At 49.7% G+C, this 412,242-nt stretch overlaps 152 protein-coding genes across 157 annotated transcripts; 72 read left to right on the forward strand and 80 right to left on the reverse strand.

Annotated features, from left to right (window-relative positions):
• Positions 1-4,792: 4,792 nt before the first annotated feature.
• LDX57_007878 (Pfs, NACHT and WD domain protein) lies at positions 4,793-9,222 on the reverse strand (the record flags this gene model as incomplete). The annotated part of the gene is made up of 4 exons (XM_046089595.1): positions 4,793-4,843; positions 4,926-6,644; positions 6,690-8,236; positions 8,289-9,222. 4 exons carry the CDS (start codon positions 9,220-9,222, stop codon positions 4,793-4,795), a joined length of 4,251 nt encoding a protein of 1,416 aa, XP_045945567.1.
• Positions 9,223-16,632: 7,410 nt separating this feature from the next.
• On the reverse strand, positions 16,633-17,464 carry LDX57_007879 (hotdog fold domain-containing protein; the record flags this gene model as incomplete). The annotated part of the gene is made up of 3 exons (XM_046089596.1): positions 16,633-16,674; positions 16,776-17,294; positions 17,342-17,464. 3 exons carry the CDS (start codon positions 17,462-17,464, stop codon positions 16,633-16,635), a joined length of 684 nt encoding a protein of 227 aa, XP_045945568.1.
• A 1,532-nt stretch (positions 17,465-18,996) lies between these two features.
• LDX57_007880 (uncharacterized protein) lies at positions 18,997-21,144 on the reverse strand (the record flags this gene model as incomplete). The annotated part of the gene is made up of 2 exons (XM_046089597.1): positions 18,997-20,175; positions 20,227-21,144. The coding sequence occupies 2 exons, from the start codon at positions 21,142-21,144 to the stop codon at positions 18,997-18,999; spliced, it is 2,097 nt and encodes a 698-aa protein (XP_045945569.1).
• A 115-nt stretch (positions 21,145-21,259) lies between these two features.
• LDX57_007881 (uncharacterized protein) lies at positions 21,260-22,021 on the reverse strand (the record flags this gene model as incomplete). The annotated part of the gene is made up of 1 exon (XM_046089598.1): positions 21,260-22,021. One exon carries the CDS (start codon positions 22,019-22,021, stop codon positions 21,260-21,262), a length of 762 nt encoding a protein of 253 aa, XP_045945570.1.
• Positions 22,022-23,069: 1,048 nt separating this feature from the next.
• Positions 23,070-24,668, reverse strand: LDX57_007882 (ankyrin repeat domain-containing protein; the record flags this gene model as incomplete). Its single annotated transcript, XM_046089599.1, has 1 exon — positions 23,070-24,668. The coding sequence occupies one exon, from the start codon at positions 24,666-24,668 to the stop codon at positions 23,070-23,072; it is 1,599 nt and encodes a 532-aa protein (XP_045945571.1).
• Positions 24,669-25,296: 628 nt separating this feature from the next.
• ANKRD16_2 (ankyrin repeat domain-containing protein) lies at positions 25,297-26,511 on the forward strand (the record flags this gene model as incomplete). The annotated part of the gene is made up of 1 exon (XM_046089600.1): positions 25,297-26,511. The coding sequence occupies one exon, from the start codon at positions 25,297-25,299 to the stop codon at positions 26,509-26,511; it is 1,215 nt and encodes a 404-aa protein (XP_045945572.1).
• Positions 26,512-26,763: 252 nt separating this feature from the next.
• Positions 26,764-27,411, reverse strand: LDX57_007884 (uncharacterized protein; the record flags this gene model as incomplete). The annotated part of the gene is made up of 1 exon (XM_046089601.1): positions 26,764-27,411. The coding sequence occupies one exon, from the start codon at positions 27,409-27,411 to the stop codon at positions 26,764-26,766; it is 648 nt and encodes a 215-aa protein (XP_045945573.1).
• A 348-nt stretch (positions 27,412-27,759) lies between these two features.
• Positions 27,760-28,101, reverse strand: LDX57_007885 (uncharacterized protein; the record flags this gene model as incomplete). The annotated part of the gene is made up of 2 exons (XM_046089602.1): positions 27,760-27,872; positions 27,924-28,101. 2 exons carry the CDS (start codon positions 28,099-28,101, stop codon positions 27,760-27,762), a joined length of 291 nt encoding a protein of 96 aa, XP_045945574.1.
• A 923-nt stretch (positions 28,102-29,024) lies between these two features.
• LDX57_007886 (uncharacterized protein) lies at positions 29,025-29,710 on the forward strand (the record flags this gene model as incomplete). The annotated part of the gene is made up of 2 exons (XM_046089603.1): positions 29,025-29,291; positions 29,357-29,710. The coding sequence occupies exons 1-2, from the start codon at positions 29,175-29,177 to the stop codon at positions 29,708-29,710; spliced, it is 471 nt and encodes a 156-aa protein (XP_045945575.1). The 5' UTR covers positions 29,025-29,174.
• A 7,361-nt stretch (positions 29,711-37,071) lies between these two features.
• LDX57_007887 (uncharacterized protein) lies at positions 37,072-37,638 on the reverse strand (the record flags this gene model as incomplete). The annotated part of the gene is made up of 2 exons (XM_046089604.1): positions 37,072-37,337; positions 37,386-37,638. 2 exons carry the CDS (start codon positions 37,636-37,638, stop codon positions 37,072-37,074), a joined length of 519 nt encoding a protein of 172 aa, XP_045945576.1.
• Positions 37,639-37,674: 36 nt separating this feature from the next.
• LDX57_007888 (uncharacterized protein) lies at positions 37,675-38,268 on the reverse strand (the record flags this gene model as incomplete). Its single annotated transcript, XM_046089605.1, has 4 exons — positions 37,675-37,807; positions 37,854-38,047; positions 38,108-38,178; positions 38,235-38,268. The coding sequence occupies 4 exons, from the start codon at positions 38,266-38,268 to the stop codon at positions 37,675-37,677; spliced, it is 432 nt and encodes a 143-aa protein (XP_045945577.1).
• Positions 38,269-40,656: 2,388 nt separating this feature from the next.
• On the forward strand, positions 40,657-41,920 carry LDX57_007889 (zinc-dependent alcohol dehydrogenase family protein; the record flags this gene model as incomplete). The annotated part of the gene is made up of 4 exons (XM_046089606.1): positions 40,657-40,806; positions 40,873-41,262; positions 41,368-41,811; positions 41,867-41,920. The coding sequence occupies 4 exons, from the start codon at positions 40,657-40,659 to the stop codon at positions 41,918-41,920; spliced, it is 1,038 nt and encodes a 345-aa protein (XP_045945578.1).
• Positions 41,921-44,101: 2,181 nt separating this feature from the next.
• FGAOX3_2 (alkene reductase) lies at positions 44,102-45,208 on the forward strand (the record flags this gene model as incomplete). The annotated part of the gene is made up of 1 exon (XM_046089607.1): positions 44,102-45,208. One exon carries the CDS (start codon positions 44,102-44,104, stop codon positions 45,206-45,208), a length of 1,107 nt encoding a protein of 368 aa, XP_045945579.1.
• A 1,162-nt stretch (positions 45,209-46,370) lies between these two features.
• On the reverse strand, positions 46,371-47,253 carry LDX57_007891 (fungal specific transcription factor domain-containing protein; the record flags this gene model as incomplete). Its single annotated transcript, XM_046089608.1, has 4 exons — positions 46,371-46,619; positions 46,672-46,740; positions 46,802-46,840; positions 46,891-47,253. 4 exons carry the CDS (start codon positions 47,251-47,253, stop codon positions 46,371-46,373), a joined length of 720 nt encoding a protein of 239 aa, XP_045945580.1.
• Positions 47,254-47,847: 594 nt separating this feature from the next.
• LDX57_007892 (uncharacterized protein) lies at positions 47,848-48,195 on the forward strand (the record flags this gene model as incomplete). The annotated part of the gene is made up of 2 exons (XM_046089609.1): positions 47,848-47,961; positions 48,022-48,195. 2 exons carry the CDS (start codon positions 47,848-47,850, stop codon positions 48,193-48,195), a joined length of 288 nt encoding a protein of 95 aa, XP_045945581.1.
• Positions 48,196-53,209: 5,014 nt separating this feature from the next.
• LDX57_007893 (uncharacterized protein) lies at positions 53,210-53,899 on the forward strand (the record flags this gene model as incomplete). The annotated part of the gene is made up of 1 exon (XM_046089610.1): positions 53,210-53,899. The coding sequence occupies one exon, from the start codon at positions 53,210-53,212 to the stop codon at positions 53,897-53,899; it is 690 nt and encodes a 229-aa protein (XP_045945582.1).
• An 835-nt stretch (positions 53,900-54,734) lies between these two features.
• On the forward strand, positions 54,735-56,085 carry LDX57_007894 (uncharacterized protein; the record flags this gene model as incomplete). The annotated part of the gene is made up of 3 exons (XM_046089611.1): positions 54,735-55,227; positions 55,275-55,650; positions 55,704-56,085. The coding sequence occupies 3 exons, from the start codon at positions 54,735-54,737 to the stop codon at positions 56,083-56,085; spliced, it is 1,251 nt and encodes a 416-aa protein (XP_045945583.1).
• Positions 56,086-57,244: 1,159 nt separating this feature from the next.
• LDX57_007895 (uncharacterized protein) lies at positions 57,245-57,739 on the forward strand (the record flags this gene model as incomplete). The annotated part of the gene is made up of 1 exon (XM_046089612.1): positions 57,245-57,739. The coding sequence occupies one exon, from the start codon at positions 57,245-57,247 to the stop codon at positions 57,737-57,739; it is 495 nt and encodes a 164-aa protein (XP_045945584.1).
• A 1,154-nt stretch (positions 57,740-58,893) lies between these two features.
• On the forward strand, positions 58,894-59,239 carry LDX57_007896 (uncharacterized protein; the record flags this gene model as incomplete). Its single annotated transcript, XM_046089613.1, has 2 exons — positions 58,894-59,017; positions 59,073-59,239. 2 exons carry the CDS (start codon positions 58,894-58,896, stop codon positions 59,237-59,239), a joined length of 291 nt encoding a protein of 96 aa, XP_045945585.1.
• A 1,442-nt stretch (positions 59,240-60,681) lies between these two features.
• LDX57_007897 (uncharacterized protein) lies at positions 60,682-62,235 on the forward strand (the record flags this gene model as incomplete). The annotated part of the gene is made up of 4 exons (XM_046089614.1): positions 60,682-61,196; positions 61,256-61,511; positions 61,567-62,019; positions 62,074-62,235. The coding sequence occupies 4 exons, from the start codon at positions 60,682-60,684 to the stop codon at positions 62,233-62,235; spliced, it is 1,386 nt and encodes a 461-aa protein (XP_045945586.1).
• A 2,978-nt stretch (positions 62,236-65,213) lies between these two features.
• LDX57_007898 (uncharacterized protein) lies at positions 65,214-65,384 on the forward strand (the record flags this gene model as incomplete). The annotated part of the gene is made up of 1 exon (XM_046089615.1): positions 65,214-65,384. The coding sequence occupies one exon, from the start codon at positions 65,214-65,216 to the stop codon at positions 65,382-65,384; it is 171 nt and encodes a 56-aa protein (XP_045945587.1).
• Positions 65,385-67,745: 2,361 nt separating this feature from the next.
• Positions 67,746-68,601, reverse strand: LDX57_007899 (uncharacterized protein; the record flags this gene model as incomplete). The annotated part of the gene is made up of 2 exons (XM_046089616.1): positions 68,301-68,601; positions 67,746-68,246 (listed from the first exon to the last, which is right to left on the reverse strand). The coding sequence occupies exons 1-2, from the start codon at positions 68,592-68,594 to the stop codon at positions 67,746-67,748; spliced, it is 795 nt and encodes a 264-aa protein (XP_045945588.1). The 5' UTR covers positions 68,595-68,601.
• A 3,077-nt stretch (positions 68,602-71,678) lies between these two features.
• Positions 71,679-73,362, forward strand: LDX57_007900 (uncharacterized protein; the record flags this gene model as incomplete). The annotated part of the gene is made up of 2 exons (XM_046089617.1): positions 71,679-72,681; positions 72,752-73,362. The coding sequence occupies 2 exons, from the start codon at positions 71,679-71,681 to the stop codon at positions 73,360-73,362; spliced, it is 1,614 nt and encodes a 537-aa protein (XP_045945589.1).
• Positions 73,363-73,375: 13 nt separating this feature from the next.
• LDX57_007901 (uncharacterized protein) lies at positions 73,376-74,191 on the forward strand (the record flags this gene model as incomplete). The annotated part of the gene is made up of 3 exons (XM_046089618.1): positions 73,376-73,782; positions 73,843-73,869; positions 73,927-74,191. 3 exons carry the CDS (start codon positions 73,376-73,378, stop codon positions 74,189-74,191), a joined length of 699 nt encoding a protein of 232 aa, XP_045945590.1.
• A 2,053-nt stretch (positions 74,192-76,244) lies between these two features.
• Positions 76,245-78,711, forward strand: LDX57_007902 (uncharacterized protein; the record flags this gene model as incomplete). The annotated part of the gene is made up of 3 exons (XM_046089619.1): positions 76,245-76,659; positions 76,779-77,113; positions 77,170-78,711. The coding sequence occupies 3 exons, from the start codon at positions 76,245-76,247 to the stop codon at positions 78,709-78,711; spliced, it is 2,292 nt and encodes a 763-aa protein (XP_045945591.1).
• Positions 78,712-79,068: 357 nt separating this feature from the next.
• On the reverse strand, positions 79,069-79,530 carry LDX57_007903 (uncharacterized protein; the record flags this gene model as incomplete). Its single annotated transcript, XM_046089620.1, has 2 exons — positions 79,069-79,470; positions 79,519-79,530. 2 exons carry the CDS (start codon positions 79,528-79,530, stop codon positions 79,069-79,071), a joined length of 414 nt encoding a protein of 137 aa, XP_045945592.1.
• A 1,663-nt stretch (positions 79,531-81,193) lies between these two features.
• Positions 81,194-82,476, forward strand: LDX57_007904 (HNH endonuclease signature motif containing protein; the record flags this gene model as incomplete). Its single annotated transcript, XM_046089621.1, has 3 exons — positions 81,194-81,587; positions 81,636-81,958; positions 82,009-82,476. The coding sequence occupies 3 exons, from the start codon at positions 81,194-81,196 to the stop codon at positions 82,474-82,476; spliced, it is 1,185 nt and encodes a 394-aa protein (XP_045945593.1).
• A 4,139-nt stretch (positions 82,477-86,615) lies between these two features.
• Positions 86,616-87,181, forward strand: LDX57_007905 (PspA/IM30 family protein; the record flags this gene model as incomplete). The annotated part of the gene is made up of 2 exons (XM_046089622.1): positions 86,616-86,629; positions 86,701-87,181. The coding sequence occupies 2 exons, from the start codon at positions 86,616-86,618 to the stop codon at positions 87,179-87,181; spliced, it is 495 nt and encodes a 164-aa protein (XP_045945594.1).
• Positions 87,182-87,978: 797 nt separating this feature from the next.
• On the reverse strand, positions 87,979-88,608 carry LDX57_007906 (uncharacterized protein; the record flags this gene model as incomplete). The annotated part of the gene is made up of 1 exon (XM_046089623.1): positions 87,979-88,608. The coding sequence occupies one exon, from the start codon at positions 88,606-88,608 to the stop codon at positions 87,979-87,981; it is 630 nt and encodes a 209-aa protein (XP_045945595.1).
• A 1,542-nt stretch (positions 88,609-90,150) lies between these two features.
• LDX57_007907 (uncharacterized protein) lies at positions 90,151-90,417 on the forward strand (the record flags this gene model as incomplete). Its single annotated transcript, XM_046089624.1, has 1 exon — positions 90,151-90,417. The coding sequence occupies one exon, from the start codon at positions 90,151-90,153 to the stop codon at positions 90,415-90,417; it is 267 nt and encodes an 88-aa protein (XP_045945596.1).
• Positions 90,418-90,473: 56 nt separating this feature from the next.
• Positions 90,474-91,495, forward strand: LDX57_007908 (uncharacterized protein; the record flags this gene model as incomplete). The annotated part of the gene is made up of 2 exons (XM_046089625.1): positions 90,474-91,318; positions 91,367-91,495. Exons 1-2 carry the CDS (start codon positions 90,866-90,868, stop codon positions 91,493-91,495), a joined length of 582 nt encoding a protein of 193 aa, XP_045945597.1. The 5' UTR covers positions 90,474-90,865.
• Positions 91,496-91,562: 67 nt separating this feature from the next.
• LDX57_007909 (uncharacterized protein) lies at positions 91,563-91,865 on the forward strand (the record flags this gene model as incomplete). Its single annotated transcript, XM_046089626.1, has 1 exon — positions 91,563-91,865. The coding sequence occupies one exon, from the start codon at positions 91,563-91,565 to the stop codon at positions 91,863-91,865; it is 303 nt and encodes a 100-aa protein (XP_045945598.1).
• Positions 91,866-91,963: 98 nt separating this feature from the next.
• Positions 91,964-92,709, reverse strand: LDX57_007910 (uncharacterized protein; the record flags this gene model as incomplete). Its single annotated transcript, XM_046089627.1, has 2 exons — positions 91,964-92,272; positions 92,356-92,709. The coding sequence occupies 2 exons, from the start codon at positions 92,707-92,709 to the stop codon at positions 91,964-91,966; spliced, it is 663 nt and encodes a 220-aa protein (XP_045945599.1).
• Positions 92,710-93,444: 735 nt separating this feature from the next.
• LDX57_007911 (uncharacterized protein) lies at positions 93,445-94,395 on the reverse strand (the record flags this gene model as incomplete). Its single annotated transcript, XM_046089628.1, has 3 exons — positions 93,445-93,686; positions 93,743-93,842; positions 93,895-94,395. The coding sequence occupies 3 exons, from the start codon at positions 94,393-94,395 to the stop codon at positions 93,445-93,447; spliced, it is 843 nt and encodes a 280-aa protein (XP_045945600.1).
• A 1,339-nt stretch (positions 94,396-95,734) lies between these two features.
• Positions 95,735-96,271, forward strand: LDX57_007912 (uncharacterized protein; the record flags this gene model as incomplete). The annotated part of the gene is made up of 1 exon (XM_046089629.1): positions 95,735-96,271. The coding sequence occupies one exon, from the start codon at positions 95,735-95,737 to the stop codon at positions 96,269-96,271; it is 537 nt and encodes a 178-aa protein (XP_045945601.1).
• Positions 96,272-97,166: 895 nt separating this feature from the next.
• Positions 97,167-98,003, reverse strand: LDX57_007913 (uncharacterized protein; the record flags this gene model as incomplete). Its single annotated transcript, XM_046089630.1, has 1 exon — positions 97,167-98,003. The coding sequence occupies one exon, from the start codon at positions 98,001-98,003 to the stop codon at positions 97,167-97,169; it is 837 nt and encodes a 278-aa protein (XP_045945602.1).
• Positions 98,004-111,404: 13,401 nt separating this feature from the next.
• On the forward strand, positions 111,405-114,029 carry LDX57_007914 (uncharacterized protein; the record flags this gene model as incomplete). The annotated part of the gene is made up of 1 exon (XM_046089631.1): positions 111,405-114,029. One exon carries the CDS (start codon positions 111,405-111,407, stop codon positions 114,027-114,029), a length of 2,625 nt encoding a protein of 874 aa, XP_045945603.1.
• Positions 114,030-117,993: 3,964 nt separating this feature from the next.
• Positions 117,994-119,430, reverse strand: LDX57_007915 (MFS transporter; the record flags this gene model as incomplete). The annotated part of the gene is made up of 4 exons (XM_046089632.1): positions 117,994-118,207; positions 118,287-118,418; positions 118,469-119,268; positions 119,329-119,430. The coding sequence occupies 4 exons, from the start codon at positions 119,428-119,430 to the stop codon at positions 117,994-117,996; spliced, it is 1,248 nt and encodes a 415-aa protein (XP_045945604.1).
• A 1,211-nt stretch (positions 119,431-120,641) lies between these two features.
• On the reverse strand, positions 120,642-122,473 carry LDX57_007916 (uncharacterized protein; the record flags this gene model as incomplete). The annotated part of the gene is made up of 3 exons (XM_046089633.1): positions 120,642-121,822; positions 121,881-122,294; positions 122,347-122,473. 3 exons carry the CDS (start codon positions 122,471-122,473, stop codon positions 120,642-120,644), a joined length of 1,722 nt encoding a protein of 573 aa, XP_045945605.1.
• Positions 122,474-122,829: 356 nt separating this feature from the next.
• LDX57_007917 (uncharacterized protein) lies at positions 122,830-123,345 on the forward strand (the record flags this gene model as incomplete). Its single annotated transcript, XM_046089634.1, has 2 exons — positions 122,830-123,204; positions 123,268-123,345. 2 exons carry the CDS (start codon positions 122,830-122,832, stop codon positions 123,343-123,345), a joined length of 453 nt encoding a protein of 150 aa, XP_045945606.1.
• Positions 123,346-123,805: 460 nt separating this feature from the next.
• On the reverse strand, positions 123,806-124,678 carry LDX57_007918 (DODA-type extradiol aromatic ring-opening family dioxygenase; the record flags this gene model as incomplete). Its single annotated transcript, XM_046089635.1, has 2 exons — positions 123,806-124,516; positions 124,586-124,678. 2 exons carry the CDS (start codon positions 124,676-124,678, stop codon positions 123,806-123,808), a joined length of 804 nt encoding a protein of 267 aa, XP_045945607.1.
• Positions 124,679-125,132: 454 nt separating this feature from the next.
• LDX57_007919 (uncharacterized protein) lies at positions 125,133-126,866 on the forward strand (the record flags this gene model as incomplete). The annotated part of the gene is made up of 5 exons (XM_046089636.1): positions 125,133-125,280; positions 125,348-126,149; positions 126,226-126,342; positions 126,409-126,530; positions 126,598-126,866. The coding sequence occupies 5 exons, from the start codon at positions 125,133-125,135 to the stop codon at positions 126,864-126,866; spliced, it is 1,458 nt and encodes a 485-aa protein (XP_045945608.1).
• A 695-nt stretch (positions 126,867-127,561) lies between these two features.
• On the reverse strand, positions 127,562-129,490 carry LDX57_007920 (CocE/NonD family hydrolase; the record flags this gene model as incomplete). The annotated part of the gene is made up of 3 exons (XM_046089637.1): positions 127,562-128,290; positions 128,368-129,143; positions 129,202-129,490. 3 exons carry the CDS (start codon positions 129,488-129,490, stop codon positions 127,562-127,564), a joined length of 1,794 nt encoding a protein of 597 aa, XP_045945609.1.
• A 572-nt stretch (positions 129,491-130,062) lies between these two features.
• LDX57_007921 (cupin domain-containing protein) lies at positions 130,063-130,624 on the forward strand (the record flags this gene model as incomplete). The annotated part of the gene is made up of 2 exons (XM_046089638.1): positions 130,063-130,434; positions 130,490-130,624. 2 exons carry the CDS (start codon positions 130,063-130,065, stop codon positions 130,622-130,624), a joined length of 507 nt encoding a protein of 168 aa, XP_045945610.1.
• A 313-nt stretch (positions 130,625-130,937) lies between these two features.
• Positions 130,938-131,484, reverse strand: LDX57_007922 (nuclear transport factor 2 family protein; the record flags this gene model as incomplete). The annotated part of the gene is made up of 2 exons (XM_046089639.1): positions 130,938-130,977; positions 131,045-131,484. 2 exons carry the CDS (start codon positions 131,482-131,484, stop codon positions 130,938-130,940), a joined length of 480 nt encoding a protein of 159 aa, XP_045945611.1.
• A 355-nt stretch (positions 131,485-131,839) lies between these two features.
• On the forward strand, positions 131,840-133,404 carry LDX57_007923 (putative salicylate hydroxylase; the record flags this gene model as incomplete). The annotated part of the gene is made up of 6 exons (XM_046089640.1): positions 131,840-131,926; positions 131,991-132,161; positions 132,236-132,388; positions 132,444-132,524; positions 132,594-133,044; positions 133,109-133,404. The coding sequence occupies 6 exons, from the start codon at positions 131,840-131,842 to the stop codon at positions 133,402-133,404; spliced, it is 1,239 nt and encodes a 412-aa protein (XP_045945612.1).
• A 1,141-nt stretch (positions 133,405-134,545) lies between these two features.
• Positions 134,546-136,712, forward strand: LDX57_007924 (fungal specific transcription factor domain-containing protein; the record flags this gene model as incomplete). Its single annotated transcript, XM_046089641.1, has 3 exons — positions 134,546-135,505; positions 135,596-135,737; positions 135,841-136,712. 3 exons carry the CDS (start codon positions 134,546-134,548, stop codon positions 136,710-136,712), a joined length of 1,974 nt encoding a protein of 657 aa, XP_045945613.1.
• A 270-nt stretch (positions 136,713-136,982) lies between these two features.
• On the reverse strand, positions 136,983-138,209 carry LDX57_007925 (SNG1 family protein; the record flags this gene model as incomplete). The annotated part of the gene is made up of 1 exon (XM_046089642.1): positions 136,983-138,209. One exon carries the CDS (start codon positions 138,207-138,209, stop codon positions 136,983-136,985), a length of 1,227 nt encoding a protein of 408 aa, XP_045945614.1.
• Positions 138,210-139,324: 1,115 nt separating this feature from the next.
• Positions 139,325-139,888, forward strand: LDX57_007926 (uncharacterized protein; the record flags this gene model as incomplete). The annotated part of the gene is made up of 1 exon (XM_046089643.1): positions 139,325-139,888. The coding sequence occupies one exon, from the start codon at positions 139,325-139,327 to the stop codon at positions 139,886-139,888; it is 564 nt and encodes a 187-aa protein (XP_045945615.1).
• A 1,382-nt stretch (positions 139,889-141,270) lies between these two features.
• On the reverse strand, positions 141,271-142,023 carry LDX57_007927 (uncharacterized protein; the record flags this gene model as incomplete). The annotated part of the gene is made up of 1 exon (XM_046089644.1): positions 141,271-142,023. One exon carries the CDS (start codon positions 142,021-142,023, stop codon positions 141,271-141,273), a length of 753 nt encoding a protein of 250 aa, XP_045945616.1.
• Positions 142,024-144,201: 2,178 nt separating this feature from the next.
• On the reverse strand, positions 144,202-144,876 carry LDX57_007928 (uncharacterized protein; the record flags this gene model as incomplete). Its single annotated transcript, XM_046089645.1, has 2 exons — positions 144,202-144,621; positions 144,667-144,876. 2 exons carry the CDS (start codon positions 144,874-144,876, stop codon positions 144,202-144,204), a joined length of 630 nt encoding a protein of 209 aa, XP_045945617.1.
• A 511-nt stretch (positions 144,877-145,387) lies between these two features.
• On the reverse strand, positions 145,388-145,860 carry LDX57_007929 (uncharacterized protein; the record flags this gene model as incomplete). The annotated part of the gene is made up of 2 exons (XM_046089646.1): positions 145,388-145,687; positions 145,735-145,860. 2 exons carry the CDS (start codon positions 145,858-145,860, stop codon positions 145,388-145,390), a joined length of 426 nt encoding a protein of 141 aa, XP_045945618.1.
• A 7,738-nt stretch (positions 145,861-153,598) lies between these two features.
• Positions 153,599-154,420, reverse strand: LDX57_007930 (uncharacterized protein; the record flags this gene model as incomplete). The annotated part of the gene is made up of 1 exon (XM_046089647.1): positions 153,599-154,420. One exon carries the CDS (start codon positions 154,418-154,420, stop codon positions 153,599-153,601), a length of 822 nt encoding a protein of 273 aa, XP_045945619.1.
• Positions 154,421-160,381: 5,961 nt separating this feature from the next.
• Positions 160,382-162,430, reverse strand: LDX57_007931 (uncharacterized protein; the record flags this gene model as incomplete). The annotated part of the gene is made up of 6 exons (XM_046089648.1): positions 160,382-161,040; positions 161,094-161,437; positions 161,495-161,598; positions 161,656-161,904; positions 161,952-162,201; positions 162,255-162,430. 6 exons carry the CDS (start codon positions 162,428-162,430, stop codon positions 160,382-160,384), a joined length of 1,782 nt encoding a protein of 593 aa, XP_045945620.1.
• A 788-nt stretch (positions 162,431-163,218) lies between these two features.
• Positions 163,219-164,954, reverse strand: LDX57_007932 (putative chromosome segregation protein (Pcs1); the record flags this gene model as incomplete). Its single annotated transcript, XM_046089649.1, has 3 exons — positions 163,219-163,445; positions 163,522-163,959; positions 164,012-164,954. The coding sequence occupies 3 exons, from the start codon at positions 164,952-164,954 to the stop codon at positions 163,219-163,221; spliced, it is 1,608 nt and encodes a 535-aa protein (XP_045945621.1).
• A 266-nt stretch (positions 164,955-165,220) lies between these two features.
• Positions 165,221-167,006, forward strand: MSP1 (protein-degrading AAA family ATPase MSP1). Its single transcript, XM_046089650.1, has 2 exons — positions 165,221-165,435; positions 165,489-167,006. Exons 1-2 carry the CDS (start codon positions 165,370-165,372, stop codon positions 166,677-166,679), a joined length of 1,257 nt encoding a protein of 418 aa, XP_045945622.1. The 5' UTR covers positions 165,221-165,369; the 3' UTR covers positions 166,680-167,006.
• Positions 167,007-167,048: 42 nt separating this feature from the next.
• On the reverse strand, positions 167,049-168,097 carry LDX57_007934 (uncharacterized protein; the record flags this gene model as incomplete). Its single annotated transcript, XM_046089651.1, has 4 exons — positions 167,049-167,231; positions 167,296-167,579; positions 167,642-167,805; positions 167,877-168,097. The coding sequence occupies 4 exons, from the start codon at positions 168,095-168,097 to the stop codon at positions 167,049-167,051; spliced, it is 852 nt and encodes a 283-aa protein (XP_045945623.1).
• Positions 168,098-169,470: 1,373 nt separating this feature from the next.
• Positions 169,471-171,402, forward strand: LDX57_007935 (putative LysM domain protein; the record flags this gene model as incomplete). Its single annotated transcript, XM_046089652.1, has 1 exon — positions 169,471-171,402. One exon carries the CDS (start codon positions 169,471-169,473, stop codon positions 171,400-171,402), a length of 1,932 nt encoding a protein of 643 aa, XP_045945624.1.
• A 782-nt stretch (positions 171,403-172,184) lies between these two features.
• LDX57_007936 (putative triacylglycerol lipase (LipA)) lies at positions 172,185-174,880 on the forward strand (the record flags this gene model as incomplete). The annotated part of the gene is made up of 10 exons (XM_046089653.1): positions 172,185-172,446; positions 172,611-172,845; positions 172,992-173,106; positions 173,189-173,307; positions 173,395-173,462; positions 173,521-173,611; positions 173,703-173,956; positions 174,058-174,344; positions 174,434-174,569; positions 174,738-174,880. The coding sequence occupies 10 exons, from the start codon at positions 172,185-172,187 to the stop codon at positions 174,878-174,880; spliced, it is 1,710 nt and encodes a 569-aa protein (XP_045945625.1).
• A 334-nt stretch (positions 174,881-175,214) lies between these two features.
• Positions 175,215-175,960, reverse strand: FKH1 (FKBP-type peptidyl-prolyl cis-trans isomerase; the record flags this gene model as incomplete). Its single annotated transcript, XM_046089654.1, has 6 exons — positions 175,215-175,254; positions 175,351-175,392; positions 175,481-175,501; positions 175,563-175,623; positions 175,694-175,758; positions 175,833-175,960. 6 exons carry the CDS (start codon positions 175,958-175,960, stop codon positions 175,215-175,217), a joined length of 357 nt encoding a protein of 118 aa, XP_045945626.1.
• An 86-nt stretch (positions 175,961-176,046) lies between these two features.
• Positions 176,047-177,607, reverse strand: LDX57_007938. 2 transcript variants are annotated; one of them, XM_046089655.1, is made up of 3 exons: positions 177,431-177,607; positions 176,570-177,317; positions 176,047-176,493 (listed from the first exon to the last, which is right to left on the reverse strand). In XM_046089655.1, exons 2-3 carry the CDS (start codon positions 177,086-177,088, stop codon positions 176,266-176,268), a joined length of 747 nt encoding a protein of 248 aa, XP_045945628.1. In that variant the 5' UTR covers positions 177,089-177,317; positions 177,431-177,607; the 3' UTR covers positions 176,047-176,265. The 2 variants fall into 2 exon arrangements, with proteins under 2 accessions (XP_045945628.1, XP_045945627.1); XM_046089656.1 differs by having other exon boundaries at positions 176,570-177,106; positions 177,156-177,607.
• A 523-nt stretch (positions 177,608-178,130) lies between these two features.
• On the reverse strand, positions 178,131-178,607 carry LDX57_007939 (holo-ACP synthase; the record flags this gene model as incomplete). The annotated part of the gene is made up of 1 exon (XM_046089657.1): positions 178,131-178,607. The coding sequence occupies one exon, from the start codon at positions 178,605-178,607 to the stop codon at positions 178,131-178,133; it is 477 nt and encodes a 158-aa protein (XP_045945629.1).
• Positions 178,608-179,185: 578 nt separating this feature from the next.
• On the reverse strand, positions 179,186-179,748 carry LDX57_007940 (ATP19 family protein; the record flags this gene model as incomplete). The annotated part of the gene is made up of 3 exons (XM_046089658.1): positions 179,186-179,234; positions 179,445-179,569; positions 179,701-179,748. The coding sequence occupies 3 exons, from the start codon at positions 179,746-179,748 to the stop codon at positions 179,186-179,188; spliced, it is 222 nt and encodes a 73-aa protein (XP_045945630.1).
• A 783-nt stretch (positions 179,749-180,531) lies between these two features.
• On the forward strand, positions 180,532-181,974 carry LDX57_007941 (mitochondrial fission process 1 family protein; the record flags this gene model as incomplete). The annotated part of the gene is made up of 3 exons (XM_046089659.1): positions 180,532-180,668; positions 180,908-181,487; positions 181,591-181,974. 3 exons carry the CDS (start codon positions 180,532-180,534, stop codon positions 181,972-181,974), a joined length of 1,101 nt encoding a protein of 366 aa, XP_045945631.1.
• Positions 181,975-183,044: 1,070 nt separating this feature from the next.
• MSB2 (putative mucin family signaling protein Msb2) lies at positions 183,045-185,347 on the reverse strand (the record flags this gene model as incomplete). Its single annotated transcript, XM_046089660.1, has 2 exons — positions 183,045-185,190; positions 185,307-185,347. The coding sequence occupies 2 exons, from the start codon at positions 185,345-185,347 to the stop codon at positions 183,045-183,047; spliced, it is 2,187 nt and encodes a 728-aa protein (XP_045945632.1).
• Positions 185,348-185,586: 239 nt separating this feature from the next.
• LDX57_007943 (uncharacterized protein) lies at positions 185,587-186,291 on the forward strand (the record flags this gene model as incomplete). The annotated part of the gene is made up of 2 exons (XM_046089661.1): positions 185,587-185,863; positions 185,909-186,291. 2 exons carry the CDS (start codon positions 185,587-185,589, stop codon positions 186,289-186,291), a joined length of 660 nt encoding a protein of 219 aa, XP_045945633.1.
• Positions 186,292-190,814: 4,523 nt separating this feature from the next.
• LDX57_007944 (uncharacterized protein) lies at positions 190,815-191,364 on the reverse strand (the record flags this gene model as incomplete). Its single annotated transcript, XM_046089662.1, has 3 exons — positions 190,815-190,916; positions 190,979-191,128; positions 191,200-191,364. The coding sequence occupies 3 exons, from the start codon at positions 191,362-191,364 to the stop codon at positions 190,815-190,817; spliced, it is 417 nt and encodes a 138-aa protein (XP_045945634.1).
• An 801-nt stretch (positions 191,365-192,165) lies between these two features.
• LDX57_007945 (DUF3433 domain-containing protein) lies at positions 192,166-196,516 on the forward strand. Its single transcript, XM_046089663.1, has one exon. The coding sequence runs from the start codon at positions 192,732-192,734 to the stop codon at positions 196,353-196,355; it is 3,624 nt and encodes a 1,207-aa protein (XP_045945635.1). The 5' UTR covers positions 192,166-192,731; the 3' UTR covers positions 196,356-196,516.
• A 209-nt stretch (positions 196,517-196,725) lies between these two features.
• AFG1 (AFG1 family ATPase) lies at positions 196,726-198,633 on the reverse strand (the record flags this gene model as incomplete). Its single annotated transcript, XM_046089664.1, has 4 exons — positions 196,726-197,070; positions 197,169-197,685; positions 197,741-198,191; positions 198,261-198,633. 4 exons carry the CDS (start codon positions 198,631-198,633, stop codon positions 196,726-196,728), a joined length of 1,686 nt encoding a protein of 561 aa, XP_045945636.1.
• Positions 198,634-199,547: 914 nt separating this feature from the next.
• BEM1 (phosphatidylinositol-3-phosphate-binding protein BEM1) lies at positions 199,548-201,968 on the reverse strand (the record flags this gene model as incomplete). The annotated part of the gene is made up of 4 exons (XM_046089665.1): positions 199,548-200,465; positions 200,547-201,308; positions 201,662-201,757; positions 201,963-201,968. 4 exons carry the CDS (start codon positions 201,966-201,968, stop codon positions 199,548-199,550), a joined length of 1,782 nt encoding a protein of 593 aa, XP_045945637.1.
• A 4,334-nt stretch (positions 201,969-206,302) lies between these two features.
• On the reverse strand, positions 206,303-207,950 carry LDX57_007948 (SAC3/GANP domain protein; the record flags this gene model as incomplete). The annotated part of the gene is made up of 3 exons (XM_046089666.1): positions 206,303-206,519; positions 206,581-207,817; positions 207,878-207,950. The coding sequence occupies 3 exons, from the start codon at positions 207,948-207,950 to the stop codon at positions 206,303-206,305; spliced, it is 1,527 nt and encodes a 508-aa protein (XP_045945638.1).
• Positions 207,951-208,414: 464 nt separating this feature from the next.
• Positions 208,415-210,666, forward strand: VPS36 (ESCRT-II subunit protein VPS36). Its single transcript, XM_046089667.1, has 3 exons — positions 208,415-208,577; positions 208,741-208,876; positions 208,933-210,666. The coding sequence occupies exons 1-3, from the start codon at positions 208,477-208,479 to the stop codon at positions 210,583-210,585; spliced, it is 1,890 nt and encodes a 629-aa protein (XP_045945639.1). The 5' UTR covers positions 208,415-208,476; the 3' UTR covers positions 210,586-210,666.
• A 1,463-nt stretch (positions 210,667-212,129) lies between these two features.
• Positions 212,130-213,296, forward strand: LDX57_007950 (uncharacterized protein; the record flags this gene model as incomplete). Its single annotated transcript, XM_046089668.1, has 1 exon — positions 212,130-213,296. One exon carries the CDS (start codon positions 212,130-212,132, stop codon positions 213,294-213,296), a length of 1,167 nt encoding a protein of 388 aa, XP_045945640.1.
• A 244-nt stretch (positions 213,297-213,540) lies between these two features.
• Positions 213,541-215,164, reverse strand: LDX57_007951 (uncharacterized protein; the record flags this gene model as incomplete). Its single annotated transcript, XM_046089669.1, has 4 exons — positions 213,541-214,350; positions 214,428-214,569; positions 214,625-214,931; positions 215,017-215,164. 4 exons carry the CDS (start codon positions 215,162-215,164, stop codon positions 213,541-213,543), a joined length of 1,407 nt encoding a protein of 468 aa, XP_045945641.1.
• A 1,184-nt stretch (positions 215,165-216,348) lies between these two features.
• On the forward strand, positions 216,349-217,801 carry LDX57_007952 (putative C6 transcription factor; the record flags this gene model as incomplete). Its single annotated transcript, XM_046089670.1, has 3 exons — positions 216,349-216,578; positions 216,641-217,658; positions 217,769-217,801. The coding sequence occupies exons 1-3, from the start codon at positions 216,490-216,492 to the stop codon at positions 217,799-217,801; spliced, it is 1,140 nt and encodes a 379-aa protein (XP_045945642.1). The 5' UTR covers positions 216,349-216,489.
• Positions 217,802-218,274: 473 nt separating this feature from the next.
• On the reverse strand, positions 218,275-219,850 carry LDX57_007953 (sugar porter family MFS transporter; the record flags this gene model as incomplete). Its single annotated transcript, XM_046089671.1, has 3 exons — positions 218,275-219,197; positions 219,252-219,578; positions 219,640-219,850. The coding sequence occupies 3 exons, from the start codon at positions 219,848-219,850 to the stop codon at positions 218,275-218,277; spliced, it is 1,461 nt and encodes a 486-aa protein (XP_045945643.1).
• An 808-nt stretch (positions 219,851-220,658) lies between these two features.
• On the forward strand, positions 220,659-223,430 carry LDX57_007954 (glycoside hydrolase family 78 protein; the record flags this gene model as incomplete). The annotated part of the gene is made up of 1 exon (XM_046089672.1): positions 220,659-223,430. The coding sequence occupies one exon, from the start codon at positions 220,659-220,661 to the stop codon at positions 223,428-223,430; it is 2,772 nt and encodes a 923-aa protein (XP_045945644.1).
• A 903-nt stretch (positions 223,431-224,333) lies between these two features.
• cat1_1 (catalase 1) lies at positions 224,334-226,724 on the forward strand (the record flags this gene model as incomplete). The annotated part of the gene is made up of 3 exons (XM_046089673.1): positions 224,334-224,504; positions 224,569-224,994; positions 225,053-226,724. 3 exons carry the CDS (start codon positions 224,334-224,336, stop codon positions 226,607-226,609), a joined length of 2,154 nt encoding a protein of 717 aa, XP_045945645.1. The 3' UTR covers positions 226,610-226,724.
• Positions 226,725-227,909: 1,185 nt separating this feature from the next.
• LDX57_007956 (putative di-, tri-valent inorganic cation transporter) lies at positions 227,910-228,774 on the forward strand (the record flags this gene model as incomplete). Its single annotated transcript, XM_046089674.1, has 4 exons — positions 227,910-227,957; positions 228,025-228,253; positions 228,311-228,390; positions 228,457-228,774. 4 exons carry the CDS (start codon positions 227,910-227,912, stop codon positions 228,772-228,774), a joined length of 675 nt encoding a protein of 224 aa, XP_045945646.1.
• Positions 228,775-229,486: 712 nt separating this feature from the next.
• On the forward strand, positions 229,487-231,486 carry LDX57_007957 (uncharacterized protein; the record flags this gene model as incomplete). The annotated part of the gene is made up of 7 exons (XM_046089675.1): positions 229,487-229,765; positions 229,825-229,923; positions 229,982-230,055; positions 230,119-230,218; positions 230,276-230,697; positions 230,752-230,875; positions 230,944-231,486. 7 exons carry the CDS (start codon positions 229,487-229,489, stop codon positions 231,484-231,486), a joined length of 1,641 nt encoding a protein of 546 aa, XP_045945647.1.
• A 262-nt stretch (positions 231,487-231,748) lies between these two features.
• On the reverse strand, positions 231,749-235,460 carry chsB (chitin synthase class II; the record flags this gene model as incomplete). Its single annotated transcript, XM_046089676.1, has 5 exons — positions 231,749-232,652; positions 232,708-232,874; positions 232,922-233,106; positions 233,156-234,891; positions 235,228-235,460. 5 exons carry the CDS (start codon positions 235,458-235,460, stop codon positions 231,749-231,751), a joined length of 3,225 nt encoding a protein of 1,074 aa, XP_045945648.1.
• A 1,089-nt stretch (positions 235,461-236,549) lies between these two features.
• LDX57_007959 (DUF1774 domain-containing protein) lies at positions 236,550-237,625 on the reverse strand (the record flags this gene model as incomplete). Its single annotated transcript, XM_046089677.1, has 4 exons — positions 236,550-236,758; positions 236,833-237,272; positions 237,342-237,555; positions 237,616-237,625. 4 exons carry the CDS (start codon positions 237,623-237,625, stop codon positions 236,550-236,552), a joined length of 873 nt encoding a protein of 290 aa, XP_045945649.1.
• A 457-nt stretch (positions 237,626-238,082) lies between these two features.
• LDX57_007960 (inositol monophosphatase family protein) lies at positions 238,083-239,141 on the reverse strand (the record flags this gene model as incomplete). Its single annotated transcript, XM_046089678.1, has 1 exon — positions 238,083-239,141. The coding sequence occupies one exon, from the start codon at positions 239,139-239,141 to the stop codon at positions 238,083-238,085; it is 1,059 nt and encodes a 352-aa protein (XP_045945650.1).
• A 595-nt stretch (positions 239,142-239,736) lies between these two features.
• On the reverse strand, positions 239,737-241,561 carry lap1. Of its 2 annotated transcripts, XM_046089680.1 has the most exons (3): positions 241,028-241,561; positions 240,181-240,927; positions 239,737-240,129 (listed from the first exon to the last, which is right to left on the reverse strand). In XM_046089680.1, the coding sequence occupies exons 1-3, from the start codon at positions 241,208-241,210 to the stop codon at positions 239,896-239,898; spliced, it is 1,164 nt and encodes a 387-aa protein (XP_045945651.1). In that variant the 5' UTR covers positions 241,211-241,561; the 3' UTR covers positions 239,737-239,895. The 2 variants fall into 2 exon arrangements, with proteins under 2 accessions (XP_045945651.1, XP_045945652.1); XM_046089679.1 differs by having other exon boundaries at positions 239,737-240,927.
• A 2,118-nt stretch (positions 241,562-243,679) lies between these two features.
• On the forward strand, positions 243,680-244,391 carry LDX57_007962 (uncharacterized protein; the record flags this gene model as incomplete). The annotated part of the gene is made up of 2 exons (XM_046089681.1): positions 243,680-244,113; positions 244,166-244,391. The coding sequence occupies 2 exons, from the start codon at positions 243,680-243,682 to the stop codon at positions 244,389-244,391; spliced, it is 660 nt and encodes a 219-aa protein (XP_045945653.1).
• Positions 244,392-246,859: 2,468 nt separating this feature from the next.
• On the forward strand, positions 246,860-248,169 carry LDX57_007963 (uncharacterized protein; the record flags this gene model as incomplete). Its single annotated transcript, XM_046089682.1, has 2 exons — positions 246,860-247,926; positions 247,992-248,169. The coding sequence occupies 2 exons, from the start codon at positions 246,860-246,862 to the stop codon at positions 248,167-248,169; spliced, it is 1,245 nt and encodes a 414-aa protein (XP_045945654.1).
• Positions 248,170-250,606: 2,437 nt separating this feature from the next.
• On the forward strand, positions 250,607-251,197 carry LDX57_007964 (uncharacterized protein; the record flags this gene model as incomplete). Its single annotated transcript, XM_046089683.1, has 3 exons — positions 250,607-250,667; positions 250,736-250,795; positions 250,983-251,197. 3 exons carry the CDS (start codon positions 250,607-250,609, stop codon positions 251,195-251,197), a joined length of 336 nt encoding a protein of 111 aa, XP_045945655.1.
• Positions 251,198-252,490: 1,293 nt separating this feature from the next.
• LDX57_007965 (putative MFS transporter) lies at positions 252,491-253,689 on the reverse strand (the record flags this gene model as incomplete). The annotated part of the gene is made up of 4 exons (XM_046089684.1): positions 252,491-252,808; positions 252,891-252,975; positions 253,044-253,213; positions 253,288-253,689. The coding sequence occupies 4 exons, from the start codon at positions 253,687-253,689 to the stop codon at positions 252,491-252,493; spliced, it is 975 nt and encodes a 324-aa protein (XP_045945656.1).
• A 1,347-nt stretch (positions 253,690-255,036) lies between these two features.
• Positions 255,037-256,749, forward strand: LDX57_007966 (tRNA-ribosyltransferase family protein; the record flags this gene model as incomplete). The annotated part of the gene is made up of 8 exons (XM_046089685.1): positions 255,037-255,123; positions 255,205-255,455; positions 255,540-255,623; positions 255,695-256,015; positions 256,065-256,122; positions 256,186-256,263; positions 256,324-256,511; positions 256,563-256,749. The coding sequence occupies 8 exons, from the start codon at positions 255,037-255,039 to the stop codon at positions 256,747-256,749; spliced, it is 1,254 nt and encodes a 417-aa protein (XP_045945657.1).
• Positions 256,750-258,497: 1,748 nt separating this feature from the next.
• Positions 258,498-258,949, forward strand: LDX57_007967 (putative copper resistance protein Crd2; the record flags this gene model as incomplete). Its single annotated transcript, XM_046089686.1, has 3 exons — positions 258,498-258,657; positions 258,719-258,814; positions 258,870-258,949. 3 exons carry the CDS (start codon positions 258,498-258,500, stop codon positions 258,947-258,949), a joined length of 336 nt encoding a protein of 111 aa, XP_045945658.1.
• Positions 258,950-259,597: 648 nt separating this feature from the next.
• On the forward strand, positions 259,598-264,385 carry LDX57_007968. Of its 4 annotated transcripts, XM_046089687.1 has the most exons (4): positions 259,598-260,552; positions 260,605-260,939; positions 261,006-262,939; positions 263,018-264,385. In XM_046089687.1, the coding sequence occupies exons 1-4, from the start codon at positions 260,101-260,103 to the stop codon at positions 263,120-263,122; spliced, it is 2,826 nt and encodes a 941-aa protein (XP_045945659.1). In that variant the 5' UTR covers positions 259,598-260,100; the 3' UTR covers positions 263,123-264,385. The 4 variants fall into 4 exon arrangements, with proteins under 4 accessions (XP_045945659.1, XP_045945661.1, XP_045945662.1 ...); XM_046089688.1 differs by having other exon boundaries at positions 259,598-260,939; XM_046089689.1 differs by having other exon boundaries at positions 260,605-262,939.
• Positions 263,438-264,286, reverse strand: LDX57_007969 (YggS family pyridoxal phosphate enzyme; the record flags this gene model as incomplete). The annotated part of the gene is made up of 1 exon (XM_046089691.1): positions 263,438-264,286. The coding sequence occupies one exon, from the start codon at positions 264,284-264,286 to the stop codon at positions 263,438-263,440; it is 849 nt and encodes a 282-aa protein (XP_045945663.1).
• Positions 264,386-266,592: 2,207 nt separating the features above from the next.
• LDX57_007970 (uncharacterized protein) lies at positions 266,593-266,967 on the reverse strand (the record flags this gene model as incomplete). Its single annotated transcript, XM_046089692.1, has 1 exon — positions 266,593-266,967. One exon carries the CDS (start codon positions 266,965-266,967, stop codon positions 266,593-266,595), a length of 375 nt encoding a protein of 124 aa, XP_045945664.1.
• Positions 266,968-267,061: 94 nt separating this feature from the next.
• HOS3 (histone deacetylase hosB) lies at positions 267,062-270,508 on the forward strand (the record flags this gene model as incomplete). The annotated part of the gene is made up of 1 exon (XM_046089693.1): positions 267,062-270,508. The coding sequence occupies one exon, from the start codon at positions 267,062-267,064 to the stop codon at positions 270,506-270,508; it is 3,447 nt and encodes a 1,148-aa protein (XP_045945665.1).
• Positions 270,509-270,971: 463 nt separating this feature from the next.
• On the forward strand, positions 270,972-271,925 carry LDX57_007972 (AN1-type zinc finger protein; the record flags this gene model as incomplete). Its single annotated transcript, XM_046089694.1, has 1 exon — positions 270,972-271,925. The coding sequence occupies one exon, from the start codon at positions 270,972-270,974 to the stop codon at positions 271,923-271,925; it is 954 nt and encodes a 317-aa protein (XP_045945666.1).
• Positions 271,926-272,234: 309 nt separating this feature from the next.
• TMP1 (thymidylate synthase) lies at positions 272,235-273,224 on the reverse strand (the record flags this gene model as incomplete). The annotated part of the gene is made up of 1 exon (XM_046089695.1): positions 272,235-273,224. One exon carries the CDS (start codon positions 273,222-273,224, stop codon positions 272,235-272,237), a length of 990 nt encoding a protein of 329 aa, XP_045945667.1.
• Positions 273,225-274,051: 827 nt separating this feature from the next.
• LDX57_007974 (homeobox domain-containing protein) lies at positions 274,052-275,305 on the reverse strand (the record flags this gene model as incomplete). The annotated part of the gene is made up of 4 exons (XM_046089696.1): positions 274,052-274,431; positions 274,495-274,939; positions 275,006-275,135; positions 275,196-275,305. The coding sequence occupies 4 exons, from the start codon at positions 275,303-275,305 to the stop codon at positions 274,052-274,054; spliced, it is 1,065 nt and encodes a 354-aa protein (XP_045945668.1).
• A 78-nt stretch (positions 275,306-275,383) lies between these two features.
• LDX57_007975 (uncharacterized protein) lies at positions 275,384-275,797 on the reverse strand (the record flags this gene model as incomplete). The annotated part of the gene is made up of 1 exon (XM_046089697.1): positions 275,384-275,797. The coding sequence occupies one exon, from the start codon at positions 275,795-275,797 to the stop codon at positions 275,384-275,386; it is 414 nt and encodes a 137-aa protein (XP_045945669.1).
• A 7,423-nt stretch (positions 275,798-283,220) lies between these two features.
• LDX57_007976 (uncharacterized protein) lies at positions 283,221-283,607 on the reverse strand (the record flags this gene model as incomplete). Its single annotated transcript, XM_046089698.1, has 1 exon — positions 283,221-283,607. One exon carries the CDS (start codon positions 283,605-283,607, stop codon positions 283,221-283,223), a length of 387 nt encoding a protein of 128 aa, XP_045945670.1.
• Positions 283,608-283,700: 93 nt separating this feature from the next.
• LDX57_007977 (uncharacterized protein) lies at positions 283,701-283,940 on the reverse strand (the record flags this gene model as incomplete). Its single annotated transcript, XM_046089699.1, has 1 exon — positions 283,701-283,940. The coding sequence occupies one exon, from the start codon at positions 283,938-283,940 to the stop codon at positions 283,701-283,703; it is 240 nt and encodes a 79-aa protein (XP_045945671.1).
• A 286-nt stretch (positions 283,941-284,226) lies between these two features.
• On the reverse strand, positions 284,227-284,700 carry LDX57_007978 (uncharacterized protein; the record flags this gene model as incomplete). Its single annotated transcript, XM_046089700.1, has 1 exon — positions 284,227-284,700. The coding sequence occupies one exon, from the start codon at positions 284,698-284,700 to the stop codon at positions 284,227-284,229; it is 474 nt and encodes a 157-aa protein (XP_045945672.1).
• Positions 284,701-284,893: 193 nt separating this feature from the next.
• LDX57_007979 (uncharacterized protein) lies at positions 284,894-285,553 on the reverse strand (the record flags this gene model as incomplete). The annotated part of the gene is made up of 3 exons (XM_046089701.1): positions 284,894-285,105; positions 285,160-285,238; positions 285,317-285,553. 3 exons carry the CDS (start codon positions 285,551-285,553, stop codon positions 284,894-284,896), a joined length of 528 nt encoding a protein of 175 aa, XP_045945673.1.
• A 252-nt stretch (positions 285,554-285,805) lies between these two features.
• LDX57_007980 (RNA helicase aquarius) lies at positions 285,806-290,206 on the forward strand (the record flags this gene model as incomplete). The annotated part of the gene is made up of 4 exons (XM_046089702.1): positions 285,806-286,017; positions 286,080-286,180; positions 286,233-289,697; positions 289,752-290,206. 4 exons carry the CDS (start codon positions 285,806-285,808, stop codon positions 290,204-290,206), a joined length of 4,233 nt encoding a protein of 1,410 aa, XP_045945674.1.
• A 384-nt stretch (positions 290,207-290,590) lies between these two features.
• LDX57_007981 (uncharacterized protein) lies at positions 290,591-291,048 on the reverse strand (the record flags this gene model as incomplete). The annotated part of the gene is made up of 4 exons (XM_046089703.1): positions 290,591-290,660; positions 290,729-290,807; positions 290,894-290,912; positions 290,974-291,048. 4 exons carry the CDS (start codon positions 291,046-291,048, stop codon positions 290,591-290,593), a joined length of 243 nt encoding a protein of 80 aa, XP_045945675.1.
• Positions 291,049-292,024: 976 nt separating this feature from the next.
• On the forward strand, positions 292,025-293,626 carry TFB2 (TFIIH/NER complex subunit TFB2; the record flags this gene model as incomplete). Its single annotated transcript, XM_046089704.1, has 3 exons — positions 292,025-292,148; positions 292,204-292,291; positions 292,402-293,626. The coding sequence occupies 3 exons, from the start codon at positions 292,025-292,027 to the stop codon at positions 293,624-293,626; spliced, it is 1,437 nt and encodes a 478-aa protein (XP_045945676.1).
• A 309-nt stretch (positions 293,627-293,935) lies between these two features.
• On the reverse strand, positions 293,936-294,400 carry LDX57_007983 (uncharacterized protein; the record flags this gene model as incomplete). The annotated part of the gene is made up of 1 exon (XM_046089705.1): positions 293,936-294,400. One exon carries the CDS (start codon positions 294,398-294,400, stop codon positions 293,936-293,938), a length of 465 nt encoding a protein of 154 aa, XP_045945677.1.
• A 978-nt stretch (positions 294,401-295,378) lies between these two features.
• On the reverse strand, positions 295,379-296,353 carry LDX57_007984 (PhzF family phenazine biosynthesis protein; the record flags this gene model as incomplete). The annotated part of the gene is made up of 1 exon (XM_046089706.1): positions 295,379-296,353. One exon carries the CDS (start codon positions 296,351-296,353, stop codon positions 295,379-295,381), a length of 975 nt encoding a protein of 324 aa, XP_045945678.1.
• Positions 296,354-296,432: 79 nt separating this feature from the next.
• On the reverse strand, positions 296,433-300,106 carry tof1 (putative DNA repair protein (Tof1); the record flags this gene model as incomplete). Its single annotated transcript, XM_046089707.1, has 4 exons — positions 300,005-300,106; positions 299,712-299,949; positions 297,534-299,660; positions 296,433-297,484 (listed from the first exon to the last, which is right to left on the reverse strand). Exons 1-4 carry the CDS (start codon positions 300,089-300,091, stop codon positions 296,433-296,435), a joined length of 3,504 nt encoding a protein of 1,167 aa, XP_045945679.1. The 5' UTR covers positions 300,092-300,106.
• A 294-nt stretch (positions 300,107-300,400) lies between these two features.
• On the forward strand, positions 300,401-301,436 carry LDX57_007986 (3-hydroxyacyl-CoA dehydrogenase family protein; the record flags this gene model as incomplete). Its single annotated transcript, XM_046089708.1, has 3 exons — positions 300,401-300,484; positions 300,540-300,639; positions 300,706-301,436. The coding sequence occupies 3 exons, from the start codon at positions 300,401-300,403 to the stop codon at positions 301,434-301,436; spliced, it is 915 nt and encodes a 304-aa protein (XP_045945680.1).
• Positions 301,437-303,621: 2,185 nt separating this feature from the next.
• Positions 303,622-305,221, reverse strand: arp6 (actin family protein; the record flags this gene model as incomplete). The annotated part of the gene is made up of 4 exons (XM_046089709.1): positions 303,622-303,760; positions 303,832-303,894; positions 303,951-304,659; positions 304,726-305,221. The coding sequence occupies 4 exons, from the start codon at positions 305,219-305,221 to the stop codon at positions 303,622-303,624; spliced, it is 1,407 nt and encodes a 468-aa protein (XP_045945681.1).
• Positions 305,222-305,786: 565 nt separating this feature from the next.
• LDX57_007988 (uncharacterized protein) lies at positions 305,787-306,914 on the forward strand (the record flags this gene model as incomplete). The annotated part of the gene is made up of 1 exon (XM_046089710.1): positions 305,787-306,914. One exon carries the CDS (start codon positions 305,787-305,789, stop codon positions 306,912-306,914), a length of 1,128 nt encoding a protein of 375 aa, XP_045945682.1.
• A 155-nt stretch (positions 306,915-307,069) lies between these two features.
• On the reverse strand, positions 307,070-310,036 carry LDX57_007989 (uncharacterized protein; the record flags this gene model as incomplete). The annotated part of the gene is made up of 1 exon (XM_046089711.1): positions 307,070-310,036. One exon carries the CDS (start codon positions 310,034-310,036, stop codon positions 307,070-307,072), a length of 2,967 nt encoding a protein of 988 aa, XP_045945683.1.
• Positions 310,037-311,100: 1,064 nt separating this feature from the next.
• On the forward strand, positions 311,101-313,565 carry LDX57_007990 (uncharacterized protein). Its single transcript, XM_046089712.1, has one exon. The coding sequence runs from the start codon at positions 311,660-311,662 to the stop codon at positions 313,097-313,099; it is 1,440 nt and encodes a 479-aa protein (XP_045945684.1). The 5' UTR covers positions 311,101-311,659; the 3' UTR covers positions 313,100-313,565.
• A 233-nt stretch (positions 313,566-313,798) lies between these two features.
• Positions 313,799-314,937, forward strand: rpl13 (60S ribosomal protein eL13; the record flags this gene model as incomplete). The annotated part of the gene is made up of 5 exons (XM_046089713.1): positions 313,799-313,801; positions 313,937-313,970; positions 314,075-314,121; positions 314,253-314,411; positions 314,500-314,937. The coding sequence occupies 5 exons, from the start codon at positions 313,799-313,801 to the stop codon at positions 314,935-314,937; spliced, it is 681 nt and encodes a 226-aa protein (XP_045945685.1).
• Positions 314,938-315,551: 614 nt separating this feature from the next.
• Positions 315,552-317,477, reverse strand: LDX57_007992 (uncharacterized protein; the record flags this gene model as incomplete). The annotated part of the gene is made up of 2 exons (XM_046089714.1): positions 315,552-316,512; positions 316,573-317,477. The coding sequence occupies 2 exons, from the start codon at positions 317,475-317,477 to the stop codon at positions 315,552-315,554; spliced, it is 1,866 nt and encodes a 621-aa protein (XP_045945686.1).
• Positions 317,478-317,728: 251 nt separating this feature from the next.
• Positions 317,729-318,559, forward strand: LDX57_007993 (oxidoreductase-like domain-containing protein; the record flags this gene model as incomplete). Its single annotated transcript, XM_046089715.1, has 1 exon — positions 317,729-318,559. The coding sequence occupies one exon, from the start codon at positions 317,729-317,731 to the stop codon at positions 318,557-318,559; it is 831 nt and encodes a 276-aa protein (XP_045945687.1).
• Positions 318,560-318,839: 280 nt separating this feature from the next.
• On the reverse strand, positions 318,840-323,414 carry SFL1 (Flocculation suppression protein). Its single transcript, XM_046089717.1, has 4 exons — positions 322,157-323,414; positions 321,983-322,081; positions 321,864-321,931; positions 318,840-321,808 (listed from the first exon to the last, which is right to left on the reverse strand). The coding sequence occupies exons 1-4, from the start codon at positions 322,513-322,515 to the stop codon at positions 320,577-320,579; spliced, it is 1,758 nt and encodes a 585-aa protein (XP_045945689.1). The 5' UTR covers positions 322,516-323,414; the 3' UTR covers positions 318,840-320,576.
• LDX57_007994 (DUF3245 domain-containing protein) lies at positions 319,060-319,784 on the forward strand (the record flags this gene model as incomplete). The annotated part of the gene is made up of 2 exons (XM_046089716.1): positions 319,060-319,241; positions 319,310-319,784. 2 exons carry the CDS (start codon positions 319,060-319,062, stop codon positions 319,782-319,784), a joined length of 657 nt encoding a protein of 218 aa, XP_045945688.1.
• Positions 323,415-323,488: 74 nt separating the features above from the next.
• Positions 323,489-324,990, forward strand: LDX57_007996 (F-box domain protein; the record flags this gene model as incomplete). The annotated part of the gene is made up of 5 exons (XM_046089718.1): positions 323,489-323,556; positions 323,613-323,778; positions 323,850-324,232; positions 324,299-324,602; positions 324,940-324,990. The coding sequence occupies 5 exons, from the start codon at positions 323,489-323,491 to the stop codon at positions 324,988-324,990; spliced, it is 972 nt and encodes a 323-aa protein (XP_045945690.1).
• Positions 324,991-325,769: 779 nt separating this feature from the next.
• LSC2 (succinate--CoA ligase (GDP-forming) subunit beta) lies at positions 325,770-327,389 on the reverse strand (the record flags this gene model as incomplete). The annotated part of the gene is made up of 7 exons (XM_046089719.1): positions 325,770-326,110; positions 326,164-326,210; positions 326,264-326,809; positions 326,879-326,978; positions 327,033-327,105; positions 327,167-327,250; positions 327,336-327,389. The coding sequence occupies 7 exons, from the start codon at positions 327,387-327,389 to the stop codon at positions 325,770-325,772; spliced, it is 1,245 nt and encodes a 414-aa protein (XP_045945691.1).
• A 157-nt stretch (positions 327,390-327,546) lies between these two features.
• On the reverse strand, positions 327,547-329,072 carry LDX57_007998 (uncharacterized protein; the record flags this gene model as incomplete). Its single annotated transcript, XM_046089720.1, has 2 exons — positions 327,547-328,927; positions 329,029-329,072. 2 exons carry the CDS (start codon positions 329,070-329,072, stop codon positions 328,699-328,701), a joined length of 273 nt encoding a protein of 90 aa, XP_045945692.1. The 3' UTR covers positions 327,547-328,698.
• Positions 329,073-329,813: 741 nt separating this feature from the next.
• On the forward strand, positions 329,814-330,820 carry HPT1 (xanthine phosphoribosyltransferase; the record flags this gene model as incomplete). The annotated part of the gene is made up of 5 exons (XM_046089721.1): positions 329,814-329,846; positions 330,040-330,146; positions 330,227-330,539; positions 330,589-330,701; positions 330,772-330,820. 5 exons carry the CDS (start codon positions 329,814-329,816, stop codon positions 330,818-330,820), a joined length of 615 nt encoding a protein of 204 aa, XP_045945693.1.
• A 599-nt stretch (positions 330,821-331,419) lies between these two features.
• Positions 331,420-331,823, reverse strand: LDX57_008000 (dolichol-phosphate mannosyltransferase subunit 3; the record flags this gene model as incomplete). Its single annotated transcript, XM_046089722.1, has 3 exons — positions 331,420-331,581; positions 331,635-331,703; positions 331,776-331,823. The coding sequence occupies 3 exons, from the start codon at positions 331,821-331,823 to the stop codon at positions 331,420-331,422; spliced, it is 279 nt and encodes a 92-aa protein (XP_045945694.1).
• A 725-nt stretch (positions 331,824-332,548) lies between these two features.
• On the forward strand, positions 332,549-334,851 carry LDX57_008001 (putative GTP binding protein; the record flags this gene model as incomplete). The annotated part of the gene is made up of 6 exons (XM_046089723.1): positions 332,549-332,906; positions 332,959-333,093; positions 333,177-333,296; positions 333,346-333,480; positions 333,534-334,690; positions 334,759-334,851. 6 exons carry the CDS (start codon positions 332,549-332,551, stop codon positions 334,849-334,851), a joined length of 1,998 nt encoding a protein of 665 aa, XP_045945695.1.
• Positions 334,852-335,052: 201 nt separating this feature from the next.
• LDX57_008002 (uncharacterized protein) lies at positions 335,053-336,312 on the reverse strand (the record flags this gene model as incomplete). Its single annotated transcript, XM_046089724.1, has 2 exons — positions 335,053-335,949; positions 336,001-336,312. 2 exons carry the CDS (start codon positions 336,310-336,312, stop codon positions 335,053-335,055), a joined length of 1,209 nt encoding a protein of 402 aa, XP_045945696.1.
• A 676-nt stretch (positions 336,313-336,988) lies between these two features.
• Positions 336,989-339,186, forward strand: LDX57_008003 (ABC1 kinase family protein; the record flags this gene model as incomplete). The annotated part of the gene is made up of 3 exons (XM_046089725.1): positions 336,989-337,516; positions 337,583-338,925; positions 339,009-339,186. 3 exons carry the CDS (start codon positions 336,989-336,991, stop codon positions 339,184-339,186), a joined length of 2,049 nt encoding a protein of 682 aa, XP_045945697.1.
• Positions 339,187-339,661: 475 nt separating this feature from the next.
• On the reverse strand, positions 339,662-340,789 carry CYC3 (holocytochrome c synthase CYC3; the record flags this gene model as incomplete). The annotated part of the gene is made up of 3 exons (XM_046089726.1): positions 339,662-339,911; positions 339,974-340,650; positions 340,706-340,789. The coding sequence occupies 3 exons, from the start codon at positions 340,787-340,789 to the stop codon at positions 339,662-339,664; spliced, it is 1,011 nt and encodes a 336-aa protein (XP_045945698.1).
• A 648-nt stretch (positions 340,790-341,437) lies between these two features.
• Positions 341,438-342,405, reverse strand: UBC6 (ubiquitin-conjugating enzyme E2; the record flags this gene model as incomplete). Its single annotated transcript, XM_046089727.1, has 3 exons — positions 341,438-342,164; positions 342,236-342,315; positions 342,379-342,405. The coding sequence occupies 3 exons, from the start codon at positions 342,403-342,405 to the stop codon at positions 341,438-341,440; spliced, it is 834 nt and encodes a 277-aa protein (XP_045945699.1).
• Positions 342,406-342,634: 229 nt separating this feature from the next.
• sam50 (SAM complex subunit SAM50) lies at positions 342,635-344,431 on the forward strand (the record flags this gene model as incomplete). Its single annotated transcript, XM_046089728.1, has 4 exons — positions 342,635-342,667; positions 342,743-342,859; positions 342,958-343,144; positions 343,218-344,431. 4 exons carry the CDS (start codon positions 342,635-342,637, stop codon positions 344,429-344,431), a joined length of 1,551 nt encoding a protein of 516 aa, XP_045945700.1.
• A 446-nt stretch (positions 344,432-344,877) lies between these two features.
• On the forward strand, positions 344,878-345,918 carry LDX57_008007 (transporter YIP1; the record flags this gene model as incomplete). Its single annotated transcript, XM_046089729.1, has 2 exons — positions 344,878-345,228; positions 345,316-345,918. The coding sequence occupies 2 exons, from the start codon at positions 344,878-344,880 to the stop codon at positions 345,916-345,918; spliced, it is 954 nt and encodes a 317-aa protein (XP_045945701.1).
• Positions 345,919-346,310: 392 nt separating this feature from the next.
• LDX57_008008 (putative ubiquitin fusion degradation protein (Ufd1)) lies at positions 346,311-348,710 on the reverse strand (the record flags this gene model as incomplete). The annotated part of the gene is made up of 1 exon (XM_046089730.1): positions 346,311-348,710. One exon carries the CDS (start codon positions 348,708-348,710, stop codon positions 346,311-346,313), a length of 2,400 nt encoding a protein of 799 aa, XP_045945702.1.
• A 325-nt stretch (positions 348,711-349,035) lies between these two features.
• Positions 349,036-350,941, reverse strand: LDX57_008009 (uncharacterized protein; the record flags this gene model as incomplete). The annotated part of the gene is made up of 4 exons (XM_046089731.1): positions 349,036-349,086; positions 349,147-349,239; positions 349,294-349,341; positions 349,415-350,941. The coding sequence occupies 4 exons, from the start codon at positions 350,939-350,941 to the stop codon at positions 349,036-349,038; spliced, it is 1,719 nt and encodes a 572-aa protein (XP_045945703.1).
• A 1,194-nt stretch (positions 350,942-352,135) lies between these two features.
• LET1 (proteasome regulatory particle base subunit RPT6) lies at positions 352,136-353,472 on the reverse strand (the record flags this gene model as incomplete). The annotated part of the gene is made up of 3 exons (XM_046089732.1): positions 352,136-352,394; positions 352,488-353,163; positions 353,238-353,472. 3 exons carry the CDS (start codon positions 353,470-353,472, stop codon positions 352,136-352,138), a joined length of 1,170 nt encoding a protein of 389 aa, XP_045945704.1.
• Positions 353,473-354,524: 1,052 nt separating this feature from the next.
• LDX57_008011 (calcium/hydrogen antiporter) lies at positions 354,525-357,991 on the forward strand (the record flags this gene model as incomplete). Its single annotated transcript, XM_046089733.1, has 4 exons — positions 354,525-354,675; positions 354,750-356,743; positions 356,808-357,764; positions 357,824-357,991. The coding sequence occupies 4 exons, from the start codon at positions 354,525-354,527 to the stop codon at positions 357,989-357,991; spliced, it is 3,270 nt and encodes a 1,089-aa protein (XP_045945705.1).
• Positions 357,992-358,602: 611 nt separating this feature from the next.
• Positions 358,603-360,595, reverse strand: LDX57_008012 (FGGY-family carbohydrate kinase; the record flags this gene model as incomplete). The annotated part of the gene is made up of 3 exons (XM_046089734.1): positions 358,603-359,661; positions 359,758-360,318; positions 360,374-360,595. 3 exons carry the CDS (start codon positions 360,593-360,595, stop codon positions 358,603-358,605), a joined length of 1,842 nt encoding a protein of 613 aa, XP_045945706.1.
• A 400-nt stretch (positions 360,596-360,995) lies between these two features.
• Positions 360,996-361,644, forward strand: LDX57_008013 (uncharacterized protein; the record flags this gene model as incomplete). Its single annotated transcript, XM_046089735.1, has 2 exons — positions 360,996-361,522; positions 361,581-361,644. 2 exons carry the CDS (start codon positions 360,996-360,998, stop codon positions 361,642-361,644), a joined length of 591 nt encoding a protein of 196 aa, XP_045945707.1.
• A 900-nt stretch (positions 361,645-362,544) lies between these two features.
• Positions 362,545-363,198, reverse strand: LDX57_008014 (uncharacterized protein; the record flags this gene model as incomplete). The annotated part of the gene is made up of 1 exon (XM_046089736.1): positions 362,545-363,198. The coding sequence occupies one exon, from the start codon at positions 363,196-363,198 to the stop codon at positions 362,545-362,547; it is 654 nt and encodes a 217-aa protein (XP_045945708.1).
• A 204-nt stretch (positions 363,199-363,402) lies between these two features.
• LDX57_008015 (F-box domain protein) lies at positions 363,403-364,239 on the reverse strand (the record flags this gene model as incomplete). Its single annotated transcript, XM_046089737.1, has 1 exon — positions 363,403-364,239. The coding sequence occupies one exon, from the start codon at positions 364,237-364,239 to the stop codon at positions 363,403-363,405; it is 837 nt and encodes a 278-aa protein (XP_045945709.1).
• Positions 364,240-364,604: 365 nt separating this feature from the next.
• On the reverse strand, positions 364,605-366,648 carry ptpA (putative protein tyrosine phosphatase (Pyp1); the record flags this gene model as incomplete). The annotated part of the gene is made up of 2 exons (XM_046089738.1): positions 364,605-365,336; positions 365,383-366,648. 2 exons carry the CDS (start codon positions 366,646-366,648, stop codon positions 364,605-364,607), a joined length of 1,998 nt encoding a protein of 665 aa, XP_045945710.1.
• A 3,068-nt stretch (positions 366,649-369,716) lies between these two features.
• Positions 369,717-370,881, forward strand: NIC96_1 (nucleoporin FG repeat-containing protein; the record flags this gene model as incomplete). Its single annotated transcript, XM_046089739.1, has 2 exons — positions 369,717-370,150; positions 370,206-370,881. The coding sequence occupies 2 exons, from the start codon at positions 369,717-369,719 to the stop codon at positions 370,879-370,881; spliced, it is 1,110 nt and encodes a 369-aa protein (XP_045945711.1).
• Positions 370,882-370,957: 76 nt separating this feature from the next.
• On the forward strand, positions 370,958-371,914 carry NIC96_2 (nuclear pore complex subunit; the record flags this gene model as incomplete). The annotated part of the gene is made up of 1 exon (XM_046089740.1): positions 370,958-371,914. One exon carries the CDS (start codon positions 370,958-370,960, stop codon positions 371,912-371,914), a length of 957 nt encoding a protein of 318 aa, XP_045945712.1.
• A 334-nt stretch (positions 371,915-372,248) lies between these two features.
• On the forward strand, positions 372,249-373,020 carry NIC96_3 (nuclear pore complex subunit; the record flags this gene model as incomplete). The annotated part of the gene is made up of 2 exons (XM_046089741.1): positions 372,249-372,644; positions 372,694-373,020. 2 exons carry the CDS (start codon positions 372,249-372,251, stop codon positions 373,018-373,020), a joined length of 723 nt encoding a protein of 240 aa, XP_045945713.1.
• A 378-nt stretch (positions 373,021-373,398) lies between these two features.
• Positions 373,399-375,138, forward strand: LDX57_008020 (RibD family protein; the record flags this gene model as incomplete). The annotated part of the gene is made up of 1 exon (XM_046089742.1): positions 373,399-375,138. The coding sequence occupies one exon, from the start codon at positions 373,399-373,401 to the stop codon at positions 375,136-375,138; it is 1,740 nt and encodes a 579-aa protein (XP_045945714.1).
• Positions 375,139-376,014: 876 nt separating this feature from the next.
• On the forward strand, positions 376,015-378,842 carry LDX57_008021 (uncharacterized protein). Its single transcript, XM_046089743.1, has 2 exons — positions 376,015-376,963; positions 377,015-378,842. The coding sequence occupies exons 1-2, from the start codon at positions 376,178-376,180 to the stop codon at positions 377,837-377,839; spliced, it is 1,611 nt and encodes a 536-aa protein (XP_045945715.1). The 5' UTR covers positions 376,015-376,177; the 3' UTR covers positions 377,840-378,842.
• CSM3 (Chromosome segregation in meiosis protein 3) lies at positions 378,277-379,128 on the reverse strand (the record flags this gene model as incomplete). Its single annotated transcript, XM_046089744.1, has 3 exons — positions 378,277-378,705; positions 378,765-378,843; positions 378,893-379,128. The coding sequence occupies 3 exons, from the start codon at positions 379,126-379,128 to the stop codon at positions 378,277-378,279; spliced, it is 744 nt and encodes a 247-aa protein (XP_045945716.1).
• A 172-nt stretch (positions 379,129-379,300) lies between these two features.
• Positions 379,301-380,533, forward strand: LDX57_008023 (putative NADH-ubiquinone oxidoreductase 21 kDa subunit). Its single transcript, XM_046089745.1, has 5 exons — positions 379,301-379,453; positions 379,544-379,560; positions 379,629-379,834; positions 379,893-380,095; positions 380,172-380,533. Exons 1-5 carry the CDS (start codon positions 379,394-379,396, stop codon positions 380,253-380,255), a joined length of 570 nt encoding a protein of 189 aa, XP_045945717.1. The 5' UTR covers positions 379,301-379,393; the 3' UTR covers positions 380,256-380,533.
• TAD2 (nucleoside deaminase) lies at positions 380,425-381,323 on the reverse strand (the record flags this gene model as incomplete). Its single annotated transcript, XM_046089746.1, has 5 exons — positions 380,425-380,495; positions 380,543-380,640; positions 380,692-380,900; positions 381,075-381,179; positions 381,237-381,323. 5 exons carry the CDS (start codon positions 381,321-381,323, stop codon positions 380,425-380,427), a joined length of 570 nt encoding a protein of 189 aa, XP_045945718.1.
• A 4,492-nt stretch (positions 381,324-385,815) lies between these two features.
• On the forward strand, positions 385,816-390,693 carry atrA (protein kinase MEC1; the record flags this gene model as incomplete). The annotated part of the gene is made up of 18 exons (XM_046089747.1): positions 385,816-386,403; positions 386,489-387,029; positions 387,086-387,557; positions 387,619-387,925; positions 387,993-388,090; positions 388,141-388,233; positions 388,289-388,450; positions 388,504-388,600; positions 388,659-388,853; positions 388,903-389,188; positions 389,242-389,439; positions 389,505-389,629; positions 389,697-389,779; positions 389,839-389,961; positions 390,020-390,107; positions 390,170-390,254; positions 390,321-390,439; positions 390,502-390,693. 18 exons carry the CDS (start codon positions 385,816-385,818, stop codon positions 390,691-390,693), a joined length of 3,852 nt encoding a protein of 1,283 aa, XP_045945719.1.
• Positions 390,694-392,411: 1,718 nt separating this feature from the next.
• On the reverse strand, positions 392,412-394,685 carry AFG2 (putative AAA family ATPase; the record flags this gene model as incomplete). Its single annotated transcript, XM_046089748.1, has 2 exons — positions 392,412-393,146; positions 393,198-394,685. The coding sequence occupies 2 exons, from the start codon at positions 394,683-394,685 to the stop codon at positions 392,412-392,414; spliced, it is 2,223 nt and encodes a 740-aa protein (XP_045945720.1).
• Positions 394,686-395,632: 947 nt separating this feature from the next.
• srgA (Rab family GTPase srgA) lies at positions 395,633-396,389 on the reverse strand (the record flags this gene model as incomplete). Its single annotated transcript, XM_046089749.1, has 3 exons — positions 395,633-395,955; positions 396,021-396,288; positions 396,360-396,389. The coding sequence occupies 3 exons, from the start codon at positions 396,387-396,389 to the stop codon at positions 395,633-395,635; spliced, it is 621 nt and encodes a 206-aa protein (XP_045945721.1).
• A 985-nt stretch (positions 396,390-397,374) lies between these two features.
• Positions 397,375-399,476, reverse strand: NCA2 (NCA2 family protein; the record flags this gene model as incomplete). Its single annotated transcript, XM_046089750.1, has 4 exons — positions 397,375-397,615; positions 397,675-397,797; positions 397,847-399,403; positions 399,460-399,476. 4 exons carry the CDS (start codon positions 399,474-399,476, stop codon positions 397,375-397,377), a joined length of 1,938 nt encoding a protein of 645 aa, XP_045945722.1.
• Positions 399,477-400,722: 1,246 nt separating this feature from the next.
• ERG25_1 (sterol desaturase family protein) lies at positions 400,723-401,558 on the forward strand (the record flags this gene model as incomplete). Its single annotated transcript, XM_046089751.1, has 3 exons — positions 400,723-400,809; positions 400,856-400,941; positions 400,994-401,558. 3 exons carry the CDS (start codon positions 400,723-400,725, stop codon positions 401,556-401,558), a joined length of 738 nt encoding a protein of 245 aa, XP_045945723.1.
• Positions 401,559-412,242: the final 10,684 nt, after the last annotated feature.

Raw genomic sequence — 412,242 nt, forward strand, 5'->3', positions numbered from 1 at the left:
CACTGCGGGTATGACGGCAGACTGCGAACCAGATTTTAAAGAAAAACGCGACCGACGCAGAATCCAGGTGAGAGGGTAAAACAAGGTTTCTGGCTTCATCGGCCGACTTTCCGGTGGTTTATCCCATGTAAAACAAAAGCTGATAGAGAGAATCATCTGGAAGCAGAAGATTTAGGCGACAACATGCACGGGTCTACTTGGCCATAGGCTCGAAAACATCGGACCAAGCAATGTGTATGAATTGGACAAGGTCGGACTACAAATCGGGCCAGCACAAACATAAAAGGCCATCACTGCGATCGTGTCCCAACGTCAAATACCATGCACCAATGGACGCAAAAAGTCTTACGCGAGGTATATATTTGTTCCGCGTTGGGCGATATAGCCCTTTTGGCCCGAGCGCCACCGGGCTATCGGCTAACCTTGTAGAAGCAACGACCCTTTCTACCGCGGCGAAGGGCTTCAATGGTCTCCCATTCCAAGTGATGCATCGGGTCCTGGTGGCATTGTAGCGGCGACTGGAGTGGTCTGTCTCTGCGTTTGTGTTTGGCGTCCCAAACTCTGCCGACCGAACTGGTGGGATTGCCTCGAGGCGATGAGACTGTATACTGTAGTGCCCGTGTTGGACCAAGAATTTCGAACCCATTCTAATGTTATCGTTGCGAGCTCTATTGGCCCTATTCCATCGACTGCGAGTTAAGGTCGCCTGCACCCGACATGCGGAGGTGCATCGACTACTTATCAAGCGTCGTGCCCTGCTGCAGAACTTACTCATCCACCGAGTTGCCGTTGTGTGACTAAGTGGCCCGCAGTGTCGACAAAGGCTTAGATACTGGCACACGCAGTTTGGCACGGTGTAGACACTGGCTGGGACTTTCATGTCGTCTGAACGCCAAGATTATCACTCTCGTGCTACAATGCCAATCCGCTGCCTAGGTGCCTTGTAGCAGCCAGCACAGACATTGGCCATCCCGCATTCGAGAAAAAATTTTTATCCTGCACGTTGGCCGGCCGTCAACCCCGTTCATATCGTGCTTGAAACAGTACCAAGGCGGGCAGAAACCAAATTATAATAATAGTGGCTAGTATGCACAATCAACTCTTCTGGCCTGGATGGAACCCAGATAGACGATGGGACAAGGTCCCCCCCTTCCAAAGTTGAACAGCAATGCAGAGAAGCTCGGTGTGAACGGAATACCACGGGCGGGTAGACACAAGAGCCCTCTACATCATATCATGCAAGGTCACTTTTGACAGGACATATGATATGTCCTTGCGAATGCAATGGTCTCATGGGTAAGTGTCCGTCTTTTCCCCGTCTCCTGACTTGTTGGATATGGCCATTATGAAGACAGCATGGCCGAAGATTCAGGCGTGCGATAGGCTCGGGCCAAACGGGCTGTGCTAGCGAACTCATTGTTGAATATTGCTTTCCAGAACGTTGGGGGGCTGTGATGATGAGCCAACCTTGGAGATTGCCGGCTTCCGTGTATTGCGTTTGTCTCTGTCAAGTTGGAGGTGGGAATTATCCGTTGCTGCGTGCTATCTCGCATCCAGCTTTTGGCAATGTCGCTGGCGCTGTGGCTGTGATTTTCACATACCATAAACTTTGCTATAGTCTGAAGATATGTTTTCTTGTTCGCTTCCAATTGCAGATAGTAAAAGCAAATCTCGGCATGCTGGCGGCGGCAGCTATCCAGGGCGCAAGGACAGGGTTTATCATCATTCAAGCCAATCCAGGTGTCGCGGTATAAAGGATTGGCCCAGAACGGAGAATAATCTGTGAGACACTGATATTTCGCCATGGTTGGAGTTATATACCGGGTGACATTGTGGAATATAAGGGAGATCCAGCCAATCTGGCCGCTGCGGGGAAACCTGCATGTGCGACAATATCCACCTCCCAGAATCCTTCGGATGCATAATGTGTCCTATCTGAGGCTTCAGCCGAGTACTGATATCGGGGTGGGGACCTGTCCTATTTCATAAGCCTCCCTCTCCTTTCTTCCTCTCCGTTTTCTTCCTTCATTTCTCCCTTTTGGAAAGCTCCGGGTGTTCATTCTGTAAGAATAGCGTCTGCCGTGCTGTTTTTCAAAAGTGAAAGCAGGGATTTCCCTGGGGGCAATGGCTTCATGAATATAAGGATCTCGGCTCGGGCATGTCTCAACAGTCTGTGTGCCGTCATCGCCCTCGTTCCATCACCTGATGGTTGGTTCCGTGGTTATATCGGCTGCTGAGTTCCGCGTTGTTCCTATCTCATTGCAGGCCCATTCACTTCATCTTGGCCGACCCGGTTTGGCTGATACTCAGGCGTCTCTTGTGAATGCTTCCGTCTCTACAGTGACACCTCGGGGCTTCCTTCTCATCGCCAGCTCCGACCTGATTTGAGCTTGCTCCGGTCCTCTTCCTGACACTTGACATTCACTTCCTTCTCAAAGACAGCTCTTTCGTCTTTGTGAACTCACTTCTCCATTCGCTTCACCTCCTTGGACTCGGGCTTTGGCCTTCCGGCTAGTGTGACTTGCTCGTTTCCCTCTTCTTCTCCCCCTCTGACTCCTTTCCTCTTCTTCGTCCACCTTCCTTCCTTCACCTTCTTGCTTGTCTGTGATTAAGACTCCTTCGCCAGCGTCTTCCTCCTCGGGTTTCAACTTTTCGTCTCCACACTTTCCAACGACGACATGGCCTCCTCTCAGGACAATGCCGGTCTCCCCGTACCTGTCTGTCGCAATCACCGCGACCTCTTTAACGATCTCCTTCGCAACCATAACCTACCGCTCTAGCCCCGCCGCCGTGATTTTTCTAGGTGGCTCGACAGCGATTTTGAGTTCTTGGTCCGGGATATCGAGAACATGCTGGGAGTCTGGGCCAACGAGATCCATGAGAGTGGCCTCCTGCCGGACGAATACTTCCAAGTCCGTCTTTTCTGACGTTCTCGTGCGGCTTATCCACGCGATCCTTCGTTTGGTTCAACGTGAGTGGTCCATTGTGCAGGAAGGAGAGCACGAGTAGTGCGTGTGGGGGGCTTTCAGGTAAGATTCTTTCTCCTTATCCGCTCCAGGAACGACGTTTCTGACATTTGTCTAGCGATGTGAACCGGTATTTCGTTCGTCCGGGTCGTGCTGGTCCCAACCGGGGAACCGGCCCCGGAAGCGCTAGCACGGCCCTCGCCGTGTCCTGTGTTCCTTGATCTGGTACATTTTCTGTTCTCTTTTTGTTCTGACAACAGTCCCTGACCCACAGTTAGAATTGTAGGCATGGCGACCACGGTCATTAGGGCGCTCCGAGGTTTTGTGCTGGGTATCATTACGCGGTCGGGCTTAGGTCGTTGGGTTTTTGTTTCTTTCCTGTAACGGAGTCGGCGAGTGTTTCCTCTTCTCCGGGAGTTGGTTGGGTCACCTCCCTCCTCTCTATCCCCTTCTTTGAATTGAACGATAAGTTGGTTCCCGGTTTCTTGGCCGGGCTGGGTCCTTCCATGAAATTCTTTGCGTAGCTTCCCACTCATATGTAGTTGTAGTGTCTTATAACGCCGTGAATAGGTGTCTTCATGCCCCGTCCATTTCACATGGTAACATAGCTTTATGCCTCTCCCCTTTCGTACCCAGGCTTTCACCAGGATTCTCTCAACGAAGTATTCGGTCTCAGCATTCATCCAGAGCCCAAGGGGTTATCAGTCCTTCTGCACCTGTGAGGGAAGGGCTCTGATACTGGCAGACGAATCAGGTCCGCATGAAACACATTATGTATTCCTGGTGGGACGTTCAGTCGGACAGCATGTGTTCCTATGGCTTCGGCTACACGATATTTGTGGTTCTTCCAATTGAGTTTTTGCTTGGGCGATCGGGCTTAATCTTCTTCGAGTTTAACCAGAAAAGGCCCTTCTCCTTATGATGGGGGGGTGGAGAACCGGACTTGTTCGCTTGCCGTTCGGCGTCCTGTTAAGCATAAGCTAGTGATGCCCTGGCCCAGTCCGTGGCTTCTTGAACGGTTAGTGCTACAGTAATTTGCAGAATCAAATTCACACCTCAAACATCTCAATTCTATCAAGTAAATGCCAAGCCTTGGCATTATATAATACCGTATCATAGTGTGAGGGGTTACAGTATGATACAGTCCGTTGTTGACCAGATTGATCTCGTGACATCTACCCTACCCCGCCATGCCACCGTTCAGCTGTCCTGACCTGCCCACCGGTCAACAAATTGGTGGGGATCAAACTTCACCATGGCACCAAGACTCGCTCTATCTAAAGTCCAATGGCCAGTGATATGTTGAAAAGCAATGGACTTACCATATCTGAAATTGCTAGGGCAGAAGCGAACGTTTCATTTTGTATAGAATCTAAACAGAGAAAGACAGGACAGGATTCTTTTCGTCATGAGAGCAACTTCATTCAAAATGCAAAGTGGATGGATGCCAGCACCTCCTCTGTGTTAGCTGATGATGTCAGAAGAGCCCTTTTTGCCACCAATAATACATAGAAAGGGTACAGCTACCTGGACGATTCGAAACATTCCAATCCGCTAGAAGTCTTAAGTGGCAAAACAAGAAAAAACAAATGGTACAGTCATCCCATACCCTCCTTCTACAAAACTATTAGACAATACTAAGGTAAGAATACAGTGAGATGAGGTGAGCCGAGAAGCCAAGACGTACTATATGAACCACAGAAATGTCAAGAGGCCAGATCCATTACCAATAACCACACAGTTGTCACTAACCGCCACGGAGCTTGGTCGAAAGTCAGGCGGCAACCAAATCAAACGTTGCCCGCCCCGGGTTATCCATTTCTCATCTATAAAGATTTTGGCGCCTGAGTGCTCAACAGAGGAACTTGATTGTTGATCTTTCATAGATAGCGAACCACGGTCAGTCATGAGATGACAGCCATTAGCTGAGAATGCTAAAGTTTTAACTACTGAACCAACCTCGTGTCTTTGGCGTTCCACGCCCGTGGCCGCATCCCAGAGTCGCACCGTCTCATCGCCTGAGGCCGATGCCACCATCTGGCCGTCGGGCGAGAAGGCCACTGCACTGACCCAACGTCTATGGCCTTGCAGGCTATGGCGTTCCACGCCCGTGGCCGCATCCCAGAGTCGCACCGTCTGATCGCGTGAGGCCGATACCACCATCTGGCCGTCGGGCGAGAAGGCCACTGCATTAACCCGCTCTGTATGGCCTTGCAGGCTGTGGCGTTCCATGCCCGTGGCCGTATCCCAAAGTCGCACTGTCTGATCGTCTGAGGCTGATACCACCGTCTGGCCATCGGGCGAGAAGGCCACTGCATTGACCCAGTCTCTATGACCTTGTAGGCTGTGGCGTTCCATGCCCGTGGCCGTATCCCAAAGTCGCACTGTCTGATCGTCTGAGGCTGATGCCACTGACTGGCCGTCGGGCGAGAAGGCTACTGCACTGACCCAGCCTGTATGGCCTTGTAGGCTGTGGCGTTCCACGTCCGTGGCCGTATCCCAAAGTCGCACTGTCTCATCGCTTGAGGCCGATGCCACTGACTGGCCGTCGGGCGAGAAGGCTACTGCACTGACCCAGCCTGTATGGCCTTGTAGGCTGTGGCGTTCCACGCCCGTGGCCGTATCCCAGAGTCGCACCGTCTGATCGTGTGAGGCTGATGCCATCGTCTGGCCGTCGGGCGAGAAGGCTACTGCACTGATCCAGTCTGTATGGCCTTGCAGGCTGTGACGTTCCACGCCCGTGGCCGTATCCCAGAGTCGCACCGTCTCATCGCTTGAGGCCGATACCACCGTCTGGCCGTCGGGCGAGAAGGCTACTGCACTGATCCAGCCTGTATGGCCTTCCAGACTATGGCGTTCCACGCCCGTGGTTGTATCCCAGAGTCGCACCGTCTGATCGCGTGAGGCCGATACCATCGTCTGGCCGTCGGGCGAGAAGGCTATTATCATAATCCAGTGTGTATGGCCTTGCAGGCTGTGGCGTTCCACTCCCGTGGCCGTATCCCAGAGTCGCACCGTCTGATCCTCTGAGGTCGATGCCACCGTCTGGCCGTCGGGCGAGAAGGCCACTATACTAATCCAGTCTGTATAGCCTTGTAGGCTGTGGCGTTCCACTCCCGTGGCCGTATCCCAGAGACGCACTGTCTTATCGTCTGAGGCCGATACTACCGTCTGGCCGTCGGGCGAGAAGGCCACTGCATTGACCCCGCCTGTATGGCCTTGTAGGCTGTGGCGTTCCACGCCCGTGGCCGTATCCCAGAGACGCACTGTCTTATCGTCTGAGGCCGATACTACCGTCTGGCCGTCGGGCGAGAAGGCCACTGCATTGACCCCGCCTGTATGGCCTTGTAGGCTGTGGCGTTCCACGCCCGTGGCCGTATCCCAGAGACGCACCGTCTTATCGTCTGAGGCCGATACTACCGTCTGGCTGTCAGGCGAGAAGGCCACTGCGTTGACCCCGCCTGTATGGCCTTCTAGAACTTGTATACATGGATCCCATGACTTTCGCATCATAGATACGTGCTCCAGAAATTCCAACCGCTCACCCCAGTACAGATTCTTGCTCTCACAATTCTGAGGGCAAAAAGCAAGCGCAGCCCCGTAAGTTTGCAAAGGTGCTTCTTGTATAATAAATCCATTACTCGTAGCAAATCTCTCAGCTTCATCAACAAGGATGTCCTGGTAGAATTAGATAGAGTTTAGTACTTGGTTGAGATTACCTACCTGGTGTCGGCGGGCAAATCTTCTAAGGGATAAAATGGCATGTCGGACCTCGCCGATAAGTCCAAGGCTTTCTAACCAGTGAAGGAGATGCTTTCGGAAAAATTGAGATATTTCTTGATTTTCTAGTGGCTTAATTCCATCGTAGGATTTAGAATTGGCTGCAAGGTAATGATCCAACCAATACGTGCAACTGTATCGGAGGTCGAAGAGTGGATCAGGATCTGGTCTGCAGGTTGCTATCTCGGAGGCAAAGATGTCGGGTTTTTCGAGACTTAGACCGTAAATGTTGCGCCTTAATTTGGTTGCAAGGACTTGCAGTGACTCGTGAAACATTCGATGATGGATTGCAGAATGTCCAGCCGGGAAGATTGCTGTAGATCCACGGGCATTAAAAAGATAATGTCTGGCAGATTGATGTATGAAATAGACGCTTCCATTGCGGATAGTCAGGAATGACGCACATCTGATCACCGCAGTCTCTAAATGGGTAAGGCCATATTCTTGCTCATGTAACCCGCTTAAACGGCACAGTTCCTTCAGGTGAAGTGGACGGTACGCCAGTGTCATAATTGCAAGGATCAAGATACATAAGTCACAATCGTCGTCGAGTTTAAGTAACTGCCCAACCATACGGTCATACAGTGGCGTCAGGCCCTGTGGTATTTCTTCCAGCGCCTTAAGTATCTTTTTTGGGTTGCTTTTTTCCTGCAAATCTTGGACCACCAAAGCTACCCACAAGAATGTACCATCGGACTTTCGAAGTAACTGGTCCTTAACTTTCTCTAACAGCTCTTTGTTGCGATGGAGGACTTTTAGACGGGACGTTCTGTCATGGATATATGCCGCAACAGCATCGGACACATAACGTGCATTCAGCTCCAGGCTAAGCTTGCCTTCCTCATCGTCGAGTTTCATTAGTTGCTCAATATCCTCACGATTGCGGCTGGAGACTATCCATTTCATATTAACCGGTGAGTTAGGCCGGACTTTTGTAATAAGCATTATTAAACGCTGTAGGTCCACCTCACACTCATCAAGAGCGTCAATGAGCAGGAACATGGTGGCATGTCCTGAATTGTGAATCATGTTTTCGAAGACTGTTGACAAAGAATAGAAAAGGTTTCCGCTTTCAAACAGCGTGGGCTCATGCTCATATCTTTGCCGCAGATTCCCAATTAGATGTGGCTGTTGGACAATCATCATGTAGATCAAACCCCGGAGAGCACCGGTGGCGTTGTTTAGTTTAGGGTCAGTTGCCTGGCATAGAAAGTAGGCTATTGATTGGGATGATTGGAACTGTTTTTGCCGTAACAGTTCTTTGATGATCCCAATCATAAGCATAGTCTTGCCTTTGCCAGCATCTCCCTTAATCCAAAGCAACTGGCTCTGTGGGTTGCAATGCCATTTCTGAAATTCAGCCTTATCCAAAACCCAGCGAAAGGAGTCGTTCAGTAAACCACCCTTTGTGTCCTCAATGCGCTGTCGCTCATCTTCCGGGTTAGTGACCAGCAGGTCTCGTAGGCAGGCTTTATCCTCATCGGTAAAGACTTGGATTAAGTCAGACAATGAATGACCGGATATCGTGGTTCCATTACTTACCGATTTTTGGAACCATTGGTATTGCGGATTTTGGCGGTATCTCTGATAATACTGCTTTTGCAAAGGCTGCCGCCATTACAGCAGCATAGGGCTGCCAGACCTTGTTCTTTTGTTCGTCGCCATAATCGCAAACACCACGAATGTTACCGACTGGTATTTCGTTCATGACCCCTGCTGCCTCCATTTCTAGGCCAATCACATTATATCTGTCCCGCAGTTCATCTCGATCTCGGCTGCTTTTCAGTAGCTTATCTCCAGACCCGAGAGAGCCGTACCACACACGTATCCGTTCAGTATCTAGGCGGCGTTCTCGCGGGACTGGTGTATTGTCACCAGATAAATAGAGAGTATCATTTTCTTGCCCGGGATCTGGAAATTGTGTTGCAGTGTGTGCTATCGTCCTGTAGTAGCCTAATACTGCCTCCGTATCTCGCTTTGCTGCCTTAATCTTACCAATCGCAGACCCCACGATTCGTTCTGTCTGAGGCAAAGAATGCCCGCTGCGCAGCAGCTCGAAACCGATGCCTCCTCTATGTTTTCCCAACTCATAAGGTACTATGGCTGGGCTCTCTCCGACTGGAAGCGCTACAAGGACATCACCAAGTCGGATATCACGCGGCGGAAAACATGTGGGATTCGGAAGGCCGGCAGCAACACCCACAAGTAACCCAAACCATAAGTTCGGGAAAAATTTCCGTACGTGACTTGCAAGGGATGTTGCAGAGTTTGTACCATATGGTTGGACGGCGGCGAACGTGGCAATGACGACATTATGTCCACAGATCTCACCCGCGTGGAACACATAGTCGTCTCCAGGTCCAACCGGGAATCCTCCTGCATGAAATTTATCCAACACATGTAGGGCGGCCTGTACTTCGATCTCAAGCGGGGCGATCCATGCAATGGTATACAGGCTCGGGTCGAGGGTAGGCATTTTCGGCTCTCGTTTTCGTTGAGCCTCCGGTGGAATCACGGTAAGGAGGCACAAAGCGGCACGCGAGTCGGACCCATACGCCTAGTCGATCAGAGGCTGATCTATCAGTCAAGGGTGCTAAATAGGGGTCTCGGGGACTTGATGGAAGAGAACAGAGATGCCCTCTAGTAGTGCCTTGCTGTACTGCACTGCAAAGAAGTCTGACGTGGTTCTCGGTACCTCAGCCACAGCAGCCCCCTGCAGGAGGCAAGACAAAACACGTCGAGGCTGCGTTTATTAATTCAATTAAAAAAAAAAAAAAAAAAAAAAAAAAAAAAAAAAAAAAAACTCTAAATCAGATAGGACTATTTTGCAATCCGAATCTGACTTGACTGATTCCGTTAGGCATTCATTCATGTTACAGACTTGATGAGTTGACTGCTGCGCTAGTACACGTGATCAACGGTGACTATCAAGTGCGGGGTATCAACCACCAAATCCAATCGCCACACTAATGGGACGAAATAGGGCTTCATACATGCGATCTAAATACGAACTTCCTTAGACTATCAATATGGTAGGGTGCGTGGACTTTGAAGGGATGCGAGTGCTTTGTCGCAATCCAGAAAAACATAACGTAAATGGTGTATGTAACACAAAGCCGCATGTCTGATCTGCAGCGATATATATACCATCTGTAAGAGGGCCCGATTTCTAAGTTGAGTGTATCATATGCCAGTTCAAAGTAAACTAAAAAGGGACTGGTTATAATAGAATAGTATGCAGCAAAACAAATACAAACGCTACATGCATACTCTCTCTTTCTCTGTATAAGCCAGGCACGTGTAATTTTGAAATAAGCGTAGGTGACAGCCGTGCTTTATGGCAAATGCGGAGATAAATATCTCGCACGCTCCGGCGATAGGAACAGGGCCTATGGTGGCCTTCGAGTCCCACGATATTGAAAGGATACTGCAGGATTGATGTGTCTGTTCTCCAGAACGGTTGCTCGCTCGAGAACCCGGGTCTGGGCTCCTATGAGTGAGGAGCCATATCCGAGGAAGCAGGCCGCTGCCCTTCAGGGCTGCCATGATTCAGCGGAACCTATTCATCTATCCTAGGAGACTTCGTAGCCTCCAACACAATCCTTGTATAGAGTGCCACCCATTCGCCCCGTTCTCAGAATATAGCTTGAGTCTAAACACCAAGACAAACACTGATCGCGCACACCTCCAAGCTTCCAACTTGTTATGTGTATATTCCCCGGCACTCACGCTAAACTATGACTGCTTTATGTTGCGTAGCTTCTGGCTCTTGCCTACAACCCTGTCTTCGGATACTGGTACTGAGACTCGATTTCCGGAACGATATAGAATCGACAAAGCGTCTCGCTGATCTCAATATGAGGCAGAAACCTAATTTCCAGCAGCACTCAGTTGCTGACGGTTCCCTGATGTGAACGCTGGTTAATGCGGAAACCCGAATAGCTAACTGAAAGCAGGGAGCCCTTGCAAGCGGATGATAATGGGCCTGTTTATTTTGGAAGGTCGGAACGGATCGGTGAATCAAGGCCGATTACTCGGTGGGCCCCTGGCGAGCCAGAACTGCAACAAGGAATGCCTCGGGTAAGAGCATACCGGAGCAAAGTACGCCAACAACATATCTGAGGGAAAAGCTGGCAAAAGGGGAAGAATCCCGAAATATTAACTACAATAGTCGGGTTATCTCGTCGTCGAAAGATGGTCAAGACATGCTACGGTTTCAGTTTGGCCAAGGTTTAAGATTAACTGTAGACGTCAACGTATTATTGGGGCTTAGAATCTGGGCATCTATGGAAGCTGAAAATTGGCGGTCAACGCTATGTGTAAGGACAACGCGTACACAAGAGGGGAGCTTCTGGTTCCGTCTCACAGTAGGTAAAAAAGAATTATAGATTAATAGATCGAGCATCATAGTTATATGTTTCATATCCATCCGTGATACTACGGATGTTGGGTATTGAATGGATAAAATATACCCGGGCATCTTTCGACAATCTCGGGTGAAAGGCCGGGCGGGCATTCTTTCCCCTCGATAATCTATACTGGTTTTACTTCAGTGTCTTATTGCCATATTCAATCATCACGCTAGTAGGAAGGCCAATCCACGAAATCCGGTGAAATATCGTGCAAATAGTAATTCCTTTTAGAAACCCGAGTAAACACACCCGATCAGACAAATGATAGTTGCATTCATGACCTTATCAATGAGGCCAGGGGTGCCTGAACATTGGAAGGGGAATAGTACAGTATGAGCAACTGGGCAATTTCTGCTGCAAACCTCGATTTATTCGATGCAGTTTTGCTCCGTCAGTAAAGCAACATATTCTGTATCGCGGTATGGGTTTTGCCCGCAACACTAAGTAGGCCTTGTGGGGTGCAGAAACCTGAATACACAAAACTGGATGTGAGCAAGAGTGGTGACCAGATACTAAGCGGTCAGATAAAACTTAAATGACCTGGTTAACGTTAAATCACGACAGAGCGTGAATGAGCAGTCAAGTGGTCCCGTATCCAAAATTCCCTTGGGAGTAGCGCATCCTATCGTTCCCATTGCCCAGTCCGCTGGATCGGCTATTATGTGAAACTTTTCGATCTGTAACATACGGGTTCATACAAGCCCCTTTAATACGCGAAGTGTATGACCCTGTGGCGCAGTGTATTGAAACAGTCCGAGAGACCGCACTTGAAATTGTATTACGCCGGCCAACACCCACGGTATAGCGAACTGTTTTCCGTATACCGCGATGTCAGGAACGTTCAGGCATACACACTCACTACAATGTGTAACTAGCCAAATGCTCTCATTCTTACGTACAAGACGCTTTCACCGTTGCGTTACCAATCTGACAAAAGTTCATAGCCCCTACGGGCGTAATACCGTGATAGACATAGCCCACATTCCACTCGTTTTTCCTGCGAACCTTACTCTTTACTCCTTGATATAAACTTCCCACAGAGCCTACTTATTCCATTTTGACACATGAACGATGCAGCTCTTCCTTCACAAGAAACTGCCAATATGCGTGACAAGAAGCAATCCTGCAACTGCGTCTCCCCCACAACGAGCATTGAGAATAGGCTAAAATAACACCATCTGCCTAGACTACTACTACTCCTATCTTCCGCTCAGTGTGCAGAGTACTACTCTAGTAAGTCCGCGTGAGTTCTTTATATCTATCAGCACCTACAGGAAAGCAGTATTGCTATAGTGGGTCCCGCGAACCGGCTCCCGTAGTCTACAACGTCTATTACGGGGGCAATGAATGGCATTAACCGAAGAATAACGTCAGTAAACAATGCGGCTGGTTATGAAATATCAGGAGCACGAATAAGCAAGACCTTCCTCCCAAAGCATAGAATGTACTCACCGGCTCTGTATGTATAATGGGATCTAAGCAGCCGGCGAGGAAGGACGAAAAGAAGAGTATGTCATAATGCAGCCAGCTTGTCACGGAAAACCTGCCAGTTGCGAGAGAATAGAGAGGGATGGAATCACAACTCCTGGGCCCTGAGGCCAAAATAATTTCAACTCGGGCCCAGCCCAGTCTGAAAAGCTCTCACTCAACCCATCACCCCACCTTGTCACCGAACCGAATCGTCTAATGTCGAAACGCGAGAAACGCGAGATCTTGTTTCCGCGTTTCGACCACGCATTCAATCAACACAGCCGGTCAATAACAGGTACATGTACCACATACCACATCTCTTCAGCTCGCTCAGGATTGTTCCCACCACCCGAAGCCTGACGCAGTTGATGATATCGCTCTCTCTCTGTTTCACCTGCAAAGCCGAGGTCCCACCCAACGCCCTCATTAGAGCTTCTTAACATTCACCAGAAGGACTGTGTATGGCAGCGTCAAACCCACAAATCCCTCCTGCCAAACCCACAGTGTCATTTGGAGACCATCGACATCGTTTTCACTACAACTCGTCGCAATTGAGCTCGAGAAGAAAGCAATGAAGCACTTGGCTAGTGGAAACGGCATCAGCAATGTACCCATGATCATGATCCTTGAATTCAGCATTGCCAGCTTTTGCGAGATTCCTAGCGGAAATGGGACCATATGTAAACAGGTGTTACCCGTCTCATCTGCAAGCTCACCATAGTTGCACCACGAACGCAACTAGGGGCAAGTACCTATCAGGGAAGAGGAAAAAGCATAATGCGCTTATCAGCGGAGCGCTGACGGAGCTGTGCATCACAGCGCAAAATTATGCAGCCGCCAGATAAGGGAATGGCTAGGAAGCGAATCCAGGCATAAATGCCTCCTTCATTGGCCTCGCCGAGGCTCAAAGTTCGCCCCGGTGAAGCGGTACATGTAAGATCAAGAAAACCTACATAGCGATAGTAGATACCTGAATATTGCCGTTAGGCACAACACGTCAGCGCATTAATTCAGGCAAGTCACCAACTAATTGGGGTTATGACGACACAAGGGGCCACAGGTTTCCGTTAAGGTAACCTCTTTGATCAGAACACAGCTCCCAACTTGGAGCCACGGATACACCGGGCATTCTCCCGCACCGTCTATAAATTCTGTGAGAATGAACGAAACCAACAAAATGAAGATTCACCGCGTCTACTCTGATTACACTTACCTTGCGCAACAAACATCAAAGGCTTGTCCGAAACAAAGGCCCGTAACTGGTACCAGAAGCGACGACCAAGTAAAATACATCGAACCGCAAATCATCTTCCAACGTACTCCAAAGACTTCTCTTTCGACAGGCTATTCATGAATAAATTGAAAGTAAATGGGGATTTTTCACTAGAGAGGGATTGACCGAGACTGCTATATTGGAGCGCCCTTTGCGAGTTTAAATAGCCTTGATGCATTATCTTTCTGTTTCAGGAGTTTATTTTACAAATCAGTCAGTTGGTTCTATTCAGGGACTTCGAGGTTCTAGAGACCAGCGAGGATCCCAAGAGCCAGGTTGGGCTTTCTAAGATCTACGGTTCCTCTATATTATCATGCGTCGGCTATGATATCATTCAGTGATTTCCGCGCGAATATTTCGTATAACGTCTACTGACACATGTACTACGTATCGACTATCATGCCAGCAATGTCTACAGATTGCTTGGACAAGAAAGAATAGGGCTCCATGTAAGGAATTTAACCCGATTAGAATGAATCCATTACGACTTTATACTGTAGTTAGCAAGCCTTCCAGGCCAGGATAGCCACAAATAATCAACACTACGTCCTCACTTTCGAATCTTATTCTTTTAATCAGTATTATGCATTTTGATGGGGAAACATTGGCATGCCATTCTACCAGTAGGTATTCGGGGTCAAAATTCAGAAAATATCTATAATAGACTAGCGTTAATTGGTGTTCCGAGAATTCCTTGACTCTTGGGATATCCAGGGCCGCTCCCATGAACATCTGGGCTTGTGCTGTTTTTCGACGGAGAAAGCCCAGAACAATGTTGGCCCAGCAATTCCTCGTGGGGAAAAGGTCGCGGGCATCAGAAGGAAAAATATCTTCCCTGATTCGTCATTTTCGTGATGGCAGTGCTGAGTTTTTTGGGGAGTGTGGCGGGCAAAAGTGAACTCGGAGTGGAGAAACGGGCAAGGGGGAGACCGCTAGTTGGGGTGCAGTTTATTGAGGTTACTCACTCAGGGCACTCAGTCTTCCGCTCACCCCGTGCTCAGTGATCGCCTCAGGCTGCTCAGGGCGTGCTCAGGGCGTGCTCAGGTCTACTCAGTGAGCAAAAAGCGGCGAGGGGTGAGCACTAAAACGGAAAGGGAAAGCCTTCGAGCTGGCGAGAAAATCAAGTACGTATGCGACTCTGTCATGGATTGGAGGAGCGAACTGCATTGGAGCTCCTCTGCTACTTCAGTAGCCGGATAATTGGGCACCCAACACTCGAGTTGGGGAGCACAATTTACATTGTTTCTGTGGCACCCGTCACAGGGTAATTCACCGGAGCAGTGACATTCGGATTAGCGAGTTGCCTGGAAGTTAACAATGGCCCACATCCTAGGATCCTAGGACGCTCCGTCTGCTTAACATTAAATGAAGGAGAAATTCATTTGGACCTACCATAGAACTAGAAGGATAAACCTTGTCCTCCGACTCGTCAGGTTCGAAGAGAGTGGTAAACCCTTTCGGTAGAGGACTGTGTACCAGGGGGTGACAGACTATAAGCACCAATTTCACCTGGCAGCCTGGATCGCCTTTGCAAGCTGTGTTAGGTGACGTTTTGATAAGACGGCAATGGCCGAAGTTTGAGTGATTAATTCGGTCTGCTCTGTTGTACCTCGGAAGCAAAATCGATGTAGAGATGTATCCAAAGTGCCAGGGCCGGACCGTGTGACTTTATGTCTTCCTGGGTGAGCATGGCCGGCGCACCTTGCAACCTATTGGAATTCTTCCTACTTCGCTCGGGAATACATATATCATGGGAAACCGCACACCTCTCCTAGGAACGCGGCAAGCTCTCGGGGGAACGTGACAATCAGCTCTCGGAGGTTATTGAAAAGCTCCGCAGATGTTCGATGCTCCACAGAACCAGAGTAGATATTGCAGGAGCGTAGCTTAGTTAACAACCATCTTTGTGGTAAATGCACTGAGAGCGTACCTGTACACCAAACCACAGCGCCCATGTCATATTGCAAAAGCCTCATACAGTATAAGTCTATCCATTGATTCCGCTGGTGGTGACCATGGATTTGCTTTACTTTGACACTGAACTACCAAGACTCCAGTTTCCCACAGGACATTAAGACTCAGTTTAACGTACATCTCACGCGCTGAACTCCAACAGTTATGCATCTATTCGAACTACCGGAAGATGTTCTTCTGTCTATTACAGACGAGGTCGATGGTTCTACGGACCTTCTGTCACTGTGCCGCACTAGCAAGACACTTTTGCGGATTACACTCGGCGTGCTTTACCGGTTCAACATTCAATAACAAGGCAGTTCGGCATTGCTTTGGGCTGCAAGCAAAGACGAGATTACGGTCATTCAGGCGCTGTTAGGTTACGGTGCTGATATAAACGTCAAGGACGACGAAGGATGGTCAACCGTATTCCTGGCAGCACAGAACGTCAATTCTAGAGCTGTGGAACTACACAATGTCCAGGGCACTTAGAATGACACCATTGATCCTTCTATTTTATTGCAACTCTTCTTATCCGAAGTAGTACATAGTCTACGCCTGTTAAAAGTGTTATATTACCTATCCGCAAGCTCCATAGGGATTGTATGATGAAGCCGATGGGCTTTCTACAGATTATAGACTCTCTTGAACGCGCTATGGGGGCGCTGTCAAACAAGCATACGAGAGTCCTCCTTCTTCTCCGTCTACATGTATTTGTCATAAACTATTGTCTTCCTAATGAACCTAGAGCTTTGCCAAGATCTAGGTTGACCCATGTTTAAAGTTCGGCGTCGCGCTCGTGGCGGGCGATTTCGAACCCCTGTGAAACCTCTGTAGGCAACGAAAGTAGACCAGAAAAAAAATTAGATGAAAGAAGATCAATAGGTATCCCTGCACCGCGACTAGATTAACTGTACATACAGAGCCTGTGGCTGCCGCGGGGAGAGCACCTAGGAACCCTTCGATCGTAGCCAGCCACCATCCTTCGAAACCCGGCCCTACGTCTTGGGCTGTACAAACAGGGCCTCTGCGAGGATGGCTGGAGCCACCCCCTGTCCATCGTCGCGGGGGGATTTCGACAGCGCCGTGAAGGTAGATCTTGCGGCCCTCCACCTGGTGCGGCCAGGCGCGCAAGCGGATCGGAACATGCGGCGGGACTGGTTGCCTGAAAGAGGTATTGGGGTAGGCGGTGACCGCTGATCGATGCTGGTCCGGCGGTCGACAGCAGTCCGCCAGAATCTGATCCAGCAGCAGGGTTAGGTAGCCGCCGAACAGCTTGCCGTTGTAGTAACACATCTGCTGCTGGGGCGCCAACCGCAAGTTCGCCTCCGCTTCTCGCCCCAGACGGTGCGGTCGATACCGGGGTCTATACCCATCAAGTAACGACTGAAGGAGCTGCTGCGAGGGACTGGCCGTAGGGTCGGGACCCTTGGGGTGGAGCTGAACCATTAACGTCAAATGCCTTGAGCTCACATGGGGAGTCTTACCAATAACGGGGACGCATAAGCCAGACTCGTGTCCTGGAATAGAGCCGCTGGCTGCGCCGCGCGGTGCAGAGGCTGATGGCGTGTCGCTTGACTGAACCGGCAAACAATCGTGCGTCGAGCCATTCTGGGTTGGAAATCGGTCACTGTCGAAATAATGCTGAGAAAGGAGTGGGGGAGGTTGCTTGTATGTAATCTAATGAGTGGAGATGTGACAGCCATGTCTGCTGCAGCTGCAAGTCATATTTATTTGTCAACAAGTCGCTCGGAAGATGGGTTGGCTTCTTGCACCTGGCTCACTGTTCGACTGGGACACTGGGTAAATGCAGGCGTCAGGTTTAACGATATCTGCCAACATATGGAGACTACAATTTTCACCACTGGACTAGCTGTACACTGTGGATCAATTCTCATATTACCAAATCATACCCAGATACGCTACCTACTTGAAAATGGAATGATTTTATATTTTATTCCTACAAAAAACCGACATCAGTAAAGGGCATCTCCTGCCAGGATACTAATCACGGATTCTTAGGACTGCACGTCAGGAAGTAGGAATTGCAAATTGGCCAATGGCGCGGGCAGCCAAATGACCTCACGGCCCGTGTTCGAAGTGGGAAAGGCCAAAAAGGATACGGGAAACACGGGAACAGGAAGCTTGGGTCGATAATTATTTGACCAAACTGGGATTCTTGTCGTCAGACGGGCAATTCACTGTCTGGCTGCTTGAATCCACGAACGGTCGAGTTCTACCGAAGCCATGGGCTACACTGTAATATCCGTCCATGGGTAGATAGTCTCCGCGACTTGCTTTTATTCAAACAGTAGAACATTGTGCAGGCATTTGATCGAGATACTCGGGCAACGACTAAGGCTTTCGGTAAATGGGCAAATGAGCAGGTCAACCGGTATTGGCTTAGGTCAGCATGAAAGAATGGCCCCGATTTTCTCGGAGTGTGGTGCCAAAAAAGCCCTGCCGGCGTTTACAACGCTAGTCCTTACTAGGAGGTTCAGGGGTTCAACCTCGGGTTCAGCTTGGCCATTTGGAACATGAACCCCTCTAGAAACGTAAATTACTCATTTGATTCTCGTTGTTTCCCCGCGTAAGGCAAGAGATTCGTGGTCAACAGGATTGAAAAATGGGGCATATGCACCGTGAATACACTGGATTACAGGTTTTTCTTTGTATTTATCTGATGGTCGGCTTCTTCGAGTCTGTTAACCGTCATGTAGAAAACTCGGTTGTTGAATATATATCATTAACACGGCATCAGGGGATCTACGATCAAACACAACACAACAATCCCCACAGATATATTCACCACAAAGCAACGGATAACATGATATTTTTTTGCCAACCAGATACCACAGAAATAAATGAACCTGGTACATTTCCCGCCCCTAAACGCTGCTCATGATCGTGCTGCACAGTTGGGCTGATGCCATGCTTAGTCATACCGACCAAGGAACCTTGAAAGATCTAGGAAAGATGCGGAAAACACTCTAAGCTAAAAATCATACTGGAATGATCTGCAAGATGGAAACATCTTGAAAATAGTCACTAGAAACGGGCTCTCCCGGAGGCTGAATAGAATCGCAAGAGAGTAGGCATGGAATGGATAAAGTACGATCCTGATCATGCACATCGGACGCGATTAGCTGGCGGTCGCCGGTCGCGCGGAGCTAGTCTCCCAGCGATTCAGCCAATCCCTGGCATAGCGGCGGAGGACACCGCTTTCCAGCATTTCGGTGCCCTCTCGGAGGGTCTCGCTGTCGCGTCGGGCATTCTGCATCGTGAAGGTCTTGGCGAGCTCGGCGGCGGCCCCCTGGCCATATGTCTTCCGGTAATGATAGATCAGCTTCACGGCTGGGTTGATCCTCTCCTCGTGTCGGGCTTCACTCGCCTCCAGCAACTGCAGCCACTCGGCAAAAGGCACCGCGTCGAATTGAAATCCGCTTCGCTTGAGCTGATCCAACAGTGCGGCCCAGGTGAAGGTGTGGGGATTCACTATGTTATAGACCGAGCCATCCCCGGTGCCGTTTACGACGTCACCATTCGTAGAACTGTCGACGCCGTCACGGATCGCCGTTTCCGCTCTCTCGAGGCATGTCCCGGCAATCTCGAGGATGCACGGAGCCAGCCGATCCACAGGCAACCAGGAGCACGTCGCGTCCATCTCCGGCAACGCCTTCAGCGTCAGGGCGGACCGGACCAGCAGCGGAATCGCCTCCGAATCATTCCACAGACCCCTCTGGGAGTGACCGGAAATCTGTCCGATGCGCAGGGAATAGGCACGCGCGCCCATACTCCGCGAGTGACTGACGATCTGTTCCCCCACCCACTTGGACTGGCTGTAGCCCATGGACAGGGCCGACTCGATCGCCAGCGGTGTCTCCTCGATCTCCGATACGGATGACGCAAGGGCGGTTGAGATCGAGGAGCAGAACAGGACAACGGCCGGAGTGGCGGAGTCGACCGATTGCGAGAAATTGATCAGGTTGTGAAGGCCCTGGATGTGTGGTTCGAAGCTCTCCAGTGGCAAAGCGAAGTTGACAGGCCATGCGGTATGGATGACCAGGGAGACGGATTGCCTCAACTCGTGCAGCACGCATGGATCGAGGCCGAGATCCGCTCGGTCCAGCCTACTCTCGAGGCCGACGATTTTGGAGGCGTTGGGCTCGACAACGGCCAGGCCCTTGTGTGCAAGACTGCGCAAGATGGCTTCTTTCGGCCGGGATTGTCGCGTGAGGCAGTATACCGTGGAGACGGTCGTATCGTCCACCAGCCTCTCGAGCAGATGCGCACCGGTGGACCCGGTCGCGCCCGTCAAGATCTGCTTCGGTCAATACTACACGTGTGCGGCAGAGCGTATCATAAGACATACCACAGCTTTGCGATCAGAGGCACAGGTCCCTGGAGCGTGGTGACGTTTGAACGACCCGTACTTCTGGACTAGACTATGTGCGAACAGACTATTTCCGAGTGCCTGAGAACCGTCCGGGGCGTCCGTGAGCCGGCCCTGCTGGATCGCGCAAATTTCTTTCGCCAGCCGAGCTATACTTCCCATCTCGTACACGATGTTCGGACGGAGCGTCCGCTCCCCGGGGAACCGGAAATCCCTCAGAATCATCCGGCGGAGGCTGATCGCTTGAAGACTGTCCACCCCTTTGGAGTAAAGGTTATCGGTTTGCGTGATCTGTTGACCCAGGTCTTCTTGGCAAAGCTTGAGAAGATACCCTTCGGTTTCTTTGACCCCCAATAACAGGGCACCGGTCCCTGCCTCCGAAGACGGGTACATCTCTTCGATCGCTGTAGCGAACTGCCTATACACTTGAGCTCGGATCATAGATCCCTTGTCTGTGGCTGGGCACGTGACACCGGCGGGCAAGACTTTGACCAGTCCTCGGGAGATCCGCGAAAATTGTTCCGCGCGGGAGTTGGCATCTTCGACGGCTCTCCAAACCTGGTCCACAATCGCTTTGTCGTCCAGATCCTGGGCGTGCTTCGAGCGGAAGATTAACAGGCCCGGCACGGCCTTTTGGATCCCGACCACAACGGCTTCCTGCACCAAGGGATGCTGCCTGATCGTCCCTTCGATCCACAGGGGATGCACCTTTTCACCATTGACGAGGGTGATTTGATCGTCTAACCGCGAAACATACCTCCACCGGTTCGGAAGACTGGGGTGCTTCTGGAAGATATCGCGAGAGTGATAAGAACCGTCGTCTGTATTGGAAGCGCTCAGGCTGGGATGGCCACGCAAAAAGACGCATTCGTAGAGACCGTCGCCGATGGGCTTCATTTGGACGAATGCGCTGACATGGTCAAAGAACTGCAGGTAGTTCCAACCGCGATCATCTAGAGGCCGCGAGATGGACCCAGCCACCAGGCCGGCTTCCGTTCTTTCCACTTGTCAGCTACCCTGCCTCCGGCGCAGCGAGGGAGTGTGAGGGGGGGGGGATGGGGATTACGTGCGATCCAAACAAGCCACCGAACCGGACTCCCTCGGCCACCAGGCGATCGCCTAGTTGGTCCGGACACGCTGCCCCGCCGAACGTCACTAATTGGCAGGCTTGGAGGATGCGGATACCGTCGGGCTCGTCTACCAGCAGCTGAAGCACGTATGGGACGCAGTGCATGGACTCCGGTTGGGCTTCCTGCAGGGCCGCCACCAGTGCTCTCCCGGTGATCGGCAATGAGGTATCCCACCCGAATGCCGTCTTTCGTCTGTACATGGCCTGCAGCGCGGTCGCCAGGCCGTACCCGTGGTACCAGGGCAGGGTGTTGAAAGCACTCCACCCGGGCCCGATGCGAGCCTGCGAGACCAGGACGCGGTGACTCAGATACAGTGGCTTCGGAGTGCCCGTCGAGCCGGAGGAGTGCAGTATCACCGCGATGTCGCTGTCGTTAATCTGTGGCAAGCCTTCACCCAGGGTCTGGGCTACGGTGTTCTGGCCTGCTTCGGTATCACGCGAGGATGGACGGGTTGGATGGCAAGCGATCGACATTAGCCTCGACACCCCAGCGACGATGTCTCGGACCGGATCGGTTTGGCCGTACAGGACTGTGCGGCAGCCCACCTGGTCCAGAAGCGAGACGCAGGCCGAGGCCGACAGACGAGGAGAAAGCATCATGACGGTGTAGCCAAGTCGACTGAGCGAAAACAAGGCAACTACCATGCTCAAGTCCGACACACTAAGGAGAGCGACAGTCTCTCGTCGGGTTGGACACTGCTGGTGTTAGCTCGCGGACCTATGGGGGAGACCATGCACCCACAGGTTTGAGTCCCGACTCAACCAGAGCGTGAGCGGACGTTTCAATCATCCGATCTAGATCGCGCCCGCTAAAATAGTCGTAGGAAGGGCCGTCGTCGGATGGCCGTGGATAGGCCAGTATAGGCAATTGGTTCGTGTCTGCTGCACGTTGGCGTATCAGGTCATCAAGCACACGGATATTTCCGAAGGAGGACGCCACATCATCCGAATGCTTATCTTGGAGGGTCATCTTTTGTAAGGTGTCCATAGTAATGAAGTATGTCTCGGTGGAGCGAAGAGGGACTTCTGGGCTAGCTTTGTGGGTGGGATACAAGTGCAAGTCTTGTGATGTGCAAGAGGCGAGACACTCCCACGATGGAAGACGGATAGCACTAGTTAAATACTGTGTGGGTGGAGCGGTCTTGGAAGGTGTAGCTTTAACGCGGTAGCCACAGTTGGCCCGATTAAGTAGCAACCGGATAGTACCTGGTAGGTAGGTTGTATTTATTGACACCGGTGTTCTGGACATCACTTTCAACCGTTTATTCGACATAGACCATGAGTGACCCAGAGCGACCGGTTCAAGTTAGCGAGCAACTCCGACTGACAATTCCGCTCGGTGTGTATTTGGTCCATATATTGCTTGGCTATTCTGTATTGCGCAGTTTGCGTGCAAACAGTGGTTAGAGGCCAAAACATGGGCAACGGTCAGTGACCGAGCCGCTGTTTCACCGGGCAGGACTTGGGTTGAGAAACTCTCCTATTCTTAAAGGACTCTCTGATACGGCTTCCCATGGGCAAGCAAAACCCTGTTGCGACAGGGATGGTCGTTGTGATATGTGGTATATTCGGTATTTCGATGTAAATCACAATATTATAAGTAGATGTGCATTCATACGGTACACGCTGAAGGCTATCTCCAATATTCTGATCTGATCTTTCGACTGCCTCAAAGGACACATTCACTTATAGCCTATGGGGATCTCAGGGAACGCAACACAGCTCCATTTCCTCTCTCCCGAGCAGCAACATATGCTGTTTTCCCAAAGTTATCTTTGAGCCGCGTTTGGGAGTTAGGGCGCAGAATCCGAACGATTTCGTGGTGTCCTCCTGCAGCAGCCCACCAGAACGCCGTCCGCCCGTCACCGTCGACAGCGTTGATATCAGTGCCCTGGACATCCAGCAGCAGATTTACCATCGGCGCTTGGTTTCTAGATGCAGCGTGCATGAGGGGCGTCCAGCGCCACTTATCTCGGACACTGACATCAAGTTTCTCACCTTGCCTCAGCAGAAGGCTAAGCACGTCCAAATGGCCAAAGATGACCGATACGTGTAGTGACGTTGTCCCGGATGCGTCAACTTGATTGACGTCAATGTACTTGTGCCCCAATAGTAGGCGCACCATATCTTTCCTACCCGAGCGACATGCAACCCAAAGGGGCGTGACCTCGTGTTTAGATTCGGCATTCACTCTGATTTCTGGCTGCTCAAGAAGGAGCTGTGCCACAGGCAAGCGTGCATGTTTCACGGAACGTGCTAGAGGTGTATAGCCATCTAAATCGACGGCATTCAATTCGACGTCGACTTGATTTAGAAGCAGCCGGATTAGGCTAGTTTTACCAAACTTAGCAAGGTTATGGAGAGGTGCTCCGCCCTTGTGGTCTGGCATGTTGTAGTCCACGTTTCGATCAAGCAGTCGGCCGAACCATCTATCGAATCCAACAAATGTCACCCACCAAAATGGAGTGCGGCCGTGAAAGTCCTGGGCATCAAGATCGATTTTGGGGACGCACAGCAAGATATCAATACACGCGTGCTTGCCGTATTGGATTGCTACATGTAGCGGGGTGTTTTGCCGGCTGTCCCGGGAGTTCACACAAACTCCGCGCTGCTGAAGCAAGAAGCCCATCATCACGGCATTGCCTAAGCGAGCAGCGTGATGAAGGGCGGTTGATTGATTTTCATCAACATCTACGGCATTAATATCAACGCCTCGCCTTAGGAACATCTGTGCAATGCTTGCTCTGTCATTGGTGACGGCAAGGAAGAAGTGTCTCTCATCTGGCTCCACCTCCTGTTGCAACAGTCTTTTGACCACACATTCGGCACCTCTGGTAATGGCAAGCCTGAGTAAGGAGAGACCGAGAAACCGGAAAGCTGCCGTAGGCCGACAGCAATGGACATATCCAATCTTGTCCAACATATACCTGATGAATACTTCATCACTGTTGATGGACAACGCATACCATAGGATGCTCCGGCCTTGATCGTCGCACCCGTTGATGTCAATACTGTGGTGGCTCAGCAGTAGCTCAATTGTGTCCACGGATTGGCACCGCACAGCGCACCAGAGGAGCGACTTCCCATTTTGAATGGAATTGACATTGGCACCGTAGGATAAGAAGGTCCTGGCAATATCCCGTCTGTCATGCTGCACCGCCCAATGAAGCCCGGAGCTGTTATTGATTGCAATATTCCGTTTGAAAAGGACCTTGGCAAATGTTGATTGCATGTCGTGACAGGTGAGACATAACGCGTAAAGGGTTCTTTCGTCGAGCAGCTCGCCAACCATGCAGCGAAGTTCAAGAGGGAGCCGTGTAAGCATTGTCATTGCTGGATTTGGCGTGAATGGAGATGCCAGTAGAAGTAGCTGCAGCGAGCCACAGCCTCCTCACTGGGCCAGTCTGGCTCAATTTAAATGTCCTATAGGATGAGAATCCCTGGCAAGTCGGAAGACGCTGACGAAATAAAGGAGCGAAGCGCACTCCGGTGAGCCCGTAGGCTAGTTCTGGGGAGCGATATATGGATACCTGGGAGCGCCGGAGGTCGGAAAAGTCTATAAAAATCTGGAAAATTACGTAGGTCCCTTCATTCGGGCGCTACCAGAAAACGTCATGGCATGTATGCGTTGCTTCGTATAACCGTGCTCTCGAAGCACATAAAGGACGTGACACGCTGCCCAAGCTCCCTCACACAATCACGTTCACCGAGTTATCAAAAACCGAGTTATCAAATTAGATATATTTCCATTCAACTATAGCTTTTCCCTTCTCACAATGGCCCCCCAAAGAGCAGTGGTGACCCAATCTGCAACCCAGTTCGGCAAGGATGGAGTACCAGCACACCTCCTTCTATTTATCTTGCACCTTACATTTCGTGCAGCGAGTCACGATAATCGTGAATCCCTATCCGTTCTCCAAATGAATCTGACCCTGTCTAACAAGTTGAACCGGGAGTTATGTCTGGAAGACATTGCTCGGCAGAATGTCCCCTCTCTGCATTGGGCCGTTCGGCATACAGCGCTCGACCTCATTGAGATGTTGCTTAAATCCGGGGTCGACATCAATACAGTGCATCGGGGAAGTACCCCGCTAGTTGAAGCCGCCACCCTGGGCTTTTCCGGCATCATCCCGAGACTCCTATCGAATCCACATCTTGATATGAAACAACACAAACAGGGGATGAGGGCGTTGTGGAAGGGGATAGAGAACGGTCACCCTTCGGTTGTGCAAGGCCTGCTCTGTAGCGACAATGTTGATGCCAATATCGTTTTTCTCTACCGAGGGGAATTCACGACACCGCTCACCTACGCCGTTACCCGTCATTCTAGGGAGATGGTGGAGACTCTTCTTGCCGATCGCCGAACCGACCCCAACTTCCGGTATAAAGATACGCCAGCCCCTTTTTTTCGCGCTATGAGAGCCGAGTTCCTATGTCTTGCCCAGCGCCTCATGTCTGACGAAAGGTTCGATGTGACGGTCTGCTGTCCCTGTGGCGGCAACCCACTTCATCATGCTGCCGAGACAGGGTGTCTCCATATCCTACAGACCCTGCTGTCGGACTTCGACATCGATATAAATGCACAGGATGCAGATGGATTTACGGCTCTTATCTATGCAGCCGCAGAAGGACATGAACCTATTGTCCGGGAGCTTCTTTCGCACAGTCACGACATCAATCGTCGCGACCATCGAGGCCGCACCGCCTTGTGGTGGGCAACCAATAACGGGCACGAGTGGGCGGCCCGATGTCTGTTGGCACGAAGTGGCATCCGCGTTGATGCGATTGGTGAGGATGGGTCCACCTCTCTTCACCATGCTGTGCAATGGGGCTCGGCCACGCTGATTAACCTCCTGCTTGCACACCGAGACATCAATGCAAATGTTTCAGACGATCACGGACGCACACCTCTCTGGTGGGCTGCCTACCACGGTAACGGAAGGGCTGTGGGATATCTACTTCAAGGCAGTGGGGCGAAAGTCGACATCCGAGATCGTTGGCAACAGGGACCACTTGAGGTTGCCAGAGAGCATGAGCAATATTACGTCTGGCTTCTGCTTCGAGTCGCAATGATAGACGTCAGGCTCCTCTGTGTTCTCTGCATCATTGTTGCTTTTTTCTTTCTATTCATCTAAAGCGACATGCCAGCATGTTGATTTCAGATACAGAGAGCTGTCATTACCTTCGCTATGTACTCGCACCCCATCATGGCTGTGGAGTGAGGCTCCAAGTCCGGCCCAAGTGCGATTGGATCTAGTCATACGGTGTATCGAGGGAATGTTTCAGCTGGCCAACGCATGGAGATTAATACCATTCCGGTTTCACATTTGGAACTATTTCGCATCATATAAACCAATTTTGAGCGCGCCTCAGGACAGTCGTGGTCCCTAAACGGTTTCATTTGGGCTCTGATCGGGAGCATAAAAGGTTGTCAAACCCCCAAAGCCATGTGCAAGACCATCAGGCTCGGGCCGTAGGTCGTCAGGTTGCAGAAGTGGGCCATCATAGAGACCGGTTGCAGTAGCAACCAACTTATCGCCCCGGGTGATGTTCGCCTCGAGCCAGGTAAGCCACCCTTGATTCACCCGGCGAACGATGATAGACAAGGTGTCCCCCGGGACAAAACGCTGATAATGGGAAGTGCTGAGCTTGCGGATGCTGTCCTGAGCGCCGAATGTGACAAATGTTCGATGGCAGAGGAGCTCAACGAGGAGCCAGTGGCCCGCGGCCCGCGGGTCTTTTGGAACCGCGGCCACATCCTGAGCATGAAATGGACTGGTCGATTGAGCCGTGAAAGTTCTTAAAAATTGGTCCTCAAGAGCCGTGAAAGAGCCCGAGCCCACTTCAATACTGGGGATGATATTGGTGGGTGTGATCGGATTTGGCAACGGTGGCGTGGCACAGCATGGGCAGCCCGCCGAGGACGACGAAGATCCCCAAGACGACTCAAACGCGTCGGAAATTATAGGAGTGTCTTGTCTTCGGGGGATAGGCTGTATGAGTGGTGTTTCTGGGTACGTCGCCGGGAAGGACATGATGCGTTTTAAGTAAAAATCACCTGTATCATGTGAGATGGCAAAGGTGAGAGGTAAGATGGAGACGAGGATACTTTCAGTACATATAAGCAAGGGGCCACTGCTGTAGGAAAAAGAGCTTGTGGTAGGTGGCTCGACAGATTTAGGCTGCCATCCTATTGGACGCTCCAGCCGATGAGATGTGAGCACGGTATGCGGAGAAAGATGACTCTATTGTGGGCATGAGTTACTACCCAGGACTCTAATGATACAACATGCTTCAGACAAGACACAAGAAATGGCCAGTTAGTCGGTGACCATGCTAGCACAGGCCCTCTTCCATCAATCCACGCCTTATACTTGGCCCGGTCATTGCTGTATACGGCCTGCAATGCGGTAGACCAGCTTCCACAACAGAGCCATCTTGCGCGGTGATGCTTGGAATGAGGACAGATGCCAACCTAGCCCTTTTACGCCTATTCCTGGATGGACCGTTAATATTGCCCGGCGTACGTAGATGGCGAAGGTCTTACCATAGGACCAACTCGAGTGGTGCTTCTGCAGGCCGACATATCTCGCCATTGTTGTTTGTTTGTATTGGGAGAGGCGGTCTTCGGCGCAATGCTGCGGTGATGCATAGCTTTCTTGCTGTGAGCGGAGGACGGGGGCAGCCTGCCCTGGAGCTTCATCCCTCTCCTGCTCACTGTGCATGTGTGGCAAGCAGACAGAAAGAGAGGGTGTTTCTCTACGCCGTTGTTTCCGGGCCGTCTTCGCAGTCTTCGCCGTATTGCTCCTCAAGTTCGATCCTCTCTTGTTGAGTGGACGGTGCCGCTTGATCCCTTTCCTTAAATTCTGCAACTTTGACCGTATAGCTTCGCCTGATCTAGGCTTGCAGGTAACCGAATATTGGTGGGCTCGCTCTTCCCATGACAGGTTTGAGTGTTGGGCCACCCAACATGGGAGCTTGGCCTCCTCACCCGGGGTCCATGCGCGGTAGCCTCTCTTGCTCATTATGGGGATAAGGTGTCAAAGATACAGGAGATGAGAGAACTGCTGGATAATCAGCTAAATGAACAGCAGTATCACTAACGATGAAAGAGAGGGCCAGGGAAATATACTGTCGGCTTATTTGCGCGGGAAAGAGAGATCGGGCGGTTCAAATAACGCCCTGTGAGAGCAACCACCACCGTGAATGATGATAATGGTAGACTCGTAGTGGGCATTTCCGGTTTGCCCCGACCAATGTCCATTTCCACAAGACCCGATCCCAACATGCTATCCAGAAACGGGCAAAAAGAAGCGAACCAAAAACCAGGCATCATATTGACAGGGGCCTAGACAAGCTGGATATTAGCCACTGCGTGAACAGACCAGTGGCCGACCTGCAGCTCGAATTGCTCTTTGTTCCGTCCGATGATCTGCAAGCACTTGCTCGCTTTGCACCCTCCTTGTTAGGTTGATGGGTAAAAACCTTCGGCCCCGTCGTTTGCTCACTGGACCCTCTATCCACTCGGGCCCGTCCGTACCTGGCTGGATGGGTGTCAGGGAGGGGGCAGGTGGGCCGGTGGGCAACTCAGGGAGACTTCCGCTGAAGGGCTAATCTGTCCTTGATCTACCTCGGCCCACTGGCATACCGTCAGCAAGATGAGGACTTCCCTTACAGCAAACGGGACACCCTGACCTTTGCCCGCCCATGGACCTTTAAAACCCAGCGTTTTACCCTCGATTGCAACCTATAATTTCCTTCCTGATCTGTTGTTTTCTCTCTACCCACTACTGCTATCATGGCGAGACCTTCGCGCGCAAACGCTTCCCAAGCTGTGACCCATGCCAGACGGGTCCAGGTAAACCCAGAAAATGGCCCTTCGCGAACTGCGCGTGCCCTCCAACGGCCATCAACGGTGGGTGCCATGAAATTTGTGGCCTAAATATACTGTATATGATCCAGGCTAATTGCTCATGTTAGGTGGCACAAACACGATCTCCTCGTGGCACCGGAAAGAACTCATCCCCAAATCTGGAAGCTACTCATGCAGAATGCTTCCGGACAATAGAGGAACTTGAACGCGAAAATCAAGACTTGCGGGCGCGACTCCAGGAAGCACAGAACTCTGAGCATTCTGACAGACTGAACGCTATTATGCAGCAGATGCATGGAGCTATCAATAACTGTCAACAGCAACTATGGGACCTGGACGGTGCCTCCGCTCTGCCAGATGCTACTGAACTTGGCAATATGTGGACAAACCAGGAGGGTATGGGTGACATGGAGGATCCGAATTTATCAACCGAAGATATGATGAACTTAACCACACTGTAATTAATTTTCATGTTCACCTGAAATACCTATCGTCTACAACTGCGGGGGTATCCAGTTGGGTTTATCTAACGGCTGGGTCATGACTTTAGACATAAGGCGATACAGCCGTTGTAAGGGGGTGGCGGAACCTGCAAGGGGAATAGGACAGAGGGAATGGCATGGGAATTCGCTGCCTTGTCTAACCTCTCAAGCCAACAGAGTCGCTCGTAAGAAGTGAGTAAAAACCGAACCTGTCCTGCTCCCGTGCTCCCCGTGCTCCCCGAACCACTTATGTGGGTCAACGCTGGGGATTATGCCATCGACAAACCTGCCTTTTATGTGTCTCTCTGATTGCGTTTCTCTTTGCCCAAAGAATCCAGAGCACTGGACTGTCTGCAACCTGTGGCTGGCAGATGGCTTCCCTCGATGGGGCCCTATCCGGGCAATGAATGCTACTAAAACCTTCCGCTTGTACCCGCTACACATCATAGATTTAACCACCGCTAGAATAGTCGCTACTCTCTCCTCTGGCTGATTGTGACAATAGGGTGTTGTTACACATGTGCGAAAAGCCGTGTAAATGAGCGCACACTAGGCGGGCTCAGCTTGTGTTCGCCGAATGGATTATTGATGGGTCGAGATTGCGAGGGTGTGACGCTGAGTGGTTCCGCAGCTGTCTCGCAACGACGCGCTAGCGCGTCAGCTCCTGGGCCCAGAACACCTCTCGACTGCTTTGAGCCAGATCGAACCAGGCAAAAGATTGCGAGGCTGGTTTATCCATAGGGGCTCTGAATAAGCTGTTTCGAAGACCCTGATACTGCTAAATTTATCTAGATATCTACCAGCTCAATGAGTTACAAAGCAACAAGCTTCCTGATAAGCGAGGGTGTCGAATTTAGCTCATGCGATGGATTCTCTCGTATGCAGCGCTTGGCTCTGCCGACACACGGGCAATAAAGGCGCAGACAGCGGTGCCAGGCTCGGCTTTGGCACTAGATCGAACCCCATTGATCTGATGAGATAAGGTCCTGCGCGGGACACGGGATACCTATCATGCGCGCATGATGGGCATGGAAAATGGACGGTGATCAACCACAGCCGGGTTTCTCGGGTATGTGTCGCTGTAAAAGGAATTTGGGCGGACAGATCATCCTCAATGGGTTTTTTCCAAGGACAAAGCCCGACACCAGCCCATCACTGGCTGGGTGTGTGCAAGCTAGCAGCGAGAGTTCAACGGCTCGTCCCGGTAAATCGGAGCCGAAATTAAATGGTCGTTACCCGGACGGATGAAAAATAAAATTCGCATTCCCATTGGCTTTGAATCTCCGACCTAAAACGTCCAACAGTCGCTGGGCAAAGGTAATATGGCAGGTTCCGGCCGTTCTGAATGGGTCCAACTGAGCGGCCCCCAATTGATATCCATAGGCCGACGTCTATTACCCGTCCCGCGCGTCGCGACCATTTCTGCGCCGGTCGTCTTGCCCGCCCTACGACTTCCTTTGTCCGTTATCAATTATGATTGGTATTCTGGCCGAGCAATTTGATGCCATCTATATCATATCATTCACGCCGTCCTGATGCGTCCTTTTGATGCGGCCATTTATTCCTGCTTGGGCCCCAAAGCGGCTAAGTGGGGAAAATAGAAGCCCCTGACTATATATTTACCCGCCAATGTGGCGCCGTTCTCAAGGGGATGTTTTGATGCGTGCTCTAAGGGTCAAACGGTCATCTCGGCCCATGCCCTCTCAGTATACGTGCGCCGCTGGGTTACCGGGTGGTTGAGATCGGAAGCGAAAGCCTTACCTACAGGGCAGATGCGAGAATCGGTGCCACAGCTCCAGACGCTGAGCAATACGAACCATGGTTTTCGGTGGGGTGACCGAGCCCATAGGAGTAAATAACCCGCATGGTAAGACGTCGGTCTATCTGGCTAGTCACGTTCAGTGGGCGCTTATTGGGAGGAGAGGGGACCAACTTGGCAGAAAGTTCTGTTTAATGCAAATCACTTTAACCCTGAACGACACCTACGTCTTTCGGCCTGTCCGGGCTCCACTCGAGGTCGTTCTAGGGCCACGCAACTTTGCAATGTTCCTCGTGTCGCATACGTACTTGAATTTCTAGCCAGGTCGACAGCTTTCCCTTTCCGTTTTAGTGCTCACCCTTCGCTGCTTTTTGCTCACTGAGTAGTCCTGAGCACGCCCTAAGCAGCCTGAGACGGTCACTGAGCACGGGATGAACGGAAGACTGAGTGCCCTGAGCAAGTAACCTCAATAAAATGCACACATACATCCCGCATTTGATGCATGTATTTCATCTTACATTGTTTGGTGCAGAAGATTGGCGGAGCTGCTGGCCTTGCCTCACCGATATTCTTTTTTTTCTTCGTCTGCTCGTACAGCGTAAAAAGGAAGGAGTCATATATGCGCCATGTTGGCAAATCTCTCGTAGAAGAGGCTAAATTCAAGATAACGAAACAATGATACTGGGTGGGAGGGGCCCATTTTCGGGTGATCTTCACGACCTCACTCCTTTGGTTGCCCTATGGCTTCGATGGAACTCAACCATTCACGGATTTAAGCTGTGAAGCTGTGAATTGCCCATCTGACGACAAGAAATCACAGGGAAGGTAAAACAGCAGTCCACCCAGGCTGCTCAAGGCTGGTTTGGTCGATTTCCCGTACCCTTGTTGGCCTTTCCAGATCTTGAACCCAGGTCACGAGTTCATGTCACCATCCGTCCCGTTGGTCAATTGTGCAATTGCTAGAACTACATTTTTGAACCTGTGATCCTGAAAATCTTTAACAACGTGGTATGGCAAGAAATGGTCTTTTAAGGCGGAAATTTGGGTAGTTGAGAAATCACTCGATACTCAAGCAGGCCGACCAGACCATCTGGGCATGGCATGGCTTAATGAGATTGATCTACATTCATATGCCAGAAGGGCATTCTAGCCTAGTGGTGAAGTCTGCAGTCTCCATATATCAGCAGAATATCGTTAAACCTAACGCCTATATTTACGCAATTAAACAATAAGCTAAAAAAAAGGCCTCAACACAATTTCCGAGAGACTTGTCAAGAAATTTATATGATCTCTAGCTACTGCAGACACAATTGTTATATCTTATCAATTAAGTTATATAAAATCTTTTCTTACATCTCTTCTCATCTTAGCATCAATTCAACATTAATCAATTTTCCAGCTCAAAATGATTCAACGCACAATTATTTGCCAATTCAATCAAGCAACATATTATCAGTCTTTACACTGCGACACGCAACAAGCAACCTTATTCCCAAACCCGAATCTGGCTCATATTCCGACGTTATAGATAAGTCTTCCCATGTGAGATCGAAACATTAACGTTAATAATTCAGCTTTATCCCAAGAACTCCGCAATTAATCCTTCGCAACAGCTTCTACAATTGCTGCTTGATAAATATAGATCCCAATTTCGACCGCATCGTTTGAAACAAAAAGTGGAGACAAATCTGCGATTAACTCCCCAGCAACAAATATGTTACTAGAACGGCAAGCTATTCGGTGGCTACCCGATCCTGCTGCTTGATCAGATTCTAGCAGACTACTGTCGACCAGCGATCACTGCCTATCTCAATACTCCTTTCAGACAATCAGTCCCGCCGCATATTCCGATCCGCTTGCGCACCTAGTCGTATAAAATAAAAAGTCGTAAAATCTACCTTTATAGCACTGTCAATATTCCCCGCGACAATAGACAAAAGATAACTCCAGCTATCCTCGTGAAAGTTCTATTTATACAGCCTAAACCGTAGGGATAGGACTCAAAGGATGGTAACTGGCCATGATCAAAGCATTGTTAGATATTCTGCCCGCGGCAGATAATCCCTCCAGATTTACGTGCTCTCTATCTTTACTGTACTAGATGTGGAGGATATATTACCGCAGTGCTAGAATATTTGAACCATAGACGAAGAAAGACAGGCTTAATGTAAACATGAATGACATGTCTCAAGCCTCAGGGTCCATATTCACTGTCGAATATAATATATAAGATGGAGAAAATGCCCAGCGTATGAAAGCTTCGAGGGCATCAGCTATGATCTCGTTAGCGTCACAGGTCCGCGTTTTAAGCACTGTGTCCGGACTTACCAATACCTAAGAGCTCTCGGAGAAATCGTCGCTGTGGAGGCTAAGCAAAACACATAAGGCACTAGGCAACGGACTAGTGAGCTTAGCTTAAGCGAGGCCTAAACGGCCCCCACGAGGCGAGAACCTCCAGTACACACTCCTACCACCTAGGAGGTAAAGAGCGCCATATAAATATGTCCTCCAAGGTCAGCTACGATGCAAGGGCAGACTGTTTTCACGCTCTGCTGCTCTCGGCCGCCATACCAGAATGGATTCCATTAATAAGGCTCTTTATCGCGATAGCGCGATCCTCATCTTGATGATCTTATCTTTAGCTGATTAAAGGGCATAAACAATACAAAACAAATAATGAGATATTTAATAGAAATCAATATCATATGAACATAATATTTTTCGAATAAAGACAGAGTGGACTTATCATATAGAAGCTCTATAGAGCTTTTTATTGTTGCCATCTGTAAGCTAAGGATACCACGGTTCGACTTTTAGTAAACCATGGCATCTGGTACAAAACACACTGCAGGGGTTTCTCGCAGAACAGTTTGATACTATTATTAATGTGGTAGTGCATCCTATATATAAATATATTCTAATTAGATAGTCATAACAGCTATAAACTACTTACTTTATTAACTAAGTAAAGGTGCAGCAGAGCCCTAAAAGTAGATAGAGTGGGATGTCATTTATTTATATTACTTTATATAATTACTGGTCATTTTGCTTTTGAAGAATAGGTGCTAATTATATACTAATTCTTAATTATTACAATATCGGTGAAGTTTACAGACTTAAGCGTGGGATCTTCCTATCTCTTGCTTTTAACCTTTACTAACTAATAATCAAAGCTCCTAGTTATTGCTGTAGATGATCCTAGGATAACTACTCTATACCCCACGTTGCACGTCCAGTCAGAAGCCCTATAGATAAGGTAGACTTCTGTCCTCTATATGCTCTCTTTCTAATTCACACAGTCATATTCACTGCTGATAAAGGCTGAGGATGCTGATATCTCTGTCTCTGCACTTATAGAGGCAGCTACAAGCAAAAAGTTTTTAATATAAAACCTTTAGAGCCAAATTTCTCGCCTTAACTCACATCACTTATCCCTGGCAAGTAAATGCAGACTCAGGATAGACTTAGCAGTAAATGCTACCACTAAAGAGCGGGCATCACAGGGCCTTAGAATAGTCGCTTATACATTATTTTATACATAGAAACTCTTTTAAGTAGCGCTGAAATAGGTTGAGAGGGTGAATTAACTGCTTCTCCTCTAGAGCCCACATCAAACTTTACCACTGCAGGGCGTTCTCCGATGTTCCAATTTTCCTTGACAAGCGTTGTGACCTTAGTTCTATCAGAGCCACTGGCCATCGGTGAAGTCCAGCGGGTCGTCCAGAATCAACGTTCCCATTCACACAGGATGGGTCCTTAATCACATGTCTAAAGTATTCCCTCGCTGTATCACGGGCATTTCAAAATCTACTATAGATTGCTTCGTCCCTGCACTACGACGGTACTTCGGGCGTCCGCCCAGACATAACAGGAGAAGAGTTCGGTGTTGTCGTTTTTAACACCTTATAGATAGATACACATCACTTTTCCATACTTTATATGCGTGGGTATTCAGGCTTACTATTCAATATGTATATTAACTCATAGAATCCAGCGGCGTTGTCATCCAAGCGCCTTTCAACTTACTACCCTATACTAAGCCATCCCAATCCCTTAACAGAAAGAGAAAATGCCAAAAGGATTCTACATAAAATCAAGAGAAGTGCTAGATGCATTACTACATATATAAAGATTAGCTCGGTCTTTGAAGGAGTGGGTCCTACCATTCAGGATCTAAATATTGTTCATCAGACCTTATTCACCAGGACCTCTGGTGGTACGATAGATCCATAACCTCAATCAGTAACCTCGAACCATATATTCTAAGCCCATATATAGAAGATCACAGTCTTATATGACAATAATGTAGTACATATTTAGCTGGGCTCCAGCCCTTCAATGAAATTAAAGCGTGGATATTGCTGCTTCCCCCCCAACTTTAACCAGATAATTGTATCTAGATGATGTATTTTGGGGAAACAGGCCCACCGACGTTCAATATTTATTCTATTCCAGAGCCCAACGTCGGGGCCCTATGCCATAGATAATTGAATATAAGACCGATAACTTGTACGGCTATGGGCCAATGAGTCCGGGACGTGGTCATGGGAGATCAAGACAATGACTGTTTATCGCAAAGTCTGCAAAAAATTCTGGCAACACATATTACAATGTCAAACGAGCCAATAATTAGTTAAACGCATTTCTAACTGGTAATTGGTCGAGCAAGGACAATGTCTATCAAGCAGGGTCTGATGTGCGCTTGTACGCGCAGCCAAGCTGCATATAGTGCTGGATTTATAGGGATGGTATCCTGAGCTTCCTGAATCTCGTTCTCGCGCCGGGATCGCCCTAGGCCTTCCTGAATAGACAAGCTCTCTGTTATAACTGCCTGCCTAATAGATTTCTTACGCTTTCGCTTTCCCATTCATTATTAGCGCGATTTTGCGTATTTCTTCAAGCGCAATATAAGGCTCATAAACGTCATGACCTTCAAAAGTCCTGTCTAATCGCACCTCCAGCAAAGTTAAGGGTTGTGGGCGCGTTATGCAGCTGTTTGCTTTTCCAGGTTGTGGCGCTCTTAGCTGGCCGCTAACTGCCGTAGTCGGTGTTTGATATCGGAGTTCGAAAGAGGAACAAGCACGTCTCGAAATCCTGCAGTTAAAAAGAATGGTATTCGTATCCAGCCTAAGTGGTCTTTCGATGAAATCAACGGTCTCAAGAAGGAGGAAAGAGGAAAAGAAACATTTAGTAGGACCAAAGGATACCCACCAATCGTGCAATTACTTGTAGGAGGTAGGACATGCTGTTCGCTCATACGTTATCACGCCAATGATTCATCACCCTCCTCCTATTGATGCCTGGTCGGCCGGTTAACCACCTTACCCTGGAAAAAAAGGGATAATAGAATGGCTACATCATGCAGTTAGCGAAGGCCACAGGCATCATGGTGATCACCACAGTCTCTTCGAATGAAAAGGCGAAGAAGTTCAAATAGCCAGTAGCTGACCATGTTATTAACTACTGGACCACTACCCTCGCGATCATACTTGGCTTCCGCAATTCTCAGCAAGTGACAAAAATGGGCATCAATAATTTAATCAAAAATAAATGTTGATGAGTCTAGTCACTCGTGAATCCCTCAGCTCGGGGATCCCCAATACCGTGTCAAAAACTCGCCTAATGTGGTAAGCTTGAGATCCGGAAGTAGCTTGTTCCATTCGTCAGAAACATCCCATGCTCCTTGTAGGCCCCCCTTCATTATCTCTGCGATCACTTGCTCGGAGAATACTGCCCAATCCATGTCAAAGTTCAGGTGTGGGAACTCTGGAAGCATAGGGATCCAGGATGTTGCCAACTTTCCCGCCTCGATATTTTCTTTGGAAACCCGCTCGACGACAAAAGGTCCTAAGAGGAGTTAATATTGCTCTCCCAAGTGTTGGCATGGCGTCCTACCTCTGATGGACTCTGCGATGCGTATGATCTCGGAGCTTGTTGTTGATGACCCAGTAATACCACCGACCACTGGCCACTCACCTTCAAAACCAAGCGCCTCATCCACGACCCTTGCCAAGTCCTGAATAGTGGTCAATGTGAGCCGGTAGTCACTGTCAGCTGGAACAATCGCGCGCCGGTTCGCAATATCCCACATGTTTGTGTAAATGGCATGATGGGTGGTCGAAGGTTTGGGAGAGCTGAGGTAGTTCATGAACAGGCCTGGCTGGAATAGGCAGTATTCAATAACCTAACCATTCTCATTAGTCGCCAGCGTCGACAGCTCGAAATGACGCCTTGCCTTTTTCTCCCGATTCACTTTCTGGAGGTGCGCGTGGACAATATCTTTGTCAGCGTACTGGAAAATACCCGCATTGCAGCGCCTAAAAAATATCAGCACATGCCGCCCGATCTTCCGATTTGACTCACGCGGCCCATTCGTTGGGTGCAAAGCGTCTAACGCCAGCTTCGATGCAGCAGTCAATTAAGCTTATCTGCAAGGATGCGTCCCAAATGAAGCATAGGACGGTGTGGACACGATCTAAGTTCTTCTTCAGATCTTCTTTGTTGTTGTAATCGACCTGTACGAACTGGACACCTTTCATGGAGTGCTTGGTAGGGTCCTAACTTTGTTACCACGAAGTTGTCCTTGTTGGAAGATGGTAAGCGGATGTTCGACGAACCGAACGTGTGAACACAACGATCTCATGTTTGCCGGATTCACCCAAAATAGAGACGATTTCCTTGGACACATCTTATGGCCATTGCTATTAGAATATGAACGATCTGTATCCCGATGGGATGGCATACTTCCTGTGCCCCCTGCCACTGCAACACGGACCATTTTTTCGCCAAACCTAATGCAACAAGTCGAATGAAGATGCAATTGAGTGAACTCTACGAGCGAAAAAGAACTGTTTATATGTCAAGAGAGAGGCTGTCGAAGAGATTCCTCTCTCATCTCGGAAGCGGATAGGCTTCGTTCCGGACGCATCCCGGTTTCCGTGCAAAACGGGGTCGGCTTCGGAAGCGGCTCCTTGCCGTCTGACTGTTGGTGGAGAGGGCTCCGCCGGGGGCGGCGGGGGAGCGTGCTGGTTCTTCACACCTAACAGGATCACCCTAACCTGGTAACTGTCGGCCAACTCGGCAAATTCTCCTACTGTATTGGACATCAGATCAAATATGTCGGCCTGCTATAATGATGCAACGTCACTTGTCCCATGCAGACAATGATAAGATGCGAGGATCTGTGCGTGGAGCACCCTGCGGCTTTATCGAAAAATCAGAGACCCAGAGGGGTCGACAGCCGAGCTCCTGGATGTCTAGTGAGACCTCACATCATAGAGTAGCTGAGTAATATATTGGTGAAGCCAATGCCTATGCCACGTCTTGAGGCATATTAGCGCATTTCTGAGATCTGGATCGTCAATACCTCACTGCGCTGTATTCTCCTAACCAATAGTTCAGACTTCCCACAAATTCGCCAGGTCTCAGTTATGATAATAGTCGAGTATTTCATGATTTTCCTAGGCAATAACTCTGAACTTTATTTACTCAGACCCGGAACATTAACACGGAACAGGTTCCTGTATTTTGTATATCGACTAAGAGCGATCAAACGTTCAGAGGAAACGAAAAAGGGAGATATGCAAGAAAGCTACAAATTGGTTACTTGACCTCCATGCTTTCATCCATACATCTTCAACCCAAGAGTTCCGAGGCGATCAAGTCGTAAGAGTTTAGGCTAACTGATTTTCATGGGCCTGTTGCTATGATTCACCCATTGCCGGTGAGATGCCTCACGGCTTGATCATCCCTGTAACCTGGTTTGCGCCCTCAATTGGCTTCAAATAAGCCACACGTCTTTCAATGAAAGCCTCAGCGTCGATATTTCCGGTGGTCAAGTTCGCTGCACCCCCATCCAGTGACCCAGCTTTGATAGACATCATCTCCGGCATTGAATCCGGTTGACCATAGAGGGATGATCCGCAATCGCCGCAGAAAAAGGTACTGTAAGGAAATCCAGAGTCCGCAGTATACTTTCCAGATTTAGGCGTACCTTCTTGAAGTCAGGAGTGGAATAATGGTGCTATCACAAAGGGGGGTCCTACCACTCAGGATCTTGAAGGATGATCTTGGAATAATGAAGTTGGTAGTGAATGCCGATCCACTGAACTGTCGTTCCGTTAGAACTTGATCGAAAAAATAGATTTGAGAGGATGTAAGAGTGATATTCCTACTTTCTGGCAATGCTGACAATGACACACTGCCTTCACAGCAGGTTCAGCTGATAGACCAAACATTTAGCATTGCTTAATATAGTCTCCGGGAAATATTCCTACCATTAGCCTCATATTTAATGAGACCACACATGCAGCTCCCGGTGAGGACCATTTTGAAGTTGAGTGATATTTAACGGGAAGTATGAACTCAAGACGGATTATAGATATGAATCCATAGCAAGGATATCGTGCACCTTTATATAGGTCTTGTCTTTTGTCCCTCGCATTATAAAGCGATCACATATGCTCCGCATGGTGGCAATGGTTGTGGCGACTCCTTCGGCGAATGGTCATCGGACGTTTCAAGAGTGGTTCAGATGGTAATTACGGGGAATGTTACAGTCGGTCTGGGCTGGATACCTGTAAAAATATATGATTCGTAGAAAGGTGCTATGTAATTGCCTTCTTGCCGCATCGTCGATGCTTGTGTGTGGAAGTGCCTTTTGTCTTACACAAAACAGTAGAGCGGAAGAGACGATTGACATCAACACACGTCTTGCATGTAAGCGTCATCTTTAATTCCAGTGTGACGAAGATGACTTCGGTTCGATCGTCGGCGTTTGATCCGTCGGTGGAGTCCAAGTAGATCAACTAGCAGGTCGGAACAACCCACCCCGGATTGGTCAGGATTACGAATGCGCCATTCAGGACTCCTCGAATTATTCTTCGACGAACCTTCTCAACTGTAATTCTGGACTCCTGCATCGTATGTCCCGACCAGTCTCGATGTTTGCGTTGTCCGATATTTCGGTGTTTGTTTGCCTGATGACAAATGCCGAGTGAAGAATGTACGACGTCATGACTTAGAGATTTTGAAGTCGATCACCGTGGTTTTATCCGCTCCACACTATATAAAGGATGAGATTCCTATGTCGAATTATCTGTAACAGCTACTGCAACATTTATCACCAGACCTCACAAGACCAAAACTTAATCCAATGTCTACCGTCATGATGAAGCAATGGGTCATTGACCACCCAGAGAAAGACATGGGGGGGATGGATTTGAAAGAAGCGCCTCTTCCGACGGTTGGTACCAATGAAGTCATGGTGAAGTTTGAGGCCGTCGCCCTCAACTACCGCGACTGTGCTATTGCTAAGGTAAGATGTAATGGACAGAGCACCATTTGAACCAAGACATTGTTAATGAAGCTGACTGAACTGTAGGGTACCTTCCCTTTTGCTCACAAATACCCCATCGTTCCCGTGTCCGATGGTGCTGGCGTGGTCGTCGAGGTTGGTGGTAAGGTCCGAGAGTTCAAGAAGGGGGACTCGGTCATTACCATCTTCAACCAGGGGCATCAGTATGGTGACATCGATCCATACGCTGCCTCGACTGGCGTCGGAGGTACGATAGACGGGTGTTTCCGCAAGTTCGGCGTGTTCAACGAAACGGGGCTGGTGAAAGCCCCAAAGAATCTCACTCCGTTGGAAAGCAGCACCTTGCCTGGTGCAGCCCTCACCAGCTGGAACGCACTATATGGGCTGAAACCAGTCAAGGCAGGCCAATGGGTTCTCGTTCAAGGAACTGGGGGTGTTAGCATTTCTGGTTTACAGGTATGTCTCCACTGCAATGCCGATCAACGGGCATAAAGCGTGTACTATTGAACACGGATAACTCCTTGGTGCGCAAGGGTGAAGTTAACAAATTTGCTCCTTTAGTTAGCCAAAGCTGCGGGTGCTAGTGTTATCGCCACTACTTCATCGGATGCAAAGGCCGAAGAGCTGAAGAAGCTCGGCGCCGATCACATCATCAATTACCGGACTGTCCCGAACTGGGGTGAGGTAGCGCGAAGCCTTACTCCCGACCACGCCGGAGTTGACCATATTTTGGATATCGGCGGCACGGAGACATTAGAGCAGAGCCTAAATTGTATCAAGATGGAAGGCATTATCAACTTGATTGGATTTTTGGGCGCAAGTGAAAAGCCTCAGCCTGGACTTCTAGATGCTTTGAGCCACATCTGCACGATCCGGGGTCTCTATGTCGGGAGCCGTGCTATGCTTCAAGACATGGTTCAGGCTTTTGAGAGCAATGACATCCACCCGGTGATTGATCGTCAGGTCTTCCAGTTTGAACAGGGCAAAGAAGCCTTCGAATACTTGGTATGGTGTCAACGATGTGAGCACACGGACTTATGCTAATTATATTCCCGTACAGGCCGCCCAGAGACACTTCGGCAAAGTCGTCGTTCAAATCAATCACAGCGATTAAATCGAACTACAGCCGACACCATGCATATGCATTGATCGCAGTGATGGAACAGAAGAGGATCAACGATCGACATAGGACCTATGCGGCTGTCTATCCAGAATCAGATCTTGGGTGTCTTTTGTGAAATAAATCATAGATGTGGCTTTATCAAATGGAAAATTATCTTCGAATTCATTTCATGAAGATACAAAATAGCTGAACATAGGAGGACTTGCTCAGCATCATTTGAGCGCCTTTAAATGTTGCCTGTGGCTGGGAGCACGGGCATATAGATCCGCCCTGAATAGTTGTTAACGGTCAGGCGAGAAATTTCATTGGCCCGAAAAGATCATCTGGTGAAACGTAGAACTTTGGCGAGTCTCGACTATCACGATGTGCATATTACCAACGAGAGCACTGGAATACATCCAGTCGCTCTTATGTACAGGGTTTGAGATCCAAGAGGAGAAGTGTATCATTCATTAGTCATGACTGCCGCACGCAGAATAGTTATAGCCCAAGATATGAGCACTAGATATTGAATCAGACTCCAGCGACATAGCATGTACCTAGCTCGCCTCCGAGTTTGCTTTCATGAATTGCAATCGAGAACTATCAGCCAAATCTCCACTCGTGATCTAGGAGGACTGTAGAATAAGGACAGGCCCCTACAGATCCATCATACCCAGGAGGGCTGGTACGACCAACAATGCGAAGGATGCATTGTGGCTGTGAAAGGTGGGAAGCCGCAATCCCAGAATATCGTCCCAGTGCGATTGTAAGGGAAATTCGCTGTATTGATTAACGATGATCAGCAACAAGCGCAAAAATTTTTACCGGATCATAGAGCTCTCTCAATTGTTGTTACGAGGGTGGTGAAAGAGAGAATATCGAACGGTATACAGGCTGAGATTGGGCTAATCTGTGTGGGGTCGTGCGGAACGGTTAAGCCATCGTTCAGTTGTCATCATCCTCAAAGATCTTGTAAATTGCGAACCTTTCGGTCAACCGGTGTTGATTCGTAAATTGTCGGCAGTGGAAAAGCTCAAGTAGCTTGTTGAACCTTTCTGTCGAGCTCTGTAAATCATTGTGGAACAGTCTATCTCCGAACCAGTCCAATACTTGATTTCGGCACCAACGGAGCTAACAGTGAAGTCCAGAGTGACTGGAGTGACGGTATACTTGGAAGTGGTCTCCACGGAGGACTACGGAGTAGGGTGCAATGCAGCCTGGTGGCTGGCTGGTCGGCTGGGTTCCAAGGGACCAAGCTCGGTAAATGAATAGGTTTCAGAGGCCGAGCGGCCCCACATGGTTACTCTCGTAGCAGCCGGACACGGGTCGTATATTTTCCATGATAGAATTAATTAACATAACCGCAGGGCTCTACATAGGGTACCGCCCAGGTAGCGAACATAAAGATAGGTATTCGTTATTATATATACAACTTTCTGACGTCGAGTCTTCGACGTAGATAGTTTTGTATCAGAGTAACTTATTACTGTTTATTTCCTGAGGATGTGGCACTTGTCCGACGCCTACACAGCTCGCCATGTAACACCCGGGATACCCTCATAGTTTGAGACGGTATCGCACAATTCCCCACCTATACACTTTCTTTCTCAAACCTTCGTGCTAACAGGCACTATCCCTTATATGGACGGTCGTGTGAAGCGGTAAAATTTTAGTTGGCCGAAAACAGCGAGAGCTGTGGGGCCTCTTCGTTTTGGCATAAAAGTTTGGGATATCCGTGGCCTTCGGGATCCTGCGGACCACCTACCGCCGAGGAGGAAAGTCTGCAAGCGATAAAGCGACTTTCTGAGAAGTCTGTACAAGATTTTCGGAAGACTTTGAACGGGCTCGGCCTTGGACCTTTCAGACGCCGATCGGACCAGACCACCACGGCGGATCGATTCGCCACAAACCAATTCTCCTCTGCAGGGTTACTATTGGAAATGCACGAGTACGACGACCGTACTGGGTTACAGTGACCTTGCTGACTAGGCAGAAGTGCTTTGGAGCACTTGGAACATAATAGCAAATGCCGACGAAGAATTCTGCAAATATGCGCGGTCAGCACCTGTACAAAATTCACTCGTGCGCAGCCTGTAATAATCGGAAATTCCTCTTAGCGAACGCACTCTCCAGGCGCACTCAAGTTTCTAAGGAATTCCTTTATTGCCTACATCTAACCACTACACGACCATGCCTGCAACGAAACTTTACGAGGGGATCAAGGTTGGGCGCATGAACCTGTCCCATCGCATGGCCATGGCGCCTATGACCCGTTTTCGGGCAGATGACGCGCATATTCCTTTACCTATGGTCAAGGAATACTATGAGCAGCGCGCAGCTGTTCCTGGTACTTTGATCATCACCGAAGCGACCTTCATATCCCCACAGGCTGGCGGTTTCACCAATGTCCCTGGCATTTACAGCCAGGCGCAGATAGACGCATGGCGGCAAGTGACCGATGCTGTACATGCGAGAGGCTCATATATATACCTGCAGCTCTGGGCTTTGGGACGTGCAGCTGATGCTACAGTCCTCAGCGCTCAAGGTCACAACCTCGTGTCTAGCAGCGCGTCGCAATTGAGCAGTGATTCTCCGACTCCAAGGGCGCTGACCGAGGCCGAGATCCAACAATACATCGACGACTACGCCAAAGCCGCTGAGAATGCTATCGCTGCAGGCTTCGACGGCGTCGAAATTCATGGGACCAACGGGTTTCTTATCGATCAGTTCATACAGGATACCTGCAACAAGCGCAAAGATGCGTGGGGTGGAAGTGTTGAGGGCCGCGCAAGATTTGCGCTGGAGGTGACACGTGCCATTGTTGGCACCATCGGAGCCGACAGGACCGCTATCCGTCTGGGACCGTGGAGCAAATTCCTGGGCATGCGCATGGATGATCCCATCCCACAATTCACCTACCTGGCAAAGAAGCTGGCCGAATTCAAGCTGGCCTACTTACACTTAGTAGAGTCTCGGATCTCGGGCGACGCTGACGTCCAGTCAGCCGAAGAACTGGAGTTCTTGATCCATGCCTACGGCCATGCGAGTCCAGTCGTCATCGCGGGCGGTTACAATGCTGACTCGGCCCGGCAAGCTGTCGACCTGCAGTACAAGGATCAAGAAATCATCATTGCCTTTGGCAGACCGTTCACTTCAAACCCTGATTTACCATTCAGGATTATCGCTGGCATGGACCTGCGCCCTCATGATCGGGGTGGCTTTTACTTGCGTCAGGAAAGTCAGGGTTACATAGACTACGACTTTAGCGAAGAATTCAAAGCCCTTTGTGGCTTTTGAATCGAGTACTCAATCGTCAATTCCTACGTCTTATCGACCCATCGCACCTGGAAGTTGCCCTGGACTCGTCGACTGGAACCAGCAAGATCTCTCAGCGAAACCGCCAAACTTCGCATGAAAGGAGTCTACTAAACACATTGTCGGCTCTCAGTCAGTCGTGTTAATCAAGTTTGTTCTGCCGTCTTGCCTGTATATACTACTCAAAAACGCGTTTCTCTTCTGAGTTGCACAATTCTATCTTACCGATTGCGAAAGTTTTGGCCACAGCGATGCTGTAAACAAGGTCTTACACGCAAGACAAAATAAGAACAGCTTAAACAGTTGTGCCCTTGTTATCCAGCTATCGCAGATACCAATGTCGGCTCCAAGTCTAATTGCTACAATCGCGCACCAGGGTTCCAAATATACTGGCGGTGAATTGTTCCCGCTTTTGGTAGCCCATATATGGCCGTTAAAAGACCACCGTAATTCCAACAAATCTGAATTCACGCGTGTCAGCGAAAGAAGGCAGCATGGAGTGCACCTTCAATATCAGCCCTCATGCCGTCAACTCCTTCGAATGTCGAACTTTGGAAAAGAGTCATTCTTAGCGATTCTACGGCATGTCTAATTTCCTCCACGAGTCTTTCGGAATCCTGTACCTCAGTGCCCGGTGTAGGTTGGTTTAATAAATGGTAGCAGGTCGACAGTCGGTCGGATGCGCTTGACGCTCGAACTTTGTAGAGGATCATCAATAAAGCATAGCAGCTTTGCATTGCACAGCAGGCGAAATAAGGAAGCATGCGAGGACGACGGCGAAAGCGTGAACCTGAGTGTTTGTCTCTCTCAGAAGGCACCGCATCTCCTGTCGATTGATCTGACTCGGTCGGGCCTGGAAGGGGCAGAGGCAGACTGTTAAATGATCTAGCTATGACAAGAGCGGAGTTGAGGCACACAGAAGAAGACTGCTCTTCGGTGAAGGGGAAAACTTTCTCCAATGCCGTGATCCGGCTAATGGAACGGCTAAGCGTCGAAGACGGATCAGACCCGTCTATTGACGCAAGACCACAGTGCTTCTGCAGGAAGACTGGAGCATCTAGGAAAGCGTTGAGACGATGTAATCTTATCCGCGCACTGTGAAAGTCAGCTCTACTATTTCTATTCAACAGGAGATCGGGAGACATTACGTGTGTATCAAGATACGAGCGATGATCCAGATGCCCTCGGCGGCAGCAGCTTCGGCATCCTGTCGGTTCATCATAGGGAGCGGGCGGTCTGATTCGATCACCAGTGACTGTATGACTGCGTCTAGGTCGTTGAAGTTCCTTTCGGCCATTGGAACGCGTAGTCCTTTGGGACCGACTTCAAAGTCTTTCAACATCTCTGTTGAAGAAAAGAGCGCCTGTTGTGCTTTCAAAATCAACGACCAAGGCTACATAAGTTAATTACCCTCCCAAACAAGGGCGGGATGGCAAGCGGCAAACCTCATAGGGTACATCGAATTCGGGATATCGTGTGCCTATCCTGGGATCGTTGATCGAAACAATCGGTGGCTGGCACGTCATTTGGTTAGGAAAGGGCCATCCCACTGTTGCTGGTCAAGGAGTAACTTACTGAGACATTCAAAATAGAGGAGAGATAGCCCATATACATCTAAATTTCGCGTCAGAGTAACGAAAAGCATTTGGATCCGGGACAAGTACCGCCATCCACCATGTACGCCTTTGAGACTCTGGAGTCTCAACACCTTCCTTCGGTAGATCATGTAGCGACATGTCCATTGCTGTAGTAATCGCCTGGTTTGCTCGAAGGCGCATCTTAGGAATGTTACCGCGCTGGCAATACTCGTATGTGCATAGGGTGACAAGTGCCAGAATAGGCTCAAGGTCCAATTGCACGTTCGGATGAAACTGTTGCCGCGCACCCTGTGCGTGATTGGTTGTTGAGTCGCTTGCTTCTGGCGTTAATCCATGCAGTTCAATATCTCTATCGACACTTTCAAGAGCAGAGTTCGCGTAGGTCTCGGCATAGGCTCGTCGCTTGGCCGTATTGGACAAAACATCCATATCCCCGGGGGGTGGGATAAGCACGAGTATTGCGCTTAGTGCCAGACTAAGAGGTGATATCGGCCAGTACGGCACGACTTGCTCTCCAGGCGTGCAGTTCTCACTTTGGAGCTGTAAAATTACCGGCCGATCCTCATATGGCAGTGACGCGGGCGGGGGCAAAAGTGGGAGGTATGGATGAATAAAGGCGTAATACGCGTTAAGGCTGTCCAAAACGATAGGAAGAAATTCAGCCATGTCTGTTACTTTCCGTAAATCACCACCTCACTTACATATCAGCCTCATTTTCGTACGCTCGCAGTGTTAGAACGGTGGACTTTTCAAAACCGGCTGTTCCGTGGTTCGACTGTTGCTCATTCGGGGAGTGCCCGCCCCAGCAATCGCATTTGCCCCCAGTCTCTGAGAGAAAGCTCGGCGCGTTGTCAGACGCGTGTGTCCCACTGAACGGGTTAACGCTCTCGGTGACGTTCAAGAGATGTGTAGCTATTACTCGTCGGTCAGCGCCGGGTAAGGACATTCAAACCTCCCACCTTACCTGAGCAATCAGCCAGATTTTTTGGCGTCTGTGTAAGCCGGGAGTTCTCAGAGTTCGCCATGCGCTTCGAATTTTCGTATCTGGCACCCCGCCGTGGTCCACCTCTTCGACTGGCTCGGTACTTGCACTCTCTGCGCCTGCTGCGGCACTACACGAAGGAAAATACACACCATGTTAGTATGTTTAATTTCCAATCATTTTCGGAAATCCTATCTTGGCTCACACTACCGCAGGGCTCGCGTCCATCGCAACGAGTCTTAGACGAACGACTGGCAAAACTTAGTAAGACAGAATATCGAAGATGGGACGAAGAGCGGGGGCGCGAAACCATGCTAAACATGCCGCCCTTACTGGCGGTCTCCGGGCTTGTCGAGACGTCGAGTATCCCAGCGACTGCATTTTCGTAAGGTGCGCGGAAACAATTGAGGACCAACGACCGAATGTCAGCTCCATCGCGATCGGCTTTGCACGTGCGAGTGCACGTGATGTATGAGTGACACGATGTCGTTGACATCACCGTCTGCCTCCCTAACCCACAACGTCCGGCTGGTCAGGATTCCGGTTACATAACCTAGCTTCATCTCAAATTCGGTGACCTTCAGCGGGTATACAGTTGGCGCGGTGTATGAATTTTCTTGCGTGATGTAAGAATCAATTAAGACACGTTATTTTATCCAATATATAAATGCCAAGAAAGCCTTCTTACACCGGCTTAGCTTAATTATATAACGTAATCAACCTACGAGCCGCGGATACTAGTTTATATAATATAAGAATTGGGATTTCTTATATCGGTTAAACTTATTAGCTGATAAGATTTAATCTAATATATGGATGTTAAGAGATTTTTCTTACATCGGACGAAAAAATCCTTACACTGGCTCAACTGCGACCCTACCTTCAGCATACTGTTTGCACATTGTACGTAATTACAGGCAGTTTCCCTCCCTGATAGATAAACGAGGCTGGCTACCCGTGGTGGCCTGCTTTGTTTACTCTCTGCTTGAGTCTTCTGAGCCCCTCTTCGGATCGCACCAAGCTTGACCCCTGCGTCGCAGCCATCGCTAGGCCGCCAGCAGGAGAGCACCCTCCAAAGGCGATATATCACGGACTTCTCAAGGTGCCCTGCTAAGCCCTAACCTCAGGGAGGAGTAGTCATTCACCTCTCGCGGGCCACCCTTGGCAGTACATGGACGGACATCATGTGGCACAATCAAGCTACTAGCTGCTTAACTCTAGAGGCACCAGCATACATCCGCCGGATTATTTGGATAACCTATTTGTAACGGATGTATGAGCCCACTCCCTCTCCTCTTCCCCCTCCCCATCATGTTGCCACGTGACCGTGGCCCTCCTTTTGGGCAGGGTGTTTTTGACCGGTCTTGGAGGGAACATCATCTTGTCCGTTTCCTCAGATTTTGTGTAAGCAGATTTCGACCAGATATAGTCGAAACCGATTTACTATGGCCCTTTACGGCTTCACACAATGCAGCAGCTGCCTACGAATCTGGGGGCATAATCGTCAAGATCTACCGCCCGCCTAGGTGAACCAGTTACGATACGAGTTCACGTCCAACATTATCTACCCTTTACGCTGTAGTTATACCCTCGTTCCTATAGCATAAACCCTACCACCGCTGACCCCAGCAGAATGCTATCTTAGCTGGGGACGTCAACACCCTACATTTACCAAAATATAAGATATTCCTATGTAACTTAATCCGACTAGGATCAATCCTGCATCTTCTACAAATAGACCCTACCTGCTAATCTCACACGACCGCTAAGGAGCGATGGCGTTCAGAGTGACCGGAAACTGATGAGATAACTCTCTGGATCGAGCGAGGGACTTCTACTCACGGCTCTAACTAACACTGTTGTTGACCTCATTCTTTTAGATTTTCTCGCAGCGGATACAGTGGAGAATTACCTACCACAAGTGATCATGCAACCGTGCTTATAATTGTAGACTGAACTCGGCTGTATTGACTATCTGTTGAACCACTCATATTTCGCTTATGGCCTTGCATCTGCTTATTGGAGTTAGTCTGCATGTCAGCTGACCCACAGTGGATCGGCCGTAGTTAGGAGGCCTCGCTGCACCGAGAGCTTCATACAATTCAAGCATCTCTACACTGCAGTTCCGTCACTATCTAAAAGCAAGGGAACTGCCTGGCCTACCACGTATGGGTAATGCAGGAGATTAACTGGACGGAGCGACATAGGAACCCACCCGCCGCGCCGCGAGCTTATATGAAAATGAGGCAGCGGCCGGAACCCGGCTCCGGCTGACGATGCAAAGTCACTGTACCCATCGGGATCGGGTTGCGGTTCACCGAGATCAGATGCTATACCAAAACGAGGGTATTTGACTTCCTCCAAACATCCGTGAGGATTTCGGACTTCGGAACACGCTTTATCCGTTCCACGTAGTGATGCACGGTTTACATTTCTAACCCAACGATCGACGGCAAAATGGAAAGCCGTCCCGATACGTTCAAGGCTTAGCAGATGCAGGGTCTAGAGCCAGTTTTGGACCGACCCGAAAGGAAGGGGAGCTGTGTGTAAACGGAGCCAACTTTGCCGCCCAATACATAATATCTATTCTCCTCAATGGCATCATATTCACGAAGCCATTCTGAGATTTACGTGGTGGAAACCCCTCAAGGTTGAACCCAAGTACTGTTTTAGTATAAGTCTCTTTGTATCGTAGACGTCCGGAATTCCGACAACTCGTTGGATGAAGGGCTGAGCGTCGCTGTCTGCAATGCAACACGTCACTGATGGAAACAGTTCTGACAAGCCGACCAATCAGTCGTGATTATTCCAATCAAAGTATCAGACCACTCTTTTCCCGTCTTCCCAGACATACAACCCTCCTTTACCGATTCTTTGCAAACTCAGAGGCGCGTCATAGATCACTGGAGTTTGGAGTTTCCTTAACTTTCGGCTTTTGATCATATTCTCTGCTAGGAATGGTCGGTCTGGCTGAGAACCCACCACGACCCCGCATCCCCACCCCCCCAATCGGCGTCTGAATCCTTCGGCCTCTGTTAGAGTTATTCTGGGCTAGCATTATTCAAACCCACCTGTAGTTATTCGCCTCATAGAGGTCGCGCTGTGTGCATCCTGCTATGTGGGAGTCGCTATCAGCCCGCCTGAAGCGTGAAAACAGCACAATCTTCCATTTTTAATGCGTGCGCGATCTTGAGGGATAGGAGCACATGGCTTAATAGAGGAATACAGGGGTAAGCATCGCCTACCCCTCATATCACTAATTTTCAAGGCCTCTGATCTAAGAAGCTTTCATTGCTCATATCTGACTATCCTTGTCTCATATCATTATGCAGCCGTATCTGAAATCTGGCGGGACTGAAGTTCGGAGAAGAGGGGGTCAGGCTTGTTCGTAGTCCCGGGCACATCTGTGGCAAATCAGATGACCGTACCGCCCTTTAGTCCTAACTATGGTCACCGTCCGCCTTACGTAATACTGATCACATCCTACCTTCGTTTCTCACTTCGTTCAGGGCTGCGGCAGTCAAACCGTGCGACACGAGTTTTCCTTTCCACATCCATCTAATTACTGGGTTTATGGCTGGCTCAGAGCAGATCACATAATCATAGAACCTATATCAAGTAGTTAGTACATGGGATCTCCTGACGACATCTGCTGATATTCCCTTCCAGTTATCCAAGGGCTTGTGGTGTTTGGCAACACATTTCTTCCACTTCTCATAATGCCTCCTGCTGTTTACCTGCATGATCAAGAACGTCCATCCCGCAAACGGCGTCGGCCGATTGTGGTTTGTGATGAGTGTCGTCGCCGTAAAGTGGCCTGTGACAAGAATTTCCCGTGTACACAATGTGTTCTCCGCCAAGGAACTTGTGTATATGGCGCGACCAGGAACGAACAAAGTCTCCGTCCTGTCAAGAAAAAGTCTCCCTTTCGTCCTCAAGCAGTCACTTCGAACCATAGCGATAGCAGAGGCCCGCCAATTTCACACGTCCCTGCCAAGCTCCCGGGGGCACAACAGCTAGGCCGTTGCCAGGACAATGGAATGGTGTTGTCTGAAAATGATAGCAGTGATTGTAGAGATGTGAATACTGCTTACGAGCTTGATCAAATGTCGAATATCCTTGGCGAGGTCACACCGAGGCTCAAGGGTCGGCTGTCAAAGACAAGACTCTTCGGTCAAAGCCATTGGATGAACAATATGGTAGAGCAGGTGAGACTTAAGGCGATGGCGGATTGTCTTGGAATTGCTGACAGGGATCTAGTTCAAAGACGTACATGGTCCTGGCTTAAGGGTCTTCTTCGACACGCAGTCCGAATTGTTTTCTACACTACACAAATGCAAAGCCATAGCACGCGGCTTGAAAGCTCATCAGACCGATGGCATTCAGTCATCAGGACTACCAGATATCTGTGATTCAGCTTCATTCATTCCACCAAAATCAGTTTCAGATGAGCTTGTAGGGAATTACCTGCGGACGTTTGAATCTGTCTTCCGAATATTACATATCCCTACCTTCCTGAAAGAGTGCAGCGAGTACTGGAGCGGTGGCTTATCAAATGTGCCGTCGGGCTTCGTGATAAAATTTCTCCTTACCTTGGCGATTGGCAGTTGCATGTTAAACGGTGCCGATGAATTAAAAGGTTCTCTACGCCAGGCTGCAGCAAACGCGATCCGTAAAGCTGATGCCTGGCAATGTGGAACCATCGACAAACACCGCCTCTGTCTCGACACGATCCAGACTCACTGTTTAGTTTTGCTAGCTAGGCAGACAAGCGCAGTAGAATTCGGAGACGACCTGGTCTGGATCTCGGCCGGTTCGCTACTGCGCACGGCTTTCACGATGGGCTTGCATCGTGATCCGACGCTTTTGCAAGATCCTAGCGCATACCAGATAGAGATGCGACGGCGCTTGTGGGCAACGATTCTTGAACTCAACGTCCAATCCAGTTTAGACTCTGGTATGCCACCGCTGATAGGCCCCGGAGACTACGATTGTAGACCCCCGTCAAACATCAATGACGATGAGATTTCTCCCGATACCGCGACTATTCATGCCTCTTCTGCAAGGGCGGATACGGTTTTCACTCAGACTTCTTGTCAAAGAATTGTACTACGATCCTTGTCAATCCGTCTTCAAGTTACCAGAGTTCTAAATGGGCTTGGCACAGATCAAAAGTATGATGAGGCTCTGCTTCTGAGTCAGGAACTGGCGAGTTCCTGTCGCTTTAACTCCGCATTTTTCGAGTCCCTGTCTAGGAATAGAGGGGCTTCACAGCAGGTAGACCCACCTAGCCGGTTCCAGGTGATGCTTGTCAATTTACTGACGCGCCGTTTCTTTCACTCATTGCATTCGCCCTTCGCAAATGAATCTCTAAAGGATTTAAAATACTACTATTCACGACGCATGCATCTTGAGTCCGCTCTGGAACTGGTCTCCATACTGGCGACTGACTTTTCGGAGAGCCAGATGAAAATGGAGGACCTACATGCCTTGAATCTAATCCAAGTCGCTGGACGGGGGTTTCTAAAGTGCGCGCTTATAGACGCCAGCCAGACCGTGTGCTTTGAGCTCCTACAACAGCTTCGGGAAAGTTGTTTGCCATCGGGTCTGGGCGTACAAATGTCTGTGTCTCAAACGGAGCTGTACCAGGCCGTTCAGTCCCTTGTTAGCGTCGGAAAGAGGCGCATTGAGGGTGGTGAGACAAACGTGAAGCTATACGTCTTCTACTCCGGCGTACTGGCGCAGGCCGATGCGATTCTTTCTGGCGGAGATGTTTGCACGTCTATTACGAGTTCTGCAAGGCGGACCTTGCACATGAGCTACGAGATGCTTCTTCGCCGGGCGGTAAAGGCCGGAATCTCGCTTCCATGTGTCGGAGATGGGAACACGGAACATTGCTCTCCGAGCGGCAGTTCGTTGCCCATGCTCCAGGATGACCTGAACATGTGCGACATAACTGCTGATTTACCGAGTTATATAGACCGGTGGATCGACTTTTGCTTGGAGGGATTGGGCGGCGATTTCGACGTCCCTGAAGTCGGACTGCTGGGAGGCAGGGACGGCAGTGCCGGCGGGTATGGAGGAGATTCATAACGTCGTAGGTTGGTTGGTGCTACCTGGACTTTTGTCCATTCCGGGAAAATAGTTTGTTGCAGCCAGGTTGCGTCAAATCGCGTATAACAACGCATTTCTTGTACCGGAAACGGGCTAGCGACGGAGTTTCGCCGCGACAAGCATTTTATGAAGCTATCTACTATCAACACCATTGCTTTAGACTAACAAATACATGAGAGAATGTTGCTTTATGCCGGGGCAATCTCGAGTTGTACGTCGAGCTATCGGGTAGCGGTGTCGTGAAGCTGGCCATTGAGACACGTGTAAATTCTTCAGGCTGCTTGCGATTTGGGTTTTCTGCAGTGGAGGGCTTCTGACTGGCAGTGGGTATGACACCGCCACGCAAAAAGACGAGAACAACCTGGCCGCAGCGGAAATGCTGGGTTTGGCAGGGTCTCAAGGAACCCGACAATCGTAAAGTTCTATGTGATTCCACGATCAAATACCCAAACCAGCCAATTGACCAAAGGTTTCACGAATATCTTTTCCACAGTTTATCTCCGGGCCGTATTGGGATGGGTTGGCGTCACGGAGATAAGAAGACATACGGAAACCATGCAGATCCGTATGCGTATCCTTACGTCCTTTTGTAGACATCTCCGATGGCCCACCAAAAGCCGAAGCCGCTCCGATCCGTCTTTCAGCTCGGATTTTGCTCCTCGGAGAGTAGTGGCATCTCCTCCCACCGACCAATATCTTCCGGAGCCGTGAATTGGCAGGTTATAGGCATTATTAGAACTATTTAAGAAGCCGGTATGCACAGTAGTTCGCCCTGTGGCTCTCAACTACATTTCTTCCAAGTTTCCTTCGACCAATGGCTGCCTATACCAGAAAACTTCAGGTTATCATCGTCGGTTCCGGCCTGGCTGGTCTCGCTACTGCTCGGATAATCCGTGAATCTCACGATGTCACGATTTACGAAAAGGCGGGCCCTGATGCCGCAACCGGAGGGCAAGGTATTAGCTTGTCCCCTAATGCGATACGTATACTGGATTCCATTGGGTTCGATCGCGAACGCGCGGGCGCTGTGATATCGTCTGGCTACCGGTCGTTTGATAAAGATGGGCATATGCGGGTTGACCTAGAAGTCGACTTTGTCGCCAGGTACGGCGCCGACTTGCTTACCTTCAAAAGATCCGACTTTAGAGACGAGCTTTTCCGACTTGCAATGGCTTCATCTGACGAGCTCGGCACACCACTTAACCCTGTCAAGTTTGTGTCCAACAACGGTGTTGTCGATATCAACCCCTTAGAAGGCATTGTGACGTTGGCAGACGGTTCTATTGTACAGGGGGACGTCGTCATTGGTAAGTCTAATGAGCGCTCTATTATGGACTGGACTGACTGGAGTTAGTTGCGGACGGAATTCACTCCCGTCTTAGGGCACAAATTCTCGGAAGCGACCAATACGTGGCAAAGAAGATGGGGGCAACATGCTACCGTGTTGCCCTTTCAGTGGACAGAGCGAAGGAAGTCCTGGGTGAACTGCCTTTCTGGTGGGATCCTACGACAAACAAGAATCGGCCGTGTATGATCGAAGCCCGTGATGGGAGCCACCGGTTCATCGCGGCGTACGCAATGCGCAACTCCCAATATATGAACTTATCTGCCGTCTTTCCCACACCCAAAGACCGAGCGAGCAGCCTTGATAGCTGGTACGCTGAAGCTGACCGGAACGAGGTGCTGGAAGTATTCAGGGACTTCCACGAGCCTGTCCGTAAAATGCTCAGGTAAGAAACACTGGTATCGATTTTCTACAGCGCCCTTTCTTACAAACACCTAGTGCTGCGGACGAGCTCAAGATGTGGGATCTCCAGGACATTGATCCGTTACCCACGTGGACCAAAGGACGCGCCATTTTGATCGGTGATGCTGCGCATGCTATGACCCCAATGCAGGGTCAAGGAGCCAACATGTCCATTGAAGATGCAGAGAGCTTCCGCTTACTAACGGCGACGGTGGGTCCTGAAAATGTCCCTATAATTCTGAAGCAAATCGACAGCATTAGGAGACCACGTGCCAGCAAAGTCTTGGAAGACACACGCGCTATATCCGATAAGATATCTCTTGAGGAAGTCATTGCGAAGATGGACTTCAATATGAGCTACAAAGGGATTCACGAAGCTATGGCGAAGGCAAAGGGAGATAGTGATTCCAGTGAATGATTTCGTTCTCGATTTGCTTGTGAGAGGGACAAAATTGTGATTGTACATACTGTGGTTGATCACCTGATGCACGCCCCCACCTGACGCACGAAAATCGATTGCATATCAATATTTTGACAATTTTTAACTCTCAATATCTTTATGAATATGACTCCAATTGATAAAGCAATTGCAGAATTAGAATTGCTAATGTTCAAAAAATAATTTATGTTAATTTTTATAGTGAAAAAAAGATGTTTTTGTAGATATTATTCATAATGCGAATATAGAAAAACTATTTTATAAAATTTTTTTTTCTTATTCAATTAAATATTGTTAAGATTTTGTTAAAAAAATTTATATTAAAATTGTTACTTTTATAAAATGTAAATATATATTAATTACTTTTCTAATTTCTTTAATAATATTTATATATACAAACCTTTTTTACTATTATATAATATTATAATTTATAAAATTCTTTTTTTTATCAATTTAGCTTCGGCGGCTTTGATTTTAGTCAGTAATATATTAATATTTATTAAAAAATATTTATCTTTTTGTAATTTAATAAAATTTTATATTTTCTTTATTATGAATATATAAAGTATAAAGAATTTTTACACAGATTTATTATTTTAAGCAATTAATATAATTTTTTTTAGACTGTATTAGAAAGATTTGTAAAGATTATAATTAGAAAAGAATTTTTTTAAATTATTATATTATTTTTATACTATATTATTTTAATAAGCTATTTATTTAATTTAAATAATTAAAACTATTAGATCAGAGTCTATAAGAATATAGATAATGTAAAAAAATGTGTAATATAAAATTATATTATAAAGATATTTATAAATAGAATTAATTATTAATTTTTTTATTGATTATATAATGAATTTTTATCTTTAAGTTATATTATATAATTTAAAGAAAATCTTATTTAAGCAAGTCTTATCGCATTGCATAATATTAAAATCTGCATTATATAAGGATCACATAACAATGTGTATTCTACTATGGTGTTCTATCCGCACTAGATATCGCACTGGGGCTGGCATTGTCTGCACTGCGTGGGTGGTCGTAACAGTGTTCTCAATAAAGCGGCGATATTTATAACAGGAAATTTACGATAATGTAGAAAAACAGGTACGTATAGTGACATATATATCAAGCGATGAATCATGTTGGCTTCATAGCCCAGGATAAGGCCCGAGTTCGCACTCCAGGCGTGAGCCCTTCTACTGGTGAGCACACGGTAGAGGAAGAATTGTCCGGGTGGCACATTGGGGAAGATGAGATGTCAGCTGCTGAGGGTCTGATAGGCTTGACGGAAGGTCCACGCCTGGGGGAAGCAGCCCCGCGGTCAGATGTCTCGGTAGGAGAGCCGGACATGCTCTATCTCAAACCCGAGGCACAGCCTGAAATGGCCGATATCGCACCATCGCCACTGTTCTTTCGCCCCCCCAATGCGTTGGAGACTCTGAAGCCCGATGGACAGATATCGGACTTTTGCTCTCAAACAATAGATCCGTGCTGCCTATCACTTTCCGCCCACCGAGATGCGGACGTTCCTCTTTCGACTAGCTCCTCCCCTTTGCCACAACATGAGCGATTAGTTCTCGCCAGAGGAACCCAAAGTTTCAACGAAATGGGGTATGTCAGAGCATAGCCACATACAACACTATACCGTATTATCCACTTCTACGATATGATCGTGGATCAAGGATGGTGGATTGTCCGCCATTCGTTGCAAACGCCGATCCAAATGTGGTGCTGTCGCTGCCAGCATGGCCGTTGATGGTCCAAGAGAATCGTGGCGATGGTCTGACGTGGGTATCGTCTTGATAGCATGTTCCTGGGAGGGGCTGGGTATGTGAACAGTGGTCGCACGGGTTAGGGAGGTTATACGGAAATACATAATGGGCAGTATAGACAGTATTATGCCACCTCCATCCCAATGTAAACATGCTCACCTGGCAACCGCAGCATCCAATGAGCTGAGAATTGTGGGCGTAATAAAGCGATATGGCACCGCGTAGCTGTATCTACCGTAAATACTGTAAGATGTTGATTGACACACTATGAAAATCGAATCTTCTGGGGCATTTTTTTGGGAGATCAGTAAAAAGACTACTTACTGTATATTTCTATGGCGAATCGAATATTGCTTATTCCATCTCCTAGGTCTGATGCTTAGGTTGAAACCCTGAGAATGCAGCAAGGTTCATTATCACGACTCTTCACCCGCTTCCACCCAAAACTATCTGCCCACTCGCAACGACCCATGCCTTTGTTTCCACAATTTCGTGTCTAATGGAATAATGGATAACGTGTTCTTTTGCCCGGTCAAGACTGAAACATGCGTTCATGGAGTCGACAAGTCACCACAGTCAACCGGACAGCCCAGTCTCTTACAGTAGCCCAATTGCGATCCATGGCCACTGACCTTGTTATGAATGAACTGCATATCCGCTTGCTTTTGGGTCAGGGAATGGCAGAAAAGGTGATACGAACGATGCGATCCGCCTGGGCAACACAGTCATTGAGATTCCTCTGGGCCAGCCGCCGTGCTGCCTCCAGCAGGAGGCGACGATACCTATCGGATAGCGGAGCCCTGTCAGATTCGCTCAACAGCCCAATGCGTGCGTCGAGGTTGGCGGCGATGCAGCGAGAGCGTTTCTTCCATTGGTTGAAGAGGGCATCCACCTGAAGCCGGCACCGCTGAAGCTCCGTTCCACACTGCCGGTCGCTCAGCCAGACCGTTGCAAATCTATGCGCCGTGTCTAATTTTTTGAGGAGCTGGCGATGGCTTTGCCATTCTCGATGAACTGCTGCATGTCGGATACCGACCACGTGGGCTCGCAATTGGCCCAGGGCTTCCTTCGGGCTTGTTGTGGTGTTCCCGGCCAGGCGGCCGCGATCATCCTGTTCCAGCGCCCGGAATGCGGTATGCAATTCTACCTTTTCAACGCAGTCCCAGTCCTTCAACTGACACAAATCAGGATACCATCTTCTGGCAAAATCAAATACGCAGCGCTCGAGTCGTCGCTGGACTGCCGCCAGAACTCGATGCTGTGCTTGGAACGGCAGCGCGGCGGCCCGTGGCTGCGTCGATAGCTTAGAGGGCATCAAGACCGTGGCGACTTCTTCAATTGCACAGTTTCCGTGACTGCGTCTTGGGGGAGTGAGGGGATCTGAGCCTGGCCTGTATTTCTTTGATGAGCGAGGCGTATAGAAGAGACGGATGTGGCTTAGTTGACTACACAACAGACTCCCGAGAGAAGCCTGGCGCAACCATACAGCCTGCGGTGGACCTGTAAACTTTGAATGGAGATAATACGACTGGATAAGAAACAGCGGATCGTGGTGCTTAACGATTCGCAGCTCGCCTCGAGCCCCAAGCTAGAAGGCCGAGAGAGGTATACACAAGGCTCCAGGGGCGAGTATCTGCGTACCTCCCTACATCTTTTAATGTTGGGAAAGGCTGGACCAATGATGCCAATCTTTTTCTAATGTACTTAGAAACTGTCGTTGGTCAATAATGGTCTAAATCAACCGCCCTCAAGGAGTGAACCCCAATGAGTGCATGCCGCAGACGATATACTGTATGCATGGGTGGTCTGACTCGGGGTGAGCGTTTAAATTGTGCATTTTCATCAAAGGAAAAAAAAAAGGGGGGGGGGGGGGGGGGGGAGGGGGATATCACCAGTTACTGTTCTTGCGTGCAAACGCTAACGTAACCAGGGTCCGCGATACTTTTGCGTTGACCCTTTCTGGACCCTGATATTTTTGCCCGAATATCTGACCAAAAGCTTGGTACTACACCGTACGTTCTACTGTAGAGAGGCTTAATGCTCGCAAGTGAAACTTCAGGCTAAACACAAGGCCGGACCTTTGGGAAATTCCCGATAAGGATGCACATTCCAAACACAGGCAAAGGAAAGACAGGAGCCAGCTTAGCAAAAAAACTCATAAATGGACAAGCCCCATGGACTTCCGAATTCACCATCAGCCACCGTGAAAACTCCGAATGAGTAAAGGTCCGTGCCAATTTATCATAACTGACTCTACTCAATAAAACGATTGACACTCAAATCACCCGAAGCAAGAGGGAAATCGCTCACCCCTGTTTGGACTCCCGCCGGGTATTTGATGGCGCAAGGATATTGCCCGGGAAATATCGTCTCTCAGTTGTCGTTAGTTGGGCATTCGAATGGACAGGATCTATCATACGGGCGTGCATATTTCGAACCTACACAATTGCCCATTAAACAACCTGCTCGTTAGTCATTCCAGCCCAAATAGGCTTATTACCCGAATTATCATAGGGGTTCCGTAGCCCACTGCGGCCACATATTCCGTGTCGGTAAACGCACACCTGAGAAACCCTTAAGCAAACGGATGAATGTACGCGGCAACACTGGACATGGGTTGGTAGACACATGTCATCCCGGACATATCTAGACATATCAAGGTACCAGTCGCCCAGGAATGTCTTTACTTCCTCACTTTTCGTTTTTCTTTCTTTTCTTTTTCCCCTCTCTGTTTTTATTTTCATCCCAAAGGCAACCATCTTTCGCATAAAATTACTTCGAGCACTTCGATTCGACGATGCTCACCGGTTTGGCATTTCTAATGGCGGCGTCTCTACACGAGTTCTGGATGAGGCTGTCGGTGACTCGCCAAAAGACACAGCGGACTCAGCATTCTAACGGCGACTCTCCGCTTGATCTGGACCATCATCCTGTTGTAGACCAGATTAAATCACTCGGGACTACTCATGAGACGGCAGTGCGACTACAGACCCTCATACAGACCGACGGGGCTGGGAGCTGGCCTCCGCGAGCCGTTCACCACGCGGAATGGCCCGAGGCACTACATCCGTATCATGAAGTCTACCGCGCAATGTCTCCACAACTCGCGAGCAACGTACACCTTACCGACGACCGAATGAATCTGTCCCGCTGCAGGGCCTTTCGCAGTCAAATGACGGCTCTGCTACAAGCACACATTAACCTGGACGCGGTGGAGAATGCTCTCTGCGACCTGGCACAGGGCGATGGATTCTCGCGGGAGGCCTGCAACGGATTCTTTGCCTGCGTTGCCTACTGCCGTCATGCATTCCGGTGAGAGCCCACTTCCACGGACAGTTGATTGAGTTGGCTTAATTAAATTTTGCGCATAGATGGGCCACAAACCCTATTGTCAAGGTTGCGCAGGATGATAAGGTGATCGATTTCCCCGTGGAGTTGGACATCCCGTGGGACTACCTTTGTCGTCGATACGGTATATATTCACAAGGGGGGAACGCCATGTCAAATCTGCTTTGCGATTTTGATACGAGTGGAAGAATGATCTATACGATCAACGAGGGGATGCCAGATATTGTGCGGTCATCGGAGTACCACTTTACATACATTTTCGTGGAGATGGAGAGGCTGGTAGGTCCGAATTGCTCTCCCGCTTCGGGATATCTAGCTCATGGGTACATCAAAGGCTGTCCCCATCTACCTCCACATCGCCCAGTCGATTGATTACTTTGAGAGGGGAGACAAAGTGCAATGTGCGGAGAAAGTACGGTCTATATTCCGTCAACTACGAAGGGTTTTTCAGGTGTTCTACAAGACCTTTGTGCCTTCCACGGTCAGTCCGGCTGTCTGGCTGTCTTACGTCCAAGGTTTTCACGGATGGGCCGCTGGAACGATAGATGGTGAGACCTACACAGAATACGACGGCGTCCAAGGTGGCCAGATGGTGCTGATTCAGGTGATTGATGCCTTCCTTGGCATGGACCCGTTTCTTTCCACCGAGGCTTTTCGACGCCATGTCACCTACTACCAGCGCGGCTTTATCGACTCCATCCGGCGTCATTCATTCCGTCAGAAGGCTCTTCATGCTGGCGATGGCGAAATCAACACCTACATGAGTAACATTGCTGGGCTGATGCAGGTATGGTTCGTCATACCGCTATACTGCTGTCTGGGGACTGATTGTGTTTTACAGGCCTTCCAAAGCTCCTATCGCAAGGCAATGTCCAAATATCTTGCAGTATCAGCACCTGAAAGAATGGCCATGGCACCTGGAAGCTCAGTCTTGCGCGGAGATAGGGCCGTATCAAATCCACTGGCGCGGGCGCAGGCGCTAGAGCAACTCGAAGATTTATAAGGACTTTATTTTGTCCAAGCGCATAGCAATCGCCTGTGTTGAGATGGCCAACGGGGGTGTGGTTGATTGCCACCGCATGGCTCTTTATGGAAGACTGTGAAATTTGAAAAGCAGGAGCAAGTTGTGATGAGCTGGCAAGCCGTTTGGCTAACTTTGTATACACATAAGAACGGCCCAAAAGTGGATACGATCAGCTCCAAAGGTCTCTAAAAAGGTGCCAACATACGTCATACTGACTATAATACCAGCTTAGAGGCAAGTGAATCAAGGATCATTAAAGGCCTGCATTATACATTCCATAGTATGTATTATGCTTATAATGTGCTTGCGTTTGGACGTGGGCCTAAAGTAATGTATTCAACGCCTTACAAAACAGCAACAAGACCACCTATCTTGGAAAACACGAATGGCAAACAAGATGGAAACACCGAGTTAGGTAGACTTGCTGCACCAGCTGGTGACACCCTTCGCAAAATGTATGTTGCCTTTCCTTTATTGCCTGAGCATACCTGTAATCCCAGTCACCGATTTCTGCCACCATCTGAGACTGAAGGCGCTGTTGTGCGTTTTGGAGGTGAGAGTTTTGCTCTTGAAGATAGTTGTTGCTGCATATAAGAGCATCAACTCTTTTTTCGAGGGACTCCGCTGCCTGGTGGGCCATTTGAAGCAACATCTGCCATTTGTTGAGGCGAGGATTGCCTGCTTGGGCTAACATTAGCCCTCATCCCACGTTTATGAACATGTAAAGACACTTACTTGCCAATGGAGCCATTAATTTTCTCCTAGCCATATTGCTGAAACGACAGTGGATATACTGTAATTTTTCTTGTAGAAGGGGAATGCAATGATACTATAGAATAAATATGGATCGATCAATCGTCTCTTCCGATGGTGCAGATGGAAAGGGTCTACCAACATAGAACAGAGAGAGAGTTTGCAATGGATGTCTTGTAGTGGACTAGCTTCCCACTAAATATGCCACTGAATACAGGATAACGGGCAAGCAGCAACCCCCCCTCCTACCACATGATAGGCTTTATTGGCATAAAGTCGTCCTGCTACGTGATGTAGCTGCTCTTAGGAACACTGCCAACACTCCTAGAAGCTGAATAACACGTCGTCTTCTGGTGGATAACCCAGTGTAGGATTTAGGGACTTGTAGCGAAGCATCTAGCACCACCGAGAACGTTCCGCTTGGTGATCAACAAGTACGTAAGCAAATTTAATTGCCATAGAACGTCGATTTCCACTATAGAAGCGTTGAATAAAAAAAAGTATTGTCAAAATTTGTCTATAGGGAAATGAGCAGCCAAGAAGTTGAATTCCTGGACGACTACGGGCAAAATGGATCCATGCATGGCCAGGACTTGCAATGAGTAACTAGAAAGTCATTGCAGGTGAGCAAATCTGCCCGTTGATTATCAAGTGGCATGATCTTCCATACCCACACTTGGCCATGGTATAATTCTCGATCTTGACATGTATACAGCTGTTTATGAAAAGCCCATTGTGATATTATGATTTTGCCCCGAGCTTAGTTTCATCCTTTGACTGAGAACAACCCCGCTATCTATCTGTGGTCTAGGTGGACCACGTTCAGTGGTGAATAAATGGTACCATTCTTGTCCGTGATGTCTGTTCTTTGCCCCATCACCCTATATCGCCTGGCATTGGCTTGACGAAGTGCATTTTGGATCGAAGATCGCGTGGGTAACAGTTGGGCCGTGAGAGCCGGCATGCAGGACATGGGCAAGTAAATTAACCAGAGTGGAGCGGCTCAGACAGATGAATGCCCCTGGTGTGGTGGATGACGATGTGGAGCTTCGGGTATTTTCGGCATGACGATGATGCCCACCAAGGGTTGCAAATTATTAATACACAGAATCAAAGTCTAAAACGCAACAGACGCCTCAAGTGTTTCGCAGCGATCATGCAAGGCGTCTGCACGTTACCCACCATGAGAGCTTTTCGTGTAAAGCAGACTTTTGCTGGAGCCGATCAAAATGTGTGGGAATTGTAGTGACCGGAAAGACTAATCGCGCCTAGGATGCGTGCCTCGCAAAGTCTGAGCGGAGATAGATACGGCCAGGACCAAGTCTCCAATAGGATTGTGGCCGGCACCCTAGCTTTCGGAGGCCTGAAAGAGTTCAGGTTGTGCCTAGTATAGCCCATTTGGGACTTGACTTTATATCGAGGTTACTATATTGATAAGTACCGTCCTTTGTCGCTTGGAGGCGAGAGAGATTTTTGCGGAAAAGAATGGTGTGCCATATAGCTGAGGTACAGTTGGACAAGGGCATACGTATATCGATAGGGATTGCTGGGATAGACACTGGGCAACCCCAGGCTGAACAGAACCATGGTGGCATGGCTGATTCAGTGTCATTGGCATATTTGTTAGTATGGGTCATAAGGGAGAGCAAAGCCTACCGCATGGGTTTGAAAAAAAAAGGATCCTTGCTAGGCTTATCTAACAGGAGGAAAATACTCAACAGAGCAAGCTTGGGCACACCTTCGAGAGGGACTGCGATATGAACGGGTAAATACTGTAACTAATGGGCAGTAAAAGATTGTGCCATTAACATAAGGCTTAGTAATAAGTAGAAAATAGTCAAGCAGACCCATTCTATTAGCGTCTGGCATGCCATGAAAGAGCCCCAGATTACTCCAGAAGTGGCCGATGAACATCGGCATTTCCAGTACTATGAACTGGTTCCATCGTATCTGGCTATGGCCCAGACGCAAGTATGAGGCGTACCCTTTCACATGGTCCCCATGCTAACTGTACCCCACTTGTAGGCGGGTGCATCGGACTGCTTCAGTTGAGGATCAAGGTGACCTGCACGACGCCACGATCGGCTACTTTGTCACAGTCTGTGTGGGTTCCCCCCATAGGCGGGCCGCAGTGGAAGATTCCAGCTTGATGCGTGATGATACCCAAAAAGCCGCTGTCGAGAATTTAAGATGTGAGCGCTGCCATGGCCGTCGTTCTACGAGTTATCACTGCAAACATTGGGAAGCCTCTGTGCAGTACCCAGCCCGTGGCACATGTTCACGGCGGCGCACAGGCTGTGCGGGCGCACGAAAGGCCCTACAGCAAGGCCCCTGGCTTCAATCGACTGTGGGTTTACCGGCAGGCGGACGGGTGAAAGAGCCAGGAATCAGCCACAGCAATACGCAACTACAGCCAAAGTCTCCAGCTCCGGTATATGAACTTTGTGGAATGCCGACAAGCTCGTTAGGCAGGAAATAAGAACCTTGACTCCTAGATACTGTAACCTTTCAAATGTACCGGAGAATCAATAGGCCTCCTTACCGACCACTTACGTACATCATGATTGATTGGTTCCTTTCGTTCTCCAAAGCCTCATGCGCAATTGAACTCATGTAGGGTTGTGTTTCTTCCTTGGTGGCCTCAGCCGAACCGGTTGTATGATTGCCAAGAGCTGCTCGATTTCCCCGGAGAGCGTCCTATACTCGGCAGTAGATTGTTTTCCTCTCTGGCCAAGCATTCGCCGCTTCATACGAGTCTCACGGAGCTGGTTTTCCAGGGACGGCGCACTGGCGACGAAATCAACATATGGCGTCGTGCTATTTGTAGGTTGTCTTCCGGGTCTCTTTCTTGGTGAATGTCCTGTCGTGTCCGTAGCATGAGAATATTTATTTCAAGGTTTGGGAACAGTATATCGTATACATACGCATGGTCTGGCACGATGAACGCATGGACTGCTTTATCGGCACGGTGCATAGTGCATCGCTCGACCGTTGATCACTGTAAACGCGACTGTTGTGGTGCGGAGCCGGAACGCTTGAGGCCGAATCGACGCCATCCAGTGATGCCAGTTGCTCATTCAGCCAGGACATGGGTGGAATCGGTGGAGCTGGAGACGGTGACCGCAGGAATACCGTGAGAAATTCATTGACGTCACTGTTTGGGACACACATCCTGTCGGCCCTGAACAATGCTTACGTGGAAACTTAATGACACCAAGGTTAGCCTGTGAAGTCCATATTGAAGTAATGTACTCCTACCGTTTATAGGTGTAAGCCGGATGACGACGCCAGCAGTTGACACAGTACAGATGCGCGCAGGAAGGTCTGGGCAACGCTCAGTGCGTACGAGTCTGCCGGGCTTTATGCTTTACGCAGTATTAGAGCATCAGAGAGGCAGAAAAGTGTGATCATCTAGCGTCGCTCCTTTACCTTCTAGCCCGCAGAATAGAAGGGTACTCCGCTGGCGGAAAGAACTGCCGATTCAGCTTTAATACTAACCGGAAATAAATCGCACAGGACCGGGAATCCGAGGAGTCCAACTGTAACTCTCAAGAGCTATGTCCCAAAGTGGGCCGTTACATAGCATGATCTATGGAGAAGACTTATACCATCCCTCCCTTGCAGGTTTCATGCCGTATTAAGTCCCATACAAGCTACAAAACCAATCAAACGTGCGACAGGCTTTTACGACTTCTCAGTGTTCGATCGCCGGGAATGCATATATATGAAATACCAGGCTGCGTCTAAGCATGTCTGCCCCAATTACCCATCCCATAATCACCACCGCTCTTCTCGTTGCTATCGCCAGCCGTGTTATCGTAACCGATCAGAATTCCCCGAGACGAGAGCTTATCGGCGGTTCAACTTGGCCTTCTGAACCATAGCGGTGGCCGTAATTGTCCGTTCAGCAAACGCGAGTACGCCACAACACCAACTGAGTAGCCGCTGTATCTTTGTACCCATTTCATCTTACTGTTTACGGCCATACTAGACTCCAATGACTCCCTATTTCCTATCGATAGGTGCTTTGCATACCACGAAGATTCTCCTTATCGTGGCTGGCAGCGCCGTGAACACAAAAATCTCAGGCACTGCCTTTCCTCGCCGGGGTGAACTATGTCATCTTGACTGCCGGCTACCTTTGGCTTGGCCGGCACACGTCTAGATGTCACTCATTCCATGCACGCTTGATGCATGCAGCGTACTATATATTGGGTCTGGCCACCTTAACGTCACGGCGGTGGTAGGGGTCTCGCTCCACGAATGGGCCCATGCGGTCGAGGTATCAGTTTCTCATCTCCACTGGGCCTGGCAAACATGATACAATGGTCTTGAAGGAGAAAATACTTGCGGCTGTGCTCTCGGCTATCCATCATGGTTTACATGCCTTCGCTTGCTTTGATGGGCGTGTTGTTGCGAGGCCTAGTTGCCACACCCAGCCGATGAATCATTCGAACTTCTGTGCAGAGGCATATCATACTACTTCGTTTGAAATGGTTAAGAGGACAAAATCCAAGACAGAAATCAATGGACACGGTTGCCTAAGATGGATGCTAACCGGCAGTCCGTGTATGTAACGTTATGTACGTGGCAGTCTCGGACTTCAAAGGAACCTAAACAACATTTGGAGAATGCAATGGGCCCCACTGGACTAAAACAAATACTATCCACTATCCCCAGGCTAAACCAACGTCAACTAACAGTAGCCAACTTCTATAACTACTCCACCTGAGAGTTCAGGCTTTTGTCGGAACTGGGGCCGAGGCGGGAGCCGGGGCCTTTTGATTGGCAGCTGGAGTGATAGAGGGAGAATCAGCCGGGGCGTGGCCGTCGTTTCCGACCGGCCGACCTTCACCCCTGCTCTCCAGCAGCACGGCCGGAGCATCCTTCCAGCTATCGCAAATCCTAGTGATCCCATCTTGAACACTTTCAAACGATTTCTGGAAATGGGTAAGGAGCGTCCTCTGCTCCTCGTAGCGACCCTCGAGGTCGCGCTTTTCCTTCTCGAGAGACGCGTTTTTGGTCTCCAGTCGGCGATTCTCCTTCTCGAGCCGCTGGCTATCAGCGTGCTTCAAGATGTAGGAATCCCACATGCGCCGATAGAGGGCCACGAGGCGCGCCGCCTGTGCGGCCAGAACGGGGTCCGTCTCATCAAGCCGCTCCAGCTCCTCGGCTAAAGGCCTAAACAGCTCTGCGGTCGACGCTGTTTTCTCATCCTTGGAGGGGGAATTGGCCGACTGAGGTCAATGTGGTCAGCGGGTGTCTCCGTGGCTTGTGTCGGGCGACCTCACCTTTGGCAATGGTTGAGCTCGAGACGGTGGGGCCCGGAAATCATTGTCCCTTCCTCGCGGCGGCGGCGGCGGCGACTCGGATCCGCGCTTGCGCTTGGCCTGGTGGTGATACATAACTGGAGCTACGTGCTGCTGAGATGAAGCAAATCTTGCCATGAATACGGCTCTCCAGTGGGATGTAGTGCCTTTTTTATAGGTATCACGATTGCCTTGGAGCATGTCGGAGACCAAAATACACCGGCGAGCAAAGCATGAGAATGGCCTACACGTACACGCCCATGTTGGCACGGGCATGACACACCAAGTGACGAAACACGCTGTATGCGTAGGGCATCACGTTGATAATTGATGTCTTTGATTCACCGAATACTTAAAGTATGGGCAAAAGGTAAGCTGGTGCCATCTTGTCACGGCCTAGTATTCCCCGGGTTTCCAGGGTTTCAACCATCATGGCCCTCTTTATGCGGTTCACTACTATGGCGAGCGTAAAACCGACGGTTATTATCTACCGTCATCTGCCCGCTCGACAGCATGGTATAAATAGACGCACATAGAATCCAACAAGTGGTCCGCATGATATTATACGGTCCTTATCCTCCATTTGACCGTATGCGTCGAGTAAATGGCTCAACCGAGATGTCTCTGTCGTACACAACGGCTTGCAGAGCGACTACAGCATGCGGTACAGGCAGACGAGGTGGATCACCCAACCCACGGAACCGACATTAAAGCCGGTTCCTCTCGGACTCTGCATAGGGAAGCGGAGAGGGAAAGGCAGTGGCGGTCGCTAGCTCCGTCGCCTGAATTTATGGAAAAACAAATGCGGAAAGGTACGATAAGTCAACCAACAACAGAGTTACAATCTTACTAAATTACACTGCTGTAGGCCTGACCTGAAATGAGATTCTTGATTACCATGCACCCCTAGGATCTGGGCATATGTTGAGGGTGATGAATACAAGATGGTCTATTCATTAGGGAGATGCCTGTTATTAGTTGACATTGGTAGATCATATTCGCGCCTGAGATCTACAATGAACGACTTTACCATCTACACTGAGGATACTTGTTGGAATCAAGGTATTCATGTTGCAGTAGGATGGAATCATTTGTGTATCTCTCACAATGCTGGTAAAATGGTTTGTATATTCATAGCACATGGTCAATGACTGTCACAGGAAATCTCTTACGGGTCAGGCTCGGAGACAAAATTGCTCAATTGCCCGATTTTCTAAATCTGCGTCGCCAGTCGTGACCAGCGGTGTTGATCAAGAGCGCCCAATTGATTCTGCCCAGCGGCGCAGTTGACCTCGCGTCGGCCCAACGCAGTACGGGATGCTGGTAATGATGGAGTTTGGTCATCCTATCTGGCAACAAATCGTGGTTACACGACAAAGGATCGGTACATTTGCGGCCACAAGTCCTATGTATGGAATTAAGATAGCCGCCCGAGGTCTTATACTTCTATGGCCCTCCTGGGCACGTCTTTCCAGGGCAAAAAGAAACTCGATAAATCCCTAGCAACCTCTAATGTTGTTGGACCGTAGCTAATCCATGAAGTTAGAACTGTCGAGAGAAAAGCCCGAATGTACCTTCCGACTGTCCTTGTTGATAAGTGCTCTCTGGAGCTCGGTATGAATCCACCATCTCGATTGACCCTGTGACACAACAAGAGGAGCAAAGAATGGGCATTTTTGTGGCCTCATTTCCACAGGTCTTGTGTGTGCCCCCTGTACCTAGTCCAGCCATATCTCTTCGCCATGGCGTCCAAGCACCGAATCAACCGCATACAAAATGCTTCCCACAATAGGTCCCAAGAAGTCCTCCGGCTCAACCTCGCGCGAACACTTGTATTGTTGGTGACTAGCAGGGCTAGGGGCTAGGGGCTTTCTTCGCGATACACGGGCAACGTACTGACGCAGCGAGAATAACAGAAAGGTTCGTATTGGATGATTGTACTTTGTTTTGTACTATATGTAGCGATAGAGCATGGATTGTAGATACATCGATAGATAGGGGCGGATGACATTTGCTCAAACCTGGTACGAAGAGGATAAGACTGCCCTGTCCACTCTCATGGAATACTGGACCGCATCTGGAGCCCCATGCCGATATTCTTCAATGCAAGCTCAGATCGCCGCGTCCCAGATGTACCTGCCATATGAGATGCTGTTCAGGATCACAGCAAGATGCATCAGATAGAGGCTGGGCTTCCACTCGCCCACCAGACCCAATCTCTCCGGACCCCTTGCCAGATAGCCGAGCCCCGCCAGAAGGTTCCAGCCAGCAAGCCGTATCAGCCCGACGACGAGTGGCGATGGACGGGTCCAAGGTTGACGGAGGATATAGATCGGTGGCAGTAGTGCAAATGAACCTAGTGCCAGGCAGAATTGGCAAAAGTATAAGTGGTGGGAAAGAAAGTCGGTCATGGTACCAACGACGGCAATAGTCAAGCAAAAGAGGTATGCGAGACGGAGGTAGCCGTGTTGGTCAGATGACAAGATCACCAATGGAACGGTCGTGGTATAGATCAGGAATAGAGTGCCGGCCTGCTCGAGCTTTAGCCAGGATACGGCCTGACTCCCGTAGAGTGTCCCTCTGACTCGGTGGGCCAAGCTGCATAGGCACCAAAGTATGACGCCGCTACTGTACAGAGTCACAGCTTGTGTTTGGACAATAGTGCCTGGCGACGTTGGGAAATGCCAAAGCAAGAAGGAGACGAGGAAGAAAAGGAAGTAGGAAAGCCCAACCAGATGGATCGAGACGAGGATCGCGCCATCGCGATGAAGAGCCTTGTTGGTGAAACTCATTCTGGTATGACGGCCGTTCGCAGCAGGGCGTGAAAATATAGTCCTTTCATTGTGGACTGGCCTCGGAGAGCATATTTATATGGCGTTCCTTACCTCACTAGGCTGCTAGGAGTGTGTCCTATAGTAGGGCTGGTTAATCGGTCTGGCTGAACGGCCTGGCTGATCCAGGGGGTGTTCATCCATACATGACCAGCAACAAACGGACCCATGTTCGTGGTCCAAAAGATGACCGTGCGAATGCGCAGCAAAAATCAGCAGAGGGGAGAGAAGAAACTCGCCTGCCGATGGGGGTTCCAGATTCAATTTAGAATATCTTCCCTTGCCTGCTTGACTCATTGACTGCAACCAAGGTATTGTCCGCCCTGGGAAAATGAGGGTTGACGGCAACTGATGGCCTTTCACGGCTGGTCCGCGTACCAGTCCCTACATTTGGTGGGTGCCATCAGTTCATAGCCATTGAAACCTGATCATCCGACCAAGACGGTGTGCATTTGATCTGTCTTCACTACGAGTATATAAACGGAAGTCAAGAGACGAAATGGACACAGCTGGCTACCACAGGACTACCATGGCAGCATGGTTAGACCTCACACACGACGACGCAGCGGGCTGGTCCCTGGTCGATACGGGTAGGGTGGATGACATCGTGCAGGACATGAGCCATCCCGCCACACAGTACCCGTCTGTCCTCTCGTTCCTGGGCAATGACAGTCGGGTGGCAGCCCTGCGTGCGCTCTTTCCCCAGAACAATGTTACCCGACGAGGACCAGCTGGCCTGGTCCGGTTGCATCTCAGTACCACGACCGCCAATACCGAGCATCCAGTGTGGTTCACCGAGAGCAGTTTCACCCGCCCACCGACGATTGACGGGTCCACCATAGCGCCATCCGCCGACCGTTCTCGACGGTACCCAGTTCGGCAAGGCCGATTCGAAACGCCGTGCGACATCAAAGACCACCTCCTCACGAGACTGGTGTTTCCGTGGACGCACGTAGCGTGTTTCTTCGCGGACGGAGAGAACGAGCTGAAGGCTCTGACCAGCTGGTTGGCGGCAACCCATGGAGACATCCATGCCAGCCCCTCAGACACACCAAGCCTGGTGCGAGTCATATTGATCCTGACGGACCCAACCGCCATCTACAACGCCGACCCGGTGGAGGCGGGGTTGCCCGGTTCCGACGTTGCGGGCGAGCAACGGGCGACAATATCGGTCCTGGACCTGCGCGATCGTCATCAGTTGTCACCCTCTGCTCTCTATGCCCCACTGCAGCGTCTCCTGCTAGACGGACTCCAGGATAGCCGGGCAGAACGCATAAAGCAGGGCCTGCTCTTCTCCGCCGTCCATCTCAAGTTCATGTGGCATAGGTGCCTTGTGCAAAGTCTTCTGCACCCGGTTGCCCAAATCAATTGTCTCTCCCTCGCTCGGGAACGACTGCCGGTCCCGTTTGCGTTCCACGACGGCCTCGCAGAGTTGCTCGGGGAGGCGTGCAAGATCGGGTGCCCGACCCGCGACCTCCGTCAGTTTGTAGCGTCGGCTCTTTTGATGGACGCCTATCCTCCAGGGATGCATCGTAAGTGCATCTGACCATCTTGCCTGTCTCAGCGGCTGATAGTGCCGAACGCGAACACTCACGCATCTAGGCTTCCGACCCCAGCACGTCTTTGATAGTTTGTATCGGGATCTTTGGCTGACAGCACCGCAACTGGACAAAGGCCCAGACTGGACCCAACATGGTGACGCTATTCGGGATGCTTTCATCGACAGTTTCGCCCAGATGGGCCCCCTGAGAACCTCGCTCACAATCCGGAAAGAGGCACTGAAGTGCTTCGGCGCACAGTGGCCCGGCCTCACGTTACCCACGATGTGCCTGTTCTGTCTCGGCCGACCCGCGGAACACCAGCTACCCTGTCGACATGCGCTCTGCGATACCTGCGTGGTCATCTTTGGACGGCCGACCCGCGGAGCCGAATATCACCAAGATCTCTCGCAGTGTCCCCTGTGTCAGGGTGTGGTCGAACGCACGGTTCGGCAGTTACCATCGACCAAGCGGCCCGTCGTGCTCGCACTGGATGGAGGCGGGATCCGTGGCATCATCACCCTCGGCCTCCTGCAAGAGCTGGAGAGACGGCTCGCGGGCAGCATCGTACTATCCGACATTCCGGATCTGACGGCCGGCGTCAGCGTAGGTAGGTCAGCCCCGGAGATGACCGTTGTCGCCGCTACGGCGGTCGTGCCGCCAAGTCGTGACTGACCATCGTTAACTCATGCCAGGTGCCTTCATCGGGACAGATATCGTACACAACAGTATCTCCGCCGCAGAGGCCTACCGGAAGTTCCCTGGCTTTGCACGGAAGGTGTTTCCGACCTCGGGTATCCCGCTGGGTAGATGGGCCTGGCTGAGAGTCGTCATAGGCCTTTACAACGATAGCCTGTACGACGCAGACGCGCTGGATCAAACGATTCGGACTGTTTGCGGGCCAACTCGTCGGGTATTTGGCGCAGGGACGACATCGGTCGGGGGCCGTCGTCTCGCAATTGTCGTTAGCCGGACATCCGACGGCAAGCCTGTGGTCTTCCCCAATTATCATGGTGTGGGGCGGATGGGCATCGATTCGGGATATCAGGTCATGATGCGTCAAGATGGGACCCAGAATCCCTTATTGTCGGACGTGTGAGTGGCTTCATCCTGTTCCTCGAACGCGTCATAGGCTAACTAACGATGGGTGCCAAGTCTCGGATGTAGCGTGGCGGCTCCTGGGTATGATCTACCGCCACTCTTTCCTTGACTGGTTTAGCGTGCTCACGTCGGCTTTAGGTTCTTCCACTCCAAATTTCTCCCAGGGCTCGGCCCCTTCCAGGACGGGGGAATCCGCGCGAATGTCGCCGGGTCTGGCCGTCGGCCCGGACGCATGATCTACTCGTCTCCGTCGGAACAGGCTACATCCCATCGACGGCGGACTCGAACGCCTCCCCCAGCCACGCCGGCCGTAGCCTCCACGACACGGCCCCTCTTCGTCTGTGGCGGGCGTACTACTCGTCCCCGTGTATGGACGGGACTGCAGCCTACAAGGAAGGCCTGAACCATGTTCCACACGCCATGCGGTTTCGTACGTTCCGGCTGGACCATGCCCTGGACGGCAACTTGCCCCGGCTGGACGATGTCGGACAACTGGCGGCGCTGACGAGCCGGTCGTACCGAGTACCAGACGAGCTGGTCCGAGCGGTGTTGGCTACGTGTTTTTTCTTTGAACTAGACGAGGCTCCTACCCTCATCCGGGGTCAGTACTATTGCCGGGGGTCCATCCTGTGCGCGCGACGGCAGGCACGACGGATCATGGAGCGGGTGCTGGTGGAGTTCCCGGGCGCCGAGGTCTGCACTCTCCGGGGCGATGGGTTGGGTCGAGTGGGCGAGGACGACGGATGTACAGTCTGCGGGTACTATCGCAAACGGGTTCGATTCCCTGTCGGCAGTTTGGATGAAGAAGTGACGGTCCTTTTCAGCGGCTCCTCCCACCAGCACCCGATCGGGGGATTTCCAGCCACCGTGCAGCAGTTCCTCCACCAGCAACAAGCCGACGCGGTCTTTGGTCGGTCCGACCACCAAACCGACCGATGGCCACCTCGGAGAAGGTGCTATTGCGCGAGAGGGACCAAGCGGGTTGTGCAATTCCAGGAACCGCCTCCAGAGCGCAAGAAACGGCGTTTATAGCGGGGATGTCACCGGATCATCCGTCGGTGGGCCGACATCGGCTGGCAGACTGGCCACAAGAGATTGCATAGCCTTCATTCGATGGCCAATGATATAATATACTGATATACCTACACGGCCAAATGCCGGCGCTACATTAATTATGTTGTGGATAGCAGATTTCCCCTAAGATAGTGTTTGCTTACGTAGTGTATGAGGATAGAATCAAGCATGATTAGTCTACACTGGCGAAACCCTGAAAGAAACAGTTTGATATATATATATATATATATCTATATATTTATTTATTGATCTGGGCCGACTCCCAACCACGGTAATCAGATATTGTTCTCCTGCAGATCCTCGATTGCAGCTAAGGTATCGCCGGCAGCTTCCCAAGAATACCACAGCACGAGATATTGGGCGGAGTGGTGACCATCACAACCCGCTGACCGTTTCGCGATCACTTTGATAGGTATCAGGGGCCCGGTGGGGAGACACTAGCATCTTATTTAGTGACGGGAAGCACACGATCATAGGTGATGGGGATATACTGGTTTCGGGTCGGCATCGTCGTTATCGCAGGTAGATCGAGGCACGTTCCTACCTGGCGAGCTAGCCCTACTGTCGTGGAACGAGAGCGGCTCCGAATCAGAAACCACAAAATCGCGGTCATCGCTGTCTTCCGATGAAACGGCGGTGCTCGATGCTGAATAAGGCCAGGTTTCTTCGCCGTCCGATTCCCTAGATCCGGTAGACGTCATGTCGCCAAGCACAGGAGTGGGTGGTGGATGGAATCGGTGTTGAAACCTTCTCTTTTATAGCGATTCTATGCCGACCGAATCTATGGGCGACGACTACGCCCGATGGTATATAGTGCAAAAGGAATAGAGGAGAAAATAAAAGAACAAAAAAACATCGATGGGCATCTGCCTGGGCATTAGGCGAACAGCTTCACAGATTCTACTACATTCTGGGCCACAGGCTAGTTACACTTGCTCCAACTGTCCTGTAGCGCACTAATGGATCTTCACCACGTTGCCCGGTGCACGTTGCTGTTGCCTCGGCCATGGCGGGCATTAGGGCAATGCAGAGATATCTCCATCTCGCTCACACTCAGTTTTCTTCCCCCCATACCGATAATGCCAACCTGGATGCCCACAGTCCCTCAACTCTCTCCGGGGGAGCGAGCGCACAGAGCATCACCCCTGATATGGGCCCCTCACGTTTCATCATTTCCATCACCTTCACAGATGCCGAAGCTTCAATACGCTACTCTCGCTCCGACATTGGCCCCAGTATACGGACTACCGCCCTCAAATTCATGGGACGATGAGGGACAGTCGCGATAGATCGAAAGCCCTACGGCACGGAGCCAGCCCGTCTCGATGCCATAAATATTCATGGCCCGGTCGCGATGATTCCTGGGACCAGGTACAGGCAGCATGTACCTAACACGCCAGGCTCAAGTCGAATCGAAGGAAAAGGCTCTGGAAGCCTACCGGAAGGAACGATTTCGTGGGAGCGCCCGAGTCCGTCTAGACTGCCTTGGGTTTGAGAAGGGGTTCAGCCGCTTGATGGATGATGGCCGCAATACCGTCCGGCTCGAGCGGATTCTCGAGTTGCAAGGCTGTCTTCGCATCAACCGGGATTACCATGTGCCGGTGCTGGTCGATGCGGCCGACTGGGGCCGTAGCATCAAGATGCATGATAGCGAAGACGAGTTGCTCCCGGAATTGGCTGTGCCTCTGAATATGTTACTCCGCGCCCAGGGACACGAAAGCATTGTCGCAGCGGCACGAAAGATGCTATCGGGCCCCAGTCGGTGGTGGGTAGTTGATGTGTACGTGGAGGATCCAGGTAAGTTCCCCCTGGCATCGCTGGTCTGAAGCACCCGTTTCCAGCCTCCCTGGCGCATGGCTGTAGCTTCGTTGTACGTACTAGTAGTACTTAAGTGGAATGCGGTTTTTTTGCCCTAGGTCAGCCAACCATCGAACCTTGGCTCCACACCCACCTCGTGCGCTCCCTACGGGAGCACTTTCCGAACGAGCGTCAGCCCCCTGATGGGTTAATCTATCAGCGGCTTCGGTCATATGAAGGGCATCTCGGCCCGCCCCGCGATGAACAGGCGGCCGCGGCGTGGTGGGCTATATTGCAGCACGACCCGAGGAGTAGGAAGCATCGATATGTCGCCGCATTCTTTAAACATCCAACCCTTCCTCGGGCCTTTGATGCCCTTCTTCCCATCCCGGGTCTGTGGGCTTGTATGCATCTCGGGGTGCTACACACGATGGTTTCTCTGCACTGCGATGAGGTATGTGGGCCCGGGCTCGTTCAATAATGCCGCTGCTGAAATTCGAGACGGTACAGCCCATCTTATTCTATTTGGAGCGGATCCGCAGCATGTGGGTTGATCAAATCCTCGGCGGCGATGCCGCACTGGCCGGCGCTGTGGACGCCCACACCGTTCGCGTGATGGAATCGCGCGTTCCCCAGATCTCGCAGCAGGATAAGGCGTTCCTGGAAAAACAAATGATGACCGACCGGACGTTGTTTCCATCGATCTCTCACCACGAGACACGAGAGGCCATATGGGCTCGGCTGCAGTCGATCGACACCCCGATTCCCAGCCTACGCACGTTCTTCCAGGATCTTCTTTATCTGGGCGTGGCGCGCAAGGCGATGCAGACGCTTCTCTGCCTGCGGGAGCCGGGATCGACGGGCAAAGTCACGCTCGATGAGGCACTAGGCGGGCAACGTCCGGCCAGCACAAGCCAGTCTCTGGGGGCTCACTCCCAGCAAACTCGGCAGGGCCTGCAGGAGCTTTGGCGGTTCTGCTTCCAATATGGGTTGGAAATAGCGGGAACCGCACGCCGTCTGCGTCAGCCACGGAAGCCGGAGCGGTTGCCCGACTCGCTGCATACCGGAAATGAACCAACATGGATCAGCCGAACGACGCTGTTGCGCCACTTTTTCTGGCTTGCCGAACAAGAAGGATTCACCGTCCCCAGCCTGCCCGGTCTAGCGCCGCAGGCCGTGCCCCTGCCGACGCCACAGTCACGTGATGCGGTGTCGAACCTGAACCCGGGCTGCGATGAACCCGTTGCCCGACGGCGCGGGATTCCGTATGTTGACACGGTTGATGCCGACCGGTTCGCCCTGGAAAAAGACCGGTTGTGGGAGCGCTGGGATAGCCCGCATATCACGGCAGAGTTTGTACGGCGATCGCAGTTCCAGGCCTTTTTCGGTTACCTCCATGGCAATGTGGCACCCAACCAGGCCGCTGAGAGCCCCTGGGACGATGCGCCGGCATCCGATGGAGCCGGGACGCCCGACCATACCATGCCCGATCAAGGCACTGCTGGGGATCCTTCAGTGTCTCCCAGCATCGCAGATATGCTACCGGACATACGCAGCCCTTCTAGCTGGTCCAACGCATTTCAGGTGAGCGGGCTGTTTGGACTGGAATCCTTCCAGATGCCGGGGTGGGATTTAAGGGTGGACGTGGAGATTCCGGGACGGCAGACGAAGACGTTTTTATTACAAGAGCAAGCAGGGACGAACGACTCCTTTTTACAGGGGGTCATCAGCCCAATCGAATCGTTTCTCAATGGACTGGGGCCGGAATTTGTGTTTTATGTTCCAGAAAATCGAACGATTCTTCGCGAGCAGGTCCACACCTGGCACCAACAATGTCCGGGCCAAATTCTGACGGCCCGACTGGACCAGCAAATACTGCAAGAAGCCACAGTAACAAAGGGAAACTCGTTCAAAAGACATATAAGGGAGCTGTCTGCGTCCGAGCTGGACAGTAAATTGGCCGAGGTCGCCGCGTGGGTTGATAGACAAGCAGATGGGCGCTCGATTGTATCTACTACGGCTATACCAACGATCAATATAGGGGCGGGATAGTACCGGAATATAGTTGCGGGCAGTGCTGTTCATTTGGAGTATGCTCCTGTTTCTGTGCAATATTTTTAATGGGAGATGAACGTGTGCTTGATAGTACATTAGCATTAGTCGTGATTTGGGTAAATCCGAAGAACGTCAATTGTGCAGGCTGATGTGGCAGCCTCGAACGCCAACGGGCATGCGTTATTTACTATTTATCATTCGTTGCTTGACACAGGAAACTTTCTAATTCACATCCACCACGATATACGAAGGTAAGGATTGGATGGTTGGAATATATACTTATTGCTCCTTGCGCACGGGTGTTAGAGATGGCGGAGTTAAAGCCAGCCAACTTTACTCGACTAGTTTGTCTTCCTATCGCGGGCTCCCCTTTTCTTCACGCAACTCTCTCGGGCCAGGGCCAGATCCTGTGGCTTGAGCCATCTGTGAATGCTGTTGCCCGCTGCCACCACCAAGACGTGGCCTCCCTTCCCCCCCTTGGTCTTCCAGCGCGTTGAGTACGTGACTCAGTATCATTTCGAAGGGGTCCGATTCTTGGCCATTCACGCCGCGCTCCTTCAGTAGGTAGTCGATCACGGTGCCCATCCGATGGCACGTCTCGTAAAGAACATCTGCCAGTTTGGCCACTTCCTCCAGGTCGGCCGTGGTTTGCTTCAAGGCCTCTCGTGTGGAGCGATGATCGTGGTTCCGCCTCTGCTGGTCACGATCGGCTCGAGCAGCCCGACTGCTCAGTTCGGCAATGATCCGGAGGACGTCCTTCTTCGATTAGCGGGTTCATAGTGGTTGGTGGAAGGCAGTACTTACAGATATATCCATAGCTGAAATTAAGCACAGTACGGTAAGGCGTGGGATCGTTGGTTCGATGTAGGGATTACTTCCGAAAGAGAGGCGTCGTCCACATGGACGCTGGAACGGGCTGGTTTAATAGCCCGTGTTTGGCTAGCTACCTTGGCCACGAGCCACCGTGTGAAATCATTACAGTATTTTGCAAAATCAGCTTCAAAATGCAGAGAAAAGGAATTATTTCTAAGTTTACGCCAAGAAACGCTAGAACTATAATAGCTAGCGCCGGAATAATTATTGATATTAATACATCGTTCTTACAATACATGACCAATCATGAATCGAGACATGCGTAAATTAATGTGCCGTTCACTCATGAGCCCCTAACCACCTGCTGACCATTTCCGTGCTTGTGTCAGAGAGACCTACAGTTTTAACCCAAGCATGGCACCAAGGCTCGCTCTTTCTAAAATCCAGTTTATCACTGATATGTTGAAAAGCAATGAGCTATCTATATCACAAATTGCCCGCGCTGCTGAGTGTAGCCTCAGATCAGTTTACTCAATTCAGTCGAATCTGGAGCTATTCAACAATCCCAGAGCACCGCCAATCCGCGCTGGCCGACCACGAAGTCTCACATCCCCAATGCTGGAAGCGCTTTGCGATCATTTGATCGAGAAACCCACTCTATACTTAGACGAGATGGCTGTCTTTTTGTGGGATGAATTTGACGTTCATGTATCAATCTCCAGCATCAGCAGGGCTCTGGCTTCTGTCGGCTGGTCGAAAAAGATGGCTCGCCAAAAGGCCAAAGAGAGAAATCAGGACTTACGAGACAAATATGTTCATGATATGTCCGACTTCCATTCCTATCAGTTAGTCTTTGTGGATGAGTCTGGATGTGATAAACGGGTGGGGGTTAGACGGACAGGCTGGTCACCCCTTGGTGTGACACCTGTTCAGGTTTCCAAGTTTCATCGTGATAAACGTTATCAGATTTTGCCCGCATACGCTCAGGATGGGATTGTCCTCTCCCGAGTTTTTCAAGGTACTACAGATGCCGCTTTGTTTGAGGATTTTATTGAGCAGCTCCTCCAGCATTGTGGGAAATGGCCCGAAGAAAAGTCTGTTCTTGTTATGGACAATGCATCCTTTCATCATTCAGATCGAGTTGAAGATATGTGCTTGAGCGCAGGGGTTAAGCTAATATATCTGCCGCCATATTCACCCGATTTGAACCCGATTGAAGAATTCTTTGCCGAGCTAAAGGCTTTTGTGAAGAAAAATTGGCACGTATACGAGGAGCACCCTGGTCAAGGCTTTGATAATCTCTTGGAATATTGTGTTGACACTGTTGGTGAACGAGAAACAAGTGCTGAGGGTCATTTCCGACATGCAGGCCTAACCATCGAGAAGATGTGATGTAAGAAAAAGAACGGATACAGTGACTGAGTAAACCAGTGTTTACTGCCTAGATTATTTATCCTGATTTATCCTCATAACTTTATTGTATTTGGAGTTTGACAAAGAGAATGCCAAGAGTACGAGCTGGGCAGCCTTTGCCAAAAGAGGATTAGCTTGGCATCAATTAGTTATTCCGAGTCCGAATCTCACAACCGCCATCTTGCTCAATAATCTCAACCTGACAGTTTCAAGCTGTTCTATTCGGGTGAGATGTTTAGATATATTGTTTATCATGTCGCACCCACGTCGAAGTCGACATCGCTCGTCGCTAGAGGGCGTCATCGTCCCTTCGTCACAACCCCTGAAACCGGAAGACCGTGACCTCGCGATTCGGATTTTCGCAGAGATTATCGTGCACTTTGAACCCTTACAGGTCGCCGACAGTGGCTATAAACCAGTTACTCTTATTAAACATATGGGGAATGAGGTTTCAGAGAAAGACGAGTTTTTAATCCTCTTTTTCTCCTACATTCGACAGGACCTACTACTCGAAGAACAAAGTGGCATTGATCAAATCTTATCCCACCTGTCAGATCATTCTGGCTGGTCGGCGGAAGAAGAAAATGTTTTAAGTGGTAGCCTTCTTAGGTTCGCCAAATACTTAGTGGACAATTTCTTCTTGCCCCGTAAGTTTTGGAAGGTATCATGGAATACAGCGTACTTACTCTCCTTAGTAAAAGCACTTGCAGTTAAAACACCTCAGCCCACTCCGGCGCTTTCGCATGTCAGAACGCCCGAAACTGCCATCGGCACCCCACAACGCGTCTCAAATCTTCGACGAGATTGCCTCAACCGTGACCGCCACAGATGTGTCATTACCCGGAAATTTGACGCCCAAGAAGGCCAAAATCGATATAAACGGGATGGACAAAGTGTTAAAGACGATGACGGGAAATCACTACTCCCAGAACGGGATATAATGGCATATCTGGAAGTAGCACATATCATACCTCATTCATTAATGTCACTTACCAGTGAGGAGGGCGAATGGAGGCTGGTAAGTGGGCACACCCTGAGTATCTTCCATATCTAGCTTACAATAACTAGGCGGACACAAAACAAATAGCGCACAAAATCCTGAAAATGTTCGACCCTGGTGCTATCCACTTAATCAATGGTGTTGACATTGATCGACCAATGAATGCACTAACAATAACCCATGACCTTCATAAATTATTCGGGAACTTCGAAATCGCCTTTCAGCCCGTTGACACCCAACCTCATACTTACACAATTAACTACGTAGAGCCAGACCGCATGGGTCGCGTTGAGAAGCTCCCTGTTACTGTTACATTTTACCTTACCCCCGACCGAAGCATAGATCCTCCTTCTCCTCAACTCCTCCAAATCCATAGTGCCATTGGGCGCATCCTCCATCTCAGCGCCGCCGGTGATTATATCAATGAGTTCCTTCGAGACATGGAAGAATTGGAAGGGGGACAAGTGATCCCGAATGGGTCCACTCGTCTCGATGACTATGTTTGGTTCCGCCTCGGAGAAATGTCTGTTTATTAATTGGATGTCTGCAATGACCAGATGCCACCTTGCCTATTACGTTGAAATAGGTTGTTGGAATTGTTGATTACGCGGAATAATAATATTTCAAGATTACCCTGTATTATGTAAAATCGTATAATTGATGATGCCATATCTACATTTAAGAGCTAAGAGCTAATACCAGGTAATATCAACCTTACATCCTTGGTTGCATATTTTGCATTGAGGACATGAGTCCTTGGTTTTTGAATATAGTATTTCCGGAAAATGGTGTCACCAGTTATACTCTTCCTTCACCCAAACCATGGCGCCCAGCCGCACTAAACTAGTTTAAGAATTAATCCGGCCTCACACGGCCCGCCCTCTGTAATATATAGTATGGATGGCAGCCCCGTAAATTACGCGGTCACGGGCAGAAATGGAGTACCCCTCATTTCCAAACTTCATATCCACCTTTAAACATTAGGCAGTTTGACTTCCTACAAAGGATGGCGCCTAACTTACCCCAGTCTACAATTGAATTGGCTGAAGCTGCTGGCTGTAGCCAGGCGTGCCAGCATTAGAAAGAATCCGATCAAACCTCAAATTGTTCGGCAAAATCAAGGCCCCTCCGATTAAAAAAGGACGGCCACGACGCATGACACCCACTATGATTGAAGCCCTTCTTAACCATAGACTAGAAAAACCTGGATTATATCTATTGGAAATGCAACTATCCTTGCTAGACAAGTTTAGCGAGCATCTATTAAAGCCCACTATTTGCGATGAACTTTATCTCCAGGGATGGTCAAAGAAGAACGCGCGACACAAGGCAAGACTTACGGGACGATTATTTCATGATATCTCTGAACTCCCGTTCATATCAGCTCGTTTTTGTGGATGAATCCGGGTGCTATAAACGTATAGGGCTTAGATGAACTGAACTGGTTGGTCTCCTCTTGGGTGGCACCAGTCCAGATATCCAAAGTTCATCGCGGTCGGAGAAGTGCGGCACGCAGATTTGTTGGTGACACCGGGCTCTGGCTGAAGGGAAAGGACAAGGATACTGCTTCATATGTTACGTCGCCTAAGCGTATGTTTGATATTCGCTCTCTGAACAGTTCAAGATTATATTGCCAATTTTGGTTCTGTCTACATATAAAAAGCAGATTTCTTTAAAGCAGCAAATTGGACGGGTCGATGTTGTCACACTAAACGGAGACATTGATTTCACCTATTAAGTCAGATAATATCAAGCCTTAAACAAAACCAGCTGAATACAGCAGCGATAAAACCGATGGCTTGGTCCTTAGGCTGAATGAAATGCATAGACACATTCAATTTTTGCAAGCTTCTCTGTTTCGACAACATAATCAAGCAATTCTTCGATGCCATCATGCTCATAACCAAGGATATCACATGTGTAGTTATTCAGCTTGACACTCAAAGCTTTCATATAAAACGATGTGTTCGACAGGCCGTTCTCAGACATTATCTGGGAGATAAGTTTCAGAATCTCTCGACGGCTAGGTAGGCCGATAAACCTTAAAACACCAATAGGAGGACGATAAGGACACTCTATATTCACAAGGACAGAATAGCCCTTTTGTTGCACATTGGAGGGTTCTGGGCATTGTGTGGTCGGCGTGTTTGGTTCCGTCGCATGTTCACCCGGGCTTGTTTCTGTGCACATGTCAGTTATTGTCCCCAATAGCGAACATGCGTCCACAAAGTCACTGTAGCCCGTACCTGCTTCTTCTAGAGCTGGCGTGTTCTGGGGCAATGTGGGTTGACTGGCTTTGATCGGTGACTCCAGTCCCCGTGGCAGAACGATCTTGCACGTTTGTAGCTCATCGTCGGTCACTTGGTGATTGTGGTCGCTAAAATAACCCCGCACGCGATTAGATGCTGAAGCATGCAAGTCTCGCAGCGCATATGTCATATCCGAATTCGAACTTTGCATGACTTGCACTCGCTCTCCCTCATCATCTATCATATATGCCAGGGCGACAACACGGCCTCCGACATTGCAGGTCACGACATCAACATTGTTACCAAACACGATGCGAAGATTTGCTGCAAATTCATAATCACTACTTGATCGACAATGCCAAAAGGGTAGAACACACCTATTGTTTGCTCACGATAGAAGAGCTCACGGCTTGCAGATGCCTTCATCGTGATATTGCTATTAGTGAAGGACTTCGATGCTATGAAGTACTTCCCACGTAAAAATGATAGGATGCTGGTTATAAATACTTGCAAATTTTGCTCGTGTATCCCTTAATGTAACCTGGAGGTATCGCAGGAATGTAAAGAGATATGCTCCGGTACTACGAGAATGTTAAGGGGAATTCTCCGGTATCACCGTCCCCCGGTGCGAAGTATTCTGGCTGCGGCATCATTTGAAGGCTTCCTTCAAAGCACTGAACACAAGTTCAGCGAAGAGACTCGTGTCTACCCTTCTTTTGCAGCTGACCTTCTTCAGGTGACTAGGCTTGTCCTAAATACGGTGAAGCCCCTTCGAGCTGCCACTTTTGAAGACCCTATCAGCGGACAGAGATCAGATCTAAACTCGCACGTATTTGATTAGGAATAAGGCAGCTGAATGAATGAAAGCATTCCTCATTTCCTCATGAAGATGTTCGTGTATACAAGTGGACCTAAGAAATGTGGCTCCTGTAGACCGGAGCCCTACTCTATTAAAGCAGTTCGCATATCGTTGAGATATGTTGTGGAGTGGTAAAAGATTGGACCCGGATCCCTTGTTTCCCCGCCAGTCTTACCTGCTAAAGACATATTTCGATGTGTCTTGGTCCTGGTCAGCTGCATATAGGGGAGACGGAGTATTTGATATCATTTTAAGTGCGCGTTCACGTAAGTAGGAATAAATCTGGCACGCTGGCCCTTACATAATTAAGGCGATTATTGACCTTTCCTGAAAGGCATATATCACAGTGTGTGGCGAAAAAGCCTCATGTTGATTTACCATTCTCTTTCCCGTACAGCTGTAAGAGATACGCTTTTCATGTATACCATATAACTAGGGCTTTTACTGAAAATTAGATGATCACATTTTGGGTACCTAGCCCTTACTGATTGCACTGGATTTCTACTACCGTGCCCAACCAAAACTCACGCCGGATCTATTATGTATCTGAACATCAAGTCGCAGGAGTGCTGAGGTATAACTAAGTTCGGATACTACTGTATTGTACATCATAAGTGCCATTTTGATATTGCATACGCCAATGGTTAAGTACAGGAGCAGATGAAGCCCATATAACTAGAATACGGTCAACGTGTTCAGCCAGACATGAAGTTGTAAACCTGTCAAATATCCAAGTTTGTCGGCGGGGCACGCAATTAGTCATCATGGAGCCTTCCAGAGTAACTTACAATAGCATGATTACAATACGATACACCAGCTTCCGTTCAGTCACATGTCAATGGCTGAAATCCATAATACATAGGAACATAGTTCTTCCATACACCATTGGATTCTGGGTTAGCCTTTTCTTGGCACTCGTGTTTGGGTGACAAAAGGAGTGTGTAAGTGTTAACACCATTTTCCGGAAATACTGTATTGGTATTGTCACTCAGGCGAGCAAATGGGAGCAAAGTCTGTCGTACTGTATTGAGCAAGGCTTTGGAAATAGTTCGAAGGGGCACTTGCTGTATCCATATCTCTAGAGAAAAGATACGGTACCTTAGTAATACAAGTTGTACTGGCAGGCGTGCTATTTGAACCTGACAGGAGCTCCGTCTTGACTAAGCGGTGAAGCGTCAACTCACTTTGCTCCTGCGGCTTCTTATGTCTTGGCCATTTAGAACTGCAGCAGAAGTCGTGAAGCTATCATTTATCTGGGTCTAACAGCTAAACCCCTAAAAATACTGTACTACTTACCACACAGGCCTCGCTCTTCTTATTATCGTTATGAATCTAGGCTCTACATAGTAGATGATAGGGGTCTTGTATACGGGTGGGCGGAGGAATGTAGCAAACAAACAAACAAACAAACAAGCATTGGACAGTTAGTCCCATTACAAAACATTCTAATAATTGGGTCATATCCTTCTGCTGGGCATCCTACCTCCTGCTGTATATTACTTCCTGCCATATCCTGCCTTCTGCCATATTTATTTACAGTATCCAAATTCAACGCTCCATCTGAATAATGGAAAACAACGGGTGAGTTTTTGGTTCTATAATTGCCTACTAGTGTTATGTTGAATTGTCTGCTAACAACTGTACATTATAAGAGGCAATTTCAGACGACGGAATGGGTATCGCTTCGCCTTAGACGCCTTGGACGAGATGATCCATTTGCTTGAAGGGATTAGGACCGATGTACAGCGGCATCAGCAACCCGAGCATGATGAGCAACCCGAGCCTGATGAGCAGCCCGAGCCTAATGAGCAGCCTGAGGGTGGGGATCCGCCTCCTAGAGGGTGGTGGCACACGGTCTCCGACTTCTTGACAAGCTGGTGGGACAGCATCACTAGCATATGTGGGTGCGTGTGGGATAGTATCACTAGCTTATTTGGGCGCATTTGGACCTTGATTACATCCGCGGCTTCTGCTACTTATGAGGCGCTGTGTGATCTTATAGTTCTACTTCATGACTTTATAAGAGATATGGTCTCTCAACTGCGCCAACTCTTTGGGGAAGGGAGGGGGGAAAGCTACCCAAATACTCCTATGAACTCAGTATATGGCCCGGACCTGAAGTTCAGGTCCTGAACGAAGAGTTACGTACTATCCAATTAGCTTTGAGACTATGTTACTGTATTCTAAACCGTGATATTCCATGCCCTGCATATCAATTTGGTTTGCATAAGTGTTTCTGGTTACGCGCCTTGCTAGCTAATAAAAATTCGCATCTCAAACTCCAGTCATGGCTAATCAATGTATGAATGATTGATACCAGGGAAAGGCTGTAGAATCATTCTAATCCTATGTAAACTGTTCGTTTGTCACAATTCGCAGCTTCAACCATCTGTGCTGCGTTAAGCCCGATGCTCGAGATCATATCAAAGGTCATCTCTCTAGTGGATTGTGCAAGTCGTGGCGCCATCTTGGTGATGGTTTGGTGGTTGACGGATGATTGACATGATTTACCGGGAGGATCATCAGGCAAGGTCCGGGGGTTCACAATGTGGCTTTAGTAAATTTCCTGTACTGTACAGATGGAACATGTAATCTTACGATGATATAACTTAATTGTGTGATCTTGGTATCATACGATACGCCACCGCCTTATATTTGATTTTTGAGGGTGCTGAATTAGTACGGGATACACAGGTGCGGCGCTCGCTTACCGGATACGTTATTTAGATGAGGTCTGACCTCCACGACCATCTTCCCGTATACAAGCATTTTCACGCCGATAGAGCTGTCCATATAGCACCTCGTCACTGCCAGAACCTAATAGGCTAATGATTGAACTGACTGTACTGGTAGATCAACAAGAACTAAATACAAACACTAAAATGATACATCGCCATCCCCTACTAAGACCAGGCTGATACAATAATAATTCAGAGGGCTGGCTCATAATTTTCCGACCATTCGCGAATTTCGTCAATAAAGCGTCGGGCCACACCAACTATCACGCCATGTTTCATGAAGAATCCCGGGTCTTGATCCCGAGCGATCTGCTTGAGGTCCAAACCGTTCATTAAAGCCACATCACAGGCTTTCTTAATGTTGTCCTTATAGACCTGCGAATCAACTCGTGATTGTTGCCATTCAGTATATTTCCTCACCGCTTTGTCCACGGGTATATCTGGAATCATGATGGCATCAAGATCCGGGCTTGAAGAAGGCAGCAAGGCCGGAGAACCAGATGGCGATGTAGACATGGATAGTGGAAGAGCCTGAGGGGATGGTGTTGGTAAAAAGTTAATATTGATCGGCGGACAAGGTGATTCGGGTGAAGAGTATTTATGGGTTTTCCGTTGTCTGTCAAGCCACTGTTGTTTTTCGGCGTAAAGTTGTTCACGGATCTCATCAGGGACGTCGTCGTGAGTGTCAAGGTCGAGGCCCTTTTTAACAAGGTCGACAAGACGCTTGAGGTGGTGTGTTCGGAGTTTATAATGTTTCTTTCCTGAAGGGTCCTGCCAGCAGTACCCATCTTTGTTCTCACACGGTGATCCAGGACAACGCATTGTCCTATATACATCCCGCCAGACGGAAGGCTGCCCAGAACTCTGCTCAGCATCAATCTGAGCATCTCGTTCAGCAAGCATCGTCTTAGTGACTGACGTGGTGCCTCTTTTATCTCCCTTTCGTGATGAAGCCTGGTCATTATCTTCTGCTAGGTAGTTAATACAAATATCAAGTCTGAGCTTTTTGCCTTTGGCCTTGCCCGTGCGGAGCAGATTGCTCCACCTCAGGACCTGCTCCTCTATGACCGTCCAATCAATATCAACTGTCTCGAACTGCTGGTGCACATCATCTTGCAAGCGGTCATTTATTGAAGCAGCAATAGAGACGTCATCTAATCGAACCCGTCGATTTTGAAATACTCTGCGGCCTCTAACACGTTCTACCTTATGTTTTAGCGTTCTTTGCCAGAACGTACTTGGAGCCGTCGTCACGTTTGTTTCTGTTACTCTCGTAACTACCCGGGTATTAAGAGTGACTTTCCACTCAGTTAGGTAATGGATACCTTCCTGACGCCAAAGAGCGAATGGGATGAACCCTAGTTGGTTTAATTCAGGCTCACTTGGAGCATACAGATGTTCATCAAGTACCTGGCTGGGAGGAGGGCTGCACACAGGTGGTGTGGGTGTTCGACCGAAATTACCTGGGGTGGGAGCAGTGCACAGCGGGGTTGTATCAAAAGGATCGAGTGGTTGAAATTGTGAGTGCTCATCGACATGGTGGGGACTGTAACTCATTGCCTCGAAATAAGTGCTGCCGAGAAACCTATTATTAACGATGTGGCATGTTAGTACGAATCCAACAAGCCATTATGCAAGGGATGGTGTAGCAGACAGGCTGAGAAAGATGATCAGCAGGGGCATGAGTTTTGTTGTTCTTTAAATTGCAGTTTACAGTACTAGATGTCCTGCTTTAGGATAGCCTGCCCCCGAAGGCCAGTTTTCTGATGGATGATGGTGGGTGAGCGAGAGAGCTCTTTGTCTTGTTGACAGACTGCCCGCTCCAGTAGAAGGCACGTGCCCGGGACGTTTGACTTGTTTGCCTTGAACCTTCTAGAAACATTTGGTAGATATGTAATTTTGGTACACCGCAAGTTCATACAATACACATACATTTCTGTATCAATATTTATCCGGATACTAGACTGTATATGGACTAGCGTGTTTTGCCACTGCTTTTAGAAGTAAATGTTTGTATGCGCATTTTGAAGCTGATTTTGCAAAATACTGTATCGGTCTTGCTGTCGACGTTCTCAAATGTTCTGGGTGGAAATATAAGTTGAGGGCTCGGAGATACCATTGCAATCGCCCGGGACTAGTCAAAAGACACACGCACTTTTCAAAACTATTCCGGTTGCACCATCAACGAGACACCCCCACCCCGTGTCTTTCAGCTGTAGGCACATGTAGCATCAACAGCACCCTATCTCACGGATTCCTGTCACACAAAACCCACATCAGGACACGCCGTTGTTCCTAGAGTTTCAGCGGTTATATCACGGCCAAGGTACATGAGAGCAAGCCGGAACTCTACCTTTCCACAAGATGGATGAAATTGTACAATTGGTCAAGGCAATGGGTCAACAGCAATGCCTCAACGCTTACTACCGAGTTTGTTACCTGCTTTTGAAAGAATTACAGGAAAGGATCCAGTCCGATTCCGACGACCTTATGAAATTACGCTTTGACGAATTTACCGGCCCTGACGATCTGGAGCAGGCCGCTATCATAGCGATTGGCCTCCGTGACACTGTCGCGGCCCTGCGCGCAAAGGAGGGAAGGGCTCGTATAGACCGGGAAGAGTTCTACTGAGCCGGAACTTGGTCATGTAGGCTGGTTGCTTGACAAGAGGAAATTGTGCAGGGTGAATTGACCAGTCACAGATCCCCATCGCTTCCATCGAAAGGAGGCTTGTATAAGAGATGTGACCGGGATAATGCACGAGGCAGGAGAACGTGGGACGGATGATGCGATTCTGCACACGCGGTCATCCACGAGAATGGGGAGCTTTTTTTTTGTGCGGGCCTGAGGCGGCAGCCCTTCGCGGTCAAATGAGGTGGAGATAGCATACTCATTGCAAGCCCACTTAATCTACCTAGAATTCTGATCGCGGTGTCAGCCCCAGTGGGCCGAGCATGCATTCCAGCCCGAGCCCGAAGGATTGCCCGCATAGGCATTCTCGACGTGCTGGTAAACCACATACAAATAGGACCAAGTACACCTTCGCTCTTGAAAGGCATGTCATTCTTCCAGTCAAACCATGAACAATCGCCATCGGACTATCTGGTACCAGTCTGTCGGCACACCGCCGGCAGGGAAAAGGGACCTTCCCGAGGCAACACTGAAGCCCACAAAAAGGCAGAAGTCGGACTCAGCTGCCTGTGATGACGGTTGCCACGAACAGGACCCATGGACCGTATACAAACAGAGAGCGGTGGTTTTTTGCGGCCGTTATGTCGCGCTGGCACATCATCGAGAGCACCAATCAAAAATCGTCCACATTGAGCGTCTTTCTATTGACAGGCCTGGTACGCGATATCTGATACAAACAGTGGAGCGACTGTCCCACGAGAGCTTTCTCAAATTACTCGAGGCCTATTACTACGAGAACCGACTGTTCTTGGTGTGGGAGCCGGTCGAGCTGTCGGTGAGAGAAATTTTAGACGCCCGGGCGCCCATCAATGAGCCACAGCTGGCGCAGATTATATTACCGGTATGTGCCATGGCGTAGGGGAAATGCCACACTGACGGACGGAGGCAGATACTCCAGGGAATCGTGTTCCTTCGCGAAAAAGGAAGAGCACTCGCCAAGCTGGACTCGAAAGCGATCCTGCTAAACAAAGATGGGATTGTGCGGCTTGGTACGTCTTCGTGCCCCCAAACCGGGTAACGATCCGAGCATCTAACCCAGTCTACCAGCGGGTGCGGAACACAGCTGCCAGATACAGCCATCGGAGATGAACTGCGACACGTTGAAACTGACTGCTCTGGCCGCTATCATGGCCGATCTGATGGATCAGAAGGGGAGTGGGCCTATCTGGAGCTCGCTGGCGACAGAGTTCCTTCGAGATCTGACGACCAAGCGCCTGAACGAGTTGCTGGAGGTACGTTGGCACGTTGAGTCACCTTGCTGCGTCTTGCTCACCATTCTACAGCACTCCTTCTTAAAGGAGGCGGGAGGAGCAGGAGACCTAATGCTGTGTGTCTCTATAACGAACAAGATTGCCAGCCACAATATTAAAGAGGTGAACAATGTCTAGTTACCCTTCCGGATCGCTCCGGGGAGCCTTGCCCGCTGCGATATGATCAGTGGCCAAGCATAATTTAGGACTTGAACTCCATAAATACGATATCAATACTATACTGCATAGATCCCAGTTTCTCGCCCCTTGGCCCCCCTTTCTAGTACCTTTGCAGCTTCACGGATGCTATCTCTCGTACTGGCTATCTCTTCTTCAAGCTCGCCTATATACTCTTTCTGATGTTTTATTCCCCTCTGCAAATGCCGGGTTTTTATTTCAAAGGCTCGCGACCGGCGTAGGCATGCTTGCATACGACCACGAAGACGCTCGTTCTCGTCACCGAGTTGCTGATTCTCCTGCCCCAAGCGTTGAATAGTCGCGGTAAAGGAATCGTCTTCAGGCGTCAGGGTCGGTTCATTTTCGGTCTGCCCAATCATTTCCATCAGCCTTGAAATACTGTGTGACATATGCCACGGGTAGAGACGGCTATCGTCATTAGACGTCTTACATTCTCATTTAATTCCAGATCATCGTGGTCCGCTTGCAGAACTGCCGGACGGACGGCTTCGAGCGAATGTCCAAGCGCACGGCATATCTCCTCATAGAGACCAACGGTTCCATTGCTCAGGGGCGTCTCCAAAAGATGAGCCTTGGAGTCGGTAACGGACCAGACATACCCGTCCTGTGGAGCTGGCTGCAAGCGGACTTCGTTCGGGTCGATCCGCAAGCCGAGCCGGTTATCTAGGTCTATCAGTGTACGGCAGGATCTGGGGGCTCTAGGGGTGGTACGGATATGCCTGGACAATGCCTCGCGGCACCACTGTCGCCTCAGAGCACGCTTTTTATTACTCGATTGAGCCATGTGGGATGTATACAAGCCCTTCGTGCGCAAACCAAGGACGGATGAAAACCATCGGTCTGCACACGGTAGAGGATAAAAGGTGGATGATGCGGTAGCAACCATGGAACTGGGGGTCCATAAATATGAGATGGCGGCCTGTATACGCAACAGAGAGGAGGCCACAATTGCCGGGATTGCTGAACGCGTTCTTGGCCATGTGCATTTGGGGTTCCGCTTGACCACTTATAGCTTTGAGCCGGCGAGAAAAAAAAAAAAAAAAAAACTCGAATCGACTCTCGGTGGATCATGAATGACATTGAAATAAAATAAAGATATGTATTTATGATATATAATTGATAAACTGTGTGAGGTACATGTTACTGAAATGAACTTGTTTGCCAATCGCCCAATTGCCATGCTTAAACCATAACGACCGTTATTGATAAGCACACAAGCACCGATCAGATAAACAGGGTCGATGATGCGGATCCTGCGCTCAACCAAAAGCCATTTTCACCGCCGCGGCGGACTATTGTGACCGGAGGAGAGCCCTTCGCACAAATGATTCTCCAGGGTTGATCTCAACTGAGCATAGCACGTAGTCTCACCCCCCTGTAGCACCATTCCGATCCCGTACGCGATGCCCAGAGTCACGTAGAGGTATGACTGCGTGATAGGCGGTTTTGTTGACTACACTGATAAGGACCTGAAGCCCTTCTTCGCCCGTTGAAGGCCGAAGAAAAGAATGCTGGGAAATCAGCGTGCTTGCGGCATGGCGACTGAAACGTACGGGCAACCTACACTTAACAGCGCGTCCACAGGATTCACGAACGGGTTGTCAATCGCCATTGTCGAGAAATTCTGTGCATGCGAACTCCAGGGGAAAGCGGCCCTATTCTTCTTCATCAGTTCCGTGGCAATCGTCACGAGTGGAGCCAGTTGCGAAGCTGCTGCATCAGATGGGGAAGTGTCGCACTCGCGGCTGTGCTCCACGCCGGCTAGGTTTTGTCAACGTTAGTACGTTGCAGCCTTGAATCATGCCGGGCCAGCCTACCGATCTTGACTTCGCCGCTTGCAGTTATGAGTATGTCTCGAGGTGTCAGGCTCTGCAGGACCCTGCCCTGGTTGTGAAGGAACGCAATACCCTCCAGGACCTATCGAATCTGCGTCAATCGCTTCACTCGGAAGATAGAGGCTCACACATACGGGCCTGATAATCTGCCCTATCTCACTCTCCGAGATCTCGCACGTTGATGCCAGAACCTCACTGACGGAAAATTCAATCGGCTCCCATATCAAAAAGTAGCGCTGGTGATGCTGCATGACATCCACAAGCCGGCGGAAGCTGCGGTGGGCGTTTTGATCCAGTGTTTGGACCCAAGCACCTACGATTGGTCGTTCCGTGCCACCATCCTGAATATGAACAAATTCCGCTTTACGTTGTCGATGCTGGGCCAGAACCATGTGTTCCCCGTAGACGATGCGAGCACATGGTTTGTATGTCTGCCACGGGTTGTTCGTCGGAGTTTCACGAGGGGTATATGTGGGTTCGCACGAGGACGTCTTCGATCCGAAATTGTTGGAGATTCCGGCCAATACCGTGTCGGAATGGACGTTTGTGCGCACCTCCGGTGTTTGGACAGGCGGTGGTTCCTCGCCCTCAAACCACATCGTGCGGCCCGCGACCTCACGTCTATGACTGGACATGGCCCCCAGCGCACGTTAATCGGCGGACGAGGTCCATCGGCCACAGGTAGCAATGATCGCTGGCTCTTATACCGACGTGCCTCATCGCATGGACTTTGTCGTACCTGGGAACCGAGAGCTCGTTGAGGAATGTGGTATTTGTTTTAAACTACTCGATAAAAGGAATTTGGCCAGACCCTCCCTTTCACACCCCCTCGCGTTTTCTATGTGGGCCTTCAAAGCAACAGCTTGGCAAGAAGCCAAGTATCTACCCTATTTGCGTGGCGGTTCTCATCAAAGTGGCATTGCCCATACCGGTGAAATCCAGCATTAGACCCTGGTTACTTGCATGTTGGCTCGTTCGTCAGATCCGGCGGTCAATACCATAGTCGGTTGGGCAACTGAGCGGGCCATCTGGAGACACATTATGGGTCTTGCTCTACAGACACCGGGCTCGGTGTCGATGCCAATGGTGCATAGGCCTTCGGTTCATCAACATCGTAGATCCTTCTAGGTCGCGTCTTAGCATACGCATCTTCCAGAAGTGCAAGTTTGACCGGGGCGTCACATACCATGCCCCGCAGAAGGGTTGACAGTGTCGGGTTGACCGCTGTGGGACGGGATGGACCGGGTCTCCTTGGACATTGTCAGTAATGTGTCGTTGGCTATTCTGGGAGCTTCCATGACCTCGCACATACCAATGCACTCCGTGCTTCATTCCCCCGGCGGATAGCAAGGCCCGACACCTATAGCCGTTTAGCCAAACCTTCACAGAATGAGGCGGACAGATCCCACAGCTATGGCCATTGCCCACATCAAGCTTAACACAGCCCACATTAGCTTGTCTCGGTCTTCGTGCAGAGCAGTAACAGCCACGTGCTAAGTGCCCGTTTTGCCTGGCGATGAATCCAAGTATCTGGTTGGAATGATCGAACGTACGCCTCATTGCCATTCACCATTGTGCTTATTATACGGTAGTTATTTCCTGGGCCTTGGTCGACTGGCTTCATGTGGCCGATCTGCCACGCATAATTGTGGATGCTACGGTACACAAAACTGCTGGCCGTATAGAAGCTCGAACAATTGTTTGTTGCCTGCTTGCTGCAGTCGCAAAAGCGCCCGCGTTGAAACTGCTCTCATTGAAGGCAGCGATATGAAATGGCCCCCGCTCTATATGTCCTTTTTAAAAGCGGCCCTCACCTTTGTAAATAGGATAGGAAGCCCTGCGCCGGCCCCGGGCGCAAGCACGCACCGGTTGATGAGAGTGGAAAGAATAAATAGAGCGCCTCTGTTCTCATTCCGCAGGTAGAACCGATGCAGGGGAATATTCGAGTAGCTCGGTCAATGATTCTGCGTCATAATGTCGCTGCATGGGCCATGTAGTGCCGACGATGATGCGTCTAGTATTTACAGCCGACCACCCCATACACCGAAGCTTGCGCAGCCATCGGCTAGTCCAACCCCGCATGATCTGCCCGACATCCAACCGCTCGATCACCAAATCTACCTGGCTCGCGGATCCACCATCGCGCTGGAAACCACCCGGGCACGGTTGCAGTGTGCCAAAGCCAACCGGCGACTCTCGCTGCCGGAGACCATTGTCGAAAAGAAGCGACAGTGGCAGTGTCAGAATCACGAGAATCGCTTCTTTGAAACCTGTCTGGAAATCTTGGAGGACTTGGCCGCGGTCGCCGTTGATGTATCCCAAGAGCTGATCTTGCAATACGAATTCGAGCCAGAGACCAGCCCGGAGGGCAACGCGCGCGTTCGACGAGCAAACCAGCGGCTTCGCAGCGCCCTGCAGCAAGCGCTCGAGCGGGAAGCACGTGCGGAGTTTGAATGGAAAAGACAATGGAATGTTCCTCGAATCGGAGGCCCTTCCGTGAGGTGGGTCTAGGGGCGGGCAACACTTCATTAGGTGCTACTTGGTCATGTATGAAATGGGTTTCCAAGTATACAGTAGCAGGCCCGGCCATATGTAGCGCCGTCTCATCTTGATCTATAGACAGACTATAAGTATGTCATGGGACGCGACGCTCTTCTACTTCCCACCAATTGTCCACCCCACGTAGCCGTTTTCCAGCCAAGGCGTTTAGGAGCGTAGTAAATATCTGCCTGAGGTGCTCCTGGGGCCCTCGAGATGAGCGTCTATATCCTCAATTGACGGTAAAGCCCCTCCCTTTCGCCCCAATGGTCGGTGGGGAAATCGTCCACGACCGTATAATACCTGCGGGGCTAGTTGCGGGCTGGACAACAGCGGTGGTCTGCTGGCGATGATGATATCGTCGCCATGGCCGACGCCCAACCCGCTCCGCTGCCATCCATAGCTGCGGCTCGGTGGTGCAGGGATAAGGCCACCTAGTGCCCAGATTTTGACCAACATCCCCTGTATACGCGGGTTGATGGCCTTGTGTTCTGAGGAAGAAGGGCAAAGAGGCCATGGACCGGTGAACCCAGCGTAGTCGATCTGGCCATTCGGGTAAAGCTGTTAGCGCTCAGAACTGCCCTGACGTTTCCATTCCACTGTACTGGAGAACAGTTATGGAGCGAACCACAGTGCAATGAGAGGCTTCCTGATCGCCTTCTCGTCTTCTTACCCTATCAGGGCAACAGCTGCATGGGCGGGAGTGGTTCTGTGGCTGCCCAGGCACGTCACGGTAGCACCGGATAAAACTAAGTAATACGAGATTTTACATGATCTATACAAATTGCCTAATTTTTATAACGTCTGCTCGCGCGCAACAAAAACTACACAATTGACTTGTTCCGCAGCGAACTCATTGTCTGTCACACTAAGAATAGTTCCGAGATAACCAATTCCTCGCCATCTTCAAGACAGCATGCACCAACGCTCGACGATCCTTCAAGACCGTTGACCATCGAAAATCATGAGGTAGATGTCGCTGGAGTAGGCCAATCACCCGGATCGGCTTGGTAAAGCTCGGATGCCTCTGCGCAATTGCACGCAGGAGCGTGGTATCGTCAATCACTGCATGCGCCACCGCGGCTTCCTCGTCCAGACAGCGTTGGATTGCTTGGAGCTGTCGTTGAAAAAAGGCAATGCCAGCCTGACGTGCCAGATTGTACAACCGGGCTGCCGTGGATTTTGCGATCGCACAACCACCGTCCTCTCTCAACCGAGCCGTGCGTCGGGCAAGCCGCCCGTGCTTGTTGCCGCCTTTGGACAATGATCCTATATATGTTTGGCTAGTAGATACTAGATGCAACAGTTCGGCCATCAAGTGGTCCATGGAGCGCTTCATGTGCTCATTGCTCGTCATGTCGTCTGTACGGGTGAAAGGGGGGTTGCTCGTCAGCCCCACTGTTTTTTCACTGATAGAGGGAGTCCAGCAGCCGGTGGGACTGTTTTGACCGCCAGCTGCTGGCCGTTGACGAAATTGATCCGTCTGAGCATTGTCTCTGGACTCGGCTGTGAAGCTCACAGAGGATGTCGTTGGGTCGTGGTAAAGAACTAATGCCTGCGAATGGCCGTCATCCAGTAAAGTATTCTTGAGTATTTGAACCGACATTTCATAATTCCTGCCCATGACGCTAGATTCCGGACGGTCTGCATATGCACTGTACGGAACTCCCTTGACGAGGTATTGGTCGCCGCGTGAGCCGTCCATGGGCCCGGGCAGTTGCAAGCATGGGTTTGAACATATTCATGACAAGCCATGCTCAATTTATCAGGATCAGGATACGGTATACCGGACGTGCCGGTCTCCCCAGGTGCCAAAAAGGAGACCTGATCAGCCCTTGCACGGAAAGGCGCAGTAGGATAGCCCCCCATTTCCTGGGTTTACTCAGTAAGGCGATCATTATCTTGCTAGACTAGCACAGTAGATATCTTCGGCCCGCATTTTGTCGAAACTCGACCCATGGAGGGGGTAAGTGAAAAACATTACATATTGCTTTGACCACTAGCACAGCACCTAGAGTACCCGAGGCAGCTCTAGTAGGGATAATGTAGGGAACCTGGCAAATGACCGAGAATTTAGGGGTCTTAATCCAAACTCGAAGCTGGGGCATATTGAAGCTACGGAGCCCAGGAACAGTGCCTCTAGGTATTGTTGTTTAGCTATTCTTTTCATGAGGGTCATTGCACCCACATATGAGAGCACACCCCTCAGTATTTGCACATCTCGGCTACCTGTCGCTAACCTACATCTGAATCATCGTGTAATATGGCCGGCGTGACTTGCTAATGATACTAGCTTCGTCTCTGTTAATATTTAAGTGAAGACTTCAGAAGACATCAAATGCCATACAGTAGCACCCGAATTGTCCTTCCGTGTTTTGCACTTGCTTGACCTCTTTTCAAACCCTAGCCCCAAGCCCTAATTAGCCCATAAAGGACTAGTAAAGTTTCATTGAAATATATTGTATGTATAAAACCTGAAATACAGCAATGACTCATTCAATGAAACATGACGTCACTTGGCTCTGGGGAAATAGAATCTTCTAGACTAGAATTCCAATGCACTCACGGAGAGTCCCAGACTGGCAACGTAGTCAACAACTTGCCTTCCTCCTGCATCTCGCAGCAACGTCCTGCAGAGAGTCACAGCATACCAAGGGCTATCAAAAGACACCAGATCAAAAATTTAATTGGATCTAGGGTTGTCTGGAATGCACCTGCTTTGGTTCCTGCATTACTTCGTGTTGCTGGCCGCCTTGATTGGACGTCAGGACTCAGGAGGCAAAAGCTGAAAGAACTAACCCTTACTTCCCTAGTGCAAGCCTTCAGGTCTTATCTCTTTAGAACAAAGGCAATGTCAGATGATCTTTTCATCTACGATAGCCCACCGCATCCAGCCACCGATCCATGGGAAGATACCTCCCAGTTCGCCCCAACCCCGGGTAACTTCGATCGTTCCACGGCATGCTCCCTAAGCCCTTCCCCACGGCACACCCCATCGCAACAGCCGTCAGACCGACTCGGATTTCTACCATTGGTCGAATGGGACGTGAGAGGCGAATACAATCGGCAGCCACCTGAATACGTCTGCTATACGATAGAATGGAAGCTTGTCTTGAACAACAGGCCAGTGGGTACCGTGACCAAAAAGGACTTGGTTGTAGACCCAAGCGCGTATTGGCAGAAGTATCTGAAACCCGCCCTTGATAATATGGTACAAACCAAAAAGAAACCAAACCACCGGGTTCGATCTGAAAGCACAGCTATCAAGGCCTCGGTGGACGAGCGGAGGCAATGCCCACTTGAAGAGTTTTATAACTCTACCAACATCGATTGGACGCCAATGGAGAGACAATTATGCAAATGGAGCAATTTACTGCGTATTGGAAAGAGGCTTACTTTAAAAATTGCCTTTAGCTTTAAGCAGGATGACAACGGCCATGGCTCATCACCAGCACGAAGGGGTGAGAAACGAGGACGCTTGTCCGCCACAACAACAATGCTCGCCGAACGTGATGCATATATTGCTGCGGAAGAGGACGTGACCGGGCGTCCAGCTGTCTGGAACACGGTGTACGAGCTAATGGCATGTCATGTCAGCGCATGTCAGTTGCAGTCTGATTGGTGTTGGGAAGACCCAGTGGATAGCAAACATTATAAGCTCAGGGAACCCCACATCGACCGACTGATTGACCATGTGGAAAAGGGTGGGAGACTCGAGAGCCACAACGATGTTCCTCGAGATATTCGTCGAGATTTGATTCTCGAAAGTCACACTGGAAGAAAAGCTAAGAAAGCAAAATCATTGGCAAATGAAACGCCTTATCACCTAGTGAACATCAATGTCAATACACAGAATCCACCGGCTCTATCAGCCGCTTCATCATCACCGAGGTCTTCGCCCCCCGAATTGGTCATTCGTGGGGATCAAGTGGTAGCAGTGAAGAACTACTGCAGATGGTTGGGAGTCACAGTATACGGATGAGTCATACAAAGCCGACTTTCGACGAGCTCGTGACGTAATTTTGAAAAACCATATGGACCTTGAGCTTATTTTTGATGATCCAAATCCTAAATTTTTCACAGATGAAGGCATTCGAATTGGAACAGCGCGTCGGTTTATCCGTGACATCATTAAATGGGACAAAACTGTGACAAATTCGCCACCTAATCATGTGGCTGATGAACAGTTAGATGCCACTGAATAGAGCCCTTTTTTTGTCCACAAGCGAAGGACGGTTTAATTTACGTGAGTGTTAGAAACAAATGGTTCAACCTCTTATCGCTAATCAAGTTGACAGCCAGACTTTTACATTGCTTCCTTTACCCTTACCGCCTTGAATGACAACCCCATGCAAAGCAGGCCCTCGCCGTCAAATGAACACTTCAGATCACCTGCCTAAACCCAGGGCCAAGATATATCCTCATAGCCCTTAAGCATATGCGTGAAACAATGGTGTCAAGCGTCGATTTTGTTTCGTTTTTCTTGGCTTTACATTATAATAAGTCACAGGAGGTTGAGCTGCGTTTTTGAGCTTGAAGAGTTCAACTTGATCAGCGATAGTGCATACAGAAAGAGCATTGCCACGCCGTAAAAAGTCAATCTCATGTGTTTCGGGGGGAAGTGAGAATGTCTTCGCAAGTAACTTCTCGCAGATACTCAAACAATCGTTGATGATGATGATCAAGCGTTCGTCATCAAACACTTTGGCCGGGTTGTCCAACACTCTTTTCAGACTCTCGATTGTATCGGTTATCAAGTCTCGGTATTGACTCAAGGCGCTAGTCGAAATACAGGCCGATATACTCGAAGAGAATGTCAGGTGAAAAATCAAAACTTTTAGTGGCAAACATACATGATGGGTTCTAGGAGCTTCAGGCAGATCGTTGAACGGGGCATCCTTAGGCGACTTTCAAGTACGGTGTAATCAGCAACGCCAGCCATGCAGGTAGCTTTAACGTATGCCAACACGTCATATAGATCACTGGAACTGCCCCATTTGACAAGCAGCCGCAGCAAGAATTCTAGAGCTTCAATCTCTTCCATGAGGCTCCGTATGCTGGAAGCCTGTTCGGTAGACTCGGTTGAAGGCAAGATTCTTCTTAGGTATACGAAGAGATCTGCTAATTCTCCACGAGCTTGATCACCCATATCGTCCATAGTTTTGTAGCTAGTGAATGGAATGGCGAAGTCAAATTTGGCCGCGATATTGGTGTGTTAGGAATATTTCAGGAATAAAAATATCGCATCTTTTGGCAGAGCGTTGTTGATGTGCTGACCAGTTTCCCCGCATACTCGGACCAATATTTATCCACTCTTGGTTCGAATCACAATTTCCGCCAAGGTGTCTTGTGTTAGTGACAGCACGCTCACCGCATTTCGTCCCTTTGGCAATCTCCGAATTGGGTAATCGTGTTTTGCTACGTATCATATGTGTAACCATGTTACACTGCCAGGATTTTGTGATCACTACTCCCCGACTACTCATTTCTAGGGTGAATTGGATGTTCACTGCTGTCAAGACGAGACCGGGGTAACTAACTAGCTAAAGTAATTGCTTAGTCAGCTCCGCGGCCACATTAACTACTTCTGTCCGCCCCTGAACCCTGTTGAAGCTCTTCGAGCTTCGTCTGGTCTATAGTTAAGCCTGTATATAGCCTGACCGTAGAACCAATCCGACTTGCCTGCTACCGATCGACCCCTAGTCTACCTGCTTAAGCCCGCACCCTGACACTAGGGTTGTATTTGACGAATTGTTCTTTGGATCAACCGTTTTATAGTTGCAAAACGACAAAATTAACTATCTCATTGGCTGTAGTGTTATGTAATAATTTTTCGATCCAGAATTTAGAGTACGAATACCATGACGTCGCCGAAACTCAGCAACATCAACATTCTAGCCTACCACCAATGGCGAGATATCGCGAGTCCTAGCACCGTGAAATGATCACACATGATATACAGGGAGAAATGTTTACCAAGTCACAAATCGTCCACGCAGGGAGATTTACTGACCGCCCTATCACTAATATGACAGGACCTGAACTATATAAGCAAAGAACATACAGTGACGCGCGCCTCTGCCTCGTTATATAACAGTGCAATAGATATCAAATTCTTACATACTCATTGACCTGCCGTATAATAAGAGTTGAGACTTATCAGTCATGCCAGATACGTATAGTATGCATCACAAAATTGTCTCCAAACGAATAGTAAATGCCTCCAGGGTTTCTGTAGAGTTGATGCTCTCAATGGCCTAGGGACATATGATATTAGCTACTGATAATATTAACAAGACTCGTTGGATAATTTCTTTGGACGTACTTCATGAAATTAACCGAGATGGGATTGCTGAGAACTTGGAGGAGTTTGGCCCCCGTGAACTGGACAGTTGCCAGGTAGGTTGTCATCCTGGACATCAATTACCCGTGGCAAGTCGCGAATGCTGCCAGTTTCAGGCACACACAGGGCTTTATGAGATCGAGCTAGAGCCGCATTGCACTTCTGATAATCGTAGGCATAGGTGCAGCCACAACCCCCAGGGCCAGTGTAGCGTTGGCAAAGTTGTTCACACATTGTATGAGATCTTTGAAGGTTCGAAATTGGTAAAGATAAGTTCCCAATATGAATTGGATATATCCTTTTATTTTCTTCAAGCGACAAAATGGCATACCTCTGTAAGTTTATATATAGTCAAATTGCATGGGAGGCGCCAGAAAGTCCAGAAAGTCCAGAAAGTCCGGAAAGTCCAGAAAGTCCGGGAAGTCCAAAAAGTCCGGAAAGTCCAGAAAGTCCGGAAAGTCCAGAAAGTCCGGGAAGTCCAAAAAGTCCGGAAAGTCCAGAAAGTCCGGAAAGCTAATCTAGCGGTGAAATGAGTCCTCGGTTTCAGAACTCAGAAAGCTATTCACTATATAGGTTCATGACGAGAACTTGGGCTTGTTTCATTCTCCAAAATAAAACAATCACGAACCTCAAACGCTTACCTCCCTCATGGCGCCGAAGCGTGTTATCCTGCGACTAAGTGTTGAAGAGTTTGTGGATTGGTCTGAGCCCCTATTGTTCGAAGTTGTCCAGTCACTATTCAGGTACCTCGGGCGACCAGTGAAAGAATTAGAAGATGAGAAGCATTTTTATCGTGCGGAACCACTGCATCAGCAAACGTCGAAGCCCCAAACACGGTTTCATATCATTCTAGATATCGAAAAAGACAACTTCAAGGGGCCAATAGACGATTCCTTGGAACATGAAATCTATCGTGTTCGTCGGAAAGACTCGATGTCAGTGAAAAATTGCCCACTTTGTATCGTGTCGCTAATCCACTTTGTTTTGCTCAGTGCGATAATCCCGTACGAGAACGCGAACGAACGAGAGAATCTTATCAAACGGACTCGTGCCTACACCGACCGATTGTATCCCTTCGGAACTACCCGGGTGAGGACTAGGGCAAGTAAGGGGGATGTTCCGACCATGTCCTGAGTTCTTTGGGTCTTCAGTAGTGTTTATAATGGAGAGGATCCTTGTTCGTTGGCGAATGAATTGTCAACGTGGTCAAGTAATAAATAGCCAGCAACCCTTTTACTTGCAGGTAAAGCATGTAAGATGTTTTAATCGAGTTAAAAGCCCCAGGCAGATACTGCACTATCAACATATTTGTTATTTCTTGGTAGCCTAGTAATCATATCGTTGGAGCAACGCATTCTTATGACCTCATATCTCAATTTGCTTCCCGGAATCGGAAATTCAATATTCCGTCCTATGATAATAATCAGGGTGAACCGCTAGGTCCGGGAGGTCCGGAAGGTCTGTATCATTTTGCACCAGTATCACATTCTTCCTCCCAGCATAATTATGGCCCGTGCAATGAAAATAGAAAAGATCATTCATCGTTTGCAGGAGGAGCTTAATATATATGATGAAATACATGGATCCGAAGAGCTAGCTTTGGCACAAAACGCCGGTGTGGAAACTTGTCGAAAGCTTCTTCTTAAGGATGACTCTCTCGGAAAGCAACGACGTTCTGAGCGCAACAAGGCCAAGAACCTATTATCAAAAATATATAGTGATTCTCATGAGCTTTTTGTTCTTTTCATAATCACTATACCAACATATCAATGGCATCTCCTGGATGAGAAGACTACTGTACCAGCTTTGAGAAAATGGATGAAGAATGTGACAATTCCGGACTGCTTGAGGAATGAGTCACTCAAAGTATGCGATGGATTTTTTGATAAGTCGCTCAACTTGAAGAAGACCGAGAGTGAGTTTATTAGATGTTCTATACGTTCATGGGAAAATTGAGACTGACCGACGGCGAAAGGCGTGTTTGATATAAGCCTCCGCGATCTCCTGTCTTTCCTTCAATCCAGGCCGGAAAGCAACACTATGGTCCAACTACATTGTACTTTGAGTGGTACACCCTTGCCACATATCAATTTCGACGCGCAACAAACTCTCGGTCTGGGAGGGTCATTGGAGTTCTCACTCGAGTTATGTGAAGCCATCTTCCGATCCTATCAAGCCGAATCAGTCGCAACAGAATCAGGTCGGCTGTAGAGGTAGAGCAACCTAGGCGTCTCCAATATCCGGCCGCTCTCTCCCCTTTCTGCTCTTATAGAGATCAAGCTCCAACCTTTCTGGTTCTGACCTATTGGTATCGTGATTGGCTTCACATCAGGAGCGAAAACCCAAACCGCGCCTTCTGTGTCTTGTTTCTTCCCGACCAAAACTGCGCGCACTGAGGTGTCGATAGGACTAAAGGGCTTTCCGATCGTGGGTGCTGTATCTAGTTTTAGGTGTTCATGGAACTTTCTAGTCAATAGATAATCATCAAATATATTGAGTAGACATACAAAATCATAAGCCTTGCTTTCAATGGAATCGACTATTATTGGTTGCTTTAAAAGAGACTCGATGCTTTCAATGTCTCCAAGTTCCTTTGACATTGACACCTCCCGACAATACGCCATCTGCTGTATTGTATGACGGCGAGATGGATCGCAATAAATGAAGACCTCGATGTGCGATGAAAATAAATGGCCTCAAATGCTGTTCAAAGCCCTTTGACGCGTGAAATCGGGATAGTATGTTAAACATACTCCTGCAAGATATAATATTGAACTCTAGACACCTGGGGGAGGAAAGGAAAAAAAAAGAAAATGGAGGGGTCAGGCGTCCTGATTATCTAAAGCCACATGCAATAGTTAACTAGTTAGTTAGACTAACTATCTTTAGGTAGGCTCTCCCGTCTGACGAGAACGGGACCATCGGATTATTAGTAAGGCCGACCACCACAATGGAGCTCGTTGACCTCAGATGACAAACTCATGGAACGACACATCATAGTCCGCGCATACTCCCGGTAACTTTGTCTACCACCTCATAGACCTCTAGCCTCCTACTTGTCCTGGAATTGTGTCACGGACTGACTGCAGACAGATCATTCACCGAATGGGACGAGGGCTGTGAATACGATGAACAGCCACCTCAAACAAATGTCCCCTGTACTATCGCCTGGAAGCTCGCACTCAACGGCAAGACACTAAGCAGGGTGACTGAAGAAGATCCGGTCGTAACCCCCCACGATTACTGGGATGGCGTTCTCAAATCAGAAATAGATAATATTCCGCAAACTAAGGAAGCTTGCCAACGGGGTACCCGCTTGGAAAGTTCCTTTCTTGTACGTGCTCTATTACGTGCTGTCTTTTTGGTCCAGCCAGCCGAAGAAAGGGATCTTTCTATACTCGAGGGCGAAACCGCAATATCAAACTCGTGTTGTAGAAAAACTGCCATCTCATCAAGGTATAGACTGGGCTTTTCGACGAGGTGTTCGAGGAGTGCTTCGAGCATCGGTGGGGTTATACTGGGTGGTCGACCTCCGGGATGCATTGGCGGACTCTCGCCACCAAACATGCGCAGGTGTGAACGAACATTTCTGCTAGAACGTTGGCTACATTCGGCAGCATCAGCAATCTGTGAGTTAATAATGCATTTTCTGCGTAACATGTCTCGGATAAGCGTGTGCTTCCAGGGTTGAAGGTGGCATCCCCATGGCGCGGAGCTCCCATGGGGTAGAGTAAGAAAGAACTTGAGGGTGGGTGATGTGGAGTGGAGGAGGGGTATCCGTAACAATACAAAATTACGAGTTCTAAATATAACTAGGATACGACCTTGCCAAATAGTGGTACGTGCATAAAGTGGGGCCTTCGAACTAGGATTTAGATATAAGCTCGTCACTGCGGGGCGGAAAGAGGTTTCGACCGAAGGTGTACTAGTTTCTTATACAGTGGTGTTAATAAAAGGGAGAGAATGTCGGGCCCAGGGCCACATGGACCGGTCATTTCTAGAGACCCGGAAGTAAACACACTGTGGTGTATATCAGGGCTAATAATAAATACATTCTTGACCACTCGAATGAAAAATACCCCATGGTATCTCACCCAACAATATCTATCTTCCTGGGAGATATGGAAGATATCTACTGATTGGTACGGTATTGATGGTCTCTGGTCCTTGTTGTCCGGCCTTTCCCCGGGAACATTATTCCTGTTCTCGTGGGTAGTGGCTTCACAAATTCGCAACCGATGTCCGATTGCTCGCAGGAAGCCTCGCTGCCAATATCTTTCTCTTGGACTAGAGGCACGAATTTAGTTTAGGGAGCCAACTCCAGGGTTAAAAAAGAGTTATAAAATCCTATTTCTGGCCATTAACTTCCTGTGGTGTCATTATGGACGTGGCTGAAGTACCAGGGGCCCGATGAGCCAGAAAGTCTTGTCTAATCGTTGAAGAGAGGAGGGTGTGTGGTCTCTAAGGGAGCTTGCTACTGCGAAGTGTTCTCCGAGCAATGTTGTTATTTGCCGAATCGGTGAAAGATCAACCCCTCACCGGGCGTTTAATAGAGGCCTCCAAATAAGGCGTAGAAGTGCCTGCTAGTCGCATATGACCAAATCCTACGCTAAATAAAAAATCGGTTTTTGGTTCTGATTAAATGCCCGGCCGCATGTGTCGGTGACCTAGATGCCCTTCTGTGACCAACCGCTGTCACTCCCAACTGGCAACGTCCGTTAATGCATGTACTCCCAAAGGCCCGGCAAGTTTTTTTCAGTGTTAAAATAGGTATTTATCGTTCCTCCATTCGCCCTTGCGAATATACCTCTCGCTCTCGTGGTCATTCGCGTTGGGCTGTCCATGCCACGAGGGCGATTTTGTATGCAACACGACATGGATGGACGTGACCTACCCGGGCATTATTTTATTCCGATGACCCACTTTGGCTTACACTTGTTAGCTGGGCATCCGTCCGGTCATCTATGACATCTTTAAGGACACTGAGTAACGATGTATCAAGCCCTGGACGCTTGACCAACTTTCGTCTCGCCTGCGATCCGGGTACGTCACGAAAGTGTGCATACCAATGAGATAATCTATCGCGCGCCAAAAAACCGCGTCTGCTGGTCAAGGACGACGGCGGTCAAAAATTGAACGCGAGCGACGGGTATTTTTGACGATCTCACCAGTCCCACTTCAACTTGCCCAGATAGCTGCCAAGGTCGTAGTGGCTTATGGCGTCAGGCAAGTTTTGCCCGGTGATCTTGAAACGTCCTACTCCCTTTAATTTCTAGATCCGAGCCACCCCTGTCATCACGATAATGGTGCTTGTAGAAAGACAATGGAATTCCCGACCTTGAAAAGGGCTGACCCACCTGAATTACTAACAAAGAAGATGCCAGGGTATCTTCTTCCGTCCTCGGCATCCAACATCCATTTCGTCGACGACTAGGATTCGGCCTTCCCCGTATGCTAGGGGCTATGACCCTTTTCACAAGTATTCAAGTCATGATATTACTGTCAATTTGTTTAAAAAATGGCGGCATTGGCGAACACTCCAGGTGGGCCATCGAACATAGAGGGGACGATTCGCAGTCGCACTGATAAGTACTCGCCAAGAATGACGAAAAATATGACAAAATACCTAATTCTGCGGTGCCTCATTATAGCTGCTCCTGTCTAAGAAAGAGATGTGTTGTAGAGATGGATCGAGATTTCGTAACTCAGGCTGAGCTTGTTGGGTAGGAGTGAGATACCGGTGGGTTTCGGATGACTAGAGCTGTATGGCCGAATACCCGCGCAAAGCAACGATGTACTGGAATAATCGCAGTAGGAAGGAATCGCTATATTCTAGATTATTGAATCAAACCACATCAACTTATGGACACAGAGACAGCCCAGTTTCGGATTGCCAGCTGAATGAGTTTCCGGTGTTCAAAGATTTGACATTCTTCAGAACGGCCCCTTCTTTGAGCCTGGCTGCTCCGGTATTGCTGCTTGGAGGGCTCCAGCTATCTACCTGTGTCATGAAGTGAACTACAGATGGTAAGCACCACCCAAGCTACTGACCTGATCAAAGTATTCCGAGCCGGTTACCATGGACTCGCAAGAAATAGGAAGAATAGCCCTCGGGGGTATCAAGGGGTGCTAGATCAGACCCTTCAAAACAGATGCCAAGACGGCTCAGGGCATCACTGTACACCTTGAGGGGTCTACAACTCATGCAAGCGCTGGTGGCGCCGAAGGGCGATAATATCCAGTATACAGAGATTGATTGACTGATCGAATTCATATGCTGACCTCTCATCCTCGGTGGCCTGGAAGACTACCTTTTGCTATCTTTACAGTATGTATTTGTGGTGTACTATACTTTGTCCTAAATATACTGAAGGCTAATTATATCTAGCACAGTTGTAGTAGATGGTTTCATAAAACTTATGCATTCGCACAACGCCTCAAACTCCCCTGTATATTATGCTGATTCCATAAAACAACTCGGTCCTCCTAGAGTAAATCTTTGCTAGCATGTTGACACGTCCGGTATTGGTCTGGTATTGAGGCCATCGAGCTTGAAGTATTGCGTGATGTAATGTATCGACTTCTTCATAATCTCCGACCTCGTTGCATGGACGGCCACTGTGGGTGCCTCAGATCAAGCAGCCCTGAATCTAGGATCCCAAGATGACAAAATTTGCAGAATTGTGTTGTCATCTTCTCCGAGTCTCACGTTCGGCAGAGAGACCAGTTGAGTGAGGGTTTTTGGCAATGGGCAATCCAAGTCTCTCAATTCTTCTAGCGTATGAGAATAAACACCGTCATTCTGCATGAGACTGAGGGCGACTGGTAGCCTTTTTAATACTGAGCTTGGCGACAATAGATGGTAGGGAAGGTAGTAACCGAAGTCTCCGGGGCCCAATTTCAGGTGGATCTGTCTTAAGGCCGGCAATCCGATATTGAAGAGAGGAAGACAGTCCAAGGAGTTTGCCAATTCGAGGGTCTTCAACCGTGGGAATTCTAGCACCGTGTAACAAGGGTAGTTCTCGCGTGAATTGTAAAGCCGTATTTCTTCAAGACTCTCATTCATAGATTTCCAGTGATCCCAGAAATCCCAACCGTTCATATGTTTGGCAGTGAATCTCCGTAGCGACTTGGTAACACCCTTGAAATTTAGGTAGCCATAAAGGGGTTCATCAAGAACGCCTTCAATATCGAGCGCTAAGAGACTGGGCAGGCGGGACCAATCCACGTAGACATCGAAATCACCTCTGTGCGGCATATAATAATATTCGCCAAAACACAGCTTGAGGTTAAGAAGATCAGGGAAGTTTGGAAGACGGAAACTTCCGGGCTTGCATCCGAGGCCTTTAATCGCGAGAGAACGAAGATTTTGAAAGTTCCAATCCTGTCTCCAGACGACTGGCTCACTGCTCCACACTTTCAACTCACGGAGAACCGGAAAACCTGCGGCCATTTGAAGAATTTGACGAAGGGTTTCCTTGTCGAGATGACTCCCAACGCTGCTATTGTCAGACGGCCCATTGAGGTGCGTCCTGGCTGGATGAACATCAAGCGTACCTGAAATACTTGACGTTCGCAAATTGAGGCAGTAGTTCTATCATTTGAAACGGCACGCCAAATTTATACTTTAGTCTTTGTACAGTCGAAGCCCATGTCGCCAAAATATTCTGTGCAAGGCGCGGATGCAACTCTCTTTTGTTCAGAGATACCCTGTCAGAATCAAGCCTAGCAGATTCAACTCGTGCTGTCCGAAACAGCATTGGGGCAACGCTGTAACAAAGTGTCTTAGATGTCTCAAAGACATGCCATAGGTCTTCAGACCCTAACTGAGATTTTGCGCATGTTAGCTGGAGACGAGGTTACAGAGCTGGTCTTCGAGGATACCTGTTTGAAAATTTCATCAAGTAACTCCTGAGGCAATAATTCAAGTGTCATGGACATTATCGTTACAGAGAGCTTGATCTAGGTATGATGACGCGGTGGCAGTTCTATTCTCGAACTTCAAGTTTAGAAATATGCCAAACTGTGAGTCTGTTCATGGAGAAATCCAAATGGAGGAAAATATACCTAACATGGCAGCTGCAACAAATGTCTTCATACAAGCCCCAGGGCAATTCGTTTTTATGCTCTAGATGTATGGACCCAACTTATGGATAAAGGCAGCTCGGTTCCGGGGAATTAGCAGAAGACTACTCATCTGACGTCCCTGAGGGTATCCGGACATAGTCGGCTGATGCTTATTGAACATACACCGGGCCTTTCAGGCGTACGGTTTAGAAAACTCCAAGACAGGCGTGACTTGCCGGGTGAACGAGTATCTTGGTGTTGGAAAATATAATGTTATATACCCGATCAACTTTCTTCAAGGGCCACTGTTTGTTATCTTGAGCTTGGCTCCTCCGTTAGAGATCCTCAGCCGACTTTCATAACCTCACAAGGGATAGGGGGAACGGCCGACGAGGGTACCAACGGGCTGTAGATGATGGCCTTCAGCCATGTCGAGACAGCTCAGGGCGTTGATATGCGTACACCTGGGGAGACTGAAATATTGAAATGGCCGAGCTATGGGTGCCAAGATTAAGTGGCTGAGGGGATATTTGAGGGCTGCTATCTCTGCATGATGCACGGGCAAGTTGCGACAGTATACCCGTAAAAGAATATCTTGTAAAGTAGGAGATATGTGGAAGGAGATAGCAGAGATTATTGTGATTTCTTTCAGCTGACAAGGACTCAAAGCAGCTTTTTTTCAGCTCACCCCAATCGATGGTAGCCTTCACCAAGCATTCGAAGTCACTCCCAGAGCTGACTGCTCAAATTCCCTTTGTGGAGAACATGCGAGTAAAAAACTGGGAAGCTCGCCTCCACTGTCCCGCAGCGATCGTTAAACCGACGGGGATTCAACAGGTCCAAGATTGTGTTCGATGGGCTCTTGAGCATCGAACTAGCCTCACTGTCGTTGGTGGTGGCCACAGCGGCCACTGCCTACAACCCAATATTGTGGCGGTCGATATGTCTTATTTTGATCAGATTCATATCCTTCACGCGAGCAACAACGAAGCTGGGACTAATCCGGATCGTACGCCGCTTGTCGTCGCTGGAGCGGGCTGCAAGGCAGGCGATATTGTCCGTAAGACTATGGGAGCCGGCGTGACCGTGCCTTTAGGTGCCCGCCCAAGTACCGGCGCGGGGCTGTGGCTGCAAGGTGGCATTGGTCACCTGGCTAGAATCTATGGACTCACATGCGATGCCATTGTCGGTGTCGTTGCTGTCAGTCTTCGATCAGGTCTGGTCCTCTGCATCGGCGATGTACCCGGTGAACACCGCCCGATGGATGCTGTCCATCCGGAAAACCAGTCCGACCTTTTATGGGCGACAAAGGGCGCTGGGACGAACATTGGCATAATAATCAGCGTGGCCTTCAAAGCCTTTCCAGCTCCGACGTACCTGGTTCGAGAATGGAGTGTTCCGCTGATGGATTTTCAGCATGCGCAGCATGAAATGAGCGCTTTTGACCAAGCGCTGGCGGGGCAGCTACCAGAGAATTGCTCAGCAGATGCATATCTCTACTGGGAAGATGGTCGGATGCACCTTGGGGTGATGGTGTTTGAATGCTCAATACCTGGACGTGACGTGGAGCCTCTTTCACATGTTTCTCTTCCTATAGGCCCCACGTCCGGAACAAAACATACTCTGAGGGTTATGGATGGTGTGGAAGTTTTTGACGCCGAGATGTATATGTCCAGAATGCATGGCGGGCATGGTGGTAACAAGACCTCTTCGTTCAAGCGCTGTTTATTTTTGAACAGCATTTCATCGCCAAAGATCTTCGCGACATTAGTACGAGCTATTGAGAGTCGTCCGTCCCCATTCTGCTACCTTCATTTGCTTCATGGTGGTAAGGCGGTCAACAACGTGGCACCTGATATGACCGCTTTCGGGTGTCGCGGTTGGGACTATGCATGTATCGTGACAGGCGTGTGGTCTCTAAACGACGATACCGTGATAAATTCCGGAGATGTCGTGCAGTGGGTATACCGAGTGGCTGCGGACTTATTACCCCTGAGTTGTGGGGTATATGGCGCAGATTTGGGGCCCGACCCAAGAGACGTGACACTGGCGGCTAAGGCATTTGGACCGAATCTGCAGCGCCTAGCCTACCTCAAACATACCACCGATCCATCCGATGTCCTGACTTATACGTGTCCGCTGCCAGAAGTGCCAGCAGCACAGAAGCTCATTATTCTAGTCACTGGTGAAAACGGAGCCGGAAAAGACTTCTGTGCAAACATCTGGGTTTCTGTATTCACCGAGAATATTCAGAGAAGTGTTGTGGCACGCGCTGTAAGCATTAGCGATGCGACCAAGCGAGAATATGCCGTAGCCACCGGTGCCAATCTGGAGCGTCTGCTTCAAGATCGAGCTTACAAAGAGCAACATCGATCCAAGTTAACGCGGCTCTATGAAGACCAGGTCCGACAACGGCCGCATCTTCCCGAGGAGCATTTTCTTGATGTGGTCCACGAGGCTACAGATGTCGATGTTCTTGTAATCACAGGCATGAGGGATGAAGCTCCAGTTGCAGCCATGTCGCATCTAGTGCCTACCACTAGAGTCCTGGAGGTACATGTCAGGACGACTGACAGCATCCGAGAGGGCCGACGGCAGGGTCTCACTGATGATGATACTTCAAATTCGACTCCCTTGAGACACTGCCCAACCTTTGTATTCGAAAATCATCAAACTGGAGGGGAGGGGGCAAGAAGGTTTGCGGAGAGCAGATTGCTTCCATTCCTTCGCGAAGATTTTCAGTGGCTCGCCCAGATTGTTCGTTGTGTGCCCAACTTTCCGCGCCCAGGCGTCGAGTTCCGGCATGTCTTGAGCATCGCCGAGCAACCCGGTGGGCTGGCTCTGTGCACCTCTTTGATGCAGTCTTCTTTCGCAGGGGACTGGAATAAAGTTAATACGATCACCTCTTGCGAGGCTGGGGGGTTCATATTTGCTTCACCACTTGCTTCAAAAGTTAACATCCCTTTCACGCCAATCCGTGAAGCAGAAAAACTACCTCCACCCAACATAATAGTCCCTATCTCTGCTTCGCATATATCTGCCTCTGCATCGGGATCTCAGTCTGCCAGAGTAAGACACATTGGGATTTGCGAGGGTGCAATCCAGAGGGGTGGGTTAATCGTGGTTGTAGACGACGTACTCGCCACTGGGAACACGCTTCATGCTGTTTTACGGCTTCTTAAGGAAGCGAACATTTGTTTGGATCATGTCAAAGTCATGGTAGTCGTTGAATTTCCTGTTCATCGTGGCCGACAACTGCTGCAGGAGCGCGGTTTTGGCAAAGTGCATATACAAAGCCTCCTAACTTTCGATGGTGTTTAAGGAATGAGGGATGCGATAATAGTAGGATTCAAGAGACCATATTGTCAATTCTTCGTAACTTTGATGGGGAGACAAATTAAATGACCCTTACGATCCGCGATACAGTAGTGTATAACCAACAATCAAGTTCATCAAAATCTTGTTTGCCTACGCCACATTCGAGAGAGTTTCGTAGATCTTTGTAAAGCCACACGCTAGAGTAGCCTCGCGTTTATCTGACAATCACATAGCAATCTGTTTGGCCACCAGGCTATATTGGGACAGGTGGAAGTCATCAAGAATGATCTTGATAAGGTTTGATAAATCAAGCTTTTGACTATGGATCGAACGCCGAAGACTCTTTAGCGGACGTTGGCTACCTTGCACGGCACGCAAGTTTGAAAGGCGTGGAAGAGCTTTGCCTAGGCTACCACAAAGCACTGGCCACTCAATTCGGGAGATGATTGCATTGCCAGGTATCGATCGGTAGACAAGCAATTCTGTGTCAAAAAGATGATTTGTTGGCTTACCAACTAACTCACGTAATTTATTACAAGGTATCACGTTATAAGGGCCTAAGATCCAAGCGTCTATTATGATGACCTCAATGCCCTCACTTCCTAGAGCTTGTAATCGTAACGCATAATTGAGTGCCCGAAGTAGGTCGGTAACGACCCACTTGAATGGTGTGCGCCTCAGCATGCCCTTGGCGTAAGGTTAGACGCATGAATTTCCAAAGAATGTCGCAGGTTCCATACCGGCCAAGCATGAGAATCAACCCAGTCCTTCACGCTACAGGGGATCTCGAAATCCCTCTAACCTAACACATGACGATTGTTTTCTAGCCCCACTACCAAGAAGTTAGCCGGGAAGTTATAGAGAGCTACCCGCTTGCAAATGACGAAGGCTGTAAATTTCGTATTAATTTATGCACCTATGTATTCGGCTTATGAATCTACATAATGCCACCGGTATAGTAACTACAAGATGTTGCGGAACAGTTACGTAACCCATGTATTAAGGCAGACAGCGGTGCATAACCACGGGAGATATCCATCGAAGAGCATGGAACCCCCCACCCCGGCACCGTAGATCTCGGAGCCAAGGAAGCTCTTATTCCTGGTTCCTCGCAGATGTGCCATGTGGTATCAACTTCCCCTTTCTGGCATCCACATATCTCTGCCTTGCAACTCGTACGGTCGGTAGATGACAGTACATTTCCTATTGTCTGATGTGACAGAATAAGACAGTTGTGTTATTCAGAATCTTCCTTCGCCCGCAGCTGTTGATTGCTAACTGTTGTTCGCCGGTGAGCAACAGCTGCTGAGGCAGCGTAGGGTGCGAGATTTGACCAGATATTGCTAACGACAGGAGTCTCGATCACTGAAAGAGATGAGCTCGAACTTGTTTAGCCCTGAAAATGCTGATGGTGCTTACCAATACGAGTCGTGGCGATGGGATGAGTCGCCACAGTATGCGCCAACCCCAGGAAACTTCGGTCGTACCCCCTCCTCGCCGTCAAATCTAAGCCTTATCAACGCCAATTCTCCGTCCTTCTTTGAATACCCCGCTCCTCAAACAAGCGCCTTCCGCACAGATAAACTGCCGCTCCTTCAATACGGAGACTGGGTTGAAGGAAAGGCTTATGATGAGGACCCACCAACCTGTATTCACTATTGGATTGAGTGGAAGGTTACTCTCTAACACAAAGACCGTGATAAGGGATACAGAACAAGATCTGGTTCTTGCCCCTGGGTTTTATTGGAGGCTGTTCCTCCAACCAAAATTGAGAGAGAAGCTATGCCTCAAATATTCACACAAAAAGATTGCATTGGACGACACATCCATTGTGGTGACAGTTCCTCGGCGTGACAAACTTACTCGACAGTTTGATAAGACAGATATTGACTGGCCTGGTATTGAGAAACAGCTTCTCAAATGGGGTTATCACTTTCTTGCCGGCAAGAAATTGAAACTTATGATATCGTTCAATTATATAGAAGAAAACCAAGGCTCTACAGCTAGGCGCAAGGCGACTGACAAACGAGGCACTTCTTCTGCTACTCAGGGTATGCTTCAAGATCTTGATCGGGAGGTTAACACGGAGGAGGAACTAACTGGAGAGCCTGCGGCCTGGAGGCATGTCTATATGGTAATGCGCTGTCCCGGGTCGTGTGAGTTAGGGCCGCACTGTTGGCAGGATCCTTACGGAAAGAAACATTATAAACTGTACAGAGACGAACTTTTGAGCCTGGTCAAATATGTGAAGGGTGGGAAGAGATTAGAGTCCCATGAAGACGTGGCTCTAGGTGATGGGTTGGACTTAGACCAGATCGACGAATTAAGTGATCCCGAATACTTCAAGAATCGGGGAGTAAAATGGGGTATTGCTCGTCGATTCGTCAGGGATATTAGATACTGGGCAGGCAACTTTTATTATTCTGTGGATGGTGGGGAGTCAAATTGATATAATAGACAACCGGGTTGCCAATAGTCACACTCCATAGTCTATCTTCCTGTATGTGTGGTACGGCCGAGGAATGCTATATATAATCATCTATCAGCACACCTGCATGCCGAAAATGGCCTTCAGCACTCTGTATCCTTGAACCAACAACTCCATCACACCACTCGAGAAAAGCGTCAAATCCTTGACCTGGATTTTCTTCGTACTCATACCACCTTCGCTTGATGAATTGCTTGAGTTCAGCGAAGAACTCCTCAATAGGGTTAAGATCTGGAGAGTAGGGTGGTAGGTAAAGTAGCTTAACTCCCGCATTCAGGCACATCTGATTAACGCGCTATGTACGGTGGAAGGATGCATTATCTATGATAATTACGGATCTCGGTTCCGGCCATCGGTTGCAGTGGTGGAGAAGCTGCTCGATGAAATCCTCAAACATATTGGTATTAGTTGAGCCTTGAAAGACTCGAGATAAGAGAATACCTTTCTGAGTATAGGCAGGCAGTATCTGATAACGTTGATCACGGTGGAATTTAGAGATCTGAATTGGTGTTACACCAAGAGGGGACCAGCCAGTTCGCCGAAACCCTACCCTCTTATCACAGCCTGACTCATCCACGTAAATCAGCTGGTATGACGAATAAGGGGATAGACTATGCAGGTAAAAGTCTCGGAGATCTGCGTTTTGTTCCTTAGCTCTTTGCCGAGCTGCCTTGTTCGACCGTCCAATTGAGGCAAGTGTCTTGCTTAGACTCTGTTTGGTTACGTGCTTTCCGAAATCATCGTATATAATAATCACTAATTCATCCAAGTATAGAGTTGGTTTTTCCTTCAAGCGTTCTAACACAGTTTCAAGCATCGATAGAGTGATACTTCGAGGGCGTCCGACGCCGTTCCGGGGGGCTCTGACATTGCCAAATGTCTGCAGGTTCTGACGGATATATGTTACAGCTTGCTTGCTACAACCAGCGGCAAAGGCGATCTCGGCTCTCTTTGACGACCCGTTCTCGATCATATGCTGAATCAGTTCGAGCTGTGGGGCTTTCAGATTTGCCGGCATTTTTGATTAATGTGGGATGTAGCTCTGTGGTAGGGAGCGCAACCTACTACGTGGTGTTTACAAAACGAAGCTCGTGATCATCAGCACGGCCCGATAATGACTCCGGAGGTGAAATTACGTTGTGTCACGTGCAACGAACTTCCTGTGGAAGCAATTATATGAGGTGGACTATAGCTTATATAGCTATGGTTATATGACCTACATCGCGGAATGAGCCATGCAACTCCCGGAACCTACCGCCAACGTAGTGGGAGGTTCTAACAGTAGTTAAGGAACACAGCTTTTAGTTTAGCATTGCAACTTGAAAGCCGGTGAGCGGCTATATATTTAAAGAATGTACTACTACGTCTAGTCCATCGAAGAACCAGAAATCGAAAACAAGAACGAAATCACACAAATGGATCTATAGTTCGGTTTTCAAGTACCCCAGCGCCTATATAACCATCCTCGACTTTCCCACGTTAGTTAGCCGGTGCCATTCGACTCCGCTGACGAAGCGTAGGGCCCCAATATAAAAACACGAAAGGGATCGGCACCAGCAAAGCAGCGATGCAACCAAGTAGAGTGCCCGCCCACTGAACGCCCAAAGAATTGAATAGCTGTGTGGAAAAGAGCGGGAATGCTGCCCCAACTAGCGAGCGCATGATGGTATTGGCCGCAAAAGCGGCTGCGGCACTAAAAAACTAGGTCAGTGTTTCAGAACACAAGAACACGAATGTGAATGGGAAAGCCAATCATGTGGTGGGGTTTATACAATTGAAGGTAGCAGTCGAGAAGATAGTTGAAGCATTGCATGAAGATCGAGATGATTCCGAAGCCGATGAAGACGCTGGCAGCCGTGGGTGCCATCCAGTGGATGGAGGAAGTATAGCCCGTCCACCCAAACCTGAATATAATTAGTATAGCAGAGAGATGAAGGGTCAAGGAGAAACATACCAAAAAAGGCCCGTGGAGAAGGCAATACCACCAGCGATACAGGGGGGAAGGCGCCATTCCGGAACAGGAACATAATTGTTTGCCTTCAGCTTAGCCACATAGGAGTGCTGGAGAAGCATAATGACGCCCGTGGCAATCATTTGGCCGATGATCAGCCCGATAAAGGGCAGGCCGCTGTTTCCACCTTGCATTCCATGGATCTGCTCAAAGACAATGGGGTAAGCCTGTAGCAATCCGTATGCCAACCCATAGATGAACGACATGTAAATAGTCACCAGGAAGGCCAGAGGCTCCGTGAACAGTAGGTGGAAAGGACGTGCGATTGTCTTCGTGATCAAGTCATGGATGGTAATCTCGAGTCTCTCATGAGTGGCATGGATGGCCCAGTTACCCGTCTGCCGCCGCAGCAGCCTTGCTTTCTCTACCAGGACCATAGGAGCATAGCTCTCGCGGGCGAAACACACCAGCATGAGGGTATTAAAGAATCCGACGATCGCCGGGATGTACAAGGCCCAACGCCAACCAAGATAGCTGGTCACAGTGTAGCCTCCAATGAACGGGGCAGTGTAGGGTCCAGTGAACATGGCCAATGTGTACAGAGCAATTGCTGCCCCACGGTGGGTAGCGTTAAACAGATCCGAGAGACAGGCAGGGACCAAGGTAATAGGACTGGCGGCAAATAAGCCAGCGAAGAAGCGCCCAAGCATCAGTGTCTGTGTATCTTTACATGTTGCATCGGCGATCGTGAATATGCTGAATCCCAAAGTTCCAATGGTCAACGGCCATCGTCGGCCGGTCAGCTACCATGGAGAGGTGTCAGAGTGCTCAAATGGAAAATGCGCTGGAAATGAGTAATATACCTCAGATGCGGGAGCCCAAATGATAGGCCCAGCCGCGAATCCCAAGACAAATAGCGAAGTGCCTAAAGATGCTACTTCGTGGCCAAAATCGAACTCCTTCATGACTGACTGGGTAGTTGTAGCGAAAACGGCGCTTGTATACGAAGTCGTGAGGGCGCAGAATGTGAGTAGCGCGGTATATAGCACTCTTGACGAGAACCTTGTCAGCATGCCAAACTCTCTGGACAAAAATGGAAGGGGATCTTCAGGAAGCACCTTGCTCTCAATGCCCAATTGTGGGGGTGCATTGGGTCGTTCGAACCTTCTAACTCGACCACATATGCCACAAGGTCTGGCACGACTGGGGGCATGGGTTTTCCTGCACCCATAGTGAGAGTAAAACTCGGTTGGCCCTGATCACTGGTGTTGCACGTCATGGTAGGTGGCCCATCATTGGCAGTCCTTTCCATGATAAGGTTGACCAAAATTGTTTCAAAATCGCTTGTAACCTTCTCAATTGTTTTCCAACCACCCCAGGAAATTCCAGAGAAAAAGCGTAAACTTAGAACGAAGCTTTATGAAATGGTGTAATCGGGAAGTCGGCACCGGAAATGAAACCGTGCTCGATTGACGCACCAATGTTGAACGCATATATTACCCCTCTGTGCAACTGGTACTCAAATCGGTTGAGACGAAGGGATTCTAGAAACCGACTTACTCCTGCCGGCACTCATGAGTAACCGGGAAAAATGTAGTATACGCGTTGACCTCCCAGGCTCCGATGCACTTTACTTCATACATTGTTGATGTGAGTCGGACTCCGTGGGAAGACCGGCCCGGCTCCACGATGACCAGGAGGTAGATTAGAAACCACACTTGACGGCACAGTTGCCAGGTATCTTTGGCATTCTCCACGGCACCTGGTCGCTTGATTGCGCCGGCTCGGCTCCACGCCATCGAGCGAGCTTCGTCATTTCTCGGCATGCATGCATTGGGTAGCGAGTTCAGAATGGGCAGTTGACTACACTAACTGCTAAAAAGCTAGTTCTTCTCCTTCGATTACACATACCCTTCTAATAATTATAGTTACGTAAATACTATACGTGGAGCGACGTCGCGCTCGATGATCTGATTCTGACGCTTGGCAGTCTGATGTCTACTCCATCGTGCTGGGCAGAAGGTTGATGACAACTACACAGGTGTAAAAAATCTTAATGTTTCCTATTGGCGGTCCAATGCGCACTGTATTCTTCTTGAATGTTATTCAGATAACATAGCAAAGAAAGCCACCAAAGTTCACCACTATCTACGCTTCTCCAATGCCCTTTATAATCCTAGAGATTCCGGGAAGGAATGACAGGGAGTAGAAGCCAGCTCGCCTCTTTTCCGACCTCCACATTGTTGATCCCGTCAAAGATCTGGGATGCGCGATCATCAGGATGCTCGTGCGAGAACTTGCCCACGCCCTGAGTATCATGACCCGCAATCTCGAGAACGAGTGACTCGTTTGGCTCCAGGAATGTGTTCGTAGGCCAGACCTCCACGTCCAGCTCGTACTTCTCGTTCTCAACCACGGGCAGGACATCGGTCGAGAAGTAATCACGGTAGGGGAGGTACGGCCTATGGAAGCTGCTCTCGGTGTTGACCTTCCGGAGGGAGGCACGCAGCCATCCCTTGACCACCGGAACGGGATCACCCATGGTGCCGGTGTAGAAGATCTCGCGGCCATGGGCATCCAGTTTGCGAATGGTGACGAACACGTCGATGTCTGAGGGAGCCGGGGCGTTGGCTTCCTTGCGCGAGGCTGAGACGGTGAGATGGGCGACAATGTGCCCGGTGATCTCCAACGGGGTTGGGGTTTTGTATTGGAAGGTGATGGGTTCCCCGTTCATGGCATCATAACTCCGAGTCGCGGTGGTAGATGAGGGCACAGGCCACAGCGTGCTTTCCGGAGTGAGATAAAACTTCGTATACTGGGTATCAGGAATTGGCCAGTCGGCTTCAGCTCGCGATGGGAACTTCAGTTCACGCTCTGGATCGTCAACGCCACAGTCGCCCTTGCGTAAGCACAACTCTACTCGAGGCTGTTGGCCGGACTTCCACCCATCGTAGTCTTCATCCTTGAGGAATGCGTCCAGGAAGGACTTCTGCAATTTGGCCGAGTGGGGATAGTAGAAGGGAAGGTCATGGCGGCCAACAACGAAACGCAGAAACTTGTAAGAAGAGGAAGCCTGCGTCCAGCCGATGACATTGCCGCGCAAATGCAAGAGGATGCCTCCCCAGTTGGCTACACTCAGTAGTGGCACTTCGATGTTGGCGAGGTCAAAGGTGCGACTCTGGTAGTAATCTTCATCCATGAATCGGTGCTCAGCCGTATCGAGCGTCTGGTTTCGCCGGTTCTTCACCAACTCTTCCTCTGTCAGATCACCCTCCAACGTGTCGTCTCCCCACTTGCGCGCCGCACGACCAGGCATACCGTACTGGTTGGGCTGCACGCCATTGTGCCACCAGAAGTCTGTAAAGTCAGGGATATTGCCTCCTGTAGTGCGGGTATAGAATGAAATGGGACTCACCGATGAATCGGTCCGATAGAATGCCTCCGTGGCGAACGCGATCCCGGTAATAGTCGCTCATGCCTTCCCAGGGAATAATCGCGGCAAGGCCTTTCGGTTTACGGGCAGCAACCCGCCATTGTGTTCCAGCATAATAGCTAATTCCCAGCAGTCCAACACGACCAGACGACCATTGCTGCTCCGCACACCATTCCACCACGTCGAAGAATGCCTCGCTGGTTCCCCGAGACATCGTATCGAGCTGGCCCGGGCTCTGACCGGCACCGCGTTCGTCCGTGCGGACCACGATGTAACCTTGACGAGTCCAGAAGCCTGGATCGGGAGTTTCCCAGGAGGAATGAGCAGACTTCATTTCAGGGTTGACTTGGTCCCAGCTCTTCTTGAAGAAGCTTTCGTAGGGCACATCCTTTCCGTCTGGTTTCATTAGAACTCGAACCAATAGAAGCAATCGGGATCGCGCACTCACAGGGACCATAGGTCACAATAACCGGATATACCTTGGAGCCGTAGGGCTTGGCATCTTGAGGGAGATACACATTGCACCTTAGAAGGCTCTGCTCGTAGGTCTTGAGAGGGATGTCCACATTCTTCATGAAAATGTAGGGAAACCTTGCCCGTTCCACCTCAAGAAACTTATTTTCTGCCATCATGAAGGAACAGAGACGTCGATTGACTAGGCGCAGTAACAAGTAGACTCAAGAGAATAGACTAGCGGTGAAAGATCCCAGTCAAACCACTTACATATAGTTGGTGGTAAACCCCTCCTCGGGCTTGGCTTGACTCTCCGTCGGCTCTCTCGGGTCTCCACCACTCACCCGACAGCTACTTTTGCGGGGGTGAAACAGAGGATAAGGCCAGGCTATTGCTAGATCATCTTTCTCCATATCTTCAGTAGTACAGAATGACATATTCTTTGTACCGGTAAACCAAACTGTCCCCAGCAGCAGACATGGCGGCATCATTGGCAACGTCCACTGCCCACCAACAAGAGCCAGAACCCAACCAAAAGTTCTTCGACTTGAGTGCTGATTACGACATCCACCGATCTCCTGAAGAAGACGCCAAAGATTCAGTATCCGAGCCTCAAACCCTGACAGTTGCGGGTGTACGCCGCGAGGCTCAGCCGGTTGAATTTGATCCTACGTTAGCACCGCACCCTCTGGTACCGTACCTGGTTTCGAACCCCCTATGGTGGGAAACCCAACATCGTGCAGTCCCGAAATATCGTCCTGTCAATCGCTATCTGGACCGCGAACAGCGCCAACAGGGTCCATTGTTCACGGCTGTAGGGATATTCATGATCGGTGGTTGTTCACTCATCGCAGTAAGAACCATATCTGCTTCCATAGCCTCCAGACACTCGAACTAACATAATCGACCTGGGCAGAACTGGTCGTCAATGTGGAGAATCACGGCAGGGAGGGTCACTGACTATGGGATTGGGGAAGTCGGCGGTGAATGGTGATCAGGAGAATAATATTCCAATTCGTGTTGTTACATTTCTTATGGCTATTGTTTTTTCTGAGTTCACCTAGTTGTCTTAGATCTTATTTTAGTTTGTTTTCTCGCATGGCCGCCCATATTCCCTAACGAACCTTTTCTTATTAACCAAACATTCTACCTCGCCACTCTCTCTTGACTTTCGCAGCATTTTCACTCTCTTATCGAGACGAGCAAGGAGCATGGACACTGGATTCCTAGTACTCAGTGTACTTCAATTGGTAATGTAACGTCCGGAGATGATGCGTAAGTACTTGGATGAAATTAGGAGCATCTCTGAACTAAAGACGTTCTTTGTGTACAATCAATCAATACAAACTCCCCAAGAGCAAATCTCTCATACCCTGACTCAGCTGCTCCAAAGTAGAGACAAGTTATATTCATACTGCCGCGACAGAAAGGTTGACACAATTCCAAACATCCATTTAGTCCCATGATCCCAACTGGTACTGCGTGTTACACATGTTGACCAGCTCCCAGCATTCTCCCATCATAGTATTCGGACCCTGGTCTTCCGACGCTCCCGCCGCCCCAGCCACGAACAAGGAAGCCATCCAGTGGTCATCGGTGCCATGAGCTTCGCGGAAGCGCGGATGCTTCATCAGTCGAGAAAGCGCACGACGGACCTCAGGGCCTCGATTCCGCAAGATAGCATCCTCGACCGCCTGGCGGAACTGCAATGCCCAGGGTGCAGGAGCCACCGGCTGCGCAAAGTTATCACTGAACCGGAACATATGCTCCCAGTGGTTGCGATATAGGTTATGCACCGACCCGCCACTACCGATGATCAACGTATCCTCGTACCGCAGCGGGCGGAGCGCAGCACCCATCTTGACGTGGAAGTGAGGATCATAGCGAGCGTTCATCGACACGAGAGTTGTTGGCAGGGGCACGCAATTGGGGAACATCCGGATGACGATCAAAAAGGTATCGTGGATCCAATCGAATCGAGGCGCCGCCCGAGCGTTAAAACCGGCGGCCTGGAGCATATGCAATACACGTTGTCCTCCGTCCAAGTCCGGGGCCAGCTTATACGGTAGGTAGCGTTCATTTCGAACACCACCCATTGGGAGCTTCTTCGGGTCAGGGTTCATGCTGACCTCGACTGCGTCGCCTAGAGTTTCCCAGTGGGCACCCTGGGGAAGTGGACAGGTCAGTAGAAGTCGATAGGAGCTATGTCTCATGCAAAGAAGGGGGGTTGTAACCATCATGACGACTCTCTTGATCCCTCGTCGGAGGGCTTCGTTCCCTACCTCCTCCCATATTCTCGCAGGCTCCGACTCCTCGCCCAGCATCATGGTCGAGCCATGTGCGAACAAAAACACGGGAGTTGGTTCTAGGATGCATGGGTTAGGGTTCAAGAATCAGGTAAATGAGATGTAGATTTTGACTCTCACGGCCATACTTCCTTGGGATTCCATTATCGTTAGACAGGCAGGTGGGGTTGTTACCGGCACTGGAGAGAAATCGTCCCTGACAGTCAGGCCCTATGATATCCAACACTTGGTTATCAAACAAGATAATAGTTATGCCATTTGTCATCTGCCAAGTCATCTTTACCGATTATCTGGTGGATGTCTGCGCCAAGGGAGGATGGGGTACTGTGGGGTATACCTTCGTGGAGCCGAACCGATCTGGATCACAAGTCCGGGGCTGGGCAAATGTATGTATTGTACGATATGTTATACGTCCAGTGAGAGCTTTCCAGCTTCATTCATCGCTTAGTCACTTCCACCCCTTCGAGAAGACAATATGTCGTTGGCAGCAGTATACGATACGGTGCGCTCCGCCTGGATTGAGGGCCGACTGGAGAACGTTCTTCAGAGGAAGAAAGAGCTCGCTGGCTTGCATGCCGCATTGAGAGACCATGAATCGAGATTAATTGCGGCCTTTTCACAAGGTTTGTGTCAACCTGTATTCGTTGGAGCACAGATTCATTCACTAAAGCTTGTGATTCGGCTGAAAAGATCTTGACATTAGCGAAACCGCTGCGTCCCTAGAAATCAGTGTCTGCCTGGCTGCGGTTGACAAGCTATACCATGGACTGGACTTTGCTGCCGTCCTCGCGCAGGAGAAGCTGATTCAGGCTGGCCAGTCATCTCCCATAAATCCAGTGGCACTTGGACCTGTCCTAATCCAGGCCGCATTGCCCTGCCCGCTTTCGTCCACGATCTTTCCATTAGCTGCCGCAGTCGCTGCGGGCAGCTGTTGTCTGGTGCAGCTGTGCCACGCATCACCCACGATAAACGAAGCTCTTTCCGCCATCATTCGAACTAGTCTGGACCAAGAAGCGGCGGCTATAGTCGACGGTTCCATCTCTCCCGCAGCCTTGACCGAAATCCGCTGCGAAGCAGCGGTGCTACAAGACCCGGAAGCCATGGATGATTTTGCCAGCGCTCTGCGACAAAGCAATTCAACTGTGCGAATCTACACCCCAGTGACTGGGCTCCCTGCGGTGTTTGTAGATCGTAGCGCTCCAGATCTGAACACGGTTGCCACCTGGTTACAACAGTCGATTCTTAAGGTCCCGCGCCGGCATGTTGGACGCACACCTCGACTGTGTTTTGTCGACGAGTTCGTCCTGGAGAGACTGGTGTCTCTGTTGCAGCAGCTCTCGGGTCCGGTGGAGAATAATCAGCCCGTACCAGAGCCATCCGTCACCAAAGTGCTAGCTGATCTGTTGACATCCTCTTTTCCTTCGCTGAAACAACAGGATCTATGGGCTACCGCGAACACTCTATCGCCTCTGATAGCGCTGCAATTGACTGAGTGAGCTTGACACGATCTTCCTGACACATCCGATGCCAATGCGTGATATGGACGTTCATATTAACGTTTGATTTAGTTCAAATACCCCGGAGTCTATCGGCAAAGTTGCTACGGAAGTCACCAAGTCTTACTCTGGGATCCTCTTTGTTTCCGTCTCCAGTCTTGACCATGCGATCGACCTATGGAACAAAGTGTGAGTTTACCAATCCATGCTGTCTCTCAGGCCCTAAGACGCAATTAAATTAATTTCTTCCCATAGGCTCGACGGAAAGTCTGCCTCGGCGACCTACGTCTTTGGCGAAGGGAAAGAGACCGCGTATCTCGCCCAGTTCCTCAACACCGAGAATTGTTTCATCAACCACATTCCACCCGAGTCGTTCGGTAAGTAAATGGATGGATTCACTCGCTTCTAATGAACTCTCCGAATTGACTCCTTCTCTCCTGCTAGTCATGATGGCGCCCAGTTCCGGACATGACACCTACGGGCTGCCATTCTCGCCAGCCAATTTCTCGCGCAACAAAGCCATCCACCAATGGTCCAACCGGGTCGGACGTTCCTCTACAAACCGCCGTCTCGACTTGAAGGCTATTGCACAGCCCATCGGTGGTAGACTGTCCTATTTCGAGCAGGGTCTCATTGTGGGGTTGGCTACGGCGGCCTTCGCGCTCCTTGGGAGTGGGATTGCTGCTTTCAAGGCTTGGAAATATTTGTCTTAAGGTGGAAGAAAGCCGACACTAAGTTTGTTCGGGGTAGTTGGAGAGTTTTTGTATAGCTAGTTTCTCTCTCTCTCTCTCTTTTTTTCTCGTTTAACAGGTCATAACCTCAGCTCTAGTCCGGTCTCATGGATGCATCCTCTATATTTCACGAGGGTCATAGGCACTTGGAATTGCTTTTGCCTAAATACTCAAACACCCTTGCTAAGTATACTTCTTTATGACCTTTAATAAGGCACATGTGGTTCAAAAATGCTATTACTTCAGCCATTGAGGTGTGTTGTGAGCTTGCTTCGATTGAGAAAGATCGCTGGGTAGTTATTAGCTGTTGGTCCCTCACCGTCCGCCGTGTAGTTAGCTTCAGCTGAGTGATAAAACTTAAGTAATTGAAGCAGTTCCTCTCCAAATTCTCGAGTAGCCACGTTATTACCTCACCTTTCCAGGAAACATATGTTTCGTTAACAGTGCCACAAACACTTAATTGGATTGCGTCAATTTTGGCTGAGGCAAATTATTAACAATTGTCGTAGCATCTAGTTCTCTTCCAAATCGGTGGGACTCGGGAATATATAATAAGCGCCGCTTGGACTCCACTTATATAACTAAGTAGTCAGATACAACAACGTCCTCCCAGTGAACCCCACTTCATTTGAAACCACAGATGAGGAATACTAAAGACACAAAGAAACAAAAAACTCTCAAAACGGCTCAACCAGAGGCACAACCAGATGACTGCAGTCATCTTGCCCCAGGTGAAGCGTATGCCGACCCTTATTCGGCAAGCCGAGGTGATCATTCAAGAATTCAAACTCCATCATACTCATATAGTGGCCGGCTACTTTTAGCACCAAGGACTCCCCGGGCTGAAAGACCATCCCCGCCGGCCAGATCGGCACGTCCAGACGACGAACCTCGTCCGCGGCGACGACGGCTTCCTTTTTGTCGTGGCGATACTCGGGCCACGCGTTGGGATCTGCGGACGAGATCTTGGTCCCCGCGTGAGTGGCTCGAAGCGCGCCTGTGGGTCCGAGATATTTGAGGAAACAGCTGTTGCTGACCTCCTCGGGACGAGTCTTTGGCGGCGACAGCTGCTCCACGGGAACGTTCATGTGCTGCAGGATGGCCCCGGATCGGTCCATCTTCCTGAGTTGCACGAATACGTCCATGTCCTGCGGGATACTGGCGGAGACGTGTAGGACTACCTTACTGTAACCTAGTAGCCAGGTGGGCTTTTGGAATTGGTAGTGGAAGTGCAACTCCTCGGGGTTGTGATCGGGTTGCGTGGGGACAAAGTCGGACGCGTAGGAGAGCACAGACGCGAAAGAGGGTGGCTGAGGAGACAACTCACCTCCCTCCGTCAGATATAGCTTCTGGTACACTGTTTGGGGAACCGGGTATGCTGAAAACGGCTTGTTTTCAATTGGAGGCTGGTTTATGCAACGAGACTCGAGATCAGCCGAGCATCAATCAAGGAGGACGGAGGCAAAAGGGAGAAGCAACGTACCTGATTATAGGGCAGTAGGGATACCCGGACTCGGGGGGTCTTCTGCCAACCGTTTTGTAAATTCTTGGTGAAGTAGTCGAAGAATCTTCGGAGATCCTGGGTGCTCTCTTCAGAATATAAGTCGGACCACTCCTGCTTCGGATGCACCCGTAACCATTTATTTTCGCAGCCCAACGCATTGAACCCACCGATGGACCCACTGGTGTGAAGGGAGGTTGAGTAGCTCGCAAGCACATAGCATGGTGCATTCACGCGGTCGAGCCGGGCTCGTTTGTCCTCCCAGTAATCGTTGTACAGGGGAAACCGGTTCAGCATCTCGGTGATCGCCTCCACCTGTCCTCGACCTACCATGGACGACTCCAGGATTTTCCAGAACCTCTGATACGGGTAGGGCGTACCTCCACGACACAGCGTATCCTTGTAGAAGTCACTTGCTCCTTCCCAGGGAGCAAATGCAGCCAAACTGGGGGGCTGCTCCGCGGCGATAAACCATTGAGACATGGCAAGCCAGCTATTCCCAGCGAGAGCTACCTTTCCACTGCACCATTCCATTTGAGCCACGTACTCAATCGCATCATAGCCATCTCGGCCATCCTGAGACCCCAGCCAGGGAATCGTGCCCTCCGAATTCCAGGATCCGCGCAGGTCAACGTTCAGTACGGCATAATCGTGGCCCACCCAGTCTGCAGGGTCGAGTCCTTCGAACTTCTCAAATCCACTTAGTCTCTCTTCGGGTACTCCAAATCGTCCTTCGATCATATGCAGCCCGTGAGGTCCTGGGATGCGAACAATATCAGCGCCAGAACCCTCGACGGTGCAGTCTCGCTCACTCACCATTGCCGCCTTTACCATAGGGACTCCAAACGAGGATGGCAGGGATGTTGGATTTCCCCTTGGGTCGGAAGATATCGCAATAGAGCTTGACTCCATCGCGCATAGGAATGGCTACATCCTGGTCAAAGATCGTGGTGACAGGAAAAGGAGCGTTTTTAGCACTCCTGTGGAATCCTTGGGGAAGCTCTGTCTTGGATGGGTGAAAGGGAACCGATTGGCTTGCAGCGCTATCCTCCGGCCGCATGGTCGGCGCCAGGGAGACTTCAAAACCGGCAATTGAAAGAGTCATGATGGGGTTGACGACTTGACGGAAACCGATGTATAATACGGAGTTGGTTGATGTAAATCTTTTCGCCGAGTATCCTAGTCGACTACCTGCCTGCTGGCCTTGATTGTTTGTCGCTTTATAGTACTTCGCGAGACCCCTCATCCCCCGCTTAATTCCCCTCCCATACTACATCTCATATGTTAGAACAACCGAGTGGGGAAGTCAGTCAACCCGAACCATTGCCGAACAGTGCAGGTAGGGAAGGCCAGGTTCATGTGAGTCTAGCATCAAGGATACCTCTTCGAAACGGGCTCAAAAGCGGAGGTGGCTTTGATTCAGGGGGTGGGGTACGGAAATAATTCCGTACAAGACTCAAATCTAGGGTAAACGAACATGTGGTAGCTGCGGAATGACCTTCACAAAAATGAGGTTTGTGCAGTCGGTCGAGAGGAGGGATGGGTTTATATAAGGTAGGAGTGTGATCGAGGAACCACAAAGAACAAGGGATACCCAAGTCCAGTCTATCCGCACCTTCTCTCTCCGTTTTATTTGCAAGCCCCTCGTTGTATATCTCCCTCTTCCTCCTTCTCATCATGGGACTATCAGGCGATGAACCGCTTCGTCGCATTGTCACCACGCATCAGGACTCCAGATCCGCGATCCTGTTCGATAACCACCTCGAGCCAACCGAGGGCTTTGCTGCAAAGGCTGCTACTATCTGGATGACCAGGCAGTATCCAGCCGAGCTAACGAGCCTCGATGCGAGTACCGATCCCCGCAGTCGGCAGATGTACAGCAGGGGCTCTCTGATCCGCGTAGTGGACTTCCCCCCACACTCAGTCGGTCACAACCACCGCACCCAGTCTCTGGACTACGCCATCGTTATGGATGGGGAGATGGAGATGCAGCTGGATGATGGATCTAGGACCAAGGTCCAGGCTGGAGACGTTGTGGTACAGCAGGCGGTCAGTCTTTCCCTTGTTTTCTGTGGAAGGGATGTTCTTAACCGGGAGGTGATAGACTATGCACCAGTGGCACAATGTCACAGATCGAGTCGCTCGTGTGATCTTCATCCTGCTACCTTCGGAGCCGTTCGTTGTAGGTGAGGCCCTCCGCGACAAAGGAATTCCAGGGGCCTTCCAGGTTCTCCACTAGTGTTTTGACGTACGAGTCGGTGGTGTTATCGTGTGAATAGGAACGAGGGGTTATTGTTTTCAATGAGTTAAATGTGATTAATATATCTTAAATGCTTCAATATACTATATGTGGCTGTTGTCTATTCTGTTCTTATACTTTGACTAAATTATTCATTGTTATAGTTTTATTTCGGTGATGTGATATTCTTCGCAACTCTCTACATGGTTTGTGTAAAAGAAGTATAAAATGTACTGAATTACATAGAATATAGACATTCCTGTACGTCTAGCTAATCTAACCACGTACTCTGAATTTGTACTCAGAAGAACCATCACTCCTGGTTCTCACGGATCGCCCGACACACCAAATCCCTAAACGACACAGGCAATCAATAACGAAACTTGTCAAATCCATTGGCACAGGCCAAACAATACTCACGTGTCCATGTAGGCGCGAATGCGAATAATCCGATTCTCATCATTAAACTCACACACCCAGGCATACTCGTTTGTGAACGGCAGCCCATTCAAACACTCGGTATCTATGGCGCGCATCTCGACCACAGCCTGGTGGCCATCGCAGATGACGTTGCGGACTTGCAACTTCAAGGGACTCGCCCAGGTGGAGCTGAGACTCTTGGTTCCTTCGTGGAACTCGGCCTTGGACTTGTACCGCCCTGCGATGGGGCAAAACGTCCCTGCAGCAGGATAAAGCGGGCTCCGTGTAAGTTCTATGAAACTTCCGTGGGTGTTGTTTGTGTATAGATGTCTACCTTTCACTTCCCAATCCACATCATCAACGACATGCTGGAAGAAGGATGGGGCGTTTCCTTCCTCGAACGAAGCGAAAATAGCGCGGACCTGCTCTGTGGTAGGCATCTCGAGTCTTCAAGTTCGGTGATAAGAGTGGATTCTTTCTCGTAATGAACACTATGGTCAATAGTTAATTCACGAAATGGGGCTACTTTCAAAGGGCAATCAATGACTAAATCCAATATTATTAAGGGGGAGGGAGGGATAGAGAGCAAGGATAACCGAGTGGAACGACCCCGGCTCGGTGGAGACTGAGTGGGAGAGGGACAATCCGAGTGGGCAGCAGCCGTCAAGGGGTCAGGTATCTTCCCCTTATTTGTGTGCGGTGCGGCTGGTTCCGTTGCTGATATAATAGTCTGGTAGAGACTGAGATCCCTTATTCTCGGCTGTTCGAAAAGCAAGGATTCATTTTCCAGTCGACATGCCATTGAAAGTCATTGTCGTCGGAGCCGGCTTGGCTGGCCTTGGTGCCGCAATTGCCCTTAACCGTGCTGGTCACACTGTCCAGGTATCTTTCAATCGACCTATCGTTGGATATAGCTTCTGGAGCAAGGCTGACCCCGTGAATACAGGTTATTGAGCAGTCAAACTTCCTGAACGAAGTGGGCGCGGCTATCCATGTAGCGCCTAACGCTACTCGCATTCTTCGGGCTTGGGGATGTGATAAGGAAACCATGCAGCCGGTTCAATGCAATCGTCTGCAAGTGTGGGACTCCCAATGCAATCTGCGCTGGACCCCGATTGTGCGTGATAAGTCACAGCAAGACTCTCTAAGCGAGCGGTCAAAGCTAATGGAATTGGTGTCTCCCGGGCACAGGTGACCAAGGAGTTGCAACAAAAGCTTGATATCACAGACGATTGGGTTCTAACCCACCGTGTGGACTTGCACAATACTCTGCGCACAGCTGCTGCTCAAATCGTTGACGGTCGTGCTGTAGATGTCAAGCTGGGCTCTCGTGTAGCATCTGTGGTTAGTTGGCCGTTGCCCCTTCTTGTGACGGAATGACCCTAAGTGACATTATTAGGATGCTGAAGCTGGCGTGGTGGTTCTCGAGGATGGCACCACACTTACAGGTGACCTCATCATTGGCGCCGATGGTATTCACGTACGCCGCTGTCAAAATTCCCCTACTCTGGTATATTCTGTGCTCACCATCTAACGCCTCCCGTGGCAGTCCCGGTCCGTTCGAGAGATCATCGGCGAAGAATCTAGCAAAGAAAGCACGGGGCAGAATTGCTTCCGCTTCCTCGTTCCCATCAGCAAGATGCAGAAAGACCCTGAGACTGCCTCATTGCTCGACAGGATGGGTCTAGATGGCGTGCACGCCTTTACGGCCGAGGACCGTCGTCTCGTCATCTACCCCTGCCGTCACGGAGACTTACTCAACGTTGTGGCCATTCACCCTTCCGAACCTACCGGCGCCGTCAAGGAATCATCCTGGCTCGAATCTGCAAGCCTCGATCACCTCCTCGAGGTGTATAAGTCCTTCGGCCCCGAGCTGCGTCAAATGTGTGCTATGGCAGAGGATGTTAAACTGTGGAGCCTTGCTTCCCGCAAGCCTCCTCGGACCTTCGTTAAGGGAAAATTGGCCCTCGTGGGAGATGCTGCCCACCCGACACTACCGCGTAAGACATCCCTGCTCCTATTACTCTAGCTAGATTGGGTTGTGGCTAATACACTCCTTATTAGACCAAGGGCAAGGAGGCGCCCAGGCGTTTGAGGACGGCGCTGCCTTGGGAGCCGTCTTCCCGGGAGAGGTTTCCCCAGAACAGGTGGCGGACCGGTTAAGCGTTTATAATACGGTTCGCTACAAGCGGGCCCTCACCGTGATGTTCATGTCCAAGACTCATGATGAACGCCGCAGCGAGATGTTGGAGGAGCTCCGGGCCTACGTGCCGGATGCAGAACTGCCCGAGAGCATGTTTTCCTACACCTGGACATCTTACCCTGCCCGCGAGGCGCTTGTTCTTCTCGGGGCAGAGTGAAATCTTCTATGTATCATCTGGCCAACATATCCATGGCAACAAAAAAAAGTTACCAAGGTGTTGTTCCGTGGTTGTGAACGATCCCGACGGTTGCACTCGGGTACCACTCGGCTCAGTAGAGCTGCCGAGTGGTACCCGACAGACCCGATGCTGGTTGGAACCAACCCACACTACGTAGAGCCAATGGATTTAATGAAATTAGTCTCTGGAGGAGTTTATCCGCTGATCGCCACCCCGCCTTCCTCGTGCCCGTTCATCTCTTACGTAATGAGGTCGAAACCAACTGGCCTACTGCCGTCCCTGTCCCGATTGACCTCAAATTATGTGCAGCACAGCTTCCCAGACCGTCCATAGACCGAGACAGCGAGCAACCTGAGCATGCAGGCCACGGATCTGTATTGTGCCAGTTGCAATGCCTGGTTTCAACGACGGGAACACTACGAGCGGCATATAAGAATCCACACCAAGGAGAAACCGTTTGTACGGATAAGAGACTCTGTTCAACACCAGCGGAAGGAATGATATGCGATAGCTGATACAGGGTACCATCCAGGCGTGCACCGAATGCGGTTATCCCTTTAGTCGCGTGTAGGCTCTCTCCATCCCTTCCACAGATGTCTCGGACGACGGATTTGCTGACGTGGCATCTCCGCGGCTTCCCGTCGTGCGCGACTCCATCTGTAGAGATTCCCTATCGCGTCATTATAATACTGTTCATCGTCAAAGTCAAAGTGCGGAGGTCAGAGATCGAGCTGATGTCCGACGTCGAGTCGCGAAGGCCTGCAAGCCATGCAATGCGTCCAAGGTGCGGTGTGATGGACAACAGCCCTGTCAACGATGTATCAGTCATAACACCGATTGCTACTACGAACAAACCCAGAAGCGCAGAATTGAGCCGCCAATCTCTGCTGGAAGCTCGTCTGCATTCCCTTCTGCTAAGCGTCAGTCTCGCCGTACTCCTGAACCTGGGACTAATGCCAGGAGGGAAGTAGGACATCATCACTCGGGGCAAACTCCCTCCACTATTGACCATCGAAGCGTATCTGTCACAACGCCACATCTGGAAACCCCCGACCCTAGTGCAGGTCTACCAGATCTCTTGGATACTACCGTTGAAACTGACCAGGAGCTATATGGCGAAATGCCACTGCTTTCAGAGCTGGTAGACCTGGAGGGCCTCGTGGAGCCCAACTTGGGGCTTGTCTGGTCGGACATGTTCCAACCATGTCTCCAGGAGGATCTTACGGATATGAGGCTAACGTCCTTGATCGAGACTCCCCCGACCCGGGATATGTCGTTCTCTGCGGACAACGTGCGCCGACAGCCAGCGCTGCCACTGACTCCCTCCGCGGTGACCGAGATATATGACGGTCGGTGCTCTCCGAGGCCTGAACAAGAGGCGATGGGACCCCGAGACTATCATCCAACCGTCATCAGCGTAGACGCCCAACTAAGCTTCCCAGACCTTGGGGGAGTCCGCTTCAACGACATCGACAGCGAAGACCTGGCCCACGTTGCGGAGGTCAGCCAGACTGTCCTGGACGAAGCCACGCGACTCACCCTCACTCTCCAAACCGCCCCCAGCTTTCCCCCCTTTCTAAACTGGCAGCTTCCACCCCGGCCCATACTCAACAGCTGGGTCCAGCTCTACTTCGAGCACTTCCATCCCATCTTCCCCTTGCTCCACAAGCGCTCATTCGGCGGCCCAGCCACGCACTGGCTCCTAACCTTCGCCGTCGCCGCCATCGGCGCGCAATTCTCACGACTGCCCGAGTCGCAGACCTGTGCGCGCGCCATGCAAGAGCTCATCCGCCGATTCACCATCCATCTATGCGAGCACCACAATCGAAACGGCCGCGAGCTGTGGCTAACGCAGGTAGTCCTTCTGAACCAGATCGCCTTTCGATACTCCGGCGAGCGCCGCGCCTTGGAAATCGCCGAGATCTACCAGGCTCTTCCCATCACGTTGGCTCGTCGAAAACAGCTATGCACCACAACCATGTCCCTTCGCAAGATTTCCGAGCTCGAGTTACCGCAGAACCAGCGATGGCAGATCTGGATTCTTGATGAAGAGCGCCGGAGGACCGGAATTGCTGTTTGGGTAGGTTGCCCTCCCCCTCGCTGTTTATCTGTTTGACGGTGGCTGACTATTCCTCTTCCTGGTGCCTCCGGGCGCCTTGGAAGCATCAAGCTGCTGGACTCGGCCTTTCGCACTCACTTCGATCTCACGAGACTCATGGGTGATCGCGATATGCAAAACACTCTCCCTCAGCGGGAGGAGCTCTGGGAGGCGTTGACAACAGAGGCATGGGCTAGCCTTACACAAAATCTAGGTTGGTTTGACCATCCCCACGAACACACTTTCCATGCATCGCTGCGTGAGCAGAGTGAAGAGCGAAGAAAGGCTGGCTAACACACAACCCCCGGCGGCTTTAGGGACTCACCCCTCCAAAACACTGCCTCAACTCGCCCGAGACGGCGACTGGATCGCCGCGTGGAACGCGACAGGGACTCTCGGAAAGCATGCGATCCTTCAACTCCTAATCAACAGCATTTACGACCAGGCAGGGCGCAGCCCAGATTCCGCGTCGCGAGGCGGCGGAGGAAGAGGCGAGCCCCTGGACCAAGCAACAGCGGAGCAGGGGCTGCGCACGCTTCTCACCGTCACAGAGCTACCATCGACATCACCGTCGGAGGTGAAAGCCAACACGGCGCACCGGATCGGGATCCTAGGCGGGTTAATGATGTCGCAGGCACCGGGGCGGATGCCGCTGCTGGGCACGGCGTTACGGCTGGCCTATCGGCGGGACGACGAGGCGGGACGACAGGGGCTGGCGAGGGAGTGGAGAGCCGCTCCGCACGAGGGCCGTATGGCTGTGGTGTATGCGGCGCAGACACACTCGGCGCTGGTCATCGCCGTGGGGTCAGGGGCCGGCGCAGCGCAGCACTTCTCGTTCCCGGTGCTCCTGTTCCGCGCTACCCTGGTGCTCTGGCTGTTCTCCACGCTGGCGCCTGTCCCACCACCCGAGACTGAGCCCGATTTCGCGGCTACTCCTTCGGTGATTCTCGGCTGTGGCGGGGGAAGCGGTGGGATGTTCATGAACCAGGATCCGGCGGCGCAGGCGCGCTGGGTTGAGACGGGGTTTCCGTGTCGTCTTAAACTCGCCGGTATTGGCAACTTCATGTCGGCGACGGGCCGGGCCAGACTGTTGGAAGAGTCCTTGTCGGCGATGAGATCCCTGCGTGGCTGGGGCATTAATGCTATCTATGAACAGCTGCTGGATGGTCTACGGTGTCAAGAGAATTGAAGGTTGTTCCTGCAGTAAATTATTAGTGTGGGTGTGTGTATAATATAGTCCGGTGGGAATTCACTATTTCGCCTTCCACTCGTTTCGGCTCCACTTTGAATCTTCCATTTTGGTCTTTTTCCCGTTGCATTAGAAAGAAATATGAAAAAAAGAAAAGAAAAAGAAAAAATTAAAAAAAAAAAAAAAGAAAGAAAGGAACAACAGAGAAGAGTTGTCTGTCTAAACAATCTGATAACCACGTGCAACGCCCATGTCCCTCCAATTTATCACTCACCTGAGCGAACTCTTGTCATCCAAGACGCTCGCTCGAGTGACCGTCTTGCCACGATGTCGCATACCGACGAAGAACAGACCCAAGGCGACGAGCCACTCCGACCAGAGGATCGGCAGCGCTCGGTAGAGATACGGATTGCAACCGTCTGTCCAGATCTGCAGCAGAACCTCGTACAGCTCGTAGGCGGGGAAGGCGTAGCCGATGCGGTAGAAGCCGGGCGACAGCTCGAAGGGGATGATGCTGCTGGAGACGTTGAGGATGATCCAGGTCAGCACGAAGAAGGGCAGGAAGCCGGCAGGGAGGAATGCGGTGACGAAGTCGATGAACAAGAAGTGCAGGTGCATGACGAGCCAGATGGCCATCCAGCTGAGGGCGAACTGTCCGCCGGTCAGGGCCCAGCTCTCGCGGAAGGCCCAGATGTAGCCGGTCATGACGAGAGCGCCGACAAAGGTGTAGACGAGGGAGAGGGCTATGCGCAGCAGGAGATGCTGGCGGGTCGAGAGCCGGTCTCCGAGGGCGAATTGAGCGGAGAGACTGTTCAGCGCCATGATGAAGAAGAACTGCTGGATAATCGGCATCACCATGGACACGGTGTTGTAGTAGAACCGCACGCCTTGGTCCGTCGGCGCCACGTCCACCGCCGTTCCCCCGACAGGGAGCAGCAGCGTCGCTGCGATGGCTGGGTCGGTGAGGTTACTGGAACTTGCCGCTGCGAGGAGACTTGCGCCCTGCGTCTGGGCGTACACGGCTGCGGTAATTTGCACCAGCTCCGTCAACTGCGAGTAGACGCCCGTCGCGTAGGCCGAGTATTCGGCCCCTTTCCAGTAGTACTGCATCGCCTGCGAGCGATCGTAGGCCTGCGCCATCTCGGGCGACTGCACTGCCGCCGTCAGCTGCGTCGAGGCGTTGGCGCGCGCGTAGATCGCCCCCCAGTACTTGCTCTTGCAGACGGCTTGCTCAATCTCCCGCTCCGTCGGGTACTCGCTGACAGGATGTTGCTCGAGAGTGACGACTGCCGGGCTCTGCATGGTGCTGTAGGCGGCGAGGACCGACTCGCCAATTGCCCCCTGGTCGTAGTCCACGTAGAGTACGTGCATGGCGCTGTATCGCTGCGAGTCGTGGAACGCTGTTCCGTAGATATAGCACATGTTGGCCAGGAAGAGAAGCTGCAGGGCGATAAATGCTCCAGCGATGCCGACCCAGAACCGTCCAGGGAGCGTCATTTCGTATGATATTTCGGATAATTTTAGAGGCAGAGACTGAATGTGAAGTAAGGAGTGGCAGTGACGGCGAAGTCAAAATATGGCCTTTGTGCCAGAACAAAATGATGTAGAAGATCAAGAAAAGGTAGCGAAGAGTTTAAAAAAGAATGTATGCAGTAAGAACACTTCAGAGCCTCCGGAATCCCAGGATATATGAGAGAAGGTATTTAGCTCATCATGATGTAAGCCTTTACCTGCGAATGAACTTTAGGATTGCACTAGTTGCATGTTGAACCATGGCAACGCCGTCCGATCCGTAAATCATTAACTGAATAAGAGCAGAAAAAGATTGAACAAGACCCATATCGGCATGTCCCACTTCGGCCCGTCTTGTTCGATCTCAATATCTGTAGTGTTGCAAAAAGACTTTTCCAGAAGCCTGCGGAAAAGTCGGCAGTTGGGTGTGCGTTCCTGCACGTTGTGAAGAACCGGAATAAATCCGATATCAGCAACGCCCCATGACACTGGGCTCAACAGGGGGTTTACTCTTAAAAAACACACCCGCACCTCAGTTTGGTGCGGTGCGGTTGCGGATTCTGCAGTCCTAAATGGCAACCCTTGTTCTCTGTTCTGCCGATTTCACTACCAGTTGCAGGGGTTGTCCGTTCCCGCGCTACAGGCCGTTAGTGAGGATTAGAGATGATTAGGATTTGGGGAGGAGATTGGGAGATTGGGAGATTGGTTCCGGAGGGAGAGTGGAAACGTCTGCCTGAGAGGTCAGGCACCAGATATGTCTCCGGAGTAACATGTCTCCGGTCGCTGCCTCAGGCATTAACACTTTTTGCCTGAGGCAGCGACACGTGCCACGGGACGCCGCATGACCGAATGACGGCATGACGCCGGTCAGCCGAGGTCCAGCGCTGCGCCATTTTGCGCGCTTCACCCCACTATGGAGGGCATATAAAGACGGGGACTGAGGGGTTGCGCTGGCTGGACTTTGCTCGAGCTGCCGAATCTCACTTCCTGGCTCGCGTCTTTCTTTCCTCTGCACACATCGTGACCCCCTCCTCTCAATTGACCTCCTATCTCCAACTTTCTCTCCAGAACCATACAATACTAAACCATACTCCAACAACATGCCTCCTATCGCCCTCGAAGACCCTCCCACCACCACCACAACCACTCTCAACCCCAAAGACTTCCCTCCGCCCACTCACCCCGGCAAACTGCACGTCCACCGCTCCTCCAAACCCTTCGCGTCCGGCGCAATCTCCCAGACCAGCCTCCCCGCCGGCTCCCTCTTCGCGCCCATCACCGGCACCACCTCCTCGCACAAGGCCTACACCTCCGTCCAGACCGGCCGCGACAGCCACATCGAGCTGAACTCCGACCTGGTCTACTGCAACCACTCGTGCGCGCCCACGCTGGACTTCGACATGCACGCCATGCAGGTGCGCGTCGTCGCCGGCCGGGACCTCAAGGTCGGCGATCCGCTTACGTTCTTCTACCCGAGTAGCGAGTGGGAGATGGACCAGGCGTTTGAGTGCATGTGTGGGGCGGAGTCGTGTAAGGGATTTATTAAGGGTGCGAAGGAGATGTCAAGGGACCAGCTGAAGGGGTACTGGTTGAATCCGCATATTACGGAGTTGTTGGATGAGCGGGACGCGAGGGCTGAGTCGTCGGGTTCGGGGTCGGTTTAGATTCACTTTTTATGTTCTATGGTTTATATGCATTAGAGGGTTGCCGTTTGTGCTGGGGTGTTTTGAGCGTTTTTGTTGTGTTTACGTGCTATGAGGTGCATGGTGTGGTGCATGATGATAGAGATAGATGGATCATACAATTCCACGTGTATAGATGAGTCATGCTGTTGTACGCGGATTGCAAATTATCAATAAATTCAAGAAATAGCTTAAATGGGATATCAATTATGACCAGTCCTCAATGCATATCCATATCTAATCCCCCTCCCCCACCTTGTCCTCCTTCGCTCACCCGATAAATCCACCCCCACACCACACCACACCACATCCCGCATCTCCTCAATCCACCACCAATACGTCACATATCAACACAACGCCATTTGCCCAACACTCTCAAATTCACTGCAAACTCGTTCGCGGGGTTATTTAAGAGCCATATACCCAGGGAAGCGCCACCTGGACACAGACTATATAGATATTCTCTCCTTGGGTTTTCTCATTTGCATACAAAATTAGAGTTAATGCTCGACACGAGGCATTCCGGCTATTTAAATGGACGCGGATAGTCCGTGTGTCCACGTGCACATCCCGGACATTTCGCATTTCAGAACCCCTCGTCCACTGCAGATGCAGCGATCCGTGCGTCCGGAAACATGGACACATTATCATCGGATATATGGAAGTAGATTATCATGTAGATGAATGTGGAGGTGGTGGTATGATCGTTGCCACTAGTCTAATATATACGGAGTATATATTCGGGTCGGGGGTGATGTGAGCGCTGCCCGTGCTATACTGCCACATGCCGGTATAAATATATATCCCGATCGGGAAGGTAGATATTTGCATAGATTTCGAAGAGGACAGAGGCTAAAGAGGTGCCGCTGGCATGATGTCTGATGACATGGATGGACATTAGCGCCAAAGTATAGACATTCAGATGACTTTTTAAATGTTTGCTCACTATCGACAAATGCTGAATCTTAATATCTCTTGTCTTCAATTAATCCTGTTACTTAACACCTTACCCTTCCAGAAGTTTCCATGTTTCTAGGTAGCCATGTGACAATATATACAGTTAGATGCCCCTGGCCATCCCAAATTAGTCGTAATAGATCCGTCTAGGTTGTAATATTTCAAGAGCCAAGGTACACTTTTTATCCTGGCTTAGTATATTCTACGCATGAATGACAAACTCAAGTAGAGTCGATTATATCTATCTAATTATAACTATTCAGATCATCTAAGTCATTGTATCCTCCACGTATTAGCAGCACCCCTCCGCATTACATACCGCAGAGGGGAGCCACAGACAGTCCATCAATTATCAAATTACCATTAGGATCATAACCCTCATATCTCAAAACCCCGGGGCGAGCCGCTTAGCAGCTGAACTCAACCCACCAACCCGTCTCCTCATTCTGCTCCATGAAGACATATTCACCGTTGTAAACCAACTCCAGACGGAACTCAAGGTCCTCCTTGCAGTCGACCCCCCCGACAGGGCTGGACCGAGCACCGGGGGTATCGGGCCAGAAGGCGAAGTCCGCAGACGTGATCTTGGTGTCGCCGTCGTAGACAGCCACCCGCGAGTTGTTGCCAGACTTGAAGTTGCGCTCCTCAGGGATGTCCCAGCCAAGTTTGCAGTCCTTGGCCGCGGAGGGGAGCTTCCAGGAGATCGTCTGCTGCCATTCGCGGGCGTTCGACTTGCTGATGTTCAGGTTGGGGGTGGAGATGGAGGCGCCGGCGGGCTTGACGAAGAGGGTTTCCATGTGCGGCTGGAAGAGCTTGGTTGTTTTGCCGGAGGAGGGGCAGGAGGCGGGCTCTTCGGTCTCATCGTCGGAGGAGTCGGACTCGTTGTCATCGTCGTTGTCATCATCGGAGCCGTTCTTAGAGTTGTCGTCGTCGGAGCTGTCGTCCTTGTCGTCGGGGCAGCCGTCCTTCAGAGCGCAGGGGTCGACGGAGCAGCAGCCGCGGAAGTTGTTGATGTGGCAGACGTAGAAGTTCGTGTTGACGTCGCACTGAGTGTCATCGCGAGCAGTCAAGGTCGATCGCTCGGTGGTGGGCAGAGCAGCGGCGAGAGGAGCGCTGAGCAGGCTAGCAGCCATGCAAAGGACGGGTGCGCGGAACAACATAGTGAAGGTTGCTTGAATACAGTGGAATAAAAAGAAGAGTCTATTGAAGTGTATGGAAGATTGTTTGAGTGGTTTGGAGTGTGGAAAGATGCTTGGAAAGTGTGCTTGTGATGCTGATGATAGAGTCAATTCTACAGCGAGGACCTGGCCATATTTATATCTATCCGAACGACGATTCCCCATCCATCTTGTCTCCATCCAAGCCATCACCAGAAAGAAACCTACCCAAGACCCAGAATTAGGCCATGACGGCAGACGAGGCTCTGAACGCCGTGTCCGAACCACCACAAAGATGTTGGGAGCCGCCAAGATCGACTAATGCGAACCCACTTCTTTGTCCTGATCCACGCCCGCTCTAGAGTGCGGCTTTTGCTCAGAACCGAGCATTCAAGCCAATGGGCATTTTCCAACACTGCGCCTGGATCTCGCTGGCAGCCAAGACCCCGACGGCGGAGTAGGGCTGTGCTGATCCGGTGAGCCGCCTATAGGAAGCCGCGGAGTCAGGCATACCCGGTAGGGCGGCTCCACTTGGCTTCGTATGGTTAATCCTGATGCTATTATTATGACCAGCTAGCTAGCTTATCCATGTGTTCATCGTTCGTGGTAAATGAGCTCGGGCTGTGCTGGCTGGACGAATCGTGGTGTTTGGCTCGGGATATGGTTACATCCGTGGGTGTGCTATACGTGATCTATCTGATTTGGACGCCGTAAAAGTAAGACATGGTCGATATAGCTCACGGCTCAAAGAACGACCCCCTGTCAATAAGAGTATGAATAGCAGTCGGAGGCTATGCTATGCACGATCCCGATCGCAAGCCACGAGCATAGCTGTGGCTGTTTTTAGGCACCTCAATCATCGCGACAGTGCTGCCCTAGCAACACGGTTAGTATGATAACAAGTACGATGATACGGAAGAGCGGTGTATAATTATGGAGTAAAAGAACAGGATGCTACTTTCGGTAGTAGTCTGTTGCAATTAGCGCATCCTGTACGCGGGCTCGCAAGCCTCATTCTTTGCCCAAAATTAAGCGTTGTGGGTATTGTGGGGTTAGTTGATGTTGAATTTCCCGCTATACTCCGTCTTTTAGACGGATATAGTGGAGGTCACACGGGAAGAGAGCCATCATATCGATTTCCAACTGAAGTCTTTCGTATGATTGGCCACGTCGTATTTCGTCCAAGCGGATTTAAGGCAGCGTATGTTCTAGAATGTTTTCCTAAAAAATATGGACCTTCCTAATTGGGTTTCCTATGATAATCCTGAGGCCTGTAGTCTTGCTTAGTATTCTTTAAAGTAGTTAATGGCCATTTTAGGTTACTGATTATGATTTATGCACCCCGTTGAGTAGTCTACCTTCTCTATTTTGCTACTATTAGTTGCTCTCGCATTAAAAAGTCCAATCTCATCACGTTTTTTCTCTGGTTCATTTCGAGCATGAAAAAAGAAAATGATAAATAGAAAAACGAAAGGAAAACAAGATGAATCACTTTGGTGGATTCCATGACAGATTCTACTCCGGACATCCTACTCCGTACAAGCATGGAGAGTTGGGAACTATGGACGCGCTAAATCCTTTTCACAGCCTTGTCACCCTGGAGTAGCGCCAACACAATTTAAGTCTATTTTCAGCCTCCACAAAAGCCGCACTCATTGTAAGGTAGCACATAGGGTCCCGGCCCACAGGTAGTGGAGGCATTGCGCGTAGATTAATCCCTCTTTGAGGCTGTTTGTAACCGAGGCCAACCGATGATTCTTTTGTTTTGGTCTGGTGGCTAGTTTTGGGCAAGCAAGTCATTAATCGGCTAAAACTGAGGCATGCGAACAAGATATCATGGTTAACTATAGCTACTATCTTTATATCGCAATGGCTTCTCCCATATCTAATGGTTCTACTGTCATTGTCTCTATAGCTGGTTATTGGGTAAGATCAAAGAGGATCCTATTATTAGAGCGCCGAAAAGTATCATAAAGCCAAGGAGGATTGATGGGTAATTGTGGCTTTGTTATATGGTTGGTTATTGTTTGTGTGTGACTGGAGTTCCACACTTTCGTAGACAGCAATTGATGGGTGAGTTTCTATGTGTTACTTGACCATGACCCACCGGCATTTCGCAAAGGAAAAGAAAAGCCCAAAGCCGAAGTCCGCTTGCCTACCTCATCTACAACGATGCCAATCTCACGAGTTCGAATTATCAGCGCATGACCACGCCGACGCCCCCGATGCTGCCTTACTAGACGCGATAATGCTATTAATGGACCCGTAAGTCCCGGCAACCATTAGAAACGAGCCCAGAGCAACAACCGCAATGCTCCAGGCGGCCAGAAGCATCCATTTAGTCGTGGGCTGCTCTCGGCCCCGTTTCCAATTATCGTAGAGCCACATGCACCCCATTGGTTGGAAGGACATGAACGTTCCGAGAAGAGCACCAATCAAGGAGACGAGATCTCCAAAAATAGGAATTCCGCTGGCTATGAGATACGAGGCTATTGTGATCGCCAAGGTGCAGCTGAGCCAGGTCGCCCAGTGTACGAAGGAGTTGGAAGTGAGGTGCTTTGAGCCGCGCAGGATGCGGACGAAGATGTATTTGCTTGGGAACTAGGCGGGTTAGAATAGAGCGTGGAGGGGAGAGGGAGGAATTACGTGTAGAATGACAATCGTGCTGACTACTAGGCCAGGGAGGGAGATTCCGTACGAGACTTTCTTGATTAGGGCGCCGGCTGAGCCGAGGGCGGGCGATGCGATATAGGACCCGCAGTAGTAGTAGATGACAGTCCCGGAGGCAATGTAAATGGCAGTTACTGATCCTTGGCAGATTATTAGGGCTCGTGTGTAAAGCGAGGGGTCACGCATTTCGGCGGCGATGGGAAAGAATCCTGGATCATGGATGTCTTAGTATTGGAGCGTACTTGGGGCTGTGGTGGGATACGAGGTAAGACTAACCAGGTGTGCCAGAGTAGGAATATACGAGGGATGACACAGCGGATATTGCTTGTGTGAACGATGGACTGCCGACAAGTTTATAATCCGAGACCCAGGCGCCGTTTCCCTTTGGTGCCGTTGAAGGCCTGTCCTGCAGACCGACTGCGATTGTAACCATAATCACTAACACGCCGAGGTGAGTATTAGGAATCATCTTATCAGAGCGTCACCCACCAGCAGTGAAAATACAACCCAACCCGACCCAAGCGGTCCACTTGATCTTTCCTAGTGTGCGGATGCTGGCGAGACCAAATGAAACGATGGCAGCAACTGCAACGAAAACGGCGGTGCAGGCCCCATGGCTGGAGACAGCGTTTAGTCCGGTTGACGTACTTAATAGACCTGAACCAGCACAGAATATCCAGTCTGGCGTAGTGACTTGTTAGACGAGATCCCCAGAAGCTAGGACACGAGACTCACAAATACAGACACTGACACCGAAGACCTCACGGCCTATACGACCAACCATCAATTCACCCGCATCATCGATGCCATATACCTCGGGGTGCTGCAGTTTGAATTGTCCTATAATATAAGTAGACCAGGTACACATGGACGCAATGACGCAGAGACACACAGTACCCGGGATCAAACCCAGGGCGTTGAAGACTTGAGGTATAGAAAGAACGCCGAGGCCAAACTGGGTCTTCATCATGAGAGCCACTGTCCCTAGCCATCCGACCTATATATGCTTAGCTTGCGAGACAGGGTTAGTCAAAGGGATCTCACGTCTCTGTAGTTTGGCCCTTCTTCTGTGATTTCGCCAAATACGGCATCCTCTGCTATTGGCGGAGGATCCATGGGTTTGGACTTTTCCGTGCTGTTTCTTGCTACCCCCTCGACATTTTCCGGCATGATGTGATGTTATCACAGAGAGTAAATAGAATGAAAGGTATTGAACTATGTAGGGTGATTATTGGAAAGAGACTCGCAAACTGAGATATGGGAACAAGGCAGGCATTAATGCTGAACGGCCTGTGGATACTCTTATAATGCGGGGGTGAGACAAACTAGCCGACTCTGACGTTACCCGGGATGGCATTGGAGAAGCATGTCTACTTAGGGTTATCACCAGCGAGTCGCTATCATTAACAGCCCTCATTGGCATAGGGTCATGACGCAGCAGGTAAATAATCCCCTATCTGCTGCGGTTCTATCCAACAATTGGACAAAAGTTCCGCAGTCTCGGACACGGGACAGGAAGGTGGTCCTGTTTTCTTCTTACAAAGTCAGTCTGACATCTCCTGCTGACTTTCCTACGTCAATAAGTGTTCGCTGAGACGTGGAACACAGTGTCAAGATGATGGCTGTGGGCCGTACAAAGAATTACCCCGGATCCGCAGGCGAAGAACCCCGGATACAGGCATATCAGGCAGGAGTCTCCGGTCACGAAATAGAATCTTTCTTATTGGCTTGTGTCCCACTGTTTTGGATCCACAGGTCACGCTACGGCCATTGCATCCGACATATGCCGGGAGCTGAGTGGAATCGCTTCGAGGCACTCGTCATAGATAGGGGCCGACAACGAGATATCGGAGGGCTATCTGTGGATCTCCAATCAGCGAATCATTTCTAATACGCTCCATTACCATGATAACAGATTCCTTAGGCGCTATTCCTTCGATAGCTGCAGTGGAAAGGCTCGGAGATACCTGCCTTGGGGGTTATCATCTTAGCCTGCTCGTATCTCCCAGAATCGACCAATCAGCATCGCCTGTTGCTTCCCCGCAAATTTGGCGTTTACCCCGCTTAATCAGCCTGTGAGAGGAAATCGTGACAACATCCAAAGCCTTCGTTTCAAACTCGAATTGTCAATTGAAGTCCAAGGTCTCAAGATGTCGCCAAGAAATGCATCGGAAAGACGTTCGCTGAGAGCGAGCAAGCGTGTGACTAAAGCGTGTGTTTTCTCCCTGCACATTAAGAGCTTGACCATTGACAATCAATAGATGTAAGAGATGTCGCGATCAAAAGATCAGATGTACCGGTTCACATCCATGCGACCAATGCAGTAAGCGAAGTTCAACCTGCCATTTTGAAAACCCATCGCAGAAGGTCCTGGTTACTCGACGGTAAGTCAAGTGGTCCGGAATTATGGGCATGAGTCAATAATTCTTTTGGTCCAGATATATCAATGATCTTCATGGGAGACTGGCTACCTTCCAGCATAGAGCAAATCAGGCCACATATTCAAGGTCTACGCCTGTGTCTCTTGACAATCAGGCCGGCGAGCCTGATGGCAGTGGGATGAATGCCGATACCAGGCAGCTGGAGACTCCTGGCCGTACAGACAGGCCGTTAACGGTATCATCATGTGGGATCAACGATCATGAATCTGGTGGAGATGACGCTCTGATTTAAGCATACTGCCTACGGGCACCGGCCCGCCCCTGGGGTCAACCTCGCTTAGTCATCATATTCATTTCAGCAGAGCCTTCGGGCACCCTTGAATGGTCAAGTATCTTGGTTCCCACACTTCCTGCCCCAGCACTGCTGAACCGATCGTGGCTCGCCCTGTTTGGACGATGTTGTCGGTGGCATCGCTGTCCAACTCCACCCCTCCCGGGAGACTAGGCTTCTCCGCTCCGAGCCTAACCCTGGCGGGGATGGGCGCTGGTACAGTAGTCACCCAACTTGGTAAACCACCAGAGGTGATAAGTTTGGACTTCCCTTATCTCAGACTTGAACTTTAAGGGATCCGCACTAACAGTTAGGTGTGAGGCTATGGCAGTTTGGAGGGCTTGGCAGGGATGACTAAAGCACTGAATTACGTGATCTCCACGGATTCGATTGAAGGTCTTGATTTTCTAACTATGCGATATAGCTCGTACTTATGCAATCCCTGGAGCTTCAAAATGATGATCAATCAACTCAACAAAAAGAAGCAATTATGTTAAATAATTGACTGATCGATTATTTCGGCTGAGCAAAACGATGAAATGCCGGCTTAGTCAACTCCCACGGCCACACACCCCCTCAACACCTTGCGAGACCTATCTGCCTTCTTGGGCCAAAATGAGATCTTTGATGTTGACAAGATTCAACATCTCCATGAATTTGCGGTGTTTCTGACCCGGAAGAGCCTTCGTAAAACCATCAGCGATCATTCGATCGATAAAGATCCATTCCACGTGTAGATCGCCTCTCTGAACTTCCTGGCGAAGCCATGACCGATGAATATCAACGTGACGCAATTTAAAACATTGCTCAACGTCTTCTGAATTGATTAATCGAACGGTTTGCTGGTTATCACAGAAAATGATCATTTCATGTTGAGAATCGAACCCCATGATGTTGAAAACTCTGCTCCACCAATAGATGGCCTTTGCAGCCTCAAATAAAACAAGAAACTCTGCTTCAGTTGTGAAAATTGTAATGACGCGTTGTTTGCCTGATTTCCATTCAATTGAGCCGTTGTATAACTTGACAAGATATCCTGCCGAACTGCGGCGGTCAGATCGATCAACAAAAGCGACATCTGATCCGATTATTACAACTTCTTTGATGTTTGGATCGGCAGCATATTCAATCGCAAAAAATCGAATTGCGTAAAAATAGGCGATGACTCTATCCGCAGTTTGAATATAATCTGAAAACAGATTCTTCAACACTTCAGATAAACGACTTATTGCGTGTGCAATATCAGGTCATGTGATTATTGCAGAATACTGAGCGGATTCTATCTTTATACAATATTCTTTGATCTTCGCCTCTGATGCTTGATCCTCGTAAAACAAGAGATCCAGAGTACTCGATAGAAATGTATCTGGCCATCTTGTAGGATCATTCAAATGAAACTTCACAACAATATTCTCTAGATATGCATCTTGACAAAGCCAAAGCTTCCTGTGAGGCCTATCTCGAATAATCCTGACTCCTAAAAACCAACTCACTTCTCCCATTTCTCGTAGCTCATATTTCTCTGCAAGATCTTCCTTGAATCATCTAGCGGCTTCACGAACGATAAGAATAGATAAATTGATCACAATGATGTCGTCCACATATACCAACACGATCATATATTCATTCATGTAAAAACATTGCTCTTCGGAGACAGGTAGAAGACCAAACTTGAACAAAATGATGACCAAATCTTTCTACCAAAGACGTGGAGATTTGCGCAACCCGTATAACGCTTTCCTGAGCTTCCAAATCTTGCCTTTAGTATGAAAACCGTCTGATGATCTTGTGTAAATGACGTCGTCAAGCGTTGCATTTAAAAATACGTTTATAACATCTTTCTGATCGGTATCAAGATCAAAAGCTGCTACAAGTGCCATAACAACACGGAATGCTCGCGCGAACGCTGTTGCAGCAAAGTTATTAACAACTGTGTCCCTTTCAAGGTCTCCTCTCACGCAGATACGCCCTTTTGCTTTTGTGAAGTTGCCATCCTCATCGAATTTGTATGTGAAAACCCATTTAAACAAAAGAATCTGCAAATCTCGAGCTTCGTTGATTTCGACAAGATCAAAAACATCCATTGCTTTGAGATTACCTACTTCAACCTGCACAGCATGCAAGAATTCGTTCTTAAACGGATGCTGTAGTATTTCTAAATAAGAATTCGGCAATAAAGGAAGGTTGTTTCGATGCCATTGTTTTCTCTCTCTCTGTGCCAGATCCATAGCTATAAAAAAGGCCTTTTCGATCCTCGAGACTTCAATAAATAATTCTGATTCAATAATCATATGGCTAACATATTAAAGATCCCTCTTTGGCTTTGAAGCTCTTCTCGTACGTAGAATATTCTTTTCACAAGTTCCATCATCAATAGAACCTCTTCCTCTTCATCTTCCACTCCCTGATCTCGATGAACATTGTGAATCGTGATCTTCCTGTATCTCGAAATCGTTATATTGGATGGTTTGCTCAGTTGAAGGCTCAGAGCCTCTTTCTGCTAAGATAGCGGTCTATAGCGAATCCTGCAGAATCCGTGAAGGTGATTCATCTCGTAAAGGATCGTCTAAAGGCTCTAAAAATCCTCCTGGAATTGTATCGGTGCGGCTCTGGTCTGGGATCAAATTATCATGAAATTCAGTGTTCGGATCAGAAGTCAATTAAGATGTTGATAAAGATCCGATTTCATCATTTAAAGCGTCAATTAAATCTTGCACATTTTCTGGCAATCTCGGGGTTTTTGCAGACTCTATCTGGTCCGTCTCCTGTTCGAGAAAGATCCTTTCGCCTCTCGATAAGTCTAGCACCTCTGTAAATGGCTCGGGTGACATCTCGCTAATGAGATCTTCAAGAAACGGCTGCGTGAGATCATAGAGCTTTGTCTCATCGAACTCTACATCTCTTGTTTCTTCAACACGCTGCCTCTTCGGATTCCATATGTGCCAGATGTTTGAAACCACAAATCCTAAAAAAATACCTCTGTAGGCGCGAGGAGCCATTTTATTGCTTCTCTTCTGATCCTGCCTCGTGTAGGCAATGCAACCAACTGTTCGAAATCCTGAGAGATCAGGCTTTTGTCCTATAATCCTTTCATAAGGGATTGTCCACTGTAAAGCGGCAATTGGAGTGCGATTAGCAATATTTGCTGCTACTGAAATAACCCAGAGCCAGAGATCACGAGGTAATCTTGCTTCAATCATCAGTTTTCTCACTTTCATGATCAGTATTGACCCAGCGCGTTCTGCCGGACCATTTTATTCTAATGTGTTGACTACCAAATATTCATGTACGATCTTTTCAAACGCTTCAAATTGCTTGATCGTATTCCCAAGAGTTTGCTCACGATCGCTCTTGAAGAACTTAACAATGTAACCGAATAAGTTCTTGATTTGACGCGTAAAGTTAATGACCGCGTTAACACAATCGTTTTTCCTTCGATGAACGATAAAAAAATGGAATCGAATCATCTCATCATAAAAATGAAAGATCCACTGATCTTCATTCAATGCAGGAGTCATTTGAATGAGATCAAAATGCACACGTTGAAAAAGGTTTTCTGCCTTCATCATAGGACGTCTCGAGATCTGCCGTGAGGCGTTAAAGAACTTGCAAATTTCACATTTCTCGTCATTATATTGTTTTGCTTTAAAGTCGTCAATTTGAACGCCTGTAGCAGCCTCAGATAGATGACGAAGTGCATCCCAATGAAAATGAGCCATCCGGCGGTGCCATAAGTCGCTATTGCCTTTCAAAACATGAAATCTCGCTGATCTCCAGATTTCTTGATCGTTAATCATTAAAAAGCCGTACTGAATGCTGCTTGACTTCTCAATAATCCACAGACCAGATGAGTGTTCCTCCACATAAAAAACGATTCTTCCTTCCTTCAAAATCGTGTTGCGATTCATATTGAAATCGTATCCTGCTTGCTTAAGCTTTCGAGCGCTGAGGATATTCGTATGCAGATCTGGGACTTAAACAACGTTGGTAAGAGTGATCTCTTTATCTCTTTTCTCGCCTCCGCAGTTTGGCCGTATTTTCACGTTTCCAGTGCCTAAGATTTGGATAATTAAATCCCCTGCATAGAGTTGTCCATTTCTTGAATAATCGATATTTTCAAAACACGAGATCTCATTACAGACATATGTAGAGGATCCAATATCGATAATAAAACAATTTTTGAACGGAAAGTCATTCGAAACACTAAACGCGAACGACATAACATGATGATCTTGATGCTTTTCTTCTGCTTCCTTCCAGTTCTTCTGAATGATCGCTTTGACCCGTTGAAATCGTAGACCTGATCTTGAAGCGAAATCCCTGATATCCTTTATAACCTTTTCATCGGGCTTCCAACCTCTCAATCAAGTATTGGAATAAAGATACAAGCAGTCTCTATATCGATGACTTTCTCCACACGGGCAGGGTGGAAATTCCTTCTTCCTATGATCCTGCAATTCCTGCGTGTTTGATGTTGAATCGCTCTGACCGTTGAAAGTGGCGTACAAATGATCTGAAACTGTTGAATCGTCCCTACCGCTGTTGGCAAGATGGGATCGAAAGTCGCTTAACAAGTCAATGAATGACGTCTTCCTGATTCTCGCATAGTTTTGACTCGCGTATATAGCATCCACAGCTTCAATCGACCTTAGAAAGTCTCGCTATATATAATGATCCTGACTTTCAGACATATCGAGTCGTTTAATCACCAAATAAACGTGTTCGAATTCCTGAATCCATGCGTTGATTTTGCCTCGCCGTGGGGATTCTTAATGACTGCCTTATATTGCTTCAAGGCCTTATCTTCTAATTCCTCCGTTGTTGACTCATATTGCTGCTTCAACGCCTTCAATATTTCGAAACGTTTCTTTCTTTCAACAAGCGGTTGAACATATATAACAATTAACAATCTAATTGCTTCTTCAACCTTCGCGATGTTGTTTCTCGAATCCTTATAATCCTAAAGATCCAATTGAAACCTCCGATAATTCGACTCAGTGAGATCTTGAGATCTCATAAGCTTCATGGATGTCGAGAGATAATCATCTCCCTCCGGGTTGAAATGATCCCATATATCTAGCCGTTCAGCATATTCTTCAATGTTGAGGATCCAACTGCGCCAGTCATCTCGTCCCTTCAGGATGACTTTAACCTTCGTGACACTTTCAATATCGAATGATGAAATCATATCATCGAATTCAGATGTGTCGTCTTGCTCCCTGATGTCCCACCGGGATTGCCGTACTGTGTTGCTCAAGGCGGATTCTATATAGCTTCAAAAATGACCAAAGCGGTAATCCCTAGAGCGATTCCGGGCTCATAACTATGACAGTTTGGAAGACTTGACAGAGATGACTAAAGCACTGAATTACATGATCTCCACGGATTCGATTGAAGGTCTTGATTTTCTAACTATGCGATATAGCTCGTACTTATGCAATCCCTGGAGCTTCAAAATGATGATCAATCAACTCAACAGGAAGAAGCAATTATGTTGAATAATTGACTGGTCGATTATTTCGGCTGAGCAAGGCGATGAAATGCCGGCTTAGTCAACTCCCGCGGCCACACACCCCTACTGCTCACAAGCGGTGGGGCGGTTCCCGCATAGCCATCGACTATGATGGGCTGGGACGGCGAATGAGTATTACCGATTACCGATTACCGATACCCTCCGGGCTTGGCACTGTACCCTCATACGCTCCGTAAGACATATAGTGTAGGCCCTTATATTGACCTGCACCCGAGAGCCTACGCCAACGAGGGAAAATCTGGGCCAAGCGAGAGACGTAATTTCATAAACAAAGATCTCAAAGTACAGTACCGTGAACGAAATGCCGATGAACTGCAAATTGCGTACAGTCTGGTTTAGGTGACAAGATATCACCACCTCGCTGGTTCTCGTATGCTAAGCAACCGTTTATATAACTCCAAACTTCTTCCGCATCGGATCTTTCAACATAGGAGCCGGAATGGTCAAAATCTTGGCTTTAAGCACCCTAGTACTTCCCAAATGTCGCAACCTCAATTGCCTGGAGAAAGTCGAGTGAGTGGTTGTCTCGTGGCAGCTGGAGGAATAACGGATCGTAGCCGGACAGTTCCTGAACTAGGCTGCGTCAGTCACAACATCGTGATACACTGCTTCTGGGACACCTTACAACTCAGCTCCCTGTTCCCTCCCAGCTGCTTCAGAAGATCAAGAAGGCACCACGTGCTCCCACGCTCTAGTGGGTTCCACTTGATACTCAGAACGATCCCGAGAGACAAATCTGTGCCAGTTTTTACTATCAATATCTGGAAAGACATGATGCACAGCACTTCCGTAGGTAGGCTCTTCCCCGTCCTGTCCGCTATATTTCCACAGCTCTTCTTGAACACCGGGCCCCTGGCCTACAGCGAGGTGCTCGTATTTTGCTTCCCCTGCATCGTAGATGGAAACAAATGGGAAGTCGAAGTTGACGGTGAAAGGTAGCAGTGTGCGGATCAGACGCCATATAGATGATCTAGTGACAAGCTGCGATAGAAGAGCATTGAGGAACTTCCAGCGTTCTGTTATACCGCTCTCCGACGAATGGATGAACACACGATGATAGCTGCGGATCTCTTCCAGTAGGGTGTCGTCAGCTTCGATAGATGTTATAGCATCCTCGATGCGACGCAATCCCCACCTCAGAGTCTCCCGTCCCCGAGGTTGCGGCCAACGTGTCGGGGGTTTGATAGTAATGGTCTTTATCTCATGACCATAAAGTTCCTCCATGTAGTTAATAAAAGGCAACGATTTCACCTCTTTGTCACTGGTCAGGACAAATAAAGTTCTCAGGGGCTCGTTCTCAACTCTGTGTGAGGTACGCAAAGCCTTTGTGCATTTCCAGTCTTCCGGGACGTCGCTGGGACTGATGCGTCGTACTTGGCCGTAGTCAGGTTGCCGATAGAGGCGTAAATGACCATTGCGCCGCAGAGGATTACCCTTGATGGCTTGCACGAGCGCCTTGAGAGAATCGATAAAAGTGAAAAGCATCTTGTGGATGAAAAGATAGATCAAACGAAGGGGACAGGTTTCTGCGTGGAGGACTTCGAACGCGGTGGTATTCTGCTTTCTGCGACCTAACTACGGATATATACCCGGACTTTTCCAGCATACGTCAGACCTAGAGTAGATGATCCTAGGAGCTTCCTTCCTGTTCTTGAGATACCCGTCCCATTTTGTGACTTATATTCAGTCGTGCAAGGATGTCCGAGTGGACTAATCGGGGGCAATCCAATCAATAATTCAAACATTGTCTTCCCTTCGACCGCGGCTCCCCTTTTCCAACATCCAGGAATTTCTCCACCGCTTGATTCGCAAGTGGGTTCTACATACAAGCCAAGGGGGGCAGTCTAGTATCAAGAACAGTAAGTAGGCCACGAGAGGGCCTCCAGATGGGTGGCTCATGGTTCACCGATTCGGATTGGAACGTACAGTACTTAACAAATAAAGAGCAGTGTAATTAGGAAAGACCTGTGGCCCATATGTTACTAAAGGCGACGGATCAATGGTCAGGAGCGTGACTATACCAAATACACCCCCATGACCAAGTGGACTGTTCAAGTCGTTGGAAATGGTTCAGACACGGCCAAGCTCACGGAAATGGATTTCTCGCATTTTCAATATATCACGATGGAGCTAATATGTGATTACACATGGTGTGGGATTTGAAACATTATCTTTTAGGGTCGGTTATACACGTTCACCCCGAAAATGAGCCGTAATAAAGATTATTATATCAATCAAGCCATTATACACTATGTATTACCTTTCATTGAAAGCAGCACATCTAATAATTGAATTAGCAATCCACAGGCTTCCATGGTCCCTGGCCATCTCAGAACGCAGCATCCGACACATCTGGCTCACTACACTATCCCTTTCCTCATTAGTCTCCAATAGATGCAATGTTTGAGCAGTCATCGGTCCCAGAAACCTTATAAGTCGCTATTCGCCTCACTAGTCAGCTTCAGCGCTTTAGTCTTCGGTTCGATTTTGACGACTCGGAATCCAACATCCTCGAGTGTCTTCTTCGTCCACGGATCGGAATATGAGGGCAGTTTCTTTTTGGCATTCTCAACTGGGATGCTTTGGTTGGAGAAAGCGAAGAGAGTGGCGGTTTGCATGTCCGGGGCGCTCCGTTACCGCACAATTCGAAGAAGAATATGTTCCTCCCGGTTTGAGAGAATCATCGGCTAACGTGGAAACGCGGGTTGCTTGGTTGGTTGAGGACCCAGTGGAAAAATCACATGGTCGCATCCTCTTTTTAAAGCCTAAATTTTTGAAAGTTAAAAACCCCATATAACCGACCCCTACTGTCTTCTACTCTTGACCTTTCACATCAAACGGACGTTAACCAATTAACCGGCCCTTCATAACTAGTGAACCGTGATTTTTGGACAGTGTCGACATTTTAATGGAAGCTGCGATGAGTACTTAGCGGTAATATTAGCAAAGCGATTGGAGGAATACAACGTTTGCTCGAAGATTATTTTGAAAGACATTACCGTTTACTGTTCCATTGCCTAGAATTGCCCAGCGAAAGAAGTACGGACAGGGTCTACCTAGTGCTTTAGCGCGAAAATGTTTAATGCTGGTTGAGCATATTCTCTACTTTGTTCAAGTCCACATTTGCCCGAGTGATCTGGTTATTTAGCGCCCGGGGAAAACGTACCTAATGCAGCTGTCTAGTTCGCTCGGCGTTCAACAAGATCTCGATTTGCACGCTTCGGTCATTTCATTCGGTTCATGTGTTTTTGTGGCTAGTACCATATTTGATGGTTAATAGGCAACCCCAACTTCCCCCCTGTTTTATTACTTTGACTAAATGGTATCTCCATTTAGGGGCCCGATGGCTAAACGATCATTCGTGCGAACAATATTGGTCGGACAGAATTACGTATTTACCTGGGCATAAACACCCAATCCTTGATGTTCATACCGATCCCCGGAAGCACCAAGTACGATGGCTATACGAGACTTTTGGGATTTTGGCGGGAAATATTCGATACTCAGACAACTTCAATATCTCACACGGTGTTCCCGAACTGAAAGACAAACTTTGGTTGGACTACTCCAAGGTCACTGGAACGCTTGATTTTTACTGATTACGGGTTGAGACAGAAGACCCAGCAGTCTATAACTGGCGGTTCCCTAGTGGGAAAGCCAATCAATGTGGGGGAACCCGAATAGAGCGAATTGAATAAAATGAAGGAGCGTTTGCAAACGGCGAGGATGATGGTTACTTTTACGAGGTTCTGGCCCTGGCAAAGCCGGTGAAATGAAGGCCAGGTACCCAGTGATCCTTGCCGACCAGAGCTGGAAGGGAGTACCTGGGCGAAAGTAGTAATAGCTCCGCATGTTAACTAATTACATTGATCGGGGTATCTCGTCGACAACACGGCCACAACATGGAAAGATGAAGACGCCGCGATGTTTGTTTGACCAAGTTTACGATGGCATGCATCGCGACACGGTAGTGCTCAAACCCCCTAGCACACGGGGAAGGCCGAATCTTAGTCGTCAACGCAATGGATGTTGGATGTCCGGGCAAGATGGAGTGAGACCCGAGGGACCGATCGTCAGGAATGCCCCTCGTCAGCTTGGTTGTTTTGAACTGTGGCCGTCTTCCGATCAACATACACGGTTATCTGTGCGGATAGAATACCTAATAGTACGTAGCCGGGGACATTTGGTAGGTGGGCGCTCGCGGGTGATACACCTTAATGGAGGGCATGTCGAAGTAGGTTGGTCTGTCGCTCCTAAGAGAAAATGAAACGATGCCCGCGCAACATTTACATGCTCACTCATGTCGCGTTGCGGGTAAAGAATACGTGACTAACGAAGGGGAAGACGGTGCATGCGAGCCACAAAATGCAAACAACCAGCGTGATGGTCAACGTTAGTTGAAACATGCCCGGTAATCTGGACCATTTCTTTCCCAATGGTGGGCTCGTGATTTCTCTACCAAGTGAAACCTGCAACTTTGTCTATAGTCCATGACTGACAGCGAGGAAGATAAATTTTACTATATCATCAAATTGCTAGCGCTAGTAACAAAATTACTGGCAACAAATGTATCGAAGCAAGGTCTAGCGCGATGTGTTGAATGCTGCAGTGTCAAATGCCCAGAGCTTCAGGAAAAGGGGGTTGTTACATAGAACGCGACATTAGAAACGACATATTGACCAATTGACTAGATAATCAAACCTCATATCCGGAGGTGCAGTGTTTCGAAAATTAGACTACAGGCCAGAAGAAATGAGGATGCTCGTCCGTGCGATCTAGAGCATAGTTTCGGGTTTTTGAGAAGCGTCTGGAAATCTCATTGTTGGTGGACAAGCTCTGGTCATTAGCGAATAGAAATGGATCAATGAACAAGATGCCCGAGCGACCATGACCTTCTTCGAAGGGAATTCTAAAACAAGCCCGACGGATCGAATTGCCCAGATGCATCTTCAATTTTGGGGGCTGCGTACACTTCCTCCGATGGAACAGATGCCCTGTAATTTTTCGGTCACTGTCAACGTATTACTTTCAGTGGCTGGTGACGTGGCGGTGTTACTCGGAAAATGTCTCGTATTCTCCTTGTTCTAATGGGTAAGTGATGTGTACGCCGTCCATTGTCTGTATTACCGACTGTTGTTTTACCGATCGTATCCAAACAGCGGTATGGATCGCCGCCTGGGAATACGTACCAAACAGAATGGTGTGTATTGTATAAGGTTGATAGGTCTCAGTTTGCGGCGCACCGTTCAATGGCGAGTCATACGACTTGGCCAGTCTAAATGCTGTTACTGGAGCCTGCTATGCCACATTTGTTTCTTTGATTAATAAGCCACTGATTCCTAGGGGAAAGGAGGAGCGACTGGTCTACGAGTCGCCGGATTCCGATCAGACTAAGGGGTAATACGTTTTCATAATGTCGAGATTGTTTGGACATGATTTCGTATACGAGAATGCAACTCTTATAACATTCATTCTAGCCAAGGGTTTGCGATTTGGCGTTCACCACACATAGTCTTCCTGCCTGGGGATGGTCTTGTATTCTACGGCAACACAGCTTTGCGTTCTACCGGCCGAAACAACGAGCTAGTACTTGTACAGCCATGGAATTGTCGACTCGTCTGTTGAATAGGTACAAGAGAACTATATTTGTTAGCTTAAGACAGCACGACACGATAATACGACGCCCATACGAGCCTTGACCCTGGTGTCAGACGTGGCATGAGACTGCAAGCCTCTGTGAAAGTCTCAGCAAAGTAATTAGCTGAAGATTCAGGAACCTTGAGGTAAATTCACAATCTACTTTAGGGTCTGGAAACTATGTTAATCCTTCTTATATTGTTTCCCTGAATATAGTTATTTCCCTGATTTCCTTCGGGTCTCTAAAGATACGGGAACTGGCTCGTTTGACCGGCCACGACGAATAATGACTAGGACGCCGGATATCAGAGTGGAAGATCTCCCTGAATTATCGTCGTGTCTTCCTTTGAGATCTCGTATGACGTTGCATTGAAGAATCCTGCATGTCCATCCAGGCTTGTCGCAAGGCAACGACAGATCTTTCGGGAAAATGGGGCATAATTTGCCTCCAGGTCAGTTTTTGACTTTTCAACCGCCAAAGCGCCCTTCTTTCTCTGGGGGCTAGTAAAGAGTCATCTTTAAAAATGCATTCCGTTTTCCGAGGATTCGAAGAATACCCAGATGTTATTCTGCCTGTGGTTGTGGACGTCGGCGGTGGGGCGGAATATGCGGGAGAAGTGCTGGAGGATGGTGTCCGATCGCATAGAGCTGCTGGTCCATCATCTTGAGGTACTCCATCTTCGAGGTTCATGCCATCAGCCCAAGAAAGACCTGCGTGTGATTTTGTCCGGTCTAGCAATGCTGTGGGCTCGACGGCTCCGGCGTCCAGATGATCGTTCTCATGGTCACTAATACACCGGGTGCTAATGCGGTCGCAAGACTGAACAACGGTATTATCGTCGTGATGAGCGTCTTCATCACTGTTCGAAGATGAGGGCAGATCATCAGGAGGGTCGGGCACCTCATTTGCTAAGGTGATACCGCCTTCTCCCGAGACCTCTGGCTCAAGAAGCCTGGGGTCGATGAGGTCAAGATCGGGAGTCGTGCGGGCGGAACTGAGCGGGGAAGCTATAGTCGAAATTTCACCCACGCTATTCTCACTATCTAAATTGACCCTGGTATGAACGCTGGCGTTGTGGTCAAAGTCGGCATGCTCCCGGTTTACGACCGCAGCCTGCGCTGCGTCATGAGATGGTAGATGGATCGCGGTAGGCGAGTGAGGCTCAGCGTCAGCGGCAGTTGGTTGATCAAGAGGAAGAGGTTGATAGTGTCGAAATTTGATACTCTTCGATGCTGCTCCTTCATCTTTGATCCCAACCCTCTTTTGCTGCTCACCGGCCCCTCGTTTTCTCTTGACAGCCGGTTTGGGCTCCGGCCTCAGCCATATCGCGTTCGTCAAGCCATGCGCATCGTGCAAATGACGACGAAAATCGATCTCCGACTCAAACAATCGTGAGCAGCCACAAATGGGATCCGTACTTGGCCATCTCATCTTCTGAATGTGCCTCCTTTCAAGATGCCCTCTTAAGCCGGCACTGTGCAACCAGTATTTCACTCTTTCTTCAGGTTCAAGGGTCTGGTCCCACAGACAACAAGGGCAGTATCCGGGGCGGATTACCGTATTGCGGTAAATTATTACCTCGCAGTGTAAGTTATCCCAAGATCGGAGGTGTTGGCCACTGTGGTGATGCCAATCATTTTCCTGGAACCACGACATGCATTCGTAACAATATCTTAGCTGGTAGTCAGCTATTCCCAGGCGGTGGGCGGTAGCCTTGCGAGCACAGTCGTGAATGTGACGACTTCTCTTTGGTTTTGGCAATCTGCATTCAGTTAGTAGAGTATCCCACACATTGTTTCGGATGGCACTCACGCCTGGATGTTTTCCTGGCACGTATCGACCGGGCAGTGGCCATTGATTGGAGATTCTCCGGGGAGATAAACCACGTCGTAATCACGGCGACACTGTGTAAGCAATTGATTCCCGAACAGGAGCTTTTCTTCATGACTGAGTGGCTCAGCAGAAGACAAAGACTCCGCAATGCATCCCATTTCAGGCATGATCTGGGTCAGAGCGCGAGTACATGCATTGCTCTCCAGTGATTCGTAAGGGTTCTTGCCGCGGCTTAGGATCCGCCAATCGCGTCTTTCCCGAACCCACTGAGCCTGGTAATGATGAAGCTCCGAGAGTCGAATGCTAATAAGGGCCTTCCTATATTCATTCTTTTCGAAACTGACAGCATCAGAGTCCGCCTTCGCACCTAACTGTTCAATCCGAGCCCGTATGGCAACCAGCTCCGGACGCTGCAGGATGGCTTCCTCCACTTCGGCAGGTAGTTCGTGCGGCAGCCCAACCTCCCGGAATTGCCCGTATCCTTGAAAGTAATCGATGTGATAAGTCTCTTCCTCCTCGTCTAAAACATCACCGACGGTATCGATCGACGAACAATGGGCTTGATAGTATGTCGGATACGTTCCTTCATTTTTATGGCCGTAGATCTGGGAGACAGGTGCAGAACCATGTCTTGCTATATAAATTCAGTGACACTTTCTTTAAAAACGAGCCGGAGGTACAACTTACATTCGATCTTCCTGCCAAGCGACCGACGAATATCGTGTATCGTGGCACGTTTCGAATATCCGGCCATAATAAGGATCTGACGGAGAAAGGTACAAAATCGCTGCTTATCAAGCACCGCCTCTTGAGGGCCCTGTGCAGTGACATTTCTGAAAACAGGTCGATCCAAGGCACTATCTTTCCAGCGAAGCGGAATCTCCGTGTATTGTCCGTCACGAAGGTCGTATTGAGCCAAGTCTTGCATTGATTCAATACCAAACAGAGCTCCATCGTGCAGAGCAATCGTAAGAAGAAAGATACCAGTCGCAAACTGCGGTCGATTGTGATCTCGAATCCCAATTCCAAACCTGGCAACCAATCAGTAACTGCACGTAATCTCGAAGAGCCGAACTGAAATTCCGTACACTGTGTAGTTCGGGTCACGATGGTTTTTTAACCACTTTTGATCGATCCGCCATCCTACCTTGTAGGGCGCATCTGCAGAGCGGAATAGGACCAGGTCGATATGCTGTGAAATTAGCAAAAGCCTGCACGAGTCGAAAATATCACAATCTAACCCTCTTACCTTGTATCGGAGTCCTCTCTCTTTCTTGTGTTCCGCATCCGGTATAAGAGCACCGATCCTTGCTCCAGTGAAGAGGAATACCTGCAGTGCAAATACGATGAAGACTTTGAGAAGGCCATGAAGAAAAACAGGACTATCCCGTGCCCATATGGAGGAGACAATGTTTCGAAAATCGTCTCGGGTAAAGTTGAATTTCTGCTTTTTGATATTTTCGATGACTTTATCCGCCGGCAAGGTCTTTTTAATCCACTGTTTGAAAGTCAGTCAAATCCATCGCAGGAGGGTATTCTACATACGGAATATATCTCGGTCCGGTCTTCATCCGGAATTTTACTTTTCGTAGCTTCTTCAAACCCGCAAATGAATCTCTCGGCAAATGCACAGGTGCTTCTCACCGTGGGCTTTTTATTTGCACTGAGTCTGCCCTGATCCTTAGCAGAGTCTATGTACCAACGAATGAAATCTTTGATGCAAACAATATCTGGAGCAGGGACGCCAATTTTGAGGACATAACCAGATGGTTCATAGTTCTCTTCCACAAGATACCTGATGAACGTGGTTAGCACGCGCCCTTTCCAGTTTGCTGAGAGGTCACTCACTCCGTGTATATAGTGACACATTGGCGCTGTAGGTGCTTAGTCTTATCCAGGCGGTTGTTTTTACCCCTGATAGCGTCTTCTTCCTGGTGGGCTCTTGAAATATACCCACAAGCAAGACGACGCTCACGGCGTCTCTTCCGGGCATCTTCATCGCACCAAAAGGATCTTTTGCCCATAATCAGTGAAGAAATCAAAACATGAGGAGTAAGTGAGCAGGTACTGAATATGCACGAGGCAAGGTCAAAAGAGGAAAGGAATGAGATATTGGCTGCTTGATCAGCTTGCAAACGGGATAGAGGCGTTCTTTTATACCTTTGCCAGAGCTATTGTGATCAATGATGACTTGTGCTTAGCGGATTTCGCCACTTTAGAGCCTTCCAACACCCCATCACAATTCTACATGCATCATATGCAACGGGCATTTTGGCGGAGGTGGGTATTGTAGAGACGGTCAATTTGGCATCGTTGTCAGGCTTACGGTACAGAATATTGAGGGATGAGTAGCTCACTGCGCACGTGACCGATCACTGATCCCGCCCTGAGTAGGACCTGAGCGCTCACTGAGCCTTGACCGGTGATGAGAAATACTCAGTGAGCAACCCCCTGAGCGCCCTCATTAAAGCGGCCCCATCCAAACAGGGAAATTCATATGAATTCTAGAAAATCAAGTCTGTATAGTGACATACATATATTTTCTAGTAGGTAGGAGACTCAAATTACTTCCTATTATAATCATAATCAATTCCCAGTTATTATTCCAGCACCAGACGCCTCCGTATCCAAGGGAAATGTGCAAGCAGGCGAGAAACGCCGTTTGACCGCCCTGACTCCTGCCAATGCAAAGCAAATGAAGTATTGGCAGATCGAGCTAAATCCAATTTGATGAACATGCGAGAAGATCGAAGATCCAGAAGAAGATGAAAAAGACGAGGTGCAAAATGTATAAAATCCAAGTCTCCACCCGTTAGCGAGTGGAGCTGTTTCGTCGTTTAGTGAGCGCGTCGATGACTCGAGTATAGAATTTCGATGCTTGCTGGCGAGCAAACGTAATGTCCACGGTGAGGTATTCCGGAAGTATGTCTACCAGGTCGCGGTCCCGGTTCTCGTCCAACAGCGGGATATATTGGAATTCGGCGGTCTCAAAACTGGCGGCGGCTTCATCCAGAGGGACGGCCAACTTGAAATGAAGAGCTGCATGCTGGTTAGTAACCAATATACTATCATGATAAGACGGGGTGGGAGTTGGCTCGAGATCCAGAACACTTACTTCCGTTGATACCAGTCTGAATACAATCGTACAGGTTGTCGGTTTCTCTCCTCTTGACGTCGCGGATGATGAGTCCCGTGAGATCGCTATACAGATCCTCCTTCAGTTGCGCGAACTGGGCCGCCTGCGCAGCTTCGGCATTGGCCGCGGCGTTGGCCCGGTTCGCACCACCGCCCTTGATCGCGCTACCCGGTACCTTGATTGCGGCGTTTTCCAGGCTTGCGGCGGTATTCCGGGCAGCAGCAAGCTTAGTCTTGAGAGCCTTGGCTTCTGTTTGGGCCGACGCCACTTGGGACGAGGCTTCTTCGGCTTGCGCTCTGAGCTGCGCAATTTCGGCGTCGCGTTCCTTCAGCTGTTTCTGCAGGTTTCGACTTTGCTGGCCTAACGCTTTCTGTGCTCCTAGCTCTTCCTTTAAAGATGCAACTACATTGTCCGATGCTGGAAACTGTGTCAGCAAGCACGAGATGAGATGAAGAAAGAGAATACACACCGGTCTTCATTGATTCACACTGTTTCCGCAACTTGTCCATGTTGGTATTTGCTTCCACAATTCCGATCTCCTTCAAGGTGCGATATCGACTCTCCAGAGTATCGCATTTCCGTGTAAGTTCACCGATCCGGCGTCGTAGTTCCGGCTCTCCGCCATTCTTCTCCTCCTCCCCGGCGGTCCCACTTCTGCGTTTTGACGGGGAGCTAAGCAGGGTCGATTGCCTGCGCTTCGTGGGCGAGGACGAAGCCGCACGCGGCAGCACGGGCTCTTCCTGCAACATCGTCTCTTCCACCACCTCGGGTACGTCGGGCCCCTCGTTCTCAGTCTCGGGCGCTTCGTTATCGGCCTCGGTCTGCATGCGGGTTTTCCGCTGCTGTCTCTTCGGCTGCTCTGGTTGCTCTGCCTGTTCCTTCGCTTTTCCTGGGGATTTTGTCTGTCGCGTCACGGTGGGCGTGTACTCGAACTCCCCGTCAGTCCTGAGCTGATTCCCCGTGCTTCCCTTCTTCCCACCGCGTGCACCTGCAGACTTTGCAGGTTTCGCGCCTTTTTTGGGCTTGGGAGCATCCTGCGCGCCATCTACCTGGCCAATGGCAGTCGCGGTATTGTCTTCTGCTTGCGCAACTCCATCCTCCTCTCCTGCATTGTCTGGTTCTTGATGATTTGTCGTCTCCTGCTCTTCCGCTGCCTGCACCGAGGTTCGAGAGCCCTTTGGTCGACCTCTGCGCGTAGCTCTCTTCGTCGTTGGTTCTGCGGTCGGGGCGGGGGTCGCCGAGTCTGCCTTCGTCTTTGCAGGTGGTTTGGCTTCCGTGGACTTCGAGCGAGGTCTTCCTCTAGCTTTCTTCGTAGGCCGTTCCTCCTGGGTTTCGTTGACCTGCAACTCACCCTCGTCATCGGACCCGGGGGCCACGCCGGAAAATCTCGTGGCACCTTTTCGCTTGGGCATATCGAGCGGATTGAGGGTGGTATATATAGATTGATTGATACAAAATATGAGACAACTGGCGGTGCTGCGTGGAATAAACCGTGCAGCAACAATTGCGTGCGCCCTAGCTAAGAGTAAATACCTCAGCAGAGCATGACGGGCCGGCGCGTCAACTCCACCAAACAACACCGGCGGTGAGCATGTGACCGAGGCAAGCCACGGACGGGGTCAAGCGCCACACCTGTTCTCGCCGACCCCCGGCTGGTTACATTCTTCTCTATCTCTTTATCGATCTCCTCTTATCCTGTTGCTGGTCTCGGGGATTTTTTCTTACCGGAGTCTTTTTCCAAATATCTTATTGCTATTTGCCTCCCTGTGTTAATCATTACCAGAACTTACCTCCAAATACGTTCCATCCTCGTTCGCTGACTCCGTCATGGCTTCCGCGCGCGGTCCGCGATGGCAGCAATTCCTGCAAGAGTTGGTGATGGTCGCTGGCACGGTATGTCCTCCTGCCCTCTAATCAGTAATCGGTGATTAACGCTATGATTCCAGTCGGCTTCGGCTTATTTCCTTATTCGCTACCTCCTCTCCCGCCTTGATTTCGACCCCGAAAGCCAGAAGAAAGAAGAACAACGACGCAAGTCCGCCGCCATTCTGCGCAAACTAGACGGAGGCGAAGAGTCCGAGGAAGATGCGCCGCGCGGCGAAAGAAAGAAAGACCGCCGACCGAAGCGAGGCGACTTGGTTCTCAATCAGTATGAGCAGGCCATTGCGATGGATGTGGTGGCTCCCGACGACATCCCCGTCTCCTTCGAGGATATCGGTGGCTTGAGCGAGATCATCGAGGAACTCAAGGAGTCCGTGATCTACCCCCTGACCATGCCGCATCTATACCACTCCACCTCGTCGCTCCTCACAGCCCCCTCTGGTGTTTTGCTGTACGGCCCGCCTGGATGCGGGAAGACCATGCTGGCAAAGGCTCTTGCGCACGAGAGCGGGGCATGCTTCATCAACCTGCATATCTCGACCTTGACCGAAAAGTGGTATGGCGATTCAAACAAGCTTGTCAATGCGGTCTTTTCGCTGGCCCGAAAGCTGCAGCCCTCCATCGTTTTCATTGACGAGATCGACGCCGTGCTGGGAACCAGACGCAGCGGGGAACACGAGGCGAGCGGCATGGTCAAAGCAGAGTTCATGACTCACTGGGACGGTCTGACCTCTGCCAATTCCTCCGGCGAGCCTCAGCGTGTGGTCGTGCTGGGTGCGACCAACCGGATCCAGGATATCGACGAAGCCATTCTCCGGCGAATGCCCAAGAAATTCCCGGTCGTTCTACCGCCGGCGCCGCAGCGTCTCCGGATTTTGAGCCTGATCCTCAAGGACACCAAGGTGGACCGAGAGAATTTCGATCTCCACTACCTGGTCAAAGCAATGGCTGGCATGTCGGGCAGTGACATCAAGGAGGCTTGTCGTGATGCGGCCATGGTTCCGGTTCGGGAGCTCATTCGACAGAAAAAGGCGGACGGTCAACAAATGGCATCCGTCAATCCCAGCGAGGTCCGAGGTCTTCGAACTGAAGATTTTTTCACTCGCGCTGGCGGCGTTCGAGTCATCCCACCACCCAGCCAACTACAGGCACAATCGAGCAAAGCTAGCTCCGAGAAGGAATGGGTTTCGGAATCAGAAGGCGCCTCCGAAGCGGACGCGCGACCGACTGCAGAGATGATTGAGCCTCCGGAGTGATTGATTCCCATGTGCAATGTATAACCTGACACTCTCCTATCTTGTCACTTCTACACTTCTATCCGACACCTGAGAATCGCCCGCGTCCTCCTCTTCCTCTCTTCTGCGCTCACCTTTCCATTTACTGAGTATAATAACCGACATCTCCCCACCAGTTTTTCTTCTTCTCTTTCAAGGTATACGACTGGGTTCTAGTACGGCTACGAGAAATGTTTTTGTCTATAGAGCACCCGATCTTGTTTTGTCTCACTGTATTATCATTAGATGGACTATTCAATGAATGATATTACCTTCCGATACGCCTAAATCAAATGTACAGTCGATGAACGCCTGATGCTCCTGTTCCGAATCCTCATTAACGCAAGGCAATCAAGCCGGACTCAGTCTCATAATCTGAAGGGCGTTGCGGGCCACCGTACGCAAGGATTTGATACTCAACTGGAACACATCGTTGGGGTCTTTTCCGGGGGTGTCGACCTCCCCGAACAATTCGCCACGGGTGAGGTTAAGACTTGCCGCCGCGTCTTCTTCTGTCTCGGCAGGGAAAACAACCTGTTGCCGTCAGTAACCTTGCGGCAGAAGATGAGCAACTCACGATTCAGGGAACTACACGTACCTCGCTTTGCCGTTTGGCCGGCGTACCGGTCAGGTCGCGGCTGTATACCTCGATGGAGCCTTCAACCTTGGAGTCGGCGGTTTTGGTCCATTTCAGCAACATCACGACCTTGACATACGGTTTCCCACCGAGCAACCACAAATCGACATCATTCCGCAGACGTGAATAGGCCTCGTCCCATCCGGTTTCCACCACGACGGAGGGCAGCCGCTGAGCCCCGGGACGAATGAAAAGGTCCGGTTCTTTACACGATTGGTCGTATGGGGGCTTGAACGTTCGAATGGCTAGATCGCAGTGAGCGGCGAGTCTTTCGATGAGATGCTCGTGATGGGAAAAGAACACTTACGCATTCCCACCTTGGTGCGCAGCTTCTTCAATTCTTCAAGTGTCAATTGGCCCGACACCATCCAGTTGTAATTCTCGTTTTGTACCCAGAGTTGATGGCAGGCGTGGATGGCCGTGGGCATGAGTCGCACCCACAGGACCTTGGTGACGGAGTTATAGTGTAACCTGATCGTATCGGCGACCAGTCAGATATTGCGCACCAGAGGGGGTTCGACCCAACCAGGGCGATTACTCACCGAGAGCAAGCGCTTTCCTCGTCCTCATGGACATTCAACGACTTGACGATATGGGACCCCCAAGCAGGTTCGACGCCCGTATAGACCAGCTCCTTATGACGAGCTCTTCGGATCACCCCCGACACGATCTGAGACAGTAGTTCATTTTCCGTTTGAAAGGCTGAAGCCGGTGTCGTGATCTGCTCATGCGCCGGACTTACCATGTAGGAAAGATTGGCCATGATATTGATATCGAGGACTCCAACCAGTGCGAGATGCACAGGGCAGAGATGGAAGAGATGATTGAAAGGTGAAAGAAGGATCGACAGACTCCTTCATGTTTTTCTTTTTCTTTCTTTCTTTCTCCTCTTCTTTCACTCCATTCCCATTTTATTCCGGGCGGACGAGTCGCATAAATATGAAGGCGAATGACGTACGAAGGAGCGAGGCTACTACCTAGTTAGGAAAGAGTACCTGCGGGAGTAGGCGATGACGGCCTTTCCGTGGATGCGCCATCCCTTCCAGTCGACCACGGCTCGCCCACACGGTAGGGTATATCCGTGGACTGCTTCCCCTTCGACGAGACGAGCCGAGTCGGTTTAGGAAGCAGTGAGCTTGTTGCTTCGGCATGCTCCGCCGAGCCTCGGGTCTAGATCGAATAGATCGGAGAGGTCATGAGCTTGCGCCTTGCCTGGGGGAAGCTAAAGAGCTTCTGATATCTCCGCCACTCTGCGCTCTGTTGCCACATCTCTCCAGAGTCGCTCTTTTACCCAGACCGGCAATTCCTCTGGCAGGCAACACGAGACCCTACAAGAAATACTAATCATCATCACGAACTGACTAGTGACTAATGCCAATCGCATCCTTCGCTTAAAGCGGCACCCGCAGGCTTCCCGAACGGGAAGGAGAATCGATACGTGGCGGGCGATACCTCGAGGGTACGCAGGGCGGGAAGGAACCTTCACCCATCACCAAGTACCGGGCAAGTAGTGCGTACCGAAACAAGTATATACTCTGTATTCTGCAGCTATGAACACCGATAGAAAAGAAGTAAAAACCCATTGGATGTTGGAAAGGGAGAATTCCCGGCGTGGTCAAGTCAATTCACCCCCGTAAAACCACCGAATCAGCGCTGGGAGGTGAAACGGGCGCTTTCCCCCCCCCCGCGGGCTGTCAGAGCCCCGGGGGTCGTCATCAACTGAGGCTAAAACCATCCCTCCCCAACCACAGTCCTTCGTTCTTCCAACTTCCTCCATACATCCTGCTCTTTGACCTCGTCCACCCCCTAATCAATCCTACGCCACCCGATCCAATCTCTCCTCGACCCCTCGGGATTGTTACCCCCTTTGCCCCTCACCGTTCGCATTCTCGCTGCCATTCACCCACTTGCCCCGTTGAAAGGACACGGATGCGATCTGGAGCCTGAATGCCGCATGGTCTGTTGTAGGGACCCTCCGATGGCAATTTGCCTAGGCGATCGCACACCCTGAGTTGAATCTCCTCCCCCTTTCGGAGGAGTCCAGTACTCTCTCCCCCCCCCCTACCCTCCATTCCTCCCCGAGCAGCAATACCTTCTCCTCCTCCGCCTCCGCCTTCTACTTTCTTGTCGCCAGGGATGAGTCTCCAGAGCGGGTTTACCGACACCTTAAGCCCTGGGACGACCAGTACAAATACCAGTCGCCGATCGACTTCCACCGTCCGATCACGTACACGCCGCTTCGTGCCCTTTGCCGATGACGACGACGATGAGAATGGGCGACAGCTGCAGTCCACCGGTCTGTCGGCCATGTCGTCCCGCGACCCGTCTACGATCCGGTCCCGCGGCACCACGCCTTCCCCCTTCCCATCTCGAGGCGTCTCCCCGATTCCCAAAAGCCATCCGTCTCGTGCCACGCAATCTCCCGGCCGCAACGGTCTGAATAGTTCGCTTGGGGGCTTTTACCCGTCGGGGAAGGGTCAGGTCAATTTCGCCGACTCGTCCCGGGCGGCGGTGGATTTTTTGGACTCTTCGTGGTCGTCGCTGCAGAGCTTGGCCTCCTCGGTGCTGGGGAGTGATATCGCTCGGCCGGCCACGAATGGTTCCGCTCGAGCACATGCCCGGAAGCCGTCGCGGCCGGATCCGTATATGAGGACGGCGTCGCGCACGGCGGTTCCCGCCGCTTGGGGTCCGTCCGCGCCGTCGGGGCCAGAAATCGGTGTTGGCACCAAGGAAGAACGACAGGCCTTGGTGCAGGCGAAGAAACGGGAGGCGTTGCTGCTGGCAGATACGGCCGAGCCAGGGAACCCCAGCACCCGGCACAAACGACGAGACTCCAGCGACCAAACGGACCACTCCGCCATTGACCCGGAGCAGGACGAGGAGGCTTTGGCTTACATTCATCATGTACTGGCGACGGATTCGATCACGGGAGTGACCATACGATACGGCTGCCAGCCTGCAATCTTTAGAAAAGCGAACGGGTTCTGGCCCATGGACAGTATTCAGGGCCGCAAGACCGTTCTGCTCCCGGTTGACTCCTGCTCGGTCAAGGGTCGGCCTGTCAGCCCTCCGGGACGAGTTAACAACCTGCTAGATGACGAGGAGGCTCGACGAAAGTCCTTAGAGGATCCGAACGGTAGCTCGATCGCCCCGGTGTCTGGTCCGGACTCGCCTCGCCCTTTCGAAGATAACAAGACGCAGGATGCGCCAGAGGAGGCGGAGGGCGATCGCCTCTGGAAACACGAGTCCTGGGTACAGATTGACGGATTCCCAGCGCCCGTGGAGATTGGTCGGGTGCCTCGCCGCGCTTTGGGGTTTTTCCCGCGCACGCGGCGAAAATCGGTGTCCTATACAGATTCCGGATCCCCGTCAGTGTCGGGGTCGGTACGGGACAGGACTGCCACTCCGTCTTCCTCGTCGTCCCCCGTTGAAGCCGCCTGGTCACCAGCTATCTTCACCCGGCCGCACGCGGATTCGTCGGCATCAAGGGGCTCCTCTAACTACAAGCCTAAACACCGCCATCAACGCCAGCGCAGCAACATGCAGCTCTCGGCACCCGGTGTCGGGACCCTGGACCGCGACGTCATGGCCCCGGGCCCGGCTCAGGATGGTCTCAGCAAATGGTTCGCTCAGCATCTTCCCAATCTCGCTCCGACTCCGGCACCGCCAAATTTCGAAAGCACGTCGGAGAACGCGTCGACGGCCAACTCGAACACGCCGACGACCAGTCTTGACAACATCGGCGGGGCCGTCGAAGGCTGGGTCAGGAAGATGACGACTCGGGCGAAAGCGAGCTTCAATGAGCTGCAGCAAGACGCCTCGTCCCCTGCCAGCAGTGGACTAGGCCCTGGAATCAACCGCCGGGGAACCGGCGACTTGATCGAGCTCAATGACGGATTAGAATCCAGGAGTAACTCGGGATTACTAGGCGAGACGCGATTAAGACCCGAATTCAATCGATCCGGGTCCAGTCTCCACACCGGAGCATCTGTGAGGGAGCGGTTTCCTAGCCCTGCCAAAGGAACGAGCAGGACTCGTTCTTTTGGAGACCGTCATAAAGATGATTGACGGAATTGCATACCCATAATGCGAACACACTTCCATACCCCTGTCTTTCTCTCTTTTCCTATCTCCTTTTTCCCTTTGCTGTTCATCATATCCCCTGATTCCAAAATTTTCCCTGGTCATCAATTCGGACAGCAGCATGGCACTGACGTCCGCTTGATGTGATACTTTCCAAAGCCTTGTTCGATATACGATACTTTGTACGCTTGCAGCATAGCGTGGCGCGACAGAACACAAGCCGGTGGTAGGAGGCTGATACCAGTAATTGGCGGTTGATCTACTCTATAATCGCGGTTGTTTGGGACCACTGCATTTTCCCCCTGTCTTTTTGTCTCTATTTCTTTGTATTTATGTACTCAGCGTGTGTTACTCCGGCGGGGTAACTAGATATACCGACGGGCAGGACGAGGGATGTTTTTAGAGGGCCAAGTATAGCGGAAAGTATCCGATAGATTTAATGTCATTGTTTATACCGAGGGACCGATCTTTGTCACGGAGAAATTCCACCTTCTTCTCCACAGATGCCTAGCCTCTAGTCCGTGATGGCGTCGTGGAGATTTATTTCCACCTATAACGAGTTCATGACGGATCATATAGATCAGGTTTAGTTCCTGGGATATTCAGCTCCCCCACAAAGTATGCATGTTCCCCATATATTTTATTCCTCCAGAGTCAGATAAATACATAAGACTCCTAACTTTTAGCCATCCTCAGCCCCTTGGATCCATTGACCCAATGTCCCCGTCATTCATACCCCAGTAACTCCTCATCCCCCTTCATTTAACATGCTTCTCGCATCTTCCATTCTCGCCCTCTCCCTACCCCTAATTGCATCTGCGCTGCCTTCTTCTTCTTCTTCCCCTTCAGCGTCATCTGCAATCCATCCCTCTTTGCCCAAAGTCACATTATCCCCAACTAACTCGAATACCCACCCCGTGGTCTTCCAAGGCCGCTCAATCCCGGAATTCAAACAGGATGTCTTCCTGGGGATCAAGTACGCTGACAAGCCGGTGCGGTTTACGCCTTCGGAGGTGAAGAGGGAGTATAGTATGTTTTTTTCTCCCTGGGATAATCTCGTTCTGTGTATTTCTGCATGTATGTGCTGCGTGTTTTATCAAAATTCTATACACATGTATCCAACACTATCAAGAAGAAGAGAAAAGAAGGGGAGAATAGAGTAGAAGAAAGCTAACAATCATTGATACCGACAGAAGAAAAAGCCTACAACGCAACAACCTACGGCTTCGAATGTCCCGGCTACGGATCCGATCAGACGAAATTGATTAACGCTGGTATGATCCGGCAGAGTGAGGATTGTTTGAATCTGAATGTTATTCGACCGTGGCGGGGGGAAGGGAATCCATCGTCTGCTCAGGATGAGCTGCTGCCTGTCCTGTTGTGGATTTATGGCGGTGGTTGGCAGCAGGGGGCTACGGGGGATCCGAGGTATAGTAAATATGTTCCTTTTTTTTTATCGAGGATTTGCCTGCCTGTCTGCCTTACATATCTGCTTGATGTCGGACTCTGTGGAGCAAATATCATGTGTACTGTATACCCTATGCTGCTTGGCTGACTCTGTAATAACCGAACAGGTACAATATGAGCTATATCATCCGACAAGGCGCGGAGAGCGGATCCCCCGTGCTCGGGGTATCGATCAACTATCGATTAGCTGCGTTTGGGTTCCTAGATTCCGAGGAGGTTCGAGTATGTTGTCCCCTCTTCTTTTCATACCCAATCGAGCTCTGATCTACCAAGACGAAGGGAAGCTGACGAGAAAATGGTATAGGAATCAGGAAACAATAACCTCGGGCTGCGTGACCAGCGCGTCGCTATGAAATGGGTCCAGGAGAATATTCGCGCCTTTGGTGGTGATCCGGAGAGGGTTACTATTTGGGGGGAGTCAGCGTATGTCTTTTCTTTATCCCCCTCTCTTAATGAAGGGTGTAGAAGGGAAAATACTTAATGCTCATGTTCGTGCTAACGTCAGTATAGAGGAGCGTATAGTGTTGGAGCGCATCTAGTCGCCAACGGAGGAGATCATGAAGGTCTCTTCAGAGCTGGTAAGATCGGTTTACACATTCGTCTCTCCTCATGTCTTGAACTAACGCCAGAATCCAGCCATCATGGAATCCGGAAACGCAGTAGGCCCGCCCTGGAACGGCACCGACTGGTATCAGCCAATGTATGACCGAATCGTCAACAAGACGGGGTATGCGCACACCTCTCTCTTTACCCTCTTATACCCTTTGTCGATACAAGTAAGCGAAAAAAAACCGTGAAACTGTACTAACAGAAACAAGCTGCGCCAACTCATCCAACACGCTACAATGCCTCCGAGACCTGCCCTATCAAACCCTCTACGACAACGCCTCTGAAGGGCTCGAATGGTTCGGTGCCATAGACGGCACGTTCGTCCGCGAATACCCCCAGATCAGTCTCACGGAGGGTCGATTCGCGAGGGTACCGATCCTGCTGGGCACGAACACCGACGAAGGAACGAGTTTCGGTACGACGGGCACCGATACGGATGAGGAGTGTGTGGAGCAGTTGATTTGTATGTTCTATTTCCCTTATTTCCCCCCTTAACCCGAATTGTCTGAGCTAGGTAGTGGGTTCAGTTTCGAAGGGATACAGGAGAACTGATTGATTCAAAAGCTTCGAAGCGATGGGTCCTCGACCGGACCCAAGCTACCAAACTCCTGGCTTTCTACCCTGACGACCCGGCTGTCGGTTGTCCCTATGGATGGGGCAACAAGACCTGGCCGTCACTCGGAGCCATGTATAAGCGGTACGAGTCGATGGCGGGGGATATCACCATGGCGGCGCCGCGACGACTATTGGCCGCGACGATGGCCCAGGCTGGCCAGGAAGTATATAGTTATCGATGGGACGTGGCGGCGCTGAACTCATCGAGTACGATTGGCGTGGGACATTTTGCCGAGGTGAGCTACCTAGTACCTTACCTGCAGGGACTATTCATCAATCTGTCCGTAGGTATATACCAAATATCAGTAACTGACATCGGTACAAGATTCCATTCGTCTTCGCCAACCCCGACCAAACCATGACGCCCCTAGGCGACGACCCGAATCGACTAGAACTAGGCAACCTAGCAGCGCGCATGTGGACGTCGTTCGCGACGGACTTGCACCCCAATGGCCACGGCGGTATGTTCTCCTGTGAGACCCTGTCTATTTCCCCCTCTGTCTGGCTTTTCCCCGCATGACGGTGGAGTTCCTGCTTCCTGGCTGTTAGCCTGTTACACTAAAGGACACTCTAGTCCTAGGTAGGTAGGATATGTATGAGCTAACGGGTGGAGTTACCTATGCATGCAGTGCCTCAGATCGCGTCATGGCCGCGGTATGCGCCGCACAAGCCGTCGAATTTCGTGTTTCGATTGCCCCGTCAGGAGAGTTATGTTGAGGCGGACACGGATCGGGAGGAGGGGATGGCTTATATTAATGGGATTGCGCGGTGATTTCCGACGGAGGTTGGAGGTTGGAGAGAGGCTACAGAAGGGGACTAAATGACTAGGATCATGCAGTCATGGACCGACAGGATGAACTGCAATGCATGTGATATGCAGGCTGTCGTGATAGGAACCGGTTATCGGGGGATTCATCCATACTACCAACCTACAGACTTACGTAGGCTAAATTTCCATAAGGCTTTCAATATTCAGAATGATAGATTGTCATAATCCATGAATAGATCAGGATAGACCAAAAAAAAAAAGGCAGAGGGCCACCGATTTTGTTACGTAGTAATAAAACACTCATTAACCAAAACTACCTAGATCCAGCTCATCTGATTTAGATGGACTTGTTGTTGATGCCGAGCAATTGAACCTCGCTGTGAACGGGACGGTTAGTACATGTACATTGTCTCCTCGGTCATCCTCTCCAATATATCCTCGAAACTCAAACTTGAAGAAGAGAAAGTACTTACAAAACAAGGGTGGCGTTAGGAGGGATGAGACCGGGGAAGCCACTATAAAGAACAGTCATCATTAGCATAACCACTCCGTCGGACTCCAATTCGGGAGCCCAGGACTAAGTAGACAGGAAGGTGAACATACGAGGGACCGTAGGCGTAGTCACTGCCCCACTCGTTAGCTTTCTATTTCTTGGAACATGGGGGGGGGGACAACAGATACTCACCCAGTGATGGTCAGGATGGCCTTCTCGCCGAGGCTCATGGTAGGGACACCCTCATCCCAACCTGTCGAAATTGATTAATCATCGAGAACAGAGCTAATGGAATCATCAATAAAAAGCATGGGGAAGCGTACCCTTAATGAGACGGCCGATGCCGATGGCGGTCTTGAAGGGACCACGGCCGACGGAGCTGTCGAACCTGAGGGACAAGTTAGCACCAGGGTTCAGGATGATGATCTGGATCTATCTGCCAGAAAAGAGAACGGAACATACTTGGTGCCCATCTTCTTGGGGGCGCTCTCGTCATACAGACATCCGGTGTAGTGCATGGTGATGTTATCGCCCTCCTGAGGGTAATCCTGCTTGTTACCCTCGGCGAGAATCTCCTTGGTGACACCCATGATGGATAAGTTGTTGATAGGGGGATTTGAAAGAAGAACTAAAAGACGATGAAAGATGAATGAGGATGAAGAGAAGAAAGCTGAAGATGAGGGGCCGCTGAGAGAAAAAAACGTGAATAAATAAGAACCAAGTGGGGTTTTGTACCGTATCTTATCGGTACCACCCGCGTATTGTCCGTACCGTATGTATTCTAGGTACGGTGGGTACCTCTTTTCTCAGGCACCAGGGGAAGTATACAGGATGTCAACTACAACTGTCCGCTCGACTATAGATTCATATATATGCAAATGTCTACGAGAGCACTTCACTGCCAAAATGCTTCCTGCTTCACCTCCTTCACGCTAATTGACCGAACCTGAGTGCGAGGGAATCGCTCATCCACCGCTGCTCTCTCGGCCAGCTCCAGATAATGCAGCGTCGAGATGCCCACGCGCTCGATGAATTCCAAAACCCGGTGGAAGTTCAACCCAACCTGGTCTAGTCCGTGGCTGTCGTCGGACAGACAGAACCGACCTCCTCGCTTGAGGAATTCCTACAGATGGAACCTCGTTAGACTTTCCAATTCTTGAATCTTGAATGAGAATCAATAGAATATGAGATAAACTCACCTGACAGATCTCCCCGTTCGGATACGGCTCACTCATCCCCTTGCGCAGGGCCGCCGAGTTCAACTCCAGGATCCCTCCGTACGACGCCACAAAGTCCAGATTGCGTAGGATGCGCTCCCACACCCCGGGCCACTGCCGGAAGCTGCGCTCGGGGTCGTCGCTCTTCAACCGGATCAGGTCGAAGTGACCCACGACGAGCGGCTTCAACTGCCGCAGCATATCCAACTGCTCATCGAAATACGCCTCGAACAGTTGCTCGTCCGTACCGCCGGCCAGGTCCCGTGCCTTCTCGTACATCGGCCGATCGTAGTCAATCGGCACCGTCAGCGTGTGATGCACCGAGCCCATGAAGAACTCGAAGGGGTGCCGGCTTAGAGACTCCTCGACCAGCGTGCGCGATTCCGGCCGAATCCAGTCGATCTCGAACCCGATCAGGATCTGGATCTGATCGGCGTACTTGGCACGCAGTCGTTGCGCCTCCTGGAAGTAGGCGGCTTCGTTGGCGACCATGCTGGCCATGGTCGTGTTGGCTTCGATCTGGCGGGATCAGTTAGATTTGAACCACAGGTAGGGAGGGAATGCGCACCTCCTCTGGGTAGTAGTCTTCTGATCCCCGGGGCATATGCTCCGTCAGGCAGAAGGTCCTGAACTTCTTGGAGATGGCCAACTGGATCACCTCCTCTAGGGAGTCTTTGGCATGACCGGGGCAGAACTGGCCCGAGTGGCTGTGGTGCGAAAACGGCATTTTCTGAAGAGGTCAGTAACTGCCACACGGTATATCATAAACAGGTTAGGGTAGGTAAAACCCGTCTTCGCCCTGATATGAGATCGCAGACAAGAAGACATGAACGCCGCACTTACTACAGTTGCCCCGCAATGACTCAAGATAAGCAGGTATACGTAGGTAAAACACTTAGGCACAAGTACAGCAAGGCAAAATCAAGTCCAAAATTTCTATAGGTTCATGTAAGAAAGGCGAGATGCTGCGCAACGAGCGTGACCTTCGGGTAGACGAAGAAAACTGGTCGTGCAAGAAAAGATGGGAGGTGAGGATTAGCGGGCACTTCCGGCGGAACTCTGCTGACCCATAACAAATCATCAATCTTCAGGTGCAGCGCAAGGCCAGAACGGCAGTCCCTACCTACGTGTTCCACCCATACCGCATCTTTGTATCAAATTGATGTACAAATCAACGGGTGTTTGAAATCCTCCCTGAGTCCTCGTAGTTGCCCTCCACTCAGCTGCTGTTCGGGTCCAGGGCGCGCATGGGGAGTACACCCATTGCGTATCAGCAGCATTCGATATTCGATAGCAATGGGGCAGTTCCCGTGGGCTTTATGTGCATGGCCTGACTGGCATCACAAGCATCCATGTCCCCGTTCCTAGATCCGGTCTTGACAACTTATGCGGAGGGCTCACGAAAAGGAGCTGCTGTGCCTCAGACCTGAGTGCGATTGCCGTATATAAAAAGCGAGAGGCTCACTTCTCTCACTTGAAAATCCCTGGATATTTCCTAATAGATGTGTTGTCCCGTATATCCCATCGCGGGTTCACCATCCAATCAACCAGCCGCAAGAACCGTAGCAACCACATATTCCCCGTCATGCGAAATTGACAACTTGCCCACTTTTCCCCCCTCTGGCCCCAAGTACACGATCTCCGGTCGGCCTTCCTGGTCGGCTTCGCCCACGCGTACCATCACATCTTTCCATCCCGTCGTGGCGGCTCCCGAGGGTGCGGCTTTCCGCGCGGCCTCTTTGGCGGCGAATCGGCCGGCGAGCCAGCGCGTCATGTCGGCCGTAATGATAGTAGGGGGTTCGCGGGGAGGAACTGATGCGGTGGATGCGGAGGGAGGGGTGGTGGTTCTTGGGGACAAGGCGAATCGCGCGTGAAAATCCCGCTGTTCTTGTTCGCAGAGGATGCGGCGCGTGAAGCTGGCGAGGTAGCCTCCGCGGCGGTTGAGGAGACGGTTGATCCGGGGCAGGTGGACGATATCCGTGCCAATGTTGAGGGCGAATGGGAATGGGAGGGGTTTCATGGTGGGATTGGAGGTGGTAAATCTGTGGTGAGATAGAAGAAGATACCGGAGTTGAAGATGAGGATGGTGACGACGACCAAAAAACACATCAACCCGTGACTAAGCAGTGTTACCACATTGATAACTATGGATTGGTTTGCAATTGTTACATGATACGTAAGTGCAATCCATAATGCTTTACTCATGTGCGTCCTACGTTGTCCATCATAATTTCGTTGACTACGTCAAGCCCCTAACGCGGAGTCCGGTCCATAGACCTACGTAGCTTCCCTGCAGTCCTACGAGAAAATCCCAGTTCCGCCACAGTTTACCAGCAATAGAAAGCATAACTTCAATGCGGTGTATACCTCTATATGTACAGATCACACACCAACCATCACTGGCACGGCCAGAGCCGTCCTAGTGAGTCCAATACATGCATTACTCCGCCAGGATTCCAGTCCCGGGTCCCCTTCGATAGTTGTTTCCTCGTCACATAGTCGACAGTTGCGTCTCGGATGGATGGATCAATCTCATGTCCAGGGCTCGTTTGCACCGGGATTGTCCTCGGCTCATTCCTCATTATTGACGGAGCTTATTTAATGGTTGCTTTTCTTCTCGTCCCCGTTGACACTCTTCAAAAAGTCCCTGTAATGGTGCTGGTTAGTATTTAGGTCTTTGGCGATACGGGTCGAGCTTCCGAAGGTTGATTTTCTTCGTCTGCCCCTAGATGCGGATCTGGTCTTCGTTCCAAGCTCAAGAATCGCACGATTATCGTGTATTCCGAAGATGAACAACCCAGAGACCAATCCAACGCATCACCTTTTGAACCGCCCGAATGCATAGGTAAACACGTACTGGATGAAAGTCTCCTCGTCCTTGGAAGAGGCCTGGATGGGGGGAGCAGCCTGCTTCTTCTCACCACCGCCACGGGTAGCGAGGTAGACACCGCCGAAGAGAGAGCCCAAGACGCCCATGGCGAGCTAGAGTGCGAGGAGAAAGATGTCAGTCACATAGAGTGCTTGGTGGTACCTTCGGCAATTGCGAGATGCTAGCCGCGGAGAAGAGTTTTGGATCAGGGGACAGAGAGCGGGCGAGCGCGGGGGACACGTACGACGTGGGAGCCGACCTTCTTGCCGGCGATCTGGTAGTAGACAACCATTGTGACGGATCAAAGGGGGGAAGTGATAAGAAGAGGGAGGAGGGTCAGTGGGATGAAGCGGTGCAAATGAAGGTACGGGCGGGAGCACAACTCGTTCGGGTTGCGATGGAAGTTGCGGCGGCTCTTGGTACTTTACCTTTTTGGGAATGGTCGCGGAGTGCTAAGTCAGGCCTGACTCAGCCGATGTCAATGTCACATGACATCAGAGGACGTGACTACACGTGACTATTTCCGAGGAAACCCGGTCACGCGGAGGAAGTCGGAATGCAACCGGGAAGTCGATCGGCATCATCATCATCATTAGTATCATCATGATCGATGTGACTGGAAAATTATACTGTGTCCCAACAGAAGAACAGACTGACCGAGTGTCGTCAGAGAATAACAACCAGGAACATCAGATGAGCATCAAATCTGGCGGTGTCCAACGAACGAACCTCGGAGGGAAATGGACTCATCCCTGGGACTCGCTGGCAATTCCCCCGGCTATGCGAGCTGGTCGGTTAGTCGAGATTCTTACTAGGTAATAACTACGGATAAACTACTCCATCATATTAATATGCCGTGTGCTGCTCACGCGCGCAGCTCCATGGCTGTGCTTTCTCTTCTGGTAGCTTCGTAGCTCTTCTTCTCCTTCTCCTTTCACCTTCACCTCTCTCTACCTTTGTTTTCATTCCTCTCTCTCTCTCCCTACATACCGGTAAGCTGCTCCTCTCACGTTTCCCTCACATTAAACCCGTCTGTTTTTACTCACTCTATTGAATTATAGCTCCGTCGCACATCATGTTTTGGGGTTCGCGAAAAGAAGAGGAGACCCCCGAGGTGGCTCACCAGCCCATTCCTCGGAGCAAGCTTCCTCCTCAGCTACAGCAACTGGTGGATCGCGACGATGCGTTCTACGATGACATTTACTCCTCCTAGTACGTGGTGTGCTGCCATTGCTGTTCTGCTGCGTTGTGCCTTTGGGCCCGTTGGGCGCGGGGGAGTCCTTAGCTTAGGACCTTAACACCTGCTGGCCTTTCTCCGCCGCTTCCCCCGCAAATGTGCCACTGTGAATCCCCGCAAGACGATCGCTCTCAGGGCCGCAACGCACGCGCCCACCGCCAGTTCCAATTTCACCACATGTCGAAGGTGAAGACAGCTAACCATCTATTTTCAGTTCCGTCGACTCCAAAGAAACCCCCTACCGGTACGCCGGTTACGCCAATCGCCTGCGCACCGTACTTCTCTCCGCTCATCGCTATGTCGCCTACACCTCCGACATTGGCGAATCCTTCCGCCCCGTCGCCCATCCCTACCTGGTGCGCACGGCCTACGGAATCTCCTGGACCTATCTGATCGGCGACGTCGTTCACGAAGGCTACAAGGCCTACCTGCGCAACCGGCGCGTACTGGCCCCGCCCTGCGAGGCTTACAAGGACGCCAAGGACCTGTCCCAGCAGGAAGTCGTCAAGGGCATGGCGACGGGCAACGTCGCCGGGTCCCTGCGCGAATCCTCGTCCTCGTCCTCGTCGTCCAAATCCCTCACCGGTAGCCCGTCCGATACCCTGACGCCCTGGCCGACCACTGAGATTCCGCTCATCGAGGACTACCGTATGGTCATGGCCAAGCGCGCCGTGTTCCAGAGCATCGCCAGTATGGGACTTCCGGCATTCACGATCCACTCGGTGGTGAAGTACTCCGGACGGATGTTGAAGAACTCCAAGATGGTGTTTTTGCGCACTTGGGCGCCTATCGGAGTAAGCAACTGACCAACTCTACACCCCTCACTCTGCGGGGTTTCATCCCGCCTTTCTTTCTTTTTTCGTTTCCCCGGAACTAATCCCCCCTTGCTCATTCCAGCTCGGTCTCTCCGTCGTTCCTTTCCTCCCTTACATCTTCGACGAGCCGGTCGACGAAGCCGTCGAATGGTCCTTCCGCACCGCTCTCCGCGCCTACGCCGGCGAAGACGCCGTCCGCCCCTTGCCGACCACCGCGCATATCCCCGCCGACGACGCCACCTCTCTCAGCCACTTCCTAAAAGTCCGCGAAGAGCAGAACGCCAACGTAGCTATGGGCGCGGATGCCCGCTCCGCTGCGGCAACTAACCTCTCCTGGGACGAGTACAAGGAGCAACGTCTGCAGGCAAAGGAGCAGCGGAAACGAGACCGTGAAGGACGCGGTGAGAAGGGCGTGTTGGCGATGCTGGGGTGGAATAATGGTGATTCGAAGGAGAAGAACGAGTAAAGATGGTGGAGACTCGTTTCTGTCGAACATTCGTTTTTGAGATCTTTTCTTTCTCTTCGTTTGCTTTGAACCTCTCCTTTCTTTTTCTTTTTCTTTTTCCATTGCATCTCATCTCATTGCACGTTTCACTCTGTACATATTGTCTGCATTTAGCGCCTTTTCCTACTTTTCATTTCCATCATTGCCTGATTTTTGCTTCCCGCCGATCCTTTCATTTCGCATTCGGCGCCGACGTGAATTACACAGGTGTAACCGAGAACTAGAATAGCAGTACGCAAAGTGACACAAATGAACCACACCACTCCGAAACACCGGACCAAGTAAACCACTTACACAGCCATGTCTAGAATTATGCAGGACGAATGCAAGGACTGGGATACGTGAACCAGTACTGATACCAAGCCAAGATAAAACAAAAACAATATTTCACATTCATTCAATTCAATCTCCGCGCCACAAGAACACGGCTCATTCGCTGCTCTACTTGCAATATACATCTGTATACAATAAAAAGATCGACAAGGACGGACAAGAGGGAAAGCGGAGGCAAAAAAAAGGGCAGTGCAGTATAGGACATCACTCGTCACAGATACCTACCACCCCACCATTAGGGCATAGTAAGAAAAAAGGTCCGAAAGGGAAAACAAGGACGGTATAAGTAATGATTGCGGTGCGGGTGCAAGTCTTTCTGCGCCGAGTCACCATCAAGGAAAGTAAGAAAGGAAGAAGGTTGAAGGGAATGTAAAGGGATAAGAGATGTAAGGAAAAAAAAAATGCCAAAACAGATGGGGAATAAGAAGAGAAGAATATGTTAGGACAATGTAAAAGAAACAAGAGGCGTCCTCAAGGGACGCCAGGCAATCCAAATTGAATACAATCAGAAGGTAAATGAGACACGTAGATAGATTCCCGGCCACTATGGGGGCGAGGAACTGCTGAAAGAGCCATTCTTCAATCGGGCGAGCTTGCTCTTTCCTTTATACTTGTATTCCATGACTCCCAAGCCCGTGGAATCCACCGTCTATCTTTTTTTGGGTTTCTTTTTTTTTCTTGATATACCCGATTTAAGCTTAGTTCCATCCAAGAGAGTTTTCTGCCATCACGGGTGCACTGATCATTTGCGTACGGGCGCTTCCTCCTCGGCTGACCTGGCTGTTGCGAGACATGCGGCCACCGGCAGCGAAGACCGAACCGCCACCACGGCCCTCACTCATCTGCTCAACGGTCGAGCTGGATCGCTGGTGCAATTGACGCTTCTTCCGGTACCGACGAGCGACCCAGAACATACCTGCACCATAGGCAGCTGCACCGGCCACAACGCCAACGCCAATGCCGACAGAGCTGGGGCGCGCGCTTGAGCTGCCGCTAGCGCCTCCGTCGCCGTTGCCACCTCCATTATTATCTTCATTGTCATTGCCATTCCCGGACCCATTGCCGGGTTTTCCGCCAAATCCGGGGGGGCCAACGCCGTTGGGCCAAATACTGATGGTGGGGTCAATCATAGAGAACAGCGTGTTCACAGACTCGTCAGGCTCGTTGTAGAAGTTCGAAACGGGGTTTTTGACTTCAAGGTCGAGTTTCGATTCAAACTTTGTACTGTTGGCGGGGAGTGTGTTATAAAGATACGTATTATTTGAAACCCAGGCATAAACGGTCGTGGCAAGGTAGCCATTCATCTGCAATGGTTTGATTTCAGACATCGAAACCTGCTCACTAGAAAGTCCCATAGTGTATTGGAGACCTTTCGGAACAAAGTGGAAGATTTGGGTTGATGACAGCATAGTAGTCGCAACAAAGCTGTAGCGAAGTCTCTCGTCGAAGCCAAGACGAATCAAGACACCATCCTTAGGTTTGACACCTTGTTCTTCATTCGGTGCGATATTCCCAGGAAGTTGTACTTGCGTGCTCGTGGAAGTTGCAGTCGCGTGAGTAACTGAATCGTGAGTCGTAGGCGTTGGGGGCTCCACGAGAATAGTAGAGGGCACCCAATCATCGTTGTCACTGCTTGTGCTGGCCTGCGTGGTGGGCTCGGGTGTTGGTTCTGGCACAGGCTCCGGCGTAGGAGTTGTTTCAACAGCTGGTTGCGTGGTGCTTGGGGGCGCCGGTTGTTGGGTGCTGGGCTGCGTAGTGGTGGGCTGTGGCGGTGGCTGCGTGCTAGGTTGCGCGGTGCTTGGCTGCGGCGGTGGCTGCGTGCTGGGCTGCGTGGTGCCTGGCTGGGACGGCTGTTCTGTGCTTGTAGGAGCCGGTGCACCGGTAGAGATAGGGGTCGCCGGGTTAGTAGAGCTCGCTGAGGGAGCTTTGGAGCTAATCAACGCAGTCGAAGAGACGCCAGCAGATCCAGACTTTGTACCAGTGGGAATGACGGGCCCGCTAGTTGTTGCGGGCGGTGCAGATGTGCCAAGCGAGGTCGATGAGCTTAAGTTGGCTGTTTCACTCTGGGAGGCGGTTGCACTTTGAGATCCGGTAGCACTTTGGGAAACAGTGGCGCTCTGAGATTCGGTGACATCATGCGTTCCCGTCCTACTATCTGAGGTAGATCCTCCAGGAACAATAAGGGCACTAGTGGCTGAAGAGCCAGAGGGACCAGGCTGGAAGCTGCTCACTGGAGTTCCCGTAACCTGTGATGTGAGGCCCAGAGCTGTGCTCAAAGCCCCGGGCACATCAAGAGAGCCGCTCGATGCCGACGGGGTCACAAGCGGGACGCTGACGGGAATGGTGGGGAAGATACCGCTAGAACTGGTGGCATCTGAGCCAGTGCTGGCACCACCACTGGTCTTTGTCTCAGTAGGAGTGGAAGCTAACTCGGTTTGGCTTGGAGCGACAGACTTTGTCGGACTAGGGAGATCAGATGAATCGGATTCGGTTGAGCTGGTAGTGCCGGACAGGAGATCTGACACGATTGATCCAACAAGGCCTGCCGAAGGAGTAGATGACGGCGCGGCCTCCCTGGAGTTCGACAGACCAGTCGAGCGAGTTGCGGCATCCTCAGAGCTCTGGGAAGGGAACGCAGTACTTGAAGTCGACCCTAAATCAATGATGGGAATTGAGCTAGGTCCTGACTGGCTTGTTGTGGGGGCCAGATCGCTAGAGCTCGGAATATTCGAGGAATCGGAGTGACTGGGAGTCAGAGTAACATCGGCAGAGCTAAGAATGTCGGTGGGGCTCTGAATGGATGAGGAATCCGTTTGACTCGGCGTTAAGACCGAGTCAGTAGAGCTGGAAATAGTCAACGAGTCCGATCTACTGGGGGTGAGAGCGACATCGGTGGAACTTGGAACAACCGAGGAATCCGGCTTGTTGGGAGTAGAAACCGACTCGGTGGAGCTGGGCACGCTATTAGAATCGGATTGGCTTGAAATGCGAGGCGAATCATCAGAGCTGAAAGTGCTGGATGATTCAGATTGAGCCGGAGCAGAAGCCAGGTCAGTCGAGCTGGAAGATCCACCCAGAAGATCCGACAACAAACCCGGGACCAGTCCCGGGGTTGGAGTAGAATATGGGGTCGAGGGCGAGGTCACTTCCACTGGAGTGGCGGGGCTTGTCAGGCCGAGTGTAGCATCATCGGATCTCTGGGAGGATGTCGGAACATTGGTAGTCGTCGCAGGATCGATTATGGGAACTGAACTGGCCACCGGTTTGGAGATGGCTGTGGTGGTCTCACTCGACAGATCGGTCGGGGTAGCAGGAGCCACGGGCACGGCAGAGCTGGATGTTGTCCCCCACAGGCTACTAACAAAGCTGTCCCATGCGTCCGTCAGTTTTGTCCCGGTGCTAGACGGTGTCGGAACAGCCGGTACTGAAGGAGACTCCGTCACACCCTGGGTGACTTCCGTGGGGATTGCAGGCTGGGAAGATGCGGTTTCCTGGCTGGTTTGGCTGGGAGTTGCAGGTAGCGGAGAGGTTGTTGCCTGGCTGGGTTGACTGGGAATTGCAGGCTGGGAAGAGGCGGTTTCCTGGCTGCCTTGGTTGGAAGTCGCAGGCAGCGATGTGGTATCTTGGTCCGTGGGTTGGGGAACGGGCACCGGAGTAGATTCCTGGGATTGCGACGCCGGCGATACCGCAGGCGTGCTAGCTGGGGGAGGCGGCGGTTGCTCCGTGATAGACGTCGCACTTGTCGAGGTCACGGCACCAGGCGTCGCAGCAGGCGGGGTGCCTGTAATGGTATGCGTGACCCCATTCAAATCAACCGAGAGGGTGATAGGAATAACCACCACCGGAGGAGATGGATCGGCCACCGGAGTCGTGGTCACTACCTCTGCCGTTTCGGTCGGCTGCGGCACATCGGTATTGAGTTTCGTTACCAGCTCGGAGGTCTGAGGATTAGCCACCGGGGTCGAAGAAGCCTTGTAGTTGATCTGTCTCTTGAATTGTTTCGGGACAAACCGAGGCTTTAATTCTGGCTCGAAGGCTGCACCCTGAGCTGCGACGAGGTTCAGGCCTCCCAGAGACAAGAACGCCGTAAGCACGGCTGCCGTAGGCGCATGCATGACGGGGTGAAAAAAGAGCGTAGTACCTGGCGAATAAAGGAACGGCTAGGGATCAAGGCGATATATAAAAATAAAAGAGTGAACGGACAGCGCGAGGCTGAATCAAGGACCACCAAGCCAAGCAAGCGATGAAGGATCCGGACGTTAAAAACTAATATCAATTATCGAGCTCCGGATTCATGAATTCGGTGGCTGGAGCGTGGTCTGGCAAAGTTGATCCGCGAGCTGACTTTCTTCCCTTTTCTTTGCCGTCGGGGCGAATCACCAGTATAATCGAGTTCCGACGAGGCCAGCAATAGAATCGGGAATTCTCGATCAAGACGTCCTATCGAGATGAAGGCGGGAATCGAACGGTATGGGAGCTTGAGCGATAGGATCGGACGATAAACAAATGCGGATCCAAAAGAGCGACAGGGTGCGTGGATGGCGCAAATAATCCAACGGGTAACCCTTGACGAAAAGATACGGACAAAAACACACTAATAACGAGCGTAGGTGCTGTAAGGAGCGAGCGACAAGATCTAAAACCAGAAAGAGAAAAATGTCAAAAGAAAGACCGTGGCGGGGGTGGGACGGGGGAGGGTGGTTGTTATGGTGAACCGGCGCGGGTGGGAGATAGCGATCCGGTAGGTGAGTGAGTCGTACCTGAGCGCGACCGTGGGAGGGGAGTGGATGCAAGGAGAGCAATTGGCGAACAATGATCTGGTCCCAAGGGTCGCTGACGTAGAATGCGCGTTCAAAGATGGGCTACGTCAACGCCAGCATCGAGATGGCGAAGCATCAGAGGGGAGGGGGAAGCGAGAGGGAAGAGAGGAAGGGAAAGGAAGAAAAAGAAACAAGAAACAACAGCAATTCCAGAAGCAAATTGAAGGGAAGGAAAGAAAAGAGAAGAAGAGAAGGTGGAAAAAAGGAATGTAAAAAGCGGGAAGGGAAGAGAAGGGAAGGGGAGATTACTTTGGCTGCTTTACTTTGGGGCTTTGGTTGGTTTGGTTGGTTTGGTTTGTTTTAGTGCCGTTTAGTAGAATTGGGTCGGGCCCCGTTGGGTTTAGCGCGGGAAGATTGGGAAAAGAATTGCAAACAAAAAGGGGGGGAGAAATTTAAAATAAAAAAGAAAAAGAGGGGGCGTCCGCCGTTGGGTGCATTAATCGCAGCCAACGCGGACGGGCTTATCCTCACGCACCGGCTGAGATGGTCGATGATGTGGATGCTCCGGTGGACTTTGGCCCACGTCCATTGCGTGGGAGAGGGGATCTTCTTCGCCATGGCCTCATCAGTGCGATCATGGATCATGTAATTCTGGGTCTCTCTCTTTTTATTTCTTATTCTTTTTACTAATTCTATTCATGGAATACCGTCCCCCGTCCCTCCATGCACACAGAATGAATTACACGGAGTAGGTACCGTGGAGGTTAGGACGGTCCTGCATATCCCGGGGATATATGCACGTACCTCCCAGACTGATGATCTGAGATATCCTACAGCAACTGGAAGTATTGGATACGTATGCTTAGACTGCCCGAAGCATCCTCAAATCCTTATGAACCCCACGAGTTGTCCCAGATAAACCAACCCACTGCGTTAGTTGTTATGATTTATTCCTTAGTTACGGAGTAGTTGAGTTAACTAACTACTGCTGTTCTTACCTCATCTAGACGTCTCAAGGCAATCTTGCCACGCACAGAGTTTCCATTCTATCCTTTCCGTGAGAAACTATTGACAAAGCAGGGTAGTACTGCAGGTAGTGCCTACTAGTCCCGTCACCACCGAAGTCACTGTCACTCATGCCTCTCTGCAGAGCGCAGACTGCAGTAGCGAGCAGACTACTCCTAGAGCGCCATCGGAGCAGATGACCCTATCGACTATCCGGGTGTAATAGGGATCGACAAAGAGAGGCACTCCGGTCAAAACTTCGAGTGGCACGAATTCTACCGGATGGCGTCCACCATGCGGGACAGGGTGCATTATCACCGGAGATATCTCAAGTCGGTCGATAGCAGGCCAGCAACAGATGCGCACGATCACGACCATTGAAGGAACTATTAGTTCCTGGGACTAGGGACCCCAAGTGAGGATTTGGCCTAAAATCTGATGGACTGGATAACGTGCAGGGGCAGGTCAATAATAACCCAAATAAGCCCATCAATCGCAAGCCATATTAATGTGCTCGATCCCCCGGCGACGGTGCACGAATCCAAAGTTCAAGGATATTTCCCCCGAATCCTCGGTAGGCAGTACACCGTAGTGGCTACGGAGGAGTCGATCGGTTGCAGTTGTGCGGTGCACATCACAATTCCGGGCCACCGTACGGAGTACAGGACAAGGCAGGACATAATTCTCGCAGATTCCCGTCAAGGTTCGGACCATTGCAAGGCCTAGACCGACGGCGTCGGGTTAGTGTGCGTGTTCCTGGCAGTGTGGAGATGGTCTAGGTGCGTGGCGATACCAATGGCCCGTCAGAGTCAGCGAGTGGCTGTGACAAAGGGATCAACAAAGCAGTTGGGCTTACTCTATTTTTTTCTTTTCCCCTCTTCCTGCGTTTTTTCCTTCCAAAATAGTTCCACAGAACATGTAGCATGGTTCGTTTTGTAGGCACAAAGGAATGCCCGGTCAGCAAGAAGCGTCTTCCTTCTCGACTGCTGTCCAAAACTACGACGAGGACCGGGAGCGAGAAGGTTGTCCACATTCGGCTTAGTCTTGTCCCTGACGGTCCCCCCTTTTTTAGAGCCAAGTGACCATCCGTCTTGTCTCACCATCACCGCTTTCTCAAATGTCAGTCACCCACGGAGTGGTTATCCAACATCCCGATAGTGTGTCTGTCCGCCGGAACTATTATTATTCTATCTCCTTAGAGGGTCTTTTAACAGGTTCATTTCTTCTAGTCACTGCCGCTATTGACCTTAACTACCCGGGAACTGTTCCTCGCTTTCTCAGAGGCAGCGACAGCACCGGAGATGCTGACCCAGATGTCAACAGTCAACCTTTTACGGAGTATTTACGAGGATTATGGCCCGAAAATCATCCACACATACGAGGTCTGCCAGTCTAGCTACGGGGCTCCGTGCTCTCTGTCAGAGACTGAGGTACCACGTAGCTTAGCTCAGTATCCCCTACGACTACGGAGGACCTACTATGGAGTAGTTTAATGCACTCTTCCTACGGAGTGCGAAGCAATAACCTTCGCGTTATACCTTCCGAAATATCGGGCTGGACAGTTAGTGATCTGCCGTGACATAACCTGGAATGTCTGCTTGACGGAAATTCGAGCTGAAACAGCCTTCATTCCATCCCTTCTGTCTCAACGGTCAACGCGCCTGACTTTCGGAGAACAAGGGAGGTCAACACAACATGGCACAGCATTCCTGCTTGGTTTGAAGATTGGTCTTCGATGGAAGCTGCGTCTTTTCTCTTCCACTACTCCGTACTTCCTCTAACTACAGAGTACCCAGGGGCGTCGTCCGAGCGATGTCTCTTGGCTAGAGCCACACGGCGGAGCCACACTGTTACAGTTTGCGAAGGCCGTGAATATCCGGCCAGCTAAATCGACAAGTCACTTGCTTTGATAAGGCCGATGGAGCACGGACTCGGACCGTCGTATGTTCTGTGACGTCCATTCTTTTAGGACGGCTTTGTACTATCTTTGTACGCACTACTCAGGTCCGAGGCATCTTCCATCATGGTCTCATCATGCATTTGACATTTGTACTCCGTACTTGCATCAATACTCGATCCGCGAGACGACGCCGGACAGGACAAAGTATATCGGGCAACCGCGATGGTCTGATAGGCTGACCCCAAAATTGGGACCGACCATCAAAACTCGCGAGGTTAGGCGAAACCTTTTCCACATCCCCCTTTCTAATAAAAGGTGCGCCTAATTTAGTTCGCTGCTTCACCTCTACCACGGACTGGCAACCGCGCTATTCCTGTTCCTGACGAAGGGCTGGTCGGGGCTCCACCGACTTTTCGCGGTCCATTGGCCGGTAGCCGAGCTCTTGGCAGTCGGGCAGACAGCGAGGTAGGCAGGTACGAAGTAGATAGAAAGCCTTTCCTATACCTATTCTATATGGAGTAGAAGGTACAGTAACCTCCGGGTATGCAACAGTAAGGTCATCTTCATTGGGAAGTCGCTTTCGATGCATGTTCAAAACCTAGAGCTTAAAAGAGTACCCAGCAAGGATTCTTTCACTAGACAAATATATATCCCCTACATGCATGACCACCGGATCACATATTTCCCCTGGATGCTTCAACACCTACACCGTAGGACCTCTTTATTTGAAGATGAATACACCAGACCACTCATTTCTCGCCTCCCTGGTAGTCAACACCATCGACAGGGCAGCCCAGGCTCTCCTACAGCCGAGAGGCCCGACCAGGGCGAGTGACAAAACCGGAACACTCAATCTCGACATCCGTTCCAAGAGGCAGTGTCTTGACCGCCACACACGTACGTGCCTAGACAGAGATGTTAGAATAAAGGTCAAGGGCCTCGGAGATGTTACAGTAGGTCAAGGTACCGGTTTAGGATCAGCGAAGAAAGAATTGTAAACCTCGTTCACCGCACCAAAATCTCCCATATCTGCCAGGAAAATGTTCACTTTCACCGCATCCTGAAGACTGGATCCACCGGCTTCAAGGACGGCTCCCAGGTTCTGGAGCACTTGTTTCTGTCCCATGGTGCATCAACAGAGTGTGCTCCAGTTGAAACATATAAGGAATTGAATAAATCGAGACTCACCGTTCGGTTTTGGATTGATCCCTCAACCATCTTCCCCGTGGCCGGATTCACCCCCACCTGTCCCGAACAGTAGACGACGTCGCCGACCACGATTCCTTGTGAGAGAAAAGGCGGAGGCTGGGGAGCCTTGTCGGTGCTGATAGAAATCCGTGCTGCCTTGGACATGTTGTGCTACTATTGCTTATGGGACTGGAATATAATTATCTGGCAGAGGTCATTGAAGCGGAGATGGCTTAGCGTTGACACTCACGGACTTCACGATTTCTCCAGGCGGGGAAGAGTTGATTGCCCCACTGAAACCTGACTAAGAACGGAGTCCACCACGCGGCACTCCAGGACAGCATCGAAGTCCCGTATACAGACGCAAGATCCAAGAAGCAAGCTGACCACATGGTAGATACCTCAGGCCACGAGTTCGTTGGCACGGTCAGGTGATGTCCCGTCGCTTTTCCCACCAAACACAGCTTCGAAAAGCTTCAAACTCCTTTCTCTTTCCAATCCTTTAGCCGGATCCCAATTGTATTCGAGATATGTATTCCCTTCCAATCGATTCGGTAGAAATGCGCGCAGCTTTTCCATCGCTTCTCCTATATCCACCTCTGTGGCTACTAACACTTACGCTGGGCTCATGATCTCAAATTGTAAGTAACCACGATCTAATTAAAGAAATCCCTCGCAATCACGGACGCACTATAACAAGAGTCTAGGAGATCTTGCGATAAATGTATTCGAATCAGCCCGCTCACCTTGCACTCCGGTCTGAGCCGCCCTTGGCATTCAGCCGTGCCCAGCCCCTCCTATATAGACCAGGGAATTAAGTCGATCGATACTCAGCCTTGTTATAGCTGCAGTAAAAATGACCAGGGATTGGTCAAGAAGTGCAACCGACGTTGGGGTTCGCTGCATTGTAACATTACCCATGGCTTTAAGCGCCCACTAGGCGCTCTAGCCTTCAACCCCATCACGCCAGATTCCAACTCATTGACCGCAATGAATCTGATAATTATAACGGACATGGCTGAACGTGCTTGCAAGGCACTCATCTCTATCTTATCCAATTTTTCCCAGCATATGCATCTCAAGACTTTCAATGATATCTATCGAGCAAAGAATGGCCGGCCTCACCCAGAGCTTTCGACAATTGCTCTCATGGAACGGAAAATCAGGCTATGCGCCGCCGAATCGAACATCACAGGAAGCCGCAACAGCCCAATCAAGGGGTCCGAGAAAAGAAAGACCCATTAAAAACACTGCGTTGCATACCGTTCGAGATCTTGCCTCGCAAGACCAGGGTAGCGATGGTGTCACTGAACTTTGGGTGCCGTTCGTCTTGCGTCGAAAAGGCATGGCTCTGTTCTTGGGCGTGTTCATCGCCCTTCTAGTCACTTTGGTATTTTTATACGTCTTTTCAAACCAAAACCACGGCCTTGTGACTGTGAAACAAGAAGACCTGCATTACTTATGGACATATGGGCCTACTGCAGGTGGGAACGCTCCTAGAAGCACATGCATTGTATCCGATTTTGTGACTGATGAGCAATACAGTTTTCATGGTCCTCGCCGCATTTTGGTCTGTGGTGCAATATCGGGCAATGCAGCTAATGCCATGGTTGTTGATGCTGCGCAGCCCACGATGTCCTTCGGATGGAATCTTACTTGATTATCATTCAGACTGGGTCATGATCAGTCTCTACAATTCTATAAAGCGGAAGCATTTTTTCATCACCTTTACGATCCTGGGCACCCTTCTCCTTACCGGTGCAACGGTAACTTCTACTGGCCTACTGACCGTCCAAACGATGCGCTTTGACCGAGAGACTTCGATGCGCGTGCCCTGGGGCTTTAGTGGCTCTGACTATGACCCCAACACTGTAGACTCCCGCGCGTATGCAACGCAGATGGCGGTAGAGCTATTCGATGGATCACCGCCTCTTGGCCTTCAAGAGAATCATGCCTTTTCTCCTTTCTACGCTGAGAGCGGACGTGCTGGGGATACCTTCATGTCCAAGAATCTATCCCAGGCTACCGTGGATGTTTTCACAATGGAGCTTGAGTGTGAAGATACACCTATCTCGACCCCACAGAGAGACGTTATTGCAACACACCCGAAAAACGAAAATTGCTCGCATAATTATGGCGGTCCGAATTTTGTGAAAGATCCGCGAGATCATGAGTATAAACTATTCATGAAGCTTTCCGGATGTGAAGGCCAAGAGGCCTTTTCAAGCTCGCAACCCATACGAGAGATCGATTGGCGTATATGGGTGCTGTTGAGCCATCTCGAGCCTAATGCGACCATTGTGAACACAGGGGGATGGTCTTTAGCGTATGGGCCTGATGGGCCTTACTACAACAAATCGACTGCTTTTGTTTCGTGGAGGATTCTATCAAAAGTGTGCACCCCACGGTACAAGATTCGCAAAGCTCTGACCAGTATATCATATACCAACGATAGCAGCCCTACTGTCGGCACGATTGATTTTGACGAACAGGGCAAAGCAGATACTATTCCAGGGGTGTCAGCTAGTGATATCTTGTATGGAGTATGGCACTCTTTGTCTGTTTCCACAAAATCGGCTCAGACCCCTGACGCATTACTGCTATCAACCGAAGAGAACGGCATGGCGCAATACTGGGACACGGATCGCCTTCAGCGAGAGCTCAAACAAAGGGTATCCACTATGGGGGCTCAAGTTGCTCGTCAATATATGCTAAAGTCGGCTGATATTGTAACCCGTGGGAGAGCCAACGGTTTGGTAAAACGGCTTGTGGTACGGGAATTGGCTTTTGCGCTGGTGACGACAATTCTTGGGCTTCTCATCGCCATTGCGAGTGGTCTTATCATCGTGTATCTCCCGGTAGCAGCCTGCCCTCGTGACCCTGGTTCAATTGCTGGCTTGGCGACTATTCTAGCAAGAAGCCCGGAGATGATGGAACATCTGACTGACATGGGCCCTAAACCGATCTCTGCAATTACGGCTCTGATATCTGACCAGAAGCATGGCGTATCAGCTACGCGTGAAGGGGATTTTGTGATCACTACGCAACGTGTGCCGTCTGCGAACAGGCGTCCATTCACAGGCAACGACCAACTCCAGTGGTGGCGGCCCCTCTCTGTAAGAATACCGGTGCGCTCTTTGACATTCGGGATTCCCTTGGCTTTGATATGTACCCTTGAGAGTCTTTCTCAGCATTCAAAAAGATCCGGGGGCATAGCTCCTATTGAAGATGAGATCTCGCCAGTGCGATACACATGGACCTATATTCCAGCATTGGTCATGCTCGCGGTGCGGATCCTGTTTCACGATCTTGAATCCTGTGCCCGAATCTTCCAGCCGTACAACTGTCTTCAGCGAGCCCACGCAGTGCCTCGGATGAGTATCCTGGAGGATTACAAAGGCAAACTCTCTCTAGTGGTCTTACTAGATGCGGCACGTAAGCGGCATTGGGCACTTGCGGCTGCTGCAATGGGCGTGCTGGTGTCATTTGCTCTCCCAATCGCCGTGGCCGGCCTATACACCACCGACACTGTGATGCAACCGAAAGAAGTTAACCTCACCCGACTGGACCAATGGAGGTTCAAGGACTTTGAAAATTACCCATATACACGCTATCGGGCCAAAGGAAATCTGCTCGGGGGCTTGCTGCTATATCTTGACGATGTCTCCGAGCCCCAGTGGACGTACCAAAACCTCGCTGTTCCGAAGGTTGTGCTTTCCGATTTATCGATGGACCCAGGATATTTTGATGCTCGCTTACCTGCGGTGCGTGGCAGTTACGCTTGTCAACAAATTCCACCGGATCAGATCACTTGGGAGATCAAGGGATCAAACGAGCATTTAGAGGATGCGGATCCTTCATCTCGCTCGATTTATCCCACTTACACAAAGCAGAAGGCGTGTACAGGCTTTGATCAAGTCACTGAGGTGCCTTTTGGTGTCGAGCTTCCAGAATCCGGAGGTTATTTCGTTGGCGTGTATATTACGGGAAACGAAGACTGTCCGCAATATATGGAGGTTTTTGGTAAAGCCAATGGTACTCGAGAGGAAGATATAGAGGACTTTTTCGTTCTCGGATGTTCGCAGCGCCTGGAACAGGTGGACGTGGACCTACGCTTGTCTCTCCCTTCATATAACCTGGATCTCTCAAAAGCACCAACTATTGTCGCAAACTCAAGCAAGGTGCTTGTAGAGCGTTGGCTCAATGAAACTTTCCACTGGCCTGTCTTACCCAACACAACCGACGCCTTGCTGGACTTTTCTATGGGCAACAACGAAGATAAGAATCTGTCGATGTTGGACCGCACCCTTCGCGCTTCAATATACGGAATCAACGGGACAAAGAATCCGGATGACTACCTTGACCCGACCATGTATATAGAGAGAAAAAACTGGGTCCTCGGCACTGTGACGGCGCAAATCCTAAACAGCCATGCCCGAAAGGGCTTGAACACATCGGAACAGTATGTCGTCGGCACGGCGAACCTGTTCCGACCGCGTCTATACGTCGTTCAAAGCCGCATCTCCACTTCCATTCTCGAAGGGGCCCTCGCGACTATGGTCCTCTGTGGGGCAGCAGCAATCACGCTTATGAAGACCCGGCATGTTCTCCCCAAGAACCCAACCACCATTGCCGCAGTGGCCAGTCTCCTAGCCGGGTCGGAAATGATGAAAGAGAACGTGATCCCGAGGGGCTCAGAGTGGTGCGACGACAAGGAGCTCAAAAAACGCCGGATCTTCGAAGACCTCACATTTAGCATGAAATGGTGGCCTGGGCAGGAAGAACCACCCGCCGACGATGACGAAGGAGACGGGACTCGCTCGAACGGGGCAGTGAGTTCGATATCGAGAGCAAGCTCCCGTTCGAGATCGGATGAGCTTACTCTGAGGGAGAGCTTGATCTCAAGAGAGAGTTCACATTCAGATGTGGGCTCTACTTTGAGGGGCAGTTCTGTTTCGAATGAACATCGTTCCATCGGGGAAGGTCACCTTCCCAACCAGGCTGTTCAGGAAGAAGCGCTTTCTCTGAACGGGGTTCCGTCGAACGAGGCGCTGGCGGTTAACGCCCTCGACCAGGATGAAAATCCTATTTCGGCTCAAGAACGTCCCCGAGACCGATTCGGAATTGACGTGGATCAGCTGGCGGTATCGGTGTAGGATTGGGACTTTCCGTAAGAGATGGAACGAAGGAAACCGACTTTTGTTATCTGCTGCGTTTAATGAATATGTTAGATACTATAATGATACTCGCGGACTTCGAATCATAGCATGACAACCAACGACCAAGCTATCATACATCCTCACTTTTCATATGCAAATCTATTCTCGATATATACTCGTCTAGCAGAAGGAAAGAACAACATATGTATAAACACCCCTCTATGGGGACATATATGTGCATGTGCCACAAAAAGGCACAATCACCAACAGACCAACAAGGTATAAAGCACAAACACATATATATGAAAACACAACATCAACATCTATAAACAGCCACAAACAGACAGGCAAACACACAGAATAATCATCACATATTATCCTCCCCCCAATGACTCCTCGCCTTCATATAAGCATCATGATCCCCCTTCCCTTCTTCAGCGGACATCCCAAGTCCCAGACCCCGTTCGACCCACTCCTTGCTGCCCATCTCGGAGAGACGGGAAAGCGCCCGCGCGAACGCGAACCGCTCCTCGTCGCCGCTGAAGATCGAGGTCGATTTGAGCGCCTGCATCGAGAGACCCAGGTCGTCCATCATCATGCGCATCGCGTCGGAGAGGTCGCTGCCGTCGGACTCGTCGAGGGAGTCTTTCATTTCGGTTTCCGAGATGAAGATGTTGGTGAGGGGGACGGCGGAGGTGAGGACGAGTTTGGCCTGGTTGGTGGATGTGTGTGTTAGTAGTGGAATCTTTTTGGGGAGTGTAGGAGGGGGGTCTAGAGAGGTATAGATGAGGGGGGAAGAGGAAAGCGTACCCTGCTTTCGTAGACGGCATCGATGAAGGTGATGAATCGTCGGGCCAGGTCTCGTTGGGTTAGGTTCATGCCCGGCACGTCGGTGACGATGAAGGCGTCGTAGTTGCGCACGAGCTCCAGGTAGTCGGCTGCTCCGGTGGCGCGGCCGATCAGCTGGTCGAAGCTAAACTGCGCGGCTCGGCCACTGGCCAGGGGCACTTCGATCTTGCGGCCCCAGACCTCCTGGGTCGCGGCGTGCGGAGGGTCGTTGATCGGGTCGCCTAGGAATTCAAACCACTTCTGCGCGTGACGCTCCGCGTCCTCGTTCAGGGGGTGGTGGTAGACGCCGGATGGAGGGCGGGGGATCTTTCGGTAATCGGTGGGCGAGTTCAGGTTAATCACGTCGAGGGCGGTCTTGAGCAGGTTGATGCAGGGAATGAACGACTCGCGCTGGATTCCGTTCTTGTACAGGTCATCGGGGTGTCGGTTGGACGTCGTAACGAGCGCAACGCCGTGGGCCATGAGGGACTCAAGCAGTCTTGGATAAGTTAGTCAAGTCGTCCGGGCTAGTTTGACTCGGAGTTGGGGCTCACCGTCTCAGAATCATGGCGTCGGCTACATCCGTACACTGGAATTCATCGAAGCACAGTACGCTGGACTTCTCCGCAATATCAGCCGCCACGAGAGGTAGCGCGTCGAAGTCGTTGCCGAACCGCATCTTCACCACGTGCACCCGCTTGTGGACATCCTGCATGAAGTTGTGGAAGTGGATCCGGGTCTTGGACAAGATGTTGGGCGGTAGAGTCTCATAGAACAGGTCCATAAGCATGGTTTTCCCGCACCCGACATCCCCGTACATGTACAGGCCCTTGGGAAGGGATTCGGGGATCGCCAATTCCTCCTTCTGTTTACCCCGTCCGAAGAGGGAGCCCAGAAACGACGCCTTGGGTTTCGGATCTAGCGATTCGACGCTCGGATGAACGACCGGGGGAGGATTGTAATGCTTCAGCCTTTCGTACAGGTCTTGGAGTTGCTCGATGATCTCTGCAAGTGCACACCACCGTTAGCTCGCCTCTCCTCATCACTCCTCAGACCCAACGCGGGAGCACATACGTCGTTGATAAGGGTCATCCCGCAACCGACCCTGCTGTACCCGTAGATCATATTCCTTCAAAGGACCGCCCTGCAGCCCAGCTGCGGCGTCCGCGGTTTTGTCCTCGCTGGCGTTGGCCGTGGCCTCGGTTGCGAATTGTCGCACGTACGGGCTAGGCTGAAGCCGTTGCGCGCTCAACCGACCGGTTTGCGGTATCGTTGCCCGACAGGTCCGCAGGTAATTCGGATGCTGGTGCACATGCCGCCGGGATTCCCGAATGTACACTCGTTTCGTCCGCCGAGGAGTGGCACGGAGCAAAGATGCGTTGCTCGGCCTCAGCGCGCCCGGCAAGATGTCCGCGCACAACTTCGCGGACGACCCGCTTACCGACATTTCGACACGAATATGTTCAAGGACACCTAGTGTGACTTCCTCGCGCTTCAGATAAACACAAGCAGTTGTTTGGCGGGGGAGGTTGCGACAGTGTTGTTATGGGAGAGCCGAGGTCGGGAATTTTCGAAGGACAAGACACGCTCTTCTCCCCGGCCGGGAATTATTCGGCGAAAGGTCAAGTGCGGCGGCCACGCGGGCGTGAAAAGGCGGGGAAGGAGATGGTATGCGTGCAACCAATTCAAGTCCAAATTGCGCAAAGACAGGATAGAATAAACGCGACACACGTTGGACCTCAGCGAAAAGGGAGGGAGAGAGAAAAGATTAAAAATGGATCGATTTAATTTTGCGGCAAAGAACCCAATTCCGCGGCGAGCAAAAGAAGATCCGATGCGGGGTCATGTGACCGGGGATCCGGCACCGCCGTCGGTTACTGTTCTATACAAATGCCAGTCCCTACCTAGAGTCGTTGGACGAAGAATAGAAGATGAAACCCACAGTGGGTGTATATGCAAGTGGAAACTTATGTACATGGGATCAACTGTGCATCAAGAAGGGTATGGAAATCACAATCAGCCAGAAACGGCCCACGGAACAAAACCAGATCAAATGCAGAAAAAACAACTTCAAAGAAATACATGATAACATAACGTTTCGGACATCTCGTTCTTAATCATCCATCAATCAAAAAATCAATACCAACCCTCGGGAGGGCTGGTCGTTCATCAGAGGAAATTAGAGGCCGTAACACCGATGCACCCGTGAATAGAAAGCCGTGGCAAAGAATCAGGCAACAAAAATAGAAGAAGATAGGAGAGAGAAGATATGAGTACGTGGTGTGGGCGACCAACAAATCTATCGCAAAAATGTCGAAGGAGAATATGTTTCTATGCAGAACATTGTCGGCGTACGCTTCTTTAGACGAGGCCGACGTAAAGGGTAAGTTTGGAGTTTCGTTGGATGGCAGTGTCAAGGTCGTTGTCGCTGACCAGATCGACGTATGTGCCGGAGGGCTCATCCTTGTACTGCACGGACATGCTTTCGTGGATCTTCAGGCGATCCATGAGTTTCTCCTTGAGCTGCTGAACACTGATGTCGCTGGGGACTCGGATGGCGATCAGATCGTCCTGGAAAAACACCTTGACTTTCATGGCGCCGCTACTCGAGGTGGTGGACACTTGGGTGATCGAGCTCGGTTGCCGGTTCATCGAGGGCGGACCGCCATTGCTGGCTGACAACGACGGCTGTCCCCGCTGATGCGATCCCCGTTCTGCGCTCAATTGAGCCTGGGAAGACTGGCGGGAGGCGCTGCGCGACGGCTCGTGAACCGAGGAGTGGTGGGAGCCGCCGGAAAAGCGCGCGTCCTCTCCGAAAGCGTTGGGGTCGATTTCGAAATCGCCGGCTCGAGGAGCAAAAAGTTGCCGGACTAGTTGACAGCGGGCGATGTGTGGCGGCATAGAGAGGAGCTTCTTGATGTACTCGTCAAGGTTCTGTCGTCGACCGTTGGAAATCGCGTCAGTGACGTGCGTGACGGGGCCCGGCATAAAGGGCAACGTTCGCGCTTTGCCTCGGTTACCAGCCTCTTCCTCAAACTGAGTCAGAAGGGCGATCTGGAAGTCGTAAAAGTCGTGGTAGTAACGAGACAGCTCCCAGCAGCGACCGTCTTCCATTTTGGCCTCGATGATATACCAGTACTTGTCGTTGTCGAAGCAATACCGCGGGATCGACGCGGCTACAGGAGCCATGAGGGATTGGTGGTGGTAGTTCTGCGGCGGGGGTTGGGACATGTGTTGCGGCGCCACCGAGCCTTTGCTGGCGTTACGGTGATGGTAACCCTGGCGTTTCTTCGATTAGTACATTTGGACCACCCGACGACCCTCAAAATCCCTCCGATGGCGAACCGCATTGCGACTTACATAGGAATTGCCGTTCTGGCTCAGATGGCCCATGCTCTGATGGCCAACGGACATCTTTTCGACGCCCGAGGTGACGGATTGCATGGGGGATCCGACCGTATCAATCTTGCCTAGGGTGATACTGCTGTTCTTGTACTCGGCAGTCATTTTCTTCCATTCCTCGACCTTGGGCACGCCGGCACGCCGGACGGCGTCCAAGGGATCTGTGACGGCCTGGCCCGACTGCATATCGCGTAGTTCGATAAATGATACGGGGATCAGACCGGGACCACCCAGACGACCGATGGGCTTAGCGACGAACCATTCGGGGTTAGACTGGGCAATGACGATGATGGCTTCACCGGCCTTTGCGTCGAGCTCGTCGGGTCGCTCCGCCTGGAAGTCGTATTGTACAATGCCGTAGACCATGGGGCTCGAGCCCTTTCCGAAAGCCGACATCCTGAGCGGGTTCTGCTGCTTCGGCGGGGAGACAAAATCGGGTGCAGGAAAGGCGGCGGGAGCTCGATCTGAGAAACCGGAGTCGTGAGGCTCTTTCTTCTTATGAAGGTCGATGGAGCCACCGCTGTCTCTTTCGTTCTTGCCAATGACCTCAAAGAATGACACCGGTACCAACCCCCTGGCAGTAGGGATGAGGGGATTGCACGCTTCGTACCAATCCAAGTCGTCCTCCCTGCTGATAACGTGAAAGAAATCTCCCTTGCTGAATGCCAACTCCTGGGAGTTCCCGGGCTCTGGTTGGTAGTCGTAAAGAGCTTTGATGACCTACGTGCAGGACAGGGATGGGGTCAATAAATGCGGGTTTAAGACGGGGAAGGATGCAGGCCGACTAAAGCCGGGTGGTTGACGAAGAGGGAAAATAACACAAAATACACGAAACACCAAAATTACCGCCGATGCAAGACCGGCAGAAGAAGAACAATAGAAGAGAGACAAGAGAAGGAGAGAATGAGAATGACGATGGACGAGGGGGTGAAAGGATGGCCGGGAGAAGAAGAGAAACAAACAAACAGAAAAGTAAGGTTTCAAAAAGGTTACAGTAGTTAACAATTAACAGAAAGGGAAGGGGAAAAAAGTGAAAAAAAAAAAAAAAAAAGAAAGACGCGCGCCTTACGTACCTTTTTCGGAGGCAGAATAGCAATGGCGGATTTTGGCGTAATGGAGAGGTGGTGGGGTTTGGGTTCCTTTTCCCCTTTGAGAGAACGTCTGATAGCCTATTGGGAAAAATTGCAAAGGTTAGGTTATAAAAGATTCCAGAAAACAATCCAATGCGGCGTTAAAAGAGAAAAGGATCTCCAACAACAAGCGACAATCGAGATAAACGAGGGGCGGGAGAAGAGGGAGAAGGGAGAGGGAGGAGGGCGAGAGCGCAAGATGAAACGAGGGGCGACGCTGCGAACAAAACAGACCAACACACACCTTCATTCTTCAGGTGAACCAACTTCTTAGTGGCCGAGGTTTCACTTTTTTGCGCGTTTCGTTTCCGTTCCAAGAAAGAGGCAGGAGAATCAAATCAAACAAAACAAAACCCCCCCAAAATGATACACCATGCAATATAACTCTAAATAATGTATCCGCCGCCTCCAAAAAGGAAGGAAAATAGAGGGCGACGGAAAATTAAGCGATAGCGATATCGCGAGGTATAGAGACAGGTAGACACAATAGAATAGACACACAGGGAACTAGGTAGAGAGTATGAAAGGAATAGAGAGCGACCAGATCCCAAGAAAATTAATAAGAGAAAGACAGAGGGACAGGTATGGATATGAGAGAATGAGAGGGATGGAGAAGGTGGGGAGAGAAAGGAGACAACGAAAGAGGAGGAGAGAGAAAGAGAGAAGGAAAAGAAAGAAAAGAAAGGAATGAGAGCGATGGGATAAGGAGTGAAAGAGAAGGATGGACGGTGGTGATAGCCCAAGTCAAGTAGGAAACGCAGCAGCGTAGCAATCCGATGGAAGTACCAATCAGTGGTGGTGATGATAATAAGAAAATGACTGGGACTGGATCACGTTCTTTTTCCCTTTTCCCTTCGTTTTTGCCTTCTCTTTTTTTTATTGTTTTTTTTATCTGTCCCTTAACCTTTCTTTTTTTTGTGTCTTCCAGCTTCTATTTTTCTCTCTCTCTCTTCTTTTCTTTTCTTTTCTTTTTTTTTGGTCCTCGTGTTTCAACTACAACCACGGGTGAATCAGCGTGGTCGATCAGAAATCTCGCGACGACTCAAAAAACAGAGGCCCGCTTTGTGTCTCCCCCCTGAGATTAGCTCCGTTTAGATCATGCGCAATCCGTCCGACTTTGACAGGTTCCAACTCGGTACCGCGATGCCTGCCCGCCTGTGTGTGTTCTCAACTTCTCAGTTCTCACCGAGTCTGCACCGATGCAGATGCGGTACTGGGATGCGGCAGGAACCACTTCGATCGTCTGTCCGTTCTCTCTCGCCGACCTCTCCTTGCGCAGGGCGACAAAGACGTGAGGTTTGTGGGTGGCTGACGGTGGGTTCGGGATGAGAAATGGAATTGGAGAGATGTGAAATTTGGGGGGGGGACCGTGGGGTTTTCCCCTCCGGTGGCGGGTGCACAGCGCCTGCCGGTTGGCTGGTCCAAATGGCAGGGAAGAGGTAGGAGAGTTGGAAGGGAATGTAAGTCAGCACTCTGTATGGCCTGCACAGAGATCCAGACTGATGTATCTGTTGCGGGTTGCTTCTAACTATCCAATTTAATTAATTATCCATTGACAATGACTAGATGGAGATCAATTGCAAGTGATAGATCCAGAAGACTGACAGATTGATTAATTTGATCGATCGGGGTACTTATCTCCAACGTATCAACACTGTACGGAGAACTCTGGATAGTACCGTACCGTACCAGGGGAGTAGTGGAGCTTTTTTTTTCTTTCTTTTTCTTCCTTTCCCTTCTCTCAGATAACTTGGTTCCCAGTCCGGTGGTTGTAGTGGTTCAACGTGGAGTTCCAAAGGATTCTAGTGAGGTTGGAACTTCGTCAGAAATCATGACATCTACGCAGAAAAGCAAAGAACCAAAGCTCAATTAATATGGGACGCTACAAAAAAAGAAAGGAAAAGATTTAAGCCTAACAGCGATCATCAACGACCGAAAAAATAATGAACCTACCCAGGCTACCTTACGGGCGACCGTTGCATGCCTAAAGCCGGTGCTTTACCATTCCTTGTCGGGTGCTGCTCCCCGGCCAGTGACGAGCCGACAAGGCGGCCTTAGACTGTTTAGGGCCATTCCCGCCCGGCCCTGTTGGCGCCCTCGTCCCACTTGGCGAATCCCTGCCGTCGGGCAGCAGCCGTTCTCCCTTCTCGCTTTTTTTGCTGCCGCCTGCTGCCCTCCTTTTGCTTCTGTCCCTTTCCCCCTTTTTTCTCTCCCAGAGAATCGGGTAGCTATAAGCCATACCGGCTAGAATATCATGGAACAACGATAGAATAACGAAGAGGAGGGAAGAAAAGTTGAGAGAGACAAGTACCGTGGTCCGTTCGCGCAGCCAAGACACGTCTACGTACGTGAACCACCCTCGGTGCCCATAGGGAGGGGCTGGCTGTGGATTGCCACTGGCGATTCGAAAAAGTCTGGAACCCCAGACCAGCCATTACTCAGACTGGCCGGGTATCAGCCCGGTATTTCTCTCGACCAACCTCACCTGCAGCTGTCGACAGGATCCATACCACTTGCCCAGTCTTCCTTTCCGTCGTCCATACAAGCCTGTGCGACACGCTGTACCTTGCATGATTTCTCTCCATCGCATCGCATCTCTCCTGCCGCTCGAATATGCGCGCAAGATCGTCATTGGCCGGATGGACCTGATAACAAACAGTTTCCGTGGCTTGTTGGAGTTTGGAGAAGGGCAAAGTTTATTTGCCCAAAACGTGGCGGTTACCAGTTACCAACCCTTTCGAGGGAAGTGGAGGGCTGGTTAGAAACGTCGATGAACCTAATATTAGCCCTCATGGAATATTCTGCGCTTGTTCTGTGTCCACTCAATGAGGTGACAACCCGGGGAAACGTCATATCCTTGGGCCTCTTTCCCACGGCTCGGCAGATTCTGTCTTCTCTCATGCCCGAGCAATGGGCGCTTAAATTTGGGATGGGATAGCACGGACCAATAGGCTTGAGTTTGTTCTCCAGGAAGCTGCTGGGTGAATATGGTAGTCATATAGTCTGGACTCGGTGGGAAGATGAGGAAGGAGCAGTAGACAATCTCTCTCGCAAGACATCATTCTGGAGACAATTCTTCGTACATGATGAAGGAGGCAACCTACATCTTTATCACTGCGATAAAACCCCGATTCTCATACCGATGCATACTACATTCCATCTGCAAAGAATTGTGCCCGATCTATAGAAAGCACCGCATGTATACTTGGTCCACTACGAGGTGGCGCTAGGACCAAACCAGCCTAGCGGGCATCGACTGATCAACGCCTGAGGAAGTCATCGTCGTCGCTGATCAGCCTTTGCTGCTGTCCTGACAGAGATCCACCCTGATGAGCAAAGGATCGCCCTGGGCATCAAACGGCGAGTCTCGACAAACCGCAACTGGTCGATACCGAACCGACTTCAGGTTCCGTGGTACACGCAACGCATGGACTGCATCCATGGTTATCGACCTTCGGTTCCATTCAGTGCTGCTTCTTCGTCTAATCCAGAAGCATCGGCTATTATGGAGTTCCTGGGGCGCTGGATATCCAGTGAAGAAGTGTAGAAGGACCCTTCTTACCTCAAAGAAGAAAAAAGCAATTTAAATTTGGTTACAAAAGAAACACGAGATTGACCGGGAACCGGGTCCATGCGCGTACATGTATGCACTGTACATCTCACCTAATCGGGCGGACACCGGGGGGCGCCCTTGACAGCAGGAGCTACGATTCTCCGTCACACGATCCGTCACCTCTGACGCCAGATCTACACCAGACACATCCTACCCTGTCTTTCCACCGGGCTTGGGGCAAATCTGCCCTTGGGGTCGAGAACGTCTAGATCCAGCACTCGCATATGCCCCTCGTACTAGGTCCGTCTGCCTGTCGGGATACACCCAGCAGCTCCCCATGCGGACTTCCGCGCTTCGTTTAAAACCACTCAGCTGGTCCGGCTTCCGCTCGTCTGTCCTCCACTGTCGGGTCAGCTTGGGATGCAGGAGCCCCTTGCAGTCGGTCATCTTGTTGCAGATCAGCCAGTGGGAGCTGTAGCCGAGCAGGTATACCTACCCTAGGCACATACATGTATACTTACTGTACTTACGTACGAGGAACGCCTCTTGCGGTATGGGCGCTATAAGCTGAACGTAATCGGAGAGTATGCCATCTGTTGTCCTACTAGGATCTCGTGATTTGGCCTAGGCTTTGACGCGAGGTACAAAACCCAAGCGGAGCTCGTAAATCGACTACGCTACACCACAAAGAACTCTACTCATGGAAAACACAACTTGAAGAGACCAGAAGTTGGATTGCCGAACAGATCGGATATTACCGTACAGATCAACAATACCCATGATCAAATCATGAAGACCGTGCAGAGAAAACCAATAGTTTCGGGATTAAGATGGGTATATAAATTCCTCGAGTTATGAATAAAAGACATTAAACGCCAAAAGAAAATGAAAAAATGATAGGGTGGAACGAGGAAAGTAGTGAGAGGGGGGGAAAGCGAAGAAAAAGGCTTGTGATGCATGAATTCGAGGAAAATGAACGGCAGAACGGGAATTTGACTGCGGAGGTTGACTGAAGAGAAATATTTGGGAACTCAGATTTGTCCCTTGATATCAACAACTTGATGAGCTTTGGTCTTAGCGGCCTCAAAAAGCTGGCTGGCTATTCCCCCGGTGAGCAGCTTCACAGCCCCATCCTTCTCCTGAAGCAATTCTTCAGAAGTGTTGTCAAGAATGAAACGTGCGCTCTGCTCGTCGGACTCGAAGCCAAGCTCTTCAGTAATGAAGCGAATTTTTACATCGGGTTTGTATCTGTTCAATTCAGTGTTAGCAGATCGTAGAAGATTGACCGACCACAGGGCGAAAAACTTACGCTTTACATATGGCGGAAAGTGCCGAAAGGCGCTCTCGATCCACAAACATGTCCATAAGGTAAGCCCCCATGTTGGGGGTATCCAGGTAAAGCTGAAAGAAACGGTGATAATTTCCAAGAGCAAGAGCCGACCGGACGTCCAAGGCATGTTTCACAGCAGGATCCCGCTTGTCTGCTGGGGTTAAATCGGCCAAGGCGTCGTTCATGGCCGTCCAGTTGCGGGTATGGATGAAGTAAAGTATACGATACGCCTTGAATTCCCGAGGATGTCCACCAAGCTGCTGGGTATACAGCGCTCGCAGCTGGGTTTGACATTGATTATACTCACCAAGATCTCCTTTTTCGAGAGCAATCCGGGCATGAATCTCATAAACACTGACAGTAAACTCGTTTCTGATATGCTGGACGGTCAGGTCCTGTCGCAATGATTTGAACTGGTCACATATATAGCCGTAATTGTTGTCTCGTTTCCACTTTTTCTTCAATAGGTCCAGAGTCTTGACCAAGACTTCAAGAGGGCGAACAGTATCGGGATTGGGCGCCGATGTCAGTCGGAAGTAATTCTTCTCTAGGTTTTGACATCTTCCGACGACAGGGCCTTGATCCGGACTCGCGACGGGAGATTCATCGCGAGATGACGATCTGTTGGCGTTCCAGGGGCCCTCGAAACGTTTCTTCCGCAGTTCCAGGTTAGTTTTAGACTTACTAGGGTTTTTATGATCTATGCGTTGTCGTTTGTCTGTTGGAGAATAAGTGACTCGATCTTCAAAATTATTGTGCTTGTTAGTTTGCCTCCAAGGTGGGCAGCTGTCTGCGTTGTCTTGGAATTCGGCCGACTTTCTTTTTCGCGAAACGTCATCGGACTTGTGAGAAGCCAATCTGGAGGCCCCCCATGACGATACACTCGGACTGGCCAGAATCCTATTGCGCTCATTCTGGACCATGACCTGTGGTAGGGGGAGGGAAACCCAGTCGATCTTGTCGAGCATGTTACTCTCCGCTGCGTCGGTAATGACATTCTTTAATTTCGTCTCCATCTCTTCCCTGCTCACGGAAGCAATTGCATTTTCTGGCGTGAAACTTCGCTGTACGTACTGCCGAACAGGTGCCGGCCATTCTACTCGTTTGCGGGGAGCCGAATCGGTATTTGACGAGGGAGTTGACTCAGGTGGCGGGTTGGTTGTTGACGTGGGGGCAAGGCTACGGCGTGCTTGAACCGGAATATAGGCTGGTGTTGCTAGTCCCAAAGTCAGATATCTCGCACTCATAAAAATAAAAGCTCAGGAAAATGGCTTACCATGCCCGGAATATGAAGGTACCGTAGTTGTGGCCGAAGAAGAGGCACGCCATGGCGGGGGACCGGAACTCATTTTGGAGCAAGATCTAAGTCAAGGGGAAGGAAAGGAAAAAGAAGAAAAAGAGAAAAAGGTAGAGAAGACAGAGTGTGGTGAGGAAGGCACGATATGAACTACGGAATGCTTGTTTGAAGGACGAGAGGCCAAAGTGTTAGTCCTACGCCGAGTAGGTTCCACCACGAGATGAGAGACGTAGGAAATAAGTATTCTGGTCAGATCGACAAAGACAGAAGTCCACGTTGAGGTTTGGAGCCAGTCTTGGTGAACGTACAAAGAGAGGTAAGTAGGATAAAGAAGTGAGGTTTGTCTTGAAAGGAGTTTCGCTTAGTGCGCCGCATTTCGTGGCGGAGATTTTGCCTTGGCGTCCCGTGAGGGTCTCTCTACCGCCTGCCGCATCAGCCCACTTACGTCAGCCATGTCAATGGGATTTGCCATTCAATCTCCCCGCATATCGCATGCCCGCTACGCCTGATCTCTCTTCTATCTCTTTTCTTCCCCCCACAGACCTGCCTGGTGGAGAGATGCTAGTTGATCTTACTAGATGTTTTTCAAGCCTTTGGATCTAACTACTGCGCTCCGCCCCTTACTGTTGCCCGATGAGACATTACTCTTTGTTCAGGATGCGGTGGGGCTGTATGAAGGGTGAGTGACCGGTTATTCCTTCATACCGCGGATACTATCAAGAGCTATGCTTTTCTATGGAGATCTCTGGTGGACTGTTCCATTGTCTCTTACATTCCGTTGCCCTTCACGTTATTCCATAATGTTCCATACTGAGCTGACATTGAGCATCTTGACGGGAAAGCAAATACAAGATCCCTAATTACCAGAACGGCCATGCATACCTCACATCCCACAGAGTCTGCTATGTTGCTGTTGAAGATCCACGCAAACACTCAGTTGCCGTTGACTTGAAAGAAATAGACCGAGCAGATTACCAAGTACGCAACAACCTTGCATATGTGTTGTGACCCGAATACCGGCTCACTAGTGATAGGCCGGCTTTCTGAAATCATCTGCAAAGATCACAATATACCCCAAACCACTCAAGAACGGCCTTGACAAATCGAAAGGAGCAGGAGCCAGCCCGTCGCGCTCTCAGCCTTCAAGGTCCCACTCGACTCGGTCGCAATCCCCCCTTCCTCAAGCATCGGGCCCGCAAGTAAAACCACCCTCGTCCCAGCCCGTGAATGCTAGCTGGGTCTGTCCCATATGCTCGTTTTCCAATCCTGTACCCTCTAACTTTGACCCGTCAACTGCGACTACGTCAACTAGTATCCCACCTTGCCTAGCATGCGGTATCAAGCCTCCCTTCACCACCATCCTAAAGGCGGCCATTTCCGCTGTGGCTAGCCGAGAAGGACCCGGGACGAACCATGGTATCCCCCGACTAGGGCACGAGGCCTTGGACCCAAGCAGCAACGCAAGGAGTACAGTGCCGGCTTCACAGGCAGGAATTTCTATCTCATGCCCCAGATGTACTTTCGTAAATCACCCCTCTCTCCTAGAGTGCGAGATTTGCAGTGCTCCACTGGCTACTGCGGGCACATTAAGACCGGCCGGTGGCGATGACAATCGCGCCGAATCACCGGCACCATTCTTCGAGCAGGGAACTATCAAGAACACGGAAATCACCGACTGCATTAAATTGTCCTTCCGAGGTGGTGGTGAGAAGACTTTTCATGAACGGTTGAAGGGAGCCTTGATTCAACGAAAATGGCTTTTGTATGATGCTCCGCCAGTGCCTCAGCAGCCTGCACGATCGACACCATCCCCTGGATTGACCGTGTCAGCCCCTGTGGATGGAATCGTTCCCGTGCAAACTCGTTCACCCGCCGTAGGGATTGCAGGGCTTGAACAACGAGGGCTCGAGGCCCGTAGGAACAACGAAATGGTCATTGGGAATGCATTTGAGGACCTCGAAGCCCTCATGGCATCTGCAAAACAGATTGTCGCACTTGCAGAGACACTTGCAAGGGAGTCTGGGATGTCCAATGATGAAAATTCCTTGGAGGCTAGTACTGTACTTTCGGAGTCAGCTGCGGCACTGGGCATGATAACAACAAAAGACATGCTCGGTTCTGGCGCCGAGAATCTCTACTTGTCGGAGCTATCCCGGAACCTTGCTGAATACCTGACCGACGACCGCAAAGGAATTTTACAACGAGAAGGGGGTATTATTAGTCTCATTGATCTCTGGGCCATCTTCAACCGATCTCGAAATGGAGTGGAGCTGGTCAGTCCTTCTGACTTCCAGAGAGCTGCAGAGTTGTGGGAAAAGTTGAAACTACCTGTTCGCCTGCGTCGGTTCAAGAGCGGTCTACTCGTCGTTCAAAGGTATGATTGGAGTGACGAGAAGACTATTCGACAGCTGCAAGAATGGATGGTAGAGCTTCGGCAGATCCCTCCTTTGGAACCCGTGGCCTGGGATTGGCATCTATTTGGACGCGCAGTCACTGCACAGGAGGCCGCACAAAGATTCCAGTGGAGTGTCGGGGTTGCCGCCGAGGAACTTGAAATGGCCGAGGATAAAGGCGTTCTATGCAGAGAAGAAGGCATTGAAGGGCTAAGGTTCTGGAGCAACTACATCACGTCGGATCCAGTCTCACAGAGCCTTGACGATTTAGGAGTTTCTGGTCTTGTTCTCTAAGGCAATAGACATTACACTGTATTTATGACTGGGCAAATAGAGCAAAATCCTGTTATCTGCACCAGGATCGGTTACGCTACATAGTTCGAAGTAACTATAGTATAGCCATTCGAAAAGTTGTCTGAGGTAAGCCTGTCTCTCGGGCTCGTCGGACTAACCCATTCGGGCTAGCTGTGGATAAGCTTGGAGACCCACATTCAGATGACCCCGCAAATGACCAGTAGGAGCTGCCTCCGCTCTCCGCCTGGAGAGGAGAGGGAATGCCTTATCTCCTTCTCATTGACCTCTGTCCAACTGCCAGCCTGCTGCATCCCTCGAAGACTGATCATCTGTACCCCGATACCGTTCCTGTTCGGAACTGAGATTGTGCTCGCCTTTACTTATCACTCAGGCCAGTGATGTGATCGGCCCAATCCCAGACCGTCCAAAACCGGTCAATGACTTATCGCCCCCCCTTCGTTTGCTTGTTAACAACTTAGTCGAATCTCCTCATCATTTTAACCGCCCTAAATTATCTCACAATGATAACGAACGTAAAAACCCCGATATTTCCCGCGATCATATCAAGGAGCGACCGGAAGGGTCTATATCCTACCGCCAGGCGCCTGAAGACATCCGTCCAAACCCGCAAGTTATGGAGAGAGGCCAGCCAGACGCAAGACAGTTACAAAAACCGTGGGCAGAAACGAATGAAAATCTATCGACGCCTTGATTTGGTTAGGTTGTTGGGAAAGCCTTCTCGCCCGTGGCCGGCACAGATCTATAATTGTCATCATCGATGGTGGTACTGGGGGAAAACCTGGGAACGACCAAAGCCCACCATTATCCCTGAGCACCACCAAGGAGATTATCCCCCAAAAATCTTTCGGGGTGATCAGGGAGCACATATACAGAAAAGGATAGCACAGCTCAAAAAGGAAATCGAGACCGATCCTTATGGTGCATTGTTTGGAAGAAGACTTGAACCATTCAGTGCACTGCACAAATTTGAAGATACTTGTGCAACCCTATATCGCTCATTATTTGGTCTCGACAAATTCGAAGAGACCGGGTCAACGGACACAACGGCACGTTCAAACCCATCCAAGAATAATCCTACAGAGAGTCGGCAGAGAAAAGGACCATCGCATGGAGAACCCGGAACTGGAGGCATTGCAGATACCCCCCACAAAACGAATACCAGTCGATATGAATTTGACCCCATTAGTGGTCGAATGGTACCCAAAAAACACAAAATGACTGATTCAAGTACCGGGCAAAGAGCCGCCGGTGGGAGAGGATCAGCAAAAAGATCTTCCAAGGACCCTGAAACACATAGGAAGGGCACTGGTTATTTGTCTTCCATAAGCCGGACAGACATTAAGTCTAAAGCTGCACCAGAGGGGATTGCCGACTTCGGTAGTTCAGACAGCGCCCCACGGAAACCACTGATGGAAAAGGATCCCAGGGGTCAAGCCAGAACAGAAGAAACCTCCGTGCCTTCCAGTGAAACGAACGACAGGCTATCTGAGCCTCCATCGGAAGGTAAATGGATAGGTAACCCGATGAAAACGTCAGAAAATGAATTGGGTGATCACGGATCCTCTACTGAGGTGTTTTCCGATACAGTTCATGCTAAGAAGGCCGAGCATGAATCCCCTGGGCCCTCAAATGCCGCTTCTCAGCATGATTTGTCGCCTAAGGACTCCAAGTGTAATAACCCACAGTACTTAGAAGCTGACATCAAGGATACAGAGGAGAAGGCGGAGGACCTGGACCTCTTACAAGCTAGTGACATCCGTTCTCGCTATGATTCTAGGAAGCTCGACAGGAACCTCAACATGCAAGATCAAACGGGAAAGGAATCGAGTGAGGTGTCAAACTTATCTGCGGATCTGACAAGCGATCTCTGTGCTCATGATGCCTGCAAACGATCCGAAACCCATGAGCTGGACAAGCATCTGCACACAGAAGCCTCGAAACCGAGTACCCCAAGTCAAGAAGCTTCAAAGGATATTATAGGGCCTCAAACCTCCGCGCAAATCGATCCCACGCAATCGTCTTCCTTAAAAGATCCTCAATTCCCTGAAACATACCGAGTCTTAGCTTACGACCACTCTACCCTCCAAATAACACATGCAGAGGCGAGCACCTCTCTGCATCGAATGAACGAATCACGCCATCCTAGCGAAATTCTCTCACAGTTAGACAACCCGGCAAAGTTCTTACCGTGCTTCGAGAGAATGCACGCTGACGGCTACGAAATTACATCGGGTGGCGGGGATATACTGGTGTTCAGAAAATTATCTGGAAAGCCAGACTGTACTGGGTCTGCTCTTGGGCAACTGGCAAGTGAGGCACAAGAAATAAAAGCACAACTGAGAAACGAGCCCCTGCTTAAAGAGGAGCCCATCAAAGAGCCGAAATCGGTCTCTGAACAACACCCAAGGTTTCGTACTAAAGATGCCGGCTCTGCCGACTTGCCAGGGTCATCTGCGTCGAATGGAGGATTCACACGGAGGGACAAAGCCAATTCCTCTAAAAGCGAATCCACAATCGGCAGTGCTGCTCGCAGAATGCTCATCAGTGGTGCAGCAACGGCAGCAACGTGCTACGCTATTGGTGTTGTGGTTGAATACTTTCGCACCGGTGGCGAAGACGGATTGGGCATTGATGCATTTACCGAATTTGAGTCTGAGAGGCGTCGGAGGGATAAGGAACAGTCTGTCTAGCTTTTCTACCGAAGACTGTACTCTTTTCTTGACCCAGTGCAGGACCTGTTCCAATGATATATTCTCCTCTCTCGTCGAGTAGTTCAGAATGGTCTCTTCACTATTCGCTATTCTCTCGTACTGGTTATGCCCCAGAGTAAACAGCTTTCTTTCTCAGTAAATTCCTTGTACTTCTCCAGTAATCATTGCTAATCGTGCACTATCCAATGACCGGTCGGTATCGGACGAGCGATTAATGTGAACGCTATTGTTGACCATCGCAAATCACATCATCATCATCATTCTTTTCGCGTTCTTCATCGAACTTATCTTCCCAGACCCATTCCCACCAAGCTTGACGAGAATCTTCGAAGCCTCGGATTCGGTCACTGGAAGAAGACCGCATAGTGTCTCGAGTTCGGGCCCGTTCTTGGTCTTTCTCAGCCCTCTGCCTCTCCAGCTCAGCCAACTCTTTCTCCTTTTCGGCGACATCCTTATCTTCCTTTGCAGCTTGGATCTCGCCTTTCTCGTCTTCCGAGTTGGGCTCATCATCCTCATCGTATGGAAAACGCCGGAATGCATGCTGAAGAATACCGCAACGAGCTTGTCCACTCATCAGGTACATGGTCAAACCAACGATCAACCTCACTGCAGCCTGAAACTCAGACTTGATCCACAAATCATACTCGTGACTTCCTAGAATCCGAAACACGCGGAAATCACGCTCCCCGTCCGCATTTGACAGCTTATGCCATTCAATCCGTTCAAAAAATCGCTCTACGTTTTGCTTAGAGTAGAACCGTTCACTTTGATTCTTGGTGAAAAGCTTTGTCGAATCCGTATGGGGCGGAGAAGGGTTATATCTACCGCTCCAGATTCTGGAGGTTTTGTAGCCCGGGAATATGGCACGCAAGATGTGCAACCGAGACCCATGCAGACCGACCAGGAAGACCTCTTGGTCGGGGAGTTTGTCACCGGGTGGATGCAATTTATGGATATGAAGTAGCAGATTTGTTAAAAGAAGTTTGAACTTTCCTTCCAGGGCCGACTCGAGGGACTGCTTTGCGTGAGTTGTCTGCACAGCCGGGAAACGTCAGTCAATCAACCTCACAGGCGGACACTGGGAGATTCTGATGATATAGGGGCTCTTACCGTTGAAATTGGTACAATCGACTTATTGGATACACCGGGTGGATGTGTGTCGACGCAAACCCATCCAGCTGTAAGCGGGGCATCCTGATGCTTCTGACGATAGCCGGTCCAGTATTCCATATGGCAATTCAACAATCTCGCGCTAGCAGATGTCAGCACACAAACATTATCTGTTGGGGAAAGTCGAGCTAGGTCACCGGAGGAAGAAGTAAGTGAGATGACTGTCCATCTCTCGCTTGATATCCAGCAACTTCAGAACCTCTTCAAGAAGAGCGTAGACTACCTGACCCTGTGCTCTGGCCGCGTCCTCAAATATGTATTTGCGGCTGTAGCCTTCGATGCTGCGATCTCCATTCTGGTACAAGCCCTTCTTGAATTGGGGCACCTTCTTGAGCATCCTAAACACTCCGCGGAAACGGACGTCGACTTTGGACCACTTGCCCAGGTTCACCTGGCGAGCATCTTCCACGCCTCGTAAAATCCAAGGAGTACGCTGCACGACGGCTTCAAAACAGTCAGCAATTTCTTTCGTTCAAAACTTTCAATAGTTGTGAGGAGGGGATGAGAGTGAGCAGGGGAATCAACGCACAGGATCGGTCAGCCTTTTGAAGATACTTTGCTGGGATGATGTCTTCCTGAGGGCTGTTCAGAAGCACTTTAGCCTTTAACCCATGGACTTCAATGTCAATGGGTACGCTTTTTGCCACAAAAGCAGAGACATCCGGACTTCTCTTCATAAGTAGAGGGCAACGGGAGGGACTTCTGGGCTCGGGATCCATTTTTCACGGTCGCGAGCGAGGTGTGCAAAAAAGAGGTGTAGGTGACGAGAGAGGAAGAGAGGAGGAGTGAGAGGGAAGTCAAAGGTAATGGGTTAATGGCTTTGTCCGATGCTAGTGGCATTGAGCCTTCAATTGCTTTCAGGGTGAATATAAAGGAAGAAGCCGGGTTATGAGGTGTAGAAGTGTTTCCACGAGATTCTATTTCTCAACTGCCATAATAATAGCAATTGATTCAATCGGTGTTTGCTATTGAGTTAAATGGTCAAAAGGTACTACTTGTTTTACTGCTGTAAACCTCCACGTTTCATGTCGAGGCGAGCCCAGGTCAATTTGCCTGAATCTCTTTTCAATTTAAGTATGCTCTCTAGGCCTAATCCAAGCATCAGTTGCACATTCATCTCAGAAGCCAATAATCAACTGTAATAGAGATTCTTATCAGAACAATTCCCCAACAATCGAGTTTTGAGGATTTTGCTCAACTCTATACAGATATTTTATATATTGAAATCAACCATGGTTCAACCGGGGCTTAGCACCAAATTTAGCATTGCAGGCTGACACATGAGTGTGGGTAACAGTTATAAAACCTGCAATATAAACAATATTACCTTCTGTCATCTGGAATTGAGGAATGTTCAATGCTCACCTGATTGGGGGTCAGGTGCAGCCGGTTCTTAATTAGGCTTAGTGTACCTCCACAACCCATTAACAGCGGGCCGTCGGTTTATCTACTGCTTCCTTCATCTTCATTATTCTTGTCCCCAATCTTTGATGGCCATTCAACTACCAAGCTGAACGACCAGATCCAGTGTTTATTCTCATTTTAGATTCTGCGACATGGAAAGCAACCGGCACAAGCGGACTAGGGCCGGGGCTTGTGCCACTTGCCGGTGAATACCCACTTCCCCGACCCCTCGCCATGAATGCTTTGAGGCAACCGTGAGAATACTGAAAGGCTATCGGTTAAATATAGTGTTCGAAAACGGCGGTGCGTCCCTGCAGACAGGGGAGCTACCTGCCGGCTATGCCAATCGCTTTTGATCCCTTGTAGCCTCAATTCCGGGTCTAGCATACGCCTTCCACCCCAAAATGGCCTCGTAGGCCCCTCTAAAGTCGCAGCAAGATTGCCCAATGAGGACCGATTACAGAACGAGGGGGATCAGGGCCATGTCTACTTAACTTTTCAACAAGAGCCATCTTTTCTCAGAATCTTAGCTTCGCGTGGATTGTTCTGCGAATTGGTTCCGCTTTACTTCCGTTTCATCCACAATATTGCGCATACAATGTTCCATGTGCCTAGTTTTATGCGTCGACTGAACGAAGGCAAAGCGTCTATGGTGCACGTCTACGCAATGTGTGCTCTTGCTGCCAGGTACGCTTTCAACTGGCCGGAATAAAACTTTCTGCTTCTTGATAATAACACTGATCGAACAGATATTCCAACAATCCGATCTTTGATGGCATTGCTCCTTGCTTTCGTGGGAAGGTTTTTGCTTCGGAAGCCGTGCGGCTCTGTCAGCAACACATCGCCTCTCCTAGTTTGGAAACCGTTCAAGGTTTCATTCTAATCTCATATTTCTTTGCGGGAGAGGGAGAAGTACAGGCGAAACACATTTATGTTGGGCTTGCTCGACTGCACGCAGAAGCTCTCCCAATTCCCAACATTTCCAATAATTCGAATGTGGTATACGAGGAAGAATACCGTCGGACCTGGCTTTCGGTCCATATTGCCAACCATTGGTCTGCTTCCGATATGTCCATCGAGCCAATGGGCTTTGAGAGTGGCCCACAGTTTCCCCCAGCAATAGACGACGTATCGTTTCATATGCCATGTCCACAGCCTTCGGGTGAAGGTTATATCTCAACAACCCCCCGTCGAGACATGTGGGCCCAGATGGCGAAAACGCTCAATATTTTTACCGAGATAAACAGATTACTGCGGAAACTCAGTCGAGGTGCTATTTCCTTCGATGACTACTGTACCCAGGCCGCTGTTTTGGAAGGACGCCTTGATCAATGGGCAGCCAATCTACCATCAGACCTGCGTTATAACCTAACCAATATCATACTCTTCGTCGACCAACAACTTGGCAGAACATTCCTGTCCATGCATATTGGCTACCATCATTTTCAACAAATGCTTTCATTCCCATTCTTAGATGCACGAGCGGCCCGAAATACTACAGAAAGTGCCGTACGGCATGGAGCTGTGAAATGCAAGCATAGTGCCGAGTTAGTATCTGAGATCTTAAGAAATTCTACCGAGATCAAGAACTGCGAGCTCGACTATTTCATCTACGGTCATATCGCCGTTGTTAGCTCTTGCGTTCATCTCCATACTCTACTGTTTGGTAGTATCCCTCTTGAACTTGATATGGCACGACAGCGGCTGCTCTTGAACTTTCAGTACCTAATGAGTCTCAAATCATACTGGCCTGTTGTTCAGTACTCGGTAAGTTCCCCTCTTCTCCCATTCATCGGAGAAACAGTCCCTCCACCCAGAAAGCTCCTGACTGTACAGTCACAGGTTACTCGCCTACAAACATTCCAAAATTTATGCAGGGACTCTGTTTCGGATCCTTTTGCCATGGATAATTGGATGGCTCGCTTCTTGACCGAGCATTCCTCAGTTCTTTCAGAGCGGCAGCTAATTGTACCGTATTCTTCTGATCTCCAAATTCATCCATCAATTGGTCACATCGCCGATTATAGGGCCATTGGTCCCGCGATAATGCCATCGTCCTAAAGGCTCGAATTTTCTACATGACTGCGCCGCTCAAGCTAGTTCCAGGCCCAACCCTACGTTGTAGGACATTGATACAATCGCAAGTTACTTGACCGATCAAATTCAACTCGCAGATTACTATAATACAAGACATTTGGTTACTTATTGGAGAGAAAATAACTTCAACAAAAGAAACGATAGCGCTACAGGAAAGCAGTCGAAACTGACGCATTTCACAGCAATATCAAGCCAAGAAGGAGGGCCTATATCTTTTAGTTCTTCTCTCTTTCTCCTTTCCAAACCCCAATTTCCAATGGGAGAAGTCGTGGCTCTCATCCGAAAATTAGACAACTCTTTCTACATGAGAAGACCTGGGATCACTCGTCTCCAAGGTAGCCTGCTTCTTGGAGGCTTCTTTGTCGTCCGGGTCATCGATTTGCTTCGGAGGATCCGTTGCGAGAGTATCTCCAAATAACTCGGCGACTTCTTCCAATGTCTTGCCACCGGTTTCCGGGAGCAGAAAGAAGTACACAAAGGCAGCCACAAAGTTGGTGGCAATGAATAGCGCGTAATATCTCCAGCTGACATTTTGCATGGCAGTCGGCGTGATCTGTGATAGAATGATGGCTGATACTGATTTGCAGAACACCGCCAATCCCATTCCGGTCGACCGAAGGAAAAACGGGAAAAGCTCGGAAGGTACCACCCAGATGGTTGCGTTGAAAAACACAGCATACCCACAGGAGTACAGGAAAATCATAGCGATTGCCGCGCGTGCACCGTTGAGGTTGTCACTGCTTTGGTCACCGTACCTGGCAGACAAAGCCATACAAATAGCAATCATCACGCACAGAAAGATCGAGCCAACCCACAGCGTGCGTGTGCGAGGCCATTTATCGGCAGCGAAGAAGAGATAGATGACCTGACCAAGGACACCCATGATGCCATAGATACCACTGATCAAGAGCGAGGTCTTTCCAGTGAAACCGACTGTTGCATAGAAAGTGCTTTGATAGTTTTGAATGACGGAGGAACCGCTGAACTGGCCCATGATGAGGATGAAGCAGGCCATCAGGGTGCGGTGCAAATAACGAGGCGAGAAAAGGCTTGTGATGGCTGATCTGAAGCTTGTCCCTTGTTCGGCCTCCGCTTGTATCTGCTCTCGGATTTGAGCGAGTTCTCGAGAGACCGGATCTTCGCCGTCCTCAGAGACATACAGCTTTTCTAAGACTGCGCGCGCTTCTTCGTAACGTTCCTGCTGGACCACTTCGGTTATATCAGTATTAGGTGGTCTGAGATCTCATAACAGAGAACACTTACGCCAGCGTGGGCTATACGGAATAAAGCAGCACCCGACAGTCAAGGCCATGGGACCAGGAATTTGCATGGCCAAGGGAATACGCCATTGTGCATCGTCTTTGGCATATGCACCTCCATAGCCGACCCAATTGGCTATGAAGAAACCAATCGCAATCATAAACCCCTGCAGACCAACGATCATTCCACGTTGCTGAGGAGGAGACACTTCAGCGATATAGACTGGTACAACCGCCAAGAGGATTCCACAGCCTACTCCCGCGAGGAACCTTCCTGCGATCATCATCCCGGCGTTGACGGCGGCAGTCTGCAGAATAGCACCGACGATTGCTATACAAATGCATTCAGTGAGCAAGACGTCCATGCCTGAAGAAGGAAATGTTGAACATACCAATCACTGCACTAGCACAAATGGTCCATCTTCTACTGAACTTGTTGGCTGAATAGCCTGCGGCAAAGGTGCCGATGGCCTGGCCAACATTGTATAGCGACACGATGGCACCTATTGCATGAATGAGCCGCTGGGCGCGTCCTATCAGGTAACTAGCAATATCATATGACTCACCCTCCAAAGCAGCATTCTTTCCGCTGGGACCGAACATGGAGTATTTGAACGTGTCATGGCCTAATGTGGTTGCAATAATTCCTGTGGCAAGTCAGCCTGGCATGAAAGAGGCCGAAGCCGAATCACTCGAACCTGAATCCATGCCATATACAAACCCTCCCAAAGCTACCACCAAAGCAATCACCACGACATAACGCGAAACCATTGTGCAGATAGGGACAGCGTGTATTCGTCGATTGGCACTCTCGCACCCTGGAGACCCTTGATCGTCCTGATTATACCGGCGTGCAGGGCGTATTTATAGCGCTGATGATGAGTATCCGGTCTATCAACAACCCGAAACATGGAAGAGCCGACAAGCAGACCCGGAGACTCTTGCACCACCGGGGAGGACTAGATTAGGGCTCAATAACCATGCCAATCCCCGCATCCCCCCACAAAATGCGACGAAGCCAAGACAGAGCGAGCTTAGCGTCTGCCGGTATGGCTCCGAACCACTCGTCAGACAGGCGGCGTTTATCCAATCAGAGCCCGAAAACGCCGCTGCTTGATCTCGGTTAATCCAATGAAAGCCACTGCCAAGGGCCCACAGGCACCTGGACGCGAGACAGCAAAACGTGGAGAGACACGCAGCTTCAAGAAAGGAGCCATACGCGATCCTCAGTCATGAACCAATCGAAGAATTTCTTCTCGGGGCTTCGTGGGAATACTGTGCGAGTGGGGTTACCCCTCCGCTTCCTATAAAGGGCCACGCACTCAGGACGAAGGGTAGTTATGGAAAAGCTGAAGCCATACCGGCTTTCTGTTCTCTACATCTGTTTCATACAAAGGACCCCCAACACATCATGGCTGGGCAACCTAGGGTTGCACCGCCATCCGTCGAGCAACATCCCACTGGCTTTGGGATCGGAACAGGAGCCCCGCGATTGTCCTGGCGATTCCTCAATACACCCGATGACTGTCCGCGAGGATGGGAACAAACTGCATACGAAATCCAAGTCCTCCGCTCCCCCTCATCCGCCGAAGAGACATACTACGTGACAAGTGATGCATCGGTGCTCGTGCCTTGGCCAAGCGTGCCATTGAAGTCACGAGAAAGAGCTCAGGTTCGTGTTAGAGCCTACGGCCGCGGTACGGGGCAGTCCGAGCCTGAACCCACGAGCTGGTCTCCCTGGACAACGGTTGAAGCTGCGCTGCTTTCCAAGCCCGACTGGAAGTGCCTTCCGATTGCTAGTTCAGTGAAGGAGGCGAACGACGGCCCTTTACGTCCAGTGCGGTTTCGCAAATCGTTTACGCTGTCCGGGAACGAAGATGTCGGAAAAGCTCGTTTGTACATTACAAGTCTCGGGGTCTATACAGCATTCATCAACGGGCATGCTGTGGGAGATCAATGCCTGGCTCCCGGCTGGACAAGCTACAATCATCGCCTGAACTATCAGATATTCGACGTCGCGCCCCTCCTCAACCCCAACGGCCATAACACCATTGCAGTAGAAGTCGGCGAGGGTTGGTATGCGACCCGCCTGGGGTTCCGCAACGGGCGAAGCAAACTCTACGGAGATCGACTTGCCGTTCTTGCCCAACTCGAGGTTCAGTCAGAAGCGACCGAGGCGATGTTCTCACTGGCCACCGACAATACTTGGTCTTGTACCCCGAGCGCCATTGTTAGGAGTGAACTATACGACGGCGAACTGTACGATGCCCGGAAAGAAGATCCTCATTGGAAAGTCGACTCCCCTGAAAAGACCAGTACATCTTCCTGGTCTTTTGTAGAGGAGTTAGCCTTCCCTACTGCAACTCTGGTGGCACCAGACGCGCCACCTGTTCGAGTGACGGAGAAGATCAAGGCAGTCTCCACCCACCAAACCCCGTCGGGGAAGGTCGTCGTTGATTTCGGTCAAAACCTTGTTGGACGACTCCAAATCCGATCATTGAATCTACCAGAAGGGGCCAAGGTGACATTCACGCACGCCGAAGTCCTAGAAAACGGGGAGCTTGGGATTCGGCCTCTGCGAAACGCAAAATGCACCGACGAGGTCATCTCTTCTGGGAGCGAACTCACAGATTGGACCCCGCAATACACCTTCCATGGGTTTCGATATGTCCAGGTCGATGGATGGCCAAAGGACCAAGACTTGCTCGCCAATCTGATCGCTTTGGTAATGCACACCGACATGACCCGGACTGGCTGGTTCTCATGCTCGCATCCCATGGTCAACCAGCTTCATACCAATGCATGGTGGAGCATGCGCGGCAACTTCCTGTCCATCCCTACGGATTGCCCTCAGCGTGACGAGCGTCTCGGGTGGACGGGCGATATCCAGATCTTTGGCCCTTCCGCTAACTTCCTCTACAACACAGCCGGCATGTTAGGGGGCTGGCTGGAGGACGTAGCGGCGGAGCAGCTGAAAGAAAAGGATGGTTGCGTTCCTCCGTTCGTGGTCCCGAATATTATCAGCGAGAAACTATGGCCACATCTTCCTCAAGCCATCTGGGACGACGTGGTTGTTTTGTCTCCGTGGGATCTCTATCGCTCGTACGGGGACATAGACATCCTCCGCCGGCAATACGCTAGCATGCTGGCCTGGGTCGACCGGGGTATTCAACGGGGCCCCGATGGGCTTTGGGACCCCGAACTTTGGCAGTTGGGAGACTGGCTGGACCCGACCGCACCTCCGGTCGAGCCAGGCGATGCTCGGACAAATGGGACATTGGTCGCTGATGCCTACCTGGTACATGTCACTGACACAATCTCCAAGATCAGTGAAATCCTCGGTGAAACAGCAGACAGCGCCCGGTACAAGGCAGACTACCAGCAACTGAAAGCCAAATTCCAAGCAAAATATATTGCACCCTCTGGTCTTCTGGTGGGAGACACACAAACGGCGCTGAGTCTGGCGATAATGTTTGATCTTCTCCCCACTGCCGAACAAACCGCGACTGCTGCCTCTCGCCTGGTGAGTCTGGTCCGGTTAGCGAAGTTCAGAGTGGCGACCGGGTTTGCAGGAACCCCGATTATCGCGCACGCCCTGACGAAAACTGGCCACCACCAGGTTGCGTATCGCATGCTGCAGGAGAAAAACCGCCCCTCGTGGATGTATCCCATTACCATGGGCGCGACAACTGTTTGGGAACGATGGGACAGTATGCTCCCAGACGGGTCTATCAACCCAGGGGAAATGACGAGTTTCAATCATTACGCCTTGGGATCCATCATCAACTGGCTTCATTCCAGCGTGGCAGGCGTGAGTCCCATGTCCCCTGGATGGAAAACAGTCAAAGTCAACCCGATCCCCGGCGGCACGATCGAATCCGCTGAAGCCAAGTACGATACCCCCTATGGACGACTAGAGTGCCGGTGGGCCGTTCAATCCGCCGAGGATCGGTTCGAGCTAGAACTGCTGGTACCTCCCAATTCCCGCGCCTGGGTCATCTTGCCGAGCGAAGAGACTTTGAGAAAGGGCACAAAACAGCTTGACGACAATGACGGTACTTGGGTTGGCTCTGGGCATCACAAATTCTCGCATCCATGGAAATGGAGTAGCTATCGCAGTAATTGGCCCCCAAAGCCGATTATTCCGATTATGCGAAAGCCGGAGCCAGAGAACATTGCCTGATCGGACGGCAGGGTCCATGAATTGGGGACTCTTTGGTTTGAGGAGAAGACTACGGAACAGTGATGATACGAGGTACCGAATGGTTCATCTCGTTAGAGTCAATAATGATAGTTCTTGTTTTTATTCTAGAGAGCCCGTGGCTACCGTAATAGCTCAAGATTGTCCTGTATGCGTCCATAGAGTGAGACAGACTTGAGAATCGAAGAGTCGTACATTAGTCAGAAGTACTCTGTAATTTCAAGAATTGACCTTACCAAAGCTGCTGTTTACGTGCCCTGGCGAGACAATGAGCAAATGACGTCATCTATCCAAACCGGGCTCCACGTCGCAACGTCATTTCCGCGTGCGATCAAAGAGACACCGACGAGCGGAAAGTATTTCCAAGCAAGCCCCTGGCTTCGAAGTCGAGACCGACGTGTGCTTACCAATGTTTAGAATCTCCTTTCGCACGATTGGCTCTCGGGCAAGGCCGCGAACTTCTCGAAGGGCTTGGTGCTCCGAAGAGGTCTCAACTCTCAAGCAACCTGACAAAGAGTGGGTCTGATCGACAGACCCAGACAAACCGGTCTGGGTGTTCATTGCCCAGTCTACCGGTGACATGATCAAGTGGATTGAGAACAGGTGCATCATGATCCGTGGGCTTTGGGATGGTTGCCACTTGTTACTGGATGATCGCCCAATGGTAATCGGACAGTTGCATCATTGTCTTGATGCTGGCATGCTCGTTCCAAGGATGTTTCCAGTGTACCTGGAGAGAACTATTGTGGAGTTGACTCCCCAAACTGGTTAGCATTTCCCATTCTTCGGTCCATGATAGTTCCAGGTAGTATATAACTTGGATTCGATTGCCCCAGCTTCGAGATGGTCGCTCCTAACTCTCATTTCACATTGAATTCTTCCATTATGTCTACTAAGCAAGGCGATCTTGAGCGGGACACCGTTGAGCTCTCGGGTGCTCAGCATATGACGACGGATTTTGGTGTGAAGATTTCTGATCCCGATCACTGGCTGCGCGTGGGTGATGCAAAGCACAATGGCCCGCCTTTGTTGGAGGATTCGCTCGCTCGAGAGAAGGTAAAGTTTTCTCTAATCCCCATCGATATCACCAGCTGCTCGTACTAAGAACCCTGGCGATTAGATCATGCGTTTCGATCATGAGCGCATTCCCGAAAGAGTTGTCCATGCCCGTGGAGTCGGCGCTTTTGGTACTTTTCGAATGAAGAAATGCATCAGCGACCTCACCACCGCCGGAGTCCTCACCGACACATCGCGAGAGACGCCTGTCTTCACACGTTTCTCCACCGTCCAGGGCAGCAAAGGCAGTGCCGATACCGTTCGAGATGTGCGTGGGTTTGCTGTCAAGATGTACACGTCCGAGGGAAACTGGGACATTGTCGGCAACAACATCCCGGTCTTTTTCATTCAGGACGCGATCAAGTTCCCAGATATTGTTCACGCAGTTAAGCCAGAGCCCCATAACGAGATCCCCCAGGGCCAAAGCGCGCATAACAACTTCTGGGACTTTTCGTACATGCATTCGGAGACAACTCATATGCAGCAATGGGTACGTATCTGCTCTCTGATGTTAATAATAATCTCTGTCTTTTGTCTAACCTGCATAGATCATGTCCGACCGCGCCATCCCCCGCTCTCTTCGGATGATGCAGGGCTTCGGTGTGAATACCTATTCGCTTGTAAACGCTGAAGGCAAGCGCCATTTCGTCAAGTTCCATTGGACCCCTGAATTGGGAGTCCACTCCTTGGTTTGGGATGAGGCGCTCAAAATCGCTGGGCAGGACCCCGATTTCCATAGGAAAGACCTCATGGACGCGATTGATGCAGGCCAGTTTCCCAAGTGGAAATTTGGTATCCAGGTGATTCCCCAGGAGAACAAGGACGACTTTGAATTCGACATCGAGGACGCCACGAAGATTTGGCCGGAGGAGCTGGTGCCTATCCAGTACGTCGGAGAATTGGAACTGAACCGAAACGTGGACGAGTATTTCCCGCAGACAGAGCAGGTTGCTTTCTGTACTAGTCACATAGTTCCTGGGATTGATTTCTCAAACGATCCCCTCCTCATTGGGCGCAACTTCTCCTATTTTGACACCCAAATCTCGCGCCTGGGTCCCAACTGGCAAGAACTGCCAATCAACCGGCCAGTGTGTCCCTATATGAGCTTGGTCAACAGGGATGGTGCAATGAAGCACCGCATCACCAAAGGCAAGGTGAATTACTGGCCAAACCGGTACGAGACCAATCCCCCCGCCTCCCCATCACAGCGTGGCTTCGCCACTTATCCCGAGAAGCAAGAAGGCGTCAAGGCCCGCCAGCTTTCGGACAAGTTCAAGGAGCATTACAACCAGGCCCAGCTTTTCTTCAACTCTCTGTCGCCCATTGAGAAGATGCACGTCGCCAAGGCCTTTTCCTTTGAACTCGACCACTGTGACGAGGAAGTTGTCTACAAGCGTTTGTCGGAGCGTCTTGCCGTCGTCGACCTCAATCTCGCGCAGACCGTGGCAAAGAATGTGGGCGGCGACACACCGACCAAGGCCACGAAGGCAAACAATGGTCAGACTTCGAAGGGGTTGAGTCAATTCGACTATCTCTCCAACGGTCCCCAAATCGCCACGCGTCGTGTGGCAATCCTCATCATGGATGGCTTCGACCACGCTGCGTACACGCAGATGAAAGAGACCCTCCAGGAGCACAACGCATTTGTCTTCACCATTGGTTCGCAGCGTCAGGGTGTCACGGCCGAATCAGGCGAGAAAGTCATCCCCGATCACCACTTCCCCGGCATGCGGTCGACTCTATTCGATGCGGTCTTCATCCCTGGTGGAAAACACGTTGGTGCGCTGGCTAAGAACGGCATTGCCAAATACTGGATAACCGAGTCCTTTGCTCATCTCAAGCCCGTTGCCGGTATCAACGAGGCAGTTGGTTTCATCCAACGGCAGATCAACTTGGATGCGGTCAAGCACGCTTCGTCGGCTGGCCAAACCGTGGAAAGCTATGGCGTGGTGACGGGACAAGGAAACCCAGCAGAGCTTTTGAAATCGTCATCCACAATCGGGCCTGACAGTCAAGGGTTTGTCGATCGATTCATCTGGCAGATTTCCCGGCACAGGAACTGGCAAAGAGAGTTGGACGGATTGATTGATGAGGTGGCTGCTTGATTATGACAATGATTAGATGAATATGTATATAGAGCGTGATAGTTTGCAAGATGACATGATCATCCGTTTATTCCCTAGAACTCCGAAAATACTGCTGCATGTGATGTGCAACCCCAACCATGGTTACTTCTGGGCGTTGTGCTCAACCTGTAATCTTAATCATGTTAACGCCTTCAGCGTGCTCGGAGATGATGGAACTTAACCGCAAGCAAGCTGCATTCAAAACTGACCTGGAGACAGTTCCTTTTCATTTCGGCCTCGGTCTTTTGTGGTAAATAGGATTTGTTCCCTGTTGGCTCCTTGCTTAAGGGATTTCCAGATTGTTCACATTCCAGTCGAGTTCCACCACGCCCGACCGCTCAGGCCTCAACAAACAAAGCTCGAAAGGGGCTGGGCGAGAATAAAATAATTCAGTTTTTTCTTGATTAAAAATAAAGGAAAAGGAAAGGCCGAAAACTCTGCTGAATTCCGGAGATTGACGAAATCCTAAGTGAAGGGCTCGACTCCGGTTCTCTCCATCTCTTGTCAAACCACATGCAGCGAAAATGGCATTCAAAATATCGCGCTCTCAGCGCTTAACTGCTGTTATAGGGATTGCTTCGGTCTTTTTCGTTGCCGAGATATCAGGTGTGCCTTTTTCGTTCTTCTGTTTCTTTCCAGTCGCAATCGCCGGGATACTGAACCCTATCAATGATAGTTGGATTCTATACACATTCTATAGCCCTGGTGGCCGATGCCTTCCACTATGTAGGTGGAACTCTCTCAAAGGGACCTGGTCCTAACAAACGCAGCTTAATGACCTGGTCGGGTTCGTTGTGGCGTTGGTGGCACTCAAGGTGAGCTGTTTTCGAATTTCCTTGAATTGTCCTGTTGATCACCTAAATCGCTAATGATTAAACTATGTTAGGTATCGGAGAAGAATGAGTGGCCAAAGTCACTTTCCTTCGGATGGCAACGAGCACAATTATTGGGTGCCTTCTTCAATGGCGTACTTCTCTTCGCCCTTGGCATCAGCGTCTTCCTCCAGTCTATCGAGCGTTTCGTAACTCTACAGCGTTGGTTGCCTCATGCGTTCGTCCGCTCCCCTGCTAAAGGGCTTTTAGGTGTGGAAGATCCCAGACTCATGCTCATTATGGGATCCATCGGACTCGGCCTTAATCTTGTCAGTGCAATATTTCTTCACGGTAATTTATGACAGACGCATTGAGCGAGCGACAATGTAGTAATGGAAAACGCAGAACACCATCATCACGATCATGGCCATCATCACCATGGAGACTCACAGGTGCCTGAGTTCCCAATGGCAATTGAGGGGGGCAATACCCACTATGACTCGAGTTTCTGTGCGGTGAGATACAACTTCATAGGATACATAACCCCATATATATGTCCTAATTTTCTGTGAACTGTTATAGCATCATACCCACAAGCACCAAACGCAGGCCAATCGACCAGTGGCCCACGGACACGACCTTGGGATGATGGGCGTCTTGCTCCATGTCATCGGGGATGCCATTAATAACATCGGCGTTATGGCAGCCGCTTTGGTTATTTGGCTGACACATTACGAAGGACGATATTATGCGGACCCGGGAACCAGCATGGGCATTGCAATCATGATCATTTTATCCTCGATTCCATTAGGTATGTGTGACCCGCTCTCTGTTCCGCCACGGTAGTACTGATTCGCGGGTCAATTAGTCCGCCGATCAGGTCATATCTTGTTGGAAAGTGCCCCAGACGGGGTTGATCCCGCGGATGTCAAGCACGATTTAGAAACGGTATGACATGGCACTCCCTGGTGGTGGCCCAAAGCTTGTGGCTCGCTGATGTTTTTCCGAATCTAGATTCCCGGGGTGCTGTCCGTTCATGAACTTCACATCTGGCGCCTCAACCAGCAGAAGACTCTTGCATCCGTTCATGTCGTCGTGTCCGATCCTTCCGTATCTCAGTTTTTGAAGCTCACGAAGATTATCAACGAATGTTTTCACGCGTATGGGATTCACTCGGCAACCTTGCAGCCGGAAACCGCACCGCCGGGAGAAGTCATCATGGTCGGACAGGAAGCGGAGAAAATGGAGACGGTGGCAATAGAGACAAAGATGCCCGAGAAATGTCAGATTGTCTGTGGAGAGCTGTGTACGGTGTTGACATGCTGTGGGTAGAAAGAGACGAGGCGAGAAGAAGAGGTGAAAGAAGGAAGAGACAGAAAAGACCAGAGAGGAAGGTGTGTCATTGAATTCTACTTACAGGGTCACGCTACCTAGAGTCACCAGACTAGGTAAGGTATAGGTACAGGCGGTATGTCCTCATACATCATTAGTCAATACTGTACACCACTCCCAGATAATCAATTGGGCACCCAAAAGAGGAAGGAGAAAGGCGGAATTGATTCCGTGGGTGCCTTACTTACCCATGCTTATATGCAAGATGTAATGGATTCTACGAGGAGAACATTCAACTTATTTAGTGAGACTACCGAGGATAGTTCGCAATCACATCTCTCCCCTCACCACGTCTCTACTCCCAGGGAGCAAAGAGAGCCCGATAGGTTTTATCTTATGTTTCTCCGTGAGGGGAATGCGCCGATCGCCTCCAACGCAGATAAGAGCTTCTCCACATGGAGTGTGCCCAGCCAGGCTTGATGGCATTGATTGGACTTCTAGTTCCGATTCCGACATGACACTGAGGCACCGATGAATGCTACTGTCACTTGTCCCTATCGGTCATGGCTATTCGGCAGTAGTTCCGCGGTCCAAGTTGGAGTAACATAAAAGGCGTGTCTCGTGCTACCTGGCTGTTTTCTCCTTGCATATCCCCTCTTCAGACTATCAGCAAGACCACTCATCCTTCATTGAGTCTAAAATACATACCATCATGTCTCCTCAGCCCTGGGAACCGCAAGCTCAGAAAGCCCGAGACATTCTCCAACAGTCTATCCCGGCTCAATGGCTGCTCCCTAGCGATCAATTGCCTCCCGCAACCCAGAAAAATGTCGAGGACTTCCCTCGAAAGAGCGGTCTTCTCAGCGCCCGGGAGCTCGACATCACTGAAAAGACCGCGATTGCTCTTATGGCAGATATGGAGGCCGGCATCCTGAGCGCAGAGGAGGTGGTGATTGCCTTTTTGAAGCGTGCCGTCTTGGGACATCAACTGGTCTGTAGATGAGGCGGGGCGAGGGTTGCGTCTAACATGTGGCACTGACAAGTATCCAGCTCAACTTTGCCACTGAGTTCATGACAGAAAAGGCCATATCGCGAGCCAAAGAGCTGGATCGATACAGGCAACGAACAGGAAAGATCATAGGGCCACTGGTATGTCCGGACACTACTCATCCTTAGTGTACCCAGAGTTAAAGAAATTGCTTTTCAGCACGGAGTCCCAATCAGCGTGAAAGAACACATAGGATTTAAAGACCGCACATGCAATGGCGGCTACGTGGCATTGTCCGTCTTCCTCGTATGACACCAATCATAGATATACTGATCTGACGTGTTCCACGCATTTAGAGTGGACCACATAGCAGCGCAGGATGCACTTCTCTTACAGAGTCTGGAGAAGGCGGGGGCCGTATTCCACGTCCGCACGAACCAGCCCCAGTCTCTAATGGTAATCGCATGTCCTGATCCTTATTCAACCATTACCTCTAAACTGAACTTATCATAGCATCTCTGCTGCAGCAACAACATCATCGGGACTACAGTAAATCCATACAATCGCACCCTCAGCCCCGGTGGCTCGTCAGGCGGCGAGGGGGCTTCGATGGGATTCAAATGTGCACCCCTCGGTATCGGATCAGACATTGGGGGTTCGATCCGAGCCCCTGCTGCATTCTGCGGAGCCTACGGGTTCCGGCCCACGGCGCACCGGATCCCGGGCACTGGGGTCTTCCTCCCGGGTCCTGGCCAAGAGTCTATTCTCGGTGTCGTCGGCCCTCTGGCAAGTCAGAGCATCGAGGACTTGGAGCTCTTCCAGCGGGTGGTCATTGACCAGGAACTATGGGACATTGAGACGTCCCTGGCTCCAGTCTCTTGGAGACGGGTGACGCCGAGCAGGGACATGACAGTCGCCATCATGTGGGATGACGGGTGCGTAATCCATCTACTAACGTCATGAAACCCCCAGAAAGCTGACAGCAGCAGATGCGTTCGCCCGCATCCACCGGTAACGCGAGCCCTCAAGCACGCCCAAGAGCAGCTCCAGGCAGCAGGCATCAAGGTCGTTGACTGGGAGCCCTACAAACACGCCCATGGCTGGAACATCGTGGTAAGCTTATCATTTCAGTCAATTCACCACCAACGACCACACTAACAACACACCCCCTCAACCCAAAGTCATCCCTTTACTTCTCCGACGCAGCGGCCAGCCAGCGCGCCCTCCTCGCCCAATCCGGAGAGCCGATCCTGCCCCTAACCGAATGGGCCTTCCACTATAGCAGCGACAAGCCGCTCACGATAAACGAGAACTGGGCCCTCAACGCCGCGCGAGACAAGTATCGGGACGAGTATCACGCTCTCATGAAGGCCCGCGGGGTGGACTTTATCCTGAGCCCGGCGTACGTCGGCACCGCCTCTGTCCTGGGCGAGTCAGAGTACTGGAATTACACGGCGATTTGGAACATCCTGGATCAGCCTGCCGCGGTGTTTCCGAGTGGGTTGGTGGTCGATCCGGTGTTGGATCCGGTTGATACGAGTTACTCGCCGAGGGACGCGACTGATGCTCGTGAGTGGCGGAAGTACAGTCCGGAGAGGTACGAGGGCGCGCCGGTGGGACTACAGTTGACGGGTAAACATTTCAAGGATGAAGAGACGTTGGCTGCTGCCGGGTTGATCTCAAGAGTTATTCAAGGTCAGGAGGAGGTGGTGTCAAAGCTCTGAGTTTATTGACAAGCATTGCCAGGCTAGTTTAGGATAGTAGGTTAGGGCCATTGAAAAAGCAATACATTTACATATCCTATCATTATATCCATCCAATCATCAAAGTACATACAAGCATTCCGCGTCCCATATCTCAGATCATTGCGGTATTTCCCATTAAGAACGCGAACGCCAAAATTCAAGGTCATGTTGTGAAGAAAAAAAGAAAAAGAAAAGAAAAGGGGTTTGGGTGAATTCAACGAGAAGGCTCCAGTCAGGCAAATCATTTCTTCCAGAACATAGCTTTGCCCATTCCTCGTTTCATGGCCCATCTAGCTTCGGTGAACTTGTCGCGCAAATTTCCACCTCCGCCATAGTTTGTTTTGCTACCCACGGCACTGGAGTTGGCACTGGCACTGGCGTGAGCTGAAGCAATATTGCCGGCTTCGAACTTGGTCTTGCCCTCGACAATCTTCTGCAACACGAAGAGGATGGCATATGTCGTGGACCCGATCACACGGAACAGCGCCAAAACGGCGACGGACCAGAGGATAATCGCCAGGTAAACATTAGTGCCGCCAGAGTCGACGCCATAGACCTCAGACACGGCCATAGCCAAGATGAGGTTCGCGACCATCCAGATGGACACCATGTACGTACGGACGGCTCGGTAGTAGTCTTCCTGCAGCTGGCTTTCCGGGACCGGGGGTTCGGGAACTTCGAGGCGATCACGGAGGTTCCGCAGCGCAGCATCGTATCCACTGTCAATATCAAGCTGCTCCGAAGGCATTTCGACTTCGACGATTGAGCCGTTGATAATCTTCGCGGCTCCCAGATCCGTGTTGACGACGTTGTCACCCTTGGTACCCCAAGTCACGTCGTGGGTATTGCAAAAGGCATAAATCTGCAGGGTACACACGTAACTTGGCATAAGAGCAAAGTATTGGGCCGACGAGGTGAACATGTGCCATGGGTCGAGGTAAAGGAAGGAAACGAAGAAGTAGAGACCTATGGTCGAAAGCATTGAAATTACAATGTTCACCATTAGTCCATCGCTCACTTCCAGGTCCACATCTGCTCCGAATTTTGACATGAGTTCCAAAACGATCAGGTACAGTGTACAGAATGCGGTATAGATCATGATCACGCAATAGACGATAATTCCGGAGAGATACAATTTTTTCGCGCTGCATTCGAATCAGTGGACTGTTCAATGTGGACGTGTATCTGATCGGCACTCACCCTTGAGGTCGATTGCCCATGGAGATAATGAACTGTAGGCACATAACCACCACGCAAGCATATCGAAGCACTATAAAAATGTATTTGCCCATGTTATGGCCAAATGGATCGATTTTCTCGTCCGAAAGCGACCCGGCAATAAAGTAGAAAGCCAAATAGAAGTTTGCCTAGAGGGATTAGAACATGCATTCAATCTATGACTGAAAATCCATACCAATCCGAAATAAGTAAAAAGCAGCTGGAGGAACTGATAAACGGACTCGATCTGAAGCAAGATCTTGCGGGGCAGTGAGTGGTCCGTCTTCCAGAGCTGCTTTCCGTTGACAATGGAATAGACTGCAGCGAAGAAAGCTCCGTTCAGCCAACGTCGACGCTGCGAAATGAATTCAGGAACAGTGTCTGGAAACATCGTTAATAGGGGAGTCTCCTAATAGTGGGAAAAACTTACCTGGGACATCGGTTTCACCAACGGCACTCTTAACAAATCGCAAGACCCATCGCTCATCGCGCTTGGCCACTAGCTCCCAACAGAGGATTCGATCTTCTGCCAGGTACATGTTGGCCGTAAAGACATCCGCATCTTGGCCATGCAGCGTTTCACCCTTGAAGTATTGATTCAGTGGCCCGTTGCCTTCGGCATCGTTCTGCAGCGCGAAGAAACGGTACGCACTAAGAGCACCGGGAAGCACAGTGATATAACCAAAGACCGACTCCAAGGGTTTGTCCAGAATGTTCGACATTTTATACTCAAAATTCTGACTCGCCACCAGGGGATTCAGCAGACCCAGCATACCTTTACCTTTGCCTGCCTTGATCTCGCCAGCCGCCCCGGCAACGTTGGAATCCTGGTCGAAGGCTTTCCACAGGTGGTACAATGCAGTCGGGTCAGGCTTTGTGCCGACATCGAGAAGAACGCAGATGTTCGGCTGTAGCGCGCGGCCAACGGCATTGAAAAACCACCGGTGAGAGTTCAGCTTCTTCTTGTTATGTTCCTTCAAGCAGAAGATCACCTGACATGGCACGATGCCCTTTTCTGCTCCCTTGAACTTCAAATCGGCGTCCAAAGATACCTGAGTCGTGTACTCGTACATGTGGGCATTCACCTGCTTCTGGTTCACAATGTTCTTGGCAATGCCTTCTTGGTAGACACCCAGTGCAGCCAACGCGTTCAAAGTTCTAGGATGCACCTTCTTCCGGCCATCAGCAATCACGCAGACCACGATCTTCTTCCACCCGTCTTTGCCCCAGGTTCGTGATTTGGAGCGGGAGCAGAGGTGACTGATATTGCGCATAATACCATGCATGGTCCGAGTGAAACAGATCTCATCCTCGTTGTACATGGTAACACAAATGAGCAGCTCCGTTTCACGCATGGTACTGCCGATCTCCTGACGCAATTTGTAGCCCTTCTGGGTGAAGTCGTCGGGGTCGCAGGTCACCGCAGTGTACCGCATGTGCGTGAATTCTCGGTCGTCTCGCCGGGGCAAGAAGCTGTGCAGGATCGTTGGGATTTTACACTCCAGGATCAACTCACCGTTGACCAACTGGACTTCCTTCTTGACCATCTGGGCATCTCGGACACCGCGGCGGCCTTGCTTCTCGGGCGCGGGGCCATAGTGCATGTTCGGGTCGACCATCTCACTCGCTTCGTCGTCATCATCCAAGTCAACCTTGGCCATTGCGTCCTTTTCGTCCGTGATCACGGTGGATTCACTCATGAAGGAGTGGACGCTCGCCGTATGGTTATGGTGAGCCGTTCTTCCCCCACCACCAAAGACGTCGTCAGGATCCACTCCGTCGCCAATATCGATACTAGCATCCTGGCCCCCGGACACCGACCCCGGGCCAGCAAACAGTGGCGCTGGCGGCAGTGGTCGTCGAGGGCTGCCACCATATCTCGAACTCGGGGTGCCTGGTCGGGGGCTGCCATTGAGATCTGCGCGTTCGTAATGCGAGCCAGTGACGGACGGTGGTCCAGGGGGTCGAGTCCAGTCCGCGGCGCGGGTTGGGGACCAAGGCCGCGTCGGGGAGCCTGGACGAGACGAGTAGTGAGGGACGTTTACCATTGACGCGGAAGGGGGCGGGATGTTTGGGGCATTTCGCAAGCTCGAAACCGGTCGTGAGGGGGACTCGGGCGGGTCATATTCCTGGTATCGCGCCGAATATTGAGTTGCGTATTCTGGTCTGTTGCGGGGGATGCGTGCGTTAGCTCGAGGTCTTCGATGGCAGGGCATCGTGGATCAACAGTCATTTCCACACGTTATGAGTTTCGCGGCTTCAACGTGCGCAGCTTCAACAAGATGAGTAAACAGGTCAAGGAAAGTAAGTGGAGGAGAGAACACGCAGACATTCCCTAGGCGGAGCTGTCTGGGGATCCCACTCTGTGAACTAAGACTATCAAGGGGGTGGGCGCGAAACATATGGGTAGGAACGTTGCAGGAGATTCCAAGGATTGACCACTGGAATCCTGGGTGATACGACGCCAGAGACATGACAGAAACCGGTTTCACCACGACTTACCGAGCATCATCCTCATAAGTCTGTCCGTACTGATACGTTGTACCTCCACCGCTATGCAGCGTGCTTTCTACATCACCACTTGTCGGAAGCAGTCTCATGGTTGGTCCATTTTGGCGAGTGCGCGGCGAATCATTATCCGAAAGGAACGACGTCGTTTCTCCGTATCCATAAGCAGGCGGTTCGTCTTCGTAGTTGGGTGCCGGAGGATATATGCGAGACGGGTTGGGATTCATATCGGCGGTTGAGTCTTCTGATACCTCACAAGGACCGCTGAGACAATCTCAGCCCGAAGGCAGACCGATTGCTCTCGACCGTTATGTTCTGGACAGCACCCTCATAGCGTCAGTTCAGCTGCTCCACAATCCATTGGCCAGAGGGGGGAAAGGCTCAAGAATGCTGAGGTCCGTAACTTACAGGTGCTTTGGAAGAATCGCTCGTGGGGCAACCAGTTTGAGGTAGAGAGAATTAAAAGTATGGAATCCAGCAAGAATGTATGAGTAAAGAAATGAGGCCAGTCGTCACAATGTCCGGGTAGAGAGGATATAAACAATGGGAAGACAAGCGACCGAGTAGGCGTCGACAACCAACAACCACTTGCCGAGTGTTGACCACTAAATAAATAAAGGCCACCCCTGCGCTTGGTCCAGGGGATAGTACTTTGCAGAAGGAGATTTTAGGCAGATGCATACACGGGCGCTTCAACTCGTGGCAGTCATCGAATTGGGGCAGCGCGGAGGAGAGTGTTTGCATGTCGCCGGGGCAACGCGTCCATCGGCCGGTTTGCGGGAGCCGGCGGGGCGACCATCCCTTGCGTCTTGGTCTTCTTGGACCTGGTCTTTGCGGAGTCTGCGGAATTTCTTCTCCATCCTAGTCGGCCGCTTCTTAAACTGTACAGGCACCATTTTTGCCCGTGTAAGTTGAATGAGCACGGGAGGTTTAAGCACATGGTTTCCGTTGACGTCAGAACACTGGGTTTCAAATTATTATGTAGACAATGAACAATAAATACTAACGAACCCGCACGCAACCACCAAGGGATGGGGAAATGAGCAGCAAGGTACGGATGAATACGACCCAGATCAAAATCAAACAAAAACAAAACAAAAAGTCTGTCAGGCTGAGCGAGTCACAGCTAGCTCGCTTCGATCCAGAGAAGAAAGAACACACCACCTCCATGCTACTTTCATTATCTTTTTAAGTAATTAAATGTGGGGAAAGAGAGGGAGGAGCAATTTCCACCTGGGGACGGGACTTGGCTAGGGCAATATCAGTATCTCGGATCTCCTCTGGTGCATCCACAAGGTCCATTAATTAGTAGCCCATCACGCGGTCGTGGCCGGTTCGTTGAGCAGTGGCTCCCGCTCACGATCAGTGGACTCGGTCTGTCCAGTCTTGCGGAATAAAATGTTGCGGCCAGCGCTCCGAGTGCTAGTGATGTACAGGGAAGTGACCAGGAACACGGCGAAGATGACAAAGGCGAAGATCCACTGCAGAGCGATGGTCTTGACGGCGATTTGCTTCAACGCTAGGGCTGTGGAAACTGGTTAGCGCAGTGTCCACCCATCTAACAACCAGGAAAGGGGAATAAAAAGCAAGAGTACATACCAAGGGTCAAAAAGCTCAAAGAATAACCCAACATGTCATCCTGGGCTGTTACGATGTGACCCGCTCCGATCACGAAGATCACCCAGATGAAAACGTTCGCCGTAATCCTAGCAGGTAGAGAGTTGCTCTTCACGGCAACCGCGCCGTTCCAAAACAGGGCCATGAGTGTCCAGGCAAAGGGGCCCGCTACGGCAGCCAGATGCACGAGGCGTGGTAAGTTGCGATGGCGCCAGTAGGCCACATGCTGATTGACGAAATGGGCTATCAGGATAATCTCGGAGCCCCAGAAGTGGTTGCGCGTCCACAGGAGGATCCAGGCGAAGACAAATAAGTTATTCAAGATGAAATGCGTGCCCACATTTGCGGTCGCCGTCACGATAGCGGCATCGCGATGAAAGAGATGATACACGTAGCTAAGCTGAGAGAGAAGAAGAAAGATCCTGGGTAGGAATGGGTGATATTAGCGAGGTCTAGCAGAGGATGAACAGAAGAAGGCTAGGTTTAGTTACCAGAAGATCCCCGTTACGATCGTGCTTTGGCTAAAGGGTGTAATGTGTCGATTTGCTTGCTTGAAAATGGAATGGCCATGTTTGACATCATGAGGGGCATTGACTGTGTAGTAGAGTCCAACGACTACGACCAGCAGCCATGACAAGGGGACCAGGACGCGGTAGGAGCCCAAGGTATATCGGTCGTGCGAATCCCGGCGGGCGAAAGGGTTATCTGAGGAGTAATTATTACTTGAAATAGATACATATTTCGATAAGAGGTGGAGACACTTACAAGATGCCATTTTGATTAGACGGTTCAATCGATGCTGTCCAGAGAGTGTAGAAGGGCTGGAGAGCGCAGACAGAGCAAAGAACGGAAGGCGGGGGGAAGAAGGAAAGGATTGTACAACCAGGACTACGAAATGATGTAACTTACTTATACTGGGGGCAGTGGGAACCTTGACAGCCAGTGAATGTGGGGAAACAGTATGGCAATAAGCAGAACAATAATGAACATAATATAATCCAATCCAGTGCTTGGATGGGGTGATGTCATGATCGAATCAGCGCCAAATCCGCCTTTTCCTGGCGCCGCCACGAGAGGACGAACGGTCAGGTGCTCCCCCGATGCGGGGGATAACTTTGGCTGGGAGTATCTCATTGATCAATTTACATGCTAGTAATCCTTAACTTTCACTCTGTCTCTCTTCCTCACTAGACAGGCGTTTAAGCGATGCGATTCCGTCACAACTTCCCCCTTTACACAATATGTTTCACGGCCTCGACGAGCCGTCCGTGGATAGATGTAGGCGCTATAATCATCCCGTAACACTCCGCCAGGGTCCTGCCCAGGCTGCAGTCAACTGGATTACCCGCCAGGTCGCTAACCGTACATCCAACCTCCTCGGCAATCAACATTCCTCCGGCGTGGTCCCAGATCTTGGACCGGTACGACGCTTTGCGCGGAATTTTGATCAAGGTGTTGCAGCCCCCAACGGCAATGGCGATATATCGAAGCTGCGCCGCCCATAAATCGGTCGTGTGGGGCCATGGCGCGTTGATATGAGCTGCAAGGCGAGCGTGATATTCGATGTTCGAGGACGTGGAAGCCGCGCAATCCACAAAGTCCAGATCCTTGTACTCCGTGATTTGGGCTTTGGTGTCGAGTTTGTGTGCGGGTTCGAGGGCTCCCGTTCCCATCTTGCGCATGTATGCACCCTGGCCGGCGACGGCAAACACCTGAGATCCGTAGCCATCCCGATCCACTGCATCCTCATGAATACGGCCCGAGGCCAAGTTGAGATTCGGACAACCCAGGACCCCAACCCGTTGGCGTCCATCCTCCACCAGTGCCAGGCAGACCGCATATTGTTGGCCTTCGATAAACGTCGCCGTGCCATCCACGGGATCCAGGACCCAGGAGCGACCCTTGGGACCACAGGTTCCTTGAGCCCCCAAGTCGATCAGCCCGAGCATTTCCTCCTTCGAGCTTGGCGTATGGAGCAAAGCTTCGCTCGCCTGGTCATCAAGATGGGTAGACGAGACCAAGTCCCAGGCTCGGTCAAGTAGGCTCGCATCGCGACGAAGAGCCGCCGAGTCTTCCTCGCCGACAATGTCGTCCTCGGGAAAGACGTGGTGAATCGCGCTGATGATCAGCGCTTGGGAGGCAAAGTCGGCCACCGTCACGGGGGTGGAATCGCTTTTATCAAGGCTCCCCTTGTCGACGGCCTCGAGGACCTTTTTCGTCAAAAGCGTGGCCCTCTGGATTGCCAGGCACGCAATGTGAAGTTCCTTGCTGTAGGGGTTGGTTGGCTCCATGTTGATTCAGACACCTCTACTACTGGCCAGCAGTTTCAGTATTGGGTTGCTTCTTCAAATTAAAGTGAGGTTAAGCCCAATGTTGAGCGCAATAGTCGAACTCTTGCGCGGTCTTCTTCCTAACAGCAATCCAGACTTTCAAATAACCCTTCAAGCTAGTGGTCCGAGACGAAAGATATACCAAGACCTAGTCTAGTGAACACCAAGTTAAGCACATGGGATTTCTGTAGATCTTTTGATCGCACAAGATCCAATTTTGAAGGTGGGGTCTAGTGTGGGTGACTGCCGAGTTCTACTGCTATAGATCGAGGCTAGGCCGCTTGGTAGATCACAATACTCGGTTCATATGTTCTCGTGGTGGGGGTGCAGTTGATTGATGTGCAAGGCCACTGCCGGCAGAAGAGAAGGTGAATCACCAGGAATGACACAGAATGAATGATCTCATCGGCAGAGATTTGCTGAGAGTGTCTCGTTCGAGTTTAGTGTGGCTCGGTTCGGCTTGCCTGATTGCCTGACCGAACAGGCAGACTTCCCGCAGAGACGACGTCACCAAATTCATACGTACTATATGGAGTCTAAAAGGAAACACGACAATCTCGACAGTAACCTATCTCGGTCCTTTAGATTCAAATCATAGCCAAAAAATCACTATTTAGAATATCCCTATAACTTCTCCTATAGTACTGATCATGACCTAAATTCCCGGAACGCCGTGAAAGTTTAACATCATCCATGCATTACGTCAGGCGAGCGATCAAAACGGGGCAAATGCCAACTCGTAGGCGAACCCAAGGGTCAGCTTTGCATGTTGAAGCATATGGTCGAAGCTCAAATATTTGATCTTGTCATCAGTCGTGTGGATTCGTTTGTTGCTGTTTTCCATTTCGGATTCGGTTGCCATCGCTGCTGGATAGCCATATTTACTCGCCGATGTGTGGTCAGAACAAGCGTAGCCGCACTTAGTGTTGATGAAGCCAATATCGCAATACTAAGCCGACCGTCAGCAAGCAAGCCTTAAATAAGGGTGATCCCCACTTACCGTCGTGACTGCGTCCTTTAGGAATTGCGTTAGCCCTTGATCGACGTAGTCGACCATTATTCCCACGGCCTCCTGGCGACCGGCCTCAAGAGCTCCCTGGGTATATCCTGTCATGTCCTGCTGAAGCATGGCTTTGATATCACGTTTGTCCTGTTTATATTGGGAGAAGATGGCTTGAGAGCCTAGCATGCCGCCTTCTTCCGCCGAGTACCAATGAAACTCGATTGTGTTGGGCGCCTCCCCTTTGATAATGGGGTCTGATTGTAGAAGACCTCGCAGGGCCTCAAGTATGGTGACAGTCCCGCTGCCATCATCATCAGCGCCTGGTGCAGCCAGGATCGAGGGAAGAAACAAGTTAATGCTGTCCTGATGAGCACCCAGCACAACAGTCTTATTTGTTTTACCCGGGACGCGGGCAATGACGCTGAATTGTCCCCAGGGATGGGCGAATTGATCAACAGTGGCGCCATGCTTCGCGGCCCCGGAGCTCTTGATAACATCTAGAACCTGGTTATAGAGCCATGTTGCCGATTCAATGCCTGTCTGGGATTTGTAGTAGCGGGTATGAAAAGATGTGAATTTCTCCAGGTTGTGTTGCATATTGGCTTTGGATAGATCTTTGATGAGCGTGGTTACTTCGTCGGTGTGCTCCATCTTCGACGGGTAGCGCACATAGCTCGGTGCGTGCAATGTAGGATAGAAACCGGCATTTCGCTCTGTTGTAACATCGATGAAATTCACGCCATCCTTTTCGAGAGAAATGGTGATTAGCCATAGAAGATGGTAATAAGACAACAACAATAATGAAGATCATAACCAAGCAATCCGCGAGATACTGGAGGCTTACTAATTTCAAGGCCCATTTTTCTTCTTCGGTCACCCATCTGGTCTGATAAGGAGCCAGCTCAATCAAGTATTTCTCTTGGTTGTGGTAGATGTGCGGATTCGTCAATGGTGCCTGGGGAATCACAGCAGCCAAAACCCCCGTGGAAGCTGTTGCGCCCAGCGCAAGAGCGGCTCCGACCTTCATGATGGGAAATGGCGGGAACTGCTTTCAAAGATTGAAGGGCTAGATTAGGGTATCCAAGATATAAGTACTGCAAAACCAAGTAAGAAATCAGATTGTAGGTAGATACTGGGTGTAAGAGATGGATTGTAAGAATGGGCATGAACAGCTCCGGGGATGAGCAAAGTGATGAATCAGTGAGGGGGAGCCGTTGGAGCGAGAATTGGAGAAGGGGCAAAGGCAGACGGGAGACGCGGGCGGGGACAGGGGTTGTACCGTTGTTCTCGATCAAGAGACGACGTTGTTGCGTCAGAGCTGCGTCGGTGGGCAATTAATTTATCATCAAATCAGGTAGGAACCAGATGCATTAAATAGGAGCTTGGGGAAGGAAGAGGGTAAGCCTAAGGCACCGACAGCACTAAGAAGTGATCACTTCGTACTCCGTATGCTCTAGGTTGATGGGATTAGTTCGCTAGCCGCCCCGGTGGAGTTGGTCCTTTCCCCGTAACACAGGTCATACTTGACTAACTTGAGTCCTTTTTCTCCAGAAACGCATTTCCCTCAACCGATTTCTCCAGAAGCGTTAGAGCTTCTCCAGAGTCTAGACTACGGAGTATAGTTAGTGACATTGTTAGCTCAGCCCCATCTGTGTGCTTGGGATATTTGATCTTCCACTTTCCAGGCTTGAGTCCCTATGTGGCTGTGTCTACGGAATACATCAAATGATAAGAACCCCAAGAAATCGATTTTCTCGGACGTCTTGAGGAGTACCAATACACTCCCAGAAGATCTTGTCAACCCAATTTCCCAGCATGAGCGAAAGGCATCATTGCCATCATTTGATGTACGACCGTCAATTGCTATTAATAGCATTCAACAAGACACCAAAATGTCAAGGCATCCTTTGAATCCGTATCAGGCAACCATTTACTGAGTACGGTGTACCCATGCCTCTTCCTTCATCCATCAAATTGAGAAGGATCCTGATCCACTCGGTAGCCGGTGCGCAGAACCCTGTCTTGGCTGATTTCATTGTCAGCCTATGAGTGGGTCGAATCGGGATCTTCAACCTATCCCCAATTCTCGTGTTGTGAAGGAAGTTGTCGAACTAAATGAAACAACAATAGCCCCGAGGAGGCGGTGTTGTATAGCCTCTAGCCTTTTACCGTTCGATTCAACAAGAACATAAGACATCGGGTATATCGTAGCCTAGACTCCGCACAGCTTCGCCAACTTACACTACGGTGTAGAGACTCACCCAAGGATCCTTCAATTCCTGGGCTCGTTGGTGCGGTCTTTCGCACTCCAATTGAGCTAGCTATTTAGCTTCTGAAAGCCGTCTTTCGCTCTGGGTCTCAATAAAACGCTCAGTTACTCCGTACCCATACGGAGTAGTCATGTTACCACTGTGGATTGTGGCCCATGATTTTCAGTGAGGAGTGTTACCGGATGGCAGCTCTTGAGTCGCCAAGATGCCGATGGGTTCTTGTCACAGTGAATCACGATGGATCATGGATCTCCCCGATGACTCAGGCACCAACTTGGCCATACGAGTACCAGGTACGGTCTAACCCAGAAGGAGTAACTAGGGCTAGGGCTACGGGTCCCCTTCCACCAATGAGACTGGAACTCAACGGCGCGTGGGCCCGTGGATGAGTCAACGGCGAATGCGCGGTTCGCCATCGCGCTTACAGTACCGGTAAGGATCGGTGATCGTCGGACGCGACCGGACGCATCGCTATCTCTTCTTATCTGTCCCCTTTCGCCCATCCCCGCTCGCTCCCTTGACTTACACTTCACGATCTACCCTCCGAAGAACCGGTAACTCTATACGTTGTTGCGCCTCTTCGCGTACTCACTCCTCCAACCTATCTCCCCGAATTGCTCCCCACTGCGTGGTTGCGCCATGGCCATCCATCCCAGCCTGCATCCTCAACCAGAGGTCCAGGGCCATCTGTCCCCGCAACAGACTAGAGCCATTTCCGCGTGGACCGAGCAAGCGACCGCGTCTCTTGAGAACTTGACTATTTCTGAAACAGTGCCGGCTGCGCAGAACGTCACTTGCTCGGAGTCAACGCACAGTGGGGGCGCATTGCGCGGCGCCACAGTTTCGCTGTCAATTCCTCTAGATGATCCAACGGATCATCAGCCTACCACAAGGACCAGAGTTCTGGCCCCGAATCAGACACAGCGGGCTCCAACCGTCTCTTTTCGGCGCCGCGAGCCACTCCGTCGCGATAGTTTGAAGAGACGCGAGGCGTTACTCAAAGGGAAGGACGGAAGCCGTCGCAGACAACGTTGGGAGAACGGTACGTCTTGATCAACAGGGCACACATTGGCCCTTGGTGGCGTAGCCTGAAGGGTTGCGTTTGTCTCTGGAGTCACTGACAAGAGCATTCTTACTATGAAGATCGTCTTCTGCACAATCCCTGGGCGGAGCCGCCTTCTCCCAAGGACTGGGACATTCGGCCAACCTATACCCGACATGACCCCATGCCGTATTATTTGGCACCCCTTTGGGACGTCCATTATGCGCACATGGATCGCACGTCGTCCAACCAGACGACCAAGGGCACCAGAAACGAGATCTATCACATTCCCAAAGAGCTTCGCTCGAAGTTAAAGCACGCGCGCGCCGCACGAGGGATGCTTCAAGACCTGGAGGAAGATATCAGACAGTTCATTCAGCGATGGAATGAAAAGCAACGTCTGGTTCGCAAGGAGGGGTTGGCAGATGCCCCTCAAACCTCCGATGAGGACTCCGAGGACGAAATTGTCTTTGTAGGACGAAACGGACAAATGCACGATTCGCCCGCGCGTAAGCAGAAGCTGCAGCAAATGAGTCAGGCTATGATTGCTCATAATGAGCGCGATGGCGAGAAGATGGTGTTTGAGAGCTTGGCCGATGACAGAGCTGCTGCTTTCGGGTAAGTGTATCAGCTGACTTGTCCTGGAATGATTGACACTGACTTGGATCAGTCGCTGGCTTGTTCATTCTATTGCATCTTATTATGGGTTACATACTTGGTCTGTCACGGTGGGTGAGCCTGCTCGCCGTGAGGCATACGTCGGATTTCATCCCCCAACCGGTGGCAGTCGCGCAACCGGGCTGTTCGGGGATTCCACTGGCTCGGGAACGTGCCGCCGTGAAGCTCTGAATCAAACCGAGGATGAGCTTCCTCGACCACTGTGGGCACAGGTATAAGCCATGCCGGCTTCTTGGTCCATCGGAGTTTGTCTGGGAATATAATCGGGATCTCTTTTAGGGTAAGGCGGATCTGTAGTGCATTTTCCAACATACTCACTGTACAATAGACGGAGTCGGGTTTAAAGGCTATGGTTTAGAATCCTTAGAAAACTGGTTTGTTTCTCCCTCTCTTTCTCTCCCATGCGTCTATTATGTTGTCCTGGGTTTGTCTCGGTAGCGCAGCAGAGCGGCATCGCAGAAACGCACAATACTATTAGCAGCATGAAAAAAAAATAGAGGGCGAGGTTCAAGACATGCCTATCAGAACCTGAAAATAAACAATTCTTGTTTTTCTTTCAGAGCTTCTATGACATCAGACCCATGCCCCTCGCGTCATTCGTCGGAAACTCTCGCGTTAGTACTCCGTAGGGGGTTGGTTTATAAAAAGAAAAAAGAAATAGAAGAAAAATAAAGACCTAAATCAAATATGAATGGGAGGCAGCAGTGACGTGAACACCTTTGGGGGATGTTAGTTCTCTACAAAGTTGCATAGTGCCGTGCAAGGGACTCGAACGGTGGCGGGGACAAAATCGACCGATCTAGAAGACGCATGGATGCCTTGATCGGCCGATTGAGGGGCTCCCAGTACTGAGTACGTACTCTGGAGTACTATGACCCGCGTGGTCACCATGAACAAATGGTCAAGGACCATTGCAAAGCTCCTCTGTGAGGCGGTCAAAAAGCAAGGGTCACCCATCCCCACCGTCTCCATCGACCGTGGGGTTCGTGTGGGAAATCAGGATGCTCTTGATGCCTGAATAATATGTCAAACCCAAGACCCGATACCGGAGACAAAAGGATTATCACTGGAGCCATGTTATGAACATCTCACGATGTTTAAACTACAGTGTACACTTGAGAAGTTCGTGGTCCGTTGTCGGTTTCGGACCGATCCGAAGTTGTCTCCAGTCAGTTCCATGGTTCTATGCTGAGCCGGCTTGGGCTGTCAGGCATCGACATCGCCAGGAGATGGGAAACTTGATAGAGCAGGGGGTCGAAATACTTCATCAGTATAGGCATTTCTAGATCCCTTTGGCGCCCGGTGAAGATATGCGTGCCGAGTTCAGTTGCATGTGAACAGTTGAAGATACTTCATACTTGCATGCAATTTCCTGCAGGGGAAGCAATAGGTCAAGATTATCCTAGCATGTATGTAGCCTTGGGGGATTCCATCGCCCCGGGATGACAGAAGTACCAACGCACGAAAAGAACGGGCAGAAAATGACACGATAGGCTATGCTTGACTCCCGGAATGGTCCGTCTGAGGGGGTTCGGAGGATATCGACCTCGCTCAGTGGTGGCACTGCCGGCGTCAGCCTGCGTGGTAAACGCCTATCGCATCCTGGGACGATCTGGAACGAGACGGTCAGGCGCATTCGTGTTTTGGGCAGAATAAATTTGCATGGTAAGAGTTGAGTCTCATGAGAAATTAGGGTTTTGGAATTCAAGGCTGGGTTCGGAGTAGGCATATAACGAAAGTCAAAAAAAAAAAAAAAAAAAGAAGTGAAAAACGAGATGAAAATGAAAACAAGGACTGATTGATGAAGAGAGAGAGAGAGAGAGAGAGAGGTACACAGAGAGTACATACGTAGGGGTGTAAACAAAGCAACGGGAGGGGGTGACAATTCAGTCATGGAGACATCGACGTGGCTCCCTTCTCTGCTCTTTTTACCGGCTTTCCCTCCCATCCATCCATCCATGACTTATGATTTCTTCTTCCTTTCCTTCTCCTTCTGATTTGATACCCGTTCCTACTTCCTGCGCCACAGAACCCTAGCCATTTCTTTTTCTTTTTTCTTTTTTTCTCTCTTCGGTCCGTGTCTTCTTCGTGCCTCACCCGTTAAGCCCTGGCCTGGCGTCATCTGCTATGTACACTGGCCACCCCCTTCACATTCCCCTCACTCTCTAGAACCAGACAACTGTCCCATATTTATGATCTTCCTGTTTAGTTCCTGCTCCTTCCCTCCAGCCGAGCCATATCGTATGACCACTCACGGATCTGGCCTCGAAAATTCTTGCCTTACCTTGCCCCCGTCAATATATCCGGTCGATTGCTACGTCGTACACGGCATCGGTCGGAAACAGAGCGAGACAACCACGAGATGGGGCTATGATTTCCCTGCCAGACTGATCGGATCTCGTTCGCTTTACTGATTGACTCCACTTTGTTTTTCTTTTTCTTCTACCCCCCTCCCCTACTTCCACATACATACATCCCTGGATATCTCCATCAACCCCAGTCGGAGTAAATTTAGCACTATCTCGTGTCCGAACTAAGACCACTGCCGACACCGAAATCCGCACCCGCGAAGGACTGAATACAGAGTCCCCCATTCTTGCAATCTTACCGGGGTCTGCATATCCCATCAGTTACTTTTTTGATAAAACATTTTTTTTTTCGCTTTTCACATCACATTAGCGCCGCCATGGGAGCTTACAGTGCGTCCTCATGTCAGAATGGCTCGAGGACTGGAGGCAGCTCCAGCTCTACCAACAGCGACGTCTCGGATCGTTCGAAGAGCACGGTCCCTACGATCTACAGCAATCGGCCCACTTCGAAGCGGAGAGAGACGACCGAGCTCGATGCCAAAGATCCCAGAGACTCGGTATCAACCTACGCATCAACGGCACCTTCAGTCGAGGACCTCCCGGAGAAGCCACGCTACGCGGTGACTGATCGCAGATTGGAGGTCTTCCCCACCGACGTGGTCCCTTCCAATCCGTCCACGTTCGCCGACTTGTTCCCATCTTCGCGACGATTACTTATCCGCCACGACGATGCGACGCTAGATGGGAACATGAACCTCCGGGTAGACACCGTCGTCCCGCGACGAGGAGGGTACCAGCAAGAGATTACCCTGTTTCATCTGCGCATGTATGACTTGTTCTCCAGGAAGTTTTCCTTTCGGCGCTACTGCCGAGATTCGGGGCGCGAGGTGTGTCACTCGGAGAGGAAACCTCGATCGTCTCGTTCGGACAGACGGCCGGTGTTTCGACGTTCTTGGAACAGTGTGTTGGCCAGCTTGCGACCGGGATCAAGTGGCAATGGCTCGCTGCCCAATGCAGAGCACAAGCGCCAGGATTCCGAGTATAGGTTGGTTGGTGACGAGGGGTATTTTCAGGACAAGGATCTAGACGCCAAGGGCGGTGCCGATCGACCCGTCACACTTGCTGACAATACCCTGCTGGAGTTCTCCAACTATGCGCACGTAGAAATCAGAAGACGAGGCGCTGGGGTATCTAAAAGGTACGAGTACGAATACTGGTCCACGAAGTACCAGTGGAGACGGGGATTTCGGAAAGAAGGCGATTTGCGAGAGGTAACTTATCACCTCGTCGACACGCGGACGTCAAAGCAGATCGCTCATATCGTACCGGAGATCTTGACGCCCATGGAAGCGGTTGAAGAAGAGAGTAAGGGAGGCTGGGTCCCACCGTCTTCGATGTGGATTAGTGATGCCTCTGTATATGAGAAGATGTCTGACATGGCTGAGTACGTGTTCCCATTCTTCCCCTTTTCATGGCTTGATGGAAGACAGTCACTAACTGCGCATACAGTGTGATTGTTGCGACCGGACTGATTATCCTAGTCGATGACTGTATTCGTCGACGCTGGCATTCGAACGGACATGGCCCCCTTCCACTTCCAACACGATCTTCGATCACCAGGGGGATGGAGACGATAGGAGCTAAGCGCCTCATTGATGAGGTGTTCCTTCGAAGGGGATCAGCCTAGAGATGGGTGGGGATTTGAAAAAGATGTGGATAAGAAAAAGGCCTTGTTCATCTACAAAGTACGTCGGTCTGACGTGACAATCAGCTCGCATGACTCGTATTATTATTTTTGTTGTCCTTCTTTTTTCCCTTTTTCTTTTTCTTTTCTCGATTGGTCTCACGGTCATGGTTGGGCGGTGGCTGGATTTTCAGGCTGGCGTGAAATTCAGTAGGGACTGTGTAACGGCGGTTTACTTGATGTTGATATTTCGTGCATGCGACTTGGTTCTTTCCCTTTGCAGGTTTTTTTGAAATCTATTTTTGGCTTGAACCATTGGGTTCTTTTTTTTCCCTCCAATTGATTGGATCAGATTGATTGATTTACTTGGTTTCTTTTTTGGCAACAGTCAACTTGGAATAGGCTCGGTGGAGACACTTGGATAAGCGCTGGATGTTCGACGTTGACTATGGCACGCAGCACGATGCCCTGGCAACTCAACCTAGGACAAGAACAAAAAAAAAAAAAAAAAAAAGAACCCAACAAAGGCAATGGTTCATCGTGATGTCAGCCTAACTTAGGCCCCCCTCGCCCCTGGTTCTGGACCGGATTCCTCATCCTCGAAGCCGTCTCATGCAAAGAATCTGGCTGGATGGGGAACGGGCGTGCTGAATTCCGATTCGGACGAGGACTACGGGGGACAGCATGATTGGCAGTCGATAGGGACAGCAATTCTGTCTGTCTTCTAGCTGTCGGAGTGGGCAGGGCACGATTAAGCTTGTCCTGAGGTCGATGCGGGGCAGATCGAGGCTCGTCCCCAAACGACGTCGCGTCGAATCAAGCGCCGCTGCGCCGCTTCGATGGCAGTTCGTGGATGCATCCCAGCTTTCCCCGTTGGCGTCGTTGTTTCTTTCATGCCGCTTCATGCAGGTGCTAAGTATTGCTATATGGTTCCTTTCATTAGCCCCCCCCGTCATTTTCTAACGCCTTCATGCATTTCTTTCAAATCCCCTTCACGCTCGTGCCGGCGCCGAAGAGGTTGAGAATGCAAGTATGTATGCCCAACACGATGCCATAGAGAAAGCAACGAATCATGACCGATGTCTCCCCCGGAAATAGATTGGGTGAACCAAGACCCAATTTCTCTCTTCGCTGGCAATCGGTATTTTCCTGCAGAAGGCCCATTTCCCCCTCCCTCTCGGTGTACGCGCTGGCCGTGCCAAACTCCCATTGAGCTTGTTGATAGTGACATCGCCAACGAGGCTTCCCCCCTCTTGGTCTCCTGGAATTTGCAAATTCCCTTTCCGATGGCAATTGTTCATGCAGAGCGGCCCGGTTTGTGGCCGTTTGGCTCTAGGGCTAGAAGCTACGGGGAACCTTGAGCTATGTTCCGGCCCTTGGATTTATGATGGAATCATTGATGAGCTGGCACCCCAAGAGGGCCCGCTTCCAGCTCTTCTGAGGAGCCTTACTGGCTAATGTGAGCCAATTCTGGCTTCAATTCGTCGCTTCTAGTCCTATGGGCCCCTCTCCGCTTTTGGGCAACTAGACCACCCCTCCACAGTACATTCCTTCCAGAAGAGATTTCTCGTCTTCCCTTGAAGAGCGGCCATGAGGCAAGAGGCTGGTTCGTACCCGATGGCAAGCATCGGCTGCGAGACAGGGAGAAAAACAAAGGACGACAAGGGCTCTGAGTTGTCTTCAAGGGTGGAAAAGTCTCAACCCCCTGGTGCCACCGAGACAGGCTTGTCGTTGTCGCCTTGTTTCCTTGTCGCTCAATGAATCTGGCGTACGTGTGGAGACTAGTGACCTGCTTCCCTGCTCATTTCAGGCGTTTCTTCAAGGGTACATTCTCAGTCGGCGTGCGCCGGGCCGTTCCAGCTTGCAGCCTCATAAAAAATGATCCGCATACTCTCCATGCAACTGGCGTTCCTTGAGTGGAGGATAAGGGAGGGGGTAATTTTGCTGGCGCTGTGCGATGTCCACCACGACATGCATAAGCCTGTCTGTTAGGTTTGATGGTTAGGTTCCGTGTTTGTCACGCCGAAACTGTCTTGCTTGCACAGTGACGATTTGGGGTTAAGAGCATGGCCCACTGTTTATATGACCGAACTCCCCGCTTCCCCTATCTATCCATCGAGGTCATTTCGTGTGCGAAGACATCGGGATCCATACCCAATCCTCAACCGAGAGCAAGCAATTGCAACACATAAAGATAATAGTCTGTCGAAGCCAATTATAAAGAGGAAGAGAGTGTGTGTGAGAGAGAGGCCCGCGTGGTTCATTTTTCCTCCCACTTTATTCGAATTCTCCTATCAAACAATTGATATTTCTCTTTGATTTCATATTTCCTCACGCCAGTGGTTCTGAAGACATCTACACCCCGTCAAAGCTCCTCAATACCCAAAGACACATTTTTATTTTTTACTCGTTTCTACCAAGAAGATCGCATCCTTCCAGAATGTCAGCTGCCGCCCATTCTCCAGGTAGTCCCCGGCTCAGTTGGCAGGAGCAGCTTCAAGGTATGCCCCACTTTCCTGCAATTCCTTCAGGCGTTATCATTCCATCGTATGCTAACTTTGCCCCCAAGAGCACTGCCGTCGTGCGAAGATTGGGGCCCCCGTGTTCAACATCATGTCCGAACGTCGAGGTATGCTTCCCCTAAGACCCCCTCTTTCGCATTTCCTATCTGGTTGATGTTCAATTTCCCCCCTCTGTTGAACGTTGCTCATTGTGTGTCTCGGCACACTGAGGGGTGGAGTCAATTTTGACCTTCACCGACTTTTGGACTGAGATTCTGCGGTGCCTTTCACTAACTGGTCTTTCGCTCTCTACAGGAGGTCGCACAGCTTGGTCTAGCACCGTTACGATCAACGGACACAACTTCGCCGCACGGATGTGGTACGATGGCCAGTATACCAACAACGCAAAGGAAGATGTCGCCGAGGTTGCCTTGAAGAATCTCAACCAGACTCCGAATCAGCATCCTACCCTTTACCCGGGCCAGCTCTTCCCTTACCAGCAATCGGCATCTACATTTCCCCGGCGTTAGGACACCTGTTGTGGGATATTGTATTCTTTAATGTGGTTTAATATCATGTCACCTCTCTACCATCGGCCTTTCACATATTATGGACAGCAGCTGCCAGGGTCGATTAACTCAACATTCCATCGCTCCCTGACTTTTTGTTGCGAACAGCGTTTCCCGGATTGAACTCGATTTTACGAGCCTCGCAGACGTGTACAACATCTTCGGCTGTCGGCATACAAGTCTCCTATTCTGCGAATCTTTTCCCTCGCTTCTTTTCGCTTGTTTGGGATTCCTTTCGGAGAGGAACAGACTCGACGACGAATATTGTTATGTTACGGACAATATCCAACTCAAAGAGCGTGGTGCAATTCTGGTCTGGCTTTTTCTTCTCTTTTTTCCTTTCGTTTTTCTTTCCCCCCTTGTCCTGATTCCTAGAATCGAGCTTTTTTCGGTTCGACTTCAGGTGACGGTTCCTCTAACACAGATGCTGTATGTTTTCTTTCAGCTTTGTTGCGTCTTTTGACGTTCAGACCCCCCTTCCATCTCTATACAACAGCCCATATGACGGATCTTATGGCACGATATCTTGACGACAGTGAATTTATGAAGCGTATGGAATTGAGTCCCGACAGTTGGATCTATATTTTCTTTTTTTGTGATTTGCGCAGGTTCATATGCACCTCGCCAGTTTCTCGGCGTGTCTGTGGATGGCTTCCTTTTTCTTGTCTCCCCCCAATTTTCTCTCCCTAATATAAATAATCGTTGGATCTTGTTCATCTCCCGTGACAAGTATACACCGACGGGGTGTCCAAAGCACGTTGGACAGGTGAACGCCGACGCGGGACAGGCGGTCTGCCGCGGTCAATTGCAGGCGCTAGAAAAGTTTTCGCTGCAGTTTTGCGTTCGATTTTTGGGGTCTGAGTTTTCCCGAGAAATTGATTTGTTTTGGTCAAATGTCTGATGTAGCTGAGTGTTAATAATTCCGAAGGGTTTTTGATTTATCTATTGCTCCTTTTTGTTTTTCCTGCGGCTTTTCTTCCTGGTTTCCGAGCCCCTCAATTTGACAGCGACCATTGATTCCCTTGACTGCAGACCAAGCAATCCCGTATGCTCAACGGAGAGAGCCTCCTTGATCTTATGACGGACCCGAGTCTTTGGAACCAGGTGCAAGTCACTGTGGTGAGCTTAACCTTATTTCGCTGCTCACGTGCCCCCTCCGTTCCATGGTTCGTCCAACTCGCTAACATCCCGATCCTCTCGATCAGGAATACAATTTACGACTAGTGTTTCCCACCCCGGTTCCAGTCCCATCGTCTAATACGCAAACTTCTCCCCTACCACAATCCGCTTGTTTCTCCATGCATAATAAAGTCGCAACGCAAGACACCCCACGCACACCGCAAGGAGCAACGCCGCATTGGTCCAATGCCCGGTCGGATAGCCTCGTTTCGCTTCGTTGGATTTGTAGATCCACACGCCGACGATCTGTCCCGGTGCCCCGAAGGATACATTGAGAGCAATTGCGAGTCCTGTTCCCGCGGTGGACCGGATATTGGCGGAGAGCCAGCCTAGTAGAGGCGGGATGCAGGCAAATGCGCCGCTGGTCGCTACGATGAGACAACCGTATCGGTGCTGAAAATGGCATCAGTATTCCTGATTCAGGGGAATTGGTCTTGGCGGACATGGGGAAAGAAAAGCGGAAGCAGATGCTCACCAGGTAGGCGTCTGCCGGGAGCACGGCAGAGGCTAGAAAACCCATGGCTCCGATGAAGGAGAAGATAGCTGAATGTAGACCCCGACTGCATTTAAACGCCTATGTCAGTGTGCCATGCTTCGAAGTGCACCCCAGCAAGGACAAACGGCCTACCTGTTGAAGTAATCCGCAGACCAAGCGACGGCGGTGGTTACTACATATGCTACCGCCCACGGCGGGACGGTCATGAGTTGAGCGCGCAGATTCGCATAGCCGAGGCCACTGGTGATGGCCGGAGAGAAGAGCGACAGACTGGAAAAGGGGGCTGATATACCGAAATACACCTGGCACACACGAGGGTTAGGCAACGCGGTCGGAGGGAGGGGGGGGGGCGCGCTGACAAACACGCGGGACTCACTGCGTAATGGGCGTAGAGGCGCCAATCTGTCAATACCCCCTTCGCTTCCTCCCATGTCATCGCCTGTGCTTTCCCCTGGGAACCTTCAAGCTGGAGCCGTTGTGCTGCTAGATCTTTCTCCTCGGGGGTGAGCCATGACGCCGACTCTGGATAATCAGGAAGAAGAAACCAAACGAGGAAGGCCGATGCGCAGGATGGAGCACCCTCGATGATGAATAGCCAGCGCCATGCTGACAGGCCGTGGACTTGGTTCATATGTCCCACGCCGTAGGCAATGGCGCCTCCGAAGGCGCCTGCTAAAGTGGCCGATGCCAGGATCAGGGCCACTCGTAAGGAGCGCTCCGAGTTCCGATACCAAAAGGTCAAGAAATAGACGAGCCCTGGGAAGAGTCCGGCCTCCATCACTGTGACTGGATAAGCAGGGTGAACGCTTGCTGGGCCACGAGCTCTACGCACCTCCAAGTAAGAAGCGAATCCCGGTCACCTGGGCGTAGTTATGCGCACCGCCCAGGCCCATTGTGCACGCCCCCCACGATAGCATGAGGAACGCAATCCACCGCTATGGTCAGGTCAGCCAGCCTCTTGATTCGATTCTGGGAGGGGCTTAATGCCTTACACTTGGTCTTAGCTTCTTCAAGAAATAGTTCGAGGGGACCTCGAAGAGAGCGTAGGCGATAAGAAACACCATGAGCGCAATGCTAATTTCGATTGATCAGCGCAGAACGCAGTCTGGGCCGGGCGGTCTAACTCACGTGTATTCGTACGAGCTCATCTTCGTCTCTGTGAGGAGATCGTTCCCCGTATCCTCGTTGAGGATCTTTGCATTTCCTATTCCACGGGCGTTGGTCAGTCAACGCCGCCAAATTCGACCCAGTTGCAACCCACCGATATTGGATCGATCCAGGTAGCAGAGAAGATAGATCCCGGCGCTCAATGGGAGGATGCGCAGGTCCTGTTTCCAAACCAGTGCCCTCTCGCGAGCCTTCAGGTCCTCATCGTTTGCTAAGCCCTGAGAAGTGTTAGGGCTAGCCATTGCGCAGCCAATTCAAAGGCGAAGCTCACATCTAGAGATGACTCTACGTAATCTGGATTTCCGGCTTCCTTGGGGCCTTTTTCTGACGCACTCATGGTGGTGGAAGCTGCAGGCCAAGGGGAAGCTTAGCAACACATTAAGAAATTTTTAGGGTGATGGGCGAGAACTCTCGCCTCTTCTCCGCATAGAGAAATCGAGCTAGCGAGCGCCGGGGAAAAAGGGCCCCCTGCGCGGAGATCGGTCCAACTCCGATGGGTCTGCCAGTTGAGAACCCGTGACCGGGTTGGCCTCAAGTGCGGTGAGCCACTGCGTTTAACGATTGGACTCGAGAATTCCTAGTTCATACATAGGCCGTAGTGATACTTACTCTCTAGATTGTGGGGAAAAAACTGGAAACGTCTGGGGAAGGGAAGACCCGTACGGATGTCCGGTACCGTACCGTACCATACAAGCGCAACCGCGGTGGGAAGCGCGACTGCATACAGGGCAAACAATGCAAATAGTGCAAACCACCGTGATTTATCGATAATGGATTCCCTTGTTGTTGTCCTACTTTTTCTTATCGCCAACGCAGCCCCTCCAGAGCCTTTCCGTGAATGACATGCCTTCGGCCTTCGACAAGTCCATGGTCTTATAGGCTCCCGACACCACGTCGCCTGCAATCAGGGATCACAATCCCTGCTCCCACCTTCAGCAGGACATACAACGCCGCAACCATGCCTACTACTACTTCCCCACCGGCTCCCGCCCCGCGCAAGCCAATGCCCTCCGCGTTGACATTCGATCTACACGCGAAATGCTCAGTGAGTAGGGTGCTCGACTGCGGGCGAACCCGTCCTCTGACCGCACCGTTCTAACATCATTCACCCGTGTGGTGCTCATAGACAACCGGAGCTCGTGCCAGCACGCTAAAACTCCCGCATGGCTCCGTTCCCCTGCCGATTTTCATGCCCGTCGCGACCCAAGCGTCCCTGAAGGGGTTGACGTACGACCAGCTCAAGGAAACCGGGTGCATGCTGTGTTTGAACAATACATACCATTTGGGACTGAAACCCGGTCAGGAGGTGCTGGATGCCGTGGGCGGCGCACATAAGCTGCAAGGATGGGATCGGAATATCCTGACGGACAGCGGCGGGTGAGTTTGTTCTATCTCGTGGCGCTGATGGATCTACATCAGCCAATTATGCTTCAGCCGTCGACTAACAACGGTCGCATGCAGCTTCCAGATGGTTTCGCTACTGAAACTGGCCAAGGTGACGGAGGAAGGCGTGCGGTTTCTCAGCCCTCACGATGGCTCCCCGATGTATGTGATTTGGGTTGGCTTGATTGCGCTCAGCACTGTGGGGGTGGATCAAGGCTAATTCGGACGTCCAGGCTGCTCACCCCCGAACACTCCATATCGTTACAGAACTCGATCGGCTCCGATATCATCATGCAGTTAGATGATGTGATCGCCACTACCTCTCCGGACCACGCCAGAATTCACGAAGCCATGGAACGATCTGTCCGATGGCTGGACCGATGCATTGAGGCCCACCAATACCCTGAAAGGCAGAATCTGTTCTGTATTATCCAAGGAGGTCTGGACCTGGAGTTGCGCCGGCAATGCTGTGCCGAGATGGTGGCCCGGGATACGCCTGGAATCGCCATTGGCGGTCTTTCCGGGGGTGAGGCGAAGGAGGAGTTCTGCAAGGTGTATGTGCCGTTTTGGCAATGATTTGGATTCGAGCTGATGTCATTGCAGGGTCGGTACATGCACAAAGCTGCTTCCGGAGCACAAGCCGAGATATGTGATGGGTGTGGTAAGTTGACCAGGTTAAGTCCATTGTTCGACACATGACAACTGACGAGTTATCGTTTGACAGGGTTACCCCGAGGATCTCATCGTAGGCGTTGCCCTCGGTGCTGACATGTTTGACTGCGTGTGGCCAACAAGGACTGCCGTAAGCTTACTATCTACCTCGAGCGAATTGAGGAAGCGCTAACCCAGACCTACACAACAGCGATTCGGAAACGCGGTAGTTCCCAGCGGAAACCTTAACCTTCGACACATATCCTTTGCGGAAGACTTCAGACCGGTGCAAGATGGATGCACCTGTACGATATGTCGGCCGACGGACCAAGGCGGTCTCGGGATAACGCGCGCATATATCTACCATTTGGCCGCCAAGGAGACCGTCGGAGCTCATCTGTAAGATCTCTCGCCCTTGCCTTCCGTTCTGTACGGCTCTAATCCATACAGGCTCACGATCCATAATGTCCATTATCTGCTCTCTTTGATGGGATCTGCCCGCCAGTCCATCCTGGAGGACCGGTTCCCGGCCTTCCTCCGGCAGTTCTTCCACAACCTCTACGGGGAGAAATCGAAATATCCGGAGTGGGTAGTCGAAGCACTTCGAGGGGTGGGGGTTGATTTGATGGAGGATTAGTTGGATTGAGATCATTCCATCACGTGGACTTCTTTTCTTGGTTGTCATCCACGGAATTACTCTAGTACTGACGCATAGCGAATTGTCGCGACAGCGAACCCACCGGCAGTTTACCACTACTACAAAGTAACAGAATTATGATAAAGAAGGCAGTACCGCTTTAGGATATACATGATAGCTGCTTCCATAATATAATTGGTTGGTCTTCTCTTTCCAATTCCCAACCGCTGGAACTCCAGTATTTTCCATAGTAAGCTGGTAAACCGGTAGTATTTTATCGCCGCGAAGGACTGAAATAGACGGACTTTCTATATAAGCTAAGCTACCGTGCGATTTGAGCTAGCTAACGACGTAACTCGCTCTGACACTTACATAGGTTAAAATCGAGAATAGAATCATTCCGTCTATACTTGTCGGGAAGCGTAGCTCTCTATATACATATAGGCGCGCCCACATTCTGTGCCAGCAACAGAGGCCTTTTATACACCTCACCTACCTACTTTTTCTGTGCCGGCTATTATTAGTATTAAAATTGTTCGTATAAATCTCATCTTGGTTGGGTCGAGAGGGTCTGTCGCCTCTTTTTGTGTCTGTATAAGTGAGATAGCTGAGTTGATGGTCGCTATGGGGACGCTCATAACCCGGAAAGTTTTGACTTGATCTATGTGAATGATAAGCTTGCCTCCACTATATGTCTGTTTGCTTAGGGTCATCCTGCTATGCGCTATATGTACTGTAAATGTAAGACGAGTTGATATAACGATTGTGACTATAAGATATGACCGCCGATAGACGAGTGATAGGTTTAGTTAGAGAGAGTTCTCGCACGCATGTAATAGAGGACTAACTAACCGTACGGCCTGAGGAGATTGTCAGGCGCAGACGAGTACACTCCTGTGAAGAAAAAGAGCCCTCGGTAGCTGCCCTAAACCGTAGACGAATAATACTTATGTCTCTCCCGTCATCCCACCTAGTACCTGGGATCTCTGCGGAACTTGCTTTTGCTCAAGGCATCCAGATCTTCTACAATGGCCAGAATCCAGATGTTAGACCACACCCTCGCCATGGAGGCTGGGAACATCCTCGATGAGGTTGGGGTCCCTACCGTGCTATATGGAGAAGTATACTTGGGTAACTAAGCACACGGTTACTATACATGCAAATCGCACTTGGATGTTTCAATACTAGGTAACAAAGGCCTCCCCGATCTTCTTGGCGTATACCGTTGCCTCCAAGGCAGATCCAAGCTTGACGGAGCCCCAGGCCCTCCAGCCACGATTCCGGGCTGCAAGGTCGAGTCATACGGCATCATGGAGAGCCGACATCATGCTACCTATCTATATCGAAACCAATGGGCATGCAGGCAAAGTAAGCATGGCGCAGTTTGACACAGTCCCATTGGATGCTTCAATTGGGACAAGTCTGATTGGTGAGAATTATTGTCAGTGGGGCTTAACCAGCGAATCACAGTGCCGCAATTGTTAAGCATTCAAAGGTCGTCGGCGGCCTATGAAGTCATGCCGAACAGTATAAATAAGGCAGGTTCCTACCAGTGAATCTACCTGAATCTACCTGAATCTACCTTCATTATTTCCCAAGCTTCTTCTCTACTGTTGACCTTTGTGTTCGAATCAAACTCTCCCGTTTCCATCTTCACGACCGTGTTATCTGCCTACATATCCATATCCACCTTCGGGGCCAATATACTGCACTAGACTTTCAATCCTCGACTTCAACGCTTCAGCACCATGGTTCACCCTACCTCGACCTGCTGCAAGACCTCTGGCGACGGGAGCTGCGTCTGTGCAGCTCAGGCCAAGTGCTCGTGTGGCAAGGAAAACGCTCTTCACTGCACATGCAACAAGGCTGCCACCGAAAACGCCATCTCGGGTGCTCGATGCTCATGCCGTATGTTTACACTCCAATCCGGGACCATTTGATCAGTTTGAAACTAACTCGTGTCGCATAGGTGCGCGTCCCGCTGGACAGTGTACTTGCGAACGGTCAACGACCGAGAACCACCCGATCACCGGCGAGGCTTGCCCCTGCGGGAAGAGACTCCCCAGTATGTGCTTTTTGCCCTGGACAATTTGAGCCGAACCTGAACTAACCACTACTAGCGTCCTGCACCTGTGAGAAGGCTAGCTCCGTCGATGCAGCTGTCGAGGGCATTGAGACGGACTTTACTACCCGAGCTTGATTGATTGGGACTGTTTCTTCTTTTTAGCTGGGCACTTGGGGGCGTCTGGATTTTCGGACGATCTGTTTATGCATGGGTATGGGCGTGCGTTTCGGAGTTCAGGTTGTGGTGCGGCTGCAAAGACCCGTTGCCGGAACGGTTGACTGTATTGCATAATTATGGCATTGTTGCTAGTTGCATTCTCCATTGATATTTGTGGTTCTGATTGCTCGTTTTGGATCCTATCCTGATGCGCAACATCTACCCCTGCGCATCTGCGGTAGATTGACGTACGTGTAGTACACAAGCATATAGAGGTCGCGCTCGTGTCGCCTGTTAACTTTGTCAATTAACCAGATCATGAATAAATATGGATGAACCCGGCGTGGTTTAGTAGACCTACAGTACAGCAAAAGTCCCCCTGACATAATTGAGTAGCCTGACGTATGATATAAGTTCTATTTGACTTGGTTTTGCAGACTTGCTATAGTTTAGTAGGACTCTGGTACAGTATACGCCTTTTGCTTGGTGGTACAGAAAGGTTGTCTAGAAAGTGTAAAGAACTAACGTGAGAATCAACAAAAATGATGTATAGATAACGATCGGTATGTCGAGCACCGCCACAGCGTGTCAACGTTGTTCCGTGCACCGCCACCCTCGTGCGCGGATCGGCCGCGGAAGTGGCTCGGGCCTTCGCTCCCTAAAACAGCCATAGTACTTCTCTAAACTGAGCTTGTCCACTGACCTTTGAACATCTGGATCGTTTCTCTCGTTCTTCGGTCTCGGGACAACCTTCTCGGTCATTGTTCACATTATCTCTGTTTCGCTGTGTCTTCGGATTCCCCACCGTCAAGCTCCCCTTATTACTCCCCCCGCCGAAACCGATCGCTCCGCCCCTGGAAAAACGATCCCCACGCCCATTCCACATCATGTTCCTTTCGCCATAAACGGATTTACCAGAGGGCTGCAATTCGGGGCATGTTTGGATGACGCTATATTCCACCAAGTGAATCCCACCGACGTGGTTTCTATGCGCCTAAGTGTTCGAAAGTGAGGAAGAACGACGGGACTAGAACCCCCCTCCCCCTTTTCGGTTGCGAAATACCATCAGACCACCATCTCATCTCTTTCGTCCGTCGCAAGCCTGTGACGTCTATGCTGTATTGGTCACCATGTCGTCCATGCGAGGACTCGTCCAATTCATCGCTGATTTGCGCAACGCACGCGCGCGCGAGTTGGAGGAAAAGCGAGTGAACAAGGAATTGGCCAACATTCGGCAAAAATTCAAGTCTGGCAGTCTCAACGGATACCAAAAGAAGAAATATGTCTGCAAGCTGCTCTATGTTTATATTCAAGGGTACGACGTCGACTTCGGTCACCTGGAGGCCGTCAATCTGATATCCTCCCCCAAGTATTCTGAGAAGCAGATCGGATACCTTGCCGTAACCCTGTTTCTGCACGAGCAGCACGAGCTGCTGCATCTGGTCGTGAACAGTATCCGCAAAGATCTGCTGGATCACAATGAGTTGAATAACTGTTTGGCGCTGCATGCGGTGGCCAATGTGGGTGGCAGAGAGATGGGCGAGGCGCTCTCGGATGACGTTCATCGCCTGCTGATTTCCCCGTAAGCCGTCCTTGATCCCGGGGTTTCATTTGATACTGATGTTACGTGTCAGCACTTCGAAAGCCTTCGTGAAGAAAAAAGCGGCTCTTACTCTCCTCCGGTTGTATCGCAAATACCCTGGCATTGTGCAGAATGAGTGGGCCGAGCGCATCATTTCGATAATGGATGACCCAGATATGGGCGTGACCTTGTCCGTGACCTCTCTGGTCATGGCGTTGGTCCAAGACAAACCGGAGGAATACCGTGGAAGCTACGTCAAAGCTGCACAGCGGCTGAAGAGAATTGTGGTGGATAATGATATAGCACCGGATTATCTCTACTATCGCGTACCATGCCCTTGGATTCAGGTCAAGTTGCTGCGTTTGCTGCAGTACTACCCTCCCTCTGGTAATAAGCCCTACCCGCCTTTATTCAAGGCCGAAAACCCGTGTCAGACAAGCTAACGCGTCGCAGAGGACAGCCATGTCCGTGAGATCATCCGTGACTCCTTACAACAAATTATGCATGTGGCAATGGATACGCCGAAGAATGTCCAGCAGAACAATGCGCAAAACGCTGTTCTTTTCGAGGCTATCAATCTTTTGATCCACCTTGACACCGAGCACAGCCTGATGCTGCAAATTTCCAGTCGTCTAGGCAAGTATATCCAGTCGCGTGAGACCAACGTTCGGTACTTGGGACTCGAAGCCATGACGCATTTCGCGGCTAGGGCCGAGACTTTAGACCCCATCAAGAAGCACCAGAACATCATTCTTGGGTCCCTCCGGGATCGCGATATCAGTGTTCGACGTAAAGGATTGGATCTCATCTACAGCATGTGCGACACCACTAACGCTGGTCCTATCGTGAACGAATTGCTGCGCTACCTTCAAACTGCCGACTATGCTATTCGAGAAGAGATGGTGTTGAAGGTCGCAATTCTCACTGAGAAGTACGCCACCGATGCTCAGTGGTATATTGATATGACCCTGAAACTTCTCTCTCTAGCGGGTGACCACGTCAACGATGAGGTGTGGCAGCGCGTGATTCAAATCGTGACAAACAACGAGGAGCTGCAGGCTTACGCAGCCCATACCTTGCTTAATTACTTAAAGACCGATTGCCACGAGAGTCTCGTGAAGATCGGATGCTACGTTCTAGGGGAATTCGGCCATTTGATTGCCGACAATCAAGGTTCGAGCCCCATCGAGCAGTTCCTGGCATTGCAAGCCAAGATGATAACCAGTACCGACAACACTCGCGCGATGATATTGTCGTCCTTTGTGAAATTTGTCAATCTCTTCCCTGAAATCAAGCCGCAACTCTTGCACATCTTCAAGCTCTACAGCCATTCACCGGACTCCGAGTTGCAGCAGCGCGCCTTTGAATACCTGTCATTGGCGACACTTCCCTCCGATGATCTTCTCCGAACGGTCTGCGATGAAATGCCTCCATTTTCGGAGAGAGCCTCGATTCTCTTGTCTCGACTCCACCAGAGAACAGCGGGCACAACCGATAAGAAAACCTGGGTTGTGGGCGGCAAGGACGCCAATACGGACAAGAAAGAGATGCTCATGGCGCAAAACACGGGGCTTAAGCGCACGTTCACCACTATTGTCAATGGCACGAAGACCGGAACGAACGGAACGGCGCCGGCGCCGGCAACATCTCCCTCGAGTGCGTCGGGCGACCTCGCAGGATTGGACCTCAGCGCCCCATCAGCACCCCCTCCAAACCTGGCGAGTGCGGCCCATCTGACGCCAGACTGGGATCTTGGGTACAATCGACTGTACTTCGCTGATGAAGGTGTGCTCTTTGAGGATGCCCAGATCCAAGTCGGGCTGCGGTCTGAGTATCGGGCTCATATGGGTGTAGTAAAGATCTACATCACCAACAAAGCATCTTTCCCAATTGGATCGTTGACCACCACGGTGGACAACCGCTCGGCGCCAAATCTCAAGGCCGACACCAAGAGTCTTCCCGATCCCTCCGTTCCGGCGGCAGGCCAAACCCAACAGACGCTCTTCTTTGGGGCCAACGGGCCCTTCACGGAAGCACCTACCATTCGGATTTCATATCTTGCAGGTGCACTGCAAGCCTACACCCTACAGCTCCCCATATTAATGCACCGGTACATGGAGCCGTCCGCCTTGTCTGCCGAAGAATTTTTCAAACGCTGGCGGCAAATCGGGGGCGGTCCTCTGGAGTCCCAGAGTACGTTTGGCGCCATGGCAAAGGCTAAGGGAATCGGTGAATCATTCACACGAAAATCGGTCGAAGGATTTGGATGGAGGGTGTTGGATGGGGTCGATCCCAATCCCAAGAACATCGTGGGGTGTGCGGTCTATCAGTTTTCGACCGGTAAGACGGGCTGTCTCCTGCGGTTGGAGCCCAATTATGACAAGAAGGTAAGGCTCCTCCCCTTCGACTAAAGGTGTGCGCGCGAGGGCAACATAATAGGTGGCTAACGTTATTTGCCCTGACAGATGTACCGGATCACCATCCGAGCAACGCAGGAAGCGGTCCCGCAGGCCCTGGCAAAGCAGATGGAACAGAGATTATCGCAGGGAACTCTAGCCAATGATTTGTAAATTCCATGACGAGTGAATCTTTTGTAAATTTGGCAGGAGGCGAGCGAGGTTCCCTTCTTTTTTTTCCCTCTTCACTTATTTTCTTTCCTCACACATTTCATAATGTATTTTCTTCGATTCTCTGACCTAAAATCTCCCGGGACGTGAGATGATTAGGTAGATTCATTGATATCAATTACTCTATATATGAATACTTTTGAACAGTGACACCGTCTTTTTCCACAAACATCAGTGCATATTCCCGTTTATCCCCTCGCCCTATTCTTGGCCGTCGTGACAATGCAAGATCGTAAATCATCAAACTCTTCATTCGGTTTAAATAACCCTCGCCTGATCCTTGGGTGGCCGTTCGCCGAAGATGGTCGTTCCCACGCGAACCTCGTCACTTCCCAAAGCAATAGCACCTTCGAAATCCTCACTCATGCCCATGCTCAGCTCCAACTCGGCATCGGAGCCGTGCAGGCCTAGTTGAGTGACAACGCGATCGCGGGTATCGCGTAGACAGACAAAGTCCTCATTCTCGGTCTCCGGAGTCGTGGCCTTGGATCGCGCAATCGCCCCGATGGTCATGAGCCCTTGCAGCTTCAGGCGGGGGCATTGTTCCCGGATAAAGCGACACAGCGACACGGTGCCCTCGGCGGGGTCAACCCCGGACTTGTTATCCTCACCGGACGTGTTCACCTGCACAAACACCCGGAGTCGCTCGTCGGAATCGGTGGCGCGCAGATCGGCCGACCGCTCGCCCCAGCCTTTATTCAGCAGCGAGGCCTTCTTCTCGGAATCCACGCTCTCGACGGCCCAGAGCCCGCGCACGTCGCGCGCCAGCGCGGCGCACTTGTTCGACTGCAGCCCGCCGATGAAATGCCAGCGGATGGTGGGGGGCAGGAGCTTGGATTTCTCCAGGAGCTCCTGCATGTAGTTCTCGCCGAAGTGGAGGTGCGACGCGGGGGGTTGATGCAGAGCGAGCAGGTCGGCGGCGGGCTTGAGTTTCGAGACGGCCACGAGGCGGATCGGCTTGGCTTCGACGCCGTTGGCGACCCTCTTACTCGCAGCGGCAGTCACGCGCGAGCTGACGGCGCCCAGGTTGGAGAGAAGAGTGGCGGTTCGGGCGGGGGAGGCGGGCATGACGGTAGTAGTTGGGGAGGAATCGGTCTGGGAAGTCATGGCCAAGAGAGAGGGAGGGTGGAGAGAGTGACAGACAGACAGAGTTGAAACAAAGGAAAGAGAATAGCGTAGTGAGTAAACCGAGTAAAGCTTGTCGGTTGTCTTCCCGTTGACGATGCCTCAAGTCCCTCATCCTTCAGGCCCGCGCAGGCTAAACCCAAAGAGGACGACGAGATGCCGCGGTGCCACGTGACACGGGAGATCGGCTCCGAAACCCTCCGACCGGAGCGGCTAGCCGGAAAAGGTCAGGCGCGGCTTCCCCGGACGGCGCCGCGCATGCCGTTTTCGGCGAGGGTCAGAGTCAGGGTTACTAAGAATAATCGTGGATCTCAACTATTGCTTTTTGGTGCTGCCACGCTATTTCCCACGGTTCCTCCGACTATTTGCCATCCGTCTTGAGCGAGCTCACCCTGACTATGAAGAAAGACTACGGAGTGCAGAGTACGGAGACCAACTCCTCCCTAGTACGACTGTACGAGTTACCAATGGCACGCCGTGTTGGACACTGTGACGGCGGCTCCAGGGTCGAATCCACTCTGCCGTCCATCAAATTTCCTTGGGCTCCATCTGATTTCACCTTGATCAACTCGAGAAGAATCGAGGGCCTGTCGTTAGTCTTCTGACTAAGATCGTTGGCGCCAAAGGATCTTTGTTTCTTGCGTGATCGTCTTTCATCTCGGTCTTGGATTGTCGATTTGTTTCCTTCTTTCGGCTTGAAAGGGGGGTTTCGCTGATTCCTTCTTTCCCTTCTAGACGGCCCGCTTAAGAATACACATAATCTAGGTCACATCTAGGGTAAGGGGGCGCAGTTTAGGCTGAACCTTTTCGTGCACGCGACCACCACAGAGAGAGAGAGAGAGAGAGAGACAGACAGACAGACAGACAAGACAGTCCGAGCCAAGCCCAGGCACCGATAAACCTACTTTCGAACCTCGACTACGATAGGGCAACGGCAAGAGAGAGTCAGCGACTCAGCGGCTAGGCCGGTGGGATTTCAACGGCCGGATATTATTGGATTGGGATTGGATTGGGTGAATAATGAAGACTCCACCGTCGTAGGCGTTTCTTTGACGCCGGGTCTTCTCCACCGTCGCATTTCGTGCTGACGTCAAAGTAATTATTATGGACTGGGCCCCGTCTGCCTCCCTAAGTCTGCGCATCATCGTTCTCGCTCCATTAAGGTCACAAATCTTTCTGGACCCTCTCCGTGTCTTATAGCTACTACTACTAGTAGTCTACTACCTACTCCGTACTTCCGCTGCCATCCCCTTCCTTATCCCATCCCCCGTGGCTGTCATTATCGCCCCTCGAGCTGTCTCTACTATCTATTTATCTACCTGCCTACTATCACTCCCACGGAATCATCCTCCTGTCTCTAACGAGTCCGATTTCTACTCTGGTTTATCCTCCATTACTATCACCATCACTGCTACCCTCGTCACAGGGAGACCACCGTGATCTTGCCGTAATTTGGGGGGGTAAACGATCAAAAGAAGGATGGATTGAGGTGCTACGCAGCAACAGACATAATCCAAACGACTCGCAAGAAGACTCTACCGTTAGACATCGATTCCGATCCCGATCAGATTTCAGATTAGAATTATTTCGCATACAAATTTCTCACGATTTTGTTGGATTTCTGCATCTCGACCCTTTTTTCCTCAGAAAAATTTTCCCTTTCCTCTCTCTCGGTGTTCATCGGAAGCTCGCGGAGTTGCACGGTCCTTCATCAACCCACCACCCCAACAACCTTGAAGTCTCCTGAGAAGAGACCAGAAATATCATCAAACCGCATCATGTGTCGACAGTACTTCACTCTGTACGAGTGGTGTCAATGTGAAGAAGACGCCGGTCATCAACTCTGCCCCTCTCGCAGGCAAGAAAGCTGCCCCGGCACGTCCATTGAGACGGTGCATATGCAGTGTTTCTGCAACACTCATGCAACCAGAGGCTTTAAAACGGAAAAGAAATCCAAGCGATCATGGAAGGGATCCTCTATCAACAGCGGCGACGAGAAAGGGACAATGGCTCCCCGTCGAAGATGGTATCATCTATGTGGTGTGCGATCCCGAACATTCTGAATGGAATGGAATGTCTCTTTCATTTCCCTCACTCTTGTCATTTTTCGTTTTCCATTTTGCATTTTCTTTTCCTCCTGAATATTGGGTAAGCGACAAAGGACCGGTGTTAAATTTCTTTTTCAAAGGACGGCAGGACAGGGGTTGGGGTTTGAAGGCGTTTGATCTTTTGTCTATCTTTTTTTGGTTCTTTTTTTGGGGGGGTTCTTGTGGATGTGGAAACTCATGTTAGATATCATTTCTGCCAATGACTTTTTGGGCAGACTTTTCTGCCAATATTATTGAATGAATGACTACGGCCATGAGGGTTTGGGATTTATCCCATCGGTCCAGACGACGATCTTTCAGTCGTATGGGAAGATCGAGATCGTAGGTTGTAGTAGACAAGGTGAACCGGAGAATTGTGTAGGGGGAAAAGGGAGAAAGGAAGAAAGAAAGGCAGGAAGGAACCAGGGGGGAAAAGAATGGAGGATCGACGGCCCCCTTTTGCCGCGATCTCCTTGTTTGCATGTTTCTCCCCTCATTCAACCATTCAACCTTCCTCCCTCTTCCACTATCCTTTCTTCCTGCAGAACCGCCAATCTCCTTTGTGACTTTCACCATTCTGCCCGTTCTTTGGCGAACTCAATAATATCACTCACCATCACAGCTCCATTGTCTTCCCTCCGCAACGACCAATGCGACGTTCATCGGCGTCATGGACCCCTCCAACCGCGATGACCCTCCATCATTCACTCCCTCTTTCACTCAAATGTCCACCTCTTCTTCTTCTTCTTCTCCACCACCTCCCCCTCCAACCATCGATCCTACGCCTTGGTCCGACCACCTGAACTACTCCTCTACCGACGCGACTCCTCTGCCAGCTTCCCCTCCCGCTGCGTCCTCCTCGTCGCGACTATCCCCGTCGAATGCGCCCCCGCGTTCGGAGCTCTCCCAGGCGCATTCGGCCCCTCGACGCACTACCAGCTCCAACTCTTTGCGAGATGAGTTTCGTCGGTCTACTCCCAGTTTGAAAAAGCGCTCGTCTACTGCCTCGCTGCGATCGATACATCACGGAAGTGGGGGGTCCCCGCGTCCTACTCTGTCGCGACAGTCTTCGTCGTCCACTTTCGCGACCTCCCCTACCGCCGCGAACACCCCAAACATGTCGCTCAAAAAGCCCTCTTCAAATGCTCCGCATGAGACCCCCCATCCCACCGCTGCCTCCATCGCCGCCGGCCACTTCTACAAGGAGCTGGGTCTACACCAGTCCGCGGATCTACACTCCCAAACCGTCGTTGTCCTTCACAACGCTTGCTACGGCCACCGTTTCTCGCGTCCCCGGTCGACGCGCACAACTTTGAACTCCATCGTGGAGAGGCCGGAACGGATTCAAGCTGGGGTTCTAGGTGTTTCCGCTGCCTATGTCCGCTTGGCGCATAGGTATACCGGTGGCCGCTTTGTCCCGCATCCGGATCTCAACCCGAGCCATCTGCCCGTGCCACCATTTCAGATTCGGAGGACGGAGCGGACCATGTCTCTCAGCTCTCCCGCTGTCACACATGTGCATGGGGCGAAATGGATGGAAGACCTGAAGAGCATGTGCGATGCGGCGGAATCCCGTCTGGCGATGAATGGTAAGGAACTGACCCGACCCCGCAGTGCGGGCAAGGACGGCGCCGGCGTGAATGCGCCCGCGCTTCACGAAGGAGATCTGTACCTATGCTCGGAGTCCTTAAACGCGTTCGAAGGCGCTCTTGGAGGCGTTTGCGAAGGCGTCGATGCCGTCCTTGGTCCTAGTTCAGCGACGCGCGCCTTTGTGTGTATCCGGCCCCCGGGACATCACTGCTCGTCAGGCCATCCTTCCGGGTTCTGTTGGATCAATAATGTCCACGTTGGCATCTCCTACGCTGCCATGACGCATGGCCTGACGCACGCCGCAATCCTGGACTTTGATCTGCATCATGGCGATGGCTCGCAGGAGATTGCGTGGGACCAGAACCAGAAAGCGATGACCGCTCCCAAGAACGCGGCCAGCTACAAGAAAGCCATGACGGGTTACTTTAGCCTTCACGACATCAATTCTTACCCCTGCGAGGGCGGGGAGCTGGAGAAGGTACGCAACGCGAGCGTCTGCATCGACAACGCGCATGGCCAGTCCATTTGGAACGTTCACTTGGAGCCGTGGAAGACGGAGCGGGAATTCTGGGAGCTCTACGCTGCCAAATACACGGTGCTGATCGAGAAGGCCCGCGCATTCTTGCGTCTGCATACAGAGCGCCTTCTCGAGACGCCCCAGGGGCCTCGGCCCAAAGCGGCCATCTTCATCTCCGCCGGGTTTGACGCCAGCGAGTGGGAGAGCGCGGGCATGCAGCGACACAAGGTCAACGTCCCGACCAATTTCTACGCCAAGTTCACCGCCGACGTAGTTCGAATGGCGGCCGAGGAGGGCCTAGGAGTCGACGGGCGCGTCATCAGCGTCTTGGAAGGCGGTTACAGCAACCGGGCTTTGACAAGCGGCGTCCTGAGTCACCTTTCGGGATTGAGCGACTCGAGGATGGCTGCTGACAGCGCAGATGATCAGCAGATGAATCGGTTGGCCGCCGAGATGTCGGATCGTCTGGGAATATTCGATGCTGAATCAGGACCGAATCCAACTACCCCGTTACCACAGGCCGTCTATGACAGCGACTGGTGGTCCCCCGTCACGCTGGAGGAGCTGGAAACCTTAGTGTATCCTCCGCCAGCACCGGCCAAGTCTCGCGAGAAAGCAGCGTCAACTTACTTCGCACCCACGCAGTCATTCACCGCGAAAGTGGTCGCCACGCCGCGCGATCGCAGGTCCAACGGCTCGCAGATAAGCGTGGACCACGAGGCGCCACCATTACCCCCGGTGGGCTGGGCCACCGCGACGCATGAACTGTCGAAGATTCTCATCCCCAGCGATCGACAAACCACCAGCTGTCGGCCTGAGGAGCTCAACGCCGAAGCGTCACGCTTGCGGCGGGAGCGACAGACGACCATCGACGGCGCCGGCAGTGCTACAGCGCCAACCGCCCCCGAGGCAAACCGCAGGAAGCTCCGGGAGAGAAAACCCAAGACTTCACTGCCGAGCACTCCCAGGGTGCAGACCCCGAAACGACAAGCGCCGCGGGACAGCCGCAGGACGACGATCGACCCCGCCAGTGACCTCCCAGATGCCACCAAGGACGAGGCCTCGCCCGGTATGCGTCCGGTCCGCAGAAAGAGCGCTACTTCTGCTTCTACGTCTGCGTCGACACGACCACCGTCTGGGGACCACGTCGTTGGAGAGCCTGCTCCAAGGTCGTCGTCAAGCGGGTATGGTCGCCCCGGAACTGCAGCGAGCGGTCGCAAAACGAGCAGCTCGCGACCTACCACCCCGAAACGCCCCGCCAGTCCTCGCAAGGCACCTCCGGTTCCTCAAGTTCCGTCCAGCTTTCTTTCATCTGTGGGATCTGGCGAGGGAGCGCCAAAATTGCCGAGCGAGTCGACCGGGGCGACTCCGCCAAATGACATGGACAGTCTAGCGGCTGGAGTGCGCAAGCTGAACATTAAGTTAAAGGTGCCATCTCCAGAAGAGCACGCTGCTCGCGAACAAAAGGCAGCCGACGAGCGCAAAAAGCAATTGACCAAGCCGGCAAAGACCCTTAAGTCGCCCGGACTAACTCCAGGCATCAAAGGATCACATCCATCCACGAGTAAACCGGCCTCGCGCTCGTCCTCGGCCCCCACTAGCTCTCGGGTCGGTCCCCATACTCTTGCGTCGCAGCCCGCACCAAGTAACGCTGTCAGAACGGAGGAACCGGGACATCCAATGGCCTCGCCAGCCGTGGTTCCGGAGGCAACAATGGTCCCGGGATCGAACACTGCCTCCGGAGGGTTCGGGACGACCAGTGTTGCAAATCAGCATGGCTGGACCGATCTTGAGGCGGTATCCAACCCAAAGTCCTCGCAGGTGCCCTCCACCACGACGCCGGGGGACTTGGTCCAGGTCGACGGGTCCCATTCGACTCTATTTTCGCCGCCGACCTCTGCCGGTGTGAACAAGCACGGACTGCCTGTCTTCACGTCCAGCAGCCCGATTCCCTTTGCGTCAACGAGTAGTACTGCTCCGCCCAGCACATATGAGACCTCGGAGCGTTAAGTCATGGTGTCGTGTGCCAACTTGTCTACTATTGTGATCTTACATCGGCACCCCCACACTCTCTATCGTTCTACTCCTTGTTTTCTTTTCATACTACCTGCTATTTCTGTCGGCTATTCTGTGTTTGATATACCCCCCTTGTTGTCTTTGAATGAAATGATTCCATCTGCCAGTCTCGTGACCCGTAACCTACGGTGTACTACCTATAACTTACCATACGTATCGTATTGTCTTATCTCCGATCTCCGTGGCTGAGTCAGCCCTCCGCATGTGCCAGCGGTTTCCAGCGGCGTCTGCTGCCTTACTCATCTCTTGCTCTTTCTCTCTCTCTCTCTCTCTCGCTCTCTTTCTCCCATAGTTATACTTCTAGGCTGCCGTGCGGCCTTCTCATCCCCTTGACGCTTTGATTCTGTCACTGATCTCACTTCGTTTCCACTTTTTCTCTGCATCTCTCTCCGCCACCATGTCCCCAATCTCCGTCACCAAAGGTCAAACCCAAACCTCGGGCGCCGATCCCGCCGAGTCCTCCTTCACGCAGATGGCCGACAAAGACCTTGAATCGATCGGCCGACACTGCCAGTTCGAATACTGCCACCAGCTTGACTTCCTCCCCTTCCGCTGTGAGTCCTGCCGCGGCACCTACTGCCTCGACCACCGCACCGAGACCGCCCACCGCTGCGCGCGCGCCGGCGAATGGGCCCGCCGACGCAATGGCCAGACCAACTCCTCGAGCACCAGCACCTCCGCCGCCACGCAGAAACCCACCATCTACAACTCGGACCAGTGCGCCCACCTGCAATGCAAAACACTGATCAACACGCTAACGGACCCGGGCGTGCGCTGCCCCAACTGCACGCGACAATACTGCCTGAAGCACCGACTCCGGGAGGAGCACGACTGCGCCAAGATGGCGCCGCGCGGGGCCGGACTCGGCGGCGCGGGGACGACGGGCGCCAACGCCAACGAGACGCTGAAGTCGATGTTTGCGCGCGTACGCACCTGGGGCAAGGACAAGAGCGCCGGGCTGGTGCCGACGCCGAAACCGACCAGCGCTGCGGGCCGCACGGCGCAGCTGAACGCCATGAAGCGCGCCGCGAAGGGGGATGCGGCGGTGCCGACGGAACGGCGGGTGTATCTACATGTGGCGGGCACAGCGGAGACGGAGCGCGCTGAGGCCCCGGCCGGGGACTTCTTCTTCGATGCCCGGTGGAAGGTGGGCCGAGTGCTGGACGACGCGGCGCGACGGCTGCATGTTGAGAATGTGAACAATCGCGCGGGTGAGGAGGCTCGGCTGCGCATCTTCCATGTCGAGTCCGGCGAGTTTCTCGAGTTCTCCGAGACCATCGGGCAAGGGAAGGTCAAGTCGGGGCATACCATTGTCCTATTACGGGGGGCCGGGGTGGCTCTGGGAAAGTAGAGTAAGGGGTGTCATATTTTGCATGAGCGATTGCGCTTTCATAGAGGTGCGCATCTCTTTCTGATGGTAAGACTTCCTGACTTTTGCCGGCATTTTACGCATTTCCCGAAGTTTCTTTGTTATGTTTGTTACGATACTCCCCAGCGCGTGTGCCTGTTATTTCCGCAACTTGTGAATAGAAATTAAACACAAAGAAGATAATGAAGATGATATAATAATCTATGTACAATCTAAATCCTGGTATCATATAAAACCCCAACCCCTCATCCCAAGCGAAACGTCAACAGGCAGACAAACAAGACTTCTAATCTAAACACTCATCTGCATCTTAATCGCCTTATGAGGCTTGTAACCGATCACCTCAAAGTCATCCTCCTTCCACCCATCGACAACGCCACTGCCACGATCCTCGCGCTTGATCTTCAACTCCGGGAACTCCGTCGGCTCGCGCGTCAACTGCTCCTGCAGCGGCTCGACGTGGTCCAGGTACACATGGGTGTCACCCATGGAGTGAGTGAAGGTGCCCGGGTGCAGATCCGCCGCGTGCGCCAGCATATGCGTGAGCAGGGCATATGAGGCGATGTTGAAGGGCAGACCCAGCGCGGAGTCGACGGAGCGCTGATACATCAGGCAGGAGAGGTGGCCCTTGGAGCCGGGGCCGTTGGGGAACGAGACGTAGAACTGGGCGAACATGTGGCACGGGGGTAGGGCCATGAGCTTCAGGTCGGCGGGGTTCCAGGCGGACATGATGATGCGGCGGTCGTAGGGGTTGTGTTTCAGCTTGTGCACGACGTCGGCGAGCTGGTCGACGCCCTGGCCCGTGTAGTCGGTGTTCGCGTCGACGTAGGGCGCGCCGAAGTGGCGCCACTGGAAGCCGTAGACGGGGCCGAGGTCGCCGACCTCGCGGTGTTCGAGGCCGACCTTGTCGAGGAACTCGCGGCTGCCGTTGCCGTCCCAGATCTTGATGCCCTTCTCGGACAGCGGGAGGGACGAGGTGCAGCCGGAGATGAACCAGAGGAGTTCGGCGACCACGCCGCGCAGGAACACGCGCTTGGTGGTGAGGAGGGGCAGAATGGGGACCGGGTCGCTGGTCGGGGTGGCGCCGGGCTTGGAGAGGGAGAAGCGTAGTTGCTGGCCGAAGATTGAGCGGGTGCCGGTGCCGGTGCGGTCGGGTCGATGCTCGCCCTCGGTGAGGATGGTGCGGATGAGGTTGAGATACTGATGCTCTTCATGAGCGGGGTTGGCAGGGGTGGTGGGGTCGCTGGTGCGAGTGTCGGGGTTGGCTGCGGAGGGAGACATGGTCGATGCTGTGACGGGTGATGGGAATGTATGCTGATGATGTAAAGGAGTCTGAGTCAAGGGCAATGATAAGAGGAATTGAAGTTGAAGTTGGAGTCGGAGGGGCATCGCAAGCGCGCGTACGCGACGCGGCACGCTGTCACGTGTCTTTGTACTATGCGGAATTAACGTGTTTATCCACTATAACAAGCAAAATGTATAGAGAGGTATTCTAATAGAAAAGACTGTAAATCTCTGTTATAGATATATAAATATTGGCATTAATAGGTATTTATCAAGTGATAATGGAGAGACTGTTGGCCTATGCGGGTGGAAGTAGAAGATAATTACAAACTTGAGCTCTAGTAGTGAGCAGTAGTGAACTCTGGTTGTTTTTCCTTTCGATATCTTGATTTCTACCTTATCTACATTCGACTCAGTCTGGATTATCTCCAGATGATGTAGAGGGATTTTCACTTTGGCGCCTTAAAGGTAATGAATCCGTTCACTGTCTTATGATTTCCCTTCCGATCGAGTATCTGTCTAGGATCTACTCCGTTCCGTCTCCCTACTACTGTGTACTAAGAACATACAGTACATACAGTGCATAGCTCGAAGAGGAAAAGATAGACCCAGAGTAACCGGATTACACAAAGGATTAAGTAAATTAATATTAAGAGCTTTAGACGAAAATCCAATAAGGCTATATCCTGTATTCCCGCCCGCTCCAGTTGCCCTGTCGAAAGTTCCGAGCAATAATGCAGAGTAAAGTCAAATAAGGGAAATTAAAAAGGCAGAGGGCGAGGGACAAGCAAGAAGCTCAACCTCTCAGGCCGAAGCATAAAGTTTTATAAGTAATTGGCATAATCAAACGGCTGATTGCCAAACTTGGCCCGCAGAGGATCCAAGATCTGCGGAGGGTTGGCCATCCGGTCTTCAGATGCGCTACCGACGGTTCCGTGACCCACATTGCTCGGCTCGGGTGGGAATGAAGCCGGTAGACTCATGCTGGAAGCATTGGCCTGGCTGTATGGAATAGCGGTATTCATGCCGTAAGGGTGGTGTTCGTATGAGTACGGTCGATAGTCCGACGAGTCCGAAACGGGTATTGAATGTAGTGAAGGCATATGTCGTCCGTGTGCTTGCATTTGCGAGTTCATTTCCATCCCCCCAAATCCCTTGGGCGCGGGCATCGTAAGCGGAGGTTGATAATTTTGCGCTTGCTGGTCTGATGGGAGATTGCGGTCAGTCCAACCATAATATCGGTTAAGCGGGTTTCGAAGAGACCTACTGTGACTGTCCATATTATACGGTACAGAGTGCTCGGGTGGGCCAGTCGGTGATACCGAGCCCTCCAGTGGCCGATGATGGTCATATCCCACGATCATACCATTGGCTGGCCGGTTCATACCAAAATCCACGGGGCGCCGCGCATAGGACATGCCGGGAGGGTTGAGGGGATCGCCTGGTCTCGAAAATCGGCCGGGGAAGTGCAGCCCGGTATTGAATGAAGATTCCGAAAAACTGCTCGATCTAGGAAAGGGAAATGACCCCCGTGTATTCCTCTGCAGCTCCGTCATTGGCGCGCCGGGGGGTGCTCGGCCTGTCCCTTGGTAGGTTTCCATACTTCTGTCGGCCGCGGCTGAGAAGCCGTTCCCTGTTGTGGATGCCGAGCTTAAGGGGGAGATCACATAGTCGTCCTCGTTCATTCGTTGTAGACCGTCCGTGAGCAACATCTGGGATTGACGGTTAGCATCAAAACTGGGCTCATGTCGGTCGGTAGGTCTTGAGGGAGCACGCACCGGTGTTTCTGACGTTTTGCCGTCGAAAGGGGTCCGGAGCACCTGAGTTGTGTCAAAATCATCAGGTAGTGCTCTAGACTTTAGCATTCGCTCCCGATCATTGCTGGTAAGCCTTTTGAGTTTTGCACGCCTAATGAAAGTATGTTAGTCGAGTGCCATGGAAAGAAGGGGGGTAAAAAGAAGAACTGACCTGTTCTGAAACCAAACCTGAACCTGACGGGGCGTCAGTCCTGGAATTTCCCTTGATAATCGTTCTCGGTGAGCGGCGTCAGGATGTGCCTGACGGGTGAACTCGCTCATTAGGAACCGGGTTTGGTTGTGTGTCAAGCTACCAGATTGAATCAGCACTCGTCTTCATACCAACGCAGACCTGCCCGGTCAAACCACCATGAGCACCAACCGAAATCGTTTCATCTTTTTCTTCTCCGTTTTCGCATCAGATGCCCGCTTTTCCGTCGAGGATCCTGCTCCTTCATCGGACGAGGCCGCCATTGCATCCGCATGATCCTTCTCATACTCCTGCATCTCATCCTGCTCATGCTTCCTGAGATCGGGAGTCAATTCCCTCTGAGTGTTGGGGCTGACAGCGGCGCGTGGGGTGGAAAGAGCGGGTTCGCTGTGGTTGAGTTTGTCCAATCTCATCCGTGACAACGAATCTCCCTCCGCTTCAGGTTTTCGGTTTTCTGAATTGCTTAAGGGCATTTCTCCCCCTGAATACCGACCTTGAGCGGAAGCACCTGGGGAGGTCATAGTTGGAAAGGCATTTTCAGCCTTGAGCACAACCGGTTGCATGGCGGCAGGAGACGCCCTTGCTACGTCGGCTGGTTTCTCCCACGGTCCGGGTACCCTCGAAGGTATCACCCTGGGCCTCGATGGGACCTGCTCACTGTTCCAGGACGGTGCCTGCCAGTGATTTGTGATTGCAGATAGATGAGATGTAGATGGGGGTGACAGCGAGGACAACCAGACGCAGGGTCCACTGATTGACATGATAGTAATAGAATCACTCCCCCATATAGTCACGTTAGAAACGCCTAACAATGATTCGATAGACCTTTAGCTTTGAGTGTATCCCAGTCGAAAAATATTAGGGAATTGCCCTAGTCTCAGGATCACTGCCAAAGAACACGGGGTCTGAGCGAGCCTTCGGGGCGCTTCCTGAAGAAGTTCAGGGTTTCTTGGGATCCGCCGATTATTAGGTGAGAAAAAGAAAAACGAAAGCGGGGAGGGACGAAGAACAATGGCAGTCGGTTCTTCTTTCGACAATGCAAAGAATAAAAATATTAAAATAAAGTAAAAGATATCAAAAGAGGGGAAAGCTAAACGAGAGGAAAAGAGAAAAGGAGAAGGGGATGAGTAGAGAATGCAAGGTAATCTCTGGGACTCGGAACCCTCAAGGTAGAGATGGTATCCAGATTGATGGTAGACGAACGACAACGAGTCAAGGGGAAGTAACAAGATATTCAATGAGCTAAATGTTCTCACGAACCACCAAATTTTCCCCTGTCCCTCGAGCGATAAAGGAGAATCTCAATATCAGCTAAGGCCAACAGCCAGCGGCAAAAACTGAGGGTCGATCCCTCCACTGGGTCCTGGATACGGCCGGGGGCTTGCCGTATGGTGGGTAGAAGGTTATAGAAGAAATTAAACAGTGCTTAGCCAAGCGGGTGAGAAGGGTCAGGAAAATTAATCAGAGGGGGTGGGAGAAAAATAATAAAACATCACGGTAGTGGAAATAACAGCCAGAAAGAAATGGGATGACGGCCAAAGGCCCTGATGACGGCCAAAGGCCCACTAGATCTTCCACACTGGCCACCACAAGCAATAATAAAACTAAAAGGATGCAACAAATGCCACGAAGACGCTCCCACTTGTTGGCAGTCGTCACGAAAAACAGGGGATGGCTGGTTTACTCTTGATACAGGAAGCCAGTCCAAACGATAGGTAGAGACATCGATGCTAACGCGGAGGACAAACTTAAAAAAAATAATAATCGTAATAATGATAGAGGGAAAGGTAGGAAAAAGGAAAAAAGAAAACAAGAAACAACGGGAAAATAATAAAATGATTGAATAAAAACGGGTCCAGAGGAGAAATGTAAGGAAAAATATTGAAAAAAAAAAAAAAAAGAAAAATGATTGAACGGGCCACCGCTTGATAGTTTGGTTGACGGAGATCTTACACCATCCTGTGTTTGTTAACGATGCTCCGTAGCGGGTACTTGGTATACTCCGTATCCTGCGAATGATCATAGGGGCCAACGATACCACAAGAGAAAGGGGAGGGGGGAGGTAGTGACTTGGCTCAGGAAATTGGCCATTACTCCCAGGATCGGTTCCAGTTCAGCGTAGCGGTAGTAGTGTGCTAGAAAGCGGTACTAGCAATGGTGCTTGGTATCATTCACCAAAAGACCGAAAGATGATCACGCAGCCAGGGTTTATTTCCTTGACGCGTTGGAACTGACACAATCGTCCCTCGGTACATGCAGGCACGAACGAATTTCCTGAATCAGATTAGGGAGAAAGAGGGGGTAAACAAACCCACTCCATATACAATCAAGAAAAAGAAAAAAAAAATCACAGCATTTTTGCTGCGGAAGCGAAGTGGCGAACTGAAGCTCCACGGCGGCCAGGCAGTGTCAGACGGTCTAGGATGGGCCATGGCAGCCCTGTGAATGACACTAATAGGGGGTGGGAAGGGTTTGTCGTGGTTCACGGCAAAGGAGATGTGGTCACTACTGCTCCGTATAGCTACGGAGTACGGAGTAGATACTCACAACTCCAACGGGTCAACTCTTCGAGAGATGTTCTCACATTCCACAGCCATGATTGCACGCAAATTTTCCGACGTGGAGCCGGGGTCCCAAGACCATCGCATCACATCGGGCGGGTCTCTGGAAGTCTAGGATGTTCCTAGTCCGGCACCCACCGACCATTGTGCTGACCAGCCAACCGTTGTTTTGGAGGGTAAATGGACCCTTGTTGCCTGGCTGGAGCTGGACCTGACTCATCCGACGCCAGAGTCCTGTTACTTGAGACCAGTACGGAGTAGACCATGTGGAATGCCTACCGACGGCGCTAGTCGTGCGTTGGCTCCATAATCCGCCGGAGACCGGGCATAAGATCAAGGACGAAGTTCTGAACCTAAGAGCCACTTAGCGGCCTGCCCGCCACCGTTCACCCCCAAAAAGATAGAGGATTGACTTGGGCGAGGACAGCGTTGTGGACAAACAACTGAGGGCGCGAGGACGATACTTACCGTACGTAACTCTGAGGAACCAAAAGGAGGGGTCACCTACGGTGTAGGTGCCCTAGCACTGTCCGGACGTTGATTTTCGGATGGACGGGATGGATTGGTTACCTGATCGATCGATCGATCAACAGTGCTCCGGAGTAAGTTAAAGGGACGGCTGTCAACCACTCTCAGTCCCAGGGAGAGGTGTGGAGGGCAGTGGTTACCGTTGTATGAACGTATACGTAGGAGTGGTACGTAAAACGTCTCCTTACTATCGAGTAGTAGCAGGGCGAAATGGGGCCTCATCTAAGACCTCCATACCAAAGTCGGCATAGACCGCTGGATAGCCAGGGTTTGCGGAGAAAATGAAGAATCTTCCGAGTTTCGAGCCTCCTGCGGCCGAAAACGATTCCATGGCAAGCTCCGGACGGACCAAGGAGCGGACCATGCATCGAGTGACCTGGACGGGCATTGAACCGAGCGTGGCGCTAAATCGCGTAGTGAGCAACGGTTGAGCGTGGCGGCTTCGAGTGTTCTCCACCCTGACGAGAGGGGATGGGTTTTATTGAATAAGGATTGGAAGAGACTACGTGCCTGCGCTCCACCTCGAGATATTGCATGAAACAACCCGAGTGGAATCGAACAAGGATTGGAGGGGGAGGAGTGGAAAGGAGATTAGATTCCAGGGAAATGAAATTGGAGATGAATCGAATGAAGAAGCGGCAGAGTAATCAACATTGATGGAGAAATCAAGATTAAAAGGAAATTGTAAGTGATCATGCAGCAAGTAGATGAATAAGTTTAATTAGATGGGATGGGCCGAGTGAAGAGGAGGGAGAAAGTAGTCGATGATTGAATCATTCCTTGACGGGGGGAGGAGGAAGGGGAAGAAAGAGAGAAAAAAAAAAAAAAAAAAAAAAAAAAAAAAAAAAAAGAGAGAGAGAGAGAGAGAGAGAGAAAAGAAAAAAGAAAAACGGAAAACAAATCGGACAGGTGGGAAAACCACACACTGAGGTGGGTGGCTGGTGGGTAAGAAATCCTAGAGTACTCCGTATACCTTTTCGTATACCTCGGTATTATCCGAGTACGATCATTGATTTCTATTCAAATATACAGATGGAGGTATAACAGGATGATGTGTGAGTACAGCACAGATCTGCTTGAATAAGTATTACCCGTCGGTAGGACACCTCAGCTTTAGTTATATATTTCTTTACCTACAAGATTGATCAAGAGCAGAGCAGTAAAATGGCAAGAAGTGGACTAAGAAGGACTGTTTTGTTTGTCTTTTCTCTGTTTCTCCATATCATTGTCGGAAAAATTGCCCAACAGCTGCAGATGGGGCCTGCATGTTGTGCTTAGATCCATACATCTGGTAACTACAGTAGTACTGGATATGCATGTTGTCTACAGGCACATGCATCCATTGCATATCCATTTTCATTGCTCCGTATACAAGCCAGCCTTCTGTTGTATTAAATTGCCTAGGATTCCACCAGAAGATTTGAATATTACGTTACAGGTAGTCACTACGGAGTAAGTACCGATCTCTGGTATGGAATGACAGTGCCCAGGGATCGGTATATAGTTCCAGGCGGACCCATCAAGCTCTCAGCTACCTACAGTACAGAGTAGGGACCAAGGTGCTCATCCTTTGTATTAGCTTGGATACGGCAAGCGGCGAAAACAAAGAGACAATGAACGAATTTTCTTACAATGAGGAAACGAACCAGGACGAGAAGACCGAAGAGAAACCAACAAAGAAAACTCTGACGATGCCCATATGAAGCCATAGAACAAGAGGAAGAGGAAAAGATCGACCGGACAATGCTAGTACGCAATCCGTACTCCGTACTTCGAGATGGATATTGCAGGGCGACATCGCTAACGAGCTCCGGATTAACCAGTTCACATTATTATTCAATGATCACAGGCATAATGGAAACAAAGGTTCGCCTTGGTCTTGGCTTTCCGGGCCATTCAATTGCACCACGGATCCTGATGGGGAATCCAATCTCGCTGCGATATGAATGTGATACTTCGAAAAGTGGGATAATTACCTTCTTGGTCGAACTAGTGGCTCGTAGTGGCCACGGCTAGCACGATAGTCGCACCTCCTGTTTCGAAACAAATCCCTCGACGGATCACGTCGGAGGCGAAATTTCGGTCTTATCGCCCGGAAAGCCTTGAAGATACCGTACCTTATCGATTGTCATTGGTAACGACGGTATCGGCTCTTCATTTATCATCTTGCTTCTCCATGAAGACGAATCAACAGTCGACCGGTTACCTTAGCGAGTGCCCGCGCCTATATAGGTCATCGGCATTCAAGGCAGACCTTAACCAAGCCCTACCCTTAGTCCCGGACCCCGAAATCCGTACTTCTGGTCTTGCACTCTCGCAGGCACTCGCGGAGTACTAATACTACGTACACCGAAGTATTCCGGATTTCTCCTCCTCTGACTCGGAAGTTCCGAGGGCGGAGGAGGATTACCGATGCGTCCACCATCGGGTTGATAGATTAAAGGGCATGGGGAGGGGAATGGCTGCATGGCATGATCCTCAATTCAGCTGGACCGTGAAAAAGCCACGTCGTGGATACTCCATGGCTGAGAGGCTGAGAGACACCGCGGGTGGATCGTCGACGGGCTCACCTGAAGTCGATCATAACTCTAAAGAGGCCAATTCAGTATTCAGGATTCGACCATCCGGTCCATCTCGTTCATCGTCAACACGTCCATCCGTTGCAATCGAGGCGCACGGAGTAGTATTCACCGCCGAGTCTCCGTAGTGCGTTGCAACAACGGTGCGGGGAAGAAGATCCCAGGCAAATCGATGACGATCGAGGATGAAGTGGGCTGGGAGATTAGAGAGGAGCAACTTTAATCTCTTCCAAGGCTTCGCGTGGGCGCCAAGAATCGCCTTCGACCCCTTCCAATTTCTCGGGTGGTTGCGATGGATGCGATCAAGGATGACCTCCTGCAGTGGGTAAAACTGTCGGAGTATGCGGTCCCCGGTCATTACGCAAGCCAGGGACAGTTCGGGTCGGTTCTGAAGTCTGAGCTGAATCAGGAGTTCAATCAACAACAGGGTTGGGAGACGAGGAAAGAGAAGCAGGGAGACCCGAACAAAGATAAGTTCCTTACACAATTCAGTTGGAAGGGCATTCTGGGAGGCATGTCAACAATGTTTATGTTCACGGTTATGAAGAGAAGAGATACTCCGTACGAACCATCCATGGTTAATTGTTTGAAATGTCTGTGCGGGTCCTCGGATGAAACCTTGAAACGTTTGTCTGGGCCGAGACCCAGAAGCAGAGAACCCCGAGGTTTATCCTGTTTCTTTGTTTCATTTCAATTTCCTGCCCTACATGCCGTGTCTCATTGAACCGAATTCTTTTGCGAATGCCTTTACAAGGGTTGTCACATCTGTCCATGTCTGTCTGAGGGTCTACTCCGTACTAGATTCTCTCTCCCGTACTCCTAAGGTCGATGACCTCCTATGCCGGATTTTCTCACTACCTCCAACTAGTTACTCCAAAGTAACATAATTATTGCAATGAACGGTACCGGAAGGATGGAATATCGATCGAATTTCAAGCTCTCTAAACCACCTCGAGGTTAGGCCCTCGTAACTTCGTTCCGCCAGGAGCCTAAGGCCCAACTGCCCACTTAATTTTGATTAAGGCGACTTTTGGCACATGGATTGAGCTTCGACCGGCGTAGAACAGGTGAGACATGGCGTATCAATGGAAAGCTCTTCCTCTCGGCCCCAGCGACGGCACTGCAATCTCGCATGACAGCTAGCTAGTAGCTAGCTGTCGAGGATCCAAGGAAACTGATCCGGCAAACCAATCCCCACTTCCTGTCAAGCTGCTTGTTGATTGATACCGGCCTGTTGCCTCTCGCAAAATGATACCGAACTCGATGGTTATGCAGGAACACCCCCCCTCATGTTATTATTAAAGTTGCTGATCACCGACAGAGGTCGGGCCCCCATCCGTAGCTTATTCGCCTGGAGCCCTGGACCTTACGGAGTAAGGCCACCGAGAGGAAGTGGCCCTCTAGGTCCTTGGTGAGTTCATCCGGCTCCATGGTGATTCGCCCTAGAGACTCCGAGGTGGCCTCTTGCAGACGTTCTTCTCTTCCTCTCGGCCCCTCAGCTGAAAGTAGAATGGCAGAAGTTTCTCGGGACCGCCGCGGGCGACGCCTATTAGTATTACCTGCCTACTCCGGAGTATCCTACGGAGTATTATCTATCCTCCCTGACCCGGGCGACCCTCAATAATTTCCGATGGGCGGTACGTTCCGATGACAGCCTTGTTTTTTCGTGGCCAATCTCTCGTGCTTTTTCTTGTTCTTGTTCTTTTTTGTCTTTCTCTGGTTTGGAATGCAGACGGACCTGTCAGAAACAATGGGATGGACCGAATATAGGTGACGGCCATTATTGATTGACAATGAGCAGGGGTTTGAAAGATTCCCCGGTGATTGGGAGGGGGAAAGGTTGCCACATCGCCAGATATGCACTCCGGAGTAGGTGTAGGTGTAGTGCTACTGCCAGAGCCCAAAGAAGGGGAGGGGGGATGGATGGATGGATGGTAGTTGGCAGCGAATACCAATCACAATAATCGCGGTCCCCGCCGTAATCTCGCAGCTGCCCCGTGACAGCCACTGACAACAACAGGTGCTGATGCACACCCCCCCGAAACTACCTAATCTTCCGTGCCCAGTTCACTCTCGTTCGCTCTCACGGTCTCGCCCCGCCCCTCCTCTTATCCCCTCTCTCCGTCCAGCTGCAGGGCGTTCTCATTGGCATTATGAGTTGTGACATCAATGCATACCACTTGCAGTAACCAACCCAGGGAATGAGCCGGGCATCCAATGACCAACCAAAGATCGCGGTTGTTAGTGACGCCTGAACGCTAACGAGAGTCGGTAGACCTAGTTGGCTGTCTCTGCCAAGTCTGGTGGGGTTGGTTACTTCACGTCTCTTGCTCTTTGCCCGTCGCAATTGCGTCCGTCGAGTCGGCTGATGTCTGTTCGGTGGCAACGCTCGAGTTTTCCTTCTCGGTATTATTGCCAACCCCATGGCTGGGCCCCGGTTCAGTGGCCTGGCCCTCGGCTGATGTCTTTGTGGCCGCCTCCGATACCTGGGGAGTTCCCTCAAGCATCTGGGAGGCGCCCTCAGCAGGTATGTTCTTCTCAAACAAGACCCCGATGTTTTTACCGTCTTCGAGTTTCTGAAAAGCCGCTAGTTTACTCCTCGCAGAGAGCCGTAGGATCCGCCAGGACTTGCTCGCTTTGGCACGCGTTGCATGATCTTTCTCAGCCTTCGTTTTCGCCATGTCAATGTCCATGTCGTCATCCATGATGCCCATCAGAAATGAGTCGGCGGCAGGAACGGTGAACCTAGAATAATGTCAGCCAACGCCGTGCGGGATTAGCCATGATAACGTTTCACTTTACCTCTCAGACTCGGCAAGTCTCTCGAGACCGGCAGTTGACTCGCCTTCCGAGAGGAAATTGAGATTCAGCGACCCCATCGGCGAGGGACGAATACGTTTGTTGGCATACACTTTCGTCGCTTGCTCACAGGCGCCGGCATACTCGGTCACCGACACCGAAGGCTTCTCGATCAGCGGGCAACCCTCTGCTTTCCAGCGCACCCAATTCTTGTCCCTCGACAACACAGTATCCACCATGCGATAGTAGAACTTGCCACCGATTCCTTCTTGGAGATATTCTTCTATAGCCTTTCTGGTTCTTACGGCCCACCTGGTCTACTCAATTGTCAATATATTATCCACTTGAGTGCAAGGAACATTCCTGAGAGCTTACATCTTCGTCATTCAAAACGAACCCATAAAGCACCGATTTGTTGGTCATGTCGGACATCTTGGCTTTTGCTTTGGGCGTAAGGGAGAGCAAGAAGTCCAGGAGAATGAGGGCTTGAACGAGGACATGTCTCCTGAAAGCGGTGTCATTGATCTAGAACAAAAGATTAGCAACATAACCCAAGATCAATGGGAAGATACGAACTTCGAGATCGAACAAGTCTCTACTTGTTAGATATTTGGGGTTGAAACTGCTCGCAATCTCTTGACCGTCCGCAGTTCGTTTCCGTTTGAGAGATTTCCTCGTTTCTTCCGATGTCCTTGAAGCTCCTGAATTCTCCATATCCATATGTATTGATCGAAAAGTCGACAATGTAGCCTCAAGTCCAGACTTGAATTTAGCGAAGTGCTGGGAATCGAAGGTTTTCGTCGGCGCGGAAAAATAGGCTTGTAGACTCCAAAACATCGGATAAAGTCCATCCAAATCAATCTTCGCCTCCTCTTTCTTGTCGTCGCTTTTGGAAACGACTAGTTTCGGTGCTTTTGTTTCCTGCGCGGGCGCCTGGGAGTCCATGCCAGTCTCCTCCACCACCTGAGAACCCTGCCCACTGAAGGACTCCACATCCATTTCGTCGTTCTTATGGCCTCCACTCTCGAGATTCTCGTCGAAGGTCGTGACATTTTCGGTATGGTATTCACCTCGGAGATTGACGGCGCTTTTATCCCCGAGAGGGAAGCTTTGGAACAAAAAGATAAAGACACGGCCACAAAAAACGGTATCTTCGGCCCTCGATAATCTCCGGAGCAGCTCGTTGCAAGATCTAAGGATAATCAGGCTTTTCTGTTTGAAGTGTTTCTTCGGTACTGTTAGCGAGTTTCACATGTAAGGGAGCAGGCACCAAAATGCCACATACTTTTGTATTCCGCTCCCTCCGGGATTCCAAGTAATCGAAAACTTTGCGGCAGCCATCTATAGTCTGGCTATCGAGCAGCTCCTCGATGAGCCAGAAAATCAGACCTGGTTCGCATTGCTCTAGAGGCATATTAGGCCAATGACCATATGTTCAAAGACATCCCGAATACTGACCGTTATCGGAAAAGATGGAAATGATGTCGAGTAGGTTCCAGATCTGGATGAAGCCGGGATCGTCAATTGACGTATGAGCCTTCAGGGGGATCAATGATTAGCTATGAAATCTCCGACAATCAAGAAAAGCTCGCGAAAGGCAAACGGAGTCGCGTACGAGAATATGATAGAACTTCTCTCTGAAAGCTATTTCAACAGTAGCAAACTGTGTTTGTTGATTGAACCGCTTCGCGATCTGCCCATCCTCTCCCTGAATTCGCCAGAAAGAGTCGCCGAGGTGCGCCTCCGTCAAGGGGGGTTCAATCTGCTTGTCAGGTTTGACTTGTTCGGCCTGGGTCAAGAGACTGTCAACCAGTCGCCTATAAGCATGGGTTGCTTCAGCAGCGTCCGCCATATTCCGTTGAAAACCCGAGAAGGAGCAGCGTAAATGGGCACGCTGTCGTGGAGGACAAAGGGTTCTGGGATTAAAGAGTGAAAGTTGCGGCTCTGCGGGCTCTAGCCGCCGCAGTGACTTCACTAGACGCGCGCCAGAAGCTCTGCATTTCCGCCCGCGACGGACAACCTCCGCAGATAAATCCGCCCTCCCGCTCGGATGCGTTCTGAACAACCCCAACGACAAGGAATGGGCCTACATACACGTCAGGCAATGGCACACAGCCTGGACTCCAGGCCTACTGTGGAGGACTTTCGCGAAAACAGTCCGTGGGTGCAACTGGCAAAGACTCACTGGCTCGAGACGTCGAAGGTTCGCAAAGCTAAACCGGACACCATCAAGAAAGACATATGGGATCCTTTGGAGGCCGAAAACTTTAGCCTTCACTCTCTTCTCGCCTTGGAGAATTTGAATATACTAGAGAAGTATGCTTGCTACCTGGTACCAGCTCGAATGGTGTTGTTTCAGTCGACTGACTTTACAAAAGGTTTCTTTGGCCTACCTACTCGGAAGAAGCTTCCAATTACCATGTGTTACTGTTGACGCACATCGTGAGCATCAAGCAGCGCGAGCATTTGCCGATATGGAGTACGCAATGGGCCAGTACTAGTCATTGGGGGTATGCTGACACGGTTAATAGACATTTTTTCCGAGAGACCTGACGATTTCTCGAACCTGTTCCACCGAATCCTCTCCATGAGCATTGACCAATCAATTCCTACATCTTCGCGATTGTCCATACTCTCTTTCATCATTAGTGCCTTCCAGTCACTCGAAAACGTTTTAATACGAAAAGAATGTGCTCCTCTCGTTTCGATCTCAATCTGGCACAATCTATCTAGCGAGGAAGCTAGGGTGCGTGTACTTTCGAAGGGCCCGACGTTGAAAAAGGCATGGAGGGCGGCTGCAAAAAGATATGAAGCAGGAGATGAAGCAGCGAAAGCGAAAGCACGATTCGAACGATCATGGCTATACACGATGCTTCTCGACTATCTGCGGAGACTAGCCGGGCCTGAGAAAGACCAATCGGATAACTTGCACTACTGCGAGCGGTTTCTCGAGTTTTTGGTGGATCTAGAAGGCCAACTGCCTACAAGGCGCTACGTGAATACGCTGCTCAAAGATCTCAACTTGCTCTCTGTTACTCGCCTATCGCCGCTATATCGCTCTCCAGACAATACGCTTTTCCGCGATCTCTACGACCTCCTGGTGCATTTTGTAAACTTCGCCATCGACGATCATACGGGAGAGACTTTGTCTCCTCAGGCGGTGTATGAAGCACATTGCCAGGAGCTGTCACATCTGCAGAGAGTCTCAATGAAACTTTTCAAGGATAAACTAATGATTCTCGCTCTATCAAATTATGGTTCCATTGAACAACGTTCTGAACTAGAGGGGCAACTGGCTTCTCTAGAGGAATCGGAGCTGCAGAATCTTTGTTCTCACCTTGGCTTTCGAACAGTTTACCCCGGCCAATCTCAAGTCTCGCCCAGTCGGCAGCTGTATCTTGAGATTATTTTGGCTTCCTATGAACGGAAGACATCTTTCCAAGAGGCCTCCTCACAGCTTGCTATACTCCCTACGGAGGAAAATCTATATGACCCGGCATTGCTTCGGAATGAAACATACGATGGCTCGCGGCCGATTGCAATCCCGAAATTGAATCTTCAATATTTGAGTGTCGGTGATTTTCTTTGGCGTTCGTTTGTTCTGTATCGCTCCGAGGCCTTTTTCCAGATCCGCAAAGACATGGAAGCAATTGTCAAGCGAATGCAGCCACGAACCAGTCGGGATGGCAAAGGCCCAACTTTCGAAGGGTTTTCTCGCATGGCCATCCCCATTTCCAAGCCTGCGATCATTGAAGTTGCCCCCGCAAAGGTTGGTTCGGCAAATCCGGCTTTTGTGAGAGCAGAGATCACTATTGAAGTGGGGAGACTAGCCGACCACATCAGAACGGAGTGGGAGTCTCTCCGCACCGACGATGTGGTTTTTCTGTTGGCTGTGCAACCTGGAGCTCCCGACTCTACCTCGCCGGATACTTCCCGTATCTCGCACGTTCGGTCGGCAGAGATTGTGCAGGTTCTTGACGAAAATGGCCGCCCGCTACGCGAGCCTGCCTCGATCCAAACAAATGGGTTCAAGTCCAGACCTCGCGTTAGGAGGTTGTTGGTCAACCTAGATCCGGCTGCTTTCAAGGCCGACAAAGATCATACTCTGCAAGGAAAGACGGACATCTACCCCCTGATAAACGTTGTCGCCAGAAGGAAAGGCAGAGAGAATAACTTCAAGTCAATTCTTGAGACGATGCAAAAACTTATTGTCTCGAACATTGCTCTTCCCTCTTGGGTCCAGGATATCTTTTTGGGCTACGGCGACCCTGCGGGTGCCCGATATACGGAATTGTCCAGTCGGCTGTCTTCTGTCGATTTTCGAGACACTTTTATAAACTGGCAACATCTCGTGGAAAGCTTTCCGGGAATGGCTATCGAGCCTTCGGGAGAGCAGGCTTCAAGTTTTGGGCCTCCATATGTCCTTGAATATGTTGAACCCGCCCCGCCGCAGGCCTCCACCAATGCCTCCAAGAAACGTCGGAGAGATCAGGTCGAACGGCAGCAGACAGCTCCCAAGTCGCTACGTGTATCGACTTACAAACCACCGAACCGTGGGCCTTATCCGGTTGACGCCCCCAAGCTCAATTCCGTTCGCTTCACCCCGGCTCAGGCAGAAGCTATAGCATCTGGCACTCAACCTGGCCTCACTATCATCGTCGGCCCCCCTGGAACCGGAAAAACGGATGTCGCAACCCAGATTATCAACAACATTTACCATAACTTCCCAACGGAGCGTACCCTACTTATTGCGCATAGTAACCAGGCACTCAACCAATTATTCCAGAAAATCGTTGCTCTGGACATTGATGAGCGCCACCTCCTGCGTCTTGGTCACGGTGAAGAGGAGCTGGATACCGAGGCGAGCTATAGCAAGTATGGCCGTGTCGAGTCATTCTTCGAAAACCGGAATTACTTCTTATCTGAAGTAGCCCGATTGGCTGCATCTATTGGCGCACAGGGGGCTCACGGAAGCTCTTGCGAGACGGCAGGATATTTCAACACTGTTTACATCCAACCTGCGTGGGCGAAGTTTTGGGACAATGTCCGCGCCGACAATACCTCCCCGGAAGAGATCATTGCAGAGTTCCCATTCCATACTTACTTTTCAAACACCCCCCAGCCTGTTTTCGACCCTTCGGCGCCAAAGAACGTGGTTCTAGACGCGGCAGAAGGCTGTCAACGGCATATCTCCAAGATATTCTCTGAACTTGAGGATATCCGGCCATTTGAGATTTTGAGGCAGCCTAAGGACAAGGCTAATTATCTCTTGGTCAAAGAAGCACGGATCATCGCAATGACATCTACGCACGCTGCGATGCGCCGCCAGGAGATCGCCGATCTTGGCTTCCATTATGACAACGTTGTTATGGAAGAAGCGGCGCAAATCACAGAAATCGAGAGCTTCATCCCCACTGCTTTACAGAGCATGAAGGCCGGTGAGCTTCCCTTGAAGCGAATAGTTCTTTGTGGTGATCACCTCCAAAATTCTCCTATCGTACAAAACCATGCGTTCCGGCAGTACGCGCATCTTGAACAGAGTCTTTTCCTTCGTCTCGTCCGACTAGGGGTCCCAGTTATCGCACTCGACCAACAGGGACGCGCGCGGAGTAGCATCGCTGAGCTCTTCCGGTGGCGTTACCAGCAACTGGGAGATTTGCCCGTTGTCAAATCAGCCGATGAGTTCCAACAAGCAAATGCTGGCTTCCAATTTGATTACCAATTCATCAATGTCCCTGACTACCAGGGCTCTGGCGAAAGAGAGCCCACGCCACATTTCATCCAGAACCTAGGGGAGGCGGAATATGCGGTGGCCATCTACCAATACATGCGACTTCTTGGCTACCCGGCATCGAGGATATCTATTCTTGCCACCTATGCGGGACAAACGGCGCTAATTAAGGATGTTCTGGGGCACCGTTGCAGTAAAAACACTCTATTTGGCATGCCGAAAATTGTCACTACGGTGGACAAATATCAGGGTGAACAGAATGACTGTAAGTCTTTGGTGATCTGCAACCTCGGAAATCAATCTAACTTACATTTTGCAGATGTGATTCTTTCCCTCACTCGCACCCGTACAATCGGATACCTTCGCGATGTTCGTCGCCTGACAGTTGCCCTTTCTCGCGCCCGCCTCGGCCTCTATATCCTTGGTCGCCGCGAGGTGTTTGAGTCGTGCTACGAACTTAAACCGGCGTTTGATCTTCTATTCCAGCGACCAGACAAGCTCATGCTCACTACCGGCGAAATGTTCCCGACAACGCGGTCGGTTGTTGACGAAGCTCAGGGCACACCCATGGAAGGAGTTGAGCATCTGGGTCAGTATGTCTTTGAAATGACCCAGGCTAAGCTCAAGGCACTGGGCGATCAAGATATTGTTGTTCAGGACGCAGTGCCAGGCGGTGTGGATGAATTGATGGATGAAGACGAAGTCATGTTGGGAGCGGGCGAAGAGCCGCAGGATGATGATCCATTGCATGAGCATGTATTAGGTGCGAGGTAAAAAGGAACAATCGTTCCTTATTCAGAAGGACTAAAAGCCTGGAAGGATGCCTTCAGTTAAGCATCCACAAATCTAAAAGAGTGTGAGTCTGATGGGCTTGGGGACGGCTCTTGGATATTGCTATCGATGTTTCTCATGATTATGTTCATTTACATCTATGTATTCGGTTGGTGATTGTTGTTCACGGTTTGCAATAAGAGAACTCCGGAGTACTACTCACGGGAAAAAAGACAATCAAGTATCTACATTCAATTATCTAAAGGCTGCTCTGGCACGGTGACTTACAACGCACCCGATCATATTGACTTTATTTAGTATGATGATTGGATGACTCTGCGCATGTGTCTAGGTATATGTCATCTTCTCCATGGCGATCAAAAGGATCTATTGCTGTTTACGCCCACCGAGCTCTTCGACAATATTCTGAGGGTCTTTCCAAGCGAGCGCCACGTATCTACAAGATTGTCAGTGAAATGGTCCCATGACCAGGTGGGATACCACGGTATCCAAGGTGATTCCTACTTGGTGTGGCTTCCTCTTGCAACAACCTCGCCCTTGCTGTTGGAAAATTTGATGGACGTGTATGCAAGCGTTTTGCCAACTGCAACATGAATGGGTCAGTTGCCTTCAGAACAAATCGGCTGGTATCTACCACAACGACAGGCAGGGTGGAAAGGGCCAAGATACATTTGTCACAGCTGACCTCCTTGAAGTAGGTTAGCACACACATCCGGGTACACAAGATTATGGTCAGGAAAGAAACATACGGCAAGAATCTTATCACCAACTTTGCCTCCCGAGCTGAGATAGGTTACTGAATTTGGGAAGTAGTCAGAACCCATTTAGCATTATCCTCTATTAGACCTTGTCCACGCACCGTTAAGATCAGTTGAGACACCCGTGGCAAACAGCCCACGGGAGGCAACGGCCAATGACCCACCAAGGTCCACTACATCACTATAGTCAGTGATATAGCGGAAGAGAAGAGAAGGGGTTGATCAATAGTAGCATACCCATACTAGCAATGGTGCCGCCGTGGAGAATACTCAGGCGATTCTACCAGACAGTCAATCACCGCTCAACGACATCAGCTGGAGGGGATGAGCTACCGTATGCTCCTTCTGAATGTCCAGTTCGAAATTGACCGTTCCCGGTCTAGCAGCCGTCACACGAAGCTAGGGGGGAATATCAACCAGTGCACTCCGTATGCCCAAAGCGAGCGGAATAAGTATATTCGGAATGGAGGCGGATTGAACATATACATACATTATTGAGCAGACTATACAGACGCCGGCAGTATTTTATCAGCCACAATTGTCATCCGTGCATTTTTACAGTCGGATTGGGATCTCTCTTTTCCACCGAGAACAATGGATAAGGGGACAAGACATGGATTTTCCGGGAAATGTATATATAAACGATGCTACCTACCGAGGCTCCAGTCCCGAAGTAGCCCGAAAGGACTCCCAGACCTATGCATGGTTAGATTGCGAGGGAGACGTGGGAATTTAAACATCGGGACAAGTCCGTACCGATCGAACGAACCGCAAAGCAGTCATTCTTGGGAGAAGCCGCGAGTTGGGGGTAAAGAGAGAAGGACATAGAGAATATGAAGAAGAGAAGCCGGGGGGACTACGGGAGTCCTGTGAGGTCATGCGTCGGACTGCGCTTCGTGGCCGCTCGGGTCGCCGGACCGCATAATTTCTCATTCGACCTCCGTTCCCTCCCTCTTGCTCACGCTTTGTCGATCCTCCCCATCACCTTGAGGGAAACACACTATGCCGTGGAGGTGACGTTTTGGTGAAATCTGCAGGCAAGATGGTGGCCGCTCCATCCCGTCCGTTTGACTATCTTGAAGGCCTCCCTGGGACGGTCTTCTTCAAGCTTTACCAGCAGCCCTCCACAGCACTCGCTATTTTCAGGCGCATGTTGCCTGACCTTGGTACGTCAAATGGGTTGGCCGGCCGGTTGAACTATCAAACTGATCTGCAATCTAGCAAAATGTTTTGTCATGGCGCTTCTATACCTCAGGGACCCCCTCCCCGCGGCGGATCTGGAGATCTGGGTAAAATCCGAGAGCTTGAAGTGAGTGACGTTGTTCCTGTTCCTTGACTGTGTTTCTCTCCCTACCCTCTCTCAACCCCTGATGTGTACTGTTGGATCGATCGATTTATTGACCGCATATCTATCTTCAGGGAACGTGACAATGCGCTTTCGATATTGGGACGATTGCATATCCTATCAAATACGGTGACAGCAGACAATGTTCGAGCCTACATGGTCACCAATCCATTCTCCTCCTCCCTCCGACAAGCTCTCACGGGAGCTGAACAGACGCAATCATTTGGCGTTCTTTCGCACGTCTCTTCCGGGCCAACTGTGTCAATTGCCGATATGGACGAGTATGCGCGTCGGCAATGGGAGGGGGTGCTAGGGTACATGGTGGGAACTAGTGGGTTGGGGATTCAGCGTGATGTGAATCTGAGCAAAGGTGTGAAACAGTTGTTACAGGCTGGCCACCTTGTCGAGATCAAAGATCGTCGTGTGGAAATCACCCAAGATGGTTTCGCATTCGTCTTGCAGGACGTTAGCACCCAGGTTTGGCACATCCTCATCCTCTACGTTGAAAGCGCAGAAGCCATCGGGATGGATAGCGTGGAGGTCCTATCGTTCCTCTTTCTTCTAAGCAGCCTGGAGCTGGGGAAGGCTTATCAAAAGGAACACCTGACATCCTTTCAACTCCGGACATTGACCGATCTGGCCGACTTTGGTATTGTCTATCAAGATTCGCCCGAGGCCAACCACTTCTACCCTACGCGTCTCGCGACCACTCTCACCTCCGACTCCAGCGCTCTGAGCAATCCTATCTCGGGCTCCCTCTCCGGGCCCGCTGGCACTCCCTCAAGTAAAGCTGGTTCTGGCTTCATCATTATCGAAACGAACTATCGACTGTATGCCTACACTTCTTCACCGCTACAGATCTCTCTCATCGCACTCTTCACCACCCTGAAATACCGGTTTCCCAATCTAATCACCGGCAAAATCACCCGCCAGTCCGTTCGTCGGGCCATCGAGATGGGGATCACTGCCGACCAGATAATTTCCTACTTATCCACGCATGCACACCCGCAGATGCGCAAACATAACGTGTCTCGGTCCACGTCAAACCAGGCCGGTATCCCTCCGTCCGTCCTGCCGCCCACCGTGGTAGACCAGATCCGGCTTTGGCAACTGGAAAGAGACCGTGTCAAAGCCACACCCGGGTTTTTGTTCAAGGATTTCGTCAGTCTGGCCGAGTATGAAGCCCCGTGTCGATACGCCGAGGAGATCGGGGTTCTGGTGTGGAAGTCCGATCGGAAACGCATGTTTTTCGTCACCAGACATGAGCAAGTGGCGGCATTTTTGAGGAGTAGAAAATGACATAAGGATCGACAACAAGGAACTTTGAGGGAGGAGGTCAAGCTGCAAATTTATGGATATGTTCATGTCGGCGCACGGTGGTTGGATTTGATTCAGGCGTTTGGGATCTTTGGGAGAAGTTGGCACTCATGACAAAGTAAATTCAAGGCAGTCGATGATCATTGTACAGTAGTCTCTTGTGCCCTCTTCTTTTTCTTTCATTTTCCTTCCTATCAATAAGCAATCAAGGCCGCAAGACCTTCCGCTTTGACAGCCAGGGTTGTGAATCTGCGCATACTATCATCTGACAACGTCGTCCTTGATGGGAAATTAGCGCATCCACCGATCGCCGTGAACCCTGACATAGTCCTCGCGGAAGGCCCTAAGACTAGCACTCGCCTCTTCCGTCGTACAGACATTCTCGAGTACCATGAACGCTCGCTTGATGCGATAGTTTGAAAGATCGATATCGGAACACCCCAGGGGACGAGAATAACTGGACAGCATCCCAAAACCGGTGGCAATATCCGGCTGGTTGAAGGAGTCCTCGTAATGGAATGCATTTGTGAGGGTGACGAACCGTCCCAGCCAGTATTGTCGAGGCTGAGGTTCGGTGACCTGGAAGACAGGGCTCGTCGGGGCTGATCGCCTCAAGTATGAAGGTATCCGCGTGAGAGGGAACTGCGATGGTCTTTCTCCGGACTCGAATCCTTTCTGGTCCTTTCGACCCACGTTCCTCAGGTTTTCATATCGATTGGTCCATCTGATCCGTCTTGAAGCCATCGTCGGCTCCATTTGTCGTGCGCCGGGCTCGAATGACCTCGATGGCACAGGTGATGGGTGAACCTCTGCGATCTGGTGGTGTGGTTGCGGTATCGGGGGAGTGATTCGCACTTGCCGTTTGAAGCTCTCTGGTTGGGTTCCCTTCTCGAGGTTTGGCTGCCTCGTTCTCCATTCTTTCCGACTTATCGTTCGTCCTCCCGCGCAGGTCCGGACTTCTGGAGTACGGATTAAGGTAGGCCAGGCGTCGACAGGTGTCTTTGTGAAGGATAGGTTGTTGTGGCGCTCAAGTAGGGAACTGTAGCTGATGTCGGCGGAAGATTCACTGCAAGCAGCTGTTTCAGAATGTCAGTCGGTCGTGAGGTTGAAATCGGTGCTTCATCCAGGCTAGACACGACATAGAATTGATGTATCGTTCCTTACCATGACAAGGCGTGGCCAAGGAGCAACATTCCCCACCACTCTTCCTTCTATCCAGGTACCGTTGGCCAAAAGACAAGAGCACACTCCTTCTTCCCTCCTTTTGATAAATCCCACGAGAGTACAGCTCTCTTTCTGGGGGCTTGGATGGGGTTGGAACCCATGAGGAAACGTGGTTGGAAGTGAAGCCAGAGGGCGTCTGCGTGCATAGAAGTGGAGGGATATTTTCAGGCTTCAATCCCAGTTGACTGTGCTTCTGAGAACTACTGTCCTCCTTGACCGTATGGCGTCCACTTAGTGTGCTTTTGAGTGTTTGGAATGAGCTCACAACCGAAGACCTGCGGCCTTGTTTCTCCGTCATTATCGCTAGGTGAGGGACAGGAAAGAAAGTCTTCGAGATTTAGCGAGCCAGCGAGAATACTAAGGGGCAAGATGCCCAGGGTAAAAGGTTCAAGAGGTACCGGGTTTCTAAGGGGGAAGATGTTCTTGGGGAGTAAGTTTGGAAAGGTTCATGTTGGTCAATGTGGTTTAGTTACACGCATTTGGCCCGTTTGCCTCGCTCATCTCCAGCGTTTACTCCCTAGGGATTAAGATGGTGCCCTCGCTCACCGTCACTGCGGCTCCTTTCAGTTCGAGGCTCTCGACCTTTTCGTGGTCAGTTGTGATGTCAATTCCAATCTGACTGCGCCTTCCCATTTCCACGCCCTGTATAATGTCATACGTGTGTCTCCCGGGGGGTTCCTTTGTCAGGGACAGATATGCCACCAGTCCGCTCGCGGCGCTGCCCGTGGCCGCATCTTCCTCATTCCCTAAGATCATCCTGGTGCGGATTACGCGAGTCTTCAATAGCGCATCCTCGACGTTTCGCACGTAGAAGTATAGAACGCAGTGGCCAGACCTCCACCCTTCGTCCAGGTATGGACCGTGGACGGAGATCACCTCGCCACCGGCCGACGTCGTCACGGCGGCCAGCGCTTCCAAAGAAGGCAGCTCAACGTGGACCTGACTCATCCCATTGACGATCGAGACCACCGGAAACGACAGCATGCCGTGAACTGCAGGCGGGAAGAATGGGGTCAAGGACACATGGAGCCGGAGTAGCTCACTTAGCGGATACCGCGCGGCGTGGAAGCGAACATTATGTGCGACCCTTGCCAATACCCCCTGCTCCTGAGGTGGCTGTTGTAGCGAGATTGGAATCTCTCCGGCCTTTGTGACCAAGCATCGAACCTGCTCCCTCTCCTGTTGATTCGGAGAATGATACAAAAACCATGAGGCGGCGCCTATAGTTGGGTGGCCCGCAAAAGGGATTTCGCAAGCGGTGGTGAAAATATCAATGGTCCGTTTCTCGCCGCTCCCGGCATGCACGAAGACCGTCTCGGACAGGTTGAATTCCCGCGTGATTGATAGTTTCTGGCGCTCAGTCAATGGGGGAAGCGAGGCGGACTGCTCTGGCTCTGGGAGGAAGACGACAGCCAAAGGATTCCCTGCGTACGGCTGCGAGGTAAAAACGTCCAAAGTAACGAAGCGAAGTCGTTGACCCATCATGAGGGAGGGGTCTGGTTGTCGGTTGTAGGTTTTTGAGGTAGTCAGGAAGGATGCGCGTCGATGTACCCCGCGTTGTTCATTATTCGGAATCGCTATCGATCACAAAACCGGCGCGTATCCGCCGCCGAGCCGGTGGCTGCCTTGGCGCGTCCTCTTCGTCGTTGTTCGGCGTGATCTCACTATCGCCTTCAAGGCTGTCGCGCTCCACTCTTTGGCCAGGAGGAGAGTTTGGTCTCCGATTCCGATTCCGACTAAAAGCGAGGTCGTCATCGAATTGGAGATCATCGTCAATGGATGGACTAGATGAGACATTGCGATGTGACGCGGGAGCTCCCTCGCCCACGCCGTCCATGAGGACATCCTCGTCTTCATCTGCGTCGCTCATGCTGGCATTGGTGGCACGTCGCTGTCGTTTGTCTGGAACCTGGCTTGCGCCTTGCTCGGTCGGCCGTTTCTTGCGCCCATTCCCCTTCCTGCCATTACTCATCTCCGGCACAACGCCGGTGAGCAAGGCTTTTCGCACACGTTCCGCCTGCTCTTTCCTCCTTTTCTCTTCTAGCTCGAAAAACTGTTCATCCGCGCCCTCGTCCGTATCCTCGTCGCTGGCGTGAACATACAGGTCACTCTTGATCTTTGCTAGGCGGGCCCGTGTGTTCTCAAGGCGTGCTTGGCGACGTGCTTCTAGAGTCGCGTCGTCTGGAGGCGCATTGTCAACGTCCTTTTTCTGCTTTTTGCGTTTTTTCTTCAGCTCGTCGAGGGCCTGAGCTTTGGACCGGGGGTTTGGGGGGAAAAGGGGCCCGTCCGGAACATCCTCGCCCTCGGACTCCGATCCAAAGTTGACATCGAGGGTCGCTTGTTTTGAGTTACCGCTGTACTCATTGGGATATTTTCGGCGAAGCATTTCACGAGGGTCGTTCTCAAGATCTCCAACCATGGGACTATCAAGGCATCGATCGATGACAGCCTTCGTGGTCTGAAGATAGCTTGAGTCCAATGATGCGGGAACGATCCAAGATGCACCAGGTACGTCTTCCACCCCGAGACGCTCGAATTTAACCAAGGTCATTAAGAGACGGAGTTTAGCATTTGCGAACATGGCCTTTTGACAGCCATCATCCCGTGGCACAATAGCTGAATGGGCTGTTAGTTCTGTTATTCAGAATAAGGCGACAATACATACCAATCATAGGATTAGGCGCCGTTGGTCTTCCGGGATTCTCTTTCGCCTGTGCTTCATCCTGCGCTTCCCAGGATGCTCTCTCTTCCGCCGCCGTCTGGAGGACGTCACCCACCCATGCAACCAAATCACCCTGTTCGTCCAGGATCAAAGCCCCAATTACAATGCCGATCTTCTCCTCGGTAGTTTTCGCTTCGCTGGAGCTGACCTCAATCTCGGCCGGAGGTCTTTTGGCTGTGGATAACGTTTGTTTCTCGTAGCCATACTCTAGATAGGACACAGTCGAGTTAATTTTACTAAAAAGCAGCTCGGTAATCAGGGCGGGGCGTTGGTCGATCTTTTTGATAAGTCGCCGAAGAATCTGCTGGACTAACTCCTCCCACTCCTTGAAGATAGGCTGGCTGGAGTCCAAGGCCCCAGGGCCTTTAATCATGGTGTATAAAAGATGGACGATATCCACACGAAATAGCAAGACGGCCATCTCTTGCTTGAAAGCAATTCTGTAGAAATAGCGGTGCGCACGCTTCAACTGTTCCGTGTCGAGCTCCCTGTAATATTTGGTGAAGGCAACGAACGTGTCGACGCACTTCTGGTTGCAGAATTTAGCGGTGAACCGTCGGAAATCAAACTTGCGCTCTTTGGAGACCCGCTCGGCTTCGGCATGATCTTCTTCATCCTCGGAGACTTGGTCTTCATTGTCATTCTCCTCGTCGCCTTTCTCGGCCTGCTTGTTTTTACGCCTAGTGCGTCTTTTAGAGCGAACTTGCATGTCAACGTTCTCTTTTGAATATCGCTCCAGCATTCTCAAGAAGACGTGTGCAAGATTTGTGGCTGCGTCGAGGTATCCGAACCCTTGATCCTTGTATTCACGGATGATTGTCAGAATGCGATCATGAGTCGTTTCCTCGTAGAAGATCCGATTCTGTATATTCTCCGCAATTTCCTGGTCGTCCTCAATAGGAGACAAGGTCATTTCCTGAACAGTCAACAGGATTTGCGTGAAGCAACGCATCTCAGCATTCAGGTCCTCCCAGTCTTTATGGTCGAGACTGTACTGCATTGACCGATTGAGGAAGACAAACGTTTCCTGGTTGAGAACGCCAGCGACCAATCCAAAACTGTCCGGTTCTGCCACCTTATCAGGTTTTCCATTTTGTGCTCTTCTCTGGCGTTGGCTTACACGGCGTGCCCGTTCCGCCTCCAGGAACCAAGCAACGGTGTAGAAGTATTGGCGGGAATTTATGTCCAGAACACGATCGGCTTCACGCTCGATCGCCTTCCTGACATGCGTAAAAAGAGGATTGAAACCAGAGTCGAGAAATTCCTCCACAAACATGCGCAAATTCTTCGACGCGGCGGAATTGAGGTGCACGGGACTACTGAAATCATTGTTCAGTGTAGATAACTCTTTCCTCTGCCGCTGTTGGGGCTTGTTCCATTTCTTGGTTTGGTCCAATTTCTGTAGTGTTGCTTGGCTATCCCTGAGGACGTCCTGTCCCGAGACGGTGGAAACCTTGGCATCATCGCGCTTGACCCAAATCATTGTCCCGAAGCGACCATGCCGTGTCGGTGCATTCTTAGCATACTCCCTCCGCAGCGAAGACTCCTGCCGTAATAAAGTATCCAGCTCATCCGTGCCCTTGGCACTCCGCTGGGCATCATTCATAAAAAGCTTTTCCACGTCGACACCCTTGACAATATGGAACAAGATCTCGAGAAGGGCTACATCTTGCATGTTGAAATCATCGCCAACATTGGAACACATGGTAAGGAGGAGAGCAAATGCATCTTGATCTTGGAAGGCATTGAGTGTCGCGGACCTTGATGTCTCTTCCTCATCACCTTCCGCTGCAAGGCGAGCATGGGTGCTGATCACTGCAATATTCCGTAGCAAATAAAGCACGAGCTTAAGAATTCCTTCGTCGCGAGTAGTTCGTTCGGATCGGGGGATAGCCATGCTGGGTAGGCCAATCCGGATAATTGTTCGAAGGAGCGTGGCACTTCCACGGCTGAGGAGGCGTCGTTTATATGAGACCTGTGCGTGTTGCAAATAGGGCATATGTCTATGGTGATTAATGGTCATCTGGGCATGGATCTCCAATGGCCAGGTCAAGGGTACTAGTAATTCCACTGGGGGTTGTCAGAACAGGCAGTCTACTAACGGCACAGGAAGATACTCACGACAAGCCAGCGCAATCCTGGACATGTATTTACTGCTCTGTCCGTTTACGCTCCAGAGCGAGAGAATTGGCACGAGGTCACCATTGACCAAATTTGCTTCCCCCAGGCATCGTGCCACATCCATGCGATTTTGTTTCTCATCGTACAGCTTCAGCCAGCGCTTGATGTCTCGCAAGCAAGCCAGCGCATCGTCACCGAGCACATATTGATCGGCATTCTCCCCGTTGAATCCTCCCAGCTGTTGACGGGGTCAGCGAGGAAACGGGTGGAGGGATGGGGGATCTCCAACTCACCGCAGTCACAAGACTGTAGACATGAGCGCGGACATCCGGATCCACGACTTCCACCGTCTGGCCAACAGGTACAGTGTCCTCGTCCATGATGGCCAAATGTGCTGGTGTCGTTCTCCCCTGGAGCGGGCCAACTTCGCCGTCAACCCGCGGAAGACGCGTCGTTCACGCGTCGGCGCGTCCGGAGACCCGAAGGCGGAGGAACCGTTGATCCGCACAGCCGAGGATAACCGATGACGTCGGATCACATGGGAGCCCTTCCCCCAAATCGATTCGATTATATGGTCGGCCTTCCTCTCTGGCACTAAGTTACGTCTTTCATCGCTGTCAGCTCTGTTTACTATCCCGGATATGTTGCTCTCTTCTTCGCTCCCGTCCCTCCGCCGTGCTGGCTCCGCAATGGCCTTTCGCGCATTTAGCACGTCCACAGTAGCTCGTGCTGCCGAGGTTAACAGGCTGGGGGTTATCGGAGCAGGTCAGATGGTCAGTTGTGTTCACCCTCAGCGATGCATCTGCATGGCAATTGACCGAATCTTAGGGCTTGGGAATTGCCCTGGTGGCTGCGAACAAGGCTCAGGTTCCCGTAACTTTAATCGATAACTCTCAATCCTCTCTAGACAAGGGTCTCAAGTTCGCCGGTCAGTTGGTGCTACTACGCCTGTTCACCTAGGGCTTATTCGCTAACAGATTTCGCCCGCTTCCAGACAAGCTCTTGGAAAAGGATGTGGCCAAAGAGCGTCTGACTCGGGAGGATGCCGACGTCGTTCGCTCGCGCATCACATCCAGCCTGAAACTCGATGATCTATCGGCAGTTGATTTCGTGATCGAGGCGGTCCCTGAGATTCCCGACCTCAAGTCGTCCATCTTCAGAAAGATCGCGCAAATTGCTCCCAAACACGCTATCCTGGCAACGAATACTTCATCTATCTCGATCACCAAGATCGCCGCAGCCACGACGACTGATCCCAGGGACCTTCAGGCTCCCTCCCGAGTCATCTCCACGCATTTCATGAACCCTGTGCCTATCCAGAAGGGCGTGGAAATCATTGCGGGTCTGCAGACTTCCCAGCAAACCATCGAAAGTGCCATTGCGTTTGTCAAGCGCATGGGCAAGGTTGCCTCCGTCTCCGCTGACTCGCCGGGGTTCCTCGCCAACCGCATTCTCATGCCATACATCAATGAAGCAATCATTTGTCTCGAAACCGGAGTTGGCGGCCGCGAGGATATTGATAACATCATGAAGAACGGTACCAATGTCCCCATGGGTCCTTTGACGCTCGCAGATTTCATTGGTCTTGACACGTGCCTGGCCATTATGAATGTCTTGCATCAAGAGACTGGGGATAGCAAGTACCGACCCTCGGGGCTGTTGAAAAGAATGGTCGACGCTGGGTGGACCGGCAAGAAAACTGGAAAGGGCTTTTACGACTATTGATGGCGCTGTAATTGCTCTCCGCAAAATGTTGTTTGGAGTCCCCCCTTCATACACCATCTAACGCCTTAACATGTAGTCGCCTACATTCATTGTTCATAGTAGAAATTATCCATCCGAACCGGGGATCCTATTGACATTCGACAGTTACGTCCAGAGAACGAGCACATGTTCTCTCTCTGTGCATTGGTTGTTGCCCCATCAAGCTTTCATCCGTCATTTCTGTCAGCTCGTAAAACCGCGGTAATCACTGCCGCGAGTTCGGCTTCCTCGTCCCCATTTGGTGTGTTGTTGACTACCACTGAGAGAAAGTCGAGGGGTCGGTCTGTGGGATCGACGCAAGTACATGAACCCCATGGATTACCACACTTGTAGCTTTGTGTCGTTAGCATTGGATCACGCCCGCTCAGTAAACAGAGAGGCCCTACCAAAACTGTGCTTTGCAGATACATGTAATATGATTGCAGCCAAACGTGAGCTCTACCAAGGCCCCGCAGTTGTAACATCTCTGCCATTGCCGAATTCGAGCCTCCTCGAGAACCACGCCTAATTCGGGATCTGAAGGACAGTCACTTGAAGCATGGGCTGTATGACGGCAAAAGGAACAAATGATCAACCCACAATACGGGCAGGCATAGGACGAAGTGCCACTTTTCAAGAATTCCGGCGGGATCCACTCCGCGCAGGCAGGCGCCGGACAATAATGGCGTCTCGAGATCGGGGTTGCGTATTCGCGGGTTTTGGCAGTATAGGTTCGTTGCTTCTGCGGGCTCAGCGTTCGCAGTATTTTCTGTAATGGTACCTCTTTGGAACAACATTTAGGAGGGAAGGAACATTCGTTTTCTATGGCTATTGATGCCATTCGACCAATGCATTGACTGCAATACTTGTGCCCGCACGAAAGGGTATCGACAAGCAGGCTGTCGAAACAGCCCATACAGGTCCTGATTCCGGTTAGTTGCATGCTCTTTGAGAACGTCGGGTGGTGGTTTGGGAAGCAGACTCTGAGGGCTGTGTATGCCTAGAAAAGTGCCTTCTGAACCCAAGCCTCCGTAGCTTGTTACTAAAGCGAGTGATTCGTGCTCTCTTCCGTTGGATGTCCCTGAGGCCGGGTGCTTGGTCTGAGTTGCTCACTACAGGGTCATCCGAAGCCCAATGGGGTTTGGTGAAGCCCAGATCAACCAACAAAGATTCCAACTTAGGATATACCGGTTTTGCATCGAGGTCTCTGTCCTTATTCAACGCACCGTGCCGTTCAGGGTCGAATAGTCGGGCGACCCGCCATATGGCAGAGGGAAGCTGAAGTGAAAACATATTTGTGCCAGAAATGGAAAGCTGCAGCCCTCGGTAATTGGCACAGAAGAAGTCGGCTCAAGAGGTTGTTGCAATAACGATAGACCCAATAGACATCCAGGAAGCTGATTCCAAGGTTTAGAGCCATGTTTGCTGTTGGTAGGGGCATCACGCCAATACACACTGAGTGCAGAGAAGAATCAAAGTGTCGGGTTCATGTTTAATAATTCGTACAGGTTCTGCTTAAGGATAGGAGCTCGTGTAGGGTAAGTGATGGTGTTTGCGTCGTTCTAACAATCGGCTGCGCCTCCCTAGTTTATAAAGCGATGGCAAATCGGCAACTATCCACTATGATAATGTGTCCATGGTGTCTGTCGACGGATGTGTATGCCATGGATAGGCGCATTTGGTGCCACCTGTTCCAGCCCCATTCTCTCCAGACCAAGTTGCTCCTTGAAGCCAAGTTGGGGCCTTTGTGCCCCTCATCTGACACGAGAACTCCCAGTCTCTACTCGCCCAAGGATATACCGGATCAGTGACGATCCAATTGAGTGGGATCAGTCAAGGAATCCTGAAGTGAGGTGGGGGATTGCTGATGACGTGGGGATGTGAGTTGTTACATTGCGGGGGCATTGAATCTCACCGCAACATTTTCCACGCCAATCACCTACGCATCTATGATCCAAGGTAAATTTTCTCAAGTAGGCTCCGTCTGGAGCAAGGGCAGTACTGCCTGTCCACTTGTAACTCATGTCGATCCCTTGGGGTGCTAGAGCCATGTCTCGCATCCTTCCACACTCGCCGTGGGTGGACGTCTACGCCGGTAAACCGACGACAGGCTTGGATCACTTCCCTCCCCTTAGTTAGATTCAGGACGAGGGATGAGATCCTTATTTTACGAGCCTCCAGAAAATTTCCTCGCCACCCAGGAAGAACCGTTTTCCTGATACTCCTGTCGTGTGACCGCGACTCTCCGCAGTTCTTCTTTGTTCGTTGCGAAGCGCGATGCCCCTAGCCAAGTCGAACGAATAGGGCTGTTGTTTTTGGAACTCGTCAGCAGCCTGGATAGTGTAGGCAAAAAGAAAAAGAAAGGAAGACATCTTACTCTTGGGGGCGTCGGACTCGCACGACGCATTCCGCCGAGGCTGCTTGACGCAACTCGGTTTCTCTGGTGATTTTGTTAATAAGTGCAAATAGAAAGGGTCAGGCGCGATCGCTGCTTACAGCCTGTCTATAAATCCCGGCAAGAGGGAATTACCCCCGGTTGCCAGAACATTTGCCAAAAACGCAGGATGCAATCCCGGAGGTAAGACAGATAAGCTCTGCATGACCATATCCGCTATGCCAGCCTGCTTCATTCCAATATCACCCGGCGTGAAGAGGATTTCGGGGACGGCAAAACGTTCGTTTCCTAGTACCAAGACATCCTCCGATAGTGTCTCGGCAGTAGCACCCGAAAGAGCGCCTTTCCTTTTCTTCGCCTTCAGCAAGGGGTCATGGGGGCGCATGAAGCCTTGTTTTCCCGCGTTCGGGTCAGGTAGCACGTAGTCAACAGTGACGCCCTCGCCGATCTGGGACGAGCCACGCTTCCGATTCCCCTTCCAGGTTTCCTCCATGTCGTGGGGGAAATCCTTGCTAACAAAGCACACCGCCTCTTTGACCTCGTTCATGACATACGTCTCGTCCACCATGTTATATTGTCGCATCGAGACTATCTCCTTCAAGTAGTTCGTGAGGTGTCGACCTCCAAGATCAAGCCGGCGAATGGCGCGCTGAAGAGGCTGGCCTTTGTAGATCGGCGTTACCGTCGTGTGGGAGTAGCCAGAATCGACGACGAGCAAACATTCGGTCGGTGAGGCGGCCATGCCGGGCTGTTGTTGCGTAGGGTCCCCGAATAGAGACTGTACCTCATTCCAGGCGTTCATCGACGGTCCTAGAGATCGTTGTTAGCGAAGGAGTGGCCCCATAGTAAATCGCAGAGGGCATTCCGTATAGTCACCTATGGTTCTCAAGTAGCCGCCAAATCCCCACTCTTCCATCACGATCTCATCCGCATTCTTCTGTAACGCTGGCAACGCATTTGGGGCTTCGGTGAGCAACAAGGTGGTTTCCTCCGGGTTCGCAATCCGAAGCTCCTTGGTCCGGGCCGTCTTCTCGTCAAAGAACGAGTGTTCCCAGATCTCTTTCTGTACCTCCCAATTCACAATGTATCCCTTTTCGACCGGGCGGCGAAACATCAACTCATTCCAATCAGTCACGTGGCTATTGAGTTGCGCACCGATGTAGACATTGTTCCCGCGGGTTTTGACGAGTGCGTTTGGGATGGCGCTACAGGCAGAGCTTGCCGTACTTTCACTGTCGGGGGGTAGGAATTCGGGCGCGTAGCCGGCCTTCATTGTATACGCGCCATTGTCGATAATGAAGGTCTTGTCGGGTAAAGGTTGAGCTTTCGCGATGGATGCTCTCGGGGGCGGTCGCGGTTTCGTGGCTCCCATCTTAACTGAAAGACCAGGTGAGGGTCCCTTGGAGAAAAGAAAAGAGCGCACTGGGAAGTGCGGAGGGAAAGGGAAGAAGAAATTAGCAAAGAGCTTTGCAGTTAACACGGGTCAACAGAACAAGCGGGCGGAGATGAGAAACTGCCCGAAGATGACGCATAGGCGGTCAGAGAGAGAGAGAGATATATATATATATACTTCCATATAGTAATAGTAGTAGGACCCAGGCTTAGGGCAAGGCTCGATCAGGTTCAGGATGTGTTAGGAGCCAATTCCTTTTCAATTGTAGAGAAAGAGGTAGAATAATAATTATCTTTTTTTTTTTTTTTTTTTTTTTTTTTTTTTTTTTTTTTTTCGTTCTTGCGATGAACACATACTCTCTCCCTCGCAATATTTATCGCAAAGTTATTCCCTACAATCTCCCTATCTTCAGGTGACCCCACAGAGCCCTAGTCAGCAGCCCCGCCAAACCCGAAGATTTATCCTTGAACAATTCAGAAGCTCCGACTCTCCTGCCACAACAGACCCTAGGGATTGCGCCGTCCCCTTCCATTCCACGATCAAAATGTCGCAAAAGTTTCGCATAACCCTAGAAACCGCGATCACGCTTACACAGCAGTTTCAGTTAACTCTTGCTACACCCGTTACGCAAACGACCAATCAACTTTCCGGACAAGATGCCCTTCCCCTCCTTTCGGCCTCGTCTACGGCCTTGAAATCCCAAGTCACCAAGCTGTCGCTGCTTACGATAACCTCCCCGTTCACCCATTCGGCTGTCACCAGTGTTCTTTCTGACATCAACGAGTCGGCGCTGCCCTCGCTAGTAACTGCCGCCCTTCTGGTCACCCCGATCGAGCACACCCAGGCCTTTCAGACCGAAGTCTTGGTTCTGACGAAATCCACTCTGACGGAATTCGCATCGCTGCTCAAAGAGGTCCATTCTGTTGCAAACCGAGAAGATGAAGCAACGGACGCTCCCAAACAGAAGCGGGGATTGTCCCAATCGGAAAAGGACGTGGTTACTGTAGCTGCAGGGCGCGTGTGGGAAGCTTGCGATGCGCTTGTTGATTTCGCCGCCAAGGGAGTTGTTGGATTTGTGGTCAGACGCGTGGAGGAATGGAGGGACCTAGTCCGAGACGCGGTGGAGGAGATCGAAGAGTGGGACCCGGATGAGGAAGGAGATGAGTTTTTCGACGATCTTTTGAGCGACGGCGGACAGGATACCCCTGGAAAGAACGGGCCTGAGGAGGATGAGGACGACGATGACGAGGAAAGCAGCGCTGCCCTCCATGAGAACAAGAAGAACGCCATTCGAATTCTCAAACCCGTCGCGCAGATTTACCCCGCCATTATCAAAAACCGTCTGAAAACCGCCCCCGAACTATCACCGCCTCTCATCGGTAAACTGGAAAACTTAATGTTGAATCTGCGGCGAATTCCTGAGAATGTCGACGAAGTCGCCGGGGCCCTATATGAGGCCAACTTCACAAAATCCAATAAGTATCTGCGAACAACGAAGGACCACGCCATAAAGGCTATAGAGACCGTCGCTTCACCGTGGACGTCAATTGATTCTTCTGATCCGGGACATGAATCGAAGGACAAATTTGAGACCTGGTCAAAGACGTGGTTGAAAGTGGTGAGCGAGGTCAGCAAGACCCTCGTCAACACGGGAGATCAGGGCGAAAAATGAAAGGCATATGTACGCATTCATACATATGAATAGAAGAAATGAGCATCAGAGTTCTATACCGTTATCATAGTTGGGCTCACATTCACTAAATTTCAATTCTTTTCCACGATGTTTACGTGCCGAGCGCGATTTGATCCCTTCACCCCTCAAGGTCATTATGATGTTATCTCGTCATCCGATTCCCATGCACAAAGCTCCTCGGCAGGTATTCGGTCCTTCAACCATTCGAGAATCGTATCGGTCCCTTTCGCAACAATTTGCCATCGAGGTACTCGAAAGCTATTACCTGCAATTTCAAACCTCCTTAGAGCCGACCCGCCACCCCAGTTCTTGCTGGATCCTTCGGCCCTCAACAGGCCGATTTTCGGCGGAAGGGACCCTATGTTATTGTTCCCTACATCTAATACCTGGAGACCTTGTACAGCGTCAAAATCGAGACCATCAAAAGAGTTATCGGCTGCGAGGAATGTCATCAAATTTGGATAGTTCAGTCGCACTGGAGGAAGCGGTCCGGAAAGACGATTATTGGAAACGTCCAGAAACGTAAGTGATGGGGCTTTCAGGTAGGTGAAGACTGGAGTCAGCGTGGTCAAGGTCGTGGCGCTCAGATTGAGGTTCTGGAGACTAGGGAGTGCGAGGGAGGCGTTTAGCAAGGAATTGCTATCCAGTGGATTGTTGGACAGGTCAAGGTCGATGAGATTGGCTGCAAGCATGCTGAGAGCTGGAGCGGGCAAGGAACGTAATTCGTTGTGCTGCAAACATAGGCATCTGATTTCTTGGGAGTTGATTTCGTCGAGCCTGTCAACATGTAGTTCTTGCATGTCGGTGTATGATCTATCGAGGACCCCCCCCGGTTTGATCTGCCAAGCCGATGTCTGCGCGGGTGTTTCTGGCGCAAGCGTAAATTGAGTTGCCACCGAACCCTCGTCATCGTCGGTATCTTGGACTTCTGGTTCGCATCGATTACGTAGATCCCTCTTGAGGTCTTCCGTGTGCATGCCGAGGAACTTTCGCTCCCTCAGGGGGTTATTGGCGATCCGGAATGTTGACAGACTTTCAACCAACCCGATTCGTTCATCCAGTTTTGAAATATCATTGCTGGTGAAGTCCACATGTTTGATATTTTTCAACTCAACAAAGCCAGGCGGTATCTCGCATATCCTGTTGTCCTCCGCGGACAGAGTGAGGAGTTCGCGCCATCCAGAAAGGCTGGGCAACTTCTGGATACGATTCATGCTGATAGCTAATGTTTGTAGGCGGGGTAGCTCGACATCTCCATCTGCGGAAACCTGCACCAATGCGTTGCTGGAAACGTCGAGACTCTGAAGAGTCTCCAGTTTTGTTACACTGGCGGGTATCAAAGATCCACTCAGCTTGTTTCTCTGAGCATTGAGATCCTTTAGCGGAAGCTGGCTTAAAGCTTCAAAAGGTAGAGATGTTAGCTGATTGCCACCGAGAATCAAGGCCCGAAGGCATCTAAGCGACTCAACATCGTCGGGGAGTTCTGTGATGGAATTGTTGTGGAGGTCGAGAGTTTCCAAATTTTTGAGACGTCCGATGTCCGATGTCAATTTCCCCTCTAATTGGTTTTTGGCTAATCTGAGGTCCCGAAGAGACTCCATCTCCATGATTACATCCAATTCACGCATTGTCAAACTGTTATTAGAGAGATTGAGTGTGTGCAATCGCTGCAGTCGTCTTAGTCCCATTGGTAGAGAGCGTAGCAAATTTCCGTGCAGATCTAGAAGCTCAAGTCCTCCGAATTGGTTTCCCTTCTCGTCCATATCGGGGTCCAAGTCTTGCACGTCCTTATCGGGGAAAGCAGCATCTGGGAGCTCGATGAATTCGTTATCCGCCGCAATGAATTTCACAAGATCGACACTTTCATACCACTCCGTGGAGGACTCGGGGTCAAAATCGTACATCGTCATGACCTCCCTTGGCAATTCTTTCAAGGACATGGCGGCAATATTCAGGTGGCCAGATGTTCGCCCTGCCTCGATGCGTTTCTGAATAACCCGATTCTGAGGATCCTTAGGCCGCTGGTTAAACGGATCCTCGACGTCAAAATTGTCCCATGTGCTGCTGGCAGGCGAAGAATGGGCGGTCTGTGCGGCAGCCTTTCGTGCCGCTTTGGCCTTTGCAATACTCTCCCGTAGGGCGCTCGACGAGTTCGAGACTTTCCTGGTCTCCAGCTCAGATTGCTGACTCGGCGTCAGCTCGGACGCGGTTGGCTTTGTCGATGCTGGTCTCGAGGGCTTTGAGGCCGGCTTCAAACCCATGGAAGGGTTCACCGGCGTTTTCCGCGTTTTCATGACCTGAAGTGAGGGCCCCGTGTCCGAACTGACACGGGTGGCAGAGGGTTGACTAGAAAGCGCGCGGGGCTTTGGCTTGGTCGGCGTCGTTTCACCGTGGAGAGCGGTCCTGATGGAAGGCTGCTTCAATTTGGACGGGCTATCTACAGCCATCGGCGTAGCGGTCTCAGCGGATGCACCGTTCGTAGACACGGACGGGCGTGATCTGGATGGAAGCCTCATGGCAGACGCGGGACGAGAAAGATAATCATTTCCGCTCGGTTGGCGGGACGATGAAGACCTAGACGGCGATCTGGAGTAATTGGTCATCGACGACGGCGGACGAGAGGGAGAGCGCATTGGGCTGGTCGCGTTGAAAAAACTAGACTGTCTTCTTAAAGGTGCAGGCAAGGGTGGGATTTGCGACAGCGTTTCGATGGTCCGCTCTGAGAGGGAGGGGCGCGCCCGGCCTCGATTATCTGCATCATGTATTGAGATTGCGCATTCGTCACTTTCGGCTTTGGCGGCCGCCCTTTCGGGGTAGGCCTGTTCATTATGGGTTGTTCCAATCTGCGAGACCTCTCCCCTCCGCTGCGGGCCGTTTGAGAGTTTTTCAGGGCGCGTGTATTTGGGAAGCGGCTTCTTGAAAACAGGTTCTTCTGAAGGACGTCGCAGCCTGCCAGAATATAGACCTGGGTCGGATTGCAGTTTCTCGCGAGACGGAGAGGTGCGGACGGATCTAGACGCGGTAGAGGTGGGCAATGGCAATTTTGAAGCCGGGCGAGGAATTCCGCTGGGCTTGCTCAGGGGTTTCTGCTGCCGATCCATTTCCACATCAATGTGACAGCAACGGTTGATCGTTTGAGGTAGTGGTCGTTGAAGCGCTAATGAGCTCTCCGCATGAGATGAGGGGTTTAAGGGAGAGAAGGGGACATGATGCTTGGGAAAAAAATTGTGTGATTGTTGAAAGGTGAACAGCTCAAATGAAAGAAATTGGAACAGCTCGGCGAATTATTAGGGTTTGACCAGATTTGTAGGGGCTCCGATTCAATATCGCTGCGGTGGACACAAGGAATATTAATGGTGGTGCTATTATATTATTAACTAACGGTGGCTGTTGTTATTGTTTACGCCACCTTCTGCCTGAGGCTGCGTTGCCACTTGGCTTAGTAAACATCGCGAAAAGATCAGGACCCTTAAAACATTGGGGAAGGAGGAGCAACGTAATGATGTACTGGGGTCCATTGGAGGTAACAAAGGAGAGAAAGAAAGTAAACCACAATATTTAGGTAAAGTAGCCAACATCACATCGGAAGAACAAAGAGTGAATATAAGCTGAACAGAAAACGAAAGTACTTCCACAACAGACACCTATATACATACAATGCAGTACTTCCAGACCCTCAGTAGTAGAATGTTATCAGCAGGGCTACTATTTTGATTTACCTGGCAATATGTGCATAGCACATATCTACATAGGAACGCAACTGTGTCGGGAGAATGGGCTACGAGTACTCCGTAAGTACTCCGTACAGCATTTCCAGTATGCGCCGTATGCTGTGGTGGAGAACAGGCTGCTGAGGTACAAGCCTCTGGGTACCTGACACATATCAATCATGGTTATCACCCAACAGCTACGGAGTACTCCGTAGATGAAAGATGATCCGATTCAGGAACCATCGACCGTGGCCGGGCGGGTTGCCTGAGTGACAAGAGCAGCGACCCATGGGGTCCAGCTTCTGTTTACCTCGCCGCTAGCCTCATCCGGCATGGCGGCATACTGGCGCGCGGCTGGGCTCACGTGGGCCGTGGTGGCCGGACGTGGTTGGACGAGGCGAGGGGATCGCAAGCGACTTCCCAGCCTCCCGATGTGCGAAACTCCCGCCGGTTGCAACATCCTTAAGGCATCAAAGCACCCGTGCTCCTTGCTTTCACATCATATCCATTATTCCCCCATCATCCATCTTTCTCATTCCCCATTCCTCCACTCCCCCTGCCGCCCTTGCTTCCTTACTTCCTTCCTCCTTTCCCCTTACTCATTTGGCACTTTCTACGAAGCTTCCATAACTTTATCCTGATAAGTCATTTGGTTTCGGATCGCCTTCTTATCAACTTTCCGTATCCTGAACGTGCCCGCGCAGCCCCATCATTGATAAGCAGTCCGATCTACGGATAGCTGTCGTCGCAACCCATAGCACAGTTTCCCCTTACGATCGCCCCTACAGTCAGCCGTCTCAAACTCTCCGAGTTCTGACTGGAAATTCCGATCCTATCGCAAAGAGAGTCTCGGCCAGCCAACCGAACTATCGACTTCCGGTATGCGATTGACCCGCCTTGCGACAGCCGTCTCAATAATACCGATGATGCTAACTAATTCTCAGTGCGCCAATCTGCACGGTCGGGCTCTATTTCATCGCTGTCTCCCAGCATCGCTTCTCCATCCAACAGACCATGTCACAAGACAGCGAGGCCCGGCTTTCGCAGACGTCTCTAGCTCCTCCGGCAGAGATCTCTGCCCCTGCCACCCCTGTTCCCCGTTCAAACCTTTCTGCTTCTCCGGAGCTGAACGTAAGGGCAGAGAGCCTTGCTTCACACTCTGAACAAAGTAAATTCCTTTCTCCGCCAGCGCTGTCTTCATCGGACATGACCCCGCCACCATCCTCCCAAGTTCCCCCCGCCCCGTCTCGAGGGACAAGGTCGCGATCTGGCTCGTATCTTGCATCTCCACCCGATATCGAGAAGACCCTCTGCGTCGCCTACGGGGCTTCCGAAAACCTTCCAACTGCCGAGGAGATCGGTGCTGCGGACGAACCAAGGCTCCGTACAATTGCTAAAGAATTGCTGGGTGTGGCTCAAGAGGCCCGGATGTCAGCACTGCATTTCAAGCTGCAGAATAGTCTCTTGTCTTTCACGAGCAATGAAGCCATAAAGCGGGCCGAGGTTGAACATCAGTTAGCCCGAAGAGAGGTCGAGATCCTCCAGAGCTCGGAGTATCGCAGTCGTCATTCTGAAAACAAACCTCCTCAACCAGTTACCAACGTGGAATTGGAACTTGCGCTCAAACGTAACCAAGATCTCGAAAGAGCCAATGCTACCTTGGACCGAAGACTTCGGCGGTCGAAGAAACTTATCGAACAGGAAAGAGAAAGGTCGGACCAGTTGAGCGAAGAGAACTGTTTGTTGAAGAAGCGCATCAGAGACAACCGTGAACACTTCTCGTTGATGATTGAGAATGGATCGTTGTCACCAAGCCCGCAAACAGAAAGCCAGACTCCTCACAGAAGGCCCTTGCCCCTTTTCACGGATGACGGCCGAGGGGAAAGCAGCAATCCATTCGCAGCTCTTCTAGCCGCAGATCGGGTTCTCAATCGAGAATCTTCCAATATCACCTCTACCCCTAACCGGACTCGTGTCTCGAAACACGATGCAAGTGGGCATGTTCGTGGATCGCATTCGCTGTCGTCTCTCCCCATGACACCCGCTCGGTCTCGAAACAACCGCCACGAAAACCAATACCACACTCCGGGCAAGGAGTCATCCGAGGCAAACCGGGACAGGGATAGCACGATCTCCGCATCCGATATTGAGGAAGCTGAAACCGAAGAGGATATTCCCCTTTCTCAGGCTGGTAGTTTGGGGTCCCATACGTTTCATCGCAATAATATCCCGATAAATCGCGGGGATGTTCGAAGCGTGGGGAATGCACCTAAATCCAGCACTCTCCTTCAGACGAAATTGTTTGGTCAGGTCAAGAAAGCCGGCATTGAGCGTGCGCCGGGCAATCTTAAGCGTAAATCAAGTTTTGACGGTGCGGTGTTACAGAAGAAATCGAAAGCTGAGGAAAGAGTGGGTCTCGGTATTGGCACTTGGAACAGTAACGAGACGGCCTAGTGCATACCAAGTTCTTGAGCCTGTTCTGCCGTCATGGCGCTGGAGACCTGGGGTTTCGAGATTGGATCATTCACGTTCAGTTTCTTCTTGGGCTTGCGCCTATGCTTTGTATACCTGGCCTCGTTTTTTGTTTTCAGCAATCAGTTACGAATGATGACCCGTGAAGATGATGGACGAAATGGTGTTTGGGCGTTTTCTCCATGATTGATGATTTTTCTTTTTGTTCTTATTTTGAAATGGAATCTTCCGATGATATAAGGGTTCAATGATTGTGCTCGTTCTTCGAAATTAGGAGCCCATGATCAAGGAGACTGATTGCTTACGAGAGGTAGGGCAATGCTGACTCGTGCAAGAAAGAACATGAAGAAAAAGAAACAGAAAAAGGTGGCAGGGAACCCCTTGAACCGGGACGGGAAACCGATTGTAGACAGCAGGTCTAGAAACAAGAACGATGGAGCCGTGAGCTCCAGCCATGAAATACTCCGTAAGCATACGATGCGCCACACGTGGCGGTGCTGACTGGACGGCCATTCCGCATTGGGCAGGCAGGGTAGGGCTCGCTAAGCGAGGCGGTGCGGCTCTGCGCGGCCACACCAAAAAAGTTCCACCCCAATATTGAAACGAGGAGTTTTGAGATCCGACCAGCAACCACCCACGACGACGACGACAATCTCCCGGCTTTGATCCCCATCCGTCACAATGGTGCGTTCATGAACCCCCTCGATTCGGTTTTGGATATATCGATATGTCGAAATCTTGGATATTGGATATTGGGATATTGAAGAAATTGGATGCTCGAGAGGCAGGATGCTAACGAGTCTTTGGTGGCGTATATAGGCGATCAAGCACAACAACCAGATTCTCAACCAGCGTGAGTACACGAACCAATTCAGTTTCTCCTCTGTTTTCCCTCTTCTCTGGCAGATTGAAACATGACAATTTGGCATCAAACTTGGGTCTGACAATCTTTTCTAGACTTCCGCAAGGACTGGCAGCAGCGTGTGCGCGTGCACTTCAACCAGGTACGAACTCGAACCAACCATTTCCCATCCGAGCCGCATCGCAAACGATTAGTTGCAACAAGACTTTCGGCGTCAAATTTTGAGATTCACGTTTTCGCATTATGAGAGACTGACTGATTCCGGACCTATAGCCTGGCCGCAAGCACCGCCGTCGTGAGGCCCGTCTCGCGAAGGCCGCCGCCGTCGCTCCTCGTCCGGTTGACAAGCTGCGTCCCGTTGTGCGGTGCCCTACCGTCAAGTACAACCGCCGGGTTCGTGCTGGCCGTGGTTTCACCCTGGCCGAGCTGAAGGTAAAAATTCGCCCTGCATCTTGAATGGTGCAAAAAAGGCAATTGGTGTGGAAACGAAGGCTCACTGGTTCATTTTTCGTCAACACAGGAAGCTGGTATCCCCAAGAAGCTCGCCCCCACCATTGGCATCGCCGTCGACCACCGCCGTGTCAACTACTCCAAGGAGTCTCTGGCCGCCAATGTCGCTCGTCTCCAGGACTACAAGGCCCGTCTGATCCTCTTCCCCCGCAAGAGCGGTCAGTTCAAGAAGCTTGACTCGTCCGCCGACGAGGTCAACGCTGCCAAGGCTGCTTTCGCCGCCGAGGGCAAGACCGAGGGTTACGCCACCCGCGTTGGCGCTACCTTCCCCGTCAAGAACCTCTCTGCTGAGGAGGCTGTCACCGAGGTCAAGCGTGACACCCTTCCCAAGGGTGAGGAGGCTGCTTTCCGCCGTCTGCGCGAGGCTCGTAGCGAGGCTCGTCACCAGGGTATCCGGGAGAAGCGTGCTAAGGCCAAGGCCGAGGAGGAATCCGCTGCCAAGAAATAAATGTGATTCTCAGTTAATGATGAATGGGGTCTGTTTTCACGTCGGGAACTAGTGTACTGTGGCATGGCGTAGCGCCGCTCTTCTCTTATAACCTTTTGTCCTTAAACCTAAAAAGCTCCGAACCTCTCGAAATGCAAATGTCCCAATTTAACGTTACATGATGGGAGTTTGATGGCGACATTCGGGTAGATTTCCGGCTTCCTGAGGAGTATCATGACATCGCATCGCGGACACTTGGGAGATTGGGGATGGAGCCTACGTGACTGTAGGCTGCTACGACTTTCTTGTTTACTTGAAACCTTTGTGTTCTATGGATGACTACTTGGTAGACGCTCAATCAAGCTTACTGGGCGAGGAAATGGTATAATCTCTGACACCACCGTTACCGGGGCTTTGATGCTCGTGAATGTTAACCATGTCATTTAAATTTAACCAAACCAAATGTTGACCGGCGGTGATCGCCAATTTGCGCCAAACCATAAGCACGACCAGTTTGATTCGGGTCAACTCCGTGTAGTCATGATATCTTAAAAGGAGTAAATGATCCCCAGCGGCCTGGGCCGGATATTGAGTCAAGTAAAATGCCCTCTCCATATGTAGAGACAGTGTCTGTGCTATCGCTCTTCATCCTTGGAGGGCGGACTTGCACCAACGCCAAACAGAGCGCCGAGAACATGATTGGTGGCCTGGATAACCGCATTGGCATCAAGACCACCTGCCGATCCTGCCGGACTACTGGTGTTCTCATGGAGGACGGCATTGAATAGATCCTTAGATTCCTGTTCTGTTTTATCTCCAACAGAGCCGTTGGATATCGAGGAACCCGAGACGGTAAGACCTGGGGTCAATTGAGGTTCGCAAGCCCATTCATCGATGGTGATTTCGCATGACAGCATGACTTTGATTCCTCCGTCGTCTTTTTCGAAAACCATCGATGTGCGCTGAAGGTGGGGTAGGATCTTGCGCAAGTTTGTTACCGTGAGGTTTTCCGTCGCGCTCTGCAATGCTATGTCATCTACGCCCGATTGGCCGTCGAGCAAGCCCGTATGATAATTTTCAAGCTGCAGCCATACGTAGGCGCGCGATAAGACTGCCTCCCAGTACCGATTGACACCCCAGCAGAGGCCCGACACGTCCAACTTCGTCAAAGGATTCGCTAATCGGGAATCGATCCAAAGCCGTAAGTATTGGGGCATTGGGTCAGGTGCTGTTACCGACACCAAAGCTTGATCTTGGAAGTTTGTCTCGTAGACCAAGGATATACTGTATAGCTCAGGTGGGAAGGGGGCTGGCGCGGAAAACATTAAGCTATGTCTCTCCAGAAAGACGAAGTTCGGGTCGGGTACAATATCCGAGTGAGTCTTAAGAGATAAAGGAGCAAAGACCGTCAGATGCGGTTTTCCTTGCGCAGTTCCATTCAGAGCAAAAGGATTTGATGGAGACGATGGTGCGGGAGTCTTTAAGGGGGCGGTTGAAGAAAACGGAAGCAGTGTCGAGATGAGTGAGGACACGGGTATATCGGTGGGACGCATGGCAGCATTTGTGGTGGCAAGGCATTCGGATACCAGCAAGGAACTGCCTAGAGTATCAGCGAGCCATATCAAACAAAAAGGATAAGCATCTGGTCGCACTTACATGACTTTGCTCACGTCAGGCTCTACATGATCATCATTTTGGCCAAGGTTCGCCGACCAAGACTCGAGGTCTGCAATATGCTCTTTCAGCTGTTGCGCGTCGGCAGTAAGCTCCTCCCTCAGTTTTCGCTTTTTGGCCACAGGCTCTGGAAACAATGCTCGGGTGACTGCCTCGAGCGAGCCCTCTACGTTTGTGCCATCGTCTACATTTCTAAGCTTCGAGGGGCTTTGCCCTAGGGGATCGGTCGGTCGTCGTCTTCCGAATCGTTGGGTCGTAGGGCTGCTACTTAAAAGCCTCCTTGGGCGCCCGGCGAGCTTCTCAAGTCCCAACTGAGTAGGGGTCGGGGGCAAATCGGGCTCCTCAGAATCCTCTTCCAAGGCCGCCGATTGCCAGTCCCTGTTCGGCTCGTTTCCACCCGTGGCGCTACCCAGCTCAAGCGCCAATTGATCCTCCGGGGTATTCGTGACCCCCGGGTCCAGCTCAGCTCTTTTCGTCCCTACTGGCGACTGGAATGTTAGGTCCGAGGGAACAATCCTCCTTGAAACTCGTCTTGGCGGCGCAGCAAGCGCTTCTAGCCCGCTAGATCTTCGATTCGAGATCCATACGGGTGACGGCTTGTCACGGTTGGAACTTCCCATGGGGCTCGCAGTTGAAGACAACGAGGGGCGGAGAGCTTTTCGGTCGCGCAAACCAAACGTTTTCGATCCAGCTTGAGATTGTTGGTCGTTCAAATTGCGTCCACTAGGCGATCTTCGCGAAGTCAAAGGCGGTGCCCTATTGCTGCGACTTTGGGTGGAATCTTCAGTAGTATGAGATTTCGCTCGGCTGGCCTTGGTCGGCGCTAGGTATGAGGCCCGGTCAAGGGAGCGCCCTTGGGGCGGCGGCGGGAGCGGAGGGGGGTTCATTTATAACGCGGCGACTGGAGGAACGGCATTCGTCTGGCCGGGGTTTTCGCTGCTATCATGGAGGCGAGCACGGCATCAGGGGCGATCCTGGAAAGAAGATGGTCGGAGGAGACATGCGAATGCGCGTTTGTTGACCTCCCGCTGAGGGTGAGGTTTGCACTGTTTGCACCATGACATAACGGCCCCTCGGAATCGTCGCCGCACATCGCCGATTCTTTCTTTCGCAAACCCTCTCCTCGGCCATTACCACGATGAAGACTCGCTTGATGCAGTCAAGTCAATCGCTAGCCCGAAGGGGCACGTCTTTGGTAGATCCAAGGCGCCTTCAACCCAGATGTCGACGTTTGTCCCTCCCCTGGCCCGCGTTTGCCAACCAACGATATACCTCCGCTCCGTCGCTCCGTCGCATGGCCAGCCACGCAAATGCAAACCCCCAGGGCAAGTCGCTGGGTCTGGGCGACTCCGAACCATCGCAAGCATTCCCCTTGTCCGGCTACTATCATGACATCCTTTCGAACAGTTCGCCATATCAAGGGCAAGCATCTACTTCGCGACCCGTTCCTCGACAATCGACAGAGCAATCATCCCCTGCCGCTACGGTTGAGCCTCAATCTCCACAGGACAAAATGTCCATTGTATTCGGCACGCGACTAGCTGGTCCTGGTCGTTCTTCACGCTACGATCCCGGGAACACGGCACCGGAATCCACTTGGAAGACCGTGAACGGAGTGGCGATTCCCCCACGACCCGAGGAGCCTGATAATTGCTGCATGAGTGGCTGCGTTCATTGCGTATGGGATGACTTTCGGGATGACATGGAAGATTGGGCAGCACGACTCGAGCAGGCCAGGGCCAAAAACACCACCCCCAGTCCGGCGAAGGAGATGCGTCATACTCCCCGGCCGGAAGTCAAGTCTGCCAGTATCAGCATGGATGACGATGGTGGTGGCAGCGACACGAACTGGCCCATCCCGGATCAAACCGAGGATGTCTTTGCCAACATCCCAGTGGGAATCCGAGAGTTCATGAAGACGGAGAAGAGATTGAAACAAAAACACCAGCAAGAGAGTGCCTCGCCCTGACTCATCTCATTCTACATCATAGTATATTATACCCTCTCATTTAACTGGTTGATCAAAACAGCTCCTTCCCTTTGCTCATTTCACCCTGTCATTCCATGTCGCCCTTCTTTTTGTTTGTGTCTTTGTGTCTTTGAATCTTACTTCACCCCATCCATTAGCGGGGTGGATCTGTACCGTTATATAGAGAAGATGGTTGTTATAGAGTCGAATAGATGTATATAGTTACTAGCCCAATGAATGATGCAACGACTTTACATGAATCCATCCCAGAGGCGGAACCCCTAGCAGGAACCAAGAATGAGAATAAGTAGGTGAGTAAGAACAAGATCAAGAGAAAGATGAATTCACACTAAGCCAGTAATACTGCCATAGAAATATTCGACCATCACTTCATCAGATGGGTTCATTCTGCCGTCATACGCCGCCTTTGAGGGTTCTGGGCCCTCCAAAGTCTGGATCTTTTCACCAACTACAACAGCAACAAAAGCGACAGAATCAACATGTCAATATCAAAAAGTGAAACCGACATTATCCTTAATAAGGCTAACGTCTCCCTAGCACGCAGTCAACGACTCGTTGCTTCGTGGCTCCCTCCGCCGACTTCAGAGGAACTCGCCAATGTTAAATCGGAAGAAGAGCTGCAGCGGGAAGAGGATGAGATTTTTACCGCGGTACCGGAAACGTACGTTGTTGCCCCATCTTTGCTGGTGTTTGTGATGCTAATCAACGCGTGCTTCCCTTCCGCTACAGACTAGGAATTGGTGCCCCGTTGCCGACCAAGGCGGCCGACGGAAGTTGGAATCGCGCCGAACTGGACTCCAACGACAAGCTACGGAGACAGCTTCTCGGCAAGAACTACAAGAAGGTCGTCGCTGCTAGTGCAGGAGCTTCCGCTACCGGAAATCCCGGGAAACCTGGGCTTCGTGCAAATCTCGGCCCTAGTCCGAAGGAGGCGGACGACGAGGATGAGGACGACGGAGATGAAGGGCGGACGACAACAGTTGGGACGAGCAAACGCCAGTCGAGAAAACGAAAGGCTACTATCGAGGCCAGTCAAAGCTCCAATGAGACGGCGATGAACTCGGGCGAAGGTCAGGGAGAATCCGCATCACTACAGGAGGGGACCTCATCCCGACAACCACCAAGGTCTAAATCAAGCAAGAAGGCCACGAGTTTCTTAGATGAGCTCCTTGCAGACCGATCGAAGAGGAGGAAGAAGAAATGAACTCGGTTATCGGCCCCTTGATTTTATTCTGTGTTATTATTATACCCAGTGAGTTTGTTAATAAGCTCGTGAAGGGCGACAGACAAGTCACAAAATCCGACATATGCATATGTCCTTTGCGTGTATATATATATTTATATATAGAAAGAAGTGAAGCTAATCCCCATTCCCCTGGCAGCTGATCAAGAGAGATTCAGCCTATCAAGAAGAGTCTTGAGTTGGTACCGTTTTGCTGTATCCAAAAGACGACTATAATTTGACAGGATGTGTACCCCGTAAGCAGACCAAGCATTGCAATGCCATTTCTTGCACTTTCCATCGTGCAAGAACGATCGTCGTTGTAAACTCGACACCTATGTTGGCCCTCCCCCGGCCCCGAAAAGAAAAGAAATTGGTGATAAGCGTTGTCCCAAAGTGTGCAGACGGGGACCAAACCGCCAAAACGAATTGTACAAGAGGTACCCCATCCGGGGGAAAAAAAACGAACAAATACAAAAGGACGGTCAATTTGCATCCTGATGCAATGTACCACACGACAAGATAAAGGAAATTGAGCAGATAGAGAGCGGGAAGGGGAATGGTGGTAAATGGGGAAAGAAAAAGAAAGAGAAAAAAAAGGATAAGGATTTAGTTGTCTGTTTTTCTTCCCAATGTTGCGCCATGACTAGTAGCCAGCGACACCATTTTCCTTACCATCACGGGTTTCCTTTATGTGCTTCGAATTAATATTAATGAGGTGTTTTTGAGAAGGAGGAACGAAAAAGAAAGAAAAGTCTGATAGGGAATTGAGGGTTATTCCAATCGCTTCCGTTTTCTGTCATCCGCCATCGCGTGTTGGTCTTCGTCCGGCCTTTCTGCGGTATCGGCCGGATTCAGTAATGAATGCACGTTGCTAGCCATACTGGAACGTCGGGTTGCAGGCAAGGACGATTCGTGGCGAGGGAACCTGGGGCCTCCCAATGACCAGCTATGGTCAGCATTGGGGGTCGAGACGATATGGTCCGGATTGAAAGGTGGCGTGGCATGGCGCGATGTCTCCTGAAAACGGCGAGGCGCACCCATCTCATACTGTGCTAGGACATCCCTAACCTGCTGCTCACTTGATGTTGGGGTCCGGTGCGGCGACGGAGACCATGGTGCCGCAGCTGGCCCAGGCTGGTGAGTCGACGGGAAGGGAGACACGCCAGGTGGTGGCCAGCCGTGCTGCCGAATATCTGCAGAGGTATGTCGACGAGCTAGGTTGGGCCCCGGCGGGGAAGACACGGATGAAAGAGGATGAGGCATCGGCTGCTGAGGGGGCATGGCAGGAGGGACGGGAGGTCTATTGTAGCTCGGCGAAGAATTTCCCGCACCAATCGAGCCATAACGACGGGGGGAAACAGCCAAGTGTGGGGGGACTGGGGGACGAATCATGTTAGGCCTGCTAGCATCCATCATCGAAGGCCGGCGAGAATCTTCCTGGGGCATTTGGCGCGGGGAGAGTGGCGGACCCGGATCGACCGAGACAGTGGGAATATAAGGCGGACGAACGGCAAGATACGGGTCGGGTGGCTGTTCGAGGGCTCGCACGGTCTCAAGATGCTTCTCCAACTCTGCTTGCATGCTTGACACATCCCGATATAACAAACCTTCACGGTCAGGTATCATTCCCTGCAGGAAGCGTGAGATCGAATGGGTCCAATGGTAGCATCGGGCTAGGCTTTCCGCCATGGATTGGTATCGGGCGTTTAGTGCCACATTTCCTTCCTCTGCGCGACTCAGGCGATTATGCATGTCATATAAAGAATGCTCTAGGTTCATCAGTCGCGCCTCGGTGGCATCAGGAACAGGCTCGGCGGGGGTGCCAGGCTGAGACACGGCCGTCTTATGGCCAGGAAACGAGTCGCGATGAATCAATGCGTGCCGGGATGCTCGCCTTTTAATCTCTCGGAGTCCATTGAGATCGCCGCGTTTGAAATTCCCGTTCCCATGTTTGAATTCCCACAGCGCAGAGTCCGGGGAGCCGGTATGAAAGACATCGCTCACTAAATGTCACTACCATTAACAGCGGTCTAGGTCCCAACCCAGGGTGTAACATACCTTTATGGAACCCATACATGTTCAGTTGCCGGACGAAGGACGAAATGTTGGTGTGCTTGAAATATTGTCTATGGGAGTCGGTCAGCTGAGGCTAGCTGAGGCCAGAGGGGAAAACGCACGCAAGAACTTTTGAGAATTCGGACGTAGGAGACATGACGAAGCTGTCGTGGGTGTTGGACCACGAAATCAAATGTTGGATGCTAGGATCCTCTAGCATACTGTCAGGTACCATTAGCAAAGCCTCTCTTCGTCATAAAACTCTTTCCACTCTGAATCTGTATGGACGGACGTACTTGTAAAGCTTGTGGATAAAAGCGGTTTGCACCACCTTAGGTTGCTGCGCAGCAGCGGCAGCTCCGATAGCCTGATTTGGGGTGGCATAATTATTCACATTCCCAGTCTCAGTAGAGCCATTGGAGGCAGCAGCAGTGTTTGCGCCTGCTCGATCACTATCGGGGCTGCTGCGGATCGGGGGACCGGCGCCCGTCGCCGCTGAAGCATGTGGAGTGAGTTCCATCGGATCGCCCGTGGACGGAGCGGACGAAGGAGGGACGGAGGAGGAAAGAACAGGAAGTTTTCGTGTCTTGCCGGGCGCATCTGTAGCACCAGAGATCCCGGTGTTTCTCGACGGGGGATCGGCGAGGCCGCTCATCTCGCGCGGCGGAACAGGGGGGAAAAGGGTAATGGCCGGGGGGGCCGCAGGAGTGGACGGAGGAAGCCGGTGCGTTCTTATTTTCTCTCTTCTTTCCACCCCTTTTCTCTGATTTTCTGATATATAGATTTATTGAGGGGGACACTTGGAGATAATCCCCCTGTTTGAAGCGGAACAGAGGGTCGATGGATGACACGAAGGGGACAGGTAAGGAGGGCAGCGCGGTCGAAGAGCACTCGTGGATGCCAGGCGAACGTGGGAAGGTGGAAGATTATCACGGAGTCTGGGCCAAGAGGGCGCTGATCAACACCCAAGAGTCTCCGCTTCCCGAATCATGGCGAGGCCGTCGTCCAATTTAAAGACTCTGATTCTTCTGATTGGGTTGATGCTCACTTTGAGAATTGATCATTTGATTTTCCTTCTCTCAAATTGTTTCCCTCCCTTTTCTTTTTGCTGTTTTCCCTCTCGCACTGGCTTCGAATTTTAATTTTCTCTGTCGCTCAATCTGAGACCGGAAAGGCTGTCGTTCTCCGATAGAAGATTTGATCGGTTCGGCCGCACCAGAGTTGCGAGACAATCGCCCTCGCAACCGCAGTCGCAATAATATGTCCAACGGAACACTTGGTCAGGATCGGGTGCGTTGGCGTGTGTGAATAGTAGAACTGCTTCTTCCATGGGCCGAGTCTCTGTGCTCCGTGCCCAATAGCCTGTAAGAATACGGAAATAAAAATACAATAAAAGAAACGGCGGAGAAAGCCGAAGCTGGAGGGGGGAAGAAAAGGTAGAGGAAGGGAAGAGAGAGAAGGAGAGAAAGAAAGGAAGACAAGCAAAAGATGCTGCGGCATGGATCACGAGGATGGTCTGGAACCTGCATGGAACCGCCCTCTGTCTTCCTTTCTCTCTCTCTCTCCCTCCCTCCCTCCTTATCTCGTTCTTTCCTTCAGCCTTACATTCCCATCGATTTACTTGAGCAATGGATCTGGATGTTCGAGAGATTCTCAATCGGTTTGAGAAACTCAACTCCCCTGCTCGACGAGCCGCGTAAGCGCTTGATCACTCCCAAACATTGTTTTGATGCTGAACTGATCTTGCCCCAGCTATCGCCATATTCTGATGCAACTGCGCCTCCACGAATGGCGCGATGTGCGTGACCATTTAGACCACATCTCCTTCCACAAAGATATTCTAGGTGCACTGCCTCTAGAGGTGGCCGTGCAAATTACAGGATATTTAGGTCTGTCCGAAATACATGTCCTCCAAAGAGTATCTACATACATTCAGCTTCCCCTCCCACCAGGCAATCAATCTTCGAAACTGATCTTGATATTGGACAGGTCTCGAAGAAGTGGTATTCGCTGCTGTCTTCTGATCTGGTTCGCGACGCTGCGCTTCGCCGTTATGCCGGACGCAAGACCGATCCCGCTGCTGTCGGGGCACTGGACAAATTCTCCGCGTATGCACGACACCGGACTCGCTTGGAGCGTGGGCAACCTGTCAAGAAAGATCATTACCCAACCTACCAGCCGTTGCCAAAAACTTCGGAGGTGTCGACCCTAGATTACTGCAAAGGACGCGTTGCATGGATCGACGAAGGCACAACGCTTGTCGTCCTCAATCTGCACTCCCAAGCGACTCAACAGTTCTGCACGCAGAACCGAGATTTCTTCGTTGGGATGCGACTTTCGGACCGCATCATAGCGGCCATTAGTCCACGTGGGTAAGGATTGGAAGTTTTCGCACTGCACATGACCCCATGTACAAACTGAACTGACTTGGTTTTCAGACACTGTCACATCTGGGATCTTCACTCCGAGGAGTCGGCATGGTTTCGCCTGCCCTCATTGCAGTACGGGTTCTTCGTAGCTAGCGAAACAAGCGTAGCACTTTCCTTTTCTGATGGACTGGCCAACGGGGGTTACATTCTGCATTGGGATTCGATGTCGCACACTGCTCGCACGATCGCTGTAGCACCATATTTGGGTTACATGGCCTTGAACGCCGCCGCTAAGACCCTCACTACGGTCCACCTTGAGGCGCGTAATCCGGACTTTCGGACTGATACTGCTTTTGACAGTCAGCTGCGAGTCGTAAGACATTTTCTTGATGGTTCTAGCCACCCGGGACGATTGTCATCGTATACCCTCGATCTACCGACCGCCCATGACCGCCGAGATGTGAAAATCGGCTCTCCGGACGAAGGTTCAAGCTTCAGCGACCGAATCGGTATCTTTTCTATCCTAGCAACTGATAGGCAGCCTTCGGCGTCGTGCTCTGTTGTTGCCGTTTCTTATGATGCACCCACCGATCAAGTAGACTTGCATGTCTTACATCCTGAGCACACACCCTTCTTTCCTTTATGTATGACCGCAATTGGCCAGAACATTCTTTACTATTTAAAGAATGATAACGGAAAACCTCAGATAGCAGTCTCCAATCCTGTCGCCACAGTCCCCCATCGGCTCTCCAAGCACATGAACCCCCAACTACCGCGCGAGGCAACCCACCGAGTTTACTCCCATACCACTCGCTTTGCTCTTCGAGGAGATAATGAATGTACTCTAATGATCGATGAGAATGGGTTGAAGATGTGGTCGTTCAATGAAACAAACGACCCGAGTGATGCAATAAAGAAATCCCTTGACCTCAGTTGACCTCAGTTGTCCTTTGATGATTTGCTATTATCAACCGCCTGTGGTATCAACATCGAGTCTCCATGGGGATCCGAGAGTTAAAGAGGAAAGAATACATTAACACAAACACACAATACAAAAAGAAAAAGAAAACGTAGTAATGGACAATATACAGAACCATCAATGCTCTCTATGACAATGCCTCCAGCTTTCCCCCAACCTTCCGTTTAATTCATACCATCGCCATGATTATCCTGTTCCTGCACCCCTCCTAGTCTGCGGACTGGTTTCTTGGCATCAGGGCATGCTGGCACCGTGATTATAAGAAAAAAAACAAAGTAAGCGAGAGTGGCGAGATGGATGAAGATTGCAAGATCACATCAAGTCCAATCTCCCCTACTCGCTTTGTTGTCTCCCTGGTCTGTACTGACTTCACGAGGGGGAAAATAATCATGGACATGCTTTAGATGCCGCTTTAGATGCCAAGAGTGAACTCAACACCGACGTCGATTTCACGGGCCATCTTGACGACTTTCGAGAATTGAACAGACTTCTCAGCAGCGTTCTGGAGGTCTTCGATGGAGAAGATCTTCAGACCAGACTCGTTGATCTGAGAAAAAAAAATTAGTATGATGTCCTTGTTTGAAAATGCGAAGAAGGTGGCTTCCATACCAGCTTATGTGCGTGCTCCATGTTGGTACCTTGCAAACGAGCGACGATGGGAGTGCGGAGACCCATCTCCTGCACGACATTGATCAGACCCTGAGCGATGGCATCGCAACGGACGATACCACCGAAGATGTTGACGAAGATGGCCGACACCTTGGGGTCGCTAGTGATAAGCTCGAAAGCAGACTTGATGGCGGCCGGGGTAGCACCACCTCCAACATCGAGGAAGTTGGCGGGGCTGCCACCGTTGAGCTTGATAATGTCCATGGTAGCCATGGCAAGGCCGGCTCCGTTGACTGCAAAATTAGATAAGTAATCCAGCCATTACGAAGGGTAAATGTCAACTAACCCAAACATCCGATGTCACCGTCGAGCTTGATGAAGTTCAGTCCGTGCCTAGTCGGGTCAGCATCCATTGGTAATGATTTCAACGGTAAATGAGAGCATACTCGGCAGCCTTGACTTCGTCGGCATCTTCCTGGGTGGTGTCCCTCCAGGAGAAGACCTCCTTCTGTCTGAAGTCCGCGTTGTCATCGAAGCCCAACTTAGCATCCATAGCCATGACCTTGTGATCCGAGGTCTCCGACAGAGGGTTGATCTCAATCTGGGTAGCATCCTTGTCCATGAAAACCTTGTACAGCTTCTGGATCGTCTCCTTGGCCTCCGGAATGCACTGCTCAGAGAAGCCCAGCTCGGTGGCAATCTTGAGGGCAATCTCGTCGGTCACGCCAACATTGATATCAATGGGGGTGGTGATGATGGCCTCCGGGCTCTCCTTGGCAACAGCCTCGATGTCCATGCCACCCTGCGACGACGCAACAATCACAGGGGCCTGGGATTGCCGGTCCATGAGAACAGCAAGGTAGAATTCGCGACGAGCGAACTTGCGCTCGCAAATGTACACGGAGTTGCAAAGACGACCAGCAGCACCGGTTTGCTTCGTAATCAATTTGTGTCCAATCATCTGGCCGGCGAACATCTTGGCTTCAGTAGGGCTGTGAGGAATTTACGCGAATTAGAAACAGAAGATTTTTTGAGACAGAGAAGGCAGAGAGAATACTCACGAATAGATGACGCGCACACCACCTTTGAGACCGTTATCGAAAGAGCCCTTACCACGACCACCGGCGAGGACCTGTGCCTTGATGACCATGTCATCGTTTCCTGGTATACATCTCAGTTATTTGAACCCTATTGATATTACGAAGGGAGTTGTACCGAGAGACTTGGCAACGGCTTCAGCCTCCTCTGCGCTGCGAGCAACCTCGCCCTTGGGCATTCCAACACCGTACTATGTAGTCTGTCAGCCATCACCGCGGCGCGAATATCAACCCGGCCTATGCCATCCATACCGACTTGAGGAGGTTTGCGGAAAGATATTCGTGGATCGACAGGTTTCTCTGTTGCTGGCCCAGGCGGGACGGGACGGAAGTCTCCTATAAGGGCAGAAGTGTATAGTGTCAGTGACAAGCTCTATAGGAGCACGACATTCAGGGTATAGGTTTGTAAATAAAGTCTTACCGTCGCGGCTCTGAGAGCTGCCGCAATGGGTCTGCCGCGGGCGAGCTTGAACATGGCGAACAAGGATTTGATGAGGGTAAAGAAAAGAAGAGTGGAGATTCTTCAAAGAGTGCTTCTCTTCGAAGGGACAATATAGCCTAGGGAGAGGACGTGTCCTGGGGGGTGACGTTTTGCCAAGGGGGAAGATTGAGGGAACAGCTTTCTTTTTGCGCTTCCCGAGATGATATTGTCTTTTTGCCTTGGGATTACGGCACGTTCAGGGTCACCTGATTAGCCAACCAGCGTGAACGCTCGGGATGACTAAACCGGGTTCGGGTCCCGGCGACGCGAATATCACGGAACGACGGCGGGTAAAGGTAACTACTCCTACTCCGTATTAACTACTAATTACTATAGTTCTGGTAGACGAAAAATCATGGCGTAGGCTGCCTCCGGTGTCCCTTCCCCCTCTCCAGCAATGCTACCGGCCGCCAATGCCTCGACTCAATCTGTTTAATTTGAACATTCTCGTCATGGCGTACTGGAATAGGCCAGTCCAAGCCCAACCCCCAGTCAGCAACCAGACCACCCAGCTTTTGTTTCCTTCCCAAATCCAACTTTTTCGCCCTTTCGCCCACGGCCAGAGCCACCGCCATGGTGCAGACCCATACAGGACCTGGGTCACAACGCTCCGTGCATAAAGAGCGTGCGGCATGGCACCGTCCTGACTGTGTTTCACGCGGCGACTGTATTCTTCCTCAATCGAGGCGTATAGGGAATTAGGCACTAGCGTACGTTCAATGCGGGCGATGCGAGACTGTACGCCGCCGGTAATAACTGTAGTGACATGTACTCTGGCGGGGCTGCTATCAACTTTCAATAGGTTCAAAATCTGAAGGGTGAAAGGACTTACCCGAAAGGCGCTAGTTCAACACGCAGAGAGTCACTAAATGAATGTAGAGCGGCTTTCGAGGCGTTGTATACTGAGCCAAATACGTAAGGAATAACCTATTTGGCGTAAAGTCAGCGTCATTGAATGTGTCGAGAGTCTGTAGAGACCGCGGCGCATCAGAGTACTAACCCCCGCAACAGATCCAATTTGCACAATAGTGCCCTGGGATCTTATAAGGAGCGGAAGGAATGTCTTGCACATGCAGATGACTGCGATGAAATTGGTTTCAAAGGTTGCTCGGGCCTCCGCAAGGTCTGCCTCCATTGCCGGGACGGTATAATCTGTAGTAAGTTAGACCTCTGTCAGGTTGGTGAGGGTCGGGATGCATATGCTAACTTACTTCGTCCCCTAGATAATAGATTCACCAGGAGAGTGAGTGGCTGTCTTCTTCTCTTCTCTTCTCTTTTCCTTCCCATAAATCGCAATGATAACTTACGCGTTGTTGACCAAATAATCCAGTCCCTTCTCCGCAAGTCTCTTCTCTACTTCAGAACAGCATGCCTTGACGCTGTTCTCATCATCTACGATGAGGGTCAAGGTCTCTATGCCGAGAGCTGATAGATCTTCGAGCGATTTGGCATCGCGGGCGGTTGCAAATACGCGCAACCCATTACGATGAAACTCTCGTGCAAGCGAGTTCCCAATGCCTCCTGGTGAGCAACTAGGTAGTTAGAAGGCCAATGTTAGCAAGAAACAACAGTATTTGCTGTAAAGCGCCAGATGTCGCATCTTTGTATAGGCAGAACTCCAGCGCAGACTTACCCAGTAATCAATACCGATTTTCTTTGGTCTTCTGTGGCTGCCATGGCAGACACTTGACTGGTTCTATGTGGACAAACGGAAGAAAAGTATTCCGCAGGTACTACCTGGGCATGTACTGGATGTACTCGATGCCTCGGGTAGGCGGCAGCTCTTGTGATTGCGGGTCTTCCGTCACCTTATGTAAGTCTGTCTCTAGGGTGCCGATCTGGTCAAGGAGATAAGAATTAATCTGTACTCCGTAGAGTGGTTGATACCTTCCTGGACTGTACATACATGCCTAGGCATCTAGATGCTACCTACCTTACCTACCTAGGTTTCTTCCATGGTTCTTTCGCAGTAAATTGACTAACTACGGAAGGAACAAACGGATCCGACCTACGGACTAGCGAGTCTATACTTGTAGTGGTCTAGATCCAAAAGCACTGTTATATCCGATAGGCTCTTACCGCCCCAGTCCAAGCCCCATGCGGTTAGACCAGGGTGTGCTCCTACAGAGTGCGGAAGGTGGGATGTACCTTATCATACAAATTATGCTGTGTGGCACTGGTGGGCTACAACCTTAACTTGTGTGACTGGAATTTTTTTTCCCCTTCTAAATTTCTTCTTTCGACTACCCCTCGTGTGCCAGTTTATTTGTTAGATCGATCGTCCGAACAGTCACCACTTTCTAGAATTACAACCTTATTCTAGACATAGTCCTCTTCTGCAATTCACGACCTAGACATTACTATACTATTTTCTCTCTCCCTCACAATCCCTGCTCAATACATCTGTTAGCAGCCAACATGACGCAAAAATTTTACGTTACCTATAATCAGGTCTGTTCACTTATTTGAAACCCCTCCTAATTCCAACGCCTCAGAAGCATCATTTGCCAACAACTGTTCCTGCATGCGCTTCAGGCTGCATGCAGGCAGTTCTCAAACCTCCCCAACTATTGGAGAGGACTCCTAGCATGCGATGGCGCTTGCTTCGCTTGAAATCGGATCGCTGATATCGTTAAATTTGCAGGTGCACAAACTGTGCCAGGCATCTGCTGATCAGATTCTGAATACCTTTCACCCTAACCTCATGATCGCTATTGGTGGCGGTGGTTACGTCCCGGCTCGTATTTTGCGGTATGCTACTTGATCAAGATTGGCCTCTCTTTACTCTTGCGCAAAAGAAACGACAGGTTCTAATCTCCGCCTCCTACTAGGTCCTTCCTCAAGCAATCTGGCGAACCCAACATCCCTATTCAGGCTATCGGTTTATCGCTCTATGAGGACCTCGGTCGTGGTGACCCAGAAGAAGTTCCTGGAACCAAGGTTACTCGCACTCAATGGCTGGACCTCAGCTCTCTGGAAATGGCAAACCTCATTGGCAAGAACATTCTCATCGTCGACGAAGTTGATGATACCCGTACGACACTAGAATATGCTGTTCGCGAGCTCCAAAAAGATGTGGAGCTGGCCCAGAAGCAGCTCGGGAGAGAGGGCGAGAAGACAAACTTCTTTGTTTTCGTCCTTCACGTATGTTGTTTTCTTCCGCGCTTGTCAACTTGCCACTAACATCCAGTAGAACAAGAACAAGTCAAAGAAGGGTGTGCTACCCGCCGACATGATGGAGTCGCATCGGTATCATGCCGCAGTCACGACCGACGATGTTTGGATTTGTTACCCATGGGAGGCTAAGTATGTGATCAATCTACCGCCTGTATATCCGTTTGATCCCGGTCAATTAACCTCTTTTTCTTTTTGTTAGGGATATTGACGAACACGACCGGCTGGCCGAAGAAAATCCGATTATTTAAGCCGCTAGAGATGTCCTTGGTTAAATCAATCTACTTCTCCCTTTGTCGCCTTGCTAGAATCACAAGTTTTTTGGAGCCCTAACTACGCTCACCCACATCTCTTCTAATTGCTTTGCACATATTTCACTTTCCTTTTTTTCAATCTTGGCTTTTTTTTCTACTAGACGGAGCTTCACTGGGACATGGTACTTCACGAACAAATGGTGTTTTTTTAAAATTTCTTGACTTTGGTGATAACATATAGATAACTATAAGAAATAGCTTGCTTCACTCAGAAAACGTGCGCTTTGGTTGGACAGAATATGTCTTGATTGGCAATTACTTGGTCACGACCTTCTGTTTAGTATTTCCTTTCCTCAATCCACATGGGGTATATTAGTGGCGGACCGGCAATATGTGGAAGTGGCTTCAAAACTAGATATACAGATATATGCAACACATTCAATATCCCCATGATTTCACATCTCGGTCAGTTTGATGTATGCGATTTGATTAAACAGCATCACTTAGCGATGCGCAAGGAGCTCAGACCCCAGGTAACATGCGTGAAATCCACCGGTTATGGTCTCAACGTGTATCATACAATAGCAGAGAGCATACTAATCGACGTCGACATTTTGTGTGCGCAATTCGGCTTTGGCTTGCTCAATCTCCTTTTGCAGCTCCTTGTGGGCCTCCGGGACGTCATTGAAGGTCAGGATGGCTAGTCCCAACCGACCCAGCAAATAGCATCCGAAAGATATCAGTGCGTAGAATGGAAGCTGAGTCGGAAATGTCAGAGACGAAAAGAGAACGGGTATATGGGCAGACGGACCACAGGGATGACTTCTTTCTGGACTGTTTCGTTCAAGGGGACGAGGCCCACGTATAAGACCATGTAGAGCTGTCGCGAGAAAAGAGAGGCACTCAAGTCAGCTAACGCAGGATACGGGGTTTTGTGACCATGGAGACTCACGGAAGAGACGAGCAGGAGCACCGAGAGGGTCTGCTGGGCGCGCGTCATGATGGATAGCTAGTTGGCGGGTTCGGCAACAACTACCGGGAGGGAGGAACAAGGGGAGAATGGAGATGCAAAATAAGCAAGTTAAGATGATGAAGGGTAGAAGTGCGCAGTAGCCCAAAGGAGTGGTGGGGTGGGGAGGGCAGGCAAGGAGGGATGAAAGGCTCTAGAAGGTCGAATGATGGAAGAGTGTCCTTCTTGAGGCCAGGTTCAACGGCCGTGTAGAGTTGGTGCCTTAATTCCCGGGTATCCGCCGCCCATCTTGACCGCCTTGGGCTGACCGCCTGTTTGGTCCGGCCATACCTGATTTTGCCGCCCCGACTCCTCCAAAAGTCCAAACAGAGTTGTTGGTCCGGTAGAATATCAACTTAGCTTCTTTGGACTATTCAATACTGCGCACGCCGGGTGTCCTGCCAACTCCTGCATAGCTCGTGGCTCGACCTATATACACCGCATCCTGGTCTAGTCCCAAGGACCGTCAATCATCTGCTGATTACCTTCAAAAGAACTATCATTTATCTAACGCGATTCGTTGTTGTACTTACATTGGGTATATATATACCTGTATCTGCAGCTCAGAGTGGACCGAGTGGTATTGATCAGGTCCGCCACCTGTTACAAGGGCATCTTCTACCCGTATCCTTGTTCTGGGACGTCCGCTGTCGGTCGGAAATTTGGAGCGGAGCTGTTTCACATCTTATCTGCTGGCCGAGCTGTGCTGGGAGGAAATGACTTCCGTCGAAGGTTCCTCGAACCGGCATGACAGTGAACGGCAATGCAAGGAGTTGGAGTGCCCGTCTTTACATGAACTCGTGCCCGAGCTGTACCCGTCGGCACCTACAGGTACCTCTCCACGCGATGTGTCGCTACCACCCGAGGAGCAAGAGGCATGGTTCAAGTCTCTGCAGGAAACCCTCGAGGCAGCAAACTGCACCCAGGACATATCGTCCGGCGAAGACCACCCCTCGTTCCAGCGAGTTGACCTGCCATTTGGAGAAATAAACGACATATTACACAAGTTGCTGAACAGCAGATCGCATTATATGCAACAGGCTGCTGAGGCGTTGGCGAATGGCAGTAGGAACCGTATGTCAATCTACAATTGGATTTATATTGTGCATGTCTAACTGGAATGCAGCATTATGGCGACTCCCTTTTGGACAGGCTGGAATCTTGGACTTCTTTCTTGGATGTGTTGCTTCAAAGGAAAATGCAGACGTTGTTCTTCTCTTACATTCCTTGCGGTTAATTGGAAACTGCTGTGCAGATACTGGTATTGTCCACCCCCATTACCTTTAAGAACAAAAACCGTAGAGGGGGAAGGACAGGGGCCCAGAAGATGCTGACGTTGAATAGATGAAAACAGAGCCATCGTTGTGAAAGGCAATTACACTGCTGCAATTCTCCAGCACCTGCTTAACCCAGAGCTCATCAAATTTGTGCTACCTGTTATATATAACCTTTGCATGGATTTTGGTAGGAATGTCATCTTCCCGAATGCAGCATTTTGACTAATTGAGTTCAGAGCCTGCGCAGTCTCAGTTAGCTGCGAACAAGATCGTTTATATACTTTTACGACTCGTCAAGGACGGGGCGCTCAACGACAACCCCTCTTTGCTTGATTTCGCTTACGAACTCATAGAGCTAACTGCTGAGCAAGGTAAGTCTGTTCTCGCCTCCAACTCGGGAATCCAGTCTGACCTATTTACCTAGAAAAAGCCATAGAAGTGTGCCCTGATGGAACCATCTTGCTCATGATAGAACTTGCACTCAACGAAGGATTTACTTCTACCATCGCCCACTTTTCCTGCATTACCAACTGTCTTATGAGTATGTTGGACAACAAACGATTCCAGGATATTTGCATATCAACGCGCATGTTATCGACGGTTTTGTCTGTTCTCACTCGAGCTGTAGCTTTGGGAATAGGCGCCTCTGCAGATGATACCCAGGTGCTAGCTCAATTGCAGCTGAAGATCAATCAGACCTTGTCAGAGGTATCTGCCTCACCGCTGTTCGCAGAAACATACCCCATTGGTTCTGATTTATCTCTTTCCTTGAAATCTTGGCTGTCAAGCACTGATGAGCAGCTTCAAATTTGCTCTTGTGTCATGCTGGGAAACCTGGCGCGTTCGGATGACGTTTGTCAGCTCATGATTGAAAAGCTAAAGATACACGAAGAGCTGATATCGATCCTGAAGGGCGAAGCTAGAGGAGCCGTTTTACACTCGGCACTAGGGTTCTTGAAAAACCTGGCAATAGCAGGTGACAACAGACTGCATTTGGGAGCCGCGGGAATCGTACCTGTGATTTCCCGCCTATGGAACTACGAGACCGTTCCCCAGGTTCAATTCGCCGCAACAAGTATTGCAAGACAATTGGTTATATCGTCGGTCGAGAATATAACGCTTTTGTTGGAGACGTCTCCAGCAGATCAGGACAGAACATACCTATCTCTACTCCTTTCGCTATTCAAGAAAACGGACTCTGTTCCCATAAAAACAGAAACCGGGCGCCTCGTCGCTTCGATATGCCGCACCCTTGTACCTAAGGCTCGTGCACAAGAGGGATTAGCCGAGTCCCTTCTTGCACGGCTCTTCACGCATGAGGAGGTGGCGCTCCCTGTTGGGGGTATGGTTGTCCAGTCGCAGTGGCCCGTCGTCAGAAGCGAAGGTTGGTTTGCTCTGGCGTTGATGGCATCCAGCAAGCAGGGCTCCATCGCTGCCGGAGATTGCCTGCAGAAAATGGAGCTATTCTCACCACTCGAGGAGACTCTGGGCAAGGACTTGAGTGGCGAAACCGAAGAAGTGCAACTGGCCAAGGATCGGGAAAATGCAATTGTTCTTCTTCAAGAATTATTGCAACACAATGTAAGTTGTTATCACGTCCCCCCACCCCTCCTGGACAGATGGGCTTTGTGCTAATTGGTTTTCCAAAGCCCAACATACTTCCTATGTCGCTGAAAACCACCGTGCAGGATCTGATGAAAAAGCGCGTTTCCCATCAATCAAACCACACCCAGGGCAATTAATATCACGGTCTGCTACGTTTCTTATTGGCTATCTTGATTGGACCGTTGTTAAGTAGGCGTTGATATGTGTTTCAGAGCACTGTTTTCAAGAATTCCAGAACACAATTGAATGAAGGATAGGAATAGGGCGAAGAAAGAAAATAAAAAAGGATAACATTTATTTACAGTCAGCAATGGTACATAAAGATATCGCATATCCAATCAAGCAGTGTCCAAGCAAACTTTCTCCCTAGCGTATGCGCGGTAGCGGTGGAGAATATCGGTGGCTTCAAGCCCTTTAGAGTTAGTGTCCATGGTGTAATGGACTGCCAGGCCTTTCCCATCGATTATCAATTGGTTTGTGTCACGGATCTCCCCTGCGACCTGCAACAGTCGAATATTGGCGCGCTCCTGTTCCTGAAGGAGGTTCTTTTCCTGCGCCCGGAAACATATAAAGCTCTGACTGACGGCCTCGCTAGGATTCTTCCACATGGGAAATTTGTAACGATACAGGTCGCCTGCTTCAAGGTGATGTAGGAAGGAATAATGCTGTTGAGCATGAACACTCCAGTGATCCAACCCGGGTCCGTGGTCTGTGTACACGGAGGTGCTGATAGGCGTCCGGTCCGCATTGTCATCACTTGAAAGAAGCCAGCGGTGGCTATCAGAGGGCGGAAGGAAGTCTTTCAAGACACTGAAGTTTGCGGGGCCATCCCATTGGGGGAGTCTCAAAACACGCCAATCTTGGGACAGGGACGTTGCCGAAGCCACCAGTTCCGGAAGATAGGGCAGAGCGACACCGGAGTGACTATGAAGCGCTTGTAGAGCTGCCGCGTTGATGACATTCGCCGAGACCACGGTTGAGTCCGGGTGGTCCAGTGTGGTTTTGACAACCGTAGGGATGGTATGGTCTTCCAAAAACACCATGTCCCCATCGATCCAGATATACAGTACTTCTTTGCCCTGGTGCGTTGACACTAAACTATCGCCGGGTTTCCAAATAGAGTACAAGGGTGTTTCGTCGACTAGTGATTTAAGCCATTCTAGGCTGTCGGGGAAGTTGGTCTGAGGGACGAAGATTACTTGATCAAGCAATCCATGGTGGTAGGCCATGTTTCTCTGGAGGATCCATTAGGACCCGAACAGCTCGGACGGGGCAAGAAATCTCACCTGCAAGTAGCATTCCAATATATCCGTACGCTCATGGTCATGAAAGGGGACTAGAGCAATGATATCCACGTCCCTGGGTTTTTGGAACTGTCCCGAGACCCGCGAGAACGCAAAGAACGGGGGTAGGGCAGTCCCGCGGAACAGGAGTCCCAGTTCCAGAAGCGAGGGTCGAGAGAAGCAGACTCCGACGAAGATTGCGATCAAGCAGAGGTAGCCAACCGCGCACCAAATCACCATGGACGCCCAGGAGCGGTATCTCGAGTCCTCCTCATCCTGCGATTCGACGTGATGGCAGCGCTCAAGGTAGCCCATGGTTGATGGAACTGCATGGTCAAACTTGGTCGGCAAACAGGCCTGAGCGGACTACATATGTCCAGCTATTATATTTTCATGCTTTCCCATCCGCTTTCGTTGTCATATTTGGCTTGAGAGCATAAGAATTGGCCGGAACCGGCGATGTTCTCTGGTACCTTGTTGAGGAGCATGTGGAATGTGAACCCTTGTGAGTGAACCCCACCAGATTGGGTGGGCCCTATGCTATTTAATACTTAATACGATCGATAAGACTACCGCGGAGGTGTCGACAGCCACTAGGCGCCGTGCACTCCGGGTGCAGTGGTAGGGGTTCCCCGGGCATTCACTCATCCCCAACACCGCCAACTGCGACTAGGTAGAGTAGATGCTATGTAGAGGTAATAGGGGGGCTAGAGGATAAAGTAATAAGGAACTGTGTGAAATTAGGATGTACGCCGTGAAGATAAAAGAAGTATCACTATAAAGGAAAATTGATAGTGAATCAGAAAGGAGGCTGATTGAGGAATCTCCTTTCCTGCGTTCCGCGGCAATGACGTCGCCAACACGTGCGTCGTTTCGCTCGCTGACCTTCCGCCGAGTCTCCGACAGGCTTCATTCCGCATTTCATCCATTCCATGGCCCGCTTCACTATCGTATCCTAGGCTACGCGACCGGCTGATCCCTCTCTTATACCATGAGGACGGCTGTCCTGTTCGGCCGGTTCTGCTTGAGACGTGGCGCAACTTCACGGTCACTGTCCCGAGTCGCGCCGCCGTGTCGATGGCACTCATGGCCGCCAAGCCATTGGAAACGACCTCCGGCCAGGGGTCCAACTTTACGGGGGGTCTTGCTTGCTGCTTTAACCCCCGGCGCCTTTCTAAAACTCGCAGAAGAACAAGACAATGGCGCGAAGACCAGTGAAATGCAGATGCTGGAGATCTCAAGACAGGAGTTGCAACAGAGCGCCACGGAGAAGGTCCAGGGGCTTCCTCGTTTTTTACGATCTCTTTTCATCTTCTGGAAATACTACGTCTATGATACGGTAGCCACTGGCTGTCGATTTGTTCACTTGGTGGCGGTCTTCCTGCCTGTCATCCTCACGGCGCCGGCCGTATGGTTCGGTAGGCGGATCGAAGGTCGCCAAGGTACACGCACGGGAACCCTATGGTGGTATAAGTACCTTGTCAGGTCAATGGAACGCGCAGGACCAACTTTCATCAAGGTAGGTCATGCCCCATTAGATTTCACAGTTGATAGACTCACCAATGCAACGCCCGCCTTCCAATAGCTTGGACAATGGGCGGCGTCGCGAACCGACATCTTTCCCCCGGAAATGTGTGAATACATGTCCTCTCTGCACTCGAATGCTCCGGCCCACTCCTTAAAAGTTACCAAGGAGACTATCGTCAAAGCCTTCAACGGATTGCCATTCGAGGATATATTTGAGGAGTTCAACGAGGAGCCCCTAGGGGTAGGAGCCATTGCTCAGGTCTACAAGGCAAAGTTGAAACCGGACCTGGCAGCTACCCATGACCGGGACCTGATCTCTCAACCTCAGAGCTTACAAAACAAAATCCGAAAGAATGTTGATGTGTTAGTGAAGAGTACGCCTCAGCGAGTTCCATCGTCTTATGTTGCCATCAAAGTACTTCATCCTCGGGTAGAACGAGTGATCCGCCGAGACCTGACGATTATGTCTTTTTTCGCCTCGATGATTAATGCTATCCCGACCTTGCACTGGCTGTCATTACCAGATGAAGTCCATCAGTTCGGAGAGATGATGAAGTTGCAGTTGGATCTTCGGATTGAGGCGAGTAACCTGGTCATCTTCCGAGAGAAATTCCAGCAGCGGACCACCGCATGGTTTCCGTATCCCTATCTGGACTACAGCACCCGTGAAGTCCTTGTTGAAGAGTTTGCGCAAGGGATTCCCCTGTCGAAATTCTTAGATGCCGGAGGCGGGGTCTATCAACAGGAAATTGCCAACGAGGGTCTGGATGCATTCCTCCATATGTTACTAATTGATAACTTTGTCCATGCCGACCTACACCCGGGTAATATCATGGTGCGATTCTATAAGCCGAGCGAACTAGATATCTCATTTCGCAAGCATACCCGCGCGTCGGATGCGCCCACCACGGCGGAGGTGGATGTGACGGAGAATGTCCTTGCACGCCTGAGACCACATGCCCGCCATCAGGAAGACTGGACGAAGGCGTTGAGCCAGCTGAATGCGGAGGGCTATCGCCCTCAGCTCATCTTCATCGACACCGGCCTAGTTACGCAGCTCAATGATTCAAACCGGAAGAACTTCCTAGATCTCTTCCGCGCGGTGGCGGAGTTCGACGGCTACCGGGCGGGAAAACTCATGGCTCAGCGATGTCGTCAGCCAGGAGAGGTCATTGACGAAGATGGATTCGCAATGAAGGTGAATCATCTCGTGCAAAACGTCAAATCTCGAACTTTTGCTTTGGGTAATATCAGAATCGGGGACGTCTTGAGTGAGATACTCTCAATAGTCCGAGGCCATCACGTTCGACTGGAAGGTGACTTTGTTAACGTCGTCATATCGATCCTTTTGCTTGAGGGGATTGGGAGGAGCCTTGACCCCAACCTTGACCTTTTCAAGAGGTGGGTAATTCATTCGAGTTCTTTTTTTTCTTGCCCTCTCCCCTACTATTCCCGGATGCAACAACTGATAACTCCTGATGTAGCGCGCTCCCCATATTGCGGACCCTCGGATCCAACGCCACCTTCTTGAAATCCGTTCGATCGGGTGACACTTCAATGCTCCGGGTGTGGGTTGGACTTGAAACACGCGGATTACTTCAAGCCAGCATCGAAAGCGTGGAGCAATGTGTCAAATATGATCAACTCTCCCCTAACATCTAGACGGCTCTTTACCAAGTGCCCGTCCACTTTGGTAAGAACACACTGGAAGTGGTAGATGGATCACCACCCATACTGCCAGCTTCAATGAGATAACGATTTGTGGAAATCCCATATCGTGTTCTCCGATCCCTGGGGAAATACATGTTCTTTTTCGAAAGAGAAAGGTATCCTGTGTACATATAAATGTGATATTCTACTTTGCACAGAGAATAAGGGAGCGGGGGCATTTCAATATCCCAGCGCAAGCTCCTAATCGGTACAGGAGGATCAATTAATGAAATGTTGAAAGTCGAGGTGATGACTTTCCTTTTAAGCAATCGTGGGTATCATGGTGCTTTCATTATGGATAACTAGCAAGTCACACAAGGACAATCAGACGCCTGCGCCTCTATTGAAGTTTACATTGTGATATATATGGAGAGGAGAATTAGTATTTCCAGAGGCGCAAAGATATTATGCCGCGCCATTACCCCTTTCAACTCCGGCCGTTCTCTCGAACCGAGCCGCCACTTGCTCGCCACCAAACGTCCCCTCCCCATCTCATCAACCGCTCAACAGCAGCCGTTGGGGTGTCCAATGCCGGTCTGATATCCAAGTAGAAAACAGGTTCGCCCGTTGGCTCGGGGGGGCCTGAGTAGTAGTCGATCACATAGCGCACTTCTTTCGGGCCCGAAGGTGTTTGCCTCATAACGAACCAGTCATGTCGGTCAAAAGGTGGGTTGCTCCTGTGAACGATGTTAGGAATTTTGGCTCGAGACAGACGCTGACAAATGAGGGAACCACTAACTCAAATTTGGCCGGATATAGCCATCCCAGAGCCTGGAGAACCGTTGCCTTTGGCGAAAGCTCTTGCGGGCGACCCTGGAATCTGATGAGGCTTGGTGGATTGGCGGGCGGATCTGCTTGAGCAGCATCCAGAGCAATGTTTTCCTCGCCGCGGCGACACTTGTTCCAACCTTCCGAGAGGCCTTGGGCGAATATGCGCTCCCATCCAACAATTTCATCCCAGGCGCCTTCGTTCAAAAAGTTATGAACTGCAACCATGGCCTCAACAGCATCCTGTGGGGTATCGGTGTGGCCTTTTCGAAGCATTGCGTTGTACATTTGCTGGGGGGATGGATACTCCCAATTTCCGCTTGCATCGCCCCTGGGGATGGAAGAAGTTTCACGGTCTACTCCGAGGTCGACGGTCTGGTTCGGCGCCCGGTCCTGGGAGATTGATGAGAACATGTAATTCAAGGGGTTGAGTTTCGACAAGGTCGACTGAGTGTTGTTGCTGTTGTCGTTGTTGTCGGGAGAAGACGCGTGGACGTCCGAGGACTTCGATTTGGGGGGAACATAGAACGGGGAGTCTGTTGAGCGGACTGGACAGGCGCCAGAGGATTCCGAGGGAGAGGACGCCGCTGCTGGAGAAGATGGAGGAGGAGGAGGCGAGGAAGCAGACGCGTGCATTGGACATCCCGGCTATGAGCAACTGTCAGAGATCACAATCAATTTGGTCTGGTTCAATTCTACTAACGGGAGGAGAGGCTTCTGACGAAGGAGGGTTTGGAACAGCGGGCGCCGACTGGCGTGGCTTAGATTCTGCCCAGAACCAACCCATAGCGAGCGCGGCTTGAGTCTGAGTCGATAGAAAGAAGAGTGCGAGAGAAGGACAAGGACAAGTCGTACGAGATGGGGCAGACTTAATGCGACAAGCGGAAGGAAGGAAAGGGTAAAAAAGGAAAGGAAAAAAGAAAAAAAAAAGAACCCGATTCGGGCCGATGACATAAGATTGCGAAAGGGCGGCCAATCAAACCTTCGGAGTTGCGGAGGTTGTACGGAGAAGTACCCGCTACCTACGAGCCTACCGCCGGAGGTAGCAGTGTAGAAGTACCCGGTACACGACAAGTGTAACTGTCTACCTAGGTGTAGTATGTACATGTTCAGGAAGGTATGTAAGCGTACATAGAAGCAAATATTATGAATTTCCGCTCGGAATCAATCGCCATCCCCCATTCTCATACAGAAACCGATGGAGTATCTTGAGATAAGAAGAAAAGAAAAAACGCCTTTCCCTTCTCTGGACGCCTGAAGGTCTCTCTGGACCTGCACAATCCCACGTGACCTGTCTGAGCCACATTGCAGAGTAAAACAAAAGAAAGAAGTCAAAAAAAGAAGAGGGAGAATGAGGGATTCTAAGAATGAAACAGCCAAATTGAGGATAAGACCATGGCGCCAAAGACTAAGGTTGCATAGCGGCCAGCCAACTTCAACCCTGAACATCATTCACGAGTCGCGAGAGAAGAGCATACCCAAATAAGACCCCGAGACCGATCCAGACTTTGTTCCGCCGAGCCCAGCTCTGGCCTGCCTCTCGGGCCACATGTCCACCCTCCATGACGACCCCGAGCCGGGGCGCACTGCCGTTGGGGCGTCTGCGAAGAGCACTGGTTTCTGGCGAGCATTTCGTGGCGGCAGCATCGGGTTCGGGAATCAGCTGACCGGAATTGGTATCAATGCGATTGTCTTTCATCCACTTCCAGTTTTCTTGGTCCAGCTCTGGCCATTCCGAGCGGAATTTCAGGCCTCCATCCCCGGCCTTGACGTTGTTGAATCCTTTGGCGCTAGGGGTTACGCCCGGCGTAGCATTGACATGAGAGCCTCCGCCAGTAGAATTCCACCATCTCGATCTCGCTGCCAATACTCTTCGTTCCGCTTCTGATGCACTGACACTACCCGTCGTCATTTCCTCGCTCGTCATAAAGGAGAGTAACCCGATGAGAATTGTCGAAACCTCCCAAGCCGGATTGAAGGACTTGGGATGGAAGTCGCTGATGCTTAGACATAACCGAGACGACGGTTGGAATCGGCCACTTGGGGTGTGCATACGAATCGCGGGTGGGGCAAAGGGATATTCGGGGGGAAACATCAGTGTCCCCCAATACTGGCCATTTTCGTACGGAGTGCCGGGCGGACCAGTAAGGATGTAATGCCATCTAAAGCGCAGGTTAATCTTGTACGGATAGCGTTTAGCATCGCCACGGCGGTATCTTCCAGTTCAACCTACTCGAGGATGTTCGACTCTGAGGGATGCGCCACAATGAAGGGCGGGGGGTTCTTTTCGATGTTCTGGTACTCGCGAGTGAGCTGCGTTATGGTTAGCATTAGTTGTTAGCATCAATGATGATTTGAATTTCGGCTGGTTCTCACCCTCTTGAAGGCTGCCTTTGTCGCCATCTTTTCTGCCTGGATGTCTAGATCCCCTTGGGAGTATGAAGGATAGACGATTGTGCTGGGGTGGAGGGTAGGTAGGTAGAAGAAGAGCCCGGTCGAGACTGGAGAGGAGGGCCGGGACGACGCAACCGCAGGTCACGTGACCGATATCGTCCTCGCCGTCCGAGCGCCAATCGAATTGATACTTCCCTTCTCTCTCCAAGCCATTTTTAGGCCATTGCCGCCGCCCGCGATGTCCTCTACAATCCCTGCCGAGGATGGCGATGTATGTCTCTTTCCTGCGAACAGGTCTTATCGTTCGTCCGGCTAACCATCTCGCGCTTTGTCTTGCCTCCCTAAGATATTTGAGCGTCTCCAGCAACGCGCCGACCCGAAGGTACTCGAGGAACGCCAGGACGCTATCAATGAACGGGTTCATGCAATTTACCAGAAAGCCCAGGCTCGGTTGGGAGAATTGGTCAGACGGCTCTCTTTCATTCTATTCCATGAAACTTTCCTCTCAGGGAGTATTCGGTTTCAAGCGGGACTCCTAGTGGCTGACCAGTATACATCCAGATTGACCAAAACTCCACCTTGCCATGCACCATCTCCTCAATTCAGGTCCTCAACGCTCATCACACGCGCAGGGGCTTCCTCGAACGCATATTTGACCCATTGCTGAGCTCTCACCAAAAAAGACCCTACACCCTGTCCGAGGCCTTGCGGGAAGTCTCGGCACGCGCGGACAAACTCGGCAGATTCGGTTTGTGAACCTGAAGCAATCCGACGACACCACCGCCATGTATTTCACTGTAGATCTAACTTATGCACCGCAGACCTCTTCCAGCAACCCATTTCAGTGTACCTGGACCAATCACCCGAAGTCGATGCCCGGACAGGTTTGCCGAACCTCAACGTTTTCGTCTCGGTGAAGGAAAAGCCACGCGTGCTGCTCAAGACCGGAACAGACCTTGGGAACACGGAAGGATCTGCTTACGGCAACCTCTTGTGGCGTAATGTGTTCGGTGGTGCCGAAAATCTCAATCTCAATGCCTCCCTGGGAACTAGAACGAGATCTGCTTATCAAGCTACATTCGAGACGCCCATTCTTAGCGACCCCGATTTCCGGTTTGAGATTGGTGGACTTGCCAGCTCCACCCAAAAGTCGTGGGCTAGCCACGAAGAGGTATTGAAGGGTGGTTGGGGTAAACTCCGCTGGATGAGCCAGTCCGGACACCGCCACGAAGCTGGCTACAACGGCTTCTGGAGACAGATGACCAGCCTGGCTGAAAATGCCTCCTCCACGATTCGGGCAGATGGCGGGGACAGTGTCAAGAGCAGTATTTTCCACAGCTGGGTCAAGGATGGACGAGACAACCCCCTTCTCCCGTCCCGTGGATATTACGCCAAGACATTCAACGAGCTGGCTGGGTTGGGAGCTTTGAAGGGTGATGTCTCTTTTTGGAAATCCGAGATCGAAACGCAGGGCGCGGTACCGATTCCGATCCCAGGTGTCAAAGGTGACAGCGGCGTTTCCTTTACTGCAGGGCTCCGCGCCGGGCTTCTTTATCCCCTCGGAGTTGGTTCGGATTCAAGGCCGCAGCTCTCCCGTACCAATGATCGCTTCCTTCTTGGAGGACCGACGGATGTTCGGGGGTTCCGTCTCTGCGGCCTCGGCCCTCATGACGGGGCAGACGCCGTCGGCGGCGACGTCTATGCTGCAGGAAGTGCCAACTTGCTCCTTCCACTGCCTCGCGTTGGCGCCGAGAAGCCCCTGCGCCTACAGGCCTTTGTGAACGGTGGCCGGTTGCTGCCTCTCCGCACTGCTCAGAAAAACACGCCCACCACGAATGCCGAGGTGAGTGATGCGGTCACGTCGACAATCTCCGAGTTAGGCAATGGCCTGCCCAGTATCGCCGCGGGAGTTGGGCTCGTGTACGCCCATCCGGCCGCCAGGTTTGAGTTGAACTTTTCTCTCCCCTTGGTACTACGGAAGGGCGAAGAAGGGCGAAAGGGATTGCAGCTGGGACTTGGCATTAATTTCCTGTAGATGAACCGGTCACTGGTGTAGAGGAAGAAAGAGCGAAAGGACCTGTTCTTTGTTTGATATAGTTAGCCTGAGTTTCCTGATAAGATATTGTACTATCCAGCTATCTACACTCCACTATTCTACCTTTGTATTAAATGTTCAAATCTTACTGTTTAAAGTAGAACTTAGTAATTTTAATATGAATCTATAATTTAAATATTCTATATTGTCTACATTTTCGTATGTATCAAATTTGACAAGACTGATCAAATAAGGTGGCTTATGACATCACAAACGGTACTGTACTATTCATGTACTTCGGAATACGTAATGTACCGTAAGGTATCTTACACTGTACAGGACATACCGTACCGGGTCACCTGCTGTCAGTCTCGCGATCCCCGAATTGATGCCAGTTCAACAACTTCCTCGTTCTCATTGTATACCCATCCTTCATCTTGGCCACAATGGCCCAATACTACCCGCAGCAACAGCCCTACGGTGCTCAGGCCTCCGCACAAAATCTCCAGTTCTACCCTTCCTCGTACACCTCGGTCTCGGGCCATACTACACCCTCTCAGGCATCCTATGGCGGCTTCAGTGCTGCCCCGAACCCAGGTGCGCCGGCTTACCCCATGGGAGGAGTTGGCAGCGGCTATGGCGGTTTTGGATCTCCAGCCTCTGGAGTCAGTGGGAGGATGGGCGAACAGAGTGGGCTGCGAACCGGCTGGCTGGCTGCTTTTGGGACGGAGGGTTATGATGGCGAGCCCCCGTTGTTGGAAGAATTGGGGGTGAATTTCGAACATATTCGAACAAAGGTCAGTTCGGATCCTTCGACGAGGGAAAAGGGGAAAGAGGGAAATTAAAGTATTGAAAGAGAACTGACTCAAGCTCTTGCTCATCAGACCTTGACTGTGCTTAATCCTTTCGCCCGCATCGATCAGCACCTCATGGACGACAGCGATCTCTACGGCGCCCTCCTCTACATCGTCCTTTACGGAACGTTTCTTCTTCTCTCGGGCAAGGTCTTCTACGGCTACATCTACGGCGTGGCCGTCTTCGGGACCGTTGCTTTGCATCTCATCCTCAGCCTCATGTCTCCGGCCCTCGACACAGTCCCCACACCCAACGCCGCGCACCCGACCAACTACGACCCCCATCATAAGCCCACCCTGTCCGACGCTTCAGCTGCCGGTCACTTCTCCGCCACTCTTACCTTCCCTCGCTCCGCCAGTGTCCTGGGCTACTGCTTCTTGCCGCTGGTTCTGACCAGCTTGGTCGGAATCCTCATCCCTATGGACACCATGTTCGGGTACCTCTTAACGACAGCCGCCGTGGGCTGGTGTACCTTCAGCTCCTCGGGGATGTTCTGCGCCGTTGCACGCATGCGTGGGATGAGGGGTCTCGTTGCATATCCGCTGGCGCTCTTCTACGTCGTTTTTGGTATCATGGGCATCTTTTCTTCACGGGGGAGTGGCAATCTGGCAGCCAAGACAGGCGCTGTTTAACGATGAATTCCCCTAGCGTCTGGCATTGATACATTCACGGTGGCTGGCATGCTCCACTGCGCCTGTGGCGACTCCTACAACAAGCACATGATTCAGGCAGTTGATGATTCCGAGCCCCTCACTTCATTAACGGTCAGTCTCCAGTCTCGGTATGAGAAACATGATTAAGGTCATAAGGGTTTGCCAAGAAGTGTATTAAAAGCAAAGAAAAAAAAGTCTAGATCTAAAACAAAAGCTAGCTACGAGTCCAAATAACGGAGTATGGCGTATGTGCGATGATAATCAAAGTCTCTCTCTTGTCCATGTGCAATATCCTATTCAGTTCGTCATTTGAAGATCTCCCTTGTTTAAAAGACTGTTCTTGACATCGCATGTATCCGGAAATGACTTGCTCAGGTCAGGGCGCCAGAAGAATCTTCACCCTGGGCAGGAGCCCAGTTCTCCAGCCATTCTGGCGCCTTGTCCATGTTGCCCGCCGTGGCTTCGACCGCGGCAATGCACCATGCCAAATCGTATGTTTTGCCGCCAGTCGCCGTGCATTCCGCGGCCAACATCTCTGCGAGAACGCGCCGCTGCTGGCCGACCTGGTCAGTGCAAAAATAGAAAGGAGCAGTTGTGTTTGGTCGCCCGCTCTGCAGGCCAACGGCGTTAATCAAGGGCCGTACCGTGGCCAAGGCAGTTGCCGCCGGAAGGGCGTTGTTGGTTTGGGTATCAATGCTACGATCAGACGTGGAAGATTTCTTGGCTTGTCTGCCATTCTTGCAGTACTCATTTTGACACCAGGGTTTCCCGCACCCTGACATCATTTGGGAGAGATACCGTCGTTCGATGCGGCGCCGGAGCGCTTTCCCCTCCGGATCGTACATGTCCACGTAAAGGGGTCCAAAACAGATGCTGCAGAGACCCAAAGTGTCGGTTCCTGGGATGGCTGCTGTACCTTGCGCGCTGCGGCGGTCAAGGGTCCGCCCGCAATTCTGGTTCCTACAGATGCTGGGAGGCGGCCTGGATAACCGCTCCAAATCATGGTGGCGCAGATGCGTCCTCATATCTCGCAGTCGAACGATTTTACCGCATAGGTGGCATTCAGTCGTCCGCCCGCCATCTACCAACTCGTGGGGAGTGAGCCCAGACATCAAGACTTCCGGATCATGCATCTCGGGGTCCGAGTCGCCCTTTTGGGGGACCACAAGGTGGCAAAACTGGCACAGAATCGGCTTACTCGGGCAGTCCGTGGTGCGGTGGCGAGCAAGCTGGGAAAGCCCGTGAAACTGTTTCTCGAGGCCGCAAGCACGGCAACTCCACGCGGTGTGGAAGATCGCCTCATGTCTGTGTTTGCTTGGCAAGTCATTGCCATGAGAATCATCGCGATGGCAGTGCCAGTGGTGTTCCCATTCCAGGGATCTTCTCTGAAATACAGTGTGGCAGTGAGTGCAAAATACGTTGTTCCGAAGACAAAAGTTCTCGTGTAGCATCAAAGTCCGTTGGGGCACCCATTGATGACAATTCTTGCATTGCACATCATCTTCCGGATTTTGTGAGGTAGGGGTGGTGGCTTCTGTCTCGTGTTTTCCCCGGTCATCGACCGGCGCGCTACCGGCCACGCGCAGACTAAACTGCAAGGGCGTCGTGGACGGTTCCAGATCGGTGGAGGCGGCAGCGAAGGCATATACCGATATGTACAAAGCCTCTGCTCCCTCAAGCGCCATGTTTGTCGGCTGGACCCTGATTCGTTTCGACGGTCTACCTGAGAAATCACTAAAGACGTGCTCATCCCCCCTTGGCCGATTCCGCTGTCGTGTGGAAAACGGACTGATCAACGGATAGGCATCCGCATGTTCTACACTCTCGACTTCGAGTTCGACCTCTATTGGGCAATCTCGGTCCCAGTTGTCAAGCTCATAGTCCACATATTCGCCTGGTATCACTTGGCCAGCGACAGACACTCCCCATGCAAGTGCGCCACCCATCGACGAAGCTTTTTGAGTCCCAGGCGCACGCGAGGCTTTCTCCAGCCGTTTCCGCAACGTCTCCTTGGCCTGGTCTTCGGACAGAGCCACGATATCAACTTCAAGGTCCGTATCAACGACGCATATTCCATCGCCCTCCGGCTCCACCCTGTCGACCAAGAATCTGAAAGACCCGTCCTGGCCGCCCGGCACCGTCAGATATTCACCAGTTGTTAGCGTGGTGTAATTATCGCGCAGATGACGCTCGAGCAGAGCCTTCCAATCTTCCGGATCGTAGCCGGCTTCCAAGGGGCGCAGGCGGACGTAGGTGCCCTTCGGCAGCTGTTTCGCGTGGATTGTGACCACAGGGCGTGACGGCGGGGCGCTCGAACCGGGTGAAGACGGGGATCCTGGCGGGTTTTTAGGGTCAAATTGCGTCGAGGATTCCTCCTCTAGCCCAAGAGCAGCACGGATGAAAGCGCTCATGCCCACTTCATTATCCTCGGCGGAGAACTCCCGGATTCCGGCATAGATCGCACGGCCATTCTGCGGGTTGATGACGCGAAATGTAAGCGGTTGGGGCAGTTGATGCTGACGAACCCTTGCCTGCCCCCGCGCACTAGACTCGGCCGCAAAGGTATATGGGTTGAACGGATCGAAGGCAGCGGTGTGCGAACGAGGAGAGGGAACCCGAGGGTTCGTCTCTTGGAGCGGAGCGGCAGCCAGGAGCTGTTCCAGGGCAGATTGGGGCAAGATGATCTTATCTCCGGGCAGTTTAGGTGTAAGTTGGGACGGGGTGACGTTGAAATCCGACGACCAGCGCAACGGCTCTGGTGTCATGGCCATGGTCTGCAGCCAGTGGAGTCGTGGAAGGGGAGATCAAAAGGAAGTGCATTTCTCTTGAATGAAAAACGGAATTAGAAAGACTCAACGACGTCTTCTGTGGAGAGATTAAGTGGAGGTGGAGGAACCACAACGGCCGTTCTGGAAGCTACGGGAGCCGATTTGTCATCCAGTTGCAAGTCACGGGACTGGCAGATATACTGTATGGAACTATATGGGGATATATATATATATATATATATATGTTTATATTTATATGCATATATATTAGATATGCACATATATGGTACAAGACGGAGTGGAGTGCGAAGAATCCCGTCCTCCTCGATCAACAAATTTCTCTCAATCGATGGCGTGTGCTTGTGTTACACCAGTCGCACTAGATAGACGGCCTCATTAGCATCGGACTGGGGACTCGGGCGAGGCAGACTATGTTTACCATCGTTGAAGAACATCCTTCGTTGTGCTCAATACAATACTCTCCCCGACAGCTTTGGCAAGTACGTTGGCATTCCACCTTGCACGCAGCGCACTGGAACCGGTTATCAGCTTAAGATTGACTGGACAAAACAATCAAGACACTTACGGTCGGTCCACACTCCCAGCAATCCTTGCTCACGCCGGGTCCGGTCCTCTATGGCACTCAATGTTAGTGGTTCCCCTCTGTTAGACCGTCTGGTGGGGGATGGGGTCGGCGGGTCACACACTCTTGATTCCTGGGACAGATGGCCGTTGCCTCGACTGCGCACCGCCGTCTGGTGTGGGGACAGGTTACTGCCCACACGCTCAGGATGCGGTAGACAGCTGATACAAAACCACTTATTGCAGCGATGACACCACCGATCATTCAGGCAGTCCGCGCAGCGGGCAACCATAGCGGGGTGCTCGTCGGGGAAAAGCGCAGGGCGCTTTGCCGCCGCAGTTGACGATGAATGAAGAGGAGGCGGCGTGAGCAGCGGGAATCGTTCGGGCGGAGATCGACCCCAGATTGCTGGCCCTTCGGGAGATATTTTTTGACAGCCGTCGCACCCGTCGGGGCCCAAGGCAATGGTCGCAATTGCCGGTTCCCGTCCTAATAGTTGATCTTCTCCGTGAGGCACACCCTGTTCTTCGATCGAGGGCGTGCCAGAGAGCCCAGAATCGTGCCGAGGTCCTCGACATAGTACCGCATCAAAAGCAATGATACCCTCACATCGTTGAATAGTCTGTGCCCAGCCATCCTCGATGCTTCGCTGGAACAGTCTCCCTGACGGACGATACCATGCGTTCTGGCAGTACTGCGGACTCTCCGGTTGCTGGTCGAGGGCAGGCGAGACGACGTTCTCTGCAGCCGTTGCGCCACGGAGCGCTTGGCCAGCGCATCGTGAGCTCCACCAATCGCGATACTTGCTCCGCACCATGGCCCGAGCACGATTTACGGGGGTAAAATGATAGATGCCCTTGATGCGTGGGGTACCCCGGGGACGCGACGGCCGGACGGCATATTGTAGTACTTGCATTAACTTGCGCTCGTTTAGGTGACGACAATCTCTTATAGACAGAACGTTGACGTTGAAGCGCTCGGTCAGGATAATATCAGCCACTAAATCGGCAGGGACGGCGAGACCATCCAGAACCAAGGTGCGCACATCTTGCAAAATCGACCTGTGTTCTAAGTTTGCAAATACGCGCCTCAAAGGGGCCGAATAAAACTCGTCCTCGGTTGACTCGTCGCCCTCGTGGGAGTCAATTGCGCCCTTGTCGGAAATGTAGGCGCCGCGAGATTGGGTCAGGTCGAGGTGGCGGAATACGTAGGGTGTTTCCATAATAGTGGCTCGAAGGAAACGTGACGTCGACGCCAAAGCGAACAGGGACGAGACCGAGAGGTAGGGTGCCATATGATCCAAAATCAGACTGTTGGACAGAATCTTGACCAGAGAAGCCTGGCTGCGGTAGATAGTGCCGGGGCCTTGTCCACATAGCTCCTGAGCTGCGGTATCATCCTCATCTGGCAACACTTCTCGAACGACCGGAACCAAGCCCACTTCCTTGGGTGACAATCGACGAGAGCCGTAAAAGAACTCGGGCACTCGACCGATGAGGTTCTGGCGGTAGGCCGCCACGGCACCTACGGCGATCTCATCTCCGTGCACCAATGCGGGGGCGGCGTCTGGTTGGATATCTTGGAGAGCGGCCCTAGCCTTGGCCAGTTCGGTTTCTAGCAGATTTATGGTGGACTGGAGAACCACGGGCATCGTTTTGATATCTCCGGAGTCGATGGTAGTTGCTAAAGAAGACCACAGCTCATCTACAGGTGTGGGTATAAATACTGATGTTCTCGATGGTCGGGGATAAGGAGAGAGAAAGAGGCAGAAGATAGTATAAGGAGTGAATGGAAAGGGAGGAGAGAGAAGGAAGAGGGAGAGAGCTTTTATAGATCACCCGCCAGAGGGGGAATGCTGGGGAAGAAGAAAGGAACAACAAGGGAAGGAAGGCCGGCCGAAAAGCCGAGTCGAGATACTTTAAAAGGGGAATGCATATGTGGGATGACTAGAGGCGTGCAATCTACACCGTAGCGAGTAAGTGTGCTGAGGCGGTTAAAAGGGAGCCGAACGAAGGAAGGGTAACACGCTGTACAGGACTTACAGGTACTCCAGTCCAAGTGGAACCGGCGAGGAACAATCAGAATAGGCCCGGGAACGACCAAAAGAGCAAGTCCGGGGGAGGAGAAGGACAGGGGCAAAAATTCCAGAACTTTGGTGGAAGATGTCATCCGACTTCTGACCTTATGTCAAAGTCTATCTCATTCTCCATAGAGTACGGAGTACTAGTAGTAGATAGCAGCATAGCTACGGGAAACCTACCCAACTTGACGGGCCGACCTCCGGACAGTCTATCGACTCTATCTACTAGTATCTACGGAGTACATTCTACAGTCAGTAAAACTAAACCATCAGCAGGCCCCACCAGAGCCGAGACCCTGGAAAAGATCCGCGGGTCACGCGCCCCGTCAGACTTCCGGCCACCGTGCCACGATTTTCCCCCCGGCGATCCTTCCCTTCTCCAGTTCTTCCGGATCTTCCACATCTTCATCTTCATCCCTACCCCCCCTACACCGTACTCGGTAGATCCACCTCCTTGATCATTGGGCCAAGACCGCTAGCGTCTTGGTCCGGTAGCCTACTGTGTACACCGTACTCCCTTTGTAGAATGTGTGTTCTCCGTGCTCTGGGTGATTGATGACTTGGTACTTATAGCATCGGCTAAAAGGATTACACCTCAGAGCGGAGTTGCCTTCACTCTCTGCAGGCCTGTCCTACCCCCTCTTCCCCGTCTCACGTACATAGGTATGTAGTCGGCGAAATTTGGCTTACGGGATAAGTGATTGGCTTGGTACGTTGTTTCTCCATTCTCCATACACGACCGTCGTTGCTCCTCGAAAGCTTTATCTACTTGAAAAGTTTGGAAACGGCCACCTCCTTGTCATCGTGCTTGTTGAGAATCTTGGCAGTTGCCAGATCGAAATCCTCTTGCGTAACATGCACACGTCGTTCTCGGAGTGCATACATACCCGCTTCAGTACACACACCCTTCAGTTCGGCTCCGGAGCATCCATTCATTTTCTCGGCAATCTTCGTTAAATTGATACCTCGTGTCAAGTTCATTGATCGGGAGTGGATCCGTAGGATATCCGCACGAGCCTCAACCCTATTTGCCGCGAGAGAAGAGAGAGTCAGCAACCTGCTTACAAACCGATCCAAGGGATCTGAAGGAGGGGGACGGGGGAGATGGGGCGCTTACGAAGGCGGGGGGAACTCGATCTTTCGGTCAATTCGTCCCGGACGTAGCAAGGCTGGGTCAAGGATATCAAGTCGATTGGTAGCCATGATGATCTTGATATTTTTCGTAGGTTCGAACCCGTCCAGCTGATTGAGCAGCTCCAGCATGGTACGTTGCACCTCTGAATCACCGGAACCTGCCGAGTCTATGCGGCTGGATCCAATACTATCGATTTCGTCCATGAAGATGATACTAGGGGCGTGTTCTCGAGCCATCACGAACAACTCGCGCACCATACGGCTACCCTCGCCAATGTACTTTTGCACAAGCTCGGATCCACTCACCCTAATGAACCGGCAATCCGTATGATGGGCGACGGCACGGGCAAGCAGCGTTTTGCCAGTTCCGGGTGGTCCATATAGAAGAACACCTTTGGGCTGAGCAATACCAAGGGACTCGAATAGTTCCGGGTGTTTCAGACCGAGCTCGATGACTTCCTTAATCTCTTTGATTTGCTGGTCTAAGCCACCGATCATATCGTAGGTGCTGTCGGGGACCTTTTCGACCATCATCAGTGACACCAGCGGGTCAACGGACGAAGGTAGCATCTTCTCTAGTTTGTAGGAATCAGACAGCAAGGCAACGCGCTTGCCCACGGTCAGCTTCCCGATGTCGACGCCATCGGCGATGTCCACGACTAGTATCACGCGAATAGAGTCAGTCAGCTGGGGCGTCAAATATGACAAAAGGAAATAGATGAGAAATGCGAACCGTATTTTCCTTCCGGGTGAACCTTGACCAAGACCTTCTTGGTGCTCATCACCTTCACTACCTCACCCACGTATGAACCAGGCTGTTGTAGCAGCCCCAGCTCCTCGCGGAGAAGGCGCACTCGGGAGTTGTAGTCATTGCGTTGCGCTTCCAGTCTTCGCAAAACAGCTTGTCCTTGGATGATCTCGAGCTTCATGCCCTCGATCTTATTGCGATAGTAGTTGTCGAGCGCCATGACGGACAACTTGACGGTGACGCTCCCACGGAATGGTTGTCCACTAGGGGGTATCCAATGATTTGGAAACAACTTGATCCCCAGAGCGAAGCGATGATATAAGCAGAGTAAGCGGTAGTGGAATTATAAAGGGGGGGAGGGGGTGAAGAAGAAAGGGTAGTTCTGGGGGTTAGTTGAGTTGCTGTCAAGGTAGAAAGAAGCAAGTTACGTAGGGTCGGCGAAGCTGATCAGCCACATTTCCTTTGCACGGCCACGCAGTACGGTATGTTACACCGATAAACTGCTGCCTTAGGTTCCCCTACGTACTGTACCTACTTAATCCGTACAGGTATCCATCTCAATTACCTCCTTCCTCATCCTCCCAGCCAAGGTCCACTTTCTCTACTCCCTGCCTCGGATTTGACTTGAGACTGGCATACCAGACATCTACTTCTATGCCCAGCACGATCAACCGTGCCCCTTTACCTATAAATTATTTTCGTTCCCATTCCCAAATATTCCACGAGGTCTGAGACCTCAGCTGACTGCGGGGACCGAGAACTTATCTCATGATCTAATTCCTACTACCACTAGTTAGCTACATACATAGATCTTGCGAAATCCCCTCCCTTCTTCCGTACTTTGATCGACTTTCTGTTCATACGCGTCGTTGTCGTCTCCCTTATCCAGGTCGGCGAAACTTTTTGAAAAAAGTCTTGAAGGTCCATTACACTATGTAATTTGGGACTTGCACCGACCACATATTTGTCTTTGTTTCGAGTGCAGGCCACTTTTTTTCATTTTATTTTTCTTTTCTCGCTCTCCCTTTCTCCTTGTAAGAGGAAGAAGCGAAGCCGAAGCAAATCAAATCCAAAATATAAACCCCGAAAAAAAAAAAGGAGAAGACAAGTTCAATCGATTAATTTCTTGGGCCTTCTTAATTTTTCCAGTCCACCTCTGCCCGAATATACACGTCAGAGCACCGAACAGGAATAGAAAGCATTGAAAGAGAGAGAGAGAGAGAGAGAGAGAGAGAGAGAGGGACGAGAAGCATCTGAGAACAATTGGACCTAATGGACAGTACACAAGGAGGAGAACGTGGGTTGTCGCGTCCCTCTCAAAGCGAAAACCGATCAGCATTTGTCTCGAACGCAGAGGGCGACAGCGTGCCTTTTGGGACTACTCGTCAGTCGAGAATGGCTGCCCAAACCAGAAGAAGCTATGGTGCGATCCCAAAGTATCTTCTCAAAAAGGACTCAGCACCCATGTACTTACGATGTTTGATTTTGTGTGTGCAGGTACAATAGACCCCAACGACAAAACGAGCCCCGATTCACGCCCAGACGAAAGTCTCCCTGAAGCCTCAAGTCGCGCTCTTACGTCTCAGTCGCCATCCGCTGGGGCCATTCAACCTGAAAAACCAAGGAAGCCACCTGTAACCCGCCGCATGTCTTCGAAGCGCCAGGTCCCTCATAAAGGCCAAGAGTTCTCTACAGAAGATGATGTTCAAGAAGTTGAGGAAGATATAGCTATGCAACAAGCAACGCACCCGCAGCCTTCCCCGAGAACTCGCCCCTTGAGAAAGCAGAATTCGACTATCCGACGGAGAGTCAATCCTCGAGTCACCACTCCGTTGACACGGACAGAGGTCGATTCTGACAATGGTAAAGTCGACGAATCAGGCTTGCCGGATTCTAGTCTGGAACAGTCGGGGCCGGACAATACTAGGCAGCCAGACCCCAGCAGTGGCGGTGAAGATGACTATGGTGGTGGTGGTGGTGATGATGACGACAACGACCAGGACCATGACGGTGATGGTGATGATGATGATGATGATGATGATGATGATGATGATGATGATGCGAGCAATAGCGAAGAGAATAGCAAAGACAACGATGAGGACGCCGAGTCAACTAGTGATGCGGAAAGCTTTACACTAAAGGATCGTCAGCAAGCCATCAACGAAACCCACCCCTTTGGAATTCGGATTTGGAAACCTGCCTTGTACAAGAAGAGTCGCTCGGTGGAAAAGACCGCAGAAGGCGATATTCACTCGTCCCCCGGGGGTCGCGTAGGGAACTTGCTTCTCTTGACCAACTTGCTGTGGACCGTGTTCTTTGGGTGGTGGCTCGCCCTTGCAGCTCTTACTGGTGCTGTCGCATGCTTCATTTTCGCATATTATTCGTCCAGTGCTGTGGAGTATGGGAGAGTCTTCTCAGGGCTTTCTTGGTATCTTATCTACCCATTTGGTTCCTTTGTACGGCTAGACACCGATGAGAATTATGCAGAGGAAGATGAAGGCGAAGGACGCAGTATCAGTGAGTATGAGCAATGGCAGAATGGGGACTTGGAGCATGGCAGGCTATTTTTTGGCCCTCGCCGCAACCAGTCTCTGGTTGGGAGGAGAAGAAACAGTGTCGATTCGGCCAGTGAACAAGAAAGTCTTCTAGGTCGAACTCGCAGGCCTACTTCTTCTTCCTCTTGCCCTACAAGTCCCCTGGGTCACTCTAAGCGGCGATTGTTTGGTCGTGGAGAATGGACCCTAGGCCGCGTTGTTTTCTTCATATTCTTTTATTTCCTCGTGGGACCACTCATGCTTCTGGTGTCGCTCCTCTGCTGGTTACTGGTCTTCTGGATCCCCATGGGACGCGTAACCATCATCTTGTTTGACCACCTTCGCCGCCATCCACTGGCCCTGTCGTATCATTCAGATTCGTCATCTACGAGACACGGCCCCGGATCTGCTTCGTCCGTCTTGCTATGTACCTACCGCGCTGCTGGCTTGAGATACTGGAAATACACGGTCGGCGGCACAAACATCTTCTTAATCAATCTTCTTGGAGTGGTCTTGTTCGTCATCGTCGATTACTTCCTTCTCTCTCAAACCTTGGGCTTCCAAAATGCGTTGACGCATCCTGGCCTGATCTTTACCCTTGCCCTTGTTTCCATCATCCCTCTGGCCTATTTTATTGGACAAGCCGTGGCCTCAATCTCAGCACAATCATCCATGGGCATGGGTGCGGCCGTCAATGCATTTTTCTCCACCGTGGTTGAGGTTTACCTTTACTGCGTGGCCCTGACTGAAGGGAAAGGCCAGCTCGTTGAGGGCAGCATCATTGGTAGCATCTTTGCCGGTGTCCTCTTTCTTCCCGGGCTGTCCATGTGCTTCGGTGCGATCAAGCGCAAGACCCAACGTTTCAATGTCAAATCTGCTGGAGTAACGTCCACAATGCTAATGTTTGCTGTGATTGCTGCATTCGGGCCCACGCTTTTCTATCAGATTTATGGCAGTGTATGGTTTAATGACTCTCCCCTCTTTCCATCATCTGGCCAATGCTAATGGCTTCTTTATACAGCATGAACTCAATTGTCGCCCTTGCCTTGTTGGTGTGGAATCTAGCAGCAGTGATTGCCGTCGTTGCTACTTTTCCCAGATTCCGGCCGTCAACGATAGTTTCTTCCGAAAAGCAGTACAGCCTTATTCTTGGTTTGCGGCGCTGTTTTTGTTTCTGTCGTATATCATTGGCCTGTGGTTTACATTGAGAACCCACGCAGCCCTTATCTGGGCTACAGAAGCTGAGGAAAAGAAGGCCGTAGCGCTTGCTCACGAGCAGCAGACGACCCCATATGATTCAAGGCATCTTCTCTTTCACAATGGGTCATCCGCGCTTGCTAGCGGCGGAAGCATCGGACCGAAAGGCTCTGTTCGCGATTCTCAACTCTATAAACGGATTCTGGGACAGTCTCTAAAACATGTTGGCCTGTCAGATATTGCAGCCGAGTCTACGACAGACCACCACTCCGAGCCTAGCTTTAGGCGTAAAAACAAGGGAACGACAACCCCCTACCTTGTTCCGCCCCGTGCTCAGGAGGATGAAGATGACGACTCGGGGTTCAAGAACTTTGGTGTGCTATCTGGCAAGGACAACGAACGTTTAGTCCGCCAAGTAACAGAAGTGGCGGCAACGGCAGCCGCAGTTGCTGCCCGAGATGTCGCTCGAACTCGGAAGCCGTCTGTCCAACATTCAACGCCTCGTCACGATAGCAAGAGCCCTGCAGATCCTGTAAAGGCCGTGCTGGAGGAGCACGACGATATCGGACTCGAACATGGCCACACCAGTGGTGGACATGACGCGCCGAACTGGAGCAGAGCCAGAAGCTCTATAATCCTTCTGGTGGCGACAATTCTCTATGCAATCATCGCTGAAATCCTTGTCAACACCGTTGACGTGGTACTCGAGAGTGTTGATATTGATGAGAAATTCCTTGGTATCACTCTCTTCGCTCTGGTACCTAACACCACGGAATTTCTGGTTCGTTCTCCCCCTCCCTTCTCACCCCCAACTTAACCATGAAACTCATGATGCGATAGAATGCTATCTCCTTTGCTATGCACGGAAACATTGCGTTGTCGATGGAGATTGGTTCGGCGTATGTGCTGCAGGTTTGCCTGTTGCAGATACCGGCCCTTGTCCTTTTCAGTGCCATTTATGCTCAACTAATAGAGCCCACGGAACTCCTTACACGGTCTTTCAAGTGAGTCAGCCCCCTGTGACCCCGGCGGATTGGCTGTATGATGTTAGAAAGCTAATATATCTTCAAGCCTCATATTTCCTCAATGGGACATGATCTCGGTTATCCTTTGCGTTTTTCTTCTTTCATACGTACATGGAGAAGGAAAGAGCAACTACTTCAAAGGTTCTATCCTAGTACTTACCTATCTAGTCGTTGTGATCGGCTTCTACCTTTCTGGATATAGCAACATGGACACCATGGGCATTGACCGCTTCGATACATTGGCGCTTGGCTCTGAAACCTCCGAGAAATTCTACACTATCGGAAGGTCAAGAAGCGGTCGAGCTTATTAGTTGACCGAGGGTCGAGTAAGCTGCGAAGAATAAATGTCATGCGATGGTTGAACGATCATCGAGACTAATTGGCTTGGTATGTTCACTTCGATCGCGCTCAAGAGGTGGGGTATAGATCTGGGGTGAAGGGACTTTTGTTATTTGGGATGTTCTTTTTCTTTACGAATGGTTGGAAATCATCAACTTGTCCGATTACCTTCATGAGATCAATAAAAGACCCAGAGCTATAATATAAACTACCGAAAGTATGCTCTGCTAATAATGGAAAGATCATTCCAATTATTCACGCTTGCTTCCAAGTATTCACAACTTGATCAACCTGGGCGCGGTATTCTTGCTGTTTGTAGCACTGCTCGAGGAAGACTTTGTACTTGACATCAAGCAAGCGCCTTTCGTTCACGTCATCCGTGGGGGCAATCTTTTTCCCAGGCTTGCTCATACGGTCCATAATTTCCCACAGATCTTCTGTGCGGCCGTCGGCGTCGGCACTGGCAGCCTTGGCACCAAGCATTGCTGCACCATGGCAAACAGCAGCGTGAATGTATCGGGGAATAAGAACAGGCATGCCACACGCAGATGCAATCAGCCTCACCAATATGTCATTCTGGCATTGCGAGCCAGACATGAAGATGGAGGTTATGCTGTGACCAGCCTGGTTCATGGTCTCAACAATCTGGCGAGTTTGCAGGGCAATGAATTCGAGTGTTCCATAGTAGTAGATTGCCAGACCATCCACGGATTTGTCGCTCGAAAGACCGACCACGGAGCCCGTCATCGCAGAGTCTGCGATGGGAGATCGATTGCCCCAAAGGTCACCGTAGAAGAAGAAGTGGCGCCCCAAATAGGAGACACTGGGAGCTTTTTGCTCATGGGCCATCTCTTTCAGGTGCTCATTCAAGTATTCATAGATATTCGAATTGTACGACTCTGCAATCGAAACCGCCTGGTTGAAAGCAGGATGCGTTTCGATAACATGCTTGAGCAATTCGCCTGTAGCTGACTGGCCTCCCTCAGCCATCCAGTAGCCCGGTTGAATCGTGTCTCGATAGGGGCCCCATACACCCGGGACAAAGACTGGATTTGGTGACATTGCTAAATGACAAGTCGAAGTCCCGGCGACCGCAGCCAGACGGGAGAAGGCCTGCGTCTTATCATTTTTGGCGACGTTGGAGCTCAGCTGGTCCGACTCCAGATTAACTTTAGCCCCAACGGTACCAATCCAACCTGCATATGCATCAATGACGCCGCTTCCTATGGCAATTCCTGCCGGAAGACCGAGTTCGGCAGCTGCTTTATCGCACAGTGTTCCGACTAGTTCACCGGCACTAAGATAATCTCCGTTCTAGACCTCTCAGAATTGTCAGCCATTCAAGATTATCTTGTTTTGTTGGGGGGAGAGGGGGCAAGATTGAAAGAGACAAAAAGAAACGGGGCTCACCACCCCATCAACACCTCCCATACGCTTAAAATCGTCTTTTGAAAGATCCTCAAGACCAATCTCGGTCAGAAAGTCTTCTTGCCATCCCTTGACACTTCCATCAACGCCAACGGGAACATAGCCTTGTTTGCAAACAACGCTACAAAAGCTCCTCTTCTCATTGCCGGTGGCGATATGAGTTAATGCATCGGCCAGATCATAAAATTTGCACTGGTCAAACAGTTCCTTAGGCATGTTATTCTTCAACCACAGAACCTTGGGGATCTCCATTTCAATGGACATTCTCCCACCCACGTAGCGAAGCAGGTTGTGGTTCGTGGCATTGACCTTTTCTGTCTCATCCACGGGGCGATGATCCAGCCAGAGGATGACATTGCGGTCCGAATCGAAATTGGGACCGGTCACAGAAATAGGCACATCAGTAACATTGGAAAACACCGACAATGAGCAAGTTGCATCAAAGCCGATGCCCCTTACGGTATCTGGGTCGACGTTGTGCTGACTGATGGCACGCTGAACAGCAACACAGATGCAGCGCCAAATGTCACCTGTAGATTGTTCCTAACCAATTGTCGTTAATTCCCTGCTCGGGCTACTGTCAATGAGAGATCCCCACATAGTATCCTTGTTGAGGCTGCCAAAGCCCGATATTTTCAGATGCTAAGCCCACAATGTCACCCTTGCTATCAATGATACACGCACGAGCACTTCCTGTTCCAACGTCGATACCAATGTAGTGGTCAATCTGAACTTGAATATCGTCTCGACTGTCCCTGGCAGCTTGCCTGGAGCCCTGCCGAGATGGACGGTGATAGGGCAACTGGGTCGAGGAAGCCATGGCGAGAGATTTAGGAAGAGCAGACTGGAAACGAAGACCGAGTTTGAGAAAAATAAATAAATAATTAGGCCTGGGAAGTCTGAAAAGAGCAAGGGAAAACCCTAGAGGAGCCCCAGGGGGTGGCTATTATGATCAATATGTCTCTATATATGGGTAATGGTTTGTTCTTCGTAGACCAAAACAGCTTGGCGATGGTATGTAGAAGAAGAGAAAGGACATAAGGTCTAAACCAGGGGATTGGGGTAAATATAGGCAGCCCAACCGCCAAGCGGCAGGACATGACAGCCCGTCTTCACCGCCTCCGTACAGGCATACTCCATACAGGAACTACATCCAATGTTTCTGCTCTAACTACGGATACCTGGTAGCTCCTTCGCCCTCCTCTCCTCATTCATTCAGGATGCGCTCCTCAATCATCATATTTTCCGTCGTACTGGCCATATGCTCTGGCTGCCTTGCCAGTTCTTCGTTCACTACTGATATCTTCTATTGGCCTCTATCGTCTCCCGAACCTTCACTCCTCGCGTGTATCTCTTATGATCCGGCCACCATCTCCACGCCTGACCTAGTATCTTACCACCCTCCGAACCCTACGAACGATGCCGAGGATCAGGATATGGTCCGGATCGGCCTATACACGTCAACACCGGCAAATCCCAGCCAATGGATCGGTACACTCACCTCGCGCTCCGTTCTCTCGAAGATCACAGCCAACGTCATTCGGCTTCACCTGGACCCCTCAAATGAAATCTATCACGTCTCCCTAACCCCGACATCTGCATCAACGGCTTCTTCAGCTTCTCCGGGGCCCGTCATTGAGCTGGTCGCTAGCGACACAGGTCCGCGCCCGCACCTTAACCGACCGATTGTCCTTAGCCCGGACGGTGGAAACCCCGATGAGGCTGCCGAAAAAACATTGTTCCAGAAGTAGGTTCTCTGCTGCTCCGGCGTCGGACGTCGAAATGCTAATTTTAACACCTCGCAGATATTGGTGGGTATTCCTCATCATCACTTTCATAGCTATGTCTGGAAGCGGCGAAGGGCAATAGGCAATACACAGACCCTGCGTGACCTCCTTTTACCTCTTCTGACTTGTCTGCTACTGATAATCGCATGCTCTATCCGCGGTTGCTCAATCATGACCAGGAGGATATCTTTCCTACCTACACATATTCTCCCATCACACCTCGTCGCGGCCAAGTGGCTGTTTCCGCAGCCCTTTCGAAGCCGGGCTAGTAAGGTCTCACAATAGATGTAAATTCCGAATATCCTGTTCTCGCTGCATAGACTTGCTTGTGCCAATAGTGATGCCTTGGCCTTTGGTCGTGAGCATGGACGGAAATGTTTAAGCATAGGTATCCAAGCAGGAGATAGCGCTGCCCCATTTGCTGAGAAGAACCTTGTCCAGGCCAAAGACATGCTCGGTGCGGCCCCCAATGGTTTTCTGTTCTTGGTCGTTGCGCAGTAAGACATTTTGCGCACTTTGAGATATATAGTTTGTACAGTACTTCTGCGGAAGATCCGGATGATTGAACCATTCCGCCAAACCTTGGCTAAAGGCAAGTTTGGGAAATCTCTATACAAGAGAAAGATATTATAAAGCAAGCGAAATACCCCATGAAATGAGTTACAAACATCACGTAAAGTTGGAGATAAAAGGGTCTCCTTGTTCGACCCATAGATAGTTGACCACTTCGGCAGGCCACCCCTTGGCACCGCAAGTCCCCACAGTTTCCTTTTCCCATAAGCTAGGTGCCATGTCGTTCGACACAGCTGAATGTCTCGAATGGGTTGGTAGGTTATTGTCTTTATGTACAAGGTATTGTGTTCTACAACACATCACGATAAGAAAGAAACAATGTTTCTCTCAGCTCTTCCTTTCTCTCTTTCCCTTTCGCTGCGGACGGACAATTCACCATCCACACCATATCTCAAGCCAAGCATACGCTCTATTTGATATCAAGCTGTTTGGTTAATCGCAGACCGCTTCCAGATGGGCGAAGATCCCAATGCATCACTCCCCGATCCGTGAAAGCTATTAGTTCGTCTTCGTTGTGCATAAACTTCAGCTTAAAGCACACAGCGTCCAGGGGGAGTACGATTGGTCGTAACTCAATCGTCTCGCCAGATTGTGACGAAGGCGGATAGAATCCGTTTTTATTCTGTTGTATGAGCGCCGTGGGCTCTAGCGCCCAGACGTAGAGGACCTTCCAGTTGGCCACAGCAATCCGGGTGCCGCTTTTCGAGGCAGCCACGATGCAACCGAGGGAGTTAGTCGAGCTTTGAAAGCCCCAGAGTCGAGCGACTATGGTCCAGTCGGGAAATCGTCGGCCTCGTTCCAAGTTCAAAGCATGCCCACAATTGCGAGACTGGCAGACAGATTCGGACTTCAGCAAACAAGCGACGGTCCAATCCTCCGCACGATGGGTAGCTATGCCAAACGCAAGGTATTTCCATTGACAGAGGGAACGGCCATTCTCAATGTACGTAGAATGCGTCCCAAAAAAGGGGATGGCAATGGAGAAAAGAAGATTCAGGGAGTGCGAAAACTTCACCAGACAGGAATTCTCATGCAACGTGGGCTGAACAGGGAAAGATGACATGTTTATTCTTTGGAATGACCCATATAAAGTCTGCGCACGATAGTAGTAAAGCAGTTGGCTTGACCTGTCATTGAACGCAAGATCGATTATTGGCCCTCTGTCTAAAAGACTGGTGGTCAATCGCGATTGGAGGTAGTCACTGGCAGGTCGTTGTCTAGCCCCATCGACCAGGACACATGAATTATAATTGAGCTCTAAGACCTGTTAGATGAGCATGGAAGTAAGATGAAGAGAGGATAGAATACCGATTATTCCCGAGGTCTCGTCGCTTCTTAATTCGGGCAACGCGTTGTAAAGAATCACTTCATAGTCATCGTGTTCGCGGGCATGCTGCCAGGATATCGCAAAAGTATCCCTGTGGGCAACAGAGAGAGCCAGAGGCCGATAGTCCGTTTGATCTGGGAATGCACATATTTTGACTGGATCATGAGGGGATTGATACGAATGGCGGGTAAGGTAGATGTGACCACCACCGGCCCTTGACTGCAGAGCTTGCCTGACGAATGGATGATCAGGCTCTAGATCATCTTCGGCCACAACAGGGTCAAATCTGTGAAGAACATAGACACCGTCTTCGCCGTCGAAGGCTGTTCTGAGTACTTGGGCTTTGCCTGGTTGACCTAGAGACAGCTTGAATTGAGCCTTGTGTCGAAGGTCGCCATTTTCGGCTTGGAAAATGTGGACACCTTCTTGGCCTTTGAGAGCAAGAGCGAGTATTTGGTCATGAGGAGCAAATGATGAGGCCTGGGCATCAAATGTAGTTGCATCGGCCTGGAATTTTGTGCAATGTGCACGGAATTGGGCGCCATATAGCTGCCGGTGGGCACGGCCCACAAGCACCCCAAACAACTGCTTCGACTGGAGCGATTGGATAGCAGGATTCAAGCCTGGGGTATGGCGGAGATGATGTAGGATAACCTCTCGGCAGTTTGACGCAATTTCATACAGAGTGCGACAAGAAAATGCAGCCTCTAGAAAGGTGGGTGTGCTGGAGTGGTGGAGAACAAGTTCAATCAATTCTGTCGGGAGATTCAGGAGCATGGCACCGATCAAAGAGGCCCTGTTGACCAGAGGGTTCCTTGGGAGTGTCTTTCACAAAGGCAAATCAAGAGAATCTGACTGAAGTTTATGTTTATGCAGCAAGACTCGTGAGACTGAATTGAACTAAATACATCTTGATCTCCGATTTGGTGGGGAAGACAAGTGTTGCGGCCTGCAGGCATCCGCCGCCGCTGCCTGGTTATGCCTAAGAGTCACGCCTGTTTCAGTAGATCTTATTTCCCATCTACCAAACGCCAGCAAATGCACAGTGTACTTCTAAAACATGTCCTACAACTAGCCTAGAGGAAACCCTCGCACGCCCACACAAGAAAAATAATACGAACTGGATAATTCCTTTTATATTGTCAAATGCTGCCACCTGAAGCCAAGTTGGAAACACTCCATTCTAATACACTCTCGTAGCACAGAACGAATTGGCTCAGATTCTGTACCATGCTGGGTCTTTGAGTACGAAAATCGGCAACAGCTTTCGCTATCAGGTCTAGATTCTCATTGTGTGTCCAATTCTCATGGGCGGGGGCATCCGTTGCGACATGTTTTCGATATGCAGTGCCCTCCAGGGGGTGCTTAAGCATGCCCAAGACACTATCGACAGTGCAGAAAGAACCGGTGCGGCCACATCCTGCACTGCAGTGCACCAGTATAGGTTGTGCCACCATGGGCCGTGATCGATTGGCCGTTGCATTTCTGACCTTATCGCATTGTGCGATCAATTTCAGGAGATGCGTTGGCTGCGAGGTAGTGCCGAAATCAGGCCAGTATGGGTATTGTAGCTGGGTGACCTCACGAAGCGGCTGGAACGGGTGAGCAGTATGTGATAGGCTGAAATGTCGCACAATGATGCAAGAATTTTCGGAACCTTCATTCGAGTCCGCGACAGGCTTTTTCGGTCTGTCAACTTGCTCTAACCCGGGATCATCCATGTAGATGTATTTCTGAGCAAAATTATGGATTTGAAAAGGCCCATAAGACCCAGATTCCCAGTAGGGATGGCACTTGACCTGGCCTCTTTCCACCTCTGCAGTTAAGGAAACGATGAGTCTTATGTCTTGCTCCCAGATCACACGCCAAAAGTCCTGTCCTCGTCAGTCCAATCTTTGCCCCGCCTCAGATGGAACTTACATTAAATGTATCCGGCACAGGGGCCTGTGTGGCAATATAGCATTTGTCACTATACTCCGCTTTCATGTAATTTGCATTCACATAGTCACAACCACCAGGGGGCACGTCCTGTAGTTTGACGCGGGTATGGTCAAAAGGATAAACATCGTTGTATCTGTTTTTCGTGCCCTTTTCGATTCCCGCGACTTTAAACCTGGATGCATCGGCAGACTTGTTGTATGACAAGGCTTGCTTCATGCGCTCCAACTCTCTTTTTTCGAGATCTAAGAATTTTTCAGAGACATTCAATCCCTTATCTGCCGGATCGGCTACTTTACGAAGCCAGGCAGGAAGCAGTTTCCGTTTAGACTCGGTGAGCCCCTTCGGAAGCTGCAGGGGTATTTGGCCGACCCCGCCAAGTAGATCCATGTGCTGACGAATGTTTCCAAAGAACGGGATTGCAGGGCGAGAGGCGTCCGGCAAGGCACACCCACCCGAGATTGGAGCACCAGACGGAAGGTTGATATGCATCGACGTAGGCTTTTTAGGAAGTGGCGACTGTTGTTGTATGAACCCGGGAAAGCGGTCGGAGAAAGCATTGAAGCCACCGAGTAGTATCAGTCCTTCACCATTCCATCCTTCGGCAGTGAACTTTTTCAGCACATTCGCCAGAGGTACGGCGTCTTTGATGTCAGATGTGGCTGCATCATACACGGCAATGTATCGACACTGTCTCCATTTGGCGAAATGTCGTCTGTCAGATTCATCCGTAAACGTGTTTTCTAACTTCTGCGTATCAAATGAAGGACGCTTGAGTAGGGTCGTTGGAATGCAAAGATTTAATGAGCCTTTGATGTTTCTTTTGGCGAAGTGTGCATACGGCCGCACGTCAAGGAGCATGACGTCATGCTGACATGAACCAAGCAGCTCCGCACAGCGCTCAGCGGATATGGTGTGACAATTTCCGACCTTGGGCTCCAGGGAGGTGGCTGGGTTGAGAGGGCTCTTATGCGTAGATGGTCCTTTGTTTTCCTCGGACTCAATCGGAGTCTTCCGAGGGCTCATAGCATCCAGCATTTTGCTGCTCAAAAGCGACCCCGGACCGGGAGCAGTAGCCTGAGAGAAAGATGGCGGACCGCATCTGGTGCTGGCAGAATTGTCCACGCTGATCGAGAAATAACCCGAACCGGTGCAATCGGGTCCTGCATTATGGGGGCGAGTTCCAGGACTGCGCGGGGACGTGTGAAACGAGTAAGGCGCTGTAGATGAATGGCCTGCAAGTTGCATGTTTGTGGACTCCGGAGGCCAGGGAGAGGAGGGCGATCTTGGACCCGTCATGGCAGACATAACTAGTTTCCAAGGGCAAAATAATCTCTGCGCTTATATTCTGATATACCGGATACCAGAATCAAACATATAGGTTTCTTGCCATCTCGAGATGATCGCAGAGGACGAAATCCGTAGAGCTCTTCGTATGTATATCACTCGATTTGATCGGAGGTTGTAGAGGCAGAGGAGAGAGTTGCGCCGATTGGAATGTGGCGAGGGAAAGGAGTTCTGAACTGGAGAGCCTACCGAGTGTAATATGCAATGCTGGAGGCGCTCAACCCGCCACGGACCAGTACTGAACTGGCCGCGAAACCTCCTAGAAGGGAACTCAAGTTAAGGGAATGAGAAGTGGTGGGCACCCAAGATCACAGCGATTTTGTATATATAAGAAGAACAAGTGGTTGCAAGGAGAGCAGTAACAAGGTGGTTGTACTCGGCACGTAGTTCTGACCGATCCGACGGTTGTGGCTCACACAAGTCTCTCTCACTTTTACGGATAAGGGGGGCCGAAAATGATGGCAGAAAGGCCTTTCGAGTACGGAGTAAAAGTGCCTGGACCAATCGAGGACGAAAGAAAGGAATAGTGGGGGTATGAGGGGCCTCACTGATATCACTGATCCACCGCCATCTTGGGGCACGAAGGGAATCGGGGCAATGATAGATAAGCGAGACTTTTTTTTTCTTTGGAGGGGCGAATAGACCCAACAGAAAATGGGAGGAAAAAGTAGTGCTGGTAGCAGTTATCCGGATATGACGTTATGGGGTGGGTAGCCGGCTAGACAGCGGCAAAAATTCAAAGGAAGAAAGCGAGAGAGAGGGAGAAAAGAGATGACGGTCTGGATCGACGATGGCCACCATACCATACCTTACAGTACATAGTGTAAGGTAGACACGTACATGTACCTAGGTAGTTACAGTATAATACATCCATGGATACCTAGGTACCTACACCGTAGGTACTCCGTAGGTGCCTTAGGTATACCAGGTATGGCTCAGTTACCTTATCTATGACGTATGTATGTATGTATGTATGTATGTATGCATGTACGGTGTATATCCAGTGTCCCACAATTCATGGAACACATGACCTCCGCCATAAAAGCAGGCCGAGTAGTATAGAAGATATTCGGATTTGCTTGTAGCCTGTTGTAGATCTCGTTAAGGTCTATTCAGCGTAGGCGCATAGGCGACAGTACGTAGTCAGCTGGCCATGAAAGGTTCTAGAAAGTTCTAGGCTACATAGCTTGAGACAAGGTTTACCTGACTCTATCCCCCCCTCAAGTCTGCTTCTCGAAATCCGGGGAGATGCGGAGCTGCAGGGGTTGTAGAAATTTCACCTATCGTGTCCGGTGGGTCTAAAGGAATGTCAGTGTATCGAAGACAGGAACTGTACGGGGTAGATATTCTAAATGAATCCTCGAGTTACAGCGTCCTCTTCAGAAGCACCTACTCCTTTCCCGTGGCCAGACACGTGGAGCAAGTCACTGCAGCTAAACCTCAACTTCTTAAGTCTTCTCTCTTGCCGAGCGGCTTGTTACTCCCGCTGAATCTTATGTTACTTTGCCTCTCAATCTTCTGCATCAGCCAAGGCGTCTGTCTCCTGGGAAATACTAGCTAGGATATCTCTGGCTTGGCCAAGGGGACAAAGATGACCATCTATCTGCCTCGCGTTATCCTGCAAAAAGACTCTGACCAAAGACTTATGATAAATACAGCTCTCCCGCCATGCGAAAACTGACCATATTCCAATCAATTCACAACGGACGTTGCTCGATCTTCCCTTCTACCAAACATACCAAGCTGGATGGATTGCCCGCATAATTGCTGACTATCCGTGAAAGAAACCCACAGGTCATACCGGCACATGTGCCTTGTCTTCTTGATAAATCGGGACGAGTTCATAATGTTCGACTATCTGGTGATATGAACCTTGCTTGGCTGTCGTGGGCATCCTGATGCTAGGTTCGCGAACGGGTGGATGTTAAATTGCAACCGCTTGACGACTTTCTGCATGATGCTGATCAGTATACCTGAGCCAGCCCTGAACTATTGCCTCCCCCTACTAGGTGAAAATGCAAAGGCATCTAGGAGAAACGAACCTACTATAACGAGGAGACAATTCCGAGATCCCGGAGTTCATATTTTCCCGTCTGGCTCACCCTTAAATCTTTGAACGCGCTTCTGCTCCCAATTATCTAGGTCCTTGGCCATGAGCCTCTAATAAGATAGTTAGACACTGGAAAACAATGCGGCCAAGCAGACTTCAGGACTCACATAATACTCTTCTCTTTCATCTCCGATGATTCTTCTGCGGGGGTTCCTCTTGATACCCTCTTCACCATCAGGTCCCTTCAGGCCAAGGTTCATGGCCTCCTCTTGACTAAGTTGCTTTACTTTGCGATCGTATCGTTCATATCTAAGTGCTGCAGCTGGAGTTAAGGCAAATGAGCCGGCAACTATAATCATCACGAAAGGGAGGCCGAAAAGAAGGAAAGGATGCCGAGGAAGAGTGGCTCTGTACGCAGCGCCAATTCGCTCGCCGAGCGAAGATGACGCCGTTGTTGTGCGCCGGAATGTTTTGGCCTGAAACACAGGCATTTTATGACACAAATTCAGTTAACGGCAAGAGCCAGGTTGCGAGAATTCGGGGTCCATTAAACTGCGTAACGGTGGTTGGTTTGTTTCGGAGCAGATGGAAAGGCCAACCGGCGAAACATAAGTCCGACATAGCTAGATTGGGTAACTGACCAGGAAAAGTGATTTTCGTAAACATTGAGGTTGAGCGCAAGAAGGTGAGTTCTCCAGTATCCAGGCCAATACTGGCCAAGCACTTAGCAACATTTACAACTGGTAAGACTATTCTGAATTCCTTCGCCTCGTCATTAGATACTGACTTCTCAGGCACCATCGTCGAACGACAGAACTGGAACTCTCTGCTTTCCCCATATCTCCTCTCCTTCCTTTTTGCTTCCATATCTTCATTTGCGTGAGGAATTACAACCGCCCGCGATAGAGAGTCTCTCTCAATGGCCTCAGCGAACCCAACTCCTCTATTTGGCGGCCTAGGAGCTTCCACTCCGTCTTCGGCTCCTACCGCACCAAACAACTCAGCAAGTGTTTTTGGGAACTCATCTGCTACAGGCACCAATGGATCTTTATTTGGAACTGTTGGGCAGCAGCAGCAGCAGCCGCCGCCCGTCCAGTCTTCAATCTTTGGACAAAGCCAGGCCCAAAATACTGCGGCGCCATCGTCGCAACTTTCTGGTCAAGCAACTCAACCTGCTTTCTTTAATAGCTTATTGGAGCGCGGCAAAAAGAGACCACTTTCTGCCCTCGGGCAAACAAGTAATTTTGAGCAGCTTCCCAGCCTCCAATTGGGCCTTGATGATATTCGAAGAAAAGCCAGAGAACTTGGGACCGGGAGTCCTTCGACCCAGGGGCAAGCCCCAAACAGTAAAGCGTGAGTTCTGCGCAGTGCCCCTTGTGATCGCCGTGCTAACTCAAGATCATCCTAGTCATTATCTACTCGCCGCTTCAGGTGTTTCTGCCGGGCATGCTTTGCGAGACCTCAAAGCGTTGGAACCTTATGAGTCAAAGTCGAGGGAGCAAGAAGCTACCTTCGATCCGGATAATCAGAAGTTCCTCAGAAACATACAACAGCGCGGTCGTCAAGTTATGATCGCCGAGAGTCTCACCCGGACAAACAAGGATTTCGACCTCTTTCTAGAGGGAAAAGTGGACTTGAATTGGGAAGAGCAGCGCCGTAAAATTTTTCAGCACTTCGGTCTGACTCAACGAAGTGAAGCCACTGGCGATACGAAAGGATCGTTTGGCCGGTCGATGAGACAATCGAAACTCGGCCCTAGTTCAATTTCTAACGCCCCCTTTTCGTCTCGTCGAAGTGTCTTTGGACGTTCGGCTTTGGATAAGTCTGTAATTGGAACCCCCGCGGCTGGATCAGCCAACCAGCAGCTGTTTGAAGACCCCATGGAACGAACTGAGGGTTCAACTGCTCCAGACATGCGACACCACCGGGAAAGAATGGGAAATTATGCGGCCAAAGTACAATTGTTAAACTCTGCAAGGCTCCAGTCGCACACTTTCCCAGTCCTCCATGAATTCTCGAGTGTTGAAACAGATGCCGGTGGCGATGTACGTTACGATTCCTTTGGATTTGATCTCCAGAACTAATTGCCTTCAGGTCCCTCGTCAACTTGTCGATGCTTACCGAGCCTTGATAAGCGTTACTGGAGAATTACCGCAAATCATGAGTGCATCAGAAACTGGGGCGGCGAAAGAGCGACAGTTCGCCGAGGACTATTTGGATGAGGCTCCGAATTCTCGTCGCGCAATGAACTTAAGAAAGCGCATCGTTGAAGGCTCTAGAGTTTTCCTTGAAAACACATTTTATACTGAGGTCGAAAATGTGATCTCAAAGAATCCTCGCGAGGCACAGCTTGGAGGCATCCCAACAGTGATCAACAAAATTCGCGCTTACATCAGGCTCAGAGCAGCGAGAAAGGACCTCGCGCCTGATGGAACTGAGATACAAATGGTGGGTCAAGATTATTGCTGGATTCTCATATTCTATCTTCTCAGATGTGGGTTTGTCACCGAGGCTGCCGAATATGTTAGCCAGGACCCTGGTTTCCGATCACTGGATCACAAATTCGTGACATATATGACGACCTACGCACAAAATCGGCGACTGCCTAGGGACATGCAGCAGAAGATAAACGGGGAATACCAGCAGCGGTCCCGCAATGCCCCTGACAACACAGTGGATCCTTACCGCATGGCCTGTTACAAAATTATTGGACGCTGTGAACTCAGCCGCAGGCGTCTGGAAGGCGTGAACCAAACCGTCGAAGATTGGATGTGGTTGCAGTTCAGTTTGGCCAGGGAAGACGATCGTGCCGAGGAAGTAGCGGGTGATGTTTTCGGGCTTGAAGACATTCAAACCGATATAACCGAGATTGGACAGCGGGTGTTCGGTAAGGGCCAGGAAGGACCCGGTGGCTACGGCACTTTCTTCCTTCTACAAATACTAGGAGGGATGTTTGAGCAAGCGGTCTCTTATCTCGGGGTCTATGCCCCAGTAAGTGCCGTGCACTTTGCGATTGCCTTGGCTTACTATGGGCTTTTACGTGTGTCTGACTTTTACACATCAGGCGAGGAACCATGTAAGTCCGCCTTTTCCTCTTCAGATGGCCTCGAGAGCTAACATCACAGTATCCTTCACTGTCAAACAATATCCTCAGATCAACTTCGGTCACCTCATCACCCAATACACCCGGGAATTCCGCACAGGCTTTGTGGAGGCGGCCATTGATTACTTCTCTTTACTTTGCCTCAATGCTGATCTTCCGGGCTCGTTGGGCAAATCCCAGGCTTCTGTGTGTCACGAAGCTTTAAGAGAGTTCATCCTGGAAACGCGTGACTTTGCCAAGTTGCTAGGCGACATACGATCTGATGGCACAAGGATAAAGGGATTAATCGAAGAACGCATCAGTCTGATCAAATTGGACAATCAAGATGAATTCCTGAAGACTATAACGATGCAAGCGGCTGCTGTTGCCGAAGACAAGGGACTGATAGCAGACGCAGTACTATTATACCACCTGGCTGAAGACTATGACCGCGTCATTGACATCATCAACGGCGCACTGTCCGACTCTGTGGCCGTTGAATTGGGCGACCCTGCGTTAAGATTGCAGCCTTTGCGGCCACGATCCCACCCGGAGTCCACTCCTGCTGAGCCAGGCAGTAGTCTCAGCTTGACTACAGTGGAAGACCCAGTGGTTCTGGCAAAGAACATGATTGGACTTTACAATATGAATGCCATGTATTACCAGCGAATCCGTCAGGTGAACCGGGATACGTGTGGTCTGCTTCTCCGCATGATGGAGGCAAAGGCAGAGGTCCAGGCCGGCAAGTGGACCTCGGCGCTCGATGTAAGTCCCCCTCCCCTAAAGATATGCAATATATTTACTAACCTTCTAGGCCATCAACGCACTGAATATTCTCCCGCTCCGCGCCAAAGGCTCCGTTCCACACATTCGCAGCGCGGCGCAGGCTTTCTCGTCGTTCCCCCCAATAATCTCCCGCAATGTCGGGCATGTGATAATGTGGAGCATTACATGCATCGGGCACGAAAGGCAGCGGTTGGACTCCGGGGCGTATGAAAATGAAATGAGACAGGGACTGGCGGACGAATTGCTGGTCATGGCCAAGGACCTAATGATTTTCTCCGGGATGGTCAAATACAAACTGCCACCCAGAGTGTATGAGACACTAGCGCGGGCAGGTGCAGACATTGGCGCGTATTAGGAGATCCTGATTATCCTGCTAATACTAGAAAATCATCTCGTCAACAGTCCAAGTGACCGTCGTAACATATAGACAGGGGTTGGTTTAAGCCGTAGAACTACAGTGCTAGAGTAGGTAAGTACTCACTCAGTAGGGCACCATGCCAGATGTGGGGCATTCCCGTTCCGGAATTTGCACGTGCATCTCTGGACTCGCCTTGGTCCTGCCAACCCAACAGGACGCCGATGGACTGCCCCCAACCAAACATTATTAACACTGGTTCAGACGCCGGATGGACTAATTCGAGCTCGGGTTCACCTCATGCGCATCTCGATCTTCTTCTGAAGGAAAACCCTAGGTCCTCCGAACGATAACTTAGCCGCTGCACATAATAGAGAAATGGAAACCGACGGCAGCAACAGCGGCATCGACGACAACAGTATAAATACACCACGGCACTCCGGGTTTGATGGTCTACAATCATCCAGCAGCAAGCTGAATAATGCATCCACCAGCTCGAAGGATGAAACAATCTCGATCAACGAACCCTCAGACAAATCAACTACTCCTACGAAACCGGCAGAAGGAGATATCATCCACAACCCGCCCAATCTTGCCAGGATACGGCAGGTAATGTTTGAGTGCAAGGACCCGATAGAGATCAATCTTGAGGAATTCGAGACATACTGGCCATTCATTGACAATGTCTGGGTCAAACAAAGGTCCAACTCCAGCAAAGAGGGTCACTGCACAACAGATTATTATATGTGCCGTCTCCGACGTCCAACTCACCGCACGTCAGAAACACGCCCGCTACCCGAGGGCAAACGACCCCGCAAAAAAAGGGTGCGCGAAGGAGGCATATGTAATTTCCAGATCAAGGTGGTGAGGTTTGAGGGTGCATACTCCACAGTGACTATTGCCAGGACACCGGGAAGCAGTCACATTCACTCGCACAACCTTGACTACATCGACAAGGTGAAGCGAAATTCGGGACTCATGGAGTTCGCCCGGAAGGAGGCGGTCAAAGGTTATCTACCGTCGTCTATTTACACGAAGTTCCGGGAAGAATCCGAGAAGCTTGTAGAAGCGGGAGGCAAGTTCTGCACCGTCACGGATGTTCGCAACGTGTCTGCAAAATGGAGAATACAAAATCCCGAAGTCAAGCTCATGCCCCACGATGGTTATGAATATCAACAAGGGCATGGCATCGTGAGATCAACAACAGCCACTGATACAACATTTGATACAACGGCGGCGGCGGAGGCGGTGCCGCCGCCGTCGCCCCTGCCACCAGATACATTACCGTTCCCTCAATTTGCTTTGGATTTTCTTGATCCCTATCTCCCTAATCAGAAGGGGGGCAGCAGCAGACCACATGTCACTCTGTCCTACGCATCTTCTATGGATTCTAAGATATCACTTCTCCCCGGAATGCAGACGGTATTATCAGGCCCAGAGGCCAAATTGATGACGCATTATCTGAGGTCACGTCATGACGCAATCCTGATTGGGGTTGGAACTGTTCTTGCCGACAATCCCGGGTTAAATTGTAGACTGGAGGGGGCAGGCGGCTTTGGAGGGCTTGGGAGAATGTGGCAACCGCGACCAGTAGTGATAGATCCCACGGGGCGATGGCCCATTAATTCTCAATGCAGGATGCTGCGAACCGCAGTGGAAGGCAAAGGCAAGGCGCCGTGGGTGATCGTATCACCGGGTGCCCAGATCCATCCTCAGAAGTTGATGATGTTGAAAGGATACGGGGGCGATTTTCTCCGCATTGTGGAATACAACCAACAGTGGCGCTTGCGCTGGGAGGCAATCCTACGTGCACTTGCATCCGAAGGCGTGAAAAGTATCATGATAGAAGGTGGTGGAACCGTCTTGAGCGAGTTGCTCAACCCGGAATACACCGAGTTTATTGACTCGATCATTGTGACCGTCGCGCCGACGTACTTGGGCAGTGGGGGGGTAGGGGTGAGTCCAGATTCCAAGAGTGACGAACAGGGGAAACCCAATGCTGCGCTCAACCCAAGGGAGGTGAAATGGGTGCCATTGGGGCAGAATGTCATCATGTGTGGTAAGATTGGAGCTGCTGGCCTGGCGGAATCAGCAACTAGAATATCAGGATCTACATAACTAGTGCGGATGTTTACTGTTTACTTTTTAGACAGTACCTTTGGGGCCTGGGGTAACATATAAGTACTATACTTATACATGTAGGTACTAGTTAATTAAGGTATACTATGTATGTAATGTATGTAAGTACATACTGTATGTACTGTACATAGCCGGTTGAGGTAAGGTATTTTGCATTTGGTATAACATATGTAGGTACGGTACTTCATATGGCGTACTGTATTGTAAGGTATTATGCTTCTCGCCTCTCGCAGTACATGATGGTACCTAGTGATAGTACTGTACTGTACTGTACTATATACAATTAGGATCCACCGCCTTACGGTACGGAGAAAGTCGCGTCACCATTCTTTCCGCCTAACGTAATCGGACAGCGAACCGCTGTTTCTCACTATAACTACCACTATAAAAATTGGAACTCTATCATTTATATAAAATAGAAGATTTCCTTCCAAAGGCTATTTTAACTATATAAACTGAAGATATTTTACGTCAAAATAGATAAAATAGTCCAAAGGTTACTTAGTTTTACAGATAGTAAATCTTATATTACAATATTTAATCCCCGAATGCGATAGTTCCTATACTTAAATATAGAAGTATTTTATATTGTAATGAGAGTAAAAAGAGACTATTAAAATTGTAATTTTCTATAAAGTCTTAATAGAGTGATTTAATATGGTATAACTTACTATTGTATCCTTATTTTTCATCAATATCTATATCTGTTGTAAAATTCCAATTTTTATAGTGGTAGTTATAGTGAGAAACGGCGGTTCGGTGTCGCGGCGGTTCGCTGTCCGATTACGTTACCTACGCTGGTCTTTCTGTTCTGTTCTGTTTTGTTTTTTTTTTTTTTTTTTTTGTTTTTTTTTCTTTTTTCCCTTCATTGTTTTTTTAATTTGTTGTGCTCCCCCCGATCTTCCTCCTACCTTTCCAGATTCCACACACACTGCATGCGACCTTGGTTACGACTTTCCATTTTCAGCTATATCACTCTCTGAGATAATCGGTTTGCTCCTTCCAAATTAACATTATCATGCCCCCCAAGAAAAGCGCGTCCAAGGCTTCTACAAAAGCCTCGGATGCATCCAAAAATACTACGAATACCACGGTGTCTAAAACTACAACCAAGGGTCGCGCTTCAAAGAACAACCCGTCCAAAACATCCGCCGCGACCACCAAAAATGAAGCTACCAAATCTTCCAAGAGATCGGCCACCTCTACATCCACTACTATAGTGAAGAAGCGAAAAGTCGAGGATGTCGATGAAGAACCAGCTCCCCAAGCCAAAGAAGCGAAAAAGCCCCGTGTTGCGAAGCCTCGTGTCACGAAGGAGAAACCCAAAGTGGTCATCAATCATGCCCCGACAACTCGTCTAAACGTCTACGTCTGCGGTGAAGGTAGTTCTGGCGAGCTGGGGCTTGGACCGGAAAAGAACGCGGTGGATGTTAAACGCCCGCGCCTCAACCCCCATCTGCCAGCTGACCGCGTCGGCGTTGTGCAAATTGCTGTCGGTGGCATGCACTGTGTTGCCCTTACATACGACAACAAAGTACTTACCTGGGGTGTCAATGACCAGGGCGCTCTCGGGAGAGAGACCGCGTGGGAAGGAGGCTACAAGGATATCGAGGACAACAAGAGCGATGCCGATTCCGACTCCGACTCCGATGAACCTGCCTTGAATCCACACGAGTCCACACCAACTGCTATTCCATCACAGGCGTTCCCTGAAGGCACCGTCATCGTAGAAGTTGCTGCAGGCGATAGCTCCAGTTTCGCCCTCACAGATGATGGCCAGGTTTATGGATGGGGAACATTCAGAGTAGGTTGTCCCACTTTCTTTCCTTTTCTTGAGGTTTCTAACATACCGTAGAGCAATGACGGTATCTTAGGTTTTGACGCTAGTCACGAGGTCCAGTCTACCCCGGCTCTGATCCCGTCATTGAAGAAAATCAAACACCTAACATGTGGAGATAATCATGTTCTTGCTTTGAATGACAAAGGTGCCGTGTTTTCGTGGGGATCCGGCCAGCAGAACCAATTGGGTCGTCGCATTATCGAACGGAACAGACTGAACGGTCTCCAGCCGAGGGAGTTTGGTCTCCCCAAGAACATCATTCACATAGCTTGTGGCGCGTTTCACTCCTTTGCTGTCCATCAGTCTGGCAAAGTCTATGCTTGGGGCTTGAATAGTTTTGGTGAGACAGGCATTCGTAACGGTGCCGGTGACGACGAGGCTGCTATAGTTCATCCCACTGTTGTGGACTCCTTGTCCGGGAAAAATGTCACCCAGCTCTGCGGCGGTGCCCATCATTCGCTTGCTGCCTCTGATGATGGCCAATGTCTCGTGTGGGGTCGCTTGGACGGGTATCAGACAGGCTTGAAAATCGACACTCTCCCTGACGAAGCGGTCATCAAAGATGAGCGTGGACGACCTCGCATCTTGATTGAGCCCACGCCTGTGCCTGGGATCAAGGCCAATGTCGTAGCAGCTGGGTCCGATCATTCAATTGCCATTGACGCTGATGGTCGTCCCTGGTCGTGGGGATTCTCTGCTACTTACCAAACTGGCCAGGGCACGTCGGATGACATCGAGGTAGCAACCATCGTGGAGAACACTGCTGTACGCGGCAAGACGCTTAATTGGGCTGGAGCTGGTGGTCAATTCTCCGTATTCACAGAACCCGTGAAGTCGTGAGTTCGGACATTCGTCATATGATCAATCGTGTCCCTTAAACAGGACAGGTGGGACGAGCGATAGTACCGATTTCGCCAATCTGGTTTCCTTGCCGCTATTTTCTTGATGAACAAAGTCAGCTATCTTTTGAGGTTGGGCATGAGTGTAATAATATCAACTGTATCATTTTTCATTTTCAAGTGTTATTTCCTAACCTATCACAGAATTCATTTTCTAATGAAAAATAAGACCGTTGGCTCCGTTGGAATCGTGGTTTCTTTTGAAGGATTGATCTTTGCTACTAGATGCCAAACCCAGTTACCGGAGCATATTTTGACCCGGCAGATTCGTGTGCAAACTAGTTACTAATATCGCATTTTTCTATTCCTTATGCTAAGAAATGGCAACCAACACCCTTTGACCGTCGAAATTTCAATCGGACCAGTTATGGGTCCTGGCTATATATTATGTTCATTCAACAACGCTTCTAGCTCATCGTCATCGGGGGTATCTTGGCCAGGGACGTGTTCGGCATCGTCGTGAGAGGGCATGAATAGTTGATCGAGATCGTCTGTTGGTTGGGGAAGTGGTGTATGCATGTGGTCTCCGGTTCCTCCTTGTGTTTCATGGGATGTGTGGTGAGTGTTGCTTCCAGGCTGCTGATCGTCTCTCCCAGGATGATGTGAATCATGCGACTCGGGTATTTGCTCGGCATCTGCCTGCATTCGTGGCTTTTCCTCTTCTATCCATTCTTTGCGCATGTTCTGCAGGCGTTTGGAATGACCGAGTTTTTCTATAATAGCCAGGCCATCAACAAATTTGGCTCGGGGAAATAGGTCATCAAGCCAGAGCTGGTAAAAGTTCAGCAGGCGGGCTGCGTCAGAGAACTATTCTGCGTCAGACAATCTCGCAATTATCATGGGACTCGAAAAGTTGACTTGAATACCTCATGTCCCTTTCCCTTGAACTTCAACCTATGCTTCGCGGTGCGACGTAGTTTCGGGATTCCGGCTTGTGACAAAAGCCTTCAATTGGGTCAGCTCTAGATGTTATGGTTAAACATCACGAACTTACCGATTGTCGTCTAGTTTGGCCACAGGTTGCCTTTTCTTGGTTACCTTCACCTCTTCATCGAGCCCTAACTTCAATCCCGAAGCCTCGGGAGTGAAAGACGGCCTAGGCGCATTAGCACTTGAGCTCGGCGGAGGCTGTTGTAATAATTCGTCCAGGCCAACATCGTAGTCGAAGAGATCATTGACATCAACCGGTGATTGATCGTTCAGAGCCTCAGAGAAATCTTTGTGCTCCATGGTCGATAGATCAATCCCACATTTGCGCTTTAGAGGCATAAGGTAAAGTCGCGCAAGGTGACGCGACTCGCGTTGCTCCGGCGGTACCAGCTGAGGTAAGCAGTAATATAACCAGAGGTGGCTGATACCGCCTCCATGTAACTAGCCATCCCTATCTCCGTGATTAGTAATATAGTGCAGGCGTCCTGCTTGGCACAACTCAAGTTCAACTTCACCCAGACAGCCGGCCAGGATTGCGCCTCACCTGCAACTCGAATTAAACACAATGGCGGCAGATCCGAAACAGGCGATTGTTCCCCCCAAGCGGGCGAATACTGACTATCCCGTGAGCTCAATTCCCCTCTCTTTTCCAGTTTTTTTTTTTTTTTTTTTTCCTTCTTTGCCATCTGCGGCTGGTGGCTAACTACTGTGAAAGCTGATTGACTCTGACCCGTATGGTATCCCCCCAAAGCGTGCGGGCTTGGACATCGAGCTATGTGAAGAAATACTCACTTAAATAGGCATCTACGACGGGTTTTCGGGTATGCGAGACCATCTGACTATGCAATTTCTGGGGGTGCCGCGGCTGCCTCTCCTCTTGCCTTCTGGGCTATGGAAAGAGTGAGCCCTTCGCATGTGGGCAGAGGAGGCTTTGCGCCCGTGATGCGACTTGCGACAGCTATTGGTCTCGTCGGAGGCTTACACATACTCTACCAACGATCATGCAGTACGTGGTCCTTCCGATCTTTCCGACCGATGTATGTTTCGACTGACCTTGAACACAGATCGTTTCTACGGTTTCACGGAAAACTCGAGGGAGGTTGACATGGATATGAAGGAAATGGTGGACAAAGTCAAGAAGGGAGAACCTCTCTACGGGTCCTCTCAGGTGTCGACTTATTTGCAAGGGGTTGCGGCTCGGAACTCTCGGTTCTCGCAACTCTTCATTCACGTCATTCCTTGGTTCAACTTTGTCAACCACGACCAGGTATGTCTTTGTGTCTTTTTACTCTTGTGTTCTGTGACCTATTTGTTAATTGGAAATGATCCTGATATCTTCGCAGCACGGCATCGACACTGCCAAGTACTATCAACAAGCTGAACGAGAGTTGGAGGCCGATCGTTTGGCAAGGACCGGATCTGCTTGAGCATCAGATTCAAGTTAGTCCGATCTGAAAAACTTCGAGAAAGAATAATATTCCACGGGCGCATTGAAGGCTCTCGCGCTCCAAGAATCCTGCTTACAAGCCAAATATGTATTCGTATTTAGAAATTGACAAGTTTCGCCGTCTACTCACTCCCACTCAGGCTCCTCAATCAATATGGCTCAACATTGGTTGTGAATTCCGTTTTAAGTTCTCGGTGCTTTTTGGGGCGGGGTTTGGGTGCTGCAGATTCATTAATATCAATCTCAGGAACAACAAGGATATCCAACCTTTCTCATTCTCCTGTATATAGAACCGCCGAAGCAGCATGATAGCTTCCTTGTAGAACAACCCCCCTTGTACAGGGTAAGGGGGATCCTTCGTAATACTAGTCAGAGGTTAGTATCGTACAGAATATTGGAGGCGCCCAGTGACGAACTCAGCATGTAATGACAGAATGCTCCCGGTGCCACCAAACCGCTCATTGCCGCAGCCAAAATAAACCTTTCTAATTTGGTACTGCCTTAACGCAGAGGCACACATAACACACGGTTCGACAGTAACATAGAGGTCCGTGGAGCGTAATGCGGACCGGGAATAGCTCTGAAGCATTTCACTAATAGCAATGAACTCGGCATGTCGCGTACCCTGGAAAGGAGATCAAAATATTGTCAGCAGTGACGATGGAGACATAGAAACGATTCGCGACATCAGGTGAGGAAGGCGGCCTAGTCATTGGGACTTCATCGTATGTCTCTTTTTACGGTCACTACGCTCTTCCCTTCCTGATCGTTTGGACCTCGTGGATGCCAGACCACCTACATTCATTGACCTGTTGGTGTCATTCATCCCAGACCCAACGATTTTGTTGTCATATACCAGAACACATCCCACTGGTGTTTCACCAGTCTCGAGGGCTCTTTCTCCCTAGGAGAGTTATAAGTACCAAATATCTGCAAGATCTCTAGCAATGGAAATGTTTACCATTAAGAGGGCTTGCTTCATGAAGTAGGCATGTTTTGAGTCCTGTTCAGAAGCACATATGCGCTCATGAGTTTCTGCGTGGGACATGTTTCAGCAGCTATCGAGCTGAAGAGGGCTGCAGCTTAGGAGGGCTGCGAGCAAGTTAGAATGCGACAGTTTGTTAGCAAAAGAGGGACCCGCTAACGCTCTATCGATAAGGAGGTCCTACCTAGCTAGTTAGTTAGGGAGCTACTCCGTAGAGTCAATAATTGCCCTGTGGTCGTCATCATACCTTCCCTAGTTACCTACAGGTTTCTTCTTACAGGTATGTAATGAATGTACGACAAAACAGTACCTACCGCCTTACAGGACGGACACAAGAAATGGAAGATCTCACCGCTTTCTCTTTAATTGAATATTCCGGGGACCACGACATTCAACAATATTTCCAAGATCAGACTTTCAGGGGGGTCCAGAATGATGGGCCAGTTAGCCTCTTGTCATGAAAGTCGATGACTCCAAAATGTATCCTACGGCAGGGCATTGCGGTCGAGGCTCTGCAGAGCCAGTGTCATCTACACTTGCAGCGCAACTGGCACCGCGTCTCTCATCGCAGGGAACACAGGCGCACAACCTGAGCAGAGAAACTTTTTCCCAGCTCCGACAAGAACTTGTTGGGGGGGAATACAATCAGCTACGCCTTGACGATAGCATTACCGATGTCAGCAAATTAATTTGCATTGTTTTGAAAGCAGGTCTAGCACCGTCTGCCCAGAATGAGGACCCTCAAGGCCAAATCCTGGACTGCCTGGACATTATTCAGACTATAGTTGAAAAGGCCCCCCAGATGTTGACAGTAAATCCCGACTTCCTGTTCCTTGGGGAAAAGACTTCTGCGCCCTTGTATTCCTGGCTGGTGGTCCGACTGCTTCGCCTGCTTTGTGACTGGGAGAATGAAAGCATGAGCCAACGGATCGGTGCCATATTCTCAACCCTCAGTTTCGCTCAATACAGACATACGAGGGTATTGTTATCTCACTCGGTTCTGGGGCTTCTGCGAGCTTGCACAACCGGTGAGTTTTCTTTTTCATCTTTGTTTTGAAAAAAAGTGGACTGAACACCCGTTCCACTAATCTTAAATCTAGAGATACTCTCCTGTCTTGAAAGTTTAGATCACTATGAGCTGCAAAGTCACTCCGCAATCCAGTTAACCGTGCCTGTCGCCGGCGGGCGACTTTTTGTAGATTTAAACAGCCTTGGTCTCCCTCACGCCATTTTCGATAGAAAACTCAAGCTTGGGTCAATCTCAAATGCCATAAATCTTCTTGTCCATTTGCTCGACTGCTTGATACCGGATCATTCCAAGAACCCACTCTGGAAATCCAAGTCTACCACTGGCTTTGTTCGACACAATCTAGCTTGGGTTCTGAATGGATATCAGCGATTGTGGAGTTTCAGCTTTCGTTGGCTCCAGCGCGCCGACTTAGATGGTTATGAGAGGCAAGCACGCATCTGTCTGCAAATCTTGAGCCACATTGGGAGCCTCCATGACTGTGGCGCGTTCTCATTGCTGGAAACCCAGTGGGCATACGGAATAATTCAAATATTGGATGAGGTATTAGCTGTGGAACATTTGAGCCAACTTCAAATATTACATCCCGAGGTCAGTCGGCTCATTCTTGGAGTTGCTGGCTGTGTAGGAGACTCAGGATCCCTTTCGAGGATAACGAAGCATACACTTTCGCCGAGAATTTTTGAACTCAAGAGGGTACCTTCACTCTTACAGTCCTTGGACCACCAACTCCAGGTATTTCATTTTTCTTTCCTTTTTGCGCAAGCCAAAAGCCAAGATTGATGCATAGATAGACTCATCAGATGACAGGCGGCGATTGAAACCTTCACTGAGACTCTCACCAGCGCCAGTGTCCTGCACGACCATTCCCATCCGTCTGTATCAAAATCCTGCAACGCAGATACGTTTGAGTTGGCAAGGCTTACCCAGTGCCGGGAATCCAACAAAGGGCAAAACTATGGGATCAACCAAACATCGAACCGCTTCCTTAAACCACGACTTCTAAAAGAACTCAACAGCCAGGACTCGGCTCAAAAGTTAATCCAAGCCTGCCTAGCATTGCTCGAATGCGGCAAACCTGGAAACCTGAAAGAGCTTCGCAAGGTTATAATGTAAGGATTCATATTAATCTAACATTTTCTTGTTTCTGTCTTGCGATGCTAATACACATTGTAACATAAATCTATAGTGTTCAGTTCTTACAGGTTTCAGAACAGCTTCAATGCGAGTTGCTTGGTTTACTAGGCAACATATCGTGTGCAATGGCTGGTGGCTTATCAGAAATACCTCGTCCTGGGTCAGAAGCCGTATATATCTGCCGTGTGTGTGATTATGATGCTCATGAGCATGATCTCGAGCCAAACTGGGGATGTTCAGAGACGGATGAACTATACAAAATTATGGAATATATCGTCCCCAGGCTCACGCGTGCTCCACTTCCGAGGATAGCCTCAATGGTTGCACTACGGCGAATCCTCACGCATTCTCCAGGTTCTCTCGATCTGCGGCTTTCCTCATCTTTTTTTGGCGACTTCTGTTTGCATTCACTTCGGAGCTCTATAAGAGAATTACGAGTCGCCACGGGGTATGTCCGGTCTCCTCTACGTCTGTCGCTTGTTTCGTTCTACAGAAAGGAAATTGTGAGTTTTGGTGTGCTGACATGAGTTTAGGCATTGTGTCATTGCAGTTACTCATAAAAGGCTAGACCGCGAAAGTCGCAGAGATAATTTCATAATCGTGCTGGAGTGGCTAAGAAGCCTTTCCGAGAAACAGGAAATATCACTGCACGAAACCTGCATATTGACATTATGTCAACTTGCAAAGTCGGTTTTCCTCTCGTTCTTTCCTTAAAGTCATTATATCGTCTAACCCCGTTGGCTTGTCGCAGACTTTCCGGCGACGAAGAAATGAATATCATATTACTTCGTTTGCTGGAGTATCTAGGGCATCCGAACCTATTCATATGCGCAATTGCATACACCGAAGTATGTGTCCATCCTATATTCAAACTCCTGCTCCTTGCGATGCAAGTGAAACTTACTTGAATCAGCTTTCGAAACTTGCTCAACAATTGTCGCTTACCCCTGCTGGCCTTTTTCGGCCTTTCTGGGGAACACTTTCTGTCGCAGTGGTGAAGCATTTCCAATCTCGCCCTTACATGGCTGAACAGCTTTGCAGTTTATTAGGGATGAAAGTAGACGACTTCCTTAGGTTGACGGAAGCTCATGTGCTACCTTATCTGGTGCTTACACGGAAACGCGATTTCATTGCCAGGATAGGAGCAACTTACCAGGACGTCAAAACGCCGTTTGACATTTGTTCCGAGAAAGCTAATTTGGCAGCAATACTTGCTTTCTTATTGAGTCAGCCTTCATCGGATCCGGAGCACATGATCATGTCTACTTTATCTGAGATAGACAATGCTTTTGAGTGTCGTACCCTTGCCGAACTAGTAAGAATCGAGCCGATCTTGATTGCTTGCGATTTGTTGAAGGGCCTTGGTGACTCCGGTGATGATAAAGGTGCCAGGGTAACGTTAAAGCTGGTAACACATATCTGGTTTTTGGGTGCTAACAAGTGAACAGTTTCATAGAGCTCTTCATCTTCTGGCGGCACTTGTTCCACGAAAATCTAATCATGGACCAAGAAGGGTGGACTTAATTGGCCACTTTATTGAGGAACACGTGCTTGGAATAATTACCCAATTCGCTCATGTCATCAATGATTTCCAGATCCGACAGCCTTTGCTTGAGAAGAAACGAAACATCATGGCCATAGGAGCGATGGTGAAAGTGGCCGGGGGGCATGTGGGTAGTGCATTGCCACAGGTCTGTTTATCTATGCAGTTTTCTGAAGGGACTAAGTACAGCTAACAGCACAGCGAAGATATGCGCTTGTCTGCGATCTGCTCTCGACATTGAAGACTTATGCAATCATGCCGTCACTGTTTGGAGCGTATTGATCAACTCCTTAAACGAAGAAGAAGTCGAACCTTTGGTTGACCAAACCCTGTCAATTGTGATAAGGTACTGGGACAAATTCACGGAAACGACTAGAGAATGTGCCTATAACCTCGTCAAGTTCATCCTGGAACACCACAGCAAACTAGTGGAGGATGTTTATCAGACCATGCCCTCACTGGCCTCAATCCCAATGATGTCTGAATTCGAAACCGAGATGAATAAATTGAAAGGGCGGATGGATACTCGAAGTCAGTTTTTAGCATTCATTCGTCGTTGCCAAAGTGAGAATGCCACGGTGGTTGAACAGGCATTGACGGAGTTGGTGCCCTACCTCTCGAAACATGATGAGTTCCTTCATCGAACTGTTCTCAGCGAACAGCCAGATCCGGTTGTTGCACAGTTAACGCGAGTTTTACTTGACTGCTGTGTCAAATTCAGCATGAACTCAGACGTCATAACACTCATGTCAGCCCGATGTCTAGGTCTTGTTGGTTGCTTAGATGCTAACCGAGTGGACTCAATCAAAGAAAAAAGAGATATTCTTGTCTTGTCCAACTTCGAGAACATGGAGGAGACCTTTGACTTTATTCTCTTTTTCCTTCAACATGTCTTGGTTGAAACATTCCTTTCGGCCTCCAACACTAGGGCTCAAGGATTTCTTGCGTATGCTATGCAAGGGTTGCTAAGATTTTGCAGTCTCGACTCGGCCGTCACCCAACGCTCTCGTGATGTCCAAGCGGATGAAAAGTATGGTCGTTGGCTGAGACTCCCCGAGACTGTTCGCAACACCCTCACGCCTTTTCTCACATCGAAATATACCGTGACCGTTGGCGCCATCGGTTCAGATTGCAGATACCCTTTATTTTCGGCGAGTATGACGCATGGAGATTGGCTGCGAGCTTTTGTGCAAGATTTATTACAGAAAGGAAGTGGTGACAATGCACGGCTCATATTCAGCGTATGCAGCCGTGTTGTCAAGGGCCAAGATATCTCGATCGCGTCCTTCCTTCTACCGTTTGCAGTTTTGAATCGCGTGGTTGGCGGAACTATGCGAGAGCAGCAAGATTTACTAAATGAGCTCATAAACGTGCTATCTCACCCTCTTTCGGATGCAAACAATCTTGTTTCTGAAGCGGTGTTGCTATCTAGTCAGGTAAGTCTTCTCCTTTTGCCTCCCTGCGTCCTCTTTCCCCCCATTATTTGCCAACCAGCATAGGCACTAACTTTTGCCCCTATAGAGTGTTTTTGAAGTACTTGATTATCTTTCAAGATGGCTGCAAGGGAAAAAGAAGCAGATCAATGGCCTAAAAAACCATGGACATCATGTCGGTCGCATTCACAAGGGCACTTCCCGTGATTTGCTTTTGGAGACTTATTCGTCTCAACTAAAATCAGTTGAATCCTTGTTGGCATCGATGCCGCCAGAGATCATCTCCAAAAGAGCTGTTGAGTGCAAATCTTTCTCGAGGGCACTCTTCCATTGGGAACAATACATCCGCCAGTACAAAGCCTCTCCGAACAAGAATCCTGGGGTTAACGAAGAACCTTTATATCAGCGCCTTCAGGAAATTTACAGTCAGATTGACGAGCCAGATGGTATCGAGGGTATTTCTACTCATCTGCATGTACTCAACATTGACCAGCAGGTTCTCGAACACCGGAAAGCGGGGAGATGGGCTACGGCCCAAAACTGGTACGAGTTACAACTTGAGGAGGAGCCCGATAATAGCGATGCTCAGTGGAACTTGCTCACGTGCCTTAAGGAATCTGGGCAACAAGGTGAATCAAATCCTCTCATTAAGGTTTCATTGACTAAAATCTCCTCCCCTTTCCAGAAGCAATTCTCACGAGGTTTGAAATCCTAAAGTCAACACCCTCTGTTACCAAGTTACTTCCGTTTGCTGTTGAAGCGGCCTGGATAACTGGGAAATGGGACAAGCTACACGATTATCTTCAAATTTCCCCGCATCAGGGCACAGGGGAGTTTAATATCGGGATTGGCTCGGCATTCAATGCCTTTCGCCATGGAAACAGAGGGGAATTTGAAACAATCATCAATAACTTACGTCTCAATGTCGCCAAGTCGTTGACTGCTAATTCCGTGACATCATTGCAGTCGTGCCACGATAACCTTCTCAAATTACATGCTTTGGCAGAAGTAGAGTCAATAACGAATCCCCAGACCGAACAGAGTGCTGTGCGCTCAGAATTGTGCAGTGCTCTAGACCGCCGTCTGAACGCTTTGGGGGGGCATATCTCCGACAAACAGTACCTCCTTGGTCTAAGGAGGGCTGCAATGGCGTTGACGTATGTTTCTTTACCCTCCGCAAAGGGTGGCATTGGCCTGTAGCTAATATAAATCTCTCAGCGGCAAATTCCCTGATTTTAGCATAGCTGCTGCTTGGCTTGCTAGCACACGCCTGTTGCGAAAGGGCAACTTTACCAATCGAGCGTATCAGTCCATGCTTCATGCAGCACGCCTAGGAGATAAAACAGCTACTATTGAACATGCTCGATTGCTCTGGAAAGATGGTCATCACCGAAAAGCAATACAGACTCTGGAGAGCGCAATAACTGCCAATGAGTTTGCCCTTGACCGATCCTGCCCCGCGGACCTTCATTCGGCTCGGACTGCTTTAGATCAGGAGAAGAGTCATGATTTACTCACAGCCAGAGTATGCTCCCCCCCAAAACCCTTGCAAGGTTGCGCACAAAAGATGCATGGGGACTAAATATGACTAGGCTCATCTCTTGTTGGCTAAATGGACGGACCGAGCTGGGCAGACGCAATCAGACATTATAGTTCAGAGATATCGCGAAGCCATTAAGCTCCATCCAAGGTAAACTTTCTTTAGAGAAATCCCTTCCTGGACGCGCTAATCGATAACAGGTGGGAAAAGGCTCATTATTATCTGGGTAAACATTACAACAAGATTCTGGAATCTGAAAAAGCAAAGCCTCTTGGGAAAGAGGCGCAGATCTAGTAAGGCCTGTTCTCCAAATCCAAGCTAACCTTGGCCACTAATGCGAAAAATTAGTTTGAGTGGTGAAGCCTCAAAGCTCGTCATTGATAATTATCTTCGTTCTCTGGCTCACGGGAACAAATACGTCTTTCAATCACTGCCCAGGATCCTGACCCTTTGGCTAGAGCATGCCTCCACTGCAGATCAGCCATTCGACCCCAAAAGAGGAAATAACGAGTACGTCTGTCTCTGCCCGATCGTTAACAGTTGCTTATGCAGAAGAGCAATAGGGAATTTCAAATACACACCTTGAATCAACGAAAAAAGAGCCTTGACGATATGCATTCACAGCTGAAGAAGTACGTCAATCGAATGCCAGCTGCATTGGTGCGTATGAAGGCTTTGTGTTGTTCTCTCATGGCTATTCGATTCTAATATTTAGTAGCTCTTCACCATCCTCCCTCAAGTAGTGGCTCGAATCTGCCATCCAAATGCTACGGTCTACGACTTGTTAACGAAAATCGTGGCCAAAGCGGTGAACTTTTTCCCGCATCAAGGACTCTGGACAGTACTTGCTGTTGTGAAGTCTTCGTCCAAAGACCGGGCATCAAAAGGCATTAACTGCTTACAAAAGATCACGGTAAAGGTCAACCCCGCCCTCGAATCGGCACAATACTAAGAAGCAATAGGAAGTGAACAAGAAGCTCAAAGCAGACTCGCCCTCTGATATGCGGGGCATGATCAACCAAGGACAAAAGTTCTCGGAAGAGATGCTTAGACTATGCATAGTGCGGATTGAGGATAAATCGTCCAGGATCAACCTGGCACGGACTTTGGGCTTCAACCATAAAGTGGCTCCCTGTCGACTAGTCGTGCCATTTCAAGCAATGTTGACCCCAACCTTACCTGCCAGCCATGATTCTGAGTATTTGAAGGGGTTTAGAGCTTTCCCTAGAGACCCGACTACCATTGAGAGTAAGTTTTCCGTCTCCATAGCAAACATGCACAGTGTTATTGACGTCAACTAGCCGTCCTCAGCGATGCGCAGGTCCTGAACTCCCTTCAAAAACCTCGAAAGATCAGTATTCGTGGGTCTGACGGGAAAATTTACAACATCCTGTGTAAACCAAAAGATGATCTCCGCAAAGACCAGCGCCTCATGGAGTTCAACAACATGATAAATAGGTTTCTCAAAAGAGATGTTGAGTCGAGCAAGCGACGCATGTGTAAGTTACATAGTACCTGGCGTACCTATTATCGGTGCAACCCTTTATCTGATCTCCAATGGCAGACATTAAAACTTATGCTGTTACGCCGCTGAACGAAGAATGTGGACTCATTGAATGGGTGGACAACCTCAGGACCCTGAGAGACCTAGTCATTAAGTTGCTGCGAGAAAGAGGTATCGCGCCAAATGTAAGTTAATGTTTCAACCCGGCGCCAACGTGGTAGTGCATACCAGCGAGACTAATCCCCAACACAGTACAACGAGATCAGACACTATCTGAATGAAGCATGTTCCGAAAGCACGAAGCTTCCTCTTTTCAAAGCTGAAATTTTATCGAGGTGAGCAACCACAAAAGCTTTCAGCTACATTGAATAGCCATGGCTGATAGGCAATTTAGGTTTCCACCGGTCTTACATGAGTGGTTTGTAGAGATGTTTCCAGAATCAGTGGCGTGGTTTGCAGCAAGGCTTCGCTACACTCGATCCTGTGCTGTCATGTCCATGGTTGGATACGTTTTAGGGTGAGCACGCAAATATACGCGCTCAATTCTTCTCTCTCTAACATTGAAATTCCTGCAGACTTGGAGACCGTCACGGTGAAAATATCTTGTTTGAAGAAGGAACAGGTGGTATCATCCATGTTGATTTCAATTGTCTGTTCGACAAGGTAGGGCGAGAGACCAAATTTCCGTTCTATTGGGAAAGTCTTTGGTTAGTTAACTGTGGCAGGGATTGACATTTGACAAACCTGAGCTGGTCCCCTTTCGTTTAACCCAAAATATGATCGATGCGTTCGGAGCTTATGGCTATAACGGTATTTTTCTCTGCCCCCCCAATCTTCCGGTGAAAGGACCATGAGCTAAAACTTCAATGCCATCAGGCCCGTTCCGAAAGACTTGCGAGATAAGCCTCGGCCTCTTACGACAGAATGAGGATGCGCTCATGACAGTACTCGAGACCTTTTTACATGATCCAACCGCTGATTTTATCGGGAAAAAGGTAAATTCCACTTAAACCCCAAAGAACCCTACTACTGAGGCTAATCCGGGCGTCTCATCTAGCGTCGCACCCATGTGAGGGTCCCGGACTCTCCTTCTGGCGTTCTGGAAAATGTTCGGAATAAGCTGCGTGGTCTACTGCCCGGGGAATCCGTTCCGTTGTCGGTAGATGGCCATGTCGATGAGCTTATTACGGAGGCCACAGACGAGAGCAACCTCGCCGCGATGTATATCGGGTGGTGTGCATTCTTCTAAGGTCGCAAAACGGCACATGCTCCTTTCCAAGCATGTGTTGCTAATAGCTGAGCCAGATGTGGGATAGACGTCCGCACACGAAAATAAAGTATGCATTTGTATTAGTACCATTAATGATCGATATACTGGAAGTTTTATTTCCCACCCTTGGTTCCACGTGATTCGTTACATTGTTCATTCTACCTCGAAAGGCTGAAAAGACTAGCCAAGTCCGGAAGCATAAGAGGCAGCGACCCCTCCGCAAGCATAGATAGGATTCTAAGAAACCACCACCATTAATTTACCACTACTCTCCTGCAGAAATTATCTTCTTCGTGAGCCATAGTGATCGCGTCCTCTCGTTCTGCTTGAGCTACGGCTTCTATCACTCTGGCTGCTGTAATCATAGCTGCTGTAGCTAGGGCTGCGGCGGCGGCGGTGGCGGGGCGGGCTCCCCCTGCGCGAGGGCGACTGTCTTCTTGCGGGTGGCGATGGTGGACCGGAAGATAATGAACGAGAACGACGGGGAGATCGGGACCGAGACAGGGATCGCGGGCGATAGATATCATGCTTTTCCATAGCCTTGGATCGACCATATCTGCGCCGGGGGGGTGAAGATTTGCGCGAGTACGGAGAAACGCGAGCACGACTGTCAAAAGGCTGGCTACGCCCATTCGTGTGACGACCGAAGTTTCTCGCACTTTCTGGCGGTGGCGGTGACTGAGAAAAAGCTCTTCTGGGGAGGACAATGGACACATTCAGCAAAGCACCATCAAGTTGGGCTTCATGCATGTGGGCGATTGCTGCTTCTGCATCTGCCGGGTCATGATAGAGTATATAGGCGGTGCCCCTGTTCGTCATAACTAGAAAGTACGTTAGCCAGCCCCTTCCTTAAGTCTGTGTGGACTTTGTTTGTTTTTTTCTGCCTACAGGCTTTGTTTATTGGAAGCTCCAGACTTTGGATGTCTCCGAATCCTCCGAAAATCTCCCGGAGATGAGACTCTGTGACGTTTTTGGTTAATTTTTCGACTACGATCTGTAATCAACGTAAGCTTTTCGACCGAACTGACACGGGGATCAAGGGGGCAACTAACCTTCGAGCTCCTCGGGGAACTGTCAGGAGAGCTCAAGTTTCGACCATTATCGCGGTTTCCGTGCGATCGGGAGTCACGACTCCAATCTCGAGTCCGGCTTGGACTTCGGCTTAGACTTCGAGATATTGGCCGCGATCGGGACAAAGAACGGGACAGGCTCCTTGGTCGACGATGGCCGTTGCGGCGATCAGATGGTTGGTCATAGGATGGGCTTCGGCTTCCTCTGTTTCTTGGTTCGGAACGAGGGGACAATGAACGTTTGGTAGAACCGCTTCGATTATAATTCATCGCACGAGGTGAGCGGGTTGGCGAGCGCCCACGTGAGGAAGTTGTAGACATGGTGTGCACCCTAGGCCATCCACTTTTGTGAGACAAAGATGTACATATATCTCAGTCGGGGGGGAGTTAGCACATGTAGAGCTCTCGAGACAACTACGGATGCAGGCCGCGAGAGCTTTGCGACTAGCAGACTGAGGCTAGCCCAAGCTGGATTAGCCCAAATGTCGAAGTGCGGAGAGTTACCGCTGGTGTATGGTAAGGTATGCCTATACATCCATACTGTACCGTATGATCTGTATTGTGTCATATTGTTGTGTTGTATTAATATATACGGTATGGTATGTATGCATGTACGGGGAAGTTCGGTTATTTACTGGTTTCGACGGATCGTCCCCATTGCTCGTATTCCTCACGGACCGCATCGGTGATCTGCCTCTTGACTTGCTGAAGGGCGATCTCGAAATGCTTCCACCGAACATCTTGCTCTTCGCCTGTCTCTTCTTCCTCGTCCAATGCAGCATCCCCGGCCGTCTCACAGATACTCACAATCTCAGCCCCCGAGTAACCCTCGGTTTTCTCGGCTAAGGCATCCAGTCCTACTTCGGGATGAACCACTGATTTGCGACACCAAATATTCAGAATCTCCCTCCTTGCTTCCAAATCAGGAGGCCCTATGTAAAGTAGATTGTCCAGGCGTCCTGGACGCATCAGGGCTGGATCAATCACGTCAGGCTTGTTGGTTGCAGCGACGACCAGGACACTCCGTAACTCTTCGATGCCGTCCATTTCATTGAGCAGAGTCGTCAGTACATTTACCCCCCCCTGGGTTGTTTTACTCCGTTTCGCGGCAATCGCATCAATCTCGTCGAAGAAGATGATACTAGGTCTCGCGGATCGGGCTTTTTGAAAGATGTCTCTTAATGTTCGTTCCGACTCGCCAACAAACATACTCAAAATCTCGGCGCCTTTGACGGCCAAAAAGTTTAGCCCGGCTTCCGTAGCAAGTGCCTTGACCGTCAAGGTCTTAGAGCAACCCGGGGGCCCGTAGAGTAGGACACCTTTCTTGCTATTTACATTGAGTCTCCTCATCCGTTCCGGGTGCTACATTCATCAGCTTTCGTGTCGTTTCGGTATGTGGAAAGGGTTACTTACTTTCAGAGGCCTTTCAACCGCCTTTTGAAGACGTTTTTTGATATCATGCTGCCCACCAATATCGGTCCATCTCACTTTCGGGGTCTCTAAGAATACCTCTCGCATCGCAGTAGGACGAGTTTCTTGTAAAGCCGACAAAATGTCCACGTCCTGGATACCTAACGGACAGGCTGGGCCCAAATTAGGGAGACTGTCAGAGGAGTCTTTCTCCGAGACCTGTCTTAGCCGCGCCTTGCGACATACCAGTTGGAGCAAGGCAAATAAATCGGCCCCAACATAGCCATGGGTTTTTTCTGCCATCATATCTATGAGTCTATCGCTCAAGTCAAAGGAGGGGTGTCCACATAGCGCGCGCAATATTTCCACGCGGTTCTGCGCTGAAGGGACCTGCAGCTCAATCTCGAGTGATAATCTATGGGGCGTTCTCAAGGCATCGTCAACGTCATTTGGGTGGCGAGTTGCACCCACAACCATGACAAAAGCACCCTTCATAGCCTCTATACATTCGCATAGCACGAGCGCCAGAGATGATGATTCCATTGATGTTCGCTTAGGAGCAACGAACTCCAGCTGATCAATAATCACAACACTGGGCTGGCAGCGGATTGCATCTTTGAAGGCGTTCCGAAGTTTGGCTTCGCCATCGGCGATGTTCCTTGTGAATAGAGAAGAGCTGATATTAAAAGATTTCCTCCATCCTGCTTCCTGAATTTGGGCCAAGAGTTTCGTTTTGCCGGTTCCTTTCGGGCCATATAGAAGGATACCTTGGATATGCTCATAGAATGATGGCATGACTAAGTTTTCAGACCCCGAATTGAAGTCGGCAAGGGCCTCATTGATGCTACCAAGCTGACGAGCCATCCCCCCAAGGCCGGCCGGTCTTACTTGAAGGTGCCATGTTCGGTCTTTCTTGGTACCTTTTTCTTCGCCAACTAGAATGGCGGTGTCTTTGGTGAACTTGAACAACGTGCTTTGAGTGGTTCCATTGAAGACTTGTATATCTGACACTCGGAAACTCCGTCGCTGGCCCCTCAGTTCTATTTCGAAAGTTAAGCCGACCGCAAGAGCATCACATTTCGATAAAGGAAATTCCAAGGCCCATGCCCAATGGCATCTCTCCGTATGGGCAAGAGGACCATAGCTTGAGAGTTTTTCGGCGTCCGAGCATTCGGCGAAAGATATGGATTCGATGTCCTCCAGGGCGTTTTCACTTTTGCTGATCGAGACCTTTTCTCCCAGTTTAATGTCATAGCAGTCCTGAAGTGTTCTCGAAGTCTGGACCACCGAGTTCTGGATGTTTTCGGTTGCATTCCAAGCTATAGCTGTTTTTGAAATTCCTCCAGGTGGCCCGACTATGCAGATATCCCCGGCTCGGAGCTTCAGTGAAGCTAATGAGGAAGAGGAAAGATAAACGCGGAACGCATCTCGGTGATCATTTCTTGATTGTTTTGACAATGGCCGAACTGTAAAGAGACGTGTCTCTGCCATATCCCTCGAAGAAAGAGAAGAAAGAAAGAAACAGTTAAGAGAACAGGTATTTGACGAGTGATAAGGTGGGGGAGGGGTTCCTTTTTTTTAGGAAAGAAATTAAACACATCCAGGTGGCCGTGATAAGATAACGAGAGAAAAAATTGTGGAGCTTAAAGCCGCGCTGTGCCACCTCTGCAGCCTTATTCTTGGCATGGTTGACGATAAAAGCCCGCAGTTGGTTCGATTCTCCGATCAGGGAAGTTATTTCGAACCGATGGATGCCACCACCTCAGATCTTCGACTGGTATAAGCCATGAGTAGACAGGTCCATTCCATACCGAGACTATGCGTCAAACAAGCCGATTTGGGCTGTGAGTTCCCTCACTTACGTTCTGCTGTCGGTTTCCGCCCGCTTCCGCACCACAGAGATCGTAGGACGTGGTGCTCTGCCGGGGTCTTCCTTTCTTTTGTTTCTTGTGTAATGTTCTGCATGAGAGCTCAGATATCGTTCTAATTGCCGTTTCAATAATCAATTCCTCTGGTTCCTGGTATGGCTGCGCGTGGTTACCCAGGGAAGGAAGGGGATGGGGGATGAAATAGACTACCCAGTACATGTACGTATAAGGATATACTAAGCAAGAAAAGAAATTTGTTTATATGCGTTGAAACTCAAAAAGAGAAAGAGAGAGAGAAAGGGAGAAAGAAAGATCATATCCAGTAAACATAGGCACCATGATAAGAAATGAAAGAATAATCAGCAACGCCACCTAACGAGTCAAGTAACATCAGAGACAAAGCAAGTGCAACTGATAAGAGTTGGTATAAGAGCAATCAGGTAATCAGACCAGTCTTGGGACAGTTATCAAGAACACCAAAGTCCTGGTTTGTATAGCCCATAGGAGGAAGAGCCGAGGGGGGAGTGTAAGGAAATTCTTTGCTGGACCAAGTGCAATAAACGGAAATCTTCAGCAGCATTTACCCCCCGTGTTACCATTCAGCCCGGAGCCTTGTTGGTCTATACTGACACCCTGCGGACCGGCCTGTTCTGCCTTTGATGTATCCATGCCCTTCTTTATTTCTGAGGCGAGATCGTAGAAAGCTTTCTCGATGTTGATATTATTCTTGGCCGAGACCTCCAGAAAAGGAATCCCAAGCTCATCGGCAAGTTGCTGGCCTTGTTCGGTTGACACTGCTCGTTTTTCCTCCCAGTCGCATTTGTTCCCGATGAGAATCTTATGCACGCCTTCGCTGGCATGTTGCTCGACATTTGAAAACCATGTCCGGATATCTAATTGCAAATTACCGAGCAGCATTAGCAATGTGAGGATCCGACATGAAGCGAGGTGGCCTTACTTTGGAATGATCGTTCATCTGTGACATCATAAACAAGAAGAATGCCCATTGCTCCTCTGTAGTATGCAGTCGTGATTGTTCTAAAGCGCTCTTGTCCAGCGGTGTCCCATATCTGAAGTTTAACGCGCTTGCCGTCCAGCTCAATAGTACGAATCTTAAAGTCAATACCGATAGTAGTAATGAAAGACGGCGTGAAGGAGTCTTCGCTGAAGCGCAAAAGGCAGCATGATTTCCCCACACCGGAGTCCCCGATCAGGAGCAATTTGATCTGGGACACCAATCCTTAGTTTGTATGTCCGCATATGAATGATTTATATTAGGATAGTTACCGGTACTTACCAAGAAGTCATAATTCCTTGTACCGGCCATTGTGCAACAATTCAGCGCCTAGAGGGAAATGATGTAGTCGTTTGGCTGTTGAACAGATAAAAATAATTCTGGCGGCGGGGGGCGTAAGAGAAGAACGGTCCAGTGAAGAGAATGAGGAACCGACAGAGGTAGATTGATTAAGACTAGTAATGTCGAGGTCTCTTCGTCGCGCGTGCAGTGTATGTTTCCTCGTCTCTAACTGATCTGGATCTTTTTCTCGTTGGAGAGGGAAGGGGGAGGGGGGTTGAGAGGGATTCTCTTCTTCGTTCGGATAGTTGGTACACTTCTAGCTCTTTATGCTGTGTTGTTTCTTCTTTCCACCAACTCTGCCTGCAGAAAACCTGCTGCCACCTTAGGGTGGCAAATATGTTGGTCGTCTGAAGAAACCTCAACAGGTGGCTAGAAGTCAGGGGAACAAGACGGGAGCACTCGGTGTGCCGTTTGATACCAGGATACGGGTTGAGACGTAAGATATGATATAGCCTGGTTCTGGGAATCGAGAATTAGGCGTAAGACAACTGAGTGCAGAAAAGGAGTCGGTGGTGGCAGCGCGTAATGGGGGGGGGTTGATGACAGACGGTTGGTGTTAAGCTAGGGATGCAACAATAATATGTCCCGTACGGAGAGTGTAAGGTGTAATAACTTGTCTCGTGCCTACCCAGTATTAAAGTCACCGGGTTTCACCCCACATCCTCCCCTTTACCAATATCAGTCAACGAGCTACTTCAGAACCTATTAATTTCCACAGACTTGATCAGTCTTGACTAGGATAATTACCTTTTGTAGGTCTCTTTGCAACTTTGATGATTTACAAATCACATCATTATTAGCTATCGTGGACTTCATACAACAAGATTCCCCTCCCCCCTTCACGTCATGATATGTATTTCGTACTTCTTAGAGGTCGTAGCAAAGGGATCAGTCCAGATCACCTCCGAAATGGATATTTCTGCGTGGGTAGCCATATAGTGAAAAAGTGATGCCGTTATTGAAGCCATTTTGAATACACCCACCCCATTCGCGCAACCACATCAAGTTGCTTGCCAGATCTATTCTGGTCGACCAGATCACCAACATCTTCTTGAAATGCACGAAGATCTGCCCCTTTAAGGATCATTTTGGCCTTTTGAAGGAGGACTTCTGAGTCACAAATAAGAAGACCAAGGTCTTTGTATGCTGAGAGGCCGACTGCTGTTAGGGATGATGTTGCGGTACGGTGAACATTCCTATATTTGAGTTAACAATAGAAATCCTTGTAGCAAATGCGCCTTGCTCGTGGCTTTACCTCATAGCATGTCTGAATTCATCCTTCCTACCGACTTTCAACCCCTGTCTGGGGCTGAAAATCCCGCAGATCCATCGCAGGAATGCATACGACACCATGATCCCAGGTGTCAGTCCAACGAATCTAAGGATCGTCAGCTTCAAGCATCGTTATGCAGAGAATCACCACGCACCCAAAAACAAGCTCCTGGCTCTTCAGGAGCGAATCGATACCGCCTATAGCGATTTCGACATCGACTTTTGTTTTCTGAATCTGAATCAGGAGGGCGCGCACAAGATCACCTTTGATTGTTCCAATAAAAGGATTCCGCAGGTCTTTCTCATATGCCCTTAGAACTGGTGTCAAATCCCCTTCTCGGACCTTTTCAGTAATTGCATTTGTGTTTATGTCAGGATTTCCAATTTGCGACTCTCTCTGATCGAGAGTGAAATCGACAACCATTCTCTCAAGACTCGCTCGATCAGCTTCTAGGCTATTCCTGCTCATCAATGCGATTTCGCTGTTCTCGTCGTGCCTAATAGTTCTGATTAGCCGTTGAATTGGATGCACAACCCAGTTGTTCCAAAATTGTACGGTTGTTGATCCAATATCTACGACCCATCTGATGATCTCCCGGTGTCGATCTGCTAGAAACTTGAACACGGTACTTGTCGAAAATATGGCAACAGTTATGGGCAACCAGTAGCGCACGATGCGAGGGGGCCGTCCCGAGTTAGTAATAGTACGCGCTGAAAGTGTAAGGTGTTTCGGAAGGAGGTTCTCATGTATGTGCCTGAGCCGTTCGATCACAACTGCGGGTGGCTGACAAGCATGATGAGCGCCGCGGTGCAATTGGCGAGAGGCGATTGATTCGTCGGTTTCCGAGATTAAATTCTTGCGAAGTTGTGGGTTGTTTTTTTCTTGGGGTTGTTCAAGAAAGGAGGCCATCAATGCAACACTCCTGGATACCTCATCACGCCAGAGACCGTCAAAATGACCACTCAATCTGTCGTCAACGTATTCGCGCGTGATATGTTGTGATATGCATTCCTTCATCAGGATCCCAATGCCGACTGCATTGAGATCCTTCATTTCCCTCAGAGAGTCTCGCTTTCGGTATATTCCAGACCTAGATGCGAGAAGCGGTGAAAGAAGCATTGTCTTTGGTAAGAACTGCCAGGGTTGGCGCAAGCACCCACGAACCGAATTGTAAAACCCCATCCATGTTTCTCTGAGGGGGGCAGGAGAACTCGTGATGTCTTCATGAGCGCTGGCGATGAAAGCGCTCGAAGTTTTATGCCAAACCCTCACGGGCAATGTTTGGAGCGTATAGAACCCGATATTGAAACGGGAGCTGAGGACATCCTCCCAGTAACTAATTTCGCCATTCAATTTGATGATTTGCTCTAGAAGAACGTTCAACACCGCCCCCGAAGTCTGCACCGCTGCCTTCGCCGCTAAGAGCCACAGTAGGTCTGCCGTATGTGCGCTGAGCGGATTAGAGGGGTCGTCTGGTTCAAGGGCGGCATATGGAATTGCCGAGAGCAGGGCTGCAATCCGATCGGCTTGGAGTACTGGATGGGTCTTGGAGGTGACTGAGAGAGAATCGATTGTTCTAGCCAGTGAGTTGATTTGCGACGCATGGATGCTATTTTGGCCAGTCTGCTCGGCTATGTTTCTGGTGTTGAAATGCAGATCATCGACTTGTTGCTTGAGCTTATCAAGGGCTGTGTCTACAGCACAGATGTTGCTGGTTATGTCAATTTAAACAACGCTCTTAGGATGTCCAAAGGTCCCGTCACTTACTTATGTATCACTGACATGATAGGCTTCTTACTGCCCGGGTTTGGTTGGAATCAGTCCATCAAAGACAATCAGTCGCAAGGGGTGGGTCGACCAGGAGGTGGCACCCACGGAGGTAGTACACCTATGTATCCTAGCTACACCGTACACAGTAAGGAGTACTCCGTAGTCGGTATTCCGTAGACTTGTACGGAGTAGGTAGGTAGTGGATCGAAGAATGATAAGTGCGAGTGGGTTACTGGTAGATAGATGGTTTGCATTATTTTTGCAAGCCCACTACTCCGTAGTCCGTACACAGGGGTAAGTTACTACTAACTTACTCCGTACGGTGTAGACTGTAGACAGACGATGCCGATCTAAGGATCTTCAGGAGCAGGTATTTACTATTTCCCCTCGAAACGTTTCCACTTTCCACACAACATAAAACTCTCAATTTTGTTGGAGCAGGCTTATAGTATATCGGCACTACTCCGGTGTAGGGTATGTCAGAAGTAGTGTACCTACTCTGCGCGACGGTAGACTTGGTTCTAGTACATATATGTACGGAGAAAGTACCTATCTCTATATGTGTACAGTAAGGTACCTAGGCTATAGGTTCTGTACCTAGTATCACCCCTGGCAGTAAATATCTGCCTAATATTCTTGCTGACTGGTTCAACCCGGCTCTCTGAAGAAGCAGTAATAATAGTCAGCTTATCAGTGGACAACAACGAGTGGCCTGTGGGACTGCGCTGTGGAGCCACAGTATCGGCCCCGATCGGCTAGGCAGTGGTGCCAGAAAGAGTGTGAGGACAGGGGGGAAGAAGTCTCGCCACCTCGGGAACGGATGTCCTGATCGCGCGGCCTTTTGCTCCGGTCTAGTCCATCCCTGAAATATCACCCACACACTTTGTCCTTTCCGGACGTCTCTTCAAACATCCTTTCTCTATCAAGTCGGCCCTCTCTCCTACCATCCAGGATTGCGGCAATTGGTTAGATTTCCGGACCAGAATTCGAAGCATTTTGTTCTGTTAGATCTGCAAAACCTCCCCAACAAAATGTGAGTGTTTGTTTTCTCTTTTTTTTTTCCCTCCAAGGTATCTTCCCATCGGTTCTGACCAGGTCAGGAACTCGACATTATTGTCGCCCCCCCCAGTTACGTATTGGGGCCAGTTTGAAGAGATATCCAAGTACAACACTCATCTAAATTTCATCGAGAGACTCTGGACGACATGGTATGCTTGGATGCAGAACGATGTCCTCGCAACGGGTATCATGTCATTCGTAATGCATGAACTCGTTTACTTCGGACGTTCCCTACCCTGGATCTTTATCGACAGTCTTGGAATACTGAAGAACTATAAAATTCAGAGCGTGAGTGGAATTTCTTGTTTGAGGGGATTATATTAACATGTTGCAGAACAAAATTCCGTCCTTGCGAGAACAGTGGGATTGCGCGAAGTTTGTGCTACTCAGCCACTTCACTGTCGAACTGCCCCAAATCTGGTAGGTGTGCTCGTTGCTTGCTGCTTCGTTGTAACTAACGAGATATCCTCAGGCTGTTTCACCCCATGGCTCAGTTTTTTGGTCTCTCGACATCGGTTCCTTTCCCTTCCCTGTGGACAATGGCCTACCAAATCGCCGTCTTCTTCATCCTCGAGGATACATGGCATTATTTCTCCCATCGTGCACTCCACTGGGGTCCTCTTTACAAAGCTATACATAAGATACACCATCAATACTCGGCCCCTTTTGGCATGGCAGCCGAGTATGCATCTCCGATTGAGGTTATGATCTTGGGTTTCGGAACTGTTGGCTGTCCAATCCTCTGGTGCGCAGTAACTGGGGACCTGCACATATTTACCATGTATGTTTGGATTGTGCTCCGGCTTTTCCAAGCCATCGACGCGCATAGTGGTTACGAGTTTCCTTGGAGCCTTCATCATTTCCTTCCGTTCTGGGCTGGCGCTGATCATCATGATCTGCATCATGAAAAATTTGTGGGCAATTACTCGAGCAGCTTCCGGTGGTGGGACTACTTGCTTGACACTGAATACACCCCCGAGGCAATCAAGCGTCGCAGGGAAAACAAGGCTGCGAAGGGGGTAAAGAAGAACCTCTAATCTGGGAGATGGGCAGCATACAAATAATTAACCTGCAATGGGTCCTGTTATCATGGGAAACTCACTGTATTGGATGAATTCCCCAGCAAGCTGTGGGCGTCTTGTCCGTTCTTCGTTATGCTTTTTTATGTGCTTTGTACGCATTTTATGGTTACAGACATAGCGCACTGTATTAGTTAGATTCTATAGTACATTTAATGATATGATTGAATAATTACGTGAATACGCAGGGCCTAGTGCTGAAGTAGTATTAAGATGTGACAGGGTTGACCAGAAGCCTGTCAACGGGATAATCTTATTGTCAAATATAAAGCTTCATTTTAATTGTGGGTTTCTTATTATCTTATTTTTAAACTCAATTACCACTTATTTCGCAACATTTTTCTCCATTATAATCTATCTTTAACAATCACAAACTTTTTTTCATCATATCTATTTCAATGCATCTGTATCCATCATGAAGCTTATCCAATTTATAATAAAATGCGCCAGAATGTGACAGTCTATAAAGAAGCCTAGTAAAAGACAAGTCTGTTTATGACTTATAGTTAAGCAAAAAAAGAAAAAGATTATTTAATAAAAGATTTTAAAATCTTTATATATCAATGAAGTCTAATTATATATAAGAAATTTTTATTTTTTATTTAGAATTATTTATAAAGAATATTAAAAAAAATTAAGATTATTAAAATAATTTTTTATTTAATTAAAATCTTTTTTAAAATCTTTTTTAAAATTTTTTTAAATAAATAATTAATTATATTATATATGTAATAGAAAGCTCTGCAATGGATGGATTCTTATTCGGACATTTGATTTCTTTAACTAGAAGTATCAAATACATTAAAACAATTTTGGATATATTACGATCCAAATGTAGAAACAAATATAAGTATAATAAAAAAATATTCATTAATTAAAAAGAATTAATTGCTTAATCTTCTAAATAATTAATTAATCAAATTATTATATAAAAAAGATATATAATTGTTGATTTTATTATTTGAATTATTTGATTATATTGTTGTTAAATTAATTAAATTATAAAAGTTTTAAAGATTTTAATATTATTATTTTAAATGATGCAGTGGGCGAAAACGCGATGAAAACATCGACATTCATTAGTATTGAGATGGTTGTTAAAACGGAAGAAAATTGACTAAGTCCGACCACTAAAGTGACTGACAATTAAAATAAAACATATATATTATAACTGCAATCTTAAGATTATCCGTAAAGATCATTTTCACAATCTGTATTTCATCAAAAAATAATATAAAGATGATCGATAAACAACGCTGCAACAAGATGATAGGATTTCAAATGCAACGTTTTTATGAATTAGTTATATATTATTAAAGAAAAATATATTAATAAAAACAATGAAATAAAAATGTAATAAATGAAAGAATGAGATAAAAAAAGATAAAAATAATAATAAAAAGATTTAATAATAAACAAAATAACAATACAATTACAATGATGTTTTATATTCAACAATAAAATTAAAAACATTCAAATTGTCAACATAAATTTTTTTTAACAAAATAGTCACATCAAAAAATAAAATATTGTGTATAAAGAATTTGATTATATTTAATGTGAATAATATGTCGATTAATAATACGTTCAATTTTATAATAATCTTTTTTGACAAAAATATTATTAATTTTATCATTTTTTATTTAAATAAGACCGAACCGTTTATATTGATATTTGAAAGAATTAATATTAACTTATGTAAATTCGAGTTAAATAATAAAAAATATGAAATAGATATAAAATGTTCGAAACAATTTTAAACAATATGCGAAACGATTGACACATTTGAAAATTTTAAAAGATTTTATATATTGTTGAAAAAAATAATGATCAAATTAACACGTAATAAATATAATATAGTCTTGATATAAATGAATATAGATTTTATTTTTAAAATCAAATTTAAAAAATGAAATATGATATTAATTATAAAAATATTTTATATATATTTTAATAAAACAAAGAACTTCTTCGGCATCATATTTTTATAAAAAATCTTGTTGAATAAATAAATGAAAAAAATTTTATAATTTTTATAAATTAATGTTAAACAAGATTTTATATAAAAAAATATCAATAATAATATTAAAAAATTTATTTATAATGTTCACAATAAAAAATATGAATAAAAATCATTATTTGTTCATATTAAAATTGATTATTAAATAATGTTGCAATATGACTTCGACAATACAGATTATACATTTTAATTGATTATTGATTTAGAAATAATAAATAATAAAATAAAATCATGTGATATTTATATGAAAAATGTGTTATTTTAGAATTCAAAAATAAAAAGCCGATTTCGATTAATAACAAATTGTTTAAAAAATTTTCAATTGTAAATGTTACGAACCCCTGCTACACCAAGAGCCGCGGGGCAGAAATGATAGGCCGACGGCAACCCAGGACCCGTGACATTAAAAGAAAGAATTCAGTCACATGACATGGTATGTCGATATCATATGATATGTTGTATATTATCGGATATATTGCGATCAAATAATATAAAAAAAATCAGATAATATGTCAAATAATATATTCATAAAAAATTATATAAAGACACTCGTTTATCTATTTATTAAATAGTTCTTGTTTAATTCTTCATGTTCAATATAATCATTGTCTTTGATAATTACTTTTCAATAATTGTTAATACAATTCGTTCACATTTTATTATAGAAAAATATATATGCCGATCTGGCTTTATTTCTTTTTTAACTATTGAAATTTTTTGATTATTACTTTAGTTTATTAAAATCTTAAAAAGATTCATCCGAGATCTCGTCGATCACATTCGAAATTTAAAATTTTTAAATAAATATTATCTGTTTTTAGAAATAGTTGAATTATTCATTAGAAGACTCAAACTATAATCAATCTAACAATTAACATAACTTTAACAGATTTTAGAATTTGACACATTAAACGCTAAATTAATACAAATCAGTTTAAACAATCATATTGATCATTTTGAATAACAACAAGATTCTTTAATTCTCATCAAAAGAATCGGATTAGAATCAAAAATAAACAATTATTATGCATGATTTTGAAGACATGATTGATCAATTATAACAACAAATCATAATTTTAAAAAATCATTTGATTGTTAAGTCAATCAAAATTAGATTATTTAAAACATTTGATGACATTAGATCTAAATTATAAATTTTTATGCTTTAATTAAACATGTATCTTCAAATGAATCATGAAAAATTGACATACAAAACAAACAAAATTTTTTTTGCATCAATCTATCTCACTAATTCAATGTTTGATTAATTTAAATCTTTTATCAAAAATTAAAAAAAAAATGAAAATTGTTAAAACAATGATATCAAAAAAATCTTTGTCAATTATAATAAATTTAAAAAATGTTTTTAAACTACATTTGAAAACATCAACACATTGTGAAATACAAAATAAAAATTGTAACAATTTAAACAAAACAATTTAATTGTTAAATATGTATTGGAATTTCAACAAACATATCTCATTTGAATTGAGATGATAACGTTTATATCACATGATTCGAAAAAGATTTGAAAAATGAAAATTAAAAAAATTGATCTAAATAAAAAAATTAAACACATTTAATAAAATAATCAAATAAGCAATTAAGATTGATAATAGATTTTACAATTTCAATATTTGAAAAAAAAATCAATTCGAAATACGATTTCAAAGAAATTCGAGAACGAACAATTATTGTATTAATAATAGACAGTTAGCACAATTAAAAAATTAAAAATACAATAATCTTTGTAATCTATAGTTAATGAAATTCGATGTTATTGACAAACAGCAATATAATGTATTAAAAGATAAGATTGAATGTTAATAAAAAAACAATTATGTTTTAATTACAAAAAAACAAAACATATGTTTCGATAATGCAAGATTTCAAAAGAATAAAATAACAAAAGCAGATAAAACAATTGAAAAAAATTCTGAATTATAAAAAAGTTTAATGAATTAATTGTCAATATTTGAAATATATATAATTTAAATGAATTGTCAGTATTTGCATTATGAATAATCCAGGCGTTATGCGATGAAAAAAAAGTATTCAAAAAAAATAAATGAATTTAAAAACAATTAATATGCAAAATTAATATACAATATTTACAAATTGTTGAATAACATAAAAGAGATTAGAATTTTAAATTTATCATAATTGTTTATGAAAAAAGCAAGGAAGCTTTTTAATGCGATATGTCACGATGATTAGTTGAAAAAATAATTTTAGAATTTATAGATATCAAATAGTGACGATTATGATTGATTTATTAAATAAAAAATAAATAGATTTTTTAAATCTATTAACAGCAAGTCAGATTTAGTGGATTATGATTTGATTATAGTGTCAAGAAGTTTTGATTTTTTGAATGAATAATATAAAATTTAATGGATTGACTGTAATCTTAATATAAAAAAGATTTTATAAGATATTCAAAACATTTGACAAAATCTTTTATAGAATTATATTTGATTAAAATAACATTGACAATATTAATGTGAAAGATAATCAAATGATCAAGAATGTTTTTGATTATAATTAAATGAAAAATGAAATATTTGATTTAGAAAATAACACTGTAATTAATTAACATATTATTTAGTTGATATAAAGAATTGAAAAAGAATACTGAATAAATTAATTGATTCAAGAATTGAAAAAGAATCTAATATAATTTATCAAAAAATTGTGAAATATTTTTATATAATGTCTGCATTGGAAGTTAGATTGCTGGGATTTATAAACAGAAAATTGAAAAATGCATTATTTGAAATGTGCGAATTATAAAATTAGATGCAAAATATGTAATTGATAGAATTATGATTACAATCAAATTATTATTGTAAAAAACAATGTTATTGAACATACCAAATCATTATATAGATATCAAAAAAACAATTGTGAATGTTTATATTAAAAGACATATTTAAAATATTATTGCATTTTATAAATTGTATGGTATGACGAAGATTGTGATTATTTAATATATAAAATGTTAAAAATAATTATTCAAAAATATTAAGATTTAAAAAAATAACAATGTTTTTATAAAAAATCAAAATGTGTTTGTATTGAATATTTAATTTATCTGAAGCACAACACACAATATTAGAAAATTTGTTATAAAAATTATTGTTTAATGCATTATAACGCTAAATTGAAATAATAATTTTTATAATAGTTATGAAAATTATGAAAATTTTGTTGAATAATGAATTTATCAATAACAATCTAAAAAGAATTATATTTGAAGTTGATAGTTAAAGTTTTAAACTAAAATGTTTAAATTATGGTAAATTTTGGAGCAATAAATAATTTCAGAGATTTAAAATTTCAAAAAAGACTAAAGATCTTAAAAATTATAAAAATGAAATCAAAATCTATTTCAGAATTGAATGATAAATTATTAAAGAAAAGTTTTATAATTGAATTGAGACTGATATTCATAATTATAAAAGATTATTTTAAATATATAAATTTTGATGTGACGTCTTTGAAATAGTATGATGTGATATTGGAAATTTTATGATTTAAAAATCACAATTTAGAAATCAATTGGAAAACAGAGAGTCTTTAATTTATATGATGTGAATGTTTACAATAAAATCAGATATTGAAGATATTTGAGATTAAATAGCGTATTTAAAATAACGATTATTGAGTTAACATTAACAGATTATAGAATGAATTTACAAATATATTAATTGATAACAATAAACAAAATATTATAAATATAATTATAATAACAATTGATTTTATTGACAAAGAATAATTGATATAATTATTTGATTGAATATTAAACACAAAAAAACAATATATTTAAATAATAATTATTGTCAAATATTATATAGATTTTTATAAAAAGATTGAATTATAATAGATGATCGATATTATGGATTTAGTGATTAATGAAGAATCAAATAGATTATTACATGAATATAAAAGATTTTAAAAATTTTTTTGAACAATTAAAGAAATCTGAATTATTAAAACATAATAAATATAATTATTATATTTTATTTAAAGATAAAGACAATTGTATATAAAAAGATTTATTTAATGTTAAAAAAAATCACAAGTTTTATAATAGTACATTAACGAACAATTGACAAAAGAATATATTTGATTATTAATATCATTAATAAAACATGAAGTTTTATTTGTATCAAAAAAAATAAAAATTTATAATTATGCGTGAATTATCAATTATTAAATGAATAAACAATTAAAAATTGATATTCATTATTGTTTATTTTAGAGATTCAAGACAAAATTAAAAAATCAAATGATTTATTAAATTCAACATCATTGACGCATATAACAGATTATAAATCACAAAAAAAATAAATGAAAAATAGTTTTTAAAATAAAATATAAATATTCAAATACATAATTATGTTATTTGAATTGATTAATATATCAATATCATTTTAATGATTTATCAATGAAATTTTAAAAAAATTATTTAACATATTTGTTATCGTATATTTGAACGACATTCTAATTATTTTCGAACATTGAAAAAAAAAACATATTTAATATATGAAATAAGTGTTACGAAAGTTATATATTATTAAATTATGATTGAAATTCAAAAAATGTGAATTTTATATTTATGAAATAGAATTCTTTAAATATTGAATATTTATTAAAAAAATATAAATGAAAAAGAACAAAATTTAGATAATTAAAGATTGATTTATATCAAGAAATTTGAAAAAAGTTTAATAATTCATAAAATTGATTAATTATTATTGACAATTTATTAATAATTACATGAATGTTATAATATTGATATTCAATTTAATAAAAAAAACAAAAAAATTTGAATAAACAATATAGATATAACAAATTTTCGAAAAAATTAAAAAAATTATTATTGTGTTAATTTTTGTGCAACATAATTTAAATAGAACAATCATGATTAAAATTGATGCGTTAAATTACATTATCAGAATGAGATTGACACAATTAAATAAAAACAATAAAATAAAATTAATGATGTTTTATTTACGAAAGTTTATTTAAATTAAAATGAATTACAATATTTACGACAAAAAATTGCTAGCTATAATGATAGCATTTAAAATATAAAAAATTTATATGAAAAAAATTTAATATTAAATTCTAATAAAAATAAATCATAAGAATCTCACATTTTTTATTACAATCAAAGAATTGATCAAAAAACAAACAAAATAATTGAAAAAACTATTATAATTTGATTTTAAAATTGAACATTACAAAAAAATAAAAAATGAACAAACAAATATATTTAATTGATAATCAGGTTACAAGATTATTGATTAAATTGTAAAATTAACAATTTTTAAAAAAACAAAAACAATTCATTATTGTATAACAAATAATATTCGATTTTAACAACAATTAATATCAATAACAATTTGATTAACAAAATCATCAAAACAATCAAAAATAACATATTGATTCAAAAAATCTTAATTAATTCAAAAAACAACAACAAGATAATCATAAACAAGAATAGAATGATATATATGTATGAATTTATTTATATATTTAAATATATAAAAAGCGAGATCATTGCAATATATTATAATAATTTATTGTATGGTCATTTTAAAACAAAAGAGATTGTAAAACAGATTTTGAAAAATTATTATTTTTTTAATATTAAACGGAAAATACAAGAATATATCAAGAAATGTGAAACTTGCATTAAAAACAAATTAACAAAATACTAATTTTATGAAAAAATGCAATCAGCGAATATATTTTTAAAATTATAAGAATGGATCACGATAGATTTTGTGGGATTTTTATTCAAGTCATAAAAATAAAATATGATTATTATTATTACAAATAAATTAATCAAATATATATATTTTATATTCAGCAAAATTACGGCAACAATCAACAACATGATTTATTTATTAATTATATATGTTATCATGCAACACGAAATGTCACAACGAATTATTTTAGATAGAAACAAATTCTTTATGTTGAAATTTTGACAATCAATCGCAAATCTTATAAAAATTAATTATTTGTTGATTATGACATATCATTTATAAAAAATGATTAAACAAAATAAATAATTAAACGATAAAACAATATTTAAAATATTATATAAATTATTAACAAAATGATTGAACAAGACTGTTATTTATGACATTGTTCACATACAACAATGCAATATATTTGACAATAAAAATAACATTGTTTTACACAAATTACAATTACAATTTTGTTTTGACTGAAAAATCGAAAAAAAAGAATATTAATTGCAACAAAAATGAAAAAAATGTTTAACACGTTCAAATATTTTCACATATAAATGATAAAAAACATTAATTTTTTAATCTCAAAACAGCAATTTATTACGACAAACATTATAAAAAAAGACTCAATTTTTTTTTAAAAAAAAAGATGTTTTTATTTTGCAGAAATATCAAAATTAAATAATCAAATTAGAAATTTGATTATCAAAAAATTGAATTATTTAAAATTAATAAAAAAATCGAAAAAATTAATTATTGCTTGAAATTATCTGAATTGATAAAGATATATTTAATGTTTTATATTTCATAATTGAAATCTGTATTAAAAAATATTCAAATTGTAAAAAACATGAAAATTGTAGACAATATGAAACAAAAATATGAAATGAAAAAAATCTTATAACATAAACAAATCAAAAAAAATCATATTACTTGATAAAATAAAAAAATTATAATATTTTAAAAAATATTTGAAAATTTATCAAAAATCTAATAAAATGTCATTAATTGATTTAACAACATTATCAGCGATAAAATCAAAATTTATTTAAAAAAAAATTGTTTATCAATTAATACAATATAATATTATTGAATACAACAACAAGTTGAAACGTTTTGTGTTCATTAATAACACATTTCAATTTTTGAAGATTTTCGACAGTTAAAGAATCTTTTTCGTTTAACACATTTATTACAAAAAAATCATAATTCAACATTTTTTTATCACATTTTTTTAAAAATTTGCAATGTTTTCGTAAATGTTTTAATTTAACAAACAATTGTTTTATTTGTTTTTTAATTTGTTTGATTTCAATAAATAATTGATTTTTGTTACATTTTAGATGATTTTATTTTCGTTTATTATGAAATCGCTTTTCGCATTTTTGATCACAATAAATGCATATAATATAGTTTCGATTTTTTAAATTTATAAAGCAAGATAGATCACGAGAAAAATATTAAAAACAAAGAAATTTGATTTGAATATTGTTACAAATGATACAATTAATTTGTTGATAATGTTTTTTATAACGATCACATTGAAACATGATGAAAGCGTATAACGAAAAAATAAAAAATAATTTATTTTAAAAAAACAAAAAAGAAGACAATTGTTTTATCTGTTCTTTGAAAATAAAAAATTTAAAAAAAAAGAATAATATTACAAATCTCTGTTACATCAAGAATTACAAAACAGAAATGATAGATCGATAGCAGTTCAGAATTTATAACATTAAAAAAAAAGATTTAATCATGTGACATGATATGTTGATATCATATGATATATTATATATTATTGAATATATTGCAATCAAATGATATAAAAAAGATCAGATAATATATCAAATAATATATTTATAAAAAATTATATAAAGACATTTGTTTATTTGTTTGTTAAATAATTTTTGTTTAATTTTTCGCATTTAATACAATCATTGTCTTTGATAATTATTTTTTGATAATTGTTAATACGATTCATTCACATTCTATCATAGGAAAACATACGTATCAATTTAGCTTTATTTTTTCTTTAACTATTGAAATCTTTTGATCATTATCTTAGTTTATCGAAATCTTGAAAAGATTCATCCAAGATCTCATTGATCACATTCGGAGTTTGAAGCTCTTAAACAAATATCACCCGTTCTCAGGAATAATTGGACTATTCATTGGAAGGCTCGAACTATAACCAATCTAGCAGTCAGCACAGCTTTAGCGGATCCTAGGGTTTGACAGTAAACATGTAAATAATTGACAATGACAACATTTCAATATTTCATGTTTTAATAAATATGTTTCGAAATATATTAATTTGTTTGATAAATTTATTTATTAATATAAAATATTTGTCATTATTGTTGTTGACAATGTCAACCCCTAGGATCCGCCTAAGCTGTGTTGTGCTGCTAAGATATAGTTCAGGCCTCTGGTGATTAGTCCGATTGATCTTGGGAACGGATAATATTTATTTGAAAAGTATTGTTGTTTTTGAGTGATTGAAGATTATTTAAGAGAATTAAATCTAGATTTCGGTGAATTAATTTGACAATCAAAAGATTTTTAAATAATTAAAATAAAAATAAGATTAAATTGATATGTATATTTTTTTGTGATAGAATGTGAACAAGTTGTATTAATAGTGTAATTTTTGTAATTATTAAAAATAATAATTGTATTGAACGCGAAAAATTAAATAAAAATTATTTTAAATATATGATAATAAATGTTTTTATATTTTTTTGGAGTTTTTTATAGCTGATAAAAAATATATTGATATATAGATTATAATTGTATATTATTTATTTGTATATTATATAATCATATATAATGCATGTAAAAATCTAAATATACA

This window comes from Aspergillus melleus, assembly GCF_016097325.1.
Source record: "Aspergillus melleus strain CBS 546.65 chromosome Unknown contig4, whole genome shotgun sequence".
NCBI classification, from domain to species: domain Eukaryota; kingdom Fungi; phylum Ascomycota; class Eurotiomycetes; order Eurotiales; family Aspergillaceae; genus Aspergillus; species Aspergillus melleus.

Coding starts and splice junctions, on each gene's coding strand:
- LDX57_007945 (XM_046089663.1), top strand. CDS start 192,732: ATGAGCAATACAGTTTTCATGGTCCTCGCCGCATTTTGGTCTGTGGTG.
- lap1 (XM_046089680.1), bottom strand. CDS start 241,210: ATGAAGGTCGGAGCCGCTCTTGCGCTGGGCGCAACAGCTTCCACGGGG. Junction 240,928..241,027: donor AAAAATGGGCCTTGAAATTA/GTAAGCCTCCAG, acceptor TCTCTCGAAAAG/GATGGCGTGAATTTCATCGA. Junction 240,130..240,180: donor TAAAGGACGCAGTCACGACG/GTAAGTGGGGAT, acceptor CGGTCGGCTTAG/TATTGCGATATTGGCTTCAT.
- LDX57_007938 (XM_046089656.1), bottom strand. CDS start 177,314: ATGCCGTTTTCGCACCACAGCCACTCGGGCCAGTTCTGCCCCGGTCAT. Junction 177,107..177,155: donor AAGACTACTACCCAGAGGAG/GTGCGCATTCCC, acceptor TGATCCCGCCAG/ATCGAAGCCAACACGACCAT. Junction 176,494..176,569: donor CGAACGGGGAGATCTGTCAG/GTGAGTTTATCT, acceptor TTCCATCTGTAG/GAATTCCTCAAGCGAGGAGG.
- LDX57_008021 (XM_046089743.1), top strand. CDS start 376,178: ATGCCCCCCAAGAAAAGCGCGTCCAAGGCTTCTACAAAAGCCTCGGAT. Junction 376,964..377,014: donor ATGGATGGGGAACATTCAGA/GTAGGTTGTCCC, acceptor AACATACCGTAG/AGCAATGACGGTATCTTAGG.
- MSP1 (XM_046089650.1), top strand. CDS start 165,370: ATGGCTTCCGCGCGCGGTCCGCGATGGCAGCAATTCCTGCAAGAGTTG. Junction 165,436..165,488: donor TGGTGATGGTCGCTGGCACG/GTATGTCCTCCT, acceptor CTATGATTCCAG/TCGGCTTCGGCTTATTTCCT.
- LDX57_007990 (XM_046089712.1), top strand. CDS start 311,660: ATGTCACAAGACAGCGAGGCCCGGCTTTCGCAGACGTCTCTAGCTCCT.
- SFL1 (XM_046089717.1), bottom strand. CDS start 322,515: ATGAGCGGCCTCGCCGATCCCCCGTCGAGAAACACCGGGATCTCTGGT. Junction 321,932..321,982: donor GAATTCTCAAAAGTTCTTGC/GTGCGTTTTCCC, acceptor CGACTCCCATAG/ACAATATTTCAAGCACACCA. Junction 321,809..321,863: donor CATGTATGGGTTCCATAAAG/GTATGTTACACC, acceptor AGTGACATTTAG/TGAGCGATGTCTTTCATACC.
- VPS36 (XM_046089667.1), top strand. CDS start 208,477: ATGTTTTTCAAGCCTTTGGATCTAACTACTGCGCTCCGCCCCTTACTG. Junction 208,578..208,740: donor GCGGTGGGGCTGTATGAAGG/GTGAGTGACCGG, acceptor TTGACGGGAAAG/CAAATACAAGATCCCTAATT. Junction 208,877..208,932: donor TAGACCGAGCAGATTACCAA/GTACGCAACAAC, acceptor CACTAGTGATAG/GCCGGCTTTCTGAAATCATC.
- LDX57_008023 (XM_046089745.1), top strand. CDS start 379,394: ATGGCGGCAGATCCGAAACAGGCGATTGTTCCCCCCAAGCGGGCGAAT. Junction 379,835..379,892: donor ACTCTACCAACGATCATGCA/GTACGTGGTCCT, acceptor CCTTGAACACAG/ATCGTTTCTACGGTTTCACG. Junction 380,096..380,171: donor ACTTTGTCAACCACGACCAG/GTATGTCTTTGT, acceptor ATATCTTCGCAG/CACGGCATCGACACTGCCAA.
- LDX57_007968 (XM_046089687.1), top strand. CDS start 260,101: ATGTCGTCCATGCGAGGACTCGTCCAATTCATCGCTGATTTGCGCAAC. Junction 260,553..260,604: donor CATCGCCTGCTGATTTCCCC/GTAAGCCGTCCT, acceptor GTTACGTGTCAG/CACTTCGAAAGCCTTCGTGA. Junction 260,940..261,005: donor GCAGTACTACCCTCCCTCTG/GTAATAAGCCCT, acceptor AACGCGTCGCAG/AGGACAGCCATGTCCGTGAG.